Below are 496,137 nucleotides of genomic sequence, written 5' to 3'. Positions count from 1 at the left end.
ATATAAAACTAGTGGAATTTGACATAATGTAAGATTATGAAACATGGGTAGGGGCAAGGGCAGAGAGGGGGGAGGAGATGAGCATTTAAGTTGTTCAGTTTCTTGCTTTACTAGCAGTTGCACCTTCCTCTGCATCTCATTACTTTTCTCTATGAATTTGTATTTCCCGGAAGGTATCAGCTACCTTGTCTACCCAGAAGGAGAGGCTAAAGCCTAGCATTGGTAAAAGGTGAAGGATGCACCCAAAACAGGAAAACCTGTGATGTGTTGGCCCCATCACTCCCTGTTTATCAACATACATGCACACATGCACACACACATATCCTCAGAGGTTTCACAGTTTTTACTGATCTATCAATTTCAGTGCCATCTCTAGGGTTGAGTGTGATGGGAGAGGTAGCCACTGGTGTGAGTTTACAATCTTGTTCAGTTCCTAAGTTTAAATTCACAAAGCTAAGAGTGAATTTAGAGTTTGCCTCCTAAGGTAGGTAATTGCAAAACTGACCTGCACTACTCCAGGAGCAACTTAATAGTGTGGTTATTGACTACTGCCACTGAATGTACCTAGTCTGAGCTAAGGTGTTCTCTAAGTGTGAGATATGTGCTGGATTTTAAAGACAAAAAGAATAAAATGGCTCAATAATATTTTTATTGGTAACATGTTGAAAAGTATTTTTATATGAGTTAAATATTAAAATTAATTTCCTATTTCTTTTTACTTTTTTGTGGAAAGTTTTCTGGAAATTTTTATTTACATATGTGGCTCACCTTGTATTTCTGTTGAACAAACTGATCTAGACCAGGAGCTTTCAATTTTTTTGGCCATGATTCACAGTAAGAAATATGTTTAACACCAGAACCCATAACCCACGTAGGTATGTGGATATTTATAAGTGAGACAAGTTTTAACAATAATATGTATAATTATCACATTGAAATATATACTCTAATATTTGATAGTCTGTTCTTTAAATAAAATGCTCAGTATGACTGATTAAATTTATTTTAATTTAATTTTTAAATGATCTGCAGTTTGAAAACACCAGATAGTTCAGTTCAGTTCATTCACTCAGCTGTATGCGACTCTGCGACCTCATGGACTGCAGCACTCCAGGCTTCCCTGTCTATCACCAATTCCTGGAGCTTACTCAAACTCATGTCCATAGAGTCAATGATGGCATCCAATGATGCCACCCAGAGGATACCATCTCATCCTCTGTCATCCCCTTCTCCTTCTGCCTTCAATTTTTCCCAGCATCAGGGTCTTTTCCAGTGAGTCAGTTCATCTCATCAGATGGCCAAAGTATTGGAGTTTCAGCTTCAGCATCAGTCCTTCCAATGACTATTTAGCATTGATTTCCTTTAGGATGGACTAGTTTGATCTCCTTGCAGTCCAAGGGACTCTCAAGAATCTTCTCCAACGTCACAGTTCAAAGGCATCAATTCTTCAGTGCTCAGCTTTCTTTATAGTCCAACTCTCACATCCATACATGACTACTGGAGAAACCATAGCTTTGACGAGACGGACCTTTGTTGGCAAAGTAATGTCTCTCCTTTTTAATATGCTTTCCAGGTTGGTCATAGCTTTTCTTCCAAGGAGCAAGTGTCTTTTAATTTCATGGTTGCAGTCACCATCTGCAGTGATTTGGGAGCCCAAGAAAATTAAGTCTGTCACTGTTTCCATTGTTTCTCCATCTATTTTCTATGGAGTGATGGGACTGGATGCCATGATCTTAGTTTCTTGAATGTGAGTATTAAGCCAGCTTTTTCACTCTCCTCTTTCACTTTCATCAAGAGGCTTTTTAGTTCATCTTCCTTTCTGCCTTAAGGGTGGTGTCATCTGCATATCTGAGGTTATTGATATTTCTCCCAGCAATCTTGATTCCAGCTTGTGCTTCATCTAGCCTGGCATTTCACATGGCGTACTCTGCATATAAGTTAAAGAAACAGGGTGACAATATGCAGCCTTGACGTACTCCTTTCCCAGTTTGGAACCAGTCTGTTGTTCCCTGTCCAGTTCTAACTGCTTCTTGACCTGCATACAGATTTCTCAGGAGGCAGGTAAAGTGGTCTTGTATTCCCATCTCTTTAAGAATTTTCCACATTTTGTTGTGATCTACACAGTCAAAGGCTTTGGCATAATCAATAAAGCTGAAGTAGATGTTTTTCTGGAATTCTCTTGCTTTTTCCATGATCCAACAGATGTTGGCAATTTGATCTCTGGTTCCTCTGCCTTTTCTAAATCCAGCTTGAACATCTGGAAGTTCATGGTTCACATACTGTTGAAGGCCAGCTTGGAGAATGTTGAGCATTACTTTGCCAGCGTGTGAGATGAATGCAATTGTGCAGTAGTTTGAACATTATTTGGCATTGCCCTTCTTTCGGATTGGAATGAAAACTGACATTGTCCAGTCCTGTGGCCTCAGCTGAGTCTTCCAAACTTTCTGGCATGTTGAGTGCAGCACTTTCACAGCATCATCTTTTAGGATTTGAAATAGTTCAGCTGGAATTCCATCACCTCCACTAGCTTTGTGGTGAGTGATCACATCATAGTGGTTATCTGGGTCATGAACATCTTTTTTTGCATAGTTCTTCTGTGGACTGAAATGTGTGAATTCCATTCAGATGGACTGAAATAGGTGAATTTAATTCAGATGACCATTACATCTACTACTACTACCATATCTACTATTGTGGGCAAGAATCCCTTAGAAGAAACAGAGTAGCCCTCATAGTCAACAAAAGAGTCCAAAATGCAGTTCTTGGGTGCAATCCAAAAATGAGAGCATGATCTCTGTTCATTTCCAAGGCAAACCAGTCAATATCACAGTAATCCAAGTCTATGCCCCAATCAGTAATGCTGAAGAAGCTGAACTTTTAACAGTTCTACGAAGACCTACAAGACCTTCTAGAACTAACACCCAAAAAGATGTCTTTTTCATTATAGGGGACTGGAATGCAAAGTAGGAAGTCAAGAGATACCTGGAGTAACAGGCAAATTTGGCCTTGGAGAACAAAATGAAGCAGGGCAAAGGCTAAAAGAGTTTGCCAAGAGAATGCACTGGTCATAGCAAACACCCTCTTCCAGACAGACTAGTTATTCTTAAAAGTAAAAATATTGGAGGAGATGTGAATAAATTCATAAATATATAGATTTTTTAGACACAGGACTTCATAGTTGGATTTGGGAGATGAGGGCAAAGAAATCCATGACAGATATCCTGGCATTTGGCTTTGGTGTCTGAAAGGATGGAGATATAATTCCCTGAGAACTGACCTGATTGGGGAGGAAGATTATGAATTCAATGTTTAACTTGCTGAATTTGAGATCACTGGAGGTGTACATGGAGACTAGCCAGTAGATAGAAGCACATATGGTTTAGAGGTAAGGAAGAAAAAAATCCTGGACAGATACAGATTTAGAAATCAGCAAATAGGTGGTAATTGAAGTCATATGAGTGAATAAGATTACCCCAAATAGTGTATAGAGCAAGAAATGAAGAAGATCCAAAAAGGAATTCTGAGGAACACCCACGTGTGCCTAGTCGCTCACTTGTGTCTGATTGCGACTATTGCCCGCTAGGCTCCTCTGTCCATGGGGATTCTCCAGGCAAGAATACTGGAGTGGGCTGCCACGCCCTCCTCCAGGGTATCTTCCCAACCCAGGGATCGAACCCAGGTCTCCCACATTTCAGGCAGAATCTTTGTGGTCTAGGTCACCAGGGAAGCCCAAGAACACTGGAGTGGGTCGCCTATCCATTCTCCAGGGGATCTTCCCGAGCCAGGAATCAAATGGGGGTCTCCTGCATTGCAGGTGGATTCACCAGCTGAGCTACCAGGGAAGCCCCAAGGGAAGAAGAGGGAGGGGGACCTAATTTTCAGGAATTGCACGGCATTCCCTCTTCACCATCTAACTCCTGACAGGAGGATGAGGGAGGAACACTCATACTTAAAGACAAATTCTGGGACCACTCAGTTACGTGTTCTTTTTAATTTTTAATTGGACGATAATTGCTTTAAAATGTTTGTTGGTTTCTGCTGTACAACAGTGTAAATCAGATATATAAGTATACATATATCCCCTCCTTCTTGAACCTCCCTCCTACCCAACCCCAACCCACATGTTCTTGAAATTGTTTTCTGTGTTTAGAAACCCAAGGCTTTCTATATTTTCCTCCTTCATCTGACCACTCCTTGACTTTTTCCTTGTCATTCACTGCCTCCTCTTGTACTTCACTTTACTTTTTCTTTCCAGATTTATTTTTTTAACTTTTAAGACAAGTAATTTCAGATTTACAGAAAAGTTCGAAAGTAGTACAAAGAATTCCCCATTATCCTCCACCCACATTCCCCAAAATTAACATTTCCTACAAATACTTTGTCCTTCAATAGGTGGGTAGGTAGATAGATAGATAGGTCTCTCTATATACAAATATAGAGTGGTTCAGTTCAATTTACTCTTTTTGATTCTATATATATATACATATATATATAATATATACACACAAAAAAAGCTGTAGACATATCTTTTTGCCCTTTAAATATTTCAACATATATGTCCTCAAAACGAGGCATTCTCTTACATAACCACAGGACAATTACCAAAATTAATAAATAAACATTCCTGCAATACTACTCAATAATTTTCTGCACATCTTATTTCAGTTTTTCCCATTATCCAAATAACATCCTTTCAAGCAAAAGAAAATCCAAGATTATTTATTGTATGCAGTTATCATATCTCTATAGCCTCATTTAATTTGAATCTTTGGTTATATTTCATAACTTGGACATTTTTGAAGACTATGGGCCAGTTAATTTGTAGAGTGATTTTCAGTTGAGAGTTTTTCTTATATTTTCTTATGGACACCATGGATGTAGCAGTATATTCATTGCTGATGTATAAGAATAATAGTGATTTTGACATGTTGACCTTGTATCCTGTGACCTTACTTAAATCATTTAATTGTTGTAGAAGTTTTGTGTGTATTCAGTAGTGACAATCGTGTCCTCTGTGAATAGAGACAATAAAAGGGAAAACATGCTTTCATCCACCTGTTTCATTCTTCTCTATTCTCAACACTTGTGGCACCAGGTGTGTGGGTTGCGTCCCATACTTCCCAATTATCTGATACTAGCTTAGGTGTTCTACATTTCAGTTCTGATACTATCAATCTGTAGTTAGTATATGCCCCCTCCCTCCCATCAAATGCCAGTTATAAGTATGGCCCTTCCATATTTCTAACCAACCTGCTATAAATTGGGGTCCTCATAACCCTCTCCTCCTGTTTGATAATTTGCTGAAACAGTTCACAGAACTCAAATAGTTTACTTACTAGATTGCTAGTTTATTATTAAAGAATTCAACTCAGGAACATTCAGATGGGAAAGGTACACAAGGCAAGGTTTGGGTAAAGGAGAATTGAGCTGCCGTGCCCTAACCAGGTGCAACACCATCCCAGCACCTCCATGTGTTCAGCGACACAGAAGCTCTCTGAACCCTGTCATTTAGCATTTTTAGTAGAGGTTTCATTATGTAGGGGGCTTCTCTCGTGGTTCAGATGATAAAGAATCTGCCTGTAATCCTGAATTATGTAGACATGATTTTTTAAAACATTGGCTGTTAGTGATGACTCAGCTTCCAGCCCATCTTCCCTTCCCAGAAATCAGGAGGGTGGGGCTGAAATTTCCAACCTTCTAATCACATGGTTGGCATTTTTGGCAACTAGACCTCATCCTGAAGCTATCCAGGAGTCCTCAGTCCTTAGTCACCTTATTGGCATACAAAAGGACACTTATTACTTCAGGGATTCCAAAGTGTTTAGGAGTTATATGCCAGGAAATGAGGAGGGGAAAGTAGAAACCGAATATATATTTCTTATTATGTCACAGTTTTTCTTATATCCTTTCCAATCTGTTTGCCTCTTACTATTTCTTTTTCTTGTTTTATTGCACTGGTTGAATTTACAGTATTGTGTTGAATATGAGTGGTGACTGGAAGTGGACATGCTTAGTTTTTACTATTAAATATCATGTTTACTGTAGGGTTATTGTAAATGCCCTTAATCAAATTAAGGAAATTCCTGGATAGTGATATACCTTGTATATTAGTTCTCAAAACCTGTGAAACATTGATTAGATTCAAATTCATGTGTATGATGCCCAAAACTCTGCCTCTGTGCACCAGTGCCAAATTGAGTCTGAGTTTAGAGTGAAGTAGAAAAGAATAGCTCTATTGCTTTGCCGGGCAAAGGGGGACATGGTAGGGTCATGCCCTCAAAAACTGTGTGTCCCAACCTAGGCGGCATTTGGTGAGGTATCTTACAGCAGTCTTTCAAGGGCAGGGGTTGCTGATAGGGATCAGGGTGTGTGCAGGGCCTGCATTCCTTTAATCTGGCCTCAGGTGGTCTTCTGATGAGCTCCTGTGATTCCTGAGGTTATCAAACTGTGACCTCTCTGGAATAAAGAATGCTTCATCAGTGGTTAACATCTTCCATTGGCTAAAAAATATTGTTATGTATATCCCTTGAGGTAGAACCAGGACCCTGCTCAAGCCTGCAGTGTTGTTTCTTGTCTGCCCCTCCCTTGTTTCTGCATCCCTTCCCTTCCCTGATGAACAACTGTTAGAACCTTTCCTGTGAAGCTCAGAGGAAGTCATGGAAGCTGAAGCCTGTTTCCTACAAACAAGAAACAGGGACACAGAAAATCTTCAATTCCCAGAAGTGATGCTGAAAGCTTGGCCTCTGGGCACCGGTGCTGAATCGAATTTCAGAGACAGAATTTTGGTTGAAGTAGAAAAGAATAGCTCTATTTCTTTGCCAGGCAAAGGGGGACATAGAAACTGCTACCCTCAAAAGCTGTGTGTCCCAACCCAGGAGGATATGGTGAGGAGTTTTATAACAATAGTTCAGGAGTGGGGTTGCTTATAAGAATAAGGTGTGTGCAGGGCCTGACGTACACTCATCTTGTCCTGCGAGAACTCCAAAATTACAACTTGCTGCTGAACAACCGTTGACAGGAGAATGTTGGATCCCACCAAAAAAAGAAAACCCACATCCAAGGGCAAAAGAGAAGCTCCAGAAAGATGGTAGGAGGGGTAAAATCACGTTTAGAATCAAACCCCATACCCGCCAGAGATACTCAGAAGGCTCAAATAAAACTTTTGTGAGCACCAGGAGACCCCACAGAGATTGAGACAGACCTGCCATTGAGTGTTTGAGTGTCTCCTGCAGGGATATGGGTCAGCAGTGGCCTGCTGCAGGGGAAGGGGCTCTGGGTGTGGCAAACCTGGAAATGGCATAAGCCCTCGTAGAGGAGACTGCCATTAACTCTCCATAGAATGGCCAGAATTTACAAAGGACTGGGGAAACAGACTCTTGGAGGGCACCAGGACCCAGGAGAAAGAAGCAGTGACCCCACAAGAGACTGACCCAGACTTCCCTGTGAGTGTCTTCAATAGAGGTGTGGGTCGGAGGTGGCCTGCTGCAAGGTCACGGTGCCTGCAGGGGACCTTTTGAAGGAGGTCATTATCTTCATTACCTCCACCATAGTTTGGCCTCAGGTCAAATAACAGCCCCACCCATCAATAGAAAATTGGATTAAGGATTTACTGAGCATGACCCCACTCATCAGAACAAGACCTAGTTTCCCCCTTAGCCAGTCTCTCCCATCAGGAAGCTTCCATAAACCTCTTATCCTTCTCTGTAAGAGGGTAGACAGACTGAAAACCACAATCACAGAAAACTAACCAATCTGATCATATGGACCACAGCTTTGTCTAACTCAATGGAACTATGAGCCATACTATGTAGGGCCAGCTAAGATGGACGCATCACGGTGGAGAGTTCTGACAAAACGTGGTCCACTGGAGAAGGGAATGACAAACCACTTCAGTATTCTTGCCTTGAGAACCCCATGAACAGTATGAAAAGGCAAAAAGATAGAATACTGAAAGATGAACTCCCCAGGTCGGTAGGTGCCCAATATGCAACTGGAGAACAGTGGAGAAATAACTCCAGAAAAAATGAAGAGATGGAGCAAAAAAAAAAAAAAAAAAACAGCACCCAGTTGTGGATGTGACCGGTGATGGAAGTCAGGTCTGATGCTGTAAAGAACAATATTGTATAGGAACCTGGACTGTTCGGTACATGAATCAAGGTAAATTAGAAGTGATCAGACAGGAGATAGCAAGAGTGAACATCAATATTTCTCAAGTCAGTGAACTAAAATGGACTGGAATGGGTGAATTTAACTCAGATGACACTTATATCTACTATTGTGGGCAAGAATCCCTTAGAAGAAATGGAGTAGCCCTCATAGTCAACAAACGAGTCCGAAATGCTTGGATGCAATCTCAAAAATGACAGAATGATCTCTGTTTGTTTCCAAGGCAAACCATTCAATGTTACAGTAATCCAAGTCTATGCCCCAACTAGTAATGCTGAAGAAGCTGCACCAACACCCAAAAAATATGTCCTTCTCATCATAGAGGACTAGAATGCAAAAGTAGGAAGTCAAGAAATACCTGGAGTAATAGGCAGATTTGGCCTCGGAGTACAAAATGAAGCAGGGCAAAGGCTAACAGAGTTTGCCAAGAGAATGCACTGGTCATAGCAAACACCCTCTTCCAACAACACAAGAGAAGACTCTGCACATGGACATCACCAGATGGTCAATATCAAAATCAGATTGATTATATTTTTTGCAGCCAAAGATGGATAAGCTCTATACAGTCAACAAAAACAAGACCAGGAGCTGACTGTGGCTCAGATCATGAACTCCTTATTGCCAAATTCAGACTTAAATTGTAGAAAGTAGGGAAAACCACTAGACCATTCAGGTATGACCTAAATCAAATCACTTACGATTATACAGTGAAAGTGACAAATGGGTTCAAGGGATTTGATCTGATAGACAGAGTGCCTGAAGAACTATGAAAGATGGTTCGTGACATTGTACAGGTGGCAGTGATCAAGACCATCCCCAAGAAAGAGAAATGCCAAAAGGTAAACGGTTGTCTGAGGAGGCCTTACAAATAGCTGAGAAAAGAAGAGAAGCTAGAGGCAAAGGAGAAAACGAAAGATATACCCATCTGAATGCAGAGTTCCAAAGAATAGCGAGGAGAGATAAGAAAGCCTTCTAAGTGTGCAACATGAAGAAATAGAGGAAAACAATAGAATGGGAAAGACTAGAGACCTCTTCAAGAAAATTAGAGATACCAAGGGAACTTTCATGCAAAGATAGACACAATAAGGGACAGAAATGGTATGGACCTAACAGAAGCAGAAGATATTAAGAAGAGATGGCAAGAATACACAGAAGAACTGTACAAAAAAAGATCTTCATGACCCAGATAACCATGATGGTGTGATCACTTATCTAGAGCCAGACGTCCTGGAATGTGAAGTCAAGTGGGCCTTAGGAAGCATCACAATGAACAAAGCTAGTGGAGGTGATGGAATTCCAGTGGAGCTATTTTAAATCCTAAAAGATGCTGCTGTGAAAGTGCTGCACTCAATATGCCAGCTATTTGGAAAACTCAGCAATGGCCACAGGACCGGAAAAGGTCAGTTTTCATTCCAATCCCAAAGAAGGCAACACCAAAGAATGTTCAAACTACTCTTGTTCAAACACACCTCACACTTTTGCAAAGTAATGCTCAAAATTCTCCAAGCCAGGTTTCAACTGTATGTGAACCAAGAACTTCCTGATGTTCAAGCTGGTTTTAGAAAAGGCAGAGGAACCAGATCAAATTGCCAACATCTATTGGCTCATTGAAAAAGTGAGAGAGTTCCAGAAAACCTCTACTTCTGCTTCATTGACTATACCAAAGACTTTGACTGTGTGGATCACAACAAAATGTGGAAAATTCTTAAAGAGATGGGAATACCAGACCACTTTACCTGCCTCCTGAGAAATTTGTATGCAGGTGAAGAAGCAACAGTTAGAACTGGACATGGAACAACAGACTGATTCCAAATTGGGAGGAGTACGTCAAGGCTGTCTATTGTCACCCTGCTTATTTAACTTCTATGCAGAGTACATCATGCAAATTGCCAGGCGGGATGAAGCACAAGCTGGAATCAAGATTGCTGGAAGAAATATGAATAGCCTCTGATATGCAGATGACATCACTCTTATGGCAGAAAGTGAAGAAGAGCCTCTTGATGAAAGTGAAAGAGCAGAGTGAAAAAGCTGGCTTAAAACTCAACATTCAAGAAATAGGATCATGGCATCTGGTCCCACCACTTCATTGCAAATAGATGGGGAAGAAATGAAACAGTGACAGACTTTTTAGGCTCCAGAATCACTGCAGATGGTGACTGCAGCCATGAAATTAAAAGATACTTGTTCCTTAGAAGAAAACTATGACCAACCTAGACAATATATTAAAGAGCAGAGACATCACTTTGCCAACAAAGTAATCTCATCAAAGCTATGGTTTTTCCAGTAGTCACGTATGGATGTGAGAGTTGGACCATAAAGAAAGCTGAATGCTGAAGTGTTGATGCTTTCAAACTGTGGTTTTGGAGAAGACTCTTGAGAGTCCCTTGGACTGCAAGGGGATTAAACCAGTCCATTCTATAGGAAATCAGTTCTGAATTTTCATTGGAATGGCTGATGCTGAAGGTGAATCTCCAATACTTTGGCCACTTGATGCATTGAAGTGACTCATTGGAAAAGACCCTGATGCTACAAAAGATTGAAGGCAGGAGGAGGAGGGGACAACAGAGGATGAGATGATTGGGTGACATCTCTGGGTTGATGGGCATCAGTTTGAGCAAACTCTGGGAGTTGCTGATGGACAGGGTAAACTGGCATGCTGCAGTCCGTGGGGTCACAGAGATTCAGACACTGAGTGACTGGACTGAACTGAACTGACTGAGGCAAAACAGGACCCTGCCTCAAGGCTGCACTGTTGTTTCTTGACTGTTTCTCCCTTGTCTCTGCATCCCACTCCCTCCCTGACTAGCAAGTGTTTGAATCTTTTCTTTCGAACTCAGAGAAGTTCACAGGGCCCTGAGTCTGTTTCCTATAAATAAGGAATGGGGACACAGAAAGGCTTCTGTGCCCAGGTTTTGCAGGGAGAAGAAAATTTTGACTTCATATGGGAAACTTTCTTTGGCTTACTTTTCATTGCTTTTCTTATTATTACAATCATACAAAATGGCCTGCCCCCGGAGGACCTTGTCCTCTCTGCCTAACTGTTAAAGAGGCTTTGTTCAGCTCATATGGAGATAATCTGTGAATCAGTTGGTTCAATCACTCATTTGTGTCTGACTCTGTGACCCCATGGACTGCAGCATGCTAGGCTTACCTGTCCATCACCAGTTCCTGGAGTCTGCTAGAACTCGTGTCCATTGAGTCAGTGATGCCATCCAACCATCTCATCCTCTGTCATCCCCTTCTCCTCCTGCTTTCAATCATTCCAATCATCAGGGTCTTTTCCAATAAGTCAGTTCTTTGCGTCAGGTGGCCAAAGTACTGGCGTTTCATTCAGCTTCAGCATCAGTCCTTCCAGTGAATATTCAGCACTGATTTCCTTTATGATTGACTAGTTTGATCTGCTTGCAATCCAAGGAACTCCCAAGAGTCTTCTCCAACACCAGGGGTCAAAAGCATCAATTCTTTGGTACTCAGCTTTCTTTATAGTCCAGCTGTCACATCCATACATGACTACTAGAAAAACCATAGCTTTGACTAGATGGACTTTTGTTGGCAAAGTAATGTCTCTGCTTTTTAATATGCTATCTAGGTTTGTCATAGCTTTTCTTCCAAGAAACAAGCATCTTTTAATTTCATGGCTGCAGTCACCATCTGCAGTGATCTTGGAGCCCAAACAAATTAATTCTGTTAGTGTTTCCATTGTTTCCACATCTACTTGCCATGGAGTGATGGGATTGGATGCCATGATCTTAGTTTTTTGAATGTTGAGTATAAAGCCAGCTTTTTCACTTTTCTCTTTCACTTCATCAAGAAGCTCTTCAGTTCTTCTTCGCTTTCTGCCTTAAAGGTGGTGTCATCTGCATATCTGAGGTTATTACTATTTCTCCTGGAAATCTTAACTCCAGCTTATGCTTCATCCAGCCTGGCATTTCTCACGATGTTCTCTGAATACAACTTAGATAAGCAGGGTAATGATATACAGTCTCGACTTACTTCTTTCCCAATTTGGAACCAGTCCGTTGTTCCATGTTTGGTTCTAACTGTTGCTTCTTGACCTGCATACAGATTTCCCAGGAGGTAGGTAAGGTGGTCTGCTATGCTCATTTCTTTAAGAATTTTCCACATTTTGTTCTGATCCACAAAGTCAAAGGCTTTTGCATCGTCAATGAAGCAGAAATAGATGTTTTTCTGGAATTCTCTTGCTTTTTCTATGATCCAACAGATGTTGGCAATTTGATCTCTGGTTCCTCTGCCTTTTCTAAAACCAACTTGAACATCTGGAAGTTCTCAGTTCACGTACTGTTGAAGCCTCACTTGGATAATTTTGAGAATTACTTTAAGTTGAGTGCAATTGTGTGGTAGTTGGAACATTTTTTGGCATTGCCTTTCTTTGCAATTGGAACTAATACCGACCTTTTCCACAGAATATGTGAATAGCTACAACAAAAAGAAGAATTTCACACACCACTTCCAAAGGCTGGCCCTTCAGGAGATGTATTGCAACACCGAAGACCCTTTTTATTTTATTTCCTCCCTGCATCTCCCTCTCTTTCTTGCCTTTTGACTTCAGTCCCTCACTGATTCTCTCTCTGACTCTACAAAAGAACCTGGCATGCAGACCCTGACAAGATGGTTATTTTGGGACATTCAAGACCAAGATAATCACAATGGTGTGATCACTCATCTAGAGCCAGACATCCTGGAATGTGAAATCAGGTGGGCCTTAGAAAGCATCACTATGAACAAAGCTAGTGGAGGTGATGAAATTCCAGTGGAGCTGTTTCAAATCCTGAAAGATGATGCTGTGAAAGTGCTGCACTCAATATGCCAGCAAGTTTGGAAAACTCAGCAGTGGCCACAGGACTGGAAAAGGTCAGTTTTCATTCCAATTCCAAAGAAAGGCAATGCCAAAGAATGCTCAAACTACCACACAATTATACTCATCTCACACGCAGTAAAGTAATGCTCAAAATTCTCCAAGCCAGGCTTCAGCAATACGTGAACTGTGAACTTCCTGACGTTCAGGCTGGTTTTAGAAAAGGCAGAGGACCCAGAGATCAAATTGCCAACATCCGCTGGATCATGGAAAAAGCAAGAGAGTTCCAGAAAACATCTATTTCTGCTTTATTGACTATGCTAAAGCCTTTGACTGTGTGGATCACAATAAACTGTGGAAAATTCTGAGAGAGATGGGAATACCAGACCACCTGACCTGCCTGCTGAGAAAGCTATATACAGGTCAGGAAGCAATAGTTAGAACAGAACATGGAAAAACAGACTGGTTCCAAATAGGAAAAGGAGTACGTCAAGGCTGTATATTGTCCCCCTGCTTATTTAACTTCTATGAGTTAAATATTACATCATGAGAAACGCCGGACTGGAAGAAGCACAAGCTGGAATCAAGATTGCCGGGAGAAATATCAATAACCTTAGATATGCAGATGACACCACCCTTATGGTAGAAAGTGAAGAAGAGCTAAAAAGCCACTTGATGAAAGTGAAAGAGGAGAGCAAAAAAGTTGGCTTCAGTTCAGTTCAGTTCAGTTCAGTCCCTCAGTCGTGTCCAACTCTTTGCGACCCCATGAATTGCAGCACGCCAGGCCTCCCTGTCCAACGCCATCTCCCGGAGTTCACTCAGACTCACATCCATCGAGTCTGTGATGCCATCCAGCCATCTCATCCTCTGTCGTCCCCTTCTCCTCCTGCCCCCAATCTCTCCCAGCATCAGAGTCTTTTCCAATGAGTCAACTCTTCGCATGAGGTGACCAAAGTATTGGAGTTTCAGCTTTAGCATCATTCCTTCCAAAGAAATCCCAGGGTTGATCTCCTTCAGAATGGACTGGTTGGATCTCTTTGCAGTCCAAGGGACCCTCAAGAGTCTTCTCCAACACCACAGTTCAAAAGCATCCATTCTTCAGCGCTCAGCCTTCTTCACAGTCCAACTCTCACATCCATACATGACCACAGGAAAAACCATAGCCTTGACTAGACGGACCTTAGTCGGCAAAGTAATGTCTCTGCTTTTGAATATACTATCTAGGTTGGTCATAACTTTTCTCCCAAGGAGTAAGCGTCTTTCAATTTCATGGCTGCAGTCACCATCTGCAGTGATTCTGGAGCCCCCAAAAATAAAGTCTGACACTGTTTCCACTGTTTCCCCATCTATTTCCCATGAAGTGATGGGACCAGATGCCATGATCTTCGTTTTCTGAATGTTGAGCTTTAAGCCAACTTTTTCACTCTCCTCTTTCACTTTCATCAAGAGGCTTTTTCGTTCCTCTTCGCTTTCTGCCATAAGGGTGGTGTCATCTGCATATCTGAGGTTATTGATATTTCTCCCAGCAATCTTGATTCCAGCTTGTGTTTCTTCCAGTCCAGCGTTTCTCATGATATACTCTGCATAGAAGTTAAATAAGCAGGGGGACAATATACAGCCTTGACGTACTCTTTTTGCTATTTGGAACCAGTCTGTTGTTCCATATCCAGTTCTAACTGTTGCTTCCTGACCTGCATACAGATTTCTCAAGAGGCAGGTCAGGTGGTCTGTATTCCCATCTCTTTCAGAATTTTCCACAGTTTAATGTGATCCACACAGTCAAAGGCTTTAGCATAGTCAATAAAGCAGAAATAGATGTTTATCTGGAACTCTCTTGCTTTTCCATGATCCAGCGGATGTTGGCAATTTTATCTCTGGTTCCTCTGCCTTTTCTAAAACCAGCTTGAACATCAAGGAGTTCACAGTTCACGTATTGCTGATGCCTGGCTTGGAGAATTTTGAGCATTACTTTACTAGCATGTGAGATAAGTGCAATTGTGCGGTAGTTTGAGCATTCTTTGGCATTGCCTTTCTTTGGAATTGGAATGAAAACTGACCTTTTCCAGTCCTGTGGCCACTGCTGAGTTTTCCGAATTTGCTGGCATATTGAGTGCAGCACTTTCACAGCATCATCTTTCAGGATTTGAAACAGCTCCACTGGAATTTCATCACCTCCACTAGCTTTGTTCATAGTGATGCTTTCTAAGGCCCACTTGACTTCACATTCCAAGATGTCTGGCTCTAGATTAGTGATCACATCATCATGATTATCCGGGTCATGAAGATCTTTTTTGTACAGTTTTTCCGTGTATTCTTGCCACCTCTTCTTAATATCTTCTGCTTCTGTTAGGTCCAGACCGTTTCTGTCCTTTGTCGAGCCCCTCTTTGCATGAAATGTTCCCTTGGTATCTCTAATTTTCTTGAAGAGATCTCTACTCTTTCCCATTCTGTTCTTTTCCTCTATTTCCCTGCATTGATCGCTGAAGAAGGCTTTCTTATCTGTTCTTGCTGTTCTTTGCAACTCTGCATGCAGATGCTTATATCTTTCCTTTTCTCCTTTGCTTTTCACCTCTCTTCTTTTCACAGCTATTTGTAAGTCCTCCCCAGACAGCCATTTTGCTTTTTTGCATTTCTTTTCCATGGGGATCGTCTTGATCCCGGTCTCCTGTACAATGTCACGAACCTCAGTCCATAGTTCATCAGGCAGTCTATCTATCAGATCTAGGCCCTTAAATCTATTTCTCACTTCCACTGTATAATCATAAGGGATTTGATTTAGGTCGTACCTGAATGGTCTAGCGGTTTTCTCTACTTTCTTCAATTTAAGTCTGAATTTGGCAATAAGGAGTTCATGATCTGAGCCACAGTCAGCTCCTGGTCTTGTTTTTGTTGACTGTGTAGAGCTTCTCCATCTTTGGCTGCAAAGAATATAATCAATCTGATTTTGTTGTTGACCATCTGGTGATGTCCATGTGTGGAGTCTTCTCTTATGTTGTTGGAAAAGGGTGTTTGCTATGACCAGTGCATTTTCTTGGCAAAACTCTGTTAGTCTTTGCCCTGCTTCATTCCGCATTCCAAGGCCAAAGTTCCTGTTACTCCAGGTATTTCTTGACTTCCTACTTTTGCATTCCAGTCCCCTAGAATGAAAAGGACATCTTTTTTGGAATGAAAGGATGGAGCCAAAGCAAAGACAATACCCAGTTGTGGATGTGACTGGTGATAGAAGCAAGATCCGATGCTGTAAAGAGCAATATTGCATAGGAACCTGGAATGTCAGGTCCATGAATCAAGGCAAATTGGAAGTGGTCAAACAACAGATGGCAAGGGTGAACGTCGACATTCTAGGAATCAGTGAACTGAAATGGACTGGAATGGGTGAATTTAACTCAGATGACCATTACATCTACTACTGTGGGCAGGAATCCCTCAGAAGAAATGGAGTAGCCATCATGGTCAACAAAAGAGTCCGAAATGCAGTACTTGGATGCAATCTCAAAAACGACAGAATGATTTCTGTTCGTCTCCAAGGCAAACCATACAATATCACAGTTATCCAAGTCTGTGCCTCCACGAGTAACGCTGAAGAAACTGAAGTTGAACGGTTTTATGAAGACCTACAAGATCTTTTAGAACTAACACCCCAAAATAAAGTTGGTTAAAGCTCAACATTCAGAAAACGAAGATCATGGCATCCAGTCCCATCACTTCATGGGAAATAGATGGGGAAACAGTGTCAGACTTTATTTTCTTGGGCTCCAAAATCACTGCAGATGATGATTGGAGCCATGAAATTAAAAGACGCTTACTCCTTGGAAGAAAAATTATGACCAACCTAGATAGTATATTGAAAAGCAGAGACATTACTTTGCCAACAAAGGTCCATCTAGTCAAGGCAATGGTTTTTCCAGCCGTCGTGTATGGATGTGAGAGTTGGACTGTGAAGAAAGCTGAGCGCTGAAGAATGGATGCTTTTGAACTGTGGTGTTGGAGAAGACTCTTGAGGGTCCCTTGAACTGCAAGGAGATCCAACCAGTCCATTCTGAAGGAGATCAGCCCTGGGATTTCTTTGGAAGAAATGATGCTGAAGCTGAAACTCCAATACTTTGGCCACCTCATGCGAAGAGTTGACTCATTGGAAAAGACTCTGATGCTGGGAGAGATTGGGGGCAGGAGGAGAAGGGGACGACAGAGGATGAGATGGCTGGATGGCATCACCGACTCAGTGGACATGAGTCTGAGTGAACTCCGGGAGTTGGTGATGGACAGGGAAGCCTGGCGCGCTGCGATTCATGGGGTCACAAAGAGTCGGACGTGACTGAGCGACTGAACTGAACTGAACTGAGTGTACCATCTTCTCAGTCAGGTGGCTTTCTCAATAAAGTCATATTCCTGAACTCAACTTGTCTCTTGCATTCACTGGCCTGTCATGGGGCAAGCAGAGCTAACTTGGACTCAGTAACAGCCCCACAGGGTCTAGCTCAGTTTTAGGAGCCCCACAGTGTCCTGCTTGTTTTCACCTATGCAGCTTGAAAGTGAGCTCTGAAGAACATATACAACTCTGTGAGACCTATTTATTGACTGCCTTAATCTCTCTGGTCCTTTATCTTCCTTGCTCTTCTGTGCTCTCCTTGCAACTGAAACTGCACTGGGTCCCAGCAAGAGGATAATTCGTGGGAAGAGCTCTAGCAGTGCTCCCTTGTTCTTGGGGTGAGAGTTGTCTCAGAGTTTAAGGTGCTGGCTTGGCCTCCTCTGTGAACTGCTCCATTGCCACTGCGGCTTTGCCTAAGGCCTGGTGTGGGACAGATGGGAAAGCAAAAACAAAGGACATTTTGGATTCCCCTCACTCCCTATGACCTATGGAGGCCCCTTTTCCTGACACTCAGGCCGTGCTAGAAAATTTCTCTTAGAGTTCTAGCAGTTTGTTCCTGGTGCACAGTTCTGAGTTTTAGCTTGTTTTTTGAGTTCAGGCCAGGAGATACCAGAGGAAAAACAAAGTGGGAAATGCAGTGATGGTTCAGTGGTACTTTGAGTGCTTGTTTCCTTCCCTAACCTGTTTGTTGACATTTGAGATAGCTGTTCCATGTATTCTGTCTAGAGATTTTACCTGTATTTAATATGGAAATACAATGTAAATAAAGTTCTTATTGTCCTGACCAGAACCCGGTAATCTCGGTGTCATTTTAATTTATGTTTTCTCTTCTCTCATTAGAGAGTTTGAACATCTTTCTATATTTGGGGAGCTGTTTTTATATTACTTGGGGGAATGAAGTTTTCTTTTTTTCTCTAATTAAAAAAAACTTAAAAAAAATCTGTTAGGTTTCTAACTCTTTATCCAAGAAGTGTTACAAATATTTTCTCCCAGTTTGTCCATTGTCTTCTGATACTGTTTATATTTTGGGGGCCATGCAGAAGTTTTGTTTTTAATGAAGTCATAATTACAATATTTTATTGCATCTGGATTTTAAATCAAGATAGAAATCTTTTTCTTTCATCTAAGTTAAAGAAGAACTCACCTATGTTTTTCTCTAGAGCCTGTATAGTTTCCAATTAGCTCTCTAATCAGTTTGAGACTGAATCTTACACATGGTGTGAGATATAGATCTAACTTTATCGTTTTCAAAAGTGTTTCATGGGACTTTCCTAATGGTCCAGTGGCTAAGACTCGATGCTCCCAAATCCTGGTCAGGGAACTAGACCCTACATGCCACAACTAGAGATCCCACATGCTGCAAGGAAAATCGAAGGTGCCACAACTAAGACCCGGCGCAGCTAAAAAAAAAAAAATTTAATAGTGTTTCAGAAGTCCTGCTACCTCTTCAAATTTGGCAACTCATAAACCATAATCACAAGATTCAGTTGCCATTTCTAGTAAAGGCTGAGGTTTATGACAGTTAAGTATGCATGGCAAAAGCAAGCAGGAAAAAGATGTACATTGGCAGAGGCCAAAGGACAAATGCTGGCTTCTGCATCTATTCCTTCCACAACTACACAGGACATGCTCTCTCTCTCACACACACATCAAACTACAGGCGTATGTGGTATATCTCTGCCCGGCGACTCTTGTTTGAGTTTTAGTCTGAGTCTTTTGTGGAGGGGAGCTGGTCATATAGTAGGCATATCCTGCTACATGACCAGCGATGGCAACAGGCTGGACTCCAGCAATGAAATCAGGTGCATGCAAATCATCAATCTTGATGTTTGTGCAAAGCAATCTAAGCTGGGACGACATGGTCCACTGCTCCAGGTGTACACAGCAAAACCATCAATTACTGACACAAACACGCTGAGGGCCATATTCCAAGAGGTTTATCAAAGGTCAATTGTGGTTCTAGGTTCCCTTGAAGACAGGAAGGCATAGGCAACCAGATCTGCTCTTTTAACTCTTTCCTTGCAAAATGGCTAACCAGGTTTCCTAAGGACCTTTACGAAAAAGTCTTTCTTTGCCCTAGTGTTTAGAGATGCCACTTTTATCATATGATGAAGTTCTATATGTACTGACATCTATTTCTGGATTTTCTATTCTGTTTCTGTCTTATCTATTTACTCACACAATAGTACACATAATATGTCTTTCGTTTGTGTGGTTTTGGCCCCACCTCACAGCTTGTTGGGATTTTAGTTCCCAGATCAGGAATTGAACTCGTGTCCTAGGCAGTGAAAGTGCAGAGTCCTAACCACTGGACCACCACAAGATTCCCCACAATGTTTTCATTAGAAAGGCTTTATAGCGTGTTTAATGTTGATAGAAATTGTCCATCCCTAGTGTTTTCCTGGTTATTCTTGTGTGTTTGTTTTTCCATATGAAGTATAGCATCAGCATATCTATTGCCATGAAGAAACTTGTTTCTACCTGGCTTCTTTTCTTTTGATAATTTTTATCCATTTTCCAATCTTTAAACAAATATTTTTTCTGCAAAAATAAGCCACATTACAGCAAAAATGACAAAGAAAACCACATAAATCCCAAATATACCATTGCTATCACTTTGTTATTATTTCTTTTTACACAATTTTAATCATGTTATTAGAATCTTATAACCATCATTTTTAATGACTGTAGTATTTAAACAAGGAGACAGTCATAATTTTTTTCATAACTTATTTGATCATTCCCTTATTAAAAAGTATTCATTCTGCCCAAATTTTGGCAATTATAAACAATGCTAAATATTATGTATCCATTTGTTTATTTCTTTGAGGTAGAGACTCCTAGAGTGGAATTGCTGTAAGGTAAAAGGTGTGAGCATTTTTAAGTTTCCTGATAAATGTTAATAAATTGCTTTCTTTATGGTTGTACTAATTAAACTATTACTACCTATTTTCACTACATTCTTACCTTTCATTGTAAACCCTGGCTTAAAATATAATGAAAACTTATCCATTTCAATGTTTGGCCAAAACGCAAAGGTTTAGACCTTCTGATCCACCAATTCCACCTCTAGAATTATGGAAATAACCATCTGATATGCGCTCAACATTCAGAAAACGAAGATCATGGCATCTGGTCCCATCACTTCATGGGAAATAGATGGGAAACAGTGGATACAGTGTCAGACTTTATTTTGCGGACCTCCAGAATCACTGCAGATGGTGATTGCAGCCATGAAATTAAAAGACGCTTACTCCTTGGAAGGAAAGTTATGACCAACCTAGATAGTATATTGAAAAGCAGAGATATTGCTTTGCCAACAAAGGTCCATCTAGTCAAGGCTATGGTTTTTCCAGTGGTCATGTATGGATGTGAGAGTTGGACTGTGAAGAAAGCTGAGCGCTGAAGAATTGATGCTTTTGAACTGTGGTGTTGGAGAAGACTCTTGAGGGTCCCTTGAACTGCAAGGAGATCCAACCAGTCCATCCTAAAGGAGATCAGTCCTGGGTGTTCACTGGAAGGACTGATGTTGAAGCTGAAACTCCAGTACTTTGGCCACCTCATGCGAAGGGCTGACTCATTGGAAAAGACCATGATGCTCAGAGGGATCGGGGGCAAAGGGGAGAAGGGGACGACAGAGGATGATATGGCTGGATGGCATCACCGACTCGATGGACATGACTTTGAGTGAACTCCAGGAGGGTGATGGACAGGGAGGCCTGGCGTGCTGTGATTCATGGGGTCGCAAAGTGTCGGACACGACTGAGCGACTGAACTGACTGACTGACTAACTGATGCAGGTGCAAGGATGTCAGTGTGATATCAGGTATCTTACAAACATAAGTGTGTTAAAGTCCATGTAGAGGGTGATCATGGGGAAAGACTTCCGTATGTTGCTTTATAAACTTTCATGTTGTTTTAATTCTTCACCATGAGAATGTATTACTTTTTAAAAGTTGGTGATAATACACCTAACATGAAATCTACCAGTTCAGCTATTTTTAGGGGCACAGTACAGTGGCATTTAGTCCATCCACATTGTTGTGCAACCATCTCCATGACTTTTCTCATCTTTCCAAAATGAAGCTCTTCCAATTAAATGATAGTTGCCTATTATTCCCTCCTCCCCAGTCCCTTGAAACACCCTTCTACTTTCTGCATCTAGGAATGTGACTACTCTAGATACCTCACATTAGTAGAGTCCTTTAATATTTGTCCTTTTGTGTCTAGCTATTTCCACTTAGTATAATGTTCTCAGGGTTCATCTTGCTGTGGCATGGAGCGCATTGAAGAAATGTTTAAAAAATATTCTTTCCTTTTTGAGGCTAAATATTGCTCCATTGTATGTATATACTACATTTTCTTTATCCATCATCTATCAAAGGACACTTGGGTTGCTTCCACCTTTTGGATTTGTGAATAATGCTGCTAAGAATATGGACCTACAAATGTCTCTTCAAGATCCTACTTTCAATTATTTTGGGTATATACCCACACGTGGAATTGCTGGGTCTATCTGGCTCTTTCACTTTGATATTCTTCAGGGCTAGATTTGAGACGGTCATCTCTCTGTGTGTTTTCCCCTTACATTATATCACTGATTTGCATGAAATATAAATACCATGGACTGTCCAGTTTTAATCTCTAGCCCATACCTCTCTCCTGTATCGCTAATACTTTGTTCTATATATCTTCTTGATGACTATCCAGCATTTTAAACACAATATATTCGAAACTGAGCTGCACACCTGCTCCCTCCCTATGTCAGTAATTGTCATGGCCATTATCCAGGTTTCTGAGGCTTGTACTCATTAACCCATGTCAATCTTCTCCAAGTCCTAGTTTGAAATAGATCTCTATTCTGACAATGTATTTCCCTCTTCACTGCCATCATCCTAGACCAGGCCATTGATTGGCAGCTGTCATGTGGATTACTCCAGGAGGCTCCTAAAGGATCTCTACTTTTCTTACCCTCTGTAATAGTTTTCCTGAGGTTCCTATAACAAATTATCACAGGGCAATTCCCTGGCAGTCCAGTGGTTAGGGCTCAGAGCTATCACTGCTGGGGCCCCAGGTTGATCCCTTGTCAGGAAACTAAGATCCCACAAGCCACACAGTATGACCAGAAAAACCCAAATTATCACAAACCTCGTGATTTTAAACAACAGAAATTTATACTCTCATGGCTCTGGATGCCAGAAGTCTGAAATCAAGGTGTGGTCAGGGGCCCATTCCCTTTAGAGGCTCTGTGGAATGTATTCAGTCCTGAATTCTTCTAGCTCCTCGTGTTTACTGGCTTTCCTTGATGTTCCTTGACTTGTGATCACGCTACTCCAATGTCTATCTCTGTTTTCACATCACTTTCTCTATGTGTCCATCTCTTTTCACCTTCTGTCTCTCAAATCTCATTCTACCTTTCCCTTATAAGAACACATGTCATCGGATTTAGTCCCCACCTGGATAATCTAGGGTTAGATCCTCATCTCAAGATTTTAATTGCATCCGCAAAGATCCTTTTTGCAAATAACATTCACAGGTTCTCAGAATTCAATGTAGATATCTTCTTGCGGGCCTTTTTTCAGCTTACCACATCCCTTCTTTTTCACCTAGTAACTAGAATGATTTTTTGAAATGTAATTTTATTTAAAATTTTACATGTCTAAACCCTTCAATGTCTTCCCACCCCAGTGTTAGTAATATACAAATTCCTTCCCTTGATCCCCAGGATCCTTCCTGTCTGATCTAAAGCCTATCTCTCCAAACTTATCTTCCATTCATCTGCTCCCCATGTCACCAGGGCAGCTTTCCCTTTCACTATCCCCATTTTCATACAGTTAACTCTTATTATATCTTCTCTCCCCCCAGGTTAGCCTATCAACGGGTGTGGAGTCCACACCTAATTCTAGGATATTAGTTGTTCTACAGTGCTTAATGTGCTCAGTCACTCAGTCATCTCCAACTCTTTGTGACCCCATGAACTGTAGCCCACCAGGCTCCTCTGTCTGTGGGATTTTTCAGGCAAAGATTCTAGAGTGGGTTGACATTTCCTCCTCTAGGGGATCTTCCCAACACAGGGATCGAACCCACATCTCCTGCGTTGGCAGGTGGATTCTTTACCACTGAGTCTCCTGTTACAGAGCCTATCTGGTACTGTAGGGGTCAGAAAACCTACCTCTTTCTTTTTTTTCTTAGCTGCACCACTTAGCTTGCAGGACCTTAGTTCCCTGGTCAGGGCTTGAACCTGTGCTGTCGTGGTGGGGTGAGGGGGTGTGGAAAGGTGTGGAGTCCTAACTTAACCACTGGACAGTCTGGGAATTCTCAAACCTGTCTTTCTTTATAAATAAAGTTTTATTAGTTCAGTTCAGTTGCTCAGTCGTGTCCGACTCTTTGCGACCCCATGAATCGCAGCACGCCAGGCCTCTCTGTCCAGCACCATCTCCCGGACTTCACTCAGACTCACGTCCATCGAGTCCGTGATGCCATCCAGCCATATCATCCTCTGTCATCCCCTTCTCCTCCTGTCCCCAATCTCTCCCAGCATCAAAGTCTTTTCCAATGAGTCAACTCTTCTCATGAGGTGACCAAAGTACTGGAGCTTCAGCTTCAGCATTATTCCTTCCACAGAAATCCCAGGACTGATCTCCTTTAGGATGGACTGGTTGGATCTCCTTGCAGTCCAAGGGACCCTCAAGAGTCTTCTCCAACACCACAGTTCAAAAGCATCAATTCTTCGGCGCTCAGCCTTCTTCACAGTCCAACTCTCACATCCATACATGACCACAGGAAAAACCATAGCCTTGACTAGATGGACCTTTGTTGGCAAAGTAATGTCTCTGCTTTTCAATATACTATCTATGTTGGTCATAACTTTTCTTCCAAGAAGTAAGCGTCTTTTAATTTCATGCCTGCAGTCACCATCTGCAGTGATTCTGGAGCCCCAAAAAATAAAGTCTGACACTGTTTCCACTGTTTCCCATCTATTTCCCATGAAGTGATGGGACCAGATGCCATGATCTTCGTTTTCTGAATGTTGAGCTTTAAGCCAACTTTTTCACTCTCCTCTTTCACTTTCATCAAGAGGCTTTTTAGCTCCTCTTCACTTTCTGCCATAAGGGTGGTGTCATCTGCATATCTGAGGTTATCGATATTTCTCCAAATCTTGATTCCAGCTTGTGCTTCTTCCAGTCCAGCGTTTCTCATGATGTACTCTGCATAGAAGTTAAATAAGCAGGGGGACAATATACAGCCTTGACGTACTCCTTTTCCTATTTGGAACCAGTGTGTTGTTCCATGTCCAGTTCTAACTGTTGCTTCCTGACCTGCATACAGATTTCTCAGGAGGCAGGTCAAGTGGTCTGGTATTCCCATCTCTTTCAGAATTTTCCACAGTTTATTGCGATCCACACAGTCAAAGGCTTTGGCACAGTCAATAAAGCAGAAATAGATGTTTATCTGGAACTCTCTTGCTTTTTCCATGATCCAGCGGATGTTGGCAATTTGATCTCTGGTTCCTCTGCCTTTTCTAAAACCAGCTTGAACGTCAGGGAGTTCACGGTTCACGTATTGCTGAAGTCTGGCTTGGAGAATTTTGAGCATTACTTTACTAGCATGTGAGATGAGTACAATTGTGCGGTAGTTTGAGCATTCTTTGGCATTACCTTTCTTTGAAACTGGAATGAAAACTGACCTTTTCCAGTCCTGTGGCCACTGCTGAGTTTTCCAAACTTGCTGGCATATTGAATGCAGCACTTTCACAGCATCATCTTTCAGGATTTGAAATAGCTCAACTGGAATTCCATCACCTCCACTAGCTTTGTTTGTAGTGATGCTTTCTAAGGCCCACTTGACTTCACATTCCAAGATGTCTGGCTCTAGATGAGTGATCACATCATCATGATTATCTGGGTCGTGAAGATCTTTTTTGTACAGTTCTTCCGTGTATTCTTGCCACCTCTTCTTAATATCTTCTGCTTCTGTTAGGTCCAGACCATTTCTGTCCTTTATCGAGCCCATCGTTGCATGAAATGTTCCCTTGGTATCTCTAATTTTCTTGAAGAGATCTCTACTCTTTCCCATTCTGTTCTTTTCCTCTATTTCCCTGCATTGATCGCTGAGGAAGACTTATCTCTCCTTGCTATTCTTTGGAACTCTGCATTCAGATGTTTATATCTTTCCTTTTCTCCTTTGCTTTTCGCTTCTCTTCTTTTCACAGCTATTTGTAAGGCCTCCTCAGACAGCCATTTTGCTTTTTTGCATTTCTTTTTCTTGGGGATGGTCTTGATCCCTGTCTCCTGTACAATGTCACAAACCTCATTCCATAGTTCATCAGGCACTCTATCTATCAGATCTAGGCCCTTAAATCTATTTCTCACTTCCACTGTATAATCATAAGGGATTTGATTTAGGTCGTACCTGAATGGTCTAGTGGTTTTCCCTACTTTCTTCAATTTGAGTCTGAATTTGGTAATAAAGAGTTCATGATCTGAGCCGCAGTCAGCTCCTGGTCTTGTTTTTGTTGACTGTGTAGAGCTTCTCCATCTTTTGGCTGCAAAGAATATAATCAATCTGATTTCGGTGTTGACCATTGGCATATGTAATTCTTTGTTTACATATTATTTATGGCTGCTTCTGAGCTACAGCAGCAGAGTTGAGTGGCTGCCACAGGGACTATGTGGCCTGCAAAGCCAAACGTATTTATTATATGGACCTTTACAGAAAAAATTTTTCCCAGTCTCTGTTCTAGGATATTGGTTTCCTATTTAGTGCTCTCAGGTCCATTATTTGGTTTCCTCTTTTCTCCAAATATTTAACTACTTTCCAGGTGCCATTGCCGCCTCCTCTAGTAAATTCTCTGAATTTTCAATAACTTGTTTTATTGTAGATTGTGTTGCTTGGTCTATTAACAGGACATGATATGACTTGTGGAACAGGCAGGTGACATCATGCAACCATTGATCTTTGTCCATGCCAACTAAGCCCTTCCTAATAAAGAGAAGGCATGATCTTGCCCATCTTGAGGGAATTTAAACGACTAGCACACTTTTATTTTATAAAGAAGTGACCATTTTCACACTTCTCCAGCTCCTGTGCCTGGGTCTGTAACAGGCTCTGACTTACAAATGGGAATGGGCTTATTTACTATGCCTAGCAGGTGCATGGGCTTCCCCCATAGCTCAGTGGTAAAGAATCCCCCTGCAACGCAGGAGACATGGGTTCGCTCCCTGGGTTGGGAAGATTGCCTGGGAAATTCCATGGACATATAGGAGCCTGGTGGGCTACAGTCCATAGGGTCACAAAGAGTCAGACATTACTGAAGCGACTGAGCATGGATGCATGAGGCAGGTGCCTATGTCTTATTACCTCAAACTGTCTCTATCTCTGTTCAAATACACTGTTCTTCATGGAGCAAGATGAGCGTGACCCAGTTCTCCTATAACACTGGAGTCCTGACCTGGCTCTACTGTGGGAGACCGTTCTTACTGGTCTGTGTGACTGACTGATGCTTTGTCCACTCCTGCCTGAATATCCTGTAGGGCATGAACCACTATCCTCCAAACTGCAAGCTCTTCTGTCACTTTCAAACATTCATAGGATTTGGCTAAAGTCCTGTCTGAAAGGAGGCTATTAGCTTTTCCAGTCTTTTCTGACTACTGCTGAGTAGAGGTTTTGCCTTAGAATTCCAATATTTCTAGTGGAAGAGCATCGTATCCTCTTACAAGGGGAAAATAAAGAAAAAACAAACTCCCAAACCCAAGAAATTGCTGCTGGATGATTTATACAGCATATGCAAAAGTATTCACTTTCAATTGCTTAGTTATAGCATTCTCTACCTATCTGGACCCAAAGTGATCTGAATGAGATTGTTGCTATGCTTAAATATCTTCCAGTGGTTTGCCACAAACTGGTTCCTTTTCTTTCCTCAGTGGGCCCTTCTGATTGTAGTCTCAACCAAGAAGCCATGAGAGAAGTGAAAATCAAAGTCACTCAGTTGTATCCGACTGTTTGCAATCCCATGGACTATACAATCCATGGGTTTCTCCAGGCCAGAATACTGGAGTGGGTAGCTGTTCCCTTCTCCAGGGGATCTTCCCAATCAAGGGATTGAACCCAGGTGGCTCAGAGGTTAAAGCATCTGCCTCCAATGCGGGAGAGCCGGGTTTGATCACTGGGTCGGGAAGATCCCCTAGAGAAGGAAATGGCAACCCGCTCCAGTATTCTTGCCTGGAGAATCCCATGGACAGAGGAGCTTGGTAGGCTACAGTCCACAGGGTCGCAAAGAGTCAGACACGACTGAGTGACTTCACTTCTTGACCATCTGATCCACCAGGGAAGCCCAAGAATACTGGAGTGGGTAGCCTATCCCTTCTCCAGTGGATCTTCGCAATCCAGGAATCAAACCTGGGTCTCCTGCATTGCAGGCTGACTCTTTACCAGCTGAGCTACCAGGGAAGCCCAAGAAGCCATGGGTTGCCTTATCTTGCAGAATATCTGCTCTGAATTAAGCTAAACGTACATCGAGTGTTTACCAATGTAGCCATACCCTCACCCCAAATGAAAAAACTCTGCCTTATACAAGTTAAAATATTTGGATCTCAAAACTATCAGTTGGAGACATTTCATTAGTTTGCTTGGACACACACACACAAACCCCTTTTAAACTATTTATTTTTTAAGGACAGGAAGAAGCTATCTAACATTCCTTAACACATGATGATGTATACCTGTCATGTATCTGTGGGTTCATGAAAGCATGTTAAAAAAACTGTTTAATATTATTTAGTCTGTTTCTTTGGTCCAGTTTCATCTTATTTTTAATGGACAATTTTTTTGGGGGGGCAAAATTTTTGATGAACAAAAGTTTGAGGACTTTTTTAAAATTCAAGAATTATTTCTATTACACAATTTTTATGACCTCTTTTTTATCTCCAAAGTGTTTGAATATAATGTTGAAGAGAAAGTTTAATGTAATCATAATATACTATTTTCATATTTGCCATTTTACTTTTAGCTATCTTTATTGAGAATCATTCACATATCATACAATTCACCCATTTATAGTGTACAGTCCAGTGGGTTTTTGCAATCATCACCATATTAAATTTTTATGCCTTTCATCACTCCCACAAGAAACTCTGTACCTGTTAAACGTACATACCCCATTCACCCCAGACACGTCAGTCAAAGGCAATCACTATTCTATTTCCTGTCTGTATGGATTTGCTTTTTCTGGACATTTCTTATAAATAAAGCCACACCATATGTGATCCTTTATGACTGGCTTCTTTCACTTAGAAAAATGTTTCCAAAGTTCACTCATGTTGTAGCATGTTTCAGTACTTCATTTCACTTTGTGGTTAAATGATATCCCACGGAATAGACAGGCAACATTTTGTTTATCCATTATCTTGATGACTATTGGAATTCTTTCTTGCTACTATAAATTATGCTGCTATGAACATTCATGTAAGAGCTGTTGAGTGGACATATATTGCTATTTCTCTTAAATATACACCTAGGAGTGGAATTGCTGGGTTATACAGTAACTTTATCTTTTGGCCATGCAGGCATGAGGGATTTCAGTTGCCTGACCAGAGATCGAACCCATGCTCCCTGAAATGGAAGTGTGGAGTCCTAACTACTGGACTGCCAGGGAATTCCCTGTATGGTAACTCTTAGTTTAGCCTTTTGAGAACTGTCAGGCTGATTAAAGTCTTTGGTGAATTACTTAGTTACAAACAAAAGAAATCACTCCAAGTTCCAAGGAGCATTTATGGATTTCTTGACCGCCCCACCCCCCCGCAACTAGTCCTATCACGTTGGTCATGGATCTGCTTTATAATTTTGGTGTTCAGAAGGAGTGGACCTGAAGGCATCTGGCAGCAAGAGCAGCAGCTCCAACAGAAAGAGTGTTCCAAAAGCCGTACCAGGAAGATTAGAACGGGCATTTCCCAGATGGGTCTTAGCCCGTGGAGATATTTCCCAACCCACCCTTCTTATCCCAATAAAAACAAATTCACAAGAATAAAAATTGGTTCCCAGAGACCCACTATTCTTTACAGTCCACCAGACTGCTATCTCATGAAGGACATAGTATATTGATTTTTATTTTTTGGCCATGCCAAGTGGTTTGCAGGATCTTAGTTTCTCAACCAGGGCTTGAACCCTGGCCCTCAGCAATAAAAGCTGGGAATCTTAACCACTGGACCACTAGGGAATTCCCAATGATTTTTAGATATGTTTTTGCTTTTATTTATGTGTGTTTGGCTGTGCTGGGTCTCTGTTGCTGCGTGGGTTTTTCTCTAGTTGTGGAGAGCACGGGCTCCTTTCTAGTTGTGGTGTGAGGGCTTCTCTTTGCAGTGGCTTCTCTTATTGTGGAGCACAGGCTCTGGAGTGCCTGGGCTTCCGCAGTTGTGGCACATGGCTGTGGCATAAGGACTCAGCAGTTGCGGCTCCCAGGCTCTAGGGCACAGGCTCAATAGTTGTGATGCATGGGCTTAGTTGCTCCACGGCATGTGGGATCTTCCCGAATTAGGGACTGAACCCGTGTCTCCTGCATTGGCAGGTGGATTCTTAACCACTGAGCCACCAGGGAAGCCCCTAGATATGTCTGTTTGAAATATCAAAGCAAACCTCTCTCCCCTGACAAAACAAACAAACAAAAACACCTTCTAATATTGATATTTTACATTTTCTACAACTAATCATGATATAGGGACTAGAATTACTGGTTGTGCTAGATCTGTTTTTGCTGTTTTACATTTATACCATTCTAACAAGATAGCATCCAGGGCTGAGAGAGAAGTTCTGGTTCAATCTAGGGCATGACTCAGCTGTGGTGCCTTATCAAAATTTAAAGATCCCAGATAAGTGCTCCAGATATAACTTGGATGTGGTAACCCACATGATCACAATGGAGTACAAGAAATTCTCATTTGACACAAGAGATACATTGAGGAAGGCCTGCATATTACAAATATCACATAATTAAGCCATTTGTCATATGCATAAGTCAGCGTTCTACCAAAGAGACATATATATATATATATATATATAAGATTTATTATTACAAGGAATTCCCTTATATGATTGTGAGTGCTTGCTAAGCAGGGTCTGAAATTTGTGCGGAGGCCAACAGAATGAAAACTCCTGTGCACAGGCTGATGATGCAGTCTACAGAAAGAATTTCTTCCTCAGAGAAATCTTAGTTTTGCTTCTAAGGCTTTTTAACTTATTGGATACGATCCATTTAAATTATAAAGGATAGTATCTTTTACTTAGTTACTGATTGTTAATCACATGTACAAAGTACTTTCACAGTAACACCTAAGCTTTTGAATAACTATATTATAGCCTAGCCAAGCTGACACATTAAACTAGCCATCATGGGACTTCCATGATGATCCAGTGGCTAAGACTCTGCCACTCCACTGCAAGGGACACTGCTTCAACCCCTGGTTCGGGAATAAGATCCCACATGCCACATGGTGTGGCCAACAAATAAAAAAGTGATTTAAATTAAAAAAACTAGCTATCATACCAAAGGACTGACAAAGGCTGCGGATATTTTGGTTTACCAACTATACTGACACGCCCCCATGGCAGTAATGCAAGTTCATAATTTACTCAGCTTATCAGCTTTGAAAATACTGCAAATCTTGATTGTATTTTTAAAAATTTTAGGGTTTTCAATATTTCATATTCTTTACATAAAGTAAAACTTTATTAACATTGTTATTACTATTTTTATATAATACTAATTTAAAATTATACTATTGAAATGCACAGTAGAAGCAATTCTTTTGTCAGATAGCTTTTACAATGTCAATCAGGGTTAAAAACTATGGCTTTTAACATAATTATGTGGAGGCTTTTTCAGTTTTAGGCCTTTTAAGGAGAGCACCTTGGGTATCTAGGTCTGTCTCTTTCAGTTTCTTCACCATCCTCTTTCACTGTTATAGTCCAGTTCCCATCCTCTTCCCTTGAGACTCTACACTCCTTTAGGAGGAGATATTTTCTTCCTTCCTTCCATGTCTTCTTGGATTTTGCAAACCTCCATATCTCAGGCTTGATCAGACTCTGGGGACGTCAAAGAGAGAGGTGAGGCCTAGTTCAGGAGCCATGGATGTGGACTCAAAAAGGATGGAACGGGGCAAGGCACAACCTCTAAAGGAATGACAGCCCTTGAAGATAAAACCAGAAGTGGTTAGAACCAACTAGGTCCAAGAGAGTAGAAGATTAGACTTCCCATAGGCCTTGAGCCTCATCACACACTCACTGCAATACATTAGCATGCTAAATGACACACCCACATACACCATGTCTGTTTCCAGGTTGACTGTAACTGGGTGGTGGCTCAATTCCTGGAAATCTCTACCCCTTCTCCAAAATATTGATAGTTGGAATAATCCTCCTATTTATTAGCCTATGAAATTACTCAGTCCATAAAAACAACCACCTCATATTTTGCCTTCTGAGATGGCCCACAGTCTCATTATAGAGTGTGTTTCTCTTTAAATAAACTCATCTCTTACCTATCACTTTATCTTTCACTTAATTCTTTCTGCATTGAGACATAAAGAACCTGAGCTTCAGGGCTTCCTTTGTGGCTCAGTGGTAAAGAATTCACCTGCCAATGCAGGAGACACAGTTTCAATCCCTGGTCCAGGAAGATCTCACACACCATGGAGCAACCAAGCCTGTGAGCCACAATTACAGAGCCGATGTGCCACAACTATTGAAACCCTCACCCTAGAGCCCATGCTCTGCAACAAGAGAAGCTACTGCAATGAGAAGCCTGCACCCCTTAACTAAAGAGTAGATCTGCTCACCACACCTAGAGAAAAGTTGGTGTAGCAACCTGCACAGCCAAAAATAAATAAATACTTTTTTTTTTTTTTTTAAAGAAGAAACTGAGCTTCACTAAGTCCTGAGACCAGATGTGTGATCTCAGTTGAAATACCACGGATTCAAGTCTCAATCTGAGTTTTGGCAGCATTTGAAGTTCTAACTTAGGGGTTTGAGTTCCAATCCAAGTTTTTTGGTTTCAGCACCAAATCCAGCTCAGTTTCACTGAAATGAGCAAAGGAATTTGATATCTTCACCAGTTCCTGAGAAGTATGTACACCACTCCCAAGTCAGCATCAGTTTTACTCGGTGACAACACATTCTTTCACAGATGTCATTTCCCACAGCATTATTTCGTTAAGGGACATTTGACTCCTCTCTGAATATGGCTTCCAAACTTCACATTAGTCGCCAATATCTTTCCAAGAATAAAGTACACCAGCTCCAAATCTCTCTTCTAATAAGACTGGGGGATTGGGACGCATTGGTAGGTCTCAGTTCCTGCTTCAGCAGGCCCTCAATAAATATTTGCTGAATTAAATAGAATGAACTTTCCTTTATGTGATGGGGAATCACACATGGCCTTTGAATTATGATTAAATTTCCACCGTGTGGCAATACAAGCCTTCATTCCTCCAAATAAACTTACATATTTCAAAGTAGAAACTTTATACTTCCTAATGGAAACATTCTTGCACAGAACAACATCACTGGTACTCAAGTTGAAATCATTATTATTCATAATGCAACATCGTTATAGCAACTATTTTAGGGCTCCGCGCATCTGATGCAAACAGAATATTGTCTGCTGCTTCTGCTGCTAAGTTGCTTCAGTCGTGTCCGACTCTCTGCGACCCCATAGACGGCAGCCCACCAGGCTCCCCAGTCCCTGGGATTCTCCAGGCAAGAACACTGGAGTGGGTTGCCATTTCCTTCTCCAATGCATCAAAGTGAAAAGTGAAAGTGAAGTCGCTCAGTCGTGTGCGACCCCATGGACTGCAGCCCACCAGGCTCCTCCATCCATGGGATTTTCCAGGCAAGAGTACTGGAGTGGGCTGCCATTGCCTTCTCCAAGGAACCAATTCCGTCGTTTTTAGAAGCAGTGTAGAGCGCATCAGTCTTTCGAAGTAGAAAATGGGTGAGGTTATTCTAAGTTGTGGCCTGCAAGCCCCGCCCCATATACCTGAGTGGCTTCGGTTACTGCCCGGCTTAGGTGAGGGGCGGTGAACCACATTTCCCAGCGGGCCCTGCAGGCCTCTAGCGCCTGCGCGTTGGCAGCTCAGGCTGGCGGACGGAACTCCCGCGCTATCCAGCCACCTGGTCTCGCCTTATCTGTTCTCTACCTACGGCATGGAGGGGGTCCCGGCGGTAACCGCAGGCAACGCGGGTGCTGCCAGTGCCGAGGGAGAAGCAACCATGCCGCCGCCGCCGCCTCCCGTCTCCCCGCCTGCCCTCACTCCGGCGCCCGCAGCGGGTGAGGAGGGCCCGCCGCCCCTACCCGAGGCGGGGGATCCTGGCTGCTCGGGCTCCCGGCCCCCTGAGCTGGAGCCTGAGCGCAGCCTGGGCCGCTTGAGGGGCCTCTTCGAGGACGAGGACGAGGAGTTGGAAGAAGATGAGGACCTGGAGGAAGAAGAAGAGGAGGAAGAGGAGGAAGAGATGAGCCACTTCTCGCTGAGACTGGAGGGGGGCCGGCCGGACTCCGAGGACGAGGAGGAGGTATTGATAGCCCCTGTTTGACCACGTCGGCCCTCCTCCGTTAGGGCCGGGCCGGATGTCCCCGCTCGCCGCTGGATCCTTTGGCATTGGAGTCCACCCTCACCTCTGCTTGCGCTGCCTGCTTGTGGCACGGACTGGCCTTCTGTCCCTGCCAACTCATTTTGTAAGATTCCGGCAGTCACTTAAGCTCGCTGGGTCCGACTCACTCATTATTGAAGCTACTGCGTGCCAGGGATGTAGGCGCCCAGGGTACGGTTCTCCTGCCTCCTAGAAGCTTACAGTGGCTGGGAGTGCAGTCCAGTTCTACAGGATGTTGAGAATGTGGGGAAACCCATCCCCACCTAGTTAATCTCTAATTGGGAAGGGTTTGTTTTTTTTTTTTTAATTGGGGCAGCGCGTACTTCATTAATTCAGACAGTATACCCAGCCAGTCAGAATTTGTGCATTAAACACCAGTATCTGGAAAGTTTGTCCATTTTGTGATAATTCATAAAGTAAGATGCCCTTCATCTGGCAATATACAGTAGCTCCAAAAAGAATGAGATCTTTTTGAAACATTGGTTCATATTATTGTAACTTTGAGAGTATTTGAAGGGTCTGAGGTATTAGAACATGTTTCTATGTTGCAAAGTAAACTACACATTGTTGATAAAAAAAAATTTAGGAAGTATGACTTGGCAAGGATTTGTAACCTATTTCCATTGCGTTTGCAGCGCCTGATCAATCTCTCTGAGCTGACTCCGTACATCTTGTGTTCCATTTGCAAAGGTTATTTAATAGATGCAACTACCATTACAGAATGTCTTCATACATGTAAGCGTATAGTTCATTACATTTCCAAATAATATATTAAGTTTTTGAAATGTCTTGAAAACATTATAATTCCAATATTTTTTTCCCAACAGTTTGTAAAAGCTGCATTGTCAGACACTTTTACTATAGCAACAGATGTCCAAAATGCAACATAGTAGTACATCAGACACAACCTCTTTACAACATAAGGTAAGAAAAATAAGTAACATTTATATTTTAGATATACTTTTTCTGAAAGATTGAAATTGTGTAGTTTGTAGTAAATTCTTGACCTATCTCAAAATGACGAGAAAGGGAAATGCATATTCTTTAAAGAAATACATATAGAGCACTTACTGTATACCAGGCACTGTGACATCTGCTGTAAACCTTAAAAGAAAAAAAAAGGTACAGACTTCTTTTCTTGAGGATTTAAATTCCGTCACTGAAGTTGATGACGTTAGTTTAGACTTGTCATTTTCTGTGTATCTAGAATTCTATTTTTAAAAGTAATAACTGAAATAACTGGCCTCTTTAGAAAAACCTATCTGTCATAGGTCATTGTGGCTTATTAATCAAATTTTCAGTTCATGCTCAGTTTGCTAAGGGAAGAAAAATACTAAAAGTGGACTGCTTTCATTTGTTCAGCAAATACTATTATGTTTTTATTACTTCATAGAAGAGTATTTTGCAGATGATACACAGAATTTTTAAGTACTGTCTCTGCCCTCAAACTCACATTCTTATTTAGGAAATAAGACCAGTTCACATTGAACAATTTAGCAAACTGTTCAAGAGTCTATAATTACTTGTAATTATGACTATGTATAATTACTTGAGGTTCTCTTAGAAGAGAACCATTAGTGCTACCTAAAAGTAACTCATCTCTGAGAAAGGAGATATTCACTCCTAAGAGAAAACAGTTACTTACAAAGAGCATCATTCACTTTACCAAATGCATTGTTCTGAATTCTGAGGTATTCTCCATCCTTTCCTTTTATTAGGTTGGACCGACAGTTACAAGACATAGTGTACAAATTAGTGATCAATCTAGAGGAAAGTAAGTTTATTTTATTACCTAGTTATAAATCCCCGAATCTCTTCTGACTCTACTAGTTATATTTTAAGTGTAATTTAGTCTGTGTTTTATCATTTTTTAGGAGAAAAAAAGCAAATGCATGATTTCTATAAAGAAAGAGGTCTAGAAGTACCTAAACCTGGTAAGTTTGGATGTATATCATAATGTATTTATAGATTAAAGAATACTAACTTAATAAAATTCACTCCCTTTGAGGCTCTTTTTTGGTGATAGCTGGTTATTTTTTGATCAAAGAGATAAAGATTTTGAAGGCAATGACTTACTGTAACCCAGTTTGTAAGGCTTAACGAGTAGAGGCTCTGGAGCTGGGTTGTGATCCTGGCTCTGCCACCTTATTAGGTGTATAACTTGGGCAGATGACTTCAGTGTTTCAGTTTCTTCTTCTATAAAGCAGGGATAATTGTAGCACTTTATAAAGTTGTTGTAAGGACTCACTGAGTAATGCAAAGCACTTAAAACAGTGCCTGGAACATAGTAACTGCTCACATACTAGTTTTTATGGTAATGGTAATGTCAGAGTATAGAAGTTAGATCTGAGTTTAAATCCTCATTCTTCCACTTACTATGTGGGTGACTTTAGGCAAATTGCCTAATCTCATTAAGTTGAATCTCATTTTCTTTACAGTTAAACTACATAAAGTACTTCAATTTTTTAAAAAAAGCAGTAGTACCTATGCCATGGAATTATAATCAGGGTTAAATACGATAGTGCATATAAAAAGTGCTGAGCAGGAGCCCTGGCACATAGTAGTGCTTGTTAAGGATTACCCACAGCTATTGTTGCTTTTATGCTGAGCTTTCTTTGTGACCCTGATAAACCAGCCACATGTGTCTGCCTTCCACCGTGGAGCACTCCCCAGGCTTGTCACTAATTTCACTGGCTTTGACAGATTAGCTAATGTTATTTTAAAAAGGGAGAGTGAGTGCTTTATGATCTTTTAAATAGTCAACATAGTTAAATCTGTGTAACTATTTTTCAGAAATCTCAATTTATGAAGTTTTTATTCTAACTCAACTTTTTTGTTTGGCTATCATATAGCTGTTCCACAGCCAGTCCCTTCAAGCAAAGGAAGAACTAAGAAAGTCTTAGAATCAGTGTTTCGTATTCCACCTGAACTTGACATGTCTTTATTACTAGAGTTTATTGGGTGAGTACCCTAAACCTCTACCTCTAAACTTTAAAATAAAGAAATTTTAAAGTCCCAACAGTTACAAAATCATCCTGAGCTAAGGTACTAGAGAGTAGCACAATAACTACTTATATCTCTATCATCTGGCTTTCCAAATCAACCTTGCTATTATGGTAGAAGGCACTTGGGTACCTGTCCCTATTAATTCCCTGCTTCCCTTAGAGGTTAATAACTACTCTCCTAAAAGTAATGATTGTCATTCCCATGCATTTTTTTATGTGTTTACCACATGTGTATGTATTCCTAAACAATATGTAGAATTGTTTTTGTCCATTTAAAAACCTTAAATGGTATCATACTATGTTTTCCAACATTTTTCACTTAGCACTGTATGATTCATCCTTGTTAAAATGTGTAACTAGTTCACTCATTTTCACTGGGTGTTCCCTTAAAAAAAATACCATAATTTATCTTTGCTTGTACTTTGGCGCACTTAGGTTGATTCTATTTTTTTTTTTTTTTTTTTTGCTATTGTACACAATGTTGCTTTAAACATTTTTTACAGATCTCCTTGTGTCTTTGTGAGATAGTTCTCTAAGAGTGTAGATTTGTTGAGTCTTAGGATATGTTCAGCTTCAACTTTACTTGGTTTTGCCAAATTATTTTCCAAAAATTGAATATCTCCCTAATTCATATAAATTGCTTCTTTCCAACACTGTAACATATAGCGTACTCCATTATATTGCAGCATTGTTAGACCAACTGTCATCATAGAGTTGGCCTGTATCAGACTGTAGTTTTTGAAATAATTACATGGTTTGCAGGATAAACTAAAATGCCTTTCTTGGAAAATCTAGATCTTCCATTTTATGTCCCTAGTGACTATTTGACCTCTCAGTCACTTCCTCCTTATAACTCTTAAGTTGCCTGTATTATTTATTTAGTATCTAGCTTGTACTGTGTTGTATTTATCTCTTAATGTATTCATCCTGTGTTCTCAAATATTATGGATCCCTGAGAGGTGAGAAACCTTTCTTATGCCTTCACTGAGCCCACATAGTAGTGTTTTATGATAAATAAAGATCTCTTTAGAAGAATAAGAAATCGTATCATACCAAACTTTAAAACAGCACTTTCTGTAAAGCATGTGTTCCAGCCTAAATGTCCAAAAAGGCACTAGTAAATTAATGCTATGTGGAACATGAGCATGTGCTAGTAACATATGTGCTAGTATGGAACAATTGCCAAAATTCACTTTCTTAAGTGAAAAAAATAAGATGTAGAAGAGAATAGATAGCATGTGCTCATTTACGTTTTTTAAAAAAGGGGGTGGTGGACATATGTGTGTGTGTATGTATATATTCCCCCCCACGACAGGGATAGACCATTTCTGAAAGGACATTTAAGAAAATGTTGATAGCAGTTACTTCTATAAAAGGGCACTGGAGTTTATGAATCTAGGATCAGAAAAAGTCTTACTTTTCATTGTATTTGACTTTTTACCATGTAACTTGATTTTTAATAAGTCTAGTTAATTAAAATTGAAAGGAATTTGTATTTCTGAAACATTATTTTGGGGAAATGTAACCTTTTCCACTAAAGAACAATAGAACTTTTTTTAAACCTTTTTTGAAAAGTGGCAGTAATGTAAAGATAGCAAATATGTGCCAAGTGTGCTACAGCATCTCTGCCTCTGCCAGCAGCACAAATCAGTACTCAATCATGCCATGCTTGACCACAGTACTCAAAGTGGTCATTACCATTCACCAGGGCTGTTCCATTTTTAACACATTCCCTGCTGTAGAAAAAAAGAAGTCCTCACTTGGGATAAGAAGATCTCTATTTAAGTCCTAACTCCTTTGTTATATAGCTTTGTAAAATTGAACTAACCACTTTCTGTTAATGCATTAGATGCTTATTAAGGTGCTGCTGTGTACCAGCACAGCAGTCTGCTAACTGTTGGGAATGTAATTTGAATAAGTCAACCATGGCCCTGGCCCTCATGTAACTTGTAGTTTTTAGCTTCTTCAGCTTCCCTGTCTGTAAAATGAGAGAACTAACCCTTGTATGTTGTTGATTATGATGGACAATTATAATCTGACTACATCAGACAATTATAATGTCTACATCAGAAAATAGTCTTTTATCTGTTTTCAAATGTTTATGGGGAAGAAAGCTTCCGATATGGCAAGAAGTCCTTTTGAAGTCACCAATCCTCAGAGTTAAATCTCCACATGTTTATTACATTGGAAAGCTTGGTGTTACCCCTGAAGTCAGGCTACTGAGGGTAACCTATAGGAAGCTCTTTCATGGTAAGACAAATTGCAGGTGAGATTTTTAACCTGATGCAAGTATAAGGGTAAATTTGATCCAGCTAATGACCCTTCTTGAATTGGAGGAGCAAAAATACTGAGCTGGGTTCAGCCTGTGGACAGTGGTTTTTCAACCGCTGGAATGAGCATTAAGCGAGATTCCCGAATCCACCTCCAAATTTGGTATGCATCTTTTGTGATCTTAAGATAGTCTTGTACAGTACTTCTTCTTGTTTTTCAGTTTCCATGTGTAAGGTAGAAAATTCTAAAAAGAAATAATCTTAGGCCGTATAGTGTATACAGAAAAAGCATAACTCCAGGTATGTAACCCTTAGGATGTAGCTTAACTCCTTTGGTCATCGGTTTCCATATTTCTAAATTGGAGATTATAATACCAACTCACAGGATTGTCATAAGAATCTACATGCAGTATTCCTCACATGTCTAAACTACTATAATATATGCATACTGAAATAATGCAGGCTCATTCAGAAATAAAGGTTAGTCTGGTGCTATAATACGTACAGCATCTGCCTGGTAAAGAAAATGGACTCACATGAGAGTGTATGAGAGAAGATATGGCAAAAATTTGATGTAATCTTAAGCTCAGCGATGTTTAGTAAACCAGAGAGTTGCTATTCCACTGTATGCTATGTTAGCCAACTAGGGTCTTGTTCAGCTCTGGGCATTACATTTTAAGAGAGCTGTTGGTAAATGGAGGTGTAATCAGAATAGTAAAAGGTGTGAAAACCATATCATGTGTGGTGGCAGAAAAACTGAATCTAATTCACAAGAGCACCAAAAGGCGAAACAAGGGCCAGTAGGTATGTTACAGGGAGAAACATTTGATTCAGTGCAAGCAGGTGGTTTCTGAAGTTGCCCACAAATGGAATGAACGGACTTGTCAATAAAAAACTATCTCTTGAGACATTTAAGCAGAAGCCAGATGCCCATGCATCATGGATTCTATAGCGATAATTCTTATGATGAAGAAGAGGGTGTTTTACTTTATTTGATGTTATTTATTTTTTGGCTGCACAGTTTGCTGGATCTTAGTTCTTTGACCAGGGATTGAACCCACACCCTTGGCAGTGAAAGCACAGAGTCCTAACCACTGGACCACCAGGGAATTCCTGAGAATATTTTATAACTCTTAAGATTATGTTATAATCTTAGGTTTAAGTCTATATCTAATATGTATACATAAATTATGTTTTATATTTATGTCAATATAACATACTTTATAAATAGTTAAAACTTGTATATTTTAATGTCTTTATATTTGTATTGTAGGAATACTCTAGATGATGCTATTGTGACCGTGCCTATTCTTCACATGATAGGAAAGAAAGAATGTGGGCTTTAAGAATTCCCTGGTGGTCCAGTGGTTAGGACTTTGCAGCTCTCACTGCCATGGGTCATGGCGCAGGTTTAATCTCTGTTCAGGGAGCTATGATCCTGGGCAGCATGGAAAAAAAAACAAAAGGAATGTGGGCCTTGATATGTACACCTGTGTTTGAAACCCAGCTTTATTACTTTCTGGCTCTGTAACTCTAAGTAAGTTATTCATCATCTCTGAGCTTAATTTTCCTTATCTATATACTAGAGATTCTAGTGCCTGATTTACAGGGCTACTGTGAGGACTGGATGAAAAACATTCATAATATATGAAGACAATATAACTCCTGGTGCATAGTATATGCTCAAAAAAGTTTGTTCCTTGTGTCTTCATGATATTTAATCAAAAGTCTTTGTCCTTGTAGGGGAAAGACAAATTGAGTAAATCATGCCCAGGTAATTATGCTACAAGTAACACAAGAAGAAAAGTAGCAGCTTTCTTGTAAGGACTCTATCTTGTAAATGTTACTGTCGAGAAAAAAGCACATTAATTATGATGAAGAAAAAGATGTTTTACTTAAAACTGGAAAATGTTAGAATGCTATATGTGGGGGAAGTCTAAATATTAAGACTATGCTTTTGATTCCTGGAAGAAAATATACAAAGCAAAATAAACTACGGTATAAAACTGCCTTTACCTTACCACTAGGTGGCAGATATGACAATTAACTATATCTGTTCATTTCATAAAGGGTTAGGTGACTGTGTTTTAAGATTAAATTGATGTTATATTATTTTTCTGTGTTATATGATTAAATATGTAGTTTAAAATTGATTAATTTTGCTTTCATTTTTCAGTGCTAATGAAGGCACAGGACATTTTAAGGTATTTTACTTTTATTTTTCATTTGCTTTACAAGAGGGCCTTATAAGACACAAATTTAAGATTGACAATCATGTGGAGACTGTCTTTGATAACAATAAAAGCTGTTTTAGAAATAAAACTTTTTGAAATTTGGAGTATATTCAATAATGCTCTCATAATAGATTTTTGAGAAAAGAGTTATTAAGTAGGGATTTATTATTATTTCACAGCAATGGTCTAAGGAAAAATAAGTGAGTAATTTTTAAAAGTGAAGCCAAATGCCGTGCTGATTTGATGATTAAAAAATATTTCAAAGTGTTTTTTGCATAGTTGGCATTTAGAGTTAAATATGAACTTATAATTTCATTTTTATGTAACATCTTTGGTTCAAATTAACTTGCCTCAACTTTTCACTTCAATCATTCAGTGAAACTTTAGCAGTAAGAATGAATTCTTTTTTTTTTAGAATGAGTTCTTAAGTTCAGAGTTGTCTTAAAGGCTTCGGTGCCGCAGGCGCCATTGCACACTGTGCAGCTCCTGTAGTATGAGTCCCTCAGGAAAAGGAGACTTTTTTAAAGGGGGTAAATCAGGCCTTATAGTTACTTGGGATTATAAAAATATAAAGAAATAACTGACTTTGATCTGCTTAGATTTTCAGTGACTTTGTCAAAGTCTACACGAAAATATGGGTGAGTTATACCTGGTTGGGCATAGTGTTTTGTTTTGTGACTGTAGTGGCTTAAGGGACATGAGTTGACACATAGGAACAGATGAGTACTTTTTTGGACAAAGTATATTATAGGTTTTTCCCAGAAATCATTGTGATGGAGGGGATGCAGTGTTAGGTTTGGTAACTTTTAACCTCTTCTAAGTTGTAAAATACCAAACTTATGGTGGTAAACTTTAGGAAGTCCTTTCATAGTGTGGTGGGTGGGAAAGTATCATAGAAGTTTCTATATGGGACAAGTACAGTCACAGGCTCCTAGAGTTCACTGAAGACATCTGTGTAGTGACCTGTAATAGCCAGGTGAGCCAACAGAATATAAAAATCTCATGAAGAAAGAACTAAAAATTAACTTGGAATATTAGCCTATTACTTCCACAAAAGCACATGTGCACGTAGAATATGTATGTAATTCAGAGCCTCGCACAGCAAAGAAATATGACATTGCCTGACACCTATGAAGTGTTCATGCCAAAACAAATGTGAAGCTGATCATACCCCTGGATTACTAATTTACAGGAAATCCAGGGGACACAGGAACTTAATTACTCTGTAGGAATTTAATAGGCCAAATCTAGATACTGGAAAACTGCAGGACAAGGACAAACAGTTCTGTTTCTTCAACAAATAAAAGGGAAAGACATAAAGAGGGAACATGTAGATAGAATATACTGATTAGAAGAGACTCAGAGGACATCAGCGTATGGTATTTATTTGGATAGGATGTGAAAACTAAAAAAAATTATGAGACTCTAGCCCCCAGTTGTAAGTAATATAAATATCCATCAACTGATGAATGGATAAACCAAGTATGATATATTCATGTAATGGAACAGTATTTGGTCATACAAAGGAATGAAGTATGGATACGTGCTACGACATGGATGAACCTTGAAGGCATTTAAGTGAAAGAAGCCAGGCACAAAAGACCACGTGTTATTTGATTCCACTTAGATGAAATGTCCAGTATAGGCAATGGCATAGAGATACGGAGTAGATTAGTGGTTGCCAGACGCTTGGGGGTGAGAGGAAGTTGGGAGTGACTGCTAATTGGCATGCATTTCTTTTTGGGTGAGGAAAATATTCTAAAATTAGGTAATGGTGATAGATGCGCAGCTATATAAATACACTAAAAACCATTGAATTATATACTTTAAAATGTGGTGAATTTAATAAGTGAATTATATCTCAGTAAAGCTGTTAAAAAACAAGCCAATGCCAAGAAAACTTCAAATAGAAGCATTGTTTGTAATAAATTTAGTGCATGCATTTTGAGAAAACAAAAATATATCTGATAAAAATAATATATACATAAATTAAAATTTTTATTCTCTTTGTAATGACAACCCTAAAAACAAAATCATTTTCTACTAGGTAAAAAAAATTGAGACAGTTGGTGAAATTTGTACACTTACTGTCTATTTCTTGATATTAAGGAATTTTAAAGTATGGTGGTAGTATTATGTTTTTTAAGAGTTCTTAGTTTTTAGAGATGCATGCTGAAGTATTTACAAAGGAAATGATGTGTAAGGGGTTTGTTTCAAAACAAGCCTGGGGAATGGGGGCCAGGAAGCAGCTGAGATCGGAAAAGGGTAGGATTTATTTAAAACAAGATTGACTTTGAGTTGATAAAGCTAAGTTTATAGGAGTTTATTTATACTATTGTTAAAGTTTTGAAGCATTACGTTTTCAGTATTAACTAAACATTCCCGTGTTAATTTGAAGGCTTATGTCTGTATGAGGTAATCAATGTATTGTTTTAGAAACATGATCCTATTTTTGACTATTTTTACTTTGCGAAAACAGTCTTTTTAAAAAATACTTTCTTAGCTAACACTTTGACAATCTTATCATTTTTCTTTTAATTCTACATTTATAGGGGAGTTCTAGTTACAGTTTTTTATATTACCAGTTCAGTTCAGTTACTCAGTCGTGTCCGACTCTGCAACCCCATGAATCGCAGCACGCCAGGCCTCCCAGTCCATCACCAACTCCCGGAGTTTACTCAGACTCACGTCCATAGACTCAGTGATGCCATCCAGCCATCTCATCCTCTGTCGTCCCCTTCTCCTCCTGCCCCCAATCCCTCCCAGCATCAGAGTCTTTTCCAATGAGCCATCATTCCTTCCAAAGAAATCCCAGGGCTGATCTCCTTCAGAATGGACTGGTTGGATCTCCTTGCAGTCCAAGGGACTCTCAAGAGTCTTCTCCAACACCACAGTTCAAAAGCATCAATTCTTCGGCGCTTAGCCTTCTTCACAGTCCAACTCTCACATCCGTACATAATCTACTGTTTAAAAAGCTGCTTTTATTTCTTATCTTGGAGTTCAAATAAATATGTCTGGCTAGGATAATGCCTAATTAAACTTTTCACCACATACACTTATGGCATGACAATCATAAAGTCTGTCTGCTGCATTCAATTTAAAAATATTTCACCAAGCAGTAATACATGTCAGAAAATTTTTCCTAGGAATCTTTTTTTCTTTAACTTTCAACTATGAAAATGTTTGAACATACTGAAAGGTAGACAGAATAGAACCTCCGTGCATCCATCACACAGGTTTACCAGTTAACTGATGACCAATTGAATTTCTTTTATAATTCCATCCACTTCCCTTCTTTTTTGGGGGACTTTGCCATGGGGCTTGTGTGATCTCAGTTTCCCAAGCAGAGGTTGAACCTGTGCCATGGCAACGAAAGCTCTGAATCCTAACCACTAGGCCACCAGGGACTCCCACACTTCCCTTCTTTCTAATGTTTTTCTGAAACAAATCCCTGGCATTTTGCCACTTCCTCTGTAAAGTATTTCAGTAATCTTAAAAGATGACTCCCTTTTTTTAGTGAACATGTATCATACCAAAAAAAAACTTAAAAAATGTCAGTGTAGTGAAAGATAAAAATAAAGTGACACCTATTTTAGATTAAAAAGAAATTATAGAAGCATGACAACAAAATGCAGTGTGCATTCTTTCATTAGATTCTGGGTTGAAATAAGAACGACATCAGTTCAGTTCAGTCGCTCAGTTGTGTCTGACTCTTTGCGACCCCAGCACGCCAGGCCTCTCTGTCCATCACCAACTCCCGAAGTTCACTCAGACTCATGTCCATCGAGTCAGTGAACAACATACAAAGGACATTATTAGGACATTGGAAAAATTTGAATTTGGACCCATTTAGATAATTGCATTGTATTGTTATAAATTTCCTGAATGTGTCTATGAATTTCCTCATGATTATATTGTAGTTATGAGGGAGAGTCCCTTTATTCTGAGAAGATAACTGCAGGTATATTTAAGGGTAAAATATCTCAATGTCTGCAAGTAACTTAAGAAATGGGCTTCCCTAGTGGCTCAGACAGGAAAAGAATCCACCTGCGATGCCAGAGGCCTGGGTTCAATCTCTGGGTTGGGAAGATCCCCTCGAGGAGGGCATGGCAATCCACTCCAGTATTCTTACCTGGAGAATCCCCATGGACAGAGGAGCCTGGCGGGCTTTAGTCCATGTGGTTGCAAAGAGTCAGACACACTGAATGACTAAGCAGCAGCAACTTAAGAAATAATGTGTCCATGTATGTATACACACATACATGTACGTTGGAAGAGATAAAGCAAATATAGCAATATGTTAATATTCTAGCTCATAAAGTAGGTGAAGTCTATCTGGATCTTCATTTTACTAGTCTTATAACCTCTTTGTAAGTTTGTGATTTTTCAAAAGATTGGAAGTGGGGAACAATAAAAGATGCTTCTTACCAGGTATCTAGTCAGTGTACAGATTTTTATCTTAGTCACAATGAGTGTTTTATTTTAAATCAAGGTTGAAATAATGTTCATACATTGTGGTGCGTTGATAGATCTTTAAATCTGTAAGTTTTCTGTTTCTTTTTTCTCACAGTTCATTGTTGACAAAACTGAGTCACTTGTGCTATATGGTTTCCTGCAGATTGGGTTTTGATGTTGCATCTCTGTAATTTATCAAGTTCTTCTGTCTTGCTCATAAACTGGTAGTTAAGTCTGAGTATTGATCATACAGGTTTGACTTGAGGGAACTAAGAATACTTTATAGGTGGTGGTGTTTTTGTCCATCTGGAGGCACATAACGTCTGGGTGTTTGTGTCTCTTTGTGTGTGTGTGTGTGTATGTGTTTGTCTCTATTTTTGTGTGTGTCTTTGTAATGCTAACAAGTATTGGTACTCAATGTCAAGTCCATTAACTTAATAGGGTTTGGAAAATGATGTTGTTATTCCTCCTCCATTTATTGAAATGCTTCTATGAGAGAAACTTCTGTTTGGTTAGCCAGGAATACCATTCATATAGGAAAGAAAGGATAAATGCTGATTCTTTCTCTTTACTTACCAGGTTCAAAACAATGAGTTGATTCTTTAGCATGCTCCAGTCATAATCAGTGTTTTTGTTTTACTTTGCATTTAAATATATTTGTGGTTTAAATCCACTTTAATGATCTATTTTGACGTTCAGATTGTCATATCTGAAGATAATCATGGCTGTAATAACAAGATATTTCACACTCAACTCGTACATCTCTTTCCCCAGACACAGAATTGGTCATTTCTCCAAGGTATCCTTGGGTGGTATTTCAGAATTACAATCTGTTTGCTAGGGATTTACCTTGCTACTGGGTTGGTAACTATTTTTAGTTGACAGAGGCAGGAATTTTTTCAAGGTAAAATGAGTTGATCTTTTTTAAAAGATGTTTTTAGTAGTATGCATTTTCTGTAGCCAGAAAATAACTGAATGTCTCTTAAATCTCCCTATAGATTCTATCTTATTATTCCAGCTTTCTTATCAAATTGACCTTCTGTGTTAACAGGTGATAGGGAAGATTTTTGTGCTTAATTTCAAGGAAATGTAATTCTTCTGTGAAATTCTACTTTTCTGTTTATGTGCAGATGGTAGGAGGCTATTAGATGTGGCAGGAAAAAACTAAGTTGACCATTTAGGTGAGAACTGGGTCTTAAGGAAAAAAAAAAAGCAAATATCAGAAGATACACTTTCTTCTAAAAAAGCTGAATCTGAAAATTATAGCAGAAAAAAGTGTTACCTTGTGAGCCTGGAGTATGAAGACTGAAGGTAATCATGTGGTAACCCAACTTTGAAAGCTAAGGCCAATGTTTTCTTTCAGATCTTGGCAGATTTCATAATTCTGTTCTGGATAATCTAAAAAGTACAGTATCGATAACCAACTAAGTTGGATTAATCTTAATAAACACATGGGGTGAAGTGCTCATCAAGAACTAGAAATGAGGAATATTGAACTATCCTCTGTTGGTATACCAGAAGCCTACTATTAAGATGGTAATGAGAAATTGACCTTCAGAAATGCACTTGTTGCCAGGCAGGCATCTAGCTAGATGACCCAGAATTGCAACTTCTCAAGGCACTTGATAGGATTCAGGCTATTCAGGCAATGGTACTACAGTGCAGTACCTTCATCAAGACTGCACTTGGAGCGCTGCTGTTTTGCTCCTTAGTGAGAAAGACTGCCATAGATTTTCGAGATGATTTTTATACCTATGTTAAAAAAACACGAACCTTTGCCATTTTTGTCTGCATTATATCAATATCCATGATGACGACTAGGTCCTCTAATTAAATTCCTTCACATAAAGGAGCACAATAAATCAATGCACTAGTAATAGCTAAGTACGTACTGTGTGCCAGGAATTATTTATAGCAATGCAGGAGACCTAGGTTCAATCCGTGGGTCAGGAAGATCCTCTGGAGGAGGAATTGGCAGCGCACTTCAGTTTTCTTGCCTGGGGAATTCCATGGACTGGGGAGCCTGGCGTGCTACAGTCCATGGGCTCACAAAGAGTCGGACACAACTGAACAATTAACACACACACACATACACACATACTTTTTTAACACCCTTTCCTTGTGATAATTCTGTGAGGTAGGTGCTGCTAATATCTCTGCTTTACAAATGGGGAAATGGAAACACAGAAAGCTTTAGCAAGTTGTCCAAAGACTTGCAGCTAGAAAATTAGAACACCAGGGTTTAAAACCAGGCAGTCTGTCTCTGAAATATTTGCACTTAATATGCTATCTGTTGCACTATGGTATTTGGGGATAAGGCTATCGTTAGGAAACTTCTTAAGAAACCAAATTACAGAGAAGAGAGCTGAGTGCTGTTACATGGGACAAATATGTGCTTAACCTGCCTGCGTCCTTTTGGTAACAATTCTAGGATTCTTTTCTGCTAGTTCTAGAAAAATACTTTATGTTTTCCTAGAAGGTAACTTTTACTTCTTATTACCCCAGCTTTAGATGTTTATTAATAGTAGTATCCTTTTAATTGCCTCAGAGACAGAATAGCAGGGAAAGCATTTAGTTTGTTTCTACTTTAAAACCTTACAGTCACTCTACCCATCACCTTATACCATTGGATCAGATTCCAGGCATTTATGTTTATATGTTAATCTTTTTATTTACCACTATTGCAAGAAATTTCAAACTCATATGAAAGTAGACAATAGTAAAATGAATGCCTATGTACATGTATTACTTAATGTCAATAATTATAAAATCAGGGCCAATCTCAGTTTATCTTTACCTTCATCACTTCTTCTATATAATCTTCAAGCAAATCCAAGACTATAGTTTTATCAGTAAATAATTCAGTTTGCTTCTGAAAGATGAGGACTTTTTATAAAAATATAAAAATGATGCTATAGTTTTAAAAATTAACAGTAATTCCTTAAATATCCACATGCTATTTCAGTTTCCTATGAAAGTTGTTTTATAGATTTTTAAAAATCAAGATCCAAATAAGATCCATATATTGTAATTGGTTGATATCTCTAATTTATAGGCCTTACATCTTTTTTAGTGTATGGATTCCTCCTACTCTGATTGGTTGTGTGTTTTTATTTTTTTCCTTGCAGTTTTTTTGTTGAGGAAGCTAGATTCTTTTAGACATTGAATCTTGGGTATTCACTGTCAATAAATTTTGCTCTAAGTTTTAAAGCCTTTCTATTAAAAAAAATTGTTGACATTTTTTTAGAGAGGAAAAGCTAAACAAAAATTCTTTTTTTGTATGGGATAGATAACTCAAATTTCAAGATATTTTTTCTTTTGTAAATTCTTTAAAATGTATTTTAAGGTTTACGCATTTTATGTATTTTTCACCTGAAATTGGTTTGTTTGTTTACTCTTGTAGCCATTGGAAAAGAAGTTTGTCCGAGTTTCAGGAGAAGCAACTATCGGACATGTAGAAAAATTCCTCAGAAGAAAAATGGGTCTTGATCCAGCTTGTCAGGTAGAGTATATGTATGTAAAAAGTCAGGGAAGGGACTGACTTCCCTGGTGGTCGAGTGGCTGGGACTTCACACTCCCAGTGCAGAAGGCTTGGGTTCAGTCCTTGGTCTGGGAACTAGATTCCACATGCTGCAACTAAGACCTGACACAGCCAAATAAAAATAAATATTAAAAAAGGGAAGTTGTGAGATTACCTTTAGCATATTGAAGAAAGAACAGTCTCTAGGATTTCATGCAGTGGCTTTTGTTTTATGACATTGTAGATATTATAAATAGTTATTGAATATTGGTACGCAGTGATCCCTACCCCCAAATTTTAATCATATTTGGCTTACTGGCTATTTCTTACTGCCGTTGATTACCATCTCTGGGTGTCAGAGAAAAGCTGAGGATATGAGAATGATTAAAGAGCTTCTACAGCCTCAGCTCCAGCTCTTTTCTTTTTGATAGTAGAGCAAAAGTATACTTTTCTATCCATTCAGTCTCTTCAGAGGCCATCCTTGTATCAGTATCTAGCTCAGGACATCTAGAAAAGTGAAATATCTATCTAGTATAGACTCTGTTATTTTTCTAAGGATTGAAAAAGATCTTCCATTCTAGTTGTATAATACTTTCTTTTGTAAGATGAAAATCTCAAATGCCATGTATTATTGAATATAAAGTGTAAATATAGTATATTTATAGTAATGTGGGCCAGTGAAAATGCACATTTATATAGTTTTGCTGTTTGATTAATCAAATTTAAAAGGGATTTTTTGTTATTCTTCATCATGTGTAAAATTTCACAGAAGAATTTTTTTCTAAAATATCTATTTACTATAGGTTAAGTTAGTAAATATTTTAAAACTGGATGAAATTTTGCTATGCTTTTGGTATCAATATCTGTTGGTACTAAATATATATTGTTCAGTCGTGTCCAACTCTTTGCAATCCCATGGACTGTAGCCCTCCAGGCTCCTCAGTCCATAGGGATTCTCCAGGCAAAAATACTGGAGTGGGTTGCCATGCCCTCCTCCAAATATATATTAAATACAGTTAGATGTGACTTCCCTTACTGACTTTGACATCATGCTAGCTATATCTCATGGCAACTGAAAACTGGAAATGACTTATTTATTACCTTTATTCTGTCTTTTGGTGAGAAATAGATAGCTGTTTACAGACTCCTGAACAAAAAATTGTGAGTGATCCCATAATAGTCTATTATTTCTAAGAGCAGAAATCAGAAGAGTTGCACCTGATTATATAGAATAAGAAGTGGCACCCAGGAGGCTTTCTTTAGGGTATAGATTATTTCCTCTGTGGCTAGATATTGATCAGAGCCATTGATAAATTTCACATTTGGTGTTTTAAGAAATTTGGTTGCCAAAACTCTAAATTGACTCTATTGTATAAAAATGTGGGTTTATTTTTTTCCTCATTTCATAGAATTCAAGGCTTTTAACATTTTGAAATTTGTTTCAGTCTTTAATTTTCTCTCTCAGCTCTTGGTTCTCTAGGTAAATATTTTTTTCTAATTCAGATACTTTATAGCTGGTAACATTCATAAATTACTATTTCACCAAAATGTTAAAATAATAGAACAGATAATCACTTATGCAGACCCATTTGTGACTAAAATTGTTGAAGCTTTCTAAATCCAAGAGAAAATAAGCAAGAGTTACTTCTAATATGAATGAAACATTGAGCTAGTTAACCATTCAGTTCAGTTCAGTCATGTCTGATTCTTTGCAACCCCATGGACTGAGCACACCAATGGTTAATAGTTAACCATTAAACAATTCTTGATCAACCCAGTCACTTGAGTCTTCTGTGCTGACCTTCTTTAAAACCATTTAGTTCCAAATAGAAAATGTATGCTTTGTTTACAGATATGTGACCTTCATGAATGGTTATTTACTAGCAGGAATGCATGATTAACTAAGGGATTGTTAAATGATAAAATACGTTTAAAGATATTATTTATTTGTGGCAGATAAAAATAATAAAAGAAGATAGTTCTGAAAGATAAAAAATATATAGATCACGTGTTCTTAAGAGATTTAAGTCAATTCAAGTCAGAAATCAATAATTATCTCAATGGATTTTTTTCATATAGAGATCCCAGTGTCTTTGAATTATCATGGTTGATTTAGTGGTGTTTTGAATTTATTGATGTCTTACTGTATCTTCTTGTTTTTCTTTTTTTTTTTAAACCAATTCTTGTAGTATATTCCTTTGTATATCACTTAATCTTATTTTTGGTTTTATAAAATGCTTATCACATTTATCACTAAATGTCTTCTGTATGAAAGATGTAGTAGTAAATCTTGAATTCTATCTTATAAGGTAGGGTTTTTTTCCTTACGATTTATTTATTTATTTTCCTTTTTGTCTGTGCTGGGTCTTTGTTGCTATGCGCAAACTTTCTCTAGCTGTCCTGAGCAAGGGCTACTCTTCCTTACAGTGCTTGGGCTTCTCATTGTGGTGGCTTCTTTTGTTACAGAGCATGGGCTCTAGGCACATGGACTCAGTAATTGTGACAGACAGGCTCAGTAATTGAGGCTGAACACAGGCTTAGTTGCCTCAGGTATGTGGGATCTTCCTGGACCAGGGATAGAACCTGTGTCCCCTGCATTGGCAGGAGGATTCTTAGTCACTGAACCAGCAGGGAAGTCCCAATAAGTTCCCATTTTATTATTATTTATTTAATATATTACCTTAACCCTTAACCATACCACTGAATTATTTCCAAATCATTTACGGAGATTCTAATGTGTCATATGGTATATCCCTACCATTCATTTACTATTTATTAATATTAAATTGAGCAATCTGTGTGCTTAGCATCCACTACAAACATGAGACAGAAAATTCATGCTGTCCGGCAACTCAGAACTGTGTGGGAAAGATATAAAATGACAGTAAGCTATGATAAGTGCAACTATCTTCACATTCTGATTTCTGCTCTGAGATTCAGAAATATTGTAGTTACCCTTCCTGTCTAAGACATAATACTCCAGAGGTTAGAAAGATTATGCAGAAAAGAGTTAACAAAGCAGACCCGAGGCTGCTGTCTTGAGAAGGACTGGCTTACAAGGTGGCCCTTGCCTAGCATCTAGGGAGCTGGCTTGTAAAAAGTTCCCTGCACTAATATGAAAGCTTACCTAACTGTTGTATGTATGTTTCCCTGTGTGTGGACTGAACAAACAGTGAATACCTGCTTTACTTCTGGGAGTCTGGAATTTGGTAGTTGCTAGGCAGAGAATGCCAACATGACCAGGCTTAGTACAAACCCTAAACTCTGAGCCTCAAGTGGGCTTCCCTGGCAGAGACACTGCACAAACTGGCTGCATTTCTACTGCTAGAGAAAAGAGTATTGTGGGAGTATTGTTTCCTGGACTGGGAGGGAAGAGCAAAGGAAGCCTGTGAATGGATTTCTCCAGACTGTACCTACATCTTTTTACCTTACTGATGATCTGACTCTATCCTCGCTGTGTTGCTGTAGTAAATCACAGCTGTGAATATGCTGAGTCTTTCTAGCTAATTATCAAATATGAGGGTCATATTTGTGACATCCTCCAAGATGTGACTCTGTTTGAATGAACTAAGCTAATCGACAGGTAAAGTGAGAAGCAGTTAAATGCTTCTGAGGAGAATGGATATATAATTTATGATATATTTCATAAAATGGAACACTATGCAGCTATTAAAGACAGTTAACCATGCATTCCAAAAGATGTCCGTGTGAATTAAGGTTTTGGTGTTTGTTTGTGTGTGTGTGTATGTTTTAAGAATATGTAGAACAAGATATGTTGCACGATCCCATTTCTATAAAAATAAAATCCCTATGTGCACACGTAGCGTCTAGGACTATATTCATCAAACTGTTGATAACTGGCTAACCTCTTGGGATTAAGTTCAAAATTTGTAGTAACCAAGTCATAAATGTGTCCCACATGGTGAAGCCCACTAGCAGTGGTGGTCTCTGGCTTGCTGGATACTTTATAAAAACATAATGTTAGTTTCCAAGGTCTATAATTTTTCTTGGATCTAAGTCTGTGTGCAAGATCGGCTGTTACTGCCTTCAAGTCCTTTTGCAAACAGATATTGCTCTACCACTTTAAAACTGGTAAGCATTAAGCAAGAGTTGTTACTAATTGGAGGTTATTCATTGTGAGATAGCACAGGGCTTGACCAACTGACCCACAGGCCAAATCTAGCCTGCCATCTTTTTATAAACGGTGTTTTATTTTAACAGCCATCCTGTGGCTGTTTTTATACTACAGTGACAGAATTGAGCACATGTAACAGTGTTCTTGCCTGGAGAATCCCAGGAATGGGGAAGCCTGGTGGGCTGCTGTCTATGGGGTCGCACAGAGTCAAACACGACTGAAGTGACTTAGCAGCAGCAACAGTGATCTTGTGGCCTACAAGCCTAAAATATTTATTATCTAGCCCTTTATAGAAAGTTTGCCAATCCCTGACATGCACTGATTTTTGGAGAAAGCTAGACCTGGAAATAGACCTGGGTTCAGATCTGAACTTTGCTGCTTACCGGCTTTGTGATTTTAGGAAAATTTAATGTCTTTACTTCTTAGCATCCCTATCTGCAAAGTGGGAATTATAATACCTAACTCACAGGAATGTGAAAATGATATGAGAGAACATATGTAAAACATATAAATGTAATGTATGCTGTGCATAGTGGCTGCTCAGTTAAATGCAGGTACTTTTTATTCTTACCCAAGCATGCTAAAGGTTTTAGGGGGATTAACATGTTGGCATTGCATAGAATTTTTAGAGTAAACAAAATCAGAAGTTAGGAATCTGGTTAGGAGATGATTCCAGTGGTTTAAACCTGAAGGCGGCACTTGAAAGAATGATATGAACTTAAAAGGTATTATGAAGAAAGAAGCAACGGGTGTAGCTGACTGCATGTGAGAAGAAACGAAAAGGAGAAATAGTCTTAGGAGACGAAGTCTATTAAGTGCTATGTGTTAATAAGATGTTGAGGACCTGTTCCCATTTTAAAGCAGTGGAAAAGGAGTACTCAGTGAAAGAGCATGTAAGGACTTCATTTCTGTTTCTAGCAAGTGAGTATACTGAAATCATATACAATATAGTATATAACTATACCACCATATTGTTCTGTCTAGTGCATTCAGTATAAAAGTAGATTTATCTTAGAGCTTTGACATTACTAAAAGGGCTGAAAAGACCTTGTTAAGATTGTTCTACCAGTAAAACACAATGCCTTATTGTGTACTTTATATCAGTGTTAGACTTTTCATTGTTGGAAAATGAGATATTCCTTAATAAGAAAATCAAACAACCAAAGATTGCCTTTTGAAGCATTATAAGCCCTTAATCATTGTGTCATGGAGCTGTTTAAAAATATAATTTTCTGTGCCATCTTATGCTGAAGATATCAAGTATGGTTGAACTTGTTCTGAGAGATTCAAGGAAACCATGTGGAGTATCTGCTGTAGTGTTCTGTGTTGTGCCGTGTCCTCTAGTGCTCATTCCATTTTATTTGTAAATAGTTTCTAAACTCTTTCATAAGACTGTTTAATCAGTCTAAAATAGTTAAGTCAGAACCTCCCTGGCCATCCAGTGGTTAAGACTCTGCACGTCCAATGCAGGGGACATGAGTTCAGTCCCTGGTTGGTGACCTAAGATCCCACATGCCATGGCCAAAATAAATAAATAAAAAACAAAATAGCGAAGTCTAGTCTGAAAATAATTATGTTGATCTTCCTCTTTTTTAATGTGGTTTTTTGAAGCAGGACAGCAAACTTATACTCTTATTTGCCTGTAGGTAGACATCATCTGTGGTGATCACTTGTTAGAACGATATCAAACTCTAAGGGAAATTCGACGTGCAATAGGCGAGGCAGCAATGCAGGTAGGTCTACCATATTTATGTCTAACGGGTAAGTTAATTAATGAAAGAAGATTGTTCCGTGTTATCAGGGTTTTAATAAACATTCTATAATTAAAATTATCTGGACTATAAATAATAAAGCTAATGTTTACTGGATGCTTACTGTGTGTCAGGTACTTTTCTAAATGATTTGTAATGATGAGCTCTCTTACTCATCATAGTTTTATGAGGTAGGTATTCTTTTATCCCCAGTTTTAAAGATAAGAAAAGGTATGGGTAAGGTGGATTTCCTTGGAGCTCAGATGGTGAAGAATCTGCCTGCAGTACAGAAGACCTGGGTTTGATCCCTGGGTTGGGAAGAACCCCTGGAGGAGGGCATGGCAACCCACTCCAGTATTCTTGCCTGGAGAATCCCGTGGACAGAGGAGCCTGGTGGGCTGCCGTCCATAGGGTAGCACAGAGTCAGACATGACTAAAGTGATTGAGCATGCACGTACAGGTAAGGTACAGAAAGGACATGTAACTTAACCACAGTTAGTAAGTGTGTGAGCCAGGGCTCAAACTCCAGGCAGTTTGATTCTAGAGGCCTTTTTTCTTCTCTGTCTTGTACTGCAGTAGAGCTTTGAAGACTGCTGGGCAAGTGTATCTGCAAGGACATATCTTTAAGAAAAATTTGCTGATACTCATTAGTCTGTAGAGATTTCACATACCACTCCTAGCTCAGTTGGTAAGAAGCCATGGTAACTGTTACGATATTTTAAGTAGCCTATAATGTGAGTGGGAAGTATAATGTGAAATCTAATAAGGATAAATGAAAGCAAGATAAGACCTACAATTTTAATGAAAAGAAAAATCCAGTTTCTTTTGGAATTTTGCCCTCTTAATTCTGAAATCCATTGGGGAATCTGATAGATGACAAAAACTGGCGTATGAAAATTAAGTACCTTGCCCAAGATCACTTGGTTAGTTAGCGGTAGAATCAAGGTTCAACTGTTGAAAAAGTTGAACTTAAAGCTTAGGATCTTAACGAAGGGGTAGCTGAATACATTTTTGGGTAATTATTTGATTATTCTTACATGTTTTTAGAAATATACTGTACTAATTGTTTATATTTTAGAAACAGATAATTCAAAAGATCTTCATAAAATACAAAAGTAAAATTGTTTCTTAGTTAGCTAAGCATACTTAGTTAGCTAAAGCATACTTAGAGGTATAAACAAGATATTTCCTAAGATTTTTATAAAATCAGACTTCAGGAATCTTAGAAAATTTTGTCTTTTTTAAAGTTAAGCTTGATTAGAAATGTAAAAAGCTAGGCGTAAAATCCCAAAGTCAATGGAGTAGGTAGAAAGTATGACTTCAATTTAAAGAATATTTATAATTAAAGTCCTCATTGATAACTATGTAAGTGTCATGTAATCTCAGGACCTCTTAGCTAAATGAATAATACATCTCTGCTGTGGGAAAGCTAGGATGTAGCAGGTGAGGGAGAGTGGGAGGAGCTCAGATCTGACAGAATAAAACCATGCAGGACTTTATAGGCTGTAGTATGAACTTTGGATTTTAATTGAGTGAGGTGGGAAACTGTTGATTGGAGAGATTTGAGCCAAGGACAGAAGAGACATAATCTGACTTGTCTTTTAGAGGATTTACTCTGGTTAGATTGTTTAAGAAGACCATGAATGGAAACATCTAAATATAAAATATAAATAATATTTATATATTCCTATATATTTATCAGAATATAAACATAATAAACATAGATATAAATTTGAATTATAAAGATTATCTCACTTCATAAAGTGTAATTTTATACATGTATTAAAGTTGTTTTGAGATTTTAAACAGCTTGTAATTCTGAAACATAACTATATGCAAAAACTTGACATTCTGTAAAATGTAATTTGTATTCATGTAAATATGTTAATAAGATCCTTCTGTGTGTGTTAGAATACAAATTCATTTACTTTGATTAGACTAATTAGTCTAGAAGAGATCTGATGATCTGTAGGCCAAACATGGTGTGGGATTGATTGTACTTTATTTGGCTTATTCTGTGTTTTAAATATTTTTTGAGTTTAAATTCCTTTAGCTGAGCATCTGCTATATGGTTTATCACTGGTCTCAACATACCCTATTTGACTACTTAACTGACTCACATATTCATTTATGGTACTTCTCTGCTTTTGTGGGTATTTGAATTTGTGAACCCCTTTCTAGAATTCTGATGAGTTTTCACTGGAGTTGCCCGTAACAGAAGCCAGATTGTAGTGAGTTGAACAGTGAATGAGAAATGAGGAAGTGGAGCCATGAAAAAGCTTAATAAAGAAGAAAGAAAGGGTGATAGCTAGACCAGGGTTGGAAACGCAAGGCGTGTATGCCACTACTCCCTCTAAATGTTGCTCAAAGTAGGCCCATTGCCCATGGCATACTTTCTCAATGAGTCTTCTTTTTAAGCTAGTTTTTCAGTTCATAGTAAATTACAAATAGCACCTTAAAAAGGTAGATTGCTTGCTGGGTACAGCCTTGGTGAGAGCACAAAGAATTAAGACCTGATATCCAGAAAGGAGACATAAAGAGATTCATAAACATGATATCTGAAGTCCTTTAGTGTTAAGTTTCCTGACAACCCCAGAGGACATCACTGTATTATATAGCGCAGTACAGTTACAGTTCATAATGATGACTCTGGGTAGCAAAGAAAGGGCGAATTGTACTGAACAGTCTTCAAGGAGGAAATAAAATGTATCATGTATCAAATGGGTAAGAGTTCTGAAGTTTTCTCACTTATTTTAGTTGTAAGCTACATTTGTATGGGAAATAAATGTTTTATTTCCTAGCAGATCCATGATACTCTATGATAATTGAGTCTTTCTTAGAGAAGCCCAGAGTTGGGTGATATATTAAGTAATCTGCAAAATGAGAAGTCTAAGTTCTTTTTGGAGAACTGTTTAGACATAAACAACCTTGACAAACTGTGGATACTGGTAGTTTCAGGATTTTCTTCTAAGAGTCATTAAAAAGGCACACTAACAGGGAGTGTTTGGTTATTAGGTGAGTAGATAAACAAGTTTCTTTATCTTGGGTCTTTATTCTCTTTAAATCCAAGAATTTCACATTAGTGTTGGGTTATGAAAAATAAACTATCTTTGACTTGATCATATATTTAAGTGGTTTTCAAGTAACTGCAGACACTTTTATTTTTTTCAGGATGGTCTGCTGGTCCTTCATTATGGACTTGTGGTTTCTCCTTTGAAAATTACTTGAAGATTGTAAGACTATTATGAGTGAGTGAACAAAATAAGGCGGCTTCTGCAGGATTGCATTCTCACCAAAGATTTCCATGAAACATGTAATTGCTATCATTTTGTGCTGTTTGAGATGTAACTTAATCTATTTTCAGCACCAAGAATCATAAGAGTCTTATAAATCATAGGATTTTAAAGTATAACTTGGAATGATAGAATGCATCTGTTTAGTGAAAGATCTGTTTAGCAAAAAGTCTCTCTAGTAAGTGACTATATTCATAGCTCAGGGGGAAATTTTTTACAAGCATTTACTTTTTATGATTTCGGATACTTTGATATAGATTTTGTTTCCTAATCTTTGAGGTAAATCAGTCACTGTTTTTGTCTTCATTGAGCCATACCCCTTTCAAGTTGGTGATTGGGATTCTGCTCTTTGGAATGGCATCAGTTGGGCAGTCATCCAGTTGGAAAAGAAGTGTGCCTTTGAACTGAAAGTTTAAAACCAGACTTTGTTAAATTATAGAATGTACTTCTCAGACAAAGACCAAAACTATGGGCCACTTTTGTATGTTGCCGTCATATTTTGAACTTAATGTCTTTTTTTTTTTAAACCAGCAACACTACTAAAGAGATATTATCCACTTCTAAAAGGGATGAATTATATTTTTTTGTGTGTGAGGATACTCTCCCCTGTAGGGTTTAGGTCTTCAGTGTAATGAAGGCACCTTTAACATATCTTAACAACAAGGGGTGCCTCTTTGCAACATTTTTTTGAATGTTAGTTTGATTAACATTAATTTTGAGTACACAGTGTGATTGTCAGTACCTTGTAATGGTACTACTTTTGAAAGTAATTTAAAAATTTGAATGAATTTAAGGTTTACAGAATACTTGTTCATTGTTTCCTCAGCAAGTCAGTTTAATGTTCATTTTCCCGTTTGTCGTTGGGATAAAGAATACGGGTGTTTGAGGGCTCACTCACTTGCATGCAAAAATTTCCATTTTAAAGATTATTTTGCCTAAAATTAGCGTTGTAATACTTTAAAAGAAATATTTTGTAAACCTTATTTCACTGCAAATTTCCAAATCTGCATAAAACAATTATAATTGGAGAAAGATTGGTAATTGTTTTATAAAGAATTTATGAATTCTGTATAAATTTCTTCTAACATTTAATACAATTTTTTAATAAAAATTTATTTTAACCTATTTTGAAATGCTTGTGTTTATTGAGGTTTTTTTAAAAATAACTAAAACTCTTTAAGGAATAAGACATCCAAAGCAAAGTTAAACTGTGCCATCAAATAAATATTTTATAAACATCTTTACCTTCCCTGGTTATACCAGATGCCTTTATTTGACAGTGGACAAAGTAACAGCTATGGAGTTCACTGCCTCATAAATGTCTCTTGCACAAATTACTTACTATTTTTGTTCTTGTCCCGTGTTAATATCTGTGTTGGGGATCTCCAAGACCACTCTCAAGTTTAATAGTTCACAAGAAGGACTCATGGGACCCAAAAAGTTATTATGCTCTTGGTTATAGCTTATTACTCTGAAAAGATACAGATTAAAATGAGCAACAGGAAAAGATGTACAGGGTAGAGTCTAGGAGAAACCAGGCACAAGCTTCCATTTGTCCTCTTCCGTTGGAGATGCAAGGAGAGTGTTTAATTTTCCCAAAATGATATGTGAAGTGTTGCCAACCAGGGAAGCTCATCTGAGCCCTAGAGTCCAGAGTTTTTACTGGAATTCAGTCACATAGGCATGCAGCCTTGATACCCCAGCACCCTCCCAGTAGACAACCTGATATGGCGTGTCCCAGGTATATAAAAATAGGCATTCACCGTAAATCACATTGTCAGCAAAAACTATCTAGTGTGACCAAGTTCTCAGGCATACTAAGGTTATTTCAAGGGCTCAGAAATTATATTTATAGTAACATGGGAAGACACTTATTTTTTTAAAGCAGAGTATTATATGTAATTAATTAAAAGTCCATCTTGTCAAAGCTATGGTTTTTCCAGTAGTCACATATGAATGAGAGAGTTGGACTGTAAAGAAGTCTAAGTGCCAAAGAATTGATACTTTCGAACTGTGGTATTGGAGAAGACTCCCAAGACTGCAAGGAGATCCAACCAGTACATCCTAAAGGAAATCAACCCTGAAGATTCACTGGAAGGGCTGATGCTGAGTCTGAAGCCCCAATTCTTTGGCCACCTGTTGCAAAGAGCCAACTCATTGGAAAAGACTTTGATGCTGGGAAAAATTGAAGGCAGAAGAAGAAGGGGACAACAGGGGACAAAATGGTTGGATGGCATCACCGACTCCATGGACGTGAGTTTGAGCAAGGTCCGGGAGGTGAAGGACAGAAGCCTGACATGCTACAGTTCATGGGGTCGCACTGAGTCGGACACAACAGAGCGACTGAACAACAACATTAAATGTAATTATTTGATAAATATTTCTGTAATAAGTCAAAAGAATATCACTTATGTGGACAACAAAATTAAAATTAGAGGAAAGTGGTCTGCCTGTAAGGAACTTGCAGCCTGTGGATTACTCACATCTCAGAATCTTACCAAAGGCAGACACTAGTAAATACTATGAGAGTCACAAAGAGTTCCACCCTTTCTTTTTTCCCTCCCTCTTGAACTTGACCTCTAGGCATTGCAAAGAATGAATTTTATCTGGTTATTTTTATTTGACTTCTTGTTACTACCAGACAGTAAACTAAGTAAGAACACTGATTTAAAAATCAGTTTAAAAAAACTGGTTTAAAAATCGATACTTCCAAAGGCAATGTGACCTTGGGCTATAGCAGTAGAAACAGTTTTAGATCAAGGGAGTTAAAATTTCTAATCTTCAATGCATCTTTTATTCAGTTCTGTGTAGTATACCTTAGATATATTGACAGATAGGAAGGCAGTGGGATAGAGAACACCCAGAAGGAGAGACTCAGAAAACAGGAGCAAGCATTGACCAATTGCTTCTATCTTGGAGAAGCAAAAAACTTAGCAGTGAGAGGGCATATATGGTAACTGTCTTCAAATAAGGTCAAAGGGGGTCAAAGACTTAGATGAGGAAAAAGCTCGAGCAAAAACAAGACAAATGCCCTGTCTTGTTGCCTTGAGTTAGCCTTACTGTATCAAGAGGAATTTTTGCTAGGAACAAAAGCAGAAACAAAACTAAATCCTCAAATCTGCACATATGAGACTCCATGAAGCACAGATTCCAGACTCTAGATTCAATGGCTAGGGAAAAGATTTGTTTGGCACAGCTGCTAGGTTCTCTGTTTTTGCTTAAGCCCTTTCTAAGCAAAGATATCCAGGGGGCTAATTTGTGATAATAGTAGTCTGACAGAATGTGAGCTTGGCAGGTTTCTCAGTTCCTCCCTAAATGCCATCCCAGTCTTTTCTCTCTGGTATCATCATTTCCTCTGACCTTGGGCTTCACTGAGCTTCCCCTCTGCTTCCACTGTATTGCCCTTCTTTCTTGATTGAGTCAGATACATTCTTATCTAGTTCCTGACAGTCTCTCCTCTGGATTCCAACTTCTTGCACACACTCACACAGTGACTCTTCTACAGCAACTGTGGCTTTGAATTCTTGAAAGTGATGCCACCGACCAGTTTACTTTTCCTGTTCAGCCTACACAAAGTATAATCTCAGTGATTCAATCCTAGATGAATATTCTTCTAAGATGACCGGATCATAATTTCTTAGATATATATATGACTAAAAAAAATTTATTTTTTCAAGTTCTAATAGTTGGCAACCTCTCTGGTATATTGCCGGGGGCCAGCGTGAGGAATTCCGCCCATGGCAAAGGTCATGAGGCTTGGCATACGCAAAGGCGTGATCAAGCCTCAGGAAACCCCCTGTTCCCGAGCATCTAACCCCAAAGCCAGAGTCTGTTTTATGCTCTCACCTACACCTCTGACTTTACGGGGGGCTCTCCCCCAGAACCGTTTCTCTCGGAGAAGGAGTAAACGTGCAGCTCCAAGACAATAAAAATTCTTGGGCGTGACAAGAGTGTTTCAGCTTACGGACTCCTCTGAAGGTTATCTAGCCCACCTGTATAGGTTTGTCCGGCCACATGTGATTGTTTACAGCCTCCCAACCTGAGAGGCATGAGATGTTTTAGACTTACTAAAGGCAAATTCTTTTGGGGAGTTAGAAATTGTTAGTATAGTTGGTTAGGAATTATATTAGTGAAGGGTTTCTTCATTTGTTGTGTCAATAATTGCTGCTAATTCCCTGCTCTGGGTGGGACAAGGATGTCTCAGGTCAAACCTCTCTGCTGACAGACTAGCTTGTGTGACAGGATTATCCATACTGCCGCCACTAGGCACATGATTGTTTACTACCTCTCAACCATAAACAGCACAGAGAGTTTTGGAGTATTTTGAGAGTCTTGATTAGCATAGGGCCTTTTCTTCTTGTTGAGTCAATGATTGCCGCCAGGCCTCTATATCCTTAGGCACCTGGGAATATATTAATTAATGTATTTGGAATATAGCAAAGGGAAATATAGTAGTTTTTGATGTTAGCAATACTAGACTTTTTGAGTTAATGGATTTTCTCTTTTGTAATAGATCACTGTACTTATAACTCACTGTGTCCTTGCTATGTAAGAATGTAACTTTATCATATCTTAAGACTAAATAGATCTTAAGGGGAGCATTGGTGAAAGGATTTTCATTTGTTGGGCTGATGTTTGCTGCTAAATCTCCATGTTCCCTACCCTTATAATGAATATAACTAACATATAGGAGAAATAAGTATTAACCTTTAAGACTAATCATGTTAACCTTGGGTTAAATAAATTCCTTTTTTGATTGTAACTCACTACACCCTCACCCTATAGGAATGTAACTTTATTTGGAGGGTGGTGCCTGGTTTAAGAAAAAACACCCTTGGAAGAAATAAGTTTTTTGAAAGAAAGGATCATAAAATGTCAGCAGGTCTCACTCATGGCCAGAAGATGATGTAATATCCCTAAGACCTTTTTTATACATTTATGTGAAGCACCTGATTTTGATAAAGGTCAGGACTGCTGACCCCCACGTGATTCTGTATTCATCCCTATGTGTAACAAAAGGTATATAAGCAAACCCAAAAATAAAGACATCGGATCAGTTTCCAGAAAGACTGATTCCCCCATGTCGCTTCTTTCTTGCTCCCGTTTTTCTGGCTGAATTCCCATCTGGAGCATGGATGCTATTCCACGTAATCCAAGTTATTCAGCCTCTTTTTCTCCACTAATCTTCCTACTACACTATCCATTTCTAATCTCTCTATGTCTGTGATTAAATATGTATTTTTCCAAAGACGCCAACTCCGTCCCCACCTTCGAATCACCCTGGGTCCACCGGGGCTGGACCCCGGCAGTATATTTTGTTATCTTGGAAGGCTGTGTTAATAGAGAAGGATCAAGCTGACTCTGAATGTTCGTTTTTGCTATCTTCAGTATATCATGGTCAAAGGGTAGGTCCTCACTTTTAACCTTTTTCAATAATGTTGTGTATGTGAGTTTGATTATTGGCCTCTCTTCAAAACTGGACAGATGATATCTAAATTTTTATTATCTATTGAGATTAATAGTCCATGCATAAATGAAATACCATATTGATCTTCTGAAAGCTTGACAAGTATTTATTTACATAGAATGGATATTATGGTTTGATCTTTACTGCATATTTGTTTCATTTTGATGGTACCTGTGGTTTTACAGGGCTTCCCTGGTGGCTCAGATGGTAAAAGAATCCACAGGCAATGTGGGAGACCTGGGTTTGATCCCTAAGTTGGTATGCTCCCATGGAGGAGGGCGTAGCAACCCACTGTAGTATTCTTGCATGGAGAATCCCCATGGACAGAGGAGCCTGGCAGGCTATAGTCCATGGGGTTGCAAAGAGCCGGACACAACTGAGTAGTTTTATACAGGTTATTATAGTGATACTATTTTTTCTTTTAAGTGAGAAAAGTTTTTTTCTTCTAATGTTTCTAAGAAAATGCTTTTCCAAAAGAAAAGCTGGTTGAACAACATTTTAAATCAGAAGATGAAGATGTTTGCCAGGAACAGATTTTTTTCCCCCCAGTAGGCCTAGAGGCAGTTTTTCACATTGGTTAAGGACATGAATTTTGAAGCCCAGACACAGATTTGACCTCCAGCTTTGCTGTTTGCAAGCTGTGTGATCTTGAACTTTTATATAATTTCTCTGAGCTTTAGTTTTCCATATCAGTAAATTGGGAGAGTAGTACCTAATGCAAAGACTAGTTAAAATAATTAATGAATGTGTTAAGCACTCAGAATAGTGGTTGGCATATAGTCTGTTTTCAAATTCAGTTATGGTCCCATGGTAGTCATTTCTTAGATTACTTTGCTGAATTAGTTTTCAATGAATAAGTAGGCCCATTAATATTAAAAGATCAAAGTCAAACCATCTTTCCCCTCCCCATTTTCTGTCCTGTATATTTTCTATATTCACTTCCATCTATTAATAACTGGACCAAGTGTGGGGATACAGGCCCTGGAGTTGGCCCTGAATTCTGCTTTCACCTTAGTTCTAATCTTAAGTTTGCTGTTTCTACTTTACAGACTAGGTTAGGCCATGGACAGACAATTTCAGTTGCCAGAGACAGGTTCCTTTTGCTGAGCTTATGTCTGACTTAAGATAAAGATAAAAGATTGTCTAGTCCTAAAGGACATCAGGAATTCTATATGTCATGTATAAATTCTTGTGCCTGGAAATCATGAGGGATGGAAGTTACCCCTCTCATTTATTCACACATATGGCATAGCAGACAAACCTGAGTTAAGTTTGTTTTAATAAGCACTTCTAAGGAAAGAGCTGCTTTTTTGCCCTGTGTAATAATCAGCAATTAACCAGACTGTTACTGATTATATTCTAAAATTCCAGCCTTTATACTAATGATTTTGATCACAGTCTGCTGAGCATTCTCTAACCCCTAGGAGAATGTGATAACACTGGAATGAAAAGACTCAGAACAGAGACCACTTGTCTCATCAGGGAAGAGGGTAGCCATGTGGTGATCTACAGTAATTAATCAATGAGGAAGCAAGCCTGGAGACCCTTCCAGGATCAGTCTTCATTTTCTTTGTAGCCTGAGCTCTCTCTGTTTTGTTTTATTCAGAATCACTGAAGCACTGTAGAAACATAGTTCTTTAAATATCTGTGGTATGACTCACTCTGTTTTATTACAATCTTGGGGTGTGTGTGTGTGTGTGTGTGTGTGTTTCAAGGGATTTTAAGAAAGAACTGATAAATTTTAGCTAGTTCCCACCCCCACCTAGTAAGCTTGTGAAATAGCATAAAACATGAGGGCAATCCAATCAACTTCTAAGAGATCGATAGAGGAGGAGAGCAGCCTTTTTATCCACATAGTAACCATTCTTTTCTCCCTTTAAGTGTATGCAGCAAGGGTTGGTAATGTAATAAAAACAGCCCTTTGTTTGACTGGATTCAGGAGCACTCACCCCATTTGCAAATGGCATAGCCATGTGAGATATTTGAAAATAGCAAAAGGCATGATGACAGCAACTAACCTGTACATTTAAATCTGAACATGCAGCAAACCCAGTAATGTACTGTCTAGAAAGAAAAATAAAATTTCACATAGGAACTATGTTTACAAATTTCCCCTCAGTTATTTCCATTTTAAATTAGCACTGTGCTTTCAGGTATATGAATTTATTTGGTTCTAAGAAACAAAATGTGTTCTTACAATTTGGATATATTTAAGGAACTTACAGATTTCTGATGATATAATAATAAAAATAAAATTAGCTGGAAATCAGTGATAACTACTCATTAGCAAGCAACATTTCTAGCTATTCTTTCTTTCATTTACATCCAGGGAGATTTTTGGCTTTTTCTCCAGGCTCTGTTTGAAATCTAGTCTACTCTTATTGGATCTGGCTTAATGTTGTCCAAATGGAATTCCTTCTACTGGGTTGACCCAGGTGGCTGTACATAATGGTCTCAGTTGGAGCAGAAGGTATGGTAGATGTCATAATTATTTTTCTGATAGTCTCATAAATTCTCTATCAGTGGGTTCTTAAAATTGAGGTGAATTTAGATGACATAAAATTAATCATTTTAAAGTGAATAGTTCAGTGGCATTTAGTTCATTTGCAGTGTTGTGTAGTCACCTTCCGTATCTAGTTCCGAAACATTTCCATCATTCACAATAGAGCCCCACTTCTTTACCCCTCTTTTCCAGACCTAGCAACTGCCAATGTGCTTTCTATTCTTATGGATTTTAAATACATTTAAAAAACTATCTCATGTTTGCCTTTAGATCCATGAGTGGTAATCTGGTCTCCCTGCTTATGTTCACAGGTAAGTTCTAAAAGTTTATCCCCATGACTGCATAACTTGCATTATTTCTGGAGATAAAATTTGGACTCTAGTTTCCAGACTATTGTTCAAATTTTATCCCCCTCTTTAGCCAGTCCGGTAAAATGAATTACAAATATCTTGGATTTATTACCTCTCGAGGAAAGGGCCCCTCTGTAACATTCCTTTAATTCCAGCTCTTTGATACTGAGCTATAGAATTCCTTTACAAAAATATTTTTAAAGCTCCCTTTTAGAAAATAGGGAAATAGCATCCACTCCTGTATAATTTTTAGCAGGAGCATGCAGGGCCTCACGGTTGGATGGGCCCAGGCCCAGGTTTGGGCTACTACAACCTCACTGTAGTGCAGGAAGGCAGCAGGCTCAGGAAATCTGCAATACCAGTTTGCCTTTGGGACTCAATGTTGCCAAGGGTTTCTGGGGCAGAGAAACCTTAAGTTAACCCTGGGAGGAAGGATTGAAAAAGAAAATGAAAAGATAGGTGCTTATTCCCTCAAGTGGTGGTACAGGGGGGACTTTCTTTTACATAGAAAGGCAACATAGGAAAGAAAAGCAGGCACTGAAGAGTCAGCAGACCAGCTCTGTTACTCACTATGGGGCATCAGACAGGGTTTAACTTTGTCATTCCGAGACTCTGTTCCTTCATTTGTCAAATGGGTATACAAATACTATACCTAGCGAGGGTTGTGAGGCTTAACTGAGATCAGTCTATGTTTACTGCCTAGTACAGTGACTGGCATATGGTAAGCAGGTACTGAATAAATAAGAGCTGTTACTAATGCACTTCAGGATGTGGAGGATCACATTGCCTAGTGACTGAAAGCCTATCACTAGTATGCTTCATGGAGAGGCTTCCCCACAGTCTCACAGACTCACTCTGTTGTCCTGTCCTAACAGTTGATGCTGCTGCTCACCTTTCCTTCTCCTCCCTGCCTGGTGATGCTGAATGCCGTGTTTCCCTATTACTATAATTGTTCGGGTTTAATAATTTATCAACTTCATAATGTGCTTTTAATGTGTTTCTTTTTATAAATGAGCTCATGGCAACTAGTGGCGACTCACTGAAAATAGGAGATACAGACTAGTAAGAGCCAGAAATTCTATAAATTAAGGAAAGTATTCTGGCCTTGCATAGAGAAGGATCTAGTAACCACATACTACTATTCTTAGAAGTGGAAACAAATGTCTACAATGCAAGCCCATGTACTGATGAGTCTACCGTTCTTTAATAGGCCCTAAAAGGTGTGTGTGTGTGTGTTTTACTTTCTGGTTGTGCCACTCAGTATGTGGGATTATAGTTCCCTGACCAGGGATTGGACCTGCATCCTTTGTGTTGGAAGTGAGGAATGTTAACCACTGGACCACCATGGACATTCCTGAAAGATGTTTTATTACAAAACTCTCATTGTTAGTGTGCAACTAACATCTTTCATCAGCAGTACCACTAATGTATCTTCAAGCGGCCTGGAGGTGCCTTTAGACAGATGTCCTGACAATGACAATATTGTTCAGGATTCAGCAAGCTCCAGCTTCAACCATCAGCTGTGAGTTGCATCCAAATATCCCCCCATTGGCAGTCTCCATCCTGGAACCTGGCCTGGCATTAGGAGATCTCAACTTGGCATCCATGGACTTCTGCATACCAGTAGATAGTTCTAAAGGAGTCACAAGTCCCTTGACCTGTATAGTTTTGTGCATGTATTTTCTGGGGGGAAAAGATCCATAACTTTCTCCAAGGGGGGAGAAGCCTTTTTAATCCCCAAAAAGGTTAAGAATTACCACAGTAGAGGAAGATTCTATTACTGCTGCCCATGTATCTACCTAGGCATGTGGTTTCTGCAGAAGCAGAGCCTCATTTTCAAAGAAGGAAAAGATTCTTACTGTTTTGAAGAACTTTTTAATCATGTGCCTTCTGCCAGTTCATTCTCAGAACTTCAGCAAGCTAAGCTAGTTAAATCATTATCCAGGCACAGAATACATTGTCTTTCATCATTTGATTGATTTGATTTCCCCATTTCCTGCCATGAACTGCCCACTTAGTGCATTATGTTTCAGACCAGACAGTCTGCAGACTATAGCCCTGAGGCTTCGACAGGGGAAAAAAAAGAAACACTAAACAAGGATGCACGGAACAGAGATCATGTGATTTCTGATTTATCAGGGGGTGCAACTGTTCACTGAATCAAAACAGTGCATCTCTGTTAAGGCAGCAGAAACCACAAAACACAAGTTATGTTGGTGGGATTCGTGTGACTTTTAATTCTTATTTTACTAATGTTTTACAGTAAGTGTAAGGAGTAAAGACAGGAATGGAGTGAGGGAAAGGAAGAAGAGAAAAGTATTCTTTCAAGTTCCTTGAATGGCTGAAGCACGTGCTAGGATCAGAAAGGTGAGTAAAAGCATCATGTCCTTTTCACCACAGAAATGGAGATGTGTGACACAGATATGGCGACTCTTCAGATCTATGGAAGTGACTCCAACAGAGAATTAATTCTGCATAAAACTTGGCACATGTGGAAGACTGGGCAATGCAGGTGCTACACAGCTGGGCAAATGAAAACTGGACTTCCCAGAACCTATCTCCTAGTGTGTGAGCAGGACATCTGTGCCTTTCTCTGGTCTGAGTGTCTCTTCCTCTCCAGCAGGGAAGCAAGACCCCGCCAACTATGCAGCAACGGGAAATCTGTTGGGCAAGACTGTTAGAAGATCAAGATTTTTTTTTTTTGTTGGTGGTATTGATTGACCAGAAAGGACTTTTTACTTTTGGGCAGGAGCATTGTGTCCTGGTGATAAGATAATCTATATTTAGCATTCTTAAAAGGCATAGGTGTGAAGACAAGGCCTTTTTAGGACCTAGACTAGTTGGGAGGGAAATATGAGGATTTTAAGGGAAAAGGCATGAACAGCTAATTCTCTATCACCACAAATGAACTGCCACAGATAAATGAGACCTTGTCTTTTCCCCTTCATACAGATACTCACCTCTTCTAGCTTACACTACTAAATCTAAGGTCAGCTTAATCACAGTTTGGGATTAACTATGACTGTGCTTCTAAAGTTAAGGTGAAAAGCTACATTCTTAATAAACTATTCCTTTTTCCTAATTAAATGGATTTGAATAAGCTAAGGGGTAACCCACAAAACTTATCACTGCCATTTTTTTAACGTATATGATTAAAAGGACATGAAATGGATAGGGAGAAGTCATTACACGAATCATAGAAATGGTCAACATGCATCTAATTCTACTTATTGAGCAGAGAGAGCTAAAGGGGTTAAGTTCTTTTGAGAAGAACCTAAATGTGTTTTAAAAGGACAAATACTACACTACCCCCCCCCCCTTTTTTTTTTTTTCCTGAATGGAAGAAAGGATATATGGAATTGCAGGGGGTGAGAGGGAAAATACCCATTAAACAAACACCTATCATTTGTGAAACAATTCTATCGAGTGGTGTCGGGTGTGGACTGTGGGTTTATCTCTGGCAGTGATATTATGTTTTAGATATCTAGAGTGAGATTACATAGCTGGGTAACGGCTGGGTGTGGTGAGTGAATATAGGTTTTAATTTCAATTCACAGCAAGATGGTGATGATCACAGATTTAGCACCTTAGTTTGTACTTCCTCTGTACCTGAATCATCTATAGCTGTGAAGCATGAGCTTTAGGTGAGAAAGCTGCATTCTTAGATAACTCCTCTGTGATTGCTCTAGGACTGCGGTTTGCTCCAATCTAAGGTGTGGATTTCTTATTAGAGAAAGGAAGTATTCAATGCTAAATATGAGACTGAAGCCTTGAAGACAATGTAGAGTGGTGGCAGGTGTTTTGGATCAGGAATAGGCTGTTTAACAAGTCAAGTGTATATTATCCCCTCCTAAGCATTAACTTTTTTTAAGCAAGAGAATTATATTTTTTGGCTTGAAATGGTGTTTTCTTCTATATTTGATTTCTCGGTTTTCTTAGTAGATATCACTGTCTCCTCCAATATTTCTTCAAAACTTTCCCCTATCTGCGAGGTTTTCTTTGAGGCTACCTTAGAAGCCTCCTCTTCCTCCTCCTCTTTCTTAAGAGACAGCCCAGTGGCTGACCCTTTGGAGGTGGTAGAACTGAGGATTCTAGGTGGGAGTAGATAGCTTGGGTTGGGAAGTGGATTCAGCCCCGAAATGCTTAATCCACTGGTGCTGAAACGTGTCTCTTCGCCTTCCAGCAGTTTCCTGTAAATCCAACAAAGAAAAACTCTTAGGAAGTCAACTTGCAACTTTTAAAAGAATTTAACCCTCCATCCCCTATTCATTTCAGAAAGACTTCAGATTCCAGATTTCACAGTTTCTTCATGACATTGAGACCAATAAATATTGAATTTCAAGGCCAAAGACTTGGACTTTATCCAGCACATACACACACCTTTTCATCCAGCGTGCACGGGCACACACACACACACACACACACACACACCTTTAGCACCAGCTATGTTTAAAGCACTGTCAAGGGGAAACCTATCTTATTTGCAAATACATTTTAAAAAAAAAACAAACTTCAACTCCCCTTGGTTTCATCACACCCATTTTTGGCACTTAGAGTCTACAAAGATCTAAGGAGAAATTAACACCTTAAGTACAACAGGGATAAGAAGGTAAGAAGTCCACAAAGAAACTGCCTAATTCGCTTGAACTTGAGATCTGTATTTTTTCAGCATGTCCGGGTACAAAGGATATGGAATCAGCAATAACAGAAACCAAGGAATTAAACTGTTTCAGATACCAAGCTTTTTCCCAGCCTGGCCTAAACAGCATCATAATAGAATGGCCCCAATATCTTTCTTTTCTTCTCATAATTCTGGTAACTTTTATCATTAAAAAAAAAAATCAAAAACTCAAAACACTATCAAATCCTCTGGGAGCTTTAAAGTAGTATACAAAGTGTCAGAAAAAAAGAAAAAATTCTCACATCTGAGGTTGAGTCTGAACTCTCATTTACCAACACCGTGACCATAGACAAAATCAGTCTATGGTTCAAGTTTCCTCATCTGCAAAATGATAATATAACCTGATACCTAGATAATTTATATGCAGAATCTAATACAGTGCCTAGCACACAGTAGTCATTCAAAAAGTAGCAGCTGCTGTCATTTTTTTAATATAAATTTATTTATTTAAATTGGAGGTTAATTACTTTACAATATTGTATTGGTTTTGCCATACATCAACATGAATCTGCCACAGATATGCATCTGTTCCCCATCCTGAACCCCCCTCCCTCCTCCTTCCCCATACCATCCCTCTGGGTCGTCCCAGTGCACCAGCCCCAAGCATCCTTGTTTACTTACACAGCTATCCAGGGGGATACTTCATCTATGAGGACTTTCTATGTTATATGAACCCTGTTTTCAAAGTTAGAATCTGATGGGTTTTACTTCAACCTCTGTACACTCACATTATTCCCTTAAATCTCTGCAGTGGTAGGTAGACTGCTCCAGGCCTCCAGGCACTAGCAGGGTGGAGCTGGGACATAACCAAGCTGAGGGACATAAGGGTCAGCTTATCTGAAAGGAGGCAGTGATGCCTTTCCTCATCCCCTGCTTCACCCATCAGAAATTAGAGCCTAGAACCACTTATCTGGATAGCAATGCCCTAGGTGACAGGATCTGCCTAGGTGCACATGCCCTGTGACGTACCTGTAAGCTGCTATCTCAATGTCAAGAGCCATTTTGACATTGAGCAAGTCCTGGTATTCCCGAAGGTGGCGGGCCATCTCACTCTTGGTGTTCCTCAGATCATTCTCCAGCTGCCCAATGTTATCCTGAAAAGCAGCAACACAAATCCAATATAAGTAGGCCAAACTGGCTGACATTCATCGAGATTGAGAAAGCAAGGATTCTCAACTCTGCCTATACATTAAAAATCCATACCTGTCCCTCAGCCCAGATTCTGATTCAACTGTTCCAGGATAGGGTCCCAACATCTTAATTTTTCCATAAAGGTCCCAGGAGATCTGGATACATTTCTATCAAGGGGCACAGGGTTCTCAACTAAACACCAGAAAGATATTTATTTTTCACTCACTTACCGTCCCTCCCTTGCTATTGTGTTACTGCTGAATCACTCAGTTGTTGAATGTCCTTTTTGAAACCAAAGGCTCAGGTCAGGAGCTCAGGTTTAGAAAATTCCAACTGTGGAGAGCACAGAGAGCATGGCAAGTCTCTGGCTCCATTTGTTGTGATGGTTTCAAGAAGTCTATTTCACTGACCGAATTTTACATGACAGATAGGAAGCATAAACACTTCAAGGAATTTTTTTTTTTTAATCCAAATGGCAGATTGAAATTACAATTTTTTTAAAAAAGAAACTTAAGTTCATATAATACTTGTGCTTTAAGTTCCTCCAGGTGCAAAAACAGGCACAGAAGAAAAAAAGGTTTAAATCTGTGATTCTTGAGAAACGAGAGGATCTTTTAAAAACACGGCAGATCCTATTCCTCATCTACTTAAAACCCTCCAACAGCTTTGGAATTAAGTGCAAACTTCTTAGCACAGCCTATACTTTTCACGTTGCTCATTATGTTTTAGTTGCCGTGGCCTTCTCTTTCGCTCCTTAAACTTACCAAGTTCATTGCTATCGCAGGCCCGTTAGACTAGCTCTTGCCTCTGTTTGGAATGCTCTGTGGTGGGTCTTCACATGGCTGACTTCAAGATTCAGTTCAAATGCCCTTTACTCAGGTCTTCGTCATCTAATTTAAGTACCCTCTCCACACTGATCTGGCATGTACTTTTACCTTAAGCCAGGGCAACTGCTAGCCCATGAAGGAAATTCGTGAAAACTTTAAAAAAAGTATCTTCAGGAAAAAGACACCACCTGAAAGTGGCCACTCTGCTTTTTAGCTCTTATTATACGGATAATTCTTTGTTGAGGGGGGCTTTCGCTGTGAATGTAGGATTTTTAGCAGCATTCCTGACCTCTATCGACTAGATGCCAGCAGCACCTTCTCTCCCAGCTGTGATAACCAGCAATGTCTCCAGACATTGCTAAATGGCCCTGGGAGGGTAAATCCACTGTTAGAAAACTATCGTGAAGTGAAAGTGAAGTTGCTCAGTTGTGTCCGACTCTTTGCGACCCCCATGGACACCAGGCTCCTCCGTCCGTGGGATTTTCTAGGCAACAGTACTGGAGTGGGTTGCCATTTGTACTGGGATGTAATTTACATGGAAGCCGTCTGTCTAGTTTACCCCTGGAAGCCCATAGCCTAGCACAATGAACACTGGAGAGGCTCAGTGAAAGACTGTTGGATGAATTTCTTTTCTTATTCTCAGCAAATTACTCATATAATTCAGTTGCAATTCTCAACATGGTGAGTACAGTGGCTGAGAGTTATTTTTATGAAACAGTCATGCAGATAAATATATCAGAAACCTCAAGAAAGTGCTGAGGAACCCTTTGAACTTCCCTTGTAGGGATGATAAAATGCTGCTGAAAGCCAGGGCTGATAGATCAGGGGGTGCAAACTTCCAAATCAAAAGAATCTGCAGAAAGAATTAAAATTCATACCACCTACCTGTTCTATAAATATTGACGGGAATACTGCAAAGAAAAAACCCAATTAACTGATGGGTTCAGAGCAAGGAATGACAAACAGTGAAGAAAATATATAATACACTGAACAATGGTGGAAATATTCCAAAGTGTGTTAAGAGATCATAAGAGTTTAAAGGGATTTTTGCCGAGAAATTTTACTTGATGGTTGCTATATTTGAGGTTAAATAGTGTTAGCTGCTCAGTTGTGTCTGACTCTTTGCAACCCCATGGGCCGTAGCCCACTAGTCTCCTCCATTCATGGGATTTTCCAGACAAGAATATTGGAGTGGGTTGCCATTTCCTTCTCCAGGGGATCTTCCTGACCCAGGGACGAACCCGGTTGTCCTGCATTGCAGGCGGACTCTACCATCTGAGCTACAAGCAAATCTAGTGACACCCTAGGAGTAAGAGAATCAATATACTGTGGTAAGGGGGAAAGAGTCTAAGGTGAAGAAAAAGGAGAAAAGGGAGCAAGTATTCTTATCATGCAGAGGGGCAGGAGAAATGTTACAGGAGGAAAAAAAGAGGGTTTCATCAAGATGTTTGGATTGCATTTCTTGCCCTGCCACCAACATCTAACATACCTCTGTTTTCTGTACTTATACTTTCTTTGAAACTTCCATTTCTGTATATGGGAAATTATAATGTTTATTCTTTTCTGAGGTATTCTAAGATCCTCAAGTGAGGATTTCAATTTAATGCACCTCACATTATTATGTGATGAGTCCATTATCTGTTCAATTAGATAACAGTCATTAGAACAGTGTTTGGTACCTAGGAACTGCTTAATAAATGTTGTGTGTGTGAGTATGAAGTCGCTCAGTCGTGTCCAACTCTTTGCGACCCCGTGGACTGAAGCCCACCAGGCTCCTCCGTCCATGGGATTCTCCAGGCAAGAATGTTAGCAATTTTTATTATTGTTAATATCATACCATGTGACTCTACCCTTTTAATGATATGGACAAATTGATCACGAACCCTCCCTAACAACCCCTTAGATCAGCAGTCCCAACCCTTTGTGGCACTGGGGACTGGTTTCATGGAAAACAATTTTTCCACGGATTGAGGGGAGGGGATGGTTTTGGAATGATTCAATCACACTGCATTTGTTGTGCACTTTATTTCTATTATTCCATCGGCTCCACCTTGGATCATCAGGCATTAGATCCCAGAGATAGGCAACCCCTGGCTTAGATAACTAAAGAACGCAACGTATAATAAAACTTTAACATTGGAGAATTGGAGGCAAATCCTATAAAGCACTAGATTATTTTTTGTTTTTCACGAAGATGTACATCTCCATAACAGTTGGATTTTTTTTTTAATTTAAAGGATATTATTTTCTTTCTCCAGATAGGAAGGTACAAAGTTAAAACCTTAAATTCCAGAATTTAATATAATACTTCATTCTTCAAAACAACCACAGGCTTTTCAGCTCTGGACACCGAGGTTTCCATAACAGTTTTAAATAACAAATCTAAATAAAAACTTTTCTAAAGTGCTTTGTACTACTCTTTCCCAGGATACTAAACAAAATGCAACCTTTCTCAGCAACTAAGGATTAAGATAATGATCAATATTTCTCTATAATTCTGTGATGTGTTTTATCTTTTAGGTCAACTACGGTATATATAAGGCTGTACATTTCTACACTAAATGTAGAGAGAGCAGTATTTGAACTAGTGTTTGCTACTAGTGATTTTCTTTCTTTCTTTTTTTTTTTCTGTGTGTGTGATTTTCTTTGTCCTGAAAGTTGAACTAATCTCCTGCTACTCACTCCTGACAATGCCTGACTCGTGTGGTTCCTCTTCTCTATCTTGCCGCAGGCTTGAAATCCAAATAGCAAAGTGCTTTAGAATCACAAAGTAACAAATAAGCTGGGGGGCAACAGAGGGGCCAACTTCCTAATATGTGATTTAGAGATAGGTGTGTCACATGAGCAGGTTAATAAGTTCCTTTTAAAAAAAAATTGGTTTTGTTTCAGAACTGTTTTCTGAATAAGAGGTTGCTGAGGACCTGAGTTCTAGATAGATGAGATTTCCTTGAACTTTTCTGCCACACATTTCACAGGTCTATTTTATGGATCAGTGCAGACATAAAGCATGACTTTGCTCTTTTTAGAAGGAACTATGCTGACTGCTGACCACTGCTCTTCAACATCTAGGCTCTTTGTCTGTGCTTTCTTCCCCACCCTAGGCTGTCTTGCATTGCCCTTCAAAAGCCCTGCCAAAGATGGCCTCCAGCTGGAAATCTGAGCAAAGCGCTGCAGTCTGCCCCCTCCCCCAACCACGCAGCAGCTGCTGGCTTAGACTGAGGGAACAGGAGAGAGGCACTCCCATTCCAGGGGTCTCTCCTGGAATGGCTAACCGGAGTGTTGAGCATCCTCCTGAGGGCTCGAAGGATGTGGACTGGGACTAAGAGAGAGAACAGGTAGCAGAGCATCTGCAGTGGCGCACAGGACAACAGACAGAGCTGTGGGTTCATCACTTTTAGGGGCCCTCACCCAGGGGAAGAGTAGTGAGTGCGGCACCATCTGATTGAAGAAGGCTGTTCAGAATGACTGCTCTGCCTGATAACGAAGGTGGGGAGAGAGGATTTCTATATGTGGTACACTCGCAGGTCACTCTGCTGCCTTTTCTCACTCCTATCTTTATTTCATCCCATGATTTTCTCTACAATACTTTAAAAATGTTGCACTACAAGTATTTCTATAGGCTGGTTTACACTGGGAAAGGTGGTTTAAATCAGCGCACCCCCAAATCAGTCTCAGGAATTGATAGGGTGCAGTGCTTTTATTGAAATTGCATATTCTTGGGCCCCACCTGCAAACTACTAAATCCATATCCTTGGGAGTAAGCCTGAGACTCTTTCTGTTAAGCCCCCAAGTAACCTTGGTGGGTCAATGGGTTTAGGAACCACTAGTTTTTCTGTAAAGGCTCTATCAGGGTGGCCCAGGTGACAATAATACAGTGAGGTGGTATGTTTGGTGTTTAGTTGCTAAGTCATGGCTCTTTGTGATCCCACGGACTTTAGCCCACCAGTCTCCTCTGTCCATGGGATTTCCCAGGCAAGAATACTAGAGAGGGTTACCATTTCCTCCTCCAGGGGAATCTTCCTGATCCCCAGGGATTGAACCCGCGTCTCCTGCATTGGCAGGCAGATTCTTTACCCCTGAGCCACCAGGGAAGCGCTAATATACTGAGGTAGAGTGGGCAAAAACAGAACAAAAGAAAGCAAAACGCATATGGAAAAGTTGAAAAAAGAGGGAGAAGGGGACCAAATGACCTTTTTCTTGAATTCTAATTTCAGAAATGGATCTATCAGGTTATAGATTTATATGCAGCCACTGCCACCCCCAATCTCCAAGAGGCCAGCCCCTTCCTGCTGTTTAATTAGGCTACATTTCAATCTCATACTGGAGAGAAGAGGGCAGACTTGGCTCATCTCCCTGGAGAGCATTAACTGATGGTGTGATCCTGATTGTTCCGCAAGGTCTTTCAAGGAAAGCTTCAGCTTTCCAAGATTGACCATTGTACAGGGCCAGGGCCCCCAGTACCATCCAAAAATGTCCTTAGACATCTTTGGCAGAACAGGGACTCTAACGGTGGTGAAGCAGAAACCAGAATCACCCTGTGTCAGAAATGGAAAGCCTTTAGTTAAAGAGGATGGCTCTGTTTGGCTTCTGAGGACAATAGTCCGAGCACCTCTTAATTTTTCGTGTCGCCTGATTCTAGCTCTTGCACATACCACGGTATACTCACTATTAATATGTCACCTTGAATCATTCTTCACCCTTTCAAAAGTGTGATAAGCTTTCTTTCCTCAAATAGGCTGTCAGCCCTCTGGGGCAGGGAAAACGTGACTTTAATGGGGCCTTCCTCTGCCTCTAAGAGGGTGGCAAACCTGCAAAGGAAAATGGGCCTACCACTAACCTCTGAAGCAGAAGAAACAGAACAGCCTCCCATCACTGCAGTGAAAGGGGAGGGGGAGGGGTTAGAGGGCAAGAAAACAATGGCTGAATCTCACTGTGGGGAAGGAGGCTTTTCATCTCAATCAGTGCTGCTAAGATTGTCAGAATAGCCTGATGACACCCTTATGGCTGTAGGACCCGCAGGTGAAGATGTGCACCCCTCCTCAGCTTTTATACATACACATATATCTGTTGTCTGATCTCCTCTTCCATTCATAGCAGGTCCACTGAGGCTATGGCTGATGGGGGCAGCACTGCAGAGCTGCAGATGCCGCAGTTTCTGTTGTTTTTATTTTCTGCAGGCTAGTCTGGATGACCCTACTATTGTCTAACACTGAAAGCCTTTTAAAGCAAACAAAACAAACCAGACAATACTGTCACTATTTCTTAGAATGTAGGGGCTACACCAAGCAAACAGAGGACATGGCAAAGCCCAATTCAGATGGTGATTATGGGTAAGTTACCCTTTTTAGAGAAATACTGGGCTAGCCCAGCAGAAGACCACATAGCTCATCCTTTGAAGCTTCTAGAAGAAAATATGAAGTCTCAATTAACTAAATGTAATTAGTTCAGGCCATTGAGAGCTAGGCCACACAGTGAAAAGTTCAAGTTAAACATTTTGAAGTGGAATAAAAGGATTTATTTGAATATTATTGTAATTATAAATACCAAAATAAACAGCCCAAGCAAGCTTTCTTCCTTTATCAAAGGGAGTTATTTATAATGAACAGCAAATACTGCACACCCATAATAATTCTTTGGCTCCAGACAAAAATAGCACTTTGAGGATTCGCTGCTTTCATGATTGTGTTTTCTTAATGTTCCTAAACATTATTAATTTTATCAAATGGCAACTTTGAGCTTGGTAGAATGAATTATTGCAAGTTTCTGAACTACTAGCATTCTATCCAATGGAACTTTTATTGCACCTTGAAACTGAACCACACTATTTAGATTCTTTCCACACTTTTCACCTGCCTCTGTGTCCTTTGTGGTCATAAGCCCAGAATGTTCCATGCAGTAAAACTGAAGATGCAGTGGCCTTTGTTTGGAGAGAAAAGGAGGAAAGAGCCAATCGATACCTTCACAGGAGCTTAGAGGACAGGCAGAGATGGGAAAAAAAATAAGTGACCTATAACAAAGACACGCTCATCTCTGTGATTTATCACATGCACTTAGGATGGAAAAATGTTAAGGAAATGGGCATTTTCGAGTGGCACTTCACTGCTGTGGGGCAGACTAAGTGGGTTTTGTTAAAAGCTAAGCCATCCGTGAAAGTGAAAATTGATGCTGTCCACCGGGTGACCCTTGATTGCAGGTAGCCAAGACTGATGTGTTGGTGTTGCAGAAGAAAAAAAATCGAAGCAGTTAATTGCCTAGAGAGTCACAACTGGGACATGAGACAGGAGGGAAATTCTGAGATGGGAAGAACTATAGATCAGCACCGAGGACAGCGCCCGACCATCCTCCTTTGCTAACGTCTGTAATGCTTTCTTTAGGAAGAAATACCGTTAGTCAGTCGCCGAGGGAACTGAGTGTATGCTGGGGGAGAACAGAGCACGGCAGTTATTATTAGGCCAATCACTCATCTTCTTGACTGCCAATCTCTACTCCTTTGAGGGCAAAAGTCAAGACAATGGCATAGAACTTTTGCCAATATAGTCTCGCATTCTTCCCCCAACCCAAGGGCAGAAATACTCCCAGGACGCACAGAAAGCATTTCAAAGTCAATCAAACAAGCCAGACAGCGGAAACAGCACCGCCAACCATGGAGAGGCTGCGACCCACCCCTACTGCGCTCACTCCCCCTTTGGGAGGGAGTTGTTCTTCAGGTCGCCAGCCTGTTTATGCCCACTTGCTGAAGAAGCTTGAGGGCTTCTTTGTTAGAAGGGCTCAGACAGGGACGCAAGCGACAGGCAGGGAAAGAGGGCGTCCAGGCCCCTAAAATTAGCGAAAGAGGCTCCAGGGCTTTTTGTTTGCCAGTGCCTCTGGGCGGGGCGCCTTCCGTCCTCACCTTTATCCTCCCCTTGATTTCGAGGGCCCCAACCGTGCGAGAAATACGCGCCGGAGAGCACAGAGCTCTCTTCTCTACGCAGCGCTCCAACCTTTACCTGGTAGGTGGCCACCTCGGCACTGTGTCGCTCCTCCAGCTCCAGGATCTGCCTCTCCAGGGACTCATTGGCCCCGCGCAGGCCCTCGATCTCGATGGTGCGTGCCTGCAGCTGGCGCCGGTACTCGTGAATCTCCTCGCGGCTGGCCCGGATGGCCTCAGTGCTGCGCGCCGCCTGCTCGTTCAGGTTGGCAAACTTGGACTTGTACCACTCCTCGGCCGACTGCAAGTTCTTGGCGGCCAGCGACTCATACTGGGCGCGGATCTCCCTCAGCGCCGAACTCAGATCTGGTTTAGCCACAGACACGTCCACCTCGGCCGCGGCCTGCGAAGACGCCTGCAGCGTGGCCAGCAGCTCGGCCACCTCCTCGTCGTGCACTTGGCGCACGAAGGCCAGCTCGTCCAGCAGTGACTCTACCTTCTTCTCCAGATCCAGGCGGGCAAGCGTGGCGCCGTCCACGTCGCGCTGCTGCGCCTTCAGGGCACGCTCGGCCCCTTCGCGCCCCCGGCTCTCCTCCTCGCAGCGCGCCCGCAGCCGCTGCACCTCCTCGGCCAGCCCATCCCGCTCCAGCAGGGCCTGCGCGCGCCCCGAACTCGCCTCCTCCAGCTGCGCGCGCAGATCGCGCAGCTCGCGCTGGAAGAGCTCGCCGACGCGCGACGGCTCGGCGTGGCGCTGCCGCAGCGCGGCCAGCTCGGCCTCGAGCGCTCGGTTCTGCGTCTCCAGCTGGTGCACCTTCTCGATGAACACGGCGAAGCGGTCGTTGAGGCCCTGCAGCTGCTCCTTCTCGTTAGTGCGGATGATCTTGTACTCATTGGTGCGCGCCGCCGCCTGACTCAGGTCCAGGCCGTCGGACGCCGGGGACCGGCGGTAGGCCAGGCCCAAGCCGAGCGACGAGGCCGAGGAGCAGGCGGCCGAGGAGGCCACATTGCAGCGGGACAGCGACTGCGAGCGGAAGCTCCCCGCGCCGCCAGCCCCGGAGAGGCGCGAGGACAGGCGTGAGCCGTCCCCGAACACCTTGCGGTAAGAGGAGGAGGCGCACACGTAGTGCTCCGAGCCGAAGCTCATGGTGCCGGGACCAGGGCCGGGAGAGCGGCTGCGGCTGGCGCTGGCGAGGAGAGGAGAGGTGCGCAGGGCGGGGCGCGGTGGGGCGGCGTGCACCGGGTTTTAAGGCGTGGGGGGTGGGGGGACGACTGGGGCGGTGCGTTGGGGGCGGAGCTCCTGCTCCGGTCCGGTGGAGAGAGCAGAGGGGAGAGGGGGGCCTCCAGGAGCGGGGGCGGGGAAGCGCAATGACTCCTGCAGCTGCGCGCGCCCCGGACCGAGGGCGAGGGGACAGAGCCATTTGTGTAGGAGCCACCGCCTGTCTGATGAGCCCCTCGCCGAGAATCGTCTGGTTTGGAAGTGACTTGTGTGAAGGGGTTCCTGAACGACGGGGGTTTCCCATCTGGAACCTGCGCGGTTCTATCGCGTCCCTTGACCCTGCCCGAGCCCGCTTTAATCCACGGGGAGGTTAGTGTTTTCTGAGAGGTGTGCTGTATTCTCACGCCCACCCCGGAGCTCCCGGGCGTGAGGCCCTGCTTTTCCAGTTTAGAGTGCAGACCCTCAGGGCGCGGCTTTGTCCCATCCTTCAGCCCGCTCAGGGTTCCCAGGGGAGAAGTGGGTCTCTGCCAGAGAGCATCGCATCAGCTGCTCCTCTGCGGCTCTTGGGGGCGCCCGGGTTGGGTGGCTGCACCGAAAGCCTGCAACGCCCCGGGGAAGAGAGGGGAGGGAGGGGAGGGAGGTGCGGCGCGAGAGCCTGAGTTGCAGGGAGTGGAGAGAAGCCGAGGGATGGCCCTGATGCGCGGAGCTGAGGTGCCCCCGCCGCTTCTGTGTTAAGTGTGCGCTCCTGTTCACCACAGTCCCCCATCACTCTCCACTGGTTAGTGACCGCCTTCTTAATTCATCTACTTTACCTGTCTGGCCCTGTAGGCGTTTGAGATTTCAGTCTGTGAATATTTTCATCTCGTTTAGAAGATCTGTCTTTGGACAAAAGAGGTCCCTGGACAAAAGTGGTCCCTGCAAACATTAAGTTCCGAAAGTGCAGAAGAGTGCTGTTGACTGAGCTGGCCTCCTTCTTTGCACAGGGATGGGTTTCCAAGAATGGGATCTGTGAAGATGAAGCCTGGGAGGAAGCAGCGTGGGGTCTTCAAACGTGTAATCTCTCAGGATGTGGCTATGACTCTGAAGAGGGAAGGGGAGGAACTTTTTAGCAGATTCCAGAATTCCAAACTGAAGGCCTGTTTTGATCTTGGAATCTCAAGGATGTAGTTCTATGATAAATTTTACTTTCATGGAAGAAATATTACCTGAGACAGGCCACTAAAAAGGTGGGGGAATAGAGTCCTGTGGGACTTTGGAGCATATTCTTGTCTTTGTGCTTTATGTCATGTAAGATAACTGGGCCCTACCACAGCCTGGTCCTTGGTTCCTCCTCAGAAACCAAGACCTGAGCTGCAGGAACTCAATTCTGAGTTTAGTGGACTCAGAAATACCTGGTAATGTGAAGGATGGAAGAGTGTTGACATCACTGAATGAATATTCTCTGCCAGCCATCCTGCCAAGAATTTTGCATAGGTTTACTTCCTTCTGGCTACTCTTCAAGGTGACCTTTATCCCCATCTTACTGATAAGAAGCAGGCTTAGCTGCAGCACCCTGCATAAGATTACTAGCAAGCAAACACACTTTCTTTCTCCTCACTGCATAATTCTACTTACAGCAGTGAGACTCTCAAAGTCTTATTAATTTCCGTGTAGCCAGAATAAAGCTAAATGGGCTTCAGAAAGGTTTTGGCCAATAACAAAATAGCAGGCTGGTTTGTAATTCAAAGAATCAGAGGTGATGGGTTTGAATTGTGTCTCCTGCCACTTACTAAGCATGAGGAGATAGCAACACCTACACCAAGGTCATGAAAGACTCCGTTGGTGCATGTGAAGGTGCTTTGTACAGATGTAAGGGGTTAATGTCATCACTGGCCTCTTTCAAATAGGTATTGCTTTGCATCTACCATCAACAGCAAATGAGTCAGGGTTTGTGATGAGACTGCCCACAGTATCCTTGCACAGGTCTCTAGGCTGCCCCTTGGGAGTGAGAGTATAGCCCTCTTGACTGTTTGTGCTACCAGGGGTTAACACGAGTTTGGCTAAGTGGAAACAAGCACATATAATTAGAAGCTTTTCTGGGCTGTGGCTCTAATCTCACTTTAACTGTACTACCAAAAGCAAAATCACCTTTCTTTTTAAAATTTTTATTTAGTTATTTTTGGCTTTGCTGGGTTTTCATTGCAGTGCATGAGCTTCTCATTGCAGTGGCTTCTTTTGTTATAAAGCACAGACTCCAGAGAATGTGGGCTTCAGTACTTGTGTTGCACAGGCTTCATTCCTCCATGGCATGTGGAAGATCCCAGGAGCAGGGATCAAACCCATATCCCCTGCATAGGCAGGCAATTTTAACCTGATTTCTAACCACGGGACCACCAGGGAGGTCCTTGCCTTTCTTTTCCATTCTCCAAAGGCAAACACACATAGAGCAGAAGAGGGTGAGGCAAAAACCTGAATCATCCATCAAAGGGCTAGTGGCCCTGGAAAATCTAAAGTGAGCTGCATTTTGCAATTGCTGAATAGCTTAGCATTTCAGAGATTCCGTACTTGTACTTAAATGCCCCCATGAGACTTGTGCCTCCCTGCCTCCTCTATTTTTGGCACACCACTCCACAGGCCCAAATATTTGGCTCTAATTATTTTAGCACAGAGTTGTACTACCAAAGAGTGATCTTGGCTGAGTCACAAGCCACATCTCCTTCCAGCTGGCCAGGGCTCCTAAGTGAGTGCCTTGCCCTATGCAGGGGGGTGTGTATTCATTTTACTATAATGGCAGACTCCAGCACTGTAGACACATTGTTCAATTATCCCCAGATTCTCCCTCCTGCCACATCCTCCATGGTCTCTCTGTGGCATTTGGCAGTGCTCACTACTCTCTTGGATTTCAAGGACTCAGTCTTTGGCTTCTGCTGTTCCCTCATACACTCATTTTTAGGAATGATATCTCCCAGAGGCAGGGAGGCTTGTGGTCAAGAGCTCTAGTTTTGCATCACGGTTCTTCCTAGCCATGGGACTTTGAACAAGTCACTGGTGCTTTCAAACTGTGGTGCTGGAGGAGACTCTTAAGAGTCCCTCGGACTGCAAGGAGATCAAACCAGTCAATCCTAAAGGAAATCAGTCCTGAATGTTCATTTGGAAGGTCTGGTGCTGAAGCTCCAATACTTTGGCCACCTGATGAGAAGAAGGTACTCATTGGAAAAGACCCTGATGCTGGGAATGATTGAGAACAAGAGAAGAAGGGGGTGACAGGATAAGATGATTGGATGTCATCACTGACTCAATGGACATGAGTTTGAGCAAACTCTGAAAGATAGTGAAGGACAGGGAAGCCTGGCATGCTGCAGTTCATGGGGTCACAGAGAGTGAGACACAACAGCAAAATTTTGTTGAACAACAAAATTTGCTGAACCTTAGTCTCTTCATCTGTAAAATTTCAACAAAACCATCAACTTGAGGAGTCCCCAAACCTGACTACTCTTTAGAAGTACCTGGGAACTTAAATTCAGATTCCTAGGCATTGCCTCCAACCCATTGAATTTAGGTTTGAGAATCCTTGACCTCCTTTTCATGAGATTACCGTGAGGCTTAAATGAGGTTGTGTGTACAAAGTGTACATCACAGTGCCTCCATGTGCATGCTCAATAAATGATGGCTGTTAGAAGTAGCAACTTCTTTCGCTCCTTCATTCAGTAATATTTACTGAGTACAAGGCACTGGACTAGGTGCTGGGACTCTGCTTCCATGGGACTGGAATTTTAGCAAGAGAGATAGAGATTAAGCAACTAATTACACAGTTAATTGTTAATTATAACTGTGACTGGTGCTCTAAACTGTAACTGGTGATCTAGAGGAGAATACAAGATGCTGTGGGGCATGTATTAATAAAAGACCTGACCTATGTTATTGATTCTCAAATCCCTATTTCCAGTTTCCAATTCGAAACTCACATATCCAACTGCCTTTTGGGCATCTCTTCATGAATGCTTGTTGCCCTTTAAGTGCTGTTATTTAAAAGTGAACTTAGTCTTTCCCTCTAGCCTCTCCCCTTCAGACCACTTTTTGATCTTAATTTTTCTGTCCCATCTGTTCCACTGCTTGTGCAGTTCTTGCCCTGACTTCAACTGTTGAAATCCTTAAGGCTCAAATACTGCCTCCTCCATGAAGCCTTTCCTGATATTTTCAATGTGAAATGATCCTTCCTTCTCATGAACTCTCCTCCAGCTACTCAGTCTTTGCAATACTCACATGACTCACAGTCACCTCCCATCTTCTGCTGTAATTATTTGAGTGTTTGTCTAAACTGAACTAGAAGCTTCTTGAGCACAACTCTTCTATATCTATGTATCTCTCAGCATCTCTCACAGTATTAAACACATGTGAGGAGGAAAAAAATGGTTGATTTTTTTCTCCTGTACAACCACTTGGGAAAACTCTGGCATAATACCAAGGGTGCAATTCATAAAAGAAATAAACTTGGCTTCATAAAAATTTTAAAAAATTCATTTGCTCTGCAAAAGACCCATTTAAGAAGATAAAAAGGCAAACCACAAATTGGAAGAAAGTATTTGCAAATCATATATCCAATAAAGAATTTGTATCCATAGTATATAAGGATGGAGAAGGTAATGGCACCCCTCTCCAGTACTCTTGCCTGGAAAATCCCATGGATGGAGGAGCCTGGTAGGCTGTAGTCCATGGGGTCGCTAAGAGTCAGACACGACTGAGTGACTTCCCTTTCACTTTTCACTTTCATGCATTGGAGAAGGAAATGGCAACCCACTCCAGTGTTCTTGCCTGGAGAATCCCAGGGATGGGGGAGCCTGGTGGGCTGCCATCTATGGGGTTGCACAGAGTCAGACATGACTGAAGCAACTTAGCAGCAGCAGCAGCAGTATATAAGGAACTCTAAATATAGCAGTAAGAAAATTAACATTCCAGTTGGAAAATGGACAAAAGACTTGAGCAGACGTTTTACCAAAGGGAGTATTCAGATGGCAAATAAGCACATGAAAAATGAGTTCAGCATCACTAGCCTTTGGGGAAATGCAGATTGAAACCACAATGATACATACTTACTAAAGTGGCTGAGACTGACAATATCAAGTGCCTGCAAAGATCAGAGCATCTGGCTCTCTTATTCACTGCTGATGGGGCTGTTAAATGGTACAGCCATTCTGGAAAACACTTTGGCAGTTTCTTATAAAGTTAAAAATACATTGACTGTATGACTCAGCAATCTCACTCCTGAGTATGTAGCCTAGAAAAATGAAAACCTGTGTTCACAGAAAAATTTGTATATGAATGTTCACAGCAGGTCTCTTTATAATATACAAAACCAGAACACAACCCAAATGTCCTTCAATAGGTGAATAGATAAACTATGATACATCCATCCAGTGGAATGCTATTCAGTATTAAAAAACATCAACTCTTGATAAACAATTCTCAGCAACTTGGATGAATCACAGGAGCATTATGCTGAGTAAAAAAGTGCTCTGTATTACCTGACTCATTTCTATAACATTCTTGAAACGACAAACTTGTAGTGATGGAGAACAAATCAATGGTTGATGGATTAGGGTTGTGGCGAGGATGTGGCTGTAAAGGGGTAACGTGAAGGTTGTTCTGTGGTGGGAGAACAGTTTTGTCACTCAGGGTTATATGCATGATAAAAATTCATAGAATGAAAGAGGAGAGAGAGAGAAACCCTGTGAAATCCAAATAAGGTCTGTGGTTGAAATAATTTGTTGCGTCAGTTTCACTTTCCTGGATTTTAATAATGTACTAAGGTTATGTAAGATGTTATCTTGAAGAGTCTTGAAGAGTGAGCTGCCTGGAATACATAATACCTGGGAACTTTCCAAACTGTCTTTGCAACTTCTTGTGGGTCTTAAGCTACTTCAAAATAAGAAATAGTTCTTTGAAGATAATTAATATATAAAAAATAGATGAATGTTCTCTGGAGATATATGACGAATTTAGGCTTGCATTGTCATGATTTATATGACTTGCTCTTAGATGGTTTGGCAAAAATAGTACACACACACACACACACACACACACACAGATGCAGGGGAAGTAGAGCAAATATGGCAAGAAGTTAACAGTTGGTGAGAGCAGATGTTTATTGTATTAGTCGTGCAATTTTTCTATAGGTTTGGAAATTTTCAAAATAAAAACTTGTGAATATTTATTAATATATAGATAGGTAGAAAGAAAAAGTAAGCAAAAAAGAATGTATTATCTAAATCTGAGATTGAACTAATGACCTTCACTCTAATGCTCTACCAACTTCCTTTAATTACTGAGTGCTCTTCCCCTCCCCCCACCCTCCTGCTCAACAATAGGAAAATCCCGCTTATTCTGAAGTAACAATGAGGACAACAAAAAAATGTCAGAATTTACATTCTGTTGGGAGTATTTTAAGTGTTATACTGAATCCTTGGTGTTACCATGTGCATGCTTAGTCACTAAGTCCTGTCTGACTCTTTTGTGACCCCACGGACTGTAGCCCTCCAGGCTCCTCTATCCATGGAAATTTCCAGGCAGGAATATAGGAGTGGGTTGCCATGTCCTTCTAAGGGGATCTTCCGGACCAGGGATTGAACCCTGGTCTCTGTCACTGCAGGCACATCTTTCTGAGTCATCCCCATGCACCAGCCCCCAAGCATGCTGCATCCTGCGTCAGACATAGACTGGCGATTCAATTCACATGATAGTATACATGTTAGAATGTCATTCTCCCAAATCATCCCACCTCTCCCTCTCCCTCTGAGTCCAAAAGTCCGTTATACACATCTGTGTCTCTTTCCTGTCTTGCACACAGGGTCGTCATTGCCATCTTCCTAAATTCCATATATATGTGTTAGTATACTGTATTGGTGTTTTCTTTCTGGCTTACTTCACTCTGTATAATCGGCTCCAGTTTCATCCATCTCATCAGAACTGATTCAAATGAATTCTTTTTAACGGCTGAGTAATACTCCATTGTGTATATGTACCACAGCTTTCTTATCCATTCATCTGCTGATGGACATCTAGGTACATGTGTCTCTTTCAATTCTGGTTTCCTCAGTGTGTATGCCAGCAGTGGGATTGCTGGGTCATAAGGTAGTTCTATTTGCAATTTTTAAGGAATCTCCACACTGTTCTCCATAGTGGCTGTACTAGTTTGCATTCCCACCAACAGTGTAGGAGGGTTCCCTTTTCTCCACACCCTCTCCAGCATTTATTGCTTTCAGATTTTTGGATCGCAGCCATTCTGACTGGTGTGAAGTGGTACCTCATTGTGGTTTTGATTTTGAAAACTACCATAGACAATTAAATATTTACTGAACCCTGGCTGTGTGCCAGCTGCTGGAATTAGAGCAATGTGTATAGCTACAAGTGATAAAAAGCATCCTTTTCTCAGGTTAATTTTTAAAGTAAATATAGAATTGTATGCATTTTATTATGTTCTACATCTTTAATTTTTTACTTCATAAATTGTAGCCATTTACCCACATCGGTTATATAGATCTGTTTACTTCTTTTTATAATTCAGTGTGGTGTTCGGTTATATAGATGTGCCATAAGTTGTTTCATCAGTCCCTTGTTGGACTTTTACATTGTTTTTAGTTTTTCCCCTGTTAAAAATACACTAATTTTAAAAAAAGAAAATACATTACCTGAAAGAAAAAAAAATATATTACCTGAGTGAAATCCAGCCTCCACCTCTACTTTCCTTAAACAGTCAGCCATCCAACATTTATTGAACACTTGTTGTATGTCCAGCTATGTTTGTGCTCTTTGTGTAGGAGAAGACATGAGATGTGGTCATTACCTCTAAGGAGCTTGCAATTAGTTGAGGAGTTATGGCTGATTTGAGGTCAGAACTTACAGACATATATACATAAGGCACTATGTATTTGACTGCAGGCCATATGTGCTGTGTACTTCAGCCCATCTCCTTTCTGTATCTGACTTTATACAGTCATATTTGTTCAGCTGAGTTTCTTTAGCCTCCGTGAAAAGATGATTGCATGAGCATATCACTAAGACAGGTAGGGAGGATTATGCCTCAAACTTTCTGGAGAGGCGTGATTATTATTTTTTTTTGATAACAAAGACAGACATGAAAGAGCATGACATCAAGCTAAGTCATACACCTATTTGTCCTCTATCTATAAAGATTAAACTGTTTCTGTCTACAGGAAAAGATAAAAAACAGCTGTGAGTCCTTTGGTGTGGCTCAGTTGATGGTGACACATCAATCTGTGTGGATGTAGTTTTGCTCACAAACTGGTATTTACGCAGATTTGCACTGCATTGTTTGATGCACAGCTTTTTGTCACCTTGCATTTCTTCTATATTTTTGATTAGGGGTTTCTTGGTGACCTTTCTTATTTAAAAATAAAATAAAACCAAAGTTTCTATGTTTTGGCCTTAGCAGTCTCCTGGTGACTGAGCTGATTCAGAAGACTGTGTGTTTGTGTACTTTTCTTTCTCATCCTCATCCTTTCCCCCTTTCCAGAATTAGCTCTTCGTTTACCTCTTCTAAATCCAAGCATAGGCTGAACCAGAGTTGCCAGGGCCCCAAGGATAGGAGAAGGGCTTCCCAGGTGGTGCCAGTGGTAAGGAACCCACCTGCCAATGCAGGAGATGTAAGAGACACAGGTTCGATCTCTGGGTCGTCAAGATTCCTCTGCAGGAGGAAATGACAACCCACTCCAGTATTCTTGCCTGGAGAATCCCATGGGCAGAAGATCCTGGTGGGCTACTGACTATAGGGTGGCAAAGAATCGGACACAACTGAAGCGACTTTAGCATGCAAGTGTGCAAGGAAAGGAGAAACAGGGAGGCTTGCCTGCTCAGTTACACTTCAGGACCTGGGACAGTTCCTCAATGATCTTGGTGTGCGTGCCTACTTTCTAGACCTCATAGAATGTCAGAAAGGAATCAAATTTGAAAAGCTGTTTGGTCCACCTCCTGCCTTTTGATGATGCCTAGAGAAAGAATCCCACTTAGCAAGTATTTCAGAATTATTAACCGCCTGGCTGTGGGAGATGCAAAGGGCTTGGAGAGCTTCGCCTCCCACAGCCTTTCTTGTATCTACATGTCTGCTGATGCCAAAAAAGAATCCTTCAGTTCAACTCAGCAAGCTTATATTGATCAAATTTTTTCCTCCCTGGAAAGAGATATGGCCTAAATACAGGTAGGCTGTGTGTAGGGGAATAAAGGGACTCCAATTTGAATGAGGAAAATAATTCCTCCCAAGGGCTTGTCTTGAAGAGGACTAGAGGAAGAGAGCATGATGCATTGAGAAAGCAGGAAATGGCAAAAGAATTAAAGAGGGGGCATTCAGAGAAGTCTGGGTCTCTGAAGGCAAGTGTGATGAGCTTCACACTGTTGACACCAGGGTACCCTGAACACACAGTCAAGAAGTCTTCCACTTTCTTGAAAAGAATAGAGGTCTGTTGTCTCCTCTTCTACATACATATAGCAAGAGTCCCTAGATTCATTTTCAAAAGATATTTATGTAATGATTTAGTGTCTTTTGTCCTCATTGTTCCTCACAATAAACTTGGAAAGGTCAGGTTTTGGGGGGCTTTTTTTTTTTTTTTGGTCATTCTGTCTGACATGCAAGATCCTAATTTCCCAATTAAGGATGAAACCTGTGCCCCCTGCAGTGAAAACACAGTCTTAACCACTGGACCACCAGGGAAATCCCAGAGTCTTATTATTTTCATTTTTCAAATGAATAAGCTGAGACGCTGAGAGGTTGGGTAGCTTGCCCAAAGTGACACAGCTGGAAAATGACAGAGCTGGGTCTTGAACTCAGTTTCTGTGACTCTAAGCTGGTGTTCTTTCTATCACGGCACCCCTAATAGGGTCTTTGTGAGCGTGTGGTAAAATACGTATATCATGAATTTTACTGCTTTCACCATGTTAAAGTGTACAATTCAGAGGCATTAATTACGTTCACAATGTTGTGTGATCATCCTAACTAGTCACTTCTAAAACTTTTTCATGACCTGAAATAGAAATTCTGTAACCATTATATAGTAACTGCTCCCATCCCCCCAGACTCTGACCTCTGGTAACTTCTATTCTATGTTCTTTCTGTTTGATTTTGTGTCTTCTAGGTACTTTATATGATTGGAATGATAGAATATTTGTTCTTTTGTGCCTGGCTTATTTTATTTAGTGTAATGTTTTTGAAGATGATCAGTGTTGTAGCAGGCACCAGAGCTCCATTTCTTCTCAGAGCCTAATAGGGTCTTATGGTGGCAAAGGACAGATTCACCAGAAGTAGTGAGGGGTTACTGTAAGCAACCTTATAGAATTAAGGAAGACAGAAATCTCAGCTACAAGGCTAGAAGTTCAGGAATAGCCATATGGTTGGGCTTACTGGGGACTTAAATACAGTTTAGAATCTGATCAGCACAGCTCTAGGGACCAAAATATTTCATTGCCCCTGTAGTGGCAGGAATTTGCTGTTTTCTGATACTTGGCCATTTTGCCTTTTCAGTAATCTGCTTCCTTAGCTCCTGTATGGTCCGGCACTACTTCTTACTCTCTGAAAACCACCTACTTCTTACTCTCTGAAAAGCAATGCTCAGGCTTTTGCTGACTCCAGATTTCTGCCATTTCAGTGATATGCTGTCTTTTATCCCTCCATGTGCTTCATCTCCTGTGCCCACTGTCAACTGACAAGTCTTCCTCCAAAAATCTGATTCTCTTTTCTTTTTTTCCCCCAACTAGAACAGAAATAAAATTTAATTCATTGAAAACTGCAGCAGTGAACAACAGGTCCTTCGAAGGGCGCCTTCTAAGTCAAATGACTGAAATGACACAGAGCCAGGGCAGAACTTCTGGGAACAGATGATGCAAACACAGGAATTCCACAAATTCAGTTTCTGATTGGCCTAGTTAGTCTCCAATCCTCTCATACCATACCACCTCATAAGCCACTTACCTGCCCAGAAATTAGCTGCCCTTGAGTCAAGCATCTTCCCCTGCTCTGATCACTTGTGGCCAGGGTAATAAGTTACATGCTATTAAATATGGCTCTTGATGGTAAAGGCCTACTTCTCCCAAGAGGAGGTTGAGAGCATGGCAGGCAGGCACCTAGAGGGTCATTGACTTCATGCTTCTACATCAGCGTTCAGTCTCTGCCATGGCACTATCTGTAGTATTTTAACCCTTTTACCTGTATCTACTTCGGTGACTCCTCAAGTCATGGAGCAGAGTTGTAAATGTCTGGGTTAATGTGTCCTATACAGCTGTTTCTATACATATTTTAGATTATTAGGTGTGTCTTGGAGATATTGGGGTTTCGGTTCCGGGACACTGCAATAAAGTGACTATCTCAAACTAACATCACAATAAAGCAAGTCCCACAAAGTTTTTGGTTTCCCTGTGCACAGAGAGCCCCCACTTGCTGCAACTAGAGAAAAGCCTGTGCAGCACTGAAGACCAGCACATCCAAAAATAAATCAAATTAAAAATCTATACTGTGAGAAACTTGGCAAGACAAACGACGGAGCACCCACCAACAAAAACATGCACAGATATATTACGTCATATAGCCCATGTGCTGCGGCAGAGAGGAGCCCTCTCTTGCCACAGCTAGAGAAAGTGCGCACGCTGCAGTGAAAACCCAAAAAACCTAAATAAATAAATAAGAAAGAATGTATTTTTAAAAGACTTAAAAAAATGTACACACCTTAATTTACAACATTGGTCAAAATGCTAATCATCACCTGAGCCTTCAGCCAACCACAATATTTTTGCTGATGAGAGATTTTAAATATTATGAGAATTACCAAAATGTGACAGAGACGTGAAGCGAGCAAATGCTGTTGGAAAAAATGGCCCCAACAGGCTTCCTTGATGCAGGGTTGCCACAAACCTTCAATTTGTAAAAGATAAATAAATGGATTTAAAAACCACAAACAAAAAAACAGTATCTACAAAGCACAATAAAATGAGGTATATCTACACAAATAATTGCTATATGGTAATATGTAGTTTCGGAGAAGGCAGTGGCACCCCACTCCAGTGCTCTTGCCTGGAAAATCCTATGGACGGAGGAGCCTGGTAGGCTGCAGTCCATGGGGTTGCTAAGAGTCGGACACGACTGAGCGACTTCACTTTCACTTTTCGCTTTCATGCATTGGAGAAGGAAATGGCAACCCACTGCAGTGTTCTTTCCTGGAGAATCCCAGGGATGGGGGAGCCTGGTGGGCTGCCGCCGTCTATGGGGTTGCACAGGGTCGGACGCAACTGAAGTGACTTGGCAGCAGCAGCAATATGTAGTTTGGAGTTGCTTGTAATATCCCCACTGTGTGTCCCAGCTACCTACTTACAGTTTCTGAATGGATTGTTTTAAGATTGAAAATCTGTTTTCAGTTCTCTTGCCAAGTTGCGGTAACAGGAAGATATTGAGAACAGGGTACACTGAGGTGTTAGCAAATCCGTAAGGTGGATTCTACTTCATGCATGATGCAGGAAAAAAGCCTGGACTATGGGAACCAGGCCATTCCTCGTTAGGTGGCTGTGACAGAGAATGCAGTGCTCACATAAATATCACATCAATACCCCTCTTCCCATACTCTCGCAGTTAGGCTGGGGCATGTGACTAATTCTGGCCAAGGGACTGTAAGAGGAGGTGATGCATGTTCTGCACACTTTCTCTTCCTAGAAAGTACAAGTTGAGTTGGCAGAACTCACAATAGCAAGACTAGATCCCTGAGTTTTCATCTGGAATGGTATTTCCCTGGGGAGGTCTCCTAGCCTGCAGAGGACCTTTTGTGAGTAAGAAATAAACCTCCATGGGTTAGGCCCTGCAGACTGGAGTATGACTGTTACTGAAGCATAGTCTAGGGTCTTCCTTACTGGTACAGTCACTGAGCACAATGTGAGCTTGTAACAGTATCTTCAGTCCTCATCTTCCTCTTTGAAAACATGAGACTTGCCCTATGGAGTCTCAGAGGTCACCTTCTAAGATTCTCTGATTGTTAGCTGGCCATGTCATGTTGGCTTTTCCTGCGTGAGGTTTCTGTCCATTTCTTTCCATTCTTACCGCCATTGAGGTATTTTATTTCTCTCACTCAATTCATTCCAAAAGCTTTCTAGTTGCTCCCCATGTCATCAGGCTCATGAATTTCAGCCTTCCCAGTTTCTCAGTGTAGATTATGTCCTCTTCTTCCTCAGAAGTCTTAACAAGCTGCCCATTGCCTACTGAACAAAATCCATGTGATGTCTGACATTTGAAGTCCCTGATAATCTGTGGTTGATTATTTGTGCAGAGCTCTCTCGTCCCAAGTGTACTGTGGGCTCCTTGAGTTTCAGAACCATGCATGTCCGATGCAGTGTATAGCCTCCCACACAGTTAATGACTGTTGACATGGAACATCAAATATCTTCAAACGAGGAATGAAACCCTAAGAAAGTGATAGAAACCCCCCGATGAATTTCAGTGATGGTGTTTGGGCATGGCATGACTCTGTGGTGCACAGTGGAAACCTGCTGAATAGGGGTGTGATAAAATCTGCATCTGAGGTCGATTAAAGACTGTCTGAAAGGCTTTGTGCAGTAAGGGAGGTGAGGAAGTAACAAAAGATGTAAGGCAAGGTCCCTGCCCTCCAGGGGATGAAGGGTGTGGGGGACATGTGTACAGGAAGAGGTCTGCTTAGAAGAGAAAAGGAGTCCTTGAAGTGGCTTCCTGGGGACACGGCAAAAGAATACTGGTTATTAGGGCTGGCCCTGGTACAGCCCTCCCTCAAAGAAATGCTGTGGTTCAGACCCCGCTGGCTTCACCCCTAGTGCCACAGGGGACCCCTAGTGGGCGCAGCACACAGGGAGAGGGGAAAAAGGAGGAATTGAAAAGGGGGAAGGAAAGAGGGGGAGAAGGGACACAACGAAGAAAATGAGAGTAGAGGAAGTACATTACCACAGAATCTTAACATTTATATCCTACCTCCTAGTTCAAACAGCATTTTCACAAGAATCCTGTGAAGTGGCTATCAAATTTTTATTCTACTGATGATAAAAAAGGAGAGGTCAAGTGACTCAGTCACAAATTTAGGCTTCTAATGTGGAACCAACAAGAGAAAGTACCTCAGCTCCTGTGCCATGAAGTAAATTATGACTATTTGGGATTATGACCTGGAGACTAAAATTAATATCTGTGAGCCCATACTGATGTAATTAAAAGGGTGAATAAATAAACAGTGGGGAAGAAGGAAGAAAGAAGAAATCTCCCTTACAGAAGAATTCTAATTAATACATGTAAAAGGAATGAGAGAACCAGCAAATCACATTTAGAGCACCACAGGAATAATTGCTAAGCCAAGATCTACTAATGAAGGTAATATTAGTGAGCAAAAATTTAAGGAGAAACCTGATATTTGCATGGCCTTAAAGTATCGACTCCCAAATATTTAATTATCTTTATTTTTAACATATATCCACAAATGCTTGGAGACTTCTCCATCCACAGGTAAAGCTTAATTTCTCTCCCCTTATATGTGGGCTAGAATTAGTGATATGCTTCTAACAGAGCAAGAAGAGCCAGCCAGGAACCAAATAGGAACTCTGTTAGTCTCTGTGATCCAAAGTCTCTTTCACAGCAACTCACCTCTGCTGTTGTAGCACGAAAGCAGCCACAGATAATATGTAAAATAATGTGTGACTTTGTACCAATAAAACTTTATTTACAAAAACAAGCAGTGGGCTGGATTTGGCCTTCCTGGATTTGCTGAATAGCATGCATGCATACATGATCAGACTCTTTGTGACCCTACAGACTATAGCCTGCCACTCTCCTCTGACCATGGGATTTTCCCAGCAAGAATACTGGAGTGGGTTGCTATTCCCTCCTTCATGGGGAGCTTCCCAACCCAAGGACTGAACCTGTGTCTCCTGCATTGCTGGTTGGATTCTTTACCACTGAGCCACTGGGGAAACTCCCTGGAATAGCATATAGAAAGGAAAAAATAGTACCTTTGCAATGGAGAAACCCAGCAGATACCGCCTTAACCAACTGATTAAGGTTAACATTGCTAGTAATGTCATATTGAAGTGATGTCAGCGGAGCAACAAAGGAAGGAACACCAAAAGTTGACCCCTTCATTATAGTAACAAAAAATGCAACAAAAACTGCCAGGGTCAACCTTTTCAGAACACTGGACACTAACTAAAAGCCTCCAACAACCAAGGGAATGCTTTCAACGAACACCAACTGAATTTCAGTGAGAATAGCAAGGCTTTGCGATGTTTTAACTTATCCTGGTCCCATCCAGGGTTGGAAGTACCCTTGAAGAAAATAGCTGCATTCCCCATATGGGTGTTGGGGACAAAGGGAACAGAGTGGATTTTATTTACAAGAAATTGTGATTGTTTTGAACTATTAGATGGCTCCTTGAAGGACTGGCTTAAAGGATATGTCTTAATTTGAAACCACATGGAAAAATAAAGAATACCATTTAAGGTAACTCCATAGGTAGATACAAAAGACAGTATAAATGCACTTATTGCAACTCTTTGTTTTCTCCTCTATTTAAAAGATAAAGCAATAATAATAAATTTGCATTGATGGGCATACAATGTATTAAAATGTATGATAATAACAGTAGAGTACAAAGAAGGGGAGAGGGAACAGAGGTATATGGGGGCAAATTTTTCGTATAATAGTGAAACTAGTTGGCATTAATCAGAACCAAATTGTTATAGTTAAGAAATTCATTGTAATTTCAGTTATAACTGTCCAATTGTATGTTGTTCATAGGCCAAGGACAAAAAGAAATTAACTAAAAAAAGTATAGTAAACAAGAGAATTAAAATGGTGCCCTAGAGCATAGCTAATCAACACAGAAGACAGTAGTGGAAAAATAAGAGGAACAGAAAAGATATACAACATATAAAAAACAGATAAAATTCCGACCTTATGATCAATTACATTAAATGTAACTGGATTGAACATTCCAATTAAAGGGCAGAGAATGCTATAATGGATTTAAAAAAAAATATGATCCAACTATATGCTATCTAAAGGAGACTCACTTTAGATTCAAAGATAGGACTAGGTAGAAAGTAAAAGAATGGGAAAGATATTCCATGCTAATACTAATTAAAAGGGAGCGGGAATGGCTATCCTAACATCATACAAAATAGACTTTAAGACAAAAATTATTATAAGAGACAAAGAAGGACATTATATAATGATACAGAGATACTACACGTATAAGGTACTGGGAGTTAGGACTTTTAACACATGAATTGAGAGGGGAGGCGGGTGCACACTTCAGTATGTGAGAGTGACCTTGGGAGCCTAGCACAGAGCACCACAGAGATGCAGAGCAGTGAGCTTCCTGCAGCAGCAAGAGGCAGGCATGTGTCGGGCCGTGCATGAAGGGTTTTCATCAACCACACATGTAACAGTGATAGAGGCAGCTGCTCCCCTAATCAGGTTGTCTGGTGAATGGAAATACTTCTTCCATTCTGTGTCCTTAAATCACTTAGAACAACACTGCCCCCTTTGGTTTGTATAAAACCAGGGATACACAATAATTCAAGGGGAGAAAGGGCTATTTGGCTTTCTGATCATCTGGCATGTGGGTGATCAAGCTCTGTTTCTTTTGAAAAGTAGAAGAGATGTGACTTTATGTGTCTTCTAGGCTGGTGATTCTGGTCTTGCTGGTTACATAAATTCAAGCTGGGCTTCTGAGACAAGATTGCTTTATGTCTTTTGTCACTATTTCTATCTGTCTTTCTTTCTTTTTTGGTTTCTTTGGAGAGCAGGGTTAGGGTAGTGGAAAACCAGAATTTTAAGGTAAATAGAAGGTCCCTTATCCTTCAGAGAGGACTGCTCCTGTGTATCTTAGTATCTTGTAAAACGTGACCATGCCCCCTCCCCACTCCCCACAGATATGTGATTTTCTCATCATTTGAGACAGTTTGCTTCTCAACCTTTTCATCCTCATTACTTCCTCAGTCCCCGTAGGTGGACATATGCTGATGTCATGGTTTAGTCGCTAAGTCATGTCCAACTCTCTTACAACCCCATGGACTGTAGCCTGCCAGGCTCCTCTGCCCATGGGATTTTCTAGGTGAGAATACTGGAATTGGTAGCCGTTTCCTTCTCCAGGGGATCTTCCTGATCCAGGAATGGAACCCGCTTCTCCTGCACTGGCAGGCAGATTCTTTACTAACTGAGCACCAGGGACACATGCTGAGTGGTCTGTAATGAATGTTTAATGGTCCATCATTTCTATTGCTCAAATACATTTCTTTTTAAGAAATTATTATAATTAGGATGGATTAGTCTTGTTCTAGGATCTCATGATTAATGATTTGGTGCATTTAAAGTCCCAGATATGCAGGCAGTGTCAGGCCCCAATTCAAAGGCTTTTTCCCTCCTTTGTTTCCTCATTTAGAATGATGTATTCCCTCTCATAAAAATAGCTTTAAAGTCATAGATATATTGTAGATAGATTGTGACTACTCCTTCAAAGATTCTCTAAGAATTCGGGCTTTTTTTTTGGCTGTGAGGCATGGCTTGCGGGATCTCAGTTTCTTGACCAAGGATTGAACCCAGGCTACAGCAGTGAAAGCCCAGAATCCTAACTACTAGGCCACCAGGGAACTTCCAGGGCTTTTAGAGAAATGTTTTAAACTGAACTTCTACCCAGCCTTGTGAAAAGAAAAACAAGGCTTATTTTTTCTTCCCACTTCTTTGTGCTAATTCTTTTGCTTTTAAAAAAAATTAACTTATACATCCTATTTCTCACATTGCTATACAGCCTTCAAATATTTTAAGAATTATTATTCATAATTTTCCATTTTAATAGCCACCTTATAGTCCATCAAGTTGGTGTAGTTTACTTAGTCATTCCTCAATAGCTGGACACTTAGGGTTTTTTCCTTCAGTTTTTACCACTGGAGAAAACATCGCAGTGAATACTTTTTTCCATTATTTTCTTCTTCAGTTGTTTACTTAAGGCAAACTGCCAGAAACAAGAATCACTGTTTTAAAGTCCACAGAGACGCATTGCAAAGTTGTTTTCTGAAATGGTTGTGTCCGTTTATCTTTTGGAATTTATTAGTGTGTTTATTTTTCTATACTCTCACCAACATGAAGCATGATAGTTTTAAAACTTTGCTAGCTAGAATATATATCTTATTCCTGACTTCTTTATTTTAAAATATTTCAAATCTTCAGAAAAGCTATGAGTGACACAATGAACACTGCATTCCCTTTCCTTAGGCTGGATTAACATTTCGCCATATTCACTTTAACTCTGTATACAGATGCATATGCACGTATACAGCTTTCCCTAAACCACTGAGTTAGTTGTAGGCGTCATGACACTCCACTCCAAAATACTTTAGCAAGTGTCTCCCAAGAAAATGGATGTTCTCCTACAAAGCTGCGACATAATCGTCACCCTTGGGAAATTTGACGTTGATACAAGCCTGCATTTGGTTTCTATATTTCTTCTATTTTCTTTAATCCAGAGCAGGGCTCTATTTTGTTGTTGTTGTTGTTTTAAACACTGATCTTGTTGAAGCACCAGGCCAGTTGCTTTGTCTTTGTCAGATTCTTACCTTGTGTTTAGATTCAAGTCAGACACTTTCGGCAGGAGTGCTACGTAGACAATGTTGTGTCCTTCCTGGCGCATCACATTTGGGGGCTAGTGATATCAGATGGTTTCATCATGTTAAAGCTTTTATTTTGTGATACTATTGACATACAATTATTATTTCCTAGGAAAGATAGTGAGGGATAGGGAGGCCTGACATGCTGCAGTTCATGGGGTCACCAAGAGTTGGACGCGATGCCTTAGCGACTGAACAACAGGAAGGATAATACCCCCCAAACTACTGCCTGAGAGGAATCAGGCTCTCTGTTTCTAATAGGAAGAGAGAGGGAGGTAACACTGGGTGAACACTTACTTTGCTCCAGACACCCTACCTAGAGTGTTTACAAAATTAATACTATTAAACCCTTATAACAACCCAGGGTTATTATACACATTCACATATATGAAATCTGAGGCTTAAAGAAAGGGCCAAGCAACATTTCAAAGTTCCAAAAATTGATGGAGCTTAGTTTTAATACAGGTCAGTCTTCTTTAAAGCTCATGCTTATTCAACATATTCTGCCTCCTTGAAACCATGTTCATAATAATGTGGAGTATCCTCACATAGGCCCATCCAGCACGGGATGATGAAAGGATGGCAAGTGCGAGACGCAGGCAGCACCATTCACCATTCCTCACTCACAGCTGCTGCTGCTGCTAAGTCGCGTCAGTCGTGTCCAACTCTGTGTGACCCCATAGACGGCAGCCCACCAGGCTCCTGTCCCTGGGATTCTCCAGGCAAGAACACTGGAGTGGGTTGCCATTTCCTTCTCCAATGCATGAAAGTGAAAAGTGAAAGGGAAGTTGCTCAGTCATGTCCGACTCTTCGCGACTCCATGGACTGCAGCCTACCAGGCTCCTCGTCCATGGGATTTTCCAGGCAAGAGTACTGGAGTGGGTGAGTAGTGCCTTCTCCACAGCAGACATTGCTAATCAAACCCGTCACGTAAGTCACTATTACAGGCAGGTGCTAAACTGAGAGCAGTAGACAGGGGAGATAAATTCTACTCTGTGGATTTGTAAGCAGGCACACACAGGTTCAAACCACTTACTAGCTATGATTTTGGGAAAGTCACTCAACGTTTCTGAGGCTCAGTTTTATTATCTATAAGTTGAAATAATATGTAAGTTGCACTAGAGTTCCATTAGAATTATTAAGAGGATTGGCATGTTTTAAAAGTACCCAAAACACTGTACTGGGCTCATATTTTGCATTCAAAAATGTATAGCTTTTGATGCTCAACATTGCTAATCCTCAGAGAAATGCAGATCAAAACCACAAAGAGCTGTCACCTCACACCTGCCAGGAAGGCTATCATCAAAAAGACGATAAGTAAGAAATGTTTAGGTGAGGATGTGGAGGAAAGGGAACCCTCATGCACACTTGGTGGGAGTGTAAATTGGTGCAGCCACTATGCAGAACAGTATAAAGTTTTCTCAGAACACTAAAAATAGAACTACTAGTGATCCAGCAACACCACTCCTGGGGTGAACATATATATATATATGAAGAGCGTGTGCTCAGTCGTGCCTGATTCTGTGACCCCATGGACTGTAACCCATCAGACTCCTCTGATCATGGGATTTCCCAGGCAAAAATATTAGGGTAGGCGGTAGGTTGCCATTACCTCCTCCAGGGGATCGTCCCACCCAGGGATTGAACCCATGTCTCCTGTGTCTCCTGCATTGGCAAGTGGATTCTTCACCACTTGAACCACCTGGGAAGCCCTAGATATACATATATAGGCCTTCATTCTTTTTTAGAGCTAAGTAGTATTCCTTTGTGTGTGACATCTTATATATATATATATCTCCCCAAACTGAAAAACACTCACTTGAAAAGATACATGCCCCCCAATATTCACAGCAGCATCATTTACAATAGCCAAGACATCAAGGCAACCTCAGTGTCCACCAACAGATGAATGGATAAAGATGTCTCTCTCTCTCTCTCTCACACACACACAGGAATACTACTCAGTCATAAAAAGAATGAAATTTTGCCATTCACAAGAGCATGGATGGACCTGGAGAGTGTTATGAGACAAGGCAGACAGAGGAAAACAAATACTGTATGTTATAACTTCTATGTGAAATCTAAAAAATAAAACAAATGAGCGAATGTAACAAAACAAAAACAGGCTCACAAATATAGAGAAAAACTAGCGGTTATCTGTGGGGAGGTGGGGGCAAGATAGGGGTAAGGGCTTAAGAGGTACAAACTACTATGTATAAAATGAATAACATACAAGGATATATATAGTGCCAATATTTTATAATCTTAAATGGAGTATAATCTATAAAAATTTTGAATTACTATACTGTATACCTGAAACTAATGCTGTAAATCAACTATACTTCAAAAACAAAAAGTATGACTTTTAAGGAGCCCTGTCTGTCACTTCAGTTCTTGCTCTGTAGACCCTGGGAAACTTTAAGGAAACAAGGAAATTATATCAAGGAAGCAAACTTGGGAGAGAAATACACACAGCACATAGTTAAGTACGGGCTGTGAGTGCTGTAGAGGTTAAAAAAGGAGTGAAGGAGACCCTGGCTGGAACACTCCAGGGCAGCCTTCTGAATGAGGTGGATGCGAGCAGGTCTGATGGAGATTCAGAGTCTCTGATGGAGTCCCCAAAGTGGTGTTGGGGGTGTGTTCCAACAGGAGCAAAAGTGGTAAGAGAAAGTCAAGAGTACAGAAAGGAGAGTGGCCTGTTTGGAACATAGAGTTGAGCTTGGAGAACGTCCTGGGTCAATGAGAGAATCAAGTGAGAAGGAAAAGCCCCTCCAAGCAGTGACTTTTGGTTTCCCTCTTGTTCCCAGCCGGCCCGTGGTCTTATCCGTTTGTGCGTGCTAAGTGGCTTCAGTCGTGTTCAACTCTGTGCCGCCCTATGGGCTGTAGCCTGCCAAGTTCCTCTGGCCACGGCATTCTACAGGCAAGAATACTGGAGTGAGTAGCCATGCCCTCCTCCAGGAGCCATTCCCGGTTAGCCCTTAATCCGGTCCCATCACTTCATGGGAAATAGATGGGGAAACAGTGGAAACAGTGTCAGACTTTATTATTTTGGGCTCCAAAATCACTGCAGATGGTGATTGCAGCCATGAAATTAAAAGACGCTTACTCCTTGGAAGAAAAGTTATGACCAACCTAGATAGTATATTCAAAAGCAGAGACATTACTTTGCCGACTAAGGTCCGTCTAGTCAAGGCTATGGTTTTTCCAGTAGTCATGTATGGGTGTGAGAGTTGGACTGTGAAGAAGGCTGAGCGCTGAAGAATGGATGCTTTTCAACTGTGGTGTTGGAGAAGACTCTTGAGAGTCCCTTGGACTGCAAGGAGATCCAACCAGTCCATTCTGAAGGAGATCAACCCTGGGATTTCTTTGGAAGGAATGATACTAAAGCTGAAACTCCAATACTTTGGCCACCTCATGTGAAGAGTTGACTCATTGGGAAAGACTCTGATGCTGGGAGAGATTGGGGGCAGGAGGAAAAGGGGACGACAGAGGATGAGATGGCTGGATGTCATCACTTACTTGATGGCCGTGAGTCTGAGTGAACTCTGGGAGTTGGTGATGGACAGGGAGGCCTGGCGTGCTGCGATTCATGGGGTTGCAAAGAGTCGGACACTACTGAGTGACTGAACTGAACTGAACTGTACCTGGGAGGCCAGCCATGGTGCACAGGTTTGGGCTACCACCAGGGGTCAGTGTGGCCCAACAGCTTTGAGCTGCTATGGTTGGTGTAGATTTCTGAGTTCCTTTTTTGTGCCAGGTGCTGAGCTGGGGACTTAAAATAATCTATCCACCAATCAAAGGGGTGGAGCTCTTTGTATGGCTGTTGTGATGTGCTTTTTCCTCAGTGACCGCATTTAATACTAATCACAGCCTTGTGTGGTCTCCGTGTATTAGTCTCATCCTCATGGAGAAACAGATGTTGAGAATTTTAAAGTTCAAATAGACTGTGAAGGAATCTGAATTTGAACCCAGGGCTATGATCTCTAACCCCGTGCCCTCCTCTGCAGCCTATAGCATTTTGTCAAGGGGATAGGAGCATGCAAATATTTAGCATCATAATGATTTGCATTAATAATTATTTAAAGACCAATGGCAGAATTTCAGTTGAAGAAGATGAAAAAGTTCTGGAGATAGATAGTGGTGATGGTTGCACAACAATATGTTTGTGTTTAATGCCACCGAACTGTTCACTTAAAAATGGTTAAAAGGGTAAATTTTATGGTGTGTATACATTGCCACATTTTAAAATGGCAATTTACTATATATCTATATATATAAAACATTTGTTAATAACAATAGTAAATGGTATATATTAGTAGCTGTCTTTTTAAAGCACTTATGAATGTATTAATCATTTAATTCTCACAACAACCAGTTGACATAGGTACTATTCTTATTCTCATTTAGTAAGTAATCAGGAATTCCCTGGTGGTCCACTGATTAGGACTCCATGCTTTCATTGCCAAGGGCATGAGTTTGATCTCTGGTTGGGGAACTAGGATTCCATAAGCCTTGAGGTGCTGCCAGAAAATAAAATAAAATAATTTCAATAATCACTTGATCTGTCCTTCCTCTTTCTCTCCCCTGCATCCACTTCAGTATAGGCCAAGATCTGCATCTAACTAATCCTTAGGGCTTCCCATGTTGCTCAGTGGTAAAGAATCCACCTGCCAATGCAGGAGACATGGGTTTGATCCCTGGGTTGAGAATATTCCCTTGGGAAAGGAAATGGCAACCCACTCCAATATTCTTAACTGGGAAATCCCATGGACAGAGGAGCTTGGTGCGCTTCAGTCCATGGGGTCACAAGAGTCCATGACTTAGCAACTAAACGACAGCAACAACAACAAATTAATCCTTGGTTGACCAGCATTGTAAAGTGTGATGGAATGGAAAGACGCTGGTCTTTGAAGCTCACCGACCTGGAGCTGATATGCGTTCTGCTGTTTTACCAGCTGAATGTTCTTAGACAAGATACTTAGTCTCTCTGAGCCTCAAGTTTTTTCATTTATGAAACATAATTATAGTTCCCACTTTGTTGGGCTGTTGTGATGGGCAAATAAGTGTAAAATGCTTAGCATAATGCTGGTACATAGTCAGCACTTGAAAACAATGGCTGTTCTTATTATTTGCACATAGCAGTTCAGTTCAGTTCAGTCACTCAGTCGTGTCAGACTCTTTGCGACCCCATGGACTGCAGCACGCCAGGCTTCCCTGTCCATCACTGACTCTTGGAGCTTGCTCAAACTCATGCCCATTGAGTTGGTGATGCCATCCAACTATCTCATCCTCTCTAGTCTTCTCCTCCTGCCTTCAATCTTTCCCTGCATCAGGGTCTTTTCCAGTGAGTCAGTTCTTTGCATCAGGTGGCCAAAACATTGGAGTTTCAGCTTCAGCATCAGTCCTTCCAATGAATATTCAGGACTGATTTCCTTTAGGATTGACTGGTTATTTGCACACAGGAGAGTGTTCAGAAAATAATAAATAAATGGATCTTTGTGTCTTCAGAGTACCTGAAATAGCTTCTGGCCCTCCTGAGCATCTTGAATGATGAAATGTTAGGTGCTCAGTCGTGTCTGACTCTGCAATCCAATGAACTGGGGCTAGCTGGGCTTTTCTGTCCATGGAATTCTCCAGGCAAGCATACTATAGTGGGTTGCCATTTCCTTCTTCAGGGCATCTTCCTGACCCAGCGTTTGAACCTGGGTCTCCTGCATTGCAGGCAGACTCCTTACCATCTGAGCCACCAGCGAAGCTCCTGGGCACGTTGCAAGGAGGATATTCGGCCCCAATCACTTTAGCCCAATCAGTCCAGGAATGGCAGAACTGGATAAGTTTCTTTGAGTCCAACTCCATCATTTTACAGAGGAAGCCAACGCCCAGGAAAGGGAGTAGTTTTGTGCGAGGTCACCCTTGTGTCAGTCGACCAGGAAGTTACCAGGCAGTCTGGTGTGGTGAGAGCCCCTCCCGGGGAGCCAGAACTGGGTGGTGATGAGGGCTTCAGGTTAGCCAGACTGGCCCCCTCCCTGAGGCCCCTCCCGGGTTAACATCCAGTCCCTTCCAGCCTTGGACTGATTCTAAGAGGTGTTTACCTCTGCCCTTATTCTGCAGGAGCGGCCAAGAGGATTGTGAAACTGGGAAATCAGTTGTTTATCCCAACTTCTAGGGTGAGGAGTGAAGAGAGAAGGGGAAGGGGTTGGGGCTGGGTACCTTTGGTTAGTGTTTATTCTTTCTCCTTCCTTGGCCTGGAAACCAAGGGGAATCCAAGCAGCAGCATGTGAAGCAAGATCCCAGGGTCTCTGAGAAGCCTGTTCCGGTGAGAGATGACTCAGCACAGGCCTCAGAACCGCAGAGAGTGGCCCCCTAGCCTGGATTCTGCGTAGGCTTGTGTGCACTCTGTGGGCCATCGTGGCTGTCACTATTTGTTCCCTCAGAAGAGATTTTGTCTCCTAGGAGCCCAAGGGTGTTTTGGCTGCACCCCCAGCTAGTGAATAGGTGGTAGGATCAGGTCCTCATTGTAGTTTGATCTCTAAATAACACACTTTCCCTTGAAGAAACACTTCATGTCTTGCTTGAATGTAGCAACCCTCCTTTTCTTCAGGCTCTTGCCAGTACCACCTCTAGACTAGGATTTCTAGGACAGAGGTCATCAGGGCACTCCCAAAAGGTGCCTCACTGCTTATAGACTGAGCCCCCATCCTTAGCACTGTGGTCCTGACCAAAATTTCTGCCTTATCCCAACCTTCACTCCTTCCCACCAGCAACCCTGTGTTCTCCCCCAGGGTTCTGCAGTGTGAACTGTCCTCAGAAGCATAGAGGACATTTGTTTGAAAAAATGCAGGTTCTAGGACTTCCCCGGTAGTCCAGTTTGATTTAAGAATCCACCTGCCAGTGCAGGGGACAGTTTGATCCCTGCTTTGGGAAGATCCCACATGCCATGGGGCAACTAAGCTTGGGAACCACAGCTGTTGAGTCCATGTGCCACAGTTACTGAAGCTCACACACCTTAGAGCCTGTGCTCCACAGCAAGAAGCCACTGCAGTGAGAAGCCTGCTCACTGCAGCTAGAGAGCTAGAGCCCCTGCTCGCTGCAACTAGAGAATGCCCATGCAACAATGAAGACCCAAGGCAGTCAAAGATAAATAAATACTAAATAAAAAATTTTAAAATAAGCGACTATTTTTTTGAATAAAAGAATAAGGATTGTCATGGGGAGCTGAAATTTAGAAAAAATAAAAAATGATAAAAATGCAGATTCCTACCCTACCAAATCCATTGCTGTCAGGGACTGGAGTACTTGAGGCCAACTCTTGCGCAGACAACCATTTAAGAACTGCAGTTCTACCAAGCCAGATTGTTATCTTTCATGACTATGCGGGCCCTTGGTGCCCTTTCACTTGTTGTTCCTCTTCCAAGAATGCCCTTCTTGCAATTCCCAGACTGGTGCTCTCTGCTCCTTCTTTAAGATTCATCTCATGTTAACTCTTCTGTGCTCCTTCCCCCTTCTGGGTTCCTATCTTTGTGTTCACACAGCCACACTGCACTTTCTAACCTACTACCTCTGCCCTAGAATTTTCGCATTGTCAGGATTGGTTCCTCTGCTTGTTTGTGAGCTCCGTAAAGATCATTTGTTGTTGAATTTCTGGGACCTGGCAGAAAGAAGGCATGTTTGCTGAATGAATGAATGGAGAGCAGGCCCCAGTCTAACTCAGAAAGGTAGATTTAACCCATTTGGTAACTGACAGAGCCAGGGGTTAATCGTGCAAGTTTCCTGATCCACGGTTTCGGGCTGTTACGGGATCTAAATATTTGGTCTACTCTTGAGGAAGCTACAGATTTACATTTTGGCAAGAGGTGTTTAGCCTCAAGAGGTGTAGGACTTCGAATTATTTTTCAAAATCTCAAAATGTGATTCTGTCTTAAACCAGGGAACTGCTTTCCCCTGATCTCTCTGAGGATGGAACCCACCAGACTTTTTTCTCCCCTTCATCTCTCTTCCTCAGGATCACCCATGCCATAATTCTTGACCTTTTAACTCTGGCGCCACAACTGCCACCTCAGCCCGGCACACCCTGGACCTTGTCATGACTGCTCCAGCTCAGAAATGCCAACATGCCGGTCTCCGGTCAGAACCCCTCCTTGCCTTCGTCTTACTCACTGCCCCCACTCCCAGTTCACCTGCTCTCTGATGTCATGACTCCCTCATCCCTTTTCTAAGCTCCAGCCCACAGATAGCCTCTGTTCTTCTCCCCCTTCCGCAGGGAGGTGCCGCTCCTCCCATCCAAGGCAGTCTGTCACCTGAGCGCTGGACTCCCCTCTCCTGACCTCTTGGCACTGTGTCTTCAGTCCCTCCTCTGGCTGTTTCCCTCCCCACACCAACAGTCAAGCTTCTCTCACCTTTGGGGCTACCTTCCTCTAGTTATTAGCTAATTATGGTTTGGGACCAATTCTGATGTGTGGAGGTTTCCCCACACTACCAAACCATCCTTGGATACCAGCTGGGTGTCCTGAAACTCAATTCAGTTCTGACATGAACTACCCAGCGATGGCATCAGATCCCACAGGTTAGGGGCTCAATCCCACAAGACTGCCCAACCGCCTTCAGATGCCAATTGAAATCCCAGGTGTGATCTGTGCTTCTGACCAACTGGCTATAAGTCAGAGGTTCCCACAGCCCCTCTGGCCTTGTTCTTGTTCAGTCTCTCAGTTGTGTCCGACTCTTTGAGATTCCATGAACGCAGCACGCCAGTTTTCCCTGTCCTTCACCATCTCCCAGAATTTGCTCAAACTCACGTCCACTGAGTTGGTGATGCCATCCAACCATCTCATCCTCTGTCATCCCCTTCCCTTCCTGCTCTCAGTCTTTCCCATATTCAGGGTCTTTTCCAGTGAGTCAGCTCTTCTTATCAGGTGGCCAAAGTATTGGAGTTTCAGCTTCAGCATCAGTCCTTCCAATGAATATTTAGGATTGATTTCCGTTAGGATTGACTGGTTTGATCTCCTGCTGTCCAAGAGACTCTCAAGAGTCTTCTCCAGCACCACGGTTCAAAAGTATCAATTCGTAAAGTGCTCAGCCTTCTTTATGGTCCAACTCTCACATCCATACATGACTCCTGGAAAAACCATAGCTTTAACTATGTGGACCTTTGTCGGCAGAGTGATATCTCTGCTTTTTAAGATGCTGTCTGGGTTTGTCATAGCTTTTCTTCCAAGGAGCAAGCGTCTTTTAATTTTATGGCTGCATTGACTGTCCAAAGTGGTTTTGGAGCCCAGGAAAATAAAATCTGCCACTGTTTCTACTTTTCCCCTTATATTTGCCATGAAGTGATGGGACCAGATGCCATGATCTTAGTTTTCTGAATGTTGAGTTTTAAGCCAACTTTTTTGCTCTCCTCTTTTCCTCCTTCCTTGGGTTTGATTAATTGGCTAGAGTGGCTTATAGAACTCAGAGACACATTTACTTATTAAATCACTGGTTTAGTTGTATGTTTTTTTGAGGTTTTTATCTATTTATTAAAAAAAATTTTTTTGGCCATGCCAGCATGAGGGATCTTAGTTCCTGACCAGGGATTGAACCTGCGCCCCGTCCAGTAGAAGCACATTCTTAACTCTGGACCACTAGGGAGGTTCTTTTTTTTTTTTTTTAACTGGTTTATTTTAAAAAGATATAACTCGGATATAACTCAGATATAACTTTAAAAAGATATAACGCAGATAGCCACATGGAAAGAGATGTTCACCAACTTGGAAGTGCTATAAACCCCATCCTTTTGGGGTGTTATGGAGGCTTCATTATATAAGCATGAATGATTAAATCATTGGCCATTGGTAACTGATTTGATCTCTGGCCCCCTCTCCCATCCCTAGAAGTGTGGAAGAGTTCCACCCCTCTAAAAACATGGTTGATTCTCCTGGCAGACAACCCCATCCTTTAGGAGTGGTCCAAGAGTTACCTCATTAACAAAAGACATCTTTATCACTTTCATCACTTAGGAAATTCCAAGGATTTTAGAAGCTCTGCTAGAAATGCATGAAGACCAAATATGTATTTCTTATTATAGATCACAATATCACACCAATTTTTCAAGTTCCCTTTACAGCATATCTTATCAAAAGAGTAGGCCCAATTTGCTACCCACTTACTCCCAACCTGGTTTCTAGCCCCATCATTATGGCAGTTCTGCCCAAGGCTTAAGGTACTCCCAGCCTCCTAACTGTAAAAAAACAGTGAGCAGTTTTTAGTTGCTATCTTGCCTGCACTTTGTGTGGTATTTGACAGTAACAGCCACTCCTTTCTTTGTGAATTTCTGTTTCTTCTTGGTTTGCAAAGCACTCTACCTACCGCCTTCTTTATAAGTGGGAGGTATAGGTCCACTTCCTATTCTCAAGTGTAAGCAGTCCATACTTTTCCTTGTTTAGCCCTTTTAGTTTCCTGTTTTATTTGCTCCCTCTGACTATACCTCATATAATCTAAAGTTTGCTGCTTGTTATACAAGACACCTGACATCTCTGAACTGTAGTAAAATGAGAGTTCTCATGAAAAGTACATGGAGGGGGCCCAGCAAGGTGCCTGCCACAGAGACCCCCTAAGTGGTAGTCCTTTGTATTATCATTGTTGATAATAAAATAATGTCTTTATTTCTGCTCTACAGTTTTACATCTCTCTTTATTGTTGTTTTCTAAACTTTTTATTATGGTGATTTTTGATCAGTCCCCAGAATAGATAGAATTGCATAATGAATCTCTGTGTACCATAACTCAGCCCGAAGAACTGTGTGGATCACAATAAACTGTGGGAAATTCTGAAAGAGATGGGAATACCAGACCACCTGACCTGCCCCTTGAGAAACCTATATGCAGGTCAGGAAGCAACAGTTAGAATGCGACATGGAACAACAGACTGGTTCCAAATAGGAAAAGGAGTACGTCAAGGCTGTCTATTGTCACCTTGCTTATTTAACTTCTATGCAGAGTATATCATGAGAAACGCTGGGCTGGAAGAAGCACAAGCTGGAATCAAGATTGCTGGGAGGAAATATCAATAACCTCAGATATGCAGATGACCCATCCTTATGGCAGAAAATGAAGAGGAACTAAAGAGCCTCTTGATGAAAGTGAAAGAGGAGAGTGAAAAAGTTGGCTTAAAGCTCAACATTCAGAAAACGAAGATCATGGCATCTGGTCCCATCACTTCATGGGAAATAGATGGGGAAACAGTGGAAACAGTGTCAGACTTTATTATTTTGGGCTCCAAAATCACTGCAGATGGTGATTGCAGCCATGAAATTAAAAGACGCTTACTCCTTGGAAGAAAAGTTATGACCAACCTAGATAGCATATTCAAAAGCAGAGACATGACTTTGCCAACAAAGCTTCATCTAGTCAAGGCTATGGTTTTTCCAGTAGTCATGTATGGATGTGAGAGTTGGACTGTGAAGAAAGCTGAGCGCCGAAGAATTGATGCTTTTGAACTGTGGTGTTGGAGAAGACTCTTGAGAGTCCCATGGACTGCAAGGAGATCCAACCAGTCCATTCTGAAGGAGATCAGTCCTGGGTGTTCTTTGGAAGGAATGATGCTAAAGCTGAAACTCCAGTACTTTGGCCACCTCATGCGAAGAGTTGACTCATTGGGAAAGACTCTGATGCTGGGAGGGACTGGGGGCAGGAGGAAAAGGGGACGACAGAGGATGAGATGGCTGGATGTCATCACTGACTTGATGGAAGTGAGTTTGAGTGAACTCTGGGAGTTGGTGATGGACAGGGAGGCCTGGCGTGCTGCAATTCATGGTGTTGCAAAGAGTCGGACACGACTGAGCGACTGAACTAAACTGAACTGAAGAACTATCACCCCGTAGCCAGCCCTGCCCCATTTACCCCTATTTTCTATAAAAGATACAAACTTTAAAAAAATAACCATAACACTATTATCATACATAAAATATCAAACCTTCTGAGATCAATTTGTAGTATATCTGATTTCTTTAAGATAGTGCTGCTGGATATTCTCCAGGTGGGCTTTCCTGGTGGCTCAGACAGTAAAGAATTTGCCTGCAATGTGGGAGATCTGGGTTTGATCCCAGGGTTAGGAAGATCCTCTGGAGGAGGGCGTGGCAACCCACTCCAGTATTCTTGCCTAGAGGATCCCCATGGACAGAGTAGCCTTGCAGGCTACAGTCCATGGGGTGGCAAAGAGTCGGACAGGACTGAGCAACTAAGCACAGCATACATTCTTCAGGTACTTCAAATTCAGCTTGTCCAAAGCTGAACTCATCATCTTCTCAGAAGCCTGTTCCTCTCCCATCAACTTTGTGGGCCCTGTCTTGGTGATGGATACCACTGTTCATCATTCTTTCATATCGGGACTTTGGGAGTAGCCTTTCAGATCCTTATTCTTTCTGACACCCCATCCAGCCATTCACCTCCTAGAGATCTCTAGTGTATGTCCCCTGCATCTTTGCTGCCACTGTCTTACATTAGCAGCCTCTTACTGGATTCTTTGCCCCTGGACATTAGCTTTTTAAGTGATCTCCTCTTTGCATTTCCGTATTAATGCTATTGTCCTATTTTTTTTGTGGTAAAATCCACATAACATAAAATTTACCATTTTAATCTGTATGGTTAAGTGGCATCAAGTATATTCACGTTGTGAAATCACTACCACCATCCATCTCAAAAACAAAACCGGGAGCTGACCATGGCCCAGATCATGAACTCTTTATTGCCAAATTCAGACTTAAATTGAAGAAAGTAGGGAACACCACTAGACCATTCAGGTATGACCTAAATCAAATTCCTTACGATTATACAGTGGAAGTGACAAATAGATTCAAGGGTTTGAATCTGATAGACAGAGTGCCTGAAGAACTATGCATGGAGATTCATAACATTGTACAGGAGGTGGTGATCAAAAATATCCCCAAGAAAAGGAAAATCATAAAGGTAAAATGTTGTCTGAGAAGGCCTTACAAATAGCTGAGAAAAGAGAAGTGAAAGGCAAAGGAGAAAAGGAAAGAGATACCCATCTGAATGCAGAGTTCCAAAGAACAGCAAGGAGAGATAAGAAAGCCTTCCTCAGTGATTAATGCAAAGAAATAGAGGAAAACAATAGAGTGGGAAAGACTAGAGATCTCATCAAGAAATTAGAGATACCAAGGGAACATTTCATACAAAGATGGGCACAATAAAGGACAGAAATGGTATGGACCTAACAGAAGCAGAAGATATTAAGAAGAGGTGGCAAGAATACACAGAACTATACAAAAGATTTTAATGACCCAGATAACCATGATGGTGTGATCACTTGCCTAGAGCCAGACATCGTGGAGTGCGAAGTCAAGTGGACCTTAGGAAGTATCACTAGGAACAAAGCTAGTGGAGGTGATGGAATTCCCCTGAGCTATTTCAAATCCTAAAAGATGATGCTGTGAAAGTGCTGCGCTCAATATGCCAGCAAATTTGAAAAACTCAGCAGTGGCCACAAGACTGCAGGAGGTCAGTTTTCATTCCAGTCCTGAAGAAAGGTAATGCCAAAGAATGCTCAAACTACAACACAGTTGCACTTATTTCACATGCTAGCAAAGTAAAGCTCAAAATTCTCCAACCTAGGCTTCAACAGTACATGAACTGAGAACTTCCAGATGTTCAAGCTAGATTTAGCAAAGGCAGAGGAACCAGAGATCAAATTGCCAACATCCATTGGATCATAGGAAAAGCAAGAGAATCCTAGAAAAACATGTACTTCTTGGACTTCCCTGGTGGCTCAGACGGTAAAGCGTCTGTCTACAATGAGGGAGACCCTGGTTTGATCCTTGGGTCGGGAAGATCCCCTGGAGAAGGAAATGGCAATCCACTCCAGTACTATTGCCTGGAAAATCCCATGGACAGAGGAGCCTGGTAGGCTACAGTCCATGGGGTCGCAAAGAGTCAGACACGACTGAGCGACTTCACTTCACTTCACTTCTGCTTCATTGACTACTCTAAAGCCTTTGATTGCATGAATCATAGCAAACTATAGAAAATTCTTAAAGAGATGGGAATACCAGACCATCTTTCCTCCTGAGAAACCTGTATGCAGGTCAAGAAGCAACACTTAGAACTAGACACGGAACAACAGACTGGTTCCTAATTGGGAAAGGAGTACATCAAGACTATATGTTGTCACCCTGCTTATTTAACTTATTTTCAGAGTACATCATGCGAAATGCCAGGCTGGGTGAAGCACAAGCTGGGATCAAGATTGCCAGGAGAAATATCAATAGCCTCGGATATGCAGATGACAACACTCTTATGGCAGAAATCAAAGAGGAACTAAAGAGCCTTTTGATGAAAGTGAAAAAGAAGAGTGAAAAAACTGGCTTAAAACTCGATGTTCAGAAAACAAAGATCATGGCATCCGGTTCCATCACTTCATGACAAATAGATGGGGAAACAATGGAAACAGTGACAGACTTCATTATTTTGGGGCTCCAAAATCACTGCAGATCATGACTGCAGCCATGAAATTAAAAGATGCTTGTTCCTTGGAAGAAAAGCTATGACCAACCTAGACAGTATATTAAAAAGCAGAGACATTACTTTGCCAACAAAGTCCGTCTAGTCAAAGCTTTTTTGACTAGTCAAAAGTTTTTCCAGTAGTCATGTCCAGATGTGAGAGTTGGACCAAAAAGAAACCTGAGTGCCGAAGAACTGATGCTTTTGAACTGTGGTGTTGGAAAAGACTTTTGAGAGTCCCTTGGGCAGTAAGGAAATCAAACCAGTCAACCTAAAGGAAATCAGTCCTGAATATTCACTGGAAGGACTGATGCTGAAACTGAAGCTCCAATACTTTGGCCACTTGATGCGAAGAGCTGACTCATTGGAAAAGACCCTGATGCTGGGAAAGATTGAAGGCAGGAGGAGAAGGGGACGACAGAGGATGAGATGGTTGGATGGCATCACTGACTCAATGGACATCACCTGGAGTTTGAGCAAGCTCCAGGAGTTGATGATGGACAGGGAAGCCTGGCGTGCTGCAGTCCATGGGGTTGCAAATATTTGGACATGCCTGAGGGACTGAACTGAACTGACCCATCCCCCTGGCTCCTGGTAACCATTATTCTGTCTTCTATCTCTATGAATACGACTACTCTAGGTACTTCATGCAGTATCTGTCCTTTCGTGGACAGAGGAGCCTGGCAACAGAGCACACAGCACAGCTATTTCACTTAACACAGTGAGGTTCAAGGTTCATCCATAACGTAACATGTACCAGAATTTTTTTCCTTTTTAATGCTGAATAATGGTCTCTTGTACATATGTATACCACGTTTTATTTATTCACTCATCCCTTGGGTTGCTTTTCAGTTCAGTTCAGTTTAGTCACTCAGTCGTGTCCGACTCTGTGATCCTGTGGACTGCAGCACGCCAGGCCTCCCTGTCCATCACCAATTCCCGGAGCTCACTCAAACTCATGTCCATTGAGTCGGTGATGTCATCCAACCATCTCATCCTCTGTCATTCCCTTCTCCTCCCGCCTTCAATCTTTCCCAGCATCAGGGTCCTTTCCAATGAGTCAGTTCTTTGCATCAGGTGGCCAAAGTATTGAAGCTTCAGCTTCAGCATCAGTCCTTCCAATGAATATTTAGGACTGATTTCCTTTAGGATTGACTGGTTGAATCTCCTTGCCGTTCAAGGGACTCTCAAGAGTCTTCTCCAACACTACAGTTCAAAAGCATCAGTTTTTCAGCGCTCGGCTTCCTTTGTAGTCCAACTCTCACATCAATACATGACCACTGGAAAAACCATAACTTTGGACCTTGGGTTGCTTTTACCTTTCAGCTATTATGAGTAATGTTGCTATGAACATGAGTAGACAGATAGCTCTTGAGATCCTGCTTTCAATTTTAAAATTACATACCCAGAAGTGGAATTGCTGGACCATATGGTAATTCTATTTTTAATTTTTTGAGGAACCGCCCTACTGTTTTCCACAGCAGCTGCACCATTTTACACTCCCACCAGAAATATAGAAGTGTTCCAATTTTTCCACGTTCTCACCAACACTTGTCATTTTCTTTTTCTTAAATTATAGCCATCCTACTGGCTGTGAGGTGATATCTCATTTTGGTTTTGGTTTGAATTACCCTAATGTTTAGCGTTATTGAACATCTTTTCATATGCTTATTAGGCATTTATATATCTTTATTGAAGAAAAATCAGCTCAAGTCCTTTGCCTATTTTCGAATTGGATTTTTTCGTTGTTGTTGTCTCATTGCATGAGTTGTCCTTTTTCTCTGTTCAGAGTATACTTTAATGCACAAAAGTTTTTAATCTACTTTGTTTTTTCTTTTGTTGCCTGTGCTCTTGACATCATATCTTGCAATAACCTTTTATACACATGCATTTATATCCTTCCACTATCTGTTTATAATCCTGCTAGGGTTCCTTCTTTCAGACTCCTTAATGATCTAGTCTCTGTACTTCCTCAGTCTCACCTCTTGGTGATAGCTCCACCCAAATGTACTCATCAAGTCATTATGAATTACCTCATAGCTCTGAGCATTCACCATTCTTTACACTGGCCAGTCCCACTTTCTGTCCCTCTTTGCTTTTCACTAAACTTTTATTCACCTTTAAGACTTCTTCAATACTTCCTCCTCTAAGAAGACTTCTTTGACCTTTCCCAGAGTTAGGTGATTTCGTTGTCCTTCCATTGTTGACTTTTACTAGAACAGTTAACAAAGCGTGTTATAAGTGTCTCACTTGTGTCCTGTCCCTCCAGGTAGACGGTAAATTTCTTAAGGGCAGGATGCTATCCCTGTCTTGTCATCTGTGCACAGCTCAAACTTAGTTGAACTATTGAACTAGAATCTCTGCCACTGTTCAGTTGTTTTGACCTCAAGAGAACTAGTTAAAACTCCCTGGGCCTCACCTCTCTCATGAAATTATTATGGTTTATTGAGATTATGTTTGCAAAGTGATTGGTGCTTACTTTGGCCCAGAGGAAATGCTCAATAATGAAATGTAGTTATCATCAACTTGTTGGATTGATATCACAAACTCTAATCAGTTGTGCTGAAACTGTGTACCTCAGATTGGGACTTGAACCCACAGTCTTTTAATTAGAATCACTCATCTGATGTCTGGACTTACTGAGGCTCATGTTCTTTGTGTCTCAGTGCAGAAGGAATTCAGCAAGAGGCAGAGTGATAGGCAAGAAGTAGATTTGTTAATACAAGATGCTTGTGAGAGAGAGACAAGTGGGCAAGCGACGGGGCTCCGCTCTGAGGATTAAGTGGGCTACAATTATAATCAAAGGAAAGTGGAGGAGGGGTGAAAGATCGCCTTCTTCAAGTAGATGTCAAACTTACTTCACTAGTCCCTCCTTCATATTGGGCAGGAGATTGTCTGACCCTATGAAATCAAACGAGGACTGTCACAGTGCTTTTTAAATCAGTAGAAGGGTGGTGACATTTTTCTTTCACCTAATAACCTGGGGCATATCTCGTGCTTTTATTTATGGCTTTATAGGTGAGCCTGCTACATTCTACCACGTGCCAATAGCATTCTAGAGCGATCATGAACTTACAGTGGTCTCGCATCGTTTCCTAGGTTTCCCTCTCTATAGTCCCATACCGGGACCTTTGCAACTACCTGTATAACGACCCTATTCTGTCCCTATCTTAAATAGGGACAAAAATCTTAAACTCCCGCAGCCTCAGTTTTTCCTTCTGTAAAGTGAGGTGTTTGACCTGGATCCTCTATAGCAGTGGTTCTCAAACTAGGTTGCACCTTGCAGTCATCTGGGGAGCTTAAAAAATACGGATGTCTAGGTCCCTCTCTCAAAGATTCTGATTTAATTAGTGTGAGGAACAGCCAGACACAGGTATTTTTTAAAAGCTCCCCTGGTGATTCTAATGTTCAGCCAGAATTAAGAGCCACGGATCTAAAGTTTCTTCCAGATATAACGCATTGATATAACAAGTTGAGCTGCCAGGACTGTCTGGAGCCAGAGGGATGGAATGTCTCCTAGCATTCTTCTGCTATCACTCTTTGTTAGTTAGCAGGAAGCATTATTGAAGAGGCTCACTAAGCTGGAATTCCGAGAGTGATTGTGGATTCCTGAATGTTTAATACTTAGGAGCTTCCTCCTTCCTGGAAGGACCTGAGGGACCAGGACTCTGAGCAAGAAAAAATTGGCTTCTCCTTACCCCACTGCTCTTACCTTGGAGTCAACCCTAGGGTGTTGTACTGTGGAGTCCTACTTGGCCTGGAGGAGAGGGTGGAGGGAAGGATCCTTGGTATAGACTTGGTGGGGAAACTTGGGGACCTGACTAGAAGGGGGTGGGGACTGAGAGTCACAAATATCCATTCCTTTCTGGTGCTTCAGCACCATATTCATAGCCTTTACTTATATGAGTCCCAAAACAACCTTGAGAAATACAAAGCAGGCATTACTGCCCCCATTTTGTAGAAGAGAAAAACAAGCCTCTGGATGGTTGAGGACCTCACTGAAAATTACACAGCTGGGTCAGCAGCAGGGCCAGCATGACAGCCCCTGAGTCCTGACTCCCCATCCTGGCCTCTCTCACTGTGTCTGTGCACCCAGAGTGAGGTAACAGAAAACATATATTGGTCTCTCTCCCTGGTTCCTGGCACGGAGCTCCCCAAACTCTTGTAGTTTCCTTGGAGATGAGAGTGTTTTTTGTTCTAATGCTGAGACTCTTGGTGGGATCTGGATGGCTCCTGGATGACCTAACTGGAAAGACCAAGCCAGGATTAGAAGCTTGGAATTTTCATCCCTGCCTCCAATTTTCTTAAAGAAGGGAGAAGGGCTGGAAATGGAATTAATAATCAGTCGTGCCTACATGATGAAGCCTTCATAAAAATCTCAAAGGTATGGAGCTGAGGAAGCTTCCAGGTTGGTGAACACATCCACATGCTAGGAGGCTGATACACTCCGAGTTCACTGGGACAAAAACTTCTGTACTCAGACCCTCCCAGACCTCGCTTTAAGTGTCTTTTTGTTTGGCTGGTCATCTGTGTCCTTTATCATTGTTGTTCAGTTGCTAAGTCCTAGCCAGCTCTTTGTGATCCCATGAACTGCAGCATACCAGGCTTTTCTGTCCTTCACTGTCTCCCAGAGTTTGCTCAAACTCATGTCCATTGAGTAGTCGGTGAGGCCATCTACATCTCGTCCTCTGTTACCCCCTTCTCCTCCTGCCCTCACTCTTTGCCAGCATCAGCGTCCTTTCCAATGAACTGGCTCTTCACATCAGGTGGCAAAAGTACTGGGGCTCCAGCTTCAGCATCAGTCCTTCCAATGAACACCCAGGACTGATCTCCTTTAGGATTGACTGGTTTGATCTCCTTGCTGTCCAAGGGACTCTGAAGAGTCTTCTCCAGCACCACAATTCAAAAGCATTAATTCTTCAGTGCTCAGCCTTGTTTTTGGTCCACCTCTCACATCCATACATGACTCCTGGAAAAACCATAGCTTTGACTATACTGACATTTGTTGGCAAAGTGATAGCTCTGCTTTTTAATATGTTGTCTAGGTTTGTCATAGCTTTTCTTTCAGGGAGCAAACGTCTTTTAATTTCGTGGCTACAACCACTGTCCACAGTGATTTTGGAGCCCCAGAAAATAAGATCTGTCACTGTTTCTATTTTTTTCCCATCTATTTGCTATTAAGTGATGAGGCTGAAAGCCCCGATCTTAGTTTTTTGAATGTTGAGTTTTAAGCCAGCTTTTTAACTCTCTTCTTTCACCTTCATCAAGAGGCTCTTTAGTTCATTTTCACTTTCTGCCATTAGAGTGGTATCCTAAAATTGGTAAATTTAAGTAAATGTGTCTCTGAGCAAATAATGAAATCCAAGGAGGAAGAGGTCATGGGAACCTCCAGTTTGTAGTCAAGTTCGACAGACGCGACGGCGGAGGATGGAATGATTAGATAGCATCACCAACTCAATGGACATGAATTTGAGCAAACTCTGGTTTGCTCAAACCAGTGAGGACAGAGGAGCCTGGTGTGCTGCAGTCCATGGGGTTACAAAAAGTCAAACATGACTTAGCAACTGAACAGGAAATAGACAGACATTGTGGATAATCTAGGGGCCTACTACTTGTGATTGGCATCTGAAACTTGGTTGGTGGGAAGGGGAGGCAGTCTCATGGGACTGAGTCTTTAACCTGTGGGATCTGATGCTGTCTTTAGTAGATAGTGTAGAAACTGAATTTAATTGTAGAACCTCTCGCTGTGCCACAGAGAATCACTTGGTGTGGGGGAGAACCCCGCAGATCTGGTGTCAGAAGCATTGTATGTGTGGTGGTGGTGTGAGAGTAAGGGAAAAACACATGTGGAAAGACTTGAGGTTTTTCCTAGAACACCCAGGCAGCTCACTCTTTCTTGGCTTCTTGGAATCGAGCCATGGTTCTAAAAGGCACCTCAGATGTTATCATGAACAACTAAACTCTGCCTACTTCCCCTGTGATCTGTTGCCTCTGAGCATGGCAGTGCTACCTGGGATCATATGCCAATGTCTTCTGGTTTTGCACAGTTTGGGGTGTTCACTGCTAGCTTTGAGACTTGGACATTCAGGGACGTGTTTAAGTTATAATGGCCCATGTGTCCTGAGACTCACAAGACCACTGTTATCCAAATGCTGGGTCACAGACAGGGGTTGGCCCTTGGCCACTGCCTCAAGATGAAATGGAAAAACCAGAACAGGGGCGTGATTTTCTTTTTAAGCTAAGGTCAATTTAATCTAAAGCCCTGTTTTTTTATTTTGAGATTATGTATTTCCTCCTTTCTTTGGTGTTGAAATCGCCTTTTGTGAAATAGTAGTGATGGTAGACAGTAGTTTATTTTCATGTCCTGAATGGCATAGTTAAAATGGTTATCCTGAATGAATTCCCCAAATGGCTTTTGAAATATTATTGATCCAAGGAATCCTGAGTCTGGTAACCCTCACCTTTTTGGAGGGCCGTGTGATCCTAACTCATAAGGGGCATGGCCGGCCATAGAGAGAGCCTCACTCAAGGGCAGTGGTAAAACATTGAACAGTAAAATAATTAAAATGCACGGAGTTAGGCTTTGCCACCCATGAGTTCATAGAACCACTTTGGTTTTATTTAACAAACGTTATATGGTGCTTTCTAGATGCCCAGCCCAGTATCAGTTGCTGTGCAAACATGATCTCATTTCATCCTCATCAAGCCTATGAGGTACATGCTATTATTATCTTCGCCTCTATGTTAAAGATGAGGAAACTAAGATGTGAGGGTATTGAAAAACTTGCCCAAGGTCACAGCTAGTTAGTGACAGAGCCAGAAGCTGAAGCCAGGGAGTCTGGCTCTGGAGTCCATACTCTTAATCCTTAAACCATGGTGCCTGGTTGGAAGCCATTTCAGACTTTTATGGCATGTAATGATCTATTTTCAGCCTCTGACTCCATGGACAGAAGCTGCCTATGGACTAATCTGCTTGATCTGTGTTGAACAGCTGTCAATGATCTTTTTTGAGCCCTTTCCACAACACCACTAAGAGAATCAGTGGATGGCCCTTGGACAGAACCTGGCAAGTCAGTAATGGCAAAAGTGATGAACTCTGGATAAGGTCAGCAAGTCCTTGTAGCTTGGAACTGGAGTCTGTGCGGAGGCCTTCTGGGAGGTCCGCCACATGAAAACATGTGGTTTTTCAAACACAGGTTTTAAAGCAGCCAAACCCTTTTTTTTCAATCATAGACACATGGGCAGTTAATACATACATACACCCCATATATGTGAAATCCCTTCTTAAAACAGATACAAGTGGAGGGTGTGTTTAAGCAGAAATGGGGATCTAATTGACCTAACTCTTATCCCTTAAGCAGTATTGAGTCACTATCTGGGACCCCAGAGGTTTGAAGAGCACAGTTTGAAAACCATTGCTCCAGACCAGGGTTTCCTGGAGCATGTCCTACAAAATATTAGCCTTGTAAGATGCTTTGTAGGAAAAAAAAAGTTTCATGATCAAATACATTTGAGAAACTGGGTGTTTTATCCTTGCTTTGGGATTTACAGTTACTTATTAGCAGATAAAGAATCTGAAAAACCCTGGAAGGACGTGAAACCACTTTTAATGCACAATTTTTCTTTTTAAAAAATGGGTGAGTTACTTTATATTTACACAGTGAAATACTATAGAGCAATAAAAATAAACAAACAGTTGCTACATACAGACGTATAACTATAATGTTAAATGAAAGTAGGTAGACACAAAGGCATGCATATGTAAGAGTCCATTTATGCAAGGTTCAAAAACAGGCAAAAATTCATCTATAGATTGAAAGTCAGAGTAGTGATTATCAGTGGGAGGTGAAATAGTACCTGGGAGGGGGCATGAGATGAGTTTTGAAGCTTCTGGTTATGTATCTTGATTTGGGCGGTGGTTACATAGATGTGTTTACTTTGTGAAGGTGATTTTTGTGCATTTCTCTGTGTACATGTACATTTGTGTTATACTACAGGAAACAAAAAAAAAAGGGAGAAGCAAACAAAATACCAACACTGAAGGGACCAAAAAAGAAATGGGCATGAATTTAACTCATAAAAAATATAATTGGTCTCTCTTTTTTTTTTGGGGGGGGGGGTCAAACTGATACCAAGCAGGTAATTCTTTATTATACAATTGCAGCAAAATATTTTAAAAATACAGAATTTCAAATATATATCCACTGGTACAAAAAACATTGTAAGGGGTCAGCTTGGAAATAGGATCTGAACAATCTTTTTCATTATGAATAGAGAGGCTCTGTTGGAAGGTTTCAGGTCAATCCAGCCCATCCTTCCTCATTTGCACAGAAAAGTCAAAAAGGGACCTGAGGGAAACGTCTTCATATCACCGCACAGCTCACTTTTTTTCACAAAGAAAATTTCAAATGTATGAGATGAAGGGAAGAAAGCACTCAGGCAAGGAATGAATCTGAGAAAGAGCCATTCCTCTTTTCTTGCCTTTTTTCCTCCTCTTCCCTCCCAGCTTCTTCCTCAGACAATATAAGTTTTTAGAAGTTGATCAGGAAGGGAGGCCTGCGAGGCAGAACGATCGGCCTGAGGAGACGCGAGGGCAGAGAGGCTGGGAGCCAGGGGGGTCTCTGGCCGGGCGGGCTCTCCAGAATCCCAGGACCGGGAGAGGACGCGGCTTCTCCGGGAGCGGGGCTGTCGACGCGACCTCCAGGGGCCGACAGGGTGAGGCGGTGGAGGTGGGCGTGCCCGAATGCCCCTCGCGCCCGGGCACTTTACAAGGCACAGGCGTAGGTACTAATGGTTAAGTTTTAAGCAGGAAAATATCCCGAAAGGCGGTGTCTCTGGGGCCGAAGGCCGAAAAGCAAACGGCAAGGACAAGCCTCAGAGCGATTTCGAACACTCGACCCGCAACCGCGGTCTCTGGGTTTATTTGGGGCGGACGACGGGGTGTCGGGATATTACTTCCGCAAAACCAGCGGGACCCTGAAGATGGGCGTGGCGAGGGCCGAGCAGCACACGTTTACTCTAGGAGAAAAAAACTCAAGGGCCACCCGGCGACATTCCTCTCTCTTTTTTTAATACTGCAGAATTTTCCTCCTGGAAAACTCAGAATGAAGAGTTTCCCCTGGACCCCTATTAGAGATAGTACGCTCTGAGCAAGGAGACCCACGTTTGTTTAATTCTCTGGTCTGTATCTGTTTCTGATCTCCATTGCTGCTGCTGCTAAGTCGCTTCAGTCGTGTCCGACTCTGTGCGACCCCATAGACGGCAGCCCACCAGGCTCTCCCGTCCCTTTGATTCTCAGGCAAGAACACTGGAGTGGGTTGCCATTTCCTTCTCCAGTGCATGAAAATGAAAAGTGAAGTCGCTCAGTTGTGTCCGACTCTTAGGGACCCCATGGACTGCAGCCCACCAGGCTCCTCCGTCCATGGGATTTTCCAGGCAAGAGTACTGGAGTGGGGTGCTATTGCCTTCTCCGATCTCCATTACTAATTCCCTGTATATTAGTTTCCCATTGCTGGTGTAACTAATTATCACAAATTGAATCCATGTTGATGGACTCAATTGTCCCAAGTTCATGGCTTAAGTTCATGTAAGCAACACCAAAGCATTATCTTAGTTCTGCAGGCCAGAAGTCTGAAACGGGTTTCAGTGGTTAAAGTCAGGGTCTTTTTTCTTTGGCTGTGCTGGGTCTTGGTTGCTGTGCCCCGGCCTTCTCCAGTTGTGCATGGGCTTCTTAGTGTGGTGGTTTCTCTTGTGGAGCACAGGCTTTAGGATGCTTGGACTTCAGTAGTTGCAGCTTGAGGGCTCCAGCGTCCAGGCTCAGTAGTTGTGGCACACTGGGCTTAGTTGCTCCGTGCTTATGGAATCTTCTGGAACCAGGGATTGAACCCATGTTTCACACATTGCAAGGCAGATTCTTAACCACTGGACCGCCAGGGAAGCCTAAAGTCAAAGTCTTATTTGGCCATGTTCCAGAGGCTTCAGGGAACAATCAATCCCCTTGCCTTCAGCTTTTAGAAGCTGCAGGTATTCCTTAGCGCATGGCCCATTTCCATCTTCATAGCCAGCAACAGCCAGCCAACTCTTTCTTACATCGCATCACTGACACAGACTCTTGTCTTTCCCTCTTTTACATTGAAAGATCCTGGGATTCCATTGATTTCACCTGGAAAATTCAGACTACACTCCCTTTTTAAGGTCAGCTGATTTAGCAAACTTAATTTCATCTGCTACCTTAATTCTCCTTTGCTCTATAATTGCAACAGTGTCATAGGTTCTGGGGTTTAGGCCATTGTTCTCTTCTATTTAAGGGTTTAGATACAATCCTGGTACTTAACCTATTCTCTTTTCAATTAGCATGGATTTTCTTTCAGACAGTTAGCATTGGACCCCAAAAATAGTTCAAAATAATTGTTTGGATGTAAGGAAGAAGCAATGAACTCAACTCTCCATTGCTCAAATGAGAGATTTATTTACTTTTAACTAATAGGACCCTTGTTACAAGAGTGCTATAGATACTGAGAAGGGAGGACCCCAGCTCGTGGCAGGCTTGGAAAACAATGTGTGTCTCAGGGACTACACCCTCTTCCAGTGAAATGCAGGCATCCAGGGATAGTATCTGACATCTGTAGAGAAGCCAAGAAAGCAGATTAAAAGACGGGTGCTCTGAAGTTGTGGTGACGTAATTTATAATCCGAGATCTTACAGTTATGAGTCAGTTTCTTTTGTGTGACTCAATTGAATCCACAGTATTGAAAGACTGCTGTTCACAGTGGCTCCTTGGACTCGTAAAGAAGGAAGAGACCCAAAAAGTCAGTTGTTGCCCAGGCAGCGGGCAGCAGGAAGTGGCACAGATTGGCTGTTGCCATGGCAGCATCGATTCCTGTCCCCCTGGGCAGGCCTGCAGTAGATAGCAATTTCAGAGAACACGTGGACCACCTGCATCTGAATTACCTGGGGAGCTAGTTGAAATATTAATTCCCAGGCCACACAGCCATAGACTGGGATGGGGTCTGGAACTGGCTCTTTTGAAAAGCAACCCTTCTTCTTGGTTGTTTGAGAATCATTGACTGAAGAAAATAAAGCATCCCTGTTAAAAATCCCTGTACAAACCCTTGTTGTATATCCTTGGATGAGGCCTCACCTCTTCGCTGTGAAAACTAGAGCCCTTTTCTTGCTTACGAAGCCCCAGTCTTCAAAAGACAAAGTAGATGTGCTGTCCCTGGCATTTATAATAAGTGCTCAAGCAAGTGCTGAGAGTTTAAATAGGCATTTCATGATTTCTGTAAGAATGGAATTTTTTTTTTCAAGGAATATCTAATAACATCTCATAGAACTAGTCATGTCAAAATATACTTTGGAACTCCCCAAATAAATTTCCCAAATGGGGGATGTAAGGAAAGAGCAAATTAGCCAAGATGGAGTTGTCAGTCTCTCTCGCCCCACGGCCTCCTGCTCTTGCCCCATGTTTTGTAAATAATGATTATGTAGCAGCTGAGAGCACTTACAGCACTGGGCATCCCGTCAGGAGGTACGTATTTGGCCATTGGCTACTTTTGTTCCGTAAGCATATATAAGCTCCACCTGGGGAGCTATTGCCAGGAGAGAAGTTAGGAGAAGGCGATGGCACCCCATTCCAGTACTCTTGCCTGGAAAATCCCATGGATGGAGGAGCCTGGTGTGTTGCAGTCCATGGGGTCATAAACAGTCAGACACGACTGAGCGACTTCACTTTCACTTTTCACTTTCATGCACTGGAGAAGGAAATGGCAACCCACTCCAGTGTTCTTGCCTAGAGAATCCCAGGGATGGGGGAACCTGGTGGGCTGCCATCTATGGGGTCGCGCAGAGTCGGACATGACTGAAGTGGCTTAGCAGCAGCAGCAGCAGGAGAGAGGTTACGTTATGGCTGTGTGGTTATGTTATGTTATGTTATGTTAGTCTGATGCTATGGCTGCTGTGCCAGCCAGGAGAGAATAAATAAGTCTGCGATTCTTGTGGCTTCTCACATTTTCTTCCTGTCTCTCAGCTCGTGTCTTGCCTACCATGGGTTCAGCGACCAGTGTGCGCAGTGAGATACAGCAAGATAGTTGGTCTCACGAACAGGATCAGCAAGACAGGGGATATACTGTTCAATGTCACTGGGAAGGACTACGGTGGGACTCAAGCAGGGTTCGATATGAACCCAGGACTGGAGAGAATGGCTAAGATGCAGGCCTGAGTCTCTGATGTGACCAAGAGGCACCGTTCTTTCCCTAGGAAGGTGGGACTATAGCACATACATAAAGAACACTACAAGCGCTTCCTGATTTTTCTAAGAATCACTGCTGTTAATGAGCCACTGTTGCTGAGAGAGTGCGTTCTTTTTTTTTTTTTTTTTACTTTATTTTGCTTTACAATACTGTATTGGTTTTGCCATACATTGACATGAATCAGCCACAGGTGTACATGAGTTCCCAATCCTGAACCCCTCTCCCACCTCCCACCCCATATCATCTCTCTGGATCATCCCCGTGCACCAGCGCCAAGTATCCTGTATCGAAAATAGACTGGCGATTCGTTTCTTACATGATAGTATACATGTTTCAATGCCATTCTCCCAAATCATCCCACCCTCTCCCTCTCCCACAGAGTGGGAATTCTTAATATAGACAGTGCGTTCTTAGTATAGATGCTGCTTAACCTGAATTTGTGAAATGCTAGGGGGCTAGCAGTTCTGGTCCCACAGTGAAGAGTGTTCCATCTTAATTAAGCACAACAACTTGTCATTAGGAACCAATCTGAATGGTTGGTGATGGAACAGATCTACCTGGAAACAAATTGTACTAGTGTCTCATTCAGGTTCCCGCTCTAAGAGACTGCTGATGACTTCACAAGGAAGAACACGGGGATGTGAGAATGAGAGCCCTAATGTGCTTTCTTTGTTTTTTAAAATAATTTAATCAAACTCAAGGCATTGTGAAAGACATTAAAATAAAATCCACTCACAATCCTACAACACATTTAGTTACTAATTTATTTATGTAAAAATATATACGGAATCCACAGTGTACCAGACCCTGGGCTGGGTGCTGAACTCACTCTCAGGGGATGAGATAAAACACAGTGGACAAGACTGTCCTTGCTTCTCTGGAGCTTACAACCGAATGAGAAGGCAGATATTAAAGACACAAACACACCAATATTTAACTGCTGTTGTGGGAAGTGGAGGGAAAGTGTGGACAGCATGAAAGAAAATGCTGGGGGAGTGAGACTGGGAAGGCCTTTCTGAGTTACATTTAAGCTAAGGCCATGAATAGAGTTCAAAACGTAAATAGTGCTTTATGGAGGGTTGTGGGGACTGGCGACTGAAAAGTGACAATTTGAAATGAGCTCAGTGAACATAGAGGAAACGGTCCTACTTATGTATTCGATTTCTTTTTAAAAAATTTCTTTTCCATTTTATTTTTTAATATTTTTATCTGTGTAATAAACATGTGTTTTTTCTTTTCCATTATGGTTTATCTCGGGATATTTAATATAGCTCCCTGTGCTATACAGTAGGATCTTGCTGTTTATCTACTCTGTGTATAATAGTTTGCATCTGCTAATCCCAAACTCCCAGTCCATCCCTCCTTTGAATACTTTTTACTCTGGTAAAATATATATAACATGAAAGCTGTCATTTCACCCATATTTAAGTGTACAATTCAGTGGCGTAAGTACATTTGCAGTGTTATGCAACCATTACCACTGCCTGTTTTCAACACTTTTTCATCATCACAAACAGATGTTCTGGACCCATTAAGCAATAGCTTCCCATTCCTCCCCGCTGCCCCAGTCGCTGCTAACCTCTAATCTACTTTCTGTCTTTATGAATTTGCCTATTTTAACTATTTCACAGAAGTGGTATATAATATTTTCCTTTCGTGCCTGGCTTATTTTACTTGGTATATTATTTTCTTGGTATAGTGTTTTTAAGGTTATCCGTGATGTAGCATGTACCAGAACTTCATTTATTTGTATGGCTGCTCTGTTGTATGGATGTACCATGTTTTGTTTATCCATTCATGTGTTGATGGACATCTGGGTTCATTCCACCTTTTAGCTACTGTGAACATTGGTGTGTGTATGTGTGTGTCCATTAGAATCCCTGTTTTCAGTTCTTTTGGGTATATACCCAAAAGTAGAATTATGGTAATTCTAGGGGCTTCCCTGGTGGCTCAGTGGTAAAGAATATGCCTGCAACGGCAACCCACTCCAGTATTCTTGCCTGGAGAATTCCATTGACAGAGGAGCCTGGTGACCCACAGTCCATGAGGTATAGAGTCGGACATGACTGAGCGACGAATAATTTTCTCACACTTGGTTTAGGATTATGAAAATATATTACTATTTCAAACTTGGTTCATTTAGAAAATCACCTTGATTTTTATTTTTTCAAGCATCTGTTTTTGTTTTTTTTTTAATCCTCTTGGGCTCAAATATCTGAAAGAAACACATTTTAATATTTTACCAGCTTTATCAACTTTAGATTCTGAGCTATTTAATTAAGTCCAGCAATAAGTTTTTTGTTTCAGTTACTATTTCAGAACTAGTTGATACCATGGGAAGTATCTAGTCTCCATCTTTTCTGAGAAATTGTCAGGAGGGAGAGAACAAATATTAAGCATATTTTATTAGGAGCTATGAAATGTACTTTACATACAGCATACCTTTTAACTCTCACCTCAGCCCTCTGAGATAGGACTCACTAGGTAAAGAATCTGCCTGCCAGTGTAGGAGCTGCAGGTTCAGTCCCTGAGTCTGGAAGATCACCTGGAGAAGGGCATGACAACCCACTTCAGTATTCTTGCCCGGAGAATCCCATGGACTGAAGAGCCTGGCTGGCTACAGTCCATAGGGTCACAAAGAGCTGAACATGACCGAAGTGACTAGCATGCAAGCACACACATGTTTAGCTTTAGGAAGAACCACCAACCAAGGCTGCACCATTTTACTTTCCTACCAGCAACGCAAGAGGGTTCCAGATTCTCTACATCCTCACCAGCACACCTCCTTTTTTTTTTTCCTTCCTTAAAGTAGGTATGAAGTAGCATCTCTATGTATTTGATTCTTACTCTTCTGTCTCCTCAGGAATCCATCTATTTCGAAACTCTGAAGTTCTTTGGGGCCACTGATGTAGCTCGAGTCTTCTGATGACCTGACTTCATGTTTTACCTAAGTGTCTAATTTCTTAAATAGATGTTCAGCAACTCTGGGGTTAAGTGTGGAGGATGTCCAATAAATAGAAGGATTGTAATAAATGTTGCAGATCTTGTCTCTCATGTTGTATACACCCAACAGAAGTTTCCAACAGGCATCTAGGAGTTCTTTGCTTGATTCAAATGAGTTAATTTTCATGAGTGTTTGAGGCAATTGATTGGTTGGTTACATCCCATTCATTGAAACTCCAGACGTGACCTCTGCCACTCCTCTGCTTTATGCCATCAGGTACTTATGATAAGGCTGCAGGTCATTTATCTGATCTACAGTGCCCTGCGAAGTCTGGTTCTGCCTCCTGGATCATTTTTTGGCCACTTTCTCCCTTTTTCTTGGGCTGCTGATCATTCTGCAGATATACAAAGTCCACCCCTACTTCAGAACATTTGTGCCCACAGGTCCCTCTTTAATGATTTCTCTACTCCTCCAAGTAAGCCCCTCTCTCACTTTTTTTTACTTTAGAAAGTTCTATTCTATCCCTGGGTTGGGAAGATCCCCCGGAGAAGGGAAAGGCTACCCACTGCAGTATTCTGGCCTGGAGAATTCCATGGACTACTCGCAGAGTCGGACATGACTGAGCAACTTTCAGTTTCATTCATCTGTTCAAGTTCCAGCTAAGATGCGATTTACTCAAGAGAAATGCTGCCTAACCCTCTCCCTGACCCAAAGCTGACCCCCTATTTTGTTCTCCCTCAAAGCATCTTTTACTTTTCCTGCATAGCAGTTACCAGAATTGTAGTAAAATTATTTGTTTATTTAAAGTCCATCTTTCTAGGCAGTCAGAAACATGCATGAGGGCAGAAACTCATGTCTCTATTGATCGGTGTTAGGCACATGGTAGGAGCTCAGTGCATATTTTTGAACTCAGGTAGGTGCTCCTAAGTCCTACATGGATGTCCTGTCTCTCAAGTTGAACTAGATGTTTCTAGTTGGACTAAATGTTTTCTGTCTCCTCACATAGTACCTGTACTGGCATTATTACAGTTAAGCGCTGACACTGTGCTGTTAGAGAAAGATAGATGAAAAAGAGAGGAGACTTGCAAGGTGGCTGATTGGATCTCTGACTGAACACTTCCTGGGAGAAAGCTTTGGGGGCAGGCTCTTTCTAGGCCGTAGGCCAGGATGTTGAGCAATGCTTTCATTTCTCTGAGGGATTCTGCCAAGAAGCAGAAAACTGATGAGTGACCTATGAATGCAGCTCACATTCTGGGTGACTCATAGTTTACGGTATTCTAGGGGAAAACTGTGTTAATCAGAAGGGTAGGGCAGCCATGTGGGTTCTTAGGCAGGAAGTTTGGTGAGAAGCCATCCAAGGCCACAGTGGGATGGTCTTTCTTGCCAAGTACTGCCTGAGCCCTTCAGCCAGTGTCAAGGTAGAGACACCAAGCAAGCCACTTAAGGCTCTTCTTTGCTTCTATAGGCTCCATAACCTTCTGTTAGAAGGTTGTTTCATAGTTGGCATGGCTCGTCTTACTCCTAAAAGTCGTGAGACCAAGAATCTTGTACTTTTGCTTTTTTTTTTTAAACTTAATATTTCATTTAAAAAGCAATGCATGAGTGCTTTTATCTTCTAAAACATTACAACTAAAGCTAATACCCTCTTTGAACATTACCCAGAATCTTGGTCTTTTACCCTGATCTTTAAAGATAACCTCTGATCAAAAGTTTGGCCTATAGCCTTACAATCTGTTTTGAAAGTCTTAATTTGGGCTGATGTAACTGGATACCTGAGACTGGGTGGTCTATAAATGATAGAAATTTATTTCTTACAGTTCTAGGGTCTGGGAAGCCCAAGAGCAACAAATTAGCCTGTTTAGTGTTTGGTGAAGGCCTACTTCTGGTTCAGAGACAGCTGTCTTCTCTTCTTGGGGTGTCTCACAGGGCAGAAGGGAGTAGGCACCTCTCAGGGATCTCTTTCATAAGGGCACTAATTCTGTTTACTGCCCTCACAATCTAATTACTTCCCAAAGTGAAAGTGAAGTGAAAGTGAAGTTGCTCAGTCACTCAGTCATGTCTGACTCTTTGCGACCCCGTGGACTGTAGCCCACCAGGCTCCTCCGTCCATGGGATTCTCCAGGCAAGAATACTGGAGTGGGTTGCCATTTCCTTCTCCAGGGGATCTTCCTGACCCAGGGATCGAACCCAGGGATCGAACCCAGGTCTCTTGCATTGCAGGCAGATGTTTTAACCTCTGAGCCACCAGGGAAGCCCAAATACCATCACATTGGGGCTGAGGTTTCAGCATATGAATTTGATGGGTATACATATATTGTCTATAGCAGGATGATAAGAAATTATGGTATGTATGTCTGTGTTTTATATTAACTTTTGACTTTGAAATAAGTTTAGATTTGACAGAAGAGTTACAAAGATCGTACAGAAAGTTTCAGTGTGCCCTTCACTCAGCCTGTCCTAATGTTAACGGCTTACATAACTCTGGTTCAGTGACCAAAACTAAGAGGTTAATATTGGTACAATACTATAAACTATAGACTTTATTGGAGTTTCAACAGTTTTCTGTTCCGGGATCCAATCTAGGATCCCAAATTGTATTTAATTGTCTTGACTCCTGAGTCTCCTTCAGTCTTTGATAATTCTCAAGTCTTTTCCTGGCTTTCATAACCTTAACAATTTCAAGGAATCCAGGTCAGGTATTTTGTAGAATATCCCTCAATTTGGGCTTATTTGATGATTTTTCATGATTAGACTAAAATTATGCATTTTGAGGAGAGTGTCTATATGAAATCAATCTCATGGTACAACTTGCTGTTTTCATTCAAAACTATGATTTTGAGATAGATCTAAATTAGCATATAGATCAAGGTCACTTATTTAAAGTTCTGTACAGAATTCCTTTACTGTAAGTTTTCTATATTTTATTTAGCTATTGCCCGATTGGTGGGCATTGGCTGATACCAAATTTTCTTTATTAGCAGTATCATAGCAATTATCCTTATTCATACCTCCATAACATCAGATTATAGTAGATAACTAGAAGTGGCATTGCTGAGACATGGATTTAATAGATGTTGTCTGAGTGCCCTCTAAAGTGGCTGTGCCAATTTACATTCTTTTGATATTACGAAGCTTGAAAATTATTGCCAGTTTGAGTTTTAATTCCATTTCCATGGTTACTACTGAGGTTGGGCATCTTTTTGTATTCTTACTGGCAATTTATAACTTTCTTTCTGTGAACTGCCTATTTACATTTGCCCATTTTTCTAGTGAATTTTTTTCTTTTTGATTTATTGCTTCCTTTGTATGTTGCAGATACAAATCCTTTGTTTTATATATTACAAATGTTTTCTCCTAGTTTGTTATCCCTTTATTTCCCATTTTTTCCTTTATTTCATCTAATTTTTTTTTCTGATTTTTTTTTCTTTTGGAAACAAAGTTCTTAATTACAAAAGTAATATAAACAATGTAGAAAATCTGGGAAGTTTACGAAAAAAGTATAAAGAAGAAACCGCCCTAATTCTTATCACTGAGAGAAAACCCCTATGAAAACCATACTCAATTACATATTTCCTTCTAGTCTTGGTGTGTATGTGTGTGTGCTTGTGTGCATGCACTTCATTTTGATCACATTGCATATATATATATATATATTTGCTTAGTGCCATGATCTTTAGACACAAACTCTGGCCTTTTTCCATGTGCACTTGGTTTAAAAGTAGTGTCAGACTACCTTCAAACTCCTATTTCTTTTCCCCACATATCCTGAAAAATCCAACAGGTAAGAGGTCAGGGCCTGTCCTCAGCCGACCTGTACTGAAGTTGGCTCAAAAACACGAGAGAGGGTAGAAATATTCCAGCAGAGCACTTATTAAAAAATCTTGGAAGTTTTAGGTGACTGCAAGCTCAATGAGTTAATAGTGCAGGTGCCAAGAATTTTATTTCTTGACTGCAAGGCAATAAGCCCTACGAGGCCTGCTTTGCTCTGATGGTATCACAAACATTTGATTCAATCTTGGGCAACAGATTCTGAAGTAGCCACAATCAAACTGACCACGTGTGTGAGAAGAATAAGGACACAGACTCTCAAAATCAGGACAAAGGGAGAAACAATGGAAACAGTGGGAGATACTAGTCTGGAAAAGAGAAGATCTTGGGCAGAAGTCTTCAAGTATCTGAAAAGCAGAAGGTGGGAGAGAGATTAGACCTGTTTGTTCTCTGAGGCTGCAAAGGATAGGACTTGGGTCAGAGAGCGGACGCTTAAGAAACACCTTCTAGCTGGTCAGAGCTGCTTAGGCTAAGGCTTTCTGTCATTGAGGAGCTTTCTTTCAGACCTGAGTTAGTTGGGGTAGGAGTTGATATAATAATTAACCTTTTTTTGAGGGTTATGTGCCAGGACTGTGCTGAGGACATTTCCTCTATTATCTTATTTCATTCTGTCATCATCCTAAGAGGTAGGCACTGTTGTTAAGGATGTATTAACACCTGTATTAAGGATGAGGGAAGTGGTATGATGAACTCAGGTATATCGCACAAGGTCACACAGTTGGCGAGCTGTGGAACCGAGACTCCAACCCTTTCTGACAAACCTCAAAGTCGTACTTTTAGTCATTATTGGGACTCAGGCGTAGTTTGGGCCAGAGGACTTTTTGAGGTCCTTTCGTCTGGAAGATTCTGTGAGTGGGAAAAACGGATGCCTCCACCCCGCTAAGGGTAAGCTTCGGAGTGTCAGTGAAGTATTCCAGGGCCCTGCAGAAGGCCTAGGGATGGAGACCTAAGGGACATGGAAGGGTTGTCAACGTGCGTCACTCCACAGCTCAGCAGCAGGCGATGTTCTGTTATGTTCTGTCCCCCCGCGCGAGGGACCGGGACGCAGGCCCGCCTCGCGCCCGCACTCCCGCAGCGTGGCCAGGGAGCGTCGCGGCGGCCGGGTTCTGCGGCGGAGCTGGGGGACGGAACAGCGCGCTGGTCCCTGGCAGGGCGCGAGCAGGGGGCGGGGCCGGGGCGGCGGGGGCGGGGAGAGCGCGCGCCCAGGAGGCTGCGGCAGTTGCGCGCTGGGATTGCTGCCGTGCGGCGGGACCGGTGAGTGCGGCGGGACCCGCGGGCGGGCGGGGAAGGAGCGGGCGGGCGAGGGAGCGAGGTAGGGTGCGCGGCAGAGCGCGCGACCTGGGCCAGGGTCCCCCACCTGTCCCCGCACCGGTCCTACTTGGCTGCTGCGCCCCTCAGGCCCCTCTGGTCTGAGTGCGCGCCGCGGACCCCGCACCCCAGATTCCGCACACCCCCAACCCCAGGTCGCGCCCTGCCTCAGAGCAGCCCCTTCCTCCGCGCCGCGGCGACACCCCCGGCCCCACGTCACGCTCGCGCCATTGTTCCCGGCCTTGGGCTCGCCGGGACCCGCCTTACTCTCTGAGCGCGGGCCCTAGCCTCCGCAGTCAGTCTTGCCGCGTTCCGGCCCGTTTCTCCGCTTTTCCCTCACGCTGGTGGTAGCCGCCATCCCACCTCTGGCGGACACCCCTTTACTCAGTTCAGCTTATTTTTTCCTGCCGACGCCTGGCTTCCTCCCGTCCGCACCCGACGCCTGCCTTTCCGCCAAGTTAATTGGCCTCCCCACCCCGTGCGCGTTCCCGGTCGACCCCCCGAGGAAGTAGCGGGCAGCTGTGTGTTAGGATGCAAGGTTGACTGCGTTGTAGCAAGAACCACCAGAAATTGCCAACTGAAAGCCCACATGCCAGTTTGGTCGTTTGCAGCACTTCCTGGAAAGCTCACTTCGAATTGCAAGCCGCCACGAAAAACGTGCTAGTTCTTTCCCAGTGGCTCTCGAGTCCGGGGCCAGCTGTCTGGTGGCAGTGCATTCTTTTCCTGGGGACCCCTGAAGCCCTTGAGAGCCCAGAGTGAGATGCGAATCTGAGGCCTGAAGCTGTAGTTACAAGCATGACGTTTGGGGGCTTTGACTGTGGTAGGCCTTAGCTTTTAAAGGCAAGTAGGTAGAGTTGGGTGTCAGATGTGGCGAAGCTTTGGGCCCTTGTTTTGAGGATGCCTGGTAAGTGCAGTGCTCCGCAGTCACCATTATAGGGTTGCTTTTGTGCGTGCGTGTGCGTGTCCCGATTCTTCATGATTGAACTTGTTTCATATTGTTTATATACTGTTCATTTTGCCTCTTAAAGCAGTAGATGCAAACTCTGGTAACTAATGTGAAAGAGTGCCATTTATCAGTTCAGTTCAGTCGCTCAATCGTGTTCGACTCTTTGCGACCCCATGAACCTCAGCACTCCAGGCCTCCCTGTCCACCAACTCCCGGAGTTCACCCAAACCCATGCCATTTATCGTAGAACCGTAATGTTACTGAGGTCCTTTCAGATGTTTATCTCGACACTTTTCAACATGGTTAGAATTTTTCCAGATGAAGGCATCCAGGCCTGAAGAGGTTAAGTTCAAGAAGACACAACTTGTAATTAAAGGCAGAACTCCACATGCTGGGCTGATGCTACTGTGCATAAACTTTATTTTGGAAATGCTTTTCTATTGCAGTGTAAGCCACTACATTTTGGTATAGCTTGCTGCATTATTCTCATCAACCCAGAATTTAGATTTTAGAATTTAATGATCAACTAGTCTGTAAAATGAGAGAGCCTAAGGAGATGCTCGGCAAGGGTTCATTCAGCTCCAAGATTTGATTCCATTGTTTGAAAATTTATAATTGGCTACAGGTTTCCAAAAGTTTATAATTGTAAGAAGATTTATATAGGTATTTACGAAGAGTATCTGCAAACCTGATTAGTATTTCAGGTTGTAGCTTCCTAAAGAAAGCCAGAGTAAGTGGAATGTTGGCTGTTGGCTGAACGTTCATCTGCCTCTAGGCTATTTCTAATTTCTACTGCTTAATGGGGTAAAGAGAGGGCATAAAACTTGTTTTTAAAGTACATATTTTTATTGCTTGTCTTTCTTACTGCAAAGCAAAATTTAATAGTTAAAAAATCCCCCAACTTTATCACATTATTTGTGACAAATATCTTTTATAGTTCTTTTATTTTTTTAAGATTTATTTATTTTTTGGCTGTGGTGGGTTTTCATTGCTGTATGGGTTTTTCTCCAGCTGTGTCAGACAGGGGCTACTCTCCAGTTCTGATGAGCAGCTTCTCTTGTTGTGGAGCACAGCCACAGTGGACTTCACTAGTTGTGGCACGTGGGCTCAGTAGTTGTGGTGAACAGGGCTTAGTTACATTGAAGCACATGGGATCTTCCCACGGGACCAGGGATCGAACCAGCGTCCCTTGCATTGAAGGGCAGATTCTTAACCACTGGACCACCAGGGATGCCCCTTTTCCAGTTTCTATGTAAATATAACTTTTAATGTAGTTACAATTCCTTTTACATATTTTAAATTTTGCACTTCCCCACATATCTGGATGTCATCCATGTATCTAGAGAATTCATGTACTTTTCTTTTGTGGAGGCTCCATAACAGGATTTTATGCCTAGTAGTCACTGGTGCCTGGCATATAGGCTCTCAGTAAATTTTTGTTGAATGAATGTAATATTTTGAGCTGCTTAGGCAACGTCTCGGAACACAAAATGTTAAATATCTCCAGGACATATTAAATGATGTATGAGCAGTTAAGGTGGTCAATACAAAGGCATTGAGCCAGGAGATGGCATCACATATGTTTAAGGGCCTAGGTTTTGGAGTCTGTGTTTGAGACCTGGCTTGCTATACCATTTATGCACCCTTGGAGAATTAACCTTAAGCGAACTTCACTCAGTTTCTCTCACTGTGAAAAAGGGAAAAAATAGAACAAATTTCACAGAGTTGTGTGGGTTCAATGGGATAATTCCATTGAAGTAACACTAGCACCCATTAAATTCTCTATAAATGTTAGCTATTAGTGTGTGTATTTTTGGGGGGGGGGTTCAAAATGGAGAGATTACTGTAGGTTGGTGGCATCAGGGAAAGCAGAAAGTGACACTTGAGAGTATGGAAAAAATGCAAAAGTGGATATATTGAAGGTTTGCTGAATAGATTGCTCTCACTAAAACAAAGAGTTTGGTAGATTAATAGTATGAAGTAAAACTGGAGAGAGAAATTCGAGTAAACTATTCACAAGATAGGTTACATGGGTTTCTTGCAGATAGAGCAGGATTAATGAAGCAAGATAGCCCTTATTTACAAGTAGCTGGTGTTTGTTTCATTTTGAAAGTTTAGCCCTGAAAAAGTTACTTGTCTTAAGGAAATTGATAGCAAATTGTTATGGAGTGTTAAGTCCTTGTCATTTGAACAGAGTAAATGTTATGTTACTTTTTACCACTTGAAGCGATTACCTTAAAGCAAATATCATTTGAAATTTGTGTCCTATGATTGGTTACCAAAGTTTGCAGTGGCTGTTTTCCTTTTCATGAAAAAGAACTTTAGCAGTACCACGTCCCGCCCAGCCAGCAAAATGGCAAGCAGAGCAGCAAAATGACCCCCCATTTTGGTGAAATACAGAATCAGAATTAAATTGACTCAGTGTTGAACTATTTGTTCTTTTGTGTGTTTCTTTTGGTTGGAAAGCATTATCAAGAGTGTGAGATGAAAAAGCCTGCTGTGTCAGGGTCTCCTTGGAAAGAGAAGGTTGAAATCTGGTGCCTGAAGTTTAATGGTTGAATATATACTGTGGATTCCTTGTTCTCCGACCAGGGACTGACTCCGTGGCCCCTGCAGTGGAAGTGCAGAATCCTAACCACTGGACTGCCAGGGAAGTCCCTATTTATTTTATATGTATATATAAAATACATATATGTACATATAAAATATACATGCAAGTTCCAGAGGATAGTGGAGGACAGAGAAGCCTGGCATCCATGAGGTCCCAGAGAGTTGGACATGACTTAACAGCAGCAAAAATATACATATCAGCAAATTTGTTGGATATAGTAGGCCTGTCGTATCTGGCTGCAAATGGGGAAAAATCAGAAGGACTACTGTACTGTGCCATTTTATATAAGGAGTTTGAGCTTCTAATATCTGGGAATTTTGGTATCTGTGACGAGGGGGTGTGTGTCCTAGAACCAGCGCCCCCGTGGATTCTGAGGGACCACTGTGTTGGTATGTTTCCCTTTCAGATGTCCATGGAGTACATGTTTTTTAATGCTTCTTGGTTCAATTTAATGGGATTTCTTTAATATTTTAAATTTATTTAAAAATATGAAATATTTTAAAATACAGAATATAATGTAATCATCTTAATTACAGTTCATATTTAGTGTTTCTCCTCCCCCATATTAGCCCATGTTCTAATTGTGTAGTCTCTCTTTTCAATTTGCTGTGTTTTTCAAAGGGATAAAATTACCAATGCAGTTAAGGCTTGTATGAACCCTTGCTGATACTGTTGCTCTCTTTTGCCCTTTCATGAATTTAGTAATTATTCCCATTATATTTGTATACTTTTACTAATATGTGCGTATCCATAGAAGGGTATATGCTCTTGTTTAATGTGTTACGCACATGATTCTCTTGTTTAATGTACTATGCACAATAAAAAACTTGTTTTTGATTCATTGTCTATATTTTTGAAGATATTTTATGTTAAAGCATTGATGAAAGAAGTTCATATGAAGATTTTTTCAATTTTTTGATTGGTTTATTTGGCGTGCTGGGTCTTCATTGCTGTGCTTGGGCTTTCTCTAGTTGTGGCGAGCTGGGGCTCCTCTCTAGTGGTACAAATGCTTCTTGTTGCGGTGGCTTCTTTTGTTGCAGAGAGCATGCTCAGTAGTTGCGGCACACTGGCTTAGTTGCCCCATGGCATATGGAAACTTCCTGGACCAGGGATCGAAATGTTGTCCCCTTCATTGGCAGGCGAACTCTTAATCACTGGACCACCAGGGAAGTCCCCATATGAAGATTTTGGAGGGAGTATGTTTTTTGGAGTGGGGCTATGTTTGACTTCTAGCCGAGCCTGTGTTTCTAGGTCTATCCCAATATTGAGGCTGTTCTTTTTAAAATTTATTTTATCGATGTGCATTGATTTATAGCATTATATAAGTTTCACAAATATAGTATTTCCAATTCTGTATACACTTTGCTCACCACCAAAAATGTAGTGTCCATCGATCACCTTTACCCATTTCCCTTTTCCTCTGCCACTGCCCCGTGGTCACTAGTACTCTTTTCTATCTGTGTTTTTGTTTGAGTTGGTTTATTTATTGTTTGTTTATTAGTTTTTTATAGTCCACATATGAGTGAAATCATATGGTATTTGTCTTTCTCCATCTGGCTTGTTTCACTTAGCATAATATCCTTGATGTCCATCAGTGTTAGTGCACGTGTCAAGATTTCATTGTCTCATGACTGAGTACTATTCCATTGTGTATATATGTATTATATACCACATCTTTTCATCCATTGATTGCAATCCTGGCTATTGTGAATAATACCAGAATGAATATAGGGGTGTGCATGTATCTTTTTTCGGATTAGTGTTTTCATATTCTTTGGATAAATATCCTTAGAAGCCGGATCATATGGTAGTTCTGTTCTTAATTTTTTGAGGGATGTTTATACTGTCTTCCATAGTGGCTGTACCAATTTATGTTTCCACCAACAGTATATGAGGGTTCCTTCTCTCCACATCCTCACCAGCACTTGTTATTTCTTGTTTGTTTTTTTTTTTTTTTGATAATAACTTTTCTGCCAGATAAACAGTGATATCTCCTTGTGGTTTTAATTTGCATTTCCCTAATAATTAGTGATGTTGTTTAACATGGTTTTTGCTGCATATCCATGTTGATAGATATATCTTTAGTTTGTTCATCTTAATTGCTCTATAATACTGCATTATGTGGATAATCCAGTTTGTTTATGAATATGTAGGGGTTTCTGCCTTTTTTGCTATTGTTAACCGTGCTGTAATAAACATTCTTTGACGTGTCATGTTATTTACAGATGTGGGAGAGAATTCTAAGCCTAGGGAATTCTTAGGTTGTAGAGTATGAGGTGGAGAAGGCAATGGCACCCCACTCCAGTACTCTTGCCTGGAAAATCCCATGGACGGAGGAGCCTGGTAGGCTGCAGTCCATGGGATCGCTGAGAGTTGGGCATGACTGAGCGATTTCACTTTCACTTTTCACTTTCAGGATCTTCACCTTTATTAGATAGGGCTGAATTATTTTCCAAAGTACTAAACAGGAAATACCTATCAGCAAGTTGTGAGAGTTCTCATTTTGCCATATCCTTGCAAACATGGATATTGTCAGACTCTTCAATTTTAAAATCAAGCTCAATTCATTTTAACTTGCTTTTCTGTTTATTGTAATGATTTATTCTGTTTGCATCCATTTATTGTAAGATTTTTCTTCTCTGTAATTGCTGTTCATATCCTTCATTCTTTTTTTTCTGTTGGCTTATTTTCTTTTCCATCATTAGTTTGCAGCTGCTTATCTCTACTTTATACTAATACTGTCCCTGTTATGATATTACAATGTCCTCTCAGTGTTTGATTGCTCTTTACTTTTTGTTGTGCATGAGTTTTACATTTAAAAAAAAATATGTTTATTTGATTTATTTATTTGGCTACACTGGGTCTTAGTTGTGGCAAAGTGTTAACAACTGGTGAATCCAGGTGAAAGGTGTAAGTGTATTCGTTGAGCTACCACTGTACTTTTCTGTAGGACTGAAAATTTTCAAATAAAAAGTTGGAATAAAAATGTAAAACTTAAAAAAAAAAAAACAACCTGTAAACTTGGGCTTCCCAGGTAGCTCAGTGGTGAAGAATTTGACCAGGGATCAAATCCAGGGCCCTGGAGGGTTCCTTTCTTTCTACATCCTCACCAGCACTTGTTATTTCTTGTTGTTGTTTTTTTTTTTGATAATAACTTTTCTGTCAGGTGAGCAGTGATATCTCTTTGTGGTTTTAGTTTGCATTTCCCTAATGACTAGTGATGGTGTTTAACATTGTTTTTGCCCTGACCAGGGATTGAATCCAGGGCCCCTGCATTGGGAACTTGGAGTCTTAGTCACAACCCCCAGGGAAGTCCCAAGTTTTACATTTAAAAAAAATTTATTTGTTTATTAATTTTTGACTGTGCTAGGTCTTTGTTAATGCGTGGACTTTCTCTAGTCGTGGAGAGCAGCACCTGCTCTCTATCGTGGTACACAGGCTTCTCATTGCAGCGGCTTCTTGTTGCCGAGCACAGGCTCTGGGGCATGCGGGCTTCAGGAGTTGCGTCACACGGGCTCAGTGGCTGCGCGGGGCTCCTGGGCTCGATAGTTCTGACTCAGTAGCTGTGGCGCACTGACTTAGTCACGCTGCCGTATGTGGGGTCTTCCCTGATCAGCATATGTCCTGCATCAGCAGGCAGATTCTTTGCCACTGAGACACCTGGGAAGCCCAAGTTTTAGTTCTTTTTAAGTTTTACATTTTTATTCCAACTTTTTATTTGAAAAATTTCAGCCCTACAGAAAAGTGCAGTGAATACACTTACACCTTTCACCTGGATTCACCAGTTGTTAACACTGCCATGTTTGTTTTCTTTCATATACAGATTTTTTTCTCTAAACCGTTTAAAAGTAAGTTATAGACATCATGGCACTTCGTCTCGCAAAAGATATATTAATCCTTAAATATCCTAAAAGCAATTTGGCCTGTAAACCTACAGTATAATTATCACATTTAATATGAATACAATATACTCTAATACAATATAATGCAATATAATCTAATATACAGTATTCACAAAGAGTGAGAACAGCCACCCAGATTTGCACAGTCTGGCTCCTTTGAGTATGAGTATGCCATGCGCTGGAAGGCACTTACTGAGGTGGAAAAGCAGCAGCAGGACCAAGTGGACCGAGACATCAAGGAAGCTCGTGAGAAGATGGAGATGGAGGCTGCTCGCCATGAGCACCAGGTCATGCTAATGAGGCAGGATTTGATGAGGCGTCAAAAAGAACTTCGGAGGATGGAAGAGCTGCACAATCAAGAAATGCAAAAACGAAAGCAGCTGGAGCTCAGGCAGGAGGAGGAGCGCAGATGCCGTGAGGAAGAGATATGGCGGCAACAAGAGGAAATGATGCCACGACAGCAGGAAGGATTCGAGGGAACCTTCCCTGATGCGACAGAGCAAGAGATATGGATGGGTCAGATGGCTGTGGGAGGTGCTATGGGCATAAGCAACAGAGGTGCCATGCCCCCTGCTCCTGGGCCAGCTGGCACCCCAGCTCCTCCAGGACCAGCCACTATGGTGCCAGATGGAGCCTTGGGATTGACCCCACCAACAACTGAACGTTTTGGCCAGGCTGCTACAATGGGAGGAATTGGAGCAATTGGTGGAACCCCTCCTGCATTCAACCGTGCAGCTCCTGGAGCTGAATTTGCTCCAAACAAACGTCGCCAATACTAATAAAATTGCAGTGTCTAGTTTCCCAGAACTCTTAAAAGAAGGACCCTTTTTGGACTTAGCTGAATTCTACTCTGGAAAAGTGTTAGGGATTCCTCCCAATAGTTTAGGTCTTCCCTGCTTGTAGTACTCTAGGGAGTATGTTGGAGGCAGAGGGTAAGGGAGGGGTGATATTTAACAAATCAGCTCTATGTGGTATATTCTTTCACTAATCAATTCTGTGTGGTGCATTCCGAAAATCTCGTGTGATTGTTGAGAGCCTGCGAGGGCCAGGGAGCCATGGCAAAATGGATCCAGTTAGAGCCCCATTAATCTTAATCATTCCACTCTGTCCACCCTGTTCTGTTTGCTTTCTTGTTCTTACACCCCCTCCCCCGCCCCCCCCCCCCCTCAAGTCGGTAAAGAATCTGCCTGCAATGCTGGAGACCTGGGTTCGATTTCTGGGTCAGGAAGATCCCCTGGAGAAGGAAATGACAACCCACTCCAGTATTCTTGCCTGGAGAATTGCGTAGATAGAGGAGCCTGGCAGGCTACAGTCCATGGGGTCACAAGAGTCGGACACGACTTAGTGCACTGTCTCTGTCTCTCTCTCATACAGTGCGTATTAAAAATTTCTCAGTTGTCCCAATAATGACGTTTATAGTTATTCTTCAGCCCCATCCCTGGTTCACGATCATGAGTTGCATTAGTTACCATGTCCCTTTAGTTACCTTTAATCCACAACAGAGCCCCAGATTTTTGTTTGTTTTCATAATATTGGTGATATTTGAAGAGTCTAGGTCAGTTGTTTTATAGAATGTCCCTCAATTTGGATTTGTCTGATCATTTCCTTGGGTATTTAAATTCAGACCAAATGTTTTTGGCAGGTATAAACTATAAATTTTAACCTAGTCAAATTTGTCCATTTTTTTCTTTATGGTTTGTGTTTATCATCCAAGAAAGTCTTCTCCACCTTGATGTCATAAGGCTTTTCATCATTTTTTATTTTTTAAAAGTTATATGGTTTTGCTTTTTTTATATTTAGGCTTAGATGTTATTTTTTCTGCTTTAATGTGTTCAATTAGCATTTGTGTTACACATTCTTTTTCTGCCATTGTGTTTGTTATGAAATTACTCTGCAAATTCTAAAGACTGCATGGCTTTTGTTATGCACTAAATTGTGAAAATTTTGCATTATCTGAACCGTGCTAAATGTGTAGAGGTTGAAACAGCTCAATTATTCTGTATGACAATTGTGAACATTTTAAGATGTGTTTTTAGGAGTTTCAGCATGATATCTTGCTGTAAATAACATGAAGATATAACATTGGAATCTTTCACAAATCTGAAATCAGTGAATGCTGTATTCTTAGCCTTAAATTATTGACTTTTGCAATAGGTTTGATGAAGTAATCCTAGGAGGAATTGAGAGCTTTCAGGAAAGAAAGAAACCGATAGACAGTAGGTTATATTTAGGATACTTAGATTGACATGAAAAAATGTGTGAAATTGTATAGCCTTTGGCATTTAATTGGCACTCTGAAGTTTGGACTCTAAAAGTAGAAACCTACTATAACATTCCTTCAAACATAAAGTATTTATTACATTGTGCAGAAGTCATAAGTATGAAACATTGTGGTCTCTAGTACTATAAGTATAATTTATCATGCACTGTGTGCGAGCCACTGTTCTTAGTATGTTGCACTTATTGATGCATTAAATCCTTGTTCAAACTAACCATTTTGGAGTAGAAAAAAACTGAGGTGATTGTATAATTTGCTCAGTTTCAGAACTAATAAGCATTTGAACCAAGTTTTAAGCTTGGTCAGAATGGCTCCAGAATCTGCACTCCTTACTACAAGTTTGTTTCTATAATCTTGGTCAAATTATTTAACTTCTCTATGCTGTTTTCTTCTTCGCATAATGAAGATAATGGTACCTAATTCATATGGTTGTTGTGAGAAGTCAGATAAAATATGTATAGAGCTTAGACTAATACATGAAAAAAAAGTGAGCACTAAATAAATGTTTTATTGTTGTTTAGTTGCTAAGTTGTGTCCAACTCTTTTGTGACCTCATGGACTGTAGCCTGCCAGGCTCCTCTGTCTGTGGGATTTCCCAGGCGAGAGTACAGGAGTGGGTTGCCGTTTCTTTTTCCTAAGGATCTTCCCCACTCAGGGATCGAACCCATGTCTCCTGCATTGGCAGGTGAATCTTTACTTCTGAGCCACTGGGGAAGTTAGCTAATATTATGTTAGCATTACTAAAACATTGAATTTATACATAGCTCTGAATTTAAAAAAAATTGTTTATTTTTTTGGCTGCATTGGGTCTTCCTTGCTGCCTGACGGCTACTCATTGCAGTGGCTTCACTTGTTGCGGAGCACCAGCTCTAGGGAGCATGCTGCGGCTGCTGCTGCTAAGTCGCTTCAGTCGTGTCCGACTCTGTGCGACCCCATAGATGGCAGCCCACCAGGCTCCCCCATCCCTGGATTCTCCAGGCAGGAACACTGGAGTGGGTTGCCGTTTCCCAGGGAGCATGGGCTTCAGTAACTGTGGCGCATAGGCTCAGTTGCTCTGCTGCATGTGGGGTCTCCACAGACTAGCGGTTGAATCTGTGTCCCCTGCATTGGAAGGCTGATCTTAACCACTAGACTCCCAGGGAAGTCCCATATCTCCGAATTTTCATCAAATAAGTGAACTAAGCCATATATATGAATGTATATAATAAAAAAGTAGAACTATCGTAGTGATTATTGCGGTGCCCAGGCTCCAGAGTGCTCAGGCTCAGTAGCTGCTCCTCTTAGGCCTAGTTGCCCTGCAGCACATGGGATCTTCATTCCCGGAACAGGGATTAAACCTGTACCCGCTGCACCACAAGGCAGATTCCTGACCACTGGACCATCAGGAAAGTCCCCATCAGCTTTTTAAAAGGATATTCATGAATCATTACTAAATCATCCATTGCAAAGTATTATATGTTAGCTGAATGCAAACACAGTTCAGCTGTTACCTTTATGCTTTTGACCTTAGCTAATTATAGCAGTGTTTTGAAGAAATAAAAGTCATATGGTGGTCCCCCCTCATCCACAGTTTTGCTTTCCACAGTTTCAGTTACCTGCAGTCACAGCCAGAAAATATTACGTTCCAGAAATAAACAATTCATAAGTTTTAGATTTGGTAATGTGAGTGTGCCATTCTGAGTAATGTGGTGAAATCTTGCACCGTCCTGTCTGGGATCCCCAATCATTGACCTCCTTATGGCCCAGTAATTCAGAATAATCCTCCTGATGTATCATCAGAAGATCAAGAGTAGCCTAGCTAACACTGTGCATCTCATTACTTAGGCATTTTGTCATCCTATGTCATCACCAGAAGAAGTATGAGTACGGTAGAGGAAGATATTGAGTGAGAGACCATGTTCATATAACTTTTGTTACAGTTGTATTGTTGGAATTGTTTTATTATTAGTTATTGTGGTTAACATGCCTCTTGATGTGCCTAATTTGTAAGTTAAACTTTATTGTAGGTATATATGTATAGGGGAAAACATAGCTTATATGGCATTCCATACGATCCAGTTTCAGGCATCCACTGGAGGTCTCAGAACATATCCCCTCTTGGATAAGGGTTAGGGGGCTGCTGTACTACATATTCTCAAGCAGTCATTTAAAATGCTTTCTTTACATGCTCTCTTGTTCCTTTCTGTCAACAACTATGTTATTGTTGAAGGTCTGGTATTACTCAGAACATTCAGTTGAAAGCAACCTTCATTATATGGATGAATTCTGTGTAATGTGGCAGAGGTAATGGAATTCTAGGAGTAGCAGCTGTAAAGTGTTGAGGATAACATAAAATTCAGGTCTTTTTTGGTCTATTTTTGGAAGTTTAGGAACACATGCAATGCATTCACATTTTTAGTTACGGTTTCAAACTAGAGATCGGAGCATGTTGTTGCTTGAAGAAGAAAAACAAATTGTCCTGGCAACAGGTAGTACATTTCTCATTTGACAAGATTTCTTCTCAGTTTTGTTGTTTTCCATCAGAGAACAGGGAACCTTTTGTTCCAAGGCCTGCTGTCGAAATGTTAGCAAAATACTATAGTAATCAAACTAAGAATTTTATGTGTTTCTGAACTAAGAGTATTTCATGAAGAGTGATTTAGAGCATTAAAAGGAACCTGTGTAACATTCTTGCATTTTCAGGTGAACACAAATTAGCTTCTGAAAGCGAAATGCTCCAAATGTAGAGGTATAAGAGTTTATTTCTGCCTGTGTATTTCAAGTCTGCATTTCAGGGAACTGAGGCTACAGCAGTGAACAAAACAAGCCTTAGTCTAGGGGAGCTTGCATTTTAGAGAAAATGACTTGGCAGTACAAAACTGTCAAATATGTTAAATCTAGAAGTGTCAATCTTCAAAAAAGAAAAATAAAATAGGGTAAGAGAATAGCTAGTGATATGTGTGGATAGGTAAATGAGATTTTATTAGTTGGAATTTGTTAGCCATCTGTATCACTTGATGTGTAAACTTAGTCTTTTACACAAATGTAAAATATGGGCAAATGATATAAAGAACTGTGAATGAAAAATGAGCAAAAAACTCTTCCTTATAAACTAAAAAGATAGGAGTTAATGAAACATTTAACATTTATACATAACATACTTTTAAGGAGTCTTACTGGAGAAGGAGTTGGCAGCCCACTCCAGTATTCTTGCCTGAAGAATCCCATGGACAGAGGAGTCTGGCAGGCTACAGTCCGTGGGGTCACAAGAGTCGGACACGGCTTAGCAACTAAACCACCACCACCACCCAAGGAGTCTTACTTTTGGGGAGAAATTAATATTCCTTCATCTTAAATTATGTGATTATTGTCTTTCATGTATTTTATGATTAGAAGACACAAAGGTTACAAGAATACTTGCAAAGCTGTATTTTATTTCAAAGTGCTGTTCTTTGATTTAGAGGTGGCCCTATTAACTACATAAACAGTGATTTAGATTTTTAGTGGTATTATTAGACAAATTATTAGACAAATTAATTTGGATCTGGCTTCCCTTGTTTTCCAGGGACCGTATTTATAAGTAAATTGGTTTGTGGTCTTGTTACAGAAGGGTCCCTTGATGGCAACATACTGATGTAACCAACTAATGTACCTCTACACTTTCTTGGTTTTACTGCTCATCTGTCAAGGATTAGGATTATCAAGAGTCATGTGTAAAATGTTAGTGTGATACCAGGCGTACATATGAACAATATAGCTTTAACTTTTCTTTTTCAATTTACTATAGTAAACTATAGTAGTTTAATATGTGTAATATTCAGTTACTAATGATAAAGAGTCCGCCTGCCAGTGCAGGTGAGCAGGCAACACAAGAGACACAGGTTCGATTCCTAGACTGGAAAGATCCCCTGGAGTAGGAAATGCACCCCACTCCAGTATTCTGGCCTGGAAAACTCCGTGGACAGAGGAGCGTGGCTGGCTGCAGTCCATGGGGCTGCAAAGAGTCGAACACAACTGAGCACAGTGCAATATACAATGAAAGTTGTGTTTTTGAAAATAAATTTCAGGCTAAAGTGAGGAAATTTGAAAAAGCCATTTAAAAGTATCCTTTCCATTCAAGTCTCAGAGCAGTGTTCATTGTTAGAATGAGAATGGTTGATTATAAAACTTATAAATTCCTAATTTTATATTGCAAACACAAAATAATTTGCAGTGAAATTTAGTAGAACACTGAGTGTTCGTATTACTGTTATCATTATATATTGCCTATAGTGAAACACTTAGACCACTGAAAAATGAATATTTGGTTCAAATTGCTGTGTGAATTAAACACTTTGCCTGATGGATCTGTGCTACATACTGAATTGAAGTGCTACTCACTTCTTTCCAGGTGAGCTAGCTACTGGCATGACCTGAAACAGACGTTAAAATGACCTTGCTAACCAGGCTGCAGATAACTCACAAGGCTTACCCTGCCGTTTCAGTTACTCTGCTTCCTGTTTTCAGAAGTTGCCTAGAGCTTTGGGGGCAGCTGGTTTCCCCTTGTTTGGGGGAGGGTGGTACTGGTGGTGAAGGGAACTATAAATATGTATGTTTTGCCTGGGAAATATTTTTAAAGTGTGATACCAAAGTATTTTGAATGCCTGAGAGTTCAGTTGTTACTCTTCAGATACAACTATTTTGCAGGCTGGATATTTTATATTGAAGCAAAGTACTGTTTCAGTATAAGCTGTACCACTATTGCTTGAAAGGAACTAAAATTTGAGCCTTTTATTCAACATTAGTCACTGCTGTACCTTACTGAAAAAACTACTCTTAAGCTTGACATTGTAAACAGGCGACAAACAAAATGTTTACCTATTTATTGGAGCACTCTTTTTTTTGCCATATGATAATCATCTGTAATTTTATTGTTCCTATGAAAAATAGTTCAGCATTAGATAGGCTGGCTCTGTGAATAGAGTCCAAAAGTCTGTTACAGTAACACTTACGTTACAGTAACACGTGTGTTAGATAAGATCATAGGAAAACTATTAAGTAAGGAGCTTTTTGAAGATGATTTAAGAAAATCTCACCCCTTAGCCTTCACAAAACTGTATAGACTTCACGGCAGATTTTATTTCATATTAATGATTTTATGGTTAATCATTTATTTTTATGTTTTTTGTTGAATAAACTTTTATGTTACCTTTGCTGAGACTTTGTAACTTGACTTTTTAAAATAAAATGTGTTTTGTTTAGTCCTTGAATGATCCAAGAAGGTGCTTTGAATTTTTCCTACAAATAGTTTGAAGAAAGTAATAGAAAAAAGAAATTAAAATATATGGAGGAACTCTTTTGTTAGTATAATTACTACTTCTAATTTGTAAGGAAGGAGGGAAAGAAAAGCCTGCCTTTTTAAAAACAGTTTTATTGAGGTATAAATACAACAAACTGTATATATTTAGAGTATACAATAAATTTTGACATGTGTATAGCCATGAGACAGTCATCATAGCTGAGGTAATGAACATATCACACCCAAAAGTTTCCTCGGGCCCTTCCACCTCATTCCTCACTCCAGGCAGCCACTGATCTGCTTTCTATCACTGTAGATTAGTTGGCTTTTTCTAGAATTTTATATAAACAAAACCATATAGTGTGCACTCAATTTTTTATCTTCTTTCACGCAGCATAATTTTGAGATTAATTCATGTTGTGTATCAATAGTTCTTTCTTTTTTATTGCCTAATTGTATTCCATTGTGTGGATAAAAGACCATATGTATCCATTCACCTGTTCATAGATGTTTGGGTTGTTTTCACTTTCTGACTATTACAAACAAAGCTGCTATGAATATTCATGTACAGGCATATATGGATGTATGCTTTCATTTCTCTTGGACAGTTACTTAGGAGTAGAAAGATTGGGACCTAGAGTAGGTATGTTTAAAAGAAATGCTGGGAGTTCTCTGGTGGCCTAGAGGTTAAGATTCTAGGCTTTAGCTGCTGTGAGTCTTGTTGAGTCCCTGGTCAGGGGACTGAAATCCTACCAGCTATGCCGCATGGCCAAAATAGAAAAACAACAAAAAAGAAACGGCAAATTGTTTTCCAAAGTGCTTGTCCCTTTTTTTTTTTGTTTTTTTTTTAAGTTCTCACCAGCCATGTATTAGAGTTCTAGTTGTTCTATATCCTCATTAAATTTGGCATGGTTAATCTTTTTTTTGTTTGTTTTGGCCACACTGTATGGCATGCAGGATCTTAGTCCCCTGACCAGGGATTGAACCCCGTGCCCCTTGCAATGGAATCACAGAGTCCTAACCCCTGGATCACGAGGGAAGTCCCTGGTCAGTCTTTTTAATTTTAGATGTTGTAATAGGCATGTAGTAGAATCTCATTATGGTTATAATTTGCATTTCCTTGATGATAAATGATGTTGAGTATCATTTCTTGTGCTTATTTGACATCTGTATATCTTTTATGATGAAGTGTCTGTTCAAGTATTTTACCTGTATTTTGATAATTAGATTCTTTGTCTTATTGTGTGTTGTTGTTTTTAATGATTTAATTAATTTTTTGACTGTGCTGGGTCTTGGTTGCTGTGCAGGGTTTCTCTTGTTGCAGAGCTGGGGCTGCTCTCCAGTTGTGGTTGCAGGCTTCTCATTATGATGGCTTCTCTTGCTGTGAAGCAATGGGCCTTAGGGCACTCAGGCTTCAGTAGTTGCAGCATGAGGGCTCATGCTGTAAGAGTTGGACCATAAAGACGGCTGAGTGCTGAAGAATTGATGCTTTTGAACCGTGGTATTGGAGAAGACTCTTCAGAGTCCCTTGGACTACAAGGAGATCAAACCAGTCAATCCTAAAGGAAATCAGTCCTGAATATTCTTTGGAAGGACTAATGCTGAAACTAATACTTTGGCCACCTGATGAGAAGAACTGACTCATTGGAAAAGACCCTGATGCTGAAAAGATTGAAGGCAGGAGGAGAAGGGGACGACAGAGGATGAGATTGTTGGACGGCATCACCGACTCAATGGACATGAGTTTGAGCAGGAAGTTGGTGATGGATGACAGTGAAGCCTGGCATGCGGTAGTCCATGGGGTCGCAAAGAGTCAGACATGACTGAGCGACTGAACTGAACTGCAAATGTTTTCCCCCTGACTGTAGCTTATCTCCCCCTTCCCACCTAAAGAATGATAGAAAACACTTTAATGGAAACACAATATGAAAATAAAATTTTGTTTCATTTATGTCCTCTGTTAGCCATGAAGAGAGACAAGTGGAATATATAAACAAAGAGTCAATATTTAAATTTCCAAAGGGAATGAAATATTTTTGTATCACTCATATACATATAAACCATAATGTTCAGAACATGACATGTAATGCCAACCTAACAGTAAGTTGATTTATTGTTTATCTATCATATCCTCACTTTACTGAGGTCTGTGAACAAATGCTATTTCCTTATAGATTTGACTGTTGAGTTTCAAGCCAGCTGTTTCAGTCTCCTCTTTCACCTTCATAGAGGCTCTTTAGTTCCTCTTCACTTTCTGCCAGTAGGGGTATCATCTGCATATCTGAGGTTGTTGATGTTTTTCCCAGCAATTTTGATTCCAGCTTTTGATTCACCCAGCCTAGCATTTTGCATGATGTACTCTTCTTAGAAGTTAAACAAGCAGGGTGACAATATACAGCCTTGTCATACACCTTTCCAGTTTTGAACCAGTCTGTTGTTCCGTGTCCGGTTTTCAAGTAGCTTCTTGACCCACATACAAGTTTCTCAGGAGACAGGTGAGGAGGTCTGGAACTCCCATCTCTTTAAGAATTTTCCACAGTTTGTTGTGATCCAACAGTCAAAGGCTTTAGCATAGTCAGTGAAACAGAAGTTGATGTTTTTCTGGAAGTCCCTTGCTTTCTCCGTGATCCAGCAAATGTTGGCGGTTTGATCCCTGGTTCCTCTGTCCCTTTGAAACCCAGCTTGTATATCTGAAAGTTCTTGGTTCACATGTTGCTGAAGCCTACCTTGAAAGACTCTGAGGATAACCTTGCTAGCTTGTGAAATGGGCTTCCCTGGTGCCTCAGTGATAAAGAATCCTCCTGCCAATGCAAGAGATGTGGGTTCGATTACTGGGTTGTGGAGATTCCTTGAAGAAGGAAATGGCAACCCACTCCAGTATCTTGCCTAGAAAATCCCATGGATAGAGGAGCCTGGTGGGCTACAGCCCGTGGGGTCGCAAAAGAGTTGTACAGATCTTAGCAACTAAACAGCAATAACAACGTCCCATTTTATACACACACACACACACAACATTTTCTTTATCTAGTCATTTGTCGATGGACATTTAGGTTGCTTCTATGTTTTGGCTATTTTGAATACTGCTGCTATGAACATCAGGGTGCATGTATCTTTTCAAATTACATAGTTTTACCTGGATATGTGCCCAGGAGTGGGATCGCTGGATCTTATGGCAACTCTGTTTTTAGTTGTTTGTTTTTAAACCTCAGGCTAGAGGATGGACTTTCTTTCTTTAAATGAACCTTTTCATTAATTAATTTTTTTGGCTGTGCCACGTGGCATAGGATCTTAGCTCCCCAGCCAGGGACTGAACCTGTCTGTGCCCTTGACATTGAAAGGTTGGAGTCCCAACCATTGGACTGCCAGGGAATACTCTATTTTTAGTTTTTTAAGGAACCTCCATACTGTTTTCCATGCTGGCTGCACTAGTTTACATTCCTCCCAACAGTGTAGAAGGGCTCCCTTTTCTCCACACCCTCTCCAACATTTGTTATTTGTATACTTTTAAATGATGGCCATTCTGACTGGTATGGGGACTTTCATGCATTGGAGAAGGAAATGGCAACACACTCCAGTGTTCTTGCCTGGAGAATCCTCATGGACAGAGGAGCCTGGTAGACTATAGTCCTTAGGGTTGCAAAGAGTTGCAATGAAGCCACTTATCACACAGACTAATAACAACAACTTAGTGGCTTTGACTATTCTATCATTTGTGTGTTTGTCAGTTAATTTTTCTTCTCACTATGTATCATATTTTCCTTTTTCTTAGCATGCTACTAATTTTTAATTGGATGCCATACAGTATACATTTTACCTTGTTCAGTTCAGTTCAGTTGCTCAGTTGTGTCCGACTCTTTGCGACCCCATGAACTGTAGCACGCCAGGCCTCCCTGTCCATCAGCAACTCCTGGAGTCTACCCAAACCCATGTCCATAGAGGCAGTGATGTCATCCAACAATCTCATCCTCTGTCGTCCCCTTCTCCTCCTGCCCTCAATCTTTCCCAGCATCAGGGTCTTCAAATGAGTCAGCTCTTCGCATCAGGTGGCCTAAGTATTGGAGTTTTAGCTTCAACATCAGTCCTTCCAATGAACACCCAGGACTGATCTCCTTTAGGATGGACTGGTTGGATCTCCTTGCAGTCCAAGGGACTCTCAAGAGTCTTCTCCAACACCACAGTTCAAAAGCATCAATTCTGCGGCACTCAGCTTTCTTTATAGTCCAACTCTCACATCCATACATGACCACTGGAAAAACCATAGCCTTGACTAGACGGACCTTTGTTGACAAAGTAATGTCTCTACTTTTTAATATGCTGTCTAGGTTGGTCATAACTTTCCTTCCAAGGAGTAAGCGTCTTTTAATTTCATGGCTACAATCACCATCTGCAGTGATTTTGGAGCCCAAAAACAAAAGTCAGCCACTGTTTCCACTGTTTCCCCATCTGTTTCCCATGAAGTGATGGGACTGGATGCCATGATCTTCGTTTTCTGAATGTTGAAAAGCCAACTTTTTCACTCCCCTCTTTCACTTTCATCAAGAGGCTCTTTAGTTCCTCTTCATTTTCTGCCATAGGGTGGTGTCATCTGTATATCTGAGGTTATTGATATTTCTCCCAGCAATCTTGATTCCAGCTTGTGCTTCATCCAACCCAGCGTTTCTCATGATGTACTCTGCATAGAAGTTAAATAAGCAGGGTGACAGTATACAGCCTTGACGTACTCCTTTTCCTATTTGGAACCAGTCTGTTGTTCCATGTCCAGTTCTAACTGTTGGCTTCCTGACCTGCATATAGGTTTCTCAAGAGCCAGGTGAGGTGGTCTCGTATTCCCATCTCCTTCAGAATTTTCCAGTTTATTCTGATCCACACAGTCAAAGGCTTTTTGGAATAGAGGAGTCTTAAAATGTAGTTTTAAACTAGTTTTTAAAACTAGTTTTTAACTAGAGTCTTTTCTTTTTGGCCACTCCTGTGGTATGCAGAATCCTAGTTCCCCAACCAGGAATCGAACCTGTGAACCCTGCAGTGGAAGCATGGAGTCTTAACCACTGGACTGCCAGGGAAGTCCCTTGACTAGTACTAGCCAGTATCACAGTTACCTAACTAGTATTAGCCAGTACCACAGTTACCTAAAGGGTTTGGAAGTTTTGATTACTTCAGAAACATTACAGACCTAAATATATATCCAAAAGAACTGAAAACTAGTACTCAAGTAAATGCATTGTTCATACGTGTTCATAGCAGTATTGTTCACAGTAGCTAAAAGGTGGAAAGAGTCCAAATGTCTATTGATGGATGGATGGATAAACAAATTGTGGTACATACAAATGGTGGAATATTTCTTATTCAGCCATAAAAAGGAAAGAAGTATCTGAAACATGGTACAACATGGATGAATCTAGAAAACATGCTAAGTGAAGGAAGCCAGACACAAAAGCTCACGTATTATATGATTCTGCTTATATAATACATCCAGAATAGATCAACCCAAAGAGAACTGGGATTGGTAGTGGCCAGGGGGTAGGAGGGATGGGGGGAAACTGCTTACCAGGTAAGATTTATTTTTTCATATTTATTTGGCTGCACCAGTTCTTAGTTGTGGCACGTGGAATCTTATATCTTTGTTGTGTGTAGCATGTGGGATATCTAATTCCATGACCAGGGCTTGAACCCAGGCCCCCTGGATTGGGCATGAGGAGTTTTAGCCACTGGACCACCAGGGAATCCCTGAGTAAGGGGTTTTACTCTGGAGTGATAAAAATATTTTGAAACTCGGTAGAGGTGGTGGTTGAACTATACTATGAGCATACCAAATGCCATTGACTTATTCACTATAAACTTTGTTTTGTTATGTGAATTTTGCTTCAATAAATTATTTTCAGAAGCTACAAAGATGACTTATTTAAAAATTGACAATGTAAACAGTGTTAGCATTTTCGAAATTGGGAATAAGTTAGAATGCAGATGTTTTCACAAATATTGGTACTTTGAAAGAAAGAAAGATGAAAGTGAGGTCTCTCAGTCGTGTCTGACTCTTTGTGACCCCATGGACCATAGCCCCCAGGTTTCTCCGTCCATGGGATTTTCCAGGCAAGAGTACTGGAGTGGGTTGCCATTTCCTTCTTCAAGGAATCTTCCCGACCCAGGGGTCAAACCCAGGTCTCCCGCTTTGCAGGCAGATGCTTAACCCTCCGAGCCACCAGGGAAGCCCTATTGGTACTTTAATAAAATGTTAATAAAGATTTAACTCTAAAAGGTTATTTTTCATCCTTATTTAAAACTATTTACCGATGAAAACTTCTGTAAATAGAAGCAAAACCTATAACAGGGCCTATAGTTAAAATACAGTAAAGACATTTACCTGCTTACCTCGCTTTAAATGTTTATTCTAATGAGATTAAATCTTTTAGTTTATTTCTTCTTCTAGTTCAGTCTTTTTTTTTTTTTTTTAGTGCAAAAGTGATTTTACTGAAAATTGATTAGAATTATGTACTTCAGCATATTCAGAACTTATTTCAACCAGAGAGTTTCCAAAATCATTGTGCCTCTTCTTTTCACTTTTCAAAATATACATATTAAACTACATTTTACACAATGCTTTCAAGCATAAAGTTCAAACAGAGGAATACACTGGTTTCCCAGAATAAGCCATTAAGACAGTCCTTAAATGTCTAGGTAATACTACCGGGCCTATGCTGCTGCTGCTGCTGCTGCTAAGTCGCTTCAGTCATGTCCGACTCTGTGCAACCCCATAGACAGCAGCCCACCAGGCTCCACTGTCCCCGGGATTCTCCAGGCAAGAACACTGGAGTGGGTTGCCATTTAGTTCAGTCTTTAATGCTATCTGGAAGATAATTTATTGTAGAAAAATATAAAAGCATAATCTAATTAGAAGTCAAATGCACCTGACTTTTAGTTGTAGTACCATTGGTTGAATTTACTGTGTTTATCAGAATTTAAAAATTTCTTACATATTTTGAACATATGTTAACTGAACATTATATATTTTCTCCAATCTTTGTGGTCTCAGCGCCTTTTCTAGAATCTGGGATTAAAGTAAATTATTACTGACTATTATGCTTAATTATTTGAAAGTGATATATGTGATCTTTCTGGATAGAAATTACTATATGAAATTATTTTCCTAAATTTACATAGTTTGGAAGTGTTGATTTAATTTTCAGTTTATTTCCACATTCAATACATTTTATTTTTTCAAATTCGCGTTTGTTTAGTCTTCGTTGAGTCTTAGCTGTGGCGCACAGGCCCAGTAGGGCACTGTGTCGCAGCTGCTGTGCACCTAGTCGCGCCCGCAGCATGTGTGGTCTTCGTCCCTGACCCTGGATTGAACCCGCACCTCCTGCATTCGGAAGGCTGATCTTAACCACTGGACCAGCAGGGAAGTCCCTCAACATATTTAAATAGATAGTTTGCAATCTACAATTTTACTAATTTTTTAAAAACCTGATATCAGTATATGGATGACAGTGTTAATATGCTAAATTACTGATTTTTTTTTCCTAGGATTGAGCGTACAGTTAAAACAAAATGACAACCTCCTGGAGTGATCGGTTACAGAATGCAGCAGATATGCCTGCTAACATGGATAAACATGCCCTGAAAAAGTATCGGCGAGAAGCCTATCATCGGTAAGTATTCGATCTATTTATTTTTTCTTTTTTAATTTTTGGCTGCACTGGCTTTTTGTTGCCATGCATCTGGGCTTTCTCTAGTTGCGGCAAGCAGGGGCTACTCTTCCTTGTCATTTGGTAGCATTTCTTGTGAAGCACAAGCCTGAGGGCTCTTGGGCTCAGTAGTGGAGGCGCATGGAACTAGTTGCTCTGTGGCATATGGGATCTTCCCAGACCAGAGATCGAACCTGTGTCCCCTGCATTGGCGGATTCCTAACCTCTGGCCCACCAGGGAAGTCCTATTTTATCAGCTTAATTCTCCAAACAGCTGTATACAGTAGGCATGTAATATCTTCATTTTACAGATTATGAAATTAGTGTGCAGAGTGGTTAGGTAATTTACCCTAGATCACATAGCTAGTTCATGGTTCAAACTCAGTCCAAAGTCTAGACTTCTAATTGCCAGACTTTTAACCACGTTGCTGTTGCTGCTTTAAAATAATTTTTTTTTTTTTACTGCTTCTTATATTTACTTCTTTTATCTTCTTATATCTACTAATAAAAGTCCTCAAGAGCAGAAAGTCTTCAGCTCAAAGATTGTGTCTTAGTTATTGATAATACAATACTTAATTATCATTTACCAGAAACTGATTATAATTTTTAAATAGAGTTTTAGAGTTGTGCCTACTGATTACTGTGTTAGACTTGAATGTAAATAATTCTGGATATTAACAGCATTTTCTTATATTAAGACTTTAAAATTTCCTTTAAATCATTTTTCCTTTAAAAGTTTAAAGTGTAAAGTATTCTCAGTTTATTTGCCACTTTTAATAGATTCAGTTAAATGGCTGTTTCTAAATTTTAATGGCTACCTGAACCTTAAGTAGCTGAGATACTTGGAAGTAGGTATTGTAATTAGGAATCATTTGGTTTTAGACAGAAATTAGAAGTTTATACTTAGAGGATAGAAACATCTGGGCTGCACTAGAACCATCTCTGCTTCTGTCTTGGGAAAGCCAGGAATCAGTAGAAATGCTGGTTTACTGACAGTGATAAAAAAATTGCATAGGAACTCTAGGAAATCTGTGACAGCTCACTTACTCATCTGTTCTGAGATGGTTAAATTAGTTTATACAGATAAGTTTTTGTAAAGCAGACGAAAGAATTATTCTGCTTCCATTCTTTCCTGTGTAAGAAAGCTAATCCAGATTAGGTAGCATTTCAGTGGTTCAGTAAGCATTAATATTTTGAAGAAGATTGATACTGAATATTTTGTATTTTGAAAGTTAATTATTGTTATCAGTAGTTGGCTTTTAAGTAGGTTGGTGATATTTTCCTGATAGTAGGTCACTAGATAGCATTTTTTTTCCAATTTGTTGTTTACATTATGGAAAAAAATGTGAGAACAAATATTATGACTACTGTTTGTACTATAGAACAAAATTTTGGAAAGTTAGAGTATAAAAGATGAAAAAATTAAAAACTGAATTCCCAAAGCAAAAAAACTGTATATTTGAATCATTTAATTTATGATATACACAAATTTTTATCACTTCAGGTGAAAACCACACCTTCCTGCCAATTAGTGTCACATTCCTAGAAGGATGTAAAGGATGAACCTTGAACCTCACAGAATGTGCTGATTTTTGTATTCTTGAGTTTAAAACACGGGTACTGCCTTTTCCAAATTCCAAATCTTTCATTCTGCTTTTTCTGTTTGCTTGTTATGTTCGTTGAGAACACCAGTTACTTCTACATTCTTGATGTGGTTTAGACAAAGGGGTTTTAATGATCATCCAGAGTTTGTTGAACAGCTTCATGCAGTGTAAACTGTCCTTTCTTATCAGTTTCATTGAATGCATATTTGTATTTCACACAGTCCTGGAGCTCAATATGACATAAATTAAACACATGAGCTGACAGCCCATCTGTCTTGGCAAGGTGTAATCTTCAGTCCATCCCACTGTAGACAGTGTAACTTATTTTAGACCCCCATAAGTTTTCTGTTTTGATCACTTACTGGTGCAAATCTATCAGAAAGAAAAATAAGCCATATTTATACTGGTAGTATACTTCAAGGAACCAAAACATTTATATTGAATATTTATACATAATTTTAATAACCAGGGTCAAAAAGAAATGCACACAACTAATCTGCTTTAAAAATGTGTCTAGAAATCATATATATTGTTTATTTATGATACAGTGAACCTAGAAACATAGTGAAGATGACAAAACACAAGCTTATAATGCTGCTCTGAAATTAGTTCTAAACAATGGAAAAGCATTAAAGCAGTTGGAGTCAGAGTTGGAAGAGCTGAGTTCAAGTTTTGTTGTGATCCTGGGGAGGCCAGTTAGCCTCTCTGGGTGGTGGTTTCTTTAGCTGTAAAATGATGAGATTAAAGATCTTTAATGCTTCTTCTAGCTTTAAAAATTTTATGCTCAGTAAATGTTTCTTGCTTTAAACTTACTAATGCTAGTTAATAATTGCCTACTTGGGAGCTTACGATACATACTGCATGTGAGTCTTTGGTTAACTGATCCACAAGTGAAAACAAGCTGAGCATTTACTGAATAAACTCCCAGTCACTGGCCCATCAGGTCCTGATTTCACCTTCATGGAAATTCTCTGATGAATGTGTTTATATGAAGGAAACAAAGTATTTCATAACAAATTGATTTGACTCTATTAATTGGTGTTGGAGAAGACTCTTGAGAGTCCCTTGGACTGCAGGGAGATCCAACCAGTCCATCCTAAAGGAGATCAGTCCTGGGTGTTCATTGGAAGGACTGATGTTGAAGCTGAAACTCTAGTACTTTGGCCACCTCATGCAAAAAGCTGACTCATTTGAAAAGACCCTGATGCTGGGAAAGATTGAGGGCAGGAGGAGAAGGGGACGACAGAGGATGAGATTGTTGGATGGCATCACCGACTCGATGGACATGGGTTTGGGTGGACTCTGGGAGTTGGTGATGCACAGGGAGGCCTGGCGTGCTGCAGTTCATGGGGTCGCAAAAAGCTGGACACGACTGAGCAACTGAACTGAACTGAATTCCCATCAAAATAGGAAGACTCGAAATTAGTTAGTGGGTACCAGTGATCCTCTGTAGCAGTTGCTACATGTACAGTTGCTTGATGTGTGTGGGAATTAAACTGTAAAACAGAGTGTTTTAAGTGTGTGTGTAAAAATAAAAGGCATAACATATGCATTTGGATATGGGCTTCCCTGGTGGCTCAGAGGATAAAGCATCTGCCTGCAATGCAGGAGACCTGGGTTCGATCCCTGAGTTGGGAAGATCCCCTGGAGAAGGAAATGGCAACCCACTCCAGTATTCTTGCCTGGAAAATCCCATGGACTGAGGAGCCTGGTAGGCTATAGACTATTGGGTTGCAAAGAGTCGCACACGACTGAGTGACTTCACTTTGACTTTCTATGCATTTGGAAGAAATAAAATCTAGAGAGAGGTGTTTTGTACTTTCTATTCAGTTTTTTGTGTAGTCTTTATATTCATAAAATATACATTTGGTTATGATGTAACATCATTGAAAACAGGGGCTTAGAATTATGTAGTGAAGAGAGGTCATTCTAGGAAACACCAAGCATCCTAATTGTGTTTAATATGTCACAGCCTGAGAGCACTTCTGACTCATTTGGAATGATAACCTCCTGGAAGATTTTAGACAGGCTCTGACACCTTATGTACTTCATATAGTAGAATAATAGGAAAAATAGAAAAAGCATCCTGAATCGTTTGAATTTTTAGATCATTTAAAACTTTTTTCCCTTTTTTGCTATTTTAGTAAAGTATGAAAGTGAAAGTGAAGTAGCTCAGTTGTGTCGGACTGTGACCCCATGGACTGTAGCCTACCAGGCTCCTCCGTCCATGGGATTTTCTAAGCAAGAGTACTGGAGTGGGGTGCCATTTCCTTCTCCAGGGAATCTTCCCAACCCAGGGATTGAACCTTGGTCTCCCCGCATTGCAGGCAGATGCTTTAACCTCTGAGCTACCAGAGGTTAACCAGAGGTTATACCCACTCCAGTACCCTTGCCTGGAAAATCCCATGCACGGAGTAGCCTGGTAGGCTGCAGTCCGTGGGGTCGCTGAGGGTCCGACACGACTGAGCGACTTCACTTTCACTTCTCACTTTCCTGCATTGGAGAAGAAAATGGCAACCCACTCCAGTGTTCTTGCCTGGAGAATCCCAGGGACGGGGGAGCCTGGTAGGCTGCCGTCTATGGGGTTGCACAGAGTCGGACACGACTGAAATGACTTAGCAGTAGCAGCATACCCTTAGTAAAGTATACATGACCTAAAATTTGTCATCTTAACTGTTTTTAAGTATACAGTTTAGTGGTATTAAGTATATACACATTGTTAGGTAGTCATCACCACTGCCCATCCTTACAACTCTTTTCATTTTGTAAAATTAAAACCTTATACCTATTGAGCAGTAACTTTCCAGTCTCCCCTCACTCCAGCCCTTGGCAACCAGTCACCATTACCTTTCTGTCTTGACGGTTTTGACCACCCTAAGTACCTCTTGTAAATAGAATCATCCAGTGTTTGTCTTTTGTGACTGGCTTATTTCACTTAGCATGATGTCAACAAGATTCATCTATGTTGTAGCATATTTTAGAATTTCCTTTTAATACAGAGAATTAATTAGGTTTTTGAACTCTTGCAAGTATTTGCTTTTGTTAATTAAAATTTTTAAATAGAAAGCATTGAAAAGAAATTTAGTTTTTTAGTTGTCAATTTATAGAGTATTCTATTTCAAGGCTTTATATTAAAGACATTTATTGGAGTTGGTAATTTATCATTGGTTAAAACAGGCAAGCTATGATGATCATTTATCATAATTGTACATTGTATGTGATGCTTCAGAATTCCCTTTTGGAAGAAGCTAAATATTTTTAATTAAGTAAATAAATACCTAACTCCCAACTTTTTTTCTTGCTTAATATTAGCCTTCTAAATTTCAATATGGAAATGATGTTCATGTGTCATTATTAAGAAACTGGCCTTTAGAATGTATGACGTGTTCTTCCATTTCCTTGTTATGATTGTTGAGTTGTCTATGCTGGGGTTAATCATCAGGCCAAACCCTTCATTGGAATATGTTTCTGTATATGGTCAGAAGACAGGCTGAGCTGTTCAGATCTCATTGTGGCTTGAAGGAGACAGGTTAAACAATTACCTTTTGAATAGTACCCTGTTAGATATCTAGAATTTGATAATAATGAGTACCGATCACAGTTTGTGTCTACCAAATCCAGGAGTGAAACTATTAGAATTTTCATTTGCTCTTCCTGTTGACAGTACCCAGGATGCTGAAGTCAGGTATTTGGTTTTATCCTTTTAAAGTTTCAATGATTACAGTACAGATGAATTTTTGTAAGTGAATTTGCTCTTCATGAACATAGCTTGTGAATTCATCAGTTGTTTTTATCTTGTCTAACTGAAATTAGGTAAGTAACTGGGCTTGTGAATTTTTGGTTATTCAAACTTTTGTCTTATTCTTGAAAGACATTCTAGTCGCTTTGTCTTTAAAGTTCTTTGTATAGTTGTCTGAAATTATTTCTTAATTGAAATTTTGGCCTTTATATCAGTATTTACTTAGATCCGTTGAATAATAGTTTATTTTTCAGTCAACATAAGTTTATTGTGTATGTCTAAAGAATAAAAGGAATTTAATTTTTAGTACCTAGTGCTTAGCGCATTATTAGAATTAGAGATGTTAATGGTGTTTTAACCTCAGATTAAAAACAAGTGTCAGATTTTATGCAGAAAAGGCCTACAGGTAAGTTAAGTTTAATTTTTTTGTCAGTTACTTAAAGATATCCATGAATGTCATTCAGCTTTTTGTATCATCAAAATGATACCATTTTGTATCATCACCAACCATGTTAGGAATGTGCTTTTAGGGAATAGGGAATGCCAATTAAAACCACATTGTATATACATATTACAGTGGCTAAAATAAAAAATACTGGCAATACCAAATGTTGATAAGAATGTGGAGCATTTAGAACTCTGTTTCATTATTGGTAGAAAGGCAAAATGCTCCAGCTACTCTGCAGAACAGTTTGGTAGTTTCTTGTAAAGTTAGATACACTTATCTATCATTACTTACCATTTTGTATCATTTTGAGTTAACCTGCCATTTTAGTATAGTTTCTAATATTCAAGTGGATAAATTGTTAAAATTTCAGTAGAGATATTATAGATTGAAAGTCAAATGGAAATACAGGTCCTCAGAAATGCCAAGAAGCCATCCTTAAATAATGTACAGATGTCGTGTCAGAATAAGAAGAATGAGGTAGAGCATCAGAACTACATTAATTTTTTGTTATTATATCATTCTAATGCTTTGGTTAGTGTTTCATATTTCTAAGGAATGACAAATGAGGACTCAGGGATTGGTAGGATTTTGAAACATTTGAGTGATGGAATACTATTTAGTAGTAACAAGGAATGAACTATTGATGCACTCAACTTTAATGCAGCTCAAGAAAACTATGCTGAATTAATAAAGCAAATCTCACAAAGTTACTTACTGTATGACTCCATAGCATGTCTGAAATGGTAAAATTATGGAGATTGGGGAAAGAGTAGTGGTTGCCAGGTGTTAGGGGTTGGCTTGGGTGGAGGGAGATGGGCGTAGCTATAAGAAGTAGCACAGGGAATCCTTGTGATGGAACTGTTTTGTATCTTGGCTCTAGTGGTGATTACATGAATCTACACAGACACAAATGAGTGTGTGTAAAACTGGTGAAATTTGAATAAGGTTGGTGAATTGTATCAATGTCAGTTTCCTGGTTGTGATATTGTATTATATTTATGCAAGATGTTCCCACTGGGGATGAAGAGTATAGGAATCTCTCTGTATTATTTCTTACTATTGCATGTGAATCTATAGTTATCTCAACATAACAAGTTTAATTTATACAATTCTCTCAGTGACATAACTCCTTGTATCATGGGTATTATGTGTTCTAGATACAATTTCTCTTTAAAACATGCAGTGATGCTACTTTATGGAATACAAATTCTCTAAACTTCATTGTTCAAAAGAAGATGTTAGATCCTAAAATATTCTGAGTTTCTCTGCCACCATTCCCTTTGTGCTTTTTCCCCAAACAAAAAGTAAAATAAAAAAAAAAAGGAAAGTAGTGGTGGATATGGCAGTGGCAAGGAAGAGAAAGAACAAAAGATAGCAAATCTTTGATTTAGTGAAACCCTATAGTAAGAAACTTTGGCTGAGGAAATGTTACTCATATTTAGATAGTCTATTTCACCTTCAAGGATTCTTTTGTGTGTGTGTGTATACATATGTTTTCTGTAACATCTTACAAGAAAACGTGAATGAACTTTTTGGCCAAACCAATATATTTATAAATTAATATTTAGTCATGCCATGTGGCTTGCAGTATCCCAGTTCCCTGATCAGGGATTGCCCAGCAGTGAAAGCCAGAACCCTAACCACGAGGCCACCAGGGAGCTCCCTCAAGGATTCTTTTGGATATGGCTTCTTTTATTCAGCATAATGTTTAAGAGATTCAGCCATGTTTTTGTGTGTATCAGTAATTTGTTCTTTTTTTTATTACTATCTGGCATTCTGTTGTATCATTATACCACAATTTGTTTATTCATTTGGACCTTTCCCACTTTTTTCAGTTTTTAGCTACCAACTTAGAAAGTATTTGTAAATCACACATCTGATTAAGGACTTGTATTCAGAATATATGAAGAACTTTTAAAATTCAACAATATAAAAACAACTCAATGAAGAAATCGGCAAAAGACTGACACGTCACTGCAGAGGACATGTGGATGGCATAAAAGGACATTCATAACATCACCAACCATGTTAGGAATGTGCTTGTAGGGATAGGGAGTGCCAATTAAAACCACATTGTACACACCTATTACAGTGGCTAAAATAAAAATGCTGGCAGTACCAAATGTTGATAAGAATGTGGAGCATTCAGAATTCTGTTTCATTGTTGGTAGAAAGGCAAAATGCTCCAGCTACTCTGCAGAACAGTTTGGTAGTTTCTTATAAAGTTAAGAGACACTTAGCTAATGACCCAGAGATCTTACTCGTAGATACTTGTACTAGATAAATGAAGACTTTATGCTCATACAAAAAAACTGTGCATGAATAATGTGTAGAGTATATTAGTCTGTTGTTGCTCCATGACTAAGTCATATCTAACTCTTTGCAACCCCATGGACAGCAGCATGCTGGGCTTCCCTGTCCTTCACTGTCTCCTGGAATTTGCTCAAGCTCATGTCCATTGAGTCGGTGATGCTATCTAACCATTTCATTCTCTGTCACCCGCTTCTTTTTCCTTCAATCTTCCCAGCATCAGGGCCTTTCCCAGTGAGTCAGCTCTTCGCATCAGGCAGCCAAAGTAATGGAGCCTCAGTATCAGTCTGTTCAGTGAATATTAAGGGTTGATTTCCTTTAGGATTGACTGGTTTTGCCTCAAACAGGAGATAACCCAAATATCCTTTAGTGAGTGAATGCCTAAATAAAATGCAGTACATCCACACAATGAAATATAACTCAGGAAGAAGGAACCACACTATCGATAAGACACAGCACCTTAACCCTCAAAGACAATCCTGGGTCAAAGAAGCCGGTCTTAAGAAGTTTCACACTGTATGATCCTGTTTATATGGTACTGTCAAGGACAAAACTATAGTGATCGATGGGCTTCCCAGTGGCTCAGTGGTAAAGAATCTGCCTGAAGTGCAGGAGACGCAGGTTCAATCCCTGGGTCAGGAAGATCCCCTTGAGGAGGGCACAGCAACCCACTCTAGTGTTGCTGTGTGGCGAATCCCATGGTCAGAGGAGCCTGGCAGACTACAGTCCGTGGGGTCGCAGAGAGTCGGGTACAAGTGAAGTGGCTGAGCACACTTAGTGATGGAGAACTAATAAGTGGATTCTTGGAGTTGTCAGAGGAGGAGCAGTGTGCCTACAGGAGGAAAGCAGGAGAGTTTTGGGGGTTTGGAACCATTTTGATTCCAGATTGTGATGGTTATTATACCAGTCTGTAAATGTATTAAAATTCATAGACATGGCACACCCCAAAAGTTTGATTTTACTGTATTTAAATTTTGAAAAAATAAAAGAATAGCAAGGAGTAGTATTCTGGGCCAATGCTTAAAGCATACATCAGCTTCAGTAAGAGGAAAAATAGACTTCCCAAGTGGTTACTCTCATTTTCAGTTTTACCTGCAATGTGTGAAAGCAGTGTAACCACCATTTTAATATCAATCTCTTGAATAGTATGTCCAGTTTATAAGTAATTTTGTTGGTTATGTAGTGACATATCAGTTTGGTTTTAATTTATATTTTTCTGGTGAATTATTAGGTTGAACACCTTTTTCATATGTTAACTAGCCATTTGGATACTGTCTTGTGACTTCCAGTCATTTGCTAATTGAGTTGTCTCTTTTTATTGATTTGTCTTGATACAGATTTTTAAAAAAAAAACAGATTTATTGAGATTAATTCATAGAACATAAGATAGTAATATACAATTCAGTATATTAGTATATTGGGAGTTGTGTAAACATCTCCATTGTCTAATTGCAGGACATTTTCATCCCCCTCCCAAGAAAGGCTACACATGTTAGTAGACTTTCCTCCTCATTCTCTTCTCTCCCCAGTCCCTGTCAGTTTCTGACCTACTTCGTCTCTATAGAATTGCCTATTCTGGAGATTTCATATAAATGGAGTCATAAAATATGTGGCTCTTTTTCTTTTTCACGTGGTGTTTTCAGGATTCATCCATACTTAAGCATGAGTCAATACTTAATTCCTTTAATGGCTGAATAATATTGCATTGTATGAATATACCACATTTTGTTTATATATTCACCTGTTGCTTAATACTTGGATTGTTTCTACATTTGGCTGGTATGAATAATGTTACTGCAAACATTCGTGTGTACATCTTGTGTGGATAGGTTTTCAGTGTTGGGGTTATATATATAGCAGTGGAATTTGCTGAGTCATACGGTAACTTTTGATTTAATTTATTGAAGAATCATCAAACTTTTGCCATGCAAATGCATCTTTTTACATTCCCTTCAGCAATGTATGTGACTTCCAATTTCTCTACATTCTCAAAATAACACTTATTATTGTCAGTGGGTTTTTAAAAATTACTGTATCCATCCTAGTGTTTCTGTGGTGGTGTCATGGTTTTGATTTGCATTTCCCTTATGATTAATGGCGTTAAGCATCTTTTATGTTCTTACTGACCATTTACATAACTTCTTTCAGGAAATACCTCTTCAGATCCTTTGCCCGTTTCTTAACTGAGTTTGTCTTTTTATTGTTGGCTTGTATAAGTTCTTCATTTTTCTAGATACTAAACCTTTGTCTGATAGATGATCTTCAGATATTTTTTCTCATTCCGTGAGTTGTGTTTTCACTTTCTTGGTAGTGTCGTTTGAAGGACAAATGTTTTTACTGATGAAGTTCAATCTGTATATGATTTCTGTTTGTCATGCTTTTGTTTTCATGTTTAAGAAATCATTGCTAATCTACGGACAAAGACTTATACCTGTATTTTCTTCTGAGAGTTATATAATTTTATGTTTAGGTTTTATATCCATTTTGAGTTACCTTTGTATATGATGCAAGGTGAGGGTTTAAATTCCTTCTTTTGCATGTGAATATCCAGTTGTCTTAGTTCTGTTTGCTGAAAAAGAGTTCTGTTTCCAATACTCTCCAATTGTTAAATTAGGAAGAAAGGTTGCAGTCTTTAATGATTAAGTATGATGGTAGCTGTAGGTTTTTCACAGCTGCCCTTTATCAGTTTGAGGCAGTTCCTTTCTGATCTTAGTTTGAGATTCCTTTCTATTCCTAATTTGCAGAACCAAGGAAATAGAGGGTTGACTGCAGAGTTATATGTGGATTTTCAATTGTGTGGGCTTTGGTGCCCCAATACTCTCCTTGTTCAACGGTCAACTATATTATATATAATAGTAACATGGTTTCAAAAATCAAAACTATGCAAGAAGACTGTCAGAAATGTCACTCCCGCTAATGTTCCTCCCCAAATTGGTAGGTAATAAACTTTGGATTTCTTTTTATTTATCATGCTTGGGAGTCATTGGAGTTCTTTATTCAGTGCTTGCCTTTATGGTTTATAAATTTTCAGCTGTTATCTTTTCATGTGTTGTCTTTGCTCTGTTCTCTTTGGAGAAAGAACTCTGATAAGCGTATGTTAGACTTTGGCACTGTTTTCCTCCCTTCCCATATCCTTTATTTTGTAGTTTTCATCCTTTTTTGTCTCTGTGTTACATTCTAGAATGTTTTTCCTGACCTACCTTCCAGTTCACTAGTTCTGTTTTTGGTTGGGTCTGACCTGAATCTGTTCATTATATTTTTTATTTTAATTAATTTTTAGTTTCTTTAGCATTTCATTTTGGAGTCTTTTTTCAAACTTTTTTTTAAAATTATTTCCAGATATATATTAAACATTTAAATATTTTTTTATAAAAGAAGTCCCTTTCTTAGGTTTTTAAAAAATTAGGTTTATTTTTGGTTGTGCTGCATCTTCGTTGCTGCACAAGGGGCTTTCTCTAGTTGCAGTGCATGGGCTCCTCATTACGGTGGCTTCTCTTGTTGAGGAACATCGGCTCAGGAGCTGTGGCACACAGGCTTAATTGCTCCATAGCATGTGGAATCTTCCTGGACCAGGGATCAAACCCATGTCCCCCCACGTTGGCAGGCAGATTCTTATCCACTGTACCACCTGGAAAGTCCCTCAGACATTTAAATCTTAATGAATTTTCGTTTAAGAATCAAAACAATCTGTAGTACATTCCTATCTCTGTTTCCAGCCACTTTCCTTTTCAAAGCATTTTAAAAATAATTGTCATTGTTACTATTTTCATTAGAAAGTCAAACCATCTGTGAGTGTGACTGCCATAAATCCAAGAAATAGAGAGTAATAACAGTTATCGATCGCAAATTTTAATCTTGTAATTATTTTTAAAAAGTGCTTGAAATTATTTAGGTAATACATAACTAAATTCTTATTGTGCAATATTCAGGAATTCAGAAATATATACAGTAAAATGTGAAAGTTCCCCTTCATTTACATTTTCACTCCCACTCCTCTTTGTCATAGGTAAACACTGTCAGTAGTTTGGAGAGCATTCTTCTAGTCCTCTTTCAGTGCATTTAAACACGTGAGCATGGTTGCATTTTAATAGAACCTCCTAATCATTCTAGATTCTGGCCTGTTCTTTTCATTCCTGATGGCGCTAGTCCAGGCTCTGGTCATCACTGTCGTGCATTGCAAAAGTAACCATATAACCCCGCTTATGTCTGCCTGTTTTTATTTAGCCTTGTCATCTTCAGATCTGTTTTGTGAATCATGTTTATCACCCAGCTTAAGACCTTGAGTGGCATCATATCAAGAATGCTATAGGATAAATCCTAAGCCTGCTAACATAGCATTTAAGACCCTGTGGGGCCTGAATCTTTTGCTTTCCACTTTCATCTTGAGCAGCTCCCTTCCTCAAATGCCTGTATTCTGTCAACGCTGAATTGCATCTAATTTTTTTTCCATACACCGTAGTATCTGTGTCACTCTGCTTTTCATTCATAATTTCTCTTCTGTTGGAATGTTCTCCACCCCTCTTTTCCTCTTAATCTGATTAACACTTGCTAATCCTTTTTAGTGTGGTGGTTAGGAACCTGGACCTTGGGTTAGTATTTTGGATTATTTCATTTTAATTTCTTTAGAATCACAGTATTTAACTGCTGTAAACTTTGTTCTGTCATCTATGAAATATGAATCATTTCTACCTCATAGAGTTATTTGAGATTAAATGAGATAATAACTGTAAAAGTGCTTAGTATAGTGTCAGTTTAACAACAGCAGTGTGGGCATCCTGTCTTTCAGTAAGAGAGCTGTACCTGTCTGTTGTGCATATGTCTAATACTACAATTACATACAACTTTTAATGTTTTTGATGGCCCTCCTCCATTAGAGACTCCTTAAAATCAAGAACTGTCACGTTTGTCTTTGTGTTACTGGTACTAGGTACTGGCAGGTAGACATTTACTAAATATTTCTTAAATATATGAACTGAGTTTGAAATAGCTAGTCAGTGCAGTTTCTATTGCATGGGAAACTCGTGTAAGTGTGTATACCTTCTATTCAAGTGAGATTTTTGTTTTCCTTTCTCTTTACAAGTAGAAAGTCTTAAAATAGTAATTACATTTATTTCCACTACACTGAGCTGTGATGCCACAAGCTGGAAATCCAGGGAAGCCATGGGAAGTTGGCACTCTTAAGGATTAGATCATTTTTCCATATTCAGTTTGTATTATATTTATGGAATTTGATTTGAGGATAGTGAAAGTCCTTCATATTCATGTATAATTTGAGAATTGGATTTTTACAATGTATTTCCCAAGAGATATTTTGGTGAGATAATGCTTTCCCTGTTAACCCCCAAGTTCCAATAGTTCTTTGAGTGCTTACAAATGACAGACAGATGTTATCTGTCTTCTATAGATGAAAAATCTCAGGCTTAGGTTAATTAACTTATTCAGCCAGAAAGCTGAATTTAAACCTAGTTGCTCTGGTGCTCATTCTCTTTAACCATACTGCTTTTCTAAATTGAAAATAATTTTAGTTTGAATTTTTAGTCTTTGGTAGTGGTTTTTTTTAGTTACTTGGTGACTCTTTAAGCATTTTACAGTAACTAATAGAAATCTTTATGGTAAGATAGTTTGATACTGTTTAAAGATAAAGTTTTTAAAAATTTAAATCCAACTAGTATTTCTCTAAGGTATGTATATTTTATTTTTAAATCATCAGTAGGAGGATTTATTTGCCTTATCAATGTTCTTAGACTTTAGCACACTTGTTTATTTCCTCCCCTGTTGCATAATCCCTATGCATTATATTGGTCAGGAGGCAGGAATGTTGCAAATGTTTTTCTTTCAAACTGCAACTTGCTCTGAGATTTGGAATTAACCTTTCGAATGTTCTGGGTGTATCCTCCACATGCCAAAGGTCTGTAAATTTCTTTTCACATGGGCTGACATTTTCAGGCTATGAGTAAAATATTTGTGAACACATGTTTTCCTTAAAAGTAGTTAATGATCAGAAGAGAGACCACAGTGTGGAAATACTTTAGGATACTCCTGTAATATGATCGGCACATAAATTCTTATTTTTCTTGTGGTTCGCATTGTTCATTTTCTAAAAGAGGAAATAACTAAACTGATAATTAAAACATACTTCTGTGTATTATGGTTTTTTTTTTTCTCTCTCTGAGAGTAAAGTAAATGATTTGAACTGACTAGGGCCTCTCCATTCTGTGAAACTCACATTGTTTGCGTACTGTTGGCGGGCCTCATTAGGGGGTAAATTTGCTTTTTCTGAGTGTTTGCCAGTAACGATTCCTGTCTCTTACGGGAACTTGCCATTTGGATAGTGTCCTTCCTAAACTGGCCAGTCTTACACAGTTCAGACCATCAGTTATTTTTCCTGCTCTTCAATTTTTTCTTATTATTCTTTGGTTTTTAAGTATTTAAAGCTGAGGATATTGGTCTCTGAGATATTGCCTGCTTAGGGTTCGGCATCTTGCCCGAATTTGTTGGGCCTCTCAGGGCCTGAGTTCTCTGTGCTTTAACAAATGAGCTACAGTTCTCAAGAGATCAGTGAAGCTTGTTTGTTGATCCTGTATTCTCTTCCAGCGGAAGTAGATCTTTGAGAATGTCTAAGGAAGGGTAAGTGAGTTTATTATTCTTTTCTCCTCATTTTTCTCAGCGAAGAGATGTTCTAGTCATCTGAGTGAATTGGAAGATTAATAAGCAGTGCTACCAGTCTGAGTGGAGAGTGGAGATGGGGGAGAGATTGAAAGAAATTCAGCCGAAAGTTTACATTGCTAGTGTTTCACATGTAATCTGATGTAAAGTTACAGTTGCTATTTGGAAAGACTGCATCGAGGGTGGATAATCTTCATAGAAATTCAGTAAGAGATAAGCACCCTGTTTACCTTGTGGTAAACTCATTTATTTTTCAGTAGAAAGTGTTTATGAAGATTGGAAGCAAACTGTAGTGTCTTACCAAAGAGTTTTACATAGAAATGAGTGAAATTTAAAAATTCAAGTACATTTGAAAATAATCTGTACCTTTAGAAAATGGTGTGAAAAATTGAAAAGCAACCTGTGATTTTGTTTCTTTATGGTCACTTGTAGACAAAAATAATTTCAAGTGGAATCCCCCGTTCCTCTTTATTTTGTGATATAAAATAGTTCTGTAGGTTTTTTTTTATTGTCTTTATAGTTTTTTCTCTTATGTTTCAGAATTTGAATTATTATTGATATTCTTTTTAGGACCACTGTCATAGGTGACATGCAAGTTAATAGCTGCACCCTGTTAACCATCTCATTTCTAACCTTCAAGCATAACTTGACCTGGTTAATTCCAGAGAAACATCCCCTTTAATCAAATAGGACACAGATTCCCGCAAAAAAAAAAAAAAAACCTCTTTAAAAATACAGTGCAATTTAAATTTTGATTTTCTTGAAGTTCTTAATTTTTTTTTTCTAGTAGAAATTTTGAAGTAGTTTCAGAGTCTTGTGTTTATAATTTATTTTAATCTGGTCATGTATTGATTATGAGCAAAATAAAATTGGCCCATTTTACTCCTATTTTATAAAGCCTCATTATTAGTTAAAAAGAGCAGCCATGGGTATAAATAATTCTGTATTATTTTTAGACCTCTCATGACATCATTGGAATTTTGAGGTTTCTTTAAATGTGAAAATTATGAGAGGACTGCCTCTTCAGGTTTGTATATTTTCTTTCCTTCTAGCTCTAGCTATAAGCTTGCAGTTTTTATTAAACAATTTTTGTGATACATATTATGGATGCTGGTAATATCTGTCAGGTTTGTACAGTGGTTATTTATAAAGCTGGTTTACAGATTTAAGAAGAACTATATTTCTAGATGCAGTCAAAGTTCTTGGGAAGTAATTAGTACTTCCCCCCCGCCCCCCATGGTAAAACATATGTTAGAATTGGTTGTTTAAAAAAAGATCTGTGTATGTCAGAGGACACTATAAAGCCTGGAGTATTCTTTTAGATTATTTCTAGGGATCCATGAGGCAATTCTTGTACTTTCTGAATAGGTAATGAACAAGTGCATTTGAATTGCATGGAGCCTGTAAATGAAATCAGTTAGCTTTTATTCTCCTTTGCTATCCTTAGAAATAAATGGATCAGGTTTCTACTTTGGGATGAAATGATTTTTATATTCAGAATGTTGGTATATGTGATTATTTTTATATCCATGAAATATTTCCCAAGTAAGTAATAGAAAAGGATTGTTAGTAGAGTTAAATCATCAAAAATTATACTTGAGCCTTTTGTAAACCTATAGTAATCGAGACAGTGTGTTATTAGTGTAAGGATAGATATATAGAGAGATCATGAAACCTGATAGGAAGGTTGTAGACCCACACATACAGTCGGTTGATTTTCAGTAATGACGCCATGGTTAGTCAATGGTTAGTCTATTTAACAGATGTGCTGAAACAACTAAACATTCATAAAGAAAAAAAAGTGAATCTCAACCTTTGCCTCAATCGTATATATATTAAAAAAACACAGAAATGATCATAGACCTAAATATAAAAGCTTAAAGTATAGGTGAAAATGATTGTTACTTTGAATTAGGTAAAGATTTCTCTTTAAATACATAAAAAATAAAAGCATGGAAGATAAAATCGATAAATTGGGCTTCATCAAAATTAAAAAAAAAAAAAAACAACCTCTGCTTTTAAGAAGACAATATTAAGGAAATAAAAAGGTAAGCCATAGACTGGGAGAAAATATTCTCAATACATATGTATCTGATAAAGAACTTACATCCAAAATACCTGAAGAATTCTTATAACACAGACCAATAACCTAGTTTGTAAATGATTCTTCACACAAAAGACATGGCCAATAAACAGGTGAAAAGATCCTCTGCGTCATTAGTCATTGCGTGCTGAGTCGCTTCAGTTGTGTCCGACTCTTTGCCACCCTGTGGACTGAGGCCTGCTAGGCTCCTCTATCCATGGGCTTCTCCAGGCAAGAATACTGGAGTGGGTTGCTGTGGCACCCTCCAGGGGATCTTCCTGACCTAGGGATCGAATCTGTATCTCTTGTCTCCTGCATTGTCAGGCAGTTTCTTTACCACTAGCGCCATTAGGGAAATACACATTAAAACCACAGTAATGTATCACTGCAGACCCACTAGAATGACTGAACACTGACAGTGTGGAGCAAATGGAACTCTCATGCGTTGTTGATGAGAATGCAAAATAAAAATATTTTGGCAATGTCTTTTAAAGTTAAACATACGCTTATTAAATGGACTAATATTTCCACTTCTGAGTATTTGCTCCAAGAGAAATGAAAGCATTATGTCCATACAGATTTGTGTGTGAGTGTTCATAGCATCATTATTTACGATAGCCAAAACTGGGAACAACTCAAAATATCCACTAATTGAATAGGTGAATAAATTGTGGTATATCCATGCAATGGAATACTACTCTGGAATAAAGGAACTAATTTTTGATACATGTAATAACATGAATGAGTCTCAGAACTATTGTGTTAAGAAAAATAGTCAGAGATAGACTACATGGTGTTTGATTCCATCTACATGAAAACTAGTGACAGCATAGATCAGTGGTATTTTGTGGCCATGGGTTGGGGAGAGTATTGTGACATGAAGGAATATTTTGGGTTCATTGTGGTAGTTGTTACATGGGTGTATACAATTACCAAAACTCACCGATCTTCACACTTAAAATGGGTGAGTTTCACTTGAAGTAAATTATACCTAAATGAAGTTGGAGGGGGAATGAGACTTGAGAAACTCAACTTGCTTATTTAAAATCTTATAAATAAAATTATTGTTTAGCATAGTCAAAGGAATATATTTGGAAAATATAGGTACGCTAGGATGTGTAATGCAAGGGGAAAAAAAATACATTCTTCTTTCATTGTAATGATCAATACCTCATCTTCTGGAGCTGTTCAGAATGCCTTTTATTACTAGAGCCTGCTGTCTTTTAGGTGAGAAGCTAAAATCAGTTTTGTCATTTGCTTTTATTTTAAGTTCTGGATTTTGACTTCTGTTTTCCATTATGGGCACAAACAGCACACTTGTTAATTTGGCCTAATGATAACATGGATAAATATTTTCTTCTCTAATTTTTATTACACAGAATTAAACCTTAATATTTTATTGTATTTTTATAAATTATCTTCTATACATTGGTTTTTACTTTTAAAAATTGGGGAGAAAAAGAATTTAGGGGAAAGTAGGAAAAAGATTGGAAAAAATGTGTTTTTAATTAGACTGAGATTTTTAAACAGTAATTTTCCGAAGTACTGCCATTGTTCCCGGTTTCTCCCTTAATTTATGTATTCTTCGTTTGTTAGTCCTCTTTCTTATTCCCCACCATTCTGCCCTCGTTACTGCAGTTTCTTCATTTGAGGTTGAAAGTGAAGGGAATTTTAATGTCTTTTAAAGAGCTTCTCCTTAAAGAATGCTTTGAAATCTTTGGGGAAAGCATAATTGCTACTCTTATTAGTCTTCATTTATCACTTTTTAAGATATACATCTTTTTCACATTTAGACATCTCTGAATTTGGGCTACATCTAGCAATATACCACCTAGAATTAAGTTGAGTTCTTCTAGAGAGAATTTCATTTCTGTCAGTCACGTAGGGGCAACATTAACCATGCTGCTGCTAAGTCGCTTTAGTCGTGTCTGACTCTGTGCGACCCCATAGATGGCAGCCCACCAGGCTCCCATTCCTGGGATTCTCCAGGCAAGAATATGGACTGGGTAGTAGGGTAAATTTAAACCACAAACCTACCAGATTTATTGTTCAGATTCTCAGGGGGAGTTTTTTTCCCATTTCTTGGACTTGGTGTCAGGGTCAAGATGCACAAATGTCCTTGTGTGTTTCTTCTATATTGCAGATTTAGCTCTCCTTTTCCCTTGTACTATGGATAGAGGGCTTTGATAATCCTAGCTTTACAAGACTCTGACTTTTCTTGGGCACCCCTCCTGGCCCTTTTTTAGTGGCATGTAACATGGGTGAGTTCTACAGTTGATGCGTCTTAAATTTTAACCATCTTTAATTTTGTTCCCTCCACATTCTCTTCACTGGGACTTTTTTATATTGAGTATTTGAATAAGAAAAATTATGATAATTCATGTTATTTTAGGAATGATAGCATGCTTATTCAGACTTTTGAAGCACAAGGTGCTGTTCTCATGGCATAATCTGATAATGTATCCTTCCTGAGGATGTTCCTCAGAGAGGATATTCAGACAAATTAGTAAGAAACTGTTGGCTGGAAATTTATGAAAAAAAACTGATGCTTCAGTGACTTTACTTTTATAATCTATCCACAATTTCTTATTGTGTCTGTATATTCAAGGTATTTAAACTTTCAATTTTTAAGGATCCATTTTCATAAATTAGAATTTTTTTTTAAGATCACTAGCACTCTTGCCTGGAGAATCCCATGGGCGGAGGAGCCTGGTAGGCTGCAGTCCATGGGGTCGCTAAGAGTCGGACACGACTGAGCTACTTCCCTTTCACTTTTCACTTTCATGCATTGGAGAAGGAAATGGCAACCCACTGCAGTGTTCTTGCCTGGAGAATCCCAGGGATGGGGGAGCCTGGTGGGCTGCCATCTATGGGGTCGCACAGAGTCGGACATGACTGAAGCAACTTAGCAGCAGCAGCATTCTTTTACTGAAGAATGGAAGCATAAAGGCAGACTAAGGTCTTGTCATTATGTTTTTAAAATAACAGCATTATTGAGATATAGTTCACATACCATTCAGTTCACCCTTTATAAAGAGTACAGTTCAGTGGTTTTAAATATACTCTCGAGAGGTGTGCAGCCAACAGTACTAATTTCAGAATATTTTTATTATCCCCCAAAGCAAATTGCCCATTCCTTCTTCTCCACAGCTCTGGCAGTCACTAATTGCTATTAAGTTTTTAGTTTAAATTTTAATTCAGATGAATATTGTGTCTAGTCGTTACTAGGCCCTATGCCATTGTTGGGAAGGCAATAAATCCTTGTCTCCAAGATTATAATCCAGTAAAGAATAAGGGAATTAAACACTTAATGTATATGATAAAATATAGACGTGCCAGAGCTGCTCACATGTATCACATTATAGAACTTTAGTTGTTGGTGAAATGTCTTTCAGTTCAGTTCAGTTGCTCAGTCATGTCCGACTCTTTGTGACCCCATGAGCTGCAGTACGCCAGGCCTTCCCGTCCATCACCAACGCCCGGAGTTCATTCAGACTCACGTCCATCGAGTCGGTGATGCCATCCAGACATCTCATCCTCTGTCGTCCCCTTCTTCTCCTGCCCCCAATCCCTCCCAGCATCAGAGTCTTTTCCAATGAGTCAACTCTTCGCATGAGGTGGCCAAAGTATTGGAGTTTCAGCTTTAGCATCATTCCTTCCAAAGAATACCCAGGACCGATCTCCTTTAGAATGGACTGGTTGGATCTCCTTGCAGTCGAAGGGACTCTCAAGAGTCTTCTCCAACACCACAGTTCAAAAGCATCAATTCTTCAGCACTCAGCTTTCTTCACAGTCCAACTCTCACATCCATACATGACCACAGGAAAAACCATAGCCTTGACTAGACGGACCTTTGTTGGCAAAGTAATATCTCTGCTTTTGAATATGCTGTCTAGGTTGGTCATAACTTTTCTTCCAAGGAGTAAGCGTCTTTTAATTTCATGACTGCAGTCATCATCTGCAGTGATTTTGGAGCCCCCTCCCCAAATAAAGTCTGACACTGTTTCCCCATCTATTTCCCATGAAGTGATGGGGCCAGATGCCATGATCTTCGTTTTCTGAATGTTGAGCTTTAAGCCAACTTTTTCACTCTTTCACTTTCATCAAGAGATTTTTTAGTTACTCTTCATTTTCTGCCATAAGGGTGGTGTCATCTGCATATCTGAGGTTATTGATATTTCTCCTGGCAATCTTGATTCCAGCTTGTGCTTCTTCCAGCCCAGTGTTTCTCATGATGTATTCTGCATATAGGTTTAATAAGCAGGGTGACAATATCTTTAATTAGAAAAAGTAATCTGAGACCCAGGGGCATCATTGTTACAATAGTTCTCTGGCATGGCCAGAAGAGTTTCTTAAAGAAATTTCAAGGGTCTTGAAAAATAAGGTAGAGATAACTAAGAAGGACGTTTCATGTATGGAGCACAGTATAAACAAAGCACAGTATAAAGTTCAGAGAACTTTGAGGAAATAACTAGTAGTTCATTTTAATTACTAGAGCTAAAGGTGTGTGATGTGGAGCAATGTGAGATAAAACTGATTTTGGAAAGATAATGAAAGCTTTGAATTCCTCAAAGATTTTTTTTTAAATTGTAATGTATTTGGTAGTAGGTAGTGAGGAATGTCTAAAGTTTATTAAGAGGGAGAGCAACATGATTAGAGCTGGGCCTTAGGACAGTGCTTCTCATCTATGTTGGAGAACCATTTTCTTCTAAAAGACTTCTCTTCTGTTATAAATTGATACTTAGAATAAAAATGAATTACTTGAAAAATGAAGAGAGATAAAATGAAAGTATATAGTTTTTGTTATTATGTTCAACAAACATAACTTTTCTGTCAAATTGTTAAGTTTCTAAATACTTGCAGTTTCTTAAACCAGTAACAGCACTTCACAAATCTGCATTGCACTGTGGACCCCACTTTTGAGTAGCACTACTTCAAAGCAATTAATTTGGCATTAGTGCACAGGCAGAGCCATTGAGAAATGATTGCTGGAGAATTAATGAGGGACCTGGACAAATTGTTAGCAGTTTGAATGGAATGGAAGATCTAGATTAGAGACATTTGGAAATTTAAATGAAGGCAAGTGAGATGTTGTGGATTTGAGGGAGAGGAAAGAATCAAAAGATTTTAATAACTAGGTTTTAGACATAAGTTGAAAATGAGAGTGCCCTGGCGGAAATAGAGACTAGTTTGGGGAAAGAGATAACAAATTAGGTTTTCAACAAAAATTCACCTTATAGTATTTTTCTGTTAATTAACAGACACTCACATACATCATTTGGTTGATAATCTAAATTTGCACTCTCCAACAGGCACTTGTAACTGTAACAAACTTTGAGTATATAATTACACAAACCCATAACCAAAACATGCCTGAGATTTTTTGCTTGTATCCTTAGTCTCATTTGTTGTTGCAGTAACTGTTGTTGGGCCTTTGGCCAGGAAATTGTGACTCCTGGGCAGGAGGAGGAGTGAGGGATAAAGTTCACCAGTGCCAGAGAAATTCTATTCCAAATGGATTCATGTGGAGCAACAGTGATATCCAATGACAAGTTAAATTAGACACAGAGGTGTTTTCTCCAGCACTGTCTCAGAAGAGACATACTGTGGAGGGGCCTGGTTCCGACTAAAACGATCTTTTTGAAGTAAGGTTACAGTCACACACACAAAAATTATACTAGGGATTTGAAGAAGAATTCTGTTATGTGACTTCAAGAACTAGTTGACTCAAATAGTTTCACACTTTGCAGAACGGCAACCAGTGACAGATGAGGTAATGCTGCTTTGAATTACAAGTTAAATCTCAAAACCATTAAGAGTTTGCTATTTACAAAATTCCAAATTTAGTAAATTGCATGTTCATGTTCCTTTAGTGTGAGAATACTAGATTCCTGTTCTTAAAGCACGTTATGTTAATAGTCTTATTTCTTTTGTTTAGTGTCTGTATTTATTTGGATAGCATTTCTTCAAGTGTTATGCCTTACTGCAGTGCCGTATGATAGTAAAAGCTGTTACATTTATCTTTGTGTTGACGTCTCTGCTCAGTTTTATAGTGTTTCTGGGTCTGTCTGCTAAAGATTGTGTCTGTTGTTTTAATGCTCAAATCTATATCTTGCAAGTGACTTAGTACATAGGAGTTTCTGGCTGATAATTACATTTTAATGTTGGATGCTTAGTTCAGTCATGCTTTCTGGGGTGGCAGCTTTTTGCTTTATTTAAAGTAAGCTTTGGAAAGTTTCACAAATATAATGCAGGCTCTTGAAGACAGAGATGTGGAGTATGGCCCACTGGTTAATAATTTAGAAAAATGACACAAGTTAACAGGCATTAATGAAGATGCAGTCAAGGTTCTGGGACCAGTAGAAAATTTTGGATTCCCCAAGGCAGATAATGATATTTTTGTTTTAAAAGTGTGGTGAGACGATGAATCAGCCTTTTAATTGATAGAGCACCTAGCACTTTCTTTTATATAATCATAGTAAAAAATATTTATTAGTTTGACGCCAGGAGATCAGTTTCGCTTTAAGGCTATATTCTGGAGACGTGGTATTTCTGGCTCAAGGCTGCCTCTCAGCTGAAGTCAGTGCATACTTTCAGCATTTGGATGTTTATTATCTTTATAAATCATGGCATATATATTACTGCAGTTATCTATAATACAGCTGTTCCCTTTTGTTATCACAGCTTTGCTTATGCACTTTAGGTATTCATGCATAAATTAGATTTAATTCCCTATTGCCCCTGTCTCCTATGTTGTAGCTTAAATTAGGGAAAGAAAAGGAGCAGTGAGAATATATGTTAGGTTTTTCTTTTGTTTCATAAATTATAGGAGAGACAGGAGTGATTGTTAAGTTCAGGAATTGCTTCTGTAGGTGAGGGTACTTACTTTAAATGAAAATGAAAAGATAAAGGATATTTGGTTTCATAGAAAAGCATCTTTTCTAATTTTAGACATCTCAAAAATCTTACTAGTTTTAGCTACTCCCTAAAGGACAGCTTCTAGGATGTATGTCATAAAATGGTACCGGCTTTGTAATAGGCATTCGACAAACATGTTGATTGAATAAAGTGACCAGTTAGTCAAAGAGGAAAGAGTGTGATTTAATGGATATTTAGCAATGATTATTTTTGCAGAAACAACAGATTTTTTTATTCCTGATATATATCTTTCCCAAAGTTTCTATGGACAATGACTAAGGATAATAGTATGATCTCTGTATCCTTAAAAATGTGATAAGGAATACAGGTTAATCTCTCTTCTGGACAAGAAAGAAGTGGGTGGATTATCTAGCTGGATCTATTTCTTTCTACATTTAGCAGTGACTGATACCAGAAAAGTATCTTTTTGTCTATGATTCTAGCTGTGTCTACCAGCTTGCATCATTCTTATGTCAGAATCAAAGCTGTTCCTTTTATTATGTGGTCCCATATATCTCTCTCCTGGATAGAAAAATCTTCCCAGTGTGTTCCTGCTGAATTCCCACAGAATATTTCAGGCATGTCAGCTGTTGGGCTTTGATCAAGGATTTGATCCAGTTGGCCCCCTAGCCTGAATTGAGAGTGTGTTTGAAAAGTCTCAGCTTCAGTGTTTCCAGAGTTAAATCCATTACTCAGTGTCTTTACCTTCTCTTGTGCCTTCATAAGGATTTATGTAACTGAAAAAGGTGATAATAAAGTAGATGCTCCAGTTGGTAGTAATAGAGTGAAATTTGATGAAGTGGTAGAAGGGTCATGGTGATATTTGGAGTTTGGGGGTATTTTTAAAAAGATTTGAGTAGGTGTCATTTGTCTTCTAGTTCCCTGTATCTTTCAGCTATTCACTACTCTTCCTCTCCCATCCATTATTAACCCAATCAGAATAAGGGCTGATTTTCCAGAATAACAGGTTTTCTTAGGGAAAGAAAGTATAAATGTTTTACATAACATCTCTCTCAGGAACTAAGAGTTTTATAAAACTTACCTAGTGTGCATAGCACACTATGAGAGAAACAAGTTCATATTTTTTAGAGAATAACATTTCTGAATTCAAGGACCTATTAAGTCCCCCAGTTAAAATATTGTAAGCAAATATTTGATTATTTGCATATAAAATTGGTGCATGCATTCTGAGATGAGAGGAAAAACTTTCTGTTAAAGTTTAAAACAATAGTTTTTGAGTTGGTGAAGAGTTTTTTTTTAAGTCGTTATCTAGATTAATGATTTCCAAACTTGAGTATTTCGTTGGTTAAAGTATGAAACAGTCATCCTTCTGGATGCATGCTTAAATTACATATACTACTATCATTACTTGTGTATAGTAGAAAATATACACAAATTAGACACTTTAAAAATACGAGATAATTTTGAGTAGAAGCTGTAACCCTTTGTTCTGTATTCCAGGGGAGTCTTTCATATCCTTAGATGCAGTCACTCCTCTTTGGAGACTACTGACCTATATTGTCAGTGGAGAAGCCTAGCCTAGGTATCTTTATTTTTACCAAGTTTCCTGGGTGATTTGTAGCATTCTCATTTCTCATAGTTACTTATGAGATGAAGGCAAAGAAAAGGTTTGATAATAAGAGGATAAACCATTCAGTAATTTTGGCCACCAAACTTTGGGATCAGATTGAGGGGGTCCCCTTATTTTCAGAGAAGCTTGAAACTTACCCCAAAGCACCATCGTGATGATGATCCTGCATACTGTTATGTTTAGTTTTCCTTGTGTTTTCATAGTTATATTTCTGAAGTTTGAATCTGCTTATTGCATTTCATCAAAATCTGATAATTTGTTCTTGCCTGCAGGATAAAGCCCCATCTCTCTAGTGTGGCACACAGTCTTCATTAATCTGACCCTTGCTACCCTTTTTTAGCTTCATAACCTTTATTGCTGCTTTCCCTTCTCTGAAAAACTTCCGTTTGCAGAAACAGAAAATTAAAACCAAAGAAAATGCAGCTCCAGCTCCAGTAAATGATTTTTGGTTCCCTGCAAACCTTATCTTTGCTTTGTCATTCTGTGTGGAGTGCCTTTCTTGCTTTGTCCTATTGGAAAACTTCTACTGATTATTTAAGATCAGCTCAAACAACTTGTGCTCTCTCCCGCATGTTATTTTATAGCATTTATTGAAATACTTTAACTAGTTGCTTAAGCCTCTCTCCTGCTACTGCTGAATTCCTCAAGGATAGAAATCAGTTAAAATATAAGTACCATTAGGGCAGGGACTGTTTTATTCTCTGCCATATCACAGTGCCTGGTATACAGTACGCATTTGGTAAGTATTTGTTGAATAAATCTGTTTATATTTATGTCTTTAGTGTATGGCATATGATGGGCTTTAAGTGAACCTCTGTTCATTAAATATATTATAAATGAGTGAATGAATTATAAAATCTCAGAAATAAGCTATTTTATGGGGTCAGACTTAGAAAAGGAGAACTGATTCTTTGAAATCTTGAGTACACAGCATTGTTAAAATAAAGACACAATAAGAAAATTCATATGTTTTCCTATTGAATGTATCTGATAACACCTATGGTATAAGGAGAACTTGAATAATTTATATTGTGAATCTTAATATTGGTATTTAAATGACATCTAGAAAGATAGCCAGATAATTCCATTGAACTTAATTTTTTTTTTGGCTACAGTGTTATCATTTTTTACTCTGTTTTTTCTTTAGGGTGTTTGTGAACCGGAGTTTAGCCATGGAAAAAATAAAGTGTTTTGGTTTTGACATGGATTATACACTCGCTGGTGAGTAGCACTTTCTGATTGCTTAAGAACTACTACTTAGGATACAACAACACACTAGACCTTTCAATAAACACTTGTTGATGTAGTCACATATTTAGCTGCCAGAAGCTCTTGTTACCAGGCTGCTTTCATTGACATTTGTGAAATTGAATTTATCAGATGTGATCAGATTTCCTTGAGATTTAGATTGTACAGGTAGAACAAGTGCTAAATTAGAGACCCTGGTAAGAAATGATACGATGAAAGTATGCATTAATATGTATATTTGTGCACTTCTGGCTTTTACTTTATTAAGCTGTTCTTCAAGGATGGAATTTTGTGTCTGTCTACCACAGGTAAACTTTTATCAGTTAAAAATTTCAATGTTATTCTTAAGACAAATGGAAAATGTGTTGATTTTCTTTTGAAATTATTACACGTATACTATGTAAAGACTTTAAAAGCTAGAGCTATTACTTTTTTCATTATCAAATAGACCTTAGACACCAGCATTGTTGTTTTTGCTTTTCTATCTCTGAGATATATTTGAAATACTTAATGTATTAGCCAATAGTTGCAACATATTTTGAGAACTTATGAAGTTTTTATTAAAGTATTTGCAGTCTGGCAAAAATGTCACTTAATTTAAGAGGTAGGGATGAACAACAAGGTTCAAAATCAAAAATCTCATGTTGTTACTGAGCATTGAGATAACTCTACAGCACAGGAAACTATATATTCAATATCTTATAATCTATAAGGGAAAAGAATCTGAAAAAGAATATATATATATATATGTGTGTATATATATATATAACTGAATCACTTTGCTGTACACCTGAAGCTAATACCAACATAGCAAATCAATTTTACTTCAAAAAAAAAAAAAAACCTAAAAAAAAGGGGGTGAAGAACTGAGTTGAGCACACATGTTTATATGTTTGTACCTGCACATGTGCACAACTCAGAGTCTTTCAGAAATTTTCTCTAAAGCTATTGTCTTTAAGTACACAAAACATTAAAATGTATTAATTCATTTATCTTCAGAAACTTTATATAGCAGTGTTAGAAAATTGACTTCCATCTCAAATTAGATAAATCTCAATTTGATGTTCAATTTAGGAAACTATAAGTTAATATTAAAAATGTACAAAATGAGCACATGTAGTTTATAGGTACTTGTTACATGGATGTGGGTATATTTTACCAAACAAGTTATGTATTGAAAATATACACTGACTTGATTTTAATTTTTCTTTCTTCTCTCTATAGTCTTTGCTATTTATTTAGTTTTCTTTAACCTTTAAGCTGTTTTTGCAGTAGATTCTTTTTTATATTTTCCCAGTTGGACACGGGCACTTTCAGATATTCTTATCAGAAAGCAGTTAGAAACACTATGCTTTCTCAGTGTAGATCTTGTTGTCCAAATTGGAAGAAAATCCTGCAGTTTCTCCTTTCTAGAATTCTGCTGTCCAGGGAAAAGAAGATCATTTGGCAGCTGAAAGGGGTATTAACTAAAGCAGAGATAGAAGTTAATGGGGCTGGAAAGTGGCAAACTTTTTTTTCTTGGTTGCTAAGGTCATCTTACTGTATTGAAGTAGTTCAATAAGTATTCGTTGGAAACTTGTAATGTGCCTGGTGGATTTTGTTACTGAGCATTGAGATAACTGTATATTCTATAGAATACTTTAAAAAGGAATTCTCTTGTTTAACAAAAAAGTCACTGAATCTTGGTTTCTAAACTTTAAAGCTACCTAATGGTTTCTTCTTTTTATATGCTTTTTTTTTTTTGTAATCTTACTTTATGTTTTAATGTTTATTCTTAGTTTAGACACTATACTTTGCTATATATTAGTGTAATAGTGATTATTATCATTTATTAAGTACTTATTATATGCCAAGCCTTGTTCTAAGTGTTTTACATAGGTTATTTCATTTAATATGCAGATTATCTCATTCACATCACTTATTTAATACAGAATCCTATGAGGCAGATTCTACTATTATTGTCTTCATTTTACAGAGGACACTAAGATTTTGAGGGCTTTATCTAAAGACATTCAGTTGTGATATAGCTGAACTAAGATTCAGACTTAAGCGTGCATGTATATATATGTATATAATATATATGAATATAAGTTTACATTGTATTTTGAATAATGACAGTTTATAGCAAGGTGTAATTTGAAAGTGATACGCACTTCCCCCTCCCCTGCAGACAAACCAGCCAAGACTTAAGCACCCAAAAAGACAAAGCTCTTTAAGTAGCCCCCTTGAGAGACTATATATTATTCCAGTAGTTCTATTTTGGATGAAAACCATTGTGACTATCCTTGTGGTATTGCCTTCACTTCATAAAGCATGTAGGAAAACAATTTTACTGATTTTATACTGCCACCTGTTTGCCATAATAAATATTCATAAAATTTGTCAGAATAACTTTTGGTTTTTAAACAAACAAACCACACTCTTGAAGTACTAAGGACTTTTCACGAGAAAAATGTGCCATAAAGTACAGTGACAAGACTAAAAGTAGTGTTTTTTTGAAAGCTTTGAGTATTTGGGATAAATATCCCTGAAATAAGTGGAGTAACCTCACAGGATGAATTCTTGGAAAGGGCTTGTATTCTCTCTGAAGCCTCTTCTGAGACATTGTCTTCTCTGCAATCCTGACACCTTGGTATATCACCCCCCAGAGCAATTTGTAATTCACTTGCAGTTTTTGTTCACTTGCTTGTCTCCTCTTTGGCCTACTAGTTCCTCAAGGGTAAGGAGTTTCTTTTTCACATTTATGTCCTATGTGTGGCCTAAAATCTGGAGTATAGTAGTTGCTCAGTGAATATTTATTGAATGAAAAATTTAGGTGCATAAGTTTTAATATATCAGTTTAAGAATCAATCATGGTATTTTATGTTTACCCAATATAAAATATACACTAATTATTCAAGTTAAATACTTTTAAGCATGGGCTTATTTTAAAATTTTTAATAAACCTTATTGAAGAATAAGTTACATACAATGAAATACATGCATTTTAATTATATAGATTGACTTTGACAAAATGTATATGCCTATGTAACCAGCAACCATCATCACTGCAATTAAGATAGAGAGTTTTTCTATCACTACAGAAAGTTCCCTCACTGCCTTTGTGAAGTTACTTCTCCTCCTTCTCCTCTCTTTGCCCCCATGGCTTTTTGTCACTACAGATTAATTTTACCTTTCCAGAATTTCATATAAATGGAGTCATACACTGATGTACTCTGTTTCTGACTTCTTTTGCTTAGCATAATGTTTTTGTGATTCATTCATGTTGTGTCTGTCAGTAGGTAGTTCATTCTTTTTTTTTTAGTCCTAACTTTTTAAACTTTTTATTTTGAAATATTTTTAGATTTATGGAAAAGTTGCAAAAGTAATAGTTTGCCTTTATTCTCTCCTATGGTAATGTCTTACTTGACCCATGGTTGACTGTAGGACAATAAAAACTAAGAAATTAACATTAGTACAATACTGTTAATTGAACAACAAACTTTATTCAGTTTATAAACTAAAATCCTTTTATTCTGATTCAAGGTCCAAACCAGAATTTCACATTGGATTTAGTTGTTGTATTTCCTTTGTCTCTTCTGTGATGCTTCCTGAGTCTTTCATATCTTTCATTGCTTTGACACACTTGAAAAGTCCTGGTTAGATGTTTTTGTAGAATGTTTCACAATTTGGATTTGTCTGATTTATTTTTTTTCCATGAATAGATTGAAGTATTGTGCATATTTGGGAAGAATACCACAGCAGTATGTGCCTTTCTTAGAGTATGATACCAGGGGCCCATAATAGGTCTTATTACTAGTGATGCTAACCAGTAAAAATTATGAACTTCTCTTTTCTCTTTAAGCTTTACTTTTTTGGGTCGGGAGACCAGGTAGCAGTCCTTTGTTTTTATGCTGCAATTTGTGTGTCCATTTATCTATTGATGGGCATTTGGATTGTTTCCAGTTTGGGGCTATTGTGAGTAAAACTGTTAACATATATGTAGGAGTCTTTTTGTGGATGTATATTTTTATTTTTTTCTAGGAAAACATTTAGGAGTGTAATTGCCAGATAATGTTTACCTTGTGGGAAACTGACAAATGGTTTTTCAAAGTAGTGATACTATTTTAAATTTGTACCCAGAAAACATGCAAATTCTAGTTGCTTCACTCCTGTCTGCACTTGATATTGTCAGTCCTTTGAATTTTAGCATTCTAGTGAATATGTAGTGTTATTTCACTGTGACTTTATTTTGTATTTCTCTGATAACTAGTGATGTTGAAAATCTTTATGTACTTACTGGGTATATGTGTTTCGTGAAGTGCCTGTTCAAATGCTTATGTTTTAATTGGGTTGTTTATCTTTTTATTGTCAATTATAGAAGTTCTGTATGTATTCTGAATGCTGATCCTCTGTCAGATACATATCTTGTGACTGAATTGACCAATATGTGTTAGTCTATCTATTGACATTCTAGTCCATTCATCTCAGTGAATGTCACATGATCTTGACTGGTTATTGTAGGTTTATAGTTAGTCTTACAGTAAGGTAGTGTTAAGTCCTTTAACTTTATTCTTTTCTCAAATTATTTTGATATTTTAGGTCCTTCATATTTCTGTATACATTTTAGAATAAACTCGTCAGTTTTTCAAAAAAGCCTGGATGGGGTTTTGCTTATGATTGCCTTCATCCCTTATTCCATTTGACATCTTAACTATCTTAACTATGTAGAATCTTCCAGTCCATGAACATGATACATCATTTGATTTACCTAATCTTCTTTAGTACCTTAACATTTTTTTGTGATTTTTGGTATAAAGTTTTCATACATATTTTGTTACATTTATCTGTTAAATATTTCATATTTTAATGTAGTTTTAAATGGTGTTTTACATTCCACTTTCTATTTTTTTTGTCATTAGCATTTGGGAATGCAGTGTGTTTTTGTGTCCTGTGACCTGCTTAATTTGCTTATTAGTTCTAGTAACTCTTTTGTAGATTCCTTAGAATTATCTACTTTTATGATCATATCATCTGCAAATGATTCAATTTTTCCTTTCCAATCTATATATCTTTATTGTGGTTTGGTCGCTAAGTTGTGTATGATTTTTGCGACCCTGTGGACTGTATGTAGTCTACTAGTTTCCTCTGTCCATGGGATTTCCCAGCGAGAATACTGGAGAGGGTTGCCATTTTCTTCTCCATGGGATCTTCCCAACCCAGGGATCAAAACCAGGTTTCCTGTATTGCAGGCAGATTCTTTACCAACTGAGCCACCAGGGAAGCCCATATATCTTTATAATTTATTTTATTAAAAAATTTTTTTGTCTTCATTGTGCTGACTAAAACCTTTGTACCATGTTGAATTAACTTCCTAAGTGTTCTTGATCTTAGGGAGAGAATGTTCAGTTTTTCACTGTTAAATAAGGTGTTGGTTTTATGTAAATAATTTTTATCAGGTTGAGGAAGTTCCCTTTTATTCCTAATTTTTTGAGAGTTCTGATTTGCTTTGTTTTTTAATGTGAATGGGTGCTAAATTTCATTAGATGTTTTTCTGTCTGTTGAGATGATTATGTGTTTTTTTTCTTTTTTAGTCTATTAAAAGGGTGAATTGCCCTGACTGATTTTTGAATATTAAACCAGTTTTGCATTCCTGGAATAAATCCTCCTTGGTCATATACTTGGTCATGTACATGTTCCTTAAATATTCAATAAGATTAACTAGTGAAGCTATGTAGGCCAGGAATTATCTTTCTGGGAGAAGGTTTCAAATTATTGAGCTTCCCTGATAGCTCAGTTGGTAAAGAATCCGCCTGTAATGCAGGAGACCCCGGTTCAATTCCCAGATGGGGAAGATCTGCTGGAGAAGGAATAAGCTACCCACTCTAGTATGCTTGGGCTTCCCTTGTGGCTCAGCTGGTAAAGAATCTGCCTGCAGTGTGAGAGACTTGAGTTTGATCCCTGGGTTGGGAAGATCCCCTGGAGAAGGGAAAGGCTACCCACTTCAGTATTCTGGCCCAGAGAATTCCATGGACTGTATAGTCCATGGTGGTCTGTTGGACATAACTGAGCGACTTTCACTTCAAATTATACATTCAACTTTTAAACAAAAATATGGGGCTAGTCAGTTTCTATTTCTTCCTGTATCAATTTTGATAATTTGTATCTTTTCATCTAAGTTTCAAATTTATTGACATCAAATAATTCATAATGTTTTAAAATTATTCTTTTGATGTCTGTAGGATCTGTAGTAATGTCCTTGTTTTCATTCCTGATACTGGTAATTTGTACCTTTTTTTTCCTTCATCAGTCTAGCTAGGGGTTTATCTATGTTATTAATCCCCCACCCTTTAACCTCTGCCAAGAAAAAAAGAACCACCTTTTGGTTTCAATGAGTGCTTGAGAATGAGGAAGAATTAAATTTAGTGATGATTTTAAATTAATTATGACTTTGAGGTTGTAACCTGCTTTTGTGATAATTGTTAACTATAAAAACAGTACTTAGAAAATTATTAAAGTACTATGCAGATATTCCAGGCAGTTTCTTCATTTGGTTTATATTTTTTATTAGGACCTAGGCAATAATATGGCACCCTACTCCAGTACTCTTGCCTGGAAAATCCCATGGATAGAGGAGCCTGGTAGGCTGCAGTCCATGGGGTTGCTAAGAGTCAGACATGACTGAGAAACTTCACTTTCACTTTTCACTTTCATGCATTGGAGAAGGAAATGGCAACCCACTCCAGTATTCTTGCCTGGAGAATCCCAGGGACAGGGGAGCCTGGTGGGCTGCAGTCCATGTGGTCGCTAAGAGTCAGACATGACTGACTGACTTCACTTTCATTTTTCACTTTCATGCATTGGAGAAGGAAATGGCAACCCACTCCAGTATTCTTGCCTGGAGAATCCCAGGGACAGGGGAGCCTGGTGGGCTGCTGTCTATGGGGTCGCACAGGGTCGGACACGACTGAAACGACTTAGCAGCAGCAGCAGGCAATAATAACTTTAATTTCTGATTATAACTTTTAAGTTTGATTGTTTTGCTTCTGTATTCTCTCAGCACCATTAATATCTTTGATGTTGTTGACCTACTTTCTTGCTTCAGGCTTTAATGAAATATGCCAATTCTCTATGTGGAGTGAAATGTGGCACAATACACTTTGTTTCATTTTTTCCCCTTGTATTGACTTTAGAGTTTGGCGGTTAAGGGCTTAGTTGTTTTAGCTTTTTTTTTTTTTTTAGTATTATCAATAACTAGAAGTAGTGAAAGTTGCTCAGTTGTGTCTGTCTCTTTGCGACCTCATGGACTGTATAGTCCATGGCATTCTCCAGGCCAGAATACTGGAGTGGGTACCCTATCCCTCCTCCAGGGCATCTTCCTGACCCTGGAATCAAACTTTGGCCTCCTTCATTGCAGGCAGATTCTTTACCAACTGAGCTATTAGGGAAGCCAGTATTATCAATAGCTCAGTATATATTAAGTGCTTAATAAATAGTAGCTGTTACAGTAAATGGCTACCTTTTTTGTGTAACTATTCCTAAAGAAGAGACATTCAATAAACATTTACTTTTTTGTTTTTAATTGGGAGAAGGAACAAGCTAATAAACATTCATTTTATCTGGAATGAAATGGTTAGATATGCTATAAAGTTGCTATCTAGCATAATCTATGAATTGGCTATTCTGGCAAGTGATATTTTGAGTGATACAGGGTTATCATTTACAGCATAGATGGATTACTGGTTTTCAGAGTTGGAATGCAGTACTGCTGCTGCTAAGTTGCTTCAGTCATGTCCTACTCTGTGCGACCCCATAGAAGGCAGCCCACCAGGCTCCCCCGTCCCTGGGATTCTCCAGGCAAGAACACTGGAGTGGGTTGCCATTTTCTTCTCCAATGCATGAAAGTGAAAAGTGAAAGTGAAGTCGCTCAGTCTTGTCCAACTCTTCGAGACCCTATGGACTGCAGCCCACCAGGTTCCTCTGTCCATGGGATTTTCCAGGCAAGAGTACTGGAGTGGGGTGCCATCGCCTTCTCTGAGAATGTAGGGAGATTGATAGTAAGGTGAGGATCGGTGTTTCTGAAGAGTCTGGATAGGACATTGCGTCTCATGTGGCAGTCTTGTTTTGGAATGGTTCATTCAGTAAGAGAAGGTGGTTATGGTTTCAGGGCCTACTTTATCACACTGTAAATCTTGCCTAAATTTTTTCAGAGAAAACAACTACATAGGTTTTCTCAAAGTTTCTCTTCCCGTGTTTACACGTTTGAAATATGTATGACCTTTCCATGGACAGAGTTTGGGATGGAATCTAATTTGGGGGAGTTAAGCTATTTTCATAAGAAAACAGTTCTGTTTGGGTCTAGAAAATGACCATAGGAGACCTTCTTTGGCAGGAGAGGTGTCATGGATTAGGTTAGCTTTGGGTCACTTTTAGTCCATACTGATCGGTAAGAAGATTGGCTTTGATAATCCTCATCTTCATGTCAGATGTCAGGGTTGATAAAATTAGTGGTAAATAATCACTTAAAACTTTGATTTATCACTAATAAATAAGAAAGAGGATAACTAAGGTAAGAATGCATACATGGACTCTAAGCATGTTAAGCTGTGTATGTAATTATTCCAGACTTGCAGTTTACCATCAGTGGTGTCAAAGGTTCCATATGAACCTTTGACAGAATGAAATTAAGTTGTGGGGTTTTTGTTCTTTTAGTTTATTAAAAGAGAAATTGATTTTGTTTTTGTTGTATTGCTAAGTTGTGTCCGACTCTCTGTGACCCTGTGGACTGCAGCACACCAGGCTTTCTTTCTCCTCCCCTACCTCCCAGAGTTTGCTCAAATTCATGTCCGTTGAGTTAGTGATACTATCTAACCATCTCCTCCTCTTCTGTCCCCTTCTCCTTTTGCCTTCCATCTTTCCCAGCATCAGGATCTTTTCCAATGAGTTGGCTCTTCTCATCAGGTGGCCAGATGGCCTTATATTAATTTTCAAAAATTTAATGATTTTGCTTAGAGTTTGGTACATTTATTCATTGAGTGAAGTGAATCACAGTGTTCAGTAACAATCCATTCTGATGGGAGCTTCACTGTCTTCATCTCATCCCAATATCAGCCTCATACCTCACATAGTTATTTTTTTTATGAGAAGATCCCTTTATCATCAGCTATCCTTGTGATTAAAGCAAGCTATACTTTTTTTTTGTTTTTATTAGTTTATTTGCAGGATTTCTATGTAAGATTGACATTTTTGTATAGATAAAAATTAAAACTTGCAAACAGAGAATTTTTGGACCTGAATCAGTTTTAATCCTGAAACCTGCCTATAGAATTAATGCCAGTATTGGTATTTATTTAAAGCTTCATCTCTGCAGTACTCTAGGTTAACACTTTATTTCTCTAATGGAATTATGTACATTAATTACAGTATAACCAGTTTGTCTACTAAATAACAGATTAAATGTATACAAAAGTCAGTGTTTAGAATCTAGGTCATACTTCAGTTCAGTTGCTTAGTCATGTCTGACTCTTTGCAACCCCATGGAATGCTGCACGCTGGGCTTCCCTGTCCATCACCAACTTCCGGAGCTTGCTCAAACTCGGATCCATCGAGTCGGTGATGCCATCCACCCATCTCATCCTCTGTTGTCCCCTTCTCTTCCTGCCTTCAATCTTTCCTAACATCAGGGTCTTTTCTAGTGAGTCAGTTTTTCTCATCAGTTGGCCAAAGTGTTGGAGCTTCAGCTTCAGCATCAGTCCTTCCAATGAATATTTGCTATTGATTTCCTTTAGGATTGACTGGTTTGATCTCCTTGCAGTCCAAGGGACTCTCAAGAGTCTTCTCCACACCACAGTTCAAAAGCATCAATTCTTCGGTGCTCAGCTTTCTTTACAGTCCAACTCACATCCATACATGACTACTGGAAAAACCATCGCTTTGACTAGACGGACCTTTGTTGGCAAAGCAATGTCTCTCTGCTTTTTAATATGCTATCCAGGTTGGTCATATCTTTTCTTCCAAGGAGCAAGCATCATACTTAGTCTTGTATATTAGCTTCGTTACCAACAAGTGATGAACTGTGTTCTGGTTTCCTATTTTATTAAGTTGTCTAGTGTAGGTCCTTTCTAGACCTCGGAATTTGTGTTTGTGGTCTTTATCTGAGAGTAATGTTTAGCCTTTTTGTGCCTCAGTGAGACAGACAGATGGATCAGACTTATAAGTGCATTCTCCAGGACAAACCAAGCCCTAAAAGGTCTTGATAGTTGACCTAAGATTAGGTTTTTGAACTTGTGAGAGAGCAAGAAAGTTGTTTTTAACCACATTACTCCTGCTCCATAGAATGAAGGGACCAATCTGTACTATTTGTTAATTTTGTTTCTTTGATTTTGTTTGCATACAGGACTCCTAAAAATGTTATGTTGCAGAATTTGTTGTTACTAACAGTGGACAGAAGAGTGAAAATAGAAAACGAAAGGAGGACTTGAGCTTTTGAGGTTTAGTTCTTGTTCATTTTTCAAGTGGCATATAGGCATAAACAGACCTGGGGTTTCCATTACTGTTAGTATTTTGTTACTTAGTTTTATAATATTATACCTAGAATTTATTGCTGAAGTTTCAAACAAGATCTTTTATGATTAACTGAGTCACATAATGTGCTTAAGATCACCTCCTCATGGTAATAGATCATCACTTTCTGACAGACTGCTAATCTCCAAAACGTGGTTTCTTTAACAAGCAAAATGCTAGTCACTAGCTGTTAAGTGTCAGTCCAGTTCAGTTCAGTCCCTTAGTCGTGTCCAGCTCTTGTGACCCCGTGAATTGCAGCACGCCAGGCCTCCCTGTTCATCACCAATGCCCAGAGTTCACTCAGACTCACGTCCATCAAGTCAGTGATGCTATCCAGCCATCTCATCCTCTCTCGTCCCCTTCTCCTCCTGCCCTCAACCCCTCCCAGCATCAGGGTCTTTTCCAATGTGTCAACTCTTTGCATGAGGTGGCCAGAGTACTGGAGTTTCAGCTTTAGCATCAGTCCTTCCAATGAACACTTATTTCCTTGCAGTCCAAGGGACTCTCAAGAGTCTTCTCCAGCACCACAGTTCAAAAGCATCAATTCTTCGGTGCTCAGCCTTCTTCACAGTCCAACTCTCACTTCCACACATGACCGCTAGAAAAACCAGTGGAATCTTGGTATAAAAAAGTGATTAAAAAAAAAAACACACACACACACAAGCCAGGATAGCTCTTTTTCTGTTTTGAAGGGTAAGTTCCATATACGCTGAGTTTAGACCCAGTCTCATTTTTCATCTTTACCTTAGAGGCTCTGTGGTTGGAGAGAAAGAGGAATGGGAGACCTGGATCTGGGTCCCATCTCTGCCTTGTACTAGCTCTTGGCTACTAGCATGTTGCTTAACCTCTTCATTTACTTCAAAAACAGGGCAGGGTTATAGGGATGAACTATTGGTATAAGGTTTGAATGGAATAATGAATATATGTAAAATGATAAATGCAGGGAAAGTACTTTTCTTGCTCTGACTGGTGATACCAAAATGTTAGTATGCTGAACTTGAGCATAAGGGAAACTCTAAGGAGAAAAGTATCAATATTAATTAAACTCATTTATATTCCTCTAAATTGTGGGGAAACCTGTAATCCTGAAATGTTGACAGTGGAATATTTAATCACTGTTTTGAATTTTCTTCTTAAGTAATGCCAATGATCACAAAAAATAGAAAGTTAAAGTTCTTTTCTGAGTAGATTCTTAATGACAAAGTATTTGGCATCAGATTATGTTTCCATAGAAATTAAGCAGTGTTTTCAGTGAAGGGTTATTTCTTAGCAGGATCATACTGAAGAAATAGATTTCGGGGAAAAGGTTCTTACTTAAAATTTTTACTTTAGGACAGAGGTATCACTGATATGCTTCTGATAAGTACAAGGGGAGTTATTTGCTTTTTTGAAACAGTAAGACTCCTTTAAGTGGAAAGAACTAGTTGACTTTTGGGTTGCATGAAAAACTTAAACATGCAGTAAGTTCCATAGAATTAACATCAAAATTATATATGTAGAATTGTTTTCAGAAATTTATCCCAAGGGAGAGTAGCACAACATTTTTGGGTAGGAGTGGGGTGTGGGGGAAGGTTCACTAATATTTACTTAATGCCCTTCACAAAGAAAAGTCACCCTTGGACTTCCCTGATGTCTCAGATGGTAAAGAATCTGCCTGCAGTGCAGGAACCCAGGTTTGATCCCTGGGTCAGGAAGATCCACTGCAGAAGGGCATGGCAACCCACTACAATATTCTTGCCTGGAGAATCCCATGGACAGAGGAGCCTGGTGGGCTACAGTCCATAGGGTTGCAAAGAGTCGAACATGACTCACCCACTAATACTTTCACTTTCATTAGGAGCTATGAAATGTACTTTACATACAGTGTAGCTTTTAATTCTCACATCAACCCTCTGAGATAGGAATCACTAGGTAAAGAATCTGCCTACTAGTGAAGGAGCTGCAGGTTCAGTCCCTTAGTCTGGAAGATCCCCTGGAGAAGGAAATGGTAATCCACCCCAGTATTCTTGCCTGGAAAATTCCATGGACAGAGGAGCCTGGTGGATACAGTCCAGGGGGTCGGTAAAAAACTGGACTTGACTTAGTGACTAAACAGCAATAGCAAAGCTCCATTTTACAAATAAGGCCCCAGAGTCAACAGGTAAAATGACTTGTATGTGGCTTGTACATTGACTTAAGACCCACACGTTTGTACACTCAGTTGCTCAGTTGTGTCTGACTCTTTATGACCCGATGGATGGTAGCCCACTAAGCTCCTCTGTCCATGGAATTTTCCAGGCAAGAATACTGGAGGGGGTTGCCATTTTCTATTCGAAGGGGTCTTGCCAGACCCTTGCATTGGCAGGTGGATTCTTTACCACTGCACCTCCTAGCTAAAACTTACAACCAAGTCAGTTTCCATTTCTCTTGCTGCTCCCAGCTATCAGAGGTACAGAAGTTATTTACTCACCTCTTGATAAGAACCTAATAATTGGAAAAAGTTCATAAACATAGAAGATAACCCTTCTTTTTTCCCCCAAAATGGGAATTCTCCATAAAGCAAAATCCATCTTGCTCTGGCGTCTAAATGTAGTCCTCATCCTTAAACTACAGATACAGTAGTCGCCCCTTTATCAACAGTTTCACTTTTGATGGCTTCATTTACCCATAGTCAACTGTGGTCTGAAAATATTTAAATGGAAAATTGTAGAAATAAACAATTCATAAGCTTTAAATTACACATTATTCTGAGTAGCTTTATGGACTCTTATACCTTCCTGTTTCTTCCCACCCAGAATATGAATCATCCCTCTGTCCAGGGTGTCCTCCCTGTTAGTCATTTAGTAGCCCTCTCAGTTATTAAATCAGCTGTCATGATATCACAGTGCTTGTGTTCAAGTGACCTTTATTTTTTATTAGTGGCCCCAAAGAGCAAGAGTAATGATGCTGGCAGTGTGTATATGCTGAAGAGAAGCCTTTAAATGAAAAAAATTCTCAATAAGGGAAAAAAAATCATATGCTAAGGTTACTAAGGTCCATAGTAAGAATGAATATTCTGTTCATGAAATTGTGTAAAAGGAACTAGAAAATCATGAAAACTTTGGCTACTGTTTGTGTGATGAGTGCTTAGTTAAGATGGGAAAGGCATTAAATTTGTACATATTTTGAGAAAGAAGGATCATGTAACTTTTATTACAGTATATTGGTATAATTGTTCTATTTTGTTATCATTATTCATCTCTTCAGTTCAGTTCAGTTCAGTCGCTCAGTCGTGTCTGACTCTTTGCGACCCCATGAACCGCAGCATGCCAGGCCTCCCTGTCCATCACCAACTCCCAGAGTCCACCCAAACCCATGTCCATTGAGTCGGTGGTGACATCCAGCCATCTCATTCTCTGTCGTCCCCTTCTCCTCCTGCCCCCAATCCCTCTCAGCATCAGTCTTTTCCAATGAGTCAGCCCTTTGCATCAGGTAGCCAAAGTATTGGAGTTTCAGCTTCAAAATCACTCCTACCAGTGAACACCCAGGACTAATCTCGTTTAGGATGGACTGGTTGGAGCTCCTTGCAGTCCAAAGGATTCTCAAGAGCTTTCTTCAACACCACAGTTCAAAAGAATCAATTCTTCGGTGGTCAGCTTTCTTTATAGTCCAACTCTCACATCCATACATGACTGCTGGAAAGACCATAGCCTTGACTAGATGGACCTTTGTTGACAAAGTAATGTCTCTGCTTTTGAATATGCTGTCTAGGTTGGTCATAACTTTTCTTCCAAGGAGTAAGCATCTTTTACTTTCATGGCTGCAGTCACCATCTGCAGTGATTTTGGAGCCCCCCAAAATAAAATCTGACACTGTTTCCTCATCTATTTCCCATGAAGTGACGGGACCAGATGCCATGATCTTCGTTTTCTGAATGTTGAACTTTAAGCCAACTTTTTCACTCTCCTCTTTCACTTTCATCAAGAGGCTCTTTACTTCTTCTTCACTTTCTGCCATAAGGGTGGTGTCATCTGCATATCTGAGGTTATTGATATTTCTCCCGGCAATCTTGATTCCTACTTGTGCTTCCTTCAGCCCAGCGTTTCTCATGATGTACTCTGCATAGAAATTAAATAAGCAGGGTGACAATAGACAGCCTTGACGTACTCCTTTTCCTATTTGGAACCAGTCTGTTGTTCCATGTCCAGTTCCAACTGTTGTTTCCTGACCTGCATATAGGTTTCTCAAGAGGCAGGTCAGGTGATCTGGTTTTCCCATCTCTTTCAGAATTTTCCACAGTTTATCGTGATCCACACAGTCAAAGGCTTTGGCATAGTCAATAAAGCAGAAATAGATGTTTTTCTGAAACTCTGTTGCTTTTTCCATTATCCAGAGGATGTTGGCAATTTGATCTCTGGTTCCTCTGCCTTTTCTAAAACCAGCTTGAACATCTGGAAGTTCACGGTTCATACATTGCTGAAGCCTAGCTTGTAGAATTTTGAGCATTACTTTACTAGCGTGTGAGATGAGTGCAATTGTGTGGTAATTGTTCATCTCCTACTGTGACTAATTTATAAACTTTATCAGAGGTATGTATGTATAGGGAAAAAATAGTATATGTAAGCTTTGATACTGTCCACAGTTTCAGGCCAGAGAAGGAAATGGGAACCCACTCCAGTACTCTTGCCTGGAAAATCCCATGGACGGAGGAGCCTGGTAGGCTGCAGTCCATGGGGTCGCTAAGGGTTGGACAGGACTGAGCGACTTCACTTTCACTTTTCACTTTCATGCACTGGAGAAGAAAATGGCAACCCACTCCAGTGTTCTTGCCTGGAGAATCCCAGGGACGGGGGAGCCTGCTGCCTTCTATGGGGTCGCACAGAGTAGGACACGACTGAAGTGACTTAGCAGCAGCAGCAGTTTCAGGCATCCCGTTGGGCTCTTGGAATGAACCCATCAAAGATAAGGGTGAGTTCTGTAGTTTTATCCAGTTTTTCTTTAGTTTTTATTAATAGAAGCAATCTTAAGAGAATAAAGCTTCAGAGTACTATATAAATATTTTATTGTTAGAATTCTAAACTTGTGCTTTTTTTTTTTTTTTCAATTAAAAAGTCTTGGGAGAAATTGAACATATGTTTTAGACTCTTTTGATTTTTCTGACCTCCTCTCCTATCTACACCATATCATGAACTACTGGGGGTGAAATTTAATAATCCCGTATTCCTAATCACTTTGCATTAACAAGCCTAAAGTGGGGAAGGAAGATAGAATAAGAAGCTACTGGGAGCATCAGGGAAGAAATAAACTAGTTCTTGGTCTCAGTAAATCAGAAGATTATCCTGCTACTTGCAGAAGCATCTCATGACTTTTGGTTTCTTATCCTATCCTCTCAGGCATAGTCAGTGCTCTCTGATCTTGTTTTATTATTACTGGAGTTGACTCAGCTCACTTGACATTTCAGTGAACGTTATTTGCATGGTGTATTTGCTTGGACTGAAGTCCAGGGTACTCAGATCATGTCTCTGTCAGCAATTGTGTATTCTTACCAAGCTTATTGGCGTTAGAAGCATTTAAAGGGGTGAGGAAAATAATTCTAAAGTAAGAAGTATTATATAATACTGGTGGACTGTCCCTGAAGACATCTCAAACAAGGTAGAGCACATTTTCCCTCCCTTTGTTTAAATTGTGGTAAAATATTCATAACAGCCGTTTTTTCATTTCTAATCGTGTAATTGAGTGGTATTAAATACATCCATAGTGTTGTGCGACCTTCACTACTGTCCATTTCCAGAACTTTTTCGTCATCCCAAACAGAAATTATGTACCCATTGTGAAAGTCTCTCAGTTGTGTCCGACTCTTTGCGACCCCATATACAGTCCATGGAATTCTCCAGGCCAGAATACTGGAGTGGATAGCCTTTCCCTTCTGCAGGGGATCTTCCCAACCTAGGGATTGAATACAGGTCTCCCACATTGCAGGTGGATTCTTTTTACCAGCTGAGCTACCAGGGAAGCCCAAGAATACTGGAGTGGGTAGCTTATCTCTTCTCCAGTGCATCTTCCCAACCCAGGAATTGGACCAGGGTCTCCTGCATTGCAGGTGGATTCTTTATGAACTGAGCTATCAGGGAAGCCCTGTACCCATTAAGCAATAATTTTTCATTCCCTCCTCCCTTCAACCCCTGTAACCTCTAATTTACTTTCTGTATCTGTGAACTTACCTATTCTAGATATTTAATATAAATAGTAGAGTTGTAGAATATTTGTCTTTTCATGTCTGGCTTATATCTCCTAGCAGAGAAGGCAGTGGCACCCCACTCCAGTACTCTTGCCTGGAAAATTCCATGGACGGAGGAACCTGGTGGGCTGCAGTCCATGGGGTCGCTAAGAGTCAGACATGACTGAGCGACTTCACTTTCACTTTTCACTTTCGCACATTGGAGAAGGAAATGGCAACCCACTCCAGTGTTCTTGCCTGGAGAATCCCAGAGACAGAGGAGCCTGGTGGGCTGCCGTCTATAGGGTTGCACAGAGTTGGGCACGACTGAAGCGACTTGGCAGCAGCAGCAGCATATCTCCTAGAATGATGTTTTCAGATTTCATCCATGTGTTATCATATCTCAGAATTTCATTCCTTTTTGAGGCTGAATAATGTTACCTTATTTTTATATACCACATTTTGTTATCCACTGTCTGTCAGTGGATACTTTGGTTGCTTCCACCTCTGGCATCTGTGACTAATGCTGCTATGAGCAATGGTGTACAAGTATCTGCTTCAGTCCTTGCCTTCACTTATTCTCGGTCTATACCCTGGGGTGGAGTTGCTGAATCACATGGTAATTCTATGTATAACTTTTGGGGAAACTGCCACACTGTTTTTCACAGTGATAACACCATTTTACGTTGCCATCAGCCATCAGCCATGCCAGCAGGTTGCAGTTTCTCTGCATCCTTAACCAAAACCTGTTATTTTCAAGTTTCTATTGTTTTTATTTTGATAATAGCTCTCTTAATGGGTGTGAGTTGGTATCTCATTGTGGTTTTAATTTGCGTTTTCCTAATGACTGGTAATGTTGAGCATCTTTCATGTGCTTATTAGCCATATGTATACCTTATTTGGAGAAGTATCTAAAGTTCTTTGTCCAATTTTTAAATGGGTTGTTTGTTTTGTTGTTGAGTTGTAGGAGCTGTTTAAATATTCTGGATGTTAATCTCTTTTCAGGTATATGATTTGCAAATATTGTCTCTCATTCTGTGTGTTGTTTTTTCACTCTCTTGATAGTGTCTTTTGAAGCAGAAAAGTTTTTAATTTTGGTGAAGACTAACCTATCTGTTTTTTCTTCTGTTGCCTGTGACTTTGCTGCTTTTACATCCAAAAATCATTGCCAAATACAATATAATGAAAACGTCCTAAATGTTTTATATTTTTAGCTCTTAACATTTAGATCTTTGATCCATTTTGAGATAATTTTTTTTGTGTGGTATAAGGTAAGGGTCCAACTTCATTCTTTCACATGTGGACATCTAGTTTTAACATCATTGAAGACTGCTGTTTCCTCGCTAAATGGACTTAACATTCTTGTCAATCATTTGACCATATTTGCAGGGAGAGAACTTTTTTAAAAAGTGAAACATATGACAATGTAAACTTGCCTGTGCTTCAGCACCTCTTGTTAAAGAAGGATGAGGTTCGACAGTGCTGAATGAAATTATCATGAAACATCAGCTGAGTTGAACTTAATTGTGGATAGGTATAAACTGGATGAATCTGAAGTTCTTAGTGTGACAACAGGGTCTCTTAAAGGAATGCATTTCTTGGAAAAAAAGTTTTATTTTTATAAACTAGGGTTGTAGTTTGATAAGTAAAGTGCATTCATTTCTCCCCTGAGAATTTCTTTTTTTTTTCCAAAAGAACTTTTGAAGGTGGTTTTCTGATCCTTGTTTCTTTTGAAACAGTAGAAAAGGGGGATAAAACTGAGTGAATAGAGAAACTAGGGTAACAGATAAAAGGAGGGAGGGAAACCTTTCTCCAAAAAGAGATAATCCGTTTTCATAAAAGAAAAAAACAAGGATGCTAGTTGATAAATTTATTAGTAAAAGTAAGTTGGAAAACACTCTCATAAAACAAGCAAAATAAAAATCTAATTAGACTATATTATGAGGACCCAACCCAAAAAAAGAATTGTGAAGATGAGAAGTGATAATTTAGTACTCAAGTACAGTGATTTGTATCAAAGGTCCAGTTAGAATAAGCTGTACTTGACAGGGCCTATGGTTTAATCGGTTTACATAGCTGGAAGGTTTGTTACGTACAAAGCAATAAAATTTACTTTTATCTAAACCCCCAGAAGAGATTTGAAGTGACTTGCAAAATTAAACACATATAAAATGGGTCAAAAGACTGATTTTTATAAAAGAATGTCCACAAGAAGATATGCTTCCAAATACATATTATCCTTCATAAAGTCACCTGATTAGAGAAAAATTACTGTAATATGGCTATTTCTTAGAATTTTAGGAATTCTTTTGGGATTGTTTCCATAGCCAGTTTATAAACCCACAAGAAAATCTACTTCATCGCTTCAAGTAGTCACACCTATTTTGCTTTTTAATATTTATTTTTTATACTTTTTGGCTGTGCTGGGTCTTACTGCTGTGCATGGGCTTTCTCTAGTTGCTGTGAGTGGGAGCTGTTCTCTAGTTGTGGTCCGTGGACTTTTCATTGCAGTGGTTTTTCCTGTTGGAAAGCATGGGCTCTAGGCATGGAAGCATCAGTAGTTGTAGTGCATGGGCTCAGTCATTGTGATGCTCAAGTTAGTTGCTCTGAGGCTTGTGGGATCTGCCCAGACCAGGGATCAAACCAGTGTCCCCTGCGTTTCAAGGTGGATTCTTAACCACTAGACTACCAGAGAAGCTCTCCGCACCCACCTGTTTTTTTAACCCAGTTTGAATTTCCCTTTTAATCACTGGTTGCTCTCAATAACTGCCTCCCCATCACCTTAAATTAAATTCATCATTTGTTGATGAAAACATATCACCAGGGAGATATATATCTAGAACAAAATACTGTCGACTCTGAAAGTAATTTTGAAACTATTTCAGATATGTTTTGAGTAATGAATTATTGGAGTAAGTATATATTGCTATGGAGTGGTTATTTTGAATGAGAAAAGTCTCATTTTGATGAGTAAGTTTTACTACATTTGCCTTTAAAAGGCATTATTTAGGGAGAGAATGGGGGAAAAGGCATAATACAGTTTGATTGTTTTCATTTTGGGATTGTTTTGTTTTAGAGATTTTTTGGTTTTTCTTTTCTTTGGGGGTAGTTGTCTTTTAGGGAGAACTACTTTGGAATAGATTTATTGATCCTTTTTAATAAAGGATTTATTGATCCAACTAGTAGAAATACTTTATTAGTTTGTTTCTTTAACTGATTTAAGCTATTCTTTTTTTAAACTGAGCTATTGTTGATGGCATCCCAGTTTAAATTTTTTCTCACACGTTTATACTGTTTTATTTTGTTCCGCCCAACATATCAGCCTATATGTTAACTCTGATTTCCTGAGAGTATTAATGCATGGTAATACTAAGCCAGGCCTATCATACTAAAAGATCAGTGCTTTTGGTAGAATTATTTTCTCATCAAGACTATAAAATTGATAACCATAGTATAGTTAAAATATTTCTGAGCAATCCTTAATTTGGAAGGGTTTTATTATAACTTACTGCTAATAAAAAGACTGTTCTTCATTGGCCTGTAAATGGAAAGGAGGTTTAAACTGTAATTAAAGGATCACCTGACCTAGGTAATGGAATAATTCTGTAGGTGCGTATGTATGATACTTGTGTGTGTGTGTTAGTCGCTCAGTCGTGTCTGACTCTTTGTGAGTTTATGGACTGTAGCCTGCCAGGCTCTTCTGTCCATGGAATTCTCCAGGCAAAAATACTGGAGTGGGCTTCCATGCCCTTCTACAGGGGATCTTCCTGACCTAGGGATCGAACCCTGGTCTTCTTCTTTGTGGGCAGATTCTTTACCATTTGAGTTACCCAGGAAGCTCTTGATACTTGTGTACATTTGTGCTATTTAAATGTTCTGTTAAAGATAAGTTTAAAAAGTTTTTCATCTAATAAAAGTTAATTCAATTGGGGTAGAATAAATTAGGGAGGATAGATGAAACAAGAATACAAAATAGTGATAATTGTTAAAGCTTGGGTGATGGGTTTAAAGTAGTTCATTTAATTTTCTCTCTACTTTTATGTATGATTAAAAAATATCCTTAGTAAAGTTAAATTTAAAAATCAAATGGAAGAAACTGGCAAAATACCAACAAAGTGACTATATTTAAAAGGGCCTTTAAATTTAAGGTCTTTTTTAGTCTTTTTATTTCTTTTTGAGAGTATAATCTTTATTTGAGCTCCTCTTAATGCTTTTTTCTTAAACTTAAGAATTCTTACACTGTCTCCCTCAGGAAATGAAATACTGTTTCTCCAGCTAAGCATACTTTTGAGGTGGTCTCTGTATGTTAGGAAAGAATTAAAAAAGAAATACTATTTAATACTCCAGTGCATTTTCTTCTTGTGGTTAAAATTCTTTGTATTAATTGAGATATATACTCTGAAAACTATGATTTTTAGATATAGATTTATATTATATGTATATTAACCTGTGTTAAGCTTATACATTTCTTCTGTTATTGTTTAAAGTCGTGTCCAGCTCTTTATCAACCCCGTGGACTGTAACCCACCAGGCCCCTCTGTCCATGGGATTTCCCAGGCAAGAATATTGGAGTGGGTTGCCATTTCCTTCTCTTCTCGACCCAGGGACCAAACCTGCGCCTCCTGCATTGGGAGTTGGATTCTTTACCACTGAGCCTCCAGGGAAGCCCACATTACTTTTAGGCAGCCCTCTTATAGATAGATAGATATCAATAAATATATATCTGTGACTACACGTCATTTCCAAGCTTTGATGGATTTCGCTTCTGTCATTTCTATATCCCAGCAGAGTTTTCACTAAAATTTAGATTCACCTCTGAATTGCGGTAATATGTGGTTTGTTCCTAGATCATTCAGTTCAGCTCAATTCAGTTTGCTCAGTTATGTCCAACTCTTTATGACCCTGTGGACCAATTCCCTAGATCATTAGGGAATTGAAAAGATTGCTTAATAAAACCCAGTTTCATCTCTGTATTACATAGTGTAGAGATAATTCATTTTCAGTGTTCATGGTCTTTGTCTTCCATTGCCAAGCATAAAGACATTCAAATGTAAGTCAGATTTTTCTGTGTGAATAAACATCATATAATACTAGCTGCATCAGTAAAATTACTAAAATGAATTTAAAAAAATAATCGCATGCCATTTTCAACATGGAGAAGTTTGTTTTTAAAGTATTCCTAACAATAGCTCTCTCTGATTCATTATCTCTTTTCTGCTTACACATTCTCTGAATGTTTACTTTATCATGGGGATAATGACCACTGAGAATAGGACAAATGATAACAGAGTTAAGCTGTGTAGGGAAGATTTAGGTTAAACCTTATAGATAAAACCTGCTGGGTCAGGGAACTCTGAAAGTTGGTTACCTAGGCAGACCATGAGATGACCGTTTCTTTCAATCACTGGGAATATTTCTTTGATTTCACAGTCGTTTGTGAAGGTATTAGATTCAGATAATTACATTTGTTAACGACATAATTGTTCAGCATTGTGGTGGGGGACCAAATCAAGTGACTACAGTAAAGGTTCCTTTATTTCCTAAGCTTTTTTTAATCCACCCCTCAATTTTTCCTGTGACTTATATGGTAAAGAATCCACCTGCAGTGCAGGAGACCTGGGTTCGATCCCTGGGTTGGAAAGATCCCCTGGAGAAGGGAATGGCTACCCACTCCAGTATTCTGGCCTGGAGAATTCCGTGGACTGTATAGTCCATGGGATTGCAAAGAGTCAGACACCACTGAGCAAGTTTCACTCAGACTTTCACTCCCTGAGTGACTTTGACTCAGTTTTTTCCTGAGATGAATAGAATAACATTATCTAGGATATTCTGTGGTTGTTGAAGAATGAATTTATTTCCACCTGGACTTCCAATTCATTAGGTACCTAAGTTCTATTTCTTTAAGACTCTTTGAAGAGGGGAATTCTCTGGTGGTCAAGTGATTAGGACTCTGAGCTTTCACTGCCAAGGGCCGATTCACAAGTTCAGTCCCTCATCAGGAAAGTAAGATCCAACAAGCTGTGTGGTGCAGACAAAAAAAAAAAAACGACGACTCTTTGAAGAGGAAGTCGAAACATTTCAGTTAGATGAGAGAACTTATGTGAAAGTATCTGATCTAAAGTGTACACTGGAGGTTGCACACTAGTGGCCCATGGGCACAACTGAAACCACAGACCATAGTTTGGCTCAGAGTTTGTTGGTTTTCTAAATTGAGTCCGTAGCTAAAAATTGGCAGATTCCAAGTAAAAATCTAGGCTGAGTGTTATCACCTAAATGGCAGCATTTAACTTTCATTCCCACAGGGAAGTCAGCTATAGCTGACAGCTCCTTCACCCTTTATGCCAAGATCTACACCAGCACTTAGACCATTTTGCACATTAATTGACTTGCCTGACCCTGACAGAGGTGTTTGAAACATGTTATGTGAATCTCAGAAAGTTTGGTAAATTTTGTAGTACCTTGAGATACTAGTTATAAAAATGAATTATCCACATAAGCCTGAGTAAATCACACATATTTTTTTAAAGAAGACTTCCTGGACTGGGCTGATTGGCCCTGTGTCTGTCCTTCTGTACCTCCTCAGTCACATTGTGTTGTAGATCTTCTAAAATTTATTATAAAAATCTAATTGTGCTACACTGTGATCTCCTTCAGGCCTAAGATTATAAATTGTTTTCTGTTCTCAGCATCTAATACCTGTATACAGTAAGCATACAGATGTCTGTCACATTCTTCTAACTTCAAGTACAGGCATTTGAGTGTGATGATCTATTCTTACTTGAGGGAAAAATTATATAGTAGCTATTTCTCTCTTTTTTAAAAAAATTAACAAGCATCTTCTTTGGTTAAAGAGGGTGTTTAAAGTCATTATTTCAAAAAATGCCAGTTTTCCTGGTTTAAAATGAAAAATTTAGTCTAAATACACATTCCTACTAAGCATATAGGTTCTCAGAGGGGAAAATTTGAGTTAGGTAATTTTTTTCATTTTATTTTAAAATAAATACCCTGTTAATTTCTTAATAACTTTTTAAACAGATAAATCTTTTAATTACCATTTAATTTTGCATTGGCAATGAATTGAGATTGACAGTCTTTCAGACTCTACTTGTTCACTTACTTACATATTTAGCCATGTTGGAGTTGGTTTTCCTAGCTTTTGGATTTTAGGTACTTTAAAATTGAGGTAGTTTTTAGAATTTTTCATTTTTTTTAGATCACTTACGATCTCATAGGTTAGAAAAGTTTTGACTGTCTATGATAGCGTGTTGGGGCTTTCAAATAGTTGTGAAAAATAGAAAAGGCTCTCTGGTATTTGTTTATATGAGAATGGATAGATTTAATTTAAAGTTTCCTTAATGAAAATGTGAATTATTACCTTTCCTAGTTAGCTCAGAGAACCAAGATCATGTAGCCTAAATAAAGAATGTTAATGTTGATCACATTTATAGCAGCGTAAAAGCAAATAACTGTTCTTGAGTGGTTGTGTTGGATATTTGCTTTTCATAGTATGATTGGTAGTATTTGTTTCTCCTAGTTGTAATAGTTTTAGAAATTCTCAACATTGCATTTGGTCATTTTGCTGTTCCAATTAGTACCATCTCCCTTTCACAAAAAATACAGAAGTTGGAGGAATCTAACCATATGTTTTCAAAAACCTAAATGTCTCTAGGGAAAATAACACCCTATAACTTAAACATAATTCATATCCTAAATTTATCAATATCTTGAAAGGATTTACGTATCTTCAAGTCAGTTATTTTACTAGACTAGGTAGTTTCTTTAACTTTTAAAAAATAGAATAATATGACTCCATTTACCAAGGGCAAATATCCGTTCACAGAATCAAAAAAAATGTCCCTTCTGTTCCATATTTGGACATCAAGTTAGATTTTGAATAGGGGAAGTTGGTTCTTACCTGTATCAAGATTACAAATTTAGGTGCTGGAAGGGTAGAAAAGTGGGTTGTTAGGTACCAGCAGACTTTGTTTAAATGAGCACTTTAAAGTGAGATGAGACTGCTCTGGTTTACTCTTGTATTCTTTATTGGTCTGTTTCACCTACTGTAGTTCAATTTTAAACTCTGTTTACCAGTTGTATTCAGTTTTGGCATATAAACCTGAAATGTAGCAGAAAAAATAAACTAAGACAAAAGAAATTTATTTTTCTATTTGTCTTTTGACTTAACATTTCAGGATCAGGCTTGTATTCTAGGCTTAGGGTATAAGAAAAGTTAAATAATGTATAATACTTAAGCTTATCTTCAATTCTCTTGTTATGGCTAATTAGATGAATTTTAGTGATGGTCAGAGGCTTCTAAATAGGAGGTAGTAACTCCTATTAATACCAGTTTCCAAATGGTGTCTCTCTGTTCCAGCCCAACACAACAGTTTTAAAACCAGTTTTTGTTTTTGTTTTGTTTTGTTGCTTTGTTCTGTTTTTTAACAGGAGAGCCAGTGTAACTCCTTCAAGACTGGAGTGACACACTCTGCGTCTGCGTCTGCCTCATGTGAGTTCTCATTTTGGCAGCAGCATTCTGCTAGGCTGGAACCTCTGTAGAGGTTTGCCCTTCCTTTTTTCTAAAATCTCTAAACTATCACCCAGTGTGTCTTGGTGGCAAAGGTAAAAACTGCATGAGAGTTTCAGACTTCCCTGCAGAAAGTTTTTGGCTCATCCAAAGGGACTGTCTCCTCTAATGTAGATTGATCTTATATGAACAAAATCTACTCAGAACAGAGCCCACAGCTTTCATCCCCACAACAGGCAGTTGATACTTCTGGAAGAACTGTTTTTCTCTCTCGCAGATTATGGAGTAAAGAGTATCTTCAAATGCTCTCAGTAGCTTCAGCTCTCAAAGCTTTGGTTGTTCTCTTTATAGTCTGGTTACGTAACCTGAGAACACTGTGTGCTGCCCTGGTGCCTGAAGCAGGCCTCTCTTTTGGACTCTGGCCCTTAAAATAACCTCTTCCTTTGTCTCTGGATATTGGGTAAATTAGGATAGGCCTGAGGACCTTCTTGAAGAAGAAATAAGCAGTGCATGTGTAAGGCTATGTTTACGCCTGAAGCTATTGGTTGTGTTTTGTAAGTCAGTTATAAGAACTGAGTTTGAAGCTGTGCATCATTTACTTGCCAGTTTTGCCAGAGGAATTGAAATTAGAGCCTTTGCAGCTGTGGAGAGGCATATAGAGCTCTAAGTCTGAGGTGATACATATGGTTACCCACAGATGTCAAGGCTGGCTTTGAAGTGCCTGGTTGACTGAAAAGGGAATTTTGCTTTTCGTTTATTTATTCATTTGAGGCATGATGGTACTATGTAGGCTTCAAGAGTAGTCATTTTTGCCACCAGGTCAGAACAGATTGTAATTATCCTCAGGGGACACTTGGGACCAAACATCCAGATTCCTGCTCTGTGCGGCTGCAGTTCTGCTTCTCCAGCTCTGGTTGTAGTGTATAGTCCTCTAGCAGATGATTTAGTGACCCGGGAGTTCATGTTACTGAAATGATTATCCAGGAAGCTTATGAGAAAATGTCAATAGCTTGTAGCTCTTACTGATTAACATCGAACTTAGTGAAATAGATAGTGTTGTCAGAGTGGAACTTGGACTCTCTTTGCTAAATCCATTCCCATCTGTGAATAGAACAGTTCATTTTGGACTAGTTGAAAGAAACCGGAGGGAGAGTAGTGTGTTTCAACACCCAAGCCTAAACTTCGATGGCCTGTGCAGTCTAGAAATTCATTTTTAATATGCCGCCATGGAAAGCTTTGGATGAGACTCAGGAAAACCTAAATTCTGGCTTCAGCTGATGTTTGTACTTGTCATGCAACTTTAAAAGCAATTGGGGAAAACACAGTATATTTTTTGGAAGCATCCTAAACTCATTGAGAGAAAGGAAATTTGAAGTATTGACTTGAGTAGGTGGAATTTCTAGACAGTCATTTGGAAGTTCTGCCCTGGAATAAACGCAAACGTGATAGGAGTATGTTGTTCAGTTTCTGCTATTCTATTCATTGTGGTGGCAAAATGGGAAATTGTGTTCTCTAGCCTCCCACATTTTTTTTCACTAAAAATTCTCAATAAATTGATTTGGGTTTCAGTCCAAATTGCCTCATAGAAATAGATTTTAATGAATATTACTTATCACTTCTTTAGGGAAAATTGTTCATTTAGAGGTAATCAGTGGGGATGATTAACTTTTGTTCCTGTCTCCCGTTCTTAAGGCATATCCAGCAAATTATCTGTATGAAAATTTAATAATTGAAAGCATTTTATATGGGCCAAATCCTATGAGAATAAGTGTCAGTGTATTATGCAAATGACTTTGCTATGTAGGAATTTTGTTCCATTAAATAAAATGTTGTTTGAAGTAAGTGGGGCTTTGATAAGATTGAGAAATAATCTTTGTTTTGGAAAATTTTGTTAAAATGAAATTTACTTTCAGTTGAGGCGGAAGCACGGGGGGTGAGATATTATTTTATATTCTCAAAATAATTCAAATTGACATCAACGGATACCATGCTTTCCTAGTTTTTGTGATAATGCACCAGCTCTTGTTCTGTTTGCATGTGTATATACATAGCACTTCCTTTACAACAGTGTGCATCTTCCAGGCCTGAGGATTTAAAAAGTTTTTGGGGAGAGGGATGGCTGAGGATGGCGCTGGAATTGAGAGGAGGAGAAAAATATAGCCAGTTTTGAAAATGTTAGCCAGAGTTAGCATGAAATCATCATTCCACAGAAGAAATGACAACTTCTTGTGACATTTTTCTGGTGAGCTGAGACTTAAGCATCTCCTAAAGGACCTTAAAATTTGTAGGCTTTTTAATATGATAAAGGTTTATTGAAGGATTTTGAAAGCTCACCTTGTTTTTTAAAATTTCAATTTAAAAAGGATAGATAAATGTATTAACATATTACAAGTTTTAAAGGTACAAAAGAAGGTACACGAAAGTCTGTTTTCCTCTCCTGTGCCTTAGCTACTCAGCTCCCTTCTGGAGGCAACCAGAATTACCATTTTATGTATTTCCAGAAATATTGTAAAGGATTGTTTTCGAAAGGGAAAGTTGAGTCATACTCATTAAAATATTAACTCTAGATTGGATAGGCAGACTACTTAGAATGAAGAGTCCATTTGAGCCATAGGCTATATGTTAATTGTAGATAGAAGAACTATAGTAATAGTTTCATTATTATGAGACATAAGAATAGGATGTTTGGGGAGTTTTTTTGGCCTCATTTGGCAGTTAGCAATATCGCAGGTGTTTTTTATTTTTAAATTTTTAATATGGCTTACCTGCTCCTAGAAAACTGATGGAAGAATGTCTACTTACATCTTTTATTTTAGAAGAAAGCTGTTTAAAGGAGCAACATTTTCTTTATACTGAAGCAATGGCACCCCACTCCAGTACTCTTGCCTGGAAAATCCCCATGGATGGAGGAGCCTGGTAGGCTGCAGTCCATGGGGTCGCTAAGAGTTGGACACGACTGAGCGACTTCGCTTTCACTTTTCACTTTCATGCATTGGAGAAGGAAATGGCAACCCACTCCAGTGTTCTTGCCTAGAGAATCCCAGGGATGGGGGAGCCTGGTGGGCTGCCATCTATGGGGTCGCACAGAGTCAGACATGACTAAAGCGACTTAGCAGCAGCAGCAGCAGCAGTGATGATTCTGAAAAGGATTTTCATTATAGAACACTTCAGACATACATTATATTTGAGAGAAACCCCTATATTCCAAAATCTATTTTACTTCACCTGTAAAAGCTCATTGTTCTCTGGCAGATAAGGAGGTGTATATATATAACATTAATATATACATATATATACACACACACACATATGTGCACATATTCTTTCTTCCATAATCAGGGCTAATAAATGAGTTATAATTCTTCAATGTCTGATTCCCAATTCATATTCAGACTTCCTTGTCTTAGACATGTCTTTTTATGGTTGTTTTAGCACTAATAATTTGTAAAATGCAATTTCAATGGCTATGACATTGTACTGGTAAAGAAAACATGTAAATCCTAGCAAATAGAATTATGCTGGTTGGAGTTTAAGGCAACTCCTAAGCCAGATAGTAATTCTAAAAATAGACTAGTCTTTTTAAAAAAATATAGCTTTGAAGGATTCCTATACCAGTCATGTACATCAATGAGGACTTCAACTTATATAGACCTCTCTATGTAGTTTTATATTAGTTATATTCCCATGGTTAATACCACAGCTGTGCATATTACATTCCCCGCCCCCCCCCCCACCTTTAGATTGTGGGTGTAAGAGAATAAAGAGGAAACAATGATTGGATCAGGTTTCCCAAGAAGGAAAAACCTGAAATGCCTGATAATTCATCTTGTTGCTGCTTCTCCTGTCCTAACATGACCTGTTTCCACGGACTGACAGTTGAGTTCTGCAGTTACGTGGGGCAGTACAAAGCACGGAGTTTGAAGGAAAAGAAGAAAAATGGCAAATTTAGTAGGAGAGAGGAATTGGGAAAGTAGAAATTCGCTTGTTTGCCTTCCATTTTAATTGGCTGTGTTCTAATGAGAACCTCCTCTTTGTGCAGTGTACAAGTCCCCGGAGTATGAGTCCCTTGGCTTTGAGCTTACCGTGGAGAGATTAGTTTCTATTGGCTATCCTCAGGAACTTCTCAGCTTTGCATATGACTCTACATTCCCTACCAGGTAATTTTCCAAGATTATTTTTGGATTAAAACCCATCATTTTGTCCCCCAAATTAATAATTCCAAATGTATCCCTAACCAACGCCATTCCCCAGACAAAAAGATGCAACAAAACATCAAAAGGTCTTTGGGATTTTGGGGTTGGTTTTCTGAAATTATCATGACCTTTTGTGTACACCATATCTTTTGTGTTCCTGATATGAACTTTGAACTTAGTTCACTGCTGTTAAAGAAGGTCCATTTATGAGAAGGGGTCTCCCTGGTGGCTCAGTGGTAAAGAATCCGCCCGCCAATGCGGGTGACTCAGGTTCTGTCCCTGGGTTGGGAAGATCCCCTGTAGAAGGAAATGGCAACCCACTCAAGTATTCTTGCCTGGAAAAATCTCATGAGCAGAGGAGCCTGGTGGGCTACAGTCCATGGGGTTGCAAAAGAGCTGGACTCAATGTAGTAACTGAACAACAACAACAAATTTATGAGAAGAGGGATTATATTAAACTGATGGTCAGTAATTGCAGATGCTCCTCCCTTACACTGTTGGGAGTTTTGCTAATATATTTTGTTTTGCTAATAGCATGTTTTGCTAATATATTTAACTTGGTAATCAGGAGCCTTCTTGGCAGTTTCCATTTCTGGATTTGATAAGAAAGATTTGAGGTTAAGATGAGGCTTATTTTGAGATGCCATTGTGTATGTCCCGTGTATGCTTAGTTGCTCAGTCATGTCTGACTCTTTGCAACCCCATGGAAAGGAGCCCGCCAGGCTCACAACATTTCTCACAGAAGTCCTGGGGCGAGATACGACGGACTGGACAGGTGGGCTTGGGAAGGACTCTTCACTTCTCACCGGGCAGCGGAATGCACTTCCGTCCCAGGGGAACCGCAGGCCACCTCAGGCTGCGCGAGAAGTGTCTATGAGGGAAATAGAAGCCAGCTCAGTTGTCCAAGGGAATAAAAAGAAGCTCTGTTTCAGAACAGAACCAGCTGTATTCAGAGAAATTATTGTTTACACCTTGTTTGATTAAGCTCTCTCACACAAAACAGTTGTGATTATTCATCTGGACAGAGTTAGGTATTTGTTAGTTGCTCTGGGATTCGTTTTTAAGACTTTATTCACTCACTTTACCCTCTAGGGTATGTATTTTGGGGTACATACTTGAGCCACCATAAAACTTGAATAAGGTAAAGGTTAATTTGTGGTGATTGAGTAAATACTATGTTAGATCATTGCCTTTATTACTTTGTATGATTGGTGATATCTTCATTTTCACATAGGGGACTAGTATTTGATACACTGTATGGAAATCTTTTGAAAGTTGATGCCTATGGAAACCTCTTGGTCTGTGCACATGGATTTAACTTCATAAGGGGGTGAGTACAAAGAACCTTTAAACTCTTTCTAGTGTTTTTATAGTCAAACAATATGAAGATGACATTATCTTCCCCAGTATAATATACTTTCTTATTTCCTCATTATTAAAGAGCAATTCCTTTACATAAGAATACTTAACAATTATTTTTTAGACAGCTAGGACCCAAACTGATGTATAAATATAGTTAGCAGTTACATTTTGTTTAAATTAAGTGCCTTCTAAAATTATATAGCATCCAACAAAGCTAATCTTGAAACTTGCCCAAAAAACTGTAGTGGCTTTGACTTATTTGAAATTCTAAGATTTTTATTTTCTCCTTTTTAATACAGTTCTCAGGTAGCTGCTCAGAAGAGGTATGTACATAAAGTGCTTTGAAAAATTTAAAACTACAGCAATGTAAATGACTAAGATTTTTAACAGCTAATATATTAATTTTAAAATTCTAATGTATACCTTTAGGTATTTGATCATGTGGTTAAATTTTTTTAAACATGGAGTTAAAATGAATACAGAGTGATACTATTTGAAACAAATAAGGATAAGTTTTATTTTCATAATTAGCATATTTCCACTAGTCTTACTAATTTGGACTCTCCACCCTCGTAATAAACAGCAGATAAAATTTAGTGTCTAGTGTCTTTTGTGAAACATCTCAAATTTTTTCTTTAAAAATCACAATACCCCAGTTTGACAATTTCTGTAATTGTGGCTTTACAATTATATGTTTTCTCTACTATTAAAGCACTTAATTTACCACTGACACTATTAGGGTCAGAACAACTCTTAAAACCAATATGGGTTAAGTATCAGTCTGTTATTTATTTTCAACAGCAAAGTAGTAAAAACCACACAGTCTACACTGAAATTTGTTAAATAAACAATGTCTTTTTGGTAAATACCTTTTTGTGATAAGAGACACTAACTGAAACTGTACCAGAGTTCCCTTTAAATCTGAGGTACCCATCAGGCCCTATTTGGAACTGAATCATCCGTTAAGTCTTCAGCCGGCATTACACAGGCTCAGTGATTTCCAGGTATACACTGTGAGGACAGTATGAAATAAACACCCTACTTTGACACATCTGATTAGACCAGTAGTTATATCTACCTTTCTTTCACCATTTCTCTCTGAGGGATTTGTTCAAGTTCATGAATATCAAAAGGCAGGATTTAGAAGGTGAAGTGACTGCAGATGGTACTAGAAACCCAGACTCTTTTATGTATGGATATTGTCACTATAATTCAGAATCCCAATGATGATGAACCAAGGTTCTATTTATGAATTCCTGAAGAGGGATTTTTGTGTTATTGGGTGGGAGATAGAGAAGAAAAGAAAGAGAAGCAGTTCTGTATGTTAGAATTACAATTAGATTTACTGACTCAAGATCTACAGACCTCCTTTCTTCCCCCCACCAAAGAAGCCAATAAAATTTCCAAATAGCTTCTTTGGAAATATATTTAATATTGTTTCAGAAATAAATCATTTATGAGTTACATGCAGAATCATTCAAACAGTACTTAGCATTGGACAGTCTTTAGAAAGCCCATGGAGAAGGCCAGAATGAAGATGGATGGAAACGGAGATAATTATTGAAATATAGTGGTAAACAAAGTTGGAAGAAAAATTATGGCTCCACCAAGCAACACCTTACATGCCTTGCCTGTGAGTTGGAACCTCTTTTCAGGCAATAGTAAAGGCTTTTAAAGTTTTAGATGAGGATAATGTTGAGGTCAAATCTTTATTCTGTGGGTCACAGATAGTTAGCAATACTGAACTCTGTTTTCTTCCTAACTTTAAGTCAAGCATCCCTTCTTTTATAATATATTACCTCTCCGTGAGTCAGTTTTCATTGTAAATGTATACTAGCATGACTTGACACTTAAACAAAATGTAATTGCTAACTGTATTTATAAGTCAGTTTGGGTTCTAATTGCCTAATGATTAAGTTTCCTTATGTAAAGGAATTACTCTTAAATGATGAAGGGAATAGGGAAAGATATTTAAGAGGACAATGTCATCTTACTAAACCTGACTGAGGAAAGTATATCATTACTATTCCTTTCTGCTTTAATTTTCATTACAGAAAATCTTGGAAGACTAGAAGATATCATACTCCACAAAGTTATTCTTCATTGGGAACTCTTATTTCAGAATGCTGACTAGGACAGGGAACCAGTGTGATTTTATATTCCTAAGTAGAGTGTATGACATTTGTAGTTAACAAACATTACCCAAGTTATCCTGAGTATGAAATTTAATTTTGATGTCCTTTATTTAAATTAGTTAATCTTCATATATTCATTGTGAGGATTGTGCATTGTTATATTTTTGTTTTTCTCCTGTTTGTTTTCTCTGTAATAATTAATACTGTCCCCTTCCTCTTCTTGCAGTGTTTTATTTCACTCTTCAAGGTTCTCGTGCATCTTTAACAATTTCTGTTTGTTTCACTGGCTTTTTCTTTTAAACTCTGAATGTCCTCTGTGGCCCTCGACAGTCTTCTCTTCTTTCTCTACACTCTTAAGTGGCCTCTTCTGCTCTAATAGTCTACCCGACTGCATCTGTTAACCTGTATGTAGATGATCACAGCAACCTCTCAAATTTGAATCCCAGTTTTAAGTTCTTGACCTTTGTTTCTTTTGCCTATAAAAATGTTTACTTTCAGGTTAACGTATCCACAATAAAACTCCTCTTGTATTTTATCTAGTTTTTATGTTTCAGTTAATGTTACCACCACCCTCTCAGAGACACCTTAGTGTAAGAATTATCATGTTCAGCTCTATGTCCCTCGTCTACCACATCTGTTCAATTGCCTGTTCTTTTCACCTTGGCAATCCCTCTTAAGTAATTCTTCTCTTTAATTTCCTTTGCGCCCACTCTAGGACATGCCCATGCCCGTCACGCTTTCAGCTGGACTCCTGCAGGAGCCCCTAACTGATCTCCCAGGCCTATGTGTCTGTGTCAGTTGGTTCTTCAGTTCAGTCGCTCAGTCATGTGCGACTCTTTGCGACCCCATGGACTGGGGTTAGTTCTTGCTGTATAATAAATGACTTCAAAACTCAGTGGCTTAAACTAGTAGCCATTTGATTTAGGTCAAAATTCTGAGTCAGCTGAGCGATTCCAGAATCGCTCAGCTGATTGAGAATGGCCTCATGCACATGTCTGACAGTGGGCAGCCTGTTGGCAGGGGCACCTCATTTCTGCATGGGGCCTTTTATTCTCCAGCAGGAGTACCCTGGCCCTAATGCACAAGTGTTTTCCAAGTCTTCTTGGATCCCGTTTTCTGTTACTCAAGCCTGTATTCAAGGATAGAGAGAGAGACTGTGCCTCTTAATTGGAGAAACTGCAAAGTCACACTACTAAGGGATAGGAAAGATTTGTAGCCGTTTTTTGCAACCCATGACATTTCTTTTTCCATTTTATCCTAATACTCCTACTAGTTTAATACTTTTATAATTTAGCTCAGATAAAAAATGTATAAAAACAATAGCATGATTGCCTCAATTCATCTTTCTAGCTTTATTTTTCTGTTCCCCTTTCTCCACTTGAATTTGACTAGTTTCTGGATTGGGCTGTTTAGCTTTTAAGGATCAGCTCATATGCCATGACTTTCATGGATTCTTCTAGGTTTTCCTCTCTACATTCCGTTTTCTCTACCCATTAAGTTGAAATGGTCTGTCTCCCCTTCCTCTGTTTTCTCATAGCTCTTTGCACCTTTCTGGGGCAGTTCTGTTTTCAGTTCAGTTCAGTTCAGTTGCTTAGTCATGTCTGACTGCAACCCCATGAATCACAGCACGCCAAGCCTCCCTCTCCATCACCATCTCCCAGAGTTCACTCAGACTCACGTCTATTGAGTCAGTGATGCCATCCAGCCATCTCATCCTTTGTCGTCCCCTTCTCCTCCTGCCCCCAATCCCTCCCAGCATCAGAGTCTTTTCCAATGAGTCAGCTCTTCGCATGAGGTGACCAAAGTACTGGAGTTTCAGTTTTGGACCTGTACAACTGTCTGTGTGTGCGACTCCCTCCCTTAGCCAGACTGAGAATATTTTAGGGGCTGAAACAGTGAGTGAGCCTCTTCATTTTCAGAGTTTCCCATGTGTATTATTTGGAACCCCACCTTGCATATAGCCACCAAAATATTTGAATTAATTTTTGAATGATGAATACGTCTCAGATTTATATTATTTTTGAATGTCGGTTAATTTTTTTTTTCTTTCAGACCAGAAACTAGAGAGCAGTATCCAAATAAATTTATTCAACGAGATGACACTGAAAGATTTTACATTCTGAACACACTATTCAACCTACCAGGTAGATTCATTCTATGCTTACATATACTGATGTCTCCCCTTCTTTCCATGATCATTTGTCTTTGCTCAAGGGAGATAAACAGATTTTAATTATCTCACTTATAGCTTATGAATATCTATTCTTCATTTTTCAGAGACCTACCTGTTGGCCTGCCTAGTAGATTTTTTTACTAATTGTCCCAGATATACCAGGTATGTATGTACTATAATTTTCTTTTTCCAATTGATTTTTTAAAATTAATGTACAGGGTTTTAGAGAACTGGCCATTGTAGGTCTTTTCTGCTTTTCTGAAGTGAATTTAGTGCTAGTGAGAGATGCCACATTGCCAGCCTGAGAGATGGGACAGCACCAGCAGCTCCATGCAGGCTCTCACCTCCCACACGGCCCTCTCCTTGCCAGTGTGCTGCAGCCATGTTTGGAAGGGACCACTTCTGATTGGCTTCTCCTGGGAATGAAGACGGCCAGCAGAGGTGCTAATTGTGACAACTGAGTGGGAGGTTTGTGTGATGATTATCTGTCCAAGCAGAATTGCACTAAAACCCCCCAACTCATTTCACAGCAGCTACCCAGGAGCCATTCAGGGGTAGTAATTTCGTTTCATTCCCAGGCCCAGCAAGATTTGATTGAGGAAGATACTGTTTATCCTCCCTGAAGTAAAAATGTGCTTAAGTCTTGAAAAAGATTTCCTTTCCTTTCTAGGGGGAATTGTAAGTTCGGCCATATGTGCCAGAGTTTGCTAACTTCTTATCCTCTTTAGGCCTTACCCACTTCAAGGCACTAAATTTGGTTGAGCACTAAGTCACTAAGATAAATAAAAAATAGACAATACCTTAGTACCTAGAAATAGTGTCAGAAAAGTCAGGGTGGAGAGAACCTAAATTACCAATTTAAAATGTTTCTTTGATGGGAACCTGTTTCTTACAAGTGATGAATAAAACAACCTGTTATTTTTGGAACTAGCCTTTTAGCCTTATCATACTCTTCTACCATTTTGTATCTGTTCACAGTTACTATATTCCATTGAACACTATAGTCATCTCTGATGGTCAGAATGGATTTTCATTAGGGAGTGATTATTTTCCAAATTAGCCACACAGCCTTTATTATGTGACAAAGGAACCTTTGGGTCCCCTGGGCAGTGTTTGGTATTCCCTTTATTTACCCTCCTTTGGATTACCTGTCATGTTCTTTTCATCTTTCTGTAGCTGTGAAACAGGATTTAAAGATGGGGACCTCTTCATGTCTTACCGGAGCATGTTCCAGGATGTAAGAGACGCAGTTGACTGGGTTCATTACAAGGTACCTAGGAGCTGCTGCTTCACCTGCTTACTGCCTGGCATGTGTCTTTTATGGTCTGACATTAACTTTCCAAGTGCAAACAGAGCAGAGTTTTTCACTGTTAAAAAGGCGGGATTTGCCTCTAGTGATAGCTCTCTAGAATACTTTTGTCCTTGTCTTGGGCTGTCTGGCTTGCAGAGGTAATGGTGGTCTTTCCTCAGTGGTGGTGCTTGGCTTCTAGATCTTATTTCCATTTGCACTTTCCAGACTTACTAGAAGAGATCTTAGTGTTAGGGTTATACTTGACATATCCTTTCAGGATGATTATGGTCCATTTGTTTTTTCCAAATACCTCCCGCTTGGCTGATAACATTAACTGATTAATAATATGTTTACATTTATTATAAATTGTGCTGAATTAAATATGAAATGCCTTTTGATTTCTATTTTAAATACATTTTTTATTTTATTTTTTTAAATTTTAAATACATTTTAAAATAGATGTGCAGCAAATCACATCTGCCATTTTAATTTTAGAAATATTTAAGAAATGCATTTAAGCTAATAATAGACACAGTTTTTATAATAAACTCAAAAATTAATTTTGTTCTTTTCTTGCTTTTTTTTTTTTCTTTCTCTAGGGTTCCCTTAAGGAAAAGACAGTTGAAAATCTTGAGAAGTATGTAGTCAAAGATGTAAGTAGTAAAGGGAAGAGTAGATCTGCGTGATAGTTTCCTTTACCTATTAGGGAAGTTAACAAGCTTATTTATAATGAAATGGACAAGAGAAGATATTTCTTTGTCTTGGCAGTTTAACACATGCCAAGTATAAGCACCAAGCATTATCAGGTGGAACATGGGGTTTGTTTTTCCTGTTTTTTATTAGGCAAAGAGGACCAGGATTTCATTTATCCTTTTAGCTCTAATTATAGTAATAGCAGCTAGAGTGGTTACTGTGTACATATCGCTGTGCTAAGTGTTTACATTCATTATCCCATTTAACCTTCCATAAAACCCTGAGTTAGTTTTTCTTACCTCTGCTTTAGAGATGAAGAAGCTGGGGACTCAGGATTAAGTAACTTGCCCAAGTACATACAGTTAGTAAGGAGAAAGCCAAAAGCCACCCCTTGGTGTACTCTGGATCTTAACCATGGAGCTAGACCATCTAAAAAAATGTGCATGCGTGACTGTTATTTAAATTGTCTTTAACCTGTCAACTGGGAGTAATGAGGAAAGCTTTAAAATACTTCAAAAGACATTAGTGGTAAACATAATACAAAATTTTAATGTCTATAGTTAATAGCATTGTGTCAATTTCTTAGTTTTCATCATTGTACTGGGGTTAAGATGTTAATATTAAGGGAAGCTGGATGACGAATACATGGGAACCCTCTGTACTATTTTTACAACTTTTCTGTTAAGTCTGAAATTATTTCAAAATAAAAAATACACAGACACACACACAGAGCACTGAGATGAGATAACGTCTTCCTTTCTTACAGAGTAAGAGTAGTAGATGCAATTATCCCCTCAAAGCTCTTTGGTAAAGATGTCTTATTTTCAGACTTTGTACGTCCTATTTCCCATCCACTCCCACATCCATGATTGTTTTAAGAACACTGAGGGTTTCAGGAGAGGTACAAGAGGATTTGAGTGAAGGAACCTATTTACTGTGAGAGAAGGAAAGGCTGTTTTCTTTCTGGTCACATCAGGAGTCAGAATTTCTTCATGTAGCTGCAGATGAGTCTGGGCACTTTCAAGTTGCATTCTATACACACCATGCCATTTCTGCAAGGTACTTCATAAAATGAAAGTGTACACACTGAGACCATATCTAATACTCTTCATAGAGTATTTAGCTGATTTTTTAAAATTGGCTTCTCCTAATCTGTAACACACTTAATTCACTTTCTTTAAGAGGTTACAAGGTAATTTAAACTCTTCCTGAGACAGACATAAAGAGAAAGTTAGTTATGTCTTTTAATAGGCATATAATTATATATTTTATATATGTCTATTATATGCACCATATATATTATACATACATAATAATTCATGCACAATGACAGTGTGGGCTTCTAAATGCAAAATTCTGAAACCAACCAACCGTCCCTTAAAGGGCATCACCTGTTCCTGTTTCAGTAGACAAAAAAAAAGTCCAGTATCTGACCACTCCACAGTGTAAGTGAATATATATATATATATATATTCACTCTCACAGGAACCATATATATATATTTAGAGATACATTTCAGTATAAACTGTGTGTTGAATTTTGAATCTTTTCCTGGCCTAGTGATATGCCCTCTCCTGAGATGCTGGGCAGCAGCAGGGAGCAATAGCTCCTAGTCAGCTAAGAGATCACAAGGGTAAACAACTGATACATCCATTCTACTTTTCACTTTAAGTACAGTGTTCCTATAAGTTACAGTAGACTTTGTGTTAGATGATTTTGCCAGGCTGTAGGGTAATGTATGTTCTCAGCACATTTTAGGTAGACGAGGCTAGCTGCCATGTTCAGTGTGTTATTGGGACATAACCCCATCCCATGTGGAAGAAGATCTATGTTTGTGTTTTACTGTTTCGCTCATCATCCTAATTACATTTTAGGGAAAACTGCCTTTGCTTCTGAGCCGGATGAAGGAAGTAGGAAAAGTATTTCTTGCCACCAACAGTGACTATAAATATACAGATGTAAGTGCTTAATATATTTGTTTCTTTATACAAAGGAATTATTTTGGACTAAAGAACTGAGAATATAACGAAGAAGGTAGTTTATTAAGTGAGAGTAGTTTTTTGCCATTTCATTTTGAAAGCAGAATGAAAAAAGCAAAAATAAATGGCACACATCATAGTGGTTCTCAAATTTTTATGAATATTTCTTTTGACAATTTTCCCTGATTACAATTGGCTACTTAAAGGTTTTCATTTTGGGGTTAAAACATTTGTGCTGATTAAAATATCTTCTGTGTCTTTGTCATTCTACAACTTGAAAAGTTACACCCTTTATTACATGTGTACATACGTTCCCTCCCTGTCATTGGGAGCCAGACAGCAATAGATGGTAAAAAGATGTTTTGACTCTTAGCCATCAGAATTTACTACCTCTTAAAATTTTTGCCATGATTAAAGCATATAGAAAAGCTGATTTAATTCCTTAACCTCATGTTACTTTTGCTAAGCTGGTTACAAGTTCATAGTCCTAGCAAGCTTAGTGCTCGCTAACCCTCTTTATGTAAAATGCTGATTTAGAAATCTGGTAATTTGGAGTAAGTTGGCTTGATTGTCCTGGGAACAGTAGTAAGAGGGCCATAGTGTATTATTTCCATGTGAGTCATCAGTTTTCTCTACACCCTTATCTCAGATACCCCTTACCTCCAAATACGTGTTCCGGTCCACTTGGAGAACTTGATAGGAATATGTGGATGAATCTGTATAAAAATACCTCCTAGAAGAACCCTGTGTTCTACTGAATGTCATAAGGCTTGCATTTGTTTGCTGTGATGAAGCATTAATTTCTAGCTTCAACTCCCATAAACTTTAGAGGAAACAAGAATGTAACAAATCTTGTATTGAAAAAGACATGTCTTATAAAAAGCTTGTGTGTGCTTTACTTAGGTGTCCTATATCTCTTGCAGAAGTAGTAAATGGATCTTATGTTGGATTTTCTTTTTTCCAGAAAATTATGACTTACCTGTTTGATTTTCCACATGGCCCCAAGGTACTCTCTGTAATATAACAGACTGTTGGTTTAGTAATAATGAATGCATTTAATATTCTGGAATATTGAGCATAAGGAATTGGTCAGGAGCCATCCAGAAATCGTCATTAATATTAGAAGTAATGTAGGAGCTAGTATAATTTAAAGTTGCTAGCAATTCGAAAACACGGTAGACAGAAATAAGAGATTTGTAAAAAAAAAAAAAAAAAAAAGAAGAGATTTGTGTGGTGTTTAGTAAGATGATATCAGAATTTTATGCCCAGGAATTATACAGAATTGCTAAATTTGTGTGGCAAAAAAGGAACTTTCAGGTTGAAGGAGATAATCTTATTGAAAGAAACAGAAAATGTATATATTCTTAACTACTTCTATATTCTGCTGTTAGTAATTGCTGAGTTTTGTGTCAAAAGAACAGCTAACTTTGATACTTAGCAGAGAAGTCTTCATTCCTTCCTATGGCCATACTTAGGTTTAATGAATACTAATCACAATTTAGGGGGCTTCCCTGGTGGCTCAAATGGTAAAGAATCTGCCTGAGATGCAGGAGACCCAGGTTTAGACACTAGGTTTGTAGTCACTAGGCTTCTCTGAATAAATGTTAGTTAATGACTTTTGAGATCACCCAAAAGCACAGTATTTAGTGCTCTTTGTCTTGACCTTAAAGGTTAAAAGCCATGGTTCCAGTTCAGGATGAAGTAATGTTAATGGGCATACCTTCCACATTAGTGCTGATCAGCCTGCAGTGCTGATTAGCCAAGGACCAGTGTGTACCTGGAACCACCATTCTGAAAGCATAACCCATAAAATTTGCTAATAATAGTTCTGTGTTAGCTATATACTTCAGTTCTGGTGCTAAACTGCCTTTTTCTTAGTCCGTCTCTTAACATATTTGTCTTTTTGCATCTCTCCTTGGCCTCTTTGAGCCTCTTAAGCCCATTTTTAGAGTATGAGCACACTCTTTCATACATTAAATTGCTTGAAATAAATTAGTGAGTAGGTGAAACAGTTTAAAATACAGAGATTATTAGAGTCATTGTTTATATTTTCACTTTGCCTGCTTTCAAAAGGATGTGGCTTATAATAAGCCACAGTATGTTTGTAATAGTGGCATTTTCTGGTTTTACTTAGTATTTATATATTGCTTTCATCCGACTTGAGATGCAGCAGTAGTGCTTTCAGATTAGGAGTGATGTTTTGGCTTTCGCTGTTTCTTCCTTATCAGCCTGGGAGCTCTCATCGGCCGTGGCAGTCCTACTTTGACCTGATCTTGGTGGACGCACGGAAACCACTGTTCTTTGGAGAAGGCACAGTACTGCGTCAGGTGGATACTGTAAGTTGAGAGGATGGTCTGTTCACAAGCAGTTATCCTTCATGTTCCTCCTTCCCCACCTCTTATTCTTCCCCCAGGAAACAGGTATTTTTAACTTACTAGCGTTATCTCCTCTTTTGAAGTTAAGACTTTTGGTTTCAATTAATACAGCTGAATAATTCAAATGAATATAATTCAAAAGTGACATTCATTTGGCTGCCTAGCCAAGTAGCATTTTTGGTGGAGATTGTGATAGCTTTACAAAATCCAGATTTCTTTTCTCACAGAAAACTGGCAAGCTGAAAATTGGTACCTACACGGGCCCCTTACAGCATGGCATCGTCTACTCTGGGGGTGAGTCACGCACTTTCCTTTATGTAAGTCTGTGCTTGAATCTCACTGTGAAAGCGTTGGTGTCCTCCTGACACCGTGCTACTTATGTTCTTTAGTATGCTAAAGATAGCGTCTCCTGAAGGTAAACACTTCAGTCATCTACTAAAGAGTTGGGAGGATGGGTTTGAGAAGTCCGCATGTCCTAATTTGATTTTCACTAAAAGGACCAGTTTTTCCTGTCCTCTTCCTCTGCATATTTGAGGCATTTTCTCAGTGTTGGAATCATGTGGATGGTTGCCAAGGCCTCAAGGGGGTTTTAGGAACATAGATGCGTATCTTATTGGAATGAGAAGCAGTTGAACAAACCCAGCCTAATGGCAGACGTGGGAGGAGACATGGTAGTGGTGCTTTGGAGGGTTATGGTCCCTCAGGCTGAGACGTGGTTTTGTTGCTGTTGGATTTGGGGATCGAGAGCTCTGGTCAGCACAGTGGCGCTAAAGGCCTTGTCATAGAGGCAGTAAAAAGAATGATGGAAAAAGACGATGGTGAGTCTTTGTCTTAAGAAAGGTGAGCCCCTTTTCCAGTCTATTCCTCACATACTTAAAAGAATAAAATTATATACTATTTAATGGTTATGGTACTTGGAATGCTGGTTTTTATTTTCTCATTGCATTGTTTCAGGTTCATCTGATACAATTTGTGATCTTTTGGGAGCCAAGGGCAAAGACATTTTGTATATTGGAGATCACATCTTTGGGGACATTTTAAAATCAAAGAAACGGCAAGGGTGGCGAACTTTCTTGGTGATTCCTGAACTCGCACAGGAACTGCATGTCTGGACCGATAAGAGCTGTAAGGAACCATTATTCCTACTTTATAAATCTTTTCTATTGCTAGTTTATATCTTAATGGCTAGCTATGAATCAGTCCTTTTTGATGAACCATTACTTTGTATGCAGGGAGTCAGAGGTGGTCAGAGGCGGGTCCTAATATTTGAGCACCTCTTTCTCATATAGCCACATATTTCACACAAGTCCAGAATTTAGAGAGGTTATCTTGTTTCCCCTTTTTCTTGAATTCTTTTAAAATACAGAATGTTACTGCTCTGAAAACTCAGCCTGCCTCAGGTAGTAACCCTGGCTCTACCACTTAATATCTTCACGCCGTTAGGCAGATGCTGAGACACCCTGTGCCTTAGTATCCTCAGATGTGAAAATGAAGATAATACCTACTATCCTAAAGTTGCTGGGATTTAACTGAGGCAGTGTATTTATAAAGGAGATAGAAGTAACAACCTTTCTCAACTGAGGCTCCTTATTTGAACTTCAAAACAAAGATGATTTGATATGACTCTCAGTTCTCCCACAGATGGTAGATCAAGAATATTTGTTATATACAGTGGATGCATCACTGCCTAATTCTCTTTGGGGAACCCAGGCTGAGAAAGGCTGGAATGCTTAGCTTACAACATATTTGGCTATTGCTACTGCTTGTAGTTCTTGGTGGGACTTTCTGGCTAGCCATGGCAACCCACTCCAGTATTCTTGCCTGGAAAATGCCATGAACAGAGGAGCCTGGCAGGCTGCAGTCCTTGGGGTCACAAAGATTCAGACATGACTGAGCGACTAACACTTTCACTTTCTTTTCAGCTTTCCACCTGTGGAACCTCAGAAATTTAGTTGATCTGGTTCTGTTTTCTGAACTCGTAACTGAAACTGTTAACACTTGCTTTGCTGACATACCCAAGATGGGGTATGAATTGGCACTTACTAAGCTCAGAATCAGCATCCAGTTGGGAAAGTTGTATAGTTAGTGGTTTTGAGGAGGAGGAAGGGCTGTTAAAGAGGAAATTCTGGTGTCATCTGCTGCCAGATTCCAAGCAGTGTTAATGCGTTTTCCTAAAGGTGAGGCAAGTCATTTTATACACTCACCTACAGCTTTACTTTTCAGCCATATCTGAAACCTTTTAGTTTAGTTTTTAGTGATAGTTAAAAACTAGATGCTTTTTGATTTACTTAAAACATTTTCCTTTTTTTCCCCCAAACTTTAGCACTTTTCGAAGAGCTTCAGAGCTTGGATATTTTCTTGGCTGAACTCTACAAGTAAGTTTCCTTGTATCAAAAATTTCTTCCCTAAAAACGATCTACCTCTTCAGGAGTCACCTAGATATACAAGACATCCTTTCTAGAGATTTTCACTGGATTTTTCTTGTCTCCAGGCACCTTGACAGCAGCAGCAATGAGCGCCCAGATATCAGCTCCATCCAGAGACGTATTAAGGTATCCACCAAATGGGATTTGGGAGAAAACTTGGAAAATAAACTTGCAGTGATTTCTGTATTTCTGATTTTATACAGGCAGTGGCACATAGCCAGTATTCAGTAAATAGTCTGCTGAATGAGCTGAGCGGTAACCTTGTTCTCTGTTTTAGAAAGTAACTCACGATATGGACATGTGCTACGGGATGATGGGGAGCCTGTTCCGCAGTGGCTCCCGGCAGACCCTCTTTGCCAGTCAGGTGATGCGCTATGCTGATCTCTATGCAGCATCTTTCATCAACCTGCTGTATTACCCATTCAGCTACCTCTTCAGAGCTGCCCACGTCTTGGTAAGTTAATACAGCCCAAGACCACTATTTACAGTTAAGATACACTGTTAAGGCCAAGTTCTGCAACTAGCTATCTGCGTGGCACAGGAAAGTTTAGATCATTTCTTTCTAATGTGCAGAGCCCATGGCCAGGTTACATGGTTGCACAAAAAGGAGTCTGAGAAAGAATAATCAAGACAGAACGGTACAGAGTTTAACTTTACTCTGAAACTGTTAGATTTAGAAGTTGCTTGAATGGTGAAGGCTTTCCTCTATTTAGTACTAAATGAAGTAATTTTATATTCCTATATTCTGTTAATACTACTCATCTAGATTTCAAGACTTTTTAGCTGTGAAATAGTAATTTCTCTCCCATCTTGCCAGTTTTAGACTATAGTATCTGATCTGGCACAGTTCTGAGGGCTTGGGAGTTTCTGTGCAGCCACCTAATACAGGCAGAGGGCTTAGGACCTGGGAGACAGCTGTGTCTCTTCCGCCTGCTTTCTGAACTTTGGCTTTGTTGTAGATGCCTCATGAGTCCACAGTGGAGCACACACATGTAGATATCAATGAGATGGAGTCCCCTCTCGCCACCCGGAACCGCACATCAGTGGATTTCAAAGATACCGACCACAAGCGGCACCAGCTGACACGGTCAATCAGTGAGATTAAGCCCCCCAACCTCTTCCCACTGGCCCCCCAGGAAATCACACACTGCCATGACGAAGATGATGATGAGGAGGAGGAGGAAGAGGAGGAGTGAGGAGAAAGATGCTGAGCACTCATTACACAAGTCCTGGCAGGACTCACAGGAGCAAAGGATGTCCTTGTGTGGGTCCTAGTGGGGGGTGGGGGTGGGTTCCATCAAAGGTACATCTGGAAAGTTTCTGAAGACTAAATATTCTAATCATAGGGAGATACTTGTTTTAGTTTTGTGTGTCTGCACTCTTTGCAGATGGTTCAAAATTGGAGTCTGTATTGGAGGAAAGTAAGGGTAAAGCTGGGCTGAACTGCATGCAGCTGGCTCCATCGTGGCTTTGTGACGCGGTTTCCTTGCTTGTTTCATCATTGGTGTGTGGCAGTGTATTATCCAGATACACTAAGGGTGGCGAAGGGTCTCAGAGTGGAGCAAGGACGCCAGTGGGAAGATGTGATCCAAAAACGTTATGGTACAGATTGTGCTCTTACTCCGAAATCCCATCTTTTCAGTCCATTGCATAAGTATTGTATATCAGTGGAGAAATATATTATTTCCATTATCAAATGTAGTCTTGTGTTAAGGTCAGGGTTTCTTTACAAGCTTTTGGGTGTTTTCCATGACTCTGGTAAGGCTGCTGTCAGTGGCTTTGCAGGAGTGTTCTCTACTTGCTGTAGGGCTGGTCTGGAATGGACTGTAGTGATTGCATTTTGAGGCAAAAGTCTTCATCCACATCAACAGTATTTAGATTGATAGCAAAAATTGAAAAAAAAAAAAAAAATCCCCTGCCCCGCCCAAAATGGTCCTTTACCCATCTGAGGTAAATCTGTGGAAAGAATTTAGCTAAAAGAGGACAAAGGAGCAAGTCACCCAAAAAGACCAGAGCCTCCTCCTTCTTTACCATAAGTGAGTAAAATTCATTAATGTGGGCCATACAGGTAGCTCATGCCACCCCATTCCAGCCTTCTCTATCCTCTTTGTCTTTTAAACTCAAGCATTAGAGGGTGGGAAGAGGGCTTTTTTGTGAGTCAGAACCATTTACGAAACAGAGGGCACAATCAGTGTGAATAAATTCACTTCAGACTCCCAAGTGAAATCACTTCTTGTTGCTTGGAACAAGAATGGGTCATTACTGTACACTTTAAGGTATTATAACTGCCTCTTCAGAACAGTGAACCTTGTTACAACATTGTGTAGACGCTCACTTTAACCTTCATATGTTTCTTCCATTCTTACTGCTATTTGTCAACACGGGACGGTAGATTAGCTGCTCTAGAATCAATAAAGTATAATATTTCTAATACTGACTTTGAGCCCTTCCTTAGCACAACTATAGACTGCTAGTTCAGGTGGGTTTAGGTTTGACTAAGTGATATCAACTTGACTTTCTCTTTAGTCTAGTATGATTAATGGCCAAATTTATAGCACTTAAATGGGCCTCAGTTTTTTAATGTAAACTATTTTGGTACAGGACTATAATGTGGGGCTTCTTTCCAAAAGCCATTTTATAGGTAAGGGAACACAGCTCAGTAACTTAGCTAAGGCCATATTACTTTACTGCTTTCAATATATGTGGCTTTGCATCATCACATCAAGGCATGTGCATCTGATAACTATTAGGAATTCAGTGCTGCTTTTAAAGTATTAGGTTGGAAATGCTATTGCAGATAGCAATTACATACTGCTCCTATTTTAAATGGTAGCAAATGTGGTCACCCCAGATATTAATTATTCTCATTCAAGATGAAGATGTTGCCCAGTATGACAGTGTCTTCAGTGATCCCAAAGCCAGATAGTATCTGGCTGACTTAGTACCTTTACATATTCTCCCTGTTAGAGTAAGGACCAACAAGCTCACATTGCTTTAAGGTACCACCCATTTTGAATTATTTTATTCACATAAGATCTTACCTAAGAATTTCTTTTCAGCTAGATGAGTCTCTGATAGTGGGTCCAAAGACTGAGAAGTGAAAAAGCACACTCCTGAAATAAGAATTCCACTATTGGTCACAGCTTTCTTCAGGACCACCAAAATATATTTTAAAGACCCAGGATTCCATGAGTCTGAGACCCAGAGCAGAGCTGTTGCCTCTCTGCATATTATTCATTTTTGTTGGGAGAGTGCTGGGGAGTAAGTGGCCCATGGGCAGCTGGCTACTCAGAGTAGCTATAACTGGACTTGTTAAAATGTGAGTTTCTCTGTTGTTAATAATTAAGGAAGTTAAATTATAATAAAACTGTAATTTTCTTTTAGAAAAAGCAAAAAATTTAAGGTGTTTAGGCTGAGAGGAAGCTCTCCCAACTCTTCAGAATTTGTTTCCTGGGTATATGGTGAACACCACTTACTTTCAGACTCTAAGGCCCTAGGCACCCCAGCACATCCAGCAGCTGGTCAGAACACAGCCCAGCCTCTGCAGAAGGACGCACCTGCACGCACATCTCTACAGAGGTGGTCAGGCAAAACTCGAATGGTGTGCTTTAGAGAAGTTAGTGAGAGCCAAGAAAGTTTAGTGTTCTGTTCAGACCTTAAGATCCTTTGAGACCTAAAATAACCTTTCTAAGGTGCTTTTAGGAAAAGCAGGTCTTAACAGAACAGCTAAGAGCTACAAATCCTTTCGACATGTTAGTGTTGTTTTTAAGCAACCACTTTAAAAAGCCACTTGCAGTGACATGTCAGATTTAAAAGTACTTTGTCCATGTTTAGATATTCCTAAATCAGATTTATTTGTTTAAGAAATATTTTGTCAGCAACTTTAAAGCCCTGCAATTTTTCCAAGGCTGCCACAGCATTTAAAAATACTCCGCTTATTCACCACAAATAGCCTGAGACAAACAACGGCATATCTAAGTCTACATTAAGGGTAGGAGCCTTGTCCACATTCCACATTATGGAAACTATTTAACCTTTCTTTGATGGTGGGAAAAATGATAACTATGATCTAACTATTGCCATACACTTAATCCCACTCTTCAGTTCAGTAGTTTATGTCTCAACACTTAGGTTTCTCATGACATTCTTTCTTGGTGACTGGAGCATAGAGCTATTCTTAAAGTTTTTCCTCAAATGGAACAATTTCAAATGATACGCAGCTTTGGGAGGCCCTGAAAATGAAGCCTCAACCATGGGGCTACCTGAGAAGCCTTGAAAAAAAGACTCGGGGCACGGCCGCCAGGGAGGACACGCGCACGCACAGCAGCCAGGTGGCCTCCCAGAACCCACACGGCCCCAGCCCACGCCCCCGGAGCAGGAGAGCAGCAGCACTCAGTGCAGAGCGCGGCGTTCTCTGCTGAGCGTGGAGGCCCAGCAGAGGGCGAGTCATCTATGGAGAGAGCCTTCAGCTGCAGAACGAACAAGGCTGTCTTTCTGTTTAGCCTGGCAATTTCAAGCATTGCTCCCCTGCCCTCAGACATCATGTCTTCCTCCCAAGGCCACAACTATCTGACTTGTTCCCACAAAGGTAGATAAAAATTAAAATATAAACAATAGTTTAAGTGCCTTTAAAGAGCTTTAACCCAAAAAAGGACTCCTGAGTGAACACAGAACACTTCCTCTCAAGCTCATCAACTCTTAACTATAAATAATTCTATTTTCTAATTTAAAATGACAGAAAATTTTGGTCTAGTCACTGCCCATAAAATACCTTTGCTCCACTTTATGGATTAGACAGATTGGTTCATGAATCAAATTAGGTACATATATATTCACCGAAATGCCCTGGTCTCCCACTGTGCTCTTCCCAAAGCCGTGTTTGGCCGGGACTATAGATGAGGCTGAAGAGTCTAGGCCAATGGAAATCGCATCACACACACACGAGCCCAAGCAGCTGAGTGCACAGTCTTCACATGAAAGACAGCATTAGTCCTTCCAAGTCTCACAAGTTCCTGAGATAACTGGAAAGAGGACTTGTCACACACACCTTCCCAGCACTGAAAAATATTAAGTGTTCAGTGTCTGCACCAAAGATAATGTTTAGTTTGTGGGTATGGGCATTTTGAAGCAAGTAACTTTGTTTTTGGACCCACTGCCCTCGGGTCAGTGATGTATTAGAGTTGTCACAGGGAAGCTGGCTTCATTTAAAATTCCTGCCATGTGTAAGCCTACTGTTTGAGTGCTTCGTAGTTGCTCATATCCTAGCAGGAAAAGCTCTCTGACAAAGAATTCTGGTACCCAATCCCGCCTGCATCTTTAGGCCTCACAGTCATCCACTAGGGGAGATGTCACGCCACCAGAATGTCACAGAGAGGCACTATAACCACTGCTTTGTTCTCGGACTTTTTGAAAGAGCAGAGATGTGAGGATCTTGGAGGGAAAATGATAAAACAATCATACAAAGAAGCCAAACATTTATTAGCCATCTCATATAATGAAACATTTTGGCTTTAATAAGGAATTATCTATTAAATTACCTTCAAAAAGTGTGTTTCCAGAAATCAACTCCAGGCTACAAAAAGGTCATTTGTACTGGTCACTTTCTCTACAAGACCATCTGATCACTATCTTTGTCCTCAGAAGTGCTGGGTTACTGAGAGGCGCTGGAGAGCATAATGCATGAGATAAAATAAAAACCCCAGAGTTTTTATCATGATACAGCTCAGGAATGAACCAACATGCAGGCAACCCCATGGATGCAAAGGGAAGGCTTAGGCAAACCTCATCTTCACAGGAGGAAAAATGACATTTTCCTTTGAGGATTTCCTGATTTGAGCTCAGGACTCACCTAGGCAAAGTGAGTAAAGCAGGAAAAACCAAGCAAAGCAGCGAACTGGGAGCAGACATGCTAGAGAGAATTCCTTCCCTAGCCCTGCTTTTTGCTCTTCTAAGGAGAGCAAACAGGCTCCCAAGAAGATAACACTTAGCTGGGATGTAGCTCTGCCTTCTTCCACTTTCAAGAAATTGGGGGTGATGACTGGGGAGGTGGGAGAGGTGGTTAGGTCAGGTGGTGTCTTAGCCAGGTTTGTCAGCAGTTCTTCACTAAAATGTCTCCAGTCCACAGGACTAGTGTAAGTAAAACAGATCAAGAACATCATGGTTAAAGCAATATGGTAGGAAAAACAAGGGACTAGTCATTGAGAAGTTCAATTCTCAGAAGAATGTAGAACTGAGACAGAGGGGAGGTAAAAAGGAATCCAAAAGGATGTGGTCTAGGAATAGATCACAAAGGGTCCATGAACCTCGACTGGAAGATCTTCAGGATCTGGTCATGTGAGCGAGGAGGGTAAGGAGGAGGATGGGGCTCACACAGGAATCAGGCAGGCCCACGGAATCCTGAAGAGCATCTGACCATGACTCACCACACTCATGCCCTTGATTTTAACTTGGTAGACCATCTGTGCCTCTTGCAACCATTGTCTTAGGCTTCCCATCACAGAGAAAGATCTGCAGAGCCATTTTCATCTCTAAGAGCCAACTGAGAGGCTTGGATGAGGCCTCTGGGCTTGCCTAGGGATAAAACAGTTAAAGATATTTGCCAGCTGAAATGCGTTTTTAGTGGTGGAGCTGCAAATGTCTGGGGCAGTTTCAGTGGGTACCCCAGCATCTTTATCTAAAATGAACTGATGGGGAACAGATTACGATCCTTGAAAAAGAGAACACAGCCCTGCTGTTGGCTGGAAGTTGGTGTACTAGGCTGGAAGTTGGAGGCTCAAGTTCTAGCACCTGCTTCTCTTTTAATGTAAGACTTGGTAGTGTACATTCAAAGGAAATGCCCTGCTGTGTTGCCAGCTTTCCCACTAGGCCTGTGTTGGCAGAAGTGATAGGGGAGAGAGGGAACACACATTCGCTAGAAGGGTGAACAGAAATCATTTATCTAAATAGAATAATAGAAATGAACAAAAACCTTTTAAAACAATCACAAAATTTACAAATAAATTGATACAAAATAAATAGATTGTAAATCTACAACATCATTTGAATTATAAAATGCATTCATTATGACAATCAGCTCATGAAACCTATACATGTCGTTTGTGCTTATTTAGGTTTATGGACACAGCTCTAGATAATTGTGTTCAGAAAACTCTGCTGCTGCAAAGCATGAAATGTACACTATGATACAGTGAGTAAAGACTAAGGAGGGTAGAAATCAGAATCAAAGCAGGTCTTCTGTGAGGCGCCAAGGCAGTGATGGCATTGGACCTCAAAACCAAGAAAAGGCATCTCAGAAGCCCAAGTGGGCAGGCAGCTTCCCCAGTGCACAGAGATGGATCCTGTGATCCAAAGTGGGAATTGGAGACCATCCCTGTTGTGGGGCCAGGCCACCAACCTGGCTTCGGAGTGTGGGAGTGGAGGCCCTGGCCTCAAAGCCATGCTGTACCACTGCCTAGAGAACAGACCCGGTCACCACAAAACCACCTCTAAAGTACTTCACAGAGGTCCCTGAAGAGGCCCTGCCGTGGAGTACGAGACCTGCCTCCATCCTCATCTCAAAACACTTGCTGTCAGGAACAGAGGTGGGTCCAATAAAGGGCCTGGCACACTAGGACCAACGTAAGAGACGAAAACAAACAAAACTCCTTCTCACCCACTCTGAAAGACAACAGAACCCTGGGCTCCATGGATGAGGGGCTCGGGAACAGATCTCATCTCAGTCACAGACGATGCACTAACAGTAGAGGCGTATGTACATAATAAATAATAATATAAAATAAAGCATATACATTTGTGGACTTAAACGACTCCGGAAACGAAAAGTCAATGGACTGACATTCCACCTTCACAGTAGACTTTAGACATGGGGAGTAATGAACCAGGGTGAGGCTGGGCTCTCGGGAATGAGAGTCCTGAGGCCTTCCTCTTTTCTCCCTCTCCCTTCTGCTCTGTGAGCCTGAAACCAGCTGTTTATACCCAAGGGGCCTGCGCCTCCCAACCTAAGGGCAGGTACCCAGGGTCCTCCGGGTCCACACTTGATAGTTCTCTCCAGGGTAAGTCTGAAGAGGAATACGGGCCCACTTCTCAAATGAATCCTTGTTGGTCAGATGCGAGCAAATCCAGAAGATATGCTGCCAATGAACACAGTACTCCCAGTCATTCTTCCAAGTCGTTCATGTCTGACACCCAGTGGGTATTCAAACTTGAAAATGGGTACTCAAGTTTTATAGTGCGTGTTGGATCTGTGTACATATAAACCTTGGCATGCAAACCCCTAGAACTTTACTCTCTTGCCACTTGGAACCTTTTGTTTCCATGTTGCTTCAAGTACAGCCCGATATTTAAAACAATTCTTCTGAGATGATGTCAGTGGCTCTAGCATATACAGAGAGAAAGCTTACTTGAGCTGAGTCAACCACAGAAGTCTGCAAAGAAGGTCCCCAGCCCCAGATGGTGGGATGGAAAGCTGCCTCAAGTGCTGCAGCTGCTGTGAACTGCCCTCTTCCCTCCTGTTCTCAGGGCTGACCAGGGACTCCTGGCATCTCCAGACAGGGCAGGAGGAAAGCCAGCTCATAAGCGCTCCCTGTAGGAAGGATGCCTGCACGTGCTGGAGGTGGAAGGCCCACCGTCACAGCCTTGAGCAATCTTGGCTTGGCCACAGAGGCAATGAACAGCAAATGAACAACATTCCCCAAACTCATCTCTTCTAACAGCCCACTCAAATACAAAAGAAATGTGGAAAGATAAAAATCTGCAAATGGCCCTGAGGTATAAAAATCCACTGAGTAGGTTGCTCACTGATAACGTTTACATGGGAAGAGTTTCTGAATTCCCAATCACTTTCATATTGAACTTCTTAAATCCCCCCTAATTCTGCATTAACCTGCCAGCCCTCCAAGATGCCCTTGCTAGCCTGAAGCACCACTAGTCTGGAGGCCATAACACAACCACACCTGACCTGGGTGGGACCAGAGCCCATGTCCTCACGTAAGAAAGTGAGCAGTGGCACTTCAGAAAGCTCCACGCCCTGAACTGCCCAGCTCCGTCTGGCAGTCCCCACCACTCTGCAAGAAAAACCATCTCTAGGATCCAAGTGGAGAGGGGAGTTGTTCCTGCCCTCGTGCTAACAAGGAGCTGGTGTCATGGGACATGCCCCAGGCCAATCCTCCCTGGTGGCCTCCTGCTTAGAAGCCCAGGGAACAAGGTGAGCACCTTCCTGTGCCAGCCCGGGTGAGTCCTCTGCCTGGACTGGGCCCTGGAGAACACTGGAGGGATACTGGTCTCCTGGCCCAGGAAAGGAAAAAGTGGTCAGATCCCTGGCTGGTTTTCAGGAGGCGACAGGGTTGGGTTTTGTTTTTGACCAGCCATGACACGGGCTCAGGGGGCCAGGGCCTACTTAGGTCTGCTCCTCAACTTGAGGTAATTTGAGGACAGAAGTTCATGGTCCCTGCTTAGCCCAAATTCCTGTTGCTTCATTTCCTAAGGGAAATGCACTTTTTGTACCTAGCACTGTTTTCCAAGACATGGAAAAGCTGGTCCTTTAACTGTATGGTACCGGGGACAGCACAGGTCAATATATTCACAGTTAATGTTCCTTAATAGTGTGAAGTTTTACATTCAACATGTGCACAAAAGTTCCTTGAAATAATATTAGGAAATGGCAAGATGCCCTATTCTTCCCACCGAGGGAAGACAATCCTGTCAGCATGGGCACTGAGCTCTCTTCCAGAAGTGAGGTGAGGAGGGAGAGGAGGGAAGTTACATGGGGTACCCTTTCAAATCCAAATTATGTAAGAACCAAGGCTTAAGCTAACTATAAGTTGACTAACATCCCAATTTCCATGCACAAATCTTAAGCTTCTGTTCTCCTAAAAGTTTAAACACTTGATTTTGGACTTGCCTGATGTGCAAGATGAACAGAGAATTAAAAGAGAGAGAACCTCTAAAGCACTAGGAAGTCTCATTTATGAAGAAAAAGATTGTCCTGGGAACACCTGGATACCAGAATCTAGTTACAGGAGGAACCTTCAGGATGCCAGAATGGCTGCTCAGGAGCAGGAGGTGGCCCTGTCTGGTCCCTCAGAGCCAGGGCTCACTGCAGGGGCGCCAGAGGACGCTGAATAGCAGAGCAAGGCCCTGGGCCGGACAGTAGAGCTCCCACACGAGTCAGAACCCCAGGCCCTGTGTCTGCTCCTTGACCCACTTCCTCACCCATGCTTACAAAGCCAGCAGCCCAAGGAGAGGACGATCCACTGGTGGTGCTAAGGACTGGCCACCACACATCAAGATCTCAATTATCTGCCCTGCTCCTGTTTACTTTATAGACACGAATTGCACAGACCTTCTAAGCTCAAGTCATTCTCCTGCTTGCCTGCCTCACAGAAGCAATAAGCCAGCATCTCTCCTTCAATAGCCTGAAGTTAGTTTCCAGAAGGAAAGTGGGGTCTGGAAGAGATATCTATCACCCAGATGTTGAGTGTTACCATCTGAAGGGTCCTAAGCTTTCCCCAAAGATGTAACTTGCCAAACGTTAGCTTTCATTCCTTCAGGGACCAGACAGGACCTACTTGGGATTCCCTGTTGCTATAAAACAGTATGAAAAATCAAAGATAAAGAGTAGTTTATAGAAAATAAATACGAACTTGGGAAACTAAAATTTCATCCTCCAGGAGCCCCACGGCAAAGCCCTCCTGCCACCAGCTCCTTTAGAGAGGACTTTTCAAAGAGCCACACTGAGCAGGTATCGGCAGTGTGGACAAGTTATCCATTTCTCCCTGAAGCCAAGGAGCCAGCTGGAATCCTCTCACCAGGGCTTTAGGATTCTCAGAGGAGCAGGTGGACTCCAAAAAAGATCCAACACACTAACAGTGATTCCAGAGGCTCCTTCCAGGAGGAACGTGCCTAGAGATGGACTGTGTGGGGAGGCAGATCGAAGCAGATAGGCCAGGGGAAGCTGATGGGTGGAGATCCTGGAGGCCAGAGGTACCACGGCTTGGCAGCCTGGCTCCACCACTGGGACAGCACGTGCTGTCCTGGCCCAGAGTGTGGCCTGGGGGCTAGGGCAGAGAAACCTTCCCCAGCAAGGCCCAGGTTTCCCTTATTACAGGGAACTCGCATTTCTGCATGCCCCCCTACACAGACAATCCCAGTTCCAGAGTCGCATCACGCTGGCAGTGTGCATCACGCTGGCTGCTCAGCTCAATGCATCTTAAGAAAGCAAGACCTTTACACTTTATGTCAAGCCTGACGGTGGCAGTGCCATCCCATTGGTGGCATCTTGGGTGCTGGCAGCAGGCCACTCAGCCCCTAAGGGGGCACCCCAGTGACTTCTACCAAATGAGGCAGTACTTCCCTCACCAAGGAACATGGCACCTTCTGGGAAGATGCTCCAGGACCAACGTACCAGGGGAAGCCATGCACCAGGCACGCACGCGACCCTGGAGCCACCAAGCTGCTCCCTGGGAGGCAAGCCCAGTGTGTTTCTGGTTCTTCCCCCACCACAGCTCCCACCCACCAGCGCCCAGCCTGGGATGCACAGTCCTACCTGGAGGAAGGAGAAGAAACTGCCGCTTAGCCCCGGGGCTTCCCTTCGTGCAGTGAGACCCAGTGGAGAAAACGCTATCTTCTTGCCTAGAGACTGGACACAGCGCGGACTGACGGGTCTACATGAAAACTGTGGTCAGTAGGAAGTCACTTCAGTTTATGAATGTTGCCCCCAAAATGCACGTGTCCCTTGGGTTAACACTTAAAACACAGCTAAGAGTTAAGAATTCAGTCATTCAAGAAATACCTCCTGACACTGATCTCACTACACGTGATGAATCTGGTATTAAAATAAGACAGAGACGCACATGAAATGGCCATGACACGCATTTGGTTTCTGAATCCCTGTTTGGGACCAAACTGACCCTGGCTGTTACAGGCAGCCTCTCTGGCATGGGCCGAGTCCGAGGCAGAGGCACAGAGGTCCTCGGGTGGGGACACACAGCCCCTGCTGGGCCACATGGGCCCAGGGCTGAGGGGAAGAGGGACAGTTGACTCTAGATGGAGGGGCAGGGGCTGGCAGTCCCCGGAGTTCCCTCCGTGAGACACATGGGTCGACGTGCCTTCTCGGCAGGGCGCACAGCACAGCTGGAAGGTCTAACTGCTTTTCTAACAACCACATACCGTCCCAGCAGGAAGGGCAGGAGCGTGGACGACACACCTCGAGTTTACTCGAGGGCTCCGTGGAAGATTTCCATTTGGCATCTGTGTAGCAGCATCTTGGGTTAACAAGAGCAAGGCCGGGGGTGGGGTGGGATGACGGCGCTCTGGAGGTTCAGATGGGGAAGAGGCCTGGCTGAGCCAGAGGTCCCAGGCTGGGGGAATGTTGAGGGGGATCCACCCTGGCCTCTTGCAAAGATAAACCATCAGTTTAAAATTCATTAACATTCATTTTGGTGATAAAAAAAATTCCTTAGAGTGGGAGCAAAATCGCATTCCAAGCAAATGTTAAACCTTTCTGAGGGAAGAGACACCATTAAACATTAACTTAAAACAACACTGAGCTCAGAGAAGCAACTGCGGGTCCCTGTTCGGGCTCCACCGCAGGGCCGACAGCCTTCACAGGTCTGTGTCATTCATCCTTCAAGTTCAACAGCGACACCCACTGGGGCACAGAGGAAGGGTGCCCCTCCCTGGGGCGGTGGGGAGGGAGAGCCCAAGGGAGGCCACTGGAGGGACAAGTCCATCCTCTTACGGTCACATCATGGGGTCACAGCAGAGTTCAGACAGAACAACTTACAACTCTGCAAAAGACACTTTTTAAAAACATGATCTCTCGGAAAAAATAAATCGCAACAATTTTCAACTTCATGCAAATCGAGGGAGGAGGAGAGTGAATAATGATAAAAGGTACAGCTGAAAAAATAAACATGATTCTATTTGGGTGGAAGAAGTTCATCTCCATAATCTCGAAATGCCACGCCCTGGCTGTCGACTTCCTGTCTCCGGTTTCCATGCCTGCCCTCCCCGGCCTCCACTGCTGCTTCCAGGAAGGGGACAGAGTCTTTGGTGTCAGGACGTTGCAGGATGCAGCATGGCACACAAGCTCACACTAGTGGGATTCACGGTCGGACGGCGGGAGGCCGGCAGCCTGGTGTGGGGGCCGGGCGCCCTAGATGGCACCTTCGCTGTGCAGGCTGTGGTTGGCCTTGGTGTGCGTCACACAGTTCTGTTCGTTGAGCAGGTTGGCCGTCTCATCCGGCAACCCGTCGTGCAGCTCCGTAAGAGTCAATTCAATTTTAGTGTTTTCACTGTCTGAAGACTGAGGAGTCTTGTCCATCCGGGATGCCATCAAGGCATTTTGGTATTGCTGTCTTGAGATCTGGGGCCAGGAGATGGTACAGAAAACAAACCAAGATAATATTTTTAGGCTATCTTTTCTCCACATGGCATTACATTTATTATACCTTATATCCCCTGAAGGGCCCAAGTAGTTGCCCTAGGTGAAAACCATTCTTCAGTCACTTTTTACAGTTCATGTTGACTCTATGAACAGGTCAGTTTGTACTGGTATAAGCTATATCCAAAGTTTGTCTCAAAATTCCACCCAGACTAGAAAATGGAGACAGGCTTCCATCAGCTAAAGCTGGCTCATCCCCTCAATGCCATTTTTATTCCAGACTGAGAAAAAAGCTCTGTCTCGGGGGAGGAGGTAAGCTGAGGGTTCTCCCTAGCAAATCCTCCAAGTTTTTAAGAAGTCCGTGAAGACTGGCTGTAAAGGTTTCCTCTTTTTCTTACCATCTCCAGCTCTCACTCCCTGAAAAAGAAAGCTACATCTGATTTGGCAGCTCACTGGACAGAGCCAGGAAGATCAATGGTCTTCCCCGGCGGAGGCAGGGGCACAGGAGCTAGAGGCAGGGCCCCCGCAAAATGACCAAGGCAGGCTCCGTGCAGGGGCCAGGGAGCCACCTGCTCACAAGGGAAGCAGACCTTCCCCTGCCAGGCCCAGCCGGGCCACCCTTCCCTCACCTTAACAAACTGGAGATCGGAGAGGGCTCGCACTGAGTAGTCGGGGATGTAGACCTGGAGGAATGCAGAGTTGAGCTGATTGTTGCTACTCCCCAGAGTCGGCGTTACCGCATCAATTCGGTCACTGCGACTAAGAGAGTCCGAGTGATTCAAGCCGCACGGGCGAGGAGGTGACTTGTTTTCACCTGGAAAAGGAGGGAAAAAAAAAACAAACCAGCTGCCTTTTAAGTGAGGTCAGATGTCACTCAAAATCAGCTCTTTATTTTCCACATAAAGTAATAAACAAGCTCAACTGCAGGGTCTCTGACAGCATGCTCACAGCTTCTCCTGCAACAGATTCCCAGCCCCATCCACATGAACACACTGAGTCTCCAATAAGTAAAGATCCGTGGCTGCAAGCTATGTCAGGGGAGGTGAGGCCCCAGACACAGAAGCTACTTGATAAAGGCCTAGGCTGCAGGAAGGCAACACAGCATCATTTTGCCAGGAGCAAAAACACTTGAGAATGTTCCTAAGTCAGTATGTGTTTTTAAAGGATCAAAACAGGTCTATCTGTTCATACTTCTCAGCCAATCCTGTTATCTTTGCCTCTGACCCCAGTAAAATCCCTGAAAGGCAGCCTCAGGACGTCTCAGGATTTTAAACACCCTCAGTTCAGTTCAGTCGCTCAGTCGTGTCCGACTCTTTGCGATCCCATGAATCGCAGCACGCCAGGCCTCCCTGTCCATCACCAACTCCTGGAGTTCACTCAAACTCATTTCCATGGAGTCGGTGATGCCATCCAGCCATCTGATTCTCTGTCATCCCCTTTTCCTACTGCCCCCGACCCGTCCCAGCATCAGAGACTTTTCCAATGAGTCAACTCTTCACATGAGGTGGCCAAAGTATTGGAGTTTCAGCTTCAACATCAGTCCTTCCAATGAACACCCAGGACTGATCTCCTTTAGAATGGACTGGTTGGATCTCCTTGCAGTCCAAGGGACTCTCAAGAGTCTTCTCCAACACCACAGTTCAAAAGCATCAATTCTTTGGCACTCAGCTTTCTTCACAGTCCAACTCTCACATCCACACATGACCACTGGAAAAACCATAGCCTTGACTAGATGGACCTTTGTTGGCAAAGTAATGTCTCTGCTTTTAATATGCTATCTAGGTTGGTCATAACTTTTCTTCCAAGGAGAAAGTATCTTTTAATTTCACGGCTGCAATCACCATCTGCAGTGATTTTGGAGCCCCCCCAAATAAAGTCTGACACTGTTTCCCCATCTATTTCCCATGAAGTGACGGGACCAGATGCCATGATCTTCATTTTCTGAATGTTGAGCTTTAAGCCAACTTTTTCACTCTCCTCTTTCACTTTCATGGAGAGGCTTTTTAGTTCCTCTTCATTTTCTGCCACAAGGGTGGTGTCATCTGCATATCTGCGGTTATTGATATTTCTCCAGGCAGTCTTGATTCCAGCTTCTGCTTCATCCAGCCCAGCATTTCTCATGATGTATTCTGCATATAAGTTAAATAAGCAGGGTGACAATATACAGCCTTGATGTACTCCTTTTCCTATTTGGAACCAGTCTGTTGTTCCATGTCCAGTTCCTACTGTTGCTTCCTGACCTGCATATAGAATTCTCAAGAGGCAGGTCAGGTGGTCTGTATTCCCATCTCTTGAAGAATTTTCCACCGTTTATTGTGATCCACACAGTCAAAGGCTTTGGCATAGTCAATAAAGCAGAAATAGATGCTTTTCTGGAACTCTCTTGCTTTTTCAATGATCCAGCGGGTGTTGGCAATTTGATCTCTGGTTCCTCTGCCTTCTCTAAAACCAGCTTGAACATCTGGAAGTTCACAGTTCACGTATTGCTGAAGCCTGGCTTGGAATTTTGAGCAGTACTTTACTAGCGTGCAAGATGAATGCAATTGTGTAGTCATTTGAACACTCTTTGGAATTGTCTTTCTTTGGGATCGGAATGAAAACTGACCTTTTCCAGTCCTGTGGCCACTGCTGAGTTTTCCAAATTTGCTGGCATATTGAGTGCAGCACTTTGACAGCATCATCTTTTAGGATTTGAAATAGCTCAACTGGAATTCCATGACCTCCACTAGCTCTGTTCATAGTAATGCTTTCTAAGGCACACTTGACTTCACATTCCAAGATGTCTGGCTCTAGGTGAGTGATCACACCATCGTGATTATCTGGGTCGTGAAGATCTCTTTTTGTACAGTTCTTCTGTGTATTCTTGCCGCCTCTTCTTAATATCTTCTGCTTCTGTTAGGTCCATACCATTTCTGTCCTTTATCGAGCCCATCTTTGCATGAAATGTTCCCTTGCTACTGCTAAGCTGCTAAGTCACTTCAGTCATGTCCGACTCTGTGCAACCCCATAAAGGGCAGCCCACCAGGCTCCCCCGTCCCTGGGATTCTCCAGGCAAGAACACTGGAGTGGGTTGCCATTTCCTTCTCCAATGCAGGAGAGTGAAAAGTGAAAGTTGCTCAGTCATGCCCGACCCTCAGCAACCCCATGGACTGCAGCCTTCCAGGCTCCTCCGTCCATGGGATTTTCCAGGCAAGAGTACTGGAGTGGGGTGCCATTGCCTTCTCCAAATGTTCCCTTGGTATCTCTAATTTTCTTGAAGAGATCTCTAGTCTTTCCCATTCTGTTCTTTTCCTCTATTTCTTTGCATTGATCGCTGAGGAAGGCTTTCTTATCTCTCCTTGCTATTCTTTGGAACTCTGCATTCAGATGCTTATATCTTTTGCTTTTCGCGTCTCTTCTTTTCACAGCTATTTGTAAGGCCTTCCCAGACAGCCATTTTGCTTTTTTTTTCATTTCTTTTCCATGGGGATGGTTTTGATCCCTGTCTCCTGTATAATGTCACAAACCTCCATCCATAGTTCATCAGGCTATCTATCAGATCTAGTCCCTTAAATCTATTTCTCACTTCCACTGTATAATCATAAGGGATTTGATTTAGGTCATACCTGAAAGGTCTAGTGGTTTCCCCCACTTTCTTCAATTTAAGTCTGAATTTGTCAATAAGGAGTTCATGATCTGAGCCACAGTCAGCTCCTGGTCTTGTTTTTGCTGACTGTATAGAGCTTCTCCATCTTTGGCAGCAAAGAATATAATCAATCTGATTTTGGTGTTGACCATCTGGTGATGTCCACGTGAAGAGCCTTCTCTTGTGTTGTTGGAAGAGGGTGTCTGCTATGACCAGTGTGTTCTCTTGCCAAAACTCTATTAGCCTTTGCCCTGCTTCATTCCGTATTCCAAGGCCAAATTTGCCTGTTACCTCAGGTGTTTCTTGACTTCCCACTTTTGCATTCCAGTCCCCCATAATGAAAAAGACATCTTTTTTGGGTGTTAGTTCTAAAAGACCTTGCAGGTCTTCATAGAACTGTTCAGCTTCTTCAGCGTTACTGGGTGGGGCATAGGCTTGGATTACTGTGATACTGAATGGTTTGCCTTGGAAATGAACAGAAATCATTCTGTCGTTTTTGAGACTGCATCCAAGTACTGCATTTTGGACTCTTTTGTTGACCATGATGGCTACTCCTTTTCTTCTAAGGGATTCCTGCCCACAGTAGTAGATAGATATAATGGTCATCTGAGTTAAATTCACCCATTCCAGTCCATTTTAGTTCACTGATTCCTAGAATGTCGACATTCACCCTTGCCATCTCCTGTTTGACCACTTTAAATTTGCCTTGATTCATGGACCTCACATTCCAGGTTCCTATGCAATATTGCTCTTTACAGCATCAGACCTTGCTTCTATCACCAGTCACATCCAGAACTGGGTATTGTTTTTGCTTTGGCTCCATCCCTTCATGCTTTCTGGAGTTATTTCTCCACTGATCTCCAGTAGCATACTGGGCACCTACTGACCTGGGGAGTTCCTCTTTCAGTATCCTGTCATTTTGCCTTTTCATACTGTTCATGGCGTTTTCAAGGCAAGAATAGTCAAGCACCCTGGGAGACATCAAACCTCTTTAGAACATTTGATTAGGTTAGCTTAGGTGCTGGGGCAGTCTTCAATGAACTTTCTCATTAAAACAAAGTGAAAGGAAATCCAGGTGAGTCTAATGTTGCTGCTTTTAAAGGCACATTCACCATAGCTTCTAACACATTTCATTAAAAATAAAACCCACCACCCCTCACCAAGGTTTCTTCCATTTTTGCTTTTCTAGTCAAACCTACTACACAAATATCAACCGAGTGCCCACACTGAATTGCACAATGTCTCCCATCTGATGGCTGGCTCCTCTTTCCAATGTGGTTCTGACTGGCTCTCAGCTGGTCCCGCCCTTCAACGACAGGAAAGTCTGTCATCAGAGCCGTCAAAATCTGCTTCCTCAACTTCAAGTAACAGCCTCTCCACGCTATGGAGCTCTATCGAGTAACTTCCACTCCTCTGCTACTTGGAATAGCCCTGAGGAGTTTGAAGATAGTGCTCTGAAATCTCCTTCTCTGGGCCAAATAATTCAACCATTCGCCTTGCATTTTATCTTTTCTTAGCCCATCCGGACCACCATGTGAGACCACTGAGCAAAAGTCCCTGTTTAAATATGACAAGCAGAACAAAACATGGCAAGTACCCAAGGAAGCTCATATGATGGGTTCATTGTCTCCCAAAATTTTCATGTCACAACTTTCTCTACAGTTTTCATGTCAGGAGCCAATTTTCCATTGTTGGTCAAAATTAAACTCAACAGCACTTCCTCTTGTTGCTTCCACTTAAGAGAACATGGCAAATTAATGATTTATCAGATATCTTCTATTTCGCAGGTGACCTAACTTTGATCAGATGGCCTGACTTTGCTAAGCCTGATTCCTTATCTAGCACCCGGCTTATATGGGGCACCTGGCTTATATCTAGCACCCGGTCTGATGATGAGTCAACATGAGATAAGGTAAAGCTAAGGGTCTGACACCCAGTAAGTGCCGATGAATGAGCCTCGTTATCATTATTATAATCTTTCCCCAAAGCCCCACCCCAGACCTCTCCACCATTCTCCTACCCTCAATATCAAGCTTCTCTGCACTCCTGGTAACTTTGCACAGGCTGACAGATGCAACCATCTGTGAAACAAGGGATCACTCTATCCCCAGGCTGTAGCCCCAGATCTACAGATACTTCTGAAATGATTTTTACTTCTTTTGAGTTTCAATTTAACGTTATGAAAACAAGACATTTGGGAATGTTCTGGCTGTCCAGTGGTTAGGACTCAGAGCTTTCACTGCTGGGGACCCAGGTTCAGGGAACTAAGATCCCGCAAGCCGTACGGCACAGCCGAAAAACAAATTATAAATAAATAAATAAAAACATTTAAAGAGCACTTTTCTTATTTGATCAGATCCTGTGCGTTGCCCGATCGCTGTCATGAGGCTTTCTGCTTCTCAATCTCCTGTTACTTTTCTCCTGAGGAGGATTACAGGGCAATTTCTCTGGTCTCCCAAGGTATCTACAGACTCCCAGTTAGCTTCCTCTTAGCCCACCAACCTCTGTTTTTTGAGAGGTAAACCCTCCCCTTTGCCAGGAAACCACTGCCTGGCATCACAGCCACAGTCCAGAGCAACAGACCGTTTTCCAGGACCTTTTCTGCAACTTAACAGAAACCAGCACGCTCACCTTTTGTCAGCATATGGCGAGATGTGCAAGTCTTCACACCCAAAGATAACAAAGACTTCAAGTTGCCACCCCCTAGTGCACGTTTTGGTGCCAAATTTATGTGCCAAGATTTTATGATGATAATTACAAAAAAAAAATCTATTTTAATTGCTCTTATGCCTTCTCAGAATTTTTTATTTTTTTGTCTTGGCTTATTTTATTCATCCTACCCAGGAATCCTGACATTAGCTAGTCAGCTAGAAAGACACAATCAAGAAACAGCCCAGCCTCCTCCCTTAGAGCTGTGAGGCCCTGTGTGGAACTGTTTGCAAATCACTGGTGTTGTTCAACCTCCATTCATCAGGTATCTTATTATTGTAATGCCAGCAGCCTGAAGGCCTGGACCTCCAAAATGGATTTTCTTATGACTAGATCAGATGGAACAGGCTGAACTATGAAATCACTAAGAAAAAGTGAAACACAAACAACATTTCCAGGAGCTTCATCCAAAAGTCACTTTACTTCAGTATCTAGGACATTTTAAATCAGTAGCAGATACCAGCAAATAAAAAGGGAAGAAAAAAATACCAACATACGTTTAAATAAAGACATGTTTATGTATACACATGTATACATGCATATATGTATATGTATGTACGTATATTCTGTCAGCTGGTCAGATTCAAGCAGCCTGATTAGTATCTTATGGCCAAACACCCTCAAATCTTTTAAGAACAAAGACCTGAAAAATATGTTCCTTCTAAGACAAGTAAGTATTGCCTCCTTTACCAAGTATTGGCATTTTAGACTTTTGCTGAAACTGGATAAGGAGATACAGTTTCAGTCAGATTTTAAAATAGAAGCTGTATTGAACAAAATACAGAAAAACTGGACTACCAAGTAGGAAAGCCCAGCAATTTTAATTAAAGAGAGATTAAATCTTTGCCGTTCTCGTGAGCAGCTGGACATATTAGGAAGGCATGACCACATTCTCCTGCGGGGCAAGAACCAGGAGCTCCTTAAGAATGTGCACTGTACTAATTTCAAAAAGAAGAAAGCGAGACAGGAGAAGTGGGGCCACCTGCCTGACGGAGGGTGGAAATACATGTACCTCGTTCACGTGGACATCTGAAAAAAGGACCAAAGAAACAGGAATGCTGGGGCCTCCAAGGATGGAGAACCAAGGAAAGTTCACAGTCCTCCAGCCTTTTGGCTGAAGGTTTGGGGCCTCTACAGATTCCACACACCATGACTCTGCTGAGGTCACCCAAAGAACCAAAGGGCAGCAACGAAAATCCAAGGTTGGCAGTGTGGGTAGGACTTACAGAGAACACTGGTGACTCACGTTAGAACCACTCTCCTTCCCCAGTGTCATTGCTGCTCATGTTTCAAGATTCCCTTCCCAGCTCCCAAACCCTCTCTGCCATCTGTTGAGGGCTAATGCTCTCCTGGGTAGCTCACCCTTAGGTCATAGAACAATGGACTTTTAAGAGCTCAAAGAAAAACTGAAAATGGCCTTAACCTAATAGAAGGAGCAGGCCTGGCCAGACAGGCTTTGGCGGGGTCAAGGGAGGCGATCAGAAGAATTATGAAAAAGAAACATGCAGAATTACCTGGAGAACCTGCTGCTAACAACTCTGTTCTGCTGACAACAAAGGTACGAGACAGGGACAAAGGAACTGAAAAATGGAGAAAAACAGGGTGAGACGGTTTCAAAAGGCAAGACAGGACCTCTCTGTAATCAGGGGACAGGAGTGGTTACCTGTTCTACTCATACGAGTGTTCAGTTCCAGATATGCAGAAGCCTATATGATATTATATAAACCAAGAGAACACACACTGCTTTCCAGGAAGAGGAATATAGGGAGGCTGAAATCGGGAGAAATTCCACTCACATGCTTCTTTACTAACCTAGAAACCTCTTAAGCCATTAATACCCAATTGCGGTTTATAGCTCAAAAGGTGCTCTTAAGGACTTCAAACACAGCTAGCCACACAGACTGGGAGCTCGACCCGTCATCTGCCCCAGGAGCATGACCCAAGACGCTTTTGCCAAAACACCGCGATGTTCATTCAGTGCACAGCCTACAGCATCCCTGTCTCTGCCAAGCAATTAGTTATTCATTTACACTCTTAATTAGTCTGATTGTAACTTTGACCGGATTGTTTGAAATTGCCAGGTATTCCAAAGCAATTCAAAGTATCAGAGAAAGGTACTGGGTTGGCCAAAAAGTTCGTTCATTTCCCATAAGTGCTCACCCAAACGAATTTTTTGGGCAATCCAATAAATAAAGAACATCATAGGCAGATTTCCTGGGAGTAGCAGACCAAAGTCAAACAAAATGCCCTACCACGCAGGGGTCATATTTCCTGGGGAGGTTTTTTTTTTTTTTTAATTGAGATTTAATTTGACAAATAACTGGGCAGGACTTGATAACTGATTACCACAGGGTTTTCTAGGCAATCAACAATAACAAATAGAAACATAATCTTGAGATTACAATACTAATGCATCTCTCAATGGATATACAAATCCCTGAATCCTAATTGTAAAGTCAAGTAAAATGCTGGGCTTTTGTAGTAACAGGATGCTAAGTCTCTTCCTTCTGGACATTTACATACTAGGGAAGGCTACTGCAGCTTCACATGCTTTCTATACGGAAGGCCTGCTCTTCCTTTTCTGAATGCAATTTACCCCTACATGAATCCACAGTTCAGTATGAACTGGGCTAATATTTAGGTTTCAAGAACTAGTGACCAATAAAAATGTACAACTTACATTTTTACAAAGAGGACTAGCTTTCTCTTCAAAGCTACCTTATACACTGATTCTGCTAACCTGGGGCTAACATGAGGATGGTTGCCAAGCAAGAGTCACAATCTCAACACCTTGTGTTAATATAAACATTTCCTCTTGTTCCTTAAAGGTTACAAAGCCCTTGTATGAGTATCACCACATTCTACTCTAACAAACACAGGAGATGATCTTATATCCTTTTAATAGTGAGGAAGCCAAGGGCCTTTCTCAGTTGGGAGACCCATAAATGATGGAACTCAGGCTGTCACTCAGGTCTTCTCGACCTAGTTAAGAATGCCCCTGTCCTCTCACTAGCAGTGAAAACAGGTCATCTTCAGGTTTACAGCAGATACCTACTAATTCTGTGGATTCAACAGGCTTGTGCTCACACTGGGTGTCAGTTGGCACTTGACAATGGAGATGCTGGCCCATGGAAGTCAGTAACCTGCACCAGGGCAGTGAGAAGATGCATGGGTGGAGGGGAGGCTTCGAACCTCAGAATTCTTGACCTTCTCTTGCTTTCTAACTGTAACATCTCTGGGTGCCTGAGACACTGTGAGATGCAGTAAATGAGGACCAAGCTCACAACACAGACTTGTCTGGAGACGTCCCCTCCCCTTTTTGAGACTGGTTTTCAGAAGTGACAGCACTCTTCATGGGTGATTTTTAAGTTTGAGGTTTATAAGGAAGGTATTTCCTAGCAACACAGCATGTCATTAGGCATTTTGACCACAAGGTGGTACTCCAGGCCCTGTTTACCTGCCTGCTCTGCTGTGCTGTGCTGACTCCTGTTCAACTCTTTTTGACCCCAAGGACTGTAGCCCGCCAGGCTCTTCTGTCCATGGGGATTCTCCAGGCAAGAACACTGGAGTTGGTAGCCTATCCCTTCTCCAGGGGATCTTCCCGACCCAGGAACCGGGGTCTCCTGCACTGCAGGTGGATTCTTTACTAGCTGAGCTACCAGGGAAGCCCACCTGCCTGCCCAGTTAAGGCAAAGGAAGCTACACAGAGACCATTCAAGTCCCATCCCAGAGGTGAGCCAAGTCTCTGCAGCCACATTCCCACTAGCACAGACCCCGCTTTCTGGCATTTTGTGTCAGAGCACTGGATTGATACCCTGAGGGTACACCCACCCTTACTTGGCTGACTTAACTGGCCAGCTCTCTAGTTAAGAAGAACTATAGGCAATGGATATATATCAACAACCTCAATTATCCTCAGAAAAGTGAAAATTTTTAAAGTCCAGAATAGTTAACACCTAAAAGATTCAACAGTATCCAGTGGTGGACAGGTGGACGTGAGACTACTGGAACCCTCATTAGCAGGGGCAGGCGTGTGGAAACTCTTCAGCCACTCTGGGAAACTGTGGGGCAACAGCTATTAACACGGGCCCCAACACTCCGCTCTTACATATAGACCTGACAGAAGTGTCTTCACCAAGGGACGTGTGCAGCGGTATGCCGCACAATTCACAGTTGCCTCCAATATGAAGCTACCCCTGTGTCCACCAGCACCGAAAAGAACAAACGCACTGGTGTATATGCACACACTGTGGAACACTATACAGCAGTGAGAAGAGTGTAAGCTTGCACAGCAGTACAGATGAAGGTGACCAGGACAACACTGGGTGGGAGAAGCCAGATTCAGTGTAATAATTCCACTGAGCTGAAGTTCAAAAAGAGGCAAGACTCGTCAAGGCTCAGAAGTCAAGACAGTGGTTACTGTGGGGAGACAGTGACTAAAGGGGAGGATGGGGTGGGGTGGGGGGGTGGTTTCCTCTGAGGGTTGGTGATGCTCTGTCTCCTGATTTGGGAGTTGGTCTACACAGGAGAGCTGAATTTGTGAAAATGCTCAGAGATATATATGTATGAGGTGAGCAGTGTTTTTTGTATGCAACTTCAATAAAAAGTTAATAAAGAAACAAGCGTTGTGTTTAGCCAGCAGGTACAGAGATAAAAGTGATAGTACAGGGCATTGCTTCCTGACACCTAGCCCTGCCCTGCGGCTGACAAGGACACTCACCTGGGGAGGCTGTAAGGGCCATCACACCATAGTATGAAAAAGCACTGGCTTCAAACTTCATACCTTCTTTTCCAGCTTCTACTTCCACTTTCCCCTGTGAAAAGGAAAAAGGGAGCATTTTCAGCCTACTTATACGAACCTCTTTGTAAATTCTATGCAAGATTTAGTCCTTCCTCAGATTTTGGTCTAAATCCCTTTCCCAACAATACCAAGGAAGTAAAAAGCCTCAGGTAGCCCTTTCCCACTTAGACAGAGGAGAGGGTTAATGCATCTTAAATATGAGAAACTGGATTCAGCTGGAGGTGCACTGGGGATGGTAGTGAGATGTTTAATTTCCATGAGTTCACTTAGTAGTTCCCAGCACCCCAGTTCATGGATTCAAGAGCCCTCCCAGGGATAGAAGGATGGGGCAAGAGCCCCATCCACGGGGCAACACTGAGAAAGCGCGCTGTGACCATCATCCAGGCAGTCCCATGGGAGCCTGAGTCGGAGCAGAGTCCATGAAACAGGGAGGACTAAACCGGTTCCTGAGGGCAGAACTCACTCTTCTCTCCCTATTATAGTCGTGACCAACTGAGCAAACACCCCGCAGGCCAATCCCTGGTCATCCAGATACCCAAGAGGCACCGTGACACTGGTACTTCTCTTGTCTTGGAAAAGCACCTTAAGAAATGTCCTTCCATTACGGTTCTTCCTCCTTTCCTTCCTCTAACTTGATCACAACTTCTTCATTCTCACCATTTCTTCTGGGACAGGCTGTGCTTTACTCATTCCCCCAGCCTTAGGGTTCACCATAATCTTTTCATGGTAGGTGATATCAACATGCATTTTTCTGGGCTACTGGAAAACCCTCATAAGCAAGTTGTATTCTAGATTCCTAAGCCAAGGATCAGGAAAGTTCTCGCTCATCTTACCTGTAATTCTTGCCTCTTTGGTAAGAGTGTACCTTCATGGTACATCCTTTACCATGCATAAACAAAACTTAAGCTACCATTTATTGAAGAGGAACTGTGCCAACAATCACAGTGCTTTATTAATTCACTTAATGCTCACAATTCTATAAAGCAGACACAATCATCACCCTCATATAAATCAGGAGAACGGGGCTCAGAAAGATGAAGTGACCCAAGAACAAGCTCTTAATCAGTATGCTACACTGTCACCCACGAACACGAACTCTTATCACTGTGATCACTCCCTTTTATTCTACACTAAATTCCCATTTATGGAAGTCTCTTCTCAAATCCCTTCCTCAGAAAACCATCTGTTGTCTCTCTTTTAGGTTTTCCTTCACTCGATGGAAAATACTAGTTTTATCAATCTCCAACCAATTCTCTTGCTATTATACAAAATCAACCTGCAAACCAAAAGGTGCTAAAACCCTGACCACACAGGGTCCTATAGTGGAGCCTGTGCAGCCTTGTGAGAAGACAGCCTTTGTGCTCCAAGAGTACACAGTTCAGGTAAGGGGAGAGCACATGAAACGCCATGATACAAGGCAGTGAACAAAAATTCCACATGAGGAAAAAGACAAGAGGAACACAAGGATTTCAGGGAGAGAGAAAAAAATTACCTCCTGTTCTTGTATAAAGACAAATTTTACACAGGAAGGAAAATCTAAGGAGGAGTAGGATTTGAGCCAAGAGAAGGGAACAGTGTCAAGGAAGGTCAGAGGTGGGCAACAGCAGGCTCAGGGGGTTTACCAGGGAAGAAGGGGAGACGGGTTCGAAAAGAGAGTTTGGTGAGCAGGTCCAACTGTGGAGCTCCTTGAAAGATGCGCTAGCTCAGTCAGGTTCTTGAGAAGGTTTCAGGAGGATCAAGTCTGACGTACACAAAGGCAGTAACCACAGGACTGGAAAAAGATCGCCATGAGAAGAGCCATGGATAAAGAATGAACATAATTTAGTGAAACCGTAAGAGAGAAAAGCATAAGGAGAGAAAGGAGGGGCGTTGAAAATTGCAAGAAAAGTTTGCTCTGAGTGACTTGAAGAACGGGGACTCCATGCGTGGAGGTGGAAACACTAGGAAGGGCAGTGATGGGAGCTGGGAAGAGAAGAAGAACGCCCTTCAAGAAAACAAGACCTTTCGAAGAGCCCATCAAAAAGGCTGAAATGGAAGAACAAAGCTCAGGGAAAAGGTCAGAAATGGAGATGGGGATGTGAGAAGAGAAATGTGGGTGGAAAGAGACAAGGAGCACCTGCAGACCATGACTGAGAGCGGGAGAAAAACAAACCACCTGGAGCCAAAGGGAAAACAGACACAAGTAGAACCAGAAGACCGCGTCACCGCAGAGGAGCAGAAGCAGCTCAGAGTGAAGGGACGGACGCCGCGTCACCGCAGAGAGGAGGAGAGGAAGACCCTCAGAGTGAAGGGACGGACGCTGCGTCACCACTGAGAGGAGGAGAGGAAGACCCTCAGAGTGAAGGGACGGACGCCGCGTCACCGCAGAGAGGAGGAGAGGAAGACCCTCAGAGTGAAGGGACGGACGCTGCGTCACCACTGAGAGGAGGAGAGGAAGACCCTCAGAGTGAAGGGACGGACGCCGCGTCACCGCAGAGAGGAGGAAGAGGAGAAGAACCTCAGAGTGAAGGGACGGATGCCCGCATCACCGCAGAGAGGAGAGGAAGACCCTCAGAGTGAAGGGACGGACGCCGCGTCACCGCAGAGAGGAGAAGGGGAAGAAGCTCAGAGTGAAGGGACGGACGGCCCCGTCACCACTGAGAGGAGGAGCGGAAGAAGCTCAGAGTGAAGGGACAAGCTCAGAATGAAGGGACGGACAGCCACCATCACCGCAGAGAGGAGGAGAGGAAGACCCTCAGAGTGAAGGGACGGACGCCGCATCACCGCAGAGAGGAGGAGAGGAAGACCCTCAGAGTGAAGGGATGGACGCCGCGTCACCGCAGAGAGGAGGAGGGGAAGAAGCTCAGAGTGAAGGGACGGCCGGCCGCGTCACCACTGAGAGGAGGAGCGGAAGAAGCTCAGAGTGAAGGGACGGACGGCCGCGTCACGGCAGAGAGGAGGGGAAGAACCTGAGTGAAGGGACGGACGGCCACCATCACCGCAGAGAGGAGGAGGGGAAGAACCTCAGCGTGAAGGGATGTACGATCGCCTCACCGCAGAGAGGAGGAGGAGAAGAACCTCAGAATGAAGGGACGGACGACCGTGTCACCACAGAGAGGAGGAGGGGAAGAACCTCAGAGTGAAGGGATGGACCACCGGGTCACTGCAGAGAGGAGGAGCGGAAGAAGCTCAGAGTGAAGGGACGGTCATCGTCACCAAGGAAGGCAGTGTGGCCTGAGGGGGTATTTTCCCGAAGAAATCAGATAATGGATGGAAAGGGAAGCAGGCAGGACAAAGCACAGGAGGCAGGGCCACAGAGGGGAGATGGCAGCAGGGTGAGGAGGGTGCAGTGGGGTTAATGAGGGCTGTTTTGTTGTTCTTTAGTTGCTAAGTTATGTCTGACTATAACGCCATCGACTGTAGCCCGCCAGGCTCCTCTGTCCATGGGATTTCCCAGGCAAGAATACTGGAGTGGGTTGTTTCCATTTCCAGGCAGAAAGGGAAGACAGTGGAGGGAGAAGAGGTGGGAACTCAGAGAGCAAAAGCTAAAAGTTGGCAGGAAACAATGGGAGGCAGGATCCCTAAGAGACGTAGGGAAGGACAATATTCAGAGATAGTAAGCAACAGAAATGAAAGTGCCCATTGGTGGATACCTTCAGTTACATATCCATTTCGTCATGGACTAATCCTTGATTTTGTATCAGGGAGCTAGGATGCACATAGATGCTATTTGAAAATGTCTGCCTTGGTGATTGTAAACTCAAAAGTGGCTGCAAGACCATCTCCTAACCTGCATTTCTACGCAGAAAATCAGGAGGCAGGATCAAATGCCGTAAAGACTCCTAATGACGTCCATCTCTATGAACCACCCGTTGATATGGACCTTTGAATTTTTTTTAAGAACAAGTGACAGGGACTTCTGTGTTCTGTGCCGCTGCAAATGGGTATCAGCTCTGGAACCTCTGGGCATTCCGGCCTCTCAAGGGACTCCCCACAAGCTGTCAGTTAGACCAGGACGGCTGCTCAAAGATTCTCAGCCCCCTCAGGTGATCTCTCCCTGCTCCCCAAGACTGGCTGGCAGGCAGAGGAAGATCAGCTACCTTCCTTGTGGAGTCTACCGAGTCTAGATCCATCAGATTAAAGGCAGGTATACGAGGTCAGTGGTTCCCAGCTTATCCCAAAAACTAGGAAAATCCATCTTCCTCCTCAGGAGCAAAGAGAGGGTTGCCACATTTTTATTTCATAAGAGATTTTTTTTTTTAAACATAGCTGTCTGTGTGAGACCATGATTTCACAGAAACCCAGATATTTTAATCCCCAATAGAGAAAATACATAATTTCAGAATGTGTGCTTAGTCGCTCAGTCGTGTCTGACTCTGACCCCATGGATGGTAGCCCGCTAGGCTCCTCTGTTCATGGGGATTCCCCAGACAAGAATACTGGAGTGGGTTGCCATGTCCTCCTCCAAGGGATCTTCCCAACCCAGGGATCGAACCCAGGTCTCCTGAATTGCAGGCAGATTCTTTACCAACTGAGCCACTAGGGAAACAAACAATATATACAGCTTCATGAAGAACTCATTGCCACTGTCCTTTTTCCTCCTCATTTTGCCTCAAACTGGAGAAAACTTTGTCAAGTACCAAGCATTTAGGAACTGCTGCCCTAGGCTAATCTTGCTTCATTTATAAAACAGCAGTAGAGAAGACGAACGCTATGGTTCTTTCAGTTCTAACATTCTGTGATTCTACAACCCCAAAAAACCACCCAGCCCTCCTCCAGAGTGAGGCCTTCCTGACCGGGAAGTTTTAAAAACATCCAGTGAATACATTTTTACTTATCTGCATGTGTCAATGACTCAGAAAAGTGACCATTTTCAAGTAAACCTATCAGTACACAAAACAGGGCTGCCCTTTGAGGAAATATCTTGCTGGGCTCAAAACTCAATCAGGGAACTTCTCAGATAACAACTTTCTATATAGGGAAGGGGCTACATATCAACTTTACTTTTGAAACATTCATGGCTTTGCTCTAGCCTGTCAGCCAAAAAAAAAAAAAAAAAAAAAAAAATTAGGACAGGGCAGGACAGACTCCCAAAGGAAGAAAGGACATCACATGGGTAAACTGACAAATAGGAAGAAGGCTTCACTGCCTCAAGCAAAGCTAGCTCCTCGAGTAAAGTGACTCCCACAGGATCCCACCTTTCCTTGGAAAAAGGTGTAACTCCTTTCAAAGTTTCCAAGCATCCACAAAGTACTCAGCGGTCAGGTGGACCTGGCCTCAAGGGAGAAGCCTCAGCTGTCCTCGCTGGCACGGACAAGATCAAGCGATCAGTGGAGGCCATGGCTGAAGACCCTCAGATCCCATATGCTGAGCAGCAACTTGGTCTCCTGCTCGCTCTGGAATTGAGTTCTCTTTTTATTTCCTGTTTTTAAAGTCATCGTTACAAAGTAGGCTTTGACACGTACAGGGAGATACCATTAAATGCCAGGAGCACAAATGCCAGGTCACCAGCACTACCCAATAGGAAGAGGAACATCACCCATTCATTCTAAAGCAATATTTTTCAATCTGGAGTCCACAGATGTAGTCCTGGGACTCAGCAAGTTCATAAATGCTTAAATTAAAAAAATTTTTTGATGGTCAAAAATTAATGTACACATATTTTAGGCTATCTGGTTGACCATCATCTAACCAAGTGCTACCACCAGATGTCAGTGCCAGCACTTGCCTTTACTGCTCAGATCTCTCTGATAGAAGCTGTTCTTACTACATGAATCATCGTGGGTAAGCCTTCTACTCATCCAAATGGGAGCTTGTTAAGACTCCACCTTAGATGTAATGAATCCTCAAGAGATTCCCAAGCACACTGAAGTGTGAGAAGCACTGAGCCAAAGATAAAGCAGCGAGAAGGACTAAACATAGAAATAATCTGGTCACACCCAGCAGAGGCCAACTAACAGCACAACATACTGTACAAACATACAAAGTAGCTCAAACAGCACAGGGTGGGAGGGTGCTGTCCTCACCAGGCACAGGGGAGCCGAGTGTGCTGGATGCAAGAGCAACAGTCTGGGACCACTGGCACTTTCCTGTCAGCCAAACAACATCATTTACACATTTAAAGTGCTAATTACAAACTTGTTCTCTTTATTGTTCTATACAAGAGTTCTCAGCTCAAAGGGTTCAAAAGAACTTTTATTGGTTTCATATTGGGTTGGCCAAAGAGTTTGTTGAGGTTTTTCTGTAAGGTGTTATGGGAAAACTCAAATGAACTCTTTAGCCAACCTAATATTTATACACACTTTTTTAAAAAATAGGACTGACGCTAGGTAGCTAATTTTTTTCTTTAATGTGACTGTGTTATCAGTACATGAGTCAAGAGTGAGGAAACATTATCCACTGAGAGACATAAGATCCTGCAACTCAAAACTCCATGAGAAGGTTTGATATTGAAGGCTTAAAATTCCTTTCCCAAATAACAGGTGAAATTGAGTATTGTGTATTTTGTTCACTGTTCATCATGGATTTTTACAGAGTTTTTTTGTGTGTGGGGGGGTTGTTTTCTAAAATCAAGAATGGATGTTTACCTCTGTCAGTTGCCTTTTTGATAACTATCGATTATACTATTTTTTCTTTTACTGCTTTCTTAATTAACATGGCATATTTTAGTTTTGTTGTCCTTCTATTAAACTGGCCCTGAATTTCTAAAATAATCCTATTATTTCTAAAATAATAAGAGTCACAGTGAATAACTCTTTGGGTCTACTGTTGGTTTCTAACTGCTATCTTTTTATTTAGGAATTCTCCATCAATGTGGATAAGTGAGACTGGCTCACAATAGTATTTACTCAGACTTAATTAGATAAGGCCATGTTGTCCTAAAGAATGCATCTGATTGTCAAATCATTTTTTTCTATTTGTGTAATATAGAAATTGAGTTCTTTAAAGTCTCAACTTTTCCCCCAAGTGATTCTTCTGATTCTAGCTGCTTTTCCGAGGGGCAAAGGAGAACTTCTAGTTTTGCTTTTTCTCATCACATTAATTATGGCATGAGAATACTGAGTTTGTTCATCTTTTAGAAGAACCAATCTTGATTTTGTTTATGGTACGTAGAGTTTTTTTCATTTTAAAAGTTATTTTCATGACAATCTATTATTTAATTTGTTCTTTTGAGTTTGTTGCTTTGCTCCTTTTCTATTACAGAAAATTATAGGTATCTTTTTTCTTATGCAAATATAGAAATAAAAGTTTAAAATCTGACATATTATGTATACAGTATTTATATTATTTAATAGTCTTATGGTATTTTATGATAATCTATATATTTTCTCCCTAATTCAGTTGCTACTTAGGGTTTTTAGTTTGCCATTAATTCACAATTTTTAACATATTTAAACAGGTAGTACATACACATGGAAATTCAAAAAGAGAAGTAAGTTTCCCTTCTACCCTATTCCTAGTTGTCCAAACCTCCTCCTCAGAGGCAATGATTATTATGTGTGTGTAAAGGAAGAATGTAGGTTCCTTTAACACAAATGAGAACATCTTATACTGTCTGTTCTATGCCTTATATACACATCTTTGTAAGAGAACTGACCACAATTTTAAAATAGCTCTGTGCTTTTCAATTATGCATTTTTATGTTTAATTTTATTTCATTATGATCTGTGCAGATTGTTTTTATGAAATTTCTCTCTTTCTGAGTTTACTAGACGTTCATGTGACAGCAAATGACCAATTTTTATGAAGTCACGCAAAATGTTTTTAAAGTGTATTTCCCTAGCTTTATATTTAATTTTCTTCAACTTGGTTAACTTTGTTTTATTATGTACACAATTTAAAATAATTTTTTCTTCCTTTTTTAAGATGGTAGAAGAAAATTTTCCATTAAAATTATGTTCCTATCCATTTCCATTATTTTATTAAGTTATATAGAACCAATAAAGTTTTCTTTCACTATTTACTGTGTTTTTATCCAAATACATTTTAGTTAAACTATTTTCTCAGATAAAACTTGAAAGTGCCTTTTTATTCACCTGTAGTGGGAGGTATGTGCCCCATAACCTATAGGATTTTCTTTTAATTAAGCTTACTTAAATGGTTTGCCCTTTGAATAAATTAAACTATTTCATCTAGAGTTTAAACTCAAAATGATGTTTCTATTTATAATTATATTCCAGACATCAATCATTTGATACGAGTTTTCAAGTGTCTTCAGAAGAGGGCAGCTCGCTAGCCCTGGGACAGGAAGGGAAGGCAGCTACTGCTGCTTTCTACTAATTTAATGCTCTTAAAATACAGTGGAACATATTCAATAATCTGGCATGAATTTCCAATGATGGATTAGTGATATTTTAGCTTGGACTATCTGTATGGGGCTTCCCAGGTGGCTCAGTGGTAAGGAATCCGCCTGCCAAGGCAGGAGACACAGGTTTGATCCCTGGGTCTGAAAGAATCCCTGGAGGAGGAAATGGCAGCCCACTCCAGGATTCTTGCCTGGGAAATCCCTCCAGAGGAGTCTGGAGGGCTACAGTCCATGGCGTCACAAACAGTCAGACAAGACTGAGCGACTGGGCATATGTTAGACTGACAGGGTATTAGATTTCATTTTGTCATACTCTAGGTACCTCAAGTAACTGGCTGGCTCACAAGAACATGACTTTCACCAAACTCTATAATTTGAACACCTCCATAAATCCTGTAAATCTTTATAAAACCCTCATGACATCGTCAGTTCCAAGAACTTGTCACATTTACAAAAATATTCAACATGACACAGGTATTCAAATATAGTTACATAGACATAAGAGCCTTCTGAAAAATAAAGATTTACTTATAAAGGAACAAAGATTATGAAGTCCCTCTTCCATAAAATCTACTTTTAGATCCATCAGCCAGGAAATGGCTTTCTTACATACCAATAGAGCATTAATGAATCAGAATTCATAAATGCTAACTATATAAAAATCAACAATTGAAAGCCATAGAGTTTCTACTATTACTGAAATTCACAATGTCAATCCTCAGAGTTCTCCAAAATAAACTGTCTTTAATGTCATATAGCTTCTCTAGGTTTAAGGAATATTCATATCGACCTTTTATGAGAAACATGAACGCTTTACTCCTTCACTGTAGTAAATAAAATTAATTCCCAATAGCCCCCTCAGAGTTTCAAGCTCGTCTATCCCCCCAGAGAAACGAAAAACACAGTTCAGGACTGAATGAGACTAAGTTTACTAGAAGCATCAGGGTACTGACTTAGAAAACCTGCAAACAGAAGTTTCCAAGAAACACCCTATGAAAGCAGCATATGCCCAGTTAATCCAGACTTTTCTACAGCTCCTGACTTCTGCATCCAGAATTCACTGTACAGGCCAAACATAGGGCATGAACACAGTACTTCCCAGAGTTCCCAACATCTAGACATTTGATAAATGTTACTTTCAAATAAAAGAACTTTAGTTCATTTAGATAGCTAGGACTTGCTAGGTGCAAACTGTAGATGGGTCTGCTGCTGCTGCTAAGTTGCGTCAGTCGTGTCCGACTCTGTGCGACCCCATGGACTGCAGCCTTCCAGGCAAGAGTACTGGAGTGGGGTGCCATTGCCTTCTCTGATAGATGGGCCTACCAAGTGCTAATTATACTCTTACAAAGATCCTTCCAATTCTTACTAGGAAGTAACCAAGAAAAAGGAGAATGCTAAAAGGGCTAGTAGTCCCATACTGAAATACATTCAGAATTCCCATAAAAGTAAATGTTCACTAAAGCAGTATGCTGCTGCTGCTGCTAAGTCACTTCAGTCGTGTCCGACTCTGTGCGACCCCATAGATGGCAGCCCACCGAGCTCCTCCACCCATGGGATTTTCCAGGCAAGAGTACTGGAGTGGGGTGCCATTGCCTTCTCCGAAAGAAGTATAAGAAATCAATAAAACTAGCACACTGTTCTTTGTACTATGCATCTTGGTCTCCATGCCAAGAACTGTGCTCTACCAGGTGACACTGTGAGATAACAAGGGCCTCCTGTCAACTCAAGCACAGAAGCCCCTCTAAGAGGGCTCAGAATGGAGGGACCTTCTCACCTTATATAGTGGATTATGTTATAGCAAAGAAGGAGGTAAGTAACCATTGCCATGAGGGGCTGTGATTACCCATCAGTTGCTCATTCAAACAGAATCTGGTTAGTAACCAGGAATAAAAACAATACATTCAGGTTTTTCCATAACACCAAATGAACTTTTGGGCCAATCCAATAAATGGATTATTTTGATGACATTAAGAGAAGAGATAATAAGGAATCTCTAAGAAGCTGTCTGTGTATGGCCAAGTCTTAATGAGGGGTGGAAGAAAGAAAAGACAATGAAAAGAAGACTCAAGGAACTCACAGTGACATTTCAAATGTCCAGCCAAGATTTAGACACACACAGTTAATTCCTCAAACTCTTCCAAAAAACAAATAAACACACACCTGAATTCACCCTTCTTCAAAGGAATGCCTCAATGCCTCAGCAATCACCAAGTGCCTATCGGGATTGGAAATTAAAGTAACTAACGATACTGCTTTTGCAGATATGAAAACAGGGAGATGAAATTCTCCCACATATAAGGCCACCCCAGAAGTTAAGTGTGTAATCCTTGACACCCATTCACCTACACCAAGTCTCCTCAGAGCTGAAAGGGTGGGTACTCAATGAGATCAAATAACTATTGATTAGTACTTCTGACCTGCAAAATGAGAACGAAGTAGTCTACAGGTTTGTTTCGCTGGTAGAGGTAGTATTCTGGAGCTTTCTTGTTCTTCTCATCATACTTCAGTTCCTGGATGACATTGGGGTGCTTTAGCAGCCTTAGAAGGATCTTCTCTGACATCTGGGATGGGCTAAATGCTTCTACTTCTATAGATATAAACACAACTTGATATTACACTTCAAATGGATGGAAAAAAAATGATGCTAGTGATTAAAGTGTTTAAAGAATACTTGGAATCGAAGCAATACAGCATGGATTAATGAGACTTCCGTTTCGTGATCCACTGGGGGCAGATAACCTGGGAGAAATTAGAAAATACTGAATTCTCATGTTTGTTGCTTTAGAATTTTTCTTTTTCAACCTGTCATTGGTTTCAGGTATCATTAAAAAAAAAAAAAAACAAAACCCTCATTTTCTGACTGACACAAAGGAAAATCAACCAGAAGCAGGCTCCATGACTGCCAGGACACCCTGCAACAGGCCACAAAAGACTGACTGTCCAACAACAGCCAAAGGAAGAAGCAGAGGTCAGGAAGCGTCTAGGCGTGGGTTAGTACCAGGTGCTCAGACGCAGTGCTCACATCTCATTCTCCCATCGACTACCCTGAGAAAGTCTGGAAACAGAGGAAGGGAGAGATTCAGAATAAAAGCAAGGCACGTGCACACATCAACATGCACTCCAGCTTGCTATTTAAAAAAGTAATGTTGATCTGAAGTGATAAAGATAGTGATTTCATTTAAAATAACAAAATCCCAAGTTACTGACTTAAGGGTCCTATACTGAAAGTGGACTTTATGAGGCAGAAAAAGGTAACGTCTAAATTGTGGTTCTTAAATGATGAAGAACAATATTATCAGAAATAAAAAAAAATAAGTTAAAGATATTTGTTCATATGTCTAAAAGGTTTTTAATTATTTATATGTGAGACCTATAGATTCTGCATTAGTTCGGTGACTTTTTTGTAATAACAAAATAAGATAGTACATCACAGAAGTTTTAGAAAATATAGAAAAACAGAAAGAAGAAAATAAACCGATAAACCAACTACTCATAACCATTCTGAGCAATTGGTGAGTATTTCTTTCCCATACCTCACCTAGGCATGAGTGCCATGTACATATGTGTGTGTATACTAAAAAATACAAGGATAATCTTGTGTACACATGGTTTTATACTGTTTCTTCTTACTTTACACTAAGTATTTTCACGTGATAAATATTATATGATGAGTCTTTTGAGGTATCTGAAAAAATGATCTTAAAGAGTGTATAACATTCCATTACGTGGTTGCTGTTAGCCTTCTTTTCAAAATATCTCAAGTACACTGCATTCAGCTGAAAGGCACTGGCTGCCCATCTTGGACACAGATGTCTTCTATAGGCCACTAGGCACTCTCAGATTCTCTCACACTTCTCCCTGGCCAACAGAGCTCACCCTTCACCTAGAGAGCCATCTGGGGATGTGAGCAGGGTCAGTCAGTCTCTCAAATCCATTCGACCTTGACCTCCCTGGAGCAGTCACTGCCGGCTGGGTTGGTGGTTTTAATAATGTGAACACTTGCCTCCTGGAATGGGCCTGAGTTAACAATCTGCTTTGAAGAGGCCATCAGGAAATCTACGTCAGAGTTCTGAGGATTTCTGATTTCATTACAACCAGAAAGGGTCAAGATTTAATTTTGAGAATTTACTGTTCTTCACTGCAAATCATAGCACCTGCGTCACCACTGATGTCCAACTGTTCTTCCGAGGCAAGCTGAAGAGAGAGCTACTCAATGCCTGACACACCGAGATGGGGCCTGGGATGCACTGTCCGCCTGCTCCGCCAGCTGGCTCTACCCTGGACTGAGCTGAAGCGGATGGCCTGGCCTACCGTTCACATGCAGTGTGGCACTAACATTCATCCTTACCTTTCAGACCAATTTTAAGTTACTGGTCCACCCCTGGTAAATGTCTCAGAGGGTTCATGCCGACACTGAACATAGGAGAGGAGAGAATTTAAAAAGAAAAAAACAAAACAAAACAAACAAAACAAAACAAAAAACAAAACACAAAAGTGGCATTACTTATCACCCCAGTTCCCAGGCTCCACCCCCAGCCCACCCCAGTCAGCGGCGGGCGAGAAACTTGCTCCAGGGTTGGCAGAGATTTCCAACTGAGATAAGCGGCACTTGCCTGTTGCTAGGAAACGGTGCATGGCCAAGAGAAGCTGCGGTGATATTTTAACCTTCATCTCGCTGTCTGTTTGCTTAAAGGCAGAAAAATCTTGCTTTCTTTCTCGATGGGCCACTTTCTTTTTCGTTCTGTTATCAGCTGAGGGAGGAATGAGAAAAGGAAAAAGGAAACACATTCCATTAGATCAGGGCTCTTTTTCAACGAAAAATGACACGATATGTTGGAAAGGCTAAGCTCGCTCTCCAGATGGTGGGCATGCTACATGCAAACAGCACGTGGAGCGGGGAGGGACAGAGAACCCTCATCGGATGAGTGCAGCACAGGCGTGGCTATGACACAATCCAGAGTACGAAATCACAGGTAACATGATTAGGAATGGCTGCGGACACACGCTGGGAAGATCTACAGGGCCCTTCTAAGTATTATTAATGGGCAGCTGTGGACAAAAATCCTCCCCTCGTAGAGACTTTACAGCAACAGGACATGAACCCAGAGCACACACAGGCTCCTACTACTCAGGCTGCCACACAGCAGGAAGAACAATCATGCTACAGAAGACACAGAGAAGCATGTCCCTGCCTTTAGTGTGTCTGCCCCAGCCTCTGCTGAAAAAGCACACACACACACACACACACACACAAAACTTCGAGAAATGAACAAGAACACTTTCACAGAACAGTGATTATTTGTGACTGATTTTAATATTATCTGTTGATTTTTAATAGTATCTGTTGATCTTAGTAACAATACCCCAGAGCATGAGACCCTCAAGGTCAAGCAAATACGAAGGAAGTGATTCAGAACAGAGGTCAGCACATTTCCTCTGCAAAGGGCTGGACAGTAAATATTTCAGGCTCGCAGGCCATGTACGCTCTGTTGCAACTACAACTCTGCTGTTGAGCAAAAAGGAGCCATGTGAAAATGAATTAACAGGGCTGTGCTGCAGTAAAACGTTATTCCGGATAGGGAATTTTAATTCTGTATCATTTTTACGAGTCACAAAATAATATTCTTTTGACTTTTTGACAACTGAAAAAATGTTAAAAAAAATTTTTTTTAGCTTGTAAGCTGTAGTTTGCCAATCCTTGATCTTGAAGGTGTCAAATGCAAAGCTTCTGAGTATTTTTCTGGACAAAGTAATGATCAAGAAAAAACTAGGTTAGAGACAATTTGCTTGCTTTTCCTAATTGCTTTCCTAATTCCCCTCAAGAATCATGAGTCTTTACATTACCATTTCATGCCTAAGGCAAAACAGTGATGACTAATCAGGCTTGTCCTGGGGAGAAGGCAATCACAACCTGGAATTTTCCTCTGTCCCAAATTCTCTTTAAAGTCAGGCATCAAAAATCAAGGCAAGCATTCTGAATCATTTTCTAATGTCAAAGGTCATCATCATCCCTGAACTGAATCAAGACTATCCTTGAAACACAAGTTCAGTATCTCATCTCAGGAAGCCATGTATGAAATCAGTCTCAATCAAGGTTTAAAAGAAGTGAGCTGAAGTGTAAACATAAAAGCGCATAAATGTCTAGATTATCTTTCCTACACTGAGGATTACCCCTGGGAAACACATAAATATGCAGAGACACACTTGGTATTAAACAGTCTCTGTGAGGAAGGATGAAAAGAATGTAAACACACAATTAACAATATTCTCTATTATGAAAGCTCTGATTATTCTCCAAGAGTCAAAAGGATAAAACACATAGGGATTGGGGTTGTTTAAAGAACACTATACAGATGCGAGGAAAAAAATAAGATCCATTTGGGAAGCAGGTCAAGAGCTAAATATTAATTTTTTTTTTTTTAAGGGTAGATGGAAGACTTTAGTTTTAAAATGAGGGACATTCCTTTTCTAGTAGGCCTGAATAAAATGACTGCTTTGAGCAAGGCTGGCTTTGTCCTTGGTGCTCCAGGCCACCTGAACAGTCCCTTTTCCCCTCCAATTCAAGCTTGAAAAGCCCAACAGGACACAGAGAGCCCAAATTCTCCTTCTCTATACCACCTTTGACAACCCCTAACATCTCAGGCCTTGGGCCATCTTTGGCATTAAGAAACTCTTAAAAGAGTATTACTTTGCCAAGAGTGAGGCTAAGGAAATCCAACAGCTGTGGATTTAATAGGAGAGAATGCAGGTTCAACGCCCAGCCCAGGATCAAGCCTGTGTGTGTGCTAAGTCACTTCAGTCATGTTTGACTGTGTGTGACCCTAAGGACTGCAGTGCACCAGTCCATGGGATTCTCCAGGCAAGAGAATCCTGGAGTGGGTTGCCATGCCCTCCTCCAGGGGATCTTCCCAATCCAGGGATCGAACCTGCATCTCTTAAACATCTCCTACACTGGCAGGCGGGTTCTTTACCACTAGCGCCACCTAGGAAGCCCCAGGATCAAGCCTACTCCTGGGCAAATAGGTGTGGATACCCACCTTCCCTGATCCAAGCCCACCTCCCAAAAGGCAGAGAAACAGAACGAGAAAGACACGCTTTTATTGTGTACCCTAACCTGTCCTGCTTTTGCTATATACTCCGCGGTGACAACACTAACCCAGCAAAACTACGTCTGCAAACTTCATCTCTATCCTGACCCATGGGTACTGGAACAAGGAAATTTCAACAGTTGCTATCCACAAACCCTTCTCAGTTTTTAAGCATTTGAATTATGACTTTAAGTAGAGACAGAAACTTAACTGAAACAATTTGCCTAACTGTGTAAAATGAAAGTCAAGAATGGAGCTCTCTGTTTAGGGCAAGTAATGCCCAGCTCAGAAGCAGTTGGCTTTAAAAAAAAAAAAAAAAAGGCCAGTTGATATTACAGGACCTGCCTCTTCTTCCTCTGTGGTGGAAGGACTGGTGTATACTTGTAGGTGGTACCCTGCCTACACACACTGTGTGTTATTAGAAACAGACAACAGCTGAAGAGATGTCAGATGACTCACAAACAACATGGCAAATAAAAGCAAAGGTTTGGGAAAATTATACTCAGGTGACGGTACTCACTGTATAAATCTGTTTCATCTAGAATCTCAGATTTGATGATTTCTTCAATCACATCCTCTAATGTGACAATTCCCAGAACTTCATAAAATGGATCCCCCTCTCCCTCATTGTTTACTCGCTGCACAATAGCCAGGTGAGATTTACCTTTAAAGAAAAGAAAGCAAAGAGGTAATTTTCAGAGGTGATTTTCTGAATTTCCTGAATGTAGTCTTATAAAGGATTATGTTAAAAAACAGCAACAGACACAGATACCAGATTATCAAAGTCTACCTTTCAGCATTTAAAAATGGTTTGGAAATGTTTGTCCACAAACAAATGGAAAAGCTTCATGGGCCATCAAAAGTAAGACCAGTTAAGCCAAAACAGCATCATCATCTACACACCGGGTACCACCATGGTGCCATCTGCTTCTTAATGGAGTTGGTCTCTGGTTATGTCAGCTGTTCCTTTGTGACCATTTAGCAACTGCTGCTTTACCTGAGGACAGCAGTTCTCAAAGTGTGGTGCCCAGGACCCTTTTAGGAAAGTCAGAAAGGCCAAATCCTTTTCATTTAGATTACTAAAATGTTCCTGGAGTTTTCCACTGTGCTGGTATTTGCACCACTGGTATAAAAGTGCCTCAGCACAAGTCAAGGCAGCGGTAGTAGTGGGTCACTACTAGTGGTCACTGTCTTCTCTAACATACACACACACACACACACAGTAAAAGGGGAAAAATCTGTTCAAGTATCCTTTAAATTAGAAGTCTGGGATTAAAACATACACATGACTATATATAAAATCTATAGCCACCAAGGACCTACTGTATAGCACAGGGAACTATACTTAATATCTTGTGAGAACCTACAATGGAAGAGAATTTTTAAAAGTATATAAAACTGAATCACTTTGCTATACAGCTGAAATTAACAGAACACTGTAAATCAACTGTATTTCAATTGAAAATTGTAAAATAATTCTTTTCCAGAGGGAAAAAAAATATCCTTGATGATACAGTAGAAGTAATCAGCTTCATTAAATCTTGATTCCTGGGACCTGTCTTTCAATACTGTACATGACAAACTAGGAACCATAAAACATTTCTGTTGCATTCTGAAGTATGACAGCTGTTTTGAGGAAAAAGACTCATGCAAATTGAGTTGCAAGTTGAATCAATTTTTTCACCAAACATTTTAAAGAATAACTACCAAGCTATGGTTATTTAGACTTGGATATTTGGCAGACATTTTCTTGAAAATGAACACGATGAGCCTATTACATTCAGGAAAACAAGAGCAGTGTTCACTGCCAAACATAACATCTGAGCTTTCAAGGGAAAATTAGGATTTCGGGAAACTTGTATCTACCACCATGAAACCTGAGAGCTTCTCAGTGAAGACTTACCTGATGGAGACAGGTGGCGCTATTAACAAATGTGATTTGTAAAGTACTGAACAATAAATTGTGTCAACAGTTCAAAGATCTGCCTAACTCTGTGAACCAGTATTCTCCAAATGACCATGGCCATGATGTGACCAAATCATGCATGGGTAAACGATTTATTCAGGATGCAATGCACGACAACGGATTTTAAAAAGACTTTTTATTTTGCAGTAATTTTAGATTTACAGGAAAGTGGCAAAGACAGAGTTCTTGTATACCCTTTACTCAATTTCCCCCTCCCATTATTAACACCTTGCTTTACCATTTGACACTGATACGGTAACAGTAAGTACATTCTAGATTTTATTCGGATTTCACCAGTTTTTCCATTAATGTCCTCTTTCTGTTCAAGTATCCAGTCTTGAGGACCACACTGCACTTAGCTGTTGTGTCGTCCCAGATTCCTCTGGTCTGTGACGGTTTCCCAGTCTGCCCTTGTTTTTCATGAGCTTGACAAGCAAGTAGTTCTGGTCAGGTACTCTGTAGAATATCTTCTGATTTGGACATATTTTTCTGATGTTTTTCTCACGATTAGACTGGGATGATGAGTTTTTTCGTTACAGGACATCGGGGCTCACATCATCACAGGCGACGTTCGCGGTCACTATGTGGCCAAGGTAACGTTTCCCAGGTGTCTTCACTGCAAAAGTTACCAATTTTTTCCTTGTCTTCATTCTACTCTTTGGAAGCAAGTCATTTGGTCTAGCCCACCCCCAGGGAGGGTGAGTGGTAGGAATTAAGCCCTACTTCTTGGATTCAGGGAATAGCTATACACATTACTCAGAATTCTTTTGTAAGGAAGATTTCGGACCAAAAGATTTTAATGGAACAGGGCACCACAAGTCCACTGGCATAGTTTCAGATGATACATTGCAACTAACCTTAAAGAAACTATCACTTGGGGAGTTTGGGGTTATTATCAAAGAACATCCAAATATTCATAAAGGTTATTAAAATACCCCTCCCTTTTCAAATACATATCTGTGTGAGGACAGAGTTTCTTCACATACCTCAATAAAACAGTGTATAGCACAGACTGAATACAGAAGAGAATCTAGCTGCCCTCCATTTAGCTTGATAATAAGCAATACACAGAAAGGCAACCACTACTCTCTTTACTATTCAAGTTTTGGAAAAAGTTATCTTTAATAAAAATGCTATGTTAACATGTAATGGATTCATGGTTGTCCCTTAAAAAAAAGTAAATGTTTAAAATTCCTCAGGTTTAATTTCAAATATAGTAAACATCAAAAAGATATCCTATAAGAACACATGCTGCGAAACTGACCACTTCTGGATATGAACTCTAGTGTCACCACTTTAGCTACCACCAGCTGTGTGATCAGGACCAAGGCCTACGTAACTTTTCGGAGCCTCAGTCTCCTCTTCTCTAAACCCAGGCTCATGATAACTGCTGCCATGCAGGATTATCATTAGTATTAGGGATAATGCACCTAGCAAAGGCAGGGACTAGGATCAACTGGGCAATCAATAAATGGTAGCTTATATTAATTTTATCAATATTCTTCCTCAATTCTAAGGCACTATCAATTATTACCAGCTTAGTCAGAAAGAAAAAGTCTACTACATTAAATGTGCACTGTGATAGAAACAAAAATTACCATATGTAAAATAGATAGCCAGTGGAAATTTGCTTTATGACACAGAGAACTCAAATCAGGTGCTCTGTGACAATCTAGAGGGGTGGGAGGTGGGAGGGAGGTTAAGAGAGAGGGGACATATGTATATCTATGGCTGACTCATGGTGAGGTATGGCAGAAACCAACACAATATTGTAAAGCAATTATCCTCCAATTAAAAATTTAAAAATGAAAAAAGGATGCATTTCAATTTCAAAAAGATCTTTTAAAAATATTAAATTTATCTCATACACCAATAATTGGTTTTCCTAACACAAGGCATGAGGGCAGCTGAGATGTATCCTTAAGCTAAGCCAAGGAGACATCATATCTGGAAACTTCATGATCATTTTAACATTATATTATTTTCTTTAATTGGAACATAATTGTTTTACAATGTAAATTTCTGCTGCAGGACAACATGAATCAGCTATATATATTCATGTATCTTTCCCCTTTTGAGCCTCCCCCTACCCAACATATTATATTTTTAAATGACAGGGTGAGGTTTTTTTGGAGGCAGTGGGAGTGAGGGCGCATCATTTAAATAAACTTTACTTCAAACTGGGTGAGTTTGCTCAGATACAACCAGTCAAACTAAAAATATCCTGAAGGCCAGTTCTGATGAAGTTCCCAGCACTTACTCAGAGGCGGGCTTTGGGTCTGTGGGTTCATCTGCCCTTTCTGCTCTGCCTCAGACCCCTTTGCAGGCAACGTTGTCTGGAGACTGAGAAGTTAAGATTGTTAGACAATTAGGCATCCTAACAATCTGCATCCTTAGTGCGCTCACACTCAAAGAATGAAAATATTTTGAGCAAATGAGACTACAAGGGAAACTTATCAGCAACAGATACATAAACACCGCATCAGGTCAAGTCACTTCTAGTCTAGTCAGTTTGGTCAGGTCAGTTTCTCCCATCTGCTTTCCCAAGGACCCAAACATAAGCAGTTAAAAATTCTTGGTGAATGCTGTCTGTCGAAAGTTAAATTCTTTTGCTATTCCCAGCTTGTGATCATTTAAAAGGAATTTTCCAAAGCAAGGTCTAATATTAGACTCAAAATGAAGTTTCCATTCCACTGAGGCGCTATTCTCACCAAAGTAACTACCGCATAATCAGATTGTCTTGGAGCAATTCGTTTAAATGCAGATGGACATACTTGAAATACCAGCTCGATAGCACCAACAGATCTGACTGGAAAAGGCCTTACTCTAGAAACTATTCATGTAAGCTAGGCTTCTTGAATGGAAAATTAAGTTTTCTTCCTACCTCAGTGTTCCCTTTCACACCCCCACCTCCAATGTTGAAACTTCTTCATCTGCCCCAGAGTCACATATTTTTAGCTTTGGAATTCCTGGTGAGAAGTCTTGTTTTCTAACCTTCTTCCCAGTAAGCAGTACAAAAAAAAAAAAAAAAGATATCCCTCTTCTCTAATCATGCTTTTGGAAGACAGCAATAAGGTACCTCTTCCCCTACTTAACCATTCACTGCAGGGAATTCAGCCTTTGGCCTCATCAATGGAACCAAAGGGAAAATATAAACTTATCAAAACAGAAATTTAAAGAACTGAGCTCAAATAACACCATTCTTAACCGGAGCATTGGAGGGATTAAGCCAGGATTGAAAGCAGCAAAGCAATTTTGGGGAAACTAACAAAAGATATTTATAAACCAAAAACTGGAAAAGATTATGAACTGATGGATTCTTAACTTCCAAAGAGAAGAATAAAAACATAGCAATCAGCACAAATATGCGATTACAGGCATGAAATAGCACTAAAGCTTTTTAATATAGCTAGATTATATAGAATGAAGCAGACATTGCTGGCACAATTAGGGCTTAGAGACAGCCCTTTGTGGCTAGATATACGGGGTCTTGCAGTATTCATGTCATTTCAAACTGTCCTGAAACTTATACCTACAGCCTCTCTCCATCTAGTCTGGTCCTAGATGACTAACGAAATACTTAAGTCAGACCTAAGAGCATCTATGTAGGCCTCTCCTCAGAGTATAGGGCTCCATAAACATTTCCAGTCAAATTCAGAATTAAGTTGACTATGAAATAATCACCTAGATTTTAACTGCTATGTGTTCAAAACAGGGCACTTGCACAGATGAAATTATAATAACATGTCTTCACTGTGAGGTAGGCTAAGTAAAATCATCTATATGCAATAAAACTAGGATCAAATTTCTGCCTCCGCCTGCTCCCACTGCTCCCCAAATCAAAGTACTGCGTCATCTCTCTGGAGAATTGGCTCAGAACTGTTGCCGGTTGCCACGCTCGAATCTTTTAACCTTACCACAATGCTAGGCTCAGATTCTGAATGACAGATACCATTTGTATTTTGATAGGGATAATTAACTAGGTAATGATTAGGCTGACAAAGGGTACCTTAACCGCCTAATGAAAATATGGACTCATTTGCTCTCATGCAAGTTTGATGTCAATCAAGTGAAATGGAACAGCAGGCAGAGTAACTGAAACACCTAAGGCAGAAAGCCAAGTGAGCAGATGAAGTAGAATGGAATCAGGAAAAACTTGACACAGCTGAGCTAATAACAAGCGACAAGCAGTAGTCCAAACGACCGAGCAATGTGAGTGCAAAGCAGACAGGGTCTTAAAATGCCACTTGAACAGCAGGAAGAAAACAAACAGAAGATTCAACAATGAGAAACTGAAGCCAAACATTTTACGTCTGCCATGGCTGCTGTGCCCCACAACTGTAGGCATGCAAGACCTAACACTTCCCATGAGGTTGTGCAGCGTCATGCGTGCGTGTAAGTTGCTTCAGTCGTGTCCAACTCTGCGACCCCGTGGACCGTAGTCCACCAGGCTCCTCTGTCCATGGGATTCTCCCCGCAAGAACACTGGAGTGGGCTGCCACGCCTGCCTCCATAGGATCTTCCTGACCCAGGGATCGAAACCCCATCTTCTGTGTCTCTTACACCACAGATGGATTCCTTACCACTCAGCCACCAGGGAAGCCCATGCAGTGTTGTAGCCCCTCACTAAACAAGGGCATTAGGGCAAGGGAGGCATTTGATATGCCTCTGTTTTTAAACATCTCCCAGTTTACCTGACATAAGAATTATAATAATTATAATAATTCAACAAGCAGGAATCAATAAAGTTCCTAAAAATGAAACTAGTGATAACATAAAGAAATGCTCTATAAGTTAGAATTGAGGTCCCCCATCACTAAAACAAAACAAGATGGAGGATAGAGTTGAAGGCCATACTTAAGATCTCCCAAGGAAACCAGTTTGCATATAGGCCATCAAGGAAGTCAATACACTTAAGCAGCATTAGAGTTAGATTTAGTCTGATGTACAAAAATTGAACACACTGACCAGTGATCTAATGTTTTTGAACATAATGTATAATCCATAAGGTACAATGCTATGTAAGTGTCAATGAACTATAGTCACAAACTCATTCATTCACTCAGTAAATATGTACTGATGTCTACTATATATGCCAGGCTTATACCTCAGGGCACAAAACAAAGCTCTGGCTTTCAAGGAACATTCTAGCAGGGGAGACAAACACTCAGGGAAACAGTATAAATGTGTGTCAGACTGTATAAAATGTGTTGTGCAGAACAAAAAAAGCAGAGGCCAAATTATTTAGCTTAGGCTGGCCAGGGAAGGGCCTCCCTAGTAAGGGGACAGTTGAACAATGCTGGAGGGCGTTAAGGAGCCAAATGAAGTAAGTAAGGGGTTGGGGAAGATGTTTCAGGTGGAGGGAACGATGGAGCCCTGGAGAGGAGAGGCCTGGTATGCTCGAGGGAAAGTGTGGCTGGAGCAGAGTAAGCAGGAGAGAAAGCAGCAAAGATGAGATGGGGGTTAGTAGGGGTTGGCCAGGGTAGCTGGGGATGGGGGGTAGTGCAGATCACATCTCCATCACTAAGACGTTAGCTTTTACTGAAGTGTGTGTGTGCGTATATGTGTGTGTGTGTGTGTGTGTGTGTGTGTGTGTGTGTGCGCATGCTTTGTGTGCGGTTGCTCAGTCCTATCTGACTCTGCGACTCCATGGACTGTAGCCCACCAGGCTCTTCTGTCAATGGATTTTCCAGGCAAGAATACTGGAGTGGGTTGCCATTTCCTACTGCCGGGCATCTTTCTGACCCAGGGATCGTGTGTATAAAATAGATAACTAATGAGAACCTACTGTATAACACAGGGCACTTCACTCAGTGCTCTGTGGTGACCTAAATGGGAAGAAGTCCAAAAAGTAGTTGGAATCAAGATTGCTGAGAGAAATATCAATAATCTCAGATATGCAGATGATACCACCCTTATGGCAGAAAGTGAAGAAGAACTAAAGAGCCTCTTGATGAAAACGAAAGAGGAGAGTGAAAAAGCTGGCCTAAAACTCGACATCCAAAAAGCTAAGATCACAGGATCTGGGCCCATCACTTCATGGCAAATAGATGGGGTAACAATGGAAACAGTGTTTATTTTCAGACAGACTTTATTTTCTTGGGCTCCAAAATCACTGCCGCCATGAAATTAACAGACACTTGCTCCTTGGAAGAAAAGTTATGACCAACCTAAACAGCATATTAAAAAGCAGAGACATTTCTTTGTCAACAAAGGTCCATATAGTCAAAGCTATGGTTTTTCCAGTAGTCATGTATGGATGTGAGAGTTGGACCCGAAAGAAAGCTGAGCGCCGAAGAATTGACGCTTCTGAACTGTGGTGTTGGAGAAAATTCTTGAGAGTCCCTTGGGCTGCAAGGAGATCCAACCAGTCAATCCTAAAGGAAATCAGTCCTGAATATTCATTGGAAGGGCAGATGCTGAAGCTGAAGCTCCAATACTCTGGCCACTTGATGAGAAGAACTGACTCATTGGAAGAGACTCTGATGCTGGGAAAGACTGAAGGCAAGAGGAGGAGGAGACAGAAGACGAGATGGTTGGATGACCTCACTGACTCAACGGACATGAGTTTGAGCAAGTTCTGGGAGTTGGTGATGGACAGGGAAGCCTGGCATGCTGCAGTCCATGGGGTTGAAAAGAATCGGATGGGACTGAGCAACTGAACTGATATGTGTATGTATAGCTGATTGACTTTGCTGTAGAGCAGAAACTAACACATTGCAAAGCAACTATACTCCGATCAAAATTTTAAAAAAACAACAAAAGTTATTTCAGTGATCTCAGTGACAAGGAAGGTGGCCTGGGCCAGATGGCAACAATGGAGGGGGTGGGAAGTACTTAGAATCTGGGTGTTTATTTTAGATTAGAGCCAACAGGTTTTGCTGATCGACTGAATGTAGGCAGGAGAGGCGGCGACAAGCCAGGGCTGACTCTAGGATTTGGGGGCCTGAGCAGTGGGAAGGATAGAGTTGCCATTTATAGAGGAGGACTGTGGAAGGTACACACCTGGAAAGAAGAAATCAGTTCAGTGTTAGACACGTTAAGTTCAAGATGCCTATTAGACTTCCCAGTGGAAATATCAAACAGGCAGTTACATACCTAAGTGCAGAATTCAACAGAGTGTGAGCCGTGTGGATTACAGATGAAGAGTGAGAACTCCCAGAGAAGAAAGGCTAGTGAAGCCAGACACCAGTGGAGATCACCAAGAGAGGGGGTGTGTGCAGCCTGAGCCCAGGGCAGGCCAGCGTCTCTAGGGCAGGAAGTGGAGATACAGTCGAAAAGGAGACTGAGAAGGAGGGGCTGGTGGCGTGAGCAGAGAAGAGAGACATTGGTGTTTGGAAGCCAAATTTTTTTAAAAACTACTTGAAGCTGAAAAGTGGCCAACATATCAAAAGATCATGAAAGGTGACTTTGGGAACAAAAGATGTTCAAGACAAGAAAGGTCATATATGAAGAATCCAAGGATCACCATCTCAGTGTTCGATCCATGCGATTCCCACAACATCGTTCCTTCTTCTAACAAGGACAAACACACTGGCCTGCTTCTGCCAGGGCGCCTTCACCTGAGAGCAAAGACCTGTGTCTTTAGGCAGAGTCTTTGTCCTTCCTTAGTAACACCTCCCTATTCTAAGTGCCACCTCTGGAAATAGTGCCATTGGAGCTCCAATCACCCAGCCTTAAAACTCTGAGTCACCTTTGCCTCTTTTCTCCAGATCTTTTTTCCTTTCCTTTTGAATGAAGAGTAAATGAATGAATATAAACCTACTTACAATAACATGTAGGGGCACTGAGTGCAGCAGTGCCTGCATGGGACCTTTCCAAGGAGGTTGCCATTATCTTCATTATCTCCACCAAGGCCTCAGGTCAAACAGCAGGGAGGGAACACAGCCCCACCCATCAAGAGAAAATTGGATTACAGATTTGCTGAGCATGGCCCTGTCCATCAGAACAAGACCAGTTTCCTTCTCAGTCAGTCTCTCCGATCAGGAAGCTTCTATAAGCCTCTTATCCCTCTCCATCAGCGGGCAGACAGACTGAAAACCACAATCACAGAAAACTAACCAATCTGATCACATGGACCACAGCCTTATCTAAATGAAACTTAATGAAACTATGAGCAATGCCGTGTAGGGCCACCCAAGACGGACGGGTCATGGTGGAGAGTTCTGACAAAACGTGGTCCACTGGAGAAGGGAATGGCGAACCACTTCAGTATTCTTGCCTTGAGAACCCCATGAACAGTATGAAAAGATAGGACACTGAAAGATGAACTCCCCAATATACTACTGGAGATCAATGGAAAAATAACTCCAGAAAAAATGGAGAGACGGAGCCAAAGCAAAAACAACACCCAGTTGTGGATGTGACTGGTGATGGAAGTAAAGTCCAATGCTGTATAGAGCAATACTGCATAGGAACATGGAGTGTTAGGTCCATGAATCAAGGAAAATTGCAAGTGGTCAAATAAGAGATGGGAAGAGTGAACATCGACATTTTAGGAATCAGTGAACTAAAACGGACTGGAATGGGTGAATTTAACTCAGATGACCATTATATCTACTACTGTGGGCAAGAATCCCTTAGAAGAAATGGAGTAGCCATCATAGTCAACAAGAATCCAAACTGCAGTCCTTGAGTGCAATCGCAAAAACGACAGAATAATCTCTGTTTGTTTCTAAGGCAAACCATTCAATATCACGGCAATCCAAGTCTATGCCCTGACGAGTAATGCTGAAGAAGCTGAAGTTGAATGGCTCTGTGAAGACCTACAAGACCTTCTAGAACTAACACCCAAAAAGATGTCCTTTTCATTATAGTGGACTGGAATGCAAAAATAGGAAGTCAAGAGATACCTGGAGTAGCAGGCAAATTTGACCTTGGAGTACAAAATGAAGCAGGGCAAAGGCTAACAGTTTTGCCAAGAGAATGCACTGGTCATAGCAAACACCCTCTTCCAACAACACAAGAGAAGACTCTACACATGGACATCATCAGATGTTCAACACTGAAATTAGATCGATTATATTCTTTGCAGCCAAAGATGGAAAAGCTTTACACAGTCAGCAAAAACAAGAACGGGAGCTGACTGTGGCTCAGATCATGAACTCCTTATTGCCAAATTCAGACTTAAATTGAAGAAAGTACGGAAAATCACTAGACCATTCAGGTATGACCTACATTAAATCCCTTACGATTATACAGTGGAAGTGAGAAATAGATTCAAGGAATTAGATCTGATAGACAGAGTGCCTGAAGAACTACGGACAGAGGTTCATGACACTGTACAGGAGACAGTGATCAAGATCATCTCCAAGAAAAAGAAATGCAAAAAGGCAAAATGGTTGTCTGAGGAGGCCTTACAAATAGCTGTGAAAAGAAGAGAAGCGAAAGGCAAAAGAGAAAAAGAAAGATATACCCATTTGAATGCAGAGTTCCAAAGAATAGCAAGGAGAGATAACAAAGCCTTCCTCAGTGATCAATGCAAAGAAATAAAGGAAAACAATAGAATGGAAAAGACTAGAGATCTCTTCAGGAAAATCAGAGATACCAAGGGAACATTTCATGCAAAGATGGGCTCGATAAAGGACAGAAATGGTACGGACTTAACAAAAGCAGAAGATACAAAGAAGAGGTGGAAAGAATACACAGAAGAACTGTACAAAAGAGATCTTCATGACCCAGATAATCACAATTGTGTGATCACTCACCTAGAGCCAGACATCCTGGAATGTGAAGTCAAGTGGGCCTTAGGAAACATCACCACGAACAAAGCTAGTGGAGGTGATGGAATTCCAGTGGAACTATTTCAAATCCTAAAAGATGATGCTGCGAAAGTGCTGCAGTCATATGCCCGCAAATTTGGAAAACTCAGCAGTGGCCACAGGACTGGAAAAGGTCAGTTTTCATTCCAATCCCAAAGAAACGCAATGCCAAAGAATGCTCAAACTGCTGCACAATTGCACTCATCTCACGTGCTAGTAAAGTACTGCTCAATATTCTCCAAGCCAGGCTTCAGCAATTCATGAACCATGAACTTCCAGATGTTCAAGCTGGTTTTAGAAAAGGTAGAGGAATCAGAGATCAAATTGCCAACATCTGTTGGGTCACTGAAAAAGCAAGAGAGTTCCAGAAAAACATCTACTTCTGCTTTATTGACTATCCAAAGCCTTTGACTGTGTGGGTCACAATAAACTATGGAAAATTCTGAAAGAGATGGGAATACCAGACCACCTGACCTGCCTCCTGAGAAAACTGTATGCAGGTCAAGAAGCAACAGTTAGAAATGGACATGGAACCAACCTAGATAGCATATTCAAAAACAGAGACATTACTTTGCCAACAAAGGTCCGTCTAGTCAAGGCTATGGATTTTCCAGTAGTCATGTATGGATGTGCGAGTTGGACTATGAAGAAAGCTGAGCGCCGAAGAATTGATGCTTTTGAACTGTGGTGCTGGAGAAGACTCTTGAGAGTCCCTTGGACTGCAAGAAGATCCAACCAGTCAATCCTAAAGGAAATCAGTCCTGAATATTCATTGAAAGGACTGATGCTGAAGCTGAAGCTCCAATACTCTGGCCACTTGATGAGAAGAACTGACTCATTGGAAAAGACTCTGATGCTGGGAAAGACTGAAGGTGGGAGGAGGGGACGACAGAGGATGAGATGGTTGAATGGCATCACTGACTCAATGGACATGAACTTGAGTACACTCCAGGAGTTGGTGATGGACAGGGAGGCCTGGTGTGCTGCAGTCCGTGGGGTCACAAAGAGTCGGACACAACTGAATGACTGAACTGAACAATAAAATGTATAAGACGCACAGTTCAATGAGCAGTTACAGAACTACCACCCATGAGGGATGAAAGGGTTCAGGAGGCGGGAGCAGGAATGGGGAACAGGAGGTGACAGGAGAAGTCGCTAAGGAAGGTGAGCAGACCTAGGCAGGTTCCAAGGAGGAACATAGCCTACTTGTGGCCTCTTCACCAGGATCTCCTTCCCAGAACCCCTTCTCTTTGTTAATGGCAGGTCTCCCCAGAATAGATGTCCTGGTGGTCCAGGAACATATTATTTCCTGGTGACTGAGTGCCAATACAATCTCAGAACAAGGCAAGCAATGCTCCTGCTACAGTTAGCCTATGCGGAATACTGTGTTCAGGTCTGGGTCTCTGTATTTTATGAGGCAAACTGAGCAGAGAACTACCAAGATCTTGTAAGATGTATAAACTATGGCACATGAGGAGGAAATGGAGGCTAGAGACATTGAGCCAGAAGAGAAACCTGGGCCGGGGTGGGCAGGACAGAGGCCTTCAAATCCCTGAAATGGAAAGCGAGCCTTTGGTCCTGTGCCTCCTCGCCTGACCACCTCCTCAACCAACTCACACCTCACTCACCTCAAGGCTGTCTCCCCTTCTGAGATCATCAACAATGCCTAGATGACAGGGACCCCTGTGTTCCTCATCTTTGTATCACTCTTCATCCGCAGGTCCCACCAAGTCTAGCGTAATACCTAACAACCACCCCGCCCACCCCCCGCAAGACACAAAGGTAATCCTTACTAAACCACAACATAACCCTATCATTCTACAACTCAAAAGTGCTCACTTCCCTTCAATGACTGAATTTAAAAGAAAATGTCTTCGAGTAGGGTTCAAAGGCCGTCAAGAACCTGGTCCTAACTGCCCTGTTTTTCCCTCTTTTGGTCTCCAACATACTCCTCTTAGGGCTTCCCTGGGGGCTCAGATGGTAAGGAATCCACCTGCAGTGTGGGAGACCTGGATGCGATCCCTGGGGTGGGAAGGTCCCCTGGGGGAGGGCATGGCAACCCACTCTAGTGTTCTTGCCTGGAGAATCCCGTGAACAGAAGAGCCTGGTGGGCTACAGTCCATGGGGTTGCAGAGTCAGACACGACTGAGCGACTAAGCACACGTACTCTTATGTTCTTCTGGCCCAGCCAATCAAAAGACTTGATTTTCTCCAACCGTAACCTCCATGGTTTCATTCATCCCCACAGAACACGGAGGAAGGAACCTCTCCTCAGGGGAAGGGAACAAAGATCACAGTGGCCCAAGCCCTGCACGCGCAACCCCCAGGGCTGCCCCTTCCTCGGCCAGACTGTCGTATCACATCCACACCTAGCTCCTGCCAAAGCCACACCTGGACTCCGGGAACGCCTGTGTCTCTACACCCAGACTACATTTTTTTTTTTAACTTTTTATTTTATATTGGAGTATAGCCAATTAACAATGCTATGGTAGTTTCAGGTGCAGAGCAAAGCAACTCAGCCAAACATATACATGTATCCATTCTCCCCCAAATTCCCCTCCCGTCCAGGCTGCCACACTCATATGACTCTTAACAGTAGATACGTCCTTATCCTACCCCTCTCCCTCTCAACAAGTGCAAAATCAAAAGAAAAAGAAACCCTGGATTACAAGCTATATTATACAAAACAGCTAATTTCTCACAGGTTTTCATAACAGACACACGGATGAATTCTTACACGTCTTGCAGATCTTCTACTGACTTATACGGTGACAGATCTATTATTATAACATGAGTAAAATGGTAAGATTTGTTTAAGGAGAAAGAAGCAACACAATTTCACTTAGAGAGCTACTACCGTGCTATTTCTGTCCTCTTTAAAGACAAAATGAAGGAAAAAAAAACACCCCAAAATTTCATTTCTTTTTAAAGTCTTACTTTACCTTACCATCCCCACCAGAGCTAAGTGCATTTTTTCCAACTGAATTTTCCCACCATAAAATACACCAGAAAAAATGTGACACGGATCTTAAAATAGTCCTATATAAATAATACAGGAGTATATATATAGAAGCACTTGCTGTATATAGAAATCACTGGTTTTAAGTGATGATAACTGTTGCTATTCCAGGAGACAAAAGCCCCCTTTCACCAAAAGTTCAACTACTTTTAAAAATTCCAACATCCACCCAGTCAAGCTCTCCCTAGCAGGACAGCTTCTCCATCACAGGTGCGTTGGGGTCCCTCCACCCCCGACAACCTCACTCCCAGTTAGGTCATGTCTGCCAGGAGCTGACTGGGGTGAAATATGGAGTCATGGTTTCCTAAACACTTTAATTTATGGGGGTGAGGGCAGGAGTTGATTTGATGCAGAGAGTATTTCTTAATTGGGCCGTTTCCTGGGTAGAACCCTAAATTTATCTACTAACTTAGATTATAACAGCTTTCAGGGAACAGATCCTGCTGTTCATAGGCCAAACTCTGAGAGAAAGATGGCAATCACTTGCTGAGGTCCTCAGCCTCTAAGGGACTTAAAAAAAAAAAGCAAAGCCTACACCTTCACTAAAGGTGACCACAGAGTCCTAGGCAGAGTGCACGGAGCCCCCTGGAGTCAGAGCACTTGGGCCTGTTGCCAGGGCCCAGGCCCAATGCTAAGGGCTTTCTTGGTGGTTCAGTGGTCAAGAATCGGCCTGCCAAGGCGGGAGATACGACAAATTCTATCCCTGGGTTGGGAAGATCCCCTGGAAAAGGAAATGGCAGCGCACTCCAGTATTCCTGCCTAAAAAATCCCATGGACAAGAGTCTGCTAGGCTGCGTGAGTCAGACATGTAAGTCATGTCCTATGTGAGTCGTGAGTTGTGAATCTCACGGAAGTCATGAGTCGGACACGACTTAGTGACTGGAGAACAACCACCACCCCAGTGCTGGTCCCTGGAGGTTACCTGACTATCTGAGCCTTCTTTCTATTTGCTATAAATACCTGCTTCTTAACATTTAAACTGAGTTTGGTCCCACCTTCCTATTTCTTAACTGTAGTTTCCTATTCTATACCCCTAAAATAGAATACCTGAAAGGCATTTCAAATAGAAAATATCTTTTAAGACAATCCATGAATTACATTTGCAGATATCTTTATAATGTCACCAATGAATTATTTTTGACTGATGGAATTTCACTTCGCCACAAAAATCTGATATAGTTGGATCAGAAATATACACTGAGAAATTCCAATCCACATGATTCTCAGATTTTGACAGCTGTATCAGTTGAGATTTGGGGAAGGCGTGGCTGCCATCAAGGACATCAATATCTACATCTAGAAAAGTTTCTGAAATACATGAAAACTATAGGCAGTTGCCTGGCAGAGAGGCACACAAATACTCACTAAATGAGTGAATCCGCACATTTACATAAATACTTCAAACAGTTTTATTTTCAATCTATACAACTTTCTGGGCTAAGATGGTATTTGTCCCACAACTACCTCCCTCCTGCACACTTCCAATGGTTTCCTCTTGATTTACACTTTAAGTGTGTTATTGTCCAACTCCTTCTCGACCCCATGGGCTGTAGCCCACCAAGCTCCTCTGTCCACGGGGTTTTTCAGGCAAAAATACTGGAGTGGATTGCCATTTCCTTCTCCAGGGGATCTTCCCAACCCAGGGATCAAACCCACTTCTGCACTAGCAGGCAGATTCTTTACCACTGAGCCATATGTAGTTTATTCAAGCACAGGACTAAGATATATAGATGTCTACCTCCTGAAGATAACATGACTATTTTTTTAATGGATTAAAAATTAATATTATAAAAGGATTGTTTTATAAATTTTTTTTCTTTTTTTTATGGCTGTGCCAAGTCTTGGTTGTGGCACATAGGACCCAGCTCTCTTGACTAGGGATCAAACCCGGGTTCCCTGCATTAGGAATGTGGGGTCTTAGCCATCAGACCACATGGGAAGTCCCTAGAATGGATGATTTTTCAATTAGAATTGAAAAATTCTACACTCTTGCCCATCAGCTTCTGCCACCAAGAATATCTTGTGAAACAAGAACATCTTGTGGCAACACAACATTACCACCAAGATACTGACCCTTAGACACATACAGAGCATTTCTATCAGCACCAGGACCCCCCCTTGTTGTCCTTTCACAGCCTCACTCACTGCTCTTCCCACTCCCCAGAAGAGATCATTTTAATAGCTTCTCTGATAAAGTAAGCGCTTGGTTTTCCACTGGCAGTTGGCTCTTGAGCTTTAGCTTTTAAGTTTAAACAAATATTTAAAAACTCACAAAATAGGAATCAGTAGGGAAACATTTCTCAGTCAACAAAACCCTGTTTTATGTGCAACTTTTGAAAACCCAAGAGTGGGGTTCGGTGCCGACAAGATTAGCTAACCAGGCTCCCCTGGTGGAGGTACCTGGCAGGCAGTGCTACAGCTGGGTATGCTCAGAGAGGACTGCTTGTAGAGAGCAGCGGACACCAGCCCTGATTTCATGAACGCTGCAGAAGCACCTCTGTGGCAGTTGTTTCTCAGGCAGCTCGTCTCGCTTCTCTGAATGGGATGGATTTTTGCTGTGTCCATTTGGCTAGGTAACTGCCTTCAACAATTCACTTAAACATGAATCCAGGCGCTGATGTGAAGGGATTTTGCAGATGCAGTTGAAGTCTCTAATGGGTCGGCTTTAAGGGTTGCCATCCTCGGTGGGACTGACTCAACGTGCTGACAGCCTTAGCAGGGCGAAGGCTTTCTGAGGGAGAGATGGCCTTCTGCCTGCTGAAAGCCGCTGCAGACCATGCCCATGGGGTTTCCACCTACTGGGATCTTCCCTCCCTGACAGCCTGCCCTACCAACTCTAGACTTTCTTAGACAGCCTCCACAATTCCGTAAGCCTGCTCCGTTTAAGAAATTCCTTAATGAATGTGTGTGTCTGTCTTCTATTGGTTCTGCCTGTCGAACCATGATCGACCTACTCAGGACCCATACCACCAAGGGATTCAGGAAGCAGAGACCAAAAGAAAACTAGGATTATGGACTAAATTGTATTTCCCAAACTCAAGGCAATGGATGACTGATTATCTAGGAAGATAATATGTACTTATATATACACTAAACGCCAGAGAGACTTGCTGAATTGACTTCCTGGTAGAATAGCAAGTGAAGTAACCACTAGGAACAAAATATCAACTTAAACTGAAGTTGTATTCGAAAGACAAGAAACCAAATCATTATGAAAACAATAGTGTAATGCAATTATCCTTCAATTAAAAACACATACATTAAAAAAAAAAAAAGCCAAATCGTTTGCTTCAAACCATCTGTGTGGACTGCCCTATTAAGGAGAGCCCTGTGGTTCTCCCACCTAACTTAGGGTTCCAGGCCACAAATAATGGATGGCCTTGTATTCCCCCACACCACCACCAGCTGTTCATTCTCTTTTGCTTGTTCTTCAGTCTTGCTGCCAGATACATTAGCCAGAAACCCAAAGTGGGGCAATTAATATAAGATTTCGGTCACTGTGTGACTTGCTTAAAGGTCCATCTAAATGATTTGTGAGAAAAATGTTGTGAACCAACAGAACAGAAACTGTAGTTTTTTCCATTATTCTCCTCTCCCAGAGTATTTAAAGACTTGGACTTTCCCATCTTTAGGGGAAATATTTTCTCATAAATAGTGAGGCATGCTGGGCATCTCCACTTCATCTTTTTTGGTGGTCTGTACCACTCACTGCACACTCACTGGAATGTTTTCCTAGTAAGTGATCGGCAATGGAAAACGTGGCTAAGACAAAGGATGGCTTTCGGGATGAGATGATGGGAACCTTCCCCTCTTTCCCAAGAGATAGGCAGTTCTTCTATAGAACCAAGGGTCTTATTTTAGAACCAATGAGTCTATTTCTGTCTTTTCCTTCAGACTTGTAGCTTTCCTAAGGATGATAAATGAGGAATGACTGTGTTAGTGAGTTAACAGCCCAAAAGATGAGTAATTGCCCAACATATCCAATAACAGGAGATTCAAAAAACCAGAAATATATTTCCGTTGCTAAGGTAAGACCAACTATCTGTGCTTTAATTCTTCTCTTCCTTCCTTGTGACCTAGTCTTTGGATCAGCAACTTTCAGAACTTCGTGCTGCAGTGTAAAACTCTCAATATCGACTGAACTAATTTCTTGGATGATTTTTACAATATAAGGAGGCAAGATCAGTAGTTATATAAAACAGATATAAAAACATGGTTCTTTTGTGATACAGTGAATAAAAATTACCTAAGTCCAGATAACGTGCTAAAAAATACTACAGCCCAAACTACCTCATACATTTGCCTTAGAAGCAGGCATTTTAAGGACAGAGGTGAGGTCACCACTTCTTTTAAAACTTGCTTAAAGGGAAAACTAAAGGCTGGGTTTGTTCAGAAAAACCTTATCCCCTTTTCTTATTCAAGTCTCCTCTTTTCAGAAGTCCTTTCTGATGACCTCGAATTGTAATGAGGAAATGGAATTGCTGTTATAAATTTTCTAATTATGTATTATCATATCATTAATAATCACATGATATGAAGGAAAAGGGCTAGGAAAACTGCCAAAATATCAGTGAGTCCCGATGTTGCAAGGAAAAATGAAAAGTCGATTTCAAATTCTCATCCAGTGCCATTAACCTCATCTGCAAATTTTGTGCAAACAATAAACTTAAAAAAATACAAAAGGGGGCAAAAATACTGAGTATTTTTCTTGCTGATCTGAGACAATAGAAGTCTTAGCATTTTACTTTTCTGTTTCTTTTCCCCAGAAACCTCAAGCACTTCGTCATCATCACAGAAGAGAAAAGAGATAATACCAGACGACTTTAAAAATCAAAACTTTTCTCTCTCAAATTCTTTCACAATTCCTCTCCCCATTTCCATTATCTATCTTCCCCCACAAGTATCTCTCAAAAATATGTCAGAGATAAAAGAAGTATTTTTATTTCTATAAGGAAAAACATCCAACAACAGAGAACCCTGATTAAATAAATTCTCATAAATCCATATAATGGACTACTATGCAGTCATTAAACAAGATTAAAGTAGGTCTACCTAACTGTTAATGAAAAGTTACCCAAAATAAAGGAAAATAAAAACAGGAAAAAACAGAAATATTTTACATAGTATTATCTTATTTGTATAAATTGTATACATATAGGAAAATTCTGGCAAGGAATAGTTGGTTAGCAGATACTTCAGTTCAGTCGCTCAGTTATGTCCAACTCTTTGCGACCCCATGAATTGCAGCACGCCAGGCCTCCCTGTCCATCACCAACTCCCAGAGTTTACTCAGATTCACGTCCATCGAGTCGATGATGCCATCCAGCCATCTTATCCTCTGTTGTCCCCTTCTCCTCCTGCCCCCAATCCCTCCCAGCATCAGAGTCTTTTAGTCTTATCTAAAATGTCTATGAGATTCCCTTGAAATCAGTCTTGTCCCAAATCATGTGTCATGGACCAAAAATGCTCAGGACATTTTGGACAGGACCAAATGTCCTGCAAGGGAACTAGTTCACAGTAGCATGTTGACTGAAATTTTTAATAGCCATGACAAGGTTGTGTTCTACAAGTAGAAATTCTGATAAAGTCTATTTTGTGTGGTTGTCATCAAAAAGTAAAACAGAATGGAGATTTATAACGACATGCCCTGTACTAGCATATGTAATTCTAACAACAGAGAATGTTTGACCATGAATGAATGAGAACAGAATCCTCTGTCAACGTTAGATGGCTCTTCAGCATCACTTCAAAATCCTCTCGGCCCACTGCTTACCCCTTCCATCCCTTCTGCCACAGTGACCAGTTCCACACAGGCTCAGACTGGTTTCACACCCACGTAACCGCTGCAAGCAGTTTTCAGTTGCGAGGTCATGTTGGACTCTTTTGTGACCCCGTGGACTGTAGCCTGCCAAGGCTCCTCTGTCCATGGGATTTCCCAGGCAAGAATACTGGAGTGGATTGCCATTTCCTTCTCCAGGGGATCTTTCTGATTCAGGGATGGAACCTGTGGCCTCTGCATTGGCAGGGGGATTCTTTACCACTAAGCCACCGGGAAGCCCAGTACAAGCAGACATCACCTCATATACAGCTCACAGCATAGCTCATTGCGTCTCTCACCTCTGCTTTGGGACTTCTCCTGAAGAGAGAAGGAATTAATGCCCATGGGAGAATACGTCCCCCTCTGTACTCAAGCACAGTTCTGAGAGCATCTCACAATGCTCCGTTATAAGTCCCAGGTAGGACAGAACACCTGCTACCTGTAGTCAAGAGCCAACACACTATCACATCCTTGATTTTCTTTCCTTTCTTCCCATTTCACTTCCCTTGTTCTGAACTCCTGCCACCCTGGGATCCCATTCCAAATATACCTCCAGCATGCAAGCCTTTGTATCAGGCAGATGTCCAGGCTATAACTCCATCAGAAGTTTTTCTACTAATCGGTTTCTGGCTTTGTACATTTCATCCTCTTCTATTTCCATGATTCCAGTGCCAGAGGTGTAAAGATACATTCATATCTCAATATAGTTACAAAGCTGGTTATGCAGTTTTGTATCACAATGCCAGGTGAGCTGGCACAGTGCAGGAGTACTTCTCAAAGTCATTCCTACATCGGGATGGCCAGCAATAACTACACACTGAAGTGACTGCAAACCCAAATTAAGTGCATTCCCAGTTCAGCTTCTCCACAGCTAGAGTCCAAAAAACGCCTGCAACATCCCAACATTACCAGAGGCAGAAAGAGTGAAAGAGAGTGATTAAGAATGCCAAGAGAGGATTTTAGACAAACTGCAGTAACATCTAGATTTTTCAAATTTCACAAAAACACATGATGATGTAAACACATTCGCTAGAGCCCTTCCTGAAGCCTGTGCATATGAGAAGCATATACATTTAAAGTTAATTAGCTTTATGGTAAATCTACCTTTCACTATGTACTAATCAAGTAAGTGTAACAAAAGTAGACAGAACACAAAGACTGAAAAGGATCAAATCTATGCACTACCAGCATCCCCAACCTAATCTTCTCTCCTAAACTTAAGGCATAAAAATATCCCAACTGCCAACTTCGTCCTCTTCACTTGTCCCATGAGCATCTCAAAGCTCAACACGCCCCGCACGATCACTTTCTCTACCAAACCTGTTCCTCCACTTCTACTCCTCTTGCTGACTAATGGGACCAGTATGTATCATGTGTGGAATTGTGGGAGTCATCTTAGATTCCTCCTTTTTCTCTAATTTCACCCTGCTTTGACAAACTGGTCACCAAACAGTGTCAAGTTGTAAACTGAAGACCACCTCTTAGATATCTATTGGATCTAATAGCCATTGGATCTCTCCCATATTCTCCATCCCCATCACCAGCTCACTTTTAGTTACAGGCCATCAATATTTCTGTTCTGAACTGTAACAACCTTCTAACTTCTCTTTCTAACTTCACTGTAATCGCCCCATCTCCCTGATGCCATAGTAATCTTTCTAAAAAGCAAATCTGAACATGTTATACTACTGCTTAAAACTCTCTAATAGCTTCCCATTACACTTGGGATAATCTAAATGCTTCAGTATGACCTACAAGCTATCATGACATGATCCTCAGCTCTTTCTTTAGTCTCATCTCCTACTTCTTTGGTCATTCAGTGTTAGAACACATTCTGCCACTCTCCAAACTAGATTTGCTATTTTACAGTTCCTTCTGCCAAGAACCTAGACAGCATATTAAAAAGCAGGGACATCACTTTGCTGACGAAGGTCCATATAGTCAAAGTTATAGTTTTTCCAGTAGTCATGTATGGATGTGAGAGCTTGCCCATAAAGATGGTTGAGGACTGAAGAACTGATGCTTTCAAACTGTAGCGTTGGACAAGACTCCCAAGAGTCCCTTGGACAGCAAGGAGATCAAACCAGTCAATCCTAAAGGAAATCAACCCTGACTATTCACTGGAAGGACAGATGCTGAAGCTCCAATACTCTGGCCACCTGATGGGAAGAGCTGACTCATTAAAAAAGACCCTGATGCTGGGAAAGATAAAGGCAGGAGGAGAAGTGGACGACAGAAGATGAGTTGGTTGGATGGCATCACCAACTCAATGGACATGAGTTTGAGCAAACTCCGGGAAATAGTTGAGGACAGGGGAGTGTGATGTGCTGCAGTCCATGGGGTCACAAAGAGTTGGGCACAACTTAGTCACTGAACAACAATTGCCAAGAACACCCTCCTCCCCTTTGCTCTTATTCTCCTCAAGGATGCAATTCAAGTATCTTCTCATCCTGGAAGTCTTCGTCACGTCACCTATGCCAGTTGGGTTTGATGTCCTGTCTCTGCACTTCCACAGAGCCTTCATTAGTTCCATCAGAGATTTCTCATCCTGTTTTATGATTCGCTCTCTTCTCTACTAGACTGTGAGATTCTTGAAGGCAAGCGCTCTCTTTTATATCTAAAGTCTCGGAACTGTCAGTAAATGCGGAATACATGGCTCAAATTAATCATAAGAAAATAAGAAGGAAGATGAAGATCAAAGGGGGAAAATAGTATCATCTTTGCAAGCTTGTGTTATAAGAAGAGATTGTTTTTCTTCCTGGGACACAATACAGTAAATGGGGCCAATCAGTGACTGCCGGTTGATTGTAATTTTAGCAATGATTTCCCAGAAGAGTGACCAACTATTGTTACCTAATCTAAGGCCTGGGACATAAAAGACTCTCATTTCCTATTTAATTTAATTGTACTGATTTTATTATTTCAGCTCCTATTGGCACCAACTTCGAGAAAAGTTACAATAGAGTTTGTCTCCAGTTGAAGCCAGCTTGAAAAACAAGTACAAATCAAACCCTGTGCTCCTTCCTGTTGAGTTTGAGAATATCTTCAAAGAATTTTCATTGTCTTCTTAAGTACACAACATGAATTCAGCCTGGAAACTGAGACTCCAAATTTTGAAACATGATGGTTTGTCAAATAAAAGAGAGAGAAACACACTTAGCTTACCAAATGAATGAATGAATGTTCAAAAGAGGTCAATGATCACTCATTTACATAAAAATCTTCAAACACCTTTTGAGGTATCTGCCCCTCGGTCAAGATGACAACCTGTCTTAAGTTCTCTGGGAGTAGGCACTACAACTGCCTGAAAAGAACATCACCTTGGTTCCTGACAACATTCAGAAAATCTAGGTCATCCATCGCCACTAATCCCTCACCAAAAAAGTCAGTTTTAGAGCTCAAGTATGTGTGCTGGGACCCCAGAGAATACTGTCAGTGGTGACTAAGGGCTTAAACTAAAATTAGACAAATCTGGGTTTGAACACTCTGGTTCTGCTACACACTTAGCTGTATGACCAAGGACAAGTCATTTACCCTCTCTTGTCCTCTCACTTTAATCATCTGTGAAACAGAGATAAATCCTAGGCTTCCTATGAAAACTGAAGAAGTTCAGAATTTAACACAGGGCCTGGCACATAGCAAGTAATGCGATAATCGACAATGACTATATTCTTGATGAACTTTCTCCTGGTTCTGAAACCTAACAATCATCTCAAAGGAATACGTATAATACGTTTAGTATCTATGGAAGCAAGATCTTGGAATCATTGGGAAAATTCAGCTACAAGCTGCTTCTTTTAAAATAGAGGCTATAGGCTTCTATGAAAAAAGCATAATTAACATCCCGTGAGCATTCAGTCCTAGGCAGCCTTGTTTTAAAGTTCTTCAGCACAGCAACTCCACGTATTGTTCCCTGTTTCTCAAAACCAAAACTTTGCCTCTGAGTGGATTCAGATGGATTGTGGAGATTGTCCTCCATCCCCTCTCACCTCTAGAAGTGGTTGCTCCCGCTTACTGGATGGGGCAGTGGGGAGGGCGGCCCATGAAGCTTGTACAGCCATTGCCTTTGTCATATTTCCTCTGTGAAGAAACAGAAGACTTCAGTTCCTGGGATTGGTTAAGCCCTAGCACAGAGAACTAAGGAACTACTTTGTATTCTCCTACGAATCTCATCTCTTTGTGTATAGTGCCATAGAAGCAGAATTGTTACACATTTTTGCATCTTGATCAGGAAGCTGGAATGAAAATGAACACAGGTAGCCTGCCGTACACCATAAATGGAAGCTGGCACAGAGCAGAGAAAGACTCAAAGACTGAGGGACTGCGAAGAGGAAAAGCCAGTGAAAGAATAAGTTATACACAACGACCATGCCAACCCTGAAGTTTGCAAAACACTGTGAAGGTTACTATATTGAAGATCAGCATTGACTTGAGGTCTGTGTGGTCTCCTCTGGTGCTGGTTAAGGATTCATTTGACAAATATTTTTATCGCGCACTCATTACCTGCTGGACTAAGCTTTAGGGTTAAAATAAACACATGAAAATAAGACTAGTCTTCACTGTTAAGGAACCAGAAGTCTAGTGTAAAAGACAAATAAAGATTATAACATGGTAGACTCTCTCAAGGGACCTCCACGTGACAACAGGCTGATCAACTGACATGTTCATTCTCCCTGTGGAACACACTGACTGAGGTCTATAGGACACTGGAAGCTTTTGGCTACTAAAACTACTACCCAGTACTCTGCATAATCTACTCCCATGTATTAAGTAGAATGTTTATCAAGAATTGGTTAGTTTTGTTTTCAAACCTAGTTATGCCATCTGTGCTTGATGCTACAAATTAAATGTTATAGAAACTGATGATAATAAAAAGAAATTGCTGTTTCTATGAAACTATGATGAATCCTTTGGAAGGAATCAGCAAAAGCAAGTTGCTTGAAAACACATACACACACACACACACACACACACGCGCATGCGCGCGTCAAAAACTGATACTGAATTAGAAGTGGGCAAGAGAATCACAAAACGTGAGGGGGAAAAATCTTTCACAACTCTTTAATTTGTGCTATTTGTTTAAAAATCCTTTGTAGGGACTTCCCTGGCGGTCCAGTGGTTGAAAACCCACCCTGCAATGCAAAGGACACTGGTTTGATCCCTGATCTGGGAAGATCCCACACACCCGTGCACCACGACTGCTGAGCCTGTGCCGTGGAGCCTGCACACCCCAGAGCCCATGCTCCACAACAAGAGAAGCGCCTGCCCTAGAGAGGAGCCCCCACTCCTTGCACCTAGAGAAAAGCCCACACACAGCAAAGACCCAGAGCAGCCAATAATAATTTTTTTAAGCCATAACATAATAAAAGTCGCTCAGTCGTGGTTGACTCTTTGCAACCCCATGGACAGTCCATGGAATTCTCCAGGCCAGAATACTGGAGTGGGTAGCCTTTCCCTTCTCCAGGGGATCTTCCCAACCCAGGGATCGAACCCAGGTCTCCCACACTGCAGGCAGATTCTTCAGTAACTGAGCCATGAGGGAAGCCCTTTAAAAGCCATAATTAAACGAAAAAAATCCTTTGTATTGTTTGTTCCATTTAAAAAGAAAACTCCAATTTAGAGAGCAGAGAGAAGATATAGATGTTGGATGAGTTCATTCAGTTATTACAGGGAACACAAATCAGCCCACATTCAAAGAAAAGGCCTTGGTTCTGTACAAGAAGAAAGACAATAATACTTTCCATTGCCTGTTGGTATCATACTGATTCAAGCAAAGAACCTAAATGACTGCTAAACATCAGAGGAAAGGGTGGTGGAGAAAATAATTTTCACATGGTGCTGAAGTATCCCTCCATGAATTACTGTGGTAATTCGTGGAAGGGGGAGAACATATTTTTACAATGGAGACAACTGGTAGTTGCCACCTTAATCAAGTGACTCAACATCAGTAACACTGAACAGACTAGGTTCCCCCTGATGTGATGTGTTGTTAAGTACATACAGCTCATTAAAATATTCTTGCCAAAGGTTGCTTAAGAATTTGGATTTAATTTCCAGTATATAGGCAATGTAGGCGGTCAGAAAAATTAGTTAAATGATAATGAGAAAATCATAGAAGCCCAAAATATAGAATATTTCATTAAAGAACTAGCTTGGTTTCTTTAAAAAGTCAATACCATTATTAATTTTGTTTGGTATCATTACACCACCAGTTTGGTTACCTAAGAAAATGTTATTTTTTAGAGTTCAAAGGGATAAAATGACATGTCTTGAATTTGTTTTTAAAATATTCCAGCAAAGAAAAAAGATGAGGAAAGGTAAATATGGCAAAATGTTGACAATTACTGAATCAATGGATATACCGGGGTTTATTGCCTATTTTCACTACTTTTGTATGTATGTTCAAAACATAAAAAAACAGAAAACATTCACTGTCATGAAAAAAACTGAGGAGGGTATTATTCTGGTTTAAAAGATACATAACAACTAACAAATCGCACAAATCTTGACTGAATCCATGTTAGAAAAAAACAACCGTATATGACATTTTGGGAAAATAGAAAATCTGAATATGGACAGGGAGTAAATGATTTGGGGAACAATAAATATTCTTAGTTATAATGCAATGAGAATGATGTACAAGAAGTAATGCTGGGTCAGATCTCATGACAGCTGCAATTTACTTTGAAATGGTTCAGGAAAAATCATTAAGAACTATCAAATTTAGAAGACAGGTATATGAACATTAATTATACTAGTTATTCAACTTCTCTGTATTTTTGAACATTTTCATAATAAGGTTTTAGCAGTTTGTCAAACACTTGCAAATTTTTTTTCAAAACAATATATTTCCGATGCATATATAATTTTTTAAATTCTATACTTCAGTTAATTTTGTTATTTAGTGAACTGAACGAGGGGAGAGGATCCAGACAGTGGGGCACTGATATATGGTTAACAAGTTCTCTGGGGAAAGCAGCCCTGGTTTGTAGCATTCACCAGTTTTCATGGTGTGAATATCCCTACCATGTCCGATTTCAAATTACCAGCACGTCACTGAACATAGAATTGGGAAGAAATGAGTACAACTGGTCTTTCAAGACACAGCCAGTTCAAACGCATCACTGAATCCAGATCGTAACAGGAGGAGGCCCACTGCAACAGGAGAGAGAGAAAAGACGGTTTCCAGAAAACAAAGAAGCAAGGTCATCAGCTGACAAGGGGTGAGGCAGGGGAGGAGAAGGGTTTGAACACAGAAGACAAAGTATTAAACTATCTATAAATATTCAGCACAGTGCTTGGTATACAGTAATCACTAACTTACTAAGCACTTCCTACTACTGGACTATAAAGAAAGCTGAGTGCCAAAGAATTGATGCTTTTGAACTGTGGCATTGGAGAAGACTCTTGAGAGTCCCTTGGACTGCAAGGAGATCCAAGCAGTTCATCCAACCAGTCCATCAGGACCATTCAGGAAATTGGTCCTGAATATTCACTGGAAAGACTGATGTTGAAATTGAAACTCCAGTACTTTGGCCACCTGATGTGGAGAGCTGACTCATTAGAAAAGATCCTGATGCTTGGAAAGATTGAAGGCAAGAGGAGAAGGGGACGACAGAGGATGAGATGGCTGGATGGCATCACCGACTCAATGGACATGAGTTTGAGTAAATTCCAAGAGTTGGTGATGGACAGGGAGGCCTGGAGTGCTGCAGTCCATGGGGTCACAAGAGTCGGACATGACTGAGTGACTGAACTATTATTATTTTCTAGCCTGATTCACAATCTAAAAGGTCATCTTATCTTTTTAAGATGGCATATTGACGTTGCTTCTAAGGAAGGGAACTGAATGGCTGGGCAACTTGCCATCAGGAGTGGGAAGAAGCCACTTTACTGCTCTGAGCCTTTTGAGTTTTGAAAAATGTGAATGTATTATAAATATTCAAAATATAAATGAAATTGAAATTTCTAAATCTTAGGACATGGGTCTCTTGAAAGAGCTCTTCTCTCACCATAAGCTCCTAATCTGACATCTATGCAGTCATGCATTTATTTCCATCATTCCTAATACAAGAATTTAAAAATTAATAGTGCTCCCAGTGCAAAGGGCATGGGTTTCATCCCTGGTTGGGGAAGTAAGATCCCACATGCTGCACAACGTGGCCAGAAAATAAAAATTAAGAATCAACAACAATAAACTAGTACCAAAAAAAGTTCCAAATCATCATGCCTGGCTGACAGGGTAGAGGTTGCAGTTTAACAAGTTTATTCACATGTGGAAAAGTTAGAATCTTGGCTGCCTCAGTACCCATGATAAGATTCACACGAAGCCTTCAGTCACTCAGAATGCCACATTTCACTCCAAAATACAGTCATTGAACAAATATTCACTGAGCACTTTCTATGTCTTTGGGTCTGGGAACACACATGAACAGAATTCCCTCCAACTCTAAGGAGTTCTAATTTGGCTTTGGAAAATTTCCTCTGCGAGGAATTTATCTAATCTTAGGCAACTATCTTTAGGCCGAAATTACTATTTATAATTATGAACAGCAGAAGCAACTCTTACTTAGAGGAACAAATATTTTCTCATAAATTTGCTAGAAAACACATTTTGTTAAATGAATCCTGGTTTTTAAACCATGAATTAGAGGTGTATTCTTCTCAGGGGAAAAGGCCACAGGAAAAGGAGTACATTAATGTGATTCCTGGACTTAACCACTTAATCTAACTCTCTTGTAAGACTCCATGCCTCCACTGGCAGGAGCCAAGTGAAGCAGAAGTTGTCAAAAGAGGATTACAATCCTTGAAGTGAAATAAGCCCCCAGCAGGCCAAAGTCAAGTGGGAGCCCCAGAACTCTAATTCTGACCAGACCACTCCAGTTCTCCCCTTCAGTACCCATAGCCTCTCCGCAATGTCTACCTTGGGATAATTAGGACTAATTTCATCATGCCCTTGACACCATTCACAAGAAGCCCAGGACTGCCAGGCCTTCCTTATTTTTTGCCAACCTCAAGTGCTTTCCTCACAGGCATGTATTCAATAGCACTCTGCTAAAGATGCAGTAAAGCCCCTTGCAGACCTGTGCAACTCTCTCTTCTCCAGTATTCTCTGAATTCCAGGCCTCCTTGAATTCTCAACATTATCTACTCAACTCGGGGAGACCGCAGGCTCTGTTTAGGTTGGCCCTTCTTGAATCATGACCTTCATCTAGGTAGAAAGCTGGTGTACTCATAAGGGCTCATCTTCGGTCAAGATTGTCGTTCGGTACTGCCTGTTGTCCAACATCTGAAAAGCACTATATGTATCAGTTCAGCTCAGTCATGTCCAACTCTTTGCGACCCCATGGACTGTAGCATGCCAAGCCTCCCTGTCCATCACCAGCTCCCAGAATTCACTCAAACTCATGTCCATTGAGTTGGTGATGCCACCCAACCATCTCATCCTCTATTGTCCCCTTCTCCTCCTGACCTCAATCTTTCTCAGCACCAGGGTCTTTTCAAATGAGTCAGCTCTTTGCATCAGGTACTTTTTGCCAAAGTACTGGAGTTTCAAGTTTAACATCAGTCCTTACAATGAATATTCAGGACTGATTTCCTTTAGGATGGATGGGTTGGATCTCCTTGCAGTACAAGGAACTCTCAAGAGTCTTCTCCAACACCACAGTTCAAAAGCATCAATTCTTTGGTGCTTAGCTTTCTTTATAGTCTACCTCTTACATCCATAGATGACCACTGGAAAAACCATAGCCTTGACTAGATGGACCTTTGTTGGCAAAGTGATGTCTCTGTTTTTTAATATGCTGTCTAGGTTGCATATCTGGCTACTTATTTAAGGAAGGAGGGTAAATCTGGTCCCTGTTACTCCACAGGGGCACAAATGGACGCCTCTTCTCTGTTTATTTTCCATCCTAACTCAGTCACTTTCTTCCATGGTCACTCCCTTGACCTTGTCATTTACAATTACTGCAACCCCTCATTATCTCAATTCCAAACACCTACTCCCCAACCACCACCTCTCTCTCCCTCCTCCTTTTTTTTCAGAACAGTCCTGCTAGTACAATTCCAGCAATCCTTTGCCTCACTCTCAATCCACTGTTTCCACCCCCTTCACTTGTCCTCTCTCCTCCTAATCAAGTTCTACATCATTTCATTGTCAATCATTTTAACTAGACCCTCAATTCCCTGGCCCCTCTCACTTCATCTTATTTGCTTGGCTAAATAACAAACTGATTTAAATCCAACTCATTATCTAAGGAATAGTACACATTTTCTGTTTGCATCTTATTTATTGTCTTCTATTCCACAGAAGGACAGTTCCATGAAGGGAGGGACTCTCACTTGCTTTTTTCCTACTTTTGTATTCCCAGAGCTGAAAACTGTCCCCAGTAAATGGATGATACTCAATTATTTCTTGACTGGTTTAAATAATAAAATCCAATGTTCAATGTAAGTATTCAAGTGAAAACACCAAAAGTGAAAAGCAACACCATGTCTAGAATATTGAACTGCTTCCTGCTGTAAAACAGATCATTAAAAAGAGAGGCAGGTAATGTGTATATACTTCCAGTGCTATTTTTTTTATAACCTCTTTAATGATTTTTTTGTAATGTTATATACATGGTTCTGATAAGATGGCAAACTATAGTAGGCTCCCAACAGAAACGTGATCTCACAGACACGTTAATGAAACTGTCACACTAACACAAAAGCTGTGACAAAAACCTCAGGCCACAGAAAACAGCCATGTTTCAGCTGGAAAGAGATGCCCGTGGCAGGTCCTAAGCAAGTGCATAGGGAACACTGGAAGGGGACAGGCTTCTCCACGTGTGTTTCTCTATGTTGTTCACGCCTCTTGGCTCCCACTGCTCACAACACTCTTGCCCAGCTGGCTCTGACATCAGGACCAGGGTGGTATGCTTAAGTAGGCTGGGTTAAATAGAGGTACAAGCAGCTGTAAAGCCCTAAGTGCATCTTCCTCTTTTATCCTCCTTCCCAGCCAGAGGTAAGGACTGTCATCAAAGGAAGCTCTCAGAGGCATAAGCCAGTGCCTCTGTGTTGTGCCACAGTCCAGGGATCCATCAGGAGATGACAGTCAGAAAAAAAGGACTCACAGAGAAGACAGATGAACTCATCTCAGGGGCACAGCTGCCACAGAGAAGAACAAAACTAAAGCAGTTATATCAAATAAAAGCAAGTTAATAGATCAGTATGTAAAAAAAATAAATCAGTAAATCTCTTCCAAGAAGATACGTAACTGGAAACGTGCAGTAAGAACAAAGTGAAAGCGTCCGTTGCTCAGTTGTGTCCGACTCTTTGCAACCCCAAGGACTGTAGCTCGCCAAGCTCCCCTGTCCACAGAATTCTCCAGACAAGCATACTGGAGTGGGTTGCCATTTCCTACTCCACGGGATCTTCCCAACCCAGGGATTGAAGCCAGGTCTCCCGCATTGCAGGCAGATTCTTTACTGTCTAAGCCACCAGGGAAGCCCATAAGCAAGAAAAAGAAGTTTTAAAATAAACACCAATTAAAGTTAATGGTGTGAAAATTTAAGAGCCAGGATAATAAATAACTCAACAGCTGGGCTAAAGAACCGAAGATCAGGTGAAGAAACTCTTAGAAGATATTAGGAAGGGGAAAAAAGAGGAAAATAAATAGCGAGAGGTAGAGGATGTAAGTGGAAGTGTCAATACATCTATGTAATGAGGCCTAGGGAAAAGGAAAGTTGTTTCTCCTAGAAAAACACAAGGAGAAAATTTTGAACAAGAAATAACTCAGGGTTCCCAGCTCTAGTAAAAGATGTGAGACCTCAGAATGAAACAAAACAAAACAAAACACCCATAAAAAGGATAAAGGGGGGGTGGAATTTATCACCAGTCACAGTATAATGACTTCCCTTGTGGGAACTAATTATAATGCTTTCCTTGTGACTCAGCTGGTAAAGAATCCGCCTGCAATGCGGGAAACCTGGGTTCGATCCCTGGGTTAAGAAGATCCCCTTGGAGAAGGGAAAAGCTATCCACTCTAGTATTCTGGCCTGGAGAATTCCATGGACTGTATAGTCCATGGGGTTGCAAAGAGTCAAAAGCGACCAAACGACTTTCACCTCACAGTATAATGAAATCAAAGAAAAAAGAAAAAGATGCCTAAAGATTAGAGGAAAAGTAAATCACTTATAAAGTAAAAACAAGAATCAGGTTGACTCCATAATTCTCAAAGGCAACACTGGTTCTAAGAAGTCAATGAAGTGATAGGTGCAAAGGCGTGAAAGAAAAAAACTTGAAACTTAAAAATAAGAAATACATATTCTGGAATACACTATAAAAAATGGGAAAGATAATAAGTAAGTAACTTACTAAGTTAACTATTGTCTAAACAAGGTACAAAACAAAACAAAAAAGTAAACCCATAGCAATTCCAGAACTAGTGTTCTGTGGCTCAGATCATGAACTCCTTATTGCCAAATTCAGACTTAAATTGAAGAAAGTAGGGAAAACTGCTAGACCATTCAGGTATGACCTAAATCAAATCCCTTATGATCATACAGTGGAAGTGAGAAATAGATTTAAGGGTCTAGATCTGATAGAGTGCCTGATGAACTGCGGAATGAGGTTCATGACACTGTACAGGAGACAGGGATCAAGACCATCCCCATGGAAAAGAAATGCAAAAAAGCAAAATGGCTGTCTGGGGAGGCCTTACAAATAGCTGTGAAAAGAAGAGAGGTGAAAAGCAAAGGAGAAAAGGAAAGATATAAGCATCTGAATGCAGAGTTCCAAAGAATAGCAAGAAGAGATAAGAAAGCCTTCTTCAGCAATTAATGCAAAGAAATAGAGGAAAACAACAGAATGGGAAAGACTAGAGATCTCTTCAAGAAAATTAGAGATACTAAGGGAACATTTCATGCAAAGATGGGCTCGATAAAGGACAGAAATGGTCTGGACCTAACAGAAGCAGAAGATATTAAGAAGAGGTGGCAAGAATACACAGAAGAACTGTACAAAAAAGATCTTTACGACCCAGATAATCATGATGATGTGATCACTCATCTAGAGCCAGACATCTTGGAATGTGAAGTCAAGTGGGCCTTAGAAAGCATCACTACAAACAAAGCTAGTGGAGGTGATGGAATTCCAATTGAGCTGTTTCAAATCCTGAAAGATGATGCTGTCAAAGTGCTGCACTCAATATGCCAGCAAGTTTGGAAAACTCAGCAGTGGCCACAAGACTGGAAAAGGTCAGTTTTCATTCCAATCCCAAAGAAAGGCAATGCCAAAGAATGTTCAAACTACCGCACAATTGCACTCATCTCACATGTTAGTAAAGTAATGCTCAAAATTCTCCAAGCCAGGCTTCAGCAATACGTGAACCGTGAACTCCCTGATGTTCAAGCTGGTTTTTAGAAAAGGCAGAGGAACCAGAGATCAAATTGCCAACATACGCTGGATCATGGAAAAAGTAAGAGAGTTCCAGAAAAACATCTATTTCTGCTTTATTGACTATGCCAAAGCCTTTGACTGTGTGGATCACAATAAACTGTGGACAATTCTTCAAGAGATGGGAATACCAGACCATCTAACCTGCCTCTTGAGAAACCTATATGCAGGTCAGGAAGCAACAGTTAGAACTGGACATGGAACAGACTGGTTCCAAATAGGAAAAGGAGTACGTCAAGGCTGTATATTGTCACCCTGCTTATTTAACCTCTATGCAGAGTACATCATGAGAAACGCTGGGCTGGAAGAAACACAAGCTGGAATCAAGATTGCCGGGAGAAATATCAATAACCTCAGATATGCAGATGACACCACCCTGATGGCAGAAAGTGAGGAAGAACTAAAAAGCCTCTTGATGAAAGTGAAAGAGGAGAGTGAAAAAGTTGGCTTAAAGCTCAACATTCAGAAAATGAAGATCATGGCATCTGGTCCCATCACTTCATAGGAAATAGATGAGGAAACAGTAGAGACAGTGTCAGACTTTATTTTTTGGGGCTCCAAAATCACTGCAGATGGTGATTGCAGCCATGAAATTAAAAGAAGCTTACTCCTTGGAAGGAAAGTTATGACCAGCCTAGACAGCATATTATAAAGCAGAAACATTACCAACAAAGGTCCGTCTCGTCAAGGCTATGGTGTTTCTGGTAGTCACGTATGGATGTGAGAGTTGGACTATAAAGAAAGCTGAGCACCAAAGAATTGATGCTTTTGAACTGTGGTGTTGGAGAAGACTCTTGAGAGGCCCTCAGACTGCAAGGAGATCCAACCAGTCCATTCTGAAGCAGATCAGCCCTGGGCTTTCTTTGGAAGGAATGATGCTAAAGCTGAAGCTCCAGTACTTTGGCCACCTCATGTGAAGAGTTGACTCATTGGAAAAGACTCTGATGCTGGGAGAGATTGGGGGCAGGAGAAGGGGACAACCCAGGATGAGATGGCTGGATGGCAACACGGACTCAATGGACGTGAGTCTAAGTGGACTCTGGGAGATGGTGATGGACAGGGAGGCCTGGCGTGCTGCGATTCATGGGGTCGCAAAGAGTCGGACACGACTGAGCGACTGAACTGAACTGAAGTGTTCTTTAAAAATCAAAGCACTTTTTTTTTTTTAAGGTGGGTCATGGCTGGAGGGTAGAAAGGAAGATGAAAGCATCTAACATACTAGTCTTTTTTTAAGTATGTTTGGGGAATACCTACATTTAAAGGTTTAAAATAGAGAAAATTTTTCAATAGGAACAAACACAAGTACATATATTATCAAATTAAGAGTAAGAGTTACAAGCACTGCAATTGAAGCTGTGATCAAAAATCTCCCAAAAAACAAAAGCCTAGGACCAGACAGCTTCACAGGAGAATTCTATCAAACATTTAGAGAAGAGCTAATGCCCATCCTTCTTAAACTTTCAAAAAATTGCAGGGGAAGGAACACTTTCCAAACTCATTCTTCAAGGCCACCATCACCATGATACCAAAACAAGGCAAAAACAACACAAACAAAGAAAACTACAGGCCAATATCACCGATGAACATAGAAGCAAAAATCCTCAACAAAATTTTAGCAAACAGAATTCAGCAACACATCAAAAAGCTCATACACCATGATCAAGTTGGGTTTATTCCGGGGATGTAAGGATTCTTCAATACATGCAAATCAATCAACGTGATACACCATATTAACAAACTGAAAGATAAAAGCCATATGATCATCTCAACAGATGTAGCAAAAGCCTTTGACAAAATTGAGTACCCATTTATGATTAAAACTCTTCAAAAAATGGGCACAGAAGGAACCTAGTAAAGGCATAGTAAAGGCCAAGTCTCCCGCACTGGAGGCAGACGCTTTAACCTCTGAGCCACCAGGGAAGCCCCAACAAGCCGACAGTAAACATTATTTTCAATGGTGAGAAACTGAAAGCATTCACCCTAAGATAAGGAACAAGACAAGGGTGTCCACTATCACCACTATTATTCAACATAGTTCTGGAAGTCCTAGCTACAGCAATCAGAGAAGAAAAAGAAATAAAAGGAATCCAGACTGGAAAAAAAGAAGTAAAGCTCTCACTGTTTGCAGATGACATGACACTGTACATCGAAAACCCTAAAGATGGTATCAGAAAATTATTAGAGCTAATCAGTGAATTTAGCAAAGCTGCAGGATACAAAATCAATACACAGAAATCACTTGCATTTATATATACTAACAACGAAAAATCAGAAAGAGAAATTAAGGAATCAGTCCCATTCACCACTGCAATAAAAATAATATCTAGAAATAAACTTACCTAAGGAGACAAAAGATTTGTATGCAGAAAATTATAAGACACTAATGAAAGAAATCAAACACGACATAAACGGATGGAGAGATATTCCATGTTACTAGGTAGGAAGAATCAATATTGTGAAAATGACCATTTTCACTACCAAATAGTCTACCAAATGACTACCAAACGCAATCTACAGATTCAGTGCGATCCCTATCAAATTAGCAAGGGCATTTTTCACAGGACTAGAACAAAAAATTTCATAATTCATATGGAAACACAAAAGACCCAGAACAGCCAAAGCAGTCTTGAGAAAGAATGGAGCTGGAAGACTCTACCTTCCTGAGTTCAGCTTATACTACAAAGTAACAGTCATCAAGACAGTATGGTACTGGCACAAAAACAGAAATATTGACCAATGGAACAAGATAGAGAGCCCAGAAATAAACTCATGCACCTATGGGTACTTTATCTTTGACAAAGGAGGCAAGAATATACAATGGGGCAAAGACAGCCTCTCCAATAAATGGTGCTGGGAAAACTGGGCAGCTACATGTTAAAGAATGAAATTAGAACTCTTCCTAACACCATACACAAAGATAAACTCAAAATGGATTAAAGACCTAAATGTAAAACCAGAAACTATAAAACTCTTAGAGGAAAACATAGGCAGAACACTCAATGACATAAATCAAAGCAAGATCCCTTATGACCCGCCTCCTAGAGTAATGGAAATAAAAACAAAACTAAACAAGTGGGACCTGATTAAACTTAAAATCTTTAGTACAGCAAAGAAACTATAAGAAAGGTGAAAAGACAACCCTCAGAATGGGAGAAGATAATACCAAATGAAACAACTGACAAAAGATTAATTTCCAAAATATACAAGCAGCTCGTACAACTCAATACCAGAAAAACAAACAACCCAATCAAAGAGTGGGAAAAAGACCTAAACAGACATTTCTCCCACGAAGACATACAGATGGCTAACAAACACATGAAAAGATGCTCAACATTGCTCATTACTAGAGAAATGCAAATCAAAACTACAATGAGATATCACCTTACACTGGTCAGAATGGCCATCATCAAAAAGTCTACAGACAACGAATTCTGGAGAGGGTGTGGAGAAAAGGGAACGCTCTTGCACTGTTGGTGGAAATGTAAGTTGATACAGACACTATGGAAGGCGGTATGGAGATTTCAAAAAAAACTAGGAATAAAACTATCATATGACCCAGCAGTCCTACTCCTAGGCATATACCTTGAGGAAACCAAATTGAAAGAGACACAGGTATCCCATTGTTCACTGCAGGACTATTTACAATAGCTAGAACATGGAAGCAACCTAGATGTACATCAACAGATGAATGGATAAAGAAGCTGTGGTACATATACACAATGGAGTATTACTCAGCCATAAAAAGGAACACATTCAAGTCAGTTCTAATGAGGTGGATGAACCTAGAACCTATTATACAGAGTGAAGTAATGGTACTCAAGAATTTATTTACAGGGCAGCAATGGAGAAAAAGACATAGAGAACAGACTTATGGACATAGGGAGAGGGGACGAGAGGGTGAGATGTATGAAAGAGTAACATGGAAACTTATATTACCATATGTAAAATAGATAGCCAACGGGAATTTGCTGTATTGCTCAGGAAACTCAAACAGGGGCTCTGTATCAACCTAGAGGGGTGGGATGGGGAGGGAGAAGGGACAAAGGTTCAAAAGGGAGGGGATGTATGCATACCTATGGCTGATTCATGTTGAGATTTGACAGAAAACAACAAAATTCTGTAGAGCAATTATCCTTCAATAACAAATAAATTAATTAAAAAGAAAAAAAAGAGTTAAGGACAACTGCCGGAAGAATAAAAACAGAATGGATAACTTTCAAACAGGAGGACTATTATATTTAGCTAATAGATGGTAGGAAAAGAGGATAACAAAAATAAGCAAACAGAAAACATGCAATAATATAGCTTTTAAAAAATCAAAATAAATATTTTATGATTGGTATCAATCAGTTCAGCTCACTGACATTCTAACTTTTTAAGATACAGGTAATATATGCTCAGTGTACAAAAACCATGAGGAAACAGTCTGGAAAACACAGTGAAATGAAGAAATTAAAAATCACCAATAAAATCACTGACATTTTTCTCTACTAAAATGTGTATTAATCATTTTTCATGAAAAATACTTTTCTGCACTTAAATCTGAAAATCTTTCCATATCAATGAATACAAAAGTTCGTGATTTTTACTGAGTAAACTGTCGTTCTGCGTTGTATCACCACAATTGTTACATAGTCAATGTATTTCATATCCTCTAGGTTAGACATTTCAGCACTTTCCGGTCTATCATCTTTCATATCATGTTTGATACTTCCTCCCAGGAAAACTACCCTTCCCTGACTGCCACCTCCACAGGTTTGGAGAAGGCCCAAGGGTTTTATGTGGGAAGGCTGTCCCCTCCATCACTTGGCTTTCCTTCTCTACTGGATAATTCTTATGAGCACATTCGAAGCCCAGAATATTTCCCATCTTTCACCCCACTCCAGTACTCTTGCCTGGAAAATCTCATGGATGGAGGAGCCTGGTAGGCTGCAGTCCATGGGGTCGCTAAGAGTCAGACACGACTGAGCGACTTCACTTTCACGCACTGGAGAAGGAAATGGCAACCCACTCCAGTGTTCTTGCCTGGAGAATCCCAGGGACGGGGGAGCCTAGTGGGCTGCCGTCTCTGGGGTCGCACAGAGTCGGACACGACTGAGGCGACTTAGCAGCAGCAGCAAAACCCAAAAACCTCTCCAGCTTATCGCTTTCCTGCTATCATTCCATTTCTCTACGGCTCTTTACAGCAAAGCCCTTAACAGAACTGTCTCTATTCACTATCTCTATTTCCTCGTCTTTCACGTTCTATTCAATATGCTGCAAACCAATAGCTGTCCAATGAAACTACTCTTGTAGAGATATCCAATAAACTCTTATTTGGATACATTCAAAGATCGATTCTTAGCCCTCATCTTAGTCCATTTTTTATCACTCCTTTCCTGAAACCATCTCTTCACCTGGCTTACACCACACTTCTCTGAGTTTTCCCTTCCTTGACGGCCACTCCATCTCAATCTCCCTTGTTGGTTCCTCTCATCCCCGACCTCTAGAAGACAGAGTACTCTTGCTCTTCATTCTTGGATCTCTTCTCCACGGACACTTATTCACTTGAGTAATTATCTCATTTAATCTCAAAGTTTTAAACATCTGTAAGTCAATCATCCCTCCATATAGTTCCATCCGGATCATTTCCCTATCGCAGATTTATATATCCGATTGCCCACTTGACATCTCCATCAGACCGTGTACCAAGAATATGAAACTTTTTTTCTCTAAATCTGTTCTTCCTTTAAAGGGGGAAAAGATGTTATTAACTAACATTCACCAAAATTAGTGGCTCAAGCCAAAACCCCAGGCTTCATCCTTAACTTTCTCCTCACTTCTAATCCTCTGAAAAAATATCTAGAATTCGATCTTCTCTCGCCACCCCCAGCAGTCCAAGCCACTATCATCTCTCACCTGAACTGCAACAACAGCTAGCTAACTGAGGCCTCTCTGCCTTACTCTCACTCGCTATAATAAACTCTTTGCAGAATAACCAAAGTAATTTTTTAGAGTTCACTAAGATTCTGTCACTCTCCTATTCAAAAACTCCCCACTGTGGGACTACCCTGGTGGCCCAGTGGTAAAGACTCTACGCTCCCAAGGCAGGGGGCACGGGTTCGATCACTGGTTGGGGAACTGAGATCCCATATGCTGAATGGTGCAGTTAAAACAAACAAACAAACCCACCCTCCACCATACTCAGAGTAAACACAAACCCCTCACTACGACCTGCAAGGCCTTACTGATCGCTGCTGATCTTCGTGGCTTTATCCCCCATCACTTCTGGCTTACTTTTCTTTAGACACTTCCTGCTCTTCCTTAAATATGCCAAACATTCTCTGGCCTAAGGATCTATGCTCTCCCTGTTCCCAGTTGTGGACCACTCTTCTCTCCATTCCCGTGCTTCTTACTCCCCCACTTCATTCATGTCTCTGCTCAAATGTCACCCCCTTATGTGGTCTTCCCTGACCATCCATCTAAACTAGCTTCCCTCAACCCAGTCGAAGGTCCTCCTTCCATGCTACATGTAGCACTTATTAGTAGCTGATATAATATTCCATATTTATTTGTTTAGTGTGCTCCCCACCTAGATATAGCAGAACACTCTCCTAGTGACACTATAATCCTCTGTGCCTGGAACACTGTCTGGGGCATAACAGGCACCAAATCTGAGTAATACTGACTGCATATCCTCAGCCACACATCTTCATGCATTTGTCTATTCAGGGCTAATGATGCACCTTTTCCTATCCCTACAAAAATCAAGAGTTCAGACAAAAATTTTAAATAAAGAAAAAATGTGTTATTATAAAATATTTCAGACATAAAAACAGTATGAAGAAACAAATATCCATGTGCCTACTACCCAGTTTAAGGGAAAAAAACATAAATATAATCCCATGAATACCGACTCACTCCACTAAGCTAGCTTAGTATCAGATTTGAAGAAAAATAAAGAAGAGAAGTGTGTTTTTTGAATTGTCTATTTTTTTCTCACCTGCTTTTTTAAAAAAAATTAAAATAAAACTATTTAACACATTCTCTAGTAGTTTTCCAATAAAAGGAGTTTGGGAGATGGGGGAAAAAACATACAGACACACACAAAATTTAACAAAGTACTATAAGTATCCCTTCCTCCCCCACCCCCAAAAAAGGAAAAAAACTCCACGTCACAGGGAGACTGCGGGTTTTGAACGGAGAAAACAAAAGAAACAGGAGAAGAAATACTAGGGTAAGTGACCAGAAGGAAGCAGAGGGCTGGCAGGGTATTCATGGCACCACTGGGAGGGGCAAGGCCAGAGCAAGGTAACGTCAGGAACCAGGTGCTGGTCATCTGTCTTCCCTACTGAACATACGGTTACAGAGCGATTACAGACGAAGCCCGGCTAAGCACCAGGATCTAAGGAGGCACATATCACAGAAGGCTTAGACAACACAAAGGTCATCACAGTCAGGCACAGCACCACATACTGAAGTTGTTAAGTGAATGTTGCTGTATATAGAGACGGCAAACAAGCCGGTGGTTCAAAGCAAAAGTGAAGAGAGATGGAAATTTTTTTTTAATTAGAAGACTACTTTAAGGGTTTAATAGAGTTAAATCGGAAACTCCGTGATCCATTAAAAATAGATCTTTCAGATCTTTGTCACTAAGGAGCAGTATCAGTAATCCAACGGAACAATTTCATACATAATCAAATTTCAAACATATCTAATAGCATCTAACACTATTCTGCCACAAAAGCTACTGGCTCCGCAGATAATATCTGACTCTAGTCTTGGTCAGGGGTGGGGGAAGGGATACATCAGGATGGGGCTAGAATATCTTGTTTTTGCCAGAAGTCTAGCAAGGAGCCAGTTTAAAAGATCAAATGGCAATCTGACCATTAATTCTGTGAAAATTCATGAGTCTTAATGGTACTCAAAAAGGGAGTTTTTGAGCTATAGGGTACCTGCGGCAAACAAGGCAAGCCGGAGTAAAAAATCCAGCCAGGCTTAGCTAGCTGAACCTTGAGTTGTGACCTGAGGCCTTTTGTAATAATTTCATCTACCTAGGTTGGCACCTTTTAATTCACACAGAAAGTACTGTTTGTGCCAGAGATCGTCCTGGGTATAGGATTACAGTGTATGTGAATTTCCAATAGTACTTACTTTAAAATGTTATGTGCCAATCTGCCGAAATGACTACCTCTGACTACTGGACAAGGTCCTGCTGATGCAAACTCAACAGGAAAGATACCATCCAGGCAGGGTCTAAAGAATCCTGTCACCTCTAACATAGATTAAGAGACTATGGTCAAGAATTAGACAAGTACAGGGACTTCCCTGGTGGTCCAGTGGGCTAACACTCCTCACTCCCAATGGAGGGGGCCAGGGTTCGATCCCTGGTCAGGGAACCAGATCCCACATGCTGCAACCAAGACCAAGCACAGCCAAATAAATAGTTTTTAAAAGATTAGATAAGTGCAAAATGAACTTAGTTACATAACAGAAAGAGTCAGATATAGAAAACAAATGTATGGGGGGGAATAAATTGGGAAATTGGGATTGATACATACACTGCTGCTGCCAAGTTGCATCAGTCATGTCCGACTCTGTGTGACCCCACAGACGGCACCCAACAGGCTCCTCCGTCCCTGCGATTCTCCAGGCAAGAATACTGGAGTGGGTTGCCAGTTCCTTCTCCAATACATACACACTACTATATATAAATTAGGCAACTAATAAGAACTTACTGTATAGCACAGGAAACTCTACTCAATACTCTGTAATGATCTGTATGAGGAAAGAATCTAAAAAGAGTGGATATATGTATATGCATGGGCTTCCCCGGTGGTTCAGGCGGTAAATAATCTACTTACAATGCAGGAGACCCAGGTTTGATCCCTGGGTCAGGAAGACCCTTTGAAGAAGAGAATGGCTACCAACTTCAGTATTCTTGTCTGGAGAATTCCACGGACAGAGAAACCTAGCAGGTTACAGTCCATGAGGTTGCAAAGAGTCGGACATGACTAAGTAACTAACACGTATATGCATAGCTGATTCACTTTTCTGTACTGTAGAAACTAACACCACTGTAAATCAACTGTACTCCAATAATTTTTTTTTAATTAGACAAGTACAAGATACAGAAAGAGGCAGAGGCTTGGGCAGTCCCATTACTATAAAGGCATTTAGGCCAAGAAGAACAAGCCTAGAATTATTGACCCAGACATGTATCTCCAACCTGGAACGCTATAGTAGCTTCAGGATGGTAATTCTGTCCACTTTGGTTGGGTACATTTGTAGTCTCTGAATGAAGAGACAGTAGTAGTGATAATTTTAAGTTGTATTTATACAGTGAATAATAACTTTTATTACCATTACAACCATCAGTGGTTGTAATGTTAAAATGTTTAAAATTCTTAAGAGATGATGACTTATCTGTCTCTACTGGAAGTCTGAAGTACTTGAGGAAATCAGACATTAAATTTGTAAGTATGGCTTGAAATGTTTATGGAACTCTAACCAAGTTTGTAAATAGTATTAATATGAGAATTTCATCTCATATTTAAAAGCATTTGAGCATCAAAAAACTAGCAAATGTGTTTTTACTTATTTGTTTATTCTTTGTGGCTGTGCTGGGTCTTTGTTGCTACACAAGCTTCCCTCTAGTTGCAGTAAGCAGAGGCTACTCTTTCGTTGCAGCGCGCAGGCTTCTCACTGCGGTGGTTTCTCTTGTTTTGGAGCACAGGCTCTAGGGCTCAAGGGCTCAGGAGTTGCGGCTCCCAGGCTCTAGAGCACAGGTTCAGTAGTTGTGACTGAGTTGCTTCTCAGCATGTGGGATCTTCCCGGCCCAGGGACTGAACCCATGTCTCCTAAATTGGCAGGTGGATTCTTTACCACTGAGCCACCAGGGAAGCCCCAGATGTGTTTTTATTACCAAGTTTCACGGATTTATTAGAATTTTATTTTACTGGATTTATTATTTTTTTTTGTTGGGTTTTAAAGGTTTAAAGAAAATGGGTTTTAAAAAATCATAAATTTAAGGACTTCCTGGAGGTCCAGTGATTAAGACTTCACCTTCTAATGCAGGGGTGCAGGTTCCAACCCTGGTTGGGAAACTAAGAACTCACATGCCTCATGGCCAAAAAACCAAAACATAAACAGAAGCAATATTGTAACAAATTCAATAAAGACTTTTAAAATGGTCCACATTAGAAAAAATCTAAATTTTTTTAAAATTAAGAAAAGTTAAAATTTTAATAAGCTACACTCTGACCGAAGCATGCTGCAGGTACTCAGTGGCTGCCTGCCATAGTAGAACCGACAGCCTACATTCAAATTCCTGCTCTCTACTCCACTTTAGGCAAGCTACTTGAATTTTTGTGCCTCAAGGTTTTCATTTGTAAAACAAAATAAAAGCACCTGCACCCAAGTCCTTGTGAGGATTGAGTCAACACATACAAAGCACTTGCAAAGAAACTAAGTCCTCAACAAATGTTAGCTATTCTTACTACAGTCATCATTACTGATAGAACCTAACAAAGCTACAAATGCTTTGAGGACAAGAACAACGTCTTATTTGTCTCTATATTTCTAGCATTTAGCACACCACCTGGTACCCAACAGATACACAGTAAATATTGCCTGAATTTAACCAACTAATCTGAAATTCTAGCTATTAGGTTGTAGGTTGCAATCAGTAATACAGAAAGGAACTACCATCATAAATGGCAATAGCAAAGATAAAAGGGCCAATAAAAACAAGACCCAAATCTTCTATGGTCAAAAAATACTGTTTCTCCAATACAGTATTGTAAAGTAAAAATAAAAATTAAAAAAAAAATACTGTTTCTTAGCAGGGTTTTTTAAAAATTTATTCTGGGTTTCTCAAGGTTCAACTCATAAGGGAGTTCAGTTGGGATCGGAAAGTAGTAGTTGATCAAAGTCTAAACCCTCAGTCTAGAATTACACAGATTCACTAGAAAATGAGATTCCTCTCCCAATAAATTTAATCTAAGAGTTCACGGTCAAATTAATTACTTTAGCTTTTTCCAACCACAAAACTTGTTTCTGAATTAAAGTACAATACAGCCTTAACCCATTCAATTCGGGGCACCCTTTTGATTTTCCATTGCTCTCGGATTTTCCAGCAGTTTAGGCTCATTTGGATTAATTACCAGTACTCTAGATGGAAAATTCTCCTAGTAGATTGTTCCATTCATAGCCATTTAGAAAGCACTGCTTGCGTCAGACTGTTTACTGCTTGAATAAAGGGGGCTGTTACTGCAAACCCCAATTTTTCTTGGCGTCCAGCAGTCACACTTCATTGAGTACACCCTGTGCTTGCCTTCTACTAATGACCTCTCAGAGCAAAATGCTTTATCTAACCCACCAAGTTGCAGATTTACCTTTCCTTAGAGTACTAATTGAGGCCAGAGAGGCTATAACTCCACCAACAGACATCACATGACTGCAGTACTAGTAATAATAACTCACAATTATTGAGGGCCTGTGTATACCAGGCACTAGGTTTGAATATCTCATTTAATTATCCAAGAACCCCAAGAAGAAGATAGTAATTCCATTTTATAAATCACAAAACTGAGACTTAAAAAGGCTAACATTCCCTGGGTTTCTGTCCTTGTTTCAAAGGACTCCAAGTAGGTTACTCAAAACAGTTTCCTCAGACAGGCCCACTGGACTGCTGTCCTCATTTTATAAGAAACTGAAGATTGAAGGTCTTATAACTAAGAAGTATATAAAAAGTATATTCAAAAAACTAAGATTAATCCATCCGGTCCCATTACTTCATGGCAAATAGATGGGGAAACAATGGAAATAGTGACAGACTTTATTTTCTTGGGCTCCAAAATCACTGTGGACAGGGACTGCAGCCACGAAATTAAAAGACGCTTGCTCCTTTGGAGAAAAGCAATGACAAACCTGGACAGCGTATTAAAAAGGAGAGGCATCACTTTGCTGACAAAGGTCCATATAGTCAAAACAAACAGATGTGAGGGCTGGACGGACCGTAAAGAAGGCTGAGTGCTGAAGAATTGATGTTTTTGAACTGCGGTGTTGGAGAAGACTCTTGAGAGTCCCTGGGACAGTAAGGAGATCAAACCATCAGCCTAAAGGAAATCAACCCTCGATATTCATTGGAAGGACTGATGCTGAAGCTCCAATACTTTGGCCACCTAATGCAAAGAACTGACTCACTGGAAAAGACCATGATGCTGGGGAAGATTCAAGGCAGGAGGAGAAGGGGATGACTGAGGGCTTGGATGGCATCACTGACTCAATGGTAAATGAGCTTAAGCAAACTCCAGGAGACAAGTGAAAGACAGGGAAACCTAGCATGCTGCAGTCCATGGGGTCACAAAGAGTTGGACACAACTGACTGATTGAACAAAATATAGATAAATGGGAATTCTAGTTGATTCCAAAATCCATAGTTAATTATTTTGCTATGCAATCTATACAACTAAGTCCTTTCATAGAACTTCCTTCCACTCTCAGCTAAGGAATGAAAAAACCTGCCTGAAAAGGCTCTGTTACCACTGAAAAAACCATAGCCTTGACTAGGGGTCTTTGTTGGCAAAGTAATGTCTGTTTTTTAATATGCGATCTAGGCTGGTCATAACTTTCCTTCCAAGGAGGAAACGTCTTTTAATTTCATGGCTACAATCACCATCTGCAGTGATTTTGGAGCCCCCAAAAATAAAGTCAGCCACTGTTTCCCCATCTATTTCCCATGAAGTGATGGGACAAGATGCCATGATCTTAGTTTTCTGAATGTTGAGCTTTAAGCCAACTTTTTCACTCTGTTCTTTCACTTTCATCATGAGGCTCTTTAGTTCTTCACTTTCTGCCATAAGGGTGGTATCATCTGCATACCTGAGGTTATTGGTATTTCTCCCGGCAAACTTGATTCCAGCTTGTGCTTCCTCCAGCTCAGCGTTTCTCATAATGTACTCTGCATAGAGGTTAAATAAGCAGGGTGACAATATACAGCCTTGACGTACTCCTTTCCCAGTTTGGAACCAGTCTGTTGTCCCTTGGACTGCAAGGAGATCCAATCAGTCCATCCTAAAGGAGATCAGTCCTGGGTATTCATTGGAAGGACTGATGCTGAAGCTGAAACTCCAATACTTTGGCCACCTGATGCGAAGAGCTGACTCATTTGAAAAGACCCTGATGCTGGGAAAGATTGAGGGCAGGAGGAGAAGGGGACAACAGAGGCTGAGATGGTTGGATGGTGTCACCGACTCGATGGACATGGGTTTGGGTGAACTCCAGGAGTTGGTGATGGACAGGGAGGCCTGGTGTGCTGCAGTTCATGGGGTCGCAAAGAGTCGGACACAACTGCGCGACTGAACTGACTGTTATAAAAGAAGGAAAGGCTGTGGTAACTTCTGTCTCCAAAGGGTCTTAAACTCTTATTTTAAAAAGTAGACTATACCAAACTGGTGAGGATCACAGTGAAATAGCATTAAGTACTGAGCCCTTTCTAGAACACTCTTCAATGTCTTCAGAACTTCAGTAAACTGCTTAGCTTCCAGATAAACAAATTCAACCATTTTTTGCAATTCAACTCAAGATTTATTTTTAATAGATGCGTAAGTCTCTCAAAACTCAATTATAGCAGGTTATTCTGTAACATGTATCAATCATACAGCGGTCTGCTCAGCTCAGTGTTGACTGATCAACTAGCACTCATTTTTAGAAGCTCTCATTCTATAATTCTTACTGATATGAAATATTTTAAAATTCAACCTAGTATTGAATGTTCAATTTTAAAAATTCAGTTGTATCATATTACTTATTACTAACGGAATCTCCAGCAAGTTTTATTGTTGGTGGTGGGTTTTTCTGGTTTTAAGTATTTGTGTTTTCAAATGAGCTTAGAATTTAAAGTGGGAATTCACAGAACGAACACTCATGCAGTATTTACAAAGTATCAAACTTTCCCTGAGCTAAATACATTAGGTCTCCAACTAGAAAATTATTTTATTAAATACTCCTGACCTGAAACTCTGGGTGTTCATTGATAATCAGTCCTGGGTGTTCACTGGTAGGACTGATGTTGAAGCTGAAACTCCAATACTTTGGCCACCTAATGTGAAGAGCTGACTCATTTGAAAAGACCCTGATGCTGGGAAAGATTGAAGGCAGGAGAAGATGAGATGGTTAGGGCGTCACCAACACAATGGACATGGGTTTGGGAGGACTCTGGGAATTGGTGATGGACAGGGAGGCCCGGCATGCTGCGATTCATGGGGCCGCAAAGAGTCGGACATGACTGAGCAACTGAACTGAACTGACCTGAAACCCACAGCTATATGGTGCAATCTAATCTTACACAAAAGTATCAATTTCACAGCTTAAGTGTGTTCACAAAATTGAGCCCAAGTCACATAAATTATCTTCTTAATTAAGGAAAGATAATTTACTTAACAGTTTATTCTACATTAATAGTATAAACTGACTAAAATTCTATTAGACAATGTTTAAAACAGACAAGAGAGGTTTATTTTAGTTTGATATATATTACATGAAACTGCTTTCCAGAAAGAATGAAAGCCTATTATTCTTTTATACCCTTAATGATGGACTGTCAATCTTTGTATTTAACAACATGTATAAAATAAGATGTCTTGTTAATTACTAGGTTAGATTCAACATAGTTTCTTGTTGTTGACCATTTCTTTCTTTCATATTCTTTGATTTTCTCCTAGCATATTTATCCTCTTAAAGATTTAAAAGCTTTTCATAAATTACATATTTTGTCCTATCATTTGTCTTGCAAATATTTACCCCAATCTGTGGTTGCCTTTTAACAGATTTGGCTACAACCCATAAACTGTCAATCTTTGCCTTCATGAATTCTGGGTTTTTAGAAAGGCCATCCAACCAGAAGTATAAAAATAATGTATTCTCCTCCAGTTTATCCATCTGCAATTTGTTATAGCACTAGAGGTGGTCACGTCTTCTTTTGAGAGTCCTATATACTCCTAACTTCTAAAACTCTAGGACAGATTAGTTAAAAGTGTGTGCACATTCATATTTTTCATGACTCAGAAATTTAGATGTATTCCACCCTAGTGTATGTGCTAAGTCACTTCAGTCCTGTCTGACTCTGTGAGACCCTATGGACTATAGCCCACCAGGCTCCTCTGTCCATGGGATTCTCCAGGCAAGAATACTGGAGTGGGTTGCCATGCCCTCCTCCAGGGGATCTTCCCAACCCAGGGATCGAACCCACGTCTCTTATGTCTCCTGCACCGGCAGGCAGTTCTTTACCACAACAGCCACCTGGGAAGCCATTCCACCCCCCTAGTTGTTCTTTCTTTTTCTGAACAATACTTTTAAACCCCAGTCATCCTCTTAACTGGGCTTCCCAGGTGCACAATGTTAAAGACTCCGGCTGCCACTGCAGGAGATGCAGGTCAGAAAGATTCCCTGAAGAAGGAAATGGTTACCATGCCAGTATTCTTCCCTGAAAAGTCCCATGGACAGAGGAGCCTGGCAGGTTATAGTCCATGGGGTTGCAAAGAGTTGGCTATGACTGAGCATGCACACATCCTAATTGTTGGTTATCCTTCTCCAACTCAATCATGTTCTTCCCATATTACTGCATCCAAAACTGAAACCAATACTTCAGATGAAATAAAAATATTTCAATACATGACCATGATGGTGTATCCCTGTTAGATTTCAAATTTCTTAATGCCCAGTTCAGTTTAGTCGCTCAGTCGTGTCAGACTCTTTGCGACCCCATGAATCGCAGCACGCCAGGCCTCCCTGTCCATCACCATCTCCCGGAGTTCACTCAGACTCGTGTCCATTGAGTCTGTGATGCCATCCAGCCATCTCATCCTGGGTCGTCCCCTTCTCCTCCTGCCCTCAATCCCTCCCAGCATCAGAGTCTTTTCCAATGAGTCAACTCTTCACCCGAGGTGGCCAAAGTACTGGAGTTTCAGCTTCAGCATCATTCCTTCCAAAGAAATCCCGGGGCTGATCTCCTTCAGAATGGACTGGTTGGATCTCCTTGCAGTCCAAGGGACTCTCAAGAGTCTTCTCCAACACTGCAGTTCAAAAGCATCGATTCTTCGGTGCTCAGCTTTCTTCACAGTCCAACTCTCACGTCCATACATGACCACAGGAAAAACCATAGCCTTGACTAGACGGACCTTAGTCAGCAAAGTAATGTCTCTGCTTTTCAATATGCTATCTAGGTTGGTCATAACTTTTCTTCCAAGGAGTAAGCGTCTTTTAGTTTCATGGCTGCAGTCACCATCTGCAGTGATTTTTGGAGCCCAGAAAAATAAAGTCTGACACTGTTTCCATTGTTTCCCCATCTATTTCCCATGAAGTGATGGGACCAGATGCCATGATCTTCATTTTCTGAATGTTGAGCTTTAAGACAACTTTTTCACTCTCCTCTTCCGCCCAGTACTTTATCCAAACTGTACTCAACTACTGTTTCTAGAACATGCTTTACAAGTCTTAGCTCATATTCCTCTAATAAAAAGTATATGCTTTATCATTGTCCACAATGAATCTCATTTGTCAAGTCTCATTACTCATGTAGGCACATTTTTCAACATGTCAGTGATACCTGGAAACTGTAACATAATATCTCTCAGATATTGCTGGTAGAAGTGTTAACTTCACTGAAGGGCACTTTGGCCTAATCTACCAAAACTGCAAATGCAGACATTCCTTGATTTATCAACTCTATTTCAAGGAATTAATCTCACAGGGAAACTTATACACATGTAAAATTATGTATGAACAAGGAAATATTCTATTGCATTGTTAACAGTGGTAAAGTTTGCCAACAACTTAAGTATCCATTAACAAGAGACAGTTAAATCAATTATGATATATCCATACAATGAATACTGTGTAGCCATAAAAAGATAATATAAATTCTTCCACACAACAATATAAAATTATCTCTAAGACATACAATGGGGACAGGGGTAAGGAAAAGAATTGTGCATATAACATGATATCATATGTAATAACAAAGGGGACGACATGCATTTTGTGTATTTCTAGAATGATATACAAAAATTTCAATGTTGCCTCCAGGAGGAGAGTCCTGGTAGCAGGGTGAAGGGACTTCACGATATGTTTTTGCACTCTCAAGATTTTATGTACAGTGGACCCATAAACAACATGGGTCACCTTATACGTGGATTTTTTTCCACTAAACATTTATTACAAGAAGCCAGAGTTGGTTGAATCTGCAGATATGGAGCCAGGGATACAGAGGGTAGACCATAAAGTTATATGAAGATTTTCAACTGCATGGAGGCTTGTTCCTGCTAACCCCCCACCTTGTTCAAGATCAAGGGTACTATAAGTACATTACTTTTGAAAAACAAAACAGCATAACATTTACCAGTTGCTTTCTGAATGTTTTTAAACTTTTTACCTGACAGTAACACTTTGTAGTCTTTTGCATTAATTCTCACATTTTTCATAACATATGCTTTGCTTAAAAATAGCTTACTTTACTTTGCCAATGGTTACAAAATGCTTTTATTACTTTTTGCGAACCTATGGACCATAGCCTGCCAGGCTCCTCTGTCCATGAGATTCTCTAGGCAAGAATACTGGACTAGATTGCCATACCCTCCCCTCCAGGGGATCTTCCCAACCAGGGATGGAACCCACATCTCTTATGTTTGCTTGCATTGGCAGGCAGGTTCTTTACCACTAGCTCCATCTGGGAAGTCCAAAGATGAAATAGTATGAGCAAATATTAGGTGTCTTCCATGTGCCAAGCATTGTGCTGGATGTTAAGACACATACAGTCTCCACTTAAGTTATATCACTATTATAATTTCTTTTCCCCAAGAGGAAGTATTTCCCCCTGATTACAAAAAAATCACATAGGCTTACTGCTTTTTAAAATAGGCAACAGAAAAACATGAAAATAAGGTTTAATCCCACTATCAAGAGACAATGATTTTTAACATTTCATGCATCTTTCTAAAGTTTCTCACTTAAGATATATCTTTAAAAAAAATGGGAATCATATTATTTGGCAATGCATATTTCCACTTGAAGAATACAGATAAACATTCTCCTATGTTATTAAATATTATATTTAAGTGTTTCAAATTTTGTTTTAAATCAATGTGTTTATGATTAAACATCCTCCTACTTAAATCTTCTAAAATGTTCAACTTTTCAGCAGTTTCTTTTGTAATTATTCCCAGCTCTGATGTTTCTACCATTATTTCTTTTGTGAAAATTTATAACATTTTAATAAAATAACCTGAATTAGTGAAGTCCAAGGAGATCCTTGCATTGTAAGTCTTAACTGTTCTTTAATGGGGAGGGGTTTGCATCTCCTTTTTCTGCATGCAAAAGCTATGAAATCCAGATTGATATGGGGGTGCTACATTGATGACACAACAAACACCTGAAGATGAAGGGCTGTTGCACGGGGATGACCCAGAGGGATGTTGTGGGGAGGGAGGTGGGAGGGGGGTTCATGTTTGGGATCGCATATACACCTGTGGTGGACTCATGTCAATGTATGGCAAAACCAATACAGTATTGTAAAGTAAAATAAAGTAAAAATAAAAATTAAAAAAAAAAAAAAGATGAAGGGCTGTAAAGCTTCCAAAGTGGCAAACTGCTCCATTCACTATTTCCTGACTTAGCCCTTTTAGTCATGGTCTATGGAGATCAGCTCACTGGGCATCAGGTTTATCACTGCCCATATCGAGTCCTCTGTGCTCCCAATATACTTTTTATTAGTTATACATTCTTTATCGCTACCTTCATAACCTTGGATAATATAACCATTACCTTCATTTCCTTTCTATTTTAAGACAGTAGCCACTGCCTTACCACTTTTAAGGTAATGATGCTGGCACTCTATGTAGTTCTCTTCACCTCCATTTCCCTCTCACCTTGCACCATTCTAAGTCTATTCTTTTGTACAATCAAGCAACCACTATCAACTCTAATGGTTGTACTACTTTCCATTGCATGAATACACCATAATTCACATGATGAAACCTCTACTGAATAACACGCTCCACATTTTTCCCTCTTAAAAACAATGCTGCAACAAACATCTTATATGCACCTTATACACTTGTTCAGTTTTTTAAGGTAAATCCTTAGAAGCGGAGCTTTCTGAGTGAAAAGAACCTTGTTAAAGCCAAACTACCTTGCAAAAAGATTTACAGACTTTGAAATTGATTTAAAAAAATGATCATCTCTGAATGTTCATACTTTCTTTCATTCTTTTTCCCAAAACTGAATTTTATTGGAAGGTCTGGTTCTCATTAAGCGTCATACAACAAATTATTTATTTACATAAGTATGCATTTGCATGTTTCTATTATATTCTGAAAACAAAATAAAATGGTTGGGTATATTTACATATTCATAAGCTGATGTTTTTGACAGTTTATTTGGCAACTTTTTTTTTTGACTGCACTGTGTATTATGAGGTAGCTTAGTTCCCCATCCACTGCAACGGAAGCATGGAGTCTTATCCACAGCATCTTGAGCGAAGTCTCCAAACTGTCTTTTAAACATAAGTCATAATTTCTTATTAAAGGTATGATTATTATATAAGCAAATTTCATGCTTCTCTAAATTTCAAAATTGATCAACTAGTTTGAAGACACATTTTATACACACACCCACCCCTAATGAGGCCATGTACCTTTTTTGAGGCTAACGATACCTAGACTTTCCTCAAGCATATTTTTCCTTTAAATTTTGTCTCCAAAATCTAATACTGAACAACACTTTCCCGATTCAACTGGTTTTTTTAAAGTCTACGAAGATGTCCTAAATCAACACAGAATTTCTCTTATTTTTATAAACTGATCATATTTTTAAGAACACAAAAAATGTTCTCATAATTGAGTGTATCAGGTTGTTTAAGCTGACAGGCATTTAGCTAATATTATAAAATTTTATAATTACAATGGAAATTTGAAAAATCTGACTTTCAAATGCTTGGGAATATGCATTTCAGAGTTCAAATTTATGAAAATGAAGTGCAAACATCTGAAAAATTTCAAGAAAATTTCTTATTTCTGTTTTAATACAACTATTTAAAACTAGTCTATAGACACTGGTGACAGCAGAGCTGGTCACGAGCATGTGAGCAATGGTCAGGAGGACCCCACACTTGGCATATTGTTCTGCCACTGCTGTCTTGAAATTCTTAATTTTTGAGCAAGATACCTCACATTTTCACTCATCCTGCACCTCACAATTTATATAGCAGCTCTTGAGTAACAATGAGGTAACCACCCAATAATTTGAAGCCAAGATGCATAAGGTTTCTCTCTAGAATTAAACACAAAAACTGGTAAAAATAACAAAAACACACTAGCAGTTCTCTAACACAAGAAAGTGCAAATGTATCTGAAAAAGATCTGTAACACAAAACTCCACTTGGCAGGGTTTAGGAACCATCTTAGAAAAAGAGAAATAAGCACGTATTATTTTAGTGAAAATAAATTTAAGTATATTATATCCAGCTTCATGAACATAGCTGGAAAGGCAACCCGTTAAAGATGAGAGAGAAAAAACAAAGAGGTTAAGTAATACTATCTAGCCGTGAATTGTTCCTGAGCAAAAATATCCACACCTCATATATCCCTATCACTGATGAGTCACTGGGCTATAAAAGTTTAAGGCCTTGAGAATTAAAATCATAGAAATACCGAATTAAAAAACAAGATATGCCATACATAGGTTTCAATAAATTTCAAAAGATTAAAAATTTTCTCTGATCACAATAGCGTGAACCTACAAACTAATAACAAAAAGGTAACTAGAAAGATAGTTCTGAATTAACTATAAGAAATAAGGAAATTAGAAAATATTTTCAGCTAATATTAAAAATAAGGCATAAAATGTTGCAGAATGCAGCTAAAGCTGTGCTTTAAAGGGATCCTAAAAAAGCAAGCTGAAAAATTCAATAATTCAAGAATGTATCTCAATAAATCAGAAAAGTTTAAGCCCAAAGAAATGAGAAGAAAGGAAAGGAAAGGAAAAGAAAGGAAATAAAGCAAAAAATGAGACAGGCAACATGCAATAGAAAGTTAAAAAAAAACAAACAAACAAAGTTGGTTCTTTGAAAAGACAATGTAATTGATAAGAATTTGGCAAGTCAAGGGGGAAAAAAATGCAAATTATCAACAATAGGAAAGTAAAATGGCCATAATTTAAGGTCCCATAGATCTTAAAAAGATACTTAAGCGCTTGTTTTGAACAATTCAAGTACATATACTAGAATTTTTTTTTTTAATATATTTGTAAAATTCTAAAAACAGAAAAATTCCTAGTAAAACACCAAAACTAATTAAGAGATAGTATATAGTTCTAAATCTACAAAATGTATTAAATCCAGAACTAAAAACCTTCCCCAGAAAGACAACTCGAGGCCTGGTTGCTTCGCCAGTAAACTCTTCAAAACATTCAGAGAGGAAACAACTATTTTATATGAACTCTTCCAGAGACAGAAAAAGTGAATACTTCCCAATTCATTTTATGAGGCAAGCACAAAATATGACAAACATAACAAGGAAGATTCTATGCTAATCTCCCTCTTTAACACAGATGTAATAATTCTTAACAAAGTATCAGCCAATCCAAACATATAAAAAAGGAGCAATACATTTCGAACTCTAAGAAAAGAGGTTGCTCTGACATTTAAAAAACTCAATGTAATTCATCACATTATCAGAGGAGAGGAGAAAAGTCACATATAATCACCTCAATAAAAGAAGAAATAGCATATGACCAAACTCAGTATCAAACATGACTTCAAAAACAAACAAAAACCCCCCAAAACTCTTGGCAAAGTTAGGATTATACGGAACCTTTTTTGATCTGATGAGGGGTATCTATACAAAATCTAAACCAAACATCATCCTTAATGGTGAAATACTGAAAGCTTTCCCCCTGAAATGGGGATTACAAGAATACCCATTATTTCTTTTAGTATTCAACACTAAATTGGAGATACGAAGCAGAGCATTTAGGTGAAAAAACCAATGGTATACAGTTTGAAAAGGAAAGAAATATCATTTGTTATTTGCATGACATGATTGAGTTCACACACACAAAAAAACAAAAGAATCTATATATAAACACTTAAAATTGAGAATATACCAATATACTTGTTTAAAAGTAACAAATGAGAGTCAATTGTTCTATGTATCAGCCTTGACAATTATGAAATAATTTAAGAATAGAACTATTTACAACAGCATTAACAAATGAAATACTTAAGAATAAACTAACAAAATAAAACCTCAACACAGAAAGCTGTAAGTGTTGCTGAAACAAATGAAAGGCTACATCAATAACGGAGGATGATATACCATATTCAGAGATCTGAATGTTGGAAAGACATCAATTCTTTCTCAAATTGATCTCTAGAATCAATACAATCCCAATCAAAATTCCAGCAGGTTATCCACATGGAAACTGATCCTAATCATAAAATGTAGATTAAAATGCAAAGGTCCAAGAAAAGCTGAAACAATCTTGAAGAAATGAAGACTTCAAGGACAGGACTTATATTAGCAAATATCAAGTCTCACATAAAAATGAAGTAATCAGGAATGTCGTACTGGCACAAATAGAAAAACCAATCAATGCAACAGAACAAATAAATGTAAACAAAGGAATCTTATAAAATGCCGATAAGAATGTAAACTGACTCAACTACTCTGAAAACGACTTGGTGTTATTCACTAAAACTGAATATATCAGTTATGAGTAGATATATAAGTATCATAGGATACTATAAACTTGCTAACTCAAAGTGTAGTACATTTGGAATTCCCTTAAGCTTGTTAGGAACTCAGACTCTCAGGCTCTATCCCCAGATCTCTGAAGTAGACAATGCATTTTAATAAGACCCCCAGGTGACTGATATCCACAAGATAGTTTGAGCAGCAATGCCCTAGGATCCAGCAATTTCACTCCCTGGTATACATACGCCCAATCAGTAGTGCGGTCTCTTGGCAAAACCCTTGTTAGCCTTTGCCCTGCTTCATTTTGTACTCCAAGGCCAAATCTGCCTGTTACTTAACGTATACCTTGACTTCCTACTTTTATATTCCAGTCCCCTATAATGACAAGGACATTTTTGTTGGGTGTTAGTTCTAGAAGGTCTTCTACAGGTCTTCACAGAGCCATTCAACTTCAGCTTCTTCAGCATTCCTAGCTGGGGCATAGACTTGGATTACTGTGACACTGAATGGTTTGTCTTGGAAACCAAAAGAGATGATTCTGTCATCTTGAGAATGCACCCTAGAACTGCATTTAGGACTCTGTTGACTATGAGGGCTACTCCATTTCTTCTAAGCGATTCTTGCCCACAGTAGCACATATAATGGTATTCTGAATTAAATTCGCCCATTCCAGCCCATTTTAATTCACTGATTCCTAAAATGTTGATGTTCACTCTTGCCATCTCCTGTTTAACCACTTTCAATTTATCTTGATTCATGGACCTAACATTCCAGGTTCCTATGCAATATTGTTCTTTACATAATCGGACTTTACTTCCATTACCAGTCACATCCACAACTCGGCATTTTTGCTTTGGCTGTTTCTTCATTCGTTCTGGAGTTCCTTCTCCACTCTTCTCCAGGAAGTAGCATTATTGGGCACCTACTGACCTGGTGAGTTCATCTTTCAGTGTCGTATCTTTTTGTCTTTTCATACTGCTCATGGGGTTCTCAAGGCAAGAATACTGAAGTAGTTTGCAATTCTCTTCTTCAGTGGACCGCATTTTGTCAGAACTCTCCACGAACAATTCAAGAGAAGACTCTACATATGGACATCACCAGATGGTTGATAGCAAAATCAAACTGATTATATTCTCTGCAGCCAAAGATGGAGACGCTCTCTACAGTCAGCAAAAACAAGACCGGGAGCTGACTGTGGCTCAGATCATGAACTCCTTATTCCCAAATTCAGACTTAAATTGAAGAAAGTAGGGAAAACCACTAGACCATTCAGGTATGACCTAAATCAAATCCCTTATGATTATACAGTGGAAGTGAGAAACAGATTCAAGGAATTAGATCTGAGAGAGTGCCTAAAGAACTATGGACAGAGGATCATGATGTTATACAGGAGGCTGTGATTAAGACCATCCCCAAGAAAAAGAAATGCAAAAAGGCAAAATGGTTGTCTGAGGAGGCCTTGCAAATAGCTGTGAAAAGAACAGAAGCGAAAGGCAGAAGAGAAAAGGAAAGATATGCCCATTTGAATGCAGAGTTCCAAAGAACAGCAAGGAGAGATAAGAAAGCCTTCTTCAGCGATCAGTGCAAAGAAAGAGGAAAACAATAGAATGGGAAAGACTAGAGATCTCTTCAAGAAAATTAGAGATACCAAGGGAACATTTCATACTAAGATGGGCTCAGTAAAGGACAGAATTGGTATGGACCTAACAGAAGCAGAAGATATTAAGAAGAGGTGGCAAGAATACACAGAAGAACTGTACAAAAAAGATCTTCATGACCCAGATAATCACGATGGTGTGATCACTCAGCTAGGGCCGGACATCCTGAAATGTGAAGTCAAGTGGGCCTTAGGAAGCATCACTATGAACAAAGCTAGTGGAAGTGATGGAATTCCAGCTGAGCTATTTCAAATCCTAAAAGATGATGCTGTCAAAGTTATGCACTCAGTATGCCAGCAAATTTGGAAAACTCCGTAGGCCACAGGACTGAAAAGGTCAGTTTTCATTCCAACCCCAAAGAAAGGCAATCCCAAAGAATAATCAAACTACCACACAATTGCTCTCATCTCACACACTAGCAAAATAATGCTCAAACTTCTCCAAGCCAGGCTTCAACAGTACATGAACTGTGAACTTCCAAATGTTCAAGCTGGATTTAGAAAAGGCAGAGGAAGCAGAGATCAAATTGGCAACATCTGTTGGATCATTTATAAAGCAAGAGAATTCCAGAAAAACATCTACTTCTGCTTTATTGACTATGCCAAAGCCTTTGACTGTGTGAATCACAATACACTGTGGAAAACTCTTCATGAGATGGGAATACCAAACCACCTGACCTGCCTCTTGAGAAACCGATATGCAGGTCAGGAAGCAACAGTTAGAACTGGACATGGAATAACAGATTATTTCCAAATTGGGAAAGGAGTATGTCAAGGCTGTATATTGTCATCCTTCTTTTTTAACATATATGCAGAGTACATCATGCGAAATGCTGGGTTGGATGAAGCACAAGCTGGAATCAAAACTGCCGGGAGAAAGATCAATAACCTCAGATATGCAGATGACACCACCTTTATGACAGAAAGCAAAGAAGAATTAAAGAGCCACTTGACAAAAGTGAAAGAGGAGAGCGAAAAAGTTGGCTTAAAACTAAACATTCAGAAAACTAAGATCATGGCATCCAGTCCCATCACTTCATGGCAAATAGATGGGGAAGTGATGGAAACAGTGACAAGACTTTATTATTTTGGGCTCCAAAATCACTGCAGATGGTGACTGTAGCCATGAAATTAAAAGACACTTGCTCCTTGGAAGAAAAGCTATGACCGGCCTAGACAGAACATTAAAAAGCAGAGACATTACTTTACCAACAAAAGTCTGACTAGTCAAAGCTATGGTTTTTCCAGTAGTCAGGTATGGATGTGAGAGTTGGACCACAAAGAAAGTGAAGTCGCTCAGTCATGTCTGACTCTCAGCAACCCCATGGACTGCAGCCTACCAGGCTCCTCCGCCCATGGGATTTTCCAGGCAAGAGTACTGGAGTGGGGTGCCATCGCCTTCTCCAAAGAAAGCTGAGAGCCAAAGAATTGATGCTTTCAAAATGTAGTGTTGGAGGAGACTCTTGAGAGTCCCTTGGACTGCAAGATCAATCAGTCAATCCTAAAGGAAATTAACCTTGAATATTCATTGGAAGGACTGATGCTGAAGCTGAAAACTCCAATACTTTGGCCACCTAGTGAGAAGAGCTGACTCACTGAAAAAACTGATGCTGGGAAAGATTGAAGGCAAGAGGAGAAGGGGCAACAGAGGATGAGATGGTTGGATGGCATCACCTATTCGATGGATATGAGTCTGAGCAAGCTCTGGGAGATGGTGAAGGACAGGGAAGCCTGGTGTGCTGCAGTCCGTGAGGTCTCAAAGAGTTAGACATGACTGAGCGACTGAACTGATGAGAAATGCAGACAGATGTCCACCAACAGACATTACAGAAGTATTAATAATATTAATAGCCAAAACCAAGAACTACCCCAATGCCAGACCATGGAAAGAATCAGTTGTGGGATAATCACCAAAAAATGAGAAGAAACACTCTAACTATAATTCACAAACATTTTGCTGTATAAACAAAGCAGACCAAGAGAATACATCCTGTATGTTTTAATTTACATGATGTAGAAAAGCAGGAAAAACTATGCATTCTGAAGTTAAGGCAGCAGTTATTACCACTAGGTGACCCGGGAACATTATTCTCTCTTAGTTACTATTTCATGAGCTGCAGTGTTACACGGATGGAAAAATCCATCAAGTTGTATATACACTTGCATTTTGTATACTTTCTGTATATATATTGTACTTTTTAAAAAGTTCTCTAAAAAGTGCCAGAAGATTAAATAGGTCACCTATATAGTTTGAGCATTCTTTGGCATTGCCTTTCTTTGGGATTGGAATGAAAACTGACCTTTTCTAGTCCTGTGGCCACAGCTGAGTTTTCCAAATTTGCTGGCATATTGAGTGCAGCACTTTCACAGCATCTCTTTTTGAATTTGAAATAGCTCAACTGGAATTCCATCACCTCCACTAGCTTTGTTTGTAGTGATGCTTCCTAAGGCCCACTTGACTTCACATTCCAGGATGTCTGGCTCTAGGTGAGTGATCACACCATCGTGATTATCTGGGTCGTGAAGATCTTTTTTGTACAGTTCTTCTGTGTATTCTTGCCACCTCTTCTTAATATCTTCTGCTTCTGTTAGGTCCATACCAATTCTGTCCTTTACTGAGCCCATCTTAGTATGAAATGTTCCCTTGGTATCTCTAATTTTCTTGAAGAGATCTCTAGTCTTTCCCGTTCTGTTATTTCCCTCGATTTCCTTGCATTGATCACTGAGGAAGACTTATCTCTCCTTGCTGTTCTTTGGAACTCTGCATTCAGATGCTTATATCTTTCCTTTTCTCCTTTGCCTTTCGCTTCTGTTCTTTTCACAGCTATTTGCAAGGCCTCCTCAGACAGCCATTTTGCTTTTTTGCATTTCTTTTTCTTGGGGATGGTCTTGATCCCTGTCTCTTGTACAATGTTACAAACCTTCATCCATAGTTCATCAGGCACTCTATCAGATCTAGTCCCTTAAATCTATTTCTAACTTCCACTATTTAATCATGAGGGATTTGATTAGCTCATACCTGAATGGTCTAGTGGTTTTCCCTACTTTCCTCAATTTAAGTCTGAATTTGGCAATAAGGAGTTCATGACCTGAGCCACAGTCAGCTCCCAGTCTTGTTTTTGCTGACTGTATAGAGCGTCTCCATCTTTGGCTGCAAAGAATATAATCAATCATATTTCGGTGTTGACTATCTGGTGATGTCCATGTATAGAATCTCCTCTTGTTTTGTAGGAAGAGGGTGTTTTCTGTGACCAGTGCTTTCTCTTTGCAAAACTCTATTAGCCTTTGCCCTGCTTCATTCTGTACTCCAAGGACAAATGTGCCTGTTACTCCAGGTGTTTCTTGACTTCCTACTTTTGCATTCCAGTCCCCTATAATGCAAAGGGCATCCTTTTGGGTGTTAGTTCTAAAAGGTCTTGTAGGTCTTCATAGAACCATTCAACTTCAGCTTCTTCAGCGTTATTGGTTGGGGCATAGGCTTGGATTACCATGCTTACATACAAGGCAAACTAAAAATATATCCTGTTAATTACCATAATGTTTTCCAGTTTTCAAAAAGTTTCTAAAGAAAACAGGCATCCAGCTAGTTTAGGCAGAGAAGATAAATATAGGCAAAATTTCAATGCCTCAAGTTAAGCTCTGTGGTGTTGGGAAAATTTTTTAACTAGGAGTATATGTTACTTTTACATTGTTAAGCTATAGATACCTTTTCGTGTCAATATTTTAAAGTTTACTTTATCTCCCTCCCCTTTGTTTAAAAACTTCTATAAGATATAATTCACAGGCCATACCTTTCACCCAACATATACAGTCCAGTGGTTTTCAGTATATTCAAGATTTGTATGACCATCACCACTATCTCAGGTGGGGCTAGTGGTAAGAACCTGCCTGCCAATGCAGGAGACATAGGAGACGCAGGTTCAATCCCTGGCTCGGGAAGATCCCCTGGCAGAGAATGTGGCAACCCACTCCAGTATTCCTGCCTGGAGAATTCCACGGACAGAGGAGCCTGGTGAGCTGCATTCCACAGCATCACAAAGAGTCAGACACAGCTGAAGAGACAGCATGCACGCACCAATAGCTAAAACGGCAGAACTTTTTCATCACTCCCAAAAGAAACCCATTCCAACCAGCAGTAACTCGCATGTCCCCCAACCCCTTACCCTCACCATTAGGCAAGCACCAAGTCACTTTCTATCTCTACAGATTTTCCTATTCTGGACATTCAACAACGTTTTGTAGTTTGCACAGAACAAGTTTTGCAATTGTTTTGTAAATAGATTCCTAATATCCTGACTATAAATAGAAATGTCTTAATCTCATTGTTGAATTGTTCATTGTGAATGCATAAAAATACAAATGACTTTCCCATACTACTGCTCCTATACTATTGCTACCCTCCCTGATATCCAGGTGAACTCACTCACTAATTCTTATAGTTCTGTACTGGATACCTTAGGATTTTCTATAAATATATACAAGATCATATCATCTGCAAACATAGTTTTACTTCCTCCTTTCCAACCTGAGCACCTACCTTATCCTTGTACGGGCTGGAGATTATACATCACCTATCACCAACACATTGATATTTTAAAGACCATCCTGCCTAGAGGCACCACACTATTTTTCAAGTTCCATGAAGCTTTCCACTCTTAATTAGCATATACACATTAAGGATACATGTTAACTTCTAGACCAAAACAGTAGCCTAGGAATAATACATACGGTTACATTTGATAGCTAAAAGAAAAGAGTGGAAAGTACTTATCTTTAGGAGTATTGAGTAACTTGTCAATTATGCATATTGACGTGGTTAGCCAGGCCATTCTAATTTCCTTTGCTATGACCCTAAATAGAGTCCTGAGGGACTTCCTTGCTCTAGATGCTCTGCAAATATAAGAAGTATGCATCTCATGAGTCCCCACCCCACCTGAAGTCACATTTGCATTGTGAGTAAGAAAGCCAGTATAAATAAGGAACTGATCCTGCATTTACAAAGCAGGAGATAATTACTCATGAAAATGTAGGTACCATTTTATGCGGCATCCAAATAGATTTTACAAACTCTCTAACTTAAAGATATCCAGAAACAGGGGGAAGAAATAAAACCTCAATGCTGACATAAGGCTATAAACATGGGATACATCCTGTGTAGTGCAAGTCATGCTAAATATATGACGTTTTATGCTCAAAGAGATATCTGTTCTAAACCTTCAGGAAGTCCAGGGGTAACATCAGTTTATCCTTTTATTCTTTCAGTGTTTTCATTCCTTCAGTTGCTATGTATTACTACATACTTGGTCATTTGTAAGAGGGAGGAAATGAAATCCCGTTAGAAATCTAATGGGACTGCCTACAACATAAAAGTGGACATACCCTGGCTTAATATTGCAGTTTTCTTTATCTCTGAATAAAATTCATTACATTGATTAGAACCTTCATACTCTATCAGGTAACAGTACTTTTAACCTATACTCTATGGGTCTTTTTCCTGAACTGCTTTTCCATAGAGATTACACTTTACAAATATTTAAACAGACAACTTAAATATACCTGGTCTATAGCCTGTGGAACTTAACACTTTAGAACGCTGCTGCATACATAAATATTAAAACCAAAACACTAGATTTTATATCTGTGTTTCTAGTATATTTATTCATCAGAATTTGAAACAAACTTTTACATACACTCAATATCTAAATTATAGCAAGTTGTATTATGTTTCTAAATCAGAAATAAAATTTCCCATAGAAATGAGATCATAAGTTGTGACAAGATTTTTTTCATAAAAAGCTGTTTATGAGAGAGGCTTCCCTGGTGGTCCAGTGGTTAGAACTGTGCTCCCACTGTAGGGGACACAGGTTAGATCCCTGTTCAGGGAGCTAAGATCCACATGTCATGTAGCAAAAAATAAATAAATAAATTGGAAAAAAAAAAAAAAAAACGAAAAAAACCCTGTGTAAAAATTAACGAGTTGCTAAAATCTACTACTTAAATACAGTATTGGACTCAGCAATAACACAGTCAACAAACTTTTGTGCACTATTCTAGCTACCAACTATGATGGGCTCGATAAAGGACAGAATTGGTATGGACCTAACAGAAGCAGAAGATATTAAGAAGAGGTGGCAAGAATACACAGAAGAACTGTACAAAAAAGATCTTCCGGACCCAGATAACCACGATGGTGTGATCACTCAGCTAGGGCCAGACATCCTGAAATGTGAAGTCAAGAGGGCCTTAGGAAGCATAACTATGAACAAAGCTAGTGCAAGTGATAGAATTCCAGTGGAGCTGTTTCAAATCCTAAAAGGTGATGCTGTCAAAGTGCTGCACTCAATATGCCAGCAAATTTGGAAAACTCAGCAGTGGCCACAGGACTGGAAAAGGTCAGTTTTCATTCCAATCCCAAAGAAAGGCAATGCCAAAGAATGCTCAAACTACCGCACAATTGCACTCATCTCACATGCTAATAAAGTGATGCTCAAAATTCTCCAAGCCAGGCTTCAGCAATACATGAACTGTGAACTTCCAGATGTTCAAGCTGGTTTTAGAAAAGGCAGAGGAACCAGAGATCAAATTGCCAACATCTGCTGGATCACTTAAAAAGCAAGAGAGTTCCAGAAAAACATCAATTTCTGCTTTATTGACTACGCCAAGCCTTTCACTGTGTGGATCACTGTGCGGAAAACTCTTCAAGAGACGGGAATACCAGACCACCTGACCTGCCTCTTAAGAAATCTGTATGCAGGCCAGAAAGCAACAGTTAGAACTGGACATGGAAAACAGTCTGGTTCCAAATAGGAATTGTCACCCTGCTTATTTAACTTATATGCAGCATACATCATGAGAAACGCTAGGATGAAGCACAAGCTGGAATCAAGATTGCCGGGAGAAGTATCAATAACCTGAGATACGCAGATGATACCACACTTATGGCAGAAAGCAAAGAAGAACTAAAAAGCCTCTTGATGAAAGTGAAAGAGGAGAGCGAAAAAGTTGGCTTAGAGCTCAACATTCAGAAAACGAAGATCATGGCATCCAGTCCCACCACTTCATGGGAAATAGATGAGGAAACAGTGGAAACAGTGTCAGACTTTATTTTTGGGGGCTCCAAAATCACTGCAGATGGTGACTGCAGCCATGAAACTAAAAGACGCTTACTCCTTGGAAGAAAAGTTATGACCAACCTAGACAGTATATTCAAAAGCAGAGACATTACTTTGCTGACTAAGGTCCGTCTAGTCAAGGCTATGGTTTTTCCTGTGGTCATGTATAGATGTGAGAGTTGGACTGTGAAGAAGGCTGAGCACCGAAGAATTGATGCATTTGAACTGTGGTGTTGGAGAAGACTCTTGAGAGTCCCTTCGACTGCAAGGAGATCCAAGCAGTCCATTCTGAAGGAGATCAATCCTGAGTTTTCATTGGAAGGACTGATGCTGAAACTCCAGTATTTTGGCCACCTGGTGCGAAGAGCTAACTCATTTGAAAAGACCTTGATGCTGGGAAAGATTGAAGGCAGAAGGAGAAGGGGACAACAGAGGAAGAGATGGTTGCATGACTCAATGGACATGAGTTTGGGTGAACTCTGGGAACTGGTGATGGACTAGGAGGCCCGCATGCTGCTGTCCATGGGGTTACAGGGTTGGACACAACTGAGCGACTGAAGTGAACTGAACTATGATATTCTAGTTACCTAACTATGATAACACAGAACATTATTTTTAATACTTAGCAAAGGCATTTTTCAAGGTTTTTAAAAAAATACTGTGACTTTTGTTCCCCTTCACAGTCATTTAAATTCTTTAAGGCCCTCAAAGTCTATAATGTCAATTGAAAGAAAAATATAGAAAGAAGAAGTAAAATACAATAGCAGTTAATTGGAGAAAAGACAGAAATCCTTCACAAGAAAAAGGAAAGGAAGTTGAAACTTTAGGAATGCAATTTTTCTTCTTTAACTTTTCTGGTGACTGTGACCATGTGGCAAGAAAATAACAAAACCGAAGAATGCCCATCAGCAGAGGGTAGGAATGTCCACGCATGGCATTCAAGTCATGCACTTGCTGTATTTCAGAGTGTCTGTACATACTTCTTCAATGGTATTTCAAATTCAAACAGAAAAATCTTTACCTTCTACTTGGGTATATAGAAAATATCAATGGATTAATTGTATATGATCAGATAGACTATTTACTATCATGAATATACTCATTCTCCTTACTTTCAAAAAAGGATTATTTCATCTACATTTCCCAATGTTCAGTGAGGTTTTTTATGTGGGTGACAAAGACTTCTCTTCTTTAAGCAATGTTATGTTAGTCACTCAGTCATGTCCAACATTTTGCAACACAATGGACTGTAGTTCGCCAGGCTCCTCTGTCCATGGGGTTTTCCAGGCAAGAGTACTAGAGTGAGTTACCATGTCTGTCTCCAGGGGATCCTCCCAACCCAGGGATCAAACCTGGGTCTCCCACATTGCAAGCAGATTCTTCACCATATGAGCTACTCAAACATTTGGCTTTAAAATGAACAAACATACATCAAAGTAACCTGAGATCTAGTCATTCCTTTCCCCTGGACCTCCACTGCCATGAAGTAACTTGGATTTGCCTTGGTAATAACAAGCTACTGGAAGAATATGGTACAATGTTCCTTAACTGAAGCATCAGCTCTCCAGGTTCCTAGCAGGGTTTGTGAGCACAATCTGCTTCCCTTTGATCTGCGTGCCTACTGCTACTGCAGCCCTCCAGATAACTTCCCCTATAGCTGCTGCTGCTGCTAAGTCACTTCAGTCGTGTCCGACTCTGTGTGACCCCATAGACGGCAGCCCACCAGGCTCCCCCGTCCCTGGGATTCTCCAGGCAAGAACACTGGAGTGGGTTGCCATTGCCTTCTCCAATGCATGAAAGTGAAAAGTGAAAGGGAAGTTGCTCAGTCGTGTCTGATTCTTCGCGACTCCATGGACCGCAGCCCACCAGGCTCTGTCCATGGGATTTTTCTTAGCAAATGCTCAGCCTCACTTTTACTTCTACTTTCTCTTTCTTCCTACTACCTTGAAGTGAAAGTGAAAGTCACTCAGTTGTGTCCGACTCTTTGCCACCCCATGGACTCTACAGCCCATGGACTTCTCCAGGCCAGGACACCAGAGTGGGTAACCTTTCCCTTCTCCAGGGGACCTTCCCAACCCAGGGATCAAACCCAGGTCTCCTACTACCTTACTCTGATGCTTATTCTAAATAGATCATTTGGTCATTCTGTTTCTTTATACTTAACTATCTGTTGTTTTAACGAGTGAGCTCTACAACTAGAAAATACTCCTCAGGAACAAGGAGTCACCAGGAGGTATTATCGAAATTTAAATGTTTCAATATTCAGACAAAGGTGTTATTTCCCCATGTATTTAGACTAGAAATCCAGCATTGCTATTTATCTCTTTTGTAGTGGAGTAATATGGGGTCTAATTCCCTTCCCCTTGGGTCTGGGTTGGCTCTGACTCATCAGAAACCAAAAAATGAGCAGAAGTGATGCAATTTGTGGAACCAGGTCAGAAGGAACCCAGTAGTGGCCTCATGTTCTCTTGGGACATCTGATCTCTGGACAGGTCATCTCCAAAAAGTTCCCTGGGCAAACTCTCCCTCTGAGAACATAGCCATCATGCGTACACATTCAAGTCAATAGAGAGGCCATGCAGAAATGCTCTGGCCAGGAGTTTCAGCTGAGCAGAGCCTTCAAGTGTGAGCACTAGACATGGGAGTGAAGAAGTCTCCAGCTGATTCTGGGCGCCAGCTGCTGCTTCTCAGCTGAAACCCTAGATTTCAGAGAACAGAGCAAGCCTCCCTTGCTCTGAATCCACAGAATCTATGCGTGTGATAAAATGACTTTTTAAATGTTAAACATTTGGAGTAGTTTGCTACATGGCAATCAATAAGAGTCTCCATAGTTACGAATTTCAGAAAGAAAATAAAGAAAACAGGAAAAACTAGCCAAGTAGTATTTGCAAAGAACATGCATCTTCAAACTAAAATGGCCTACCAATGGCCAATACAACAAATTTTAAAAGGTTTATGTCAAGATATATCACTGCAATCTCTCAAAGATCACGTATAAAATCAGACCTCTACACTGGAACAAGAACTGGGATAGGACTGACCTCCTCATCATTGAGACTGGATGCTAACAGATAGTAGAGCAATCCATCAGAATTCTCAAGGAAAACACCCAACCCAACCAGCCATTATATGTACAGAGGGAATAAAAGGACTCAAAGAGTGACTTCCTTCACATTTTTCAATAAGGTGGTTCTTAAGGATATGTTCCATCATAATCAGGGAGTATGTCAAGAAAGAATGACATTTTAGAAAAAAGATCACATAAGAAAGGAAATGTAATCAGGATACAGTATTAGGATGAGAAGTGAACAGTATTTATATAGTCATAATAATGTAAGTGATTTATAGATCCAACCTATATACAAAGCAAAGTCATCTTAATTGCAGTTACATTACAGAAATAAATAAAAATCTCAGCTTTGATGAAGTTCTTTACTTTTAAAAACAAAACATAAAAAGATACCACAAGTTGGCATTATAAGAGGGAAGATGAAAACAAAAGGTAAAGGCATTACTATTCTAACCACTTATACAGGTAAAACCAAACTTCTGTTTTCTCTTTTGTGTTTTTTTAAAGTCTACAAAATTGATAAATCTCTAGCAAGAATAACAAAGAAAAAAACAGACAACACGAATTTTTATCAGGAACGAAAGGAGGGAATTTCAATACAGGTATTAAAAGAAGAGAATACTGCCAACAATGCTACAACACAAATTCAACAATTTAGGTAAAATGGGCCAATTCCTTAAAAACCCCAAGCTATCAAGACTTATCCAAGATGAAATAGGTAACCGAAACATTTAACAAAATTCAACTATAGATTAAAAAAACCTTTTGTCTACATCTCACAGATACAGAGAACAAACCAGTGGTTAACAGTGGGGAGGGGTAGGAGAGAAGGGGCAATGATGGGGGAGTGAATTAAGAGGATGAACTATTAGGTGAGTTACAAGGCTATACTGTACACAGGGATTAGAGCCAGTATTTTACAGTAACTACAAATGCAGTATAACCTCTGCAAACTGTGACTCACTATGCTATACATCTGTAACTCATAAAATGTTGTAGAGTTTAAAAAAAAATCTTCTGGGGGAAAAAGTCTCCAGGCCCCTTTGATTTCACTGGTAAATTCTCTTTCTCTCTCTTTAGTCGTGAAGTCATGTCCGACTCTTGCGACCCCACGGACTATAGCCTGCCAGGCTCCTCTGTCCATGGGAGTCTCTAGGCAAGAATACTGGAGTGGGTTGCCATTTCCTTTTACCGAATATCTAAAAAAGAAGTAATGCTAAATATATATAGTCTCTACAGAAAATGGGCTTCCCTTATGGCTCAGCTGGTAAAGAATCTGCCTGCAATGTGGGAGACCTGGATTCGATCCCTGGGTTGGGAAGATCCTTTGGAGAAGGGAAAGGCTACCCACTGCAGCATTCTGGCCTGGAGAATTCCTGTATAGTCCATGGGGTCACAAAGAGTTGGACACAACTGAATGACTTTCACTTTCACTTTTCACTACAGAAAATATAAGAAGAAGGTACATTTCCCATTCTATGAGACCAGCACTAATGTGATTCCAAAGACAGACACTGAAGGAAAACTACAGACCAATATCCCTTCCTAACAAACCTATATACTCAAAATTCCTCAATATAATACAGCCTGCCCTCTCCATCTATGGGTTCCACATGTGAATTAAACTAACTGTGGATCAAAGATTTCAGGGGAAAAAATGGCAAAATAAAATAACAAAACTTCAATTTCCCTCATAGGCAACTATTTACACAGTATTTGCATTATATTTACAACTACTTATAGAACATTGGTGGCTCAGATGGTCAAGAATCTGCCAGCAATACCAGAGACCTGAGTTCAATCCCTGGATTGGGAAGATCCTTCTCCAGTGTCCTTGCCTGGAGAATTCCATGGACAGGCTACAGTCCATGGGGTCACAAAGAGCTGGACACAACTGAGCAACTTTCACACAAACACACAACATGTAAATGCTATGTAAACAGATGTAAATACAATATAAATACTATGTAAATAGTTGCTGGCATATACAGCAACTTCAAGTTTTGGTTTTCAGAACTTTCCAGAAATTGTTTGAATACTTTGTATCCACCAGTTGGCTGCACACAAGGACAGGGCACACACAGATTCCCCATCTTCCACTACTGAAAATCCATCCTTGTGTAAATGTACCTGGTGGGGGTTCAATTATGATTCCCGTTTTCTAGATCAGGAAAATGAAGCTTGGAGAGATTAACTAGATTTGTTCAAGACAGATCCCACAGCTGGAAAATGAGAGTGCCAAGGTTCAAATCTAGGGCTGACACCAAAGCCTGTGCTCTTAACTACTGAGCTTATGGTGTGGCAGCAAGAGAATCAGGAACAGGCGAGGAGTCACACACCCACTCACAAGAAGGCAGACTGCACAGCTCAGCCTCCCAGCCTTCCCCCAACACAGCTTCCCCTCCCATTCATTAGCACCCAGACGGAAAGGCAGAAAGGAACTGGAGCTGCTTCTCATAAAGGCTGCCCCCAACTACGATGGACACCAAGCAAAGTCTTTGGCAGATATGTTTACACAGAAGAAGAATGCCAAGGGCCATGCTTCCTGCCCTCAGAAAGCTTGGTCTAGTTTATACCCAAAGATCATGTCCTCAAATTGCCCACAAATACATGGTGTGCTCAGGGACTGTAATACATGTGCACGTACACGTCAGTGTGTGTAGCAGATGTAACAGTCAAGTAAATGCACATGCATGTGGAGGGCACTGGAGATGCTCTTGAAGTCCTAGCAGTGCCACTCTACTTAATAATGTAATAACTCATAACTGAGCTAAATGGACTCTCACCTGGCTATGAGAATTAAAAAAAAGTTTACTAAGAGCACATCCAAGACTTAAAGGGTTACTACTGGTTAGACTACTAAGAACTCTTTCAAAGTAGCCTCAAGCACTTAAACATATCTATATACATGCAAAATCAAGACTCAGGTAACTGCAGATTCCTTAAAGATCATGCAAGGTAACATGTGGTTTACATTTTATACATACATGTATAAATATATATATAATTATTTATATGAAATTAAAAGATGCTTACTCCTTGGAAGAAAAGCTATGACAAACCTAGACAGAATATTAAAAAGCAGAGACATTACTTTGCCAACAAAGGTCCATCTAGTCAAAGCTACGGTTTTTCCTGTGGTCATGTATGGATTTGAGAGTTGAACTATAAAGAAAGCTGAGTATCAAAGAATTGATTTTTTTGAACTGTGGTGTTAGAGAAGACTCTTGAGAGTCCCTTGGACAGCAAGGAGATCCAACCAGTCCATCCTAAAGGAGATCAGTCCTGAATATTCACTGGAAGGACTCATGCTGAAGCTGAAACTCCAACACTTAGGCCACCTGATGCAAAGAGCTGACTCTTTTGAAAAGACCCTGATGCTGGGAAAGACTGAAGGTGGGAGAAGGGGACAACAGAGGATGAGATGGTTGGATGGCATCACCAATGCGATGGACATGAGTTTGAGTAGGCTCCAGGAGTTGGTGATCAACAGGGAAGCCTGGTGTGCTACAGTCCATGGGGTCGCAAAGAGTCAGACACAACTGAGCAACTCAACTGATATATACATATACACACAAATGATAATATACATTCCTTGAAAAATACTGTTTAGCAAAGCAACTGACAAAGGATTAATCTCCAAATAAACAAATAGCTCATGTATCTCCATATCAAAAAAACAGCCTAATCAAAAAATGGGTGGAAGACCTAAACAGACATTTCTCCAAAGAAGACATACAGATGTCCAAACACATGGAAAGACACTCAACATCAACATCATTAATTATTAGAGAAATGTAAATCACAACTACAGTGAAATATCAGCTCACACTGGTCAGAATGGCCATCATCACAAAGTCCACACACGGTAAATGATGGAGAGGGTGTGGAGGAAAGGGAATCTTCCTCCACTGCTGGTGGCAATGTAAACTGATAAAGCCACTATGGAGAACACTATGGAGGTTCCTTATAAAACTAAAAATGGAACTACCATGTGACCCAGAAAGCCCGCTACTGGGCATATTCCCTGAGAAAAGCCTAATTCAAAAAGACACACGCACTCCAACATTCACTGCAGCACTATTTACAGTAGCCAGGACAAGGAAACAATCTAAACGTCCATCAACAGAGGAATGGATAAAGACGTGGTGCAAACACACAGTGGACTACTAGTCAGAAAAAGAAACCAAACTGGGTCATTTGTAGAGACACAGCTGAAAACATAGACTAACGCAGAGTGAAGTCAGAAAGAAAAACAAATATCGTATATTATCCCATGCATATATGTGGAATCTGAAAAAAATTGGTATAGACAATATTCAAAGCAGAAATAGAGCTAGAGACAAAGAACAAATATATGGATACCGAGGGGTAAGGGGAGGGTGGGGCAAGGCAAATTGGGAGACTGAGATTGACATATACACACTACTGACACTATGTATAAAATAGATCACTAATGAGAACCTTAAAAGAATAAAACATCCTGGATATGTAAAAATTTAAAAAGCAGTTAAAAAAAGAAAAATACTGTGTTTATAATTTTAAGCTAGTTAGGTTAGACTGGCCTTTCCCTCTACTCCCTCAAATATTTTTAAAGTTAGTATGGCTTTAATACGATGGAATCTAAGAAACAAAGTAATCAAAATTCTAAGAGCTAAGCAAACCAATGATGTAAAGTAGGAGATCACCGTAATGGGAGAAAATTAGACGTCACAGTCCAAATCCTGAGATCATATACCGCAATTTAAAAAGAAGGCAATCCAAAATAATTAATAAAAATATCCAATTTAATCAATGTCTTATTTCCTCCTATATCTCTATCCCATTTTAGCTAGAAAGGACTTCATGAGAGAGAAGAATAGAGAGAGCACACTCACTGAAAATGACAAATTTCCTAGGACCACAGTTTTTGAGGCCCCAGCCCAGCACCTTACCCCATTTCTTAGTTCAGGATGGCATGTGCGCTTCATTTTACCTTTCTGTCTCTCAACCGCTCACATATATGGGGGCCCTGACCCTCTCACGCATACGCAATTTTCATATGTAACAAATACTTTTCTTACAATTTTATTGATATATACTCGACATACATCAGCACTGCATAAGTTTAAGATGTATAGTATTATGATCTGACATCATGCAATGATTATCACGAGATATCCATGAGACGATGAATGTTTACTAATCTTGTGATAATTAGTAAACATCCATTATCTCATACAGATACAAAAAGTTTTTCCTTGTGATGAAAATTCCTGATAGTAAATCCTAACAACTTCCATATGTAACACAGTATTAACTGTCACATCCCTAGGACTTCTTTTTTTAATTGAAGGATAATTGCTTTACAGGATTTTGCTGTTTTCTGTCAAACCTCAACATGAATCGGCCATAGGTATACATATAGCCCCTCCCTTTTGAAACTCCCTCCCCATCTCACCCCTCTAGGTTGATACAGAGCCCCTGTTTGAGTTTCCTGAGCCATACAGCAAATTCCCATTGGCTATCTATTTTACATATGGTAATGTAAGTTTCCATCTTACTCTTTCCATACATCTCACCCTGTCCTCCCCTCTCCCCAAGTTCATAAGTCTATTCTCTATGCCTGTTTCTCCACTGCTGTCCTGTAAATAAATTCTTCAGAACCATTTTTCTAGATTCCGTATATATGCGTTAGAATATGTATTTATCTTTCTTTTTCTGACTTACTTCACTTTGTATAATAGGTTCTAGGTTCTAGTTCTACCTCATTAGAACTGACTCAAAGGCATTCCTTTTTATGGCTGATTCATGTTGATGTTTGGCAGAAACCAACACAATTCTATAAAACAATTATCCTTCGATTTTAAAAATAAATTTAAAAAGTTTTAGTTTCTCCTGTTGATCTGACTCATGTCAGTTTAATTCTTAGGCTAGCCAGAAGAACCTAGAAGGGTAGAATAGAGTTTTCTTTATTCCTGACAGGTCTCAGTCTTAGAGATCTCGTCTCACTTTCCAACAGCAAGGCAAACTCTCCCTTTGGTTGGAGGATGGGGTAAAAGAAACAATATAGCACATTTCTGCAAAGATCTTTAAAAGTCCACCCCCTCAAACAACCAATCAAGGCACTGCACATTAAGGAAGGGATGAAGACACTCCTCTCACACCTCACAATTCAAAAAGTGGACAGGTCAGAAAGAGGATCGAGACTACACTAAATCCACCATCCACCAAGAACAGCAGCCAAGATGCAGGTTACCGTGATGACCATCACTCTGGAGGTTGAACCCCCGGATACAACAGAAAAGGTAAAGACCAGGATCCAGGATAAGGAATTTCCTTCTGATCAAAGGCTTCTCTTCGCTGGCAAGCAACTGGAAGACGGACTGACTTCAACATTCAAAGGAGGCCACTCTTCATCTTGTGTGGAGACTTCACGGTGGTGCTAAGAGAGAATCTTACACCACTCCGAAAAGAATGAGGGAAAGAAGGTTAAGCTGGCTGTCCCCAGATACCATAAGGTAGATGAGAATGGTAAAATCAGCCACCTTCTGAGGGAGTGCCCTTCAGATGAATGTGGGTGCTGGTTTTTATGGCCAGTCAATTAGACAGATGCTATTGTGGCCTATGTGGTCTGATCTACTGTTTCAAGAAACCAAAAAACAAGTAATTTTACACTGGTTAACAAAAGACACGAACTAACAGGCTAAAAAAAAAAAAAAGATTACACAAAAGAAACCCAGTATGCAGGGTTGGTGAGGAGTGTTCTAGATTAGGAATTGGGCTTGTCCTCTCCTCACTGCCATCACCGGCCTTATGCCCTGTCCACCTGAAAGCCCAAGGGACTGGAAATGTAAGGGACTGCAATGACACGGGGGACTTCCCTAGTGATCCAGTGGTTAAGACTCTGTGCTTTCACTGCAGGGGACAGAGGTTCGATCCCTGGTTTGGGGAACTAGGATTCAGCACGCTATGCAGCATGATCACAAATCAAAAAAATAATTTTTTTTAAAGACATGCTTCCTCTCATACTAACTACCTTCAAAGAACCAGGAGCCCTAGAGTTTAACAAATGAGTGAAGAGGATATTTAAAAAAACCCAAAGTACATTTAAGTATTTCATCTTCTTAGGGTAGTTAGATATCACTCACTTCAACTAGGAACTCACACAAAACAAGTGTTTTTTCTCCCCTGGCACAACAGGCCAGCCTCAATTTTAAAAAATTATTTGCTGAAGCAGCCTCAGGGAAAAAGGCAAGGAAAAAAGACCACAGCTACGTTTTTAGATAAGACAGAATTTACTCACTGAAGGAAGAGTACTTTTCTTCAGGAGTTTTTCAAGATGACCAAAAAGATAACCAACAGTTCTGAGGTTCATCCGAACATGCTGCTTGGGCTTCAGCAACGGGGGTTTGCTTGTCTACATGGACAGAAGTGATTCAGGGAGAGGACTTTAAAATACTTCTGTTTACCTAATGGAACTCAGTGTTCGGAATGCTCGTCTCTCTTCTTTCCTGGTTCACTCACCACAAACAGGAGCCGAGATCACTTGCTCAGGAAGAAGGGGAGCAAGACACTACCACATACTAGCAATCTTTTATTTTTCCTTTTCACCCAGGCACATGTATTTGGCAATGCTCTTTGCAAACATCTAAAGCATTATAAAACTACATAAGGTGAATAACCACCATCAATTAATTCACCAATCCTAATAATGAATGGCCTGCCTTCTTTGACAAAAAATTTTTGCACCAAAATTCAGAAACTCAAGTCTAGTTTCCATCACATAATACCCATGTTTAAGGACTTAGAGGGGGAGATTCTTACCATCTATCTGAAAAATACATCTTGTAGGTGAATATTTTCAAGCCTCTGGACTTTCTCAGTCACTCTCATACCCCATACCCATCATTTTTTAGTGTTGTCTTCAGCTCTGTTTCATTCACACTTCCATCAGCCTCACCTTGCTCAGTCCCATCCAAGCACCCATGCTGAAGCCTCCACCATCACCCCTGGAGGACCCCGCTCTTCTTGTCTATGACTTAGCATGTGTCACACATTGAGATATTGGGATCCCCTTCCTCAAGGGATGCCTCTTCCTTCCCCCTCACATCTGGCGTTGGCGGCCTCAATTCATGTTGTAGAATAGTGAATAAACGTCATCTCCCCACCTCTGAGACACTGATTCACAGCCACTACTCTTTCCCCAGACTCGCTGCAGCTTCGCCATTGGACTGGCCCCAAACCAATCCTTCTGTTACCATCCCCACAAAACAGATACTCACTGAGCCTCTATCAAAGCCAGGTACTGCTGTCCAGCTGAAATAAAGCAATGAACCAAACATAAAAAACCCTGCCTACATGGAGCATGCATTCTAATAGTGGAGAAGTGATGCCCTGGACAGCTCATATTCAATTAGAACTTCAGTATAATTCAGTTGTTTTGATTCTATATTGAGTCAAGTGACTGCCCAGACTCCTGTGGTAGATATTCTGCAAAGACAGGTACCCCCAACTCCTCCTAAACCTGCAGACCCGGGACTACTCCTCCCATTAAGAGGCAGAGTCTGTTTCCTCTCTACCTGAACCTCAGCTGCCCTGTAACTCAGTCAACGGAATTCTCAGAAGTGACCGCTATGTCAATTCTGGACCTAAGAAATCCGCCAGTTTCCACCATCCAGGAAACCAGGCACCATGTGAAGCTCAGCCTATCCTGCTAGAGAGAAGGCCATGCAGAGAGAAGGGCCCCAAGGAGGAGAACTGTAGCACCCTGGGTGACAACCAGAACAAAGGCCACAGACACGTGAGTGAGGCCACCTCCTACCTTCCAGCCACCAGGTGAATGCAGCCCCTTGAGTGAGTCCAGCAAACTTCACCGGAGCAGAGACCACCACCTATGATGAATTTCTGAACTACAGCATCACAATCAGTAAAGTGGTGGTGGTTGTAAGCCACTATATTTGGGAGTGGTTGTTAGGCAGCAATAGTTAAGGGAGATCCTGCCTCCATGAGCCAGAGTTCTCAGCCAGGGTCAGGGTGGTATCTTTTACTGTTTCTAGACCTTCATTATATAAACCACTACAGTTAGGCAAAAAGGAAATACCCAGCCAAGATCTGATGAGTGACTATTTTTTTTTTGTTTGTTTTTTAAAACAGCTTTATTGGGTTAGAAATCACATACCTTAAAGTTCATCCACATAAAGTGTACAGTTTAAGGGCTTCAAGTAACTATCACAGAATCTAAAATCTTTTCATCACCCCCCAAAAAGAAACCCCATAATCGCTAGCAGTCACTCCCTAACCCCCAACCAACTAACCCCCACTCCCTAACTCCACCAACCCCCAGCTCAGTCCTAGGCAACCACTGATGGACATTCTTTCTGTCTCCATGGATTTACGTATTCTAGACATTCTGTATAAATGGGATCATACACTATATGGTCTTTTATGACTGCCTTCTTTCACTTACCATGATTTTTTTTTAAATTGGGGTATAGTTGCTCTAATGATGAGTGAATATTTATAAAACTAAATGGGGGAGAGGATTGTGGAGAAGTTGCCAAAGTATAACGCACCAGAATCTGTCTTCCCACCTACCCAACAACTGCACTGGTGGAATCTATTTAACTATTTGGGAGCCTTGAATGCTTACACCTTCCAGGGGAAGGTAAGGTGATAAATTGTGATGAACTACAGTCAATTTTGGCTCTTAGCACAGTAGGAGCCACCTGTTCATCATCCCCAGACCCTTGGCAGACAACTGCGCATGTGTTCCTGGAACCACTGCTCACAGCCTGTGGGAGCTAGGGTGGGCATGAAGGACTCTGTGCTCCAAACACCGGGGGTCCCTGCTGTGACTGCCAATAACTGCTTCTGATCAGAGGCGAGCAGCCACTGTGCCTCCCCACCCTGTTGCAGTCCCCTTCCCTTCTAGCTGAGACGACTTCCAGGGGATTTAAAAGGCCAGGTCCCTTCTCCTCCTTCATTTTTCACTTTTCCCCCCCTTTGGAGCCTGACCTTAAAGACTAGGACATTTAAAAACAACTGCATATACGAAAAAAATTAGAACGTGACTATGTGTGCCCTGAGGAAAGCTCAGAAAAGACATGGGAAGACCTTTGGTTTCCATCTCAGGCTGATCCTCAGCAAAGGGACTATACAAAACAATCAAAATAAAAAACAAACAATAAGAAAAACAAGCAAGCCCTAGGGAAGGGGGAAATCTGATTTCCAGAGTTACCACATTATTATATTCAAGAGTCCACTAAAATAAATCATAAGGCATGCAAAGGAACAGCAAAGTATGGCTCATTCAGAGAAAAAAAAAAAAAATCAATAGATGCTGTCCCTAAAAAAGACAGAATGGCTAATACACTAGACAAAGACTTCAAAGGAAATGTCTTAAAGATGCCCAACAGACTAAAGGAAGATATGGAAAAAGCCGAGAAAACAAAGTGTGAATGAAAGGAAATATCAATAAAATAACAACCAAAAAGAAGTTCTGGATGGAGCTCAAAAGTATATAGCTGCAATGAAAAATTCCTTAGAAGGATTCAAAAGCAGATTTCAGTAGACAGAAGACTCGGTGAACTTGAAGATAAGACAATGGAAATTACTGAGTCTAAAGAAAAGAAAAAAGATGGATGGAAAGCCAACAGAGCCTAAGGGAACTGTGGGACACCATTAAGAAGAGCAACATAAGCACAGAGGAAGTCACAGAGGGAAAAGAGAGAAAAGGAAAGAGAGAATACTTAAGAAATAATGGCTGAAAACGTCCCAGATTTAATGAAATACAGACTACAAACATCCAAGGAGCTCTATAAACTCCAAATAAGAGCACAAAGAAACCCACACCAAGACACATTCTAATCAAACTTTCAAAAGACAAGAGAATCTTGAAGGCACAAGACAGAAGTGGCTCATCACATAAAGGGATCCTCAGTAAGATTACCAGACTTGTCAGAAAGTCCAGAAATAATGGTGCACAATGGGCTGATATTGTGAAGTGAAGAAAACAAACTATCAAATGAGAACCCTGTTTCTGGCAAAACTGTCCTTTAAGAGTGAGGGAGAAGGCAAGACTCCCCCAAACAATAGTTGAGAAAGTATGTGGCCACCAGACCTACCCTGCAAGAAATGCTCAAGTAGTCCTACAGGGTGAAATGAAAGGACACTAGACAGTATTTCAAAGCCTATAGAGAAATACAAATCTCAGTAAAGCTGAGTGTATCCGCAATTGCAGAAACCTATTATTGTATGGAGAAGGAAATGGCAACCCACTCCAGTGTTCTTGCCTGGAGAATCCCAGCCTGGTGGGCTGCTATCTATGGGGTCGCACAGAGTCGGAAACGACTGAAGCGACTTAGCAGCAGTAGCAGCAGCAGTATTACTGTAACAGTGGTTTGTAACTACATTTTTCTACATGATTTAAGAGACTAAAACATTAAAAAAAAAAAACTAGTACAAAAGCTAGTATTACTGTAACTTGGGTTTCTCACTCCAAATCTTATTTTCTATATAATTTTAGATCAGTGCACCTTTAAGGAATTATAAGTTCATTTTAGAGTGTATTATGTATAAAGATGTTAGTTTTGTGACATCACCAACCAAAAGGGGTGGGGACAAAGCTGTAAAGATTCACATTATTAAAATCAGAAATGAAAATAGGGACATTAGCACTGGTTCTACAGATATAAAGGGACAGACGTAAACAACTGGATGCCAACAAATCATATCTAGATGAAATGGAAAAATTCCTGGAACCACAAAAGCTACAAAGATTAAATTATGAAGAACTAAAAAATTTGGTTATTCCTATAGCCAATAAGGAGACTGAACCAATAATCAAAAATCTCCAAAGAAAAACCTTGAATCTGATGGCTTGACTGATGAATTCTACTAAACGTTTAAAGAACTAACTCCAAAAGTTCTCAAACATTTCCAAAAGACTGAAGAGGAGGGGATATTTTCAGACTCACTCTGAGAGGCCAACATTACTTTGATACCAAAGCTGGATAAGGACACAGTAAGAAAACTGCAGACCAATATTTCTTCTGAACACTAATGTCAAAACCTTCAACAAAATGCAACAAACAGAAGTCAGCAGCATATTAAAAGGATTATATACTATAAACAAGTAGGATTTATTCCTGACATGTAAGGATAGTTCAATAGACCAAAAACGTAGTACACCATATCAACAGAAGGAAGGAAGAATATCCACATGATCATCTCAATTGGGCTGGAAAAGAATCTGACAGAAATTCAACACCCTTTCATGATAAGAACATTCAAACTAGAAACAGAAGGAAACTTCAACAGAATAAAAGCTGTATGTGAAAACCCACAGAGATCACCATCTTCAACGGTTCATGGCTGAAAGCATTTCCTCTAATAGAAGGATCAAGGCAAGGATACCCTCTTTCAGTATTTCTGCTCAACACAGTATTTAAAGTTCACTCAGACCAATTAGGCTAGAAAGAGACAGGCATCCAAATTGGAAAAGAAGAAGTAAAATTCTCTTTGCAGATGATATGATCTTATATGTAGAAAATCCTGAAGATTCCACACATACCAAAAGACTATTAAAACTAACAAATTCATTAAAGTGGCAAAATACAAAAGCCAACACAGAAAAACTCAGTTTCATTTCTCTGTATATAACAATGAACAATTTAAAAAGGAAATTACAAAGAATTCTGTTCACAGAAACAATTCTATTCACAATAGCATCGAAAAGAATACTTAGGAGTCAACCGAGAAAAAGATTCGTACAATGATAATTACACATATTGATAAAAAGAAATTAAGGCCATAAATAGAAACATCCCAAGATCATTAATTGGAAATCTTAACACTATTAAGATGTCCATACTACCCAAAGCTACTATAGATTCAATGCAATCCCTACCAAAATCTCAATCATGATTTTTGCAGCAATAGGAAAAACAAAACAAAAAAAACCCATCCTAAAATTCATATGAAATCTCAAAATGACCCCAAGTAGCCAAACAATCTTGAAAAAGAACAAAACTGGAAGACATACGTCCTGAATTCAAAATTTTACCACAAAGTTACGATAATCAAACAAGTATGGTATTAGTAAACAGACAGACACAGACACAATGCAATCTACTGCAGGGCCCAGAAATAAAATCCTTGCATATATGGACAAATAATTTTTGACAAGGGTGCCAAACCTTCAGGGGGAAAGGATATTCTTTTCCACAAATATTTCTGAGAAAAATGCATATCCACATGCATGAGAATGAAGATGGATCTTTATCTAACACCATATACAAAAATTAACTCAAAAAATGGATCAAGGACCTAAATATGAGCCCTAAAGGTATAAAACTCTTAGAAGAAAATATAGGACAAAAGCCTCCCAAGAGTGGATTGGGCAATGATTTCTTAGACATGACACCAATGGCATAGTAAACAAAAGGGAAAAAATAAATAGGTTGCTGGGAAATTTTTAATGTTGTGCATCAAAACATACTATAAGAGTAAAACAGCCACCCACAGTATGGGAGAACATATTTACAAATTATGTATCTAATAAAGGAATAATATCCAGCATATACAGCTCCTAAAACTCAAACAATAAAACAACCCATTTAAAAATGGGCAAAGGACTTGAATAGACATTTCTCTAAAGATTTATGAATGTCCATGAAGTACACAAAAAGATGTTCAACACTACTAGTCATTCAGGAAAAGCAAACCGAAACTACCAGGAGATGCCACCTCACACCCACTGGGATGGCTACTGTTGAGAAACCAGAAAATAAATATAGACAAGGGCGTGGAGAATGTAAAATTGGTGGGAATGTAAAATCGTCCAGGCGCTACAGAAAACTGCCTGGTGGTCCCTCCAAAAATTAACTCTAGGATTGCGACATGATCCATCAATTCCACTTCCAGGTCTGTACTAAAAAGAAAAACCAAGAGGAGGGTGTGGCGGAGCTGGCTGCCTTCCCATATTCATAGCAGTGTTATTCACAATAACCAAAACATAGAAGCAAGCCAGTGTCCATGGACTGAAAACTAGATAAAGAAAATGTGGTATATATACATAATGGAATATCCTAAAAAGGAAGGAAATTTTGCAATGCGCTGCAATAATCTTGAGGACATTCTGCCAAAATACCAAAAGGCAAACAGTGTCTGATTCCACTTATATGAGGTACTTCAGGTAGTCAAAAAATCATGAGGAAAGAAGGTAGAAGGGTGGTTACCAGGGGATGTGTGTAGGGGGAAAATGAGAGTTACTGTTTAATGGGTATAGAGTTGCAGTTTTATAAGATGAAAAGAATTATAGAGATAGAAAGAGGTCATGGTTACACAACAATGTGAATATTCTTAATACCACTGAACTGTGTGTTTAAAGATGGCTAAGATGGTAAATTTTATTCTGTTTAAAAACAAAAAAAGATTTTTAACTTAAATTGGGTATCTATAAGCATGGAAGAGACCTAGAGCATTTTATTTTTTTGGACAGAGGACTCAACTCATTTTTTCCTGCGTATTCTGTTAGTTAAATGTTGACCATGTCTCCTATATATTTTTTTACTAAATTAATGCATTACGTACATTAAGAAATACCTTCAATAATAAGCATAAGTGTTTATATTTATGTTTGAATAAACATGCGAGTCCTACTGCAATCTGTTGGTTAGCTATGCATGCGACAACTTGGGGACAACTGCTTAAGGGTAAACCAGTTTCTATGTTATTCTCGAATTTCTTCTTCCAACTCTCTCCCCTTAGCCTTTGGACTCTAAACTATTTCAGTTTTCTTCCTCTCAATGTTTTCCTTCAGCAGTTCCAATTCCTGCTTTCACCTTTTAAGTATGGGCTTAGGTATCTGGCCTTCTGCTCTTTCAAGTACACCCTCCCTTGGCAAATTCATCTTACTAACAAATCGCCAGAAGTTTTGTCAACTTGCCTACTCTCTGAATTAGTCTGCAACCACTGAACATTTACACCTGAGTCAAACATCTCACCACTAGTGTATCATCTAGCCTGCCTCACCCACACTGTCAATGCCCAACAAAACTCTCCAATTTGCTTATCTATCTTCTGCTGAACCACCCAATGTAACTATACATCTGGAGCCAACTCAAAACACTTTCTAACAGCTCTACTTATTAGAAATTCTGCTGGAATTAGGCGAAAACTGACTTCCTTGTAACTTTCATATTGGGTCCAGTTTGGGCTTCTGAGGTCTCACAAAATACCATCACTGCATGCACGCGTGCTAAGTCACTCAGTTGTGTCTTTGCAACCCTATGGGCCAAAGCCCACCAGGCTCCTCTGTCCTTGGGATTTTTCAGACAAGAACCCTGGAATGGGTGGTCATTTCCCCCTCCAGGGGATCGTCCCGACTCAGGGATCGAATCTGCGTCTTCTGTGTCTCTGGCGCTGCAGAAGATTTTTTACCCACTGAGCCAACGGGGACTACCCACACCCAAATCTAAACCAAATGCACCATTTTTGTCATCTTTAGGTTTCCTTGGCAAGACACGAGGACCTTTTCCAAGCAAAAGAGGGCAGCTGGAACCACAGCTAATCTGTGTCCTATAAACCAAAACAGGCACTGAACACTTCAGGTGAGCGAATCAGGACAAGCGTAGAATAACGTCCAGGACTCAGACCCAGTTCAGCGGGCCTAAGAAACTATGGGTCTCCAAGCTGACGGATGATACAAAGCCTGAGGCCTCTCATCAGTTGGTGGAGCATGCTTAATCTCTGCTTAGAGAACCAGGCAAGTCCTCCATGCTCCCAATTCTGCTTTTACAACAGTCCCTTGATGACATGTTGTGAACTGATTACACTGCAGCTTAAAAAGCTTTTTCATCAACCTGATCTAGTAATTTAAAAGCAAAACAAAAACACTCTATTGTGGAATAAGCCACCAAGTGCTTACTTAAACACTAGGCACTTCTGGGTACTGACGACTTGGGCATGACATTGGAGGAGTTGATGACTAGAAGGAAGCTGACTAAGAGTAGTCAGTGAGAACCCAAGGAAGAATCTGAAGTGGTACAGAGTGGCACATTAGCCAAGAATATACCCAGAGAATACCAAAGAGAACACACACGAGACTGGTCTTCCAGCCTGTCTTGGGTCATTCACACAGAAGCAAGGGACCAGAAAGACTTCTGATACCTAGCTCTGATGAGGAGGAACTGGGAGGAAAAATCACTTGTGTGTTCTCCACAATGTTTTAAAAAGAACTGACTGTATCAGACTAACTATGTAAATACAGAAGAGGAGTCATGTTTAACTAAGTTAAACATGAGGGTGAGAAGAGGCAAATCATGTAGAAAGAAAAAAAAAACTATTAAAATTCTTCTGAGGGAAAAAAAGACAAAACAATTGGAGCAATTCAGAATTCTCAAGGTCTGCCAAGGTTTCCTACACAAAGCAAGAATTTTGTCCACTTGCTGTAGGAAAGAAAGATCTTTCTCTTTTACATTTCTCTTACACATCAGAAAATGTTAGCAAAATTCAGTCTTTCAGTCCTTAACAACGACTAAAATGTAATCACACAATTACATTTAAGTTATACTGTGGACTTGAACTGTCAAAGAAAGAGAATATTTCATAAACTTTTTACACATACTTCTTTAAAATCACTAATAACATCAATTTTTTTTTTCCCTGCAAAAATTTTGAACACATATTTGAAGCCACTGCTATAGCTTAAAACTGGAATTCCCTTAATGGTTACTGGGAACTATGATAATCGAAATTACTTTTACTAGTATTTCTCTGAATTCTATTCATTTATAACACTTTCTATAGTCATGCTACTCTTCAGCTTTCTTAAACTGGCCCATTTAGCCTTGCCTATCCCACTAATTATATAAGCTTTTTGAATCCTGACTCTATTTTGGGGGGCTCCAAAATCACTGAATATGGTGATTGCAGCCATGAAATTAAAAGATGCTTACTCCTTGGAAGGAAAGTTATGACCAACTTAGACAGCATATTAAAAAGCAGAGAGATTACTTTGCCAACAAAGGTCCATCTGCTCGAAGATTTTTTCCAGTAGTCATGTATGGATGTGAGAATTGGACTATAAAGAAAGCTGAGCACCGAAGAATTGATGCTTTTGAACTGTGGTGTTGGAGAGACTCTTGAGAGTCCTTTGGACAGAAAGATCAAACCAGTCTATCCTAAAGGAGATCAGCTCTGAGTATTCATTGGAATGACTGATGTTGAAGCTGAAACTCCAATACTTTGGCCACCTGATGCGAAGAGCTGACTCATTTGAAAAGACCCTGACGCTGGGAAAGATTGAAAGCAGGAGGAGAAGGGGACGACAGAGGATGAGATGGTTGGATGGCATCACCGATTCAATGGACATGAGTTTGGGTAAACTCAGGGAATTGGTGATGGACAGGGAGGCCTGGCGTGCTGCAGTCCATGGGGTCACCAAGAGTCGGACACTGCTGAGCAACTGAACTGAATCTCTAAAATCTCGTCTTCATTCTTTACTTATAATGTACATTTGTTTATTTACTCATTCAACAAACATTTACTGACCAACTACTGCCAGTCAACAGCATTCTCATAAAACTTACAACCCAGGTGCTATATAAAATGGAAAGGTTAGACTGAGATGTTATTGTCTCTTTAAGATCTAAAATTTCATTATATAAAAGATCAGCTACATTTACCATTTTAATTGATCAAAAAAGCAGACGACTAAAACTTGGCATTAATAAGAAATAGTAATATTTAGACCACACCCAAGCAAGGTCTGCTTCAATCCTGGGTACAAATTTCTAGCTCTATCACAAGTTCCCGTCCAAACAAAGTCAATGTCTGTTGATCAAACAATGGGTCACAAATATATGAATCTCTTTGCAAATTATGAAAAAGCTGGGAAATGATTAAATAGTACACTGTAAATTGGATAGTTATTTAAACCTACATAAGCTCATGTTTGAGGAACAGTTTTTTTACAGTTAGTTTCTGAGTTCATTTAGAGAAGATCTTCTATAACTTAGGTTAAAGGTTAATTTTTTATATATCAAAAGTTCACACTACGGCAGAGTTTACAGAATACAATACCAATCACAGAAGTGCACTGCAGCTCAGTCGCTGAGTTCAAACACATGTTCTTCACTCATCTGAAATAACAATCAAAGTGCTGTCATCTAATTCAGAATAATAAACATTCATATATACCAGTAGAAACACTCTTGTTTCCTTCTGTTTACAAGTCCCAGAGTCATAACTAACACAAAACAATTCCTTGTAATCTAAAGGCCCTAAAGCCACAAACAATACACTACTAATCAAAGCTTCACAGCCTTGATTACTCAGGGGAGTGCAGCCGCCCACCAAAACGCCCAGAGAGAAGCGAGCTTATCTTTCCCACAAATTGGTAACGTTTTTCCTCTCTTTTCTGCCAAATCCTTGAAGGAGGCACACACTGCACATACAAAGATTCAATAAAAAGAATCCTAGTATTTCCTGTTCCTGAGATGTAACCAGACTCATTTAGCTGACATGTATTGTATACTTCACCATGGCAGGCTCTAGGCTAACCCTTTTAAAGACATGGCCCCTGTCTTCCAGGAAAGTTAAGTTCTAGAGGGATAGAGCAGTATGAACAAATAACTAGTGTGATAAATACTGTGAAAGAACAGTAACAATGTTAAAAGACTTTAGAGGAGAATTTTACCTAATAGAAGGAAAAGAACACCACCCCCTGAGAAAGTAACATTTAATCAGGTATCTGAAGGCCGCTGCTTATCTTGAATTTTCTCTCTGCATATTTGCACAGATATTTGGTTTTGGTCAAATAAGTTACATATTTAAAAACATCCTATTTTGGAATTATCATCAGCTGGTGTATTTAAAATACAAGAAAGGCACGTAAGCATACCTGGTTGCCTTCTGCCATGACCTGGTAAATATCATACCTTGGCTAGACTGCCTGTCCCCAGGGAGGATGAGACTCCTGAAACAGAGCTAGGTCACACGAATTGTCCCAGCCAAAACCAGCAGATAGCCAGACAAACTCCCAAAGTCAGCAGAGCCCCCAAACCGACCACCCTAGAAATGTTTTCGACAAATACTTATTGTGAGCAACTGACATTTCTCAGTCATCTGCCATGCAGCATTACTATGGCAACAGATAACTGATATACAAGATCTTTAAAAGTTACTATTCTTGTATCTTTTCTCTGGAAACTACTGAAGGATATGTCCTCCCAGGAGGAACAAGTAAACCAAGAAAGACTCTGATTTGGGATCCAGAAGTGAAGGATTTAAACATAGGAAAAAAATAATTTTTAGGTTAATTTGTGAAGGGAAGATTCAGAGCAACAGGCTGCTACAGTTCTATAGTTCCTGTTGGCAATTCTAGGATAAATGCTTCCAAAACAACCTAGAGAACTAATATATAACCCCATGTGTATTAGAATCCTGGCAAGGAGTATGAGGATAGTAAGTTAGTTACGTGAAGAAGAATAAGCAAACAAAAAAATGAGAATTAAGGAAAATTCCAGGAAAAAAAAAAACTAAGATGTGATCATATCACCTGGCTCACATGGAACAACTTTCATGTTTACAATAATGTATACATTAAACATTTGACATGAGAAGCTAAGCTAGAGAACCATTCCCTGAGAAAGTGACATTTTTGAAGACAACTGAAAGCATGTTTTAACAACTTAAAAACATATTTTAAAATTTTGGACAATTTTACTGGGAGGATAGGGGGAAAGGGTGTGTGTGCTGGAGGGAGAAAGAAGTTTAAGAAAAGTAGATTGGTATCTTCCAGTGTAGAAAACCCTCAAGATCTAAAACTGAAATATAAAAGACAGCGATTTAACCACAGGTTTTTTAAATATCAAATTTAATAGCATAAGAAACAGCTAGAAAGTAGTCAAATCTGGGGAGCTGGGAGGAGACAGAAGGCTATTTTTGAATCATAAGCCCAGTGTCTTTTGAAGCTATTATTTTAATAAAAATTAAATTTTTTAATAAAAATTAAAATTTTCACCAATTTTTAACATCATTTGCCTTACTTCCATTCTCCCCAAATTTCTATTTCTAGACACCTTACATCTATTACAACTAGAACTATTTCCTGAATTCATTTATTCATTCAACTATTTACTGGGAAGCTACTAATGTCCACTGTTTTTGATAAGCAATTAACAAAAAAGTCTAGTGGGGACACACAAAATATTTTACATAACACATACAGATAGGCCAAGAAGTAAGTGGTAAGAAAAGTAATGCAAAATAAACAGATGGATGTGTGTATGCTCAGTCATGTCTGACTCATCGCAACCCTACATCCTAGCTCCCCAGGCTCCTGTCCATGAAATTTTTCCAGCATTTATATATGTTGGTGGCATTTAAGCAGACATCTGGAGTTAATAAGGGAGCAGTCCATGCAGATATGTGGCAAAAGAACAGAGGAGGTGGGAAAGCAGCTCATGCAAAGGCCCTAAGATGTACATGCGCTTAGCATGTTCAAAGGCAAGTTGGAAAACCAGCTGTTTAGGGCCTTATGTGCATTGTAAGTACTTTTGCTATTACTCTGCATGAGCTAATGAACCATGGGTCTTCAAATGAGTTACAGCAATAGGAATTAACTTTTACTCTTTAAAAGATCACTTGCTGGTATACAATCACTTGCCAAAAAAACAAAAACAAAAAACTGGCAATATATGCTAAGGCTTATATTATATATACTATATGTTAAGGCTGAGACAATATACACTAACACCGGACTTTCCAGGTGTCGTGGTAAAGAATCTGCCTGCAATGCAGGAGACCCGGGTTCAATCCCTGGGTCAGGAAGATCCCCTGGAGAAGGAAATGGCAACCCACTCCAGTCTTCTTGCCTGGTAAATCCCATGGACAGAGGAGCCTGGTGGGCTACAGTCTGTGGGGTCATGAAGAGTCGGACACGACTGAACACACACGCCATGAGGCCAGTAGATACTGAATCAAAAATCTCACTCCGAGGTATATGCTGCTGCTGCTGCTAAGTCACGTCAGTTGTGTCCGACTCTGTGCGACCCCAGAGATGGCAGCCCACGAGGCATCCCGTCCCTGTGATTCTCCAGGCAAGAGTACTGGAGTGGGGTGCCATTGCCTTCTCCATCCTAGGTATATACCCATCATAAATTTATACATAAATGTATACATGTATTTCTCAAAAGCCAGGTACTAGAACATTCATAGCAGCATGATTTATAACAGCGAAACACTGGGAACTATCTGAAAGTCCATCAACAGTAGAACAGATCAATAAACTGTGGTGTGTATGTGTTAGTCGCTTAGTCGTGTCTGACTCTTTGCAAGCCCATGGACTGTAACCCACCAGGCTCCTCACTGTCCATGGGATTCTCTAGGCAAGAATACGGGAGTGGGTTGCCATTTCCTTCTCCAGGGGATCTTCCCAACCCAGGGATCAAACCTGGGTCTCCCGCACTGCAGGCAGGTTCTTCACTGTCTGCACCACCAAGGAAGCCCTAATAAACTGTGGTATATTAACACAAAGGGGACGACAGAAGATGAGATGGTTGGATGGCATCACCAACTCGATGGACGTGCGTTTGAGCAAGCTCCAGGAATTGGTGATGGACAGGGAAGCCTGGCATGCTGCAGTCCATGGGGTTGCAAAGAGTCGGACACAACTGAGCAACTGAACTGAACACAACTGAATAGTTCCCAGCAATGAGAAGAAACCAAATTTCATGCACACACATAACGTGGATGGATCTCACACACATAATGTTGCATAAAAGACGACAGATTCAACTTACACATTGTATGATTCCATTTACATGAAGTTTAACAATAGATTGGACTAACCTGTGCCCTTAGACAGGGGTCATCCTTGGGGGATCAGTGTCTACAGGTGAACGTGAGGAGTAGCTAGTCACATGCTGATTTCAGCTCTGGGTACGGCATACATAGATGTGATCAACTTGTGAAAATTCACCACAAACCCATAATATGTGCAATTTTCTGTATATAAATGTAAGGCTCTTTTTAAAAGATGAATCTGCTGTGTGGAAAATGGATTCTAAGGAGGCAAAACACCACGGGGAGCAGTTAGGAAGCTAGTGTAATTCTTCAAAATAAGTTGATGGTGGCTCAAGCAGGAGAGGCAGAGACTGTGCTGAATGGCCACATCCTGGAATATTTTGAAGCTAAAGTCAGCGTGATTTCCTAACAGACTACACCAAATAATAAAAGCAACAAGGATGGCATGAAGTGTGTGTTGTTGTTGTTGTTGTTTTGGCCTGGACAACTGGAAAACAGAAGTGCCTTAGCTGAAGTGGAAAAGACTATGGAAAACGTAGATGTGGAGAGCATGGGGGGGAATGTCTAGTTTTGAGAACCTTATGTTTGTGAGGGGTCCGAATAGAGCTGTTAAAACCTGTAGTTGGATGCATAAATTCGGAGTGCAAGAAAATCTGGATTGCAAAATAAATCTGGGAATTGAGAGCAGAAGCACAGCTTTAAAACCAGGGGACTGCCTACCTCTGCCAAGTGATCAAGGTTAATATCAACACTCATGAAGTCACGTACCCCTGACACGAGACGAAGAGAGAGACACTTTGCGGCCCTTTCCTCAAACCCTTAACTCTCGACAAATCCTTCTACAAAACACCTGACTCAGTGCGTGTAAGTGAAGTCACTCAGTCGTGTCCGACTCTTTGCGACCCCATGGACTCTAGCTCACCAGGCTCCTCTCTCCATGGGATTCTCCAGGCAAGAGTACTAGAGTGGGTTGCCATTTCCTTCTCCAAACCTGACTCCAAATACCTGACCAGTACTCCTTAAAACTGTCAAGATCCTCAGAAACAAGGAGGTGTGAGACGGTGAGAACTGGGGGTTCTATTAGCGTCATTCCTCCCGTGACCTGTTTTCCCACCTCCTCCTTATTACCTTCACACTGCCCTGGCTTCCACTCTGTTGCTCCCTTTAGAGCAGCACTGTCCAACAGAAGTTTCTGTGATGATGAAAAGAAACGTTCTATACCTTGGCTGACTAACACAGTAGCCCCGAGGCACATTTAGCTACTGAGCACTTGCAATGTGTCTATAGTGCCTGAGGCCCTGAGTTTTTATTTTATGTAATTTAAACAGGCACACGTGGCTACCAGTTACTATTTGGACAGCACAGCTCTGAGTTCACGATCTCTTATTTGATCCTTTCTTTTCTTGACCTTTTATAAACCCTGATACTTCTCCATACTTTATTATCCTGGCCATGGCCAATCCTTAAAGAACATCTAAAGTCAGATTTCACTTGGCCTTTGCTCCTATCTTTCTATACCTGCACAGTACAGCTGGAAAAGTACAGAAGCCTCCTGGGCCAAACAAGCCTCCTCCCTAATCTGCCTGTTAAGTTAGGCCTCAAAGATCACTAAGAGATTGACGCCTGTGAATTCAAGGAAATATTTCTCAAATGTGAATTAAAAAAAAAAAAAAAAGACTCCAAGTGTTAATGATAAAGTAGATATAAGAAAAAAACTCTTTTAGAGACTCACAGACTTAGAAAACAAACTCATGGTTGCCAGCGGGAAGGGACAGTTAAGGACTTTGGGAAGGTCATGTACACACTGCTATATTTAAAATGTATAACCAATGTAAAACCTATTGTATAGCACATGGAACTCTGTTCAGTGTCTCGTGCAAGCCTGGATAGGAGGAGAGTCTGGGGGGAGAATGGATACACATATATGTATAGTTGAGCCCCTTCACTGTTCACTTGAAGCTATCACATTGTTAATTGGCTATACCCTAATACAAAACATTTATGGCGTAAAAAAAAATAAAATTTTACTAAATAAAACCAAAAAAAACCTCTTTTACAAATATAAAATAAGAATAATACCCAGATTAATGATATCAACTCAGTGAGTTAAGGAATATTCTCCTCCTAAAACTAAACCACTATTCATAATGTATGGTACTAGCTTACACAGCACATAATCTTGCCACTTTCCTCTAGTCAAACAATTGTAAAATCCTCATTTGTACAGTGTGTCTTTACAGCTATTAGGCAGGAAGACAATTCTATTAAGACCTTTTCTCATGAATATACAATAATTATGGCAGCATAATCTGGTATGGGGGCTTTCCTGGTAGCTCAGCAGTAAAGAATATGCCCACCAATGCAGGAGAAGCAAGTTTGATCCCTAGGTCAGGAAGATCCACTGGAGAAGGAAATGGCAATCCACTCCAGTATTCTTGCCTAGGAAATCCCATGGACAGAGGAGCCTGGTGGGCTACAGTCCATGGGGTCACAAAGAGGACACGATTCAGCGACTAAAGAACATAATCTGGTATAGATTCAAAGTGAAGTGCCAGAGCTCAGCGATAATCTGATCATCCAGAAGATCCAGACTTGATTTATGCTAGTTTTGAAAGATAATTGAAATAAAGGCAATTTTTAAAAAATTTATGGAGAACAAGGATTCAGAGAGTAAATTCCCAAAGAACTGTAGCTTGAGAAACAAACTATCCCCAGCTGAAAATGCCAACAGCCATGAGAGAGTAACTAATAAGAGCTTTTATAGTTTAGCTATCAGATGCTTTCCTCTCTGCAGTCAGATGAGAACAGCTCTTCAGAAAATTACTTCCACAGAGGTCAAAGTTCTTTTTTTAACATTTTCATCTGTTCACTTAGTGAACTAAGTGATTCACTTAGTTCAATCACTAAGTTGTGTCCGACTCTGTGAGACCCCAAATGACTGCAGTGCACCAGGTCTCCCTGTCCTTTACTATCTCTCAAAGTTTACTCCAACTCATGTCCATTGAGTCGGAGATGCCACCCAACCATCTCATCCTCTGTCATCCCCTTCTCCTCCTGCCTTCAATCTTTCCCAGCATCAGCACCTTTTTCCAATGAGTCAGTTCTTCACATCAGGTGGCCAAATTATTGAAGCTTCAGCATCAGTCCTTCCAATGAATATTCAGGGTGGATTTCCTTTAGGATGAATCTCTCCTTAATATTTTTATTAGGAAGAGATTAATACAATGAGCCTCCCTGTACCCAATACCTAGCGTGACAAATTACCAGCCTGCAAAGATTGTTTTAATGGCAAGATAAGTGCACGATGAGGACATCAGCAACATCTCAGAAAAATGCCAAGACAAGTAAGTAGTACAATGAAAGAGAAGGGAAGTGAGGTGAAAGTCGCTCAGTCATGTCTGACTTTTGCAACCCCATTGACTATACAGTCCATGGAATTCTCCAGGCCAGATACTGGAGTGGGTAGCCTTTCCCTTCTCCAAGGGATCTTCCCAACCCAAGTCTCCTGCATTGCAGGCAGATTCTTTACCAGCCTAGCCACCAGGGAAGCCAGAGAAGGTAAAGGGAAGGGGAAGGGAAGGGAAGTCGTTCAGTCGTGTCCGAGTCTTTGCGACCCGGTGGACTGTAGCCTACCAGGCTCCTCTGTCCATGGGATTCTCCAGGCAGGAATACCGGAGTGGGTTGCCATTTCCTTCTCCAGGGGATCTTCCCGACCCAGGGATTGAACCTGGGTCTCCTGCATGGCAGGCAGACGCTTTACCCTCTGAGCCACCAGGGAAGCCCGAGAAGGTAAAGGGGCTCCTATTTATTCAGTCAACAAACGTTTATAAAACCCTTACCATGCATCCAACCAACCCTGAAAGTACAGACAAAAACCTCGCCCCTGTCTTCCTGATGCGTATAGTCTAGGGGCCTGGAAAACCACCAGCCAATAACAAAGCAGTGTAAAACATGTTATAACAGGCTAAGTAAAGTACCAGGCGGGTGCCTAACCCAGAATCGAAGGCCAGGGGAGGCTACAGCGTGAAGGATGAGTAGGAATTTGCTGAGGGCAGCGAAGTCGGCATCACTCTTGACTACATTCTTCCTTAACTAGTCACAAGATTCCATGCGCTGTGTCTTTTCTTCTCTTTTTAAATCCACCACCCTTCCAAAAAGTTCGTGAACTTGAAAGAAAATTAGCATAAGGAGATATGTTTTAGACTATTTGAGGCTCAGACTGCTGTAAGATCTCTTTCTCAGCTTCTAAACCCTTCAGTCAGCTCAGTGAGCTCAGACTCACCAAATGTTATTTTCATTAACCATCCAAATCTCTCTCTCCTTAAACATGTCGAGGTTTCCTCAACAGAAAGGACCCAGGTAAGGTTCTTTCACGAGAAGGGAGCAGAATTTCACTTCAGACTGGAAGTGGCTCTTTACCATGAGGACACCTCCTTCTCCCCCTATGTTAAGAACATATTTCAAATTGCTGACTTCATTGTAACTGTGATTCCCAAAGCTGTGGTCAATTTCAGAGGGACCAATTATAGTCCACTGAAATTTTCAATTTTAACTGGCTATGATTCTATTACTCTGTAATCCTAAACTGCTGCTTAACATTTATTACAAGTTCATATACCCCAGAATCTTACAACTGGAAGGAGTCCTTAGAGATCAGTTAGTGCCAAGGTTTGCAGACTGTTCCAGAGAAGTGCTTCACAGGCCCTGCCAACACAGACACTCAAATTTTCACATGAAGAATTCACTCCTTCAGTTTTATGAAGCTTGGCATATAGCTCCCCGCTTGACTCTTCAGGGCACATGTATTTGCAGGTTCTTTGTGTCAGTGATGAGAAAAGGCTATAACTGTTTAAGAAGATTCCAGCTCACACAGTTCACCTAGGGAAACCTGCTCCGGTAGGTCCACTATCCATTACTGACCCTGAACTGAGCAGAGCAGCAAAGAAGGCTGAAGTCCATCTGCTGGTTCATGCTCTCTAAAGGCATTACCATCGCTTGCAAAATAATCAAACTTGATAACGTTATATCAAGAAGTCTATTAAAATCTGAGCACAATCAACTTTGGATGTTTACTGCCTTTTCAATTTACAATAAGGAAATGGGAGTGGCTGCTAACAATTCAACTGAAAATTCCCCTATAACAAAAACAAATGTTGCCAAATGTGTGGTCAACCAATGCCCTCACACCTCTTGCAACAGCAAATTTATCTTCTACTCAATTATTAGACAGCTTTCACTGCAAATTATTGCTTAAACTGAACTATGTCTTTCTTCCCGTAGCTTCCATCCACGGGCCTTAGTTCCGTTCCCTGGAAACACAAGGTACTAAACCCTCTTCCTTTACAATATTTGAATGTGGCCTCCTTCCCCAGGCCCCAAGCTCTCACCTCCAGACCAAACATTCTTTCAACCATTCTTCTGTATGTGGCTTTCCAGTCCCTTCATCGCCTTGTCTACCACTTTTGAACACGTTCAAGAATAGACCTGGATTCAGTGGTTGTATTTTACTCTGTTCTAGAGTGGATACAACCATCATCTCCCCCAAATCGAGATTTCTAGATTTTTAATTCCTTTTTAAATAGAGCATCTGAGACTGGCTTTTTTGTTACCCCATCTCCCGTACTCACACTCAACCGCTGACCGTTGCCCCGAAGCACCTGTATCGCCCACACATTCCTCTACATCCTCCAGTGCTCACTTACGCAGTTGGTTTCACGGACCAAAAATAGCTAAACTCCATCCGTATTCAACCCTCCATCATCTTAGTTTGACAAAAATACGACAATTCCAGTTTGGACATGTACACATCCTCAGATCTTAGATCTGTTTGTGTTTTCTCTCCCTCTCCATCCAAAGTAAAGGCCTGACTGGATGACCTAGCTTCAGGCTTACACATACTAACCTAAACATCCCTTCCACTCCCTCCATTTCAAGCCAAAAAATCATTTCAAACACAGTTTCACCTGGAATTCAGAGAAACCTGGCAGGCTACAGTCCATGGGGTCACACAGAATTGGGCACAACTGAAGCAACTTAGCATGCAAGAAATAAGCTTTGCCAAATAAATAAACTACAACCTGCTATCATCCCAATTTCACAGATGTTAAAATGTGAAAGAGTGTATCTTTACAATCAGTGAGATATACCCTACAGTTTTGAGTTTGTTTTAGCACACAATTGGCTCAAGATCAAGAAATTTAATTATTTTCAGGATACAGTATACAACAGTTTTTCTTTTTATCGAGTACATAAAGTCTCTCCTTATTAATTCTCCAGACCTGTCACAGGAATTCAGTGGATGGATGCAGGTGTAAATAACCTGCATCAACTTCAACCAGCACCACTCCATTTTAAGAAAAGACATCTACTTTACATATTGGGATTTATAACCAGGGTTTGACATCACAAACCCTGGAAGAAGGAGAGCTTCTTCCTCTCCCTTCAAAATAAAACACAAAACTGGACCCCAAAGCTGATCTACGAAGTAAGAACATCTTACTTAGCGGAAAATCACAGCATATGTACTGGAAAAACTCGCCTAAGTTATTCTGATGCGTCTCTAATTAGGAAACATTAAATTAAAAGATAACTACACTTAAAATACTCAAGCACAGAAACTCTTTCTAAGCTTAATTCCAAACGTAAAAGCAATGCCTGCTTGGCAAATTTGACACAAAAAATATAAAACTTCTGTAAGGAAAAACTGCACCATAAAGAAAAATAAGTTGTGAGGAAACACTTGCAGATGCCAAAATATATAAAGATTTCTTCCTATTAATTAGAAGATAAACCCAAAAGAAAAATAAGCAAAGCAACCAGCAATTCAAAGTACAAGTGGCTAATAATTACAAGAAAAAAATACGTTCAGTTTCACTAAAGAAGTGCAAATTATAACAATTAGCTATTTTTCACTTAGCAAATAGACAAAAATGTTAAAAGATTAATAACAGGCAGTCTTTGGTAAGGCTACCTGAAACACATGAGCATTATCTATACAAGAACCAAACATTCACCAACGGTTCAGTAAATTATAGTAGAATCATACAAATGGTATGCAGCTGCTTAAATCAGGCAACTCTAAATTCATGCATGTGGAAGAAACGGCCATCACAGATTATGCCAAGTTAAAAAAAACTTTGACGTTAAAACAGTATGCATGTTATAATTTCATTTTTATAAAAACCACAAAATCCAGAAAGAAGTCTAAAAGTAATCAGACTTAATTTCTAACAGTAATGACCAGTAAGAGTATAGTTTAAGGGAGTGGCTGATGGAGACACGTAAGTCTTACTTCACATACTTCTCTATTGTCTTGATTTTTTTACAGGAAGCAATTTTTTTGAATTTCCCAATTGATGAAAAAGTTGCACATCATCACTTTCCAAACTTAATACAAACAGTTAACATGATACCTTCCTCTACAAAAGCTCCTGTCCTTTCCCCCTTAGTTTTCTGAGAGCCTTTTCTTTTTAATTAATTTATTTATTTTAATTGGAGGCTAATTACTTTACAATATTGTTAAGAGCTTTTTCTACCTTAACCCTTCTAACTAGAGCCACCGGCCAGAAGAGAAATCATTAGCAAATGAGTCTTTTAACGTTCCAGTCTCTTCTCTTTCAGGGCGCCAGTCGGCCAATGGATTTAGGTTTTTCAGTAACAAACTGGAGAACCAATGCAAGAACTGAATAAAAAGGCCAGAGTAAAATCTTCTCTCAAACTAGGCAAGAGATGGAACAGGTGAGCGAGAAGTTAGAAAAGCTGGTAAGCATTTTCTGTGAAGGACCAGAGTAAATATTTTAGGCTTCACAAGCCATAGATTCTGTCATCACAACTTAACTCTTGCCATCATACCACCAAAGCAACCAAAGATCACACGTAAGGGTAAGCTTCATTATGTTCCCATCAAAATTTGACACTGAAATCTTAGCTTCACATAGTTTTCACATGTCATGAAGTATTACTTTTGATTTGCTATTCTTCTGATTTTCAACCATTTAAAAGTGGAAAAAAAAAATTTCGTTACTCTGCAGGCATATGAAAGCAGGTGGTAGGCCACATGCAGTAGTTTGCATTAGAAGATAATCTTACAAATCTCAGAGTAAAAACAAGCAAATAAACAAGAAGTCTCTAGTAAAACACTGCCCAGATTCTTTACATAGAAAATTTCTTTCAAGAGGTCTATAATTATATAGTGAACCACAGTACCAATTATCACTATTATAAAATGAGCTTTCTCTCAAATGACTGGCAGAATTTATGATATTAAAAGGGGTTCCTGGGATTCCCCTCATAGTCCAGTGGCTAAAACACTATGCTCCCAACACTGGGGCCCTGGGTTTGATCCCTGGTCAGGGAACTAGATCCCACATGCAACAACTAAAAATCCTGTATGCCGCAACGGAGACCCGTCGCAGACAAGTAAATAAAAATAAATGTATTTTTTTAAAAAGGGGTTCCTAGTCACTAGTGAAAGTGAAGTAGCTCAGTCGTCTCCAACTCTGCGACCCCATGGACTGTAGCTTACCAGGCTCCTCTGTCCATGGGATTTTCCAGGCAAGAGTACTGGAGTGGGTCGCCATTTCCTTCTCCAGGGGATCATGGAACCCATGTCTCCCACATTGCAGGCAGACACTTTACTGTCTGAGCCGCCACCAGGGAAGCCCTCTTAGTCACTGCTGCTGCTGCCACTAAGTCGCTTCAGTCTTGTCTTGCGACTATGCGACCCCATAGACGGCAGCCCACCAGGCTCCCCCGTCCCTGGGATTCTCCAGGCAAGAACACTGGAGTGGGTTGCCATTTCCTTCTCCAAAGCATGAAAGTAAAAAGTGAAAGTGAAGTCACAGTCATGCCCGACTCTTCGCGACCCCATGGCCTGCAGCCCACCAGGCTCCTCCATCCACGGGATTTTCCAGGCAAGAGTCCTGGAGTGGGTTGCCATTGCCTTCTCCATCTTAGTCACTGCAGAAATGCAATTAAAGCCACAATAAGGTATCTCCACATTTCCACTAGAGTAATTTTAATGCAAAAGACTGGCAACAACAAATGTTGAAGATCTGGAAAAACCAGAATCCTCAAACACTGCTGGTTTGTAAAATAGTAGAGCCACTTTGGAGAACAGCTTGGTGGTTTCTTATAAAGTTAAACATACACTTACTATATGATCCGGACACGACTGAGTGATTGAACAACAAAATACGATCCAGCTATTTCACTCTTAGGTATCTATCCAAGAGAAATGAAAACATATGTCCGCATAGACAATTATGCAAGTGTACACAGGAGTATTATTCATAATAGCCCCAAACTTAGAAGCAACACAACTGCAATCAACTAGCAACTAAATGTAGTTTATCCACACAATAGAATAAAATTTATCTTTAAGTTGCTGACACATGAACACGGCCGAACAAAATACTATGCTAAGTGAAAGAAGCCGGACGGACTACCTAATATACAGTATTCAGTACCCAGTTTCAGTGCATGGGTTTCCCCCATGTACACACCATGCTATTCTTTGACACCAGTTGGGTGCCCTACAATTCATCAATCCTGACACTATCCAGAGATAATATCGGATTCCACAGGTTTAGGGCTCAGTCCCACCAGACAGCACCCCACTTCAGATGCCAATCACAAGTCCAGGTCGTTACCTGTGTTCCTGACCAACTGATGGGAATCAGAGGTTCCCATCACCCATGCGTTCAATTCAGAGAACTCTGAGAAGCAGTTTATTCACTAGATTTATCAGTTTATCACAAACAACCTTAAAGGCTACAAATGAACAGCCCAATGAAGAGATACATAAGAGATACAAAAAGGGCCTCGGTACCTGTGGGGTTCAAGGTGAAGCACAAGCTTGCCTGAGTTCTGGTTCACCAACCTGAGAGCTTTGCAAACCCAATCCTTTCGGATTCTCGGGGGCTTCATTACATAGGCAAGATTGATTAAATCATTGACAGCTGGTGACTGCATTCACTCTCCAACCAATTCAATCTCCAGAGGGAGGTGAGGGAGGGGCAAACTGAAAATTCCAGCCCTCTGATCCTGTGGTTGGTCTCCCTGGCAACCAGCCCCCATCCTTAAGTGCCTTCCAGAAGTCACCTCATTAACAAACTCAGGTGTGTTTGAAAGGGATTTGTTAGGAATATCCAGGCATCTTTGGCACTCTTGTCACTTGGGAAATCCCAAGAGTTTTAGGAGTTCTGAGCCAGAAACAAGGGACAAAGATCATCTATTTATTTCCTACGATACATCACAGTGTTACATTATATGATTCCTATTTATATGCAATTTCTAGAAATGGCAAATCTTTCCAGACAGAAAGCAAATCAGTGGTTGCCTCAGAGGGGAAAGCAGAGATCCAGTAAATCAGGAGGGTGCTCTATAGGAGGAAAGCAAGTGGACACAACTAGACTGGGTGATGGCTGCACAACTCTACAAACTGCCTTTACGAATATGACTTTCATACTCACAATGGGTGGATTTTATGATATGCAAACTATACCTCAAGAGACTGTTTTATAGGGGGAGCAAGACCCCAAACAGCCCTGTGGACCCATCGGTGGCTCACAGTCAGCATGCCCCAGGCACTCTCCTGATTCTATGCCTTTGCTGTGGATGGTCCTGGAAAGCCTCCTTAACCGAGAACCTCCTCTGGAAACTTCACTCCACCCCGACTTCGCTCCCAAGGAGGTGGCTTCTTCTTTGAACCATCCCAGCACTTGTGCTTGAACTTTTTATCGTCACCTTTAGTCCTAACCTCTTACCTGTGATAAATTCCTTGAGCAAAGAACTGTGTGTCATTCACCTATCTGTTCTTTATTATGCTCTACATAGAGCAGGCACTCAGTGACTATTTGTAATAGTTAACAAAATCGACAGGATTACGTGCTCTCTTAAAAACCTTCTTGCAGCATGAAAAGTGGCAAAAATCTAAACCTTGAAGACTCACTCATCCAACTCTACATCCCCCACTCTCCTCCAAAAAACCATTATCTAAATGCCTTCCAATTGTTCAACATTTTTAGTATGCTCATTCCAGACATTTCCATTTTAATCACACAAATACAGGAATCACAAATCCCGTTTCAATGCTGAGTACAAGCAACCCTGACAGCCAGTTACTAAATCTGCAAGTCAATGGAAACTTAGAGAGATTAGAAAACATGGCTTCATACACTTCAACCAAAGCCAAATTTCAACCTGTAAGAAATTTCCAAACTAGTAAAAACATCATCTTTAGAAACCTTTCTGGTAAAAGCCTGGTTGAAATGAAGCTCTTCTGCTGTCATTGAGGCTACCTTTTATTGTAAGAAGTGTTAGCACTGGTGGTACCAACTGAATGTGGGTACGCTTGCCAGCCTCGCAGCAAAGCCAGCTTACTGACATTGGGTTGTGGTGAAGGGAGGAGCGTCTGCACCCAGCAAGGAGATCTGGCAGCTCACTGCTCAAAAGACCCAATGGCCTTTAGCGAACGGTTTTTAAAGGCAATGATAGGGGTGAGAATGGCAGGATGCATGACTTTCTTCTGATTGGTTGCAGGTAAGGTAAGGTAAGTGGCGTTTTTAGAAATCAGCCTAAACGGGGGCTAACTAAACCCAGCCTCGTCTGGGGTTTAAGTGCTCTTGCCCATCACATAGTTGCCATCATCACCTGGGTAGGGATCTTAGTTCCAGCAGAACAATTCAAAGATAAGTGTCAGATTGCTATGCACATCTCTTGAGGAGGAGCTAGGGCTGGTTTTTAGCGGCACTATTATTTCTTGACTGCTTTCCCTTTGTTTCTGTGACTCCCTTCCCTAATTAGTAACTGCTGGAGTCTACTCTTTGGAACTCAGGGAAGGCTAAAGAGACTAACGTCTTTTTCTACAAGAAATGAGTGACACAGAGGCTTCTGCACCCAGGAGGGCCCTACTGGGTCCTGCTTAGTTTCAAACTCTCCTTTTCTTTGGTACTCTTCAATCCAGAAGGGAAGGGAAAAGAAAGAGAATGAAGTGTTTTTTAAATTAATATATTTTTTTAATTGAAGGATAATTGCTTTACAGAATTTTGCTGTTTTCTGTCAAACCTCAGCATGAATCAACCATAGATATACAGTTTTGAATAAATAAAGTTTTGAACAGAAAGGTTAATCGTAAACTCGGCAGAGGAACTCAGTTTTAGGGGGACCTGATTTCACTGGTCACTCTTGCCTGAAATGGACAATACAGAGACCCTAAAGCTTAGAAACGTTCCAGCAGCTTTGCAGCTTCTCAAATATTGGTTTTTTAAACTTCATATATAAGTGACTTCTGGAAATTATTTGCTCTTACTTTCAAAGAAGGTAAGGCAAAGCAAGTTCTTTTTAAAACCACAATTTGCGTCAGATGGAATTTAACTCTCCCCAAAATGATGCACCGAGATAGAGGACATAAAGGCCAAACACTGATAAAGATAAAACGCTGACTCAACACTTCAAAAACAAGCTTTAAAACAGTGAAACTGACACTATGAGGGATTAAAAACCGTCTACTGGTCATCTTCAAGGAAGGAGTCTGAGAGTCTAAGAACTTCTATCTCCAGCCAAAGAGCAAGAATTAACTATGAGGACGTCTGAAGATCCCACTGGGACAGAGGCACACGTCTGTAGCTAATGAAAAAGATTTGCCACGTGTCTTTTCACTCAGACCTGCTAATAATTAGACACCTATTTTAAACATCTATGACTGCAGTAAGTGTACACCTTCTCCTATTAAATATCTGTGCTTTTATTAAATAAACACAAGCCATCCCAATATGTGACTAACACGGAGGAGAAATACTGAAAGCATTTTTAACTGTTCATCTTCTAATGGCTGATGCTTCAAATAAGGTCAGGCAGGGTGAGGAAGAACCCCAGTTATTGACAGCCATGTGTCAGGTGCACTGCATATAATATCTCATGTGATCCTCACCAGACTCCTACGAAGAGTTTTAAAGAGAAGCCTGAGGAACAGAAAGGCAAAATAAAACTTTAACAGCACTGGGAAACAGAAGAGTCAAAGTTTCTGTCTGTCTTACCATCTCATATCGCCTCCCTAAGCTGAACAGTTTGTCTAGTTAACTAGCTCTCACTGTCAGTTAATTAATTCAGGACACCTGATACCAATCCTCCTCTCTCGATTTCTACATTAAGAACATCTAATTAGCCAATTAAGTGAACATTTTTTTCTTTCTGGCAATACCCTGCAGCATGTGGGATTTTTAGTTCCCCAACCAAGGGTCTAACCCATACCCCCTATATTACAAGGCAGAGTTTTAACCGCTGGACCACCAGGGACGTCCCAAGTGAACATTTTCTTTAAGTAACTTTCAATATTACTTTATGCATAAAATTACATTTCATTACAGTTGGTAGACTACAAACTCCTTGAGGAGAGGCTCAATAAATATTTGTAGAATATTTTTAAAAATCATTAAGCCACTCTTAGGCTCCTTACCTAAAAGAATAGCATCCAAACATTTTCACCTTCCCTTCATTTATCCTAAAGTAAAGAAAAGCAATAAACAATGGTCTATTTGCTTAATTTCTAAAAGAAAACTCAAAATATGATTCCATGACCAGAAATAATTGCCTTATTTGAATTCCCACACACCTTGTGTTTATCTCTTTGAGCCCTAATCATCTTCTATGTGGATTAAAATTATTTCCATGCATTCTTTACCTTCTCGACCAGACTGTAAACAACTTTAATATACCCCACAGCACTTGGAATAGCAGATGCTGAATAAATGTTTAAATAAAGGAAATTATTCTCTTTTTCCCCCTACATTTCTGTCATATAGATGCTCAGAATAAATGTATTTTATTAAAAAAAAAAGATTTATACAATAATAAATGAGATTCTCCTGGAACAATCAGTCTTGAGTCCAAGTTGATTTCTGTCATCAGGTTCTAATTAAGAACGGCAGATAAAGCAGATGGAGAACAGCTTTAATCTTCATGCTAAGTTGATCCTTCTCTGGTGAAAACACAGAAAAATTGTTTGGACAAGCCAACTGAACAAACATGATATTGGATGTCTAGAGGAAAGTCATTCTTCAAGAGTCTTCTTTCCACTAGATGGCTATCTGAACTTTAACCAAGAGAGCTGGTCCAAGGGAAAAGGATCACTTAATGTTACTATGTACTCCAGCGAGGCCAAAGAAAGGGGGTGGTGGTAATGGGGAAAAAATTAAGGACAGGGGGAATTTTTTCCCCCTATTTTAAAAAGGTTTCTCCTTTTGGAGCTACATACTTAGTCCTCTTCCCATCTGACTTGCTCATGTCATTTACTCAGCAATGTAGAAGTATTTTCAGAGAACTGATAAAATTTTGCCAAACTTCTCATCAAAGTTTAGTGTTCTCCAGTGGCTCAGATGGTAAAGCGTCTGTCTACAATGTGGGAGACCCGGGTTCAACCCCTGGGTCAGGAAGATCCCCTGGAGAAGGAAATGGCAATCCACTCCAGTACTATTACCTGGAAAATCCCAGGGACAGAGGAGCCTGGTAGGCTACCGTCCATGGGGTCACAAAGAGTCGGACATGACTGAGAGACTTCACTTTCACTTTACACTAAGTTGTCATTTGATTTCTGATTAAAGCTTATCTAAATGTGAAGTCTTCCATTTTTTTAAAATAAATGGCCCCAAGATAAAAGTAAACATTAATTATTAAATGCTGCCAAATAGTTTTTCCATTAAGGATAACGTACTGTGATCTATATAGCAAAACTCTGGCCATCTAAAGTGAATCACATAGGGCCATTTGTCCAAATCATTATTTCATGCTAATGTTTATTCACTTCTTTTTGGTTACAGAATAAAAAGCTCATGAAAAAAAAGTTGGGAAATTTTAAAAATATTTGTTTCTATATAGTCTTAAAAAAATTTGTGTGCAAATAAATTGACTCTTGCAAAATTGACATAATACTGTAACATAGAAAGTATACCAACCACATTGTGAGAATTTTCTCATGTTATTAATTATGCTTTTTAAGCACATCATTTTAATAGCTATATAATATTTCATCATTTGGATATATCTTGTCAGACATTTGAACTGTTTCCAGTATTTTTCTGGTTGAATACTACTTAGATAAACATCTCTGTGCACATTTCTATGTCTGAGTTAGACCACGTCCTCAGGAAAAATGACTGAAAGAATAACCACATGAATTCCAAACAAAACTGTTCACTGGAAAGGGTGTATCAAATCCCACCAGCAGTGAGGATGCCCATGTCCTCGTACCCTCATTACCCTGAATGTGTTGGGGGTTTTTTTGGCTAATTAGACAAAAACCAGTATCTGGCTGTTTCAATAGTCTTTTATCACCAAAATGGAAATTATCTTCACTTTTTAAAATTTAAGTGGCTTATTTCAAGTCAGAAGTCCATTTTTCATTAGCATGATTACACAGTCTTCTTTAAAACTCTGTAAAATTGGCTCTAAAAGGCTTTATTCTAAAAATAAAATAAAATAAAAGGCTTTATTCTACACCACAACAGATTTGGCTATTCTCAAGATAAATTAACTACTGCAGAATTTAAAAAAGGAGTAATATCTTTAAAACAAAATTTCATATCTTTATCTAATTGTAAAATTTTACCATTGAATTTTATAATTAAAATGCTAAGGTAGTTATACTGCATTAAATCCAGGAGTTAAAAACAATGTAAAATTCCTCATTTTACAGGAAGAAAAGCATTTCATGAATGTTTCCTTTGCTAAAAATGTAAATATTTCTTTTTATAAGACATGCTCAAAATGAGTTACTAGAGAAATAGCCTCAGGATTGCAAAAAAAATACCATTAACCCTTCAGTTTAAGTAAATGTTCTTTCCTTTTATAATTTCAGCTTCTTATAAATGAGAGAGATTTCTTGACTTATCAAGAACATTTAATATCAGTTAAAACTGCAGAATAAAATTACTCAGTGATCTATTTCGATAGCCTGGTGTTGCCTGCTACAATATTTGATGGAGAAAGAACAACATGAAGGTTAAGAATGGCCTGCTCCATCTGGTGGGATGTTTCTGTGTAGCCATTTAAAATGGTGTTGAGTTTAAAACAAAACATCAATTGAGGGGAACAGATACAACACTATAATCCCTATAATTATGTTAAAATCATAGAACATAATCCCACTATAATTATGTTAAAGATAAATAAATAAAAGATAAATATGCACTGGGAAGAAAAAAGATATGTCAAAATGATGAAGAAAAACAAACGACAAGGACTCCCCTGGTGGTCTAGTGGTTAAATATCCAGGATCCCAATGCAGGGGACCCAGGCTGGATCCCTGGTCAAGGAACTAGATCCTGCATGATGCAACTAAAGATTCTATATGCTGCAACTAAGACCCAGAGCAGCAAAACAAAATATATATATATATATTTTTTAAGACACTGCTTTCAATAGTTGAACATTGGTTGTCTTATTGCAATCACATTATACATACATGTAACAGTGACAGAGTTTATTTTCCTGGGCTCCAAAATCACAATGGTGACTACAGCCATGAAATTAAAAGACACTTGCTCCTTGGAAGAAAAGCTATGACAAACCTAAACAGCATATTAAAAAGCAGAGACAACACTTTGTTGACAAAGGTCCGTCTAGTCAAAGCTATGGTTTTTCCAGTAGTCATGATGGATGTGAGAGCTGGACCATAAAGAAGACTGAGCACCAAAGAACTGATGCTTTTGAACTATGGTGTTGGAGAAGACTCTTGAGAGTCCCTTGGACTATAAGAAGACCAAGCCAGTCAATCCTACAGGAAATCAGTCCTGAATATTCATTGGAAGGACTGATACTGAAGCTGAAGCTCGGCACAAGGAGAAGGGGACGACAGAGGATGAGATGGTTGGATGGCATCACCAACTCAATGGACATGAGTCTGAGCAAACTCTGGGAAATAGTGAAAGACAGGGAAGTGTAGCATGCTGCAGTCCATGGGGTTGCAAAGAGTCAGAAATGACTGAGTGACTGAACAACAATTCATGTAACAACAAAAGATTCCATAATTATTTAGTTGCTGCCCCTTCAGTAACTCTTCAGTCATGATCTGCAGAGTATGTACACACTTGTACACACTAGTATGATCATTACAAAGCACTGGCCAAGTTTTAAATGAAATGTGAATAATAAATCAAAATGGGGACCTCCTTGGTGGTCCAATGGCTGAAACTACACTCCCAATGCAGGGGGCCCTTGAGTTCCATCCCTGGTCAGGGAACTAGATCTCACATGCTCTAAGACCTGGCAAAGCCAAATAAAAATAATATATAATTTTTTTAAAAAAATCAAAATGCTTTTTAAAAATTATGGAGCACTTAATGTGTCAGGGGCATTGCTGAGTCTTCACATGGATTAGTTCATTTAACCCTCTCACAAATCTGAAAGATACTATCACTATTCTCATTTTAAAGCTGAGGTGCTGAGGCTTACAGGTAAACTGAAATAACTAGCCCATGTCATACTATCAAGTGGAAAAGCCAGGGTTCAAAGACAGATGTTTAATGGCAAAGCTCATCCTTTTATTGAGAATGAGATGCTGGCATTTCTTCATTAATAAGCACACATCCAACATCCCAGATCCAGATTATAGCTTCCTGGATTATAATCACAACTCAGATCTTCCACAGAAAGCTGGAGAATCCCTCCTAAAGAACATGTTTAATTCATTTTTCATGTGTAGTTATATTGGCAAATGTGCAACAATAAAATAAACTCACTCAAACCTTCCAAAACCAGGATAACCATCTCTGCCTCTGAAAGCACACACTGAATTCTGGCTATCTTTTAAAACGGGTTTTTTAAAGCACCAATCTGAAATAGCCATCACAAGCCAAAACACAAAGTCCAAATTGTAAAAAACAAACACAAGTTCCTAGAATTTAGAACAAGTCAATTCAGACTCAACAGTCTATACAGGAAAAGGGAATAGTGTTAAGAGGAGGCCATGCCAAAAACTATCCAACTTCAAATTATATTCACTTTAATTCCTTTGCTGTCCATACAATATTACTTTTTGAAACTAAATATATTGAAGAGTCTCAAATTGTGGAACATGGGAAGAAAAAAATGAAAATTGGACCTTCTAAAATGTCACACAATTCAACTTTCTCTCCCAGAGCAACTGCTACTTAGTATCACAGTATTCTAGATTGTGGTAGGTGTAGGCGCTTATTACAGAGAAGCAAAAAGTAATGCCAAAGTGAGCAGTTCTCCTCCAGTCTAATACACCTCAAAATGCCAGATTAATTACTATATGGCACCTGAAACTGTATCAGAATTAAACAGAGAAATCAGTCCCTGTCTTTAAAAGATGTTTTTCTTCCATTAGTGCTTAATTCCAGGGACAAAAGTCAAGACCTTAAGAATGAAAGAAATCCTGACCTAAATAAAGGCTATCAAAAGAGCCTTCTTTGTGAGAAGAAAAGCCATACAACCTTAAAAGCAACAGTTTGTTGATTTCCTAAATTGAAAGTAGTGACTGAGCATAAGAGATGCCTGATAAATGTCAATGAACATATAATCAACTAGTACATAAAGTTTAAATCACTCAACCTTGCACTCACACACTTTTCTTTCTAGATCAGTTTTCCTTTCCAGCCCATACCCCCACTACTCTCTCTTCCTTGCCTACCTTGCACCCTCCTGACCTACCCCTCTCTCTACCAGTGGAAATCCTACTTATCTCTCAAGGTCTTCAAAAGCCCACTGCTACTTGAAGTCTTCCCCTCCCACAACTGGTTGTTAAGAACCTTCCCTCATCTGTCTCAAAGCACCAGTTTATCCAGTAACTACCAGCAATGTCTTTCTTCACTGCCAAGACACTGCTGCAAAGCCATGAACTAAACAGGGGGCTAAGACTTCTTCATCTTTGTGTGGTCCACCTAAGCCTAGCAGCTTTGAGACTCTCACACAGTCGGCTCAATAAATACTTTTTAATAGGTGTAAGAAAGAAAAGTGAAGTTGTTCAGTCGTGTCCAACTCTTTGCAACCCCATGGACTGTAGCCTACAGGCTCCTCTGTCCATGGGATTTTCCAGGTAAGAATACCGGAGTGGGTTGCCATGTCCTTCTCCAGGAGATCTTCCCGACCCAGGGATTGAACCCCAGTCTCCCGCATTGTAGGCAGACGCTTTACCATCTGAGCCACCAGGGAAATAGGTGTATTTCCCTGGAGAGGAGACATTAAAGGTTGATCTATATCACGGCCTTCACTGTCTTATAAGTAATTATTAACTGATTGATGAACTTATAAAAACTAAATTGTTTTTTAAAAATTTACGTTCAGAATAGCATGGACAAGAACCAACAGTCAGAACCAGACATGGAACAACAGACTGGTTCCAAACTGGGAAAGGAGTATATCAAGGCTGTATATTGTCACCCTGCTCATTTAACTTATATGCAGAGTACATCATGCAAAATGCCAGGCTGGATGAAGCACAAGCTGGGATCAAGACTGCTGGGAGAAATATCAATAACCTCAGACATGCAGATGACACTATCCTTATAGCAGAAACTGAAGAGGAACTAAAGAGTCTCTTGATGAAATTGAAAGAAGACAGTGAAAAGGCTGGCTTAAAATTCAACATTCAAAAAATGAAGATCATGGTATCTGGTCCCATCACTTCGTGGCAAATAGATGGGGAAACAGAGACAGTTTATCTTCTTGAGCTCCAAAATCACTGCAGATGGTGACTGCAGCAATGAAATTAAAAGATGCTTGCTCCTTGGAAGAAAAGCTATGACCAACCTAGATGGCATATTAGAAAGCAGAGACATTACTTTGCCAACAAAGGTCCATCTAGTTAAAGCTATGGTTTTTCCAGAAGTCATGTATGGATGAGAGTTGGACTGTGAAGAAAGCTGAGTGCCGAAGAATTGATGCTTTCAAACAGTGGTGCTGGAGAAGACTCTTAAGAGTCCACTGGGCTTCAAGGAGATCCAACCAGTCAATCCTAAAGGAGATCAGTCCTGAATATTCATTGGAAAGACTGATATTGAAGCTAAAGGTCCAATACTTTGGCCACCTGATGCAAAGAACTGACTCACTGGAAAAGACCCTGAACCTGGTAAAGATTGAAGGCAGGAGGAGAAAGGGACGACAGAGGATGAGATGGTTGGATGGCATCACCAATTTGATGGACATGAATTTGAGCAAGCTCCAGGAGTTGGTGATGGACAAGGAAGCCTGGCATGCTGCAGTCCATGGGGTCACAAAGAGTCGGACACAACTGAGCAACTGAACTGAACTGAACTGGACTAAGTGTGTTTGAGCACTTTGAGATTCACTCCCACTCAGCCACTTTCTCATGGAGAAATCCTGAACAGTTACTTGGCCTTTCTGAGCTTCAGCTTCTTGACTTATAAATTAGGAATAATAGTACCAATTTCACTGGGCTGTTGTCAGGTAAAATTAAATAGCATGCACGGTACTTGGCTTATAGTAAATGCTCAGTAAATGGAGCTACAGTCACTATTACACGAAAACTCTTCCTTCTTGCTAGGTAAGTTTTCAGTAGCAAGCTGAATAAAACCTGAAACCAGCAATTTTTACTTTTTAGAACTTCATTTCACATAAGTCTTCCCTGAGAAATCATAAGTCACTGTCCATAAAATTCCATACTATATAATTGGTAGGATACTAACTTATTTAAGTTTATTAATCTGACTCAATAGTTAAATCAATACATACCAAGGTTATATTTTCTTCTTCTGTATACTCATCAGTAGGAAATAATTCAAAGTTTCCCTGTAATATACCCACTGATCTTACAATGAGATCACCAACTAACCCTATTAGCCCATTCTATATGTTTCCAGCACAGAACCATCAAGGCCTTTTGTTCAAGTAACAAGGGAAAACTACTTTTCAGTTACAGCTTCACTGATATAGTAATATTTCACAGATGTACAGAACATGCCTCGTGGGCTTCTACCAGGAGGTGAGGAACACTGTGCTGCCCTAACACTGAGGCTCCTCAGGAGACAAGCCTCACGTTAACCCTACTCCACTCCACTAATAAATCCCAACGGGCTTATCTGAAATGGTACTTATTTAACTTTTTTTTTTTAAAGCACTGAAATCAGTATCTATACAGTCTGGATAAATCACCACACTAACCTTTCAGTTCCTTGAAAGTGTTAGCTCCCACCTCCTCAACGTATCTCCTTGTAATAGTCTCTTTTCCAGAACCAAATTTCCCCCAGTTGACTCCTACTTAACTGTCAGATCTCAAGTCACTCAAAAGTCACTTCCTTCCTCAACTGATATTCTCTCAGGGCACCAAGCACTTTTTCTCCAGGGCACATCCCATGATGGTGAGTGTATCTGCGTGATTATCTAGTCCACGTCTATCTCCTGCGCTTAACTGCAAGCTCCAAGAGGGCAGTGACACGCTTACTTGTCAACAGATATGTTTCAAAAAGAAATTATTTTTCCAAAACTTGGTAACAGAAAATTATGAGACCAGTGTTTTTAACCTGTGGAATTTCAGTGTTCTTCTACATTTCTTCTTTATAACTATTTCTGAATATTTTTAAAACCTCAGTCAGTATCTAAAATCATGATGTGAAACCCTGGAGGACTAATACGTTTTGTTAAAACATAGAAACAAAGGCATTCCACATCAAAAGCTTTTGCCTGCCTGAACTTATTCACAGCTTTAGAACTCTGTGAAGCATGGCTATTAAATATAAAAGTGAACCTTTTATAGGTTTATTTTAAAACCCAGGAAGCTATAAAAGGATTATAGCACCTATGAAGCAGTAAGAAAACAATTAAAATGTATGCCAGAGAAGAGATTACAGAACATACGACTGGGGAATTTATGGCAACAAGGTTAGTAACTGAAAACCTATTTAAAGTAAGCCAGTATTTGTAAGGGAAAAAAAAAAAATCCATTTCTTAATGGTTCACACTTCCCATCTTACCAACACTTACTATAAGCAAAAAGCTCTGGCATTTGGTGAAGAGTTATTCAAAATATAAGCAGAAGTATATTTTAGAGGGAAAAAAAAAAGACACTAATGTATTAAAAAGGCACATGTCTAGTTCTTAGAAAACAACATTGCATTCTTCAAGTTGGTACCTTATATTAGTAAGTTTCAGGGTTTTCGCCTCATTTGAAAAGAAAACAGCTAGAAAATAAGTATCATGGTGAAGGTGCACGCTGTTCTCAATGTGCTTACATCTCAATATTCTGGATGTAAATTAGGTTAAATAAAGTTTTCATGTAACAGAAAACACTGAAAGTTCAGAATTGAAGCAGTAATGCTTCGCAGGTTTTCAATCATTAATGAACTTTACCTATCTAACCTAAAAGAGTGAAGAATCTGGGCTCACAGGTGTTACACAAGCAATGAACAGATCTTTAAAAAATACTTGGGTTGGAACAACAGCTACCCAGTGCTTGCTTTAAAAGTCCTCCATGGTAGAAATTACCGCAACAAAAGATTTTTCTGGCAATCAGTTCAGTTCAGTCACTCAGTCATGTCCAACTCTATGCAACCCCATGAATCGCAGCACACCAGGCCTCCCTGTCCATCACCAACTCCCGGAGTTTACCCAAACTCATGTCACCCAAACTCATGTCCGTCGAGTCGGTGATGCCATCCAGCTATCTCATCCTCTGTCATCCCCTTCTCCTCCCGCCTGCAATCCCTCCAAGCATCAGGGTCTTTTCCAATGAGTCAGCTCTTCGCATCAGGTGGCCAAAGTATTGGAGTTTCAGCTTCAACATCAGTCCTTCCAAGGAACACCCAGGACTGATCTCCTTTAAGGTGGACTGGTTGGATCTCCTTGCAGTCCAAGGGACTCTCAAGAGTCTTCTCCAACACCACAGTTCAAAACCATCAATTCTTCGGCGCTCAGCTTTCTTCACAGTCCAACTCTCACATCCATACGTGACCACTGGAAAAACCATAGCCTTGACTAGATGGATCTTTGTTGGCAAAGGAATGTCTCTGCTTTTTAATATGCTATCTAGGTTGGTCATACCTTTCCTTCCAAGGAGTAAGCGTCTTTTAATTTCATGGCTACAATCACCATCTGCAGTGATTTTGGAGCCCCCAAAATAAAGTCTGACACTGTTTTCACTGTTTCCCCATCTATTTCCCATGAAGTGATGGGACCGGATGCCATGATCTTCATTTTCTGACTGTTGAGCTTTAAGCCGACTTTTTCACTCTCCTCTTTCACTTTCATCAAGAGGCTTTTTAGTTCCTCTTCCCTTTTTGCCATAAGGGTGGTGTCATCTGCATATCTGAGGTGACTGATATTTCTCCAGGCAATCTTGATTCCAGTTTGTGCTTCTTCCAGCCCAGCGTTTCTCATGATGTACTCTGCATGTAAGTTAAATAAGCAGGGTGACAATATACAGCCTTGATGTACTCCTTTTCCTATTTGGAACCAGTCTATTGTTCCATGTCCAGTTCTAACTGTTGCTTCCTAGCCTGCATACAGATTTCTCAGGAGGCAGGTTAGGTGGTCTGGTATTCCCATCTCTTGAAGAATTGTCCACAGTTTATTGTGATCCACACAGTCAAAGGCTTTGGCATAGTCAATAAAGCAGAAATAGATGTTTTTCTGGAACTCTCTTGCTTTTTCCATGATCCAGCAGATGTTGGCAATTTGATCTCTGGTTCCTCTGCCTTTTCTAAAACCAGCTTGAACATCTGGAATTTGGAATGGGTGAGTTTAACTCAGATGACCATTATATCTACTACTGCGGGCAGGAATCCCTTAGAAGAAATGCAGTAGCCATCACGGTCAACAAAAGAGTCCGAAATGCAGTACTTGGATGCAATCTCAAAAATGACAGAATGATCTCTGTTCATTTCCAAGGCAAACCATTCAATAACACGGCAATCCAAGCCTATGCCCCGACCAGTAACACTGAAGAAGCTGAAGTTGAACGGTTCTATGAAGACCTACAAGACCTTTTAGAACTAACACCCCAAAAGATCTCCTTTTCTGGCAATACAGGTGTTCAATTAACAGAACCAGTAAATATACCCTACTTTTCTCTAAAAGCAAAATGGAAAAGACTCAGGATAGCAATTAATTCGTACAAAGAACCATCTACGTGTATGCTATTTATAAGGCAAAGAAGCCTAAAAACCAGTCAACTCAACTGCTCAAATTTTTCCAAACACATCTTTTCTGATTCTAAGCCTTCCCCAAATTGTTCTTGCCAACTGAAATGCTCCAACAATCCCCTCAGCCTCTGGCCTCCTTTGGGTCTGCCCTGAGGACACTCTACCCTCCCAGTGCTGGAGCAACACAGAATACTCCCTATAGCACCAACTAGCTCATTCTGTCTTTTTAATAACTATAGTCAAGGCTTTCCCTCCACGTTCCTTGAGGACTTGCATAGCACAGAAAATAGCTTTCCATTTTCCATACTGCCTTGCACACTCTAGATTAAATATTTATGGAAGCTATCAGAACTGGAGGGACGTGGAGTTCTGAATCTCAACCATGTCTTTATGATAAAGCAATCAATGACCACAGAGCTGAAATGGCTTCACTATTAGAGCACATATTGATTGAGCATTGTAAGTGGCAGGCCCAGAGATGAACTAAACAGAAATTCCTGACCTCGATGAGCTCACAGTCCAATAAAAGAGAAGATAACTGCAAACAACTATTAGCAAAAGGAAAAAAAAATCCACACAGTGATACATGAGACATGAATAAGTTCCTATAATAACAAAGGAGGGCACCCAACTCAGCCAGAAGGTGGGTAGTCAGAGGCCTTCTCAGCAGAACTCAGCTCATTAATAGTTAAAGAGTGAAGGGAAGTAGGTGAAAGGCTCCTTGATGCTGGCCTTGGCAATGATTTTTTGGAATTGACACCAAAAGCACAGGCAACAAAAGCAAAAATAAAGGAGGAGGACTATAGCAAACTGAAAAGCTTCTGCACAGTAAACAACCAACAAAATGAAAAGGCAACCTATGGAACAGGAAAAATGTATTTGCAAACCATGTATCTAATAAGGGGTTAATATCCAAAATATATAAGGAACTAATACAACTCAATAGCGAAAAACACACACACACACACACACACACACAAATAACTCGGCTTTAAAAATAGGCAAAGGACCTAAATAGACATTTTTCTAAGAAGACATACAAATGGCCAATAGGTAGATGTAAAGACACTCAATATCACTAATCATCAGGGAAATGAAAATCAAAACCACAATAAGATTCACCTTACACCTGTTAGAATGGCTATTTTCAATAAGTCAAAGATAACAAGTATTGGTGATAATGTGGATAAAAGGGAAGCCTTGTACAATCTGTGGGAATGTAAATTGATAGAACCACTATGAAAAACAGTATAGAAGTTCCTCTAAATATTAGAAAATAGAACTACCATATGAACCAGCTATCTCACTTTTGGGTATATAGCCAAAGGAAATAAAATCATGATCTTGAAGAGATATGTGCACTCCCATGTTCAGTTCAATCGCTCAGTCATGTCCAACTCTTTGCGACCCCATGAACTGCAGCACGCCAGGCCTCCCTGTCCATCACCAACTCCCGGAGTTCACCGAAACTCATGTCCATTGAGTAGGTGATGCCATCCAACCATCTCATCCTCTGTCATCCCCTTCTCCTCCAGCCCGCAATCTTTCCCAGCATCAGGGTCTTTTCCAATGAGTCAGCTCTTCGCATCAGGTGGCCAAAGGGATTGGAGTTTCAGCTTCAGCCCTTCCAATGAACACCCAGGACTGATCTCCTTTAGGATGGACTGGTTGGATCTCCTTGCAGTCCAAGGGACTCTCAAGAGTCTTCTCCAACACCACAGTTCAAAAGCATCAATTCTTCGGCAGTCAGCTTTCTTCACAGTCCAACTCTCACATCCATACATGACTACTGGAAAAACCATAGCCTTGACTAGACGAACCTTTGTTGACAAAATAATGTCTCTGCTTTTGAATACGCTGACTAGGCTGGTCGTAACTTTCCTTCCAGGGAGTAAGCATCTTTTAATTTCATGGCTGCAATCACTATCTGCAATGATTTTGGAGCCAAAAAAAAAATAAAGTCAGCCACTGTTTCCACTGTTTCCCCATCTATTTCCCATGAAGTGATGGGACCAGATGCCATGATCTTAATTTTCTGAATGTTGAGTTTTAAGCCAACTTTTTCACTCTCCTCTTTCACTTCCATCAAGAGGCTCCTTAGTTCTTCACTTTCTGCCATAAGGGTGGTGTCATCTGCATGTTCACCGCAGCATTTTTCACAGTCACCAAGATACGGAAATAACCTAAGTATCCATCGACAGATGAATAGATTTTAAAAATGTTATACCATGGGACTTCCCTGATGGTCCAGTGGCTAAGATTTCAAGCTCCCAATGCAGGGAGCCTGGTTTCGATTCTTGGCCAGTGAACAGGATCCCTCATGTCACAAGTAAGAGTTCACGTGCGGCAACTATAAGATCCCACGTACCAAAACTGAGACCCAGCACAGCCAAATAAATACATAAATTTTTTTTAATGTCACACATGCATGCACACACACACACACACACACACGTACCACAGAAAGGCATATTATTCAGCCTTAATAAATAGGGAAATCCTACCATTTGCAACAACATGGATGAACCTAGAGGATATTATGCTGCTGCTGCTGCTGCTAAGTCGCTTCAGTCGTGTCCGACTCTGTGCGACCCCATAAGACGGCAGCCTACCAGGCTCCTCCATCCCTGGGATTCTCCAGGCAAGAACACTGGAGTGGGTTGCCATTTCCTTCTCCAATGCATGAAAGTGAAAAGTGAAAGTGAAGTCACTTAGTCATGTCCGACTCTTCGTGACCCCATGGACTACACCCTTCCAGGCTCCTCTGCCCATGGGACTTTCCAGGCAAGAGTACTGGAGTGAGGTGCCATTGCCTTCTCTAAGAGGGTATTATACAGAAAGACAAATATTGCATGATCTCACGGTTGAGAAAACTGAACACTGGAACTCACAGTAACACAAAGTAAAACGGTGGTTACCAGAGGCTGGGGCTTATCATGAGAGAAAAAGGGAGATGCTGATCCAAGAGAACAAATTTTCAGTTTATAAGGTAAGTAAGTTCTGGAGAACTAGTGAACAGTGATTACAGTTAACAGCAATGTATTGTACACTGAAATTTTCTAGGAGTAAATCTAAAGCGTTCTCAACACATATACACAAGAAAGATAACTATGGGAGGTGATGGATAAGTTAATTAACCTGATTATGGTAATAATTTCACAATGTATACATATATCAAAACATCACACTGTACACCCTAAACATATACACTTTTTATTCATTAAAAATAATAATTAAAGGACTTCCCTCTTGGTCCAGTGGCTAAGAATCTGATCAAACACAGGTTTGATTCCTGGTTGGGGAACTAAGATCCCCATGCTGAGGAGCCACTAAGCCCATGCGCCACAACTATCGAGCCCACGTCCTCTGGAGCCCACATGCTGCAACCAAGACCTGATGCAGCCAGATAAGTAAATGAGTAAATATTTTTAAAATTATTATTATTAACATTTTTTATTTTAAAAAATAAAAATTAACTTAAAAAAGAGAAAGGAAAGATAAACGTAACAAGCCAAAGGAACAGCACCTAGGAAGACAGAGCTGGAAAGCATGGAGCTCAGGTTTAGCTGGGCTGCACCATGAAGGATATGGGAGGGGCAGGTAGAAGAGCTTGAATTGCCTCTTCTGAATAAGTGAATAAAGGAATGTATGCAGAAGGAAAATGAATATCTGCTTTCTACTTGCAAAAAAATTATACTCTACTTGAAGCAATACATATATGCTTTGGGTTTTGCATTACTGGTTAAGAGTCAATAGAGCGCAGCTGGAAGTGGCACTGGATTAAGAACCAGGAAATCCAGGTTCTGGTCAGTAACTTTGTTACTAGCTACAGGACTGCTCTGGGGTTGGGATGATCCCCTGGAGGAGGAAATGGCAACCCACTCCAGTATTCTTGCCTGGAGAACATCCCATGGCTAGAGGAGCCTGGAGGGCTACAGTCCATGGGTCGACTGAGAAACCAAGTGCCCACGTGCATGCTCATGACTGCTCTTGGGCAAAACATTAAATGCTCATCTAGAAAATAAGACTTTTGAAACAGATTTACTACTATCTCTTCCTATCGCAAATGTCTATTTTCATGCTCAAATGGAAGAAAGACCAGATTAACAGAGAAAAGATTGATGAGAGAGACTTTGCAGAATGATACTTTTAAAAGGAGCAAGATATCAGAACCATTGGATGAAAAGTGTCCGGAGAGTCCAGGGTATATACAATCTCAAAATTTCACCCCATAGCTTACTCACTACAAGGGAGAAAGGTTGTCTACAATGTAGTATTCTTGCCAGGAAAAAAACAAAAGATTTAAACTGATTCTAATTATGAGAGGAAAAAAATCAGACAAATCCAGATTGTGGAACATTCTACAAAACAACCAGCCTGGACTCCAAACACGTCAATGTCATGAAAAAAAAAAAACAAAGGAAAGAGAACTATTTCAGATTAAAGAAAATGAAAAGAATGCTCAACAACAGTAATATTCAAAGAAATGCAAATCAAACCCACAATGAGATATTACCTCTCATCTGTCAGAATGGTTATCATCAAAAAGAACACAACTAAAAAATACTGGCGAGAATGGTGGAGACAAGGAAACCCTTGTGCACTGTTCATGGGACTACAAACTGGTGCAGTCACCATGGAAAACAGTATGGAGCTTTCTCAAAAAATAAAAATAGAACTACCATATGACCCAGCAATTCCACTACTGGGTATATATTCAAAAACAAACAAAAACACTGAATAGAAAAGATACAGTCATCCCAATGTTCATAGAGGCATTATTTATAATTGCCTGGGTACAGAAGCAACCTAAGTGTCCATCAACAAAAGAGTGGATAACTATATATACATATACATGTGTGTATATCACACATACAATGAAATACTACTCAGCCATAACAAAGAATGAAATTTTGCCATTTGTGGTAACATGAATGGACTTGGAGGGCATTATGCTAAAGTGAAATAAGCTAGACAGAGAAAAACAAATACTGTATAAGATCACTTATATATGGAATCTAAAAAATACAGCAATCTAGTGAATACAAAAAAAAAAGAAGCGGACTCATAGATTCAGAGAACAAACTAGCGTTTACCAGTAGGGAGAGGGTGGTGGTGGTGGTGGTTGCGGTTTAGTCGCTCAGTCATGTCCAACTCTTGCGACCCCATGGACTGTAGCCCTCCAGGCTCTTCTGTCCATGGGATTTCCCAGGCAAGAATACTGGAGTGGGTCACCACTTCCTTCTCCAGGGGATCTTCCCCACCAGGAATCAAACCTGGGTCTCCTGCATTGCAGGCGGATTCTTCACCAACCGAGCCACCAGGGAAGTCAGGAAAGGTGCAATATAAAGGTGGGGGAGTGACAGATATAAACTATTTGCTGAAACACAGGCTCTAGGATATACTGTACAACATGAAGAACAGAGTTAATATTTTGTAATAACTTGTATACAAATAATAAAATACATATAAAAAATAAAGGACACCAAATAGATCAGACAGTCAAATGAATATGGACTGAATATTAGACAATATGTTTGTACTGACATCAAATTTCTTGAGTGTAATAATGTTACTGTGATTATTTGGGAGAATATCATTATACTTAAGAGATCCATGCTAAAGTATTTAGGAGTGAAATATCATGATATCTGCAACCTACATTCAAATGATCAATGGTTTAGGAAAAAAAAACATACATACGTACACACACAATATATATGGAAAAAGAGACAAAAGCGGTACCAAAATATTAACAACCAATAAATCTAGATGAGAGGTATACAGGAATTCATTGTACTATTATTTAAACTTTTCTGTGCTGGAATTTTTTTCAAAATAAAAAGTTATATAAGGGGAAGATGAGTGAAAATTAGGCAGAGAAGAATAAGGTCGATCTGCAGAGAGGCAGTAGGAGACATACAAAAGTAGCAATTTAAAGACTAAAGAGAATTAAGAAATAGAGGGTTAATTATATAGGACATAAATATAAGTAGTGTAAGAGTTACAGATCAGCAGAGATTTCAGGAAAAAAAAAACAGCATTTTAACAAGGTACTACAGGCACAGCAGAGTCTTAGACGGGCAGAACTAAGTGTCTATTAGGATAACATGAGTAGAAGTGTGCAAGCCACAGTATGTGTATACAGAAACACATACACATGTAAACATACAAACATATGTATATATGCATATATTACATACATGCAGTTATGAAATGCCCTTTTGGACAGAAGGTACAAATATGGTTGAGAGTCAGAGTATAAAGAGTTCTGAAAACTCTAGAAGGGTTTGGATTTTATACAGGAGATACAGGGAACTCCTGGAGGTTTTTTGTATTTCCCCCTAAATAATAAAGTAATGCCTGCTTGCTTTGGGGGACAGATTATTGTCATGTGTTTGTGTTACTTGCATTCACTCAGATTCCAAATGACTTGGGGAGAGAAGAGGAGCCCCATCTAACTTTGCAGTTAACACTTGATGTTTCAGGTCCTTTATTGGGCAGGGAGAGTTGGTGAAGTAATATACTATTTTTGGAAGATAAGGCTAGACAGTTTGAAAACGTTAAGTTTGGGCACAGTGTTTAATTCTGGAATTCCACCTTAAAACCAGTACAGTAAATAGAATGTTCTATAGCTTAAGTGCCCACTGAAATTTATAAGGAATTCCAGAAGACACTGGAGTACGGGCAGGTCTGTCTTTTGACCTGGGAGGCCCAAAGATCCTGCCAGATTTCCTAAGAGGTGAAAACTTGTCATAATGATACTTGGCCTTTTTTTTTTTTTTTTACCATTTTCAAGTGGATTTTCTAACTATGCAACACTGAAAGAGCAGATGCTATGAGAATCTAGATGTCTTATTAAAGAGATCTATGTCAATTTCTAACCTATTTATAAATTATAATAAAGATGACTATATGCTGCAGTAGTAGAAGCTGGAATGGAAAGAAAACAAATATATAAGAGGGATTTTCAAAAATATCACTTAACTTTGGTAACAAGACACAGGGGGCAAAAAGACTGTAAAGTTCCTATGTCTTACAGGTTACTCAAGAACAGGAAATATATCTAAATCATCTTTGCATCCTACACAGTTCTTTTTTATTATGATACTGAATAAATGCTTATGGACTAAAAGTGAGTCAAAGAAAACTTTATAAACATGGAAAAAGACCATGGAAGATAAAGACAAAATCTTGGGGAATGCTCAATTACGGACGGAAGGCAGAAATCAGGAATTTAAAAGGAAAAAGGAAAGAGTCAGAGAAACAGGAGGAGAAACAAGACTATGCTGAAGAGCTAAGCTGGATGTGACAAGCAGCTAAGGAGTCAAGGGAGTGAGGAAGGATAATAACCAAGACATAGGTCTGGCAATAAAGGGAGTCCTGATCACAGTCTGAAGCCAGACTGTAGAGGATTAAAGATGATGGGAGTCAACCAAATGGATGCAACTACCTATTCCTTAAGAAATCTTGAGACTGCCCAGCTAGTCCAGTGGTTAAGAATTTGCCTTTCAATGTAGGAGACACAGGTTTGATCCCTGGCCGGGGAACTAAGATCCCACATGCAGCAGGGCAACTAGGCCCACTTGCCAGAGCTACAGAAGCCCAGGCCCAGCTAGAGAAAGCCTGTGCTGGATGCACAGAAAGAATGTTTTGTTTTTAATCTTATACTAAGAGGAAAAAGGGAAAATAGGTAACAATTCCTTAACACACATAACTGCCAGAAATGCCTACACTGGCCTCTGCACATGCAGTGAGGCTAAGGAAGCTAGAAGGACTTACTTAACAACATTCATCCTAATTGGGAGCCTCAACCAACCAGGTACACTGAATGAATACAGGAAAGATTCTATCTATATTATGTATGAAGAGACAGCAAATCTTCACAGTTGCTACTAACAGCTGGTTTCGTAAGTGCCCTTAAGAGGTCAAAGAAAGTAATACCTGTAAGTGACTTGGTTTGTTGGACTTTAGTTAATGTATGCTAAACCGGCTTTAGTCAATTAAGATTCTTTTTTCTGTTTGTTTAGTCTCACTATGAGACTATTAGAGGCTTTCCTCAAATATCCAGAGATGTTTAGCTGTCCATTCATATTGAAGAAGCTTATGCATAAACGCTGGCTGAAGGTTCTGTGTCAACTGTGAGTTTCAGTGTAGAGAAAGCATGCCAAACCTTTCATGTATTTTCAGATATCAAGGAACTAAGGAATAATAGATTTGACTGCCTAATATGCATGGGACTATTTAAGAACACTACTGTTCGTCACAGTCCATGGGGTCACAAGAGTTGGACACGACTTAGTGACTGAACCACCACCACCGTTTGTCAGAAGTGAAAGTGAAAGTCACTCAGTCGTGTCCAACTCTTTGCGATTCCATGGAATTCTCCAGGCCAGAATACTGGAGTGGGGTAGCCTTTCCCTTCTCCCTTCTCCTTTCCTTTCTCTTCTTGGGTCTTCCCAACCCAAGAATCGAACCCAGGTCTCTCACAATGCAGACAGATTCTTTACCAGCTGTCAGAAAGCAAACATCCATTTCAGTTCCTAGGACGCGGGTTCTACCCCTGGTCTGGGAAGATTCCACATGCTGCAAGGCAACTAAGCCCATGAGCCACAACTACTGAGCCCGTGGTCTAGAGCCCGGGCTCCAAAACAAGAGATGCCACCACAATGAGAAGCCTGAGCACCATAACTAGACAGCAGCCCCCTACTTGTGGCAACTAGAGAAAGCCCCCATGTAGCACAAAGACCCAGTATAGCCAAAAATAAAAATAAATTAAAAAAAAAAAGAAAACACACTTTAGGAAAGATGCCTAAATGACAGCTAACTTATCCTACAAAGAAATATAAAGTTTCTGTATACATTCAGAAAAACACAGAAAATCACATCTTTTTATCTATCTGAGATAAATGATGTATATAACAGGTATATAATTTTATAGAACTACAATCAAGTAACTATCTGACCTCATCAAAGTTAAAAAGTCTTTTTATGTAGCAAATGTATAAAGACAGTCTGGAAACTACCGAGCTTCACGTATATGTGGTTTCAAAATATTCCTTTTTTTCTTTTGTCCCCTTTTAATAATTATTACTGGTTTTACAGTACTGATTTCTATAGATAAAAGGAAGTATCAGTTTCCAGAATCTCAGTGTCCCTAAATGAGAGGTATCTCAGTATTACAGCTTTATGCTAAAAGGACATACCTGGGTGAAACTCTACTACTTCACCAAACTTTTATTTAATAAGAGGGATCAAGTAAGTATCAAATCGCTTCATTCCAGGTAGTCCAGGTACAAATCTAAACCTGATTCTGTCAAATGATAACATGTTTTGAAAACAAAACACAAAAGCCTAAATTCCTTTTTTTCAAATACAAAATTAATTTTGCTAAGCTGTTTTACACGCTCATGTGCACTCACACACGTACACATATACACAGACATTTTATGGGTTTTAAAATGCATCTTTCATTCCAAATGCTAAGGATTCCAAGAAGAGGATAAAATGGCACAAATAACAGCATGGCTGCATTATGACAAAACAGTCCATATTCTGAAGGAAAAAGGATAAATTTCACCTAAGTATACTGAATTTCACTTTAGTACCTAAATCAGTGATTCAAGTTACAAAATGTATACCTTTAATAATATTTTAACATTTCATTTCCCTCCAAACATTACAAAATACATGCTTAAAAAAACAACTTGATGAGATTAACATATACACACTACTGTGCATAAAATAGATAACCAACAAGGACAGCTGTTGATACGTAGCTCAGGGAACTATACTCAATATTATATAATAACCCACAAGGAAAATAATCTGAAAAAGAATATAACTGAATCACTGTGCTGTACACTTGAAGGTTAAATTATATTGTATTTTGGTAAATGTTCTTCCAGCCTTTGTGGGTAAATGTAGATACACAGGAACAAAGAAATAAAAATTTTAAAGAAAAAACTTAGCAGATGGCCCACACAGTATGATCATAACAGTATTTTACCCAATTGATTTGCTTGCAGCAGAATCTCACTCCCTACACCAAACAATCCCATACCCCTGAAGTATAACCACAGGAACAGGGAAAATCTCTGCTCAGTAATCAGCTCTACAGAGACCAAATTATTTCTGCCATGCCTTAAATCAAGGATGTAGACTAGTGACTATTACTACTACCAGTGATTACTCAAGAAACAAAACTTGAAGGGGATGAGAACACAGTCTCATTTTAGCTGTTTTTAGTGTTAACTCTAAAACCCTGCTCAAATATTTCCATCTCTTGTATGGTTTTCCCAACTGCCTCAGCCCCAAATGCCATTCTGCAGAGGCTCCATGCTGAGTCAGCACATTGTTTCTATGATTGCAGATGGGCAAATGGAAAAACTGAGGCTTTCACACCCCCATAAAGATCAGATGATGCCCTCAATCTGTCTTTGCTAACGGGAAAACATTTTCCCTCTCAGATTACCAGCCCCCTACCCCCCACACAAAAAGAGCAAAGAGCAAAGAGTTGCATTTTGTCTCTTCCGGTTACCTGGTACCTAACAGCCTTAAGGATTACGTTGACAATGGCAGAGTGAGTGAAAGTCAGGGTTCTTTCTAGTCCCTGCAAAAATGACCCAAAGAAAACCTTTGGTAAAAGGGCCTGGAGAAGAAAGGCACATTTAGACACGAAGCAAACATAGGCTTTTCTGTACTCATCTCCTAGCCCAAATCCCAAGTCTTATACAAAGCCACTCTAAACATTAAATACAAACAGATTAACTTTTAAACTCCCAAGCTCCAGCCGGCTCTATTTTTGGTCTCTCTAACACGTTTCACACAGCCTATTTCTTTTTTTCCTACATCTAATCTGAGAAAGAGATTTTATTCGTTCCTATCACCTTTGCCGAAGAATGACAATGTCAGTCACAGATAGAGCTTCACTCTATATATGTGAAAGTGGTAAGTAAAAATTCCTAAATTTTTTTTAAGAAAAAATTAAGTCCACTACAATCAAATGAAACATAGGATAATCCCCCCCAAATTCACATGTTTTTGAAAAGCACTTTCCTGCCTCACCATGCGTTATCTAATAATTGAGTTCAACAAGGCTGCAGGCTACAAGATCAATATACAAAAATAAATTACATTCTATATACTACCTATGAAATTAATAAAATGATTCCATTTACAACAGCATCAAAAAAACTTTTATTCCAAGTATTTTATTTAACAAAAAGATTGCAAATGCACTGAAAAATAGAAAACACTGTTGACAGAAATTTGAAAAGACCTAAATAAATGGGAAGATATCCCATATTCATGGATGAAAGATTTAATATTGTTAACACTGTAATACTCCCCAAATTGACAGATTCAATGCAATCTCTATCAAAACTTCAACTGCCTGTGCAGAAATGAACAAGAATATCCATGAAAAATTCCTATGGAAATGCAAGGGATCGATTTCATCAAACTCATCATGAAAAAGAACAAAGTTGGATAATTCATTTGTCCCAATTTCAAAACTTACTATAAAGCTACAAGAACCAAAAGAGCATGGTACTGACATACGAAGACATGTATCAGTGGAATAGAATTTAGAGTCCAGAAATAAACCCTCACGTTTATGGTTAATTGACTTGTGATAAGAATGCCAAGACAAGTCAATGAAGAAAGACTAGTCTTTTCAACAAACCGTGCTGGAACAATGAGATATTCACATGCAAAAGGATAAAGTTAGACCGCTATCACGTACCATATACAAAGATGAACTCAAAATGGATTAAAGACTTAAGTGTAGAAGATAACCTATGAATGTCTTAGAAGATAACATGGGCAAAAAGTTTGTGACCTAGGACTGGACAATGGTTTCCTAGAAATGACAATAAAGACAAAGCAAAAAAAAAAAAGGAATTGGACTTCATCAAAATTAAAACTTTTCCGTTTCAAAGGTTATTATCAAGAAAGTGAAAAGACAACCAACAGAATAGGAAAAAATATTTGCAAATTATATACCCGGTAAGAAACTAGTATGTGGAATACATAAAGAACCCTTACAATTAAATAATAAAAAGACAATGCAATTTTTTTAATGGACAAAAGAGATTAGAATAGACTTTTCTCCAAAGAAGATAAACAAATGGCCCACAAGATGAAATGATGTTCAACATCATTAGACACTAGGAAAATACCAATCAAAACCACAATGAGACACCACTTCATACCTACTAGGATGGCTATAATTAAACAAACAAACAATAATAACAAGAGCTGGCAAGGATATGGAGAAATTGGAATGTTCATACACTTTCAGTGAGAATGTAAAATGGTGCAGCCATTTTGGAAAACAGTTTGGCAGTTTCTCAGGGTTTAATATAGAGTTACCATAGACCCAGCAATTTTACTCCTAGATATCTACCCATGAGAACTGAAAACTTACATCCACACTAAAACATGTACACTAATATTTATAATAACCCAAAACTAGAAACACTCTGAATGTCCATCTACTGACGGGTGAAAAAACAAAATGTGGTATATCCATAATATGGAATACTATTTGACCATAAAAATGAATGAATGAAACATTGATACATGTTACATGGATGTACCTGCATGAACCTTGAAAACATTACACTAAGTAAAAGAAGCCAGACACAAAAGGCCACATAGTGTATGATTTAATTTACATGAACTGTCCAGAACAAGCAAATCCACAGAGACAGAAAGTAGATTAATGGTCTCCAGGAAGAGGGGAGGAGAAGGCAATGGCACTCCACTCCAGTACTCTTGCCTGGAAAATCCCGTGGATGGAGGAGCCTGATGGGCTGCAGTCCATGGGGTTGCTAAGAGTCGGACATGACTGAGTGACTTCACTTTCACTTTGTACTTTCATGCATTGGAGGAGGAAATGGCAACCCACTCCAGTGTTCTTGCCTGGAGAATCCCAGGGACAGGGGAGCCTGGTGGGCTGACGTCTATGGGGTCACACAGAGTCGGACACGACTGAAGTGACTTAGCAGCAGCAGCACCAGCAGGGAAGAGGGGAATGGAGAGTGACTACTAATGTGATTCTTTCTGGAGCAGAAAATGCTCTAGAAGTAGACAATAGTGATGACTATACAACCTTGTGAATACACTAAAAACCGAGTTGTACACATAAAATGGGTGAGTTTTGTGGTATGTTAATTATATCTCAATTTTTTTTTAATTTAAAGGAACCATTTGTCTCAGCAGCAAAATGTTCCTAAGGAGAAATGGAATAATATGAGTTCTCCATTAGTAAAGGTCAGTTTTCCCAAGAACAGGACTCATAATGTTCTCAGCAGACTGGAATTTTTGCCAGGTATGTTATTCTGCAAAGTTAACAAAGGGACCTTTGAAAAGATGATCTACGATCACCCTATCCTAACACATCAACTATTAACTTGTCCATGTTCCCTTCCAGTCTATACACATGTATATTTTCACATATCTATAATCTATACAAAATTCAGTTCAGTCGCTCAGTCGTGTCCAACTCTTTGCGACCCCATGAATCACAGCACACCAGGCCTCCCTATCCATCACCAACTCCCAGAGTTCACTCAGACTCACTAGAATGCAAAAGTATGAAGTCAAGAAACACCTGGAGTAACAGGCAAATTTGGCCTTGGAATACGGAATGAAGCAGGGCAAAGACTAATAAGAGTTTTGCCAAGAAAATGCACTAGTCATAGCAAACACCCTCTTCCAACAACACAAGAGAAGACTCTACTCATGGACATCACCAGATGGTCAACACCGAAATCAAATTGATTATATTCTTTGTAGCCAAAGATGGAGAAGCTCTATACAATCAACAAAAACAAGACCAGGAGCTGACTGTGGCTCAGATCATGAACTCCTTATTGCCAAATTCAGACTGAAATCGAAGAAAGTAGGGTAAACCACTAGACCATTCAGGTTATGACCTAAATCAAATCCCTTATGATTACACAGTGGGAGTGAGAAATAGATTTAAGGGACTAGATCTGATAGATGGAGTGCCTGATGAACTATACAAAATAGTCAGCATAAATTTTCCATATTGCTACATGGCCTTTAAGGACCATATGATCATTAAAAGGTTGTGATTAATTGACACCTATCATTTTCTTAACTCCTTTTCTTCCATGTCCTATCTTAAAGTGTTAGACATATTTAAGTCATCTCTAATTTTTCACTATTTATAGGTATTTTTGCAATATACAAGCAACATGAAAAGCCAACATATCTCTTTTCTCCTCTGGAATTGTATCACTGATTTAAGATTTCCAGGGGAAAAAAATTACTATACGCTTTGAAGGATATTTTTATGATTCCTGGTTGCCGTCCAAAAGTATTACAAAGTTACATAGCTATCAGCAACAAAAACTTGCTATATTAGACACTGATTATGTCAAAAGCATAAAAAATAGCCATGCTAAAAAATTTTATCCGAGTAATTTGAGATCTTCCTTTAATCTTCTAACTTTGATTATTCAAGGCTTTCCAAAATCCATGAGATATGACTGAACGCCTCTAAGTCAGAATCCCGCCCAGGCGGAACGATACGGCAGCGCCGCGGGAGCCTCGGTCGGCCTCGCCCGTCACGCACCGCACGTTCGTGGGGCACCTGGTGCTAAACCATTCGTAGACGACCTGCTTCTGGGTCGGGGTTTCGTACGTAGCAGAGCAGCTCCCTCGCTGCGATCTATTGAAAGTCAGCCCTCGACACAAGGGTTTGAAAATAAAAAAAAAAATAGAATAAAAATTAAAAAAAAAAAAAAAAAAAAAAAAAAAAACAAAATCCATGAGAATTTGTTCTATTTCTTTTAAACTTTGCTGTCTTTTTCAGTCACTTACAGTTAAAGAGAATGAAGTTTTTTTCTAAAATTCAGCATTCTTACTCTAAAGAGGACAGAACATGTAATCAATTGCATTGTTTTCCTTAAAACATATACACATGTGGCCACCTCATAAGTAACAGCATCGGCTAGAAAAGCCTAGAATTCAATCACACACACAAAAAACACCTACTTCGATTAGCCACTTTTCAAAGTTTCGACATCCAGAGGAATTCCAGACTCAGCACTTCCCTGTAGGGGCCCCAGTTCAATCTCTGGTCAGGGAGCTAAGATCCTGCAAGCCACATGGGCCCACCAAAAAAAAAAAATTTCAACTTCCATTAACAACTAGGTGCACACATGACCCAAGGTGTCTCTCTTGACTTGCAATCATTAGTCTAGAGAAAGACCAAGACCACCACCAAAGAGTCTACAGAATCATTACATAAAAATAATGGTTAACTGAGCTCTGTGGAAAATTCTTAAAGAGATAGGAATACCAGACCACTTTACCTGTCTCCTGAGAAACCTGTATACAGGTCAAGAAGCAACAATTAGAACCAGACATGAAACAACTAGGAAAGGAGTTCACAACTGGGAAAGGAGTACAACAAGGCTGTATATTGTTACCCTGCTTAGTTAACATATGTGCAGAGTACATCATTCAAAATCCTGGGGCTGGATAAATCACAAGCTGGAATCAAGACTGCCAGGAGAAATATCAACAACCTCAGATATGCAAATAATACTGCTCTAACAACACAAAGTGAAGAGGAAATAAAGAGCCTTTTGATGAAGGTGAAAGAGGAGAGTGGAAAAGATGGCTTAAAACCCAACATTCAAAAAACTAAGATCATGGCATTCAGTCCCATCACTTCATGGCAAATATAAGGGGAAAAAGTAGAAGCAGTGACAGATTTGATTTTCCTGGGCTCCAAAATCACTGCAGATGGTGACTACAGCCATGAAATTAAAAGACACTTGCTCCTTGGAAGGAAAGCTATGACAAACCTAAACAGCATATTAAAAAGCAGAGACATCACTTTGCCTACAAAGGTTGGTATAGTCAAAGCTATGGTTTTTCCAGTAGTCATGTACAGACATGAGAGTTGGACCAGAAAGAAGGCTGAGCACTGAAGAACTGATGCTTTAGAACTGTGGTGTTGAAGAAGACACTTGAGAGTCCCTTGGACTGCAAGGAGATCAAACCAGTGAATCCTAAAGGAAATCAACCCTGAATATTCATTGGAAGGACTGATGCTAGAAGCTGAAGCTCCAGTACTCTGATGCAAAGAGCCAACTCACTGGAAAAGACAGTGATGCTGGAAAAGATTGAAGGCAAAAGGAGAAGGAGGCGGCAGAGGACGGATGGTTAGATAGCATCACCGACTCAAAGGAATGAATCTGAGCAAACTCCTGGACACAATGAAGGGCAGGGGAGCCTGAGTCTGCAGTCCACAGGATCACAAAGAGTCAGACACAACCTAGCAACTGAACAACAAAAGCAAAGTGACTGGTACTGGTACAGAAGCATTTTCACATTTACTATCACACTAATCCTTACTAAGTATAGTACGAGTTAGAAAATATCCCATTTTACTATGAAAAAAACTGAAGCTTAAAGAGGCTAAGTTACTTGTCCAAAGCAGATTCGGGAAGAGCACTTATTTTTTAACCTTTACGCTAGCAAATAGTAGCCTCCCCACAGGATGTGAATTCAACGAAAGAAACATTCCCATCTACGTCTGACAGCAAGAGAGGGTTAAGTATGAAGAAATGAGGATCTCATCATCATTATATCAATATTTATGATCAATGGTCGCACTGATGTCAAAGTGGGGAAGAGTTAGCACCCCCATTATGTCCATCAAGCCCTCAGCCAGTCTAATAAACACATCACCTTCAGCTTCCAGCATCAGTGCTTGTTCTTAGTCCCCTTTCTGCCCCTTCCGCAGCCTGCCTCCCTGAACATCCCTCTATGCGGACATCCTAGAGGTGCCAGTGATGTGATGTGGAAAGAACGCTTCCTATTGTCTCTCCTTTGCAGTGCTGGTAGGATTTGGGGTTTCTTGTTTGTGTTCTGAGAAAAAGAAGATGACAAGACAATACTGAAATTGTATTCAATCCCAGTCATCCATTTCTATGTATTTAGCTTAATAAATGTCCTTTACGTGCCAAGCAAATCTTACTGGAATTGACGCTCACTACCAATAAAATGTGTATTTAGAGGAAAGGGCTCCTTAGGAAGAAATATACTAATTTATATGTAACTCAAGTACTGTAAACATCTAATTCAAGTCCAGAGGTTTGCTCTTAAAAGTTGAAGCAGTTCAAGAGCAAATAAAATCATAAAATATTATGTTGGCTCAGTCTATTTTGTACATTTTCCTGGTTGATAAGATTTTAACTTGTGTTTAGTGCTGCTAATAATTAAAATTAACCACCACCTCATAGTATGGTACTGGTTTGGAATGATAAAAACCAAGAGAAAAAGCAGAACAAGATCCTTTCCTATTTCATCCAGGTAATACTAAGTCAGACCTGGTATTCATCTATGGCATGTCTTGACCTAAAAGGCTTCAGTGATACTAACACAAATAACCTTCAAAATTCAGACTGAATCCTCTGTAAGAATTTTGTTTACATGATAAAAAACCTGAAAAGGGGAACGCACAAATGCATGAACGGGACATATGCTTCAAATGCTTTAATGGCTATTTCAATGGAAATGTCACAGACGGGCACCTTGAACAAAAATTAAAAGAATCAAAGAAGTTTCATCCCATAGTCCCAAATCCAATCTTGACTACTCTCACAGAAGAAACAATAACAACAACAAAACCACTCAGGGATATCTAAAACAAGTTAGTTAACTCAAAAGAAAAAGAAATAGTTTACACTTAACTACCTAAGGCTTCAATCTAGATATCAACATCCATTTCATAAAACACACTCATAGTCTAATCTTAGCAGAGGAGAAAAACTCAAAAAAAAAAAAAACCTAAAAGAAAATGAGGTCACACATCCAGACTCATTTTCTATGTAACAAAATGCCTGTCAAAGATGACTTGAATGCCAGATATCAAAAATATTGATATCAAAATCAGAAGGCAAATAAAAACCAATGGCAAAGCTGAATATTTGTTTAAAGGTACCCTGAACTTGGAACCAGAAGGCCTGCTTGTTGGAATGGAAAGACCTGCAGGCTAGAGTCAGGTTCTAAGGCTATTGATGCTACTAGTTAGGTGGGTAGCCCTACACAAATCACTTAGCTTTCTCTCCTCATTCTCTCCTACTCTAGAGAGGCTGACTAGACCAATGGTTAAGAGGTTGACAAGACCAAAGTTTCCTAAACTCACCTCATCACAAGAACTACCTCACAGTAACAGTTAACAGTGTAGAGTCCAAAGCCCTTTCCCTAGAGACTCTAGTTCAGGGGGTCTCTTAGTGAGGCTTAGGAAGTAATTCTTAGTAAGTGATCCAAGTCAGTCTCACCATTTGGTAAGTTTCACAAACTGGACCACATGATCATGAGCTGTTGCCTGTCTTCCAGCTCAGATTCTATACTATCTGGATGTTTCAAAATTATGTTCTAAAACTGTGCAAAATTATACTAGTATCACGTTTTCACATTAATTTGCAAAGAATTAATAAACCTACAAGATCAAAAAAACAAATACATCCACCCCCACCCCTTCACCCCAACACCATTCACACCTTTAAATATCAATAGAAACATCCTCCTAGATTCTAGGCAAATGGAACACTGTATTTGGTGAGGAAAAATTTTTCAATATTAAGCTCTCAGCACATTAATATGGAAAGACTTGTGTTACAGGAAGGGAGAACTCGTACTCCTAATGTTTAAGTGAAAATTACACACTGTATTCTTCCCTTAAAGAACATTATCTGATGAGTCTACCTGTTTCGAGTTTTAAAAAAAAATAAAGAAATAGTCTGGCAAAGTCTGCAGCGGCTATAAATCAGCGTGCTCTGCAATACTGGAATACAACTGTTACAAAGCTGAAAGAAACAAAAGGAAGCAAAACAAACTAGGTGGCTCAGAGCCCACAGACTTTAGTTAGGGTTTGCCAGGTACAGCAAGAGCCTCCAGGGCACTTTCTGCTCACAAAGGTAGCAGCCTTTAACTTTTCCTTCCTCTATACTTTGCTTTAGGTGATTTTTCTAAAATTTTCCTAATCTACTAGTGGGATTTACTTTTATTCTCTTTCTTAGATTTATAAGTAACTATAAAGCTTACAAAGAGAAAGGCTGATGGTGGGGCACACGGGGTTGGGGGGTGGTGGGCAGGGCTGTACAGGAGGCTCTATGGCAACCAATTATCACAAAAGTGGCTACAAAAATTGTAAATAAAATCAAGATTAAAACACAAAACTGGGTTTGAGTTAGCCCTGCAACACAAACAGATGTGAGACTAAGAGGGAAACAGGACCGCATACGTTAGCTACTAGTCAGTGGTTAGAGTAAGCCACTAACTACACCGGCAGCTGACTACAACACAGTGCTAGCCCAAAACAGTATCAAAGTGAATCCTGACCTACAATACTGGAAACAGAACTGTTTGGATTTAGGATCATACACATCAGAAATTGACTTACTTTAACGGCAAAAGTGGGGACACCAGCTGTTAGGTATGACATCACAAAAGCACTGGTTTAAGGTGGTGTTTAATGTTTAAATACATTTCTGTGTCTGTTGCTTTCAACAAGCCCTGAGGCAATGTTTTGATCAAACCTCACGCTCAATTAAAATCAAAATGTAAAATCGAGATCAAGGGATCAGCATAATAGAATGGTTAAGAGTATGGGTCTGGTTGTGACACCAACCCCAAAACAACAAATTACTCAATGACCTTGAACACATCATTTCACCTATGCCTCAATTTCCTCATCTGTAAAATGGAGATGCCACCTCAATCAGTTATCAGAAGATTTAAACAAGGTGATTCATGTAAAGCACTAAGCCCTGCACCTTGCAGAGATAAGCACCTTAAGTAACAATAATGAGCTAACTGCAAAATTAGCATAATTACTGTCTTCTAACCTCAAGGAAAGCTATGAGTTTCCTGGTAGCAAAGCCTGCATGCATGCTAAGGTGCTTCAGTCCTGTCCAACTCTTTGCAACCCTATGGAGTGTAGCCTGCCAGGCTCCTCTGTCCATAGGATTCTCCAGGCAAGAATACTGGAGTGGGTTGCCATGCCCTCCTTCAGGGAATCTTCTCCACCCACGGATCAAAAACGTGTCTCTTATGTCTCCTGCATTGGCAGGCGTGTTCTTTACCACTAGCACCAAAGCCAGGCAAAAACTTCTAATCATTAGAAAGAAGATTATTTACATATACTACATAACACAGAAAGGTGGTGGTTGCTTTAGTCGCTTAGTCATGTCTGACTCTTTTGCGACCCCATGGACTATAGCCCACCAGGCTTCTCTATGGGATTTCCCAAAAAAGAATACTGGAATGGGCTGCCATTTCCTTCTCCATGGGCTCTTCCCGACACCCGGAACTGAACCCACATCTCTTGCATTGGCAGGTGGATTCTTTACCACTGAGCCACCTGGGAAGCCACTACATAAAGGCAGCTTTTCATTTCTTTCCACATTACAGAAACTTTGCCCTTCCTTAGTAATGAATAACTGAGGCTAATGATGCAGACCAATATCTAGGAACGGCTTCAACGCAGACATTTTTAATTAGGAAGGATAATTTTCAATCAGATATGGATTAAGGGTCTAACCTGTGTAGGGGAGTTATATTTGGTGTTGTTAGGAGAAAGAAGAAAAGAGAAGAAGTAAAAGTCTTCAAACCATCCCATAAAGCATTATTCAATGGAGAAAAACAGTGGCAGGTTGACTGTTCACATTACTTCATAACTGAATCAGAAAATGAAGAAGGAAAGAAAAATCAGGTGAAATATTTTAACTAACACAGAGGTGAGGTGAGGTGAGGTGAAGTCGCTCAGTCGTGTCCGACTCGTTGCGACCCGCTGCGACCCTGTGGACTGTAACCTGCTAGGCTTCTCCATCCATGGGATTCTTCAGGCAAGAATACTGGAGTGGATTGCCATTTCCTTCTCCAGGGGATCTTCCTGACCTAGGGATCAAACCCAGGTCTCCCGCATTGGAGGCAGATGCTTTAACCTCTGAGCCAAAAAAAGAAATAATGCAGCTATTAGTATGGTTAAAACGGCCACATTCATTTAAAAAAAAAAAAAAAAAAGGAAAGGAAGGCGAAAAATCAATTATTTCAACAGTTTAATCAACAAGCACCCACTCTAGCCTTTTAAGATCATGGCTTAAATTTTCCATTTGCAATCAACTGTCATTGCCCACTCTTCCAAATAAGCTACTAGCATGAATGCACCTTAAATTTACACTGTCTTCTTAAATGAATACATTATTCTGGTTACAGATAAAAAAAAAATCTTGTGCGTTATCTTTTTTTTTTTTTAATTCACAGGAAAATATTATCAATTCAATCAATTTAAAGGATATATTTCAAAGAAAGTACTGTGAGAGGTAATTTGGGGAAAGGGAAAAGTTCCTTGTAAAAATTAATCATTCAGAGGAAAACTGTTCAAGGACAATCAAAACCAAATTTCAAAATAATGCAAATCTTGAGATTTTGAGAGAGGGGCAGGATTAATGAATGGCAAGGGGCAGAACTAAATTCTCAAAGAAAGAAAATAAAAGATACAAAAGTGAAGAGAAGATTTCAGCAGGGAGTACACACCAGTGCTACCAGTCCATCAGCAGATATGCAAAAATTCTGAATAATAAAAAAAATAGAATATATTATCTCTATCAATATTGGGAAATTTAGCAACATAAGGAAAATAAAGTGTTTCAAAGCCATTTTCAAGCATTTCAAGACATTTTTCTGTATTCCACATTCTACTGCAAAATGAAAAAAGAGACTGGTTAGATGCTCTAATTAACAGTTTAGTAGTGAAAGAATAATGCCATCTCCAAAGAAGCTCTGTCACTTAGAGATAATGGACATTTTCTTTTTACTGTTTAAGAATCCAGAAGAATCTCCTTCTGCTTTTAAATGCAAATTACCCCATCTCTGAAGCGCATTCTGCTCTATCTGAAAATTACTGCAGTGTGATCCTGTTCCAGAGAGGACAGCGTTCAGGGAGGAAAATGGATTTAGGACAACTGCATAATCTATGTTCATATCATCACATCCATTGAGCTGTCACCACTTACACCTGGCTTTCTTCAGTGGAGAGACCACTCTCAGTGATCAAAATTCTACTGGAAGAAGGAAAAGTTAGTTTTGAGGACTACTGGTTCATTAAAAGGTTACATACACATTCTAATACATGAACATGCACCCACATCATAACAATTTAAAAACTCAGTATCAAAAACTTGGCTTTCAACTAACAAAGCTAGCTACTTACTGGAAACATTTTTAAAGTCAGAATTTCAGTGATAACAGTATGAGTTGCTGGTTCGTTACACGGTAAAACAAACAGAAAACACCACTATGCAAGAAAGGTGAGCACACCACCCTCTGTACTTCTCTTTCCTGGTAAAGCTCCCTGGAACAGTGAACAATGACTCGCAGACATATTTCCATTTAACATACCAGGTGATCAAGGTTAAAAAGAACACTTTTAAACCAGAAAGTCTCAAGAAATTGACAAACCATAGAGGAATTAATCCCATTGTTAAGATCCAAACTTTCTGCCAAAACCACACTTGGTTTGGGAAATTTTATTTGTTGTTAGGTAAATGTAAACAAACAGTGAAGAAAGCTAAGCAATATAGAGCCTCATAAAAGGTTAACTTATCTCTAGTCTTTCCGAGTTATATATTAACAAATAGCTTTAGTTTAAACAACAACAACAACAACAACAAAACATCTCTTTTCCAGCGAAGGCAAGTCAACTAAATGAGTGATTTTCTTTAGTGATACCTGGCTTATCCCATACCCTATTCTCAAAAGCAGGCCCTAATCTCTCCCACAGGTCACCAGACAACCAGGAACTGAAGCAACTGAAAATGCACTTCCAATCTCGGAAATATCAACTGATTGCTCTGGGTTTAGAAAAGCCATTTAAACGTTCTCCAAATGCCTGAGTTTAGTACATAGCAACCAAATGGCACAGCATGGCATCAACGGGTCCCTTTTTTCATCTACCCACTCAGAATCCCGCAATGAATGCAGCAGATTTCTCAAGGCCAGAGTGCAGGGGGTAAGAGTACCATGAAAATAGGAAGTACCAGAAAATAGGAAGCCTGCTTTGATAGGGAAGGAAGCAAGCCAGGGCAGTCTTGTGGTTTTAAAGAACCTAGAAGCGCTTACTAGTTCAATCCACCCTCAAATCCATGCCACCCTTTCAACTTTACAATTAAAAGAGAGGAGAAATTCCGGTCAACTCGCCTTGGGGGGTTGGTCTGAGGGTAGAGGACTCAAGTAGGGAGGAGGATGGAGTGAGAAAGAGCAAGCCAATGAAAGGATACCAAAATTTTCCCACCTTTCTTAAATTCTTCCAGCATAGCGTCCAACTTGGTGTCATTGAAAACAAAGTGCAAGGGGTGGTTATAAAATTTCGTGATGGTTTTCAGGGGAGTACAGTCATCTGGATCCACGAAGGCCAAGTCTTTGACGAAGAGGAGGTCCACGATGTTGGAGCGTTCCCCCTCAAATACTGGAATGCGAGTGTAGCCGCTCTCCATGATCTCCGACATGGTGTTGAAGTCCAGAATGGCTTCGCCGGTGATCATGAAACAGTCCCGGAGGGGAGTCATCACGTCCTCCACCGTCTTGGTGCGGAGCTCCAGCGCCCCTTGGATGATATTCAGCTCCTCCTTTACGAGGTCATTGTAGGGGTCTGTGACCCGGAGCATCTCCAGCAGCTTTTCCCGGTTATAGACGGTGCCTATCTCCTGGCCCAGAACGCAGTCCAGCAGCTTGCTGACCGGGTAAGAAGCGGGAAAGGTCATCATCATGAAAAACTTGGTGAGAAAGATTGTGTTGGCTCCCACAGCCAGGCCGTGCCGGGAGCAGATGGCCTGGGGCACGATCTCCCCGAAGATGACGATGCCGATGGTGGAGACCACCACCGCCACCAGGCCTGAGCCAGCGATGTCGTCGAGCAGGATGGTGAGCGTGGTGTTGACCAGCACGTTGCCCAGCAGCAGCGAGCACAGCAGGTAGTTGCCCTGCCTGCGCACGGGCTCGATGCGCTTGGCGTAATTCTTCTCCTTCTCGGTGCCGCAGTTCTGCACAATGCGCAGCTCCATCGGGTCTAGGGCCATGAGTCCAAGGTTGAGGCCGCTGAACATGCCCGACAGGCACAGGAGCAGCGAAATGAAGATCACCTGCAGCCAGAAGGGCAGCAGGAACTTCTTTTCCTCCCCCACGATCATCTTGGTATCCTCGCCATCGTGATAAATCCAGGTGGTCTCGGCCCACGGTGGCGGCGGGAGCCCGGCCACCCCGGAGCCGCCCTTGCCCCCGACGGCGCTACCCGCGGACCCCGAGCCGCCGGCGCCTAGGGCTGGCGTGGAGAGCGACGTGCACAGGTAATAGGACTTGCTCTTCTCCATCTTGCGCAGCGGTTTGATCTCTATCTCAATGATGCCCGATGTACGGCGGTTGAGAATGATATGGGGCAAGATGATGATATCTGATGTGCGGATGCCGCAGCGCTGGGGGCCGCTGTCCGGCTCCGGCGGCGCGGGGCCCCCCAGCCCGCGCTCGCCGGGGCTGTGGCGCCGCCGCTCGTGCTCTGTGAATGCAATGCGGGACCATGTCTCGTTGTTGATGTTCTGCCCGTACACCCGCAGCTTGACCCGGGTCCGTTCGCTCACCCGCAGCGCCCCCCCTTCCATGAACGACACGTCGTTTGTGTCCTCCAGCCGCAACCCGATGATCACCGTCTCTTCGTTCTCGCCCACCGCCGTGCAGCCGCCCGCGCCGCAGCAGCAGCTCAGCAGTAGCAACGGCAGCAGCCGCCCCGCCGCCTGCAGGAGCCCCCGGCCGCGGGCGCTGAGGCTGCGGCGCGCCGCCATCTTCCAAGAGGGCAGTGCGGCGGCTGCCTGCCCGCCCGCCATCTTTACTTCGGGTTCACAAGCGCCACAGCCAATCATAGGGTGGCTGCTCCAGCTGCGGCTTCATCCTTCTCAGCCGGCGGCGCGAGCGCAGGCATCGGCCCTGGGGCGAGATTGCAATGCAGTGTTCGAACCCACTGCTCAGCAATCCGCCTCCCTGACTGACACTGACTCGGCCTGGGCCAGCACCGAGACCTCGAGGCTAGCGGGAGGGGGGAGAGGGTGGGGGGAGTGCCAGCGGCTCCTGCGAGAGGCAGGCCGACCAGCCAATCACCAGCAGGTGCCCGCCTTCCCAGCCTTGGGGCTGGAATGGGGGCGTGGCCGTGAGCGGCGCCGCGAGCCAATGGCAAGATAAGTGGGTGGGGAGACGAGAGACAGCGTCCTCCTCTGCACTCTAAGTTTCCAACTGAAAGGCGCGTGACTCTTGTGTATGTGCGAGGGGAGGAGGTGTGGCCAGCCCGGGCCCAAGAGCCAGTCACAGATGACAGCCGTACGAAAAGGGGCGGAGCCCGCCGTCCCGGCTGCCAATGCATAGGGGCCTTCTGCGAGTCTGACGGCTCGGAGGGGCCTCGGTAGTACTCCTGTCCCTAGGGTGGCCCGCAGGACTGATGTTCTGTGGCCCGAGGCTGCCGGCTCTCGCCGGGCCACGCTGCCGGCTCCCGCGTGCTCAGTGCCCGTGCAGAGAGGGCTACACCTTCCTGACTCAAGGTGCACATTAGCCTAAAATGAAGCCGAGGTACCTGCTGCGCCCCGCTTCTTTACTCCAGCACTCCTCTCCGCTCGGGATGAGCGGTGGCTGGTGGGCCCCAACACCACACCTACGCGCTCCGCTGGAGCTGCTAGCTTATCCTTAAGGGACAGATGCCCTCTGCAGCTCACGGTCAGGTAGCGCCACCTGCCGGTAGCACGGGCTCCCTGCAATGCTTTCCAGGTATGCTGCAAACCCAAAAAGGTGTTCAGGAGGTGGGGCAGTTCCTCATCTTCCAAGTTATAAGAATCCCTTCAATTTCTTACTGAAAATATATATTCCCTGGCCCCATTCCATACTTACTGGATGGGTAGGACTCAAGAATCTATTCCTAGTAGGCACTTGGGCAAATCTGGGAAATGGGACAGGGCGGACATCCTAAGCAGATCCATAAAGGCTCATTCTTAAACACACTGACCAAACCCTGCTAGGTTCATTGGTGGCTCAGGAGAAAAAAAAATCTGAAGACCAAGGACTCCCAAGCCCCTCTGTATCTGGAGGAAACAGAGTAGCCAAACTGGTTTTTTTTCTTGGAACTTAAACATCCAAAAAATTATTTCCATTTTTTCTATGCTGTAAGCACATTTTCCTTTCTGTAAAATTTTTATTAATTTCTAATAAGATATAACTGCAAGGGCCTCCTCACTGTTCTATCCTCTTCTACACCTGTCCCCTTCCCTTCTCAACCCACCAGCCAGAGTAGTTTTGTTAAATAAGCCACTGTCCCTTCTTTGTTTGAAACCCTACTCTGGCTTTCCACTCATCACAGTAAAAGCCACTGGCAGCTACAGTATTGACAAGGGTCTAAAAGACCTACTGCCCCCCTCCCCCCGCTCCCTGCATTCTTCTGTGCTCCAGCCAGATTCTCCTGGTTATTCATTCTCTCTAGGGATGCTCCCTTGGGGAGCCTGTACACCTGCTGCTGTTGCCTGTGCCTGGGACTCTCTCCCCCAGATGTCAGCACAGAACCCTAGTCTACCTCCTTCAAGACTGTTTCAAGTCCATCTTTATAAACCAGTGACCAAACAATCCCTATACTCCATCCTTACTGTATTTTCCTTAATTTGGTTTAGATCTGTCTCCTCCTAGAACTTAAGCTTCCTAAGGGCAATGATTTTGTCTGTTTTATTCATTGCTGTGTCATCAGGACCTAGAAGAATAGTAGATGCTCAAAACAGTACTTGTATTTTTAAAAATGAAAGAATTTTTATTCTAAGTGTTCCAAATAATGTCCCCAACTCTAGTTTCCAGTTCTTCACTCTCTCTTTTTTTTTTTTAATATAGTTGACTTCTCTCTTATATGGAAGAGGACTGAAGGTCTGCATTCAGAGCTGCTATGAAGGTGATTGCAGCCATGAAATTAAAAGACTTACTCCTTGGAAGGAAAGTTATGACCAACCTAGACAGCATAGTAAAAAGCAGAGACATTACTTTGCCAACAAAGGTCTGTCTCGTCAAGGCTATGGTGTTTCCAGTAGTCATGTATGGATGTGAGAGTTGGACTGTGAAGAAAGCTGAGCGCCGAAGAACTGATGGTTTTGAACTGTGGTGTTGGAGAAGACTCTTGAGAGTCCCTTGGACTGCAAGGAGATCCAACCAGTCTATTCTGAAGGAGATCAGAGCTGGGTGTTCTTTGGAAGGAATGATGCTAAAGCTGAAACTCCAGTACTTTGGCCACCTCATGCGAAGAGTTGACTCACTGGAAAAGACTCTGATGCTGGGAAGGATTGGGGGCAGGAGAAGAAGGGGACTACAGAGGATGAGATGGCTGGATGGCATCACCAACTCAATGGACATGAGTTTGGGTGAACTCTGGGAGTTGGTGATGGACAAGGAGGCCTGGCGTGCTGCGGTTCATGGGGTCGCAAAGAGTCGGACACAACTGAGCTACTGAACTGACACTGAACTGATAAAGGTTCCTTGCTCATCAGGTATTTTTGGTTCATTTTGGTGCTTTTTTGTTGTTGTTTTGGGGGGTTGACTGTGTGGCATGTGAGATCTTAGTTCCCTGACCAGGAATCGAACCCAGGCCTCCCGTGGTGGTAGCACAGTTTTAACCACTGGACCACCAGGGAAGTCCTAACCCTTCAGTTTCTGATGCTGCTTCCCGCACCCACAATTCTCATACTGGTACATCTGAAAAACAAGCTTAGGTTTTTAAAAAAGCCCTGATTCACAGACTTGGCATGTGTTTACAAAAATAACACCATCAAGGTTTGGAAGAAATGTTGAGCTTTGGGGGAATATATGACAAAGGTTAAGGATAGATATGGTCTTCTAAATGAGCTGATTAAAACCACAACTGTTTTACCTTCATTGAAAGTGTGAGCACAAGTCTGCTTAAGGGAGCTAAGAGGGAAGATGATTAAAGGCTCTTAAATGCTGAACGCATACCTTTGGAATAAGAGTGCGGAGAAGAGGGTGAGGAGAGGCTTGCCAAACCTACAGACATCTCCTGTGCATTTCAGAGAAAACTAGAATAGTCAGGAAAGTGGCATTCAGCAATTTAGAAGCAAGTTAGAAGTTCACAGCAAAATGTCAGAAAGCACCCAGTAAGACAATTTACAATATAGAACAAAGCAAGCTCAAATTTACACACAAGTTCAACAATTCCCTGTGTGAATTTAATGTTCATCCTAGATGTGAATGCGGGGGGTGGGGATCATATTCTCCGTGAAGGAATTCCCTGGCGGTCCAGTGGTTAGGATTTTCCTGTGCTTTTACTGCTGAGGGCCCAGGTTCAATCCTTGGTCAGGGAACTAGGATCCCACAGGAGGTGCTGTGTGGCCAAAAAGCAAATAAACAAAAATACATTCTCCATGTACACCCAAGACACAGAGCAATCTAGACACCCTAGCCAAGTAATTTTTCCATAGCAAGTGGGATCCTGCTTCAAGTTTGGAGGCTTTTTAGCTGGCCTATCCTCTCTTTAGTTAACAGGGGCCTGTTAATACAGACTTGACCTTCAGGAGCTTCCCAGTCTGTCCATCTGGATGAATTGAAGGCAGGGGCAGCACCTACTTCTCAGGATCTCTTTTTTTTAAATCTGGCAGAAAAAAATAAAACCCTGAATTCTGAACATGTTTCATCTCCACAAAGAGCTACAAAAGGCTCAAGACTGCTTACTGGTTGCTACGGATGTCTAATCCTAGGTAGGCTCTGACTCTGACCTTCCACACCTCCCTAGGTAAAGCAGAACCTCCTAGCAGATACCTTCCCTAACTTACCCTCTCTTGCTAGAATCCATCACTGGGTCCTCCAGGGGTAAGGCACCTGTTCAGTTCCCTCATTTGCCAGGAATATGCTCCCCTGTCTGCAGGTTCAGAGACAGGAAGGCACTGTATCCAGACCTAGAAGTCTTTTCAAGTTTGATTTTAAAGATGGCAAGTAGAACACCAAATGGCTCTCTGTGCATTTGGTTTGTCAACATAAAGCTCCAGTTTTATAGAGAAACTTTTTCCCCCAGAAAAATGCCTAGTTGTAGAAAAATGTTCAAAATGACATTTTAATCTCACTGAAGCACTGGGTCTTTTGAGGAAAATCAGGAACTGGGTGATGCTGGTGTTGCCCAAACTTTCCCTCCAATCAAATCTGCTCCCCTTGAAGCAACGCTGTCCATGTGTTTAAAGACACAGAACTCTTTTAGCTCAAATGAGAACTCTTCACAACAGAGGACCAACAAAATAAAATCAGCAATGCAGTTTACCTTCTCTAGAGGGCTTTTCAGGCTTTTTGTTTCAGGCTTTCCTATTTCCCTCCTTTTCTGGATACTTTCTGGACATAGTCACTGGGGTAAAAGAGAAGGGAAAACATGACTTTTTGATAGAGTTGTGAGAAAATATTCCTCCTTTGAGAAAGACCCAAGCTCCTCAGGAGAGAATCCCTGCCAATGGTGGGTGGCCCCCTGCCACTTCTTTTTTTTTTTTTTTTTTGGCCCCCTGCCACTTCATGTTCTGCTGCCTCCTCCCTCCTCACTGCCCTTCTCCTGGCCCCACCCTCATGGTGCATTGGACAGCACCCCACCTACTCCCCTTCTCCCAGGGAGCTTGCCCCTCCTAAACCTCCCGTGGTGTCCTTCCTCTGCTCTAAGTCTGCTATTTGCCCTGCCCCCCTACACCCCCACCCCCCCTCGTCCTCCAGACTGCCAGGCCCTACAACTGTGGGACTGTCTAGAATCTTCTAGCATGTTCTTTCTGACTTCTGTATCACCTCAGTTCCAATCTCCAGCTCAGTCTTGGACAAAGTTGTAAGAGATGTTCTGTGCTCCACTATCCCTATAATTGTGACCAAAACATTCAACCCAGGTTGAGATTTTAGGTTTTAAAATGTTGCTCCCTATGAATATTGCCCATTCAAATATCTAAACATAAAAACCACACTTGGGGAGTGAGGAAGATGTGGGAGGTAAGGCAGACTCTGATAGGAGGAAGGTAACTATGAGACCACAGGACTGCAGGAAAAAAAACAGATCCTGCGAGTCCAATTCTGAGCCCTGGATCTGATACCCAAGCTCTAATCTTCAATCATGCCTCTAGACATAAAATGCTAGTTTTTCCATATCAACCGAGTTCATTTGTATGGTCTTTTTTGCAAATCATTTGAAGTTGCAGCAAAACTCTACTCCAGTAATTAGTCAGATCTCCACATATAGACAAATAATATGCCAGGCATCAGTGGGAAAAAATTCTGCTCCTATTTTTAGTTCCCCTGAGATATTTGTTTTATTTGAAATACCACTACACTGAAGATTTAACGTACTTCTTCCCATTTATTAATACCACATCTCAATTCTCTGCTTTCTCTTTAAACTTTAAGTGTGTGTGTCTTATTTCTCACCCCATTTCTTTTTTTCTCTTTCATTCATTTTTTCCCTCATTCAACTCAGAGAGATTGCATTTCTAAATAAGCACTAGGAATTGTGTGCTAGGCATTGTGGACCTAGAGGTTATCCCAAAAAACTTACTAGTAAGGACATCAGGAAACATGTACTAAATAACTACATACTGCAGGGTGGAATATCAAATGTCTTTAAAAGAAATACAGATACAGTGGAGGAATTGAGGGGAGCTTCATGGTCAGTTGAGGAACTTCATGTGTCAGTTGCTCAGTCCATGTACAACTCTTTGCCACCCCATGGAACCCGCCACCCTCCCCTATCCATGGAATTCTCCAGGCAAGAATACCAGAGTGGGTTCCCATGTCCTGCTTGAGGGGATCTTCCCGACCGAGGGATCGAACCCATGTCTCTTACATCTCCTGCACTGGCAGGTGGGTTCTTTACCACTAGCACCACGTGGAAAGCCTCATAATAAACATCATAAAGGTGCATAAATGTATAGTAGCTGACCACATAATTTATTGTTTAAAACAGAACCTGTTTTGGAGTAAAAAATAAAGGTACTATTAATAACTAACCTAGTTTGAGGCTAACTGGGACAGTCCCAGGCAAAGATTATGTTGACTTTGTAATCTTTTATAATGGTAACAGGAACCACACCCTCATTGAGAAAACTATCTATCCCTTTCGGATCACACATGTTCTTTACCCTACATAGTGATCCTTGTGTGTGTGTTAGTCGCTCAGTCGTCTCCAACTCTTTGCAACCTCACGGTCTGTCCATGGAATTCTCTAGGCAAGAATACCAGAGTAGGTTGCCATTTCCTTCTCCAGGGGAATCTTCCCAACCCAGGGACTGAACCCAGTTCTCCTGCATTGCAGCCAGATTCTTTAGCATTTAGGCAGGCAGATTGCTTACCGTCTGCACTACTATAGTGATGCTTGCTTTTGTACTAATCATTTCCCGTCTTAATTCTATATTTTAAAATTTTGGGATCACCTTTAGGAGAGCAAGGACAGACCTTCTGAGGCAGTGGTGCCAGAGTCAGAAGAGCCAGGTGTAGCCTTGATTCTAACATTTCTTAGACTGCACTCCCACTGAGAAAATCATTAAATACCTGCAGCCTGTTTTCTCCTATGTAAAATTAGAAAAATCAGCATTATGAGGGAGGTGTAAGGGAGTTCTTTTCAGAAGAGAAACAACTTGGGATATTTGGCATTCTTTATATGCACACAAAGCAGTGAATTTTCCTCCTCCCCAGGAGAAATCACCATTTGTGAAGGGCTGCCTGGGCAGGGTCCTGTTACATTATTGAAAAGCAGAAATACAAACACCTCCTTTACAACATTTCCCTAGTTAGAGCCAACTGAAAGGAATAATAAGGTTAATAAGAAAAAGAAAAGAAAGACAGTTAATAAAAGATTAACTATTAAGCCTAGAAGCCACACAAATCCTTCTGCGCTCCCTCTGCAAAACCTTTCCTCCTGAGCAACTTGACATTTTGAGGCTTTGCTTTCCTGGGGATGCTCATCTCATATTCAGAGAGACACTGATGTGATGGAAGCCTGTTAACTCAGAACAGAGAATAAACCATCCAGGTCGCCTCACCTGACACAATCAAGCTCCGAGTTATATGTCAAATTACCATAAGCAGCTCCAGCACTCTTCGGTCCCCCTCTGTGAGCACCCCTGCCCAGCTCCACGTGCCCTTCTTAGCTTCTGCTTGTAATGAATTAAATATATGTCAGAGTCATAGATTAAGCCAGAGGCCAGCCATCATTTGAATTATAATGGGGGACATACCCTCACTTTTAATTATGATGAAACTGTGCTAAATTCCAGTCCTAAAATGGGGCGCTTTGCCTACAGGGGTCAGCAAAGTTGACTGGGTAGGGACGATGCCTAAGGGGACATGCCCTGTGTAACAGGGAAACCAGTATTCACTGGGGCCATGGCAGCTGTGCAGAAATGCAGGGTCAGGTTGCCAATTTTTCAAGAGAAGCCAGAAATTCATAGTTTATGGAAAACCTTCTGACTTATAAATGTGGGCAACTAGTTCAATTGTTTAAAATTCTGTGGCTTCCCCAGAATCTAGACCCATTAAGTCTGTTTCTGAGATGGAAGGGAACTTACGCAGAGTTCAAAACCTCATTTTACAGCTGAATCCCATTTCAAAGTGAATCCCAAAGTGGACAAATGATTTTCCAAGGGGAAAGTGACAAATTCAGCAGCAGAACCAGAACAGAACACCTGTCTTCTGTCTCCTGCATCCCTTTCCTTCCATGAATGAGGTTAGTGGCTTCAGGCAAAGTGAGCAGACTCAAGTCTGGCTTACAGAGCACCCAGAACATCATCCATTTGCCATTCCACTTATTCTCTCTGGCTTCTGGACAGTGAATAGGACGCATTCTCTCCTGTTATATGAGGCAAGAAGCAGAATGCTTCTGTTCCCAGTTGATTTTCCCCTCACCTAGAGCCTGTCGCTGTGGTAGGGCTTGGCGTCATGAGAGGACGGGCTAGCACTCCCATGCCTATTGGGGAAGGGGACTAGGATGGTCGACAGTCCAAGACAAGCAAGGCTCACTCAGCAGGAGAAAATGAAGAACAAAATTTACGTTCACATAACACTCCCACTAACCTCAGTGGGAGCTGTGCTTACGGGAACTGCAGGATCAGCAGTTAAACAGAAACTGGAATGAAGCAGGAAAGCTCAAGTTATAGGTCATTATTAGGACTGTCTAATTCCAGCTTCCAATTTACAAAAGAGTTCACTAGGGAGATCTCCCTCTGCTGACTCAGGGCAAACCCTACAAAAGAACCCCGGTGTAGATCCAAATGGTGGTGTGTGTACAGCTGAAGAAACGTGGCAAATCAGAGACGTGAGGAAAGATGCCAACAAAGTTTAGAAAATATGCCTAGTTGCTTTTGTCCTGTTGGCCTCCAAGGTGCATAATATTCCAGTGTGAGGAATCGGAGCCTGGGATGGTGCCTGGTAAACAGCAGGTACTTAATTAATATTTAGTGGCCAAATGAAAGTGTAGACTGAAAGAAAAATGCAGAGTTGAGCTGAGTTTTATTCAGGGTCTTACTAAAGACTCTAGCTTGGGAATCATCCCCTCCATAGCTCCGGGGGTACTGCTCCAAAGAGACAGGGGGGAAAGTCAGTATAAAGATGACTTTGGCTAGGGAATTGGCGCAGGAAAGCATGCATCTCAGTAAAAGGTTACTGTTAATCCAGAGGAACAGGTATCTCAGTTAATGATTTTAGTGCTTTTCTATGTATGTGAAGATACAAGAATCCAGGCTCATAAAAGTTTTTCTTGAGATCTGTGTAACTGTCTAAGGGAACTGTTCTGCTAAAGTACAGAGTGCTTCATCCTGTTTTTCATCCTTGACTCTTTCCAGGGTGCGCTGTCATCAGTGACTGAAGTAGCTGAAGACTTGATCCTTGCAGAACCTGACAGCAAGCAACATTCTTTGACTTAGAAAAAGAGAAAAAAAAGGATAGGAGGTTCACATTTCTTGCTGGACTCAGGTAACAGGCCTCTCATCCTAACAGGACAGAACTAGTCACTACGTTGGCTGCTTCCTGGGAGCCATCAAAGAAAGGCCAAGAATCAATAGGAGGAGAGGGTTCTGCTGCTGTCCTGGCACAAAGCCATGACCTTGAAAGCTATGTGTGGCTCAAGGCGGGGTGGGAGGAGGGGCCCAGCTCTGGCTGCGGCTGGGCCTCCCCTAGTAGGTAAACGGAAAAGCCTCTGCAGGCTTCCATAATTTTTAAATAAATCCTCCTCTGTGATAATGAAGGACTGAAAATACTGTATTTGATACAATAATCAATTAAGGAAAAATCTGCTCCTTAAATTTTTAAGTCCAGTATCTTTTGAAAAGGATTTTCAGTGAGGGAAGAATGTTTCTATGGTTCTACTGTCAGTAAATATAATGTTAAAATGTATTGAATGATTGCAGATGGTTAACAAGTCTTTTTTTTTTTTTTTTTTGATGGGGGTGGGTAAATGGGTCATCCCTACAATTCTTTAAACCTTTCTGTATATTTGAAAATGGTTACAGTAAAATGTTGGAAGTAAAGCTGCCTACAGTCAAAAGACCTGCAGGCAGCTTCATAAACCATGTTCTGGCAGCAACAGGAGCACTTGTCCTGACATCACATGCTTGCAGCAACCACAGGGATCTAAACATGTGCTCTCTCAAAGAACTTCATACAAATCAACAAAGGCATGGGGATGTGAAATGATTCTCTCAAGGCCAAAATGCTAAATGGCAGAGTTGAGAGGGAAAAAAACTAAAGCATCTGGCATCAACTTTTGCCCTTAATTATCATTCCATACTGCCTCTCACTCTCATAAGGGTCAAATATTCCTAGCTGTCTATTTCATCTGTTTTTTTAATACTTACATATCTGTTTATGGCATTTTTCTGGGTAAAACACATCTAATTTTATATTGTCTAATATATATCTCTTCTAGGTTCTAGATCAAATACAATTCTTAACATGCATAAAGTATGTTACTCTTTGAAAAGAATAATGTGAATTTCTAGCCTAATCTCATTACTCAACCTCTTTCGGAGGAACTAAGAAGTTCAGAATGACAAGCAAAAGGTTAATACTTCATCCTCCTAGATTTGTGTTGATGTTGTTTAGTTGCTAAGTCATATCCAACTCTTTTGCGACCCCACAGACTGTAGCCCACTGTAGTTCCTCTGTTCGTGGGATTTCCCAGGCAAGAATACTGGAGTGGGCTGCCATCTTCTCCTCCAGGGGATCTTCCCAACCCAGGGATCAAACCCATGTCTCCTCCATTGGCAGGTGGAGTCTTTACTGCTGAGCCACCGGAAGCCTGTCCTCAATTTAGAAATGCCAAATAAACCAAATTGACTGTGTGGATCACAATAAACTGTGGAAACTTCTGAAAGAGATGGGAATACCAGACCACCTGACCTGCCTCTTGAGAAACCTGTATGCAGGTCAGGAAGCAACAGTTAGAACTGGACATGGAACAACACACTGGTTCCAAATAGGAAAAGGAGTACGTCAAGGCTGTATATTGTCACCCTGCTTATTTAACTTCTATGCAGAGTACATCATGAGAAACGCTGGGCTGGAAGAAGCACAAGCTGGAATCAAGATTGCCGGGAGAAATATCAATAACCTCGGATATGCAGATGACACTACCCTTATGGCAGAAAGTGAAGAGGAACTAAAAAGCCTCTTGATGAAAGTGAAAGAGGAGAGTGAAAAAGTTGGCTTAAAGCTCACCATTCAGAAAACGAAGATCATGGCATTTGGTCCCATCACTTCACAGCAAATAGATGGGGAAAGAGTGGAAACAGTAGCTGATTTTATTTGGCGGGGGGGGGGGGCTCCAAAATCACTGCAGATGATGATTGCAGCCATGAAATTAAAAGACGCTTACTCCTTGGAAGGAAAGTTATGAGCAGCCTAGACAGCATATTAAAAAGCAGAGACATTACCAACAAAGGTCCGTCTCGTCAAGGCTATGGTGTTTCTGGTAGTCACGTATGGATGTGAGAGTTGGACTATAAAGAAAGCTGAGCGCCAAAGAATTGATGCTTTTGAACTGTGGTGTTGGAGAAGACTCTTGAGAGTCCCTTGGACTGCAAGGAGGTTCAACCAGTCCATTCTAAAGGAGATCAGTCCTGGGTGTTCACTGGAAGGTCTGATGTTGAAGCTAAAACTCCAGTACTTTGGCCACCTGATGCAAAGAGCTGATTCATTTGAAAAGACCCTGATGTTGGGAAAGATTGAGGGCAGGAGGAGAAGGGGATGAGAGAGGATGAGATGGTTGGATGGCATCATCAACTCAATGGACATGAGTTTGGGCAGGCTCCGGGAGTTGGTGTTGGACAAAGAGGCCTGGCATCTGCGGTTCATGGTGTTGCAAAGAGTCGGACATGACTGAGCTACTGAACTGAACAACTGGTGTCAAAGAATAGCTTGGTGTGTACATGGGGGAAACCCATGCAGTGAAATTGGATATTGAATACTGTATATTATGTAGTCCTATGTCCGGCTTCTTTCGCTTAGCATAGTATTTTGTTCAGCCGTGTTGTTCATGTGTCAGCAACTTGTTCCTTTTAAAGATAAATTTTACTCTATTGTGTGGATAAACTACATTTATTTGCTAGATGATTGCAGTTGTATTGCTTTTAAGTTTGGGGCTATTATGAATAATACTCCTATGTATACTTGCATAATTGTCTGTATGGACATATGTTTTCATTTCTCTTGAATAGATACCTAAGAGTGAGATAGCTGGATCATATTTTGTTGTTCAGTCACTCAGTCGTGGCCACCTGATGCAGAGAGCTGACTCATTGGAAAAGACCCTGACGCTGGGAAAGATTGAGGGCAGGAGGAGAAGGGGATAACAGAGGATGAGATGGTTAGATGGTATCACCGACTCAATGGACATGAGTTTCAGCAAACTCTGGGGGCTGGCGATGGACAGGGAGGCCTGGCGTGCTGCCATTCATGGGGTCGCAAAGAGTCGGACATGACTGAGTGACTGAATTAAACTGAATAAACCAAATAATCAGAACACCATATGTTGTCATCATTTACTGTTGCAGGACCATCGAGCACTTATGAATAGCAAAGTAGGCTTAAACCCAGCTGTACCATTCTAAGTAATACTGTCACTGAAGTAGGTTATGGTTGAATAGATATTGAACTCTACAACGAAGAAAGCACTGTTTAGAATCAAGGTCACACAGATGCATCAGCCTTGAAGTATACCCCCAGCCCTTTCCTCAGTTTGTAGTAGTAAGTCAGAGTCTATACCTGAACCCATTCAGAAATCTGAGAGTTTTTCTATTTTGTACAGCTCTATTAAAAGAGGGTTCATGTCCTATAAATTCATTCCAACGTTTTAGAAGACATAAAAATTTTCCTACCTCTAACAAAAAAACTCTTCAGTCATGTGTGATCCCCCCTTATTCTTTCTGCACTGAACTCAGAGCAACTAGTTGATATTTGCTTGTCAAAATTCTTCATTGCTTGAAGGTTGTTATTTAAAAACTGAACCATCAGCTCCTGATGACCAGGGCCTTGGCTTATATATGACTTACACATTCTGCCCCTAACAAAGTCTTCAACTAAAACTGGTCTTCAATTGGTCTAATGATTCTTGAAACTTCCCTTAAGGTTCTTAATTTCTAATGATGCAACCATCCTTGAAATCTTCAACAATCCTTGAAGACTAAGGAAAGAAGAATCCCTCAATCTTCTTCTTTAACTATGGAAACTAGGACTAAACCTAATACTTTCCTATAGGTTTAACTAGGGAATTTTATAAAGGAAAAGAAAACCCACCATTTTTACCTCTAGTTTGTCTTTTAAAAAGTATCAAATTGTTTTCCTGATCTGGTTAGGATTTACTGCATATGGTCACCATGTTGTCTTATGTTAGGGTAAACTGAAGTCAAAAAAATGAACACTTGGGTTTTTTCTTCATTCAATTGCACATTGGAGGAAAAAAACTGATATAAAAGACCATTATCTCAAGAGCACTCCTACCAAATTTGATTTGGCAATCTTTTGGCATGATTCGAATGATTTCAGTAGCAGCTTTGTTTAATGAGCACACATGGTGAAAAGTCGAAAGGGTTCTATGCGGGTCAGAAGGAAGATGTTTTCCCTGAGACTCGGCCAACTCTCTTTTCTAAAGCCTTCCTTGCCCATGGGCCAAGCTTCCCGACTGCTGCTCAGTTCCATTTCTGACCACCAGGTGGCACCAGAATCGGGTAAGAGGAAACTGGCTTACCGGGTCTTTAGGTGATTTTGATGTAAACCTTTAAACTCATTTATTTTTATCTAGAAATCAGTGGACTTCTGCCACTTGTTCTTTTGCGCGGTATGGGCTATGGGAAAGGGTGGGTTAAGACGTGTAACTCATTCTTTCACCTCCTGCGCACTGTCTTCTGGTCAGCTGTTGTTTTAGGAGCATTTCTTTGCACTGCAGCAGCCACCAACAGCGGGGGAGCTTCTGGACTCCGCACTGTCAGACCTCCCTGCAAGCTCAAATGGATCTGTGATCACATCCTGTCAAAAGACAAACCAGGACGAAAGGATAAGTTAAAGATGTTTTGACAGACACTAGCATTTCAGCTGGACTTAACGCTTATTTCCTACAAGGAGGACACAATTGTACAGTTCTGCGGGGTCTGGGAGCAGCATCAGTGACTCAGTTATCAAGGTGGCTGTCTTTTCCTGAAGTTTCTAATCAAGTTATCGCTATTTTCAAGGTAAATTTCATTTAAAGCTTCTGAAAGGTCCCTTTTGGGCCAGAAGAGTTGATTTTGCTTTATTCCATGGGATTCCCGTTTGTTTGTGCCTCTTACCTTTTTAGAACTGAGCTACTGACATGCTGGATCTTCTTCCCTTCCCTTACTCTAATCTCTAGAAATGTGTGCAAGAGAAGAAGGGAAGTCCCAGAGACCAGGGCCCTCATTAGCAATTGCTGATATTCAGATGTTGAGATTGCCAACCACAACCAGTAAGATTTCAGGGCAGAGTAAGTGGAACTTTCAAAAGATAAGACAGCAGTCTTTATTTTTCCTCCTTTCACCTTTTAATGAGATACTTCTACCAGCAGTCCCAACAGTCAGAAAATCCAGGCACAAGACTGCACATCAAGAAGATGCACAAGTCACCTTATTAATGAAAATGAATTCATTAAACATGATCTTACACTCATTATTTGTTGGTGGACTGCAACCTACAAGTTACAAACAAGTTTTTTGTTTGTAACTGCAAACAGAAAGACTGGAGAAGGAAATGGCAACCCACTCCAGCGTTCTTGCCTGGAGAATCCCAGGGACAGGGGAGCCTGGTGGGCTACCATCTATGGGGTCACACAGAGTCGGACACGACTGAAGCGACTTAGCGGCAGCGGCAAACTGAAAGATGTACAAATAATATCAGCACCACTTCCAAATGTCTGCAACCAGCCCGAAGAGCTCTCAAAACTTGAAGGAACTAGAAGGTGGGACACCCTGACAAGCAGTCCTTTCCAGCACTAACTGTGCTTCTATGAAGTATAGATATAGAGAGCTAGTGCAGCATACTGGTTAAGAATGTCAGCTCCAGAAATAGATGTAGGTTCAGATTTACTCCTTTCTAGCTGTGTGACCTTGGATCAGCAAATTAATCTCTCTGAGCCTGTTTCTTCATTTGTAAAATGAAGAGAAGGAGTATTATGAGGACTAAATGATGAGGTGCCTTCAACATATTAACTGTTTGATAAAGATTAGGTCCTCTAGACTACAACACGGAGAAGGCAATGGCACCCCACTCCAGTACTCTTGCCTGGAAAACCCCATGGATGGAGGAGCCTGGTAGGCTGCAGTCCATGGGGTCGCTAAGAGTCAGACATGACTGAGCGACTTCCCTTTCACTTTTTACTTTCATGCATTGGAGGAGGAAATGGCAACCCACTCCAGTATTCTTGCCTGGACAATCCCAGGGATAGAGGAGCCTCATGGGCTGCCGTCTATGGGGTCGCACAGAGTTGGACACAACTGAAGTGACTTAGCAGCAGCAGCAGCAGCAGACTACAACAAAATCACTGTAGACAGTGATTGCAGTCATGAAATTAGAAGATGCTTGCTCCTTAGGAGTAAAGCTATGACAAATCTAGACAGTGTATTTAAAAGCAGAGGCAGCACTTTGCCAACAATGGTCTGTACAGTCCAAGTTATAGTTTTTCCAGTAGTCATGTATGGATGTGAGAATTGGACCATAAAGAAGGCTGAGTGCTGAAGTGTTGATGCTTTCAAATTGTGGTGCTGGAGAAGACTCTTGAGAGTTCCCAGGACAGCAATATCAAACAAGTCAATCCTAAAGGTAGTCAACCCTGAATATTCATTGGAAGGATGGATGCTAAAGCTGAAGCTCCAATTCTTTGGCTACTTGATTTGAAGAGCCAGTTCATGGGGAAAGACCCTGATGCTGGGAAAGACTGAGGACAGGAGGAGAAGGGGGCAAGAGAGGGTGAGATGGCTGGATGGCATCAATGACTCAGTGGACATGAGTTTGAGCAAACTCTGGGAGACAGTGAAAGACACGGAAGCCTGGTGTGCTGCAGTCCATGGGGCAGCAGAGAGTCAGACACAACTCAGTGACTGAACAACAGCAACATGATCATGTGATTACTCCCAGGACTATTAACTAGAGCAAGACCGGACACAGCACACATCCTATCTGCATCACTATAGATGCTGCAGGGTTTTAATAATTCTTTTAAATAGCAAAAGACACTTTGCTTGTCAGGATTAAAAAAGGAGGAGGAGGAGAAGAAAAAAGAAAAACAAGGACTCTCAAAAACCGTCATTATGGAGTCAAGTCCCAGAAAGAAGCAGCACTTTCATTCTTCTTCTGCACCAACTGATAAGATGACAGAAATACGAGCAATTCCCTACATGCCTCCTGCTTGTGGTTCTCAGGAATCTATCACAAAGGTCTTCTATAAAAAAGATAAGAATGTCCTCCTCCGAAAGCCCAAGGCTGTATTTCTAGGACACACAGCTGCTTCATTCTTCAAATCTTCCTTCAGTGTCAATTAGACCCGTTTCAGAAACATGGAACTGATGGCACAACCGTAGGCTGAAAGAAGTCAGGCGAGAGAGATGGGAGATGGTTCTGATAAACCATTCCAAACGCGGAGAAACTGGCATTCCTGCCAGAGGTCAGGCACATCAGGTACTGGAGAGCTCTGCTGGCAGAAAATTACCTCCTGCAGAAGCAAACACATCTAACTACAGTTTCCCAGCCAGAGTGGCCTGGGGGAAAGATTCTGTTTACTTGTAACTAATCCTCTGACAGCCTTCAGAACCTGACAGGATTCAGGAAACCAAGTAAAGGAGAATAGAATGATGAAAGTATTTCCAGATAAACACTGATTTTGACCAGCAAGATTTTGTTATCAGTGAATGACCAAGCATTTCAAAAGACCAGGAACACATTCATGAAATGCAATGGGCTGAAAAGTCAAACTTCAAATATCTCTACTTTTCCCTCAAAAATTATTCTTCCCTCAAAAGCAGAGTGCTCAAGAGTCAAATAAAGCAAAAAAAAAAAAAAAAAAAAAAAAACATAAAATCACTTTTTACCTCTAGAGATGGCTTCTACACTTAGCTCAGATTATGCCACCATGGAATTCCCTAATAAGCTTCACTGCTTGGGGACTTCTCTGGTGAATAAGCATCCACCTACCACTGCAAGGTCATGGGTTTGATCCCTGATCCAGGAAGATCCCACATGCCTTGGAGCAGCTATGCCCATGCGCCACAACTCCTGAGCCCACATGAGAAGACCATGCACCAAACCAAAGAGTAGCCCCCCTCACCGCAACTAGAGAAAGCCGGTGCAGAGCAACAAAGACCCAGCGTGGCCAAATAAAAAAAGACTGCCTGGAAATTCCCTGGCAGTCCAGCGGTCAGGACTCGGTGCTTACTGCTGGAGCCCAGGGTTCAATGTCTGGTTCGGGAACTAAGATCCCAGAAGCACTGCGGGAAGAAAAAAAAAAAGACTGCAAGGTAACAAAAGGTGGAGGAAAAGGCACAAGAGTTACTTGTTTATCAATGTTTTTGCCCCATGTATCTAAAATTTCTACAAAATATAAAGAGCAGAAAAGTGAAATTTTTGAAGAGTATAGAAATTCTGAGCCAGGAGAAAGGGTACATGAGAGAATGATGAAAGAATCCTGCAAAGAGGGTCAGAATTCAAACACATAGAACACAGTTCCAAGATACCCAGAATCTTCAGTTCAGTTCACTTCAGTTCAGTCGCTCAGTCGTGTCCGACTCTTTGCGACCCCAAGAACAGCAGCACACCAGGCCTCCCTGTCCATCAACAACTCCCAGAGTCCACCCAAACCCATGTCCATTGAGTCGGTGATGCCATCCAACCATCTCATCCTCTGTTGTCCCCTTCTCCTCCTGCCCTCAATCTTTCGCAGCATCAGGGTCTTTTCCAATGAGTCAGCTCTTCGCATCAGGTGACCAAAGTACCGGAGTTTCAGCTTCAACATCAGACCTTCCAATGAACACCCAGGACTGATCTCCTTTAGGATGGACTGGTTGGATCTTAGTCTTCAGTTGGACCAAGAATCTTAGCAAATAAAAATCCATAACCATAACTACCTCTGTTTCTTGAGTATGTTATTACTTGCCAGGCATTCCCTAACATTTACATGTATCATTCCATTTGACTTTTACAATCTGAGGAGAAAAGGGATTATTATCTTGCCATTAAACATAAGGAAACCGAGGGTTTGAGGAGCTTAGGTAAGGAATCCAAGATTACACATAGGCGGCAGAGCCGAGATGTGTACTTGGTCTATCGTGTACATACACCCCACCATCCTGCCCCAGAAAGAGCAGTAGCTTATTTTGCTCAGCAGGACTTTGGTGCAGGTTAGAAGTTCTGTCAGACAAAAAAGACTCGAAATCCATCACTAAGCCTGTTCTAAATAATAGAATATTATAAATTAACAAATGGATTAATAATTATGAGAGCATGAATGGGGGAAAGGTAAAAATAAATAAGAGAAAGATGCCACTATCTGTTATCACTCTCTATCCACCTTCTTCATAGGGAGGTTGTGAGAGGTGACTGGAGATAACTTGTGATAAAATGCTTTTAAAAATGCTACACCAGTATTTCAGTTACTAGAGTAATTTTAAAATAAGAATCTAAGATATTTTAGAAAATATTCATTTTAGAATATGTTGGACTACTGGCTCAAATACTTCACACTAACGAAGATGGCTACAATCAAAACAGAAAATAACAACTGTTGGCAAGGATGCAGAGAAATGGGAACTCTTGCACACTGCTGGTAGGATTGTAAAATGGCGTAGCCACTGAAGGACACAGTTTGGTGACTTCAAAAAGTTAAATGGAGAATTACCATATGACCCAACAATTCCACTCCTAGATACAGACCCAAAAGGATTCATAACAGCCACTCACCCAAGTGCATGAGGCACATAAACATGCGTAGTCACAGCAACATTACAATAGCCACAAAGTGGAAGCAACCTAAACGTCTCTCAAGTGATGAGTGGACTAGAAAGAAAAAACTGTGGTATAGCCGTATAAGGAACTATTACTCAGCTATGAAAAGGAATCAAATACTGCTATTTGAATAAACCCTGAAAACATTACATTAAGTAAAAGAAGCCAGACAGAGAAGGTCACAAAGTATTGTATGATTCCACTTATACGAAATATCCAGAAAAAGCAAATCCAGAGACAAGAAAACAGATTAGTTACCGCCAGGGATGGGGGAGGGGAGGACTGGGGATTAGTGCTTAATGGGAATAGGATTTATTTGGGGGATGATGAAAGCTTTCTGGCACTAGACAGTGGTAATGGTTGCACAACATTATAAACAGACTAAAAGCGACTAAATTGTACAGATTAAAATGGTTTTAAAAAATGGTTAAAATAGTGAATTTTATGTTATGCAAATTTTACCTCAAGTTTTAAAAAGCACTAAAAGAAAACAAGTAAATTTATAATGTTCACACAGTGCAGATCTTTCTAATGGTAACACCAGAGCCAGATACCATAAAGGAAATGACTGCATAAAAACTGAAAACATCTATTCAGGAGAAAAAGCAAGTAAAAAGGGGAATTCCCCTGTGGTTAAGACTCTGCGCTTCCACTGCAAGGGGCATGGGTTCAATCCCTGCCCAGGGAACGAAGGTCCAACGTTCCATGTGGCACAACAACAAAAAAAAGCAAATGAAAAGATAAATGAGAAAAAATTTGCAACATAATAATAAACAAAGTCTTAGATTACATAGGAAGTTCACAATAGATGAAATGTAAATGGTCAATAAACATAACCAAAAAGTTCGTAAATGTACGTAAACAAACAAATTCTATTCTGCTTATAGATTACACAAAGATTTTTTCTTAAAGTTGTTGTTCAGTCACTCAGTCATGTCTGACTCCTTGTGACCTCATGAACTGTAGCATGGCAGGCTTCCCTGTCCTTCACTATCTCCTGGAGTTTGCTTAAACTCATGTCCATTGAGTCGATGATGCCATCCAACCATCATCTTTTTTAAAAAGAAGTAATAACCATATTAGTAAGAATACAGGGGAAAGGTATTCTCATACATTGCAGGTAGGCATGTAGGCTGGTACCATCTTTCTGACTATTCATATAAAAAGGTCTGTTGTTGCTGTTTTGTCACTAAGCTGTGTCCAATTCCTTGCGACCTCATGGACTGTAGCCCTCCAGGCTCCTCTGTCGGTGGGATTCCCCAGGCAAGAATACTGGAGTGGGTTGCCATTTCCTTCTCCAGGGGATCTTCCTGACCCAGGGATAGAACCCACGTCTCTTACATCTCCTGCATGGGCAGTGGATTCTTTACCGCTGAGCCACCACAGAAGGCCACATTAAAAGGTGTATGTATATACGTATACTTTGCAGAATTTTCCCCAAGGTAGCTCTTAATCTTTTTTGTATCTGTACCTCTTTGGAAACCTGATGAAAGTAACAGACTCTTTCCCAAGAAAATACACATACACTTTTAAGGGGTTCATGGATGCTTTAAAGTCCACTGATGGAAGTACCAAGTCAGCACTAGAAAAATGAAGTTATGAAGTTAGATCATTTTATAGGTACAAAAATCCTAGAAATACGTTATGATGGTGACCTAAAAGAATAATGATTTGTTTCTTTAGCAGTCTGTGGTGATCATAACAATTTTTTAAATGGTTCTCTGTTTGAGGTTAGGGAATTAAAAGCCAAGCTAACCTTTACTTCTAAAGCAGTATAGGCTCCACATGTTGGCAACTTCTCTCCATCTGGCCCGATCAGAAAACCTTGGGCAAATCGTGAATTCTTCAAGATAGCCACTGTTTCTTCATCTACTTCAACAGCTTCATCTTTCTGAAGGGAAGCATGAAAGACGTTCTTAGAGATGCCACTTTCATCTGAATAGAAGAAAAACACCCTGAAGGGTTCTTCTATCTACTACTATCGAGTAGTATCTCAAGATAAAAGACTATACCTTTTGACATAGTATTTTCTCATGTTCAGACCCTGCTGCTAGTAGCTTCACGCTTATTTCTCCATGGAACTGACCAGTGTCATTATCAGTTTTCCTTTGGTGGCAACATAAAAAAAAAGACACTCATCGCTCCAGTGTCTAGTTTCTGCTCAGAAGCAAATGTAGAAAACCATTGCTCTCCAAGTTTCACCTTATTTGTTGCTAAAATGAGGTCTTTGGACTAATGGCTTTTATGGTGTATTTCCTTGAGTTCCAATGTGCCTGGGAGGTGCATAAAGGGTCCATGCCTTGGGAACCAGGAGTTAACACAGGAGATTCTGAGCTGTCCAATTTCTGCTCCTGTCCAATAAATTCTGCTTGTATCCCTTCAGATACTGGGGTTACATAAGGCAAGGACCTACACATAGTTAAATATTGGTCTTTTAAATAAAACTGTGGGCTTCCCTGATAACTCAGTTGGTAAAGAATCTGCCTGCTTTTGCTGAAAAAAAAAATTCTGGGGGCAGGTAGAGGGTAGGCAGATTGGCTGATGGGGGTCAAAAGATACAAACTCACAGTTATAAAATAAATAACTCATGAGGCTGTAATGTATAGCATAGTGACTGTAGTTAATGATACTGTTTTATATATCTGAGAGTAGCTGAGAAAGATCCCAAAATTTCTCATCATAAGAAAAAAAAATGTATAATTACGTATGGTAACGGCCATTAACTATATACTTACTGGATGATCATTCTGCAATATATACAAATATTAAATCACTATGTTTTATACCTAAAGTTAATATAGTGTTATGTGCCAACTATGTCTCAATAAAAAATAATTCTGCCATTAGAAATGTGTTTTTTTGAAAGCCACTAGACCAGAGTGATGATTTTACTGATTCTGCAACTCTACTGAGCAGGCAAGTGGCAGTATATCAGTGAAAAAGCATTAATGGCTCTGTAGCACCAGGAGTATTTAAGAAATCTGAAAATGCTATCTAGACCAAAACATCAGAGTAGGGAAACAGTTAAGTTCTTCCACATTTGAAACAAATAATGACTGTATCTTCTATTTACTGAGTTCCCAGTACCAATGTTTTACTACATTATTGCTAATCTTTATAGAAAATCTGCCACATAGTAATATTATTATCCCTACTTTAACAGCGGAGCAAACAGTTTCTCAAACAATTTTGGAGGCATATTCAAGTTTATTCAAGTAATAAATAAATAACATAGCTAGAATTTGAAACCAGCTATCTAGTTCCAAAGCCTGTACTTACCTGTTTTGAGAAAACAAAGCCTACTCTAAAAATATTAAAAATATCAGTGTCATCATTAAACACTAACAAGTCCTTAATCCTGAAGTATAATTAAACAACTGAAATATTGTTGCTCAGTACTCTCACAGTTTCTCATCTTTATAATGCCATTACTCTGATGTATGAATGACGTTTCTCACAAACCTGGGCCTCCTACATCGCAGGCAGATTCTTACATCTGAGTCACCAGGGAAGCCCACAAGTATGCATGTGTGTTTGTGTGTATATAGACAGACACACAGACACATGCACATATACCAAGACCAGAAAAGTGAGAAGCAATGCAAGATTAAGAAAAGGTTTGTGGAGCAAAAGAAGAGGAAGAATGCTGGAAGTCATGGAAATCTTTAGTTACCTTAAATGTGAAATTTGCATCAAATATTAGTTCTTTTTCGTGTCCTGTGATTCCTCCATTGTAAATAACTTGGCATTTTTGGGTTGGTCCTGTCTTAGGGAGTTTGAAGAGACGAAATGTTGCAGAAACAAAACGGCAGTCGCCTAAAAACAGAATACACTCATGGTTTGTCTCCAGCACTGCAGTGGTTACTAGTCTGCTCAATAGATGAAGACTTAAATATTACAAAGATGGTATCTGCTTTCATGCTGTCAATCACCTTTCTGGGCAAATGACTCTATTTACTGAATAACTTCAAAGGGCTTTATTAAACACCAAACTTTGGGAAGCTGCCATTAAAGGGGAGATAAGATGGAGATTTCCAGATGACACAGTGTCCTTCAGTGAGACTCACTGAGGAGATACTTGCTAATCACCAAATCTGAACCATTCAGGGTGGAGTTACAACAGTGCCTGCTACTGTTTCTTACCAATCATGTTTTCTAGCTCCTTGTTTTGAACTGTAATGAAATTGGCAGTGACCAAACGTGGAGGGCAGAACCCAATTTTTTTGGCAAGGATAGAAAGGTCCTTCCAGTACAAAGCACCACCCAGGCACTCACCTAAAAAAAGAAAAATCACAGATCAACCAATACAACTAGATATTAGAAAGTTATTCTTCTGGTATAATTGATTAGGCTATGGTATTACTTAGAACACAGATCCTAGAAAAATAGAAGGACCTGAGAGTCCTCCAAGGTCTAGAAAATCAAGGTCAAGGCTGGATATGCTAGCTAATGGTTCTATCAATCATAATATTCATGCATATATTAGGTCACATTCTGAAAAGCACTATGTTATGTGAGTAAAAAAATACAAGAAAAATTACAAAACTGCCTCTTAGTTCCAGATTAACCTTATAACAATCTGCTACTAGAACAGTAATTACTATTAATGTTCATAAGGCATTTCTAGTTTTCAAGTTCATTACATCAACAAATTAGAAACAACCTAAATCATTACCAAGAAAGAAATGGCCAAATAAAATATGGTTCAGCTGTAAAATTGTATGATATACCTTTAAATATTTTTTAAAATTTTAGGCTTAGGAAATAGGCTAAACAAAATTGGAATACTAAAGTCTATATGCAATATATTCCCAATATTTTTATACTCACCCACAGGGAAAAAAGCAAACCTAAAAGTGTATATACTAAACTATTAAAGAGTTACATGTTTAGTAGTAATTTTTTCTTTTTGTATTTTCCAACTTTTTTTTTTTTTGGCCACGCCACTCAGCTTTTGGGATCTCAGTTCCCTGATAGGGGATCAACCCTGCACCCACTGCATTGACAGCACAGAGTCTTAACCACTGGATTTCCAGGGAAGTCCCAACAATATCTATTTCTTACTGTATAATAAGAAAAAAGTGAACATAATTTATTTTAAAAGAACTTTTGATTTCATAGCCAGACTGACCAAACACATGCCATTTATCTCCTCAATGTCCAGAAACTCCATGAAAATAACACTCAAGGGATCAACAAGAGAATAATGATGAAAATACAGGGAATTAAGGACATACCATCTCTGGAGCAACTGGCGTCATTTCCACACTAGAGCTTTTAAAAGAATTTTTCACACACATTATCCCATTCAATCTTCATGGCAGCCCTATGAGGCAGACTGAATTACTACCTACATTTAATAGTTAGGAAGTCATGAGTCAAAGAGAGTAATTAAATTGCCCAAGGTCTTATCAGAGTTGAGTGTCAGAGGAGGAAAAGAACCTAAGCCTGCTACCTAATGCCATGCGTTCCCACATCACAAAGCCTCACCCTGGACATCAGCAGGATGGAATGCTGTACTTGAACGAGTATCTGCCTCAAAACAAAACAAAACACAAATACCTACCCCATAAAACTTTGTGTGTCCTGATTTCTTCTGGCAATTCAAGGCTAGCATAGACGTCACTGAAATATAGCTCCCCACCATGCTGAAACAGCAGAATTAATCCAAACAAGGTTAAAGATTACATTAGTCCCTGATAGCAAAGAAAGGCATGAGGGGACAAAATCAAGTTTTACAAAAACAACAGAAGTTCCTGAGTTGACCCTTTTTGAACAAATAACTACTTGCTTCCTCTCTAGTTACAGTCAATAGCCAACTGCCAAGAATTTTTTTCAGTGCCTCAGTCAGTTCAGTAGCTCAGTCCTGTCAGACTCTCTGCGACCCCATGAATCGCAGCACACCAGGCCTCCCTGTCCATCACCAACTCCCGGAGTTCACCCAAACTCATGTCCACTGAGTCAGTGATGCCATCCAACCATTTCATCCTCTGTCGTCCCCTTCTCCTCCTGCCCCCAATCCCTCCCAGCATCAGGGTCTTTTCCAATGAGTCAACTCTTCACATGAGGTGGCCAAAGTACTGGAGTTTCAGCTTTAGCATCAGTCCTTCCAAGGAACACCCAGGACTGATCTCCTTTCGGATGGACTGGTTGGACCTCCTCGCAGTCTATGGGATTCTCAAGAGTCTTCTCCAACACCACAGTTCAAAACCATCAATTCTTTGGCACTCAGCCTTCTTCACAGTCCAACTCTCACATCCATACATGACCACAGGAAAAACCATAGCCTTGACTAAATGGACCTTTGTTGGCAAATGTCTCTGCTTTTCAATATGCTATCTAGGTTGGTCATAACTTTTCTTCCAAGGAGTAAGTATCTTTTAATTTCATGGCTGCAATCACAATCTGCAGTGACTTTGGAGCCCCAAAAAATAAAGTCTGACACTGTTTCCACTGTTTCCCATCTATTTCCCATGAAGTGATGGGACCAGATGCCATGATCTTTGTTTTCTGAATGTTGAGCAAGCCAACTTTTTCACTCTCTTCTTTCACTTTCATCGAGGCCTTTTAGTTCCTCTTACTTTCTGCCATAAGGGTGGTATCATCTGCATATCTGAGGTTATTGATATTTCTCCCAGCAATCTTGATTCCAGCTTGTGCTTCTTCCAGCCCAGCGTTTCTCATGATGTACTCTGAATAGAAGTTAAATAAGCAGGGGGACAATATACAGCCTTGACGTACTCCTTTTCCTATTTGGAACCAGTGTGTTGTTCCATGTCCAGTTCTAACTGTTGCTTCCTGACCTGTATATAGGTTTCTCAAGGGGCAAGTCAGGTGATCTGGTATTCCCATCTCTTGAAGAATTTTCCAGTTTATTGTGATCTACACAGTCAAAGGCTTTGGCATAGTCAATAAAGCAGAAATAGATGTTTTTCTGGAACTCTCTTGTTTTTTCCATGATCCAGCAGATGCTGGCAATTTGATCTCTGGTTCCTCTGCCTTTTCTAAAACCAGCTTGAACATCTGGAAGTTCACAGTTCATATGTTGCTGAAGCCTGGCTTGGAGAATTTTGAGCATTACTTTACTAGCGTGTGAGATGAGTGCAATTGTGTAGTAGTTTGAGCATTCTTTGGCATTGCCTTTCTTTGGGACTGGTCAGCCAATAGCTAATAAAATAACTTTACAAACTTAATCAATCTGAAGCAAAGCAGACCAGGCTTTCACAGAACAGAAGTAAACAGTACTCATTAAGTCTCCTTCCTTAAAAATTATATAACTTTTGCAACACTGTTATTTATTTTTGTAATAACACATTATCTTTTTAAACGTCCTTAAAATTTCAGGCATATGAGTTGTCAGGAATTTTAAGATTTTATTTAGCTAATTTCAAGAGAATGGAGGTCTAGATTCTACAGTAATGTCTCTACCTTCTACAAGTACACCCTGGTGAAACTAATGAACTGGTCTATATAATGGCATACTAATTAAGACACTGTTAAATCATTTCTGCATAGTGTCCAACTCTTTTCAACCCCATGGACTGTAGCCTGCCAGACTCCTCCGTCTATGGAATTCTCCAGGCAAGAATACTGAATTGGGTATCCATTCCCTTTTCCAGGGGATCTTCCCAACCCAGAGATCGTTTAAACCTGGGTCTCCTGAATTGCAAACAAAAGCCCTTGATCTCTGCAACAGTAATATAAACCAAGAATCTCAGAATCTTCTATCATGAAGAGATACATCTCATGATACATACAGAGGGTGTGGAGGGCCTGCAAGTTTCCCTTTAAGAGAGTAGTTAGTGTAAAAGATTCACCTTCTGTAACTTCCCAAAGAGAATGGAATACTGATGGGTACAAAATAAGGAGCACTGAGAAACACTGTCCATGCTAGGAGAGCACATTCAAAATAACTGTAGGAGTCAGTCCAAAGGGTCCCGCAGCTCTGCAGATGCTATTCTAGGCTCCTCTACAGCAGCAAGCAGGAGGAAAAACAGTCAAAAAAGCAAATTTTAACATATTCAATCACAATCGTGACTCTCAGATTTATCACCTTTTGCAACCTGAGACGGAAACAAATTCATATCTCAGGTATTCTAGTCACCCCCTCTTTCTGCCACTCTTTCTAATTTAATGGATAAATTAAGAGTTGGAGCTCTCAGCTCAAGGGGACAAGGACAGGACAGATTCCACATGTTCTCACTGATGTTCAAAGACAGCCTGTCTCCCTCTTCTCACCTTTAACACTCGATATACCTCCTGCAGCACTTGCCGTTTATCAGGTACAAGGTTAATGACACAATTGGAGCTAAAAAAGAACAGAGAGAATGTCAAGCACACCTTCAGACCACTAAGACACCCTCGAATCCTTTTAGTCCCTAAAGGTGGTTCCCACCATTTTCTCAAAGCTATACCATTTTTCCCACCTTCCTCCTCTTTCCCACACTCAACTTTGTCCCAAGATAAGGGAGATAGAGTGTTTAGAATCTCAATAAACTGTTAGCAAGTTTGAGTGTGCAGAAAATATTCTGAGGCATGATGGTGGCCATTCAGCAAAATGATCTGGGACCAGACGCCTACTGCACAAGGCATTTCTTACACCACGTGTAAATAGGTTGAGTTCCACAGAGGCAGCTTTATTAAGGCTGTCACTTGGGCATGATTTGACAACTCGGAGGGAAAACAGAAGCACAGAATGTTATCATTTGCAATGAAAATCATACTAAAAATAACAGATCAATGTATATTATACAAGCAGACTCAGGAGTCTTGCTGGTCTTTTGGGCGCATTCATAAACCACAGTTCAGCTTAAAATATGTTCTCTCTTAGGCTAGTATGTTAGGTGGCTGGTGGACTACAAGTGCTTCAGGCTAGCTCCATCCTTTTGTTAAGCCAGCCTAAGTTTACTTTAAGCCCCTAAATGAGAATCCATTCAACAAAAAGTGGTGATGTTTGTGTGTTCAATCATAAATGGGCTATATTCACAACAGTAAGGATGCAGACCTACATAACAATATCATAACTCTCATTCTTGATTCCAGCCTCTTCCAACTTTTCTATGTAGCCATGAATAAAAGTCACATTGGGTGCCTGGAACCCATATTTTTCCATGTGATATTCAATGTACTTGTTAGCTACTTCCACCTACAGGAAGGAAAAAAATAGATTTGATAATCAACATTTTTGAATGCACTAATATTCTCCTAAAATTTCCTATTACTAATGGAATATACTCCCCCCAGACTATTTTAGGTAAGTAAACAAGGTTCATCTGGGCAAGGAGAATTTACTACAACATAGGACAATTCAATGAAGCATAAACCCCCTGTTTGATACATGGGTTTTATTTGAATAAACTCTTCATTCAAGAAAATCCTTCAGGATAAATGATAGAAAGAAGGAAAAGATCAAACTCCATCCAGACATCATGAGACTCATATATCAGATCAAACCTCTGACTCCCTTCTCCCAGAGAGGCCCCTAAACCTCAAAGTTCTCAGCTTCTGAGTCGGGAAGCAATAATGGCAGAAATGAGCATTGCATTTAGCATCTTTCTTAAATTATCCTTGACACGTAACAAGGAAACAACTTCATCTCTAAAAGACTGCTTTTCAGAATTTGTTCCTCCTTATCCCTGAAACTGCCTCACCTGACCTTCTGTCATGTCTATTCCAGTGACATGTCCCTTCTCACCAACCAGCTGACTAAGAGCATAGCAATCTCTGCCACTGCCACTACCCAGGTCCAAAATCCAGCAGTTTTCCAGACACTCAGGGATGACCAGACCACAGCCATAATACCTGGAAAATAGAAAATATATGCAAGTGTCTATTATTTTCCATCTAGAAACTAGAAGACATGGAACCACTAAATCTTATAAATCCTTCCTCCTTCCCTCCCTCCTTTCCTTCCATCACTCATTCAATTTCTCTTTTGGTGTTTAGTCTTCCCCAATATACTGGAAGCTCCATGAAGGCTGACTATCACTGCTTTGTTACCACTGAACTGATGGGCACTGTTCCAGGTAGTAACAAATAAACCAAGTAAAATATTTGTTAGGCACTAACTGAACATCTAATGCAGGTCCAGGACAAACTCATTACTGAAGAAGAAAGGTAAGACAAGTGTATTTAATGAGGGAGGTAAAACACAAACACAGAAAACATTTTCTATGATTTACTGAAAAACAGTGTGGTCTGGGGAAGCAGTGCTCAAGGACTGAAAACAGCTTCACAAAGTAGGTAGGACATCAGGGAGGTGTTGGACAGGCGGGATTCAGAAAGCATTCCAGAGTGATAACAGCATGCCGCACAGGCAGAAATCATCTTGGCTGCATTGATGGTAAGAGGAAAGGAAAGGTCAGCCTAGAGTAGTCCAAGGCATCAGAGGGAGCCAAGACTGGTTAGGAAGGTAGGGCCAAACTGAACAGGTTGGAATGTCAGGTCAAAGGAGTGTGAATGTATCCTGTGAGTAAAGGGTTCTGCACTGGGGGGGTCGGGGGGCAGGGGGCAGTGTTTGGAGCTGGGAGGTGAGGGGGTGTCACTGGATGTTCTTCAACAGAGCAGTAAGATAATCAGTGGGTGCTTTACCAATTTTATGACACACAAGGCAAGCCCCATGGACTGGAGGAGGCGGGTTAACTCTAGTGACCTGGCATCACTGTCTTCTGAGAAAGCTGCTGTCTGGGGTCTTCATGGAGGCAGCACAGAGCACTTTACCTCAAGGATACTTCCTCGTGTACATTCTGCAGGGCTTCCCGGATATGCTGGGGGACCGGCCTGGCTGCAGTGACACAGGCATTGGTCTGGAGGTCTGCTGATTTCTTCAGCACCTGCCCATAGTAGGTCTGACCCAGGGGCCAAAGGTGGGGTGAGGGGTGGGGAAAGAAGAGCTGGTGTCCATTGGGGTAAGGCCCCCTGCACCCCAACAACCCCACTCCAACCCACTGAGGCCTGGCCGGCCTTTGCTCCCTGTAAAGCTCCAAGCCCGGAAGTGGCCCTGCCCCCACCCCAGGAATCCTGGCGGGCCAGGCCGGGCTTCCAAAGGCCTAAAGTCCCCACTCAGCCGATGCTCCACCGCAACCACTGGCACCTGCACGTCCTTCCGGATCTCAGCGTCGCGCGGGGTCGCCACTGCCGGAAGGGAGAAAAGGCAGCTGAAAAGCCAGGGCGCTGAGCCCAGCGTGGAGGTGGGGGAGCCCCGGGGCAGAGGGGTGGCCTAGAGCCGGAGCTCCCTGGTGGTGGCGACAGTGGGAGGTGGAGGGAGCAGAGTTTCGGGCACAGGGCCTGCTCTAGGGGCGGGCGGAGAGGAGAAGGACCACACTCACTATCTCCACCTTCTCCGGACTCCAGGACTTGAGTACCCGCAGACCTCTCTCAAAGCCCAGCGCTCCCGAGGCCCCACCCCCAGACAAGCAGGCCTGATCCCCCGCCCCCGCCCCCGCCCCCGCCCCCGCCCCGCCCCCGCCCCCGCCCCCGCCCCCGCCCCCGCCCCCGCCCCCGCCCCCGCCCCCGCGGCAGGCACCCACCTGTGTGGTAGGAGGGACCACGTGTCCCCATGAGCTGCTCTGGCCCTCCTGGGCCTAATGTCAGCTTGGCTTTCGGTCTTTCCAACCAGGAAAAGGCTATTACTGTTAATTAGTATCTTCCTTTATTGATCGACTGTAATTTTCATTTTATAACGCTCATATTAACATCCATACATACATTGATTTTTGCCTCTTTAGGGAATGAAATCACCTTTTCTCAATCTAGTTTTTAAAGTCAAGTGTATTGAGATATAATTTACATTCAGTAAAATTCACCTTTTTTAATAAAGTTCACAGTTTTGTGACTTCTAACAAGGTACACATCACTATAATCGAGACTCTCTCACCCAAAAGTTTCTTCGTTCCTCTTTGTATAGTAAATCTCTCCACCTCCAGCTTCTAAACCACCATCCATCTGTTCTCCCAACTTTCCCAGAATGTCACAGCGATAGACTCATACATTATGTAGTTGTTCACAGTCTACACTGAATGGTATGTAGGGAAGCAACTTTGCTAGGTTCATTTTTAACCTCTAGTATTTTTTGGTCAATTCACTTGTTGTCTAGGTATTGTCATCTCATCTTGCAGAAATTTTTTTTTAATTTAGTTTTTCCTCCACTAATACATTTTATTTTGTGGTAACAACAAGAATTCCTATTCATTAGGATAGTAAGGAGATATGGGGTTTCAATTAAAAGGATATCTGAACAGAAAATTTACCAAATTTTACTTACTTTTCAATCCCATCTGATAATAACAATTTTCCCAGATGTCAGTTAGTTTTTAAATATTAAGAGGAAGTTGTATTTTTGTATTTTTAACAAACTAAACCCATGGAAATGATCCTTGTTGGAATATTCTTATAGGCCAGAATATTTCTAACTATTAAGTATGTAAAAATAAGTTTTTTTTTAAATTAAATTTTTATAGATACCTGGTTTTTGGCAATCATTTAATGGTGAAAACACTCCTGAATATTGGACTGCAAGTCCTTGGACTGCAAGGAGATCAAACCAGTCAATCCTAAAGGAAATCAACCCTGAATATTCACTGGAAGGACTGATGCTGAAGCTGAAACTCCAATCCTTTGGCCACCTGATGCAAAGAGCTGACTCATTTGAAAAGACCCTGATACTGGGAAAGATTGAAGGCAGGAGGAGAAGGGGACGACAGAGGATGAGATGGTTGGATGGCATCACTGACTCGATGGACATGAGTTTGAGCAAGCTCCGGGAGTTGGTGATGGACAGGGAAGCCTGGGGTGCTGCAGTCTATGGCTTCACAGAGTCAGATACGACTGAGAGACTAAACTGAACTGAACTCTCCATTTAAAATGAGTTCGTTTAGAAAAGTAGTCACTTTCTCACTCATTGTTAAAATGGTAACTTTATCTTGAAAGGACAGATGAGTAGGAGGTTAAGGAAAGAAATTTATCATTTTCTACTTGTTCACTTGTGCTTGTTTTATTATATTATCTTCAATTTGCGGTTATTCACAAGAACCATTTGATAAGGCTTAAATCCACTTAACCACACACAGATATGCTACAATTAAACAAACCACCATCAACTTACACTGCGTTATTCCCAGTTTTCCCTCAAGTATCTAGTGTGCAGGGCTGGTTTTGGACCAGATGGCTTGTGAACATCACTCATCCTGATTGGTCAGGGCCTCAGTCACAGGTTTTTTTTTGTTTTTAGTATCACTCCTTGGAGGAGGAAATGGCAGCCCACTCCGGTATTCTTACCTAGAGAATGCCGTGGACAGAGGAGCCTGGCAGGCTACAGTCCATGGGGCCGTAAGAGTCGGACATGACTTAGTGACTACACCACCACCACCACTGCCGCCATCACTCCTGCTGAATGGTACACGTGCTTTCAAATCAAGCCATATTGAAAATATTAGCAAAGGCTGATTTTCTTTTTTAATACTTATTTATTTATTTGGCCAAGCTGGATCCCAGTTGCAGCATGTGGCTCCTTCTTGTGCTGTGCAGGACCCTTTCAGTTGCTACATGTGGGATCCAGCTCCCTGACCAGGGATCGAACCCAGGCTCCCGACACTGGGAGCACAGAGCCCTAGCCACTGGACCACCAGGAAAGTCCCTAATCTTCTCTTTTAAAAATAAAACATAAACATACACAGATATTTTCACGTTTTCTTTCTTTACCTCCAAGGATGGCCTTGTGTAGAACTCCACACATCTAACCTTGTAGGTTATTGGTCTGACAATTCCAGCATGGTCCAGAAAGGCAGATTTTGGTTCAATACACAGAGCCATCTTTCCAGTAGAGCTTCCAAAATGGCCAGCACCCCCAAGTAAAAGATTCTCCAAACATTAGGAGCAGTTAAACAGAAGCTATTAATAGAAATACCAACTGGCTGTTTACCTACCAGAGATGAAGCAGCAGGGGTAAATGGGTTACGATTCAGTTTCAAAAATCTTTCCTTTGTATGATGCTAAATACTAGAAAAGATAGGAAGCATCCTTGTTTCTGGGGCTTCCCAGGTGGTGCAGTGGTAAAGAATCCACCTGCCAGTGCAGGAGATACAAGAAACATGGGTTCAATCCCCAGATCGAGAAGATCCCCTGGAGGAGGAAACAGCAACCCACTCCAGTATTCTTGCTGGAAAATTCCATGGACAAAGGAGTCTGAGGGGCTACAGTCAATGGAGCCACAAAGAGCCACTATTGAGCACACACACATACCCTTGTCTCAATTTAAAAGAAAAGTAACAGATATTAGCAAGCTAGACTAGCAGTCAAGACTACCAAGCTCAGAGACTTTGGATAAGTCACTTCATCTCCCTGCCTATGTGTTTTCATCTGTTAAACATGGGGCCAGAATTTAATCACTTGTGAGGCCCCATACAGCTATAATATTCTGGAGTCCTATGATACTTTCCTCTAAAACATACTTTTAGAGAGTTTTTTTAATTAGAAGTTGAATTTTTTCTAACCCCCTTTTGGTGCTTATTACAGTGATGTATAATTTTTATTGTTTCCTAGTAATCTAATGTATTTTGCAGCTGTTATATCAACTTTGTAATTCTGGAATTATTTTGGCAACTCTTCTAAATATTTCTCTATTTGATTTTTCAGAGATTTTATTAGGATTTTTGCATCTATATTCATAAATAAGTATCTCCTAAATACCTGTTATCTCAATTTATTTTTTTTATGAAAATTACATTTACTTCAGCAAAGGAACTGGGTATCTTGCTATCATTTTCTATACTTTGGGAGCATACGGAAATGATTTGTTCTTTGATACTCTGGAAAAGTCTCAGGATAGCCATTACAAACAGATGTCATTTTAACTGGTTATTTTTGACAAGTTATGGATTATTTCTCATAACCAGATGGGACATACTCTTTTTTAAATGTCGGTTTTATAATACTATGTCTTTCTAATGAACCAGACATGTTGATACTAATAATTAAATTTTCAGCATCAAACTGATTTGTTGTTGTTCAGTCACTAAGTTGTGTCTGACTCTTTGCAACCCCATGGACTGCAATGCACCAGGCTTCCCTGTCCTTCACTTTCTCCCAGAGTTTGCTCAAACTCATGTCCATTGAGTTGGTGAGGCTATCCAACCATCTCATCCTCTTTGTCCCTTTTCCTCCTGCCCTCAATCATTTCCAGCATCAGGGTTTTTTCCAATGAATCAGCTTTTTGCATCAGGTGGCCAAAGTACTGGAGCTTCAGCTGAGGGTTGATTTCCTTTAGGATTGACTGGTTAGATCTCCTTGCATTCCAAGGGCGTCTCAAGAGTCTTCTCCAGCACTGCAATTAGAAAGCATCAATTCTTTGGTGTTCAGCCTTCTTTATGGTCCAACTCTCACATCCACACATGACTACTGGAAAACCCATACCTTAGTCTATACAGAATCAAACTGATAATTCTTTTCAAATCTAACTGACTTATATATCTCCTGTTCAATTACAAATTTACTAATTTATACTTTTATGATTGAGCTGACATTTAACCAGTTTAATCTTTAAGAACTAATTAATGGTTTCATATATTTTTCTAACTTTTGTAACACATGCTTGGTTTTCTTATTCTACTTTGATTTCTTTTGCTCTCTTTCTAAATTCTAACCACAAACCCCTTGGGTTGGGGAGGGGGGGAAACATTTATTTCTACTTTATCCCTAATATAGAGGCCTTCCCTGTCCTTCACTTTCTCCCGGAATTTGTTCAAACTCATGTCCATTGAGTCGGTATGACTTTAAAATATGACTTTTTTTCTTTTATAGTACTGCTGGGGTGTCACCACATAAATTCACTTGCATAAAATTTGAATTTTCATTATTTTGAAATTATCCTCCAACATATCCTCTATAACCCAGATGTTATTTTAAAGAAATATCTTTTGTCTCCATATGGTTGATCACCATTTAATTCTACATAATCTGCCTATTTCTATAAGAAACAAGCTATTAAATTATGTATATATTTCTGCCTATTCTCATATTTGCCTACTTTTCTTTCATGTATTTTGGCATTATGTTCTTTGTTGGAGAAGACTCTTGAGAGTGCCTTGGACTGCAAGGAGATCAAACCAGTCAATCCTAAAGGAAATCAATCCTGAATATTCACTAGAAGGATTGATGCTGAAGCTCCAATACTTTGGCCACCTGATGCAGAGAGCTGATTCATTAGAAAAGACTCTGATGCTGGGAAAGATTGAAGGCAGGAGGAGAAGGGGATGGCAGAGTCAGAGATGGTTGCATGACATCACTGACTCAATGGACATGAGTTTGAGCAAGATGGGAGATGGTGAAGGACAGGGAAACCTGGTGTGCTGAAGTCCATGGGGTCACAAAGAGTCCAACATGACTGAGTGACTGAACAACAACAAAAAACTAGGGTTTCATTATTTAATGTAAATTTCATCTTTAATTTTAATTGTGAAAATTAAGTTGTAAAATTTATTTTATCAGATACAACATAAACAATAGCGTGTATGTGTTCAGTCGCTAAGTTGTGTCCCGCTCTTTGAGACCCCATGGACTATAACCTGCCTGCCTCCTCTGTCCATGGGATTTCCCAGGCAAGAATATGGGAATAAGTGCTATTTCCTCCACCAGGTGATCTTCCCCATCCAGGGATCCAACCTGCGTCTCCTGCATTGGCAGGCAGATTCTTTACCACTTGAGCCACCTGGGAAGCCTAAGCAATTACTGCTTCTTTAATATTTGTTCCAGCATATGTTAATTTTTTTCATCTTAAATATTTCTTTGCTTTGTGTATATTTGGATGGTTAAACTTTGTTTTGTTTTCTAAACTGGTGACTTAAAAAAAAAAATCAGTCCTTGGATTTTCTAAGAAGATAATTCTACTATATGACAACAATTTTGTCTCTTCATTGCTAATAGTTACATTTAATTTTAATTTCTGCACCAGGTGTGGCTTCCAGTGAAATGCTAAATAGAAACTGATAGTAACATGCTCAGATAATATTTCAGATGTTTTACTCATAATATGACAATTGATGTAAGTTTGCAACCATTCTTTTTAAGGTAAATTGAGCCTGTTTCCATTTAATAATTGTAATAAGTGTTTATAGAATGAATACATAACTGAATTCCTTCATACCTATTTTTTACTTTAAGTTAATGTGCATATATATAAAATGAGGAATATATATATAATCTAACATTAGTCAACTTGATGATAGAGAATATGAATTAAACTGGATTCACATTTGCTTTTCTTCTTTCAGTAAAAACACGATTTTCTTATGTCAGCTTTCTCCCAATACTTTAGTGAATTAAAAACAGAGCTAAACCAGGTTGGAGTCCCATTTTAAATTCAAACAAAGCATAGACATTCAGACTTGAGAACAAAGTCAATGACATTTAATAAGATAAATTCAGTGAACATGGGTATACATCTACAAACATAAGGTTTTCTACATGGCACAACCTTATACTGCAATCCTGGTAATTTAGCTGAGTCCTTACTTGGCAACAATGTCATACAAGTGAATTTGCTGACGACTAGCAAAATTACAAAATGAACCCAAGGCCACTTAATCAAGAGTCACAACAACAAAGAAACCCTAGGAATGAAGGTCAAGGCAGGAGGTTGCAGCTGGCCAGATATGATACCATTTGCCTAATTTTCATGAAGGAATTTGCTCCAACAAATAAGTATCTCTTCTTAGTTACTAGAAAAGAAAACAACCGGTATTACCTAATCATCATTCTGTGACCATGAAATTAAAATATTTCCTGAAAGTATGATTAAAAGAAAAAAAGTCTTTAAAAAATATTAATCATCCTTATAAATTCACAGTAGAATCTCTAAGTCTGAATTTAAAACACTACTCAGTATTTACTTAAGAAACACATTTAGACAATATGGCTTTTGACATATTAAAATTCTGTGGGAAAAACTAAGACATCCTTTAATTTTGCTTTAATATCAAACTAACAGAACAACTTAAAAATTCACTGAAAGCCTGGGTTGGTTTGATTTAAGAAGTGCTTCTAAAATTTATTCACCTAATTTCCTTTCAGGAGAAACTGTTCATCATCACAGATCTTTTCTAATTTAACTTTTGGAGAAGAAAATGGAAAATCAAACCCATAGCACATGGTTATGTAAGATACTTCCTCCTCAGGATCAGGCAAAGAAGTGCTTTTGCCCTCTTCTAACTCGTTCTATTTCAATAGATGATTCAACTGGTCCTGTAGATTTGAAGACTGCTCAACACTATAAATTAGGATAGAGAAAAAAGTTTATCTACAATAGGCATCTTGTCATCATAGCAACCCCTCTATGCAATAATATTTTCTTTTGGCTTTAAATATGGGGGCTATTAATGGGGTCAGATTCGTGACTGGGTACAGAGACAGGGGTATATTTCTCTACATTCTTTGTTTGTAATGGTTTACTATCCCTGAAGGTACAATATCATATGTTCTCCCTAGAAAAATGGAGAACTAGATACTGAAAAAAAAAAAAAAATCAACCGATGTGAAAAAAAAAAACAAGACATTTCATTGGGCAAATGATTTGCACAGAGTATTTGCACAAAACATATATGCATAGTTCTGTTGAAGCTAAATCAAAAATTTATATTGGTCCACTGGTGGGGGGACCAGACATGTTCAAAATATGAAGAGAAGATCTGTAAAGCCAATTATTATATAAAAATATTGCAAGGGACTGATTTATTCCACTTAAAAAAAGTACACACACACAAACATACAAGTCTGTTCAATGACTGCAGCACATTTACTCTACTTAACAAATATTACCAGTGTAAAAAGTTGTCTACTCCTTAAGGTTGGTTCTCTACACCCTATAACTTTTAGAAAGCCTGTGCTAGAAGTGAATTGACTTACTGCATGCCTTTGAAATATTCTTTATATTTTCAGTGAGCTATCCTAGAACCTAAATCAATTTAAGGGTCTATGTCAACCAGAGTTTTATACTCATCCTAGGCCCAGCAGTGTAATTCCCCCCAGCTTGCTACAGTTAGTTGGCCCCCTACTCCTCTACCTTTGGGGTTACTTACTTCTTCTGAATAGCTTCTTGCCTAAATCAGAAAAGGAAAGAGGAAAATAAACATAAGAAAATGTAGCAACCTAGAAGAAGTTATCTATGATCAGATATATACATAGGAAGGACATATTTCCAGCTTGTCACATTTTCTATTTCTGTCCATCCTATCCTAAGATTGTGCTATTGAATCCCTCTTTACTATCTGAGCGCAGAGTTGCTGAAAAGATGGATTTTATACCTAAAGATGTAATAATACTCTATCAGATTGAGGGATGTGGTCCAACCGACTATAAGGATGACTCAACTTCAGTTTGGGTACGTGGAGCTGAAGGGTCACATACCTGATAGGTACATACCCCCAAAATGAATGTTTTAGCTATTTAAATATCAAGAGTTAAATTCCCAGTCAGATATTTCCAATAGGTACATAAGTGTAATATCAACTGCATAAAATAAAAAGCAAAATGAAGTAAGATGAAAAGTTAATTAAATTGTAATTTTGTCCAAAACTATAATGGAGAAGGGAGTCTCTATATTTCAGAATCTGCTGGATGATTTATAGGTAGTTAGGGCTCATGCCAATCCACTCCAGCATTCTTGCCTGGAGAATCCCATGGACAGAGGAGCCTGGAGGGCTACAGTCCATAGCATTGCAAAGAGTCAGACACGACTGAGGTGACACAATTGAAGTGACTTAGCACGCACATGGGAATGTAAGATAAAGGTCAATGATGCACTCCATTCCCCAGGGAAGGTACAGCCACTCTGGGAAAGCCCTCAGGCACAGACAGTTGACAAATACCACTTAAGTGTCCACCAAGTGGCAAGGGCTATGCATGTGTGTGGTCCTGGATGGGTCCTGGCCTTATGTGGTTTGCAGTCTCTCCTTCTAAGAAGCCCTCAAAATATAAGCGAGGTTCACAAAGGTGATTCCCACTCTGATCGCACCCTGTACACCAACTTCTTCTGCAGTGTCAGGCATCTATTCCAGAGGGAACATATCCTTGACTAACCCCCTCCCGACCCCACGCCCACCACCCTCCTGACACTTTACTCCTGGTTCCCGCCTTAGGGAAAACAAGCAAAAGCACAAAGGTCACAAGAGTAAGCCTGCAGAGAGTGACTGTGTAGCAAGTACAGCAGGCACTGGAGAGTGTATACTCACTGGTACTGAAGATGAGTTGTTATTATTGCCATTTTTCTTAAACTCTGCATTAAAAAAAGAGAGAGAGAAATAGAGCATTCCACTTCCCTGAAGCCACACAAACTGCACATAAAACTCAAATCATAACAGAAATTGTTTCTTACATCTTCTGAGTGTAAAATGGCATCTTCCTGGAGTACCATGTTTCGAGCTGCCTGACCTAGCAGCTGGAAGACAAAAATAAAATGGTAAAAATCAAAATTTCCAAACTTCCTATAATCTTCTCTCTGCAGCTGTTCTCCCAGGGCCCTCTCTCCTCCCCCTACTCTGCCACCGCATACAAATACAAACCCTCCGAATGTAAAGGAGGAAAATTTCCCATTTGTTCATGTTGAAAATCCGTTTCATTGTCACTATGGCAGTGCTTGCATGGGCTCGACATCTGTTCCAAAGGCCATTGCCTGAGAAATCAAGTCCCCCAGAATGCTGAGCTTATTCATCAAGTGAGGAGAGGAAAAGTCTGCGAAAACAAACTTTGGCTCCACAAGCCCAGTGAGAACCTAACTTCTGATTCTCTGAGGCAAATTTGAGATTTGGAGTTGTTTGTAGGGAGGGAGAGGGCAAGAGTTAGGATAGGGTTTTAAAGGACAAAGGGATGTAGCTGTTTAGAAATGGAATGAGAAACATAGATATAGAGGGTGGGGAGGGGAGGAGGGTGCTCACGAAAGACCTGGAAAGAAGTTTGGGATTCAAACTTGGAAAGCACCATGTGAAGAGTGGTCAGATGGAGCTAGGGAAGAGAAAAGAAAGGAGGAAGAGGGCAGGGGATTTTGATGAATTCACTGATAGCTGCGCCCTGCGGCGGAGAAACAGAAAGAGAGAGAGGCTGAGTGAGCTCTGTTTCAGCTGGGTGGCCTGTGGTCAGCAGATCTGACTCTGCGCTGAATAGCAAGAAGAGAGGAACAGAGGTGTTCCACTTCCTGAGGCACCCTGTTACTGGCAGACATGAAGACCAGCCATGAAAGGGAGCTCCTGTTACGTGTGTCTACCAATCTTCCCTGTTCCCCTGGGTCAGATGACTTCAAATTAACAAGAAACCAGCACTGATCCAGCCTCCGGACTTCTTTCCCTATTGCAACTTTCTCTTTTTAACTTCAAAAGTTAGTAACATTTTACTTGCTTCTAAAGGCAAAACAATAAAATAAGACCTTCTATCCAGCCTCTTCCTCTCCTGGTATCTCTCCTCTATGCATACATATTTTTAAGTTAGTTTTTGGTTTATCTTTCCATTGTTCCTTTATAAAACAATGGACATGTGTGTATATTTTGCCCATCTTACATAAAATGCACCCTACCATATGCACTCTTCCACATCATGCCATGTTCCCTAGATAATATATACTGAGATAGACCTACAGCAATAAATATTGAATCTCCACCTGTTCTTTTTGGGCTGCCGAGCACTCCACTGTACAGATGTCTCATAAGATTATTTAACCAGTCTTCTACTAAAGACTTTGGGGCTGTTTCCAGTCTTTTGCTATTATAAGTAGTGCTAAAAAAAATACCTTACATATCTTTTTGTATCTTTTTGCCGGCATCTCTGGATAGACTCAGAATCTTGATTGTGATTGCTGGATCAGAGGGTTTTAATTTTGCTACATATTCTCAAATCACCCTCCCTGTTAAGATTATACCATTTTGCATTCCCACCAAGTAGGAGAGTTCCTATTTCCTCCCTGTGGCCACTTTTAAATGGCAAACTCCAAACTCCTACAGACGAGGGATGGTGACCAACAAATTGAAGATTCTAATAGTATCTTCCTCATTCATTCAACAAATATTTATTAAGCACTTATAAGCCAGTAAGAGACATAGCCCCCGTGCTTTCAGGGCTCACAAACTGGGATTAGAGAAGACAAAGGTCCTATGATACCTTGTGGTAGGTGCTGAGGGGATGCATTAGATACCAGGGGAGCTTGGGGGCAGTGGTGACTAACCCACTACAGGGCAGGCACTCAGGGAAGGCTTCCTAAACAAAGTGACTTTTTTTTAAAATTCCTGATTTCATTATTTACGTATGGTTCTTGGCTGTGCTGGATCTTCGTTGCTACACGTGACTTTCTCTAGTTGCAGCGAGCGAGGGCTACTCTCTAGTTGCGGTGTGTGGGCTTCTCACTGTGGTGGCTTCTCCTGTCGCAGAGCACAGGCTCTAGGCGTGCAGTCTTCAGTAGCTGCATCTCCCAGGCTCTAGCTCAGGCTCAATAGTTGTAGCCACAGGCTTAGTTGCTCCATGGCATGTGGGATCTTCCTGGATGAGAGATCGAACCCATGTCTCCTGCCTTGGCAGGTGGATTCTTTACTACTGAGCCACCAGGGAAGCCCAAAGAAGTGACTTCTAAGCTGAGACCTAAAGGCTGGTGCTTGGAATTCAGAAGTATAATGCTACAAAAAAGTGGCATGATTAGATTGACTGTTTTAGCATGTGGTGAGCAAGATGGATTAGATGGGGCAGTGCGGGGGATGGAGGGAGCAGGCCTGAAGGCAGAGATTGGTTAGGAGAATATAGCAGTATTCTAGGAAAGTAATGAGAGTGACCTGAACCACAGAACTGACAGTTTAAAAAGGCAGGGTGAGGGGCTTGAGAGTTATTCAGAAGATAGACCTGATGGGACTTGTGATGGCCTGGAATGCCGGGGCTGTTGGCATGCAGGACCAGGGCCTTTTCTATGATGGCAGACATAATCATTGACATTGATGTATTTATTTGCTTACATAAACCAGCCACGCACATAACATATTACCTAAGATCTCCAGTTTCGGTTTCTTTAAAGTGGAACAACATCTGAAACTCACCTGTAAAACAATCTGAGTATAGAATCTTTGTACATGTCTATGAACTTTTCCCCAGGCTTGCTCATACTTATTGTAACACCAGTTTGTCTTATATTCACACAAAACAGCTTTGTTGAGACTGATGAAGAGGGAAGCAATGCTCTGTGGGCTAAGAAGGACTGAAAATCAGTAATACTCCCATAACCTCAGGGCCTAGTAAAGAAAATGGCAAAAATATGCATAAGTAACTATGTTGGTGGTTTAGTCACTAAGTTGTATCTGACTCTTGCAAGTCCATGCACGGTAGCCTGCCAGGCTCCTCTGTCCATGGGATTTCCCAGGCAAGAATGCTGGAGTGGGTTGCCATTTCTTTCTCCAGAGGATATTCCCAACCCAGAAATCAAACACGGGTCTCCTTTATTGCAGGCAGATTCTTGACCAACTGTGCTATGAGGGAAGTCCTAAGTAACTATAGAAAAATGCAACATGGTACATGATAAGTGTCATGTACGAGATCTAGTAAAAAGCCAAGGTTGGTATGTGTGCATGCATGTGTGTGTGCGAAGTCGCTTCAGTCATGTCCAACTCTTTGAGACCCTGTGGACTATAGCCTGCCAGGCTCCTCTGTCCGTGGGATTCTCCAGGCAAGAATCCTGGAGTGGGGTGCCATGCCCTCCTCCAGGGAATCTTCTCAACCCAGGGATCGAACCCTCCTTATGTCTCTCATTATGTCACCTGCATTGGCAGGCAGGTTCTTTACAACTAGCAGCACCTGGGAAGCCCAAAGTCAGCATAGATGAACTTATTTGCAAAGCAAATAGAGACACAGACGAAGATACCAAGGGAGGAAGGTGGAGATGGGATGAATTGGGAGACTGGGATTGGCATATATACACCACTATGTATAAAATAGATAACAAACGAGAACTGACTGTATAGAACAGAAACATTTACTCAGTGATCAGTGGTGACTTAAATGGAAGGAAATCCAAGGAAGAGGGGATATATGTATACATACGGCTGATTCATTTTTGCTGTACAGTAGAAACTAATACACCACCATAAAGCAACTATATTCCAATTTAAAACTAAATAAATAAAATATTAACCAATTTTTAAAATAAAGACAAAGTTCCACTTGAGAAGTGTATCAACTCTGTCCCAGAAAACTGGGCTGATTTCAGCTTAACTCAATTCATACCACTTACTAAGCACCCTGTCTAAATCTACTACAGAAGAAACTCTTGTGAAAAATACACGAGGAGCTGCAACGGGAAGCAGCAAGCCATGTCAGGGCAGTCAACAGTGGTACCGTGGTTTTTTGACCACTTAATCCAGCTAGGGGCCACAAGAAGTGGCATCCAAGAGTGTGGGTTTAGAACCAGTCTGCCTAGGTTTGAACCTTAGTACTACCCCTTCCCAGCTACTGCATGAACTTGGACAAGTGAAACTCCTCTCTGTAAGAAAAGCACTTCCTTTATCAATGATTATGAAGATGTATGAATTAAGCTACATAAAACACACACATAGGAAAAAAAACAAATAACAGAAAAAGAACCTAAAAAATCATGAAAAGGAGAAATAGATATGTCTACCACTAAAACCAACTGTGCAGCCAAGGTAAAAGATGAAGCACAGTAAGTTTCATAATTCTTATTTGGTAAAAGGCGACATAGCAATTCTTTAAAACAGGTAAATTTTCCTCTGATGCCTGAGGGAGTGCTCAGTAGTGTCTGGCTCTTTGCAATCCTGTGGACTGTAGCCTGTCAGGATCCTTGGTCCATGGGCTCTTCCAGGTAAGAATATTGGAGTGGGCTGCCATATTCTTCTCCAGGGGATCTTCCTAACCCAAAGGATTGAACTCATAGCTCCTGCACTAACAGGCAGATTCTTCACCACTGAATCACTTGGGAAGCCCTCTGGATCCTAAAATGAATGTACCACGTGGAACTTCATACAAAGCATATCTGGGAGCACCAGATCAATTACTTCAACAATAGTGTTATGGTAAACACATTTTTATACAGTTGTTTCTTATAGCCACTATCAATAGAAACTAAGGACATAAGGTAAAAGCTAATTTTGTAAAGATAATTCTACCAGACCCTAAACTAATACTTTGAATACTCATATATGAAGGTGAAGACTTGCAGACATATCATGCTTGCTAAAGGAACTACATAACTTAATGGAATAATGATGAAATATGAGGAAAAGAAGAGTGGGGGAGAGAGAGTTGTTATTACTATAAAACTAAGTCAAAAATCAAATATACTTGTTGAAAATGAGTAGCTAAGATACACTGCTATTGGATTAATTATGAGCCAGACAATGGTCTACAGGAGAAATTATAGAAACCTAAAGACTCTGTAAAAAGCCTCTTGATGAAAGTGAAAGTGGAGAGTGAAAAAGTTGGCTTAAAGCTCAACATTCAGAAAACAAAGATCATGGCATCCGGTCCCATCACTTCATGGGAAATAGATGGGGAAAGAGTGGAAACAGTATCAGACTTTATTTTTTTGGGCTCCAAAATCACTGCAGATTGTGATTGCAGCCATGAAATTAAAAGACGCTTACTCCTTGGAAGAAAAGTTATGACCAACCTAGACAGCATATTCAAAAGCAGAGACATTACTTTGCCGACTAAGGTCTGTCTAGTCAAGGTTATGGTTTTTCCTGTGGTCATGTATGGATGTGAGAGTTGGACTGTGAAGAAGGCTGAGCGCTGAAGAATTGATGCTTTTGAACCGTGGTGTTGGAGAAGACTCTTGAGAGTCCCTTGGACTGCAAGGAGATCCAACAAGTCCATTCTGAAGGAGATCAGCCCTGGGATTTCTTTGGAAGGAATGATGCTAAAGCTGAAACTCCGGTACTTTGGCCACCTTATGTGAAGAGTTGACTCATTGGAAAAGACTCTGATGCTGGGAGGGATTGGGGGCAGGAGGAGAAGGGGACGACAGAGGATGAGATGGCTGGATGGCATCACTGACTCGATGGACATGAGTTTGAGTGAACTCTGGGAGTTGGTGATGGACAGGGATGCCTGGTGTGCTGCAACTCATGGGGTCGCAAAGAGTCGGACACAACTGAGCGACTGAACTGAACTGAAAGACTCTGTCCCCAGATTATTCTGCATGCATATTTAAGATATCTTCCATTTTAAAAAATCCAAACCTGGACATCTTACATGATACACCATGTGCATGGTTGGTCTCTGTAACAAAACGATGGACATGTTTTCCTTTCTCCTGGGTAAAAACCTAGAAGTCGAAAAGCTGGGTCATTAGACCTATTTTGTTTGTCCAGTCACCTGCCATATGGGCATTTGGATTGCTTCCAATACGGTGCTATTTTGGATAAATGTCTATGAGCACATACAAGTCTTTGTGTGGACATATAGTTTCATTTCACTTGGTTGAATTCTCAGGGTACAATGGATAAGTCTCTTTTAGGAGAAAGTGTACACATATAAAGCTTGCTGGTGTGAAAAGCCATCAAACAATCCCATTCATGGAACTAGCCAGAGGATGATGAGAGGAAAATCACGGCAAAGGAGAAAGCTAACAGAAAACAAAAAACTTGACCAGAAAGACAAGTCAGAAAAGAATGAATCTGTGGACACACGATATAGAAGAGTCTTGAAGGGGGCTTCCCTGGTGGTCCAGTGGTTAAGAATCCGCCTTGCAATGCAGGGGAGGCCAGTTGGATCCCTGGTGGGGGAGGATCCCACATGCTGCAGGGAAACTAGGCCCCTACGCCTCAACTACTGAGCCCACGCGCCCTAGAGCCTGTGCTCCACAACAGGAGAGGCCACCGTAATGAGAAGCCCGCAAACAACAAAAGGAGAGAGGCCCCCTCACTCGTCCCAACTAGAGAAAGCCCCCAGTGCAGCAAGGAAGACAGCGCAGAAATAAAGTCTGAAAGGAATCTGGGATCTTGAGGGCAAAACCACACTAAATTTTGGGGCCAAAAGGGACAGATCTTCACTAAAGACAACTCTGAGAAACAAATGAGGAACTCGATAGGATCACTATCTCATCCGTCTCCGAGCGCAATGTATGCTTTAAAGCACCAATTCTTATCTTTTGGTTTCTTCCCCACCCCATTCCCCTCTGCTCCCTCCTCGGCTCGTAGAACCAGTAGTCCTGTCCAGAGACAACACCCCAGAGTTCAAAGCACGCTCTCCGCGAACGAGCTCTCCTCCCGTCTCCGCTAGTTCACGGACTACAATTCCCATGATGCAATGCGGCCACCCCACCTCCTTCCACACAGACAAGGAAGAAAAGAGATTCCCAGGGTGCTAGGCCCGGAGAGGTCACTCCTACCTTACCTCGGAGCTCCGGGAGCCCTTCAGAACCTGCTTGGTTAGAGCGATCACGTCAGTACCGCAGGTGTTCACCTTTTCCGTCAGAAGCCCCTTCACGGACTGACCGAATCGCGCTTGCGAATCTGGAGTCCCGGTCGCCATCACTTCGGCCAGTGAACACCTCCCCAAAGGCAATGGCGAGTCGCCCGGGCCAAAAGATGTGCAAAGCGGAAGGAAAGAAGGCGGTGTCTTTTTTTCCTACCGTGGGAAAAGGAAAGGACGCATGCGCCTAGGGGAGGTTGCGCTTTGCCCACTTTAATTTAAAATACTCAGTTGATATCCTGAAGAAGACGCGGCTCAGGGAAACATCAACGAACAGGATGGAGCACAATTTCAGTAAACCTATGGTTTAAAGTCAAAGTGTGATGGATTACAGTTCTACTTCTGCCGGTTAGTTGTGTGACTGCAGATTCTTCAGCGTTTGCATCTTGTGTTCCTCATCTGTAAAATAGAAATAATAAAATTAAATCTCCCAAGCGTTCTGAGAATTAAGATCATTCAATTCAATTTTAACAAACATTTCGTGAACGAAACACCAAACACTGTTGGACTGAGGATAGAAAAATGAAATGCAGTCCTTGTCTCCAGTAAACTCCCAGGCTGAGGAGACAAGTAAACAAACAGAAAATCCAGGAGGAAAAAGCCAACAGAAAAAACTGGCAAAGTTCACAAAACAGACAATTATAAAGGTAAATAAGATAGCCAATAGGTATGAAAAATGCTTAACCTCTCTAGTAATTTTCAGTGATAAATGACCCCTTTGTTCTATTAAAGCAAACTGATTATCACCTTGAAAAGAATTAATATCTGAAGTGTTTTGTGTAGCTGTTTCTTTTCAGGCCAGTGCACCAGAGAGAGGTAATGGTACATTGGCAAATTTTGTTTAAAATCACCTATACCAAATATCAACATTACTTTATCTTCCAAGTGTCTATATTCAAATGTCTCTGATTCTTTCATTTAATTCTTGTTCTTAACATTATTAAGGTATAATTTATGTTCAAGTAACTACATTCTTTTGAAGTATACAATTTGGGGATTTCTCTGGTGATTCAGTGGTTAAGACTCTGAACTTCCAATGCAGGTGGTACAGGTTGATCCCTGGTCAGTGAACAAAGGTCCCACAGGCCACACAGCATGGCTCCCTCCCAATTTTTTTTAATGTACAATTTGATGAGTGTGATGGATGTGTACACCTGTGAATTACTACAACTATTATGATATAGAACATTTTCATCGCTCCCACAAGTATCCAAGTGCCCCTTTGTAGTCCATCTATCCCTCACTCTAGGCAACAACAAATCTGCTTTCTAGTACTATAGGTTAGTTTGGGTTTCTAGAATTTTATATAAATAGAATCATACAGGAAATACTTTTTTTGGCTTCTTTCTCTCAGCATAACAATTTTGAGAGTTATTCACTTAGTTGTGTGTATCACTAGTCTGTTCCATTTTTTACTGCTGAGATATAGTATCGATAGATCTATTTTGTTGATCCACTCACCTGCTGATGGACATTTTGGCTGTTTCCTTTTGGGGGTTATGATGAATACAGTTGCTATAAACATTCACATACAAGTCTTTATGTGAGTTTATTTTCATTTATCTTGGGTAATATCTGGGAATGAAATGGCTGGGTCATATGGTAAGTCTTTAACTTTTCAAAAAACTGCCAAACCATTTTCCAAAGTTATTTACCACTGCCTTCCCAACAGCAGTGCAGGAGACTCCAGTTGCTTCACACCCATAAACTTAGGAAAAGATCAGTTGTTCTAGAGCCATGGTAACAAGTAGCCACCTTATTAATTTGTGTAACTGTGGCCACTGACAGCTGGCTTCTATCATCTCTCTCTCCCAGTGTTCATGCCCTGCGTAATCCTCCTCTCTTACTTGTGGGCAGGACATGTGACCTCCAAACAATCGTATATGCGTAGGTGATGGGAGATATGTGATTACATGTATGAGATTATGGGATTGCATTACATAAGATTGTAAGGCTCATCTTGCTGGAGTCTCTCCCTCTCGAGCTGTGAGGAAACAAGCGGCCATTGGAGAACTCCATGCAACAAAGAACTGTATCATCTAGTGCCTAAGGGCTGAGCTCCAGCTGACAGTCAGCAAAAAAAGGAGGCTCTCAGTCAAACAACCGAAAGGAACTGAATAGTACTAACAACAAGGCAGGTAGAGAAGCAGATCCTTCCCCTGTCAAGCCTCTAGATGAGAACCTGGCCACAACCTTGACTGCAGCATTCTAAGACCCTGCATGGCCCAGAAAAGCTGTCCTTGGATTCCTGACCCACAGACATGATAAGGTAATAAACATGTGTTGTTTTAAGCCACTATGTATGTGGTAATATTGTTATGCAGCAATAGAAAACTAATAGAAAATCATCAGAACTTGCCTGAACTATGTTCAATGACAGCTTACCTCAGTGGATCCTTTTTGTAAACCAGGATATCAGAATCTGTCCATTGTCCTATGTTCAAGTTCACTGAGTCTTTTGTCTGCTTAAATCTCCTTTGAATCCCTCTAATGAATTTTTAATTTCAATTATATTTTTTAGCTCCAGGATTTCTTTTTGGTTCTTTCTAAGTTTTCTGTCTCATTCTTGATATTTCCATTTTGTTCACACATTGTTTTCTTGACTTTTTCCGTATCTCCCTTTAGTCCTTTGGGCATCCTTACGGCAGTTACTGTGAAGTCTTTATCTACTATATCAGACATTAGGTCTTTCTCAGGGATAGTTTCTGTTGATTTGTTTTATCCCTTTGAGTGTACCATACTTTGCTTAGTATGCCTTGTGATTTTTTTAGTGAACACTGGACTTTTGAGTTTAATAATGTGATAACTCTGGAAATCAGAGTGCAAAGTGAAAGAAGGCAGTCATAAAAGACCAGACAGTATATGATCCCATTTATACAAAATGTCTAGAACAGGCGAAACCATGGAGACAGAAAGAATGTCGATCAGTGGTTGCCTAGGGCTGGGCAGGGGGTTGGTGGAAAATAGGAACTGACTGTAGTGGGAGTGGGGTTTCTTTTGGGGGGGTGATGAAAAGATTTTAAAATTGGATTCTAAAAAAAATTAAAATAAAATTGGATTCTGTGATGGTTACTTGAAGCTCTTAAACTGTACATGTGTATGAACTTTACGTATGTAATTTTTAACTCAATAAAGCTGTTTAAAAAAAAACAAACAAAAAAAAGTCACTCATCAGATCTTGACTGGGTACTTCCATTTTGCCTAAAGTGAAAAGTGAAAGTTGCTCAGTCATGTCCAACTCTTTGTGACCCCATGGACTGAATAGTCCATGGAATTCTCCAGGCCAGAATACTGGAGTGGGCAGCCTTTCCCTTCTCCAGAGGATCTTCCCAACCCAGGGATTGAACCCAGGTCTCCCGCACTGCAGGTGGATTCTTTGCCACCTGAGCCACAAGGGAATCCCTAACTGTAATGAATGTAATGAAGGCCTAGAAACATGTAGAAGATACCACCCCTGACTCTGGCTAAGAACTCTGTCTCATGAAGGCAGGATCTTCGTTATCTATTGCTGCCTAACAATCACCCCCAAATTTAGTGGCTTAAAACCACCACCACTATATTGATTGTGATGCTATAGTTCAGAAATTCATCATTGGTAATGGTCTCTGCTCCAGTGAAGTTATTTGGGCTCACTCATGGGGCTGCATTCACCTGGTGGCTGAAAGGTAGGAGGTGGCCTCACTCACATGTCTGTGGCCTTTGTCCTGGCTGTCACTCAGGGTGCCACGGTTCTCCTCCTTGGGGTCTTTCTCTCCGCATAGCCTTCTCTCTAGCAGGATAGGCTGAGCTTCTTTACATGGTACCTGGTTTCCCAGATGGAGGAAGCTTTTGGGCTTCTTAGGTCCAGAACTGGCACAGTGGTAACTTCTGAGGATACTGTTGATCGAATCACAGGGCAGCTCAGGTTCAGGTAGAGAGGAAACAGACTCTCCCTCTAGATGGGAGGAGTAGTTCCGTGTCTGCAGGTTTAGGAGGAGATGGTGGTACCTGTCTTTGCAGAATATCTAGCACAGGAGTCTGGGCAGTCGCTTGACTCAATGTAAAATCAAAACTGAATTATACTGAAATTCAAATGAATGTGAGCTGTCTAGGGCATCCACTTCTCCCCTTTTGGAATGCATACTCCATGCGGGCAGGGATTTTTATCTGTTTGGCTCATTATTTTATTCCCAGCGGACAGCAGTGCCTGGCTTTGATAGAGGCTCAGTGAGTATCTGTCTTAGGAAGGACGGCTTGGTGTGATGGTAACAGAAGAAGGACTGGTGTGGAGCCACTCCAATAGAGAAGCTGCAGTGAGTCTGGGGAAAGAGTAATGGATGTGAATTGGTGTCTCAGAGGTGGGGAGACAACGTTTATTCACTATTCTACAACATGAATAGAGGCCGCCGACGCCAGATGTGAGGGGGAAGGCAGGGGCATCCCTTGAGAAAGGGGATCCCAATATCTCAGTGCGTGACATGCGCTAAGTCATAGTCAAGAACGGGGTCCTCTTGGGATAACGGAGGCTTCAGCACGGATGCTTAGATGGGACTGAGCAAGGCGAGTATGGCAGCAGTGTGACTGAAACAGAGCTGAAGACAACACTAAAAAATGATGGGTATGGGGTATGAGGCTTTGCCAACAAAAGTCCGTCTAGTCAAGGCTATGATTTTTCCTGTGGTCATGTATGGATGTGAGAGTTGGACTGTGAATAAAGCTGGGCGCCGAAGAATTGATGCTTTTGAACTGTGGTGTTGGTGAAGACTCTTGAGAGTCCCTTGGACTGCAAGGAGATCCAACCAGTCCATTCTAAAGGAGATCAGCCCTGGGTGTTCTTTGGAAGGAATGATGCTAAAGCTGAAACTCCAGTACTTTGGCCACCTCATGCGAAGAGTTGACTCATTGGAAAAGACTCTGATGCTGGGAGGGATTGAGGGCAGGAGAAGAAGGGGACGACAGAGGATGAGATGGCTGGATGGTATCACCGACTCAATGGACATGAGTTTGAGTGAACTCCAGGAGTTGGTGATGGACAGAGAGGCCTGGCATGCTGCGATTCATGGGGTCACAAAGAGTCGGACATGACTGAGCTACTGAACTGAACTGAGTGTCAAACTTTAATTTTGGGGGCTCCAAAATCACTGCACATGGTGGCTGCAGCCATGAAATTAAAAGACACTCCTTGGAAGGAAAGTTATGACCAACCTAGATAGATAACTTAGATAACTCTAAGTCCTTAAAACATGTAAGTTATGTGATGAAAATTAGATTTGAGACAGGTTATGATTATTTGGTGCAAAAATTTTTGCATTAGTGACAAGAAGAGTGTCAAGGAAGCCCATTCATTTTAGGATTGGTGAGTTAATTGATGGTGATTATTCACCTTAATGTAGTTTTATAACACTTTAGAAGTTTGCAAAGATCATTGCTAAATACTTGTGCCTTGGTGAAAAACAAAAATATAAGATTACTGGTATTTGGTAGTATCTTCCTTCTCTCCCTCCTTCTGCCCAGGGAAATGATCTCAACTCTTGTTCATGGTGAGTGAACCAGGAGAGGAGGAGGATAAAGGAGGGAGATGAGTGATTTCCTCTAGAACAAAGGCTGACAGAGACAGTACAAGGCAGGTTAGTTGGGGTAGAACTGGGGGAAGAAATCCATGGTTCTATCCCAGAGAGGTAGGACCTCATGGGGTGGTGATAGAGAAAGGGCATTTCTAGGTACTAGTGTCCTGAGTTGTTATAAGAATCCTCCTCGAAGAAAGTGCTAGGGTTGTTTGTTTGTGGGTTTGTTATTGAAGTTTTGTTTGTTTTGCAGGGACAAGTGTTGACAGTGTTATTAACTGCTATGCTGAAAGTGGCATCAAGATGGCCCAGTCTGTTAGGAATATTAGCTTCTTTGGTTCAATACTGGTTTAACTTCCAAGAATTATATGCAATGTTTGGTGCCATTATTATCATTTTCCCTAAATTAGAGGACACTGAGGTTCCAGACTGCAAGGAGATCCAACCAGTCCATTCTAAAGGAGATCAGCCCTGGGTGTTCTTTGAAAGGAATGATGCTAAAGCTGAAACTCCAGTACTTTGGCCACCTCATGCGAAGAGTTGACTCATTGGAAAAGACTCTGATGCTGGGAGGGATTGAGGGCAGGAGAAGAAGGGGACGACAGAGGATGAGATGGCTGGATGGTATCACCGACTCAATGGACATGAGTTTGAGTGAACTCCAGGAGTTGGTGATGGACAGAGAGGCCTGGCATGCTGCAATACATGGAGTCACAAAGAGTCAGACACGACTGAGCAACTGAACTGACTGACTGACTAACTGAGGCTCCAGAGGGACTAAGACCAGAGGAGTGAGAGATGACAGTGCATGAGCTTCTCTGTGAGGCCTCAGTGTGAAGGCCTGAACTATGGCTATAGATCATTCTGGAGGCACGTTGTTAGGAACCCACTGTACGTTCTAGATTCCTTGATTTGGAAAATTGGAAAGGGTTGTACAGATTGGCCCCCAAATTCTCACTGTGGTCAGTGGTATTAATACTTTTGGATGGAAACCTGTGGATGTTCAAAAGCACAAACAAAAGTTAATGACACACATTCTATGAAAGTGCTTTTCTTCACTCACAAAGGACACCTCTAGGTCTACAGTTCTTTAAGAAGTTTTGTTTATATATTCTGAGAATTCTATCAAAATTGTGTGCTTTTCCCAGAAGAATGTGCATATGCACACAGGCAAGGTGACATAAACAATTGTAGGGAGGATCTAGGTTCTGCAACCAACTTAGAACATACAGTGCATTCAGCTCATTCTTTGCTGACTTCACCAAGGTTGCTTGAATAGAGTGAAATTATCTTCCATCATAAAATTCTTTCCATTTTTCAGGCAGTTTTAAGCTTAACCCAAAAACAACATGAAAGAAAGTAATCATTCCATCTACAGTTAGAGACAAGATTCTTGAGCTCAGCATGGAAACCATGATGGTGCTTTGATCAATAAGATTGTTCCCCAGGGAGGGAGGCTTTAATGACTTATGACTGACTTCTCAGTTGCTCCAGGAGCCACCTGTGAAAGAGTCCTTTCAAAGAGGGTGATATGAGACAGGCCCAATGTTAATTCTGAACATTGAATTTTATTAGGTAAACAGGAGTACTTTTCAAGTACTCTCCCCTGAGTCACTTCTGTGTAGATGAGGAAACCATTATCACCGAAGCCCTGGCAACATGTTTGGGATGAGCAGGGGAGAAACTTCCATTATCTTTGTGGTCATCTTGAACAGATCCTGAAGAAAACTACTCCCATCAGTGCATAAATTTTGTCTTACCTAAAACTTAGCTGTGGTGTTCTTTTTCCTTCCATTTTTTTCCTGAGGATACTTCAGCAAAAAAAAAAAAAAAATTTAATTGAGGTTTGTCTGTTATGCCAGGGAAGAAAAAATATTTGTTCTATGTGAGTTCTTATTTGAAGTGAATCATGGCTAACTACACTAAGAAGATGAAACACTAGAGATACTTTGGTTTTTTGGTTTTGTTTTTTTTCAATGTCCTCTTTATTCATTTGTTAAACTCCAGGAAACCTGGTTCTTTGAAGGTAATTAGTGATGATAGGAACAGTGTCATTTATAATAACAGTCATCACAGCCCCTTACATTTCAAGTCCACTGGGCTTTCAGGTGGACAGGGCACAAGGTCAGTAAAGGAGGTGAGGCATGAACAAGCCAAATTCCCAATCTTGAACACTTCTCACCAACCCTTCATACTGAGTTTCAAATGTAGAGAACCAATCTTTAGTGTAATCTTGAGCCCCTCCCCCTTTTTGATTTGTGAGGTGTGAGGGGGGTGTCTTAGTCCCCTCCTTAATGGGCAGTACTTTGAATGATTGTTGAGGATGTCGAACTTTAAAAATCACTGAAATGTACCTTCTCATTTTTTTTATTATGTCCTCCAACCAAATGGAGAATTTGCATTATTGTTGGAGAATAAGACATCTCTCTCTTTTCAAGACTGAGCGTCGTCGGGAAGGAAGAAACTATCCTCTGCCCTTCCAGGTTCTTCTGGCTGGTCTAAGAATTAAATGAGACAGATTACCAGGAGAAAATCCAATTTAACTTCATATATATAGGAATGCACACACATAAGAGGTCAGAGACTCCACATAAGTGTGACAGAAAGGTAAAAGGAGGTACTTATGCCATCCTGAGCTAAGGAATGAAGTAGGGGGTCTAGGTCTTCCAAGGACAGGAGGGTCATTCTCAGGAGATTAAGAACAGCATATATTTAATAAGTAGGTATTTGTTCTGTCATAAAGATGGGGCCACTAAGATAAATTTTACCTCTGGTAAATACTTTTTCTAGGAAAAATCTCCAATTTAAATTCTTCTAGGTAGTTAAGACAGGAGCAGTGGATTTCTCCTAAATCCACAGGGTCTGTATTGCATTTAGTTCAAAATAATTCTTGTGTTAGAGTAGCCCATTCAGGTATGACCTAAATCAAATCCCTTATGATTATACAGTAGAAATGAGAAATAGATTTAAGGGACTAGAACTGACAGACAGAGTGCCTGATGAACTATGAATGGAGGTTTGTGACATTGTACAGGAGATAGGGATCAAGACCATCCCCATGGAAAAGAAATGCAAAAAAGCAAAATGGCTGTCTGGGGAGGCCTTACAAATAGCTGTGAAAAGAAGAGAGGCGAAAAGCAAAGGAGAAAAGGAAAGATATAAGCATCTGAATGCAGAGTTCCAAAGAATAGGAAAGGGAGATAAGAAAGCCTTCCTCAGTGATCAATGTAAAGAAATAGAGGAAAAAAACAGAATGGGAAAGACTAGAGATCTCTTCAAGAAAATTAGAGATACCAAGGGAAACTTTCATGCAAAGATGGGTTCAATAAAGGACAGAAATGGTATGGACCTAACAGAAGCAGAAGATATAAAGAAGAGGTGGCAAGAATAAACAGAAGAACTGTACAAAATAGATCTTCACAACCAAGATAATCATGATGGTGTGATCACTCACCTAGAGCCAGACATCCTGGAATGTGAAGTCAAGTGGGCCTTAGAAAGCATCACTACAAACAAAGCTAGTGGAAGTGATGGAATTCCAGTGGAGCTGTTTCAAATCCTGAAAGATGATGCTGTGAAAGTGCTGCACCCAATATGCCAGCAAATTTGGAAAACTCAGCAGTGGCCACAGGACTGGAAAAGGTCAGTTTTCATTCCAATCCCAAAGAAAGGCAATGCCAAAGAATGCTGAAACCACCACAGCAATTGCACTCATCTTGCACGCTAGTAAAGTAATGCTCAAAATTCTCCAAGCCAGGCTTCAGCAATACATGAACTGTGAACTTCCAGATGTTCAAGCTGGTTTTAGAAAAGGCAGAGGAACCAGAGATCAAATTGCCAACATCCACTGGATCATGGAAAAAGCAAGAGAGTTCCAGGAAAACATCTATTTCTGCTTTATTGACTATGCCAAAGCCTTTGACAATGTAAATCACAATAAACTGTGGACAATTCTTCAAGAGATGGGAATACCAGACCAGCTGACCTGCCTCTTGAGAAACCTCTTTGCAGATCAGGAAACAACAGTTAGAATTGGACATGGAACAGACTGGTTCCAAATAGGAAAAGGAGTACATCAAGGCTGTATATTGTCATCCTGTTTATTTAACTTATATGCAGAGTACATCATGAGAAACGCTGGGCTGGGCTGGAAGAAGCACAAGCTGGAATCAAGGAAATATCAATAACCTCAGATAGGCAGATGACACCACCCTTATGGCAGAAAGTGTAGAAGAACTAAAAAGCCTCTCCATGAAAGTGAAAGAGGAGAGTGAAAAAGTTGGCTTAAAGCTCAACATTCAGAAAACGAAGATCATGGCATCCGGTCCCATCACTTCATGGGAAATAGATGGGGAAACAGTGGAAACAGTGTCAGACTTTATTTTTTTGGGCTCCAAAATCACTGCAGATTGTGACTGTAGCCATGAAATTAAAAGACGCTTACTTCTTGGAAGGAAAGTTATGACCAACCTAGATAGCATATTGAAAAGCAGAGACATTACTTTGCCGACTAAGGTCCGTTTAGTCAAGGCTACGGTTTTTCCAGTGGTCATGTACGGATGTGAGAGTTGGACTGTGAAGAAAGCTGAGCACTGAAGAATTGATGCTTTTAAACTGTGGTGTTGAAGAAGAATCTTGAGAGTCCCTTGGACTGCAAGGAGATCCAACCAGTCCATTCTAAAGGAGATCAGTCCTGGGTGTTCTTTGGAAGGAATGATGCTAAAGCTGAAACTCCAATACTTTGGCCACCTCATGTGAAGAGTTGACTCATTGGAAAAACCTCTGATGCTGGGAGGGATTGGGGGCAGGAGAAGAAGGGGACGACAGAGGATGAGATGCTGGATGGCATCACCGACTCAATGGACATGAGTTTGGGTGAACTCCAGGAGTTGGTGATGGACATGGAGGCCTGACGTGCTACAGTTCATGGGGCTGCAGAGTCAGACATGACTGAGCAACTGAACTGAACTGAAGAGTAGCCCATTTGGGGATGCTTGTTCTGAACACCTATAGACCAAATTTTATGTTTTTCACTGTGGTCCTAGGAAATTTCTAATTTTTCAAGAGTGGCCCCTTTTTATCACTTTGTCTCCCTTGTGAAATTGTAGCTAAAATGGATAGAAATAATTAATGGGAGAAAGTACGATACTGATTAAAATAGATATTTATTTTTATTATTTTTTTGGATTACTTCCACATTTCATATTTAAATTGTGGTATATGATCTTAGAATTTAAGCTGTGATAACTAATTATCTCCATTATGCTAATCTCCCACTTTTCATCATTGCTTAACTCTTAGAATTTTGATTATTTCTGAAATTTCATCATGTGTAATAAATCCATACTAACTTGCAATATTTGAGGAAGTAGAGAGAAGCCTAAACTAACTAGCTTAAAATCTTAAATACAGTGTTTTTCAAAGAATGTTATATTTTCATTTGTGTGTATATGTATATATAAAAAACATAAAGCACATATTACCTAGCATGAGCCTTAAGGAATTTGCAATTGCCTTAGTCTTGATTTTGCATGTAAATGGAAAACTTCTAAGTGCTTGAGGTTACTTTGAAGGAGTCCTTAATAGTTTAACCAGTAACCCTTAAAGCTTAGGTATACTTTTATTTAGTAAACCTTTTTTATTTTTCTCATAGCTAGGTTGAGAGTCCATTTAGCTCAGCTATGTGAAGTATTACATTATTAAGTAGAATGGAGCTGCTAGGGTATTTTTAGAGAAAATCTACAGTGCTCTCCACATACATGTGCATTTACTTGACTGTTACATCTGCTACACACACTGGCGTATACGTGCACATGTATTACAGTCCCTGAGCACACCATGTATTTGTGGGCAATTTGAGGACATGATCTTTGGGTATAAACTAGACCAAGCTTTCTGAGGGCAGGAAGCATGGCCCTTGGCATTCTTCTTCTGTGTAAACATATCTGCCAAAGACTTTGCTTGGTGTCCATCTTAGTTGGGGGCAGCCTTTATGAGAAGCAGCTCCAGTTCCTTTCTGCCTTTCCGTCTGGGTGCTAATGAATGGGAGGGGAAGCTGTGTTGGGGGAAGGCTGGGAGGCTGAGCTGTGCACAGTGTGCCTTCTTATATGTAGGAGTGTGACTTCTTACCTGTTCCTGATTCTCTTGCTGCCACACCAAAGGCATAGTAGTTAAGACTACAGGCTTTGGTGTCAGCCCTGGATTTGAACCTTGGCACTCTCATTTTCCAGCTGTGGGATCAGTCTTGAACAGATCTAGTTAATCTCTCCAAGCTTCTTTTTCCTGATCTAGAAAACAGAGATCATAATTACCCCTCACCAGATATATATGTACTCTTGGAAGGGATTTTTACACTGACAAACAGGTGATTCTTGCCTTACTATTGAGTAGATCAGTTTATCATCTACCTTACACAATCAGCCTTTCTGAAAAAGCTTGTTTTGACTAAAGGTACAACCAGTCCTCTGCAACCACCAGTTCCACAGCCACAGATTCAACCAACCTCATATAGATGATATTCCTGGGGAAAAAAATTCCAGAAAGTTCTAAAAACCAAAACTTAAATTTGCTGTAGCCCAGTGACTATTTACATAGCATTTACATTGTATTGGGTATTATAAGTAATATAGAGATATTTTAAAGTTTACAAGAGGATGTGAGTAGATTCTATGCAAATACTATGCCAATTTATGTAAGGGACTTGAGCATCTGTGAATTTTGGTATCCAAGGGGATCCTGGAACTGACACCCCATGGATACTGATAGACCACTGTTTGGGGGGATTTTTGTTTTAATTTTGAAAAGGTAGCTTTATTTTTTACAAGTTAATTAAAATGCAAATGTTTTCATAAACTAAGATTTTTCAACAGTCAGATGATAAATGTATAACTGATACCTAAGGATGAAATGGGCTTTGCAGGTTGTTCAGTTGGTAAAGAATCTGCCTGCAGTGTAGAGACCCAAGTTTGATCTCTGGGTTGGGAAGATCCCCTAGAGAAGGAAATGGCAATCCACTCCAGTATTCTTGTCTGGAAAATCCCATGGACAGATACTATCCATGGGGTAGCAAAGAGTTGGACATGCCCATCCAACTAACAAGGATGTAAAGGAAAATGTACCGCCAGACCACACTGTGACTAGGGTTGTTAAATCAGCATTGTTCCTGATAGTGCAGGGTCAAGTTCCCAAAAATAACTTGATTGTCTTAACTGAGCCTGAGAATAGATTCCCCTTTGGCCATATCCTCCTATTTCAATCAGGGTCACAAGACACAAATGCACAAACTGGGTGAAGTCAGATGAGTATGGGAGGCAATGACAGACATCTCTAAACTCTGTGAGGGTCAAAAGCAGTAAGTATTTACTAAACTTTGAACATTGGTAGAAAAATGATCATTAAAAAAAAAAGATTGAGTATTGATGATAGATAGAACCTTGAAAGTGTGAGATCATTCAGGCAGAATGTAGATGGAGAAGGGCCAAAGACAGCTGACTAGGGAAATGTGACATCCATGAGAAGACAAGAGGAACTAGAAGAGAAACAAAAGAATTACCAGGAATCCAGAGCTATGTGGTATTTCATATTAGAAGGTGTAAAGAAGATGAAAATAACTGATAATGCTAATTGAGAGTCTTTACAAGAGAATGTCTGAAAGCACCTACATGTAAAGGGATGAAGTTGTGCTTCCCCAGCGGCTCAGTGGTAAAGAATCCACCTGCAACACAGGAACCATAGGGGATGCTAGTTGCATCCCTGGGGCGGGAAGATCTCCTAGAGCAGGGCATGGCAACCCACTCCTGTATTCTTGCCTGGAGAATCCCATGAACACAGGAGCCTGTTGGTCTACAAACCATAGGGTCGCAGAGTCAGACACCACTGAAGTGACTTAGCATGCACAGAACATTTTCTAACACTATATTAAAAAAACTTAAAATGGATTGGAGACCTAACTGTAAAACTGGAAACCATACAACTCCTAGAAGAAAACATAGGCAGAACATTCTTTGACATAAATTGTAGTAATTTTTTTTAAATCTGTCTCCTAAGGAAAAGCAAATAAAGGCAAAAACAAACAAACAAGACCTAATTAAACTTAAAAGCTTTTACACAGCAAAAGAAACCACCAACAAAACAGAAAGACAACCTACTGAATGGGAGAAAATATTTGCAAAACAATATGACAGATAAGGTATTAATATCTTAAACATATAAACAGTTCATACAACTGAACATAAAAAAAACACAAACAACTCGATTAAAAAATGGGCAAAAGACCTGAATAGACCTTTTTTCCAAAGAAGACATATGGCCAACAGGCACTTGAAAAGATGCTCATGTTGTTAACCATCGGAGAACTGTAAATTAAAACCACAATGTGATGCCATTCATAATAGCTGTTATCAAAAAGATCGCAAATAACAAACGTTGGTGAGGCTGTGGATAAAAGTGAACTCTTGTACCCTGTTGGTGGGAATGTAAATTGGTGCAGCCACTGTGAAAAATGGTACCTATGGAAGTTTCTCTCAAAAACTAAAAGTAGAACTACCATATAAACAAGCAATTCTACTTCTGGGAATGTATCTGAAAAAAAAAGGAAAACACTAATTCAAAAAGATACCTGTGGGCATGTCGCTGGTTGTCCAGGGGTTAGGACTCAGTGCTTTCACTGGGGACGGCAGGGTTCAGTTCATGGTCAGAGAACTAAGGTGCTATGAGCTGCAAGAGTGCAGTCAAAAAAAAAAAAAAAAGATACACCCCAATGTTCACGGCAGCATTGTTTACAAATAATCAAGATACGGAAGCAACTTACATGTCCATCAATGGATGAATGGATAAAGAAGATGTGGGATATAAATATATGCATATATATACACACACACACAATGGTATTTGATTCAGCTACAAATAAGAATGAAATTTTGCCATTTGCAACAACATGGATTGACTTGGATGGTATTACGGTAAATGAAATAAGTCAGAGAAAGATAAATACTGTATGATATCACTTATATGTGAAATCTAAAGTAATAAAACAAACTAGTGAATATAACAAAAAAGAAACAGATTCACAGGTATAGATAACATACTAGTGGTTACCACTGGGAGAGAAAAGAGGGGAGGGGCAAGATGGGATAAGGGATTGAGAAGTACAAACTACTATGTATTAAAAGAGCTACAAGGATATATTGTATAGCACAGGGAATTTAGCTAATATTTCATAATTGTAAATGAAATATAGCCTTAAATTTTTTTGAACCATGTTATATACCTGAAACTATTATAATATCAACTATATCTCAATAATTAATACATAGATAGATGGATAGAAGGTCTGAAAGACATCCTATGGATCTACCAGTGTAGTGGGTCAGAGGCCAGACTACAAGTGTACAATGAATGGGGAATAAGATAGAAACACAAATGTTCATCATATTATTCTACCAAGAAGTCTGATTGCAAATTGGAGGACAGAAATTAAAGGAAAATTAGAGAGGAACATAACATCAGTGGAGGATATTAAAATTTTGTTTGAGATAAAAGTCTTAAGCGTATTTGTCAACTGAGGAGAAAAAGCCAACCAAGAGGGTGAGTTGAAGATGCAGGAGGAAAATGATGAATGAAACAAGAATCTCTGGGAGGTCTGAGGGAACAGGGCAGTAGGTGGAGGCATCAATTTTTTAAAAAAATATATTAACACAGTCAGTTAATACAGTTTCTATTTCTATTCTTCTTTTTCTTCTTGCTTTAATGTTTAACTCAACCTTGAAATGGTAATGCATTTACATGGTTCAGTGTTGTTTTTGGCTACACCGCATGTAGAATCCTAGTTCCCCCAACCAGGGATGGAACCACGTCCCCTGCAGTGGAAGTCAGAGTCTTAACCACTGGACCACCAGGTAAATCCTCTCAATATTTTAAAAGGCATAAAAGGGTAGCCATTGAAAACTCTTCTTCCCGCCACCACCATACCCCCAGCTTTTGTGTGTTCTTAATTCTTCTTCCCATTGACAACCAAATTCATGAGCTTTTTGAGTGTTCTTCCAGAGACACCTTATATGCTAGCAAAAAAGTACATATATTCTTCTTCTTTTTCACATAGTTGGGGGAATTCAATACACATCATTCTTGTTTTTTTAAACCTAACAACATATTTGAGAGAGATTTCCCTAATAAGTATATAAAGTGTTTCCTCTTTTTCCTGATTGCATTTTATTTCAGTTTCCTATTAATGGAGGCTGTACATTGTTCATTTTGTATATTGAACCATGAGCCATCTGCAGTATATATTCCTAGAGTTGGAATAATTGGTTCAAAATGTATGTACACAAAAAATTTAGATCTATATATGATGGTGTGATCACTCACCTAGAGCCAGACTCTAGGTGGAGTCTTCAGACTCCAATCCTGGAGTGTGAAGTGAAGTGGGCCTTAGGGAGCATTACTATGAACAAAGCTAGTGGAGGTGATGGAATTCCAGCTGAGCTATTTCAAATTCTAAAAGCTGATTCTGTTAAAAGTGCTACACTCAAAACACCAGCAAATTTGGAAAACTCAGCAGTGGCCACAGGACTGGAAAAGGTCAGTTTTCATCCCAGTCCCGAAGAAGAGCAGTGCCAGGCAATGTTCAAACTACCACACAGTTGTGCTCATTTCACATGCTAGCAAGGTAATGCTCAAAATCCTTCAAGCTGGGCTTTAATAGTACGTGAACTGAGAACTTCCAGATGTACAAGCTGGATTTAGAAGAGGCAGAGAAACCAGAGGAACCAAAATGCCAACATCTACTGCATCATAGAAAAAGCAAGGGCATTCCAGAAAAATGTCTACTTCTGATTCATTGACTGCTGTTTAGTCACTCAGTCATATCTCTTTGCAACCCCATGGACTGCAGCACACCAGTCTTCCTTGTCCTTCACCATCTCCTAGAGCTTGCTCAAACTCATGTCCACTGAGTCAGTGATGCCATCCAACCATCTCATCCTCTGTCTTCTTCTTCTCCTCCTGCCTTCAGTCTTTTCCAGCATCAGGGTCTTTTATAATGAGTCGGCTCTTCACATCAGGTGGCCAAAGTATTGGAGCTTCAGCTTCAGCATCAGTCCTTCCAATCAATATTCAGGGTTGATTTCCTTTAGGATTGATTGATCTCCTTGCAGTCCAAGGGACTCTCAAGAGTCTTCTCCAGCACCACAGTTCAAAAGCATCAATTTTCTGGCATTCAGCCTTCTTTATGGTCCGACTCTCACATCCATACATGACTCCTGGAAAAACCATAGCTTGTGGATCACAACAAACTGTGGAGAATTCTGGAAGAGATGGAAATACCAAACCACCTTTCCAGACCTGCCTCCTGACAAACCTGTATGCAGGTCAAGAAGCAACAGTTAGAAACGGACATAGAACTTAGAATGGACTAGTTCAAAACTGGGAAAGGAGTATGTCAAGGCTATATATTGTCATCGTGCTTATTTAACTTATATGCAAAGTATATCATGCAAAATGCCCTCCTGGAGCACAAGCTGGAATCAAGATTGCTGGGAGAAATATAATATCAACAACCTCAGATATGCAAATGACACCACCCATATGGCAGAAAGTGAAGAGGAACTAAAGAGTCCCTGATGAAGGTGAAAGAGGAGAGTGAAAAAGCTGGCTTAAAACTCAACATTCACAAAACGAAGATCATGACATCTGGTGCCATCCCTTAATGGCAAATAGATGAGGAAGAAATGGAGACAATACAGACTCTTTCCTTGGGCTCCAAAATCACTGTGTATGGTGATTGCAGCCATGAAATTAAAAGATACTTGCTTCTTGGAAGAAAAGCTATGACAAATCAAGATAGGATATAAAATAGCAAAGACATCACTTTGCCTACAAAGGTCCATATAGTCAAAGTTATGTTTTTTCCAGTAGTCATGTACAGATGTGAGAGCTAGATCATAAAGAAGGCTGAGTGCCAGAAAACTTGATGCTTTCAAATTGTGGTGCTGGAGAAGACTCTTGAAAGTCCCTTGGACTGTAAGTAGATAAAACCAGTCAATCCTAAAGGAAATCAATCCTGAATATTCAGGTGGCCAAGGTATTGGAGTTTCAGCTTCAGCATCAGTCCTTCCAAGGAACACCACGGACTGATCTCCTTTAGAATGGACTGGTTGCATCTCCTTGCCATCCAAGGGACTCTCAACAGTCTTCTCCAACACCACAGTTCAAAAGCATCAATTCTTCGGGGCTCAGCCTTCTTCACAGTCCAACTCTCACATCCATACATGACCACTGGAAAAACCATAGCCTTGACTAGACGGACCTTTGTTGGCAAAGTAATGTCTCTGCTTTTCAATATGCTATCTAGGTTGGTCATAACTTTTCTTCCAAGGAGTAAGTGTCTTTTAATTTCATGGCTGCAGTCACCATCTGCAGTGATTTTAGAGCCCCAAAAAATAAAGTCTGACACTGTTTCCACTGTTTCCCCATCTATTTCCCATGAAGTGATAGGACCAAATGCCATGATCTTCGTTTTCTGAATGTTGAGCTTTAAGCCAACTTTTTCACTCTCCTCTTTCACTTTCATCAAGAGGCTTTTCAGCTCCTCTTCACTTTTTGCCATAAGGGTGGTGTCATCTCCATATCTGAGGTTATTGATATTTGTCCCAGCAGTCTTGATTCCAGCTTGTGCTTTTTCCAGCCCAGCGTTTCTCATGATGTACTCTGCATAGAAGTTAAATAAGCAGGGTGACAATATACAGCCTTGACGTACACCTTTTCCTATTTGGAACCAGTCTGTTGTTCCATGTCCAAGTCTAACAATTGCTTCCTGATCTGCATACAGATTTCTCAAGAGGCAGGTCAGGTGGTCTGGTATTCCCATCTCTTGAGAATTGTCCACAGTTTATTGTGATCCACACAGTCAATGGCTTTGGCATAGTCAATAAAGCAGAAATAGATGTTTTCCTGGAACTCTCTTGCTTTTTCCATGATCCAGTGGATGTTGGCAATTTGATCTCTGGTTCCTCTGCTTTTTCTAAAACCAGCTTGAACATCAGGAAGTTCACAGTTCATATATTGCTGAAGCCTGGCTTGGAGAAGCATTACTTTACTAGCATGTGAGATGAGTGCAATTGTGCAGTCATTTGAGCATTCTTTGGCATTGCCTTTCTTTGGGATTGGAATGAAAACTGACCTTTTCCAGTCCTGTGGCCACTGCTGAGTTTTCCAAATTTGCTGGCATATTGAGTGCAACACTTTCACAGCATCATCTTTCAGGATTTGAAATAGCTCCACTGGAATTCCATCACCTCCACTAGCTTTGTTTGTAGTGATGCTTTCTAAGGCCCACTTGACTTCACATTCCAGGATGTCTGGCTCTAGGTGAGTGATCACACCATCATGATTATCATGGTTGTGAAGATCTTTTTTGTACAGTTCTGTGTATTCTTGCCATCTCTTCTTAATATCTTCTGCTTCTGTTAAGTCCATATCATTTCTGTCCTTTATTGAGCCCATCTTTCATGAAATGTTCCCTTGGTATCTCTAATTTTCTTGAAGAGATCTCTAGTCTTCCCCATTCTGTTGTTTTCCTCTATTTCTTTACACTGATTGCTCAGGAAGGCTTTCTTATCTCTCCTTCCTATTCTTTGGAACTCTGCATTCAGATGCTTATATCTTTCCTTTTCTCCTTTGCTTTTTGCTTCTCTTCTTTTCACAGCTATTTGTAAGGCCTCCCCAGACAGACATCTTGCTTTTTTGCATTTCTTTTCCATGGGGATGGTCTTGATCCCTGTCTCCTGTGCAATATCATGAACCTCATTCCATAGTTCATCAGGCACTCTATCTATCAGATCTAGTCCCTTAAATCTATTTCTCACTTCCACTGTATGATCATAAGGGATTTGATTTAGGTCATACCTGAATGGTCTAGTGGTTTTCCCTACTTTTTTCAATTTAAGTCTGAATTTGGCAATAAGGAGTTCATGATCTGAGCCACAATCAGCTCCCAGTCTTGTTTTTGCTGACTGTATAGAGTTTCTCCATCTTTGGCTGCAAAGAATATAATCAATCTGATTTTGGTGTTGACCATCTGGTGATGTCCATGTGTTGAGTTGTCTCTTGTGTTGTTGGAAGAGGGTTTTTGCTATGACCAGTGCATTCTCTTGGCAAAACTCAGTTAGCCTTTGACCTGCTTCATTCCGTAATCCAAGGCCAAATTTCCCTGTTACTCCAGTTGTTTCTTGACTTCCTACTTTTGCATTCCAGTCCCCTATAATGAAAAGGACATCTTTTTTGGGTGTTAGTTCTTGTAGATCCAGCAATTTCACTCCTGGGAATTTATCTGAAGAAAACAAAAGGACTAATTAGAAAAGATACATGCCGTATGTTCATTGCAGCATTATTTTTAGTACCCAAGATATGGAAGCAATCTAAGCGCCCAATAATAGATGAATGGACAAAGAAGTTGTGATATATATATATATATACATATACCAGATTCAGACTCAAATTGATGAAAATAGGGAAAACCGCTAGACCATTCAGGTATGACCTAAATCAAATCCCTTATGATCATACAGTAGAAGTGAGAAATAGATTTAAGGGCCTAGATCTGATAGATAGAGTGCCTGATGAACTATGGAATGAGGTTCATGACACTGTACAGGAGACAGGAATCAAGACCATCCCCATGGAAAAGAAATGCAAAAAAGTAAGATGTCTGTCTGGGGAGGCCTTACAAATAGCTGTGAAAAGAAGAGAGGTGAAAAGCAAAGGAGAAAAGGAAAGATATAAGCATCTGAATGCAGAGTTCCAAAGAATAGCAAGAAGAGATAAGAAAGCCTTCCTCAGCGATCAATGCAAAGAAACAGAGGAAAACAACAGAATGGGAAAGACTAGAGATCTCTTCAAGAAAATTAGAGATACCAAGGGAACATTTCATGCAAAGATGGTCTTGATAAAGGACAGAAATGGTAGGGACCTAACAGAAGCAGAAGATATTAAGAAGAGGTGGCAAGAATACACGGAAGAACTGTACAAAAAGGATCTTCATGATCCAGATAATCATGATGATGTGATCACTCATCTAGAGCCAGACATCTTGGAACGTGAAGTCAAATGGGCCTTAGAAAGCATCACTATGAACAAAGCTAGTGGAGGTGATGGAATTCCAGTGGAGCTGTTTCAAATCCTGAAAGATGATGCTATGAAAGTGTTGCACTCAATATGCCAGCAAATTTGGAAAACTCAGCAGTGGCCACAGGACTGGAAAAGGTCAGTTTTCATTCCAATCCCAAAGAAACGCAATGCCAAAGAATGCTCAAATGACTGCACAATTGCACTCATCTCACATGCTAGTAAAGTAATGCTCAAAATTCTCCAAGCCAGGCTTCAGCAATACTTGAACCGTGAACTTCCTGATGTTCAAGCTGGTTTTAGAAAAAGCAGAGGAACCAGAGATCAAATTGCCAACATCTGCTGGACCATGGAAAAAGCAAGAGAGTTCCAGAAAAACATCTATTTCTGCTTTATTGACTATGCCAAAGCCTTTGACTGTGTGGATCACAATAAACTGTGGACAATTCTTCAAGAGATGGGAATACCAGACCACCTGACCTGTCTCTTGAGAAATCTGTATGCAGGTCAGGAAGCAACAGTTAGAACTGGACATGGAACAACAGACTGGTTCCAAATAGGAAAAGGTGTACGTCAAGGCTGTATATTGTCACCCTGCTTATTTAACTTCTATGCAGAGTACATCATGAGAAATGCTGGGCTGGAAGAAACACAAGCTGGAATCAAGATTGCCGGGAGAAATATCAATAACCTCAGATATGGAGATGACACCACCCTTATGGCAGAAAGTGATGAGGAACTAAAAGCCTCTTGATGAAAGTGAAAGAGGAGAGCGAAAAAGTTGGATTAAAGCTCAACATTCAGAAAACAAAGATCATGGCATCCGGTCCCATCACTTCATGGGAAATAGATGGGAAACAGTGGAAACAGTGTCAGACTTTATTTTGGGGTGCTCTAAAATCACTGCAGATGGTGACTGCAGCCACGAAATTAAAAGACACTTACTCCTTGGAAGAAAAGTTACGACCAACCTAGATAGCATATTAAAAAGCAGAGACATTACTTTGCCGACTAAGGTCTGTCTAGTCAAGGTTATGGTTTTTCCAGTGGTCATGTATGGATGTGAGAGTTGGACTGTGAAGAAGGCTGAGCCCCAAAGAATTGATGCTTTTGAACTGTGGTGTTGGAGAAGAATCTTGAGAATCCCTTGGACTGCAAGGAGATCCAACAAGTCCATTCTGAAGGAGATCAACCCTGGGATTTCTTTGGAAGGAATGATGCTAAAGCTGAAACTCCAGTACTTTGGCCACCTCATGTGAAGAGTTGACTCACTGGAAAAGACTCTGATGCTGGGAGGGATTGGTCAGGAGGAGAAGGAGACAACCAAGGATGAGATGGCTGGATGGCATCACGGACTCGATGAACGTGAGTCTGAGTGAACTCTGGGAGATGGTGATGGACAGGGAGGCCTGGCGTGCTGTGACTCATGGGATCGCAATGAGTCGGACACAACTGAGTGACTGAACTGAACTGATATATATATACAAGAATACTACTCAGCCATTTAAAAAATGAATGAAATCTTGCCATTTGCAATGAAATGGATAATGGATGGACCCAGTGGGTATTATGCCAAGTGAAATAATCAGGCAGAGAAAGACAAATTTGGTACTATTATCACTTATCTGTGGAAGCTAAAACACAAAACAAATGAACAAGCATAACAGAAGAGAAACAGGATTATAGATACAGAGAAGAAGGAGGTGGTTGCCAGAGGGAAAGGGGGTAGAAAGAGGAAATAAATAGATGAGGGAGATTAAGAAGTATAAACTTCTAGCTGCAAAATATATGTCACAGGTGTGAAATGTACAGTGTGAGGAATTTAGGTAATAAATATGTATTATCTTTGTATGGTGATAGATTGCAATTAGATATCATGGTCATCATTTTGAAATATATGTAAACACTGAATCACAAAATAAGGAAAGTAAGGAAGTATGCTTGTTCTAGAAAGAGAGAATACCAGAGCAGTCAGGGGAAAATTCTCAGAGAGAGGGAGAGAAGAGATGGGAAGATACACAAAGGAGGAGACTGACAAAGCAAGATTAGGGTAGGACTAAGTGAGGATATTGGAATCCCTGAGTCAATGATAAAGTCACTATTGTAAGAAGTTAATTCAAACTATGAATCCTGTCTCCAGAAAAATATATATTTATATGTATCTGCAAATGTTGCATGCAATCTCAGGAGGTCACAAACTCCATAGACACCCCAACTTTTGAAAGTAAATTTTTTTCTTTATGTATATTTTGTTACTTTAAAATTTTTTATTTTATATTGGAGTATAGTTGATTTGCAGTGTTGTGTTTAAAGTAAACTTTTCATTGAAGTATAACATACATATGAATAATTGGTGTCCCACTTCAAGTGAACTTGCTTGTGTTACCAGAAACCAGATCAAGAAGCAGAACATCACCTGTCCCTCAGAATCCCTACCTTTCAGCCATGAACCATCCTGCAAGATGACCACCATCCTGACTCCTATAACTATAGACTAGTTTGCTCTGCTTTTGAATTTTATATAAGTAGAATTATACAGGATGCATTCTTATAAGCCTGGTTTCTTTACTCAGTATTATGTTTGGGCAGTTCATACACATTGGTATATGGAGCTGTACTTCATTCATTCTCATGTCTATATCATAGCCCACTTTATGATGGATGACAGTTCATCCATTCTACAATCCATAAATATTTGGGTTTTTCCTGGTCTAGGAGTATTATAAACAGTGCTGCTATGAGCACTCTTGGACATGCCTTTTGATGAACATATGTACACATTCTGTTGGTTATACACCTAAGAATAGAGTTCCCAGGTCATAAGTTCTAGTAGATAATGGGTCTTATGTTTTTTGACAAGGAAAACAGGGATGCAGGGGAAGCGGAATTCATACAAGCTTTCAGTCTGAGTCCTAGTATAAAGTTATACATGTTTTGCATTGGTCATTTATCCACACTGAGAATGAAATAAGACCACAACAATCAAAGACTTGATGAATAAACCCAAGGAGAGATTCATTGAAAAGATTAACAAAAGTTCTGACAAGTCAAGAAAAAAATAGAAAAAAAATTTAAGAAATATTAATTGCCAGATGGACTCAGGAAGTCTCAAAGAGTTGAGGAGATCAATAATTACTGACAAAACTGGAAAATAATGTTAGAGAATTATCTCTCCCCAAAAGTGGGAGGGACCAACACTTCTCACGGTCACTTTTCTTTAGAGCTTCAAAAAATAGATAATTCCCATGCTATTTAATCTGCTTTAGGACATAGAAAAAGATTGCAAAATCACAATACTAAAACTTGACAATCCATAAGTAAGAAAACTACAACCCATTTTTTCATATGACTAGAGATGCAACAGAAAGAAAATCCTAAGTAAATTACAAAGAGAATCCAATCTGTATTAAAAGACAATTCTTTGGATAAGTTAGTATTATTCTAGGGCTCCCCAGGTGGTGCTAGTGGTAAAGAACTTGTCTGCCAGTGCAGGTGATATAGGAGATGTGGGTTCGATCTCTGGATTGGGAAGATTCCTTGGAGGAGGGCCTGGCAACACACTCCGTTATTCTTGCCTAGAGAATCCCATGGACAGAGTAGGCTAACAGTCTATAATCCACAGGGTTGCACAGAATTGGACATGACTGAATAAACTTAGCATCCTAGGAATGGCAGGATACTAAGAAATCTACTAATATAATGCATCTAATAATAATTCAGTTTTTGTCAGAGTCTTTAAAAATATGTATACATAGCCTTTGACCTACAATTCCACTTTTTTGAATTCTATCCTAAGAAGATATAACAGTTATATCCAAAGTTTTCACAAGGCTATTCCTTAGTGTTGTTTATATCAACAACAAAGACAAAAATAGAAACAACATAAAATGTCCAATAATACAAAACAGGGTCAGTTAAGCTATGCTCTACATATTAAATACATATGACCATGAAATAATATGTAGCCCTTAAAAATAATTGCTGTAGAAAAGCTTTTAATAACATAGAAAACTAACCATGCCAAAAAATGCATTAAGTCATTAAGTTTAAAAATATATTTGAAATTTTCATTTTTTAGCTACCTGTATTCTCCAGATTTTTTGCAGTTATCATGTATAACTTTTATAATATAGTGATAAGGATGTGAAGCAACAATTTTTAAAAATTCCTGTTTCTTATTTGTGTTTGGATGTGAAATATCAGAGAATCACCTTGGCATTCGCTTGAGGGACAGAAAGTCCTTTATTTTTCTCCACCAGCTGGTTGACCCCACTTAGCGCCCTGCTTGAATCATAGGCCTCACCACTTCCCACCGAGCTATCAAACGTTATACAAGATTTCATCCAGTCTGCCTAGCACTGAGGCCAGATTCGCCCTCCACTGTGCCCCTGTTGCTTTCCTGCTATGGAACTTTCAATGGCTTCCCACCCGCCCTAGCTTTCCAATTCAGGCTTCCAGAGCCTGATTCAATGTACTTGTCAGATCTTGTTTCTCAGGTACTGCCCCTTGCACACCCTCTTCAAGTCTGCAATCAAGACCATCTCACACACTGCACCTCTTTTAGCTTCCACGTGTTTGACTCCACTGCTCTCCCTTCCAACGGTGCCCTTCCTCCCCTCTCCCCCTGCCTCTGCCTATTAAGTCATCCTAATCTCTCCTTCAAGGCTTAGCTCAAATCCCCTTGCTTTCATGAAGACTACTCCAGCTCATACCTCTGACTCCAAATGGCCCTAAAAGTCTGAACAACATTTGAACTGTTGAAGTAGTGGGCAATGAGACAGCCTGCTTTACAAGGCCTTGTGGATTCATCTTTATCCTGAGCTCCCTGCCCTGCTGCCTTCCTGCTTAATTCCAGCAGCCCTTATACAAGTCAATACTCTTCAAAGTATGAACACTGGCAGATCACCCCCAGAGAGGGGCAGAAATTCCATCTCTCACCTTTGCGAGTCTCACTCAGTGGGTCATGGTTACTTGCCTGAGGACCCACCTCCTCTACGATGAATGACACCAGGAGTCACCTTGGTGATGACTGACACTCTCTTGTGACTGTGCCTTTACCTGGTTTTATCAAATCATTGATAAATACTGATTGAGCCACTGAAGGTGTACAGCAGAAGATGAGGATTTTGTTTGTTAGGAAGATATACTAATAAGAACTCAGAAAAACGAGGAAGGCCTTTTGACACAACAATGATTCTGGTGAATACTGAATGAGCATGTACTTCATGTCAGGCAGCACTTCTACATGCATTATCTTAGTGAGTCACAACAGCCTTAAGAAGTATATCCCAGGGCTTCCCTGGTGACTCAGTGGTAAAGAATCCGCCTGCCAACGCAGGAGACACAGTCTTTTGATCCCTGATCCAGGAAGATCCCACATGCTATGCAGCAACTAAGCCCATGCAGCACAACTACTGAGCCTGTGCTCTAGAGCCCGGGAGCTGCAGCTACTACCCTATGTGCAGCAGCTACTGGAGCCTGAGTCCCCTGGGTTCCACAAGAGAAGCCACTGCAATGAGAAGCCTCCCCACTGCAACTAGAGTAGCCCCTGCTACCCACAAGTAGAGGAAAGTCTGCACAACAATGAGGATCCAGTCAACAGTAAATAAACTGTTTAAAAATAAACATTAAACTTTTTAAAAAAGATGTTATTCCCATTATAGAGGAGGAAACTGAAACTTAAAACAGGTAAGTAACCATAAAGTTACTATCTGACCCAGTGATTCCACTTCTAGGTATTTACCACCCCCAAAATTGAAAACAGAGACCCAAGTAGATACTATGTTCATGCTGTGGACATGTACACCCATGTCCATAGCAGCGTTATTCACAGTAGCCAAAAGTGGAAACAACCTAAGTGTCCATCAACTGATGAATGAAGAAACAAATGGTGGTATACCCACTTAACAGAATGTTGTTCAGTCACAAAAAGGCATGGAGGGGCCTTACCTTGTAGTCCAGTGGCTAAGATTCTACACTTCTAATGCAGGAGGCTCAGGTCCAATCCCTGGCCAGGGAATCAGAACCCACATGCTGCAATGAAGACTGCAGATCTTGAGTACTGCAGCTAACTCCCAGCACAACCAAATAAACAAATATTTAGAAAATGAATGAAGTTCTGACATATGCTACAAAGTAGATGAACCTTGAAAACATCATGCCTAGAGAAACAAGCCAGTCACAAAAGACCAAATGCTATATGATTCCACTTACGTGAAATAGGCATATTCACAGACAGATTAGAGCTTACCAGGGACTGGGGGGAGGGGAAGGGGGAGTTATTGCTTCATGGATATACTTTCTGTTTGGGGTTGTGAAAACAGTTTTGGAAGTAGACAGTGGTGATGGCTGTACAACAACTGTGAAGCATATTCAGTGCTACTGAATTGTACACTCAAATGGTAAACTTCATGCTAAACCTTTTAAGTCATATAGCTAGAGAGCGGTTAAGCTAGAATTTGAGCCTAAACCCATCTAACAACAGGGCCCCTGCTCTTGACGCAAAGGTTTCACTCCCCCTGGCAAAAGCAGCAACTAGGAATAAAGAGAACTGGATTCTTGTCATCACTATCTGTGTGACTTTATTCAAGCCTGACTCTGGGAGGCCTCACTTTCCTCAGCTGATAAAATTGGATAGCTGTCTGTTGATTGTGATTTCATAGTACAGAGAGTCCCGAGCCGTGATTCCTGACCCAGATATCATTTGCTTCTGGCCTACTCTGGAGACGTTGATGGACAGGGAGCAAGGGACAGGGACTAGCTGTCTGTGCCCTTACCTAGCCCCTCCCTTAGGGGTGTGCCCTGGTGTGGAGCCAGCTCTTGAAAGAAACCTCCTCTCCCCTTCCCTCCCCATTCTGGGAGAGGACTACTGGCTGTGCTCCAGGATAAACTTCCACCAAGGCGAGCAATAACATAAAGTCAAGGAGAAGGTCAGGGGAGCCCTTAAAAAGGCCTTCTTGCACCCTAAGGTGGGTGAAGCCACTCCACAGCTCTTTGTCCTGCCTGCTGCCACCCGGACACAATGTGGGTGCTCTTGGCTGTCTTTCTGCTCACCCTCGCCTATTTATTTTGGCCCAAGACCAAGCACTCTGGTGCCAAGTACCCCAGGAGCCTCCCATCCCTGCCCCTGGTGGGCAGCCTACCATTCCTCCCCAGACGGGGCCAGCAACACGAGAACTTCTTCAAGCTGCAGGAAAAATATGGCCCCATCTATTCCTTTCGTTTGGGTTCCAAGACTACTGTGATGATTGGACACCACCAGTTGGCCAGGGAGGTGCTTCTCAAGAAGGGCAAGGAATTCTCTGGGCGTCCCAAAGTGGTAAGTAATGCCTCTCATCCCTCCCCTCACCAGCCCCTGGGCACGTTGAGCTCTTCAGCCAAAGCCATGCCTGCAATGCCCCTTCTAGTTCCAGCAACCTGTGATTCTTCCAATAACAGACTGGTGGGGCTATGGGTGGGGAGTGACCCCTCAGACCTCACCCAGGCTCTAAACTAGGCAGGAAGAAGTAAAGGAAGACTTTATTTTCTGGCTTTTTCTGGAGGTGGGAAAGGGTGGGAGTGGTGGTTTGAGGGGTCAGGGAGCCCTTACAACATCATCTCCCCCAGCTGAAAAAGTGAAAGTGTGAGCCGCTCGGTCTTGACCGCCTCTTTGTGACCCCATGGACTAGCCCACCACATTCCTCGCTCCAGGCAAGCATACTAGGGTGGGTTGCCATTTCCTACTCTGGGCAATCCTCCTGACCCAGGAATCAAACCCAGGTCTCGCCCATTGCGGAGAAGTTCTTTACCATCTCAGCCACTTGGGAAGCCCAAGAGTCTAGCTCTCTGAGCCTGAAATCTGAGCTCTCATGATTCACTGAAAGAGTGTATGTAAAGCATTTAGGCCAGTGCTGGAAGTTCTCAATAACTAGCCTTGATGAACAGAGTTCACATGGAAAACGGGTTAGTGATTCCTGTCCTCCACAAAAAGTTGTGAGGGGGAAGTACCCTGATTCTTGGAGAGCTGGGATCACTATTTTCTTGGAGCTTCCTGGAGCTGTTCCAGCCCTAGGGAGCTGACCTATGCAAGCACTTTCAAGGAGGACGCTGAAGATTCAACCTGTCGAGCTTTCTGTTTGCTCCTGGGGGCAGAAGGCAGTGGGAGCTAGTCATCCAGCAACACTGCCAGCCTCTGACACATCACCTGGCTGCAGGGTACTCCCCTGAATGTCCTGGGCAAGGCCCCCTGGCTGCTTATCTTTGATCAGACCAAGGCTTGACTCTTCTTTGCTTGGGCCAGTCGGCCTGGTCTGTGGGCCAACTACCCTCTCCCATCTCTGCTGGGCTGGTCTCTCCAGGGCAACGAGGAAGGAGGCGGCTAGTCTGATGGGGCTTGCAGATCCGGGGATAGAAGAGGGGAGGTCTGGGGGGACCTGTATAGTTTTGGGGGTCCTCTGGGCAGAAGCAGCTTGGCCCAAATCCAGGCTGGTTTGACAAGACATGTGCCTCTGCAGATGTGGCCCTGTAGTGGGCACACGGCTGGCAATGGAAGGGAGAACTAAAAGGGGGCACAGCTGCTGTGCCTTTAGCAGCCCCCATCCCCAGAGGACCCAGGGAAGGGCAGGGGCCTGGTGTGTCCTCAGTCTCTGCTCCTACAAGTTTAGAGAGTCCATCCCATCACAGCTGCCTCACCCTGTCATTGATCTGAACAATCTAACTCAGGGTTCTTTCTTTCGCCTTACTCTGTCTCTCTGTTGGAGCTGGAAGTGTCAGGCCAAAGGTTCTGTCCTACCAAGGCCTTGCCGTCAGGGTGGAGTGAAGCAGGGAGCTCTGCAAGGAGGCTGATGACAGGTACCAGCCTCTTTGCCCTCGGTGAGGGCAGGTGGATGGTGCCTGAGTCCTTTGTCCTATGTCCTTTCCTGCTTTCCAAAGGCCACTCTAGACATCCTGTCAGACAACCAAAAGGGCATTGCCTTTGCCGACCATGGTGCCCACTGGCAGCTGCATCGGAAGCTGGTACTGAATGCCTTTGCCCTGTTCAAGGATGGCAACCTGAAGTTAGAGAAGATCAGTGAGTGCCTGGCTGGCCCTGGGCTCAAGGAGCCTGCAGAGGGTTGGGGAAGGGGAGGGTTCTGGGTGCCTCCATTCCACATTTTCTTGGCTACCACTGCCATCTGCTGGACATCTGCTGTCTTAGATTCAGATGGAACTGGTCGAGATGGGGGTGAAGGGATGGCTCAGTTCCTCCCTCACATCCCCCTCTCTGCTCAGTTAATCAGGAAGCCAACGTGCTGTGTGATTTCCTGGCTACCCAGCATGGACAGTCCATAGATCTGTCCGAGCCTCTCTCTCTGGCGGTCACCAACATAATCAGCTTTATCTGCTTCAACTTCTCCTTCAAGAATGAGGATCCTGCCCTGAAGGCCATACAAAATGTCAATGATGGCATCCTGGAGGTTCTGGGCAAGGAAGTTCTGTTAGACATATTCCCTGCGCTGAAGGTGAGGATGGGGCCAGGCCCTACGGGCAGACCTCAGCACACCCTGACAGTATCCCCAGTTCTTTCCTCTTACAGTTCACTCCAGACCCACATTTTTCCTGACTACCTCAATTACTGTGACCTCTGCCTCCTCTGACTCTTCAAAATCTTGCTGCTTCTCTACAGAAATAGGTTTAGCTTTTACACTGTGCCCTGTGATACTCATGGTAATGCTGGTGGTGGGGTTTAGTCACTCAGTCGTGTCTGACTTTGGCGACCCCACGAACTGTTACCCACCCGACTCCGCTGTCCATGGGATTTCCCAGGCAAGAACACTGGAGTGGGTTGCCACTTCCCTCTACAGGGCACCTTCCCAACCTAGGGATTGAACCCACGTCTCCTGCATTGCAGGCAGAGACTTTACCCACTGAGCAACTGGGAAATGCCATGTGCCAGTACCAAAGCTCCACATTCATGAATCACGCATTCCTTTTGGAAGTGGGCTTTATTATCCCCATGCAGATGAAAATACAGGCTTCAAAAAGTTAAGGAACTTAATCACGCCTTGAGACTCATGTCTGTGTTACTACTGAGTAAAGTCTCAGTCATTGCTAGATGTTCGATTGAAGGGGGAAGGGGAAGTGGAGGTGACTCCTTTCTCCCTTGTTTGGAATTGTCCTGGTTGTCACTGATGCTCCCATTCCGGGTCCCTCTCCTGCTTTCCATTCTGGCTGAAGGTTGGGATCAGGGTGGGAACTCACCAGGGACGGCCAGGGAGAATCTAACATTTCTACTTTGCAGATTTTCCCCAGCAAAGCCATGGAAAAGATGAAGGGTTGTGTTGAAACGCGAAATGAATTGCTGAGTGAAATCCTTGAAAAATGTCAGGTAGGTGATGAAGCAGAAGAGATGACGAGTTAGGTGGAAAGTGGCAGGAGAGCAGGGTAGGGTCCGTTTTGGACAGTGTAGCAGCTCCAGCACCTAGCAGAGAGCCTGCCATGTAGTAGGTGCTCAATAAAACCTGACTTAACTAGTAAATAGGAGTAGAGACGTGAGGAACTGAAGAGGACGCTGAAGGGTCCCGTCCACCCCGCAAATTTAAAGAGGGCCCAGTGTTTTCTCCACTCCCACAAGTTCATGGGTCCTGACGAGCCTCCCTCCACTCCCTCATTCCCAAGTGGGAGAAGCCTTTGTGTCTACAGTCTGGGTGAGAGTATGGCAGGGGTTGCAGATGGGGCTCCTTCCTCTTCATCGTCTCCCAATCTCACCCAACCAGGAGAACTTCACCAGCGACTCCATCACTAACTTGCTGCACATACTGATGCAAGCCAAGGTGAATGCAGACAATAACAACACTGGCCCAGAGCAGGATTCAAAGCTGCTTTCAAACAGACACATGCTCGCTACCATAGCGGACATCTTCGGGGCTGGTGTGGAGACCACCACCTCTGTGATAAAGTGGATCGTGGCCTACCTGCTACACCATCCTTCGGTGAGTTTCTCTCCACCCGAGCCTTCCCAAGCACTCTTGACCCCAGGCACTCTCACTTCTGCTCCAGAGGAAGGGAGAGTCAGTACCTCGGGATTTCTTTGCAGGATGCCTGGGCTGAAGCACCCTTTGCCCAAGCAGTGGTTGGCTCTCGTCCTTCGGTGGAGCTGCCCCATCTTCTGCAAGCAAAGCCGGGGTTGTAGAGCCACCACTGGGAAGGGTCTTGCCCTTTTGGGTGTGACAGTAGGATTCTTCTAAGCCCTCGCTTCTCCTGGGCTGATACACCCTGGTAACATCCACCCTGTTCTGGCCCTCAGTTGAAGAAGAGGATCCAGGATAGCATTGACCAGAATATAGGTTTCAATCGCACCCCAACCATCAGTGACCGGAACCGCCTTGTCCTGCTGGAGGCGACCATCCGAGAGGTGCTCCGAATCCGGCCTGTGGCCCCTATGCTGATCCCCCACAAGGCTATCATTGACTCCAGGTGTGCCTTCCCTCCCAGGAACGTCCAACCCACCTGCACCCTCCCCCAGCATCTGACTCTTCCAGCTGGCTGGTCAACCTACAGTCAACCACTGACAACCGATCATCCTACCCATGACCCTACTGACCAGTGTGTCTTCTACCCACTGACACTCACTCACCCATCGACCTGACCTCCCTCAGAAGCTGCCTGCCACCTGGGAGACATGTGCTCCTACCCAATCCAAAACACACACGCAGCAGCTCAATATGCACACCCACAGGCCCTAACAGACACACAAGTGTTGATCCCAAGTGCTAGTCAGGAAGAGAGGGCTGGATTCACATTCAATCTGGCAGAAGCTGAGGAGAAGATGCAGGAGTGGGCATGAGGGAGTGGCATGAGGGAGCAAAGGACTCTTTTCCCCAGGGTAGGGACCACGGAGACTTGGGGCAGAGCAGGTGGGGAAGGACAATACTCCAGACCCTCTTTTCCTCTCCCTCTCTGGGGCAGCATTGGCGACCTTACCATTGACAAGGGCACAGACGTTGTGGTCAACCTGTGGGCACTGCATCACAATGAGAAGGAGTGGCAGCAGCCCGACCTGTTCATGCCCGGTGAGTCCCTGTTCTGTCCTGCCCCCTGGCCACACAGCGCCCTCTGTGCCCACCTCTCCAGCATTGCTTCCCTTCTGCCAAGCTTCCTACTAGAAGACTCCTGACTCCCACTACATGGACCTGTTGACACCCCTAGCCTACCCGACACTTACCCACATTCTTCACAGCTGGGTTTCCCACTCTCCTTCCACCAACTGCAAGCTCCTCTTCTAAGAAGGCCCATAGGCATACGTCTCCTGTGAAGTCAGCCCCCTCTCCTGTTGGATGGTGCCATTTTCATCTGTTTAATACACCTTTTCATCCTTTCTGAATATTCCATCTTCTCTGTGTGATTAAGGGCTACCTGAGAGCAGGGCATTTATCTCTCCTAAGATTGCCGCCCCCCCAAATAAGGCTGTCCACCTTCCCAGACTGGGGCTCCCCAGGCAGGGCCTTGTCCTTCCCCAGTCCTCTACTGACCCTGGCCTGGCCCCTGGCTGATGCCTCTCCATGGCCTCCCCGTTTCCACAGAGCGCTTCTTGGACCCCACGGGGACACAACTCATCTCGCCATCGTTAAGCTACTTGCCCTTTGGAGCCGGACCCCGCTCCTGTGTAGGTGAGATGCTAGCCCGCCAGGAGCTCTTCCTCTTCATGTCCCGGCTGCTGCAGAGGTTCAACCTGGAGATCCCGGATGATGGGAAGCTACCCTCTCTGGAGGGCAATCCCAGTCTCGTCTTGCAGATCAAACCTTTCAAGGTGAAGATCGAGGTGCGCCAGGCCTGGAAGGAAGCCCAGGCTGAGGGTAGCACCTCATGACTCCACCCTATGTGACTCCCACCCCACACAATTAGAGGAGCTCCCCCACCCTCTCCCACCATTCCTTCTTCCTCCCCGCCCCCTCTGCTTTCTTTCCCAGCCTGCAGCCCTGGCAGTGATGTGCATAAAACAGTTTCTTTCTCCAAAGGTCCCTGAGCAGCTCATTCATTTGTTCACTCATTTCTTTCAACAAATTTTATTGAACACCTACTACGTGCCGCTCACTCACTGTCCTTGGACCTCATGCTCCTTGGCCTCATGAAATTTAAAATTCTAATGAGGGCTGACAAATGAACATTCCAGAGACTCATAACTGCTTTGGAGTCAATTATACTGGGTGCTGATGATGTGCGGGGAATGAAAGGCTGGGGAAGCATGAAGACTGGGGGGAGGTGCCCCCTGCTGAGAGAGCAGCAGGGAAGAGGCTCAGAACACTGGATTAACCTGCCAGTCTTTCACCCCTGGACACTTACGAGGAAAAAAAGTTCTCCCTTGAGGTATCCTGGCAATCCCTCATCACTGGCTTCTTCTGCCATAGAATAAATGCACGGAGAAGTATGCCATCTTCAGCAAAAGTAAGTAAAGTTGCTCAGTCATGTCCAACTCTTTGCAACCCCATGGACTGTAGCCTACCAGGCTCCTCCCTCCATGGGATTCTCCAGGCAAGAATACTGGAGTGGGTTGCCATTGCCTTCTCCAGGGGATCTTCCCAACCCAGGGATCAAACCCTGGTCTCCTACATTCCAGGCAGACACTTTAACCTCTGAGCCACCAGGGAAGCATGGTGCAAAGCTGAGAGACAAAGTAGCAGGGAGCATGTGACAAAGCAAGCGGCACTCAGAGAGCAGGAAGGCAGTTCTACTATAGTGTCTGCACAGCTGGCCAGGAGGGCAAGTCCTTTCCTTCTGTATTAGCTGTATCATTGCCCCTCCTGTTTGAAAGCAGAGATTGCAAACTGCTGGCCCATGGGCCCACTACTGAGTTCTATGTCCACGTGGTACCTTTGTTTTACAATTAAAAAAAAATGAAATTAACTGTCAACATCTTAAAATGAAAAGGTTTCATACAGAAATTCTGATTTCCAGCTTCTGAAAATCCCAGGGCCATATTAGATAAGGTCACAAACATACATGGCCTCTAGCTCCACCTCAGCCTCCCCAAAACCCCTACTGTCCAAAAACCCCATCTGCTTGACTCAAGCATGTCACTGCCTAGTCCCTGTGGGCAACTGATGAGCTCCTCCTGCTCTCAAGTTCAGTAATACCCCATTCATCCTCTCACTCTGAGGTTAAGGCCTGCTCAGAGGCCCAAATATGAATGGCAGACATCTGAACTCTCTAGACCGAGGCTCCAGCTACATCTTACACGTGCCACGAAAAACAGCTACCTAGACAAAAAGGAGGGTCCCTCTTCTCTGACTGAGGAGATCTCTAGCCAGTCAGGAAAACCTCCAGCCACAGCACTCAGGAAATGAGACAGAGAGCCAAGTTCTGCCTGGTGCCTGTGTTTATCAAGCATCTGGCTAGGCGTTTTTATCCAAGTTACATATTCCTCTCTTTGTACAGGAAACCAGGAAACCGAGATTCAGAGTGATCACACAGTTAGAACAAGTTTTCTGGATCTAAAGCCTGAATTTTAGTGGGAGAAAAATCTGAATGATTAGCAGTTATCCTAAACTTTCATGCTGGATGCTGACAGGCACAAAAATGACAGATAAGACATAGACTTTGCCTTTGAGGAACTTTGCAATTAGTAAACTGTTAGGGTAAAAAAAAAAAAAAAAAGCTTCTGTTTGAGTTCTTATTGCTGAAAATCTTCCTAAAATATTCAGGTTCATTTTGTGCCTCAAATACAGTCTAATCAACAGAATTCATTCCTTTTTTTTTTCCCTCCAATAATGTGGCAAAACCTCAGGGTCATAATTTGAAGCAATGATGGTTATGTATACAACACACACATATATATATAGTCAGTTTATATAATACACAGTTTTACAGGTCTCAAAAGTTTTTCAACAGTCAGCCTCGCCTTTGAGCCTGCCAGCCAGTACCCAACAAGAGATCAGAAGTGCTACCACCCTTATCTTACAAAGGAGGAACTGACACCTAGCCTAAGGCTGCAGATGACAGAATTGAGACTGTCAAAACTCGGATCTTCTGACTTTCCGTTCAGTATTCTTTCCATGACTGGGCTCTAGCTCATCAAAGTCATTGCTTTACCTTGAACATGGCTCCTGATGAAATCAAATAATCACTTTGCCCAAAAAGAGGTGCAGTTTTCAAGGGGATATGAAATATTGAAGGTACATGTTAACTTGTTGCTGATGTACTTTGAGAAAGACTCACTACAGTTTCACTGGACAGTGAAGGACAGGTGGGGTCTCAGAGCCCTTCTTCACTTTAAGCAAAATTCTAAATTTAACCTCGTTTTTTCCTCAGTAGTTCCACCCCACTGCACCAGGCTTTTGTTGGGGGCAAAAGAAATATTAATAAAAATGAGGCTTACCAGTCGTGTGTCTGACTGTCTAGAGACCAGTGCTCAGTCACTCACTCACATCTGACTCTTTGCGGCCCTATGGACTGTAGCCTGCGGCTCTCTGTCCATGGGATTCTCCAGGCAAGAATAGTGGAGTAGGTTACCATGCCCTCCTCCACTAGAGACCAGTACCAGAGATTTATTGCCAGTAGAAAGTTCAAGGAAACCCACTGGCTTCTACCTCAACAAAGGGTTACATTAAAAATGTTACCCCTGAGCGAACGGATACAAGACTTCTTAAAATCTTCAGACTCCAGAGGCTTTCTTCAAAAGGTTGAATAAACTTAAAGAACTTTCTGAATTTTAAGACCTGACATCTAAAGATTAAAAGAGACATCAGATGATTTAGAAGAAGGGGAATTTAGTATCCCCCTTTTCTGTTATCAAAGATAGATTATAACGCAGGTCAAGAAGCAATAGTTAGAACTGGGCATGGAACAATGGACTGGTACAAAATTGGGAAAGGAGTACATCAAGGTTGAATATTGTTACCCTGCTTATTTAACTTCTAAGCAGAGTACATCATGCGGAATGCCCTCCCGGATGAAGCACAAGCTGGAACCACGAGTGCTGGGATAAATACCAACAACCTCAGATATACAGATGACACCACCTAAATGGCAGAAAAGTGAAGAGGAACTAAAGAGTCTCTTGATGAAGGTGAAAGAGGAGAATGAAAAAGCTGGCTTAAAACTCAACATTCAAAAAACGAAGATCATGGCATCCAGCCCCACTCCTTCATGACAAACAGTTGGGGAAACAATGGAAACAGGGAGATTTTATTTTCTTGAGCTCCAAAATCACTGTGAATGGTGACTGCAGCCATGAAATTAAAAGACGCTTGCTCCTTGGAAGAAAAGCAATGACAAACCTGGACACCGTATTAAAAAGCAGAGACATCACTTTGCTTACAAAGGTCCATATAGTCAAAGCTATGGTTTTTCCAGTAGTCATGTATGGATATGAGAGCTGGACAATAAAAAAGCTGAGTGTCAATGAACTGATGCCTTTGAACTGTGTTGCTGGAGGAGACTCTTGAGAATCTCTTGGACTGCAAGGAGATCCAACTAGTTAACCCTAGGGAATCAATCCTGAATATTCATTGGAAAGACTGATGCTGAAGCTGAAGCTCCAATACTTTGGCCACATGATGGGAAGAGCCGACTCATTGGAAAAGACCTTGATGCTGGGAAAGACTGAAGGCAGGAGGAGACAGGGATGACAGAGGATGAGTCGGTTGGATGGCATCACCGACTCAATGGAGAGAGACAGAGTCAATGGACAGAGTTTGAGCAAACTCCAGGAAAGGGTGAAGGACAGGGAAGCCTGCAGAGCTGCAGTTCCTGGGTTCATATAGTGTCAGACACAACTGAGTGACTGAACAACAATAAGGGCCACAGCAACAGGCATCCAGCTTGAAATATGGGTTGTTTTTAAAATAACTGTAGCTTAATTGTTCTTTAGGTCTCCCCAGGAGGCTCAACGGTAAAGAATCTGCCTGTCAAGCGGGAGATGCAGGTTCCATCCCTGGGTTGGGAAGATCTGGAGAAGGAATGGCAGCCCATCCCAGAATTCCTGCCTGGAAAGTCTCATGGACAGAGGAGACTGGGGGGTTATAGTTAGTGGGATCACAACATTGGACATGACTGAGTAACTAAATAACCCTTGTTCTTTAAGCTGTATAAAGTTATTGATATTTGGGCAATTCTGAGATTCTACCCTTCTGGGGGTGGTTGTTCAGATTTTTCAGAGATAAAATGTCAGTTCTAAAGGGGTTTGATCTTATCTACTGGCCATAAAAAGTGAGCTCTAAACCTGTCCTTGAGAAGGCACAGTTCCTGCTGATTGGGGCAACCAAGATGATAAGATTCTAAACTTCTGGGCAGATAATGCATATTGCTTAGAAAGCAGCAGGAAAAAGTACCCCTGTTTCCTTCCTCTTTATTAAAACACCTCAGCTCACCCGCCCTGAAGCCTGTGGCTTGTGACTGCCTCCTGAGCAGAGTGCCACGCACTATGTAGCAGTAGTTTTCCGCCCATCCTGTCTCCACCTTGGCTCATCAGCCCTTGGTACCCGCAGGATCAATCCCAGACAAGCCAAACCCACAGATGCAGAACCTACGTGTGCTGAAAGCCAAGTGTACACAGTTATTTTACATGGAGGACTTGAGCAGCCTAAGATATTGGTTACCTGCAGGGCTTGTGGAACCAAACTCTTGTGAACACTGAGGGACAACTGTACTGACATTTGGAGTCAGATAATTCAGGGACGACAGAGGAAGAGATGCTTGGATGGCATCACTGATGCAATGGACATGAGTTTGGGAGGGCTCTGGGAGTTGGTGTTGAACAGGGAGGCCTGGTGTGCTGCAGCTCATGGGGTCGCAAAGAGTCGGACACGACTGGGCAACTGAACTAACTAAACTGAATTCTTTGCTGCAGCAACCCTACTGTGCATTATAGGATGTTCAGCAGCAATCCTGGCCACTATTCACTAGATGCCAGTATCAACACCCCACTCCACCCCTGGCTACTTGTTGCGACAATCAACAACGTCCAAACACTGCTAAAAGTCCCCTGGGGAGAGGGGCAAATTGCCCTCAGTTTAGAACCACCCTTCCAGCCAAACTGAACCACACAACTCAGTGCAGACTCGTGTCTCATCCAGTCTTTGTCACCTGACTGTCCTTTGGGTTCCCCAACCACTCTGTAAATTCCCTAAGTGAAGGATGAGGTCAATCTCACAAGTGCACCTATTCAGCAAAGGATTAGACACACAAAAACCTTCAGAAAATACTCATCCTTGTGACTTGATGATGAAGTATCCCCATGGGCTGTTCCTCTCCCATGTTCCCCATGCCTCTAAGCTACGCTGTACAAGCAGCAGCATGAAGGGATCCTCCAAGGATTAGGCCAGGGCTGAGGCGACATAATTTCTCATGATTACTTGAGACCGACCCACGGCTCCCTGGGCTCACAGTGACCCAGAGCAATCTGAGCCTGGTTCATCAACCCGGAATCTTACTTCCAAGGCAAGGAAATGATTGCATGTTCATATTTGCCTATTTTTGTTGGCAGCCCATCCCAGCCTATCTGAAGCTTCCTCATCACAGTCCAGAACCACATCCCAGAACCACACCCCAAAGAGTGGGAGGTCATAGGTATTCACACCACTGCCTGGGGGGTGACCCAAGGATTTCCAAACCCTTGAAGAAAACCATAGGATAGGCTGTGCAATATTTGAAACCAAGAACGAGACCATGCATCACAGTTCAGTACAAACTCCTGAGAACATGTATGTTAACCAAGAGACCAAACAATAAAGAATACTCTGAATCCCTTGATGCAATGCCCAAGGGAACCAATGTCTTCTATGCACCTCAGTCGCAGCAAACAATTCACCACTTGCAAAAAAAGAAGTCACTGTGTCACACTCCAGCTGCTGGTCTTCAAAGCCTGTCTCCCTCTCTCCTGAGATGTGTATTTTCTGCCACTGTCCCTCCTAGCTCTTTCAGTTAAAAGAACAAGACAGGTCAAGCAAGTGACTTCAGATTGAATCTCCATTTTCGGCAACAGATGCCTCTCCTGAGGTAGGTCCAGGTTCAAGTCCAGTTGAGCCCTTTCCAGAGGAGCAATGGCTACAGAGCAAGCACAGAAATGGCTAAACCAGGTCAAATTTGCAGGGCGTTTCAACTCACTGTCAACAACAAACAGATCAACAAACAGAATCAAGATTAGTGTCAAGGAGGAACTGTCATCCAGGTGTTAGGGAGTCAGGGCAGGGGAAGGAATTTTATAGCACAGTTTGGTTTTTATTCCCAAGTAGCCGCATATTACTCTCTTCCTAGACTAAAATTTACCTCTTCAAGGAAAAGGGGGGAGGGGTGGATCAAACTCCTGGGATATTATGGAGGAAGTGAATGTTTTCTTTGGCCCCATTCTGGATAAAAGTTTCAAAATCAGTCTTCTTTTCCACTGAGTTACTGTCCAGTCTTCTGGTTTGTCTTTGCTTTGATAACAGGAATGTGATAAAAAAAAAAAAAAACAAACAAAAAAAAAACCCATTTCTCTAAAAAAGCAGCTTCTTGCAGCAGAGATGGTTGGTGGGGGGGTGGGGAGTGGGTGTTTAAAAAAGTCACCTTAAAAGCTTGGATGAGAACCACCCTTTCTGTTAGGTGACAGCAGGGAAGTGAGGTGTTCTATGGAGCTCTTGCTTGGAGTATTCACAGATTCTTACAAATCAGTTCCAATATGAATTTCAGCTTCCACCTCTGGTAGTACAAACAAGTGCTACCCTGGTGTCTGCTGCATTATATAAAGCCAGTTACCTTCCAGCAGGGTCTCGCTTACTATGTCCTAAACCTGGTATCAAGGATAAAAAGCCCACACAGGAGGGTAATGGTGACTGGGAAACTCAATCCTAAGATGAGGAAGACGGCCGTGGGGAGGCAGTCTGACAGCAGATTTGCTGCAGAAACTCCCCCTATGACGTGCAACAGCAGGACAACACTGAGGACGTCTGCCTCCAGAGTTGCCACTGCTGCACCAGAGCTCTGTGATCTCCAAGAGTTAACTTCTTAGTTTCAGTTGCATCATAGGAGAAAGGAGATAAGAACTCCTACCTCATGGGTGGCTGTCATGATGAAATAATCCAAGTATCATGTCTGGCAGTGTAGGGGTTAAATTAGAAGTGAGCAAATTCCCTCAGCCCTCTCCCTGGGCATGCCCTCCCCACTTGTGGCTCCCTCACAGCACTTTCAGTGTTGTCCTTGGAGTCCCGAGGATTTCTGACTGTGTCCAGGGAGTAACTAGGCTTCAACACTCTGGCTACTCTGTCATATTCAGCATCAGGCCACGCAAGGGCCTAACACAGAACTTCGCTGTGGTCTAGTGGTTAAGAATCCACCTGCCGGTGCAGGAGACATGGGTTTGATCCCTGTTCCAGGAAGGTCTCACATGATGCGGGGCAGCTAAGTCCCTGCACTGCAACTATTGAGCCTGTGCTCTAGAAAGCCACGCACCACAGCGAAGAGTAGCCCCAGCTCAGCCCCACTGGAGAAAGCCCGCGCAGCAACCAAGACCCAGTGCAGCTAATAAACAAATAAATCTTAAAAAAAAAAAGTAAACGGCCCCTGTGCCTCTAGCCCATACATTCCAACCTGGGAAGGGCACATTGCCCGAAAGAGCCCCAGACCCACCACAGCTTCACTGGAGATGACTTATTTCAGTACCAGGGATCATCACACTTCATCAATGAGGACATCTCAAGGGATAATGTTCCTACAGAAAGGCAACATTCGAGGTACAGAACATAAATTCTAAGTCTTGACGGATCCAGGCTGCATTCTAGCAATTAGAACTTGCACTGGTCCTTCCACACACCTACTGTGCAACAACAGAGACCACCGGACTGTGGAAAGGACCACCTGCAAAAGCCACCTTTCCACCCGTGAACCGTGCCACTCCGCTCCTAATGTCACTCGCCGCCACCTGCGTAAAGTTCCATCATCTGTGAGCTCGTTCTATGCCCCCTACCTGTGAGGATGGAGATCAAGTTTCTACCCCTTTGTATCCACAACATGCTTTGAGTAGAACAGGTGCTCAATACTTTTCAGGTAGAGATGTTGGTCACAAGAATTTCCAGCATTATACAATCAATACCTTCTGAATTAAACATGAAATAGAATTCCTTCAAATCAGCAGACCAAGATCATTCTGTTGTAATCTTGTTCTTTGAAAATCAGTAATCCATCTGCCAGGTATACAGGATAGATTCCCTCTTAACCAGAAAACTCATTTTCTGATCTTGCCAGAGAAGGAAGGGATGGCATGCTCCACTACATGTTATACCTAAAATGTGCCATGTGGTGCCACAGCCCCAAAGTACAGCAGGTGATTCTCTTCAGAACTTCAGCCCCAGTAAGCACAAAACCACTATTCTCTAGTCAACCCTGTAGCTTCCAGGGGTTGGCTTAGCTGTCCTTTAACCGGAAGAACTAACACAGCCTACGGCTTCCCTGGTGGCTCAGTGGTAAAGAATCTGCTTGCCATGCAGGAGACATGGGTTCAATCCCTGGGTTGGGAAGATCCCCTGCAGAAGGGAATGGCTACCCACTCCAGTGTTCTCATCTGGGAAATCCCATGGATAGAGGAGCCTAGTGGGCCACAGTCCATTAGGGCTGCAAGAGTCAGAGGTGCAGGATAAAACTTGGCAACTAAACAACAACAAGGCCTAGCTGCCCTTTACAGACACTGAATTCATGCCACACTCGTTGTTAGATTGAGGCCCCTCATGCTTTCCTTCCTTCTCTGTGTCACAGAGGACACCAATACTTGCTGAAGCAAGGGCCTTGTCTTATCTCAGGCATACCTAACACCAAGACTCATAGATGACAG

General features: G+C 40.8%; 7 protein-coding genes, 2 long non-coding RNA genes, 1 other non-coding gene and 2 pseudogenes across 29 annotated transcripts; 7 read left to right on the top strand and 5 right to left on the bottom strand.

Moving 5' to 3' along the window:
* The first annotated feature begins 33,461 nt into the window (after positions 1-33,461).
* On the top strand, positions 33,462-59,777 carry PCGF6 (polycomb group ring finger 6). The gene is made up of 10 exons (XM_004020155.5): positions 33,462-33,911; positions 34,625-34,724; positions 34,817-34,913; positions 35,708-35,763; positions 35,864-35,923; positions 36,842-36,950; positions 41,441-41,468; positions 49,357-49,455; positions 55,255-55,341; positions 58,531-59,777. Exons 1-10 carry the CDS (start codon positions 33,546-33,548, stop codon positions 58,585-58,587), a joined length of 1,059 nt encoding a protein of 352 aa, XP_004020204.2. The 5' UTR covers positions 33,462-33,545; the 3' UTR covers positions 58,588-59,777.
* Positions 59,778-69,185: 9,408 nt separating this feature from the next.
* On the bottom strand, positions 69,186-81,736 carry INA (internexin neuronal intermediate filament protein alpha). The gene is made up of 3 exons (XM_015103398.4): positions 80,598-81,736; positions 72,623-72,747; positions 69,186-71,162 (listed from the first exon to the last, which is right to left on the bottom strand). The coding sequence occupies exons 1-3, from the start codon at positions 81,660-81,662 to the stop codon at positions 70,853-70,855; spliced, it is 1,500 nt and encodes a 499-aa protein (XP_014958884.2). The 5' UTR covers positions 81,663-81,736; the 3' UTR covers positions 69,186-70,852.
* Positions 81,256-230,772, top strand: NT5C2 (5'-nucleotidase, cytosolic II). 14 transcript variants are annotated; one of them, XM_060405163.1, is made up of 19 exons: positions 81,256-81,720; positions 157,706-157,830; positions 184,373-184,446; positions 213,754-213,871; positions 215,142-215,237; positions 215,569-215,592; positions 219,457-219,548; positions 219,682-219,739; positions 220,754-220,847; positions 221,468-221,521; positions 223,436-223,519; positions 224,505-224,546; positions 225,769-225,876; positions 226,143-226,209; positions 226,870-227,040; positions 228,239-228,290; positions 228,407-228,467; positions 228,619-228,795; positions 229,301-230,772. In XM_060405163.1, the coding sequence occupies exons 2-19, from the start codon at positions 157,730-157,732 to the stop codon at positions 229,535-229,537; spliced, it is 1,710 nt and encodes a 569-aa protein (XP_060261146.1). In that variant the 5' UTR covers positions 81,256-81,720; positions 157,706-157,729; the 3' UTR covers positions 229,538-230,772. The 14 variants fall into 14 exon arrangements, with proteins under 14 accessions (XP_060261146.1, XP_014958878.3, XP_042094427.1 ...); XM_015103392.3 differs by lacking the exon at positions 81,256-81,720 and adding an exon at positions 135,100-135,136; XM_042238493.2 differs by lacking the exon at positions 81,256-81,720 and adding an exon at positions 135,100-135,136 and having other exon boundaries at positions 157,706-163,155.
* On the top strand, positions 142,733-143,535 carry LOC132658447 (non-POU domain-containing octamer-binding protein-like; annotated as a pseudogene).
* Positions 230,773-233,798: 3,026 nt separating the features above from the next.
* CNNM2 (cyclin and CBS domain divalent metal cation transport mediator 2) lies at positions 233,799-407,799 on the bottom strand. 2 transcript variants are annotated; one of them, XM_004020152.5, is made up of 8 exons: positions 406,052-407,799; positions 268,750-268,893; positions 265,755-265,892; positions 263,559-263,728; positions 252,777-252,870; positions 249,571-249,636; positions 242,352-242,536; positions 233,799-241,704 (listed from the first exon to the last, which is right to left on the bottom strand). In XM_004020152.5, exons 1-8 carry the CDS (start codon positions 407,667-407,669, stop codon positions 241,495-241,497), a joined length of 2,625 nt encoding a protein of 874 aa, XP_004020201.4. In that variant the 5' UTR covers positions 407,670-407,799; the 3' UTR covers positions 233,799-241,494. The 2 variants fall into 2 exon arrangements, with proteins under 2 accessions (XP_004020201.4, XP_027816316.1); XM_027960515.2 differs by lacking the exon at positions 249,571-249,636.
* On the top strand, positions 342,909-343,448 carry LOC121817601 (ubiquitin-ribosomal protein eS31 fusion protein-like; annotated as a pseudogene).
* Positions 362,298-362,369, bottom strand: TRNAG-GCC (transfer RNA glycine (anticodon GCC)). The gene has a single exon. It is a non-coding gene; the product is annotated as a tRNA-Gly (tRNA).
* LOC121817599 (uncharacterized) lies at positions 405,956-425,396 on the top strand. Its single transcript, XR_006057600.2, has 3 exons — positions 405,956-407,102; positions 409,663-410,309; positions 416,622-425,396. It is a non-coding gene; the product is annotated as an uncharacterized LOC121817599 (long non-coding RNA).
* On the bottom strand, positions 409,565-437,678 carry AS3MT (arsenite methyltransferase). Of its 6 annotated transcripts, XR_009598131.1 has the most exons (13): positions 437,604-437,678; positions 437,369-437,409; positions 436,996-437,123; positions 435,927-436,077; positions 435,285-435,421; positions 434,515-434,584; positions 431,843-431,924; positions 430,420-430,551; positions 429,950-430,092; positions 428,033-428,167; positions 421,162-421,299; positions 412,085-412,165; positions 410,981-411,157 (listed from the first exon to the last, which is right to left on the bottom strand). XR_009598131.1 is itself a non-coding variant. In XM_027960513.3 (12 exons), coding segments are annotated over exons 1-11 (1,125 nt in total). In that variant the 5' UTR covers positions 437,605-437,678; the 3' UTR covers positions 409,565-412,165; positions 421,162-421,194. The 6 variants fall into 6 exon arrangements, 5 of the variants coding, with proteins under 5 accessions (XP_027816314.1, XP_027816313.1, XP_027816315.1 ...); XM_027960513.3 differs by having other exon boundaries at positions 409,565-412,165; XM_027960512.2 differs by lacking the exons at positions 410,981-411,157; positions 412,085-412,165 and adding an exon at positions 416,271-416,697.
* Positions 437,289-441,268, top strand: LOC121817600 (uncharacterized). Its single transcript, XR_006057601.2, has 2 exons — positions 437,289-437,465; positions 438,735-441,268. It is a non-coding gene; the product is annotated as an uncharacterized LOC121817600 (long non-coding RNA).
* A 2,386-nt stretch (positions 441,269-443,654) lies between these two features.
* Positions 443,655-453,808, bottom strand: BORCS7 (BLOC-1 related complex subunit 7). The gene is made up of 6 exons (XM_042238476.2): positions 453,640-453,808; positions 446,639-446,701; positions 446,496-446,539; positions 445,344-445,364; positions 444,325-444,535; positions 443,655-443,987 (listed from the first exon to the last, which is right to left on the bottom strand). The coding sequence occupies exons 1-5, from the start codon at positions 453,775-453,777 to the stop codon at positions 444,484-444,486; spliced, it is 318 nt and encodes a 105-aa protein (XP_042094410.1). The 5' UTR covers positions 453,778-453,808; the 3' UTR covers positions 443,655-443,987; positions 444,325-444,483.
* A 27,547-nt stretch (positions 453,809-481,355) lies between these two features.
* CYP17A1 (cytochrome P450, family 17, subfamily A, polypeptide 1) lies at positions 481,356-487,353 on the top strand. Its single transcript, NM_001009483.1, is given in 8 exon segments — positions 481,356-481,698; positions 483,291-483,429; positions 483,630-483,859; positions 484,639-484,725; positions 485,114-485,329; positions 485,644-485,813; positions 486,306-486,409; positions 486,920-487,353. Coding segments are annotated over 8 exon segments (1,530 nt in total). The 5' UTR covers positions 481,356-481,401; the 3' UTR covers positions 487,207-487,353.
* The last annotated feature ends 8,784 nt before the right edge of the window (positions 487,354-496,137 follow it).

This window comes from Ovis aries, chromosome 22, assembly GCF_016772045.2.
Source record: "Ovis aries strain OAR_USU_Benz2616 breed Rambouillet chromosome 22, ARS-UI_Ramb_v3.0, whole genome shotgun sequence".
NCBI lineage: Eukaryota > Metazoa > Chordata > Mammalia > Artiodactyla > Bovidae > Ovis > Ovis aries.
The sequence above is the reverse complement of the archived record's forward strand: the minus strand, read 5'-3'. Positions and strand labels throughout refer to the sequence as shown.

Excerpts from the sequence above, each read along its gene's own strand:
- PCGF6 (XM_004020155.5), top strand. The coding sequence starts at position 33,546 with ATGGAGGGGGTCCCGGCGGTAACCGCAGGCAACGCGGGTGCTGCCAGT. Across the intron at positions 36,951-41,440 it reads TTATTACTAGAGTTTATTGG|TGCTAATGAAGGCACAGGAC; the intron begins GTGAGTACCCTA and ends TTCATTTTTCAG. Across the intron at positions 49,456-55,254 it reads GTCTTGATCCAGCTTGTCAG|GTAGACATCATCTGTGGTGA; the intron begins GTAGAGTATATG and ends ATTTGCCTGTAG.
- CNNM2 (XM_004020152.5), bottom strand. The coding sequence starts at position 407,669 with ATGATTGGCTGTGGCGCTTGTGAACCCGAAGTAAAGATGGCGGGCGGG. Across the intron at positions 263,729-265,754 it reads GCACCGTTTCCTAGCAACAG|AAGTAGAAGCATTTAGCCCA; the intron begins GCAAGTGCCGCT and ends TTATATCTATAG. Across the intron at positions 241,705-242,351 it reads CCGATCTCCAGTTTGTTAAG|ATCTCAAGACAGCAATACCA; the intron begins GTGAGGGAAGGG and ends TCCTGGCCCCAG.
- NT5C2 (XM_060405163.1), top strand. The coding sequence starts at position 157,730 with ATGACAACCTCCTGGAGTGATCGGTTACAGAATGCAGCAGATATGCCT. Across the intron at positions 221,522-223,435 it reads AGAAGTATGTAGTCAAAGAT|GGAAAACTGCCTTTGCTTCT; the intron begins GTAAGTAGTAAA and ends ATTACATTTTAG. Across the intron at positions 223,520-224,504 it reads GTGACTATAAATATACAGAT|AAAATTATGACTTACCTGTT; the intron begins GTAAGTGCTTAA and ends TCTTTTTTCCAG.
- AS3MT (XM_027960513.3), bottom strand. Across the intron at positions 435,422-435,926 it reads TAGACATGACAGAAGGTCAG|GTGGAAGTAGCTAACAAGTA; the intron begins GTGAGGCAGTTT and ends TCCTTCCTGTAG. Across the intron at positions 421,300-428,032 it reads ATACTGCTTTAGAAGTAAAG|GATGTGATCACAGATCCATT; the intron begins GTTAGCTTGGCT and ends GTCTTTTGACAG.
- INA (XM_015103398.4), bottom strand. The coding sequence starts at position 81,662 with ATGAGCTTCGGCTCGGAGCACTACGTGTGCGCCTCCTCCTCTTACCGC. Across the intron at positions 72,748-80,597 it reads CCGAGGTGGCCACCTACCAG|GATAACATTGGGCAGCTGGA; the intron begins GTAAAGGTTGGA and ends GCTGCTTTTCAG. Across the intron at positions 71,163-72,622 it reads ATTGAGATAGCAGCTTACAG|GAAACTGCTGGAAGGCGAAG; the intron begins GTACGTCACAGG and ends TTGGATTTACAG.
- BORCS7 (XM_042238476.2), bottom strand. The coding sequence starts at position 453,777 with ATGGCGACCGGGACTCCAGATTCGCAAGCGCGATTCGGTCAGTCCGTG. Across the intron at positions 446,540-446,638 it reads CCATTTTACACTCAGAAGAT|AGTTTAAGAAAAATGGCAAT; the intron begins GTAAGAAACAAT and ends TTTTTAATGCAG. Across the intron at positions 445,365-446,495 it reads ACAACTCATCTTCAGTACCA|GCAAGAAGCTATTCAGAAGA; the intron begins GTGAGTATACAC and ends TTTCTGATTTAG.